The 554,460-nt window shown below is 42.5% G+C and overlaps 18 protein-coding genes, 2 long non-coding RNA genes, 78 other non-coding genes and 1 pseudogene across 123 annotated transcripts; 33 read left to right on the forward strand and 66 right to left on the reverse strand.

Moving 5' to 3' along the window:
• Nucleotides 1–5,977: 5,977 nt before the first annotated feature.
• lpar2a (lysophosphatidic acid receptor 2a) lies at nt 5,978–28,055 on the forward strand. 5 transcript variants are annotated; one of them, XM_020486262.2, is made up of 9 exons: nt 6,842–6,964; nt 18,116–18,221; nt 18,367–18,441; nt 18,595–18,673; nt 18,952–19,069; nt 19,241–19,392; nt 21,093–21,271; nt 21,588–21,850; nt 26,035–28,055. In XM_020486262.2, exons 3-9 carry the CDS (start codon nt 18,372–18,374, stop codon nt 26,107–26,109), a joined length of 936 nt encoding a protein of 311 aa, XP_020341851.1. In that variant the 5' UTR covers nt 6,842–6,964; nt 18,116–18,221; nt 18,367–18,371; the 3' UTR covers nt 26,110–28,055. The 5 variants fall into 5 exon arrangements, with proteins under 5 accessions (XP_020341847.1, XP_031683018.1, XP_020341849.1 ...); XM_020486258.2 differs by lacking the exon at nt 6,842–6,964 and adding an exon at nt 5,978–6,134 and having other exon boundaries at nt 18,367–18,673; XM_031827158.1 differs by having other exon boundaries at nt 6,763–6,883; nt 18,367–18,673.
• On the reverse strand, nt 27,042–76,781 carry pbx4 (pre-B-cell leukemia transcription factor 4). Of its 6 annotated transcripts, none has more exons than XM_031827156.1 (10): nt 75,174–76,706; nt 71,234–71,347; nt 69,291–69,364; nt 36,380–36,627; nt 35,971–36,161; nt 35,708–35,843; nt 35,357–35,405; nt 32,285–32,412; nt 30,670–30,756; nt 27,042–30,474 (listed from the first exon to the last, which is right to left on the reverse strand). In XM_031827156.1, the coding sequence occupies exons 1-10, from the start codon at nt 75,350–75,352 to the stop codon at nt 30,382–30,384; spliced, it is 1,299 nt and encodes a 432-aa protein (XP_031683016.1). In that variant the 5' UTR covers nt 75,353–76,706; the 3' UTR covers nt 27,042–30,381. The 6 variants fall into 6 exon arrangements, with proteins under 6 accessions (XP_031683016.1, XP_031683015.1, XP_031683017.1 ...); XM_031827155.1 differs by having other exon boundaries at nt 35,249–35,405; nt 75,174–76,703; XM_031827157.1 differs by lacking the exon at nt 71,234–71,347 and having other exon boundaries at nt 35,249–35,405; nt 75,174–76,702.
• A 425-nt stretch (nt 76,782–77,206) lies between these two features.
• On the reverse strand, nt 77,207–92,111 carry dsn1 (DSN1 component of MIS12 kinetochore complex). 2 transcript variants are annotated; one of them, XM_031827159.1, is made up of 12 exons: nt 92,010–92,111; nt 91,656–91,686; nt 91,171–91,474; nt 90,810–90,883; nt 90,586–90,658; nt 87,921–88,008; nt 87,361–87,411; nt 87,222–87,293; nt 84,097–84,244; nt 81,870–81,957; nt 79,531–79,662; nt 77,207–77,509 (listed from the first exon to the last, which is right to left on the reverse strand). In XM_031827159.1, the coding sequence occupies exons 1-11, from the start codon at nt 92,042–92,044 to the stop codon at nt 79,568–79,570; spliced, it is 1,059 nt and encodes a 352-aa protein (XP_031683019.1). In that variant the 5' UTR covers nt 92,045–92,111; the 3' UTR covers nt 77,207–77,509; nt 79,531–79,567. The 2 variants fall into 2 exon arrangements, with proteins under 2 accessions (XP_031683019.1, XP_020341852.2); XM_020486263.2 differs by lacking the exon at nt 77,207–77,509 and having other exon boundaries at nt 77,644–79,662.
• Nucleotides 92,112–93,136: 1,025 nt separating this feature from the next.
• On the reverse strand, nt 93,137–112,720 carry atp13a1 (ATPase 13A1). Its single transcript, XM_020486240.2, has 25 exons — nt 112,031–112,720; nt 111,698–111,787; nt 111,128–111,391; nt 110,641–110,796; nt 109,403–109,472; nt 105,590–105,696; nt 104,164–104,293; nt 103,824–103,879; nt 103,562–103,688; nt 102,846–102,983; nt 102,543–102,663; nt 102,064–102,221; nt 101,695–101,870; nt 101,382–101,492; nt 100,096–100,221; nt 99,768–99,876; nt 99,086–99,279; nt 98,228–98,324; nt 97,814–98,004; nt 97,621–97,735; nt 97,224–97,420; nt 96,387–96,529; nt 96,071–96,182; nt 95,676–95,819; nt 93,137–94,510 (listed from the first exon to the last, which is right to left on the reverse strand). The coding sequence occupies exons 1-25, from the start codon at nt 112,379–112,381 to the stop codon at nt 94,400–94,402; spliced, it is 3,594 nt and encodes a 1,197-aa protein (XP_020341829.1). The 5' UTR covers nt 112,382–112,720; the 3' UTR covers nt 93,137–94,399.
• A 2,476-nt stretch (nt 112,721–115,196) lies between these two features.
• LOC116374444 (uncharacterized) lies at nt 115,197–117,641 on the forward strand. The gene is made up of 3 exons (XR_004210369.1): nt 115,197–115,335; nt 115,916–116,063; nt 116,467–117,641. It is a non-coding gene; the product is annotated as an uncharacterized LOC116374444 (long non-coding RNA).
• Nucleotides 117,642–118,117: 476 nt separating this feature from the next.
• LOC109891881 (LIM homeobox transcription factor 1-beta) lies at nt 118,118–149,694 on the reverse strand. Its single transcript, XM_031827160.1, has 9 exons — nt 149,475–149,694; nt 145,608–145,693; nt 144,827–145,019; nt 122,489–122,721; nt 122,097–122,257; nt 121,855–121,932; nt 121,481–121,598; nt 121,035–121,190; nt 118,118–120,960 (listed from the first exon to the last, which is right to left on the reverse strand). The coding sequence occupies exons 1-9, from the start codon at nt 149,516–149,518 to the stop codon at nt 120,803–120,805; spliced, it is 1,227 nt and encodes a 408-aa protein (XP_031683020.1). The 5' UTR covers nt 149,519–149,694; the 3' UTR covers nt 118,118–120,802.
• A 1,056-nt stretch (nt 149,695–150,750) lies between these two features.
• Nucleotides 150,751–201,658, reverse strand: gmip (GEM interacting protein). Of its 4 annotated transcripts, XM_020486241.2 has the most exons (21): nt 200,991–201,658; nt 189,254–189,397; nt 184,554–184,641; nt 182,952–183,048; nt 182,558–182,609; nt 172,805–172,930; nt 170,399–170,463; nt 169,071–169,178; nt 168,815–168,895; nt 168,466–168,630; nt 168,131–168,268; nt 167,493–167,683; nt 167,161–167,294; nt 166,869–166,964; nt 166,139–166,299; nt 165,692–165,868; nt 165,385–165,522; nt 162,957–163,159; nt 158,267–158,600; nt 156,560–156,662; nt 150,751–156,168 (listed from the first exon to the last, which is right to left on the reverse strand). In XM_020486241.2, the coding sequence occupies exons 1-21, from the start codon at nt 201,214–201,216 to the stop codon at nt 155,447–155,449; spliced, it is 3,549 nt and encodes a 1,182-aa protein (XP_020341830.2). In that variant the 5' UTR covers nt 201,217–201,658; the 3' UTR covers nt 150,751–155,446. The 4 variants fall into 4 exon arrangements, with proteins under 4 accessions (XP_020341830.2, XP_020341831.2, XP_031683021.1 ...); XM_020486242.2 differs by lacking the exons at nt 189,254–189,397; nt 200,991–201,658 and adding an exon at nt 187,951–188,302; XM_020486243.2 differs by lacking the exon at nt 156,560–156,662 and having other exon boundaries at nt 156,050–156,168; nt 200,991–201,648.
• Nucleotides 201,659–202,173: 515 nt separating this feature from the next.
• LOC109893165 (procollagen galactosyltransferase 1) lies at nt 202,174–225,497 on the reverse strand. Of its 2 annotated transcripts, XR_004210370.1 has the most exons (13): nt 225,093–225,486; nt 213,790–213,900; nt 211,935–212,052; nt 211,014–211,148; nt 210,652–210,856; nt 209,322–209,441; nt 208,964–209,040; nt 208,301–208,407; nt 207,913–208,045; nt 205,456–205,583; nt 205,221–205,309; nt 204,872–205,078; nt 202,174–204,552 (listed from the first exon to the last, which is right to left on the reverse strand). XR_004210370.1 is itself a non-coding variant. In XM_020486244.2 (12 exons), the coding sequence occupies exons 1-12, from the start codon at nt 225,308–225,310 to the stop codon at nt 204,282–204,284; spliced, it is 1,830 nt and encodes a 609-aa protein (XP_020341833.1). In that variant the 5' UTR covers nt 225,311–225,497; the 3' UTR covers nt 202,174–204,281. The 2 variants fall into 2 exon arrangements, 1 of the variants encoding a protein (XP_020341833.1); XM_020486244.2 differs by lacking the exon at nt 205,221–205,309 and having other exon boundaries at nt 225,093–225,497.
• A 102-nt stretch (nt 225,498–225,599) lies between these two features.
• pgls (6-phosphogluconolactonase) lies at nt 225,600–232,795 on the reverse strand. 2 transcript variants are annotated; one of them, XM_020486266.2, is made up of 6 exons: nt 232,667–232,795; nt 231,012–231,280; nt 230,113–230,220; nt 229,614–229,715; nt 226,685–226,825; nt 225,600–226,416 (listed from the first exon to the last, which is right to left on the reverse strand). In XM_020486266.2, the coding sequence occupies exons 2-6, from the start codon at nt 231,273–231,275 to the stop codon at nt 226,270–226,272; spliced, it is 762 nt and encodes a 253-aa protein (XP_020341855.1). In that variant the 5' UTR covers nt 231,276–231,280; nt 232,667–232,795; the 3' UTR covers nt 225,600–226,269. The 2 variants fall into 2 exon arrangements, with proteins under 2 accessions (XP_020341855.1, XP_020341854.1); XM_020486265.2 differs by lacking the exon at nt 232,667–232,795 and adding an exon at nt 231,921–232,048.
• On the forward strand, nt 232,094–234,570 carry LOC109893170 (zinc finger protein 2 homolog). The gene is made up of 4 exons (XM_020486253.2): nt 232,094–232,834; nt 233,209–233,296; nt 233,391–233,499; nt 233,751–234,570. The coding sequence occupies exons 1-4, from the start codon at nt 232,512–232,514 to the stop codon at nt 234,479–234,481; spliced, it is 1,251 nt and encodes a 416-aa protein (XP_020341842.1). The 5' UTR covers nt 232,094–232,511; the 3' UTR covers nt 234,482–234,570.
• Nucleotides 234,571–235,046: 476 nt separating this feature from the next.
• LOC109893171 (zinc finger protein 24-like) lies at nt 235,047–241,978 on the forward strand. Its single transcript, XM_020486255.2, has 4 exons — nt 235,047–235,862; nt 238,068–238,207; nt 238,523–238,628; nt 240,802–241,978. The coding sequence occupies exons 1-4, from the start codon at nt 235,562–235,564 to the stop codon at nt 241,428–241,430; spliced, it is 1,176 nt and encodes a 391-aa protein (XP_020341844.1). The 5' UTR covers nt 235,047–235,561; the 3' UTR covers nt 241,431–241,978.
• Nucleotides 241,951–245,775, reverse strand: LOC109893179 (zinc finger protein 226). The gene is made up of 4 exons (XM_020486269.2): nt 245,240–245,775; nt 244,929–245,041; nt 244,533–244,638; nt 241,951–244,007 (listed from the first exon to the last, which is right to left on the reverse strand). The coding sequence occupies exons 1-4, from the start codon at nt 245,493–245,495 to the stop codon at nt 243,061–243,063; spliced, it is 1,422 nt and encodes a 473-aa protein (XP_020341858.1). The 5' UTR covers nt 245,496–245,775; the 3' UTR covers nt 241,951–243,060.
• A 228-nt stretch (nt 245,776–246,003) lies between these two features.
• Nucleotides 246,004–254,036, reverse strand: LOC109891882 (peroxisomal membrane protein PMP34-like). The gene is made up of 8 exons (XM_020484353.2): nt 254,012–254,036; nt 251,158–251,208; nt 250,729–251,052; nt 250,482–250,598; nt 250,052–250,200; nt 248,712–248,807; nt 247,322–247,407; nt 246,004–247,016 (listed from the first exon to the last, which is right to left on the reverse strand). Exons 1-8 carry the CDS (start codon nt 254,034–254,036, stop codon nt 246,866–246,868), a joined length of 999 nt encoding a protein of 332 aa, XP_020339942.2. The 3' UTR covers nt 246,004–246,865.
• A 1,052-nt stretch (nt 254,037–255,088) lies between these two features.
• LOC109893185 (PH domain-containing protein DDB_G0287875) lies at nt 255,089–263,375 on the reverse strand. 3 transcript variants are annotated; one of them, XR_002255737.2, is made up of 5 exons: nt 260,131–260,455; nt 259,752–259,823; nt 259,217–259,509; nt 257,036–258,634; nt 255,089–256,845 (listed from the first exon to the last, which is right to left on the reverse strand). XR_002255737.2 is itself a non-coding variant. In XM_031827165.1 (4 exons), the coding sequence occupies exons 1-4, from the start codon at nt 261,768–261,770 to the stop codon at nt 257,912–257,914; spliced, it is 1,134 nt and encodes a 377-aa protein (XP_031683025.1). In that variant the 5' UTR covers nt 261,771–263,375; the 3' UTR covers nt 255,089–257,911. The 3 variants fall into 3 exon arrangements, 2 of the variants coding, with proteins under 2 accessions (XP_031683025.1, XP_020341866.1); XM_031827165.1 differs by lacking the exon at nt 260,131–260,455 and adding an exon at nt 261,725–263,375 and having other exon boundaries at nt 255,089–258,634; XM_020486277.2 differs by having other exon boundaries at nt 255,089–258,634; nt 260,131–260,629.
• LOC116374446 (uncharacterized) lies at nt 260,461–284,023 on the forward strand. Its single transcript, XR_004210372.1, has 3 exons — nt 260,461–260,757; nt 268,051–268,198; nt 283,869–284,023. It is a non-coding gene; the product is annotated as an uncharacterized LOC116374446 (long non-coding RNA).
• Nucleotides 263,686–285,773, reverse strand: LOC109893183 (nuclear body protein SP140-like protein). Of its 4 annotated transcripts, none has more exons than XR_004210371.1 (17): nt 285,241–285,773; nt 284,571–284,745; nt 284,095–284,340; nt 283,822–283,941; nt 281,362–281,495; nt 279,783–279,830; nt 279,544–279,600; nt 279,180–279,222; nt 273,491–273,694; nt 272,808–272,947; nt 272,208–272,276; nt 268,046–268,164; nt 267,680–267,797; nt 267,430–267,504; nt 267,111–267,254; nt 265,225–266,926; nt 263,686–264,441 (listed from the first exon to the last, which is right to left on the reverse strand). XR_004210371.1 is itself a non-coding variant. In XM_020486273.2 (17 exons), the coding sequence occupies exons 2-17, from the start codon at nt 285,382–285,384 to the stop codon at nt 266,813–266,815; spliced, it is 1,950 nt and encodes a 649-aa protein (XP_020341862.1). In that variant the 5' UTR covers nt 285,385–285,421; nt 285,612–285,773; the 3' UTR covers nt 264,574–266,812. The 4 variants fall into 4 exon arrangements, 3 of the variants coding, with proteins under 3 accessions (XP_020341862.1, XP_031683023.1, XP_020341863.1); XM_020486273.2 differs by lacking the exon at nt 263,686–264,441 and having other exon boundaries at nt 264,574–266,926; nt 285,241–285,421; nt 285,612–285,773; XM_031827163.1 differs by lacking the exon at nt 263,686–264,441 and having other exon boundaries at nt 264,574–266,926.
• Nucleotides 285,774–299,121: 13,348 nt separating this feature from the next.
• Nucleotides 299,122–299,202, forward strand: trnas-cga (transfer RNA serine (anticodon CGA)). Its single transcript has one exon. It is a non-coding gene; the product is annotated as a tRNA-Ser (tRNA).
• A 217-nt stretch (nt 299,203–299,419) lies between these two features.
• trnas-uga (transfer RNA serine (anticodon UGA)) lies at nt 299,420–299,501 on the forward strand. The gene has a single exon. It is a non-coding gene; the product is annotated as a tRNA-Ser (tRNA).
• Nucleotides 299,502–300,939: 1,438 nt separating this feature from the next.
• trnas-cga (transfer RNA serine (anticodon CGA)) lies at nt 300,940–301,021 on the forward strand. The gene has a single exon. It is a non-coding gene; the product is annotated as a tRNA-Ser (tRNA).
• Nucleotides 301,022–301,239: 218 nt separating this feature from the next.
• On the forward strand, nt 301,240–301,321 carry trnas-uga (transfer RNA serine (anticodon UGA)). Its single transcript has one exon. It is a non-coding gene; the product is annotated as a tRNA-Ser (tRNA).
• Nucleotides 301,322–303,681: 2,360 nt separating this feature from the next.
• Nucleotides 303,682–303,763, forward strand: trnas-cga (transfer RNA serine (anticodon CGA)). Its single transcript has one exon. It is a non-coding gene; the product is annotated as a tRNA-Ser (tRNA).
• A 219-nt stretch (nt 303,764–303,982) lies between these two features.
• Nucleotides 303,983–304,064, forward strand: trnas-uga (transfer RNA serine (anticodon UGA)). The gene has a single exon. It is a non-coding gene; the product is annotated as a tRNA-Ser (tRNA).
• Nucleotides 304,065–305,501: 1,437 nt separating this feature from the next.
• trnas-cga (transfer RNA serine (anticodon CGA)) lies at nt 305,502–305,582 on the forward strand. The gene has a single exon. It is a non-coding gene; the product is annotated as a tRNA-Ser (tRNA).
• A 217-nt stretch (nt 305,583–305,799) lies between these two features.
• trnas-uga (transfer RNA serine (anticodon UGA)) lies at nt 305,800–305,881 on the forward strand. The gene has a single exon. It is a non-coding gene; the product is annotated as a tRNA-Ser (tRNA).
• A 1,438-nt stretch (nt 305,882–307,319) lies between these two features.
• Nucleotides 307,320–307,401, forward strand: trnas-uga (transfer RNA serine (anticodon UGA)). Its single transcript has one exon. It is a non-coding gene; the product is annotated as a tRNA-Ser (tRNA).
• A 218-nt stretch (nt 307,402–307,619) lies between these two features.
• trnas-uga (transfer RNA serine (anticodon UGA)) lies at nt 307,620–307,701 on the forward strand. The gene has a single exon. It is a non-coding gene; the product is annotated as a tRNA-Ser (tRNA).
• Nucleotides 307,702–310,061: 2,360 nt separating this feature from the next.
• trnas-cga (transfer RNA serine (anticodon CGA)) lies at nt 310,062–310,143 on the forward strand. The gene has a single exon. It is a non-coding gene; the product is annotated as a tRNA-Ser (tRNA).
• Nucleotides 310,144–310,362: 219 nt separating this feature from the next.
• Nucleotides 310,363–310,444, forward strand: trnas-uga (transfer RNA serine (anticodon UGA)). Its single transcript has one exon. It is a non-coding gene; the product is annotated as a tRNA-Ser (tRNA).
• Nucleotides 310,445–312,800: 2,356 nt separating this feature from the next.
• On the forward strand, nt 312,801–312,882 carry trnas-cga (transfer RNA serine (anticodon CGA)). The gene has a single exon. It is a non-coding gene; the product is annotated as a tRNA-Ser (tRNA).
• A 218-nt stretch (nt 312,883–313,100) lies between these two features.
• On the forward strand, nt 313,101–313,182 carry trnas-uga (transfer RNA serine (anticodon UGA)). The gene has a single exon. It is a non-coding gene; the product is annotated as a tRNA-Ser (tRNA).
• Nucleotides 313,183–314,619: 1,437 nt separating this feature from the next.
• trnas-uga (transfer RNA serine (anticodon UGA)) lies at nt 314,620–314,701 on the forward strand. The gene has a single exon. It is a non-coding gene; the product is annotated as a tRNA-Ser (tRNA).
• A 219-nt stretch (nt 314,702–314,920) lies between these two features.
• trnas-uga (transfer RNA serine (anticodon UGA)) lies at nt 314,921–315,002 on the forward strand. The gene has a single exon. It is a non-coding gene; the product is annotated as a tRNA-Ser (tRNA).
• Nucleotides 315,003–316,437: 1,435 nt separating this feature from the next.
• On the forward strand, nt 316,438–316,519 carry trnas-cga (transfer RNA serine (anticodon CGA)). The gene has a single exon. It is a non-coding gene; the product is annotated as a tRNA-Ser (tRNA).
• Nucleotides 316,520–316,738: 219 nt separating this feature from the next.
• On the forward strand, nt 316,739–316,820 carry trnas-uga (transfer RNA serine (anticodon UGA)). The gene has a single exon. It is a non-coding gene; the product is annotated as a tRNA-Ser (tRNA).
• Nucleotides 316,821–318,257: 1,437 nt separating this feature from the next.
• Nucleotides 318,258–318,339, forward strand: trnas-uga (transfer RNA serine (anticodon UGA)). Its single transcript has one exon. It is a non-coding gene; the product is annotated as a tRNA-Ser (tRNA).
• Nucleotides 318,340–318,557: 218 nt separating this feature from the next.
• On the forward strand, nt 318,558–318,639 carry trnas-uga (transfer RNA serine (anticodon UGA)). Its single transcript has one exon. It is a non-coding gene; the product is annotated as a tRNA-Ser (tRNA).
• Nucleotides 318,640–320,076: 1,437 nt separating this feature from the next.
• On the forward strand, nt 320,077–320,158 carry trnas-uga (transfer RNA serine (anticodon UGA)). The gene has a single exon. It is a non-coding gene; the product is annotated as a tRNA-Ser (tRNA).
• A 218-nt stretch (nt 320,159–320,376) lies between these two features.
• trnas-uga (transfer RNA serine (anticodon UGA)) lies at nt 320,377–320,458 on the forward strand. The gene has a single exon. It is a non-coding gene; the product is annotated as a tRNA-Ser (tRNA).
• Nucleotides 320,459–321,894: 1,436 nt separating this feature from the next.
• trnas-cga (transfer RNA serine (anticodon CGA)) lies at nt 321,895–321,976 on the forward strand. The gene has a single exon. It is a non-coding gene; the product is annotated as a tRNA-Ser (tRNA).
• Nucleotides 321,977–322,195: 219 nt separating this feature from the next.
• trnas-uga (transfer RNA serine (anticodon UGA)) lies at nt 322,196–322,277 on the forward strand. The gene has a single exon. It is a non-coding gene; the product is annotated as a tRNA-Ser (tRNA).
• Nucleotides 322,278–322,800: 523 nt separating this feature from the next.
• trnas-aga (transfer RNA serine (anticodon AGA)) lies at nt 322,801–322,883 on the forward strand. Its single transcript has one exon. It is a non-coding gene; the product is annotated as a tRNA-Ser (tRNA).
• Nucleotides 322,884–324,622: 1,739 nt separating this feature from the next.
• Nucleotides 324,623–324,704, forward strand: trnas-aga (transfer RNA serine (anticodon AGA)). The gene has a single exon. It is a non-coding gene; the product is annotated as a tRNA-Ser (tRNA).
• A 219-nt stretch (nt 324,705–324,923) lies between these two features.
• On the forward strand, nt 324,924–325,005 carry trnas-uga (transfer RNA serine (anticodon UGA)). Its single transcript has one exon. It is a non-coding gene; the product is annotated as a tRNA-Ser (tRNA).
• Nucleotides 325,006–327,792: 2,787 nt separating this feature from the next.
• Nucleotides 327,793–327,874, reverse strand: trnas-uga (transfer RNA serine (anticodon UGA)). The gene has a single exon. It is a non-coding gene; the product is annotated as a tRNA-Ser (tRNA).
• A 1,421-nt stretch (nt 327,875–329,295) lies between these two features.
• trnas-uga (transfer RNA serine (anticodon UGA)) lies at nt 329,296–329,377 on the reverse strand. The gene has a single exon. It is a non-coding gene; the product is annotated as a tRNA-Ser (tRNA).
• Nucleotides 329,378–329,597: 220 nt separating this feature from the next.
• Nucleotides 329,598–329,679, reverse strand: trnas-uga (transfer RNA serine (anticodon UGA)). Its single transcript has one exon. It is a non-coding gene; the product is annotated as a tRNA-Ser (tRNA).
• Nucleotides 329,680–329,897: 218 nt separating this feature from the next.
• On the reverse strand, nt 329,898–329,979 carry trnas-cga (transfer RNA serine (anticodon CGA)). The gene has a single exon. It is a non-coding gene; the product is annotated as a tRNA-Ser (tRNA).
• Nucleotides 329,980–331,399: 1,420 nt separating this feature from the next.
• Nucleotides 331,400–331,482, reverse strand: trnas-uga (transfer RNA serine (anticodon UGA)). Its single transcript has one exon. It is a non-coding gene; the product is annotated as a tRNA-Ser (tRNA).
• A 10,060-nt stretch (nt 331,483–341,542) lies between these two features.
• trnas-uga (transfer RNA serine (anticodon UGA)) lies at nt 341,543–341,624 on the reverse strand. The gene has a single exon. It is a non-coding gene; the product is annotated as a tRNA-Ser (tRNA).
• Nucleotides 341,625–341,842: 218 nt separating this feature from the next.
• trnas-uga (transfer RNA serine (anticodon UGA)) lies at nt 341,843–341,924 on the reverse strand. The gene has a single exon. It is a non-coding gene; the product is annotated as a tRNA-Ser (tRNA).
• A 17,355-nt stretch (nt 341,925–359,279) lies between these two features.
• trnas-aga (transfer RNA serine (anticodon AGA)) lies at nt 359,280–359,362 on the reverse strand. Its single transcript has one exon. It is a non-coding gene; the product is annotated as a tRNA-Ser (tRNA).
• Nucleotides 359,363–367,023: 7,661 nt separating this feature from the next.
• trnas-uga (transfer RNA serine (anticodon UGA)) lies at nt 367,024–367,105 on the reverse strand. Its single transcript has one exon. It is a non-coding gene; the product is annotated as a tRNA-Ser (tRNA).
• A 518-nt stretch (nt 367,106–367,623) lies between these two features.
• trnas-uga (transfer RNA serine (anticodon UGA)) lies at nt 367,624–367,705 on the reverse strand. The gene has a single exon. It is a non-coding gene; the product is annotated as a tRNA-Ser (tRNA).
• Nucleotides 367,706–367,923: 218 nt separating this feature from the next.
• trnas-cga (transfer RNA serine (anticodon CGA)) lies at nt 367,924–368,005 on the reverse strand. The gene has a single exon. It is a non-coding gene; the product is annotated as a tRNA-Ser (tRNA).
• A 1,135-nt stretch (nt 368,006–369,140) lies between these two features.
• trnas-aga (transfer RNA serine (anticodon AGA)) lies at nt 369,141–369,223 on the reverse strand. Its single transcript has one exon. It is a non-coding gene; the product is annotated as a tRNA-Ser (tRNA).
• Nucleotides 369,224–369,443: 220 nt separating this feature from the next.
• trnas-uga (transfer RNA serine (anticodon UGA)) lies at nt 369,444–369,525 on the reverse strand. The gene has a single exon. It is a non-coding gene; the product is annotated as a tRNA-Ser (tRNA).
• A 220-nt stretch (nt 369,526–369,745) lies between these two features.
• On the reverse strand, nt 369,746–369,827 carry trnas-uga (transfer RNA serine (anticodon UGA)). Its single transcript has one exon. It is a non-coding gene; the product is annotated as a tRNA-Ser (tRNA).
• A 1,432-nt stretch (nt 369,828–371,259) lies between these two features.
• Nucleotides 371,260–371,341, reverse strand: trnas-uga (transfer RNA serine (anticodon UGA)). Its single transcript has one exon. It is a non-coding gene; the product is annotated as a tRNA-Ser (tRNA).
• A 220-nt stretch (nt 371,342–371,561) lies between these two features.
• Nucleotides 371,562–371,643, reverse strand: trnas-cga (transfer RNA serine (anticodon CGA)). The gene has a single exon. It is a non-coding gene; the product is annotated as a tRNA-Ser (tRNA).
• Nucleotides 371,644–373,081: 1,438 nt separating this feature from the next.
• Nucleotides 373,082–373,163, reverse strand: trnas-uga (transfer RNA serine (anticodon UGA)). Its single transcript has one exon. It is a non-coding gene; the product is annotated as a tRNA-Ser (tRNA).
• Nucleotides 373,164–373,382: 219 nt separating this feature from the next.
• On the reverse strand, nt 373,383–373,464 carry trnas-cga (transfer RNA serine (anticodon CGA)). Its single transcript has one exon. It is a non-coding gene; the product is annotated as a tRNA-Ser (tRNA).
• A 1,438-nt stretch (nt 373,465–374,902) lies between these two features.
• trnas-uga (transfer RNA serine (anticodon UGA)) lies at nt 374,903–374,984 on the reverse strand. Its single transcript has one exon. It is a non-coding gene; the product is annotated as a tRNA-Ser (tRNA).
• Nucleotides 374,985–375,204: 220 nt separating this feature from the next.
• On the reverse strand, nt 375,205–375,286 carry trnas-cga (transfer RNA serine (anticodon CGA)). Its single transcript has one exon. It is a non-coding gene; the product is annotated as a tRNA-Ser (tRNA).
• A 1,135-nt stretch (nt 375,287–376,421) lies between these two features.
• trnas-aga (transfer RNA serine (anticodon AGA)) lies at nt 376,422–376,504 on the reverse strand. The gene has a single exon. It is a non-coding gene; the product is annotated as a tRNA-Ser (tRNA).
• A 220-nt stretch (nt 376,505–376,724) lies between these two features.
• On the reverse strand, nt 376,725–376,806 carry trnas-uga (transfer RNA serine (anticodon UGA)). The gene has a single exon. It is a non-coding gene; the product is annotated as a tRNA-Ser (tRNA).
• A 221-nt stretch (nt 376,807–377,027) lies between these two features.
• trnas-cga (transfer RNA serine (anticodon CGA)) lies at nt 377,028–377,109 on the reverse strand. Its single transcript has one exon. It is a non-coding gene; the product is annotated as a tRNA-Ser (tRNA).
• A 1,136-nt stretch (nt 377,110–378,245) lies between these two features.
• Nucleotides 378,246–378,328, reverse strand: trnas-aga (transfer RNA serine (anticodon AGA)). Its single transcript has one exon. It is a non-coding gene; the product is annotated as a tRNA-Ser (tRNA).
• A 220-nt stretch (nt 378,329–378,548) lies between these two features.
• On the reverse strand, nt 378,549–378,630 carry trnas-uga (transfer RNA serine (anticodon UGA)). Its single transcript has one exon. It is a non-coding gene; the product is annotated as a tRNA-Ser (tRNA).
• Nucleotides 378,631–378,851: 221 nt separating this feature from the next.
• Nucleotides 378,852–378,933, reverse strand: trnas-cga (transfer RNA serine (anticodon CGA)). The gene has a single exon. It is a non-coding gene; the product is annotated as a tRNA-Ser (tRNA).
• Nucleotides 378,934–380,068: 1,135 nt separating this feature from the next.
• On the reverse strand, nt 380,069–380,151 carry trnas-aga (transfer RNA serine (anticodon AGA)). The gene has a single exon. It is a non-coding gene; the product is annotated as a tRNA-Ser (tRNA).
• A 220-nt stretch (nt 380,152–380,371) lies between these two features.
• On the reverse strand, nt 380,372–380,453 carry trnas-cga (transfer RNA serine (anticodon CGA)). The gene has a single exon. It is a non-coding gene; the product is annotated as a tRNA-Ser (tRNA).
• A 1,136-nt stretch (nt 380,454–381,589) lies between these two features.
• trnas-aga (transfer RNA serine (anticodon AGA)) lies at nt 381,590–381,672 on the reverse strand. Its single transcript has one exon. It is a non-coding gene; the product is annotated as a tRNA-Ser (tRNA).
• Nucleotides 381,673–381,892: 220 nt separating this feature from the next.
• trnas-uga (transfer RNA serine (anticodon UGA)) lies at nt 381,893–381,974 on the reverse strand. The gene has a single exon. It is a non-coding gene; the product is annotated as a tRNA-Ser (tRNA).
• Nucleotides 381,975–382,193: 219 nt separating this feature from the next.
• On the reverse strand, nt 382,194–382,275 carry trnas-cga (transfer RNA serine (anticodon CGA)). Its single transcript has one exon. It is a non-coding gene; the product is annotated as a tRNA-Ser (tRNA).
• Nucleotides 382,276–383,410: 1,135 nt separating this feature from the next.
• On the reverse strand, nt 383,411–383,493 carry trnas-aga (transfer RNA serine (anticodon AGA)). Its single transcript has one exon. It is a non-coding gene; the product is annotated as a tRNA-Ser (tRNA).
• A 220-nt stretch (nt 383,494–383,713) lies between these two features.
• On the reverse strand, nt 383,714–383,795 carry trnas-uga (transfer RNA serine (anticodon UGA)). Its single transcript has one exon. It is a non-coding gene; the product is annotated as a tRNA-Ser (tRNA).
• Nucleotides 383,796–384,013: 218 nt separating this feature from the next.
• On the reverse strand, nt 384,014–384,095 carry trnas-cga (transfer RNA serine (anticodon CGA)). Its single transcript has one exon. It is a non-coding gene; the product is annotated as a tRNA-Ser (tRNA).
• A 1,135-nt stretch (nt 384,096–385,230) lies between these two features.
• On the reverse strand, nt 385,231–385,313 carry trnas-aga (transfer RNA serine (anticodon AGA)). The gene has a single exon. It is a non-coding gene; the product is annotated as a tRNA-Ser (tRNA).
• A 220-nt stretch (nt 385,314–385,533) lies between these two features.
• trnas-uga (transfer RNA serine (anticodon UGA)) lies at nt 385,534–385,615 on the reverse strand. The gene has a single exon. It is a non-coding gene; the product is annotated as a tRNA-Ser (tRNA).
• A 218-nt stretch (nt 385,616–385,833) lies between these two features.
• trnas-cga (transfer RNA serine (anticodon CGA)) lies at nt 385,834–385,915 on the reverse strand. The gene has a single exon. It is a non-coding gene; the product is annotated as a tRNA-Ser (tRNA).
• Nucleotides 385,916–387,051: 1,136 nt separating this feature from the next.
• On the reverse strand, nt 387,052–387,134 carry trnas-aga (transfer RNA serine (anticodon AGA)). The gene has a single exon. It is a non-coding gene; the product is annotated as a tRNA-Ser (tRNA).
• Nucleotides 387,135–387,354: 220 nt separating this feature from the next.
• On the reverse strand, nt 387,355–387,436 carry trnas-uga (transfer RNA serine (anticodon UGA)). Its single transcript has one exon. It is a non-coding gene; the product is annotated as a tRNA-Ser (tRNA).
• A 218-nt stretch (nt 387,437–387,654) lies between these two features.
• Nucleotides 387,655–387,736, reverse strand: trnas-cga (transfer RNA serine (anticodon CGA)). The gene has a single exon. It is a non-coding gene; the product is annotated as a tRNA-Ser (tRNA).
• Nucleotides 387,737–388,870: 1,134 nt separating this feature from the next.
• trnas-aga (transfer RNA serine (anticodon AGA)) lies at nt 388,871–388,953 on the reverse strand. The gene has a single exon. It is a non-coding gene; the product is annotated as a tRNA-Ser (tRNA).
• A 220-nt stretch (nt 388,954–389,173) lies between these two features.
• trnas-uga (transfer RNA serine (anticodon UGA)) lies at nt 389,174–389,255 on the reverse strand. Its single transcript has one exon. It is a non-coding gene; the product is annotated as a tRNA-Ser (tRNA).
• Nucleotides 389,256–389,473: 218 nt separating this feature from the next.
• trnas-cga (transfer RNA serine (anticodon CGA)) lies at nt 389,474–389,555 on the reverse strand. Its single transcript has one exon. It is a non-coding gene; the product is annotated as a tRNA-Ser (tRNA).
• Nucleotides 389,556–390,691: 1,136 nt separating this feature from the next.
• Nucleotides 390,692–390,774, reverse strand: trnas-aga (transfer RNA serine (anticodon AGA)). The gene has a single exon. It is a non-coding gene; the product is annotated as a tRNA-Ser (tRNA).
• Nucleotides 390,775–390,994: 220 nt separating this feature from the next.
• On the reverse strand, nt 390,995–391,076 carry trnas-uga (transfer RNA serine (anticodon UGA)). Its single transcript has one exon. It is a non-coding gene; the product is annotated as a tRNA-Ser (tRNA).
• Nucleotides 391,077–391,295: 219 nt separating this feature from the next.
• On the reverse strand, nt 391,296–391,377 carry trnas-cga (transfer RNA serine (anticodon CGA)). The gene has a single exon. It is a non-coding gene; the product is annotated as a tRNA-Ser (tRNA).
• A 1,137-nt stretch (nt 391,378–392,514) lies between these two features.
• Nucleotides 392,515–392,597, reverse strand: trnas-aga (transfer RNA serine (anticodon AGA)). Its single transcript has one exon. It is a non-coding gene; the product is annotated as a tRNA-Ser (tRNA).
• A 220-nt stretch (nt 392,598–392,817) lies between these two features.
• On the reverse strand, nt 392,818–392,900 carry trnas-cga (transfer RNA serine (anticodon CGA)). The gene has a single exon. It is a non-coding gene; the product is annotated as a tRNA-Ser (tRNA).
• A 1,164-nt stretch (nt 392,901–394,064) lies between these two features.
• On the reverse strand, nt 394,065–394,146 carry trnas-uga (transfer RNA serine (anticodon UGA)). The gene has a single exon. It is a non-coding gene; the product is annotated as a tRNA-Ser (tRNA).
• A 219-nt stretch (nt 394,147–394,365) lies between these two features.
• On the reverse strand, nt 394,366–394,447 carry trnas-cga (transfer RNA serine (anticodon CGA)). The gene has a single exon. It is a non-coding gene; the product is annotated as a tRNA-Ser (tRNA).
• Nucleotides 394,448–395,885: 1,438 nt separating this feature from the next.
• trnas-uga (transfer RNA serine (anticodon UGA)) lies at nt 395,886–395,967 on the reverse strand. The gene has a single exon. It is a non-coding gene; the product is annotated as a tRNA-Ser (tRNA).
• A 10,853-nt stretch (nt 395,968–406,820) lies between these two features.
• On the forward strand, nt 406,821–407,920 carry LOC116374445 (uncharacterized protein C53C9.2-like). Its single transcript, XM_031827169.1, has 2 exons — nt 406,821–407,200; nt 407,431–407,920. The coding sequence occupies exons 1-2, from the start codon at nt 407,038–407,040 to the stop codon at nt 407,790–407,792; spliced, it is 525 nt and encodes a 174-aa protein (XP_031683029.1). The 5' UTR covers nt 406,821–407,037; the 3' UTR covers nt 407,793–407,920.
• Nucleotides 407,921–418,678: 10,758 nt separating this feature from the next.
• On the reverse strand, nt 418,679–425,894 carry LOC109893181 (nuclear body protein SP140-like protein). 2 transcript variants are annotated; one of them, XM_031827168.1, is made up of 12 exons: nt 425,250–425,711; nt 423,933–423,980; nt 423,661–423,744; nt 423,279–423,327; nt 422,866–423,069; nt 422,070–422,209; nt 421,800–421,868; nt 420,105–420,232; nt 419,848–419,965; nt 419,616–419,690; nt 419,359–419,502; nt 418,679–419,145 (listed from the first exon to the last, which is right to left on the reverse strand). In XM_031827168.1, the coding sequence occupies exons 3-12, from the start codon at nt 423,697–423,699 to the stop codon at nt 419,032–419,034; spliced, it is 1,080 nt and encodes a 359-aa protein (XP_031683028.1). In that variant the 5' UTR covers nt 423,700–423,744; nt 423,933–423,980; nt 425,250–425,711; the 3' UTR covers nt 418,679–419,031. The 2 variants fall into 2 exon arrangements, with proteins under 2 accessions (XP_031683028.1, XP_031683026.1); XM_031827166.1 differs by having other exon boundaries at nt 423,933–425,894.
• A 30,930-nt stretch (nt 425,895–456,824) lies between these two features.
• On the reverse strand, nt 456,825–479,741 carry LOC109893184 (nuclear body protein SP140-like). The gene is made up of 16 exons (XM_031827164.1): nt 479,509–479,741; nt 479,191–479,377; nt 473,433–473,607; nt 472,978–473,199; nt 472,666–472,785; nt 471,702–471,835; nt 467,007–467,054; nt 466,409–466,457; nt 466,089–466,217; nt 465,230–465,369; nt 464,964–465,032; nt 462,093–462,220; nt 461,822–461,939; nt 461,590–461,664; nt 459,780–459,923; nt 456,825–459,566 (listed from the first exon to the last, which is right to left on the reverse strand). Exons 2-16 carry the CDS (start codon nt 479,332–479,334, stop codon nt 459,453–459,455), a joined length of 1,809 nt encoding a protein of 602 aa, XP_031683024.1. The 5' UTR covers nt 479,335–479,377; nt 479,509–479,741; the 3' UTR covers nt 456,825–459,452.
• A 10,340-nt stretch (nt 479,742–490,081) lies between these two features.
• On the reverse strand, nt 490,082–504,885 carry LOC109893186 (membrane-spanning 4-domains subfamily A member 4A). Of its 5 annotated transcripts, none has more exons than XM_031827171.1 (9): nt 504,410–504,857; nt 502,579–502,732; nt 502,257–502,427; nt 502,040–502,156; nt 501,557–501,613; nt 501,077–501,262; nt 500,635–500,757; nt 496,256–496,345; nt 490,089–490,919 (listed from the first exon to the last, which is right to left on the reverse strand). In XM_031827171.1, exons 2-9 carry the CDS (start codon nt 502,630–502,632, stop codon nt 490,824–490,826), a joined length of 894 nt encoding a protein of 297 aa, XP_031683031.1. In that variant the 5' UTR covers nt 502,633–502,732; nt 504,410–504,857; the 3' UTR covers nt 490,089–490,823. The 5 variants fall into 5 exon arrangements, with proteins under 5 accessions (XP_031683030.1, XP_020341867.1, XP_031683031.1 ...); XM_020486280.2 differs by having other exon boundaries at nt 502,524–502,732; nt 504,410–504,856; XM_020486278.2 differs by having other exon boundaries at nt 490,087–490,919; nt 502,257–502,732; nt 504,410–504,885.
• A 3,978-nt stretch (nt 504,886–508,863) lies between these two features.
• Nucleotides 508,864–529,641, reverse strand: LOC109891883 (membrane-spanning 4-domains subfamily A member 4A-like; annotated as a pseudogene).
• Between the last annotated feature and the right edge of the window lie 24,819 nt (nt 529,642–554,460).

Consider the following 554,460-nt stretch of genomic DNA (forward strand, 5'->3'; position numbering starts at 1 on the left):
GTGATGATGATGATAAGCCATCTAATATTGGGTCACTAAACTGGATGGGAGGTCACATGCGGGTATCCAGGAACGGACTGGGACCAGAAATTGGTCCAGGCGTTTACGCACATCCTCATGGCCCCCATTATTAACCAACTAAAGAGACATTTGGGCAAATCAACAACAATTTAAACAGGCCCACTGGCTAAAGATGGACCAGTACAATTCTCGGGGTATCTGGCAGTTCTTACACAATGTGGAACCCCAAAACACATATAGAATATTAAAATCAAGTGCAATCCAAACCTTGATGTTCCATCCATTCTCAAGTTGATAATTGTAAACCGTAGGATCCGAGACTTTAATGGAGAATGTAGTGGGTACTAGGATTAAAACAGGTTAAAAAATATTATGCATTTGTAACAAATTAATGATGAAACAGATGAATGTGTCAATATATACATTTTATAATAACAAATTCAGAATGTTATATTATTTAGAAATGGTAAATATGGCATAATCATCATTTACTGTCGTGCCTATATACAACAACCATTAAACTAAGTAGACACGGGTGAAAACCACTGAGGTATAATAAGAACCACTGTCGTATAATACAAAGATTATGGATATACTGACAAGATGCATGTTTCTACGCCCTAAACAATGGACGTCGTTGACCGCAAAGCGGGACGGCGCGCTATCTAGCGCCCTCTTATCCTTTATTTGGATTGGTGGATAGATCTCATTATTGTAATCCTTTTTTGAATATTCGATGAGGGTTGTTGACGTGACTGCATGTATTCAATGGAGAGCGATACTTTGCTGACTCGCCTCATAACATGCATAGCCATATCGATACAACTCCGATATAAATCGTTTTTTTCCCGGGATATTTTCCGGGATATCACGTGTCCCACTTATCAGTACACGAGTAACAACTTAAGCATTACGTAACTTCTATTCGATCAAATAAACCTCACGTAGAAAATAAACTATTCATTTTTTTTGTTGACTAAATTCGTCACTCATTGACCTTGCTTGGTGGGCAACAAAAACAAAAACGCCACCTGCTGGAGAATGGTATTTCACCTGCTTTGGCAATGGAAACAAATGTTTCTCATCAATGCAGCCCTTAAATTGAATAGAATTTTCCACCGAGTTCGGCCTCTTTCTCTCTTGGTATAATAAGAACTGGAGACTGCGTTCAATATGTCTGACCATTGTTTTCAAGGACTGCGGTCCAAACACTTAAAAGACATACCCTATCCCCTCAGCCGTCAAATTAAGTGGACATTTCTGATGATGTCTGACGAGTATACACTTGCAGGGCAACTAGCCAGGGAGGAAGGAATGTTTTCTGAAAGATGCTCGTCAGATTCCCATATCAATCAATGTGACACAGTCCTTTTCCAAAGCATCTGGTCTATATCTTAACATTAATAAATGTGCACTCATGGCTGTCAAAGATTGTGTGGCACTTTCATATTATGGTATTCCAGTGAAATAAGAACTTAAATATTTAGGCATCGTCACTCAATGCCTAGGTTTACCTCCACTGTACCCGCACCCTACCATACCCATCTATGTTATGCTACAACGTCCAGAAATCTGCTCCTTTCATTCTGTCCCCAACGCACTAGATGGACAGTGTTGATAGCCTTTAGCCGTACCCTCATCCTACTCCTCCTCTGTTCCTCGGGTGATGTGGTGGTTAACCCAGGCCCTGTGTGCCCCCAGGCGCTCTCATTTGTTGACTTCTGTAACCGTAAAAGCCTTGGTTTCATGCATGTTAACATCAGAAGCCTCCTCCCTAAGTTTGTTTTATTCACTGCTTTAGCACACTCCGCCAACCCTGATGTCCTAGCCGTGTCTGAATCCTGGCTTAGGAAGGACACCAAAAATTCTGAGATTTCCATCCCCAACTACAACATTTTCCATCAAGATAGATCTGCTAAAGGGGGAGGAGTTAGCCTGCAAAGTTCTGTCATACTTTCCAGGTCTATGCCCAAACAGTTCCAGTTTCTAATTTTAAAAATGAATCTCTCCAGAAATAAGTCTATCACTGTTGCCGCCTGTTATAGACCCCCTCAGCTCCCAGCTGTGCCCTCGACACCATATGTGAATCGATTGCCCCCCCATCTATCTTCAGAGTTCGTTCTACTAGGTGACCTAAACTGGGATATGCTTAACACACCAGCCATCCTACAATCTATGCTAGACGCCCTCAATCTCACACAAATAATCAAGGAACCCACCAGGTACAACCCTAAATCCATGAACATGGGCACCCTCATAGATATTATCCTGACCAACTTGCCCTCCAAATACACCTCTGCTGTTTTCAAATCAGGATCTCAGCGATCACTGCCTCATTGCCTGCGTCCGTTATGGGTCCGCGGTCAAATGACCACCCCTCATCACTGTCGAATTCTCCCTAAAACACTTCTGCGAACAGGCCTTTCTAATCGACCTGGCCTGGGTATCCTGGAAGGATATTGACCTCATCCCGTCAGAGGATGCCTGGTTGTTCTTTAAAAGGAATTTCCTCACCATCTTAAATAAGCATGCACCCTTTCAAAAAATGTACATCTAAGAACAGATATAGCCCTTGGTTCCCTCCAGACCTGACTGCCCTCGACCAGCACAAAAACATCCTGTGGCGTACTGCACTAGCATTGAATAGTCCATGCGATATGCAACTTTTCAGGGAAGTCAGGAACCAATACACACAGTCAGTTAGAAAAGCAAATGCTAGCTTTTTCAAACAGAAATTTGCATCCTGCAGCTCTACTCCAAAATGTTCTGTGACACTGTAAAGTCCATGGAAAATAAGAGCACCTCCTCCCAGCTGCCCACTGCACTGAGGCTAGGAAACACTGTCACCACCGATAAATCCACGATAATCGAGAATTTAAATAAGCATTTCTCTATGGCTGGCCATGCTTTCCTCCTGCCTACCCCAACCCGGCCAACAGCTCAGCACCCCCCGCATAGCTGTAAAAACCTGGACCCGTACAAATCAACTGGGCCAGACAATCTGGACCCTCTTTCTAAAATTATCCGCCACCATTGTTGCAACCCCTATTAACAGTCTGTTCAACCTCTCTTTCGTGATGTCTGAGATTCCTAAAGATTGGAAAGTTGCCGCGCTCATCCCCCTCTTCAAAAGGGGTGACACTCTAGATCCAAACTATTGCAGACCTATATCCATCCTGCTCTGCCTTTCCAAAGTCTTTGAAAGCCAAGTTAACAAACAGATCACTGACCTGCTGGCCCTCGCTACATATTCGTCGCCAGACCCACTAGCTCCAGGTCATCTATAAGTCTTTGCTATTTAATGCTCCACCTTATCTCAGCTCACTGGTCACCATAACAACACCCAACCGTAGCACACGCTCCAGAAGGTATATCTCACTGGCCATCCCCAAAGCCAACACCTACTTTGGCCGCTTTTCCTTCCAGTTCTCTGCTGTCAATGACTGGAACAAGTCGTAAAAATCACTGAAGTTGGAGACTTTATCTCCCTCACTAACTTTAAGCATCAGCTATCTGAGCAGCTCACCGATCGCTGTAGCTGTACATAGCCCATCCAACTACCATATTGTTTTTACTTACTTTTTTTTGCTCTTTTGCACACCAGTATTTCTACCTGCACATCATCTGCACATCTATCACTCCAGTGTTAATTTGCTAAATTGTTATTTACTTTGCTACTATGGCCTATTTATTGCCTTTACCTCCTTACTCCATTTGCACATACTGTATATAGATTTTTCTATTGTTATTGACTGTACTTTTGTTTATCCCATGTGTAACTCTGTGTTGTTTTGTCACACTGCTTTACTTTCTTGGCCAGGTCGCAGTAGTAAATGAGATCTTGTTCTCAACTGGCCTAACTGGTTGAATAAAGGTGAAAAATAAATACCATTACTGAGGATCAGAAGTCTAGAGGCTTACTTAATTTTAACCCTCTTATTAAAAAAGCCCAGAAGAAGCTAAATCAATGGCTACAGAGGGACTTATCTTTCAAAGGAAGAGTCCTAATAACCAAGGCTGAAGGTATCTCTAGACTAACATATGGCACTCTATCTTTATATCTTGAAGGTAAAATAAGCAAGGCAATAGACCAGATGCTTTTCAACTTTCTGTGGAGAAACCGTACCCATTACGTTAGGACAACTGTTGTAATGAACACTTATGAGTATCGAGGGCTGACTTTACTACCTTAATACTTTTAAGATCAATTGAATAAAACAATTCCTAACAAGACCCACTTCTATGTGAGATGTTATTCCTCATGTCTTCTCTACTTTTGGTGGCCTTAATTTCATGTTCATTTGCTATTATAATATTGACCAAGTTCCAGTGAAACTCTGCTTTTCATCGGCAGGTTTTCTTGTCATGGTCCTTAATTTATAAGCATAATTTTTCTCCACACAGATATATATGGAATAATCGGGATATATTGTATAAAATACTTCTTTGTTTTTAGAATATTGATTCTGAAATAATATCCATTTGGTGAGTCATCTTTAAAAAAAAAATGTTTTAAACGTATTTATAAAGGAATTCTTATCACTTTACAAGATCCCTGTAAGACCTAAAGATTTTGCAATTGTTTTAGATGCCATTCCCTCAGGTGTTGCTTTATTATTCAGGAACGTGTCAAGACCTGACCCTCAGAACCTACCTTCCGGTAACCCTGTTGACTCATCAGTAGGAAAGATTTGTTTCTCTTTTGGTTCATTCAACAACCGATCAATACAAACCTTGTTTCAGCAGGATGTTGTATCTATACCTTATGTCATACCTTATTGGAACAGTTTTAATTGATAATATCTGTTGAAAAAATGTTGGATATTGCCACACACATATCTACTTGGTAACAAAATTAAGGAACTTTCCTTTAAAATTATTCATAAATATGATCCTGCCAACATGCCAATATGAAGAAGTTTAAGAAAAACAAACTCAAATTGTACCAGAAACGTTGTTGCATCTTTTTTGGGGCATTGTATTCATGTAGTAAGACATCAATAGATTTATAATTGAACACATTTATGAAGATTTTACACTATTGTGGAGAGATGTACTGCTTGGATTCTTTACCTACGATAGAAATAAGTTTAAACAATTTTGTGTCATTAATTTCATTATTATTTTGGCCAAATTCCATATTCACATATGCAAATTTAAAAACAAAACACCACATTTTCTTACCTTAAAATATAGTTCAATTTATTTCTGTAAGACAAAAAATAAAAAAAGCTGTTACACTTAGAATTCTATGTATGTCCCTTAAGGTCTTGACATTGTACTCCCTAGCACAATTGTCCTTTGTATATTATTGTAATGAAACCAGCAGGGAGCAGGTTTCGAACCCTCGACCTTCGAGCCCGAGGTCCAGCGCGCTATCGACTGTGCCGCAAAAGCATGCTCGTGCGGCAGAGTAGATTTCCGCGCTTATAAACCAAGGGTCGTTACATTATTTATATATACACATGTGTTCCCTCATGTACTTTCTGTATTGATTTGTTGTTAATAAAATATATATATAATTGTTAAAAATGAGGAAGAAACTATTTAAAACGCCCACCCTTGGCTGGAAATTCATCACTCGTTCATCCCGCGATGATTGTGTATTCAGCCACCAGTGGTTTGTGGGTGCTTTATATGCGCTACATTCAATTATGAGTGCATGTCTACTTATATTAAATATATTATTATTAATATATGCCTACTGTATGAAAGCTAGCAAATTAATTAGCTAACTAACGTTAGCCTGCCGAGTTGGAACTTCTGAAGGAACATTTTTTATTTCTACAATTTCCAAAAGTGAACCAAACAAAACATATTTACGTAGTAGTACAATTTTTAACTTATTTGCGTTCGTTTTTACTTATACTTCTACGTTGACTTCTCCAATTATGTTGTTTAAGTTTTCGCGGACTTTTCTTAGCGGATGTACAATCGTCGCAAATTGAATTATGGGGAGTTTCAGGCCCGGGAGTGAACATAATAGTACACTCGCAAAGCCGAATAAAAACGAAGGCTGAGGGGCTTACGTTGCAAACCTCCCTTGCTTGGCTAATCATTTGGACCACCCACCAAGATGGCGACGGGGATTCCCCCAAGGGCATAAGGAGAGGGTAAGTGAACGAGGGTGTGTCTTAAGTGATTTGACCGTAACCCAAGGAAATCTACTCACGTTCGCATATTGCCAATACATGGACCGATTATTTCCGGGTTGCATCCGGTATTTATGGATCAACATCACATAACCACTAGCACTCAGTGCGCACAGCGAGCAGCGACAACGTCATCACATTATCCTAACACATGCCAGACTTTGGATGAATATAACATGTCAAAGGTGCAATATGCAGAAATTGCTCTGCCATTTCCTGCTTGCAAAAATTCCAATAGTTTGTCTAATTTCAGTTTATGTGATAAAACATGCAGTTTATAGTATCATTGTACCATCTAAACTGCTGAGAAATATATTTTCAATAACCAACATTTATTGTATTGGTTTTTGAAGCTGGTGTACAAAATCGAAAGTAAAAAATGCAAAAATGAAACCCAGGGAAGCATAGAAATAGCGCACATAGAACAGATCTAGCGCTTTTTAGACTTGCTTTCAACGTGTGACAGATCTTTACATTTCGATGTAAATTTGGTCAGGCCTCCAAAACTTACATATACATAAACTTAGACATCTTTACTAACTTTGGCTGTAGGTGGTGTCTTATTGGTTATTTGACTTGTTTATGTGGCCGTGTATGGAATTTGTCTTTCTGGGCCGGGCGTCAGTTCGTCTGCAGTACCGAAGCAAAACAGTAGGAGCAGTCAAAACCGTGCTTTTAGACCGGAACCCTGGCCCCTGAGGGTAAAAAAGGTACATTTACCTGTTGGAAGTGTTCAACATATAAATTGCATTTCGGGTTATATTGGAGGGAAACGTTGTTCTAAAACAGCGGTAAGCAACCGAATGTTTATTATTATAAGCCTACGCATGATTATTCTTGGGCGTATAATGTGGGGTTCGGTATTTCAATTACAAACTCAGGTCCAGCGTTGATCAAATTGTGTGTAGTCAGGTATGACAATCACAGTAGCCTACTTCCAGTCCCTGTATTTATTCTGAAAAAGTCTGCACTTGTTTTGTCTTAAGAGTTATAAGAGTTAAAACTAAGCTGAAACTTCTTAATTGACCTAGGCGTCATTCCGTAAACCTTTCCGATTTTCTTCTAGTTCTACCGTACCCCCAGTCCTTGTTTTACTGTAACCGTACCTTGTGCCTTTGTTTACACCTGATTTTTACAGAGGGAATAAAACAATGTCACGTAGTAGACCTTTTTATGTTTGTTCAAGAAAATTTAAAGTTTAACTATAAGGTTTGGTGTCTTGGTCTTGCACAATGTTCTAAGTTTAACTTGAAAAACTGGATATCTGTCAAATTGTTATTTTGCAACAGTGCACTGCGCGATCAGATAGTTATCTGTTTATTCACGCAAAGTATTAGAATACAGTTCAGCAACCTGGTGTCAGAGCATTTCGTATTATTCTGTACGTAAATCCGCATTTAGTATTGGTTATACGTCATATGGTATGAATTAATTTGTGGATGCCCATCACCCATTTCGTATGATTATTTACAAATTACATTTGTATTATATGTTATGAATTTGTTAACATACAATATGTTACGAATTTGCAAAACGTATATGTTTTCTAGCTAGGTGGCTAGCTCGCTATCATTATCTAGGCTGGGGATTAGGGTTATGGTTAAGTTTAGGAGTTAGGGTAAAGGTAAGAGTTAGCTAAAATGGTTAAGGTTAGGGGAAGTGTTAGCTAACATGCTAAGTAGTTCCAAAGTAGCTAAAAAGTAGTAGAAAAGTTGTCTGTGATGAGATTTGAACTCGCAACCTTTGGGTTACTAGACATTCGCATTCTACCCATCCACCCTGACCAACTCCCCCCCCCCCCTTTAGTTTTTGACTTAAGGAACCATCTGTCTTATGTAACCATAGCAAATGTAAAATCTTACTAAAAGGAGTGTCGGATTTCGTTCCAGAATAATACAAAATGTTTTGAGACCAGGTTGAGTTCACACTCAACCTGCACTCTGCTGGTTTACACATTCCTTTTTTGTGGCAGAAACTGTCCCATAATAGGCCTAAGGGGGTAGAATCAGTGGAGGCAACTACTGTCAGTAAGCCTATATCACATCTGGCACAAGGTGTCTAGTATAGGGCTCCCGAGTGGCACAGTGGTTTAAGGCTCTGCATTTCAGTGCAAGAGGCATCACTGCAGTCCTTGGTTCGAATCCAGGCTGTATCACATCCGGCCGTGATTGGTAGTCCCATAGGGCGGTGTACAATTAGCCCAGAATTGGGAGCTGTAGGCTGTCATTGGAAATAATAATTTGTGCTTAACTGACTTGCCTAGTTAAATAAAAAAATAGAAAACAGTAGTGCCTAGTTCTGTACAGGGGGTTTCAGTGGTCAGCTTCGCCCACAGCTCTGTGTGAACTGCAATTCCAATGCTGTGTTTTAACGTTTTTTCGAAATATATGGCCCTTATCTTTCATATCAGCAAGAAAGAGTCTTTCAAAGAAAAAAGATGCCTGTAGCAGATTTGCACAGATCCATACCATGTGTGTGGTAATTTCCATGTAAATGTTTATAGGAGCATATCAAATTGGGTGTTAAATTAAAGCTATGAGTCTTTAAAAAAAAAATATTAAGGCATGTAATACATTTTTCAACCATTATTACATTCAAAAAATGTGGAATAAGCAAAGGCTTTGATTTATTGTCAGATGAAAAAGGGGTTTAGAAAATATCTACCAGAAAAAAAGTCTTAAAGTATTAGAAATAGCCCTGCCAAGTCATCAACACTTACATTTAGTTCATGATATTTTTTCTGCCTTCTGTAAGTTTAAGAAACTTTGCCTTGTGTCTTGAAATTCCGTTACAAAAAACCCACATATCTTTAAGATATTCCTCATGAGGGAGAATAATGAACGTTTACAGAAGTAACAAGTAAAGGTAGACCTATCAATTAGTTCGTGTTTTTACGGATATTCATTTTGATTAGGAATTATTACCAAATTGGATTTGCAAAAAATCTTTAACGGAAGTTCTGCAATTTAATGCAGCAGCTACATGCAGCAGCTACTCTTTCTGGGGTCCACATAAACATACAAATGCATGACAAAGTACAGAACAGTTATAAACGAGAACAACATAAGATATTACATGAAATTCTATATTTAAATTAAGAGTTATAAATTGGATAGACACCAAGCGACAACAAAAATACAATTTACACACTATTCCAATATACATATACATATTCCTATGTACAGTATAGTTAAATTAGAACTTTAAAAAGAGGATAGGCATTGTGATACAATGTTTTCTTTAATCTGTTTTCTAAAGCGAAACTTGCTTTTTGCCTGACTAACCTCTGGTGGCAGAGCATTACATAACTGAGTGATGCATGAATTCTGTTTTTGTTTTGGGTACGGTGAAGAAACCCATAGTGGCGTGTCTGGTGGGGTATGTACAGTACCAGTCAAAAGTTTGGACGCACTTCCAATTCAAGGTTTTTTCTTTCTTTTTTTTACATTGTAGAATAATAGTGAAGACACAAACCATGAAATTTTATTTTTTTATTTTACCTTTATTTAACTAGGCAAGCCAGTTAAGAACAAATTCTTATTTTCAATGACAGTCTAGGAACAATTGGTTAACTGCCTGGTCAGGGCCAGAACAACAGATTTGTACCTTGTCAGCTCGGGGGTTTGAACTTGCAACCTTCCAGTTACTAGTCCAACGCTCTAGCCACTAGGCTACCCTAACACATGTAGTAACCAAAACAGTTAAACAAATCAACATATATTTTATATTCTTCAAAGTAGCTACGCTTTTGCCTTGATGACAGCTTTGCACACTCTTGGCATTCTCTCAACTAGCTTCACCTGGAATGCTTTTCCAACAGTCTTGAAAGAGTTCCCACATATGCTGAGCACTTGTTGGCTGCTTTTCCTTCACGCTGTGGTCCAAACCATCTCAATTGCGTTGAGGCCAGGTCATCTGATGCAGCACTCCATCACTCGCTTTCTTGATCAAATAGCCCTTACACAGCCTAGATGTTTGTTGGGTCATTGTCCTGTTGAAAAACAAGTGATAAGCCCAAACCAGATGGGATGGTGAATCGCTGCAGAATGCTGTGGTAGCCATGCTGGTTAAGTGTGCCTTGAATTCTAAATACGTCACAGACCGTGTTACCAGCAAAGCACCATCACACCTCCTCCTCCATGCTTCACGGTGGAAACCACACATGCTTAGGTCATCCGTTCACCTACTCTGTGTCTCACAAAGACACAGCGGTTGGAACCAGAAATCTCAAATTTGGACTCATCAGACCAAAGGACAGATTTACACCAGTCTAATGTCCATTGCTCGTGTTTCTTGGCCCAAACAAGTCTCTTCTTATTATTTGTATCCTTTAATAGTGGTTTCTTTGCAGCAATTTGAGGCCTGATTCACATAGTCTCCTCTGAACAGTTGATGTTGAGATGCGTCTGTTACTTTATTTGGGCTGCAATTTATGAGGCTGGTAACTCTAATGAACTTATCCTCTGTAGCATAGGTAACTCTGGGTCTTCCTTTCCTGTGGCGGCCCTCATGAGAGCCAGTTTCATCATAGCGCTTGATGGTTTATGCGACTGCACTTGAAGAAACTTTCAAAGCTCTTGACATTTTCTGGATTGACTTACATTCATGTATTAAAGTAATGATGGACTGTTACTCTTTGCTTATTTGAGCTGTTCTTGCCATAATATGGACTTAGTCTTTTACCAAATAGGGCTATTTGTCACAACACAACTGATTGGCTCAAACGTATTAAGGAAGGAAATTCCACAAATTAACTTTTAACAAGGCACACCTGTTAATTGAAATGCATTCCAGGTGACTACCTCATGAAGCTGGTTGGGAGAATGCCAAAAGTGTGCAAAGCTGTCATCAAGGCAAAGGGTGGCTACTTTGAAGAATCTCAAATATAAAATATGTTTTGATTTGTTTAACACTTTTTTTTGGTTACTACATGATTCCATATGTGTTCTTTCATAGATTTGATGTCTTCACTATTATTCTACAATGTAGAAAATAGTACAAATAAAGACAAATCTTTGAGTAGGTGTACTTTTGACTGGTACTGTGTGTCTGTTTTGAAGTGTATGCAAATAGATTATTCAAGTCTTTTGGCATTTTCAACATGTTTCTTAAAAAGACTAGAAGAGAAGTAGTACATTTCTCCTCAAACCTCAACCATGAAAGACTCATGCATGTTGTTGATGTTAGTTCTTTGTTGAAAGCTTGGCCCCAGTGATGTACTGGGCCGTACGCACTACCCTCTGTAGCGCCTTACGGTCAGGACGCTCTCGATGGTGCAGCTGTGTAACTTTTTGAGGATCTGGGGACCCAGAATATTTTCAGTCTCCTGAGGTGGAAAATGTTTTGTTCTTCACGACTGTCTTGGTGTGTTTGGACCATGATAGTTCGCTGGTGATGTGGACACCAAGGAACTTGAAGCTCTCAACCTGCTCCACTACATCCCCGTTGATGTTAATGGGGGCCTGTTCGGCCCGCCTGTTCCTGTAGTCCACGATCAGCTCCTTTGTCTTGATCACGTTGAGGCAGAGGTTGTTGTCCTGGCACCACACTGCCAGTTCTCTGCCCTCCCTATAGGCTGTCTCATCATTATCGGTGACACTGTTGTGTCGTCAGCAAACTTAATGGTGTTGGGGTCGTTTGGCCATGCAGTCGTGGGTGAACAGGGAGTACAGGAGGAGACTAAGTACACAATCCTGAGGGGCCCCAGTGTTGAAAATCAGCGTGGCAGATGTGTTGTTGCCTACCCTTACCACCTGGGGGTGGCCGTCAGTAAGTTCAGGATCCAGTTGCAGAGGAAGGTGTTTAATAGCTTTAGCTTAGGGATGAGCTTCGTGGGCACTATGGTGTTGAACGCTGGGCAGTAGTCAATGAACAGCATTCTCACGGGTGTTCCTTTTATCCAGGTGGCGAAGGGCTGTGTGGAGTGTGATTGCATCATCTGTGGATCTGTTGGGGTGGTATGCGAATTGGAGTGGGTCTAGGGTATTGTTGGGGTAGGTTCCTTGTCAATCATTGGCTTATTGGTGAAATCAGCAGTCAGACAATATCATCTTTAAGTAAATCAATCAAACCTTTATTAATGCAATTGCAGACAGAAGTGACAATGGAAACACACCACGTATGTTTCACAGTAAGTTCTACACCCCACCTAAAAGCACAGCTGATTTTATACATTTCATCACTCCCTAGTGGTATGATCACCTATGTCAATGTATGTATACAGCAATATGCTGACGTTACCTTATAAGGTAACCTAGTACAGTAGTTTTTCTGAATTCATTAGCATTGTCCACTGTCACACAAGATCAAAATGTCAATACCAGACAGTGGTTACTTCTCTTTATCAAGTTTCGGTCTGACTCCGACCTAGCCTCCAAGCACACTCTTGCAACAGCTAGGGCTTAACTACAAAGACTAATATATACAGTTGAAGTCGGAAGTTTACATACACCGTAGCCACATTTCTTTCACAATTCCTGACATTTAATCCCAGTAGAAATTCCCTGTTTTAGGTCAGTTAGGATCACCACTTTATTTTAAGAATGTGAAATGTCAGAATAATATAGTGAGAATGATTTATTTCAGATTTTATTTCTTTCATCACATTCCCAGTGGGTCAGAAGTTTACATACACTCGATTAGTATTTGGTAGCATTGCCTTTAAATTGTTTAACTTGGGTCAAGCCTTCCACAAGCTTCCCACAATAAATTGGGTGAATGTTGGCCCATTCCTCCTGACAGAGCTGGTGTAACTGAGTCAGGTTTATAGGCCTCCTTGCTCGCACACACTTTTTCAGTTCTGGCCACAAATGTTCTATAGGATTGAGGTCAGGGCTTTGTGATGGCCACTCCAATACCTTGACATTGTTGTCCGTAAGCCATTTTTCCACAACTTTGGAAGTATGCTTGGGGTCATTGTTTATTTGGAAGACCCATTTGCAACCAAGCTTTAACTTTAACTGATGTCTTTAGATGTTGCTTCAATTTATCCACATAATTTTTATTCTCATGATGACATCTATTTTGTGAAGTACACCAGTCCCTCCTACAGCAAAGTACCCCCACAACATGATATTGCCACCCCCATGCGTCACGGTTGGGATGGTGTTCTTCGGCTTAAAGGCCTCACCCCTTTTTCCTCCAAACATAGCGATGGTAATTATGGCCAAACAGTTCTATTTTAGTTTCATCAGACCAGAGGACATTTCTCCAAAAAGTATGATCTTTGTCCTCATGTGAAGTTGCAAACCGTAGTCTGGCTGTTTTATGGCGGTTTTCGAGGAGTGGCTTCTTCCTTGCTGAGCGGCCTTTCAGGTTATGTCAATATAGTACTCATTTTACTGTGGATATAGATACTTTTGTACCTGTTTCCTCCAGCATCTTCACAAGGTCCTTTGCTGTTGTTCTGTGATTGAGTTGCACTTTTCGCACCAAAGTACGTTCATCTCTAGGAGACAGAACGTGTCTCCGTCCTGAGCGGTATGATGACTACGTGGTCCCATGGTGTTTATACTTGCATACTATTGTTTGTACAGATGAACGTGGTACCTTCAGGTGTTTGGAAATTGCTCCCAAGGATGAACCAGACTTGTGGAGGCCTCCAATATTTTTCTGAGGTCTTGGTTGATTTCTTTCGATTTTCCCATGATGTCAAGCAAAGAGGTACTGAGTTTGATGGCAGGCCTTTAAATACCTCCACAGGTACACCTCCAATTGACTCAAATTATGTCAATTAGCCCATCAGAAGCTTCTAAAGCCATGACATAATTTTATGGAATTTTCCAAGCTGTTTAAAGGCACAGTCAACTTAGTGTATGTAAACTTCTGACCCACTGGAATTGTGATACATTGAGTTTGTCTTGCTTATAAGTGAAATAAGTTGTCTGTAAAGTTGGAAAAATTACATGTCATGCACAAAGTAGATGTCCTAACCAACTTGCCAAAACTATAGCTTGTTAAGAAGAAATGTGTGGAGTGGTTGAAAAACGAATTTTAATGACTCCAACCTAAGTGTATGTAAACTTCAACTGTAGATGGCTTGTGCAACGTATAGTGGCAGAGTTTTTAGACACATAGCAACAGTATTATAAGGCCTGTAGCAAAACATATGAATCTTAAGGACCCCTAATCAATAATGGTGAGAGTTTTTGGGACCCTAACCCCTTTGGTATCCAGGAGGATGCTGTTGATGTGCGCCATGACCAGCCTTTCAAAGCACTTCATTGCTACCGACATGAGTGCTACGGGGCGGTAATCATTTAGGCAGGTTACCTTCACTTCCTTGGCCACAGGGACTATGGTGGTCTCCTGGAACTTTGAACAAATTCCTTGATTTTCCCAACATCCCAGCCAGGATTTCTGTAAGACCAGGGCATTTATTGAAGGTTCCTGGAATTTTGCAACCCTAGGTATTACAGACTCAGTCAGGGAGAGTTTGAAAATGTCGGATTAGACACTTGCCAGTTGGTCCACGCATGCTTTGTGTACATGTCCTTGTAATACATCTGTCCCCCTGGCTTTGTGAATGTTGACCTGTTTTTAAATGTCTTGCTCACATCGGCTACCGAGAGCGTTATCACACAGTGATCCAGAACAGCTGGTGCTCTCGTGCATGCTTCAGTGTTGCTTGCCTCGAAGCGATCATTAAAGGCATTTAGCTTGTCTGGTAGGCTCGCGTCACTGGGCAGCACACGTCTGGGTATCCCTTTGTTGTCCGTAATAGTTTTCAAGCCCTGCCACATCCGACAAGCCGGTGTAGTATGATTCAATCTTAATCCTGTATTGACGCTTTGCTTGTTTGATGGTTCGTCTGAGGGCATAGCGGGATTTCTTTTAAGTGTCTGGATTAGGGTCCCGCTCCTTGAAAGCGGCAGCTCTAGCCTTTAGCTCAATGCGGATGTTGTCTATAATCCATGGCTTCTGGTTGGGATATGTACCTACGGTCACTGTGGGGACGACATCGTCCATGCAGTTTTTGATGAAGCCGATGACTGAGGTGGTATACTCCTCAATGCCATTGAATGAATCCCGGAACATATTCCAGTCTGTGCTAGCAAAACAGTCCTGCAGTGTAGCAGCCGCGTCATCTGACCACTTCCATATTGAGCGAGTCACGGGTACTTCCTGCTTTAGTTTTTGCTTGTAAGCAGGAATCAGGAGGATAGAATTATGGTCAGATTTGCCAAATGAAGGGCGGGGGTGAGCTTTGTATGCATCTCTGTGTGTGGATTAAAGTTGTTCTCAATTTTTTTTCCCTCTGTTTGCACATTCTGGTAAATATTTGGTAAATTAAGTTTGCCTGCATGAATGTCCCCGGCCACTAGGAGCGCCGTTTCTGGATGAGCATTTTCTTGTTTGCTTATGGCCTTGTACAGCTGGTTGAGTGCTGTCTTTGTGCCAGCATCGGTCTGTGGTGGTAAATAGACGGCTACGAACAATATAGATAGTGTGGTCTACAGCTTATCATAAGGTACTCTGCCTCAGGCGAGCAATACCTCGATACTTCTTTAATATTAAACATTGTGCACCGGCTGTTATTGACAAAAAGACACACACCCCCACCTTTCATCTTACGAGACATAGCTTCTCTGTTCTGCTGGTGCATGGAAAATCCCGCCAGGTCTATATTATCCGTGTAGTCGTTCAGCCACGACTCGGTGAAACATAAGATATTACAATTCTTAATGTCCTGATGGTAGGATAATCGTAATCGTAGGTCATCAATTTTATTTTCCAATGACTGCATGTTAGCAAGTAGAACGGAAAGCAGTGGGCATTTACTCGCTCGCCTATGGATTCTCAAAAGGCAGCCCGATCTGCCTCCTCTTTTCCTCTGTCTTTTTTTCACACAAATGACGGGGATTTGGGCCTGTTCCCGGTAGAGCAGAATATCCTTCTTGTCGGACTCGTTAATGAAAAAAAGCTTCTTCCAGTTCGTGTTGAGTAATCTCTTATTGACAAAAAGACACACACCCCTTATCTCTTATGACCGAAGTTATTTTCGGTCATAAGAGAGGGCAGCAGCAGCAACATTATGTACAAACAACGGAAGAAAAAAATGAACAAAATAGCACAATTGGTCAGGAGCATGTAAAACTTCAGACATCCTCTTCGGCGTCATCTTAAAGGCAAGGCGAGCTAATTTATTTTGAGCCAGCCGTAGGTTTGCTTGGTCTTTCTTTGCTGTAGAGTACAGTAAAGAGAAGTATAGTACAGTCCTGTACTGAACAGTAGAGTAGGATAATGGAGTTCAGTGCAAAGTAGAGCACACTAGAGTTGAGTAAACAATGTACTGAACTCTACTGTACTATATTCTACTATACTGTTCTGTGCTATACTGTACTTTGCTGTCCAAACTTCTGAAACATAGACATCTATGATTGGTTCAGATTTGCTCCGGTTAGGGCCAACCAAATTTGGTCTTGTTTAATGGCGAAGCTCATAAAAAAATAATATCCAATGTGTAGAATAATATGCGAAGGATGATTACATATTTCTACCTTTTATACATACACTCAGTATTTGGTAGCATTGCCTTTAAATTGTTTAACTTGGGTCAAATGTTTCTGGTAGTCTTCCACAAGCTTCCCACAATAAGTTGGGTGAATTTTGGCCCATTCATCTTGACAGAGCTGGTGTAACTGAGTCAGGTTTGTAGGCCTCCTTGCTCAAACACGCTTTTTCAGTTCTGCCCACATATTTTCTATAGGATTGAGGTCAGGGCTTTGTGATGGCCACTCCAATACCTTGACTTTGTTGTCCTTAAGCCATTTTGCCGCAACTTTGGAAGTATGCTTGGGGTCATTGTCCATTTGGAAGACCCATTTGCGACCAATCTTCATCTTCCTGACTGATGTCTTTAGATGTTGCTTCAATATATCCACATAACTTTCCTACCTCATGATGCCATCTATTTTGTGTAGTGCACCAGTCCCTCTTGCAGCAAAGCACCCCCACAACATAATGCTGCCAACCCCGTGCTTCACGGTTGGGATGTTGTGCTTCACGGTTGGGATGGTGTACTTCAGCTTGCAAGCATCCCCCTTTTTCGTCCAAACATAACAATGGTCATTATGGCCAAACAGTTCTATTTTAGTTTCATCAGACCAGAAGACATTTCTCCAAAAAGTACGATCTTTGTCCCCATGAGCAGTTGCAAACTGTAGTCTGACTTTTTTATGGCGGTTTTGGAGCAGTGGCTTCTTCCTTGCTGAGCGGCCTTTCAAGTAATATAGGACTAGTTTTACTGTGGATACAGATACTTTTGTACCTGTTTCCTCCAGCATCTTCACAAGTCCTTTGCTGTTGTTCTGGGATTGATTTGCACTTTTCGCACCAAAGTACGTTCATCCGTAGGAGACAGATTGATTGTACATATGAAAGTGGTACCTTCAGGCATTTGGAAATTGCTCCCAAGGATGAACCAGACTTGTGGAGGTCTATAATTTTTTCCCATGATGTCAAGCAAAGAGGCACTGAGTTTGAAGGTAGGCCTTGAAATACACCCACAGGTACACCTCCAATTGACTCAAATGACGTCAACTAGCCTATCAGAAGCTTCTAAAGCCATGGCATCATTTTCTGGAAATGTCCAAGTTGTTTAAAGGCACAGTCAATTTAATGTATGTAAACTTCTGACCCACTGGATTGTGGTACAGTGAATTACAAGTGAAATAATCTGTCTGTAAAGAATTTTTGGAAAAAGGACTTGTCATACACAAAATAGATGTCCTAACCAACTTGCCAAAACTATAGTTTGTTAACAAGAAATTTGTGGAGTGGTTGAAAAACAAGTTTTAATGACTCCAACCTAAGTGTATGTAAACTTCCGACTTCAACTGTATGTCCATGTGGGAAGACTAACTCTAAAATAACCCTATAAAGGGTTATAAAGACTAACCCTATGTGTAGTAATATAGCCTTTTATTTTATTGTTATGAAAGATAGGTTTCCAAGACCGTACCGCAAGCGATCCATGTTAACGTTTAGAGCAAGCATCGGGGCTCTCAACAAAAGTCACCTGGATACCTTCATCAAAAGGTGCTCAAGGTAGTTAGCATCTATGAATGGGCAAAGTAATGCCATACAGAGAAGACCTTCATTTGACTTTACTTATTCCTGTCAACTCCTAGCGGAGCCAAGGGCCTCACACCTACTTTTACCGAATTCCATTCCATTCTGTCTCTGTCTCCAGCCGCCATGGAGAGCAGTGGCAGGGGAAACGCGTGCGACTACAGCCACAACGTCACCTTCTTCTACGATTACGTAGGTAAGGAGATCAGCAGAGACTGGGGTGTCAGGGACTGTGTGGTCGTGGTCCTGGGCCTGACCATCTGCCTCATTATGATCCTGTCCAATATAATGGTGATGGCGGCCATCTTGATCAACCGACGCTTCCACTTCCCCATCTACTTCCTGCTAGCCAACATGGCCGCTGCGGACCTGTTCGCCGGCTTGGCCTACACCAACCTCGTGCTCAACACAGGACCCTGGACCATCAGGTAGGACGGACAGTAGTCTAGAGAGGCCGGGTCGGTGACCGGAGGGTCACTGGTTCGAATCAGTATCCTAGATACCTGCCGTTGTGCCCTTCAGCAAATTTAACCCTCAACTGCTCTACGGGCACTACACTGTGGCTGACCGTGACTTCCGACTTCTCAGTAGGTGTTTGTAATGTATGTGTGTGTGTGTGTGTGTCTCGAGTGGGTTTGGATAAAAGACATACTAATCTCAGTGTCTCTGTGACAGTTGACGACAGAGGAATCTTCTTCTTCTTCAGGCTGTCCAAGCAGCAATGGTTCATTAGGAATGCTCTGGTGGACATGAGCCTGACGGCGTCTGTGGCCAACCTGCTGGCTGTGGCGGTGGAGCGTCACCAGACCATAATTACCATGCAGGTAAAAAAAAGACTAACTACTCTAACAGACTCTGTTCTTTTCGTATCTTATGTGTTTGTACTTGTTTTTATCATTCTACTCTATTATTATTTATTTTTTTAATCATGTACATTGATTTGCGGCCTCTGTATGTGCTGTGTTATACGTTTGATTTTTATTATGATGATGCAGCTGCACAGCAAGATGACCAAACGGCGGGTGGTGCTGCTGATCGTGTGTATCTGGGCAGTGTCTATCATCATGGGGCTGGTCCCTTCCATGGGGTGGAACTGTGAGTGCCAGCTTAGCGACTGCTCCATCATCGCCCCGCTCTACAGCCGCAGGTAACCAGCTAGGTCTAGGATCAGGTCCCCCTTGTCCTATATAATGTTATTTAAAGGTCAAAGCTGATCCTATATCAGCAGTCCTACTCTGAGATTACTTTGCAGACAGAGTTCAGTGCGTCAAATCGGAGGGCATGCTGTCTGGTCCTCTGGCAGTCTCTATGGGGGTGCCACAGGGTTCAATTCTCGGGCCGACTCTTTTCTCTGTGTATATCAATGATGTTGCTCTTGCTGCGGGCGATTCCCTGATCCACCTCTACGCAGACGACACCATTCTATATACCTTCGGCCCGTCTTTGGACACTGTGCTATCTAACCTCCAAACAAGCTTCAATGCCATACAACACTCCTTCCGTGGCCTCCAACTGCTCTTAAACGCTAGTAAAACCAAATGCATGCTTTTCAACCGGTCGCTGCCTGCACCCGCATGCCCGACTAGCATCACCACCCTGGATGGTTCCGACCTAGAATATGTGGACGTCTATAAGTACCTAGGTGTCTGGCTAGACTGCAAACTCTCCTTCCAGACTCATATCAAACATCTCCAATCGAAAATCAAATCAAGAGTCGGCTTTCTATTCCGCAACAAAGCATCCTTCACTCACGCCGCCAAGCTTACCCTAGTAAAACTGACTATCCTACCGATCCTCGACTTCGGCGATGTCATCTACAAAATGGCTTCCAACACTCTACTCAGCAAACTGGATGCAGTCTATCACAGTGCCATCCGTTTCGTCACTAAAGCACCTTATACCACCCACCACTGCGACTTGTATGCTCTAGTCGGCTGGCCCTCGCTACATATTCGTCGCCAGACCCACTGGCTCCAGGTCATCTACAAGTCCATGCTAGGTAAAGCTCCGCCTTATCTCAGCTCACTGGTCACGATGGCAACACCCATCCGTAGCACGCGCTCCAGCAGGTGTATCTCACTGATCATCCCTAAAGCCAACACCTCATTTGGCCGCCTTTCGTTCCAGTACTCTGCTGCCTGTGACTGGAACGAATTGCAAAAATCGCTGAAGTTGGAGACTTTTATCTCCCTCACCAACTTCAAACATCAGCTATCTGAGCAGCTAACCGATCGCTGCAGCTGTACATAGTCTATTGGTATATAGCCCACCCTTTCTCACCTACCTCATCCCCATACTGTTTTTATTTATTTACTTTTCTGCTCTTTTGCACACCAATATCTCTATCTGTACATGACCATCTGATCATTCATCACTCCAGTGTTATTCTGCAAAATTGTAATTATTTGCCTCCTCATGCCTTTTGCACACATTGTATATAGACTCCCCCTTTGGTTTCTACTGTGTTATTGACTTGTTAATTGTTTACTCCATGTGTAACTCTTTGTTGTCTGCTCACACTGCTATGCTTTATCTTGGCCAGGTCGCAGTTGCAAATGAGAACTTGTTCTCAACTAGCCTACCTGGTTAAATAAAGGTGAAATAAAAAATAAAATAAAAGATGCTTGATACGTACGACCCCTGGTCGAGAGTGTGCTGGCAAATGGACTTGAGGTTTGTTGGCGTCCCAAGTATCCTAGATGCCATCTCCTGCCGTTGTGCCCTAGCCTAGATCTGCTCCAAGGGTGCTTCTGCAGTGTGGCTGGCTGACCTCGGCTTTCAATGTGTGTGTGTGTGTGTCTCAGGATGTTGGGTTTAAAGCAAAGGACAAAGTCTTTTCTTCTCCAGGTATATGATCTTCTGGGCGTCTCTCAACCTGCTCACCTTTTCTGTCATGGTGGCTGTGTACGCACGCATCTATGTCTACGTGAGACGTAAGGGTAAACGGATGTCTCAGCACAGCTCCCACCATCTGAGGCACAACGAGACTGTCTTTAACCTCATGAAGACTATCTCTATTGTACTGGGTGAGTGGGATCTGGAACTGGCCTGGAACGTACACTTCCAAGAGGATGTGATGCTATTGAAACTAATACTGTTCAACAATCGTGCCATTTTATTTGACTGTTTCTATTCTCAAATCATTTCGATTCACATCCCTACTTACAACTTACTCATTGCTAAAAGGTACCTAACCTTTTTTCCAGATCAATGCAACTCTCTAAAACATACATACTATTGTAAGGTTATGGGGAACATAATTGTTTGTTTTAATTGACAAGTGAATGGCATGGGTATGGCATATCCTCATGTTTTCCTCCTTGGCTTCCCTTCACTCCCTAGGTGTGTTTGTCATCTGTTGGACACCGGGCCTGATGACTCTGTTGCTAGATGGGATCATGGGTAAAGACAGCCATGCCTTGACCTATGAGAAGTACTGTCTGATCCTGGCTGAGTGTAACTCCCTGGTTAACCCTATTATCTACTCCTTCCGGGACGAGGAGATGAGAAGGACCTTTAAGTATATCCTGTGCTGCCTGTGTAGGAGGAGCTCTGACCACCAGGGGGAGCAGTCCCCTGTGGAGTTCAACACACTGCAACCAGAGGTAGGTTACCACAGAAAGATTACGGGTCAGCTCTTTCAACAAAAACAATCCTGTGATTCCTGGCATCCTATCTCCTTACCTCCTTCTCAACTGTATTGAAGGACTAGGTCCAAGGTCCCTCTCTTTGGGCCTTCTTGTCTAATGGGTTATGAGAACGAGGCGAGAGGGTGCAAAGAATCAAGTAAAGATTGAGATAGATCCCCATTACGATGCTATAGGCTTTTTATACGGTGTGTGGGTTCTAATCATGCTTTTTGTTGTTCTCCAACATCTAAAAATATGCTTTTTACTTCACAACGATTTACCATTCTGGCTCACATGACACATTTCCTCTTTAGTTTCTGTCCTTCGGTGTGTTTCACCTAGATTTTAATTTCTTACAATAATTCAGAAGCTGGTACTGGCAAGGGGTGACCAATAATCTTTTTCTTTACCCCAAACGGCTCTGGCTTGAACTTTTGACTGACTGACACATATTCCAACTACTTATTCCAATGGATTATTTGATGGGAATATCTGTTTAGTTGGTGGATGTGGTGCTATGCTTGTAACTGCTCTCTCTGCTTGGTGTTCTTCTGCAACTTTTTTTTCCACAATCAAAATTTGAATACCTTTCCTTTTCCTGAGGGAGAACAAACTTTAGACCGAGAGACGACACATACAGCAAAACCATTGTGTCATATTTTCTCAAGAATGCGTTGGTTTGGATTTTTTAAGGGGCTCCGTTGTGACAAAATAGATTTTGTCTGCCATCATTACATGTTTTCTGAAAGAGAACACAAATTTGAGAGCTTTGTATTCCAAATGTATTTAAATGGTGACTCTAATTTCCTGCCTTATCTCGTGCCTCATTTCACCTTCGCTTCTCCCTTTAGACTTTAACCTAACACTTGTGACTGTCACAGCGTGCCGCTATCTTTGTGAACAATTACTATTTATGATATTGAGCAATATTGTGTGTCTGCCTCTACGCAGAGATACAGTGCCTTCAGAAAGTATCAACAATAAAAAAATATGTACAGGATATATCCATATAAATTATTCATAGCCCTTGACTTATTTCAAGTTTTGTTGTGTTAGTGTAACAGTATAACTTTTGTCCGTCCCATCGCTCGAACCAGGGACCCTCTGCACACACAGACAACTGACACCCACGAAGCATCGTTACCCACCGCTCCACAAAAGCCACGGCCCTTGCAGAGCAAGGGGAACCACTACTTTAAGGTCTCCGAGCAAGTAACGGCACCGATTTTAAATGCTAACTAACTAGCCATTTCACATCGGTTACATTAGTCTGGATTCAAAATGTATTAAATGTTTTTTTTCCTGACCCATCTACACAATACCCCAATACCCCAATACCACAATACCACAATACCACAATACCCCAATACCACAATACATTGACAGTGAAAACATTTTTTGTAGAAATTTTAGCAAATGTATTAAATTAAATACATATTCAATTTAAATACAGTACCAGTCAAAAGTTTGGACACACCTACCCAGTCCAGAGTGTTTCATTTTTACTATTTTCTACATTGTAGAATAATAGTGAATACATCAAAACTATGAAATAACACATATGGAATCATGTAGTAACCAAAAAAGTATTAAATAAATCATAATCTATTTTATATTTGAAGAATCTCAAAGTAGCCACCCTTAGCCTTGACTTGAATCCCATTAAATCTGTGTAAAGACATAAAAATTGCTGTTCACCGTCGCTCCACATCAACACTGAAGAAAAATATAAATGCAACATGTAAAGCTGAAATGAAAGATCCCAGAAATGTTCTATACTCACAAAAAGCTTTTCTCGAGGATGTTTTTCACACATTTAGTTTACATCCCTGTTAGTGAGCATTTCTTCTTTTCGGCAAGATAATTCATCCACCTGACAGGTGTGGCATACCAATAAGCTGTTTAAACAGCATGGTCATTACAGAGGTGCACCTTGTGCTGGGGACAATGAAAGGCCACTCTAAAATGTGCACTTGTCACACCACACAATGCCACAGATGTCTAACGTTTTGAGGGAGCTTGCAATTGGCATGATGGCGGCAGGAATGTCCACCAGATCTGTTGCCAGATAATTGTTCATTTATCTACCATAAGCCGCCTCCATTTTAGAGAATTTGGCAGTACGTTCAACCGGCCTCATAACCACAGACCCCCATGTATGGCGTGTGGTTTGCTGATGTCAAAGCTATGAAAAGAGTTACATTGGTGGCGTGATATAGAGGCATAAACTACGGACAACAAACACAATCGTATTTTATCGATGGCAATTTAAATGCACAGAGATACCGTGACGAGATCCTGTCATGCCATTCATCTGCCATCATCAGCATGATAATGCACAGCCCCATGTCACAAGGATCTGTACACAATTCCTGGAATCTGAAAATATCCCAGTTCTTCCATGGCCTGCATACTCAGACATGTCACCCATTGAGCACGTATGGGATGTTCTGGATCGACGTGTACGACAGCATGTTCCAGTTCCCGCCCAATATCCAGCAACTTCACACAGGCAGTGAAGAGAAGTGGGACAACATTCCACAGGCCACAATCAACAACCTGATCAACTCTATGCGTAGGACATGTCACGCTGCGTGAGGCAAATGGTGGTCACACCAGATACGGACTAGTTTTCTGACTCACGGCCTCTACTTTTTTGTTTGTTGCATATCTGTATTTCCTGTAATGTGAAATCCATAGATTAGGGCCTAATGAATTTGATGGATTTCCTTATATGACCTGTAACTCAGTAAAATCTTTGAAATTGTTGCCTCTATATTTCTGTTCAGTAACTTAAGAGCTGGAGAAAATCCCTAAATCCAGATGTGCCGAAGCTGATAGACATACCCAAGTCAACAGGGGCAAGGTAGCCTAGTGGTTAGAGCATTGGACAAGTTCGAATCCCCGAGCTGACAAGGTACAAATCTGTCGTTCTGCCCCTGAACAGGCAGTTGACCCACTGTTCCTACGCCATCATTGAAAATAAGAATTTGTTCTTAACTGACTTGCCTAGTAAAATAAAGGTTAAAAAAATAAAATAACTCAAAGCTGGTTGGTTCTACAAAGTTTTGACTTGGGGGTGTGAATACTTATGTAAATGTGATTTCACTTTCAATACATTTGCTACAATTTCAAAAAAATTAAGAGCACGTAAATGGAACGGGATTCCCTTTTTTTTATGCATATTCTGATTTTTAACTTAAGCATTAGAATAGTGTGCTATTCGATAAGCCATATTCTGACCTTCACTTCATTCCACCACCTTTACTTGTGAGGGAACTATGAATGAAGGGGAAAAAGCATCTTATTTTTTTTCAGATAGAAATAACACCATTCATGCACTAATTTATAACTTGATAAGAGCTAGGTAAATGAGTATTCAGTTTTGGATAAGAGAATTTTAAATATACTTGTTTTAGATATTTTACCTTATTGCTGGAGATGTGAAATACTGTGCCATTATGCAGCATTTAAATGGCCTTTTTTGCTTTCCTATTTCTATCATAAGTGTTAACCACTAGCCATAGGCCTAATAACACATTCAACCGCCAATTTACTGTTATTTCCCTTCACGTGGTCTAGCCTATATTATCATTCCGTTTAATTACATTGGTCGATTTCAAAATACTGATACTCTCAATTGGTGCAGAAACATAAAGGATAGGGGGATACCTAGTCAGTTGAACAACAATGCGTCTCCCGCATTTAACCCAACCCTTCTGAATCAGAGGTGCGTTGGGCTGCCTTAATTAGACACAATTCTAACTAGAATAGTACACCATATTCAAATGGATTATTGAATAAACTCACTGAGAAATATTGGCTCGCAAGTGGAAGGGTTTTTAGCGGTTGAATTATTTATTCAGCGCGCGGAAGGGAACCACACCTGCAAAGGCACCTTTCATAAGGTAAGTCTGAATACCAACTACTGAGAAGTGAAAAGGAAAGGCGTGCGTAAGAAAGGCCTAATTTCCTAAGTCAGAATCGGGCCCTTCTTCATTGTGGGTGTGTGTACTGCAGATTTGGTGAAACAAGATTGAATTCAGGCTGTAACAATGTGGAGTAAGTCAATGGGTATGAATACTTTCTGAACGCAGAGTTTACTATACAATTGATATTGTTCAACAGTAAAGACGATATTGTGTGTCTGCTCCCCACAGGTAGATAATGGTTGTGAAGTAAAATCAGAGAAAGCCAACTTTACTGCCCTCCAGCTGATAAAGACAGAGTGGTGACAAGCCTCTTCACCCTGACAGCTGGATTCAATCATATTGACACCATGGACATTAAGATCTACAGCCACTCGTGAATTTAGGCCTCTATTCAATCTGTCGCTGAAGCGTTACAAATTGCAAGGTGATTTCCGATTGACATATGCAGCGTTTACTGTGAATGAGTCTCTGCTAATGCGGGAACCTTGCGTTTAAATTTAAATCACTGTTACGCTGAACTTCCGTGATACAGATTGAATAAAGCTGTTAGTGGGGTTAAAACAGGAGGACAATGGACAAGCACTGGACAATATGGTTATTATAACGCCATACTCTCGTGTACATTTTGGGATGCTTGTTTGTACAGTATGTTTTGTTTATCTAGATGCGTTACACTAATACTGAGATATTCAGAAACAGACAAACTGTCTAGGGAAAGACTACCTCCATGTGCCACAGTTCAATTGTGTGATACATAACGAGCCATGTGATGCTTTAAAAATACCAGCATGGGGATATAGGGAAGCCTGGAATTTAAGCTTAAAATCACCCTTTCACTATTTACTAAAAATGAAACTGCGTGACATTCGATCATGCATACATTTTGCGTACGGGTGGTCCTGTGAATCGAACCCACAACCCTGGCATTGCAAGCTCCGTGCTCTATCTACTTTACCAACATAGCTACAGAGGCGGGTTGCAATTATGAAAAACTGAGTTTAAATGTATTTGGCTAAGGTTTATGTAAACTTCAACTGTGTAAAACCATCAAAGGGTGTCATTATTTTTGTTTAAAATGTCACAAGAGCATAGATAATGACTAATCATAAAAATAAAAACCAACCCCAAATAATGAAAAGCACAATTATTTTATTCATTTTTTTCTTCTAATAAGGAACACTACAACTTGTCATTCTTTTTACTCGTTCTAGAACAATTCTAAAGTTGAGGTATAAAATAAGTTCGTACAGACTCGCAGGTCTTGAAACAGTGGGGTTTTATATACAAGAGACAGAGGTAGAGACGAGAGGGGGTATTTAAAATACAAGGGGACAAAGAAGAGGGAGCAATATACAAAGATACTAACAAAACAAAGTGACACATTAAAAGGGTTTAATGTATCGTGTGATTTGGTGCTGTGGAATTCTACGGTCGCAGATAGAATATTCTGTGGTAGAATCCTACAGTAGGTGACTCACTATTGGCTCAACCTGTATAGGAATAGCTCCATTTTTACGTTTAACTGTATCGTTAGTATAAAAAAGTGGGAGAAAACAAAATATAAAAAATTAAATAGGGTCAATCCAGACAAAATGGCCGAAGTTAAATGGATAAGGGATTTCTAAAAATGTGAGAGAAAGAGACTTTGTTCCCCAGTTGAGGTAAGGGCTGATTAAATGCATTCACGGTATATGCTAGCAAGATGGCCAACAATGGCGCTGGCATTAATTCAGCGGTTACTGCTAAAATGCGGTTTCACAGAAGTTCCAATTGGAATTCACACAGTACTAAACAAAACTACAATACCCATAACCCAAATGAACAAAAAGACCAAGTTAAAATAATGCAATAATCACTCAAAAAATAATAATTAACTTGACCCCAACCTCAGGAGAACATTAAAGACCAAACAATCAGGCAACTCACCCAAAAATAAAGCAGAGGGTTTATAAAAAGAGAAACGAACATTCCACAATCTGTACAGTGACATCCATTTACGACTGGTAGAAAAAGACAAGACTAATTTGGTGTAGTAGTGGTAAGATATAATAAGCTATATGAAATGTTTATAATAACAGTAAACAAGGACACTAATTTGGGTAATACAATAGAGTTCTCTGTAACGATGTACGTATATCTGTTTAATATATAGTTTGTCCTTTTATCAAAATGCCCGGTACTCTTAACAGTTGATGTATGATTGTAAATAACAATTTTAAGCTGAATAAAAATAAAAGGAAATGAAATCAGAGAAACTGAAGACTACCTTGTTTATCGTAATAAAACCAGTGGTACCTTTTTGGTAACAGTTAACAGAGTAAAGCCCTTGCTGATTGGCCAAATCATAGAGCTAAACCAATAGGATCCATTTTTACCAGCAGATTCTGAGATGGAGTAAAGGGAGAAAACAACATGCCTTCCCATGGAACAAGTGCTCTCTACGGCAACGATGCTCTGTCGTCTCCACAGCAACAATACAATCAATTCTTTAGCACTGGTGTGACAGACAAACAGCCCCCCCATATAACCTCAAACTTAAACGACATGAGGCCAGACAACACCATAAAAAGACAAGTACAAATACAATTCCCTCTACCCCAAAACTGAAAACCTTATATTCACCAACTTTTGTGTGTGAAATATAATCATCTTGATAACTGGTATTTTTGGTACGATGCAAAGTTGTAGTGTGGCCTGTGAGCAAGACAGATTATTATGAGTAGATGAGAGTTTAAGCCCTGTCTGGACCAGGGACTTCCACCCGAGTCCTGTTCAGTAGGGCACAACGTAGCAAAACGGTTTGCAACCAAAAACACGCATTCCTATTGGATAAGTTCAGGTAGTAGCATCTACCCGTATCACTCGGTTTTAAAATGTTTTCGCCCTACTGAACAATACCCTGCTAGTGGGGAGGCCACAGTTGTTAAATATACCAAAGACTAACTGATTTAGTAAAAAAAATGTAAAGGCTGAATGTACTCCATAACCTCTGACTTCACGCACTTCGGTGCACGCCCCCAGGAAAGTTCGGATCCAGAGACCATTTGGTGGAGTATAAACCCAGGGTCCTATTCATTAGTGTACACCGAAAGTGAAACGTTTTGTACCGTAGCAAAAAATGTTTAGCAATGGCAAAAAAAAAAAAAAAGTTTTATTGTTGGACAAATTCAGGTAAGTCCCTCCGCTTCAGCCAGTTCCGTTCCTAATGAATACAGCAAGGCTGGGCTGTGTTCATTAAGCCATCCCGATTGAAACGTCTAAGAAACTCTGTACATACAGCATAACGCATTACTCCTTTTTGGTCTGTGTCTTTGAGAAAACAAAAGTGAAGAAGCTAAATAACTTGAATATTTAAACGAGAGCCATCACTGAACACCTAAAAAGCCTACATGCATTGGAAGACGGTCACAAATATTTTCATGTCACATTTTGTCCCCCCAATGAAATAGCCATCTCTCTGCCCCAAAACATATTTCATTCCACCCATTTCACCATCCCAACACCACATTTAAGTTCTATAAACAAACTGTTTATTTGGTGGCTGGTGCATTTCTTTGTGAAACAACATTAGAAAGAAAAAGGCTACAATCAACTAAAAGTAGTTGACAGAGGAAAGTAAACGCCTACAAAAGAGTCTATAGCTTTTGATGACTAACCGAAGGGGGACGCAATAGAAACGACCTCTGGAGGACTAAAGAGGATCGCTCATTTCCCCACTCCATATTCAGTCCTGCCCTCAGGCCAACTGTATGCTCAACTCCCCAGTACTACTGTCACCAGGTAGACGGCACCTGTAAAAAGGTGCAAAAGTTTGTGCTTGACAGATCTGTGTCCACGTTCCATAACGAGGGGTTGTAAAAGTGGGTGGTGTGTGCATGTCTGACCTATAAAGCACTCGCTCAATACTAAAAGATGGGAGAAACAACAGCGGTGTCTTTGTGTTACCAGTTGGTTCTCAGAGGAACAGAAGGGGGGTGAAAACTATCAGGTTGGGGGAAGGAGGAGAGAGGACATCACTTTGGTACAAGCAAGGTGAGCAGAGCTCGTCTTGTGATCCGTATCGCCAGAGAGTGTGTGTGTGACCACTATCACACGCGTCAACACCAGAACCTCACAAGGGATAGGTAATGGACAGGCTGTGAACACTGTGTGGAGTTGACATGAGCATTTACACAGGTAATGTACAGACAGTGATCATCACCTGCCCTACACAGCCAGGTTCGGTTAGTAGTTCCCCAAAGGTCAAAGGTCCTGGAGGCAGCGAGGGGTTATGATGTCATGATCAGGCACCAGTCAGTCTCCTCATTCAATATGAAGACAAAAACGAGCCTCCAGAATTTCTCTAGTGTGGAAGGTAAATGTCTTCTGTTCACTTGTCCATCTTAACAGTCCACAGAAGTGTGTGTTTGAGAGTGTGTGTGTGTATACACAGCGCCTGGCATGGGTTGCCCAGTCCGGACCGGTAGTGGAGAGGTAGGCAGGAAGGAGGATTGGGGGGGGGGGGGGGGGGGTGTAAGTGGGTAGTCCGAGCATATCCCAAAAGAAAGGTCTCTGGGGTGGAGGAAGAGGGGTGTCTCAGTTGGAGGTGTCAGAGTGGACACTGCCAGGGGGGGCTGGTGGAGAAGTGACACAGGAGGGGTGGGTGTTGTCCTGCCAGCTGTTGCTAGTCTAGAAGGCAAGAACCAGGAGAGAAAAATAAAAGATGTCAATTTGGGCAGCTAGTTTTGTTAAGACTTTTTAATATAGGCATGTTGTGACCCTGGTAAAATCCACGTGTGAAATGCTCTTAAATACCTGGACTACAATTACTTTGTTGATAGGCATGCATTTCTTTAGGTCTAAATAAAAGGAGGTTTGACTCACGTCGAGGCGGTGTGGGGCGTAGAGGGCGCTAGTGGTCAGCTCCTCATAGCCTGCCGTCAGGCGTGTAACACGGTGCAGGGTATCCACCTGGACGGAGACAAGACAGGCGCCATCAGCTACGAGATGCATGCACATACACACATTTTCCTTGTTTTACTATTCTTGTGGGGAGTTTAGGTCCCCACAAGGATCAAAGAACACACACACACACACACGACCTGGGTTCAAAAAAGATTTGTTTCCTTTCAAATACTTTGAGTGCATTTGATTGGCACGGGCTTGGTTCCGTTGTGCCACACAAGCCCAAAAGTGTTTGGAAGATAACATACTATTTGAACCCGGGTCTGGCACACACACAAACACATAGATACACATCAATCAGGGCATAGTCTCACACAAACACAGGTGGGAATTAAAGGAACTTTAAAGCTTCCACAAACCTCTGCTGTATCGGTCAATGCAAAAGCAGCATGGCTCTTGGTTTGGACTGCTGGTTCCCTACGAGCTAACCTCTGCACACTTCTCTGTACAACCCTGACTTTGGGTTCATACACTATCTCTCTGCTATCACAGTTCTAACATTACAAGCCAATATCTAATGCTCCTGTATTGTCAATTCCACGATTGAGATGAAATGATTTCTACCTAATTTAAATCGCACGATGTTGTACTCTCAGTCATCACTGATGGAATGCAGAAAATGCTGCCTACCATCCGGTTAGTCAGGGAGAATATCAATTGCATTCGTGTCCTCTCTCCACCTTCTCAAAACCTATTGGATGAGAAAGCCAGCGGTCTCGCCCCTCTGACATTCTCCTCCAATGGGTTTTGAGAAGGATGCGGACACAGCAGAGTCAAGGAAATACAACTGAGGAATTTCCCTCAACCACTGACCGTCCAGGCTAACCTCAGGCTGTTTACAGCAGAAATCTGTGGATCCTCTTCAGCAACACCGCACTTCCACAGGTTTACAAACAGCGGAGGGCAACAACAGCAGAGTAATGGGGAGTAGAGGGGGGGCCTTGGGCTTCCATGGTGACATGATGGAGAGGGGGCCATGGGCTGGTTGCGTCCCAAATTGTACCATATTCATCAAAAGTAGTGCACTATATAGGGAATAGGGTGGCATTTGGAGAAGAAAACGTGGACATAGAGATGAAATGGATGGATAAATAACTGGGGGAGAATGGTACGGTAAGGTACACCAAAGGCTTAACTGAAACAAGGTGGAGAGAGAGGGGGAAGGGCCAAAATGTACCTGAGGCATGTTTCTCTGCTAGGTGGAACAGGGACAGGTGCCACAGGGGGTCTTGGGTTGGGTGTTTAGGGATCAGGGGTGAGGAGAGGGAGGTGGGGGTCATCATAGCTAGGAGGAGCTGGGTGTCTAGGGATGTTTGGGGTGGTAAAGTCCCGGAAACCTCCCCAAAATGCCCTGTTTTTTTATTTTTTAAGGATTGCCTTCACTATTCCCTCCCAATTCCAGAAATCCTCCAACCAGGATTGTGAAAACCAGGACATTTTGTGAACGTTACAGAGATTTTGCAAACCTAGAGAGACTGGATTGGAGGGGGTTGGAGCATTGAGGCAGGCTTTCCTAGAGGTCCTCAGTGCCTACCTGGGGCTGCAGAGAGGGAGAGATGTTGAGGACGGCCTCCCCAGCCCCGTTGAGGTTCAAGGGGTGCAGGCCGAGGTAGGCAGCAGCAGCGTCGCCAGCATGAGACAAGCTGTATGACCCTGACGACCCTGCAGGCAACACACGCTGTGTCAGCCAATCAGGCATCTCAGTGTGGCTCTGTCAGTCAAATCAGGCACCGCAGTGTGCCGGGGTCAGAGATCACAGTTCAACCAGGAAGTTAAAAGTACACTGGCTTTTGAAAAGAGACCGTCATACTCGTGCTCACAACCCATTGGCTAGTGTTGAAAACATGAGGATCGTGGACCACAGTCAGAGTGTTTAGAATGAGGTGAGCAATGATTTAGTCGCTCGTGACAGAGCCTTCTGGGTGCCAAGATGATCCAATACATTGTACAGTTGGATCCTAAATTTCCACCTTCCTCACGTTGTTGTGAATGAAGTATGAGGCTAGTGCAGAAGAATGAAATAGCCAAACTATCGTGCCAACTGCAACCTTCTTGTTCGAAACGGACCAAAATCAAGACAACACAAATGTCTTATTACATGAAAAACGGAGGTCGAAGTTTTAGTTAAACTGTAACGAGTGAGCGTCAAAGTAGAATTCAGACATTTTTTGTTGTTAAGTCTTGAGACCGAGCGCTGAATACCCGACAGTCCACCAGCGAGCTGTAATCTTACTGCAGGAGAGGCAGACCATGGAAATAGAATTCAGATAATAATAGTATAGATTTCTATGAAGCAGACATACAGTATGGCTCACAATGACAATGGTACATCACCTACCTGCTCCTGTCTGCTTCCTGAGCAAATAGGGGTAGCTGGTACATACGTGTGTGTGTGTGTGTGTGTGTTTGTGTGTGTACACAGTCTACCGTTCAAAAGTTTGGGGATCACTTCGAAATGTCCTGGTTTTTGAAAGAAAAGCTAATTTTTTTGTCCGTTAAAATAACAAATTGATCAGAAATACAGTGTTGACATTGTTAATGTTGTAAATGACTATTGAAGCTGGAAACAGCAGATTTTTAATGGAATATCTACATAGGCGTACAGAGGCCCATTATCAGCAACCATCACTCCTGTGTTCCAATGGCACGTTGTGTTAGCTAATCCAAGTTTCATTTTAAAAGGCTAATTGATCATTAGGAAATCCTTTGCAATTATGTTAGCACAGCTGAAAACTGTTGTTCTGATTAAAGAAGCAATAAAACGCGCTATTCTGTGAAGGGAGTAGTGCCAGATCTTCAGTTTCTTGGCAATTTCTTGCACGGAATAGCCTTAATTTCTGAGAACAAGAATAGACTGATGAGTTTCCGAAGAAAGTTATTTGTTTCTGGCCATTTTGAGCATGTAATCGAACCCCAAAATGCTTCTTTAATCAGAACAACAGTTTTCAGCTGTGCTAACATAATTGCAAAAGGTTTTTCTAATGATCAATTAGCCTTTTAAAATGATCAACTTGGATTAGCTAACACAACGTGCCATTGGAACACAGGAGTGATGGTTGCTGATAATGGGCCTCTTTACGCCTGTGTAGATATTCCATAAAAATAGCATAACAGCCGTTTCCAGCTACAATAGTCATTTACAACATTAAAATGTCTACACTGTATTTTATGTTATTTTAAACAAACCAAAAAAAAGTAATTTTCCTTCAAAAACAAGGACATTTATAAGTGACCCCAAACTTTTGAAAGGCAGTGTGTGTGTGTGTATATGTATGTACACTAATGCAAAGGTGTGCTGGCTGCTACATAAAGACAGACAGCCAACAGGGTGACTGTGGGAGTTTGCAGTAGTAATAGGATAAATAAATAAGAAATATATCATGTTAAAATGACGACATCGAAAGAGGAAGTGGTGAAATTGAACAGAAACCATTCAGACATTCAGAAAGAAAAAATACAATTGGATTGGATTTAATTGGATTTATAATCCGATGGGGGACGATGGTCATTTCCTACTAAGAGTTATTGCTTAGGGCAATAGCCCAGCAGCTAAGATACTGCTGAGTCAAGCTACATTTATCCCTGAAAATGACCACTTTCTACAACATTAAAGCCACTTAAAAAAAAAAAAAATGGATCCCCCTTTCCTCCCCAATTTCGTGGTATCCAATTGTTTTAGTAGCTACTATCTTGTCTCATCGCTACAACTCCTGTATGGGCTCGGGAGAGAAGAAGGTTGAAAGTCACGCGTCCTCCGATACACAACCCAACCAAGCCGCACTGCTTCTTAACACAGCGCCATCCAACCCGGAAGCCAGCCACACCAATGTGTCGGAGGAAACACCATGCACCTGGCAACCTTGGTTGGCGCGCACTGCGCCCGGCCTGCCACAGGAGTCGCTGGTGCGCGATGAGCCTACCGGCCAAACCCTCCCTAACCCAGACGACGCTCAGCCAATTGTGCGTCGCCCCACGGACCTCCCGGTCCCGGCCGGTTACGACAGAGCCTGGGCGCGAACCCAGAGTCTCTGGTGGCACAGCTGGCGCTGCAGTACAGCGTCCTTAACCACCCTGGAGGCCCCATTAAAGCAACTTTGAACGAGGAGATTATCAATCTGGTCCAAAATAAGATTTGGTCTAAAAAAAACCTCCACTATAGAAAATCTGTGAGCGCAATGACATCACAGCAATGCATCAGACACCAAACAAGCAGAGGAACAGAAGAAAAGTCAGATGGAGAGCCAGACAACAGAGGCAGACAGACAGACAGACACGCAGCCAGGCAGGCAGACAGGACAGACAGCAATGCAGACAGGACAAGACAGCAATGCAGACATTGTCCTCATTCCGTGTATGTGGTTCTACACTTCTGCCAGTGTGTATGAACTACAATGTGTGTGTAATAGCATGGACCTCAGCTGATTGGTGTGGGGAGGCAGGGTGATTGAGATGGATGGAGGGGTGGGGGTCAGGGGTGGTTGGCAGGGGCACACGGTACCTGAGTTGGGCGTCGCCGGAGAGTTAGCCTGGCTAGCCTGCGCCGACACGCTGGCAGCATCCACCGCTGTTTTAACTGCGTAGAGGTTCGCTTCCTCCTGGAACTTACCAATGTTCTTCTTGTACCGTATTCTCTTGTTGCCGAACCAATTAGAAACCTGAGGGGGAGACGGACAGACACCAGTGTATTAGTCAGTGTATCCCCTAGATGTCTTTCCAGGGTTGTATTCATCAGTGCACGCCGTAGCAAAATGTTTCCCAACGGAAAACAAACCGTTCGTACTGGAAAATGTCAGGTAGTTCATCCCTGATTCAGTACATTTTCAATTGAAACCAAATAAAGCTAAATTATTTTAGGCAGGGGAACAGACCCCCTACCTATACATTAGAAGGGGAAAAGCTGGTTTCAGTACTGGTAAGTCCACTGGCAGCAGAAGTGTGTGGTGCGGTACGGTGGTACCTGGGAGACGGTGATGGCACACTTCTTGGCCAGCTCTTCTTTAGCCTCCTCACTGGGGTAGGGATTGGACAGGTGGGAGTAGAAGTACTCGTTCAGAACCTCTGTAGCCTGCTTGTTGAAGTTACGCCTCTTACGCCTGACCGGGACATTGATACGAGACACACACACAAAGTCAGTTAGACATGATTCATCTCGGAACAATTTTTAAAAAGCCCTGCAGGTAACAAATGAAATTACAGCAAAACTCTTAAGCACAGACAGACCTGGCGTCGAGGAATCTGGAGCGTAGGATCATGACGGCCTCGCAGGTGCTCTGTTTGAGCTGCATCTGGATGGAGCTGAACTTGCGGTGGATGATGGCCACCATGCGCTCGATCTCCTTGGGAGAGATGGGCCGCGTGCGACTCTGCTCCCTCAGGAGGTTCATCACGTGGTTGGTGAACTCACTGCATGCCTGGGGTGTAGGGGCGGAGGAGGAGGAGGAGGAAGAGAAGGAGGGAGAAATGAGACTATCAACACAAAGGTTTAACTTAAATTCAGTCCAGTTTCACAAAATAACACAAATTCCCACGAAAACACTCATCTTTGAAGGTGAGAGAGAAATACGTGTGCTGTTTTTCTCCAGCTTAGACGGGTAAAATCTGTGTAAATGAGTCTCCCTCGCTCTCCTACCTGTTCATATTTCTCCAGCTCAGAGTGGTAGATCTGTCTGATCTGGGCCAGCTTGGCTCTGTAGTCTGAGTGTTCGATGCCTCCGTCGGCACCGGGCGACCCTCCTGCTGCCGCTGCTGCAGCCGCCGCCGCCGCTGAGCCCCCGCCCTTCTCTGGGCCAGACACGCCCTCAGCCAGCAGCATGTTGTCCAGACGCATGATCTGGGGGTCTGGGGGGTCCTCATCCTGAATGCCTCGGATACTCAGCACTGGAGGTGAAGAGAGAGAAATTCAATATATCAAATCAGGCATTAAAAGGATAAGGAAGCACCGTGTCTCAATTGCAACGTCGGAGTCATTCAGATTCAACCCCTTATCCGACCCTAGGCACTTGAGGTAGATCTGACGAAGTTGGATAGGCAATATGGTAATAACACTCTCAGATAGGCCAGGTAGAATGTTTGTCATACTGCTTAGGCTAAAGGCTTCTCCAATCCAATTTCTTTCAGATCTTTAGAAGTGCCTCAGCTAGGGGTTGTTTCTGGACTGGGACCTTAGTTTGAAATTTGAATGTACCGAAAAAAAGTTTCCAAATAGGCAAATCTGTATTTTCTCTACCGGAGAGGATGATTTTTCCAGGTTCCAGCAGGTGCAAGGGAAGGGAGGACAGTAGGACACTTCATCAATGCTAAAACCTCAAGGAGAAGTGCCCTAGCTGTCAAAACAACCCTGTCGATTCTCTCCCTAATGGCATCCTAAAAGTAGTGCACTTTAAAAAGGGTTCCATTTCGGACGCACTTAAATTCTTAAGTGAATTCTAAATTAGCAGTACCCTATTTTAACACCAGGTGGCAGTGTGGCACCTCAGTCAGTGTCAGGCTGCCAGTTCAGAGCAGAGAGAGGCAGGCAACAGCAACATGAGGCATGGGCAGAGTAATGGGAGTGCATGTGCTGTCACTGCAAGCTCGGCTGGCCATAAGTACAGCTTTCAGCCGCTCTGCTATTCCACTGTATTAAACCCAGGACCTCTGTCAGCCCCCAGCCACACACTCATCTCTCCCTCTTACAGATAGACACCCACACACAGAGAGGCACAGATGCACATATGGAGGCACACAGTACACACTCAGACACAACACACACAGGTGCAAACAGACACGCACATTGCCCTCAATGCAGACTCCTATACACAAACACACTTTGGACTCAGCCTTTGTTTTAACACCATCATGCCGTACTGTACATTGTCCTTTCAAGCAACTACTGTAGATGTGCAACCTAACCAGGCTAGCACTGTACATCTTGGCTTGGTTTTGCTCAGTAGAGTGAAAGGGGTATAAGAGAACTGGAGCATTGCTGTATTAAAGCCAAGACCAGTAACTCTCTCAGAGCCGGTTCTATCCAACTTACTGTTCTGCTGTTCACAGTACAGGAATATATACTGAACAAAAATATAAAAACGCAACATGTAAACGTGTTGGCCCCATGTTCATGAGCTGAAATAAAAGATTGCACAAAATGTTTATTTCTCTCCAATTTTGTGCACACATTTCTTTACATCCATGTTAGTGAGCATTTCACCTTTGTCAAGATAGCCCATCTACCCGACAGGTGTGGCATGTCAAGAAGCTGATTGTAATGATCATGCTGTTCACAGGTGCACCTTGTGCCGGGGACAATAAAAGGCCACTTAATGTGCGGTTTTGTCACACAACACCACAGATGTCTCAAGTTGAGGGTGCGTGCAATTGGCATGCTGACTGCAGGAAGGTCCAACTGAGCTATTGCCAGATAATTTAATGTTAATTTCTCTACCATAAGCCACCTCCAACGTTGTTTTAGAGAATTTGGCAGTACACCCAACCAGCCTCACAACCGCACACCATGTGTAACCACACAAGCCCAAGACCTCCACATCCGGCTTCTTTACCTACAGGATCATCGGAGACCAGCTGATGAAACTGAGGAGTATTTCGGTCTGTAATATAGCCCTTTTGTGGGGAAAAAAACAACAAATGGGACTGGCTGGGCCTGGCTCCCCAGTGGGCCTGCGCCCCTGCCCATTCATGTGAGATCGATAGACTATGGCCTAATGATTTTATTTCAATTGACTGATTTCCTTTTACGAACTGTAAAATGAGTAAAATCATCAAAATTGTTGCGTTTATATTTTTGGTTCAGTATATAAATGTGTGTGTGTGTGTGTGTCCAATGGTTGGGTACAGCAGGATACATTTCCCTCTTGCATGGATAAATAAAGTATTTTTGTTAAAGCCATAACTAGCAGCTGTTCTGTACAGCTTACAGTTCTGGAACAGAGGAAAGACAAGAGACAATTCTATTTCTACCCAGCTTTATTCTCTCTGGGTTAACACAGCCATGGGAGAGAGTTCTTCAGAACAGTAAATACATCTGGGATATTTCCTGCAGTTCAATGGTAAAATGATATGGGTCTATCCATCGAGTCTTGAAAAGTACACACAACCAAGTGGCAGGGCCTGCTGTTGGACTGGAACACTAACTCTGGATTGGGGATTTAACGTGTAGTTACTGGACACTTGAGTTAAAACAATGTTTCCACAATAAAGTCAGTATCCTTTCTGTTAGTGTACTACTTTAAAGTTCATCCTAACAATTCTGCCCACTCCCCCTCAACAATGGTCTCTCCCTCTTCTCTTAACTTTCCCTCCTTTTCTATAAACTTATTTTCTCCCCTGCTGTTGCCCTCTTTTTCTTGTTCCCTCTGGCCTCCGTTGTTTTCTCCATCTAGATCCTCTCTCTGTTCTCTCCGAGACACATTCCTCCACTGTTGCTCCACCTCTCATCCCCGCTCACGGCTCAGGAATGCAGCAGACCCAGCCGACTGAACTAGTGACCCCGATTGGCCCATCGCTCTCTCTCCCCCTCTCCACTCACAAAGCTAAACTTTAGTACTTATCGGCTAGGTAGAGAGAAAGTGCTATTACGATGTGTATGCAAACTATGCACCTACTTGCTAAGTTTTCCAGAGTTGTGTGTTCTTGTGAGTAGATTGTGTTTTAAGTGTTAGGCTAATCCTCTATCTTGTGTGTGTGTGTGTGTGCTCTCCAGTAAGTCTGTAGCTTCCAGACTGTGTGTGTTCGTGCGTGTGTGTAGAAGTCAGTCTGAGCTGTCCCGTCCCAGACACTGTTCCAGACTAACCATTTCCCGATCCAGCAGACAGTGCAATACACCAGAGGCCCAGAATATTCAGACATTGGCTCAAAAAACATGAAACAGTATTTTGTTACCTAGCAAATACTTTACCGGCGCTTGATTGAGCTCGTCTAGACCAACAACATCAATGGAATAGTCCCAAAGGTACAAACCCCACCCATCTAGCACTCCAGGCAAAACACACTTCAAAAAATGTGCTTTTGGTCAGTTAGTGTTATACATGAATGCAGTGGCCATAGAAGGAGTAGTCAACTGACCGACAGCTCAAGAGGTCAAGCATGCCTGTCCGGGTCTTTCCCCTCCATCCTGCCCTACATCTCTGCATACACACACCCTCCAACCCCCCAGTTCTCATTATTATAGCCCCCAGCTGTAGCCCCTAACGACCTCAGATTCTCCTAATTACTCCAATTATTAAGCTGTGATTTCTGACAATCGCACACATCTATTAGGGCCTATGCACTCAGTACTGAGCAGTCGTAATGCATTTTCCAATAAAGCAATAAGGGGCTGGTGTTTGCGGCCACAATACAATTACATAGTAAAAAAGACACACAATAGCACCCTAGGTTGTGTGGCATTGAGACAGGCAGCGAGACGAGAGGAGAAAAGCTACAGCCATACTATGAAATATTCAGGCTCTCCAGCTGGGGTTTCAACTGCATACATAATCCTGAAGCTCATTCCTGCCTCACAGCCAATATCGCTATGCACACAGGCAAGAATGCAATTGTGCGTAGTAGGCAGCGCAGGTAGGTAGGTACACACTCTAGGCCCCTCAAACTCAACCTCTGGACCTCAAAGCCAGTTCCACCGCATGTTGTTTCTTCTCCATTGTTCCCCTCTAATCAGGGAGTGATTTAGACCAGGGAAACCAGGTGTGTAATTAATGATCAGGTAGAACAGAAAAGCAGCAGGCGCCGGACCTCGTAGGGTCAGAGTTGAGAAGCCCCGCTCTCGGCCTACTTGTGTGGCAGGGTGAGGTTGAAGGTTACTCCTAACAGAGCAGCAGTGTCTGTAGTACATTAGGGGGAGATGCATGTTCCTCCGAATACATTCAGGCCTTCAGCCAACCCTCAGCTCATGGCACACACACACTTTTTATCCCACGTCTGTCTTCTCTCGCTCTGTCCTGCATCCCCTTTTCACTCCCACCCCACCCCATACCCTCTCCTGTATCCCCCCCCCCCCCCCCACTCAAGCGCCGCTCGCTCTCCATTTCAGTTGAGTTCTCCATGTGAGCTGCAATCCCTCATGCTGTCAGCCCCCACCTCTCCTCCTCCTCCTCTCCTCCCTCCATCTCCTCCTCCTCCTCTCCCTGTAGACAGACAGGATTAGCATTTTAATTGCCTCAGCTCCCTTGGGTATTCTCAGCCTTCCACTGAGGGAGCGAACCGGGGAGAGAGAAAGAAGGAGGGGGAGAGAAAAAGTAAGGATAGAGGGCAGCCTAGAAGGAGAACCAAGGAGAATTGGAAAAACAAGGGAGTCACAGGAGGAGACATAAAAGCAGAGAGAGGCAGAGGAAGACGATGAGAAAGAAAAGGCAAGAGGGAACAGCAGAATAAGAACGCTTCCGAAATGCTCTCTGCTACGATACCGTAACTGGATCCAGAGGAAAACAATGGTCCAAAAGGAAGGAGGTTCCAAGCTACACAACCTTCACACAAGAAGGACCTACATACAGGTCAAGGATTGACATTCTGGCAAATTCGCCATCAGTACCAAGTAAAAGTCACTGGCCCAAATGAGAGAGAGAGAAAAAAAGACTGGTCTTCAGAGAAGAGGAGGATGTGCAGTAAACCCTTTGTGAAATAAATTCACTATGAGCAAAGTTCCCAGTTTTACAACTAGGTTGAAAATATCACATACAAAGCAAAATATCAAATATTTCCAACCTAGGTCTATGACACCCATAGACTTCTATAAGGAGTACTCTGTAAATCGAAATTTGATGACGAAAGCAACCTAGTGGCATCGGAAAGGAAGAGTGTAAAGTGAAAGGAAATTGAAGACTGTTACTGAACCCACAGGTTGAATTAGGATCCCCATGCTACAGCGGGAGTCGCCTGAGTGCTGTCTGGAGTAGTAAGTCCTAATCCAGGGGTATCCTCTTCCATTTTCCCTCCTCCCTCTAGTACAAATAATAATACATCCCTGGTGTAACAGAGGTCGGGAACCACGCTCAGATGTTTATTTATGTATTTAACTAGGCAAGTAAGTTAAGAATAAATTCTTATTTACAATGACTGCCTACCCCGGCCAAACCCTAACACTGGGCCAGTTGTGCGCCGCCCTGTGGGACTCACCAATCACAGCCCGGAATCGAACCAGGGTCTGTAGTGACACCTCTAGCACAGATGCAGTGCCTTTAGACCTCTGCAACACTCGGGAGCCCTGATGACGACTTACCTTGCCTGAGCCCAGAAGACTTCCAAGGCTTTAGCGCAACAGTCTAACAATCTTGAAACCCAGTCGTTCGTATCAACAGCAAACAAGCTGCACAAAAAGGTGCCGCTAGAGGTTCATAAGTAAGTAGAGAGGTGAGGGCATCGTAACATCTTTAGCTACACAAGTTGTCAAAGTTGTCAGTTGGGCCTATATTCCACAAAACGTTTTAGTCTATCGAGTGGTACTTTTTGGAGAGGGGCAGTAGTAAGCTGTGGATGTGTCAGGTCCTGCTTTAAGCAGCATCTGAGGTTGTGTTGGTCCTCTTAACTGAAAGCCTGTGGCACACACCCAGGCACACACACACACACAAAAACAAACAAGCGGTCACACAAATGGTCAGTGTGCTTCCTTCCTGAGCGAGGGAGTGGTGAGTGGTCAGTGTCAACACCGTGTGATGAGGGGTGTGAATGGGAGATGTCCCACCCTGGGCAAACACAGTGAATACCGTTGAGCATGAAATTAACCCTTTGTTGAACTAGAGACGACAACTATGGAGACCAGAGCAAATCGGGGACAAAAGGCTTCAATCAGATCTAGGCCTATAAGGCTCAACACATACCTCCTGTTCTCAGGTGCTCTACATGAGCCTTTACCATTCAACACATTCTCCATAATAAGCATCCACTAGAAGAGCAGCAGGAATGAGATGGAGGGAGGAGTGAGAGGCAGGAGGGTATTTGACATGTTTTCCTTTATTTAACTAGGTTAGTCAGTTAAGGACAAATTCTTATTTACAATGACGGCCTACCCCGGCCAACTCTAACCAGGACAACGCTGGGCCAATTTTTCGCCGCTCTATTGCGACTTCCAATCACGGCCGGTTGTGATACAGCCTGAAATCGAACCAGGGTCTGTAGTGACAACTCCAGCACTGAGATGCAGTGCCTTCGACCGCTGCGCCACTCAGGAGCCCTCCAAAGAGATTAGGTAGATGTATCCCTTAAAGTGGCTGTTGTCCCTCTATCCCTCCTTCACTCGCTCTCCTAGTGTTGTCATGACACCAGCATTTTGACTGATACCAGGTTTAGTATCAAAATACCATGTCAAAAAAAGAGAAACGTATTACCCAAAAATCACAGAATTGCAGTTGACGCAGACAGAAATCTCTTCTTCTGCCCTGTCCAAGCGTTGGGCATCTTTTGAGTTCAATCTCATTACATTAAATGTCATGATATAATTAAGTCTATGATTTCAAATCAAATTTGTCACATATACACGGTTAGCAGATGTTAATGCGAGTGTAGCGAAATGCTTGTGCTTCTAGTTCTGACCATGCAGTAATCCAACGAGTAATCTAACCTAACAATTCCACAACTACTACCTTATACACACAAGTGTAAGGGATAAATAATATGTACATAAAGATATGAATGAGTGATGGTACAGAACGGCATAGGCAAGATGCAGTAGATGGTATAGAGTATAGTATATACATATGGGATGAGTAATGTAGGGTATATAAACATTCTATTAAGTGACATAGTTTAAAGTGGCTAGTGATACATGTATTACATAAAGACGGCAAGATGCAGTAGATGATATAGAGTACAGTATATACATATGAGATGAGTAATGTTGGGTATGTAAACATTCTATTAAGTGGCATTGTTTAAAGTGGCTAGTGATATATTTTACATCAATTCCCATCAATTTCCATTATTAAAGTGGCTGGAGATGTTGGCAGCAGCCACTCAATGTTAGTGGTGACTGTTTAACAGTCCGATGGCCTTCAGATAGAAGCTGTTTTTCAGTCTCTCGGTCCCTGCTTTGATGCACCTGTACTGACCTCGCCTTCTGGATGATAGAGGGGTGAACAGGCAGTGGCTCGGGTGGTTGTTGTCCTTGATGATCTTTATGGCCTTCCTGTGACATGTAGGTGTAGGTGTCTTGGAGGGCAGGTAGTTTGCCCCCGGTGATGCGTTGTGCAGACCTCTCTACCCTCTGGAGAGCCTTACGGTTGTGGGAGGAACAGTTGCCGTACCAGGCGGTGATACAGCCCGACAGGATGCTCTCGATCGTGCACCTGTAAAAATTTGTGAGTGCTTTTGGTGACAAGCAGAATTTCTTCAGCCTCCTGAGGTTGCGCCAACAGAGATGGCCGCCTCTCTTCGCATTCCTAGGAAACTATGCAGTATTTTTTTTTTTTACGTGTTATTTCTTACATTGGTACCCCAGGTAATCTTAGGTTTCATTACATACAGTCGGGAGGAACTACTGAATATAAGAGCAACGTCAACTCACCATCATTACGACCAGGAATATGACTCTCCCGAAGCGGATCCTGTGTTGTACTTTCCACCCAGGACAATAGATCGGATCCCAGCCGGCGACCCTAAACAACGACGCCGTAAAAGGGGCAAACGAGGCGGTCTTCTGGTCAGGCTCCGGAGACAGGCACATCGCGTGCCGTACCTGAGCATACTACTCGCCAATGTCCAGTCTCTTGACAACAAGGTTGATGAAATCCGAGCAAGGGGGTATGCCTTATGATTAACGAGACGTGGTGTGATCATAACAACATACAGGAACTCAAGTCCTTCTGTTCACCTGACTTTGAATTCCTCACAATCAAATGTCGACCGCATTATCTACCAAGGGAAATCTCTTTGATTATAATCACGGCTGTATATATTCCCCCCCCAAGAAGACACATCGATGGCCCTGAACAAACTTTATTTGACTATGTAAACTGGAAAACACATATCCTGAGGCTGCATTCATTGTAGCTGGGGATTTTAACAAGGCTAATCTGAAAACAAGACTCCCTAAATTCTATCAGCACATCGATTGAGCAACCAGGGCTGGTAAAACCCTGGATCATTGTTATTCTAACTTCCGCGACGCATATAAGGCCCTCCCCCGCCCTCCTTTCGGAAAAGCTGACCACGACTCATTTTGTTGCTTCCAGCATACAGACAGACTAAAACAAGAAGCTCCCGCACTCAGGTCTGTTCAACGCTGGTCCGACCAATCTGATTCCACGCTTCAAGACTGCTTCGATCACGTGGATTGGGATATGTTCCGCATTGAGTCCAACAACAACATTGAAGAATACGCTGATTCGGTGAGTGAGTTCATGAGAAAGTGCATTGACTATGTTATACCCACAGCAACGATTAAAACATTCCCAAACGAGCAACCGAGGGTTGATGGCAGCATTCGCGCGAAGCACTGCTTTTAACCAGGGCAAGGTGACCGGAAACATGACCCAATACAAACAGGGTAGCTATTCCCTCCGCAAGGCAATGAAACAAGCTAAGCGTCAGTATAGAGACAAATTCGAGTCGCAATTCAACGGCTCAGACACAAGAGGTATGTGGCAGGGTCTACAGTCAATCACGGATTACAAAAAGAAAACCAGTCCCGTCGCGGACCAGGATGTCTTGCTCCCAGACAGACTAAATAACTTTTTTGCCCGCTTTGAGGATAATACAGTGCCACTGACACGGCCCACTACCAAAACCTGCGGACTCTTCTTCACTGCAGCCGGCGTGAGTAAAACATTTAAACGTGTTAACCCTCTCAAGGCTGCAGGCCAAGACGGCATCCCCAGCCGCGTCCTCAGAGCATGCGCAGACCAGCTGGCTGATGTGTTTACGGACATATTCAATCATATTCATATTCAATATTCAATTCAATTCAATCGTTCTGAGCCCTCTCTTGTACTCCCTGTTCACCCACGACTGCGTGGCCACGCACGCCCAACTCAATCATCAAGTTTGCGGCCGACACTACAGTGGCAGGCTTGATTACCAACAACGACGAGACGGTCTACAGGGAGGGGGTGAGGGCCCTCGGAGTGTGGTGTCAGGAAAATAACCTCACACTCAACGTCAACAAAAGGAGATGATCGTGGACTTCAGGAAACAGCAGAGGGAGCACCCCCCTATCCACATCGACGGGACAGTAGTGGAGAGGATATTAAGTTAAGTACCTCGGCGTACACATCACGGACAAACTGAATTGGTCCACCCACACAGAGCAGTCTGACTGAGCGGTGGTAGGCAGCAGCAGGCTCGTAAGCATTCATTCAAACAAACGTTCCTGCGTTTGCCAGCAGCTCGTTGCAATGCTTGAAGCACAGCGCTGTTTATGACTTCAAGCCTATCAACTACCGAGATTCGGCTGACAACACTAAAGTGCCTATAAGAACATCCAATAGTCAAAGGTATAGGAAATACAAATGGTAGAGAGAAATAGTCCTATAATAACTACAACCTAACCACCAGCTTTCATATGTTCTCATGTTCTGAGCAAGGAAGCTTTTAGCTTTTTTAGCTTTTTTACATGGCACATATTGCACTTTTACTTTCTTCTCCACTGTATTTTTGTATTATTTAAACCAAATTGAACATGTTTAATTTATTTGAGACTAAATTGATTTTATGTATTATATAAAGTTAAAATAAAAGTCTTCATTCAGTATTGTTGTAATTGTCATTATTACAAAATATATATATATATACACATATACAAAAATTTACCGATTTAATCGGGGTGTGTATCGGCTTTTTTTGGTCCTCCAATAAATCAGAGTTGAATAATCCTAAAATCGGTTGTCCTCTAGTAAAAACACTAGGAAATCAGCTCCAATTGATTTTAAATTAAGGAAATCTGTTCCAAAGTACTCCCATGCATAAGAGAGAGACGTGATTGTGTGTCGTTTTTCAGAGACAGCAAAGCCATTCATTAATAAAATCTACAAATCATACAATTACTTAAGACTTATTTTTTTATATATTTTTTTTTACAAATCTACCCCTATAACAGTAACAATTTACGTGAACAGTAAATCTCTATTGATATACTGGGTAAATCAAGATGTAACCTAGGAGGCCTATACACAATACAGGTGAAAGCATATTCAATAGGATTGTGTGCATGCATTGAGTTATTGAGCCTGTTTTCATTGATTTCATGTGGCTATAGATGACAAAAATTGGTTTCCCTTCCATTTGGGTCTTATTTTATTTAACTGATCAACAATATTTGCATAGAAGTTGCAATCTCTTCTTTTATAAACGTTTGCACTCCCTCTTTAAACCCAGTAATGATGTCGTTCATGACGAGGCACACGCCCACACAGTCCGTTGAGGTCGTGAGAAAGAGACATGACAGGCGAAGGGGGAACGTTTCTTTGGACATGGAGAGACGATTAAGTTAAAGTTTTTGGTGAAAAATCTGCATATTTTGCGTTATGCTTGTATATTATCACAAACAAAGTACTAGGGTAGTGAATTTATGTTGTTAGCTTCCACAGTAAGCTAGCAATGAAAGATAGCCTACAAAGCTGGAAGCTACCGGTATCTTCTTGCATTGGAAAGTGTTCTAGCCTGTATGGACATTGTTTTGCGAACAGTAATGAACAGTTAAAACATTTCTACGTGCTGTGCTGCATTATTCAAGTGTTTTAACTTCTGTGCAGCATGAGTGGGGAGCTAACATGATGCAGTCCAGACTCCCAAGTGCTCTAGCGAATGAGTAAGTGGAGCAGACAAGAGGCAGGAATGGTGCACTCGCGCTATAAGGAGACTTCATTCTCTCAATCAGTATACAACCTGAGGCACATTTGACTGAAGTACCGAAAGTAACAAATTCTAGGATCTAACCGTTTATGTTCTAGTATCAAGAAAGTATGATTTTTCAGTATACCGTACAACACTACATCTCTCCCTTTCCCCCTCCATCCTTCTCCCTCTCAAAACAAATGTTATGTCACATGCATCTAATACAACAGGTGTAGACCTCACCATGAAATGCTTACTTAAAGTCCCTTCATAAAAGAAAAATGTAAAAAAAATGTAAACTGTTTGGTTTAGTAAAATATTTGGGGGGAAAATGTTTTGAAAAAGAAAAGTAAAAAAGTTCATAAAACAAGGCTATATAAAAGGGGTACGGGGGGGGGGGCGGTACAGGTTAGTCGAGGTGATATGTACATGTATGCTCCCCGTCTTCCCTCTCATTAGCCCAGCTGCCTGCTTTCCCGTGCTCGTTAAGAGTCGCCTCTGAAGGAGCTCCTAAAGACTTTGAAAAATGAACGCTCATTTGAGAGGTGGTTCATTTGCACTGTTATGCAAATGAGGTGGCAATTAAGCAGTAGATCAGAGGAGCAGCGGCCATTTATAACGAACCAACGAGCACCATGACAGAGTCAGATGTTACCGGGGAGAGAGCTGGAGATGCTAAGCACGCATGTTGGTTGTCTGTGTCTGATTACACTAGCACTAACTCTATAATCAAACACACAGACTCAGCGGTTATACTAAATAGTATTATAGGACAAATCTAGGGTACAGGTAAGTAGGTACTACAATGTACTCTCTAATTAGTTAAGCTACTCACAAACATAGCCTGCTTGAAACAAACTATACAGCCTGTAGAGCAGGGTTCCCCAAGTGGTTTTATTTGGCCCTCCAAGTTGTCTGAGATTTTTTTTTTATGAATTCATTGTTGGACAGAAGACTTAAAAACTATAGGTCGACCGATTAATTAGGGCCGATTTCAAGTTTTCATAACTTTCGGTAAATCGGCATTTTTGGACGATGATTACATTGTAATCCACGAGGAGACTGCATGGCAGGCTGACTACCTGTTACGCAAGTGCAGCAAGGAGCCAAGGTAAGTTGCTAACTAGCATTAAACAAATCAATCATAACATAATCACTAGTTAAGTACACATGGTTGATGATATTACTAGTTTAACTAGCTTGTCCTGCGTTGCATATAATCAATGCGGTGCCTGTTAATTTATCATCGAATCACAGCCTACTTTGCCAAACGGGTGATGATTTAACAAAAGAGCATTTGTGAAAAAAGCACAATCGTTGCACCAATGTACCGAACCATGAACATCAATACCTTTATTAAAATCAATACACAAGTATATCTTTTTTAAAAATCTGCATATTTAGTTAAAAGAAATTCATGTTTAGCAGGCAATATTAACTAGGGAAATTGTGTCACTTCTCTTGCGTTCAATGCAAGCAGTCAGGGTATATGCAGCAGTTTGGGCCGCCTGGCTCGTTGCGAACTGTGTGAAGACCATTTCTTCCTAACAAAAAACGTATTTATTATTATGACATAACATTGAAGGTTGTGCAATATAACAGCAATATTTAGACTTTTTTTTAGGGTTGCCACTCGTTCGATATAATACGGAAGGGTTCCATATTTCACTGAAAGAATAAACGTTTTGTTTTCAAAATGAACGTTTCTGGATTTGACCATATTAATGACCTATGGCTCATATTTCTGTGTGTTTATTATATTATAATTAAGGTCTATGATTTGATAGAGCAGTCTGACTGAGCGGTGGAAGGAAGCAGCAGGCTCGTAAGCATTCATTCAAACAAGCACTTTCCTGTGTTTGCCAGCAGCTCATTGCAATGCTCATCACAGCGCTGTTTATGACTTCAAACCCATCAACTCCCGAGATTAGGCTGGTAATACTATAGTGCCTACAAGAACATCCAATAGTCAAAAGGTATATGAAATACAAATGGTATAGAGAAATAGTCCTATAATAACTACAACCTAAAACTTCTTACCTGGGAATATTGAAGACTCATGTTAAAAGGAACCACCAGCTTTCATATGTTCTCTGGTTCTGAGCAAGGAACTTAAACGTTAGCTTCTTTACATGGCACATATTGCACTTTTACGTTCTTCTCCAACACTGTGTTTTTGCATTATTTAAACCAAATTGAACATCTTTCATTATTTATTTGAGACTTAATTTATTTTAGTATTATATTAAGTTAAAATAAAAGCCTTCATTCAGTATTGTTGTAATTGTCATTATTACAAATAAATAAAATAAAAAAAAAAAAAAATTGCCCGATTAAATCGGTATCGTCTTTTTTTGGTCCTCCAATAAATTGGTATCAATATTGGTATTGGTCCTCCAATAAATCATAAAATTGGTCGACCTCTAGTAAAACCACTATGAAATCAACTCCAACTGTTTTTAAATTTAAAGTACTCCCATGCATAAGCGAGACAGATGTGATTGTATACAAAATGTAAGTGAGGTTTGAAATTGTTTTAGTCCAATTATATCCGTTTGGGCTTCTTGTGAAAAATGTATTCGTAATTATGTTCCGGCTATCCGCTCAATAATTTATTTTAATTTTATTTTAAATTGTCCCGTCGCTGAATCTAGTTGATGATCCCTGCTGCAGAGCGAGTTTTGTTAATGTGCATTCTTATGAGTGTTGTGTTTACACCTTTGTGGGAGACTGCCAGATTAGAGTAGATTAACCAAAAGGCTGTATCCAAAGCCTAAATCCAAGGTGTCACCAATCTAATCTCCGTCTCCAGAGAACAACACAGCAGCTCCACAGGCTTACCAGGAGAAGGGGTCCTTAATACCGCCAATAACCCTCAACACACTACCTAATCCTGGGCAGTTTCCGTGACAGTTACACACACACCATGGAAGGTGCTGAGTTAGATAATTATATCCAAGTGAGCGATGGCCTTTTTTCACTTATGTCTAACAGGGGTTCTGATCAAAAGTAATGCACTCTAAAAAGGCACGGTGTGTAAAACACAAAACATATTCTCTCTGGTTGGTGTGGAGGAGTTCTACAAGCTCTTAGCCTGGTCGCAGATCTGTGTGTGTCATCTTGCCAACTCCTATGTTCATTGTCAGGCAAGACAGCACCAACATATCTGGGACCAGGCTAGAAGGCTCCCTTCCATCAATTGTAATTAATCCTTAATTAGTGGGGATTAGGGCACTGGGAGCTCCGACACTCCAACCGCCCGCCACTGCCACCTTTAATGCAATCCAGCTGAGGCCACATTTACATGTCTTTAATTAAGAGGACTGACAGTGGCTGCTTTTACAACAAGCTCCCCACTGAACGGGAGAGAGGGAGAAGAGACAAGCTGAGGGGTATTGGCTAAGAGCACTGGAACACAGGCATGGTTCCTCACGTAGTATAGATCTGACCTTATACACTTGTATCTATGAATTTGAGAGTGGGTAGGCCTACATTTCCCCAGCGGTATCCCTCAGCTTTACAGCTAACCAAGTGGCGGGGCTGCCTCTTGTTTCACATTGAGGAGAGGGCCTTTGAAGCATGAAACACACTGAGAATCTCACTGCACTTCAAAGTGCCATGGGATGGTAGCTAGCGAAGTGCACAGACACAATGCACATAACACAATACTTCCTCCAAACTAGCTAACCACTGTAGCTAGTATTGACATAATTAAACCACAACGGAATAGCTAGTTTCCATGTAACAGCTGCCTGTGTTAGCTGCCGAGTTAGTGCAGTGTCCTTAGCTAGCTAGCCATGTTGTGCTAGCTAGCTAAACATTGGGCTGGCACTGACAGTATGGGATTATGGAGAGTGAATTAAACGATTTCTTCGTCATCTTCCTATGTAGTTATCTAGCTGCGGCTAGTTTCAACAAGGGCTTTCTACACAACAGCAACATTAGCGCAGATAGCTTGGAATCTATACCATAAGCAATACGTATGGATATGTTACCAAAGATTGGAAAGCTGCCGCGGTCATCCCCCTCTTCAAAGGGGGAGTGACTCTAGACCCAAACTGCTGTAGACCTATATCTATCCTACCCTGTCTTTCTAAGGTCTTTGAAAGCCAAGTTAACAACCAGATTACCGACCATTTCGAATCCCACCGTACCATCTCCGCTATGCAATCTGGTTCCAGAGCTGGTCATGGGTGCACATCATAACGACATCATAACCGCCATCGATAAGAGACATTACTGTGCAGCCGTATTCGTCGACTCCATCAATCACCACATTCTTATTTGCAGACTCGACAGCCTTGTTTTCTCAAATGATTGCCTCGTCTGGTTTACCAACTACTTCTCTGATCGATTTGACACACTGGACTCTGAGGGCCTGTTGTCCGGACCTCTGGCTGTCTCTATGGGGGTGCCATAGGGTTCAAGCCTTGGGCCGACTCTCTTCTCTGTATACATCAATGATGTTGCTCTTGCTGCAGGTGATTCTCTGGTACAATGACACCATTCTGTATACTTCTGGCCCCTCTTTGGACACTGTGTTAACTAACCTCCAGACAAGCTTCAATGCAATACAACTCTCCTTCTGTGGCCTCCAACTGCTCTTAAATGCAAGTAAAACTAAATGCATGCGATTCAACCAATCACTGCCCGCACCTGCTCGCCTGTCCAGCATCACTACTCTGGACGGCTCTGACTTAGAATACGTGGACAACTACAAATACCTAGGTGTCTGGTGACTGTAAACTCTCCTTCCAGACTCACATCAAACATCTCCAATCCAAAGTTAAATCTAGAATTGGCTTCCTATATCGCAACAAAGCATCCTTCACTCATGCTGCCAAACATACCCTCGTAAAACTGACCATCCTACTGATCCTCGACTTCGGTGATGTCATCTATAAAATAGCCTCCGACACTCTACTCAACAATTTGGATGCAGTCTATCACAGTGCCATCCGTTTTGTCACCAAAGCCCCATACACTACCCACCATTGCGACCTGTACGTTCTCGTTGGTTGGCCCTCACTTCATACCTGTCGCCAAACCCACTGGCTACAGGTTATCTACAAGTCTCTGCTAGGTAAAGCCCCGCCTTATCTCAGCTCACTGGTCACAATAGCAGCACCCACTCATAGCACGCGCTCCAGCAGGTATATCTCACTGGTCACCCCCAAAGCCAAATCCTCCTTTGGTCGTCATTCCTTCCAGTTCTCTGATGCCAATGACTGGAACAAACTGCAAAAATCTCTGAAGCTGGAGACTCATATCTCCCTCACTAGCTTCAAGCACCAGCTGTCAGAGCAGATCACAGATCACTGCACCTGTACATAGCCCATCTATCTACCTACCTCACCCAGCATTTATCTTGCTCCTTTGCACCCCAGTATCTCTACTTGCACATTCATCTTCTGCACATCTACCATTCCAGTGTTTAATTGGTATATTGTAATTACTTCGCCACCATGGCCTATTTATTGCCTTACCTCTCTTATCTTACCTCATTTGCACTCACTGTATATAGACGTTTTGTTTTACTGTATTATTGACTGTTTTGTTTATTCCATGTGTAACTCTGTGTTGTTGTATGTGTCGAATTGCTATGCTTTATCTTGGCCAGGTCACAGTTGTAAATGAGAACTTGTTCTCAACTAGCCTACCTGGTTAAATAAAAGGTGAAATAAAAAATAAATACAAATGTATTGCTAAACAACACTTCTGCAACCTTCTAGTTTGGAGTATTTTAACAAAGCTGAGTGGCTGACGACTTCCAAGGTCTTTGCTGTGTGAACACAAAAGAGAGCGACTGTCGACTGTTCAGAGGTGCAAAGTACTGTCGGAAGGCAATCCTACCGGTATGACTGGGCTTTAAAAAATGTGGTCAAATGCAGCATTTTTTATATTTTTATCTCAAATCTAATCATTTCTGGGTAACAATCACAACAGCATCGAGACGAGAGCCTTTAATTGGTGGAGGAATAAAACAAGGGGGTTTGGTAACCACACCACAGGCCAGTCAGCCCACCTACCATTAGGCACAACCAAGCCTGGGGATGATCTTGCCTCCCCGGTCGGAGGGCTTGTATTGGGGGCCGGGGGGGGGCGTGGATTGGGTGTCTGTCAGGTCCAGAGGTCTGTGTGATATTAGCCGTCTGCCAATCTGGCGTGGGGGAATGGACACAGTAATTACTACTGCTCTTAATGCCTCATCAATCTCTATCGCTCCTTCTCCCTTCCCTCTCCCCACCCCTCTTTTTCATTCTCTTCATTCCGTGAAGGAACAAACAGATTGGTCGACAGTGACAAACGGAATGAAATCATCTGGGGTGTGTGAATGACAATATACCAGCTTGAATGTAACTGCATCGATGCAATAAACAAAATAAAAATGTCCTTAGTCAGTAGAGAGTATGAGTCAGTCAAGGAGCTGTGTATACAAGTATCTGACTGGGTTATCCTCATTTGTCTACGTTGTTAGTAGTGTTGTCACGATACCAGAACGTTGACCTCGATACCAGGTGTAGTATCACGAGTCTCAATGCAGAAAGGATACGCAATACCAAAAGTATAACACGGCAAAAATAATGTGTTTTAGCTGAAGTCCCAGAATAACCACAGGGCTTTATTTTTGAAAACGTTGAACAAAATGTTGACGGCAACTGCACAGCCTCCGACCGCAAGGCACAAGAGGGTAGCGCGTACGGTGCAGTACATCACCGGGGCCAAGCTTCCTGTCATCCAGGACCTCCATACCAGGCGGTGTCAGAGGAAGGTCCTAAAAATTGTCAAAGACTCCAGCCATCCTAGTCATAGACTGTTCTCTCTGCTACCGCACAGCAAGCGGTACCGGAGCGCCACGTCTAGGTCCAAGAGGCTTCTAAACAGCTTCAACTCCCAAGCCATAAGACTCCTGAACATCTAATCAAATGGCTACCCAGACTATTTGCATTGCCCCCCCTCCCTTTATACACAGCTGCTACTGTGTTATCATCTACGAATAGTCACTTTAATAACTACCTACATGTACATAATACCTCAATTACCTCGACTAAACTCTGCCCCCGCATATTGACTCTGTACCGGTACCCCGTATATAGCCTCGCTCTTGTTATTTTACTACTGCTCTTTAATAATGTTACTTTTATTGGGTATTCTTCTTAAAACTGCATTGTTGGTTAAGGGCTTGTAAGTAAGCACTTCACTGTAATGTCAGAGCATGTGACAAATAAAATGTGAATTGATAACTTAAAACAAAGATATTATATATTACATTTAAAAAAATAACACCCATATTAAATAACAGAATAATATATTTAAATGTACCTTCTGCAGAACCATGAGACTCAGAGCATACAAAATAATTGTACAATTACATCTAAACGGTTCTAAAATTTTAATTTGACACATCAGGGTTAATTGGCTCATCGAAGGCAGTAATATTAGGAAAAATGACATACAATCATTTAGCTGTAATTCAATTAATAGTTTAGTTCGAAAACATATAAAAACACTGAAGCTCATTTCTTAAGCTTCTATATTGCAATAGTCCACACACACACACACACACACACACACACACACAATAGAAATACAATGGATTTTACACAGCATACTACGATTTCCAGAGTGCATTTCAACTGCCAGGGCTGCTGGCTGGCTAGTGGCTACTGCTAGCAAGCCCAGACAAACGCAAAGTAATCTTAATATATTGCTATTATAGCCAAGTTGAGTTTCAATCATATTACAATGCTCACATGAATGTCATGCTGAATATACTCGATGTTCATGTCACCAACTAGGTTTCCATCCAATTGGCAACAGATGTGAGAATATTCTAGAATCAGCATAAAGAAAATATGCACATTTTCCCACCAGTGGTGCTTCCACCAAACAGACTTGTGGATAAAAATAAGTGCTTGATGACTGTGCACACAAAATGTACTTTTTCTGAGTTTTCACCAAATGAAAATCTTAACTCTCAATAATATATTTCCATTGCATTTCCAACTCTACCGATAGCTTTTGTTACAAAAACTGTGGCATTAAATAGCCTACTCCGGTCTTGGCACGTGCTCTCTGGCCAACAGCTTGCAGATACAGTGCGGGTAAGCTAGTCTACATGAGATTATTATGGATAAGAGAATGTTTTTATATGTAAAACATCAAATCACCAGAATAAGAGCCTGGATATTTATTGGAAAAGCGCATCCAGATCACCATGCACTTTGACCACCCTGTGAAGTTCACAACGTATTTCATCTATAGCCTAATAAACTGCATGTTTTCCCAAGTCATAGTGGGAGGATCACACACACACACACACACACACACACCATGTCACGTGACTCCAAGTGAATGTTGATATGGTTATTAGATAAATATTGGTGCATGAAAGCGTTTTCACCGCCCTCTCGCATAATTCATTATACAGACAAAGAGAGCCCACCATATCGACATTTAGAAAATGTGGAAACGTCCTGTTTCCATCACAGTGGTTGTGATTATTATTATATAATTTTTTTACATTTACTACCATTAAAACTGTGGATGGAAACGTGGTTAGTCACTCAAACATTATTAAAATGTTGCTGCTAGTAGAATGACGTTACAATGCAAATGTCATGTGTAATAGTTAGTCGTTTTGCCTCAACCTCCCTTGCCCTCTATTGCTTTGTAACAACTTTCACATAGTTGTTTTGATGGGCTAGCCCTCATCTGCAATGGAAGTAAAGTATTCGCATAGCTCGCTTCTGGAGCCAGTTTTGTCAACAAGTTGCGGGCGTGGAGATATGAAGTTTTCATTATAAAGAAGCCATGCGGTCTTCATTTTCTCTCTCCTCTCGCTTGCTTCTCAAAAGTGGCTTGCGCCGTGTCAGCCTCATGCATGCGCAAATGCAAGTAGCCTGGCTAGCTTACTACAGCCCCCTTGAGAAGATTCAGACAAAATACACAGACTCCATCCTCTCATTCTGTATATGACGTGAGACACATTTGACAGAAGTTACCAAAAGTAACAAATTCTAGTACCAAACTGTTTATGTTCTAAACTCAGCAAAAAAACTAAATGTCCTCTCACTGTCAACTGCGTTTATTTTCAGCAAACTTAACATGTGTAAATATTTGTATGGCCATAACAAGATTCCCTGATGAAGACAGCTTGGCTGTCGAAACATTGGTAACTACATTTTTGCATCTGATCTCCTAGAGTGTGCAGCTCTTTTATTTTCAAGTTTTCTACTCCGCTGGCTAGCACCTCGCCTAAATAGGTGTGCGTTTCTTTTTCTTCTAAATATTTGTATGAACATAAGATTCAACAACTGAGACAAACTGAACAAGTTCCACAGACATGTGACTAACAGAAATGGAATAATGTGTCCCTGAACAAAGGGGGGCTCAAAATCAAAAGTCAGTATCTGGTGTGGCCACCAGCTCCTTTAAGTAATGCAGCGCATCTCCTCCTCATGGACTGCACCAGATTTGCCAGTTCTTGCTGTGAGATGTTACCCCACTCTTCCACCAAGGCACCTGCAAATTCCCAGAAATTTCTGGGGGGGGGAATGGCCCTAGCCCTCACCCTCCGATCAAACAGGTCCCGACGTGCTCAATGGGATTGAGATCCGGGCCTTTTGCTGGCCATAGCAGAACATTGTCCTTTTAAAATGGGACAATTATATGGTTTTATGTCCTTATAAAATGGGACAATTATATGGTCCCCATCTAAAAGTGGTGATGTAATATGTATCAGTGGATCCAAATCAGTCACGCTTTGTTGACATTCATTCACTAAGCGTGGAGTAAAAATTCTTTAAAATGCTTGGAAGGCCACCTTTTCTCAAAAGTTTACATTTACGATGAAATTTAAGTTTTATAATTTAACATTATTTGCTTTTTATTAAGCCACCCTACTTCAGTCTTATTTTAAGAACATTTCCTGTCTTGAAGGAAATCACGCACAGAACGAGCAATGTGGCTGGTGGCATTGTCATGCTGGAGGGTCATGTCAAGATGAGCCTACAGGAAGGGTACCACATGAGGGAGGAGGATGTCTTCCCTGTAACGCACAGCATTGAGATTTCCTGCAATGACAGCAAGCTCAGTCCAATGATGCTGTGACACACCGTCCCAGACCATGACAGACCCTCCACCTACAAATCGATCCCGCTCCAGAGTACAGTCCTCAGTGTAATGCTCATTCCTTCGACGATAAACCGAATCCCACCATCACCCTGGTGAGACAAAACAGTAAAGAGCCCTTTTTCCCAGTCCTGTCTGGTCCAGCGACGGTGGGTTTGTGCCCATAGGCAACGTTGTTGCCGGCGACGTCTGGCGAGGACCTGCCTTACAACAGGTCAACAAGCCCTCAGTCCAGCGCCTCTCAGCCTATTGCGGACAGTCTGAGCACTGATGGAGGGATTGTGTGTTCCTGGTGTAACTCGGGTAGTTGTTGCCATCCTGTACCTGTCCCGCAGGTGTGATGTCCGGATGTACCGAACCTGTGCAGGTGTTTTTACTAGAGGTCGACCGATTAATTAGGGCCGTTTTCATAACAATCGGAAATCGGTATTTTTGGGCGCCGATTTGTTTATTTTTTATATACCTTTATTTAACTAGGCAAGTCAGTTAAGAACACATTCTTATTTTCAATGACGGCCTAGGAACGGTGGGACGGCCTAGGAACCTTGTCAGCTCGGGGGATCCAATCTTGCAACCTTACAGTTAACTAGTCCAACGCAATAACGACCTACCTCTCTCTCGTTGCACTCCATAAAGAGACTGCCTGTTACGCGAGTGCAGTATGCCAAGGTAAGTTGCTAGCTAGCATTAAACTTATCTTATAAAAAACAATCATAATCACTAGTTAACTACACATGGTTGATGATATTACTAGATATTATCTAGCGTGTCCTGCGTTGCATATAATCTGACTGAGCATACAAGTAAGTATCTGACTTAGCGGTGGTAGGCAGAAGCAGGCTCGTAAACATTCATTCAAACAGCACTTTAGTGCGTTTTGCCAGTAGCTCTTCGTTGTGCGTCAAGCATTGCGCTGTTTATGACTTCAAGCCTATCAACTCCCAAGATGAGGCTGGTGTAACCGAAGTGAAATGGCTAGTTAGTTAGCGCACACTAATAGCGTTTCAAACGACACTGAAATTCTAGTAGTTGTTCCCCTTGCTCTGCATGGGTAACGCTACTTCGATGGTGGCTGTTGTCGTTGTGTTGCTGGTTCGATGCCCAGGGAGGAGCGAGGAGAGGGACGGAAGCTATACTGTTACACTGGGAATACTAAAATGCCTATAAGAACATCCAATAGTCAAAGGTATATGAAATACAAATGGTATAGAGAAATAGTCCTATTATAACTACAACCTAAAACTTCTTACCTGGGAATATTGAAGACTCATGTTAAAAGGAGCCACCAGCATATTTTCTCATGTTCTGAGCAAGGAACTGAAACGTCAAGCTTTCTTACAAAGCACATATTGAACTTTTACTTTCTCCTCCAACACTGTGTTTTTGTATTATTTCAACCAAATTTAACATGTTTCATTATTTACTTGAGGCAAAATTGATGTTATTGATGTATTAAGTTAAAATAAGTGTTCATTCAGTATTGTTGTAGTTGTCATTATTACAAAAAAAAAAGAAAAAAAACGGCAGATTAATCGGTATCGGCCTTTTTGGTCCTCCAATAATCGGTATCGGCCTTTTTGGTCCTCCAATAATCGGTATCGGCCTTTTTGGTCCTCCAATAATCGGTATCGGCTTTTCTGGTCCTCCAATAATCGGTATCGGCTTTTTCTGGTCCTCCAATAATCGGTATCGGCTTTTTCTGGTCCCCCAATAATCGTTATCGGCTTTTTTGGTCCTCCAATAATCGGTATCGGCGTTGAAAAATCATAATCGGTCGACCGGTAGTTTTTACACATGTTCTGCCACTGCGAGGACGATCAGATGTCCGCCCTGTAGCGCTATCTTAGGCGTCTCAGTACGGACATGGCAATTTATTGCTCTGGCCACATCTGCAGTCATCATGCCTCCTTGCAGCATGCCTAAGGCACATTCACGCAGATGAGCAGGGACCCTGGGCATCTTTTGGTGTTTTTCAGAGTCAGTAGAAAGGCCTCTTTGGTGTCCTAAGTTTTCATAACTGTGACCTTAAGACACTAACAGCTTACAGATGGTAGACAATTTAACGACTGTTCCACAGGTGCATGTTCATTAATTGTTTATGGTTCATTGCACAAGCATGGGAAACAGTGTTTAAACCCTTTACAATGAAGATCTGTGAAGTTATTAGGATTTTTACTAATTATCTTTGAAAGACAGGGTCCTGAAAAGGGCTGTTTTTGCTGAGTTTAGTATCAAAAAAGTACAGTTTCAGTATACTGTGCAACACTAGTAGTTACCCTTGACAACTGAACCTAAGCAGGCTATCATTTACAAACCAAGTTGAGAATCATTTTGTTCTACATTCAGTCAACCAGTTTCATCCAGGTTGTCCTAACGCATTGTAAATGGTATGTGTTTCTCTTTTGTTTTAAGTGGCATACTGTACATTGCCTATAGGAATTTCCCTTTACCCAAACTTTGGGCTCGGCCTGCTCTTCAGCCAACAGACGCCAAAGGACTTAACCTCGTAAAAAAATGCATTAAAAAGTCTGAGGTTTCTCCAACAACTCGTTAAGTTTTACAGCTAGGTTCAAATGAAGCTCTTTGAAAAAGAATAATAATTAAAAAGGGCTTAATTAGCCATGTGATTCACTGGGACGGCAGGGCCGATGGCTCTAGTCGGTGCTACAGCAGATCCAGGACCAATGCTGTGTGTTTCTGAAACTGTACCCTATTTAAAAAACCAAGTGCACTACTTTTGACCAGGGCAGGTCAAAAGGGTGCATTTTCAGACACAGTGTTTCTCAACCTTTTCTGTACTTGACATGGCAAGATAGGTGTTTTGCTCCTTAGAGAACATTTTACAATAAATCTAGGCCTAACTTTTGAAAGCCGACTAAATCAGTCAAAAAACTAGCTCAAGCAGCATCGTCCCAGGTAACAGTTACAGTCCACAGACTGAGGTTGACAAACCCTGATCTAGAACAGTCAAGGATGTCCACGGTCAGAGACATTCAATATTTAACTGTGGTGTCTTTTACGGTTCGGTTGGTAGGGCATGACGCTTGCGACGCAAGGATTGTGGGTTCAATTCCAGGGCCACCCATACGTAACATTTTTGCACACATTACTAAGTCTCTTTATATAAAATCAGCTGCTAAACGGCATATATTATTGATTATAATAATAACTTGGTTAATTTCAGGAAAGAATTACAGCTTATTGCCTTTCTTTTCAATAAACAACCAATAAAAGCAAACAGCTTCATTTGGAGGCTGAAAAACAACATGGCTGTTGCTTTTAAGTGGGTTGAAGTCGATTCCAAAACCCTGGCTCGAGGGATTTCAATAAACAGGCCTAAAACAGACGTGCTTGAGGTTTACATGTTCCGTCATTAAAACATTCTACAACGCTGGCTCAAAACGTAACACTGGTTCAGTCAGATCGCTATGCAGGCTCATTCAGTAGAGCATGGTGCTTGCAACGCCAAGGGACGGGGGTTCGATTCCAGTTGACCCATACGTAAAAATGTACGCCTGCATGACTGTCACTTTGGATGAAAGCATCTTCTAAACGGCATATTATTATTAACCAGGAAAAACAGTGCAGAGAGAGGAAGGAGGAATGAAAGAAATGTGTACCAGGGTCATGTCGAGAAAGAAAACTTAGCTGCAGAAAAAAAGGAAGGAGAGCAGAATCCACGCAGGCAAACTAGGATTAAAAAGTAACCGCAGTAGCTTTTGGCAAAAACTTTCCCCATTGCACCAGTAGCTATTTTTAATGCCAATGCCCGAGAGAGAAAAGGAACAGAACAGGCCGTCAACCCAGAGTGGAAGCAAAGGAATTGTCTCTTCAACATTGATCAATTCAAAATTCCTCTGTCTCTCCCAAGGCTTTTAATTTGTTTCAGAGTGAATCGTCAACAAAAGATATTTAAAAAAAAAATATATATATTTTAAATGTTCACTCAGATGAAGGTAATATTTAACGTGAGAGAAAGAAAGAGGGATAGAGAGAGAGAGAGACAAGAGGAGAGGGGTGGAGAGCAAAACAGAAAAAGAACAGAAAGAAGCAAGAAAGAGAGCGAGACTGGTGGTGAAGGGGGAGAGGAGGGGGGGGGGGGGTCCTGGCATTTTGAGCAGAACATTTCTTTAACAATGAAAACAATCTACCCAAATGCAGCACTCAGAGGAATTCACCTCCCCCACACACTCCCCACTCCCCCCCCCCCCCCCAACATTACCATATCAAAGCCCTGAGTTCAGAGCAAGTCTTCTCTTTCAAGAATGGGAGCGAGGCGAAGGGAGAGAAGGAGGGGGAGAGGACAAGACCGAAGCAGCAGGAGTAGACCAGAGCACTGAGTTTGCTTTTATCTCTGCTGTTCAGTGTGGGTGTGTGTTCGTTCATGCCGGTGTGTAAAGACTGCAGAAAATCTAGTAGAGATACTAGAGGACTACTGATTGGGGCCTTCCATAGGCTGCTGCTGCGACAGACAGACAGACAGAGAGAGAGAGAGAGAGAGAGCGAGAGACCTATGCCTTCACTATATAGAAATACTAAAACAGTAAAGAAATATGCTAAGCAAAAATAAAAAACAGGTATCAGCAGAAATCCGCTCAATGTAATTTAGGCTTTGATGGTATACCGTATACTGGGCTATTTGGAAATAGACAGGGCTTAGACTGCTTAAAAATCATTCTTTAACCAGCCTCCTCTCCTTCAATCTACCCTGATTGAAGGCTGAACAGCCTGACAGTATTTTTCAATAGTCAAAACTATCACTTTTTTTTGTAGCTACTTTAAGTAAACAACAGCAGTCAACTATGTGTTATGAGTTCAATTAGATTGTGTTCTTCAATTCATACATTTTTCATTATGAAAAATGCCGGTAGTACCCAGTCACGTGGTGCTTGTTTACAAGCACGGCAGGCCCATTAGGCAGGATTAAGTGGCCACCTACAGCGCGAGATTGACGAGGGTGGGATTTTCTGAGCTAAAACTGATTAAGACGCACCGCCAACACCACACTTTTTAAAAACATTTTATTTAAACTAGGCAAGTCAGTTAAGAACACATTCTTATTTACAATGACAGCCTACCAGGGAACAGTGGGTTAACGGCCTTGTTCAGGGGCAGAACGACAGATTTTTACCTTGTCAGCTCGGGGATTCAATCTTGCAACTGTATGGTTAACTAGTCCAACGCTCTAACCACCTGCCTTACATTGCACTCCACAAGGAGCCTGCCTGTTACGTGAATGCAGTAAGAAGCCAAGGTAAGTTGCTAGCTAGCATTAAACTTATTTTATAAAAAACAATCCTTATCACTAGTTAACTACACATGGTTGATGAAATTACTAGTTTATCTAGAGTGTCCTGCGTTGCATATAATCGATGCAGTGTGCATTCGTTACTCCAACGTGTACCTAACCATAAAACATCAACGCCTTTCTTAAAATCAATACACAGAAGTATATATTTTTAAACCTGCATATTTAGCTAAAATAAATCCGGGTTAGCAGGCAATATTAACAAGGTGAAATTGTGTCACTTCTCTTGCGTTCATTGCATGCAGAGTCAGGGTATATGCAGCAGTTCGGGCCGCCTGGCTCGTTGCGAACTAATTTGCCAGAATTTTACCATTATTATGACATAACATTGAAGGTTGTGCAATGTAACAGGAATATTTAGACTTATGGATGCCACCTGTTAGATAAAATACATAACGTTCCGTATTTCACGGAAAGAATTGACGTTTTGTTTTCGAAATTATAGTTTCCGGATTCGACCATATTAATGACCAAAGGCTCGTATTTCTGTGTGTTATTATGTTATAATTAAGTCTATGATGTGATATTTGATAGAGCAGTCTGAGCGATGGTAGGCAGCAGCAGGCTCATACGCATTCATTCAAACAACACTTTCGTGCTTTTTGCCAGCAGCTCATCGCAATGCTTCAAGCATTGAGCCGTTTATGACTTCAAGCCTATCAACTCCCGAGATTAGGCTGGTGTAACGGCTAGCTAGTTAGCGGGGTGCGTGCTAATAGCTTTTCAATCGGTCACTCGCTCTGAGACTTGGAGTAGTTGTTCCCCTTGCTCTGCAAGGGCCGCGGCTTTTGTGGAGCGATGCTTCGAGGGTGGCTGTTGTGGATGTGTTCCTGGGTCGAGCCCAGGTAGGGGCGAGGAGAGGGATGGAAGCTATACTGTTACACTGGCAATACAATAGTGCCTATAAGAACATCCAATACAAATGCTATAGAGAGAAATAGTCTTATAATAACTACAACCTAAAACTTCTTACCTGGGAATATTGAAGACTCATGTTAAAAGGAACCACCAGCTTTCATATGTTCTCATGTTCTGAGCAAGGAACTTCAACGTTAGCTTTTTTTACATGGCACATATTGCACTTCTCCAACACTGTTTTTGCATTATTTAAACCAAATTGAACATGTTTAATTATTTATTTGATGCTAAATTGATTTGATTGATGTATTATATTAAGTTAAAACAAGTGTTCATTCAGTATTGTTGTAATTGTCATTATTGCAAATAAATAAAAATTTAAACCGTCTGATTAATCGTTATCGGCTTTTTTTGGTCCTCCAATAATCGATACCGATTATTGGAGCAAATTCGCCACTGGTACCCTGTGCTCTTCACAGATGAAAGCAGGTTCACACTGAGCACGTGACAGCCGTGACAGAGTCTGGAGACACCGTGGAGAACGTTCTGCTGCCTGCAAAATCCTCCAGCATGACCGGTTTGGCGGTGGGTCAGTCATAGTGTGGGGTGGCATTTCTTTGAGGGGCCGCACAGCCCTCCATGTGCTCACCAGAGGTAGCCTGACTGCCATTAGGTATCGAGATGAGATCCTCAGACCCCTTGTGAGACCATATGCTGGTGCGGTTGGCCCTGGGTTCCTCCTAATGCAAGACAATGCTAGACCTCATGTGGCTGGAGTGTGTCAGCAGTTCCTGCAAGAGGATGGCATTGATGCTATGGATTGGCCCGCCCGTTCCCCAGACCTGAATCCAATTGAGCACATCCGGGACATCATGTCTCGCTCCATCCACCAGACTGTCCAGGCGTTGGCGGATGCTTTAGTCCAGGTCTGGGAGGAGATCCCTCAGGAGACCATCCGCCACCTCATCAGGAGCATGCCCAAGAGTTGTAGGGAGGTCATACAGGCACGTGGAGGCCACACACACTACTGAGCCTCATTTAGACTTGTTTTAAGGACATTACATCAAAGTTGGATCAGCCTGTAGTGTGGTTTTCCACTTTCATTTTGTGTGTGACTCCAAATCCAGACCTCCATGGGTTGATGCATTTGATTTCCATTGATAATGTGTGATTTTGTTGTCAGCACATTCAACTATGTAAAGAAAAAAGTATTTAATAAGAATATTTCATTCATATACCTGTTCCCACAAGAAAAGGGCAACCAGTGGAGAACCAACACCATTGTAAATACAACCTGTCTTCCTACATTAAATTGGTTCGATTTCAACTATTTACTTAAAATATTTGCACATTGTAACATTTGAAATGTCTATTCTTTTAACTTTTTTTGTGTGTCATGTTGACTGTTCATTTCTGATCGTTAATTTCCCTTGTTTATTGTCTATTTAACTTGCCATGGCAAATGTAAACATATTTCCCATGCCAATAAATCCCTTTGAATTGAATGAGGAGAGAGGAGGAGAGAGGGATACAGAGAGCAGGAGGAAGGGATGATTTATATTGACATTCCAGAGGCACATCATGGAGCCTGCAGGGGGTCTTGTGGAGATACAGGGAAATGGCAGAGCAGGTAGGCCTATATGCATCTGGTAGGAAGAGGGGCAATAAATACAGAATAGCCAGCAGACTGGAGCAGAGGTGAAGATGATAGACCATAACATTGGCCTACATACAACCACAGGTATTATAACACTTCCAACAAGCCGCTTTGCATGGATGCAAGTAAACTGAACAAAAAAATAAGACGCAACATAAGTGTTGGTCCCATGTTTCATGAGCTGAAATAAAAAAAGATCCCAGACATTTTCCATATGCACAAAAAGCAAATTTCTCTCCAATTTGGGGCACATATTTCTTTACATCCCTGCAAGTGAGCATTTCTCCTTTGCGAAGATAATCCATCCACCTAACAGGCATATCAAGAAGCGGATTGCACCGCTTCTTGCACCCTGTGCTGGGGACAATAAAAGGCCACCTAAAAACGTGCAGTTTTGTCACAACGCCACAGACGTCTCAAGTTGAGGATGTGTGCAAATGCATGCTGACTGCAGGAATGTCCACCAGAGTTGTTTTCAGATAATTTAATGTTTTCTACCAAATGCCACCTCCAACATTGTTTTAGGGAATTTGGCAGTACGTTCAACTGGCCTCAACTGCAGACCATGTGTAACCACGCCAGCTCAACGACCTTCACATCCGGCTGATGAAACTGTGGGTTTGCACAACCGAATAATTTCTGTCAAAAATCGTCTCAGGGAAGCTCATTTGCGTGTGCGTCGTCTCCACCAGGGTCTTGACCTGACTGTGTCGTAACCGACTTCAGTGTGCAAATGCTCACCTTCGTAGGGCCACTGGCACACTAGAGAAGTGTCCTCTTCAGGGATGAATCCCGGTTGCAACTGTACCAGGCAGGTGGCAGACAGTGTGATTGGCATCGTGTGAGTGAGCGGTTGGCTGATGTCAACATTGTGAACACAGTGCCCCATGGTGGCGGTGGGGTTATGGTATAGACAGGCATAAGACAACACATAAGATAACAATAGCATTTTATGGATGGCAATTTGAATGCACAGAGATACCGTGACGAGATCCTGAAGCCCATTGTAGTGCCATTCATCTGCCACCATTACCTCAGGTTTCAGCATGATAATACACAGCCCCAAGTCGCAAAGATCTGTACACAATTCCTGGAAGCTGAAAATGTCCCAGTTCTTCCATTGCCTTCATACTCACCAGGCATGTCACCCATTGAGCACGTTTGGGATGCTCTGGATCAATGTGTACGACAGCGTGTTCCAGGTCCCGCAAATATCCAGCAATTCGCGCAGTCATTGAAGAGGAGTGGGACAACATTCCACAATCAACAGCCTGATCAACTCTATGAGAGTAGATGTGCAGAGCTGCATGAGGTAAATGGTGGTCACACCAGATATTGACTGGTTTTCTGATCCATGCCACTTCCAGGCATCTGTGACCAACCAATGCATATCTGCATTCCCAGGCATGGGAAATCCATAGATTTATTTAATTCAACTGTTTTCCTTATATGAACGCAGTGAAATTATTGCATTTACATATTTTGTTCAGTGTATTTAATGTAATAACCACAGCAAAGCTGAAGGTGACATCCAAACCAACCTGATATAACCTATAACTCCCACCGCCTCAATTCCACCCCCACATTTTCAGACCTCTCTCCACTAGAAGGCTTAATGTGAAATATCGAAGTGAATGGCATTAGGGTAAATAAGGCCACAAGTTGCCAGGGCAACAAGTTGCCTGGGCAACAGGCTATCCCCCACCCATTCAAGCCTACCCTTTAGTCTGGTCCTATGAGGAGAGAGCAATAATGCACTACTGAAAGGTCACCACAACAGGCAGCAGTGCAGCAGCACTTTCAAACTGTATTGCAAAAGGAGAGGGAAGATAGGAGAGAGCAGAGGAGGATGGGGACATAATTTAAGGCAGGGAAAGGAGAGAATCCATGAAAAAGAGAGGTAAAAGAGTGGAGAGAAAGGAGGGCAGGTAGCTGTAAAGCCCAGCCCATCTCCTCCCACGCTAGTCACCACAACCATCAATCTGCCATCCATCCATCCACTCGTGAGCTGGCCTCCTCCTTTGAACAATGCAAGAGAGAGCTGCCCGCTAGCTAGCTGACTGGAATAGCTAATAAGATTGGAACTGAGAACTTTTCAATGAGAGCCATGGCTGGTCTGGAAAAGCTATACTACATGACCAATAGTATGTGGACATCTGCTCGGTGAACATCTTATTCCAAAATCCTGGGAATTAATATGGAGTTGGTCCCCCGTTTGCTGCTATAACAGCCTGCACTCTTCTGGGATGGCTTTCCACTAGATGTTGGAACATTGCTGCGGGGACTTGCATCCATTCAGCCACAAGAGCATTAGTGAGGTCGGGCACTGCTGTTGGGCGATTAGGCCTGGCTCGCAGTCAGCGTTCCAATTCATCCCAAAGGTTTTCGATGGGGTTGAGGTCAGGGCTCTGTGCAGGCCAGTCAAGTTCTTCCACACCGATCAACAAACCATTTCTATATGGACCTCGCTTTGTGCAGGGGCATTGTCATGCTGAAACAGGAAAGGGCCTTCCCCAAACTGTTGCCACAAAGTTGGAAGCACAGAATCGTCTAGAATGTCATTGTATGCTCTAGCGTTAAGATTTTCCTTCCCTGAAAATAAGGGGACAAGCCAAACCATGAACAAAAATACACAAAAAATAGCCCCAGACCATTATTCCTCCTCCAAACTTTACAGTTGGCAATATGCATTGGGGCAGGTAGCGTTCTTCTGGCATCCGCCGAACCCAGAGTTCTCTGTCGGACTGCCAGATTCTGAAGCGTGATTCATTCCTCCAGAGAACATGTTTCCACTACTCCAGAGTCCAATGGCGGTGAGCTTTACACCACTCTAGTCAACGCTTGGCATTGCACACAGTGATCTTAGGCTTGTGTGCGAGGCTGCTCGGCCATGGAAACCCATGAAGCTCCCGACGAACAGTTCTTGTGCTGACATTGCTTCCAGAGGAAGTTTGGATCTCGCTAATAAATGTTGCAACCAAAGACAAATTATTTTTTACACACTACGTGCTTCAGAACTCGGCGGTCCCGTTCTGTGAGCTTGTGTGGCTTACCACTTCATGGCTGAGCAGTTGTTGTTCCTAGACATTTCCACTTCCCAATAACAGCACTCACAGTTAACCGGGGCAGAAAGTTGACGAACTGACTTGTTGGAAAAGTGCCATCCTATGACAGTGCCACATTGAAAGTCACTAAGCTCTTCAGTAAGGCAAATCTACTGCCAATGTTTGTCTATGGAGATTGCATGGCGGTGTGCTCAATTTTATACACCCGTCAGCAACGGGCGTGCCTCGTAGCCGAACCCACTCATTTGAAGGGGTGTCTAAATACATATAAAAGTATGGTCACAGATCTTTTCCTTTACTGAAATTGCTCCCAGACAAGTAAAGTGTACTCCACATTGATGAAATTAGCGTGATCGCTTCCAGCAGGTTAAGATCACCTCAGCATAACAAAAACCACCATCTAATTTCCTTTCGAACCTCAGCTACCAAATCAACGAATGAAATCAATACACAGTGTTATCTGAGGTATAAATAGGTAATGAACCAGGTGCCAAGGGAACCATTAACGAACCAATGGAGGCACCCATAGGGCCTATGTCTGAAACAAACAACCTGGAAATACAGGTCATGCTTACACCAATCCAATGCTTTGAAACGTGTGGGGTGGGGGGGGGGTTAAGATACCATTTTATTGTCTGTTTTCACAGAAATGTGTGTTTGCGTTATAAAACAAGTCCTATTGAGTGCACATTTCAGTAGAAATGGAAGCGAACTGGGATTCAGGCAGACTGGGATGAGAAAAAGGGAAGTGGAGACTCACCCGTCTTCTCTTTGATCTCACACAGAACGCTGAAGAGGGCGGGCTTCATTCTGTGACAGTTCAGGGCGTGTTTCCTAGGAGAGAGAGAGCGGAGGGGGAGAGGAAAGAGAGAGCGGGTTGGAGGTAAGATAAGGAGATGCAGGTACATCTTCTAGTCATTTCATAGCATGTGCCGTTCCAAGGAAAAGAGAGCTAGGTTGGAGTCGATGAGGTTCGTCCCATCCAGCGTTGATCTAGTTGAACAAGGTTCTGTATTAGCGGATTTCTAAAAGCTAATATAAACCAAATACAAAAAAAAGAAGGAAAACAGTTGTATTACCACAGGAATTAAACAAAGAAATGATCTACATCTGGGTTACAAGCTCTGATACTAATGAATGACAAAGATATAGGTCTAGAATACATCCAGTTTCACATTGATTTTAATATCTTGGTCCCCCGTAGCACAGTAAAGTTCCCTCCCAAGCCATGTTACTTTTGTACCCGCACAGCAATTTTTTGGTGAAAGCATACTCTGCTGAACACCCACTCAGTGACACTTGACTTTTAATTATATTATAAAGTCTCAATTAGAATATTCAATTAAAACAAACTAATGGGCCATGCTCCATCACTGCTTAGTGCTCGCTCACATGCGCACAAACTGTACAGCAGTGGTAGTCAGGGCCTTATTACTGACGGGCACGCAGGGCATGCGCCCTGGGGCCCAGACTTCCACCCCCCCCCCCACACACGCAAAATATGAATATTTCCAGAGGTAGCCCCCCCCCCCCCCCCCCCCCCCCCCAAAAAAAAAAAAAACTTTATTAGGGACCCAAACTGCTCAGATAACATATGAATGTGTCTTAAGCCTCGCCAAAATGTGTAGAATAGTAGGACATTTGCTTTTAATCTGCAAAAACTCTCTCTCAACCTCATGGCAAAATGTGTAGAATAGCAGTATTACCACTGGTAGTCATTGCAAAGCTTGCGAGCTGCATGCTGCTCTCAGGAACTTAAATGGCGGCTTGTGAAAATGCATTTTTTAGCAGGGGGTTCTTGCCCAGGGGCTCATAATATTTAAGAGGCCTTGACATTAAAGTCTGAAAATCCCTGTACACACACACATAGAAACATGACTCACATATTCATCATTGCTCTGATCTGTGCAGCTTCAGTGAAGAGCTTAATATTGAGCCCTTCCAGAGTGTCATGTCCCTAGAGCTGTGGTCCTCATCTGAAGGGAACCTTTAAGGATTTTTTTATCATCTATGCCTATTTATAAACCACAAAACATCTCATTTTCAAACGTATGAAATACATTGGGAGATCATGTGCTGAAATACACGACAGCTAAAACACACATTCATGGATTTGATGGATAACAAAAATAAATAAATCACCAAATAATACAAGTTAAAAATAATACTACCCAAAAGGAGAGATGGACAAAGTGTTCAACTGATAAACTTTTGAAACGGACCCGACACAGGCATCGGAGGGAGAATGAAAACAACCAAGACAAATGAATGAGTAGGCAACACCTAACCTCAACTCCACTCGTGTCCATGTAGGAGGCCTAACCTAGGCTATATCATATTGGGAAATGCATGAGTATTTTTTTGCTGATATGAAGTGTATATTGATGAGTCTGCCAATAACGAGGGGATCGCTCGTTACGTTACTCCTTCGAGCGAGCTCATAATTGTGTCCACCTGTATGTGGGTCTTAATTCTATGTAGCCTTTAATTTACACAGGTTTGTCTCACTGAGCTTACATTTTCGAGAGCTGCTCAGGTAAAAACATTTTTTTTATTTGAAAAATAATTTGAGTGGGAGAGGGGCTATGGAGGGAGGTGGGAGTCAGGGGGGGGGGGGGTATGAGCAGGAGCAGGTGTGGTGCTCGTGCTTTTATGGGGCATGCGGTCGGTCCTGTGGGTCCGGTAGACTTATACACTACTGACCTGTGCTGGAAGTTGAGCGGCAGGCCACCCCCTGCCGTGCCCCCCCCAGCTTCCCCTCCCTCTGCGGGGTCATCTGATCCGCCCCAGTGCGCCGGCGACTCCTCTGGCCAGCATCTGGACATGGGGTAACAGGGAGGAGAGGGTGAGGGGCGGGCAGGACAGGTAGTGCACTAGTTGTCCATCTCATCGGTTCTCTCATGCCACCCGGCCCAGAAAGTAACACCCCACACTCCAGGTCAGTATAAGGGCTATGTATGCATGCAAGGGGCCCCACAGGTGACATGCATGGCCTAGGTAGGCTACATTTGATGGCGCGCACGCGTGTGTGTGTGTGTGTGTGCGCACAGAGATATGCCAATCAAAGCGGTAGTCACCTCATTTGGCTCTCTTGTTTCGAGTGATAGGAGAGCATTTAGTCAAAATCAAAAGCAAACATGTTCATCAGAATTGAATAGGCCTTTATCAGACCATCCAAATCATGGACTGGACTAATCCATGATGGGCTATATCATGTCCAAGTCGAAAATCAGCCGTCCATCGACTTCTTTCTCCATCTTGCTGCTGTATGGAAATAAGTATTGACTGTCATCCCTGGCAAGTTACCAAATGTATAAGGTGTGTATATGTATTTTGTTAAACTTTAAAATTAAAATAAATCAATCTAGCTTACCTCTGCTGAGAGAAACAACTAGTGTGTAATTTCACTGATCTAGAGCATCTCAAGTCTTCAGACCTGCATATACAACTAATTAGGGTTGTGTGTAGGGTTGAGTATCGTGACAACCCTACACATAATAGGATTTAGCTGCTGCCTAAGAGTTTCTGACTCCATCCTCAGATGAGAAGGCCGAACACATGAAAACAACAGGAAGTACTAAAGGAGCAGGAGAACTGCTAGGCAAGTCATAAATAAAACTAATATTTAAAAAAAGAACTGCTCAATTCTGAACATCTCTCAGTCACTATAGTACAACAGCCATCTAGAAACACACACACACAACCACATCGCACACACCATAGAGAAAGAAAAAGAGGCCTTTAACATTGTAAACACACTAACATTATTTTGGGCCTACATTTTTTTCTTGAGCACGTATTTCAGGTCGTTAATTACGTCTTCAAAGTTATACCCTTAACAGTAAAGGCAATATCCTTGAGTTCATCAGAATCATCATAAGCTGTGTGTATCATCCAGCACCCCCCCCCCCCCCTCTCAATTCTCATTAATAGAAACTAGATTTTCGGACAGCTGCACTCCCGTACACATTATAGGAGAATTGATTGCACCCCGTGCAAAATGAAAAGGATGCACACCATCAGGATGGGAGGGAGTGAATTAATTAAGAGAACCAGGTGGTCAAATGTGGGGTGGAAAATCACTAGCTAATGACACTTCACACACACTGGCCACAGCCTCGTATTTGGACAGCCGCGTCTTTTGTTCACAATTCTGACGCCCCCCCCCCCGACTTCAGCTGACCTACGGCTCGGAGCCACATGGCATATGAATATGGGTAATTTGCTTATTGTCATGCACACACACACCAAGAGTCATGATATGCAAACATATACTCTGCATACATTAACAATTGAAGTCAGAGACCTAAAATATTAATGACTACTCTGTCAAAACACAAGTGACTGATTAACTTGTCCTATACCTACACCATGCTATTATATTTCCATAACCATGTTGATGTGTCATATCAGATATGGCATTGCGAATCATTTTTACAAGCCCACACAAGTGAAGTCCCTCCAACATTTTACCTAATGACCATTTGAATTTGAAAAGCTCATCACCGACAGCGACGGCTCAATTAAAGGAGGCCTGATTAGCATAGATAATGACAATGTAGGAGATTAATCAAGTGTATTTATGTGTCCAAACTGGCACACTATTACCTATATATAGTGCACTACGTAAAAAGTAGTGCACTATAGAGGGAATACGTTGCCATTTGGGACGCATACATAATGGTACTTGCTATTTGGGATCTTTGGGATGTCTTCCCCCCCCATGGAAGTAGAAATGTACAATGGCTAAGGTAAGAGTTCAGGTTAGGTAAGGGTTATGGGATCCCGGGTAGCACAAACACGCAATTTATCTAGCAATGGATTGATTGAGCTTGCATGCGTTCACAGTGACGTAGACTCCCCCCACCCCACACTAAATTAATGCTAATGTGTATGAAAGAGGAAAACAGTGACATTTCATAATGTTCATCCACTTTGTATTAAAAAGATGGTGGTCTGACACACTATCATCACTTCAAGATAGGTTTAGTAATAGGGGACAGTACAATGTAGGGTTAGTATTTAAACAAGTTGAAATGTGTTTTTACAAGTGCATACTGCAAATGTATTTGTATTACATGCACTAGTGTCGCATGGTATGGGCATTTGATAACAGACAAAAGCTTGCTGGGTAAAACTTCAGTTTTCATGTAGTTGTGCCCACTGTTCAAGAGATCGAGGTGAATCGACGAGGCATCATAGATCTGCATGTTATATTTTACATAACCCAGGTAATGTTTGCCCTGGCTTTCCAACAACCTAGGAACTAATCAGATGGGCTATTTGCATAAGTGTACATCGAAATATGAACTCAGACACAGATGTCACTATGTCTGAAAACCACAATGCAATGAGAGATGTTCTAATCTTGAGCTGTAAAACACAGGGCTATGGCCCAATAATAGACTAAAGGAGCCTAACATTAGTCCTTATAGTCCAAAGATCTTACATATTCTGTTTAGAGGCGAATTGGCTCTGCCAGCCAACACAGCCAAATACTCCATCTAAACGTGAATAGATTCTCAATAGCGGTATAGTTCTAGAAACATAAAGCCCTCTTTAATATCAAAATAATTTCACAAACGCAAAACATACACTTATTGTACACTGCTTTAACTGGTTTTAACACAGTTGCAGCAGACAGTATGTTAAAGTAACAACAATTTTGTGCGGCGTCAGTTTTCCGTTTACACAGGTGTTTCGAGATGCCGAAAGCCAATTGGCACAGGTAGTCAGTCGGCTGTCTTCTGTAAAACAAGCGCTTTAAGATGGAAATATGGCCATGTGGGAACCCTAAAAAAGCCCTATAAAAAGGTGTAGTAATTTTACTTTTTTTTATTTTTTTATTATTATTTTTCCCTGATATGAAAGATACGTTTATTATGTTTCCAAACCTGTACCACAAACAATGCATGTTAACGTTTAGCATAAACAGTGGGGCTCTTAACACAACTACCCTGGCCAGAAGGTACTATTGTCACTAGGCATTAACGGTGGTTTGCGTCTATGAACGGGCTAAGCCAGGGGTGTCAAACTAATTTTGCCATGCGGCCGCATTCGGTTTTCAATGAAGTCCACCCGGAGAGCTGCACTGAAAATGTGTTAGATTTCCTTTCCTTCCAAAATCATATTTTGGGGGAATTTGATGCTCTGTTTAGCTTTCATTTTTTTTGGCGAGCTGGACACAGTCAAGAAACTCTATGAATGTAGGTCCATTATCATTGCTACACAGTTAAGATTTTGTTTTAGTAATTTTTAAGTATTTTGACTTCGTTTTCCTCCACACTAAAATACAAATGACTTTACTTAAACCACCCGCAAGATTGGTCCCCTCGCGGGCCGAATCCGGACCCTGAGCCGTATGTTTGGCACCTCTGGGCTAGGCTATAGCGTAGAGCAATATTCTGTGCGTCTATGTGAGGAGCCTGCTTCTTCTTTTCGTGTAACGTTTGCCCACCAATATATTATTTGTCAGATAATGAAATCTTCTGTTGTTGACAAACCACAAGTGACTGAATAAAGCAGCGTGCATCACATCAAAAAATATCCATCATTGTACTGTACCAGGCAACAAGCGAGCAACAGAACACAAGACAGCATTAACAAAAACATCTCGTCTCATCTTCACAGCACGTTTTTTTACCTGGCCTGCGCCTCGTCCAGGCTTTCGTCTGTGATGGCCATGATCTGTTGTAGAATATCCCCAATGTCTTGTTGCGGTTGACCGAGCTGTTTTCTAACAGAGTCTGGGTCGCCAACGTCGCCTTGTGATAACCCGCCGAGTCCGGCGAGACCTGCCAGCATTCGCGTCTGATCATCCATAGCTACTTTCAAAGAAACCTAGGTCCTTTCCTCACAATCGAATTCACACAATTAGCCAGATAGCTAGCTAACAATGAAACCCCCAGCGCAAATCATACGCCACTGGCTGATAGTAATTAATTACAGCCAGCTAGTTAACCTAAAAAATACAATTCCAAAGCAGTTCCACATTCATAAACGGTTTGTGCTGCTCGCCGATGTCAATAACCACGGTAAGCTAGCGAATAAATGCTGCTAACTAAGCAACTGGCAAGCTAGCTGTGTAGCCCTAAGAAACATACAGAGGGAAAAAAGCAACGGACACATACACTAACTATGGAGCTGGCAGACAGCGCCTCACGCTAAAACAAGAAGAAAAGCGTTCTGTCCGGCGAATAAAATATGCATTCAAAATAATGCAAAATAAATAAAGACCAAGCAAAATGTCCGAACACCTTTCTAGCTAGAGTCATACGTTAATAAATCACACTTGCGGTGGTTCAAAGGGGCTTATCAAAACAAGAGTATTGTTTTCGCAGACTGGAAAAGGCAGCGCCAGGACCAGTGTGCATCGTTCACAGAACACCAGGTCGCGCTAGCTAGTGTAGCTAATTACCAAATTAGCTCTCTAAGTAGCCAGTTAGCTAGATACTTCAAGTGCGTAAAACAAACTCGTATGGCATCGGTAAAGAAAATAACTAAATTACTATAATTTGATAACACTAGCTATGCAAATAACAGGTAAAGTGTGGGTTAATTTTAGATAACTAATGCTGGCGCAAGTAAATAACGCTAACTGAATTAAAAGTGGCTAAAAATGTTAACGAGGACCACAATGCTAAAAGCTCAGAACATAACTAGCTAGCTTGATGTGTGATAAAATAGAATCGCAACTGATTTAATTATTCCAAACAAAATTTTGCAAGTGGGCAATGCTAGTTTAAAAGGCAACGACGCTGGCATGCTAAATAGTTAGCTAACAACAAAATGATCACCAGTATATTTTTACGGGTCCTCAGCTGGGACAGTCATTCTCCTCCCACGTAAAAAAAAAAATCACTTTTGAGGAAAAAAATGTTTGCTGAAAGTTATAATGGCATTCTTTTCCACCGGGCAGCCACGGAAAGTTGAATTCCGTAACACTCTTGGCTGCAGTGGTGTGTGTTTTCTCAGATCTTTTCCCCCGATAAAGGTTAGCGTTTTCCTTTGCTGTTTTCTCCCTGCTGCTCATGAAGTCACAGACAACTCTGTGACCATACAATATCGCGCATTCAATTCACGATGCTACTGCGTCAGATTGTATTTGATTAGATATTTACTTTCCATGTGATTTTTTTGTAGACATTTTCCTGTTTCATATAAACTAATCCAGGGTCATATGAAAAACTTCAGTCGGCTATTTTAGACTTTTGTATTGAACCAGTTTCGCTCCCTTCCCTGACATGCAGATTACCCTAATCAGTGTTTGCCCACTGAGCTAAGGCTGGCATTCAGGTCACAGGCATGGTTATTTTTTATGCGAAAAGACTTCACGGAAGCACTTCTGCTACAATAGTATACTGTCGAGAGGTCTTGACCTCAGTGGCACACTAAGTTTTCAGGGGGCAGATCAAGGGGTTGAGTTTGAATAAGGGGGTACTTATTGGATTTGGCTAAGTGTCAGTCTGACACAATTGTAATTAGTGGTGTATGTTTTCTTTACTGTCAAGATCCCCTCAACCCTGAACTGTCAGTCGATTGAATTACCACCACACTCCATCCATTGATCAAATCAATGACTGACTCATACAGTAACTGGGACCAATATTGAAGTATCTTATAATTTGTCTACAAAAAATTTGTCAAATTGGAACAAATCACACCAACAAACAGGACGTGTTCAGAAACATCCCATGAAGCATCCTCATGTCTTTTAGTGTGAGAAATATATACAGAACAGATTGAATACAAACGTCCATTTTTTTCTGCAAACGTGGACGATTTTGCTGCAGTTTATCACTCAGATGAGAGAGCAGCTCCGCTAGATGAGTTGGGAGACTGAATAGACATGGAGAGAAGGCTGACTGCTGTGCTGGAATAATAGGTGTGCACACCACGAAGGGGAGTGCACGGGACAAAACTGGCCGTGGATTCTGCTGACGCTCGGTGCATCCCTCTTCCAGTCTATGCCTAATCAATCTGAAGTTAGAGAAGGGAGAGGGAGTAGATTTCATAAAGACCTGGCCTAACAGGGAGAGAAACATTTTTATAGCACCGACAGGCATTTACACATCAAAAGTAGGACCAGGCATATTACGGGTCACAAAAAAACATTCACGTTCAACCCAGTTTATTTGAATACATTTTTGGTCCATTTGCAAACTCTATATTGTAAGACTAAATGTAAAGCAGTGATGTCAAATCTAAAGAAAGTATACATGATCAATAACTAATGTGCTAATCCATATTTTGTATCTAGTTCTCTACTATATTTCTTTTTAGATCCCGTTTGTTCTGTGAATGTTTCTTCAGTACCTGAATACGTGACTTGACTTCTTTCAATTTGTAAGCAGGAGATGCCCTCCCTCTCATTCCACAAGCACCCAGCCTTATTTCCATCCAAATAAGAATCGATCCCTTGCCGTGCACCACCCTCCCTCCATGACTCTCCCGTGCTCACGACCCCACTTTTCTCCCTCTGTCCTCTCTCTCATTCTCACCATGCACCACCCCCCAATGCAAGAACAGCCCACAGAAAATACATGTTTGTAATTCAGCAATAAATAAGACCAAATATCATGGTGATTTGAGTCATTAGGTGCAGGACACCTTTCCTAGTTGGGCAGAATTTGAACCAGTCTAATTCCTTTCACACAGTTTCTTAAAAAAAAAGACATCACACTGTTCATGCAAATGTAACTATTGACTGTTACAGTTATCTGAGGCATTATTCCTCATTGATGTCAGGGCCACATTCAATTGTTCATGTTTCTCCTGGTAAGAGGCACAACCATATAGCATGAAATACGGTGAGAATATTTAAGAGGTGATAGTGAGTGAATGATATTGAAAAAGGAAAAAAAAAAAGGGGGGGGGGGGGGTTATGAAATACTTGGCATAATGTCAGGCCTTCGTTCTGCATCAGTAACCTGGTGAAAGGAGAGGGAGGGAATCACGGTGAGGTGGGGGAGGGGCTTCCTCCCTGATGGACAGGAGAAGGGACAGAGGAAGACAGCAGTGCCAGAGGAGAGAAGAGAGGACCGAATCTCTGGCCAAAACAGAAAAGATTACAGGATAAGAAAGGGACAGTGAGTAAATTATAATACATAAGATACAAGGGTGTTTTGTGAGAACTAACAAGTTGTGTGTAAAGAGAATTCATCCCCTTGTTACACACTGAAACCAGTCATGTTTCAAAGGAGTTGGGATGGAATAACATTTCACATTTTCTTGTTTATGAAGGGTTAAAAACAAAAAGGATTGGGACCTGGTTTTAAAACCACCAATTCAATGGTCAGAAAGTAAAAGACAAATTCAGATAATTGCTGTTAATAATGTAAAAGTCATTCACATTTTTTTTTTACAAGAATATACAGGAAAATAAAGGAAAGCTGGTATCGCGCAAATTAGCCCCAAAAGACATCCACTGCAGGTGAATATTTTCTACATCTTTTACTATAGGTGAATATTCATAAACTGCCTAAATAAAAAGGTGAGATTGCCCTCTGGTGGCCAACAGCATACGTTTTGTAGGGAGAGTGGGGTGTCCGTCCCAAATGGCACCCTGTAACCTATATAAAAGTAATACTTTTGACCAAGGGCCCATAGCACTCTGGTACAAATTAGTGCACTATATAAGGAATAAGGTGCCATAGTATAGTGGTGGAATAAGATTACAATAGATAGGCTATAGCAGAAATAATCAACATTCATCCCATGAAGAAAGATAACAGAGACTATTATTTACAAACAACCACAAGGCACCAAAGAGAACAGCTAACTTAGAGAGCCATGGGTACAGAGTGAAGACCCATAAATATAGAAAACACAGAAAAAGCCAGACTGATCTTTCTATTGGTCATTCATTGAGTGAACCTGGACGAGACGAAAGGTCACAATACAGTCATTTCTATTAAAGGTCTTTGCCTTGCTTGTACAAAGCCAGAATTCAGTCTGCTTAGTTATTTTTTTTTGCCATGAAAAATCTAGCATGGTTGTACCGTGATTCTGTATTGTGACAACCCTAAGACAGAGGTACTAGGATGATGCGTTGGTTGATACAGAGGGTGGGGGTCCTGCCAGTAGATCCCTGACTGGGTCAGAGGAGAGTTCCTGGAATCCCACATCAGTTGCTGATGGGGGGGGGGGGGGGAATAGAAGTACACACTTAATACACGATCACAACAAATACATTTTAAAAACACATTCAGTATATTCTAAAACAATTTTATTCTTTTAAAAGGGGAGGTGCAGTTAAGTTAATTTTCCTGTTTATAAATATTTCCACACTGAGGTCAGTGACATTTTTTAAATTATGATAATGCACTTTTTGTAAGAGCTATTTGAAAGAAAATGCCTGGAATTTCAGCCCGTTCAGGTGGGATGGAACTTTTGGCACACATCATCACATGGTGACCTGCTTATAAAAGACCAATGACTGTTCATCCAGGTAGGCTCTAGACCATCCTCTCAGGACTCTGCATGCAACTATATTGAAATTTGCTTCCTAACACCCACCTGATCAGACTGAACATTTCAACTGCCAAAGAAGGCTCTGGGAATTAAATGATCCAAATATAAATTGTTATTTTTCATTAAATAAGCAATTTATTAGACATACAGTGCCTTGCGAAAGTATTCGGCCCCCTTGAACTTTGCGACCTTTTTCCACATTTCAGGCTTCAAAGATAAAGATATAAAACTATTTTTTTGTGAAGAATCAACAACAAGTGGGACACAATCATGAAGTGGAACGACATTTATTGGATATTTCAAACTTGAACAAATAAAAAACAGAAAAATTGGGCGTGCAAAATTATTCAGCCCCCTTAAGTTAATACTTTGTAGCGCCACCTTTTGCTGCGATTACAGCTGTAAGTCGCTTGGGGTATGTCTCTATCAGTTTTGCACATCGAGAGACTGACATTTTTTTCCATTCCTCCTTGCAAAACAGCTCGAGCTCAGTGAGGTTGGATGGAGAGCATTTGTGAACAGCAGTTTTCAGTTCTTTCCACAGATTCTCGATTGGATTCAAGTCTGGACTTTGACTTGGCCATTCTAACACCTGGATGTGTTTATTTTTTAACCATTCCATTGTAGATTTTGCTTTATGTTTTGGATCATTGTCTTGTTGGAAGACAAATCTCCGTCCCAGTCTCAGGTCTTTTGCAGACTCCATCAGGTTCTCTTCCAGAATGGTCCTGTATTTGGCTCCATCCATCTTCCCATCAATTTTAACCATCTTCCCTGTCCCTGCTGAAGAAAAGCAGGCCCAAACCATGCTGCTGCCACCACGTTTGACAGTGGGGATGGTGTGTTCAGGGTGATGAGCTGTGTTGCTTTTACGCCAAACATAACGTTTTGCATTGTTGCCAAAAAGTTCCATTTTGGTTTCATCTGACCAGAGCACCTTCTTCCACATGTTTGGTGTGTCTCCCAGGTGGCTTGTGGCAAACTTTAAACGACACTTTTTATGGATATCTTTAAGAAATGGCTTTCTTCTTGCCACTCTTCCATAAAGGCCAGATTTGTGCAATATACGACTGATTGTTGTCCTATGGACAGAGTCTCCCACCTCAGCTGTAGATCTCTGCAGTTCATCCAGAGTGATCATGGGCCTCTTGGCTGCATCGCTGATCAGTCTTCTCCTTGTATGAGCTGAAAGTTTAGAGGGACGGCCAGGTCTTGGTAGATTTGCAGTGGTCTGATACTCCTTCCATTTCAATATTATCACTTGCACAGTGCTCCTTGGGATGTTTAAAGCTTGGGAAATCTTTTTGTATCCAAATCCGGCTTTAAACTTCTTCACAACAGTATCTCGGACCTGCCTGGTGTGTTCCTTGTTCTTCATGATGCTCTCTGCGCTTTTAACGGACCTCTGAGACTATCACAGTGCAGGTGCATTTATAGACTTGATTACACAGGTGGATTGTATTTATCATCATTAGTCATTTAGGTCAACATTGGATCATTCAGAGATCCTCACTGAACTCTGGAGAGAGTTTGCTGCACTGAAAGTAAAGGGGCTGAATAATTTTGCACGCCCAATTTTTCAGTTTTTGATTTGTTAAAAAAGTTTGAAATATCCAATAAATGTCGTTCCACTTCATGATTGTGTCCCACTTGTTGTTGATTCTTCACAAAAAAATACAGTTTTATAGCTTTATGTTTGAAGCCTGAAATGTGGCAAAAGGTTGCAAAGTTCAAGGGGGCCGAATACTTTCGCAAGGCACTGTGTATATATATATATAAAAAATAAAAGGTTTTGCAAACATTCTGCCCTACGGAACACAACCCTGAGAACCACTACATCCATTCATCCACCCAGACATATCCTTACCCAATCTGCAGCTTGTCTCCTTCACCAGTAGCTGAGACTGTTCGAGTATGGACAGCAGCTCCCTGACCATCTTACACTGGGTGTCCATCTATGGAGGAAGATAATGGGTTTTTATTACATGTAGCGCTAGCAAACCACAATTTAAGAGGGTGATGTGAGCTTTTCACAACTCAAACGGTAATAAAACGCCAGCCTTCGATATGCGCCCATCTCCAACAAAAGCCAGTGTAAGTAAGAATGTGTTCTTAACTGACTTGCCTAGTTTATTTTAAAGGACAAGAAGAAGAGACTTGCTTGGGCCAAGAAACACAAGCAATGGACTCGTTGAAATCTGTCCAAATTTGAGATTGTTGGTTATTTTACCAAGGAGAGTGATGCATCAGATGACCTGGTCTCCACAAATCACCTGACCTCAACCCAATTGAGATGGTTTGGGATGAGTTGGACCGCAGAGTGAAGGAAAAACAGCCAACAAGTGCTCAGCATATGTGGGAACTCCTTCAAGAATGTTTGAAAAGCATTCCAGGTGAAGCTGGTTGAGAGAATGCCAAGAGTGCGCAGAGCTGTCAAGGCAAAGGGTGGCTCCTTTGAATATAATATATTTTGATTTGTTTAACACTTTTTTGGTTACTACATGATTCCATAGTTTTGATGTCTTTACTATTATTCTACAATGTAGAGAAAAGTAAAAATACAGAAAAACCCATGAATGAGTAGGTGTCCAAACTTTTGACTTGTACTGTACAGTCAAGCGTTTTAAAAATGGGGCTTTCTACATTCTGATTATTTTATATTGTTCGATCAAACTTTGAATGAAGTGACTGGGCACTTTGAATACAGTATTGTTTGACATGACAACGAGGGGTTAATGTGACAGGGTAGGAACCAAAATATTGGTCAGCGTTTCTCAGGGGACGCTAATTAGATGTTACATCAAGTAAGAGGACATGTAATGTAAGTAAAATATGAATGCCTTGCCTATTCCTCTAAGATTCAGAATATACTGTTGTACAAGGAGACATATTTCACCGGACGTATAAATGTAAATGGTAGTGAGAGGAAGCCCACTGGCCGGCAGTGGGAGAAGATGGAACGGGATAGATTGAGTGACATTCTGCAAACAGTCATTAATTAAACACTTGATTTCAATAGTTTTGTGTTCCCAAAACTATCATCTGTTATGAATAGAGCAGATAAGTTTTGTAGACTTTACCCGTGCAAAAGTTTTTTTATATATTTAAATCACGTTTAGGAGTGCAAAGGCAAATTTAGTTACTGCACACGCGCACTTCAGAGTAGGCCTTCCCTAATGGAAATATGCAGAAGTATATTAGAACGCACCAACAGGATCTCACTTCCTTGTGCTTGGCTCTGCCCACTAAGACTAATTTGTTCTCATTGGAAACGACAGGCTGTGGGTCCATCTTGGTTTAGTTGTAAAGATATTTGGTATCAGGCTGTATTAGCTAGGTAGTGACTCATGGTAGAGCAAAAGCTGCTTTCCTTGAGTGAAAATGAGCTGGGTATGTGGGGAAGGAGAGAGAAGACGAGTAGCAAACGGAATAAACTATAAAAACAGACATTACACACAGAGGAGTGATGTAACATTTAAACAAACCAAACATTAAAATACTGTTACACAAAGATAAACTAAAAGACAAACCGGTCTGTGCAGCAATACCAGTATACAGTCAAATAAAGTATACCGCCCAGCCCTTGCTCAGGCTATTAATTGACGTTTTATGTTAGATTAATTCACACACACACAAGGGTGTGATAAATATTGAAAAAAAAAAAAGTTGCTCAAACCCTGAAGGCAAGTACGGACACTGTTCACAGACACATTAGCTGTCAAAAAAAACCATATTGCATTGAACTACAATGTGTGCACTGCAGCTAACATCTTTTACTTTCTGAGCATTTTACACAGAACACTGAGGGGTGAATCCTAACTTCCACTTCAGTCAAATTTAGAATTATTTATAGTCTCCTATTGACATAAATGCATGACTAAGTGAAAATGTGACTTAGATGGATGTTAAGATTTGCCCAATAGAACATTTTAAACTCCACCGGCCTTTTTCCTGGACACAAAAAGCCAAATACCAGACTATAAAACTATTTCAACAGAGATTCTCCAATGAGCTTGCTTTTAGTCTAGGACTAGGCCTAATCTGTGTCCAAGAAACCGTCCCCAGGTGGTATAACACTAGTTTGTCCGTCTTACCACCATGTCCATAGTCGACAGTACGGGCTGCTGTCTGCAGAGCAGGCTGTGGTAATCAGGTTTGTTCAGGATGAGCTGGCTCTGTGAGGACTGGGCCAGGCAGCTAGGGTCTAATGTCACCCCCGTCTCCTGGCACTGCTCCACTCGCCTGCAAAGGGAAAGGAGGAGGTATGCCGACATTTACACAAACCAAAAACCATGGCCCTAAAATGGTCTGTAGCCAACTCTTGTATCGTTATCATGCCATGCTGTACAATGAACAAGCATTGGGGGCAGATCAGCTTTAATATTGCAGATAGACTGTAGCTTCCATCAATGTAATTGTCTGCATTTACAATCCCCATATATTTTTTGTACCAGTCAAAAATTGACACACCTACTCATTCAGAAGGTTCTATATTGTTACTATTTTCTACATTGTAGAATAGTCAAGACAAAACTATGAAATCATGTAGTAACCAGAAAAGTGTACAATCAAAATATATTTTAGAATCCTCAAAGTAGTCACCCTTTGCCTTGATGACAGCTTTGCACACTCTTGGCATTCTCTCAACCAGCTTCGCCTGAAATGCTTTTCCAACAGTCTTGAAGGAGTTCTCACATATGCTGAGCACTTGTTGCCTGCTTTTCCTTCACTCTGCGGTCCAACTCATCCCAAACCATCTTAATTGGATTAAGTTGGGGGATTGTGAAGGCCAGATCATCTGATGCAGCACTCCATCACTCTCCTTCTTGGTCAAATAGACCATACACAGCCTGGAGGTGTGTTGGGCCATTGTCCTGTTGAAAAACAAATGATAGTGGGACTAAGCCCAAACCAGATGGGATGGCGAATCGCTGCAGAATGCTGTGGTAGCCATGCTGGTTAAGTGTGCCTTGAATTCTAAATACGTCACAGACCGTGTCACCAGCAAAGCACCATCACACCTTCTCCTCCATGCTTCACGGTGGGAACCACACATGCAGAGATCATCCGTTCCACTACTCTGCGTCTCACAAAGACGTGGCAGTTGGAACCAAACATCTCGAATTTGGACTCATCAGACCAAAGGACAGATTTCCACCGGTCTAATGTCCATTGTGCGTGTTTCTTGGCCCAAGCAAGTCTCCTTTTCTTATTGGTGTCCTTTAGTAGTGGCTTCTTTACAGCAATTCAACCACGAATGCCTGATTCACACAGTCTCCTCTGAGCAGTTGATGTTGAGATGTGTCTTATTTGAACTCTGTGAAGCATTTATTTGGGCTGCAATTTGAGGCTGGTAATTCAATTGAACTTATACTCTGCATCAGAGGTAACTGTGTCTTCCTTTCCTGTGGCGGTCCTCTTGAGAGCCTGTCATCATAGCCCTTGATGGTTTTTGCGACTGCACTTGAAACTTTCAAAGTTGCTGAAATTTTCCACATCGAGTTTTCCACATACATTCATGTCTTCAAGTCATGGTCGACTGTCGTTTCTCTTTCCTTATTTGAGCTTTTCTTGCCATAATATGGACTTGGTCTTTTACCAAAATAGGGCCATCTTGTGTATACCACCCCTACCCTTGTCAAAACGCAACTGATTGGCTGAAATGCATTAAGGAGGAAAGAAATTACAGAAATGAACTTCTAACAAGGCACACCTGTTAATTGAAATGCATTCCAGGTGACTACCTCATGAAGCTGGTTGAGAGAATGCCAAGAGTGTGCAATGTGAGCCATGACCAGCCTTTCAAAGCACTTCATGGCTACCGACGTGAGTGCCACGGGGCGGTAATCATTTAGGTAGGTTACCTTCGCTTCCTTGGACACAGGGACTATGGAAACGCTGCAATTAGTTGGTTGTAATTTTGGGTAGAACAGCCATTTCCATATATTTTTGCTAGCTGCATGTGTGACATAACTCCACCAGTCCTATTTATGATTTAATTTACAAAGATGTTTATTATCAAATAGTATATTTGAGTTTAACCCCAATATTAGTTCTGTTTTTTCTGGTGGATTAAACTGAAATTGCAAACAACTTTCTATGGCTGATTTAAACAAATAATGATATTGGAGATGATTTCCTTTTCAAATGACCAAAAGTGAGGTAATGGGAAAAGGCCATTCTTGAACATGGGGTGAGACATTCTTACAAATTTGCTAGAGAACCAGTTCGGATTTATGTATAACTTTTGGATGACTGACGCCTTCAGAGAGAGGTCTAATGCTTTAATATTTAATCATTTCTGCCCTCCGAATTCATATTCATTATATAAATAGGCCCTTTTAAATTTTGTCTGGCTTGCCGTTCCAAATCAAATATATATTTTTTTGCCCATATAATAAAAACAGGTCGCTAGGTGTAGGCAAGACCATAAGCAAATAGGTAAACTGTGATATGACTAGAGTTAATCAGGGTTATTTTTCCAGGAATAGACAGGTGTTATCCTTCCCATGGTAGCAAGATCTAATCAATTTTTGCTAACTTTCTATTAAAAGTTATTGGAGTGAGATCATTTCTTTCGGGATATGTATACCGAGTATGTCCACATCAACCATCAGACCATTTTATTGGTAAACTACATGGTAAAGTAAAAATTGCATTTTTTTATGATCCAATATGTAAGACAGTAAACTTATCATTTGGTTGTAATCAAGAGAGGTTAGAAAAATTATCTAGATCTTCTATGAGGCTGTGGAGGGATCCAAATTATGGATTTAAAAGAAAACACGAATCATCAGCGTATAAATGACACCTTCGTTTTCAAGCCCTGGATTACTAACCCCTTAATATCATTGTTGGATCTGATTAACAGCTATCATTTCGATGGCAATAATAAGGAGATATGCCGATAGTGGACAACCTGGTTTTACTCCTGTTGACAGTTTAAAACTTTGAGAAGTAGCTATTATTTACTGTTCTACACATAGGGTTACTGTACATAACTTTAACCCATTTTATAAAAGATTCTCCAAATATTCCAGGCATTTATATTTTACACCTCCAGTCATACTTTATCAAAGGCCTTTTCAAAGTCAGCTATGAATACCAGGCCTGGAGCACCAGGCACATGAAGACAAATCACTTTATTGACAACCCAAAACTTAGGAGCATGGGGAGTGCAGAACGAGTGCATGTCATTTGTGCGTGTGAATGTGCTCACCTGGCCAATTCTTCAGCTTTACTCCGATGCTTGTCTAACAGGGAGTCCCAAGATGCACTCTCAGCCTGCAGCCTGAATCACAATCACAATTGTTATTCATTGCGCACGTGCACACACACACACACAGAGAATCAGTTACCTGTGTATAGCCTTCCTGGTCTGCTCCAAGGTGTTCTGCATTGCAGTGTCACTAGCGAGAAAGAGACAGTCAAAAGGGATTCATAACAGATGGCTGAATGACTACAGAAAGGCCTGAACTAGAAATAAAGGTCAACAGAGAAGAACGACAGTCCTTTTTCTTTTGGGCTGTGCCGATACCAGAATTGCAATCATTTTCTCCATGTCAAAATGAAAACCCGTAGCAGGCCAAACTCTTTGTTCCTTTAAAAACCTGTTGTATGTAAAATAACATGTTGTGCTTGGGGGGGGAAATTACATGAAACTCTGATGCTGTTTGTTTCCAACACTAGGGTTGTTTTCCTAAAGAAGTTAAAACTGCTTTGGGTTTTGTTTCCTTGCAACGATACTGACGAGTATCGCAATACTCGTATCGTCCAGATTTCTCATGTTAAAGGATCAGAAAAAAGTTGGTGCATAGAAGAGAAAGGGTAAAATAGACTGCTCAGGAAAAAAGTAAGTATGTATGCTTAAGGATGTTAAGCCAGTGAACAAAATGAGATTGACTAGAGACAGCATTACTTGGCTGTGCTTGTGGGAGGTTGTTGACACTGTGGCTCACTGCGTAGGTCTTTGGCCAGGCAACACCACCCCTTCTGTACATCCTCCACTGAGACAGGGAAGAGAAAGGCAGTAACGGAAGATAACACTATTAGACAACACTTACAGTGCATTTGGAAAGTATTCAGACCCTGACTTTTTCCACATTGTAATGTAACAGTCTTATTCTAAAATAGGTTAAATAGTTTACCCCGCCCACATCAAGCTATACACAATACCCCATAATGACAGAGCAAAAACAGGTTTGTCGAAATTAGTGATGCACCAATGAATGTTTGGCCGATATTTTCCTTGCCCCTCCAAAAAAAAGAAACCGATATTCAAAATGTTTGCAGCCTTAAGCATTCTAGTACAGTTCAATAGTAACATACACACGCAGCAGTCTAAGGCATTGCATCTTAGTGCAAGAGGCGTCACTACAGTCCCTGGTTCGAATCCAGGCTGGATCACATCCGGCTGTGATTGGGAGACCAGTTTCTACTGGTCATTGTTTTCAGGCGGGTTCTATTTGTGCTAGCTAGCTACGCCAGAAGTTGCAGTCCAACAAATAATGCTGTGTTACCAACACATTATTGTAAACACATTGTTCGTGGCTGGTGTTTGCAGACTTTTTTGTACAGCTTTGACAGTGTTAATTGACATGTATTTTTGGACACGCAACAACCTAAACAGCGTTCCATAGTATGTTGTGAAGCTAATAGCAGTGACACAATTCCATTATCTTGGCGTTAACGGATTTCGCCTTAAGTCGTCTTGCTGAAATGTTCTTACCCTTTCAAATGATTGCTCAAATTGTTGACTGCAAGATCCACACAGCAGACATTGTGGGCTAGGTTAGGAATGCTGTGTTGCACGTGTATTTTACGTGGCGTTATATAGGTGTTCAAGTCAGCTTTGACATCGGTTTTGCACAAACTAGATAGACATCGAGCCGATACCGACGTTGGCATTTTTAGATAATCTCGGGCAATTCCGATATATCGTGCATCCCAAATAGAAATGTTTGCAAGTTTTTTTAAGTATCACATTTGCATAAGTATTCAGACCCTTTACTCAGTACTTTGTTGAAGCACCCTTGTCAAAAATTACTTGTCACGTGTATTTGGAGAGTTTCCCCCATTCTTCTCTGCAGATCCACTCAAGCTGTGTCAGGTTGGATGGGGAGCATTGCTGTCCAGCTATTTTCAGGTCTCTCCAGAGATGTTAGATCGGGTTCAAGTCCAGGCTGCCTGGGCCACTCAAGGGCATAGAGACTTGTTCCGAAGCCACTCCTGCGTTGTCTTGGCAGTGTGCTTAGAGTCGTTGTCCTATTGGAAGGTGAACCTTCACCCCAGTCTGAAGTACTGAGCGCTCTGGAGCAGGTTTTCATCAAGGATCTCGCTGTACTTTGCTCCATTCATCTTTCCCTCGATCCTGTATAGTTTCCCAGTCCCTGCAGCTGAAAAACATCCCCACAGTATGATGCTGCCACCAACATGCTGGTGCCAGGTGGAATCCAAAAGTGACGCTTGGCATTCAGCTGTCAGAGCAGCTCACAGATTACTGAACCTGTACATAGCCCATCTATAATTTAGCCCAAACAACTACCTCTTTCCCTACTGTATTTATTTTGCTCCTTTGCACCCCATTATTTTTATTTCTACTTTGCACATTCTTCCACTGCAAATCTACCATTCCAGTGTTTTACTTGCTATATTGTATTTACTTTGCCACCATGGCCTTTTTTTTGTTGCCTTTACCTCCCTTCTCACCTCATTTGCTCACATCGTATATAGACTTGTTTCTACTGTATTGACTGTATGTTTATTTTACTCCATGTGTAACTCTGTGTCGTTGTATGTGTCGAACTGCTTTGCTTTATCTTGGCCAGGTCGCAATTGTAAATGAGAACTTGTTCTCAACTTGCCTACCTGGTTAAATAAAGGTGAAAAAAATATTTTAAAAATTCAGGCCTTTGCTCATACCTATGTAAATACGGTATGTTTTTTGTAAATGTGCAAACATTTCTACAAACCTGGTTTCACTGTCATTATGGGGTATTGTGTGTAGATTAAAAAATACATGTAATACATTTTAGAATAAGGCTGTAACGTAATAAAATGTGTTAAAGGGGAAGGGATCTGAATACTTAACAAATGCACTGTATGCCTAGTGCACTGCACTCAACTTATTTAACTAGGCAAGTCAGTTAAGAACACATTATTATTTACAATGACGGCCTACCATAAGGCAAAAGACCTCCTGCGCATACGGGGGAATATAGAACAATACTACACACATCACGATAAGAGACACTACATAAAGAGAGACAGACAACATAGCATGGCAGCAACACATGATTCAGCATGGTAGCAACACAAAACATGGTACAAACATTAATTGGGCACAGACAACAGCACAAAAGGCAAGAAGGTAGAGACAAGAATACATCACACAAATCAGTCACAACCGTCAATAAGAGTGTCCATCATTGAGTCTTTGAATGAAGAAATGGAGAAAACGGCTGGCTCCATTCAAAATACAGCACCGAACCAGTAGGGGGGTAAACATTGGATGTGGTTTTTTTGCTAGATGTTACAATCCAAAACAACTACTTATTTGACAGACGTACAAGAATCCTACCAACCTTGTGTCTGAAGTGACTCTAAACTGCCGTTGGGTGTCGTGCTCAGTGAGTCTTGTAACTTCTCAACTGCCAGCTGGAGACAAAGAGGAGAGCGATGGGACACACAGAAAATGAGTTAAATTGTCAGCCAGGATCACATAGATGTTGTAATAATCTTCGGGTTGAAGTTAGCCTGACCTTCAAAAACACACACCCCCTAGCGAATTGTAATCACTTAAACATACCCTCATAGAAGCCTCCATCAGTTTCTCCAGCCTCTCTTCCTCGGGTAGGGATTGGCTGATTGACCTGCATAGAGCTGGATGAGAGGCATTTAGCTTAGCGTTTACAGGTATTTTAAGTGTATTTTGTAAATCACTAGGCCCCAATTGTGCCTCCTTCCCTTACTGCCATTCATTGTTGTTTAGGGTCAACCTGGGATAGGTAGTTGACTCTATCCATAGCTCGGAAAGAGTATATGTTTTACGGCTCAAGAAGACGTAAACAATTACCCTCTATCCAATTGGACGCTCTGACTAGTGTCACCCATCCCAGACACCAAAACCAATGTTGTTGACATTGAAAAATACAAGTTTCGGGTCTCACTCTGGGAGGTGTTGGAGAGGGCAGGGAGAGAGCGTCGGCCCCTGGTCGACCTCCTCCAGGATTTCCTTTGCGTGCTGCTGGGGCTCAACGACCGACCCTCTGTTAGAACACCCCCCTCAGGGTCCCTTACCCACCCCTCGCCTCCAGAACACGGCTCCATCTGTACCTCTGTTGTTTCTGACATATGTGTGGTGGTGGAGGAAGGAGTGTGTCTGCGGGGAGATTTGGGGTGAGGAGCTGCTGGGCTTGGACTCCCAGGGCAAACTCTTTTAAGTCCCTGCTGAGGGATTTCTTCTTGGTGGACCTTGATCAACAGACAAAATGTGAGTGGGCTTTAAGATCATTCCTATGTTATCGTCAATGGTATGCTAACTTCGTCAGCTAGCTATCATTTTAGTAAGGTTATATTATGTATATTATAATTGTCCCTTATGTGCAACCAAATCTGCCTAGACCACAACACAATCAGCTGTTGAGTGTCTTACCATCTTCTGGTGTTCAGCAGAGCTGTCGGAGCTGCGGGTGACATCAATGAAAGAGAGAGAAAAATCAACACAACCACTGAGCATAGTTGATGCTGAAATGGCTAGTTAGCCACGTTGATACACAGCTAACACTAGGACTACTTTAAAATTGGCGTATTGTCTGTGTTAGATACTAGCTAACAACGTTAGTAGCCAACGTTAGCCGGGCAGTGAGGTTGGAGGTTAACGTTAGGAAGATACTAATTTAATAGAAAACCCAATACGAGCCCCTGAGATAGGACGCCAATTCTTCACAGCAAAACAGTGAACTTCAGAAAAACTTTCAGTAACGTTATTAACTAAAAAGATACAAACCTTTCCGATTGCTCTCCAGAATGAATATCCGCCATTTTCTTTTTAAAATCTGCCCGCGCACAAACAAAATCGCCCCTCCCATGTACAGATATGCATGTCGGGAAATGTAGCATTGAGCCACGTGGCCCCCTATGAACATATTTTGACTACTTAGGATCTAGCTACCATTTCTCTGCATGAACCGTCCCTAAAGCTGTTTTTTTTGGGACGAGTTGCGGTCTCCTCCTCTCAAGATAACCTAATGTTTACCATAATACAGCTTTAGAAAAAAACTACGTTTTTTAGCACGGTTTGGCACCAAATGAAATCTAAGGTGGCTCCATGTTATTATACTGAACACAAATATAAACGCAACAAGGAAATCAGTCATTTGAAATAAATAACTTGGGCCCTAATTTATGGATTTAATTTGACTGGGAATAGATATCTGTTGGTCACAGATTTAAAAAAGTAAGATGGTGCAGACAGACATGGAAGCTCTGCTTCCAGCTCCTCAGCAACTTTGCAGACAAGCATTTTGCTACACCTGCAATAACATCTGCTAAAAAAATGGGCCACAGAATGGGCTTCGGGATCTCGTCACGGTATGTCTGTGCATTAAAATTGCCATAGATAAAATGCATTTGTGTTAGTCGTCCGTAGCTTATGCCTGCCCATACCCTGACCCGACCACCAACATGGGGAACTCTGTTCACAACATTGACATCAGCAAACCGCTCGCCCACATGATGCCATACATGTGGTCTGCGGTTGTGAGGCTGGTTGGACGTACTGCTAAATTCTCTAAAACGGCATTGGAGGCAGCTTATGGCAGAGAAACGTACATTCAATTCTCTGGCAACAGCTCTGGTGGACATCCCTGCAGTCACCATGCCAATTGCATGCTCCTTCAAAACTTGAGACATCTGTGGCATTGTGTTATGTGACAGAATTGCAGATTTTAGTGGCTTTTTCTTGTCCCCAGCACAAGGTGCACCTGTGTAATGATCATACTGTTTAATGAGCTTCTTGATATGCCACACCTTTCAGGTGGATCGATTATTTTAGCAAAGAAAAAAAGCTCACTAACAGGGATGTAAACAAATTTGTGCACAACATTTTAGAGAAATAAGCTTTTTGTGCATATGGAACATTTCTGGGATCTTTTATTTCGGCTCATGAAACATGTGATCAACACTTGACGTTTATATTTTTGTTCAGTATATATAAGTCTATGGATGTCCCGTACCAGTCATTATGATATCATCCCACCTCTGTTACCAGTGTAGTAATCTCAGCTACTAGACTATAATCTGTTACAATAGATTGCCAGTGTAATAAGTCAGGGTGCACCAGACATTAACATTTTAGTCATTTAGCAGACACTCTTATCCAGAGCGACTTACAGTAGTGAGCACATACATTTTCATACTGGTCCCTTATGGGAATCAAACCCACAACCCTGGCATTGCAAGTGCCATGCTCAACCAAGTGAGGCACACGGGACTTAATTAAAGTCCTCTCAAACACAAACATCAAGAAAAAGGATCTGAAGACTATTTTTGTGCCCTCTCAACTTGACTTCCAGTTACAATGTATGCAGCTCACTCATCACCTTAAAAATATATGTTCAACCCCTATGTAGGTATAGTAGGCAGTGCACTGCATAGGTAAATGGAACATGACAAAGTAGCACTTGACAAAAAAAGCACCACTTGTATTTGTTGGTCTTTTAGAAGTCTGTAAGAGTTTTATCTTTTTACAAAATGAAGAAGAGAAAACAAAATGGGAAAAAAATCAAACACTTCGCAATTCTCTTGGAGAACGCCCTGTTGTGTGTGTGTGTGCACGTTTCACATGGGCTGGCACACAATCTCTAATGCCACACAATACTGCTGTCTTCTTGGCCTTCAGTGAGAAAAGGGAGGGATGGAGAGAGGGAACGGGAAGGCAAGAGAAGGGGGAGTCTAACTAGACCTGGGTTCCAATAGTATTTATTTTCTTTCAAATACTTTAGCTGCACTTGTTTCAACTTGCCTGGCGCAACGGAACAGTCCCAAAAGTGCAAACCCTGCTTATCTGGAGCTCCTGGCAGGATAAACCACAACGCCCAAAGTATTCAAAAGGAAGAAAATACCATTTGAGCCCAAGTTTGTCTCTAGCATAAAATAAATGTAATTTTAGTGAATAGGGGGAACAGAGGGACAGAGCAGAGATGGGGTAACATTTAGGGGTGTGGTGCAGCAGTACTGCGAGTCTGCCTGACATGCCTAGTCCATCCCCTCAGCTGTCTTGTGCGTCACATCAGCCTTCAATCTTTTCCTCCCTCCACAAGTCTCCTCAATCCTTTCCCTTTACAGTTTGGTTGCCGAGGGCAGCGGGTTGCTCGGGGCAGCTGTTGGCACGGCAATTCAGGAAGGCAGCCTCAGGGTTCCTTTGCCCAGCAGGAACTGCAGAACGCGGTCAACCAGCAGGGCAGCGACAAAGTCAACCACCAGGACCTGGGCGATGACTAGCTTGAACTGCAGGGCAGAAAACACATAAGAGGTTATAATAATTTATACGTCCTTTTGCGCTGGTTTCCCAGACACAGATTAAGCCTAGTCCTGGACTTAAAAGGAGTTAAATGGAGAACTTCAAAACATTTAATTATAAACTTAGTTAATTCATTATAAAGATTCAGACATGCTTATAACAAGTTATAAAGCAATACATCAAAACAATCACACAAAATGTGTGTGAAAGTACAGATGTTGGATCTTGATTTGACCAGTTTCATTGCAGGAGGAAAATAATCCTGTAGGAGAAGTTAAATGTTTGAAGCAATATGTAGAATCGCCGCCAGGGGGCAGCTGGAAGCGGTGTTTCTATACAATGCAATAGCGTACCTACAATGTACCTTGGACTGTAAGGCCACTGTGTGCCAGTTCAAGTAGGCTACAGCGCGTCTCGTGTGGATTCTTATGTTGATTATAAAACATTGACATATTTGTAGGGTGTATATGTATTTTTCGTTAGGGATAATCATTTTATTTTTTATCAATTGTTTTATTATATGTTCAAGGCAAGAAATAGGCAGAACCAATTATTGGTGGCCTCAGTGCCTGTGTGGTCCAGCGTCTACAGCCACTGACCCCGGGACATATATACCAGAGTTGGCATTGGTTCAAATCCATCCCACTTCTCTATGACCACCGCCCAAATCTTTCCAACAATGTTCTCTCGCTTCAATAAAAGCAAAACAAATACAAAAGGTGTGGGATTGCCCCACCTTTAGGAAATAATAAATCATTGGACAAATAACAATTAGATTGTGAGCACAAGTCCAACATAAAAATGATTATAAGTAATACAAGGTATGCTAAATTGACTCATAGAACATGCACCGACCTAGCAAGCAACAATAGACTGGGAAACAAACAGTAGCCTATTATGGGTTTTCACACCTTTCAATATGTGACAATGAATAGGCTAACGGGTAGCCGACAGAACATGGACAAATATAGCCACACTGGTCTGAAAAACTTGACCGCCCCCTCAAGGAGAAATAGAGAACAGCGGCTTTTCAGTGAACATAACTACTATAAATCACAAGGCTCATTTGAATTCCCTAATGAGCAGTACATTTTTCCGGGACAAAAAAGAGTGATCAGATTAAGGCCCGACATCTGTATAATATATGCTGACCTCTGTTGGTATATCTACAAGAGCAAACTGCTCGTTGAATTCAGGCGAGGACCCTGAGAGAAGGCCCACGATGGCCAGACCTGACAGGGCAATACTCCACAGCAGCGGTTTGTTCTCTCTCAGAGACTCCATGAAAGGATGACCCTAGAAAAATACACAGTATTAGTGGAATACACGTGTATTATTCAATGATGGCTAGGATAAGTACTGAAGAGTCTATTCATTGTATAGAAAATGAGCCACCTTTTCAATTAGGTATCCCTTATGTAGGCTTAATGAAGCCTTCATAAGCCCTACATAGAAGCCTCACAAATATTTTATATGCAAAGAAAGGCCTTATAAAGGGATCATGAAGGCTTCATTAAACCTAAGATATGGAGGAGGAAGAGCAGTACCTTGTAGTTAATGGCAAAGGTAGCCATCTGCATGGCCATAGACATTATGTACACAGTGCTGTTGATGAGACTGGGCTCAAACTCTTTGTACAGGTCCGCAAACCTCTCCGCCCTAAAAGGTAAAAGGACAACAGACAGAAGATTAAGAGAGGGGATATTTGGACAGGTTGGAAACAAGACCATGTCAATTATTGTAAGGTGAACATGTACGGTTAGTACTGGATGAGAGCAAATACAGTATCAACAAGTCTGTAGGTATCTATAGTGTGTGTGTGTGTGCTTGTGTGCATGTATGCTTGTGTGCATGTATGTGTACCTTGGAGGACTTCTGCTCTGTGCTCCTTTGTACAGGTATACCAGACTACAGAAGTGAACAGCAAACTGCAGCAGCACTGTCAGAACAGTGTACAGGTTGAAGATGTTAGGTAAGGGCCGCTCTTTAGACAGAGTCTTCAGGGGCTGGACAGGACAAGAGAAATTAGGATGAAAACTTAAAAAGGGAGCTTTCACATATCCCCTGTATGATCCAATTCCTGGAGCGTTTGGTGCCCTGAGCCGCACTATAAAAGCACGTATGACACACAAATTAATCCCGGCTAAAACGTATCCTGGACTTGCGTTCTCGCGGGTACAAGTTGCAGGACCAGAGTATCAGGAGTCGTGTGGAACGTTTTGCCTGTTGTAAACTAGCTAGCTCGCTAACGTCATGTAGAATGTGCGTCTTGCTAATCACACCCTGAAAACGGTTATTTTCACGTCTGGTGAAAGCAAAACTGATGTTGTAGAATTCTCACAAACACTCCAGGAAAACGGACCAGGGCACCAAATTTAATGTAAAACCCCCTAAGTTGAGTTAAAGCTTAACTTGAAACTAGGGCTACATAATAATATGGATTCCTACCAATCACAACTAGAGTACATGCATGTCATACATGTAGTACACAGGTTCTTTCTTAATACTCTTTCCACAATTTCTAATGTTCTTTTCTCCTAAAAAAATGTCTGCGGGACCTGAGGACAGGATTCAAGGAAAAGTAACGCTTCCCTCTGATGTTTTGAAGAAGGAGGCAGGAAGGAGAGGACAAGGAACTGAAGGAGGAAAAGCTATCAAGGGATAGCAGTACTGTATTTTTACCTCCATGTGACCTCTCACCTTTGACCTGGAGATGAAGAGGAAGCAGCCGGCCAATAGCAGGCCCTGTAGGGTGGCCTGGAAGTCACTGAACTTGACGCCCTCCAGGTAGAGAACAGACTGGCTGTAGGCCAGCACCAGGGCGTTCAGCGCCAAGATCTTAAACATCTGTAGTGTGGTCACCAGCGTACAGCGGCCCTGCTTTATCACGTGGCAGACTGGGGAGGAGAGATGATGAGATGATAATCATGTAGTGAGAGAGAGAGAGCGCGAGAGAGCGAGAGAGACAGTGAGTGAGAGAGAGAGACAGTGAGTGAGAGAGTGAGTGAGTGAAAGAAAGCGAGCGTTTGTGTTCATTTGTGTTTGTATACAGTACGGGTGTAAAAAAATGTGTGTTGATTATGTGTGTGTTCCTCACTGCACTGTATGGAGGACAATTTGGAGGTGAAGGGGGCAGCAATGGAGGCATCTCCCAGTTTCACTACTTGTATCTGATCTTCTTCCAGCTCCCTTAAGACTTGACTAATCCTCTCCTACAACAGAATAAACACCAAATGGTTAACAACACGCACGTACACACACACCTCCCTCCCTACACACACACACCCCACCTTCTGCGCGGCTAGCTGCTCCTCTCTCTGGGCCATGACCCTCTGCCTGGCTGCCCTGGAGGTCAGTTTGACCCCTGAGCTGGTGACCGGAGGTAGGGAGGGTCTGGAGTCGGCTGCTGGGGTCTCCTTCTCTCTGCCCCTCTTCCTCCTCTCAGGCATACGCTCTGGGGCGTTCGCCAACAGAGCCACACCTGATGGGGGGAAAGGTGGAGGGAAGGTTGAGAGAGGGAGAGAGAGAGAATGGACACAAAATGATTCCCATATAGTGACATTGTTTATGATAAGAGGATGGCATACATTTGCCTACTGAGACAATAAAGGTTGAATTGAAGGTGTCATGGACTAAGACAGGTGTGCGCGTTAACGTTGCTGAATATTGTGCACAGCTTTGAGTGACATGTCGAGTGACCTCACCGATATGGGCGTGTTTGAGTGCTCCGACGTCATTGGTCCCGTCTCCGCACATCAATGTTGTATAGCCCAATCCTTTAAGACTAGTGATTACAAACTCCTGGAACACAATAACAATACACACAGTTAGCACAAAACGACACAGCATAAAACTAGCCTCAAAATGTACCGGCAGTTCTTGAGTGTGTTGGTTGTACACAGAGTGTACAAAATACGAAGAACATCTGCCTAATATTGAGTTGGACTCGGAAAAGCTTCAATTTGTCAGGGAATGGACTCGAAAGCATTCCACAGGGATGCTGGCCCCTGTTGACTCAAATGCTTCCCAAAGTTGTGTCAAGTTGGCTGGATGTCCTTTGGGCGGTGGACCATTCTTGATACACACAGGAAACTGTTGAGCGTGAAAAACCCAGCAGCGTTGCAGTTCTTGACACAAACCAGTGTGTCTGGCACCTACTACCATACCCCGTTCCAATGCACTTCAATCTTTTGTCTTGCCCATTCACCCTCTGAATGGCACACATACGCAATCCATGTCTCAATTTTCCTAAGACTTAAAAATCCTTCTTTAACCTGTCTGCTCCCCTTCCTCTAAACTGATTGTAGTGAATTGAACAAGTGACATCAATAAGGGATCATAGCTTTCACCTGGATTCACCTGGTCAGTCTATGTCATGGAAAGAGCAGGTGTTCATCATGTTTTGTACAATCAGAGTAAATGTAGCCTATTTTTTGTTATTAATTAATTCATTTGAACCAGGGCCCATAGTGCACTATTTTTGTCAAAAGTAGTGCACTAGAAAAATAATAGGGTGCCATTTCTGACACTGCTAACGTCTACAAGGAGGCAAGAAGACTGACCTTCTGTTTAGGGCTGACCCGTGCGAACACCTGGACATGGGGCAGGAGGGCATGGAGCAACCGCATGTCACTGGTCAGTCTGGTTAGCCCCTCCCCCGTCACACACAGATCATACTGATCGACCAGCGAGGGGACGGACGGCGGGGGCAGCGGAACACACACACTGCCGTCTATAGACTCCCACTGCCACTCACCTGGAAGGAACAACGTCACAAGTGACCGTATTATAGAGCATTCTTAAAACAGCGACATACTACACCCGGATTAAATACCTATTATGTCAAATAGTCTCAAGTACTTAAGGTGCGTTTGATTTGGTTTGCATTTTATTCCATTGCACTGGGGCAAAGTAGACCAAGTGCAGCTCAAGTATAATATATATGCATTTGACCCAGGTCTACAACACATGCACTGTCCACTATAGATCCCATCCTTACAACAACCATATGGCTATATCACCAATGCATTAGTCTGTAGATTAGTCTAGTACAGAGCCCTCCAACCATGTTCGTGGAGAGCTACCGTCCTGTCTGTTTTCGCTCCAACCCCAGTTGTAAACTAACCGGATTCAGCTTATCAACCAGCTAATTATTAGAATCAGGTGCACTAGATTAGGGTTGGAGGAAAAACCTAAAGGGCGGTTTTCAGTTCAAGCATAAATGGGCTCTTCATGTGCCCCTACCCTGGTTGGGTCTGGCCTGCAGTACAAGCGTGTGTTCCTTCTGGATGAAGTGGAGCTCTCTGGCCACATGGCACGCTGTCAGAGGGTTGTCACCTGTTATCATCACCACCTGAAGGAGAGATGGAGGAGAGGAGGGTTATGTGTGTGTGTGTGTGTGTGGTGTGTGCGCGCATTACGGAGTAAGTGCGTGCATGGATGTGCCTGATATTACTGTGATAATTGTAATCTGAACCAAATCTTGATCAGTATCGGTGTGTGTCTTTTCCTGCTAATGAGTCTGTGCGAATGTGTGTGAGCGTGCGTGTGTATTCCGAGACCGCCTCCTCACGTGATGCGACGCCTCCTGGATCTCTTTGATGACAGCCTTGCTGTCAGTCTTCAGGGGACACGAGACGACCATGAAGCCGGCAAACTGCAGGTCACACTCCAGAGCATCACGAGTCACCTCCCGCACCTGTACAGATGGCCACAAGGCACCCAGTCACACAAACAACCAACCCCTGCTGTAAAAGAGAGCCACTCTCATCTAGCCACTTGTCTGAGGTTCACGAAAGCCCTGTAGCTAACGTGGTACTTTATTTATCTCGAAGACCCAGAAGTACCTCACCCGCTCTCTCGGCTGTGCAGCTTGGTTGTTGAGAGTATTGAAATAGCGTGCCACGTTAACTACGAGGCTTTCGGGGAAACTCATCCCCTCACACAGAGCAGGACACGACAGATAGGTGAGTGTAGACAGGACAAGTAGATGAGTTAGACAGGACAAGTAGATAATGGATCCAGAGCATCTGGCACCGCCTATCAAACCACGCTCAAAGTTGCTCAGGTCACTGGTTTTGCCAATTCTAACGTTCAATCAAACAGTAACTAATGCCTCGATGCCCGTCTGCCTGCTTTATATAACGGCCCATTTTCGTGAACCGGGTGGTGTACCTAATAAACGTTTATTTGATTTAAAAATGATATTACTAACAACAACAACATATTTAACACATTTTGACCAAGTGATCCGTGGAATAGGTATTGCGTGTGTAATACAGTACAATGTAATATTATTCATCTACAATGTATGTTCTTAACCCTGGGCAACATGGGCCTGGGAGGCTCACAGAGATACTGGTATCCACAGTACTCCACCAACTATCTTTTTCTCAACTCAATATTTATTTTAATCCCCCAAAATGTTTTTTTTCTTTCTTTTTTCTTAAGTGCATTGTCATTTAAGCTTTAAAACAGCAAAGTTCTCTCTCTGCCCCATGGAAAAATGCGCTGCCCCATGGAAAAAGTGTGTCGAGTTGCAGGATATTAGTGTTAAAGCTGCAACAACAACAATTATCTCTGCCACATGACAAAATGTGCAGAACTGCAGGAAATGTTCTCTCCGATGCCAAGAGGCGGGTCTTCCGGGGCCCAAGACTTGATTCGTCCAGCCATGCACTGCCAAAGTCATAGTAAAACTCATTGTATGCTAGTTTTTATTTTATTTTATCTCACGAGTTGTGATCTGATTATGAGGGGGTCCCTGATAAATTTGCTATCACGAAAGGGATCCCCGGCTGCAAAAAGTCTGAGATAGATAGGACAGGTAGGTGAGTTGGACAGGACAGGTAGAGTTACCTGTTGGTGGCTGAGGTGTCCGATCTCTCTGTAGCCCAAGGCCAGAACCCTGGCCCCTTCTCGGGACATCTCCCTGTGCACCTGGTCATAGCTGTCTGGGCACTCTGAGAACTACAGAAACAAACAAATGGCTAGAACAACGGTAATGACTGCAGCAATGGCGTATTCACTCAACACTGAGACGGTGTACTTGTCCGTGAAGTGTGGTACAGTAGACATGTATTATAGTAGACATGTAATTACATTGACCATAAAGACATATTCAATTATACATTCAAATGTCAGTGGTTCTATTTCATTCTATGATATTAACCATGTCCCTGAGTGTCTCTGGAGCTCCTTTGACAGTGGAGACATAGCAGAGGTCAGCGGAGCCCAGTTTCTCATAGGAGGTGAGGACGGACATCCTCTTCAGAGCACTGGCAAAATGGAATCGCTGGTGGATCTTCAGGCCTGGGGTCTTTATACCACGAGCAAACACCTTTTCATCTACACCACACAGAGAGGGACAGAAGGGTAGATATGATGTAAACACAGAGACACACACACTTTCTCTACTGGTGTACAAAGAGAGCAAAAATCCTGAGGTACACGGGCGGGCGCACGCACACACACACACACACACACACACACACACACACACACACACACACACACACACACACACACACACACACACAACCTTTAGTGAGGGTCCAGTCAGCAGCAGTGAGCATGGCCTTCTCCAGAGGGTCGCCTACCAGCTGTCCATCGTCAAGGGTAACCAGTGAGTGACAGGTAGCAATCACCCGATGCGTTTCCACTGGGATCTCTGACACGGGAGTCACTTCTTTCCCTTCTCTGGAGGAGTTTAGAAAATGTTTTTAAACAAATGCAAAAATTTACTTCATATTCTTCCAAAGATTTTTATATGATTAAATAAATGCTCAAAACATGTGTGTTGCTCTTTACGTGTCACTCCTCAATATGACAAGATTCACAGTATGACACCAGCGCATAAGGGCATTGGTAGACACTTTACTTAACCCAGACCGCTACGATGCATTACGACGCCGTTAGGAAGCCTTTAAAAATGTTTTAATATTATCAGGTCCAGTCAATCTTTGGAAAAAATTGCAACAAAGAAATGTATCATACTGAACATTTTTAAAGCGAGTGTACCTGAGGCCAGCGACCCCCCGCACCACCAGATGGTCGCTGGTCAAGGTGCCCGTCTTGTCAAAGCAGCACACCTCCACCTTGCCTGCAAACGGGATCCTGAAGGGCTCAGTGCAGAACACATCTATGAAAGGGAGAAGAAATAAAGGGGTGAGTCAAATAGCAGAACAGCGAGGAGGACTAACATTATTAAGTACTACAAACATTACTATTCCACTTTCAGAACCACTTTCACAACACATACCACCGCATACCACCCCAACCCCCATACACACACACACACACACACACAATCTGTTGACTCACAGAGCTTGGCCAGAGCGATGAGGGATGTGTTGACTGCCAGAGACAATTCTATAGGAAGCTCAGGTGGAACCACAGAGGTCAGGATGAGAGTACACTCCAGGAACAACTTATACCGGTTCCTGCTAGGGTCCTTAGTTCCTGCAGGGGAGAGAACACACAGAGACAGTTACACACCTATAAGTAGTAGTTACTCACACAGAGAAAGCTATGCAGCCTGTTCATTTATAAAATGTTTGCACACATGCCTGAAAAGCATCTGCTAAATGTCATATATTGTTATTATTAGTAATAATATATACAGTTATACTGCATTAGGTCAGGAAAAACCTGCTGCTCTCTACTGACCTCAGGGCCTATTTTGACAACTTGTTTTCTTATGTTTTATAAAGGAGGAATGTGTGTTTAAGTCGTGTGTTTTTAATTTTTATGAATAAGGTCCTTTGGCAAGACTGTCAAATTGTTCATACATGTCTTGGTGAGTTTAAAAAAAAAATCACCTTAAATTCTGTCTTGGCTAAGATATAAACAAACTGTATAATGGAGAAATGTTCTAAGTAGGACCAACTGTACTTCTGCCTCTGCATTGCTTGTTCCATGTGGTTTTAAGACTGGGTACCTGTGAAGAACTTTGGGACAACCGCTGACGTAAAAAGTGCTTTATAAAATCCATTTGATTGATTGATTGATTGAATTGCGTTGTTCACTGGATTACTCACCTTCCACCCACACATATCCAGCAGCAGCGATGGCGAACACCAGGAGGAAGAGGATGAAGATGAATGTTTCTAAGTTGTTGGCTGTCACCCTCTTCACTCCAAACAAGATGGTCCTCAGCAGTTTACCCTGTAGACAGGCGTGGTCAACAACACCAGGGTTGTATTCATTAGTGAACACTGTAGCAAAACATTTTGCAACAGAAAATGAAAACAAGCGGTTCTTATTGGACAAGTTCGGTAGTCAAGAGCAGCAGCCCCTCACCTGAGAGGTATAGAATCCGGTTCTCAACACATAAGCCACACAGCCATTGTCCACAGCTGCAGAAAAATGTAAAAGAAAAACAAACTATTACGATTTGCTCTAAGTAAGACAAGATAGATACAATCACTGAGGGCAGATTCAATCCATCTATTCTGAGGCCGAAGGAGATGACAAAATGTATCTAAAATTTAGATTTTTTTTAAATATTGATAAGCGATAACAACATTTAGATTGAAAGCGCAATACAATTAGAATTGTTCATCTCAAAGTGAAAAAAAGATCTGGACATTTCTGCCTTACGACAAGTGAATAATACACTGCATAGTAGGTAGGAACTGACGTTTGAGTCCTACAGTGGCACGGAGCGGGGGGCTGTGCTGCACCACCTTGGTCCCACCAGAGATTATGTGGAGGCGGGCGTCACCCTGAAGGTCCAGTACCCTCTCTGGGTCCAGATCCTCCACTGGCTCCTAAACACACAACATGGTGGAACTTCAAGTTAAAACACTCCTTTTAAGGATTAATGGAGCCTATGATTTCTAAGCATAGGATTTTGATAAAATGCATTTGTGAAGCATCTATGATATTCTGCGCTTCTCTTTGTGAATGATCTATAGTAACATTCCCATTGTGTTGACAATCTACAGTGATCATCATTGAGATGTTTCTACAACTTAGTTTGAGTCAATTGATAGGACATTATTTGGAAAGGCACGCACACCTGTCTATATAAAAGGTCCCACGGTTGACAGTGCATGTCAGAGCAAAAACCAAGCCATGTTGTCGAAGGAATTGTCCATAGACATCAGAGACATGATTGTGTCGAGGCACCGATTTGGAGAAGGGTACCAAAACATTTCTGCAGCATTGAAGGTCCCCAAGAACACAGTGGCCTCCATCATTATTAAATGGAAGAAGTTTGGAACCACAAATACTCGTCCTATAGCTGGCCGCCCGGCCAAACTGAGCAATCGGGGTAGAATGGCCTTGGTCAGGGAGGTGACCAAGAACCCAATGGTCACTCTGACAGAGCTCCAGAGATCCTCTATGGAGATGGGAGAAACTGAAACGTCACGTCTGAAGGAAACCTGGCACCATCCCTACGGTGAAGCATGGTGGTGGCAGCATCATGCTGTGGGGATGTTTTTCAGCGGCAGGGACTGGGAGACTAGTCAGGATCGAGGGAAAGATGAACGGAGCAAAGTACAGAGAGATCCTTGATGAAAACCTGCTCCAGAGCGCTCAGGACCTCAGACTGGGGTGAAGGTTCACCTTCCAACAGGACAACGATTCTATACACACTGCCAAGTCAACACAGGAGTGGCTTCGGGACAAGTCTCTGGATGTCATTGAGTGGCTCAGCAAGAGCCCGGACTTGAACCCAATCAAACATCTCTGGAGAGACCTGAAAATAGTATTGCAGCAACGCTCCCCATTCATCCTGACAGAGCTTGAGAGGATCAGCAGAGAAGAATGGGAGAAAATCCCCAAATAGAGGTGTGCCAAGCTTGTAGAATCATACCCAAGAAGACTTGATGCTGTAATAGCTGCCAAAAGGTGCTTCAACAAAGTACTGAGTAAAGGGTCTGAATACTTATGTAAATGGGATATTCAATTTTAGAATGAGGCTGTAACGCAACAAAATTTAGAAAAGGTCAAGTGATCTGAATACTTTCCGAAGGCACTGTATATTGTCCAGATAGACTGCATTATTTTGCATGGATGTTATCTAGTCTAGTATAGCACAGGCTTCCCGTCTGTCTGACCTTCATCTGAGGAACGGACTCTCCCGTCAGCATGGCCTCGTCCACGATGCAGCGCCCTCTCAGCAGCAGCACGTCACATGGAACCAAGTTCTCCTGGGGCGAGCGGCCTGGGGGGGGGGGAAGAGAAAGACATATATACTGTGCCAAACCAAAGTCAGAATGCTGTTCATTGACTACAGCTCAGAGCTCAGCACCATAGAATTCTCAAAGCTCATCACTAAGCTAAGGTCCCTGGACTACACCTACCTCTGCAACTGGATCCTGCACTTCCTGACGGGCCGCCCCCAGGTGGTGAGGGTAAGCGACAACACATCTGCCACGCTGACCCTCAACATGGGGGCCCCTCAGGGGTGCATGCTTAGTCCCCTTATGTACTGCCTGTTCACCCATTAAGTTTGCTGACGACACGAAGGGTGGTATGCTTGATCACCGACGATGATGAAACAGACTACAGGGAGGTTAGAGACCTGGTAGTGTGGTGCCAGGACAGCAATCTCTCAGTAAATGTCAGTAAGACAAAAGGAGTGGACTACAGAAACGGAGGGCCAAGCATGCCCCCATTCACATCGATGAGGCTGTAGTAGAGCGTGTCGAGAGTTCCTCTCTGTCCACATCACTAAGGATCTATCATTGTCCAAACACACCAACACAGTCGTGAAGAGGGCACGGCAATGCCTCAGAAGGCTGAAAAGATTTGGCATGGGCCCTCAGATCCTCAAAAAGTTCGATAGCTGCACGATCGAGAGCATCTTGACTGGTTGCATCACTTATTGGTATGGCAACTGCTTGGCATCAGACTGCAAGGCGCAACAGAGGGTAGTGCGTATGTCCCAATAGATCACTGGGGCCAAGCTCCCTGCCAACCAGGACCTCTATACCAGGCGTTGTCAGAGGAAGGCCCAAAAAATTGTCAAAGATTTAAGCCATAGACTGTTCTCTCTGCAACCGCACAGCAAGCGGTACCAATGCACCAAGTCTATAAATAACAGGACCCTGGACAGCTTCACCTCCCAAACCATGACTTCTGAACAAGAATGTGACAGCTAATCAAATGGCTAGCCAGACTACCTGCATTGACCCTTTTCTTGCACCAACTCTCTTGCACGGACTCTACCCACACATTCACCACACCACATACTTAAACCCCACACACACACACGACATATGCTCAAACACACATACTTTCAAACTCACCACATACACTACCGGTCAAAAGTTAAACAATTACTCAATCAAGTGTTTTTCTTTATTTTTACAATTTTCTACAATGTAGATAGTGAAGACATAACAACTATGAAATAACACACATGGGATCATGTGGTAACCAAAAAAGTGTTAAATCAAAATATATTTGAGATTCTTCAAAGTAGCCACCCTTTGCCTTGATGACAGCTTTGCACACTCTTGGCATTCTCTCAGCCAGCTTCACCTGGAATGCTTTTCCAACAGTCTTGAAAGAGTTCCCACAAATGCTAAGCACTTGTTGGCTGCTTTTCCTTCACTCTGCGGTCCAACTCATCCCAAACCATCTCAATTTGGTTGAGGTCGGGGGACTGTGGAGGCCAGGTCATCTGATGAAGCACTCCATCACTCTCCTTCTTGGTAAAATATCCCTTACACAGCCTGGAGGTATGTTGGGTCATTATCCTGTTTATTAAAAACAAATGATAGTCCCACTAAGCCCAAACCAGATGGGATGACGTATCGCTGCAGAATGTGGTAGCCAACTAGCCATGCTGGTTAAGTGTGCCTTGAATTCTAAATAAATCCCCAAGTGTCACCAGCAAAGCACCCCTAGACCATCACACCTCCTCCTCCATGCTTCATGGTGGGAAATACACAAGCGGAAATCATCCGTTCACCCACACCACGTCTCACAAAGACACGGCAGTTGGACCCAAAAATCTCACATTTGGACTCCAGACAAAAGGACAAATTTCCACCGTGTTTCTTGGCCCAAGCAAGTCTCTTCTTATTAGTGTCCTTTAGTAGTGTTTTCATTGCAGCAATTCGACCATGAAGGCCTTACTCACCCAGTCTCCTCTGAACAGTTTATGTTGAGATGTGTCTGTTACTTGAACTCTGTGAAGCATTTATTTGGGCTGTAATTTCTGAGGCTGGTGACTCTAATGAACGTGTCCTCTGCAGCAGAGGTCATTCTGGATCTTCCTGTGGCGGTCCTCGAAAGAGCCAGTTTCATCATAGCGTTTGATGGTTTTTGAGACCGCACTGGAAGAAACTTTCAAAGTTTTTGAAATGTTCCGTATTGACTGACCTTCAAGTCATAAAGTAATAATGGACTGTTGTTTCTCTTTGCTTATTCGAGCTGTTCTTACCATATGGACTTAGTCTTTTACCAAATGGGGTATACAGAAGATAGCCCTCTCTACCTTGTCACAGCACAACTGATAGGCTCAAAAGCATTAAGAAGGAAAGTCATTCCACAAATGAACTTCTAACAAGACACACCTGTTAATTGAAATACATTCCAGGTGACTACCTCATGAAGCTGTTTGAGAGAATGCCAAGAGTGTGCAAAGCTGTCATCAAAGCAAAGGGTGGCTATTTGAAGAATCTCAAATATATTTTGATTTGTTTAACACTTTTTTGGTTACTACATGATTCTATGTGTTATTTCATAATTTTGATGTCTTCACTATTATTCTACAATGTAGAAAATAGTAAAAAAGAAAAGAAAAATCTTGAATGAGTAGGTGTTCTAAAATGTTTGACCGGTAGTGTACGCTGCTGCTACTACTACTGTCTATTATCTATCTTGTTGCCTAGTCACTTTACCCCTACTTACAGTACATTCGGAAAGTTCAGACCGCTTTCCATTTTCCACATTTTGTTACATTACAGCCTTCTTCTAAAATTTATTTTTTAAATGAAAATCCTCTAATGAGTTCTGCCTATAAACTTGAAATATTGTTCATTATCAGGTATCCTATTGAAATATTGGAGTGCCATAGTCTAGTTTCTACACCAGAAGTTAATGGTTATCTGTAAGCTTGAAATGTATTGAGTAAAGGAAGGGCTATCACATGTGGAAGGCACTGAAAAGGGTGGAGAGATGTGGTTTAGTGAGGAAGGGGGCCGAGGTCAGGTCGCATTAAGGGAGAAGGAACAGTTTATGGCCCGCAACACGTGCTGCGCATGAGCTGGCTTCGGTTGCCAGCTGGATGGTGTTTCCTCAGACAAATTGGTGCTCCTGGCTTCCAGGTTAAACAAGCAGTGTGTAAAGAAGCAGAGCGGCTTGGCAGGGTCGTGTTTTTGGAGAACGCATGGCTCTCGACCTTCGCCTCTCCCAAGTCCGTAGGGGAGTTGCAGCGATGGGACAAGACTAACTACCAATTGGAAATCACAAAATTGGGGAGAAAAAGGGTTAAAAGAACAAAAAATAATAATATATATATATATTTTTATCTGCATTGTTGGAAATGGACCTGTAAGTAAGAATTTGATTCTTAGTCGACACCTGTTGTCTAAGACGCATGTGAAAAATAAAACTTCATTTGATTTTGACTGGCTGTGGACAGAGGAAATACGGAACTAAATTCTCCTGGGGTGAGCATCCTGGGGGGGAAGACAAAGATATACGCACTGTGTCAAACTGGCTGGGGCTCTATCTCTTCTCCTCAACAGTATTCGAGGACAAAGTCCAAGGTCCCTCCCCTTATTCTCCAATGTATTTTAAAAAGGAGGCGAGGATATAAGATGCGTGAAATTGAGGAAAGATGATTTGAGAAAGAGCCTGGTTCTAGATGAAGAAAATACTCCTGAACGGGAAGGGTTAACAGACAGGAACCTTACCTATTGAGACAATGTCCCCGGGGACTAGTTCATCACTGGACACAGGCCTCCACTTCCTGTTGCGGTAAACCTGTTGGGAAACATGGGCACAAACGTGTAAATATCAGGGGCCTGTTCAGTAGGGAGAAAGCTTTTTTGACACCGAGTAAAACAGGGAGGTACTAGCTATACTTGTTCAATAATAAGAACACACAAAGATTTTCCGTTTCAATTTTTTTTACAGTGTTCCCTACTGAACACAACACGGACAAATCTATATAAATCCAGATGAAATCGATCATTTGGTTAATGCAGCATTTCCAAAACTAGGGGTCACAAAACTCCGACAGGGGTGGAAAGGTAGCCTGGCGGGTTAGGAGCGTGGGGCCAGTAACCGAAAGGTTGAAACCGAAAGGTTGCTGGATCGAAACCCAGAGCTGACAAGGTAAAAATCTGTCATTCCGCCCCTGAACAAGGCAGTTAACTCACTGTTTCCCGGGTGCCAATGACGTGGATGTTGATTAAGGCAGCCCCGCGCATCTCTTGGATTCAGAGGGGTTGGGTTAAATGCGGAAGACACATTTCAGTTGAATGCTTTCAGTTGTACAACTGACTAGGTATCCCCCTTTCTATTTACACCAATTGTAGCTCTAACTTTGGAACGACATAAGCTATACGCTATTTATTATGACCCTATTCCTGCCAGCTAAAACTCTCAGGAACAAGGATGTGTCTTCTGTTTCCCTCTACCACGCACACAAGAATAATTTGTTAGAATCGAGTAGACAGAACCAGGCACCAAATCAGACTGCGGGGAAAAGAATATCATATGATGGTGTTCTTTTCGACACAGAAGATCATACACAATTATTAGCCGATGATTTTCTGAACTTCCCAATACCTTTCTGATGCATTTCAGTCACTTCAAACCATACTTCCTTCTGATTGAAGAACTGCCATACTGATACTGAAGTTAAGATTGGCTGTTGATTACATTACCTTTTTATTTTTTTATTTTACACATGGTGGGGTTGCAGAACATTTTTGATAATCAAATTGGGCCATAGACCAAAAAAAAACTGCGAACCCCTGGGTAAATGAGCCTGATGTGGGAGTCAGGGCCTTCATACTACAATAACAAGGCTCCGGTGACAATTTGATGATCTGCACTTGAGCAAGAAGAGCATGCGCCTTTGCTTGTATCGTATCAGCAAATATCAAAACGACATGATCATTTGGATAAAGAAACAGTAGTTCACCTGGATCATGTAGGGTTTGTTCCCCATGCGTCGTATCTCAGACATGTTCCTCATCTGCTGTTGTACCAGAGAGGCTTCGAAGGCCACCAGCATGAAGAGAGTGAACACGCTGTAGTACCAGTACTCATCCAGACACCACAGACCCACACAGAACACCTGAGGAGGGGGGAGAGAGAGCATCCATCTGTACAAATGTTGAGCCAAGCGGTACTGTGCTGGCCTGGTTGATGCATCGGCCATCCACCATAGTTGCTAGAACGGTATTGGAAAGGACCACGTGAAAAGAAAATATCAGAGCTAGTGCAGTATGTTTCAGGTCAGCAAGATAGTATGAAAAGGGTATTAACTATTGAGTCAATTCTATCCCCACATGCCCTTAAAGAGATCAATATAGAAAAGGGAAGAAAGAGACTAGAGAGGGATTTTGCTACGTGTCACATTACTACCTGACAAAACAACACGCAAATACGCATGCGCACACACACACCTGGAAGACAAAGAAGGGAGCGGTGGCTCTCTCCCTGAAGAGCTCCAGGAAGTCCGGCACCACCATCTCAGCGCGGTTGGTCCCATAGCGCTTCTCAGCGGCATGCAGGTCTGTCTCCTCCTGGTAGCCTCGCCAGGCCTGGAAGAAGCCCATTGGCTGTCGGACGGGGAACGACACGGGGAGGAAACACTTCCTCTCCTTACTGTCGAAGATGTAGCAGATCTTCTGGAACTCAAAGGAAAGGATTCCCTCGCCGTTCTCATCCTGAAGAGAGAGCAGGAGAGAGAGCGATAGAGAGTGAGTACATGAATTAAAACACACACACACACAAAAAAAATATGCCATCCAAAAAGCAGTGTAACTGACTAGCATAGAGATGTTAAGAGAGGACCATTCTGACACCATGCATTTCCCACAAGTTGTAACCAGTATGACTCAGTACCTGAGTCATGTACAGCAGGGCACACCGTAGCAAAACATTTTGCAACAGTTACAAATGTTTTCTCCCCATTGAACACAACCATTGTTTAAGTAAACAAGGTGTGAGACAGGGGAACAAGGAAAACTTACCCGGTCTCTCTGCAGTGGTACCAGCTCAGCAGAACCATTGTTGGGGGTGGGTATAACCTTAGCCAGGGTGGCCTTGTGTGGGTCTGGCTCCTGTTAATACACATCGATTCACAGCATGTGAGCAATTCATATACTCTGACAGACACAGCCATATAATCAGGTCCAAACTTTCTGAACAAGAAACACAAATATATTACACATCATTTGAAAATGTCCTTGTGTAGAGCATAAAATAATGCTGACTAGAGTGATCAAAAGTTAAATTGGGCAGTGTTGGTTCACAATCTCCAACAGCTAATTCCAAAACAACCGCAGACGATCCATCCACTTTACCTTTGCGCAGGTGAGCAAACAGTGCGCGTGCACGGACCAATAACCGGAGAGCGCTGTGAGGACGTGAGCGATCCCGATGGCGGCGAGAGCTAGTAGGCCTGCTTCTGGGTACTCGGAAGTACCGTATACTACGAGCCACAAGTACAACCAGCCAGGGTACAGCACGGCTAAAAAAGGTAGAACCGTGCCGTGGAATAGCCGGGGCCTGCGCCGGTACATTGACACCGAGCTAACGTTCTCGTCGTCAGTCTCGGCGCTGTCATGCTGGCTGTGGTTGTTCATAGAGGGGGCCATTTGCAGGTCCCCCGATCCCCGATTCCCGTCCCCCGCAACCACATCCCCCTGTTTCATATTCCCCTGTTTCGTAGCCCCGTTAATTTTCGTCCCTTTCTCTCCGGGCCCTCTCTTTCCTCCACCTCCCCCTAGTTATTATTGTCTCTGGTAAGGCAGTTCAATCTAGTTGTTTTAGTCCGGTGTCAGGTCCAGTTTTCTGTATCGGCTCGTTCTCACACAGCTGCTTCCGCGTACGCAACCACGTAAGGACACGTAATGTCCTTTTTGCTGTCGTGTGGTTACTTCCTGTCGAAAGAGAGATGCCGATTTGATCACATTTGTTTGACATCAAATATCCTAAATCAAGTGCATTTAATTAAAATGATTTTTTTCAAAGCAATGGTTAACAACATAAAGGCTAAAATATCACAGAGCATTCGGTTGTTTCTCCTGAATAAATCGACGCTTTTGTACTCGAGCTATCAAAACCTGTGATTGACAACAACCCAGGACCAATGGGATAGAACAATGGCAGTATGCAAGTGGTTTCGACCAATCGAGAAATAGAGGAGGGTGTATGCGGTAGATATTATGCGTTTGGCTGTGAACACGTGTTTTATAACCTTGATTCTCACTTTACTTTCTTTCCAAACAAGCCGTCAAATTACTTCCATCGCAAACATGTGTCTTCAACGTTATGCATTTGATTCCATTTCATAGCTATCTATTTTAGTAAAAAATTATACGTTATAAACTGTAATCATTCACAACAATAAAATACAGTTGTGACTTCACCAGTATTATCTGTGTAAGAGACGTCTAAAGTCCAGAGATGGCTCAGATTCAAACTCAAACTATATAATGTCAAAATACGTTCGTTGATCACCAAATAGTGATCGCTAAGCAAATCTTAATTTACTCCCGGTATGTACTCCAAAAATGTCCAAATAAAAATTGACAAGTAACTGAACAAATACCTCTTCTGCATGGCCATGGCTAGAAGGTATTTATCAAACTTTTGTCAAATTATCCTAAGATCTGACTTTTCATAACAGGTTAGGAAAGAGGATCCAATTGGAGATTTCAACATTATATTTATTATTGCTCCCATCTGTCATAGGCACTAATGTTACTTTTTTCAAACGCTTTAAAACTGGTGACAAAGATGTTGAAAGAAGTTAAAACTAAAAGAATAAACCAACGGACCAGTTCAGCTTCAATAAACTTCTCGGTAATGTTATAGATTTTTGTTGTAATTGCTATAACTGTCATATGTTGTTGTTTATCTACCTTAGTTGAATGCACTGACTGTAAATCGCTCTGTGTAAGAGCATCTGCTGAATGACCAAATTGTAAATGTCAAAAATACTTGCAGAGCATGCTGGGTATTATCATAATGAGCTCCGCCCTCAAGTGCATATTTGGTCGATGCGGACCGGATCCAAATTTGAACGAATCAAAGATGTTTAGGCTACGTTTCACAAGTTTGAACATCACAGTACAGTACAGTACTGTACAGTATGGTACAGTACGTTACAGTAGAGTAACGTACCATACTGTACGAGTTTTGTTGAATCAAGTACAATAGAGCAGAGGTTTTCCAACTGGGGTCTGCAGCGGTACTGCAGGAGGTCCACATAAATCACTGGGGAAGTAGAGAAATGGCTTCATTGCCAAAACTCGAACTGTCCTTTTAATATGGAGGAAATTACAGTAATTTGAGCTAACTACAGGATTCTTCTGTATAGAACATTTTTAAGCAGGCCGTCTAAGAAGTGGTCATTTTCGGGATGAAAAAACGGTTTTAGTGTCATCTTAAACGACTAACCCCAGATACAAAGCATGCATAAAAAATATTGAAATATATATATATATATTTTATACCTTCTTTGAAAACTAACAATCAAATAAAAGCTAGACAGTCAGGTGGAATCTAAAAAAGACAGGCATTCAGGGAACATGCCCATATATGTTTTTATAATGATTGAGCAGAGGAACACAGCATTAGCAATGGCATAGAATTGCAGAAAATCTGCTTTACAACAGCAACATTTTCTCTACGCCGCCAAGATACCTTTCTAGCTAATAGACTATGTTACAGTTTACTCTTCCAATGAACTGTGGGGAGGTCAAAATAATGAAACTGTCTACCAAATCGATTCATTTTAAAATGTAAGGTACAGTATAGTAGTTTAATTCAGTAGACCAGATTACAATTCAGTAGAGTTTAAATCAGTAAAATCGAGTACAGTTTAGTTCAGTACATTAGAGTATAGTAGGGTACAATACAGTACTCTATACTTGACTTTTCTGTACTGTATGCTACTTTTCTTTACTGTACTGTAATGTACTTTACTGTACTGTCCAAACTTGTGAAACATAGACATCTATAATTGGTTCCGATTTGGTCCATGATTGGGCAAAATATAGGCCACCCCGGACGTCTGTGGACGTTCAGCTCAAGGCTGGTCCGGTCTGGACCAAATCTGAACCAAACATAGGTGTCTAAATCAAGGCCGGTCCGGACCGGACCAAATCTGAACCGAACATAGGTGTCTAAATCAAGGCCGGTCCGGACCAGACCAAATCTGAACCGAACATAGGTGTCTAAATCAAGGCCGGTCCAGACCGGACCAAATCTGAACCAAACATAGGTGTCTAAATCAAGGCCGGTCCGGACCGGACCAAATCTGACCCAAACATAGGTGTCTAAATCAAGGCCGGTCCGGACTGCGCCATAAAAAGAAAGAAACAAAGACGTCCAAAAGACTTTGCCATCGGTAAATGCTTAGCGATCAATTTGTTTTTCTGACATTCTGTCCACAGAAGAGGACACACAGTCCATGACTGGACTTCACTGTAATTGTCTATGCATATCTCAGAAACTTTTCTTCATGTCCGTGTCATCCTCCAGGCAGGTTGCCATGGATATCACCGCCAAGTGTTGCCATAAGGAGATGGAAAGCTATGGGCAGTGTGTGGCCTCCCACCCATCAACATGGCAACAGCACTGTCAAGACCTGAAGATGAAGGTGGCACAGTGTACCTCTTCACAGTAATCTGTTGTCTCTGACAATATCAGTTGTGCATGTAGCCTAAAATCCATAACCTGTTTAGCTAACTTTCAACTCCTTGTAATTGTGTTGCATGATAAGGAGTGGAATGATAGCAGCAACAGACTGGTAGTACCCAGGCTATATCTGACGGGCCTTGATGGTCATATGTAAACCCATTACAGAGCAGAGTGGTCCCCCTCTCTGAGTCTTGTTCCTCTCTAGGTTTACTCCTATTTTGACAGTTGGAAATGGGGGGGGGAGTAAGAAGGGTGGACATGGGGAATGAACTCTGGTCTCCAGTGGGGAATAGTATATGTGACTAGCTGGGAGCGTTAACACTAAACCACAGGCTTTCTCCTAGGTCTAGACCCTATTCCTTCCACTGTGCTGCTGCTTGTTCTTCGAGGGTCTAGGTTGGGTTACTGTAAAGAACTGTTGGTGTGAAAATAATTCAGGTGCAGGAAGTCAAACCCGTGAGTACTGTACAGTGCTGATGTTGTGAAGTGTAGGATTGTGTTTGTTTTCTTCAATATCTTATTGATCAATGTTTCTGCAGCCCTGTGATCCAGAAGATCCAGACAGACTGTTCAAAAGAGTTCACAGAGTTTGAACACTGCTTACGAGAGAACCAGAACTCACCTACCTCCTGTTCAGTACACGTAGCGCACTTCCTCGGCTGTGCAGAGACAGTGGACCTTGCCTGAGTGCGTGAGTGTTCACTGATTGTAGATCAGTCTTCGGCTCGTTCACCACAGCCCTCAATTCTTTGTGATTATACTAACTTTTGACTGGTTCCCCTTGGCCTTGAGAGAGTGCTTTACATCAGTGTCTTTCCTCTTCATCTTCAAGTACCCCCAAAAGTAAACACTAAAGAAATATCTTATTGCGTGGTGTAAACTGGGTCTTTCTGCCCTTAGTATTCATACCTGTCCAGTGTCCGTACTCCATACTGTATTTGTTTTACCATTTTGATCATCTCGGGTAAACCCAGAACTGAAATATTGCGCAATTTTGTCATTTATGTTTACGTAATCTGTTTCTGAGAGACTACCTTTTTGAATATTTGGTGTAGTAGCTGAAGTGAATATACTGTATCTCCTCTTTCAGCAGTGAACCCGGTTCCTCGGCCCTCTTAGGACCCAGCAGTGACCATCATCCATCCCTCTCAGATATCTCCTTCCTGCAACACTGACACCGGACTGCTCTATCTATCATGGATAAATCAATGCCCATGTCATTTTGATAACTTCCTGACTTGGTACATGGATATAGTGGACACTTGTCCATGGCTACTTTAGGATTTGTCAAAAGAACTCAAAATCCTAGACATTTACAATTTCTGGGACTGATTTCTGCCCGAGACTGTGAAGAATCAAGACGGGTTATTTATTGAAGTTCTTTCATAACTCATCGATGCTACAGCTCTCTGAAATACAATGGGAATCAGAGGAGTCGTTTTCCCTGTATGTGAAAAGAATCACTCAGTGCGACTGACTATGCAGCAGGTTTTAGTGTGTAATACATATTTACAACACTGTGGTAACCTCAGGTAGCAGCATAAATGGTTTTCTTTGCCTCTCAAATGTATATTGACAATGAATGTGTAAAACGGTGTTAGCTTTGTAACCTCACTCCGCAACATATCTGTGTACAACTGCGTGATATATAAGTATCCCTTGTTTGCGGTGTGGTTGTCTCTTGTAGATGTTATTTTGGGTAAATTTTATCATGAAACTCCTATATTTCAGTCCTATTACTCATCCAGTTTGGATACATGCTGTCTGGTGTTATGGTGCTACACAAGGGTGCCCCCCGCTCCCTCCCACTCTCCTTTTCTTCAGGTTGGAGTGAGTCATGGTAGAATACTCAACTGTGGAATGTATATCTCTCCCACACATCTCTCCTTGGCAACACACTCGCTGAGGGAAAGGAGGGAGCGCAGGAAGGATGGAAGGAGGGGAAGGGGCCTGGAGAGTTAGAATTTGAAGGAGCTGAGGAAAGGTGGAAGGAAGGAGAAGTAGAGGGGATGAAGGAGGAGGCTATCCGCTGGCGGAAGGAACAGAGCCCAGGAAGGTTGGAGGAGAAGGAGGGGGCTGTGGAGTTATAATCTGTGTGACCACAAAGACAGTCAAGAGGGAGGACGTTGAGTTATGTACCCTTTGACTACTAACCAGAACAGGCCCCCTTTTCTGCTTCACTTATTAAAGGCTGAGGGAGACGCAATCAAGTGGAGAGATTCTTCCTTGGAAATGGCAGTCTTCAAAAAATTTGACACAAACAACGTGCAGAGGCACCCCCCCCCCCATTGACTCCAATGCTTCCCACAGTTTTGTCAAGTTGGCTGGATGACCTTTGGGTGGTGGACCATTGTTGATACAAGCAGGAAACTTGAGCATGAAAAACCCAGCAGTGTTGCACAAACCGGCACGCCTGGCACCGACTACCATACCCCGATCTAAGGCACTTCAATCTTTTGTCTTGCCCATTCACCTTCTGAATGGCACACATACGCAATCCATGTCTCAAGACTTAAACATCCTCCTTTAACCTGTCTCCTCCCCTTTATCTACACTGATTGAAGTGGATTTAACGAGTGACATCAATAAGGGATCATAGGTTTCACCTGGATTCACCAGGTCAGTCTGTGTCATGGAAAGAGCAGGTGTTCATTATGTTTTGTACACTCAGTGTAGAAGGAGAAGCCTTGCATCATCCGCAACACACATACTCAGAATAATGTAGGCATATTTAGTCAGACTCTGAATTGACAGGTTATATTGACGAAACGCGACATTACACTCAAAAAGCACACAATGGAAGAGGTCACAGAACATAAAACTTGGAACAATATCTTTCAGACAAAATCTAAGATTAAGAATTTCTCATACCTTCCAGAGAAATGTATCACACAATAAATTATATCCACGTAAATACTATACTGTAAAAAATATATATCATCAGTCAATTATGAGAAATCATATAGGAAGTGGACTCCACAAGATGGTCCCAGTGTGGGTATAAGCTATAGGAAAATACTGTCATCAGTGCTATGTTCATAGTAATAATTATTTACATTTTAAAAGTGTGGCACACACAGCTCATGCTACAACATAAATACTTAACCATAATAGTACAAAATATTGAACAACGTCTATTGTAAGGTGTTTTCGATCAAAGATAAATTACAGTGATTATACCTATAGTAGTACTGTAGTATTCATTGTAACAACAATAATATTAACACAATTATTTTACATTGGAACACATACTTGTTTATCGTCGCTAGGGCCAGTAGTTTTCCTGACCATGTGACCTGAACAGGAAAAACTCCTGGGCCTAAACATACTTTTTACTTATGTTTTACACACCAATTAATATTCAACTTCTACATTTTCGTTTAGGGCTTAGCGTTTTTCCAGCCCAGGACAAACTCCTGCACCTTTTAGTGAATACTTCACAGTATTAAAGAAATAGTTACACGAACGCTAGCTCTGGTCCCGGGTGTTACGAATGGCTTGCTGATGCTGACCATTCCCAAGCAAACCCCACATAAAACCCTGAACCAGAGCTACATGAAAGCGTTACACTTTACACAACCCTGTTTCCTTTATAAGGTTATCTGAATGACCCTGTTAGTCTACTTTATAGGGGTGTTTCTCAATCCTGGTCCTGTGGACCCAAAAGAGGGTACATTTTTGTTTTTGCCTTTCGCACCTGACAACGCACCATCTTGACCACACAGCAGCGCAGAGCTTTCAAGGCCTCCTTCGAGGTGTCCTCCGAACCATGCAGAAAGGTAAGCAGACCAGGCATAACATGGTTTCTTTCTTCTTTCGCTCTCTTTTCAATGTGCACCCTTTTGGGTCCCCAGGGCCAAGATTGAGAAACACTACTCTATAGGACCCTGATGTTATCTACGGTCTACACATCTCCTTTCACTATGTTGACTAATGTGAACTAATCGGGTTACAGGGATTTGTCAATCCTTTCCCGTATAACATTGCTAAAAACCCGAACCGACACACTAACCTGAGAGCAAACTCTAGACCTAAGTTACCTAACCCACATGTTTCACTCATTCCCAAACAAATCGAGCGTGCCACTCTGTACCCTTCAACTCATCTCGACCTCTTATGAAATCTATCTCTCCAATGTTCCTCCAAATCCACCCAGTACCTTTAATCCAGTCATTCATTTAGGCTGAACTCCCATTCACTTTTTGATTTGACTGAATTGACCCCATCCACGCTATGAACCAGTGGCCATCTCCAATACAACGCTTTTTGGGTTGAATCATGTTCTGGAGGCAGCTCTGCCCCAAGCCTGCTGTAACCTCTCTGGTATGCGTCTTCACTCTGCTCCTTAACCCTGCTGCCAAGAAGACTCCCTAACCGTGTGGGCACAACAACCAGGTCAGATCCTGAGCTAATGAATGAAACACTCCCCATTCATTAGCAACCTAATAAGTAACATAGGTTTCTGACTCACAAACACACAGACCTGACAGACCTGGGTTCAAATAGTATTTTCTTTTCTTTGAAATACTTTAGCTGCCCGTGATTTAAGCTTGCCTGGAGCAACGGACCAATTATATGAAACAAATGAGAGAGTATTTGATCAAGTATGTTGTCAATAGGATTTCACATCTGTCTGCTACAGGGAGGATGTTGGGATCAAGCAACAGAGTGTCGGCCGTGTCCGAATACCCATACTTGCGTCCTAAATAGTAGGCCGTTTGAGTATGTGAAAAAAAACCTTTATAGTATGTGAAATCTTGAAGATCTAGTATACTTTAAATGCCCGGATGTCATAGTCATTTTGGCTTTTCATCTAAGTAGAATTCGCTGGGCACTATTGAGGAAGATCATCGTCTTTTCACACCCGCGTGTTCAACAACAACTGATTATCAGAATAGGGGATGCTCTCTGCAAAAAAAAATGTAAGAATGGCGTGGATCAAGAGCGAACGGCGCATTCGATGACGCCTTCTCAGTATGGATGAGTAGTACTTTGATGTTTGTTGCTTACTGCATACGCTTGTACTAAACCGAACGTTCGAAATAGTATGTCATACGATTAGTACACAGTATGCAGTTTAAGTAAGTAATGGGCAAGCCAGACTTCGGACACGGTCTAAGTCATAGTTGAGATCTTAAATGGCTACCTGGGTCGTGTTTGGTATGGAAAAATGTGTGCTTAGTGGACAAATGAAGGTAGTTCCTCCCCGTTTCACTCCCAACGTTTTCCGCCCTACTGAATATGACCCAGGTGTTTACTATTATGCCTTTACTTGGTAAGGTACAATAACCCCGGTCAGATATGGATATGGACCCAGCTCAAGCATGGTTGGTGTGATGACCTTCTGGGCCTTGTAGGATAACCGGTCATTAGCTGCTTCTCTGAGTGGTGATTGGTGGAGTGAGTCAGGGGTCAAGGGTGAGGGGTCAGGATGTGAAGTAGGAGTTCTGCATGGAGTAGAGGCGGTCGATGGGGTTTCCCACCCGCCCCGCCAGGAGCCCACCGTCTGCCGCTGCCAGAAGACAGTCGCCGAGGTGACTGAGGCTCCCGTCGCTGTCCAGATCGTGGAACACAGTCTCTGAATCTAAAGGGGAAATAGAGTAAGTATGTCTGTCTGTTTGGTCCGTCCATCTCTCTCCCTCTCCCTCCCTCTCTTACCGTAGGAGTGAAGATGTTCAGAGCCCAGCTGAGGAGGGGTGAGGCCATGGCGGAACGGCTCTCCTCCGTAGATGTTGGGGTCCAGAGCCAGTAGCTGCTGTCGTGGCAACGAAGGGTACGCCAACAGACCGTCCAATCCATGACCACTCGAACCGTCTGGGAAGAGAGAGACTGAACATTAATCAATGCCTGCATCTCTTCCTCTCGTCCTGCCCCTTTAACTCCAGAGACATTGTTTCACCTGCCTTGAGGTGAGTTTCCTGAAACATTGCTACTTTGGCAAGCTACTTTGTTAATTGTCACGTTTGTAGCGAAAGACTAATCTTCCTGTGCACGAATGAACAAAAACTGTCAAATTAAGCACTTCTACATCTACCGTTTCGCAAGTTAAGTACCAGTTAGCTACAAGGCTTTTGTGAAATCCCTGCTCTATTCCCCCCTCTTACCCTCACTGTCATCGTTGCTCTGTCGGCCCCCCCTGCTCGGCCCTCTCCTGGACCCTCCCAGCTGCTCCTGCTCCTGCTGCTGCTGCTGTTGCTGCTGCCTGCGAGCTATCTTCTTCATCTGCAATGCACAGGACCAACACACTGATAATGGACTCAATGGCGCTATTGCTCTGACGTTCGTTATAAGGATAGTTCTTCCTTGTGTTATTTGGGTGGATTATCCCTTTAACTGTGCTTTAGCCTTTAAAATAAATGTTTGCATGCAGTTTCAGAGCAATTGCGCCATTAGATTCATCATTAGTGTTATTGGTTGTATTAGTGTCATGGGCAGGGGGGGGGGGGAGTGGGGATTCAGGACAGGTCAAATATCTCACCTTTGCTCTCTGGTTTTGGAACCACACCTGCACGACTCGAACTGTCAACCCGGTCTCAGCTGCCAGTGTCTCTCTCACCTGAAGATACGAGAAATTAAGCCATGACACTAAATGGGACTGTGTGTGTATATGTCTGTGTGTGTGTGTGTGTGTGTGTGTGTGTGTGTGCGCGAGAAAGAGAAAGAAAAGTGAAAAAGAGAAGGAACAAAAGAAAGAAACCGTGTTACGCCTGGTCTGCTTACCTTTCTGCAAGGTTTGGAGGACACCTCGAAGGAGGCCTTGAAAGCTCTGCGCTGCTGTGTGGTCAAGATGGTGCGTGGTCGCTTTGACCGTTTGTGGTCCTTCCCTTCGCCGCCCTTCCCCCCTACAGAACCGCCCCCACCATCCTCATCCTCACTCTTCACTGAGGGGTGTGGAGAGAGAAAATAGGATCTTCAATTGACAGACAAATTGGTATCAAATGGTGCCTAGTAGTGAATCCCAATGAAAAAACAAGTCATTAGGTTATCACTGTGTAATTACGTAATCTCCTCCACTTTCTCTATACCGTAGCATAAAGTGCCACCTAGATTTCATCCAGTGATTGTATGGTTTGATTGATTGATTTGTTGGTTGCCCCGTCTTTTCCTGTTACCTGACTCAGTGGGTGTGGGGCTGATGGCAGCCAGCATCTCTCTCTCCTTCTCGTAGTCTCCTCTGCAGAGCAACTGGCCCTCCTTCAGGACAAACTCGTCCCCGCGCTGCAGCCGGCGCTCACACTCACAGCAGCTGAAACAGCCCAGGTGGTACACCTGCCCCAGCACACGCATGATCAGCTCTGAGCGGCCAATCACCTGCAGGCACGCACTGCACTTCCTGACAAACAGCCTATAGGGACAGAGGGGGGAAAGGGTGCGTTCCAGTGTGTAATAGGTCAGGTGTCTTTATTGCAGTCGGGTGTGTTCCATGTTGTCTTTTTTGCAGTCCTGAAGAAGAGTTAGTTTAACGTCACAGTAGGAATACGATAAAGTAATATTCTGAGATGTGCAGAAGACACCGTCTTGACCACACAGCAGCGCAGAGCTTTTAAGGCCTCATTCGAGGTGTCCTTCCAAACCGTCTTTTTTGAAGTCGGGCTGCAGATGATCAGGTCTCACATTGCTTGCAGGAGTGTTGTAATTTCTCACTAACATGATATTAGCAGTCCTCTGAGATGTGCCGAGCGACTGAATTAAAGACAACCTGGAACGCACCCAAAGGCAGAGAGACAGACACAAGATTGCCTGAAAGATTAGACCTCATTTGCACCTGTGGAGATTCTCAACCAAACCTGTGTACGGTATATAATTAAATGTCACATCAGCATTTCCCAGAACTTAAAGCTTGAACATCTAACATATGTTTACTGCAATAACAGTATGTGGTAACGCTTCAGAATGTTGTTCTTCACTGATGACACTTGGGGGCAGTAGTCAACTGATGTGTAGGGAGCCTGCACTGAAGTGTTGGTGGAATCTTGGTCTTTTACTAATTCTTTACATGAATCTATTTAATGAGCTGGTCCAGTGTTTTAGCCCATCATTACCTACTATTCACAATTTAGTAGGATTTAAAACAGAACATGTGAAACAAGCATCGTGCTTGGACAATTTTTTCATTCACGGGGCTTTGTTGTCTACTTTCCTTTTGTCTTTTCATCACTCCTCTCGCGTGTCCCAACCCCTTTCATTTTCTCCCACTCTTCATTCTCTTCTCATCAACATATCAATTCAATTTAAAGGCCCCAAAACTCCTGCTTTTAAATTCCTCTTGAATCCCAGTTGTTTTATCACTCTGCCCCCCATCCCATCTCCCTCCAGGATTTTCTGACAGGATTCCCAATTCTCCCCCCTCCGTCCCTTCTCCTTCGCTCCCTCCCTCTGTAGTTCAGTGAAACTAATAAAGACAGGATTAATTAGATTGTTGTTTAAACAGAGCGATGCCCAGACAGACGCTGTAAACTCATAACCAGGGATTGGCCATAGCATGGGGTTAATCTCTTTCTCTTTTACACACCAAAATACACACACAAACACACACACAGACCCCCCCCCCAGACACAAACACACACACACTCTCTTTTTTTCTCTGTCTCTCTAGCCTAACCCAACCTATAAACTCACACATATATTTACAGGAAACCCAGGTTACTCATCAGTATACGGTGAGTACGTCCATATACTATATATTACCACAATATCTATACATATCTAAAACACCCACACGCCTAATCATATGATGGCATATTGACACTGGGGAAATCCCTGGGTCTGCAAACAAGACTGCAAACAAGAGGTCTGCTGTGGCAGTGACTTAGCTCATAGAACGAGAGAGACCATCGAAATAAGAGAGAGTGTGAGAGAAAAATATTTCTGTCGAGGCAAGAGGCAAGGGATGGCTGGATGAGATGAGAAAGTGACAGGATGACGAGGGACAGAGAGATGGAGGGAAGTTAGAGGGAAAGAAAGGAGAGAAGGAGGAGAAGTGTTAAGGCTCCCTGACTGGGTGAGAGGAAGGTGTTGCTACCCCAAATCTGAAGGGCGGAGAGGGGAAGAGGTGAGAAGAGGAAAGGAGGAGAGGAGAGTGAGCCAGGTCGGCACATTAGAGCTCCTAATCTGTGATCTTGTCCTGTCCAAACCACAGCTGCCACGGATAATCTATCTCAATCCATCGGTCTGCCAAAACTAGCCAACACTCCCGAAAATTACCCCAATCACAGCCCGCCACCGTCACACATACTTACTGAACCAAACACACTCCCTTGCCAAACACACTTACGTGCACACACTCACACACACGGACGCACTCACACACCGATCGAGGAGCACCACTTCACCACTAATCCAGTCACCACCACCACCATCTATTCACTTCACACTCCATTATACCAAGCTGTCTGTCTATAACACACAGAAAGTTCTCTCAAGTGCCTCCTCTTAATTGCCTCATTGCCTACAGCAATTGTAAAATATCTTATCCAATAGCCCCGAAAATGGCTACAGTATCTATTGTTTAAATGTGGCAATCTGCTATTTTTTTTACTTTAACATTCATGACATATACACATTCATAATTGAAGAATATAAAACTTGTGCCTCATGAGTTTAGTTCAATTGTCTTACCCCATCATTACCCAAATTATAAGATTGTTTTACTGCTTTGTTCATAAACAAAGTAATAAAACAGACACTGTATAGCCTTAAAATATTGGTTCAAACTATACATTTGATCTCATGGATGGTCAGTCTTTACATCAATAGCTCTGTATACATTTGAGAGTAGTTACATTTCTCCATCCCTCAGCCGTTTACAAAACCAATGGCAGGGTGGCGGCTTTGTTATTGTTTTAACTGCAGATTTCCCCTTTAAATCCCAGTTTTTGTTTTTTAAGCCCATTTTATACTGCCAGAATTTACTCAACATAAAGGCGACTTGGGACAACGGTCACCAGACCACAATTCCTCTGCAGTGTTTAAATCCTGCTTTTTGGTTACTAATCCCATTTCATAGTGCCATATATTGTAGAATTTACTAAACTTGGAAACTGAGGGCAACAGTCACTGAGGGAGGTCTCTAAGTAGATCAGTATAATCCCCCTAATAGAAGTGTAATTCACAATAGACCTACTAGTGGCCCAATGGCACCATATTCCCTTTATAGTGCACTACTTTTGACCAAGCCCCATAGGGCTCTGGTCAAAAGTAGTGCACTATATAGGGGATATGGTGCCATTTGGGCCGCAATCCCCCATAACCCAGAGAGAGGAGAAATGGCTCATGGCTGCTATCAGAATGAATGGTCCCACTTTAGACAAAACACTTTTTAGGCATAATGAAGCCTTCATAAACCCATTATGAAGCCTATATAGGCATCTCCGAAATTATCACACGCATTCGTAAGCAAATGGGGTTACTTTTCACCCTGGTTGGCACTTTGACCTCCCCAATTCACAGCACCAATGAGACTGACTGGGTTCGGACCCCAGTCTCTTGCACGGCAGTAGGTTACGACTGTTAACCTACTGAGTTAAAGCCGAGACATTAGCTTGGGGGAGTGAATGCAAGTCCTCAGATCTCAGCAAAGACTCTGTTATGCATGTATTATTTGTATGTTGATGTGTACGTGGTGCTGCTTGCTCCTATGTGCGTAAGCATGCATGTTCGGTATGTGTCCATCCATGTGAATGGATTAGTGAAAATGTGCATTGGGTTTTGTATTGTCAGCTATCAGTGGATGTTTGTCTTAGCATATTGGAAATGTAAGTTTAGGTGAGGTTGTGGGTATGGGATCTTTACAGTGAATCTGGATGTTACAATCTTAGTATGGCTTTAGTATAATTTTATTTTGGTGTGTATGTGTGAGAGTGAGCGTGTGTGTGTGTGTGTGTGTGAGTGTGTGTGTGTGTGTGTATGAGCGGATATTGCACTGTGAAGCAGGATGGCTCAGAGCCAGGGTTCGGTAATCACATCATCTCCTTTTATTAAATCTCCCTGCACTGCTCCTGTGTTATTAAAATTTCCCAGCATTCCCCACGATACCGCTCCCTCCGCCACCACCACAAACACGCAAACACACACACTGGCACGCACACAAACATGCTCACGTCCACACACACACGCACACACACACTCGTGACTCACACACACACACACACTAAGATGCACACATTCAAAAACAGGAGGCCTAGTTTAGTAGGGGTGTGGCTTTCAGATAGTTCTTTTTGGCCACCCATGAGAGTCAATGTCATTCCTGTTAATCTGTTCTGTTGTATAGTTATCACGTTTAGCTTCAATGAAGCTTACAGAAGTGTATGAGTTCCCTAAAAGCTTATGTAAATCCCACTGGTGGGATGCAATAAGGTGATATACCTTATTATAATTAATCAATAAGGCCAGAGGAGAGTGAGGTATATGGCCAGTATACCATGGCTAAGGGCTGTTCTTATGCATGACGCAACGTGGTACATTATATACAAAAGTATGTGGACACCCCCTCAAATTAGTTTGGCTATTTGAGCCAAATGCATTGCTGACAGGTGTATAAAATTGAGCACACAGCCATGTATTCTCCATAGACAAACATTGGCAGTAGAATGGCCTTACTGAAGAGCTAAGACTTTTAATATGGCTCCGTTCTAGGATGCCACCTTTCCAATAAGTCAGTTCATCAAATGTATGCCCTGCTAGAACTGCCCCCGGTCAACTGTAGGTGCTGTTGTCAGGAAGTGTAAACATCTATGAGCAACAACAGTTCAGCCACAAAATGGTAAGCCACATAAGCTCACAGAACGGGAACGCCACGTGCTGAAGCACGTAGTTTGGAAAAATTGTCTGTCCTCGGTTGCAACACTCACTACCGAGTTCCAAACTGCCTCTGGAAGCAACGTCAGCACAAGAACTGTTCACCGGGAGTTTCATGAAATGGGTTTCCATGGCCAAGCAGCCACACACAAGCCTAAGATCACCATGCACAATGTTAAGCGTCGGCTGGAGTGGTGTAAAGCTCGACGCCATTGGACTCTGGAGCAGTGGAAACGTGTTCTCTGGAGGAATGAATCACGCTTCACCATCTGGCAGTCCAACGGACGAATCTGTGTTTGGCGGATGCCAGGAGAACACTATCTGCCCAAATGCATAGAGCCAACTGTAAAGTTTGATGGAGGAGGAATAATGGTCTGAAGTTGTTTTTCATGGTCCGGGCTACGCCCTTTAGTTCCAGTGAAGGGAAATCTTAATGATACAGATTACAATGATATTCTAGACGATTCAGTTTGGGGAAGGCCCTTTCCTGTTTCAGCATGACAATGCCCCTGTGCACAAAGCGAGGTCCATACAGAAATGATTTGTAGAGATCGGTGTGGAAGAACCTGACTGGCCTGCACAGAGCCCTGACCTCAATCCCATCAAACACCTTTGGGATGAATTGGAACGCTGACTGCGAGCCAGATCTAAGTGCCCGACCTCACTAATGCTTGTAGCTGAATGGAAGCAAGTCCCTGCAGCAGTGATCCAACATCTAGTGGAAAGCCATCCCGGACGAGTGGAGGCCATTATAGCAGCAAAGAAGGGGACCAACTCCATATTAATGCCCAGAATTTTGGAATGAGCTGTTAGACGAGCAGGTGTTCACATACATTTGGTCATGTAGTGTATATTGGCCATAAATCACAAACCCCCGAGCAGTGGTGGAAAAAGTACCCAATTGTCATACTTGAGTAAAAGTACAGACCCCTTAATAAAAACTTACTCAAGTAAAAGTGAAAGTCACCCAGTAAAATGATTGTTGTTTCTAAATATACTTAAATATAAAAATACAAAATGTAATTGCTAAAAGTAAAAGTACAAATCATTTCAAATTCCTTATATTAAGCAAAGCAGATGGCACCATTTTTTAAATTTTATTTTTTTATTTTTTTATTCACGTATAGCCAGGGGTACACTCCAAAACTCAGACATAATTTAAAAACAATGCATTTATATTTAGTGAGTCTGCCAGATCAGAGGCAGTAGGGATGACTACGTGTTCTCTTGATAAGTGCGTGAATTGGACCATTTTCCTGACCTACTAAGCATTCATCGTGTAACAAGTACTTTCGGGTGTCAGGGAAAATGTATGGAGTAAAAAGTAGTTGTCAAAAATATAAATAGCAAAGTAAAGATACCCCCCAAAAATATTTAAGTTGTACTTTAAAGTACTTTACACCACTGCCCCCAAGGTACCTTATTGCTATTATAAACTGGTTACCAACGTAATTAGAGCAGTAAAAAGAACTGTTCTGTCATACCCGTGGTACACTTAAGGAATACGGCCCGAGGGGGTGTGGTATATGGCCAATATACCACGCCTAAGGGCTGTTCTTAACCACAACACAACGTGGAGTGCCTGGATACAGCCCTTAGCCATGGTATATTGGCAATATACCACAAACCCCCTAGGTGCCTTATTGCCATTATAAACCGGTTACCAATGTAATTAAAGCAGTAAAAAATGTTTCGTCAGACCCTATATCTGATATACCACGGCTTCCAGCCAAATCAGCATTCAGGGCTCGAACCACCCCAGTTCATAATACAGTATGTAATAAATGATCTTCATATTATAGATTGAAGAATGTGTCAAATGCAAAAACAAAATAACAGGTCGACAAATAAAATATATCTGAAAATAATTGAAGGATTACATTTAAAACAGAGGTCCACTCAGAAGGAGAGTAAAAAATACCCAACTGATAGTTAAATTAACCAATGTTTGGGTAATCCCAACAACCCAAAAAACAACTGGCTGGGTCAAAATAACCCAGCATGTGTTCTGTCCAATATTTACCCAGTGCTGGGTTACCAAATAATCCAAATTGGGTTGTTTTTAACCCAGCATTTCTTGGAGTGTATGCGTCTCAGACACGGTACATCACAGAACAGTGATATACAAACAGAAACAACTTGCAATCACACACACATATGCAGATGGAAGCCATTTCCTTCAAAGCCTATGTGTACTTATAGACAACGTGCATCAGACAGTCTTATTTGATTTCCAAACATTTTGAGCTATACGGTATGAATGACCCTCTGATTAGTTTAAAATACAATATCAAGGTTTATTGCTAATGATTAGCAGACCAGTCTCTCCGTACACTTTTCTTTTCTCAACTATTTAGACTGTTCCTGATAATACTTGAGATACTCCATACTCCACATCTGATCTCGACTGAAAGATTTGACCCTTTAATGACAGCTCAGATATGGCATAACATGACCACATGGAACATACCTGCAAAGAGTAACGACTGAAAACTGTGCAGAACACTGTGCTTGATGCTTGGGAGAGTGTGAGAGGAATGTGTGGATGTGTGCGAGGATATGGATGAGTCTCTGTGTGTGTGTGTGTGTGTGTGTGTGTGTGTGTGTTTAGATAAAACAGCTAATCCCCAGGCCACCAGAACGCAATATCCTGTCTGGCGGTTTCTCATTTCCTGTCTCTCTCTGGCGGAGCGGGGTGCAAGGGGGAGGGAGCAGGGGGAGGGGAGGGGACCCGTTGCCCCAGAAACAGGAGATACAGCCCCCCGATTTGAGAATGTTGACACCGCTCTCTCTCTAGCTCTCTCTGTCTCTCTCCCTCCCTCCCTCCCTCTCTCGGGTCCACCCCCCCATCTTTCCTTTTCTCGCTCTTCTTTTATTATCTCAGATTTAATAACGGCGAGGCGAGCAGCTTGTTCTTCCATGAAACATTTATTAGCTGTCTGTAATGAAATTGTTGTGGGGGAGGCCAGATGATTGGGGCTCATCGGGCATTATGCAAAAACCGTGGCAATATTACTAGGGGGTGACACAGACACACCTCACCTTCCTGCTCTTCTGTCTTCTCCTCCATGGATTTCATCTTCTCCTAAATCTCCCTCTTTTTATTTTATCCCATGCTCGCCCCCGATCTGCAATTTATCTTCTCTATCAACTTTCTCCAACTTCTTCTCGTTTTCAGTCACCTCTCTGTTCTCTTTCTGTCCTTCCTCTCTGCATAGCTTTGACACAATGCATGCCTTGATATAAATCACTGTAAGGTTCTGTCTCTCCATCTCTATTCTCTTCCTACCTCTTCTCTCTCTTTCTCCTGCATCACCTGTTGACCTGAGCTGGGAGGTGACGTGAGAACCCTTACTGTGTGTCTGGTGGAACAGAAGGAATGTCTGAAATAGCACCATTTTCCCTATATATAGAGGCACTACGTTGACCAGACTGGCAACCTGTCCCTATATAGTGCACTATAGTGAAATACTTTAAATTACATTTAATGTCATTTCAGATAGAGACAAGATATTCCGTTAAAAACCACAATACTACTCCTCAATCTGTATATGGAGTACTAAACGTGGCTCTGTCTGTCTGTCTGTCTGTCTGTCTGTCTGTCTGTCTGTCTGTCTGTCTTCTGTCTGTCTGTCTGTCTGTCTGTCTGTTCTGTCTGTCTGTCTGTCTGTCTGTCTGTTGTCTGTCTGTCTGTCTGTCTGTCTGTCTGTCTGTCTGTCTGTCTGTCTGTCTGTCTGTCTGTCTGTCTGTCTGTCTGTCTGTCTGTCTTGTCTGTCTGTCTGTCTGTCTGTCTGTCTGTCTGTCTGTCTGTCTGTCTGTCTGTCTGTCTGTCTGTCTGTCTGTCTGTCTGTCTGTCTGTCTGTCTGTCTGTCTGTCTGTCTGTCTGTCTGTCTGTCTGTCTGTCTGTCTGTCTGTCTGTCTGTCTGTCTGTCTGTCTGTCTGTCTGTCTGTCTGTCTGTCTGTCTGTCTGTCTGTCTGTCTGTCTGTCTGTCTGTCTGTCTGTCTGTCTGTCTGTCTGTCTGTCTGTCTGTCTGTCTGTCTGTCTGTCTGTCTGTCTGTCTGTCTGTCTGTCTGTCTGTCTGTCTGTCTGTCTGTCTGTCTGTCTGTCTGTCTGTCTGTCTGTCTGTCTGTCTGTCTGTCTGTCTGTCTGTCTGTCTGTCTGTCTGTCTGTCTGTCTGTCTGTCTGTCTGTCTGTCTGTCTGTCTGTCTGTCTGTCTGTCTGTCTGTCTGTCTGTCTGTCTGTCTGTCTGTCTGTCTGTCTGTCTGTCTGTCTGTCTGTCTGTCTGTCTGTCTGTCTGTCTGTCTGTCTGTCTGTCTGTCTGTCTGTCTGTCTGTCTGTCTGTCTGTCTGTCTGTCTGTCTGTCTGTCTGTCTGTCTGTCTGTCTGTCTGTCTGTCTGTCTGTCTGTCTGTCTGTCTGTCTGTCTGTCTGTCTGTCTGTCTGTCTGTCTGTCTGTCTGTCTGTCTGTCTGTCTGTCTGTCTGTCTGTCTGTCTGTCTGTCTGTCTGTCTGTCTGTCTGTCTGTCTGTCTGTCTGTCTGTCTGTCTGTCTGTCTGTCTGTCTGACCATACCCCCTGTGGACGACTGTGTATGAGCCAAGAGCAACAACATATCCCTAACACACTCCTACACTCCCTCAGACTGAACTATAGTGAGTGCAAACACATGGGATGAATTCCTAACAATTCTACAAATAATTATTCAGAATGGATATCATAGGCTGCAATAGGCTATGCTTCGGTTCTGACTGTGTGCCGCATTGTACAGTAGGCTTCTACACCTGCATTGCTTGCTGTTTGTGGTTTTAGGCTGGGTTTCTGTACAGTACTTTGAGATGTCAGCTGATGTAAGAAGGGCTACACAAATACATTTGATTTTATTTGATTTAGGCTTGCTGCAGTTGTGTTGATTAATCAGCTGTGTGGGTTTTGGCACATCTTTTTTTAGCAGTATATATGTTTTAGCAGTATGGGGCAGAATGTCTTATGCTTGATTTAACCCATTCTTTCCACTGTGCATACTAACTAACTATCCATCTCCTAGCACAGTTATACTGTATATTATGGTATAGACAGAATATAACTATATACAGGTACTGTGCATATATAGTTCTTCTCTTAGGCTTGTCATCACTGGAGTGGCTGAGTACATTTGGTAATTAGCGCTGTGTCCAATCAACCCCCTCCCTCCACCCCACCTTCCCTCTCCCCCTGTCCTGAGACACAAAGAGGCGCTGAGCGGAGAGACGATTAAGAGAAAACGAGGGATAAACGGAGAGATAAACTGATTGGTGTCATCACTGCTATCAATCTCAACGAGCGGGAAATGAGGTTTGGAATTGAGAAATATTATTACAAACCAGACAGTGATGAACGAGGTAATGGAGAGAGGGGGAGCGGGAGAGGGAGGCGGGAGGAGCGTGAGGGGGACGGGTGGGAGAGATGCTGTATCTGTGTGGAAGACCTATGGTTTCTCTGTTCTCAATCCCAGCATAGTACAACAGGGATTCCACATAGAACCACGTAAGATGAGAAGGTGGGCTTCTGGCCTGGCAGTTTGAGAGATTGTTTGGTCAGTGAACATTGGACTTGGCTGTGACTCTTGGGGCCTCCGCTCCCGTGTGACTGTGGGAGTCTCCCCTCTCCCCTGCTCCAGACAGGGTCTCCTTGTCCCCCACCCCACAGAGTGATCTATTAGAGCCAGCATTGCAGGGCCAGAGGGTCGGCTCTAGCAGTTACCGGCGATACCACCTTGGGTGCAGATGCCTGTGTGAGTGTGGAATCGATTCCCAGCCCCGCCGTACTTTCCACACAAACCTCTCACTATCATTTCCGGTCTCTCTCTCTATAATGTCTCTACTACTAAAAAAAATCAATGGTGTTTTACCACCAGCTATCGTGATACAGTGATGTCCACTGTGGTGTCCTACATGTTGATATCCACTCCATGTGTGTGTGCAGTAGGAGCAGGCTATGTGCTGCTTGGTGGTGGTGTTGGTGGGAGGGGGTAGGCCTCCCACTCCAGACTGATATTGAACCTGGGTTCCAGGCTCCTCCAGGCTCTAGTCACCCGCCGGGCCCCCAGGGCGCAGGGCCTTTATTGGTCTGAGACCTGGGTCAGCCTAGAGACTCTGCTCTCTGTCACTCTGTGGGAAGTGTGTGTGGAGTGTGTATGCGTGTGTGTGTGTATCAGAGTGTGAGGGGGATACTGGAGAGTCTGTACGGGCAGCGGTCTCTTGGAAATTGTTTGCAGTAAACACACACACCTCTCACTTAAGAAAAAAGACAAATATGAAAATATTTGAAAACAATGGCTAGACAGAGATACTGTAGCGGGAAGAGGCAAACATCTGGGCACAGCAGAGTAGAACTATGCTCCTCACGTAATGAGTAAACCTAACCCTAGCTTCAACCACTACCATTACCCTAGCTTTAACCACTACCCTTACCCTAGCTTCAAGTCCACATCCCAGTTCAACCATAACCCTAATCCTAAATCCAGTTCCAACCATAATCTCCCAACTCCGAATTCACAATTTAACCCCTGATTAGCTCCCCAAGCTAATACCTATGCTTAGCTCAGCAGGCTAACACAGTCTTAGAACTAACACAGGAGACCTGGGTTTAGGAGACCCAGTCGGTCACTACAAGGTCAATATGAGAGTGCTATGGGAATGATACAGTAAGGGCTCGATTCAATCAGATCGACTTTAGCCCACGATAACCAACTTCTGCATAGCGGTATATTTTTTCATTTAGGCGATGTCGGAGGTGGAACTGCGTTGGAACTGTCCAATCAGAAGCGGCTTCCCATGTTATACCCATCACAGACATGCAAATCGCATTTGTATAAACTGATTGAATCTATGCTTAATCTTGGAACTCTAGGGGAAGTATTTTCATTTTTGGAAAAAAAACGTTCCTGTTTTAAACTAGATATTTTGTCAAGACAAGATGCTAGAATATGCATATAATTGACAGCTTTCGATAGAAAACACTCTAACGTTTCCAAAACTGTAAAGATATTGTCTGTGAGTATAACAGAACTGATGTTGCAAGCGAAAGCCTTCCGGAAGTGCCCCAGGTTTTGAAAGCGCTGCGTTCCAATGACTCCCTATTTGGCTGTGAATGTACCATCAACGAGCTTACGCTTTCTACGCATTCCCCAAGGTGTCTACAGCATTGTGACGTAGTTTTACGCATTTCTGTTGAAGAATAGCTGTAGGCGAGCACATTGCGTAAGTGGTCACATGGTGGCTCCGCGAGAGATTCTCGCGTAAAGTACAGTGGTAGCCATTACTCCCATCAGTCCTAGAGAAAAACGAATTGTCCCGACGGATATATTATCGAATAGATATTAGAAAAACACCTTGAGGATGGATTCTAAACAATGTTTGCCATGTTTCTGTCGATATTATGGAGCTAATTTGGAGAGAAAAAATTGGCGTTGTGGTGACTGCAATTTCCGGGCCTATTTCTCAGCCAAATGTGAAGAACAAACAGAGCTGTTTCGCCTACAAAAATAATCTTTTGGGAAAAAATGAACTTTGGCTATCTACCTGGGAGTCTTGTGAGTGAAAACATCCGAAGTTCATCAAAGGTAAACGATTTAATTTGATTGCTTTTCTGATTCCTTTCCGTGACAAGGTTGCCTGCTGCTAGCAAGGCATAATGCTATGCTAGGCTATTATAAACTTACACAAATGCGTCTAGCGTTGGCTGTGAAGCATATTTTTTTAATCTGAGATGACAGGGTGATTAACAAAAGGCTAAGCTGTGTCTCAATATATTTAATTTGTGATTTTCATGAACAGGAATATTTTCTATGGATATTTATGTCCGCTGCGTTATGCTAATTAGTTTCAGGCGATGATTACGCTCCCGGATCCGGGATGGGTAGTATCAAGAGGTTTTAAGTAAGAGATCATTTGCAATAACGTACAGCAGATAAAAATCGGTCAAAAACCAAAAGCCCAAACATCAGCACACACATACAACTCCAGACCGCAAAGGGTTACAGCAAAGAAACAGATCAAGCTTTCCACTATTTCTGCTAAATTCTTAGACACACAAACACACACACACACACACACACACACACACACACACACACACACACACTCAACCCAAATTCTCATACACACTCCTCCCGTACATCATACAGTACACACACCTGCTCACGGTTGAGGGGGAGCCGGGGAGTGGTGTGTGTGTGTGTGTGTGTGTGTGTGTGTGTGTGTGTGTATGTGTGAGAGAGAGGTGCTGATGGAGTGACTGCAGGGAACACAAGGAGACATTGTTACTAATCTTCTGAAGGTCACCAGTAAAGACGTGTGCCAAGTCTCTCACAGAGACAGACACATACTGTACTCACACTATATAGAAAGAGACTCATCATATACCCACTATATTGTGAGGCAGGTAGCCTAGTGGTTAGAGCGTTGGGCCAGTAACCGAAAGGTTGCTGGATCGATTCATCGAGCTGACAAGGTAAAAATCTGTCGTTCTGAACAAGGCAGTTAACCCACTGTTCCCCGGTAGGCCATCATTGGAAATAAGAATTTGTTCTTAACTGACTTGCCTAGTTAAAAAAAGGTTATATTTTAAAAATATACAGAGAGAGAATCAACATATACACACTATAGAGAGAGAATCAACATATACGGTGCCTTGCAAAAGTATTCATCCCCTTTGGCGTTTTTCCTATTTTGTTGCATTACAATCTGTCATTTAAATGGATTTTTATTTGGATTTCATGCAATGGACATACACAAATGTGACGACCCTCCCACTTTGTCTGCCGAATTCTTTCTCTTTGCTCTTGTTTTCCTTAATAGGATGTTGGTCGTCAGCGAAATGGGACACACCTGGGCTCATTTTTGTGGCCAGTTTGTTTGTTATGGCACCGTTCATTATCACATTTATGCATGCAAACACTCACTTACACTACTGACTACACACACACACACACCATGTTAATTGTTTTTAGTTTACTTTAGTTAATAAATATATTTTGTTATTCCTTATCTCCACTTTGTCTCCCTTTTTATTATGAACTTTGAGCCGGTTCGTGACGTGTGGAGGCTCGTCCGGGATCATAAGGTTGATTCCTAGACATTTTGGCGTGTAGCACTTTGTTGCATTATGAAGGACTAACACTAGTGTCATTGGGCTTACTAGTATGTGTGTGTTCGGGAGACAATGTGGAGTTAATGTTTGAAAACTCTGTAGGTGATTTTGTTTGCATCTTTTGATTACAGCTTTTGAGTTGTAATGTTTAGTGCCCAGTATTGGCTGCCTTTGTTTGGATAACTTGCCACTGCGGTGGCTAGTTGGTTGTGTGCTGCGTTGGAGAGTATATTGGTTAGTTTCCAGGCCCCTGCCCAGGCTGGAGACTCTTACTCTACTTCCTGTTGGGACATCGGTCTGAGGCGAGTACAATCGGCTATGTACCTCAGTGGGAAATTTGGGTAGGGTTGTGAAACTTGCTACCCAGAACTATAGCCTTTTTTTCCCCCCGTTAGGCTTGGCGACGTGTTTCACTTTGGAATACGTTAGGCATGGTTATTTTGTTTATTTTTGTGTGGTGTCCGTGGACTGAGCAGTTGTCTCTGGGGCACATCTATGGCTTGGGGGGAATCTGCCAGCTTGCTTCTTTTTTCCCCCAAGTGGGCTACAGTATGTAATTACCCACCACAAATCCGCAAAAAGACTAAGGTGGAGTTATTGTAGGTTTTGGGGAAGCTCCATATGTATCTCATCTCTCTTCTGTGGTGCCCATTGTGATTGTCATTTTTCTTCTAGTGGTCCGGCCTGCTCAGCAGGGGGGGAAGAGCAAGATTTTTTGTTGTTGTATTTACTTGTGACTATGGTGTCTAAAGTAGACGTGTTCATTTGCTTTCCATCAGAGGAACTGCTAAAATCATGTACGAAAGAACAGCTGTTGCAGATCGCTGAACACTACAAGATTGAAATGAGTGAAAAAACGTCAAAAATGATGTTGGTGTTGCCAATATGTAATGAGAAGGACCCTGAGATGTTCTTTTCGTTTGAGCTTGTTGCGGATGTGCCCTGTTCCTGAATGTCTACGTGACGAACCATTGTTTGGGATTGTCCTTTTCTGTCGCTCCTGTCTGTTCCCTCCTGGTCTCGTTTTCTTCTTTCCTCTTAAATGTTGCGTCCTGTGTGCAGAGGTTGCTGGGGAAAGTGAAAGTGTGAACACGTACCCCCTCGTCAATTTGGGACGCAGAGGCTGGGTCAATTTGGGACGCAGAGGCTGGGTCAATTTGGGACGCAGGGGCTGGGTCAATTTGGGACGCAGAGGCGGGGTCAATTTGGGAAGCAGAGGCTGGTATGGTTTTCCGTGGTCCTTGTTGGTCCTCGGTTTTATGGGACGGGGGTGTGACGACCCTCCCACTCTGCCGAATTCTTTCTTTTTGCTCTTGTTTTCCTTAATAGGATGCCGGTGGGAGGAGCCAGGAGGGTCATGGAAAAATGGGACACACCTGGGCTCGGGTGTCCCAGGATAAATACACCTCTTCCCCAATCATTGGGGAGACTCTCCATGCAGACACTTATAGATTTTGGTTGTGGCATTTTTGTGGCCGTTTGTTTGCTTTAGCACCTTTCAACACCCCTCATTATCATATTTATGCGCGCAAACACTCGCTTACACTACTGACAACTGACTACACAAACCATTGTTCATTGTCTTTAGTTTACTTCAGTTAATAAATATATTGTTATTCCTTATCTCCACTTTGTCTCCTTTTTTGTTACGAACTTCGTGCTGGTTCGATGAGAAATTACTTTTCTCATTTTTTACTGAAAAGTGGTGCATGCACTTTCCCCCCCCATAGCCCCCCTTTGCTATGAAGCCCCTAAATAAGATCTGGTGCAACCAATTACCCTCAGAAGTCATATAATTAGTTAAATAAAGTCCACCTGTGTGCAATCTAAGTGTCACACGATCTGTCACATGATCTCAGTATACAGTTGAAGTCGGATGTTTACATACACCTTAGCCAAACACACCTAAACTCAGTTTTTCACAATTCCTGACATTTAATCCTAGTCTTAGGTGAGTTAGGATCACCACTTTATTTTAAGAATGTGAAGTGTCAGAATAAGAGATTCAGTTCAGTTTTTATTTCTTTCATCACATTCCCAGTGGGTCAGAAGTTTACATGCACTCAATTAGCATTTGGTAGCATTGCCATTCAATTGATTCACTTGGGTCAAACATTTCGGGTAGCCTTCCACAACCTTCCCACAATAAGTTGGGTGAATTTTGGCCCATTCCTCCTGACAGAGCTGGTGTGACTGGGTCAAGTTTGTAGGCATCCTTGCTCGCACACACTTTTTCAGTTCCGCTCACAAATTTTCTATAGGGTTGAGGACAGGGCTTTGTGATGGCCACTCCAATACCTTGACTTTGTTCTTCTTAAGCCATTTTGCCACATCTTTGGAAGTATGCTGGTGTCATTGTCCACTTGGAAGCCCCATTTGTGACCAAGCTTTAACTTCCTGACTGATTTCTTGATGTTGCTTCAATATATCCACAATTTTCCGTCCTCATGATGTCATCTATTTTGTGACGTGCACCAGTCCCTCTTGCAGCAAAATACCCCCACAACATGATGCTGTCATGGTTGGGATGGTGTTCTTCGGCTTGCAAGCCTCCCCCTTTTTCCTCCAAAAAGAATGGCCAAACAGTTCTATTTTTGTTTATGGCCTTTCAGGTTATTTCGATATAGGACTCGTTTTACCGTGGATATAGATAATTTTGTACCTGTTTCCTCCAGTATCTTCACAAAGTCCTTTGCTGTTCTGGGATTGATTCGCACTTTTCGCACCAAATTACGTGCATCGCTAGAAGACAGAACATGTCTCCGTCCTGAACGGTATGACGGCTGCGTAGTCCCAAGGGTGAACCATACTTGTGGTCTACTATTTTTTTTCCGAGGTCTTGTCTGATTTCTTTTGATTTTCCCATGATGTCAAGCAAAGAGGCACTGAGTTTGAAGGTAGGCCTTGAAATACATGCACAGGTACACCTCCAATTGACTCAAATGATGTCAATTAGCCTATCAGAAGCTTCTAAAGCCATGAAATTGTTTTCTGGAATTTTCCAAGCTGTTTAAAGGCACAGTCAACTTAGTGTGTGTAAACTTCTGACCCACTGGAATTGTGATAGGGAATAATAAATGAAATAATCTGTAAACAATTGTTGGATAAATTACTGTGTGATGCACAAAGTAGATGTCCTAACCGACATGCCAAAACTATAGTTTGTTAACAATAGATTTGTGGAGTGGTTGAAAAACGAGTTTTAATGACTCCAACCTAAGTGTATGTAAACTTCTGACTTCAACTGTATATACGCCTGTTCTGACAGGCCCCAGAGTCTGCAACACCACTAAGCAAGGGGCACCACCAAGCAAGCAGCCCCATGAAGACTAAGGAGCTCTCCAAATAGGTCAGGGACAAAGTTGTGGATAAGTACAGATCAGGGTTGGGTTAAAAAGAAAATCGGAAACTTTGAACATCCCACAGAGCGCCATTAATCTATTATTAAAAAATGGAAAGAATATGGCACCACAACACACCTGCCAAGAGAGGGCCGTCCACCAACTCACAGACCAGGCAAAGAGGGCATTAATCAGAGAGGCAACAAAGAGACCTAAGATAACTCCGAAGGAGCTGCAAAGCTACACAGCGGAGATTGGAGTATCTGATCATAGGACCACTTTAAGCTGTACACTCCACAGAGTTGGGCTTTACAGAAGAGTGGCCAGAAAAAAGCCATTGCTTAAAGAAAAAAATAATCAAACACATTTGGTGTTTGCCTAAAGGCATGTGGGAGACTCCCCAAACATGTGGAAGGTACTCTGGTCAGATGAGACTAAAATTGAGCTTTTTGGCCCTCAAGGAAAACACTATGTCTAGCGTAAACCCAACACCTCCCATCACCCCAAAAATACCATCCCCACAGTGAAGCATGATGGTGGCAGCATCATGCTGTGGGATGTTTTTCATCCGCAGGGACTGGGGAACTGGTCAGAATTGAAGGAATGATGGATTGCACTAAATACAGGGAAATTCTTGAGAGAAACCTGTTTCAGTCTTCCAGAGATTTGAGACAGGGACGGAGGTTCACCTTCCAGCAGGACAATGACCCAAAGCATACTTCTAAAGCAACACTCGAGTGGATTAAGGGGAAACATTTACATGTCTTGGAATGGCCTAGTCAAAGCCCAGACCTCAATCCAAATGAGAATCTGTAGTGTGACTTAAAGATTGCTGTACAGCAACGGAACCCATCCAACTTGAAGGAGCTGGAGTAGTTTTGCCTTGAAGAATGGGCAGAAATCCCAGTGGCTAGATGTGCCAAGTTTATAGAGACATACCATAAGAGACTTAGGCTGCGGCTGTGGCTGTAATTGCTGCAAAAGGTGGCTCTACAAAGTATTGACTTTGGGGGGGGTGAATAATTATGCATGCTCAAGTTCTCAGTTTGTCTTATTTCTTGTTTGTTTCACAATAAAAAAAAAACATTTTGCATCTTCAAAGTGGAAACCCTCAATAAATATATTTTCATTCCAGGTTGTAAGGCAACAAAATAGGAAAAATGCCAAGGGGGGTGAATACTTTTGCAAGCCACTGCACACACTCTATAGAGAGAGAGTCACACACACACACACACACACACACACACACACACACACACACACACACACACACACACACACACACATATATATATATATATATATATATATATATATATATATATATATATATATATATGTATATTTTAAACATTAACAATTTGATGTTATTTTAATGGACACATTTGTTTTTTAAAGTGACTTAGAAATGTCCTTTTTTCGTCCATTAAAATAACATCAAATTGATCAGAAATACAGTGTAGACATTGTTAATGTTTTAAATGTCTATTGTAGCTGGAAACGAATTTTTATGGAATATCTACACAGGTGTACAGAGGCCCATTATCAGCAACCATCACTCCTGTGTTCCAATGGCACGTTGTGTTAGCTAATCAAAGTTGATCATTTTAAAAAGCTAATTGATCATTAGAAAACAATTTTGCAATTATGTTAGCACAGGTGGAAACTGTTGTGCTGATTAAAGAAGCAATAAAACAGGCCTTTTTTAGATTAGTTAAGTATCTGGAGCATGCTCGTGGGTTCGATTACAGGCTCAAAATGGCCAGAAACAAAGACCTTTCTTCTGAAACTCGTCAGTGTCACGCCCTGACCTTAGATATCTCTATTTTCTATATATTTTGGTTAGGTGAGGGTATGACTAGGGTGGGTACTCTATGTTTTTGAATGTCTAGGGTTTTTGTATGTCTAGGGGTTTTGTATGTCTATGTTAGCCTGATATGGTTCCCAATCAGAGACAGCTGTTTATCGTTGTCTCTGATATGGTTGATCATATTTAGGCAGGCCTTTTTCCCCACTTTCTGGTGTGGGATCTTGTCTATGTGTAGTTGCCTGTCAGCACTATATTGTATAGCTTCACGTTTCGTTTGTTATTTTGTTAGTCTGTTCGGTGTTCATTCTTTTAATAAAGAGAACGTACGCACACCACTCTGCGCCTTGGTTCACTCATTCATACGACGATTGTGACAGTCAGTCTATTCTTGTTCTGAGAAATGAGGGCTATTCCATGCGAGAAAGCGCCAAAACTGAAGATCTCGTACAATGCTGTGTACTACTCCCTTCACAGAACAGTGCAAACGGTCTCTAACCAGAATAGAAAGAGGAGTGGGAGGCCCAGGTGCGCAACTGAGCAAGAGGACAAGTTCATTAGAGTGTCTAGTTTGAGAAACAGATGCCTCACAAGTCCTCAACTGGCAGCTTCATTAAATAGTACCCGCAAGGTCAACAATGAAGTGGCGACTCCAGGATGCTGGCCTTCTAGGCAGAGTTCCTCTGTCCAGTTTCTGTGTTCTTTTTCCCCATCTTAATCTGTTATTTTTATTGGCCAGTCTGAGATATGGCTTTTTCTTTGCAACTCTTCAATACACACCCCTTGACTTTTTCAACATTTTGTTGTGTTACAGTCTGCATTTAAAATGAATGATGATTAAATTTAGATGTGTCCCTGGCCTACACGCAATACCCCATAATGTCAAAGGGAATTATGTTTTTAGACATTTTTACAAATGAATAAAAAACGTAAAGCTGAAATGTCTTAAGTCAATAAGTTTTCAAACCCTTTGTTATGGCAAGTCTAAATAAGTTCAGGAGTAAAAATGTGCTGAACAAGTCACATAAGATACATGGACTCATTCTGTGTGCAATAATAGTGTTTAACATGATTTTTGAATGACTACCTCATCTCTGTACCCCACACATACAATTATCTGTAAGGTCAATCAGCCAAGCAATGCATTTCAAACACAGATTCAACCACAAAGACCTGGGAGGTTTTCCAATACCTCGCAAAGAAGGGCACCTATTGGTAGGGGATTTAAAAAAAAAATGTATATGTTGAATATCCCTTTGAGCATGGTGAAGTTATTAATTGCACTTTGGAGAGTATACACCCAGTCACTACAAAGATACAGGTGTTTTTCCTAACTCAGTTGCCAAAGAGGAAGGAAACCGCTCAGGGATTTCACCATGAGGCTAATGATAACTTTAAAACAGATACAGAGTATCTTTGATAGGAGAAAACTGAGGACATATCAACAACATTGTAGTTACTCCACAATATTAACCTAACTGACATAGTCAAAAGAAGGAAGCTTGTACAGAATTTAAAAAAGGCTAAAAAAAATGCATCCTGTTTGCAACAAGGCACTAAATTAATACCGCAAAAAATGTGGCAAAGAAATTGACTTTGTGTCTTGAATACATAGCATTATGTTTGGGGAAAATCCAACACAACACATCACTGAGTACCACTCTTCACATCTTCAAGCATGTTGGTGGCTGCATCATGTTATGGGTATGCTCGTCATCGGCATGGACTTTTTTAGGATAAAAAGAAATGGAATAGAGCTAAGCAGAGGCAAAATCCTAGAGGAAAACCTGGTTCAGTCTGCTTTCCAACAGACACCAGGATATTATTTCACCTTTCAGCATGACAATAACCTAAAACACAATGCCAAATATAGTTGCTTACCATGACAGTTTTGAATGTTCCTGAGTGGCAAATCTATGGCAACACTTGGCTGTCTCGCAACAACCAATTTGACAGAGCTTGAAGAATTTCAAAAAAAATTATGTGCAAATATTGTGCAATCCAGGTGTGCAAAAGCTCTTCAAGACTTACCACAGAAAGACAGCTGTAATCGCTGCCAAAGGTGATTCTAACATGGATTGACTCAGGGGGTTGAATACTTATATAATCAAGATACAGTTGTGTAGTTTTTCATGAATGTTTCACAAATATTATAATTTTTCTTCCACCTTGACATTACAGAGTATTTTGTGGAGATCATTGACAATTAAATCCATTTTAATCCCACTTTATAACACAACAAAATGTGGGGAAAGTAATGTGTTATGATTACTTTCTGAAGGCACTGTAGTTTCAGACACTTTATGAGGGAGTGAGACAGTGAACTCATCAACTCAACACCATTTCATATCTGTCGCACTCCAATTCCCCCTACTAACACCTCACCCAAATTACCCTGTAACGGTACACACACTCGTCTTAGTTTTCAAGTTTGGAATTATTAACATCATTTCCAAAGACACTGCAACTGAGAGAACTTCTCTACTACTCTCTCTCACTTTCTCTTCATATCCTCTGTCTCCACTCTATATCCCTCTTCACCTATCCCTCTGTCTCTCCTCTCCCTTCTCTCCTCCCTATCCTCTCTCTCCTCCAACTTTCCCTCCCTTTTTTCCCCTCTCTCCTCCAGATGTCTGCTACAGTGGGAGAGTCTGTGCGGCTGGACGTCGTCTGACACTGTTCACAACAATGATAACGACCTGCAGGCTACGTCCTTCAGCCGTCCGTCCCTGGGGATCTCACACACACACATACAAACACACACACACACACCCACTCACAAGTCGAATGCACACACGACCACACACACACACACACACATACAAACACACACACACCCACGCACAAGTCGAATGCACACACGACCACACACACACACACACACACACACAGACTGACAAACAGACCCCCAGACAGATAAAAAGTCGAAGTCATATTTATCAGAGGAAAGTGGAGCTAGCTTAAATCCTCACTAATAGCAATTCAGTGTTTCATGTATATACCCTCCAAACATTCAGGGACTAGTGTCTGCAGGTTTTTGTTTTTTTCCCTTCAATTAAGACCTAGGCAACCAGGTGAGGGGAGCTATTTACTAATGTTACCTTAATTCATCAATCAAGTTCAAGGGAGGAGCAAACACCCGCAGACACTCAGCCCTCCATGGGATGAGTTTGACACATTTTACATCTGTTCTGTCACATATTCCATATAGACCAGTTCCTATAAGACCCTAAATAATTTCACACGTTTGTTCTATCTCGACACCAGCACACCTGATTCAGGAGGGGCACAAGGACTAGGTGACAAAACACCGATTAAGACAATGCCAACACTAAGGTTTGTGTGTCTTTTGGGATTTTAGTAGTATGACGTTCTCTTACTTTTCGTAGTCATGCTTGCAATAGAGCAGACGGTCTCTGCAGTAGCATGTCCCATTGAGTGCGCTCAGACACACCGCACACTTGACGCAGGTCTCGTGCCACGAGCGCTCGTTGACACGCAGCAGGAAGCGGTCGGCAATGGGCGACTCACACCCCGCACACACCTCGCCCCCTCCGCCCCTGTGTTCTGAACCTGAGGGGAGAGGGGGACACAGGAGAAAGGGGATACCTAGTCAGTTGCACAACTGAATGCATTCTACCGAAATATTGCTTCCGCATTTAACCCAACCCCTCTGAATCAATGAGGTCCGAAGTCCACATCATCGGAGGGTATAGTGTGTGTGTGTGTGTGTGTGTGTGTGTGTGTGTGTGTGTGTGTGTGTGTGTGTGTGTGTGTGTGTGTGTGTGTGTGTGTGTGTGTGTGTGTGTGTGTGTGTGTGTGTGTGTGTGTTTTTTTTGAAAAAAAAGAAAGCATTTCAACATTACTTCCCAGCAAGGTCCAGGATTTTTTTTATAATAAAAATAGTAATACACATGATAAATACAAATGAAAATGTATCACATATCAAATGTATCACATATCAAATGTATCACATATCAAATGTATTACATATTTGTCTTATATGTATCCCATTTATAACATATAAAGTTGAGAATGTAAAAGTTTCTGTCACTATAACCTTTGAAATTTCCATGGATATTTATTTAATTATTGGACAATAATGTTAAAATCATTATGTGCCAGTCAGGCTCAAGATGTCAGTCCTATTTCACTCCTCACCGAATGGCGTGGAGGCTGGAGGCTGCTGAAGACATGATTGGGTCTCCTCTGTTTTCATCCCGGCCCTCCTTCCTTCGTCGTGTTCGCTGGACGAGAAGGAGGAAAGAGAAAAGGGACAGTTACCCTCTAAATACAAGCCTACAGACAACAAGTGCGTAGAAGGAAAAAATAGAGGGCAGGTTGTCGTCGACGAAAAGTGAGAAAGAGAATATACCGTAAGGGGGAAATAAAACGCATCAAAAGTCAATGAAAGAAAGACACGTAGGCTATAGGCCTAAACATGACCGTGGATATTATATTTCAGTGTCCTCTTGAAAACATATTTAATATCCAATGTATAAATGAATTACATGAACAGTCGACTTGCAATGCGCACATATTGCAACAGGAATAAAATATAATATAAATATTGCCGTGGATTGGATAAATGATTAGGAAATTAAATAAATGTGCTAAACCTAATAGGCTACTCAATTCGGTGCACTCAACAGAGTTTTAAACACCTGACCCACTGCGACTGAACGTTGGAGCCGAAGGTGGTGTGTGGCCCCATTCCTGTTTATTGACTTGCATCATATGATACCCGAAGTCAGATTGGGGGTCGAACCGGAGATCTGGCTTTGGCCTAATCTTGACCAAAAACTGGTCGGGATTAAACCCCGTGACCTGCTGACGCCACACGGCCACACAAACGGGGGGATGCAATACGTGATATTTTCAATAAAGAAAGATGATGTTGTCGAATAAAATTCGTAGAAATGTATGAAATCTATCTAAATTCCAACTAAAGCATGGGGATTCATTAATATACTTTGAATAATAATACCAATACTAATAATAATACTGTTAATAATAGAATAATACAAATAATAATAATACTAATGGTTGTGGTAGACTATAGAATTGTTCCATCACGACACTTAGTCTTGGACTTCTCAGGCCTATTCCATGAACACAAACTTCATCTACATAAATCGTGACATTTCAAGAATGCACGGTAATCAATAGGCCCATTGCAACATAGCGAGAACATGTTTATTTATTAATTGACAATATTCCAAATCAAAGCGACCCTAAGTTTTTTATTTTTTATGAATATTTATGATTAAGAACGCCTAAATCTAATTCCAGCCGATACCCTACATTTCGAAAGGAACTAACCGTTCTGAATGACCGATTATATTTAAATATATTATTTAGGCTTGAAATGATAATTTCTCAATTATTGGGTTATCAGATAACAATTCTTAATCGAATATGGCGCTTACCGTAGGCTACTTGTTAATGAATTGACCTGATAGACTTTCAAGATGCCTTTGCTTTCATTGGACAAATGAGGGTGTCACTGCTTCGAATAAAAATAAAAGGAATTTAAAAAAAATGAAACCTAATTCATATATCAAGAAATATGAATCATAATTGATGTAGGCTATAATGTAATTTACACCGTCATTACAAATCGAAATAATTATTCGGTCTATGTGATGAATTAAGGATTACAATCTCGAATAAAATAGCCTACTAAATCAAATAATTTAGGCCTATGCATGTGCATAGACTACAGAACTGTATCCAATAACTTCACAAATATGTATTTCAATGGATTATTATCCAAATGATCACAACAGTGATTACAATATAGGCTATAATATTAGAAAACCACATAAACCAATCAAATCTCTTGAAAAACAAATATGGAATATTATTTTGTTTTCGACCAACTGCTATAATGGACACTATCTGTCATAGAATGTGAGTTGCCTTGCTTGTGCCAAAGCGAGAGCGTCTCTATTCGCCTATTTCCGAGAGCACATAACGGATTGCAATTTCCTGTATATTATTCATAACTGTGTAAGGTTCATGCAGACTAATACTGTGGACCAGAACGGTATATCCTTAAACTACTGTCAAACACATGCGCCAACAGGTGCAGTAGACCTTACAGTGAAATGCTTACTTACGAGCCCCTAACCAACAATGCAGTTTAAAAAAAATACGAATAAGAATAAGAAATAAAAGTAACAAGTAATTAAAGAGCAGCAGTAAAGTAACAATAGCGAGACTGTATACAGAGGGGTACCCGTACAGAGTCAATGTGCGGGGGCACCAGTTAGTCGAGGTAATTAAGGTAATATGTACATGTAGGTAGAGTTATTAAAGTGGCTATGCATAGATGATAACAACAGAGAGTAGCAGCGGTGTAAAAAAAAGGGGGGGGGGGGGGAGCAATGCAAATAGTCTGGGTAGCCATTTGAATAGATGTTGTTGAGTAGATGCCAAGGAGTCTTATGGCTTGGGGGTAGAAGCTGTTTAGAAGCCTCTTTGACCTAGACTTGGCGCTCCGGTACCGTTTGCCATGCGGTAGCAGGGAGAACAGTCTATGACTAGGATGGCTGGGGTCTTTGACTGGAGTCTATCCTATAAGCTTTACGTTATACCGATAATATACTGGACAAAACTGAAGGGACACCTGGTTTAGTCTCATTTTGCGCCCCCTCGAAATAAAAAGCATAGGCCAATCAAAAGCTATAGGCCCTGTGTAGTGATAGGGCTATCAAAACTTAAAAATATGTTATGTTAATTAATACCAAAGTCTGGGGAATGTGCTCGGTAGGCCAACAATTAAAGTGTTGAGTGAAGTTGTAGGATAAGGTCATGGTCAGGTAAGGGTTATGGTTAAGGTAAGGTTTAAGATTAGGGTTTAGGGAAGGGATGTCACAAGGATTGCGGATAGCACTAACAATTAAAGATTGCCATCAAATGCGGTGGATATAGGCTATGTCGTCGATTTTCTTGGAGCTATGTTATTACTGCATCATCATCACACGTTCACAATAAAGCTAATCACCATTTGATATCATATTTCCCCATTAGATTCACATAACTAGGCTACCCCTGCCTTTTTCAATTTGCGTCTCCCTGTAGCCTATATTCTCCACAACATGTTGATATAAACATGTGTAGGCTTGAGTTAGACAAATATTTGTTTGTTTGGGATAAATAGTCTATTTCTTTATAGGCTAATACCACCCCACATTTCTGCAACTCATTGAAGAGACATGCCTACATTGACATTTCGGACCATTGGCTACAACCGAGGTTGTGGCTATTATCAAATGAAATTAAATATCAAACTCAATGAGGAGCGAGACTCAATCATCATCATCATCATACAGGTAGACATGGGAAAGGCCAGCGGTTTTCAAATCCCTCAACCGGGACCCCCAGATGTTCCACAATTGTGTTGTAGCCCTGAACTAGCTTACGGAATCAACGGCTTGATAATTAGTTGACAAGCTGAATCAGTTGTGCTAGCTCTTGAATAGTTGCAATTTTGGAACCGGCTGGCGTCCCTGATGAGAGCTTTGAAAACCCCCGAGATAGGCTATAATAATTAAAAAATATCGATAAGGACTAAAGGTTTGCTATGGACCGCAAGCCTATGATAAGACAGAAAATGTATATCGGCAACCTTACCATTCACCAAAAGATTAAAGTCAAATGTTACTAAACTATTTGGGTATTTAAAAGTAGGCTTTGTTAAAGTTGATAGGCCTACAAATATGAAATAATGTGGGCTAGTCAAATAGCAGATTAGGCTACAGGCAATATCCAACACATAACCCACACTTGGATAAAAGTCAAACCTTTGGTGGAATTCCCATGAGCCTCAAATAATACCATCAAGAAACCGATGTAGGATCACTCCTATTTCCAAGGAAGAATAAGACACGTAAAGGGGGTGGCCTGTTTAAATGTGATGAAAAAGGTAACACTTTATATTGGCAAACATATCTGCAAATTGAGGTTGGCAACGCACCGACAACCTGTCGACGCGTTCTGGATGTTGGCGGCGGACGCACATACCTTGAGGTGAAACACACTCCTTCCGAAACCTCTATCGGTAGCATTAAAATAACATAAGACTAGTCGGTCCGTGGATGTGCACGCGTCGTATAGTCCTATTTCAAACTCCAGACAGCGAATAGCAGCAAAATAGCTTCATGTTAAGGCAAACTATTCTTTTGTGCTCTCTTTTCTCCCCGTCGCTCTGAAGCGGACTGTGCGCCCGGAGTTCGGTGTGCATAAAACGATGGAGGGAGTGGAAGGAGGGGAGGGGGGCAGGAGAAACGGCGACGGTTCTTAAGGTGAGGGGGAGTATGACGTAGTGATAATGTGCTGTGCTGGAATAAGGTGTTTGCATTTGGTGTTGATGGAGACTGGATAATAAGGAATCGCCATCGGGTGATGAATGTTGTTCTTTTTAGATAATTGGATTGTTTTAACAAAACCATCAGCCATTAGCATTGACAATAAAATTACTTTCAATAAAATTCACAGCAGAAAAAAGTAAGCCATTGACCATCAATGCCTAGCTTACACATCACTTATGAAAGTGTGTTGCTGCATTATAGGAACTTTTACGAGATTTTTATTTATTTATTTCAAACCTTATCCTACTTGGCTATACCCGTATTCTCAACTGTTGAGATGACATCAAACTATTTTGATAGTTAGGCCTATTGAACAATGACTAGGTCACGGTTTCACAAACTTGTTTTAGTTTTTACCCTAACACTGCACAGCTAATTCAAATGATCAACTAATCGTCAAGCTTTGATCATTTGAATCAGCTGTGTAGTGTTAAGGCAAAAAACCCAAAACGTGCACCCCTTGGGGTCCCGAGGACCGAGTTTGGGAAACGCTGGACTTGGCCCTACTGTATGCATGACCAACCTACATGTGTAAAGAGAAAGGATTTGATGGATTATGTGTGGATGAGACAAAACATGCACCTAACTAAACAATTAGAAACAAATGTTTTCCTACTTGCTAGAAATAATAAGTGGTCGGTTTAACGTTTGGCCCCGTTTGTAAAAATATATATATAAAAAGAAAAGCACTTTTCATGCGGTGAATTCTACTGCCACCGTGTGGCAAGAGAGGTGGAGGCGAGATGCCTACAGCCAGCCTACTGTTCTTACATGATGGTAAAGTCAGTCACACCAGCAATTCTATGAAAGCTTTCGTACAAAGTCCATACAGCAATTCATCTGACTGGAATTCATATCAAATGGATCCAAATATGAAAATAGTTGTAGTTAGAAGTTAATATGGAATATGGAATACAAGGGAAGCTCAATGTAAGTACATCTTTATATGTGTTTATTAATAGAAATCTTACAGCATTCCGATGAGCTTCCTATAAAACCCTAATAGAAAAATCACACATGTATCGACCGTTTGTTTACAGTGGAAGCCTGGCAATCACGTTTTTAAGGGAGTGGCGAACAGTGCAGGAAACACTCGTGTCAGAACTGGGGGGGGGGGGACTTTTTACAGAATTCATCAAGAGGATGAGGTTATAGTAAAGACAGCGATTTATTGTCCAGCCCTGTGACCGTAAGTGGGCAGTCTATCTAGCCTTCGTCTGTGTGCGCTGCTGCATAGAGCATACTTTTCCCCAAAAACTCTCAAACTCTATCCAAATATTCAGAGCAGTTCATAGTTACAGTTACAAATATTTCAGAGCCGTCCAGATTCACTTTACAAAAAAATGACCCCCCATAGAAACCCTGAGAAACTAGTTCGCCTGAATTTAGGAGAGAGAGTGTGCTTCCTCGTTAAAGGGGTTACAGTGAATGTGTGTTCTAAACGGAACCCTATTCCAAATCCTTACATAGGGCACTGGTCAACAGTAATGTACTACTGGGAATAGAGTGCCATTTGGGATGGAAACACGTGGACTTCTCCTTAAAGAGGTTACTACAGTGCTTCTCCTGCTATATTTAGGTTATGGTGTCCCTTCTATACCAGAGCTGGCTATTGGTTTCCGGCCCAATCCTGGCTTGTTAGAGATATAGTGTGTATTCATTAGTGCACACCGTACAGTAGCAAAACGTTTCACAATGGAAACATGTGTCGGTATTACTTTATAATAAATCCATGTAATAGAGCATTTATAATGGATTAGTAAAATAGCTCATGCATCATTTATTAGTCATTACTCATTCATACAATTTTAATATAGGTCCGTATAAACCATTGTCTAATCATTAGTTAAGTATTTTTGCGTGGCATGATCTAAAGTGTGGGCTATTTATACTTTATAAACGCTTTGAGTGACCAGTGTAATTTCTCATTAAAAGATGGACATGCCATTCATTGGTAGACATTCTAGCAGTACCTGCTGCAGGTCTCAAAATGGCCCCTAGAACATATCAATGGTTAAACAATAAGCACACAATACAGAGGATTTTTAAATATATTTAACATTTTATTCCGAAACAGTCCCAATGTTGTAATAATAGTGCGATGTGTAACTTCAGACACATTCTATGCTGAGTAGAACAACGTTTTTTCGTCTGAAAATGCTATCATTAGCGTTTCTTGGCAGTGACATTTCTACCAAAACCAACGCGTGGAGCAGTCAGTACAGTACAGCTTGCGAGGTAGGGAAACAAATATCTGAATTCATAATTTAGCTGAACTATCCCATTATGTTTAAAGAGTGACTACATTTTAAAGGCCCAGTAAAAGTGTCGCCAAAAAAACAAACCGTGTGAAAATAGTGTGTGGTTAAAAGACTGGAAGGATTTAAAAGTTCTACATGTCATATTTCTATCTGCAAATCATACATGGAACATATCTACCTCAATCACATAGGCCTATCAGTAGTAATGAATGAATAAGAGAGAACAACCGATCTGGCCAGCTGTTGTATGTAGGCTACATCTCCCAGTTGTATGACTCGTTTGCGTTTGTGAGGTTGACAAGATTAGCAAAACATTCACGTTACAATAGAGGGCTGCATTCCTGTGCGAGACAGGGTGGAGTGAGCTGGGCCACATAAGCATAAAATAACATTGCGGGACTGCAGTTGGGTTCGGGACCAGTTCTTGCAGTAGCGGGTGGGAGTCAGAAAGCCAGCAGCGGTTTGAAAAACTGCTGGTGTGGGCGAGAGCGGGTGCAGGCAGGAGCGGGATGAATAAATCAGTCTGGTGCAGACCTCTACATTACACCTCTTCCTACAACAGTTTTCGTGAATAAAATGTTTGATATATTTCCTTAATTTAAAGGCCCACTCCAGTCAAACACTAGATTTTCCTGTGTTTTATATATATTTCCACAATATGATATTGGAATAATTCAGTGAAATTGTGAAAATTATGATAATGCCCTTTTAGTATAAGAGCTTCGAAATTCTCTGCCAATATCAGCTAGTTTTTAAGTTTTCCCCTCCCCACTCAGACCACTAGCAAAATTCTTGCTTGAGAAATTTCTGTTTGCTAAGAATTGACTTTTTTATTTTTGACCATTTGAATTGAAAACAATCACAGTGAGGTACTTAATTGTTACCCAGAAATGATTTGATATTGAGATAAAAACGTCTGTATTGGACCTTTAAACATCCTGTGTTGTGTACTTACTTCTTTTACCATTGATACTGTATGTTTCAGACCTTAATTAAGGAGCATCAGGTACAGCTGGACCGACTGTCTACCAATGGCATGTCCAGCTTTTTGTGAGAAATTACACTGGTCACTCAGAACATTTATAAAGTATTTATAAAGTGTAAATTGCACACCATTTATATGAGGCCACGCAAAACGACGTAACTAATGATTCTTCAAATGGCTTCAATGACCTATATTAAACATCTTATGAATGGAGAATTGATTAAGAAAAAAAATGAATAAACTATTTACTAATCCATTACAAATGCTTTATTACATGGAGTTGCTATAAAGTGCTACCAGAGTTTCTATTGGACATATTCAGGTAGGTCCCTCCCCATTTGGTTCAGTTTGGTTTCTATTGAAGACACACACAGTGTAGTGTGCATGACTGGAATTGTCACGGAAGTCCTGATGATAGCATTACAACGGATGTTGATGCAAATTATACATACAGTATAGGGCTTAATTATTTAAAGTCTAGATTTGGCTATGTGTGTCTGTGTATATAGACAGTGTATATAGACAGTGTGTATGGACAGTGTGTGAGTAGGCCCTTTGGTGAGCGTTTCATTTATATATCTATGTGCATAACTGTGATGAGTTACAGTGCCAGTCAAAAGTTTGGACACACCTACTCATTCCAGGGTTTTTCTTTATTTTTTAAAACTATTTTCTACATTGTAAAATAATAGTGAAGACATCAAAACTATGAAATAACACATATGGAATCATGTAGTAACCCAAAAAGTGTTAAACAAATTAAAATATATTTTATATTCTTCAAAGTAGCTACCCTTTGCCTTGATGACAGCTTTGCACACTCTTGGCTTTCTCTCAAACAGCTTCATGAGGGATGCTTTTCTTACAGTCTTAAAGGAGTTCCCACATATGCTGAGCTTTTGTTGGCTGCTTTTCCTTCACGCTGCGTTCCAACTCATCCCAAACCATCTCAATTGGGTTGAGGTCGGGTGATTGTGGAGGCCAGGTCATCTGATGCAGCACTCCATCACTCTCCTTGGTCAAATAGCCCTTACACAAACTAGAGGTTTGTTTTGGGTCATTGTCCTGTTGAAAAACAAATGATAGTCGCACTAAGCACAAACCAGATGGGTTGGCGTATCGCCGCAAAATGCGGTGGTAGCCCATGCTGGATAAATGTTCCTTGAATTCTAAATAAATCACTGAAAGTGTCACCAGTAAAGCACCCCCACACCATCACCTCCTCCTCCATGCTTCACTGTGGGAACCACACAGGCGGAGATCATCCGTTCACCTATTCCTATTCCTATTCACAAAGACACAGCGGTTGGAAACAAATATCTCAAATTTGGACTAATCAGACCAAAGGACAGATTCACACCGGTCTAATGTCCATTGCTTGTGTTTCTTGGCACAAGCAAGTCTCTTTTTCTTATTGGTGTCCCTTAGTAGTGGTTTCTATACAGCAATTCGACAATGAAGGCCTGATTCATGCAGTCTCCTCTGAACAGTTAATGTTGAGATGTGTCTGTTACTTGAACTCCGTGAAGTATTTTTTTGGGCTGCAATCGGAGGTGCAGTAAACTCTAATGAATTTATCCTTTGCAGCAGAGGTAACTCCGAGTCTTCCTTTCCTGTGGCGGTCTACACAACTTTGCGACTGCACTTGAAAAAACTTTAAGTTCTTGAAATTTTTCGAATTGACTGACCTTCATGTCTTAAAAGTATGTGTAATGGACGGTCGTTTCTCTTTGCTTATTTGAGCTGTTCTTGCCATAATATGGTCTTTTACCAAATCTTCTGTATACCACCCCTTCCTTGCCAACTGATTGGCTCAAACGCATTAAGAAGGAAAGAAATTCCACAAATTAACTTTTAACAAGGCACACCTGTTAATTTAAATGCATTACAGGTGCCTTCCTCATGAAGCTGGTTGAGTGAACTCCATGAGTGTGCAAAGCTGTCATCAAGGCAAAGGGTGGCTACTTCGCGGAATTTCAAATATAAAATCTATTTAGATTTGTTTAACACTTTTTCGGTTACTACATGATTCTATATGTGTTATTTCATAGTTTTGATGTCTTCACTATTATTCTACAATGTAGAAAATAGTACAAATAAAGAAAAACCCTTGAATGAGTAGGTGTGTCCAAACTTTTGACTGGTACTGTATGTTAGTATGTTCTGTATTTATGAGTATTCGAGTAATCATGAGTGTATGTCATTTTTCACTGTATTTGTAAAAAACACTTGACGTTACACAATACAATTCATCCCTTCTATTGGTTTAACCATAGAAATAGAATCCTGTCAGTCTACGGAACGTTGACTTGAATGAGGAATGTCCATTCTCGAATGTGATTCTAATTCTATGGTTCAAAGTTCCAACCTTCCTCCTCCTCAGACAAAGTGTTGCTGCAGTCCTGAGTGGCTACGTCTGAGCTTCAGCCCTGACAGGATCTTCCGGGCCGGGCCACTCAGACCCTCCTCTCCGCTTAGTCTCCGCCTCTCACCCACCCACCCCTGCCTGTTATTGGACTGGTTCACGTTCAGCTGAGACAATGTGGCAGACCAACTCCTAAGCCCCGCCTCCTGAGCACCGGTGCTCGGCGTCGGATTGGCTCCTGCCGCTACTGCTGTTGTTTCAGCTACTGATGTTTCTACTACCACTGTCCCTGCCCGCAGCCTGCCCTGTGGAACCTCATATGGGCGTGTCTTCTCTCTTTCCTTCTGGCTCTCTGGGGCGTGGCCTCCAGCCTGGCTGAGCAGGTGGTAGGCAGTTGTCTCGGGGGGAAGCTCCAATCGAAGGATTCTCCTTCTCTGGCTGACAGATTCAGGTTCTGGGGAGGGGCTACGGCTGCTGTCTGCGCTCCTCGGGTGGTTTCTCTTCCTCTCCTCCTCTTCATCCTCCTCCTCCTCCTCCTCTTCCCCGAGCAGCCCAGCCCTGGTAGTGCCCGCGGAGCGGCGGAGACCCGGGGTGGGCTGGCGCTGGTACTTGACAGGCTGCCTGTTGAAGTGGCTCCGTGGCTGGGTCCCCACGGAGGGAGAGTCAGCTGGCTCTGGACCCCCTACCAGATCACCCAGAGCAGCAGCCTCTGTTGATGCCCCCCTCACAGCCACGACTGGGGAAGCAAGGGGGAGGAAAGGGAGGAGAGAGGGGAGGATATGCGACAACAAGACAAACCAGAGAAACACAGATTAACCACTGTACTTCACCTTTAGCTTAGCAAAGTAAATACTCTGTCTCTTTCTATCATAACATGTTGTGTGAGTTTAGGGCTAGCTTTTGAGAGGCTGAGAAAATGCCTACAATGAAGTCAGCAGAGGGCGCTATAACATGACAAAAACAGTGAGCAGTGAGCAGACAAAAGATCTGATGTGCAGCAGAGAAAGATTATGTAAGGAAATGACAGATCAGATAAGAACAGCAAAGTCCTCTAGCCCACCTGTTTACCAACAATACCCATTAATCCAACCAACCATTCCTCTAATACTACAGTACATCCCGCCTACCTGCTCTCTCACTGGCTTCAGGGCTGAGCTGGTCCACTGCCTCATTGGACGACGACTTGTCAGATATATAACCCTCGCTCGAGTCTCTCTTGATTGTACGAGTCTGTTGAAATGACACAATCTCTGAGTTTTGGAGAATAGATACCATATTTTTGGGGTAGGAAGTGTTGGGAATGGAACACTGTAGCGAGATAAATACTATATTTCTAGGTCTAGAAAGTGAAGCCCAGTGGGTTACAGAGAGATTGCCAGGTAAATTGTGGATATTGATTAGCCTATACATGTAACAGGGATTTTTTTTAAAACTTATTGGAGAAAATCAAGTTGCCTGGTCACTTGTTCTCCTAGTTCCGTCTTTCAGGCAAAAAAAATAAGCAAAGGGCAGGGCACTAACCTTCTCTTCCACCCCCCACACCCTCCCAGTATTTCCCAGTGGTCAGTGTTGTGTATTTTGTGGCCAAGAATGCCCATGCTAGGGCTGTGTCTCAATAACTTTAACTTGCTTCCTCTCCTCATGTCCTTTCCTACCCATGAATCCTGCAGTTTACACATTATCCAGTCCTTTGGCCTATCAGTGGTAACGAAGGAGAGAAGAAAGGAAAGGAAGTAATTTTACAATATAGGAAGGAGAACAGGAATAATTTGACACTCATTTACTATATTTCACAGAAGAAGCCATTGGACAGTATTGAGATCCAGCCGGGGTAGATCTGGTCAGGAAAGGAAGGGTCAGATCAGAGTCCAGTCAGAGGTAGCATAGACACACAGAGACACACACACACACCCAAATGTTGCATTGTGTTAAGCCTCACAAGAAAAGCACATAATCCCTTCCGAGTTGGCCACAGCATGGTGAGCAAAGAGCATTAAAGGGGCAATCTGCGATTGATACATCTGTTTTGGGATTTTTTAAATTTGAATTAATGATATAGCCATTGACTCTTGAATAATATTCCTTATAAGTGCCTCGTTAGTTACATTTCTTCAACCCCATCCCTCAGCTGTTTACCAAAAAAAGTGACTGGAGTGACCTCTTTTTTTGTTTGAATCCCAGATTACCCCTTTGAGACAACAACAGGTAACAGAAGCAACAGGAAAGAAAGCAGCTCAAGGCAGCAGGCTGAGGCTGAACTCCATGAACCCTGGCTTTGAGGCAGACTTGGGTTCAAATACTATTTTAAATCTGTCAAATACTTTGAGTAGTTGCTCTAGCCTTCCTGGGGTGCCAGATGGGCTGGGTTTACAGTTTTGTGACTATTCTATTGGAACTATTGCGCCGTGTAGTAGCCTGGCGAAAGTATTTGAAATCATTTCTAATAGTATTTTAACCCAGGTCTGACTGTAGGGCATCATGAGCCGTCTCAGTGTTACTTAGACTTAGAGGACCAATCACTGGCTGACAAACCTACAGCTGCCAGATGTGTGATCAAGAGGCCTCAGATTCAAAATTAAGTGTTTGATTGAGGTTAACATTGCCCTCCTATTCAAAACATTTAAAAACATTGGAGAAAATCTGTATTTAAATGTACTTCAGTATAGCGGGTCTATGAAAAGTATTTGAAAAGTATATATTTATCTATCAGCTGAGAGTTAACCCATTTGTTGACCAGACCTGGGTTAAAATGGTATGTTTGGATTCAAATACTTAAGCTGCACTTGATTGAGCTTGTCTGACACGATGGAATCCCCCTTCAGTGTGTCCCTTACCTCTAGGGAACGGGGGCGTTCTTTGGACGAGGCTCCTCTAGTGGGGGGGTCCTGGGACCCAGGGTCAACCCCAGCAACAGTCTTCTGGCCCCCCCCTGAACACATCGCCCGAGGAGGGGTGTCAGGGAGGGGGGTGGTGGGGGCGGGAGGTGGAGCATCAAAGATGTGTTGGTGGTGTGTGATGAGAAACTCCACCAGTAGGGCTTGGTAGGTGGTCTCCAGTAGGGCCACCATGGACACGTCTACAGACACCAGCGGGCGCAGCAGGGTCGGACCAAACACGATGCCCAGGTTACTGGGAGACATCTTGTTCTCCTCGTAGTTCTCTGATACTCTGTGGAGAGAGAGAGAGAATGTGAAATCAGTGAAGAAGAGAGAGGATAGAGAGAGGACAGCACCCCTCATATGACCATGTGACCGACCGTTCTGCTGCACGCCACAATAATCTGTTTACCCAGTGAGCTGAAGCCGAGGCATAACTTTGAGGAGCTAACACAAGTCTATGAGCATGGTTCACTGAGACATCTCCACAACAACCAGGTTTGCTAATTGTGCCGCAGTGTGCAGTAGTATCTGTGTAGGTGACGCAACATGTGCCGCAGTGTGCAGTAGTATCTGTGTAGGTGACGCATCAAGTGCCGCAGTGTGCAGTAGTATCTGTGTAGGTGACGTATCATGTGCCGCAGTGTGCAGTAGTATCTGTGTAGGTGACGCATCATGTGCCGCAGTGTGCAGTAGTATCTGATCTGTGTAGGTGACGCATCATGTGCCGCAGTGTGCAGTAGTATCTGTGTAGGTGACGCATCATGTGCCGCAGTGTGCAGTAGTATCTGTGTAGGTGACGCATCATGTGCCGCAGTGTGCAGTAGTATCTGATCTGTGTAGGTGACGCATCATGTGCCGCAGTGTGCAGTAGTATCTGTGTAGGTGACGCATCATGTGCCGCAGTGTGCAGTAGTATATGTGTAGGTGACGCATCATGTGCCGCAGTGTGCAGTAGTATCTGTGTAGGTGACGCATCATGTGCCGCAGTGTGCAGTAGTATCTGTGTAGGTGACGCATCATGTGCCGCAGTGTGCAGTAGTATCTGTGTAGGTGACGCATCATGTGCCGCAGTGTGCAGTAGTATCTGTGTAGGTGACGTATCATGTGCCGCAGTGTGCAGTAGTATCTGTGTAGGTGCCGCATCTTGTGCCGCAGTGTGCAGTAGTATCTGTGTAGGTGACGCATCATGTGCCGCAGTGTGCAGTAGTATCTGTGTAGGTGACGCATCATGTGCCGCAGTGTGCAGTAGTATCTGTGTAGGTGACGCATCATGTGCCGCAGTGTGCAGTAGTATCTGTGTAGGTGACGCATCATGTGCCGCAGTGAGCAGTAGTATCTGTGTAGGTGACGCATCATGTGCCGCAGTGTGCAGTAGTATCTGTGTAGGTGACGCATCATGTGCCGCAGTGTGCAGTAGTATCTGTGTAGGTGACGCATCATGTGCCGCAGTGTGCAGTAGTATCTGTGTAGGTGACGCATCATGTGCCGCAGTGTGCAGTAGTATCTGTGTAGGTGACGCATCATGTGCTGCAGTGTGCAGTAGTATCTGTGTAGGTGACGCATCATGTGCCGCAGTGAGCAGTAGTATCTGTGTAGGTGACGCATCATGTGCCGCAGTGTGCAGTAGTATCTGTGTAGGTGACGTATCATGTGCCGCAGTGCGCAGTAGTATCTGTGTAGGTGACGCATCATGTGCCGCAGTGTGCTGTAGTATCTGTGTAGGTGACGCATCATGTGCCGCAGTGTGCAGTAGTATCTGTGTAGGTGACGCATCATGTGCCGCAGTGTGCAGTAGTATCTGTGTAGGTGACGCATCATGTGCCGCAGTGTGCAGTAGTATCTGTGTAGGTGACGCATCATGTGCCGCAGTGTGTAGTAGTATCTGTGTAGGTGACACATCATGTGCCGCAGTGTGCAGTAGTATCTGTGTAGGTGACGCATCATGTGCCGCAGTGTGCAGTAGTATCTGTGTAGGTGACGCATCATGTGCCGCAGTGTGCAGTAGTATCTGTGTAGGTGACGCATCATGTGCCGCAGTGTGCAGTAGTATCTGTGTAGGTGACGCATCATGTGCCGCAGTGTGCAGCAGTATCTGTGTAGGTGACGCATCATGTGCCGCAGTGTGCAGTAGTATCTGTGTAGGTGACGCATCATGTGCTGCAGTGTGCAGTAGTATATGTGTAGGTGACGCATCATGTGCCGCAGTGTGCAGTAGTATATGTGTAGGTGACGCATCATGTGCCGCAGTGTGCAGTAGTATCTGTGTAGTTGACGCATCATGTGCCGCAGTGTGCAGTAGTATCTGTGTAGGTGACGCATCATGTGCCGCAGTGTGCAGTAGTATCTGTGTAGGTGACGCATCATGTGCCGCAGTGTGCAGTAGTATCTGTGTAGGTGACGCATCATGTGCCGCAGTGTGCAGTAGTATCTGTGTAGGTGACGCATCATGTGCCGCAGTGTGCAGCAGTATCTGTGTAGGTGACGCATCATGTGCCGCAGTGTGCAGTAGTATCTGTGTAGGTGACGCATCATGTGCTGCAGTGTGCAGTAGTATATGTGTAGGTGACGCATCATGTGCCGCAGTGTGCAGTAGTATATGTGTAGGTGACGCATCATGTGCCGCAGTGTGCAGTAGTATCTGTGTAGTTGACGCATCATGTGCCGCAGTGTGCAGTAGTATCTGTGTAGGTGACGCATCATGTGCCGCAGTGTGCAGTAGTATCTGTGTAGGTGACGCATCATGTGCCGCAGTGTGCAGTAGTATCTGTGTAGGTGACGCATCATGTGCCGCAGTGTGCAGTAGTATCTGTGTAGGTGACGCATCATGTGCCGCAGTGTGCAGTAGTATCTGTGTAGGTGACGCATCATGTGCCGCAGTGTGCAGTAGTATCTGTGTAGGTGATGCATCATGTGCCGCAGTGTGCAGTAGTATCTGTGTAGGTGACGCATCATGTGCCGCAGTGTGCAGTAGTATCTGTGTAGGTGACGCATCATGTGCTGCAGTGTGCAGTAGTATCTGTGTAGGTGACGCATCATGTGCCGCAGTGTGCAGTAGCATCTGTGTAGGTGACGCATCATGTGCCGCAGTGTGCAGTAGTATCTGTGTAGGTGACGCATCATGTGCTGAAGTGTGCAGTAGTATATGTGTAGGTGACGCATCATGTGCTGAAGTGTGCAGTAGTATATGTGTAGGTGACACATCATGTGCTGCAGTGTGCAGTAGTATATGTGTAGGTGACGCATCATGTGCCGCAGTGTGCAGTAGTATCTGTGTAGGTGACGCATCATGTGCCGCAGTGTGCAGTAGTATCTGTGTAGGTGACGCATCATGTTGCACGTTCCGGTACGGGTTAAACACATGGTATACACCATCCAACGAAATGCTTCCTTCAAGTTCCTTCTCGACAATGCAACAACAATAAGAAATAAGAAATATAGGAACATTAAGTAAATGGCTCAGTAGAATAAAATAAAACAGGGCCTCCCGAGTGGCGCAGCGGTCCAAGGCACTGCACCGCAGTGCTAGAGGTGTCACTACAGACCCGGGTTCGATCCCGTATCACAACCAGCCATGGTTGGGAGTCCCATAAGGCAGCGCATAATTGGCCCAGTGTTGTTCGGGTTAGGGGAGGGTTTGGCCGAGGTGGCTTTACTTGGCTCATCGCACTCTAGCAACTCCTTGTGGGGGGCGGACGCCTGCAGGTTGACCTCGGTCGTCAGGTGAACGGCTTCCAGGTTAAGCGGTCAGGTGTCAAGAAGCGAGGTTTGGCGGGTCATTTTTTGGAGGACGTATGACTCGACCTTCGCCTCCCGAGCCCGTTGGGGGAGTTGCAGCGATGAAACAAGATGAAAAAGGGGAGTAATTAAAATATATATATAAATAATACAGGAAGGCACAATTTACAGTCCATATTTACACGTGTTTTGGGGAAGGGGGGATTGTGCAATATTGAGAAATCATAATAAGAGTCTGGTAGCAGCAGTTGTGATGCGTGTGTAGCATGAATGTACTGTGTGTGTGTGTGTGTGTGGATGTGTGGGTGTGCATGTGTGAGTGAGTGCATGTGTGCTAAGGTGTGGAGAATCAGATCAGGTGGTCAGTCCAGTTCAAGTGTTCAGCAGTCTGATGGCTTGAGGATATAAACTGTCTCGGAACCTGTTGGTATCAGACCTCATGCTCCGATACTGTCTGCCCGACGGTAAGGGAGTGAACAGCTCGTGGCTGGAGTGTGTGGGGTCCTTGATGATGCTGCAGGCCTTCCTCGGGCACCGTTTCGAATAGATGTCCCGAATAGGTGGGAGCATGGTGCTGCACTGTATAATAGAGTAGTACTTGTGAAGGTGACGCATCATATGCTGCACTGTGTAGTAGTGTAGTACCTGTGAAGGTGACGCACCATATGTTGCACTGTGTAGTAGCGTAGTACCTGTGAAGGTGACACATCAAATGCCGCACTGTGTAGTAGCGTAGTACCTGTGAAGGTGACGCATCATATGCTGCACTGTGTAGTAGTGTAGTACCTGTGAAGGTGACGCATCACTGTGTAGTAGAGTAGTACCTGTGAAGGTGATGCATCATATGCTGCACTGTGTAGCAGTGTAGTACCTGTGAAGGTGACGCATCATATGCTGCAGTGTGTAGTACCTGTGAAGGTGACGCATCATATGCTGCAGTGTGAAGTAGCGGTATGGGGGCAGTCTCTCCAGCAGGTCTCTCAGGTTATATGTGAGGTCATTCACTATCCCAGGAGTCTCTGCTGCCGCCTCCCTCTCACTGAGACGCTGGATCTCCTTGCCCACCCCGATGAAGTCATTGTACAGGTCAAAGGTCAACAGCGGCTCTGGAAGCTGTGTGAGGAGGAAGATGGTTATTATTAACAATTAATTAACACATAATAATAATAATAAATACTTATTAGCTTCGATGCATTGACTGACAACTGTACCACATGATGTTCACTAAAAGGGGAATCCTGAGTTAAGATATGTCCATATTAGTCATAGTTTGGCATAATCATGAAAAGGAGCTTTGTGTGAGAGCTTAAATAACAGTGTATAACAATGTATGACTGTATCTCAAGTCAGAATCCATTCGCCTCGATATGGTCTCTATTAACTGTCGTTGGCTCTACAGTATATTGTCTGTATTAACTGTATCGTTGGCTCTACAGTATATTGTCTGTATTAACTGTGTCGTTGGCTCTACAGTATATTGTCTGTATTAACTGTATCGTTGGCTCTACAGTGTCGTTGGCTCTACAGTATATTGTCTGTATTAACTGTATCGTTGACTCTACAGTATATTGTCTGTATTAACTGTATCATTGGCTCTACAGTATATTGTCTGTATTAACTGTATCGTTGGCTCTACAGTATATTGTCTGTATTAACTGTGTCATTGGCTCTACAGTATATTGTCTGTATTAACTGTGTCGTTGGCTCTAAATTGTATTGTCTGTATTAACTGTGTCGTTGGCTCTACAGTATATTGTCTCTATTAACTGTATCTTTGGCTCTACAGTATATTGTCTGTATTAACTGTGTCGTTGGCTCTACAGTATATTGTCTGTATTAACTGTGTCGTTGGCTCTACAGTATATTGTCTGTATTAAATGTATCATTGGCTCTACAGTATATTGTCTGTATTAACTGTATCATTGGCTCTACAGTATATTGTCTCTATTAACTGTCATTGGTTCTACATTATATTGTCTGTATTAACTGTATCGTTGGCTCTACAGTATATTGTCTGTATTAAATGTATCATTGGCTCTACAGTATATTGTCTGTATTAACTGTATCATTGGCTCTACAGTATATTGTCTCTATTAACTGTCATTGGTTCTACATTATATTGTCTGTATTAACTGTATCGTTGGCTCTACAGTATATTGTCTGTATTAACTGTGTCGTTGGCTCTAGAGTATTTTGTCTGTATTAACTGTGTCGTTGGCTCTACAGTATATTGTCTCTATTAACTGTCGTTGGCTCTACATTATATTGTCTGTATTAACTGTGTCGTTGGCTCTAGAGTATATTGTCTGTATTAACTGTGTCGCTGGCTCTACAGTATATTGTCTGTATTAACTGTGTCGTTGGCTCTAGAGTATATTGTCTGTATTAACTGTATCATTGGCTCTACAGTATATTGTCTCTATGAACGGTCATTTGCTCTACATTATATTGTCTGTATTAACTGTGTCGTTGACTCTAGAGTATATTGTCTGTATTAACTGTGTCATTGGCTCTAGAGTATATTGTCTGTATTAACTGTGTTGTTGGCTCTACAGTATATTGTCTGTATTAACTGTATCATTGGCTCTACAGTATATTGTCTGTATTAACTGTCATTGGCTCTACATTATATTGTCTGTATTAACTGTGTCGTTGGCTCTAGAGTATATTGTCTGTATTAACTGTGTCGTTGGCACTACAGTATATTGTCTGTATTAAATGTATCATTGGCTCTACAGTATATTGTCTGTATTAACTGTATCATTGGCTCTACAGTATATTGTCTCTATTAACTGTCATTGGTTCTACATTATATTGTCTGTATTAACTGTATCGTTGGCTCTACAGTATATTGTCTCTATTAACTGTATCATTGGCTCTACAGTATATTGTCTCTATTAACTGTCATTGGCTCTACAGTATATTGTCTGTATTAACTGTATCATTGGCTCTACAGTATATTGTCTCTATTTACTGTCATTGGCTCTACAGTATATTGTCTGTATTAACTGTATCGTTGGCTCTACAGTATATTGTCTCTATTAACTGTCGTTGGCTCTACACATTATATTGTCTATATTAACTGTTGTTGGATCTACACATTATATTGTCTATATTAACTGTTGTTGGCTCTACAGTATATTGTCTGTATTAACTGTATAGTTGGCTCTACAGCATATTGTCTCTATTAACTGTCGTTGGCTCTACACATTATATTGTCTGTATTAACTGTTGTTGGCTCTACAGCATATTGTCTGTATTAACTGTATCGTTGGCTCTACATTATACTGTCTGTAATATCTATTTTCTTTGTTGTCTGGGAAACAGTGGAATTGTACCTCCTTGAAGAAGTGTTTGAGGACCGAGGTGACGTCATGAGGTGAAAGGTCAGAGAGGTCGACTTGGTCCCCCTGGGTCTCAAAGACCTGACACAGCTTCTGGATACGAGGCTTCGACCCACTGATACGATACACCCCCTGGGTGGGAGGGAGGGATGGATGGATGTAGGGGGAAAGGGGAGAAGGAGGGCAAGAGAAAGCAAGAGGGATTGAGAGAAGGGCACTGTACTGTCGCTTCTGCAAAACAGTTTTCCTGTTTGCTTCAGTACTTATTCAAAGGCATATGACATCCAGGTTAATACTGTACCTGTAGAGTGAGGGCCCTGCTCTCTATCTCGGCCGTGCAGCGCTGGACCACATAGGGCACCTCGTCAGGCCGGTCCCGGGGCAACAGGGAGAAACCCACGCCAAACAGAACGCCCTTCCTGTTCTCACACTCATGCTGTAACACCTCCAGACACTTCCTGTGGACCGCCACGCCACACTACAGATTGACGGCAGGCGGGACAGAGGACATGGATTAGCAAAGCACAGGGTGACCTCAAATCACACCCTATATACCTGGCTCACACTATAGACTCAACCTGAGCCATACTGTGCTGGCGCCACTGTGGAGGACAGAGAACCAAACCAGCCCAGTACAGCTCGGTTCCACCCTTTAGTGTGACTGTGAATCAGGCGACAACGTTCTACTTTTGTCAGTTAAGAGAGCTGCCACATGAAAGTCTCTCCTTCGTTTCCTCCTCTTTCCCACCTCCTCACACTCGATGCCGTTGACCACAATGTAGGTGTCACACTGTTTGCACTTCACCATCTTGCTCTTCATCTTCCGGAATCGGTGCGTCAGCGCGGCTCGGGACGTAGGCCGTACCTTCCCCACCGCACCGTTCCCCTCTGGAGTGGACTCCACACAATCTAGGAGAATCCACACAGGAACCGGACTCAGTCATGATCGGCAGTGTACACGTCACGGTGGGAAACACTACCCCACCGAATGTACCCCCTAGTTCCAAACAGAACCCTACTCCCTAGCAACTCACATAGACCTGAGAGGATTGGACAAGTGGAAGAAAACAGCAACATTTCCACCTAGCCAATCAGTAGAGAAGAAGCAATTGCCACAATGATTATATCGATAAAATCCTCTCAGATCTACCGGAGTGGCTAGGGTGTAGGGGTTAGGGCAGCGTTTCCCAAACTTGGTCCTGGGGACCTCAAGGGCTGCACGTTTGTTGTTGTTGTTTGTCCTAACACTACACAGATGATTCAAATAATCAAAGCTTGATGGGGAATTGGTTGGTTGCCTGAGTCAGCTGTGTAGTGCTAGGGCCAAAACCAAAACATGCACCCCTTGAGGCCCCGAGGACCGAGTTTGGGAAACGCTGGGTTAGGGGTAGATTCGGGAATTCGGCAGGAACATTTACATATAGAGAACCACTAGTTGGTGTCTGTTGTGTGAGTTAGGTGACGACGGTGACATTCACCTCCTTCCAGGACGGTGCCCATGTCCCTCTCATCCAGGTCGTCTGATGACATGGTCCCTGTGGAGGGGGCTTTAAGAAGCATCCTGTTGCCATGGGCTACGGGGTTCAGGGTTCAACGTGGGTAAGACACACAGAGAAGGAGAGAGGACCAGACAAACAGGGCGAGCTGGGTAAGCTTCGTAGCGAACACATTATTTCTCACCACGAGCAATCATGACCTAGATGTTTGACAATTGGTCAATCTTCTGAGCATGATTAAATGAAATCTGTGGAATGAAGCACACAGGCTTACCTGGGCTGGACAGAGATTCCAGACTGCCTCCTATGCTCTCACTGTCACTGTAGCCCTTACGTTTAACTGGACTTTCTTCAGGCAGGGAGAAGGAGTCCTGCAGAGAGCTGGGGTTGCTGGTCTTACGACGGCCACTTGGAGGTGCCACACACAGATTTGGAAACACACGCACACACACACACACGCAGGTAAGCACACACACACACGCAGGCACACAATTAACATTGACAACAACTCTAAACATAAGACAATAGGCACTAACGGGACAAACAGTAGCATCCATTAGAGCCGTAGCCTATCTAAAACAGGACAAATCTTCCATCTGAACGTACCTCTTGTTCTGAGGGACAAACTCCTGGAAGGTGAAGGTTTGTAGGGGCTGTTCTTGGCTTCTCTTCCTGAAGATGTAGAGCAGGTAGGGCTCCCCGGGTTCACACGGCCTGCAGGTCAACTCCAGGTTGTGGTAACCCAGGGGAACCGGCTCCGTCTGCTGACGCTGGAAGTAGAACATGTTCACTGTGGCCTAGGGGTGGTAGAGGTACATGATAAGAGGGATTATTTAAAAATGATTCATCCCATTGAGCTCAAGATACCTCTGTAGCTCGGTTGGTAGAGCACGGCAACGCCAGCATATTCGGTGCAATCCCAGGACTTCCTGTATGTAAAATGTATGCACACATGACTAAATTGCTTTGGAAAAAGGGTCTGCTACCTGGCATCTATTTTATTACTATATTATTTAGAAATGGAGAACTGGACTATATTTTAATGTTTTGTTTGTTTGTTGGGGCGATTGTTTAAATCAAAAGCATTGACAGTCTTAAAAGACTAATTGCAACGGCTGCTGACTGCTTGCCTGGAGTCTATTCACTCTTATGCCCCCTCTTATGCTGTCACTATCCCTATTATGCACTCCACTTGATCCATCCAGCACAGGGAACGTCTATCTCGCATAGGCCTGGACACCCACCTCCTTGAGCACAGTGTCCCCCTGGCAGATGAGTTTGCGGGTGTGAACTATGATTTTCTCCTTCAATCTCTCCAGCTTGCCCTGGTGGTCATGGGCCTCACACACACACTGTCTGTACTGCATCTCTGCCTCTATCACCTGGACGAGAGAGGGAGAGAGAGAGAAGGAGAGAGAGAGGGAGAGAGAGAGAGGGAGATGGGCACAGTGAGTCACCGAAAAATATAACTCAAATTTTCCTTCAAAAAAATAATGATAACCTAAAAAGTGGAACCAAAAAAAAGAGAGGGATATGTTTCAGTGAACCCCATATGGCGGTCGGACCCACTGCACCACACCTTTGAATGTGCGTCGTCACGTGACTTCCTCCTCTTGTCCAGGGTCTTGTTTCCCGCTGTGAGCTCGTCCCCGGCCTTGGCCGTCACCGCCTTGGTCTTCTCCAGGTCCTCGCTGCGCTGCAGGTACTGCTGACGAGCCTTCTTCAGAGCCGCCACCGCCTCATTCTGACCAATGAGAGAAGTATTGTTACCGCATTGTTCTGACCAATGGGAGAAGCCGTTACCACATTGTTCTGACCAATGAGAGAAGCCGTTCAGTTAACGCAATGCTCCGATCAATGGGAGAAGCTGTTAAACACTCGCACACACAGTAGCGTCTAAAAAAACAAACAAAAAACAGCTGTTTTACCATCCTCCTCTGTTCTCTGGACCACTGATCCTTGAACTCCCTGCGCCACTTATCAATCTCATTCTTCTTGGATGCCAGGGCCTTCAGGATAAAGACGTCGGATTAAACACATCGTACTCAATCCGTTTACACATTATTCCACATTTTCTTGCATACAGGAATGTTTTTGTTGTTGTTGTTGGACACATTGAGTATTTCTGTCTGTGGCGGTTCTCCTGCCTGTCTGTCTGTCCGTCGGTCCGTCTGTCTACAGTACCTGGTAGCAGCGTTGTTGCAGCAGTTCTGATGTCTGTTTAGTAGACTGGCTGGTCTTCACGTCGTGCTCCAGGGCCATGGTGTAGATGTACTGCAGAGGCATCATGTCCTGTAACAACGGCACAGTAAGAACCAGGCCATAGATATTGTTTCAATACGTTATGGAAGATATATTTCAGTTATATTTAGAGATATTAGATCTACAGTATTTCAGAGAATATGTAGAGAGAGTGGTGAAATTAATGAAATAATATGTTTCTATGCAATACTGCACATGTGCCTTCAGAAAGTATTCATGCCCCTTGACCTATTCCACATTTTGTTGTGTTGCCTGAAAACACGTTTGTAGATTCTTTTAGCAAAATTATTGAAAATGAAATACAGAAATATCTCATTTACATAAGTATTCACACCCCTGAGTCAATATTTTGTAGAAGCACCTTTGGCAGCAATTACAGCTGTGAGTATTTCTGGGATCTTTCCACACCTGGATTGTGAAACATTTGCCCATTATTATTTTCAAACTACAACGTTGTTGTTGTCATCCTCAGTTTACTCCTATTACAGTCATTATAGTCTGTAACTGTTTGATATTGGCCTCTTGGTGAAATCCCCGAGCGGTTTCCTTCCTCTCCTGCAACTGGAGTTAGGAAGGTCGCCTGTATTCTTTGCAGTGACTGGGTGTATTGACACACCATCCAAAGTGTAATTAATGACTTCACCATGCTCAAAGGGATATTCAATGTCTGTTTTTTTTTTTTACCCATCTACCCATTTACCCATTGGAAAACCTCCCGGGTCTTTCTGGTTGAATCTGTGTTTGGAATTCACTGCTCGACTGAAGGCCCTTACAGATGTGTAGGGTACAGAGATGAAGTAGTCATTCAAAAATCACGATTTAATGAGTCCATGCGACTTATTACGTGACTTGTTCACCAGATTGTTTTACTCCTGAACGTATTTAGGCTCGACACAAAACATTTCAGCTTTTCATTTTGAATGAATTATTTCCAAAAACACAATTCCACTCTGACATTATGGGATATCGTTGTGTAGGCCCGAGACATTTCATCCGTTTGAAAATCAGGCTGCGACACAACAAATGGTGCAAAAAGTCAAGGCGCTGTAAAACATTTCATTGTGGTAATTTAGCAGATGCTTTAATGCGCAGCGACTTTTCAGTGCTTCCCACCTAAGGTGGCGAGTAACAGGCCAAGGAAGAGTCATCTGATATGAATTGAATACCTTTCTATGCAATACTGTACACAACATCACATGTACACCCTTAAACAGCCCCATGCACACGAGAGACAAGAAAAACATCCATACCTGCTGAGCCACACAGGACTTAGCTGTTTCTGCTGCCTTTACGATGTTCTTGGCAAACTCTTGCTCTGCAAACAGACCAGAATAAGTCAGTATGATGGAACATGATTTGAGTTAAAACAATCGATTAGTATAACAATATTGTCAGGCTGTCTTATGAAAAGCTTTCATCCAGCCAAATATCCATTGGACTTTTGGAGCTGTTGCGTGTTCCATTTATGTCTTTCAATGGTGATATAACAACCAATATGTAACATATCAGATCTCATATCAGGCCATCAGACCTCATAGAGAGGAGAGGTCAGTTCAAATTGTTAGCTTACATCACCAAATATCAAAATCAATGCTCTGCTTTGGCTGCCTAAGTGCTGCCCTACTTCAAGTAGACTAATCTGCTGATCCATACTGATGCTGTGGTGTCAGCGTTGCAACCATTCAACGAGCGGAGGCTGGTGGAAGGATCTATGGGAGGATGGGCCCGTTGTAATGGCTGGAATGGAATAAATGGAACGGAGTCAAACATGTGGTGTCTATAGGTTTGCCGTGTGATACCGGTCCATTTATTCCGTTCCAGCCCAATGAGCCCTCCTATAGCTCCTTCCACCAGCCTCCACTGCATTCAACTGACCACTGTCCACAGTGGCTCAGACCTCTGACCACTGGCTCAGACATTTCCCTCAACGTCGACCACTTCCCCTACATTATCATCCACAGTGGCTCAGACCTTTCCCTCTACGTTAACCACTTCCCCTACATTGTCACTCTGACCTCTCTCCATTTCCTATACACAGCTATCCAAACACAAGTCTGCTTAGCAGCACCTTGGTGAGCTGATCTCGTTGCCCTCCTACAGCACAGAACAGTGCAGTACATTACAGTGTGGTATAGCAGAGTACATTACAGTACAGAGCAGAACTGTAGGCTGTCCATCCTGTCCATTCTCCTGCTGTGGCCTGGTTAATCTGCCCTGTAGTCTCTGTGGGGTTCCCCTGGGGGGAGTGGCTGGCCCGCTCCATGTTATCCTCATTGGCTACCAACTATACAGATCTAATACCCTAACAGTGTTCCTCAGGGTAGGTTATATTGCTCCGTAATACCCTACAGTGTTCCTCAGGGTAGGTTATATCGCTCCGTAATACCATAACAGTGTTCCTCAGGGTAGGTTATATCGCTCCGTAATACCCTAACAGTGTTCCTCAGGGTAGGTTATATCGCTTCGTAATACCATAACAGTGTTCCTCAGGTTAGGTTATATCGCTCTGTAATACCATAAGTGTTCCTCAGGGTAGGTGTATCGCTCCGTAATACCCTACAGTGTTCCTCAGGGTAGGTTATATCGCTCTGTAATACCATAAGTGTTCCTCAGGGTAGGTGTATCGCTCCGTAATACCCTACAGTGTTCCTCAGGGTAGGTTATATCGCTCCGTAATACCCTAACAGTGTTTCTCAGGGTAGGTTATACTGCTCCGTAATACCCTAACAGTGTTTCTCAGGGTAGGTTATACCGCTCCGTAATACCCTAACAATGTTCCTCAACCTAAGGGGTCCGTGATATCTTGCTGTCCCTGAAATGGTTAATTATTTTCCCTGATATATTTTCAACCAGTTTTGCTCACTAGAAATGTAAATGGTCCCTATAACAGTCCTTGTAATACCGAAGTTTTACCACCAGAGGGTACTGTGGAGAATACTGTTTATCCTTCCACACAGGGTTCAACCACAAGGTCTATTATCCTATTACAGTTGAAGAATAAACACACATTCTCTAACGGCAGAGTAGGCCTACTTTAGACGCTGTTGTCTTTTCCAGGAACAGAGTGACTGACTGCTTGTCTTTCCTTGGAGAAGAGCTTTGGTTGCTGTAGTTACTGCAGTTCCATACCAGTAAAATAACTTTTTTTTACAGAGGGATAAGAGAGCCTTTCATGTTGTCCTAAAATTATTCTTGTTTATCTTATGTCTCGAGAAGGCTTAACTGTCTATGAATGCCAGAAACATGGTATATACACTTCACATTTGGTGTGTGAACCCTTTCATTTGTTTATATGCAAAGCACATTGTTCACATGCAAGCACATATTTACAAATATATGTGTTTGTGAATATGTTATACTTGGGTACTTACTTTGAATGAGTCTGTTGTGAATATGTTATACTTAGGTAGTTACTTTGAATGAGTCTGTACCACATTGCAGTGATACACTATGGGCCATGCCCTAATTTTGAGATGGGCGCACTTAACTTGAATTAAATCATGTGTTTATATCAATGTGAGATATGCAGGTATGAATATGAGACAGACAGACTGACAAGCAGGCAGACAGACACAGAAATATCCCCACCCACGTACACACAGGCAGAGAGACACAGAAACAAACACACCCACGTACACACCCACGTCTCCACTCACCCAGGCTGATTCTCTTTTCCATCCAGGCCAGCAGGTCCTTGGCGTAGCGGCACCACATCTTGGCATACTGCAGGGCCAGCTCCACACCTCCCTCACAGCGACACAGGGCCAGGTCTGCTTCCTGGGCTGAGAGTGAGTACATCAGCATCACTGCATATCCTTTCTACCTCACCCTGATGGGACACAGTCAGCTTTTTTTTTTTACCCCAAAACACACACAACGGGGCAGTCTGGACCCCCACGGGGCGTCCAAAACAGACCCCTCTCCCGCCTGATTCCCAGGGGAAAAGCTGGGCTCACGGGTATGCTTTGTCTCCCATACTATCAACAATGTGTAATCCAAATAATTTGTCATCCAAGAAACAAAAACAAAGGAATAAAAGAGAACAGAAAAAAAGGGTATCTCCAATTTCTCAGTTCCGTGAGTTCATCAGAAACATAGCTCTGTTTCCACGACAGGTTTGTGGTTTCGCCAAACAAAACTCTATGGGGAAGAGAGACCGAGAATGACTGGTCATCAGGGCTTGTCCCCGGAGTCCACAAGGTCTGCAGGTGCCCCAAGTGGTCACTCCTAAACCACCACAGTGGAGGTGTGGTCATAGGTTGGTCATCTCAAAGCATGCATAGCAAGAGGTCATCATGTGGGAAAATCTAAATGTCCCAAGGACATTCTCCAGTCCAGCCTAGACCAGCTGCTTCCAGGGCTAAACAAACTGTGCTTTAACGGACATGAAGTGAAGAAAGGAAAAGAGAGAGAAAGGGATTTGCCTGAGGGTCCCAAATAGGCTTTTTAGGTTCACCTCCTCTCCTCTTCCCTCATGCTACCTCTCTCCTCTCCCTGGCTCCTACCCCCTCCACTCCTCCCCCCAGCACCTGTTCCACCGCTCCCCTCCTCCGTCAGAGAGAGAGAGAGAAAATGTGACGTCTGAGAAGATCACCCTGGCAACTCCTCGGTGCCAGAGTGCTGTAATCGATGTGGCAACACGAGAGCGGGTGTTTTGTGTCGTGGTTGTTATGGAAGTCAGGGCTTTGGTGTGACTGACAGCAGTCTGAAGTCAGTCAACTGCTCTCGCTCTCTCTCGTCTTCCTCTCTGACTCAGTGACAGCGGATGGCGACGTGCAACAATCCTGCAACGCATGTCATGTTCTTTCTTTCTTTCTTCCTTCCTCCCTCCCTCACTCTCCTTTCTGCTCTCTCTTTCCCTGTCATGTGCTTTCTCAAGTCCTCCCCCCCCCCCCCCCACTCGTGATCTCGCGACGTCACTATCAGTACCGCTGTCCTTCCACTTCTTTGACCCGTCAGCAGTTGAGCTGCACGCACAGAAATAGATCGTTGGACCTGTCAATACCGCAGTCTTCTGAGAAGTCAATTTCCTGTTTCACATCTTCTTCTCCAACACAGATGTATTGTGTCCTACACTCTAATTCTGAGCTCGATTCCTCTCTGCGTGTTGTCACAGAAGCCTCTCTCAGTTCCTAGAGTGAGAACAGAGCATAGAAGGGGCTTCTCTCTTGAAACAAGTAACTCCATGTCAGAGATGCAAAATCCACCAAAAACAATGAAGACTTTCTGACCGAGAGTTGTGCTGCGTTAACCTCTTGCTCCCCGTCTCCCTTTGGCAACGAGTGTCCCTGTGCCACCTGTGTGTGTGTGTCCCCTCTCGCTCCGCTCTGCCTGTGCTGGCTTCTGGGACTAGGGATTATCCAGAGAGGGCAGGTCCAGATTGTGGAGTGACAGGCTTTAGATCACAACCAGGTTTTACCTCCTGGTGTGTGTGTGCGACTTGCAGACCCTGTCAGGAGGACTATGAGGGTGGATGGGGTGAGGAAAGGGTTAGAGCTCAGTACAAACGGATTATTGATGCTCCTCCTTCCAGCATTTTTTCTGTACTTGATCTCCCCTCCATCTCTCTCTTTCTCACCCTCTCCCAATCTTTCTTTTGCTCTCTCTCTCTCCCTTTCTGTCTCAGTAGAGAGAACTTCACAGCTGTAGGTTAGTGGAATTACAGTAAATCAGGAATATTGATATACGACTGTCAGAATGTCAACTTGTGTTACACAAGTGCCAACAGTAGTTAGTTACACAAGCTCCGAACATACTGTTATTTACCTTTGACACCAACTAACACAGATAAACAACACAGTTGACACCCACACATATGCAGTACAAGGATCAATCAATGTCAACCCGTCGGGACAGGCGACAGGCATTGCAGAAAGCAGGCCACGGCATGGACCACTCAACTCATCAGCCCTACCATCCTACTCCCACCGCTCGGTCCCATCCGAGAGCCCCACGCCTCGCCCCTCCATTTGACTCATTACAGATCAGCTCCAAACTGGTGAGGGGGTAGCTGGGAGAATTTGGGATTGGGAAGAGTGGGTTGGGTTAGGGTGAGGGCAGGATTCTGTATGAGATGTAACTGAATGAAGAGAGAGGAGGAGGGAACTCAGAGGGAAGGTATAGCTATATGCTCGGTAACACGGTAAAGACGAGGTGCTCCGGGGGTGAAGTTTCCCATAGGAGCAGATCTAGGATCAGCTTCCTCTCCCCCAATCCTAACCTTAATCATTAGTGGGGAAAATGCCAAATTGACCAAAAGATATTTGATAGTTTCAAATACATGCAACTTAAGTGACCTATTATGACTCGATTTGACATCTTTTGGGCATCAGAGCAACATTTAGGGACTCTAATTTGAGTCGGAAAAGGATGTTCATATGATAAGGTAAGATATGTAAAACCTCGCAGAGAGCCTAACCAACTGACAATCTCTTAGGAAAAAAATATAAACCATTGGAACCAAGACTTAAAAATGAACGGATGTTGGCACAGGATGGAGGTAAAAGTTGGAGCATAACTAACGAAATGACGGTAACACTTCACTTGACAGCCAGCGTCATAACACGTAGCCATGTCATAATATGTCCAAACAGCTGACGTACACCGTCATGACACATATATTTAGACCTGTTGTGACATGTAAGACACCTACAGAAGACTGTTGAAACCCACAAAACCTACCACACAAGGCAAACACATTCCATTACGCTATAGCCTACCTGTCAACAGTATGTTTACGTTCTATAACATTTTCTGAAATTGACCATATTAAACTATCACCGTAGTTGCGCACACATTAATGTCCGACATGCACCTATCCCAATGCTCTGCTGCTGATGACTGGGATGAATGCAGGAGCAGTTTTCCGGAGCAGGACAAGACACCCGTGGTATACGGTCTGATATACCATAGCTGTCAGCTAATCAGCATTCAGGCCTCGAACCACCCAGTTTATAAGGGAATGTCATAAAGTGTATTTTCTTAGTCCAAGTAAAGTGACATAGGATGGTCATAATCCTTTATGACAGTGTCGTAGTGTATTTTCTAGAAGGTATTTAAAATACTGTTACGATGAAAAAAAACATGACTGGAAAGAATTTATTACAACAACAAAGGACTTAAGAAATAAACTTTGAAACGAAAGGAAACTTCTTGGCAGGGAAAAAACACATTTGAATAAATGTGGGTTTTGACACTCCTATGTAGGTGTCATAGCCATCCGTAAAATAACGCAATATATGTCACAACAGGTGTAAATATATGGGTCATGACAGTGTTAGGACCATATTACGACAGGTTATGACAGGTTCTGTCGGCTGTTATGACATATTATGGCATGGTTATGCCCACGTGGGTTGGGCGTTAAGTAAAGTGTTAGCGAAATGACAGTTAACGAAAATGTATGCTTAACCCAGAATAAACTAACGTATAGAATTGATTATACAAGAGACAAAATTCACAAATTCTACAGCACAATGGCAGAGTCATGTCTGAAGTATAAAACTAATAATGACTCAATCCATGCTTTTTGGGAACGCTATAAAGTCCGGAAGTTGTGGGCGGAGCTAGACAGTTGGCCGTCAGAGGTATTACAATGTAAACTTCCCTTTAATCTGTCTGCATATTTCAAGACATGGCATCTGGGGGTGTCGTGAGATACCGGATGGGTTGAACGATTCTCTTTTCATCGCTCATCTTGAAAAAAATAAACGTATACTAAAAACGTGGAAATCAATCAATCCGCCATCATTAGGGGCGGCAGGGTAGCCTAGTGGTTAGAGCGTTGGACTAGTAATCGGAAGGTTCCAAGTTCAAGCCCCCGAGCTGACAAGGTGCAAATCTGTCATTCTGCCCCTGAACAGGCAGTTAGTTAGTTCCTAGGCCGTCATTGAAAATAAGAATTTGTTCTTAACTGACTTGCCTGGTAAAATAAATAAAATTAGCATAATGGAATGATTTATTATTTAAATATTGAAAGTGGGTGGGCTACAAATGGTGCGATTTAGGCCATGTGACGGAAAGCGATGCAGGGGGGGGGGCTGGAGATTGGGGTCTGGGCAGTTGTGATGTTTGTATGATGTTGCCGTTTATATGTGTATATTTTTGTACTGTTTTCTAAAAGATAAAGTAAAATCTTATAACACGGAAAAAAGATCAGCATCTAGGGGCAACCCGCACCAAGTAGAGGTGACTGTCTGGTGCGCTGCAGTGGGCGACGCGAGGCCTTCCGTGGCGTGCAGCACAGCCAATAGGCACGGCTCCAGGATGTTTCCATTCTAATGTCTTATTTAAACACTGCTCTACGTGGTCCTGTAATCCTTAATCTCCATTACGGCAACGTGTGTCTGTGTCCATGGAATTGATGTTTAATGGGGTCAAAGGACATCCCTACATACATACACAGTTCCTGGAGAAACAAGTGGGCTGCGTTCAGTAGGGGGAAAACGTTTCAAAGCGTTGTGAATTAAAGTTTCCATTGCAAAATGTACTGCTGCGTTGTGTCCTATTGATCAAGACCCTGGTCTAACATGTCCCCCACTCATTCCCATTTCCCCATCATCTCACTAGTCTTCCTTTCTGTCGCCTTTGTAGTTTTTTTTGCCTCTCAGGCTGAACAATGCTCTTGTCATTACTCACTCTGTACTCACTCTTCCCTTCTGTCTGTTTCTCTCTTTTCCCTCCCATCCCTTTATGGAAAAACATGTGGAAAATCACAATGTTTTGCACATGTAACATTTTATTTCACCTGTGATATGTCTAGTGAAAAAAAACATGTTGTTTTGGAACACTTCACATGTGATGATATTTCACATGATCCCATAACCTTTCACATGTGGATTAACATTTTCACATGATGCCCTGCAGACCAAAATATGTCGTTAGGATGCCGCAGGAACATCACGAAATAGCCGCAGTGTTTCCAACCTACATATTTGACATACATGATTACATTGCATATGTTTATTTATACAGTAATAATTATTCAACAGGTCCTCACCTGGGATTTGAACTCACAACCTCATGGTTCACAGCATTCAGACCTTCCTGCTACTCCACCATGTCTGTGTCAATGACTAGTTTCACCTGTATCCGTGCTTCTACACCTGCATTGCTTGCTGTTTGGGGTTTTAGGCTGGGTTTCTGTACAGCACTTTGAGATATCAGCTGATGTACGAAGGGCTATATAAATACATTTGATTTGATTTGATTTGATATTCTTATACTTTTGACTTAATAGTAAATCTCAACTTTGTATAATACACTCAAGAAAACTATTATATGTATCCTAGTTATTCATTCAGGAGTAATATTAAAACAGAATTACATGCCTCACCAACATTAGACAACTATACAGAAAACCCTCAAATTACTGAAATAAGTCAATGGAACCAATGAGAGAATAGTCAGATTAACTGATGTATAAAAAAAAGCAGTGCAGAGAGGTATTGTATGTAATGAACGTGTAGGGGACTTCTGAGAAGTCTGCGCAGCAGAAAGATAAGCGCACTTCAAATCCCAGGTGGCGTCATATTGTCCTAATATTTATATATTCCTTATGTCCCATTCTTTGACTTTTAGATTTGTGTGCATTGTTGTGAAAACGTAGATACTACTGCACTGTTGGAGCTAGGAACACAAGCATTTCGCTACACCCGCAATAACATCTGCTAAATATGTGTGCGTGACCAATAAAATTTGATTTGATGTCTAAGGTAATCATTTTTAATTACACTATTTTAGCTGATCATCGTACCAGGTACCTTAAAATGCCTATACCATTTCATTACTTCCTTGAACTTTTTTCACACGTTGAGCTGAAATTCTCACTTGTGAAGACAAAAGACACACAAATGAGGTCAGTTGTTCACATGTGTACACCATCTTTTCACATGTGGCATTTGCAGTGTCGCATGTTAGAACCTAACTCTCACATGTGGAATTGCATTTTCAAATGTGCAAAAATCTAATTTGCACTTTCACATGAAAAACTTCAAAATGTTGTCACGTGTATTTTCATGGTATCACCTGTTGAAATGTTGCATTCCCATGTTATCACATTTATTTCACATGAGATCATGTTGTTTTCACATGTGTAGTTTCATGCTATCACATGCTTCTTTAACATGTCACATGTAATCATATTAGCTTCACATGAAATTCCGTAAGGGATCTCCCCCTCACTTTTTCCCCATCCCTCTCTACCTCCCCTATCCCTCCATTTCTCCCTTCCTCGACCTCTATCTCCTTCTCTCGCCCTCTCTCATCCCTTCCTTCCCCTCTTCCTCCCTCCCTCTCTCTCTCTCTCCTGTTTGATGGATATGTCTGAGTGGTAAACTAGAGAGCATCTGTCTGCAGCTCTAATCCTCTCTCCCTCCCCACCCTCTCCAGTCTTCTCCTAATCTCGTTAACACAGAGTCAATTAGCGCCACCGGCTAATTACAGGTCAACAAGACAGGTTGAATAGTTGGAGATTAACCACCGTGACTGGCTGTCACCCCACTAGTCCCGCCCACATCACATCCCAACTGGATTGGCTGTCTATTAGTGTCAGTCAACAGTGTTTCCAGAAGAGAATGGCTTGGACTCTTGCATCCCTTTCACATAAAGACCAAAACCACACAAATTTACTATGCCTGCATTTTTATAGCAGATTTTTTTGTATTTCTGAAAAGCATAGGGGGTAGAAAACCATGGAACAATAAAACCCACCTAAACACCTAGTCATGATTCCTGTATTTATACTGACCCTGTAACCAAAATACAGGTATTGGGTCTGTGTGAATGGTTCTCAGATTTTTTTGCAGGTAAATTCATTAACACTTCCATTGTTTAACACATCCCTCATTTGAAATGCAAACAGCCCCCATGGTTCAACAACAACCCCCAACCCTCCCAATTGGCCAATTACCCACTGATATGTATAAAAGGGGTATACCTGCAAACAACTGGTAATAAGGTGCTGTTTGAAATAAATATTGCCTTACAGTGCATTCAGAAAGTATTCAGACCCCTTGACTTTATCCACATTTTGTTACGCTACAGCTTTATTCTAAAATGGATTAAATAAATAAATAAATCCTCATCAATCTACACAGTATACCCCATAATGACAAAGCGAAATCAGGTTTAATTTTTTTTTCTCAAATGTAATAAAAAGTCAAACAGAAATACCTTATTTACATAAGTATATTGCTATGATACCTGAAATTGAGCTCAGGTTCATCCTGTTTATTTTGATCGTCCATAAGATGTTTCTACAACTTGATTGGAGTCCACCTGTGGTATATTCAATTGATTGGGCATGATTTGGAAAGGCATACACCTGTCTATATAAGATCCCACAGTTGACAGTGCGAGTCAGGGCAAAAACTAAGCCATGAGGTCGAATGAGTTGTCCCTAGAGAGTCAAAACAGGATTGTGTTAAGGCACAGACCTGAGGAAGGGTACAAAAAAATGTCTGCAGCATGGAAGTTCCCCAAGAACACTGTGGCCTCCATCATTCTTAAATGGAAGAAGTTTGGAATCACCAAGACTCTTCCTAGAGCTGGTCGTCTGGCCAAACTGAGCAATCGGGGGAGAAGGGCATTGGTCAGGGAGATGACCAAGAACCCAATGGTCACTCTGACAGAGCTCCAGAGTTCCCCTCTGTCACAGGTCAGAGGTCACCTTGGAGTGTACTCCCTGAGGGTGACACTGGAGGGCACCCTTATGTTTTCTAGTGTCCAGGTGAGCCTGATTGGGTTTATTGGGTTCACCTGGTGTATGACTATTTAGGTCCTCTGTGGACTGGGCCGGTTGCTCAGGTCTCTTGTTTTGTTTAGTGATTCATGTGCCAGTGCCTTTTTTTTCCTGTGTAAAGCTTCAGTAAATGTTCTGGATTTATCCTCACCTCTGCCTGCTGTGTTTCTCTGAGCATGGGTCCAAGTTTGTACAAGGCTTATTGTCACACCCTCTGGAGACGGGAGAACCTTCCAGAAGGACAACAAATCTCTGCAGCACTTCACCAATCAGGTCTTTATGGTAGAGTGGCCAGATGGAAACCACTCCTCAGTAAAAGGCACATGACAGCTCGCTTAGAGTTTGCCAAAAGGCATCTAAAGACTCTCAGCCCATGAGAAACAAGATTTTCTGGTCTGATGAAACCAAGATTGAACTTCTTGTTCTGAATGCCAAGCGTCACATTTGGAGGAAACCTGGCACAATCCCTACGGCGAAGGATGGTGGTGGCGGCATCATGCTGTGGGGGTGTTTTTTAGCGGCAGGGTCTGGGAGACTAGTCAGGATCGAGGAAAAGATGAACGGAGCAAAGTACAGAGAGATCCTTGATGAAAACCTGCTCCAGAGCGCTCAGGACCTCAGACTGGGGCAAAGGTTCACCTTCCAATAGGAGTGGCTTCGTGACAAGTCTCTGAATGTCTTCGAGTACCCCAGCCAGAGCCCGGACTTGAATCCGATCGAACATCTCTGAAGAGACCTGAAAATAGCTGTGCAGCAACGCTCCCCATCCAACATGACAGAGCTATAGAGGATCTGCAGAGAAGAATGGGAGAAACTCCCCAAATACAGGTGTGCCAAGCTTGTAGCGTTATACCCAAGAAGACTTGAGGCTGTAATCGCTGTTAAAGGTGCTTCAACAAAGTACTGAGTAAAAGGTCTGAATTCTTACGTAAATGTAATATAAAACCAATTTTTGCCTTGTCATTATGTGGTATTATGTGTAGATTGATAAGGGGAAAAAACAATTTAATACATTTTAGAATACGTAAAGGGGTCTGAATGCTTTCCGAATGCACTGTATATAAGGGGCTAGTCATACAAACCTAGCCTTATATTGTTTGCAGGTAACATACAGTACCACATCTTCTGTCTAAAATGGGTAATGGACACGAGGAACATATGGTGCTGGTGGTAGAGATTACAGAGGCGAGTCACCTTCAACACATTACAACCATTACCCCTGTCCTCTAACTACCGCTGGCTGTAATGTAACGAAATCTCTCTTAGCCTTTACAAATGCCCTGCTGCACACCGTGGATACTGAAGTCTAAGCCTAAACCACAAGGGTTTGCACATGTTACCAACTGGGCTTGAACCTGGGTCACCTGTGTGCTACATGCCTCAGCCCGCTGAGTGATAGCCTAAGTAGGTTTTAGTTGTGGGAGCTAATGCAAGTCGTCATGTCTCTGGCAAGGTTACTCATCACGCTGAACCAACAAACCTCCTCCGTTACTCACACCAGGGTTGGGGTCATTTCGAGTCAGTCTTAAGTGATTTGAATTTAAATCAAACAAAATGGAAAAACACACATGCATACAACACACCACGTTCTGCATAAGCACTTTGTGACATCTGCTGATGTAAAAAAAAAAGGGCTTTATAAATACGTGTGATTGTATTACAAACATACCTGATAGACCTCCATCTTTGTCATCACCATCTGGGGGGTAGACATCCTCACACTGCAGGGTAGAATACAGACCGTTACACAGAGAAATGGATTTGGAGACAAGACGATATACACTGTACTTCATATCAGTAGAATGTGAGCGGAACCTAAATTCAAATGACTCCCCTGTTGGCTAGTACAAACGGTACCAAAAGTATCAACACAACGGAGCACCCAGGCTCGAATTTTTTGGGGGATTGACCCACAGAGATAACATAGTAACGATTGATTGATTGATTGTTTGTTTTGAGGCTGGGTATCTGTAAAGCACTTTGTGACAACTGCTGGTGTAAAAATGGCTTTAGAAATAATGTTGATTAGTTAATTGATTGACTGATAGTACTGCTCCCCCCACCGTCACGTGATCCAGCTCGGTGTTGTCGGTGGTTTCCGTGGAGACGGTCTCAGCGATTGACTGGGAGTCAGCGTCTAGAAACATCTCCTCTACAGTGCTGATGGAGCAGAGGGCAGATACATGTTATAATGGCTTTATGAAGCCTTCGTGAACCATTTATAATTACTAGATGCTTCACTTATTCTTTCCGTGCATATTCATATTACACTTAACAAAAATATAAACGCAACATGCAACAATTTCAATGATTTTACTCAATTACAGTTCATATAAGGAAATCAGTCAATTGAAATAAATGAATTGGGCCCTAATCTATGGACTTCACATGACTGGGCAGGGGCACAGTCATGGGTGGGGAGCCAGGCCCAGCTAATCAGAATTAGTTTTCACCACAAAAGGGCTTTATTACACACAGAAATAGTCCTCAGCACCACCCCACCCTCCTCAGATGATCCCGCCGGTAAAGAAGCCGGATGTGGAGGTCCTGGGCTGGCGTGGTTACACGTGGTCTGTGGTTGTGAGGCCGGTTGAACGTACTGCCAAATTCTCTAAAATGACGTTGGAGGTGGCTTATGGTAGAGACATGTACGTTAAATTATCTGGCAACAGCTCTTGTGGACATTCCTGCAGTCAGCATGCCAATTGCACTCTCCCACAAAACTTGAGACATCTGTGGAATTGTGTTGCGTGACAAAACTGCACATTTTGGAGTGGCCTTTTATTGTCCCCAGCATAAGGTGCACATGTGTAATGATCATGCAGTTTTATCAGCTACTTGATATGCCACACATGTCAGGTGGATGGATTATCTTGGCAAAGGAGAAATGCTCACTAACAGTCAATGTAAACAAATTTGTGAACACAATTTGAGAAATATTTTTTTTTGTGAGTATGGAACATTTCTGGGATCTTTTATTTCAGCTAATGGAAACATAGGACCAACACTTTACATGTTGTGTTTATATTTGTGTTCAGAATATCTAAAAAGTTATTACTTTCAGGTCCTTACATCTGGTGACAAATGCGACATAACCCCTTTTCCACCTTCTATATAGCATTGCAATAGCTTATGAATGATTTATGAAGCACCTAAGAAACCATTATGAAGGGTTAATCTTAAATAGGACCTATCAAACTAAGGTACAGTACCAGTCAAAAGTTTGGACACACCTGGAAAATTGTACAAATAAAGAAAAACCCTTGAATGAGTTTTGACTGCCACTGTATGGACACATAGATGTAAGAGGAAGAATATACTCAGTTTATAAATCTCACGTAGGTATACATTTCCTCTTTCTGGCAACTAGCAGCAGACCCCCCCCCCAACAAATAAAAAAAGTAATCCCTGCACTAACAGTCACATTGGTCTTTCTTACTAGCTGATAATTGCCTTGTTGAGGAAAGGTTTTACATACTATGAATGTGATTGTCTCACCGAGCTACCTTAAGACGAACGCACTGTAAGTCGCTCTGCACAAGAGAGTCTGCTAAAGGACTCAAATGTAAAACATGTCAAGTTGTTCTGAAGGATGGACTGATGATGATGTGGAGGGTGACAATGGTAACAAGTGTAGATGAGTGAATCTAAAAGTCAAGACTTACGAGTTGACCAGAGAGAGTTCAAAATTATCGAAGTCCCGGAAGATCTCACTGTAGCGCTTGGTCTCCGATTTGCTGGGGACCTTCACATCTGGGGTAAAAGATGGAGGACAAACATGTGAGCAAGAGAGGCCAAATGCTCTTTTTCTTTTTCAGAAAATGAATATTACACAAAAACACACAAGTTGAAAATGCTTCTTGCAGCTCCAAAAAAGGGATCTAAAAAAGAAATATCTTCTATTTTTAGAAATTCCAAATGAAGGGGTAAACCAACAGCTGACACCCAGTTGTTAAACAATGTGCAAGGAAATAAAGACGTTTGTGGGTTTGAAGGGTGGTGGTGGTGACCGAGGCCTCAGATGTGTGATTGTATGCTCGTGTAAAATGCATTAGCTGTAACACTGTTGTCTTTCAATTCCCCAGCCTCTGGTGAAAAACGGAATATCACTTTTGGTCACCCATTAAATCACACTAAGTACTGCTGAGATGGCTCAGAATGGTTTTAAACTTCGTGTGAACGGAAGACAAGCGTATTTACTTGTTATATAACATCGAATATGGGAAGGACTGCAAATAAACGGAGAAAAAGAGAAATGCAACTCCAACAAAGGGGTTCTGTTCATTTGATACATAGAAGGTGGAAAGCATTTCCTAGGACAGACTGAATGCTGTGCTTACTACGGAGTGCAGCGTTAAGCCTGGTTTAACCAGGCTCGGCATTTACAGTACATGACTCAGCTGGGGAAAATACAGGTTGATGACACCCAAAACTGAATGATGGTACATTAACCCTGAGTGAACAACAACCAGGGTTGGGGAGTAACGGATTACATGTAATAACTGTAGTCCATTACGTTACCAGCAAAATATTGTAATCAGATTACCAATACTGTTGAAAGACTAGATGATTACTTCGAGGATTACTATTAAATTCAGAAAGGATGTTTGCGATTTTTATATATATTTTTTTACGCTTCTGTTCTCTCAGACATTAAAACCGGCATTGAAAAAGGCGCAAATGTAAGTTTGTGCCACCTGAGCGAGTCTGAACACAAGTAGAGACCGCTAAAATGACGCACCAAATGTGTTTGATGGATCGCGGGAAAAGAGCAGGAATAGGCTTTTGTAGGCTACAGGTCGTTGTGGATGGCTGTTCACAAATCTAAATGTGTATTTGAACATGATAATGGTTGAATTCAAGAAGTTTAAGCTGCTTATCAATCATTGTTTTTCAAACCAGTGGACAGCCAGTGAAATGCGCTTTTACAACAGCCGCATAGCGCGGATCCAAGCCTATGGAATAAAAGTGGGGCTTGTATTGCTCAATCTAATTCATGCTGATAAAAAAAAAAAATCTGCCATAGTCCTAATGGACACTTGCTCAAACTTGCACAATTTTGATAGATTTAAAGTGGTAATCTGTAGTTGCTACATCTATTTTGGGATTTCTAAATGATATATACTGTACCAGTCAAAGGTTTGGACAAATACTCATTCCAAGGGTTTTTCTTTCTTTTTACTATTTTCTACATTGTAGAATAATAGTGAAGACATCAAAACTATGAAATAACACATAGGGAATCATGTAGTAACCAAAAAAGTGTTAAACAAATCAAAATATATTTGAGATTCTTCAAAGTATCCACCCTTTGATGACAGCTTTGAACACTCTTGGCAAAGCATGCCATTCCATTTTTCAAATCAATGAGCCCAATCAGTCCTCCGAGACAACAAACGAGTAGGGCTGGCTAATATGTCCTTAGTTTTGGAGTCATGCTCAGGTAAATCAATTTGGCTAATCTATACTTCCATATTTCCAAGTCCTATTCTTGAAGATCACGGCATGACCGGAATTCTGATAGACTTTGGTTTTTTTAATGTAAAGATATAATTGAATCATATTATTATATGTAGTAGAAAGAAGAAGCCTACATAACCAACCTATAAAGGAAAATGTAACATCCATATATGGCCAGCTTTGTAAACTTTAACATTGATTTATCCTGCAAAAGATGTCGTTCAATTGGTAACATACATTTTTGTCTTCTTCTAATGCCTCTTAAAGGGAAAGTCCTCTAAAAGTAACAGAATGTAATCAGATTACGTTACTGAGTTTGCGTAATCCAAAAGTTACATTACTGATTACAATTTGGGACAGGTAACTTGTAACTGTAACAGAATAAATGTAGAAAGTAACCTACCCAACCCTGACTACAACCTAATGCTGTAGTCTCACTCAGACGTTTGCGGGGTAGCATCATGTGCTGAGACTGCATATGAGGCTTACAACCTATAGGGAGGGACCTGTTACAGTTGAAGCTGACAGTGTTTCACTTTAACGGCAGTCAATATGCAAAAACACTCAACTCCCAGTGTAGTTTTTTTTTCTCATCTCTCCTCCCTCTCTCGCTCTATTGTTCTGTCTCCATTTAGGTCAACCACATCCTGCTTGTGATGTGTGTCATGTTTTGCTCAGAAGACACAAAGTTCTTGTTTATTCACCTTAGCAGAGTTATGTTCATACGGCAGTAGAAGACAGGTAAGACATAGTAGAACTGTACACAACCAAGTTCAGCTCTATAGCGCAAATTACATTTAAAACCAATGATCCCTCCTACGCGGAAACTGCATTCCCGGTAAACGCTGCACATGGCGGCTCAATCAGACATTACCTTGAAATATTAAGCGAGCTCTGGTGCTGAACTTTGGCAATATGGATTGAATCGAGCCCTTAGTCTCACAGAAAGCAGGGCCCTATAGCCTACTGTGCATGGCAGAGTTATAGAGGGAGATCGAGAGTGGGTTCAAATAGTATTTGTTTTCCGTCAAACCATTTTCTCTTAAATGATGGAGACCGGCGTCCCTGACTTGATGGTTTCAAGAGCTTAATTTAGAAATATATATGTTTCACAAATGGCACACACCAACACGCAAAATGGAGGATGAGTTCAGGAGGTTCACTGATCCTGCACTGACTGGGAGGATGTAGCATGCAACCACACACGCATTCTCACACACACACACACACACGTTTGTTGTATTATTCTTGTGGGGACCAAATAATTGATTCCCATTCAAAATCCTATTTTCCTTAAACCCTAACCCTTAACCTTAATCCTAACTCCTATGCCTAAAATTGCCTTTTTCCTTGTGAGGACTGGCAAAACTTGTCCAAAGTATCCTTGTGAGAACTTCTGTTCCCCACAATGATAGTAAAACATACACATACCTTCCCTGAAACATTTTCTCACCTCCTTTTCTACCCAAATGGATGGTTTCCCAGACCCAGATGGAGACTATTCTCCATTGAGCATGCTTTGGTCCAGGAGTAGGCTTAATCTGAGCACTGAAAACTGGCCCAAATGATAACAATCTTCTGTTTTCTCTTGTTGTTACTCACCTGGGGTTTTGGAGTGCTCCTCTTTAACTTTGGGTTCTTCTTCCCTCTCCATCTCTATTTGAGACTAAATATCACAAGTGCACCTAGCCCCAAACCAGCATCAACCACAGCAACCCCATCAATCTTCCTCGCTCCACCAGCAACGTTCCATCAACCTTCTATCAATCAATCTATCAATTCCATCAACGTTAGCAATGCGTACTCGTACACATGACAAACAACAGCTACAGAGCAGGAAATGGGCTTGATTTCCTCTAGTTGCACTCAATCACACTAACATTTGACTAGCACAATGCTGTTGTCTGGTAAAGTGCCTGGGTCTGACCCTTCTCTTCTTGTTCTCTCAGATTTCTCTTCCTCTAGTGCAGAGCAAGGTTGGCCAATACGGTTTCACCATCATGAGAAGAGGAAGTGTGACTGTCAATCTAGGTCACACCTAGGTTGTCATACCGAAAGTAGCTAGATATGTGTGAGAGGGTGGAGGAGGAAAAAGAGAGAGAGAGAAAGTGAGCTGGCCTCTGTGTTAGACTGTTTGTGTTGTGACCTCTGTGTTAGACTGTTTGTGTTGTGACCTCTGTGTTAGACTGTTTGTGTTGTGACCTCTGTGTTAGACTGTTTGTGTTGTGACCTCTGTGTTAGACTGTTTGTGTTGTGACCTCTGTGTTAGACTGTTTGTGTTGTGACCTCTCTGTTAGACTGTTTGTGTTGTGACCTCTCTGTTAGACTGTTTGTGTTGTGACCTCTCTGTTAGACTGTTTGTGTTGTGACCTCTCTGTTAGACTGTTTGTTGTGCAGATGTTCAAAGAACAAATGTTGAGCTCTAAAATGATCTCTCTCATGGGTGTTGAAAGCTGAATGATATTGATACTACATTTGAGGCGGCAGGTTGCCTAGCGGTTAGAGCGTTGAGCCAGTAACCAAAAGGTTGCTGGATCGATTCCCCGAGCTGACAAGGTAAAAATCTGGTGTTCTGAACAAGGAAGTTAACCCACTGCAGCCCGGTAGGCCGTCGTTGTAAATAATATTTTGTTCTTAACTGACTTGCCTAGACAAATAAAGGTTCAATTTAAAAAATGCACATCTTAACATCAACCTCTTGAGATTACAGCCCTCACCAGTGTTGCAGTTAACATTTTGAAATGGGAATACTAATTGTACCTTTAAATAACTGTAACTGTATCCAATAACAACATAGGTTTTCTTTTTCTGCTGCAAACATTTTGCTACAGTGTGACCTACACAACCCATGATAGTGAGGTAAGAATGTCCAGGAGATATAATCTAGAGGCTGAGACTGACTGACCTGTGAGGGAGAGACGCAGCATGGTGAAGGCGTGGCTGACTGGAGCCCGACCCGTGGATGGGTAGCATTCCGCCAGGGGCTGGAGAGACTGCTGTAGGGCCTGGAGCCCCATGGACACATTCAGCTGGTTAGGACCATCCAGCTCTGGGACGGAGAGGAGGAATGAGGGAGGGAAAGAGAGAGAAAACATTTAGATTGAGAGAGATGGAGAGAGAGAAAGAGAGAGAGAGAGAGAGAGAGAGAAGAAAAACCTGTCGCACAATTGGTATTATGCACTGTAAAAAATGTTATCAAATAAAAGTTGTCTGTGTGTGTTTGTGTGGTAAACACTATTGAAATGTTTCTATAGTCAATTTGCATAGTGGCGACCCGTCATTCAGGGCAGGGGTGGCAGAGTAGCAATTACTGGCAGGGCCACTCTAGGACATTTAGAGACTTGTCCCGAAGCCAACCCTGCGTTGTTTTGCTTCGTGTTGTTGTCCTGTTGGAAGGTGACCCTTATCCCCAGTCTGAGCTCCTGAGCGCTCTGGAGCAGGTTTTCATCAAGGATCTCTCTGTAATTTGCTCCGTTCAACTTTGCCTCGAGCCAGACTAGTCTCTCAGTCCCTGCCGATGAAAAACACCCCCACAGCATGATGCTGCCACCACCATGCTTCACCTTAGGGATGGTGCCAGATTTCTTCCAGACGTGATGCTTGGCATTCAGGCCAAAGAGATCAATTTTAGTTTCATCAGACCAGAGAATCTTGTATCTCATGGTCTGAAAGTCTTTAGGTGCCTTTTGGCAACCTCCAAGCGGACTGTCATGTGCCTTTTACAGAGGAGTGGCTTCCGTCTGGCCACTCTATCATAAAGGCCTGATTGGTGAAGTGCTGCAGAGATGGTTGTCCTTCTGGAAGGTTCTCCCATCTCCACAGAGGAACTCTGGAGCTCTGTTAGAGTGACCATCGGGTTCTTGGTCACCTCCCTGACCAAGGCCCTTCTCTCCAGATTGCTCAGTTTGGCCGGGTGGCCAGCTCTAGGAAGAGTATTGGTGGTTTCAACCTTCTTCCATTTAAGAATGATGGAGGCCATTGTGTTCTTGGGAACCTTCAATGCTGCAGAAATGTTTTGGTACCCTTCCCCAGATCTGTGCCTCGACACAATGCTGTCTCTGAGATCTACGGGCAATTCCTTTGACTTCATGGCTTGTTTTTTGCTCTGACATGCACTGTCAACTGTGGGACCTTATATAGACAGGTGTGTGCTTTTCCAAATCATGTCCAATCAATTGAATTTACCACAGGTGGACTCCAATCAAGTGGTAGAAACATCTCAAAGATGATAAATGGAAACTGGATGCACCTGAGCTCAATTTCGAGTCTGAATACTTATGTAAACAAGGTAACTGTTTTTTTTATTTTTAATACATTTGCAGAACAATCTAAAAACATGTTTTCGCTTGCCATTATGGGGTAGTGTGTGTTGATTTCTGAGTATTTGTTTTTATCTTATCCATTTTAGAATAAGGCTGTAACATAACAACAAAAAAGTCAAGGGGTCTGAATACTTTCCGAAGGCACTGTATATATTTTTTGTAGTTGCTTGTTTTGCATGTTATATTGGCATTAATAGGTGTCATATATCAGTCTGCAAACTGTAAAAATATATATATATTTTGAGTTAAAAAATCTGGATACAAAAATGATCTCCTTTTTGAGTAAGGCACCTCCAAAATGCAGGTGATACACCTGCCCTGAATGATGGGTCGCCACTGAATTGGCATATCAGACAGTATACCCACTGGCCCTGCAACTTGCAATGGAATCAGAAGTAGGATGGCGACCCCTTGAGGCGTGCCCGGAAGTCGCATGAAGTATGCAAGTTCTTGAATGGTTTGAAAATCGAACAATCATGACCCTGATTGGGCCCACTGGGAAACAACTAGGTCCATTACCAAGTGCATACAATCCCATCTTATTCGGTTTAAACTGCAATATTACACCTCATATTTAAGACCTTCATAGTCACAAATTTTGAGATGTACGGAGCTCAATTTGGCCTCTTCACGCCTCCAGATGCTCCGTAATTGCGTCACACCATCCATATGGTGCCTCCGACCACATTTTCATATCAAGCATAAATTGTCTCTTAACCACAGGCACTCCGTTACGTTGCGCTGGATGTCTTAAATTTCAATGGGGACGTCCACAACGCAAGAGTGGAATCTCAACGAACTCTTGCAGTTGAAGGCTCCGTGATACAGACGCCACATACTTTGAATTTTTCCAACCTTTGCCCCATCTTCAGTTAATAAAAGCCAATTGATGTTTGATCCGATAATGTGGTCATAGGCGCCATATGGATGGTGTGACACAATTGCGGAGCCTCCGGAGGCATGAAGAGGCCAAATTGAGCTCTGTACCTCTCAAATGTTGGATCAATGAGGAGGGCTCCTTATAGCTACGCATTGACATGATTGGTTGGCGGTAGGTGAGGGCCTGAGGTCCGGTATAAACACAAACTCACTTCCTTGACATCAGCTCTGCGCTGCTCCGCAAAGCGCAAGACGTATGAATGGCCTGACTTCTGCCATATCACCATAAAATGCTGCACGGTCAATGCAGATGTCAGATTGAACATGCAGCGCCTTTAATGTCTACATGCAGATTGTGGTTACTACATACCACATCAACTACATTCTGCGCCCACTACACGTCACTTACTACATGCCGTGCCCACTGCCATTGTGCTGCTAGCGCAGTCTTTGGCACACATTCCAGCACACTAGGTGTCGGTGCAAATTTGGATGCCAACGACAAAAAACCCAACCGAGGGAGGCTGCTAGCTAGCTAAGGGACACTGGTACACAGTGGCCTTCGCCGCCCGCCTGCCGAGCACTGTTTCCTGCAGTTCTGTTAACATTACGGTGAGGGAAGTCGTTAGCTAATCAAGTGCTATATTTTTAGCTAAGTTGCGAAGGATGTCCTCTGACAGTCTTAGAATGTTATCGGTGGTTGATCTTGTTTTCCTGAAGCCAGCTTGGTGGATTCCAAGGAGGCCCATTCCCTCAGTGTGGCCGCTCAGTCTTTGGGTGAGTGCTCTCTCAAACAGCTTCCCCACATGACTGAGGAGGCTGATTGGTCTATAACTTGTGACATTGTATGGATCACTGTGACAACTGCAGATTTCCAAGGTAGGGGAAAGTAGCCTTCCGTGAGGCATGCTGTGAAGAGGTTAGAAAGGAGGTGCAGGTATTCATCAGGTGCTTGTTTGATGAGTGTGCTGTCAATGTTGTCTTCCCTGGTGCTTTGTTTTTTTTCAAGTGAGTCTTGATTTCTTCAACGTTAACAGAGCCGGTGAGGGGATGGTCTACTGGTGTCGGATTTGAGGTGGGCAGAGCCAAGCGTTCTAGCATTTATTTGCCTATTAACCGTTAGGGAACACCTACTCTGAAATGTAATAACTCAATTCGCCCTTGCACCCTTTCTAAACAACGCAATTGTGTAAAAACTTTGGAAAGAGGTAAAGTCTACAAAACGCAGTCCACTCTGTTTGTTACACATTTTTGTTTTGGAAATGGAAAACTGTTTGGAGATCAAATGTTTCATTGACGAGAAAATGAGCAGAATGTCAGCAGAAATTGATCTCGCTCCATCTTCTCCAACAGCAGGCCAATGGGCTTCCTTTCATCGCCATTCTTGGGCAGTGAGTGGAAACGGCAACCGGATGCTTGACATTTATACATCAATTAAATATCTGTCTCGTTGTTCGTCGGGGGACAGTAGGAGGGGAGAAAGGACGGGAGAATGGTTGTGCGACTGCTCATGCTCTCAAAATGTCGGCGCCAGGAAAATACACATTTCCGAGGTGAGCAGGACGATTATGAGATGGAGTTACGTCAGGATGCCACCGGGCCACAAGTAAAGTTGGGAGAAGAGGAATCTTGGGATAGGGACACAGAGAGGTGGATTTCTGAGGAGGAATGGAGGAGGAGAAAAGAGGAAGAAGAGGTGGAAGAGAATGAGGAAAGCAGAGGTGAATCTGAGGAAGATGGCGATACAAATGGAGATCGGGTGTTGAAGTAGATTGGTGTCAAGTGCAAACAGTGAGTTCTTGAGGTAAAATGGAAGTGAATGAGGGTGAGTTAAGTGAGGTGGAAGGTGTGGTGAAGAGCTCAGACGCCGAGCCTGGCATCAGTAGACATGATAAAGAAGAATCTGGTCCAGTAGGAGTGACATTTTTGGAGAAAGTGGATCCTTGACCTTTTGGTGGATCCATTTGTGGTTTCAGGGTGGGTGGGAAAGGAGTTGGGTACAGTTGAATCAGTGAAGGTAACCTGTAGTGGACTTGTTTTCTGACCAGAGGGAGCGGGTGCTCCGTGTCATGCTTTGCTCTTGGGAAAAGGGCACCAATGAAATGAGTGATTTCTGGGGTAGCGTTAAGTGTGAAGGTGGAGCAATAGAAGTTGAAGATGCCTGCTGTTTGGTGCAAAGCAGACCCGGTGGTGAAACAGAGGATTAACTGTCAGTCCTTTTGAGTTTTGAGTCAGTCTTTACCTGACAAAGTCATGTTAGGATATCCAGTACATTCGGAAAGTATTCAAACACCTTCACTTTTTCCACATTTGTGAAATACATAAGTATTTCAGACCCTTTCCTCAGTACTTTGTTGAAGCACCTTTAGCAGCGATTACAGCCTCGAGTCTTCTTGGGTATGATACTACAAGCTTGGCACACCTGTTTTGGGGAGTTTCTTCCATTCTTCTCTGCAGATCCTCTCAAGCTCTATGAGGTCGGATGGGGAGTCGCTGCACAGCTATTTTCAGGTCTCTCTAGAGATTTTCAATCGGGTTAAAGTCCGGGCTCTGGTTTGGGTCACTCAAGACATTCAGAGACCTGTCCCGAAGCCACTCCTGTGTTGTCTTGGTTATGTGCTTAAGGTCATTGTCCTGTTGGATGGTGAACCTTCACCCCAGTCTGAGGTCCTGAGCGCTCTGGAGCAGGTTTTCATCAAGGATCTCTCTGTACTTTGCTCCGTTCATCTTTCCCTTGATCCTGACAAGTCTGCCAGTCCCTGCCATTGAAAAACATTCCCACAGCATGATACTGCCACCACCATGCTTCACCATAGGGATGGTGCCAGGTTTCCTCCGGGACGTGACGCTTGGCATTCAGGTCAAAGAGTTCAATCTTAGTTTAATCAGACCAGAGTCTTTTGGGTGCCTTTTGGCAAATCAATTTCGAGTCATCGCAAAGGGTCGGAATACTTACAGTGCCTTGCGAAAGTATTCGGCCCCCTTGAACATTGCGACCTTTTGCCACATTTCAGGCTTCAGACATAAAGATATAAAACTGTATTTTTTTGTGAAGAATCAACAACAAGTGGGACACAATCATGAAGTGGAACGACATTTATTGGATATTTCAAACTTTTTGAACAAATCAAAAACTGAAAAATTGGGCGTGCAAAATTATTCAGCCCCCTTAAGTTAATACTTTGTAGCGCCACCTTTTGCTGCGATTACAGCTGTAAGTCGCTTGGGGTATGTCTCTATCAGTTTTGCACATCGAGAGACTGACATTTTTTCCCATTCCTCCTTGCAAAACAGCTCGAGCTCAGTGAGGTTGGATGGAGAGCATTTGTGAACAGCAGTTTTCAGTTCTTTCCACAGATTCTCAATTGGATTCAGGTCTGGACTTTGACTTGGCCATTCTAACACCTGGATATGTTTATTTTTGACCCATTCCATTGTAGATTTTGCTTTATGTTTTGGATCATTGTCTTGTTGGAAGACAAATCTCCGTCCCAGTCTCAGGTCTTTTGCAGACTCCATCAGGTTTTCTTCCAGAATGGTCCTGTATTTGGCTCCATCCATCTTCCCATCAATTTTAACCATCTTCCCTGTCCCTGCTGAAGAAAAGCAGGCCCAAACCATGATGCTGCCACCACCATGTTTGACAGTGGGGATGGTGTGTTCAGGGTGTTGCTTTTACACCAAACATAACATTTTGCATTGTTGCCAAAAAGTTCAATTTTGGTTTAATCTGACCAGAGCACCTTCTTCCACATGTTTGGTGTGTCTCCCAGGTGGCTTGTGGCAAACTTTAAACAACACTTTTTATGGATATCTTTAAGAAATGGCTTTCTTCTTGCCACTCTTCCATAAAGGCCAGATTTGTGCAATATACGACTGATTGTTGTCCTATGGACAGAGTCTCCCACCTCAGCTGTAGATCTCTGCAGTTCATCCAGAGTGATCATGGGCCTCTTGGCTGCATCTCTGATCAGTCTTCTCCTTGTATGAGCTGAAAGTTTAGAGGGACGGCCAGGTCTTGGTAGATTTGCAGTGGTCTGATACTCCTTCCATTTCAATATTATCGCTTGCACAGTGCTCCTTGGGATGTTTAAAGCTTGGGAAATCTTTTTGTATCCAAATCCAGCTTTAAACTTCTTCACAACAGTATCTCGGACCTGCCTGGTGTGTTCCTTGTTCTTCATGATGCTCTCTGCGCTTTTAACGGACCTCTGAGACTATCACAGTGCAGGTGCATTTATACGGAGACTTGATTACACACAGGTGGATTGTATTTATCATCATTAGTCATTTAGGTCAACATTGGATCATTCAGAGATCCTCACTGAACTTCTGGAGAGAGTTTGCTGTACTGAAAGTAAAGGGGCTGAACAATTTTGCAAGCCCAATTTTTCAGATTTTGATTTGTTAATTTCTTTTGAAATATCCAATAAATGTCGTTCCACTTCATGATTGTGTCCCACTTGCTGTTGATTCTTCACAAAAAAATACAGTTTTATATCTTTATGTTTGAAGCCTGAAATGTGGCAAAAGGTCGCAAAGTTCAAGGGGGCCGAATACTTTCGCAAGGCACTGTATGTAAATAAGGTATTTCTATTCTATTTCTATTCTATTTTTTTAACCTGTTTTTTTGGCTTTGTCATTGTGGGGTATTGTGTGTAGATTGATGATGGGAAAAAATGTATTTACTCCATTTTAGAATAAGGGAAAGGGTCTGAATACTTTCCAAATGCACTGAATCAGTTCTCATTAGAGCTTTTGTCCCGAATCCACTGCGCTGTTTTAGGTGCAGCGTTTATCGTCATGTCGCTGCAGTATATAGGAGGGAGATTCTAAGATGTGGGAAGTGTACAGGAGGGCATGGGATAGAGGAGTGTGTAGTTTTGGTGGATAAAGTTGTGTGTGTCAACTGTAGGGGTACCCATGTTCCTGGGGATCGGAAGTGTCAGGTATGAGAGAAGCAGGTTAAGGTGGCTAGAGCCAGAGTAGTGCAGCTGGTGTCGTATGCTGAGGCAGTAAAGAAAGTAGAGGAGGATGGGTCAAGGGTGAGGATCCCTGTGAGTAGTAGATCTGTGCCAGCACAGAGGGATAAGCCAACAAGTGATTTATGCTTCAGTAAGGTTGGCTTCTTCGTGTGCACAGCAATGGTTATCAACTGTAGAAATGGAACATAAATCACAGAATATAGATGTGGTGGCAGCTGCAGAGAAGTATTTGGGTGTATGAGATTTGACTTCAGAAGAGTTACAGGATGTGTTGAGTGGTGGTGTCCTGTTCTCCCAGGCCGTTGGCATGGTGCTGAAGCAGGAAGGGTCAAAGTAGTGGAATGGGGTAGTGGGCTTTTAATGAGTGTAGGGTTAGTTGGGACTGTGTTTTTTAATTTTATTATTCTTTTTAGTAGTATTTTTATTTTTTTATATCACAAAGTATAATGGATTTATATTATAGTGCTGTTGGGGGCGCTAATGCAACATATTGAATACTATTTGCCGTTAAACGCCAAAGAAGAAGAACGGCTCACTGTTCTATCTGTGGTGGCATCTTCAATCGAGCCTAGCTTTTAGCTAGCTAGCTAGCTGCTCTGCAAGCTAGCTTGACTTACTGTTAAAGTTAGAGAAACAAGTTGAGGAAAACACATTTTGTTATGTTACTGGTCTGTGCAGCCTATATGGCTACAGCATGCACATAAAATCAATACTTATTTTGTTCATTAAACAGACAAGATACAGTGAAAACACATGCAATTTAATATATATATATATATATATATATATACACACACACACACACACACACACACACACACACACACACACTACCATTCAAAAGTTTGGGGTCACTTCGAAATGTCCTTGTTTTCCATGAAAACATACATGAAATGAGTTGCAGAATCAATAGGAAATGTAGTCAAGACGTTGATAAATTTATAAATAATGATTTTTAATTGAAATAAAAATTGTCTTTCAAACTTTGTTTTCGTCAAAGAATCCTTCATTTGCAGCATTTACAGCCTGGCAGACCTTTGGCATTCTAGTTGTCAATGTGTTGAGGTAATCTGAAGAGATTTCACCTCATGCTTCCTGAAGCACCTCCTGAAGAACATCCCACAAGTTGGATTGGCTTGATGGCCACTTCTTACGTACCATACGGTCAATCTGCTCCCACAACCGCTCAATAGGGTTGAGATCCGGTGACTGTGCTGGCCACTCCATTATAGACAGAATACCAGCTGACTGCTACTTCCCTAAATAGTTATTGCATAGTTTGGAGCTGTGCTTTGGGTCATTGTCTTGTTGTCGGAGGAAATTGGCTCCAGTTAAGTGCCGTCCACAGGGTATGGCATGGCATTGCAAAATTGAGTGATAGACTTACTTTTTCAAGATCCCTTTCACCCTGTACAAATCTCCCACTTTGCCACCACCACAGCACCACCAGACCATCACATTGCCTCCACCATGCTTGACAGATGGCGTCATTTTCATTTTTTCTGCGTCTCACAAATGTTCTTCTTTGTGATCCGTACACCTCAAACTTAGATTTGTCTGTCCATAACATGTTTTTTCAAGTTTCCTCTGTCCAGTTTCTGTGTTCTTTTGCCCATCTTAATCTTTTCTTTTTATTGGCCAGTCTGAGATATGGCTTTTTCTTTGCAACTCTGCCTAGAAGGCCAGCATCCCGGAGTCACCTCTTCACTGTTGACGTTGAGACTGGTGTTTTGTGGGTGCTCAGTTGTGCACCTAGGCCTCCCACTCCTCTTTCTATTCTGGTTAGAGCCAGTTTGTGCTGTTCTGTGAAGGGAGTAGTTCACAGTGTTGTACGAGATCTTCAGTTTCTTGTCAATTTCTCACATGGAATAGCCTTTAAATATTTTGTCTTTCTCATTCACCCTCTGAAAAGCATACATACATAATTGAATTCTCAATTGTCTCGAGGCATAAAAATCCATCTTTAACCTAATCATTTACACTGATTGAAGTGGATTCAACAGGTGGCATCACTAAAGGATCATAGATTTCACTTGTATTCACCTGGCCAGTCTATGTCATGGAAAAATAGGTGTTCCTAATGTTTTGTACACACATTGTATATTTTATAGTAGGCTAAGAATATAATGAAGTAAAGCTGAATAAACTACAAATAATATTTTTCAACATGTGGCACCGCTGTCATATTGAAAAAAAGGGTATTTTGTTCATGTATGTTTTCATGGAAAACAAGGAAAGTGACAAAAGCAATATAAAAAGGTTGAGAAATACACTGCAGGCTTTACTGAGGCTGACGAGCAAACTATTAGCCCACCACACAGTAAGAACCTTTGTGGACTCCATTTAAAGCACATCTGTTACAATTCCATGTTGCAGAATAATAATAATAATAACGAGGAAGGTACAAGGGCATTAATTAAAGGCAAAACAACAGAGCATATGTCATATGCTGCAAAAACACCTATGTACACATTACTGCTCATTGAAGCACAATAATCCTTCGCTAGATGTAAAATGGGGTGACCAAGACTCCCTCATTGACATATTTATTATTTTAGCTTAGATTAATTCAGACTGGTTTGAGGCAGAAATGGGGTTCAGCAGACAATGTCACCTAAGTGTAATATTTCTGAATGTTATGGCAGCCAGAGGAGGCTGCTGAGGGGAGGACGGCTCATAATAATCGCTGGAATAAAGTAAATGGAATGGTATCAAACACGTTTGTTTGATACAATTAAATTATAGCCATTACACTCCATTCTAGTCATTATTAGGCTATGAGCCGTCCTCCCCTCAACAGCCTCCACTGATGGCAAAAGTAGCCAGTCTACTTTAGATCTATCCCATTAGCCAATGCAGGGGGAATCCACCTATCTGATGTAAGACAATGAAGCCATAGGCAGAACTTTACCGCAATCATGGCTAGGTCGGTTGGCGGGAAATAAAAGTATAGGCTTTTTGAAACTTTTACAGATGAGCCCTGATTTACATAAATGACAGAAAATACACATCAATATAAATACAAAATGCAAACAGAAAAAAACAGCCATAAAAAATAAACATTCATCAGTAATGAGGTCTACAATCAGCTTCCTGAATTGCCCTAGAGCAAGGGAGGGGGGGGGGGGGGGCAAAGCACTTCAATCCAGCTCGTGAGACCTATTTTTTTTTTTTAAATAACCCTTTTTTTTTCTCCCCAATTTCGTGGTATCCAATTGGTGGTTACAGTCTTGTCCCATCACTTCAACTCCCGTACAGACTTAGGAGAGGTGAAGGTCGAGAGCCGTGCATCCTCTGAAACACGACCCAGCCAAGCCGCACAGCTTCTTGACACAATGCCCGCTGAACCCAGAAGCCAGCCGCACCAATGTGTTGGAGGAAACACCATACACCCGGCGACTGTGTCAGCGTGTATGCTCCCAGCACCCCAAAGGAGTCGCTAGAGCACGATGGGACAAGGAAATCTTGGCCTGCCAAACCCTCTCCTAACCCAGACGAGGCTGGGCCAATTGTGCGCCGCCTCAAGGGTGACACAGCCTGGGATCGAACCCGGGACTGTAGTGACGCCTCAAGCACTGCCTAAAGACCGCTGCGCCACTCGAGAGGCCCCTGCAAATTGATTTTAACAAACAATTGGTTCCCCCAAAAATGCGGCCCTCCGTTGAATTTAAAAATCCAGATGTGGCCCTCAAGCCAAAAAGTTTGCCCGCCCCTGTCCTGGAGGCACCGAAACATCAAATTTAAGAACATTTTGAAGTTTGTTCCACAAATAAGGTGCAAGAAAACAACGCTGATTTAGGCTACCTAGAAGAGACCAAAGGAATTTCCAGAGTTAGCCATCCCTGAGACTGGGTGTGGTAACTGGTATGTCTAAATTAGTATGTTAGGTACAGTGGAACGTTTGGTAAAGGGGCTTTATAAATAAAAACATAGTAATGATTCAACGCTCATGACATCGAAGAGGGTCAATCAACTTCTCTGGTAAAAAAAATAATACTTTGGCCTACATATGCCTATATAAAAAATAGTTGACAAGATGATAAAGTTGGCGGAAAAACGTATCAGCAATCCACGGATCATTGGGCAAGACTCCGTGATGACGTACGGCGTAATGAAACACGCCACGATGTGAAGCCTTTGGGCATTATGCCGCGTTCAGGTGCTAGTTGGAACTAGGAAACTCTGACATTTTCAACTTGATAATTGAACGCGGGATGAGTATAATTGCAACCTAGGACATGAACGAATCTTCGTGTCAGACTCAGAGCGCACATGAAAGTTTCCCAGACAGTCATTTTGTTTGTCCTCGCGTGAACTTGTCTATGTGTGGCATGTCTTGGCAGACGTGAACATTTTCAGATAACATGAGATAACTGCATATTCGTCTTGTCTGTAAATCATTAGACCTACAAAGAAAACCATGTGTGAAAGTCGTAAATATGTTCCATTGACTTACCGCAACAGTCCTCAAAAAGCAGCCGAAGTTGTCTCAGACATTCGGCCACTGCGCGGAGTCTTGACACTGTCCATGTTATATCGTAGTATTTCATCCTACGAATACCACTACCGTTTTGACACGGGATTAGTGTGGTGTTCATTCCCGGTAAATGAGAATCATTCTCTCCCTGTTCAGTAGGCGTATGTTTTACACCACACCGCATATTCAATTCCAACAAAGACATTTCTAGCTGTCTACGAGTAGAGGCACGCAACACAAAACAATTTGGCTAACACGCATTAAAATATCCTAGGTCAAAATGTGGTAAGCTATATTGATAAAAATCAAAAACATTCCTTCCATTTCGTGCAATGTAGAACAAAATCCATTCGGAAATCAATACATTTCCCTCAGAGGTGTGTAATTGTCCGTTTGGATAGGCAGTCCCCTTGGCGCATCCTAGCCCAGAGTCCACTCAGCCGTTATCGTTTGTCTCATCATATCCTCCGATTGATTTCCTCAATCTCTTTGAGAATAAAACCGTGTCATAGAACAATGTTTTCAGTTCTATCAACTAGGGTTTTCCCTCCCTACGTAGTCTTGTTCCGCTAGGCATCTTGTCCAGCCGCATTCCTACTTTATGTCGCAACATTCTTAGCGTCATCTCGACCCTGGTTTTGATTTAAAAAAATGTAACGTTTGATTTATAAACCACTTGAAAATAACACATTTGGGACACAAGGCCTATCAACGTAACATTTTCGCGGGTCATCACACTGGGAGCAAAATAACTGGTTTATAGAGCACACATGAAGCAAAGTAGGCCTAGTCTAGGTCTAAATCCATAATGTTTTACTCCCATTTGGCAGGCAGTGTTTAAAAAAAAAAACGTTTAGAAATCCCGGATTTTAGGCTTCTATTTTTAGTAACTTGCTGGTAAGTAGAATGCATGAAGATTCTATAGTTAGTTATTTTTAATTATTGGTTAAAGCTTGTTCACTGAGTTATGACACATGTAAAAAGGAACTCTGCAATTGTTGCACAGAATAAGAGGGGGATGGCAATTTGTCACCCAACAACCCAATAATCACAGACAAACAGACAAATAACTTTGATAAGGTTTCAGTGGTGCAACATCTAGCCAAATAGAGAAATCTCTAATTTGACCATGTGGAGGAATAGAGACCACAATTATCGTTACTCTTTTTTAACCAAATATTTTATTATTTGGTATGAGGTACAAAAACGCTGTTATGGCAGACAATGTAATCTCTTAGACTACTATGAGTGAATCTCAACATCTCACATGGCTCCTCCTCAACCACAAAAGTGTGAGGCGTCTACTGCGGTCTCTGTGGTCGCTCCCGCCTGTGAACCTTGTATAACTCTGTGTGAAGGCAACAAGGCATTAGTCTGGAAACAGACCAGAGGTGGCAAGTGGGGGAAAGGAGTACTCCACTGCTATGAACAGCTCTACTGTAACTCAATGGCAAAGGACTGACAGGGGAGGCGGATAGGGGTGAATTCTTACACCCTACTTAAGTAGAATTTTCACTTGTAGTGATGCATTGATGGTGCAATAGTCTATGTGCTGGGGGGCTAGGGTCAGTCTGTTATATCTGGTGTAATTCTCCTGTATTATCTGGTATCCTGTGTGAATTTAAGTATGCTCCCTCTAATACTCTCTCTCTCTCTCGCTTGCTCTCCCCTCACGGAGGACCTGAGGCCTAGGATCATGCCTCAAGACTACCTGGCCTGATGACTCCTGGCTGTCCCCAGTCCACCTGGCCGTGCTGCTGCTCCAGTTTCAACTGTTCTGCCAGCGGCTATGGAACCCTGACCTGTTCACCGGACGTGCTACCTTGTCCCTGACCTACTGTTTTCGACTCTCTCTCGCTCTCTCCCGCACCTGCTGTCTCGACCTCTCAATGATCGGCTATGAAAAGCCAACTGACATTTACTCCTGAGGTACTGACCCGTTGCACCCTCTACAACCACTATGATTATTATTTTACCCTGCTGGTTATCTATGAATGTTTGAACATCTTGAAGAACAATCTGGCCTTAAAATGGCCATGTACTCTTATAATCTCCACCCGGGACACAGCCAGAAGAGGACTGGCCACCCCTCATAGCCTGCTTCCGCTCTAGGTTACTTCCTAGGTTCCTGCCTTTCTAGGGAGTTTTTCCTAGCCACCGTGCTTCTACATCTGCATTGCTTGTTGTTTGGGGTTTTAGGCTGGGTTTCTGTATAGCACTTTCTGACATCTGCTGATGTAAAAAGGGCTTTATAAATACATTTGATTGATTGAATTAAGAGATTAGGAAGATTTGACTTAAGTGGAAGTTAGGATTCTACCCATAGTTATTAACTTTAGGAGCTGTTGGTTTCTAAAAAGACGTACTCCACTGCTATAAAGAGCACTACTGTAACTCAATGGTTAGGGTCTGACAGGGAGGGCGGGTAGCCAAGTCATTCACTTTGGGAGCTGTTGCTTTTTTAATTACAACTGTTTTGGTATTAATCTCATATGTCATAGCATAGGACTTTGAGCTCCTTGGCGAGGTTTTCGTAAAACTATGGAACTCGTTTGCGAAGCAGCACATAACTTTCAAGCATAAATCTCTAATGGATGTAAAATATGTTAGGTCTACCTATAGTTTGAAAATGAACAAATGAAAAAGGTCATCTTAAAGCCATATCCAAAATCATGCAAGATGCTTGTCTTTTCCAGTGCTTTCAGAAAGACTTCTACAGTACACTGTTATAGTACATGCACACATGTTAATTAATTAACAATTAATAAATGATGTATTTATTCTAGGAGTCGAGGTCTACTCGGGTCAGTTGTGAGATTTGGCATGATGAACTAGGCTATAAGGCACTTGAGGCATGGTAGTGACCAATCAGAAACAAAGTCCCAGTTCACAGGCCAATCACTTCACTGAAATGTAATAGACAGGCCAACCAGATCACTGTTGACATACAGATCCCACCCTGTATTTAGGTCTAGTAAATGCAGCAAAATAAAGGTGAGTCCAACATATTTCTGAAATGAAAAAGTAAATGGAAGAAAAAATAACGCAACCGATCCCTGTTTTCAACTTGTCCTCTTTGGTTAAAAAAAATTAAACATAAACAGGAGCCCATGTACTATACATCCTGTTGCTGCAAGGATGCAAAGAAAGGGGGCTAAAACGTTAAAAAAACGACAAAAAAAAAACCATGGTGGTTCTTAATCTTCAGCATTTCTCTCCATCAATCCTCTATCGTCAATCCCATCCCCTTCCTCTCCACCCATTCCCCTCTCATAGTTCGTCCCGTGTGGCTGTGCTGTCCAGAGGTGACTGGAGTACATCAGAGTTCTGGGCCTCGCTGCTGATCTCCGCCTGCTCCTGGGTCTTCCCCGAGCGGGCCCGGTCCCAGTCCGTACGCACCTTCTCGTTGTCCCACACCACGGAGGTCTCTGTGTCGCTGATGTAGCCTGCGTCTCCTGTGTAGTGAGTGGGGAATACTAGCAGAGGCTCGGCCGAGAAGGCCTTCAGGTCTCGCACCTCAAACTGCTCCATGTAGTCCGAGCTGGAGAGAGAGGCATGAGAGAGGAGAGATAAAGATGTCAAGGGAAACATTGAAAAGAGAAATAGGTGAAAAGGGGTGAATCTCAAGTATTTTCTCAAGTGTCTTCTCTCCTCGCTGCCTCCTTAAACCGTGAAGGGGGGGTGAGGGGAGCTTCGGAAGAGAATATCTTTCTCCTCTGATGCTCCCTTCGTTTGCTGCACTTTGAAAAGGAGGCGAGAAGACTCGAGGAATCCGGGAAAATACTTTTGAGATTTACCCAAAGAGACAGGCGACAGAAAGACAAAGAGAGAAAGCATGCGACAGAGAGGGGTAAACTTACACAGGGTGCTTATTGAACATGACAGGGAGGAACTCATCTACGGGTAATATCCTCTTCAACGGCTCTGCCCTCAGCAGCTTCTGGGCTCCTTGTAATGACATCATATAGCCCAGCGTCCAATAGGAGTAGTCGGCCTCCACCAGGTTGTGTATATTGGGCACAGACTTCTCAGGGTGGTCCACCTGCATCCGCTTCCTGCCGATATAACTGGGAGGAAGAACAGTTGTTGAAGAAAGTTTACACCACATGGGAAGGGTAGACAGTAAGTGCTGAGTCAGCAAGCTAGAACAGGGGTTCTTAACTCTTTTAAAAGGACTTCTAACATTACAATTAACACTTAAGAACTAACCAAATACTGTATCATGTGTCTGAGGGATCGGCCAGCGACATCCCAGGGACCAATTCCGGTCCCCGGACCAGAGGTTGAGAATCACTGACCTATAATAGAGGATATCCAGTGTGTATAGTGGATGATGCACAGTCTATGGGACACCAGTTTTGCCCCTGGCTCTCCACTTCAGTCATCAGAACACAACAGTAATTGAATGTATCTCTATGAGTGGAACAGTGTATGGAACACTCACATCAGGTCCCAGTCTAGACCCTGGCTCTCCACTTCACTCATCAGGTTCATCAGGCGTCGCTTGAAGAAGACCTCGAAACGCAGATCGTCCTCGATCACCAGGGAACTCTTTAGACCCCGCTCTGCGATCTGAACACACACAGAGATAAAACAGTGACCGTCACATTCAGAGGACGCAAAGAAACGTATGTACACTCTATCTATACCTGAGAGTGGCAGTCAGAGGTGTGTTTCAGGATTGGGCTCAATTCAGAATTGTGGAATTGACTCCATATTCAACTCATGAGTTTAATAAAATTAAAATAAATATTGAAACCAAAACATACAATATACTTGAAGTGAAGCCGCTCAACAACTACACCACACCAGTCATCCAACAGACTCCCATTCAGAGCGACACACAGAAGTATCCAGGGTCAATGCCCTGCTCAAGGGCATGTCGACATGTCTCCCACAAGGCCAAAAACGGGGACCCGAACCCTCTTAAGACCCCCCCCCCCCCCCCCCCACAGTTCCCCAATAGCTGCCCCTCAACCATCCGAGACCCCTCCCGCAGTCCCCCCCAAGAAAAAAAAGAAAAAATGTAATTAATTCCACCCCCCTCCCAAAAGAACCCCCCCCAATGCACCAACAACCAAGAAACTTAACTAAAGAGAAAAAATAAAAAGACAAAGGAAAACAGAAAACAACAATGCAAAAAAGAAAGGACATCAAGGACAACTAAAATCACAACAGCAAGGCCAACTCTATATGTTTGAGTGCATGTCTGGCACTATTTACATGTGTGTGTGTGTGTCCGTGTGTATTTGAATGAGTGTGTGTATATGCATGTCCACAAACACCTGCAAGGCATCAGCCTCAGGCAAACCTAGTTCTTGAAAGAAAAGCTATTTTTTGGCCATTAAAATAACATAAAATTGATCAGAAATACAGTGTAGACATTGCTAATGACTATTGTAGCTAGAAACAGCAGGCGCACAGAGGCCCATTATCAGCAACCACCACTCTTGTGTTCCAATGGCACGTTGTGTAAGCTAATCCAAGTTTATCATTTTAAAAGGCGAATTGATCATTAGAAAACCCTTTTGCAATTATGTTAGCACAGCTGAAAACTGTTGTGCTGATTGAAGAAGAAATAAAACTGTCCTTCTTTAGACTAATTGAGTATCTGGAGCATCAGCATTTTGGGGTTCGATTTTCAGGCTCAAAATGGCCAGAAACAAATAACTTTCTTCTGAAACTCGTCAGTCTATTCTAGTTCTCAGAAATGAAGGCTATTCCATGCGAGAAATTGCCAAGAAACTGAAGATCTGGTACTACTCCCTTCACAGAACGGCGCAAACGGGCCCTAAACAGAATAGAAAGAGGAGTGGGAGGCCCCAGTGTATAACTGAGCAAGAGGACAAGTACATTAGAGTGTCTAGTTTGAGAAACAGACGCCTCACAAGTCCTCAACTGGCAGCTTCATTAAATAGTACCCGCAAAACACCAGTCTCAACGTCAACAGTGAAGAGGCAACTCGGGATGCTGGCCTTCTAGGCAGAGTTCCTCTGTCCAGTGTCTGTGTTCTTTTGCCCATCTTAATATATATATATATTTTTTGGCCAGTCTGAGATATGGCTTTTTCTATGTAACTCTGCCTAGAAGGCCAGCATCCCGGAGTCACCTCTTCACTTTTGAATGGTGGTGTATATCTTCAATTATGCTGTGATGTTTAACGTACAATTTCAATCGATCTAATCTAATAGAATCCACAGATTGCATGTTGAAGATAAATACTTTTACTAAGAGTATTAGTATATTAGTAATTGACTGACCCGGTCTCTCCAGATCCCCTAACAGTACTATTTCTAGGGTCAATTTAAGATCAATGCATACATGTGGTGTGTATAGCCTTAAATATTCATGATGATAATTGTAATCCATATCGTATCACCATCATAGTTGCATCATAATTACCTTTAACATCATTGAAAAACACATCCCAGCATGAGTTGAATTTTGAAATTTTTTAAATGTTATTCACATACATGTTTTGTTTTCCTTGGCCATTCATTGCAAGCGTTTATCCTGCACGGATATCACGACGTGTTTGATGTTTTATGTGCAAGATGTACTGTAGAATAGAAGAGGCATTTGAATTTAATTGAATTAAATTCTATTTCCTTTCATTCATATTTGAATTGCAATTCTGTATCTGGTTTAATACTACAATTCAAATTCAATTGAAGTAAAATTCAATTCAAGAATTTGAGGCATTCTCAATAATATTATGAATTGAGCCCAACCCTTATGTATTCATTAGGAGAGCACACTGAAGCAACACTTTTTTGTTAACAAATAATGAAAATCTGTGTTCTTATTGGACAAGTTCAGGTACTACCTCCCCTGTTTCACACCGTTTCTAAAAATGTTCTCCCTACTGAACACTAGCCTGGCCTGCAGCTGCAGGGCTCACCTCTTTCCAGATGTTGTAGTGTGAGAGGAAGCAGCCCAGCTCTCCCTTAGTGAGGGGCCTGCCGTGATACGGATCACTGTAGCCTGGTAGCATGTGGATCCCCAGGGCATTGATCTCACTGATGTTCATCGCTCTGAGGGGGAGAGAGGGAGGGGCAGGAGAGGGGGGGTGAGAGAGAAAGAGACAGAGATAAAGAGAGACACACATAGAGATAGAGAGAAATAACAGGGTCATTTTGAGCGCTTGAAGACTTAGCGACATGACATTATAAACAGTGGGGCAACTTTTGCTGTGTGATATGATGTCCCATCACTGAGTCTACCTTTAATGGTACATGAAGTGTATGACGTGCCGAGAGAGGAGTACCTTCAAAAAGGGGTCAACTTACTTGCCGTCTACCGCTTGAATGACCTTGCAGGCAATCTCTTGCTCGTACAGAGTCCTCAGCATGCGATCCCGCCGGTCGGTCCGTTTCTTTAGGTTGATCATGAACACCTGCACACATGCAATACATGGGCCTTACTGTACGGTAGTGAGTCAATACATGCAATACCACATGGCACCCACAGAGGGAGACATTTAGAGCTGAAGGGTGCAAAAGAGACATTATGAATTCTAGTTGATAAATGCTAAATAGACAGCTACCCTTAAACACTCAGAAAACAATTGGATAGGTGTATGAAATGTGGTGACATTTCAACCGAGCCTACCAGAAGACATGGCGAAGCAATTGCCTTATTGCTTAATGCCATTAGATCCTTACACATCTTCAGGAGTGCCTAGGGCAGAGGTGTCAAACTCATTCCATGGAGGGCCGAGTGTCTGCTGGTTTTTGACATTTACTTTCGATTGTGTCCAATTAAGAGCTAGACAACCACGCAAGGGGCGTTCTTAACTAATCAGTGACCTTAATTGATCAATCAAGTACAAGGGAGGAGTGAAAACCTGCAGACACTCAACCTCAATAGAAAGAGTTTGACAATGTGGGCATAGGAGCTAGGGGGTCAATAAGGAACTCAGAAACCATATTCTGAGCTGGCTCATATCCCACCTCATCAAAGCCCAGTTTATCTTGTATCTTTATGGGGGCCGGGATGTACTCCGAGGGCAGCACATGAGGGTTCCGCACTAACGTGAGAAAGGAGAAAAATTATAGGAATGATAAACAACTCACAATCTGACCAGTAACATTAGTTAGAGAAGAACGAAAAGCTCCAACTTCCAGCTGTGTTCCGATATCCACACTGGCCTACCACTTAGAATGAGGCAATGTATTGAGCATCCATCCTAAGTGGTAACCCAGTGAGACGTCAAAAAGACCTCATTTCAACCAGTTTTGTCCAATTCGGATGCTAGTATGGACATTAGAGCTGACCTTTTGACCTGTGACAATATGACATAACACTCACCATTGACCTCCAACAAGGAATGTAGGAAGCTGTCTGCTTCGTCTGTCAGGGAGTTGTGGGCTCGCAGTGGCACGGGGAAATACCCATAAGTCTCTCTGTTACATAGGAACATCTGCACATCTGTGGAAGACGGAGGAAGAGTAGTGTAGAGGGAGAAGAGACGTTTGTTATTAACAACAAGGTTACTACAAACATTTACACATTGCTTTGCTATGGCTATTCACAGTTCAAGTCTCACTGTAAATGAGGTTCTTTGTGTCACGCCTGAAAATATCTACCTTCAAAATATGACACTTATGTATTTATGCAAAAGTATAATTAAGATATCTTACACAAAGCATACACTATGTCTGTGGATAGAATTAGAAAAAACACACTCAAACTCACCACTGTCTGTTAAACCCCCAGGAATTTAGCTCATAAAAAATAATTTAAAAAACATGTGCAGAACGTGATTTCTGATCCTTAGATTTGAGAAAGAAGTCCCCTGAAGGGCGGGACAGGGGTGGGGCAGGGGTGAAATCTACGTAGTCGTAGCCTCCGCCTATTCACAAAGTGCCTGCAGGAGGCGGAGAGCTGATCTAGAATCAGGTCCTCCCTGTCCATATAATCTTATTCATTACTGTTGCTGAAAACTCAGATCTAAAAGGTAGGCCTACCTGCCATGTGACCAGAAAAAAAGCAGTAGGTCTACCTGCCCTGTGAACAGAATAACAGCAGCAGGCCTACCTGCCCTGTGAACAGAATAACAGCAGTAGGCCTACCTGCCATGTGACCAGAATAACAGCAGTAGGCATACCTGCCATGTGACCAGAATAACAGCAGTAGGCATACCTGCCATGTGAACAGAATAACAGCAGCAGGCCTACCTGCCATGTGAACAGAATAACAGCAGCAGGCCTACCTGCCATGTGAACAGAATAACCACAGCAGGCCTACCTGCCATGTGAACAGAATAACAGCAGCAGGCCTACCTGCCATGTGAACAGAATAACAGCAGCAGGCCTACCTGCCATGTGAACAGAATAACAGCAGCAGGCCTACCTGCCATGTGAACAGAATAACAGCAGTAGGCCTACCTGCCATGTGAACAGAATAACAGCAGCAGGCCTACCTGCCATGTGAACAGAATAACAGCAGTAGGCCTACCTGCCATGTGAACAGAATAACCACTGCAGGCCCACCTGCCATGTGAACAGAATAACCACAGCAGGCCCAAATGCCATTTGAGTGTAGAGGTCAAACACAATGTGTACCAAATCATTATCATGCTGTATTGTATGTGAAAGCTACTAAACAGGATACACGAGAGAGAACACGTTAACAGTACCTGCCATGCGAGCCGAGAAGGCGAAGACAATGATGTCATCGAAGGCCCAGCTGTAGTCTGGGTGAGGGGGGTGGAAGGCCAGCTGGCGTGACGCCTCCTTCCTCAAGTCAATCAGGAAGGTGGAGTGCACCATGGGAACCGCAAAGCATCCTTTACGCACCTGCTTTCTCATAGGGATGTATGCCGGGGTGCGCTTATAGTAACCCTGGAGGAGGACGAGGGAGAACTGTTTAGAATACGATGAGCACTTCTAAGTGCTTCAATCAAGGTGATTGTGCTCTCACTTTAATGCATGATCGCATGCAAAGTATCTGGGGAGGACACGACCGCACGCCTGCACACAAGCACACATAGTAGCATACCTGGGAGGTCATGCCACACCAGAAGTTGGAGTAAGCTGCACGGGACTCTAACATGGGAGCTACGATCGTCTTCTTCTCCTTGATGAGCTTCCACAGTACATTAGGATTGGTCAATAGGTTATCACAGTCCGCTACCTAGACAGGGGAGAGTGGAAGAGGGTGTGAGTGTGTGTGTGTGTGTGTGTGTGTGAGAGAGAGAGAGTTTGATAGAAGGGGGAGAGGGAACAGTGAGACACTTAATCCACTTCACGCTTTAAACATCACTCTGCAATGTCAATCCTCTCTTGTGACACTTTGAACAATGGATGTCATTGTAGCCTAAGTCCAGCCACCAGAATCAGTGTTAGAATGAAGAGGCAGTATTGGCCACAGACCTAGGTTCAAATAGTATTTGTTTTAATTCATAAACTTTAGCTGCTCTATTTTAACCCAGCTTTAATTGCACAACATTACTGAAGACAAAAGGCACATTTCAAGAACAAAACTTCCTCATCTGTGCTTTCACTCCGTCCCATAATTATACCCTGCGAGTCCTGGACAACGTGTTCATGCTTTGGAGGGCAAGAATAGAACTCAAAGCTGTCATATTTAAGATTCAGCCAGGTTTGTTACAGAATGGTACATAGTAACACCAAGCCAGATTAATTGGTTTCCTCTAAACCAGAAGTGAGACAGGAAAACCTGACTCCTGGTGTTCTCTTACTGCGTTATTGTTCTTGTAAGGAGAACTCTGCGCCTCCGTAAAATAGGACGGTCGTCATGGAGAAAGACTTGACAGCGTCTCAAATGGCACCCTATTCCCTACATATTGACCCTGGTCAAAAGCAGTGCACACTGCGTCCCAAATGGCGCCCTATTCCCTACACACTGTTGATCTGTAAAAGAGGTTGGGGTCGTCATGGAGACTGGAGAAAGAAGTACCATGAAGTAGTCTGCCCACATGTCTCTTGCGGAATCCAGTGCTGCCTGCCGTAGCTTCATCACGTGTGCATAGCGGAGGTTGGTCCACTGCTTCGGGCTGTCTGCATCCTGGTACTCTCTGAGTGACAAACATAAACAAACAGAACATTCAGTACATCCTCTCAGTGACACTTTACATTAAGGTTCCTTTCTGTAACATTTTACATTCAGGCACCTCTCCGTAACACTTTACATTAAGGTGCCTCTCGGTGACACTTTACATGCAGGCGCCTCTCAGTAACACTTTACATTAAGGTGCCTCTCCCTAACACTTTACATGAAAGGGACAATCAGCAGTTGCTACATACATTTTGGGACTTATAAATTAATTAATGATATGTAGGATTACCCATCGATTCTTGAAGAATATAGGCTAATTTATACATTCTTCATGAGCTTAGTTCAACTGTTGTACCCCATCAGAACCCAAAATAAGCTTGTTTTACTCCAATGTTTATAAACAAAGTAAATGTAAACAAACAATATATAGTCTCACGACATGGTTAAAACTATAATGTTGATATAATTCGCTGTCTATGAATTTGAGTAGTTATATTCCTCTAGCCCCATCCCTCAGCTTTATACCGAAACAGAGGCAGGGAGGACGCTTTCTTATTGTTTCTACTGCCGATTGCCACATTAAGGTGCCTCTCTGGTAACACTTTACATTAAGGTGCCTCTCCGGTAACACTTTACATTAAGGTGCCTCTCCGGTAACACTTTACATTAAGGTGCCTCTCCGGTAACACTTTACATTAAGGTGCCTCTCCGGTAACACTTTACATTAAGGTGCCTCTCTGGTAACACTTTACATTAAGGTGCCTCTCTGGTAACACTTTACATTAAGGTGCCTCTCCGGTAACACTTTACATTAAGGTGCCTCTCCGGTAACACTTTACATTAAGGTGCCTCTCTGGTAACACTTTACATTAAGGTGCCTCTCTGGTAACACTTTACATTAAGGTGCCTCTCCGGTGACACTTTACATTAAGGTGCCTCTCCGGTGACACTTTACATTAAGGTGCCTCTCCGGTGACACTTTACATTAAGGTGCCTCTCCGGTAACACTTTACATTAAGGTGCCTCTCCGGTAACACTTTACATTAAGGTGCCTCTCCGGTAACACTTTACATTAAGGTGCCTCTCCGGTGACACTTTACATTAAGGTGCCTCTCCAGTAACACTTTACATTAAGGTGCCTCTCCGGTGACACTTTACATTAAGGTGACACTTTACATTAAGGTGCCTCTCCGTAACACTTTACATTAAGGTGCCTCTCCGGTGACACTTTACATTAAGGTGCCTCTCTGGAGACACTTTACATTAAGTTGCCTCTCCGTAACACTTTACATTAAGGTGCCTCTCCGTAAGACTGTACATTAAGGTGCCTCTCCGGTGACACTGTACATTAAAGTGCCTCTCCGCTGACACTTTACATTAAGGTGCCTCTCCGTAACACTGTACATTAAGGTGCCTCTCCGGTGACACTGTAGATTAAGGTGCCTCTCCGGTGACACTGTACATTAAGGTGCCTCTCCGGTGACACTGTACATTAAAGTGCCTCTCCGCTGACACTTTACATTAAGGTGCCTCTCCGGTGACACTGTACACTAAGGTGTCTTTAAGGAGGATGTTAAGGGTTTATACGTAGTTTGTAGATAGTTAATTATGAGTTAATATGTAGTTTATAACTCACATATTAACCATCTATAAATGAATTACAAATGTAATGTAATGTGTTACCTCTCCTGTATAAATGAGACAGATAGATACAGAAACACACACAGTTTATAAAGTGAACATGAGAGGAACTCACGTGGGCTCCTCCTGCGGCCTCCACTCCACATAGTGGTACAGTTTTTGGACCTTGACGAGCCAGTCACGCAGGATGGCTGTAGTGTTGTCCACATTGTGATCCGTCGCAACCCTGTACAACACAGAGACAGAGGCACATTATTATTTTTTTCCTTTTCTGGTCAACAGTGTAAGGGTAATAAGCACATAGACACATACACAGACGTTTATAGGAGACGTGGCATTGGAAGTAGACCTGAGTAAAGTAGAGACAGTGAATGTGAAAGAGCATATCAGATGACAGTACTTCAGTGTTCACTTCAATGGCCTATTTTCAAGAGCGATGGGATACTGACTCCAGCATTGAATTCCATACAAGCATGTCTTACACCCATACCAAAGCAGCTCTAATATCCATCACCCATCCATGCGGGTTACTAAAAAGCAGAAAATAGACTAAATAAGCAAGAAGGCTGGGGAAGTGAAACTTTATGGTTATTAGCTACTGAAAAGGACTGTGTGTGTGTCTGTGTGTGTGTGTGTTAGAGAGTTATTGTGTCAGACTGACAGTTTGCGTGCCTGATTCCATTCTGCGGCGGTTCCAACTCAAACCACATCTTTCTGTCTATGTGAATAGGAACGGGGGATCCTGTTACAATCAGTCGAGCCGATATATCCGCCTATATTGGCCTTTTCTAGTCTTGTTCCATCGCTGCAACTCCCATACGGACTCGGGAGAGTCGAAGGTGCGTCCTCCGAAAACACGACACTGCCACGCCGCACTGCTTCTTGACACACTGCTCGCTTAACCCGGAAGCCAGCCGCACCGATGTGTCGGAGGAAACACCGCACAGCTGGATGTGCCCGGCCGCCACAAGGAGTCACTAGAGCGCAATGCGACAAGGACATCCCAGCCGGCCAAACCCTCCCCTAACCCGGACGACACTGGGCCAATCCAGAGTCCGCTTTAGACGGACCAATATAACATGCGCACTAGCACTCAGCGCGCACAGAGAGCAGCGCGAGAAGCGACGACGTCATCAAGTCATCCAAAAACATGTCAGACATTGGATAAATATAAAATGGTAATATCTTCGCCTGTGAGTGATGAAAAACAATTGGCCTCAGCAATAATTATTTAAATAAGTCAATGGATGTTTTGTGCACAAAGGCGATGACTAAAGTATCTTATTAGGAATTTTATAATCTGACTTCTCTATGTGGAAATCTCTGTATGGAAATCGTCTTTTTGGGCCGGGGCATCAGTTAAACTGCAGTACCGATGCAAAACTGTAGGAGCAGTCAAAACCGTGCTTCGAGATCAGAACCCTGAAGTTAACACAGGCTTAGGAAATAATATACGTTTTGTTCTATGAAATAATATCAGTCAGTTAACATGACCTTTTATGAAATATAAAGCCTAGTGTCCTTTTTAATAAAAAAAAATCACAAAAAGTGACATTAGCTGATGAAAATGGTCTCAGAGAGCAAAACGTATCAGATCTCCTAAGCCTGTGTTTACCAAAGGCCTATCCCCAAAAAACGACAAAAACTCCATTCATTTTCTCATACCCTTTGCCCAATGATCTTTACTATTGCTCTCTAGCTGGCTAGATAAACATGGTGCTAAGATATCAGATAGGAGCTAATAGCAAATGTGGCTAGCTACTTACATGCACTATTTTCGGCAACGAGCCATCTGACTTGCTGAGTAACGTTAGCTATTTACTGGTTTGCTGATCTGACCAGCTGCAATCGTATCCGTGTATTGACTTGCATAGTTTTTCCTACCTTCGCTCTCCTTGTTAAATATTATGCACATGTATGGCTTGGTAGCAAATGTCATCGCAATAAACAGCACCAAGTGGTACACTACATCAAATCAAATGTTGGTCACATACACGTGTTTAGCAGATGTTATTGCGGGTTAGCAAAATGCTTGTGCTTCTAGCTCCGACTGTCACGATCGTCGTATGAGTGAGGCCAAGGCACAGAGTGGTATGCGTACATTCTCTTTATTAAAAGCATGAACACCGAACAAACCAACAAAAATAACAAACGGACCGTGAAGCTATACAATATAGTGCTGACAGGCAACTACACATAGTCAAGATCCCACACCAGAAAGTGGGGAAAAAAACCTGCCCAAATATGATCCCCAATCAGAGACAACGATAAACAGCTGGGAACCATATCATGCCAACATAGACATACAAAACCCCTAGACATACAAAAAACCCTAGACATACAAAAAACCCTAGACATACAAAAAACCCTAGACATACAAAAAACCCTAGACATACAAAAAACCCTAGACATGCAAAAACCTAGATGACCCACCCTAGTCACACCCTGACCTAACCAAAATATATCGAAAACAGAGATATCGAAGTTCAGGGCGTGACACCGGCAGTGCAGTATATCTAACAAGTAATATCTAAGTTTCACAACAAATGCTCAAAAACACGTAGATCTAAGTAAGGAATGGATTAAATATATATATAAGATACAGTGGCATAGTTTAGAATATAGTATATACATATGAGATTGGTGATGCAATATCTACACATAATTAATGTTACTAAGATACTGTAGAATAGTAGAGTACAGTTTATACATATGAGATGAGTAATGCGAGATACTAGTCTCTCATTATTAAAGTGGCTAGTGTTTCATTTCCTTAAAGTGGCCAGTGATTCCTAATCTGTCTATAGGCAGCCACCTCTGATGTGCTTGAGATGGCTGTTTAACAGTCAGTGGTGTAGTATAGAATACAATACAGTATTTACACATATGAAATGGGTGATGCAATATGTAAACACAATTTTAGTGACTAAGATAGCGTAGAATAGTGTGGAATAGTGTGGAATGCAGTTTATACATACGAGATGAGTATTGCTAGATACAGAAACATTATTAAAGAGGCTAGTGATCCATTTCTAAAAGTGGCCAGTGATTCCTAATCTATGTCTATAGGCAGCCACCTCTGATGTGCTAGTGATGGCTGTTTAGCAGTCTGATGGCCTTGAGATAGAAACTGTTATATATTTAGCCTCCTGAGGTTAGAGGCGCTGTTGCGCCTTCTTCACCACACTGTCTGTGTGGGTGGACCATTTCAGTTTGTCAGTGATGTATACGCCAAGGAACTTGAAGTTTTCCACCTTCTCCACTGCTGTCCCGTCGATGTGGATAGGGGGGGATGCTCCTTCTGCTGTTTCCTGAAGTCCACGATCATCTCCTTAGTTTTGTTGATGTTGAGTGAGAGGTTATTTTCCTGGCACCACACTCCCAGAGCCCTCACCTTCTCCCTGTATGCTGTCTCATCATTGGTAATCAAGCCTACTACTGTTGTGTCATCTGCAAACTTGATGATTGAGTTGGAGGCGTGCTTGGCCACACAGTCATGGGTGAACTGGGAGTACAGGAGGGGGCTGAGCACGCACCCTTGTGGGGCCCCTGTGTTGAGGATCAGCGAAGAGGAGGTTGTTTCCTACCTTCACTACCTGGGGGCGAACCGTTGACTAGTCTCTCAAAGCACTTCATGATGACAGAGGTGAGTGCTACGGGGCGATAGTCATTTAGTTCAATAACCTTTGCTTTCTTAGGTACAGGGACAAAAAGGATGTGGACCAAGCACATTACCAAAAGTATGTGGACAGGCTTAGGCTTGTGTGCGGCTGCTCGGCCATGGAACCCATTTCATGAAGCTCCCATTCGAAAAGTTATTGTGTTGACGTTGCTTCCAGAGGCAGTGTGGAACTCGGTAGTGAGCTTGTGTGGCTTACCACTTTGCGGCTGAGCCATTGTTGCTCCTAGACGTTTCCACTTCACAATAACAGCACTTACAGTTGACCGGGGCAGCTCTAGCAGGGCAGATATTTGATGAACTGACTTGTTGGAAAGGTGCCATCCTATGACGGTTCCACGTTGAAAGTGCGGGCCATTCTACTACCAATGTTTGTCTATTGAGATTGCATGCCTGTGTGACCGGGTGTAGCTGAAATAGCTGAATCCACTCATTTGAAATGGTGTCCCCATACTTTTGGACATGTAGTGTATGAGCGATGGCGAGAGATATGAGGAGATGTGAAAGGGAGCGGAGTTACAGCTTCGCTCTATCGAATCGTAGGAGTAGGATCAAGTTACAACCCGGCCATTTCTTAACACATAGCTGAAATAGCCAATTGAGTTGTTTGGAATTTCGTCCTGGCAGCTGAGTTGTTTAGAGATGCTCCTGACAGCTGAAAAAAATACTTATTCCCGATCATGGAAAATGACAACAAAAAAATACTAGTTTCATAAGCATGATCACAGATCATGACTTAACGTTAGACGCATTTGCATTGAAAAGATGTTATTTGATAATCTCAAACTAAGAGGAGTGTCTATAATGATGTCCTTCCATACAGGCGTGACATGCTGGTGTGATGCGCCAATGCAAACGTTGATCAGTAGCAGGGATGGGCAAAAATGACTAAATACAATTACATCATACAGATACGAAATACCATAAAGATCAATGTATCAAAATAAACTAAAACATGTTTTTTATTTTGTAACGCATGTAATTAAAATACATGTTTTTTGTATTTTAAAATAAAAAAATACATTCGCAAGTAGCTGGCCCGAACAGCAACAACATTCTCAGTAACAGTTACAAAAATGTTTCTTGCTATGACTGTAATATGTTGTTGTTTATCTACCTTTGTTGGGCAAGTCACTCTGGATAAGAGTGTCTGCTAAATGACCAAAATGTACATGTCAACACAACATGCCAAAATGGACTGCAAAGCACACAGGTTTATTATTGGCCTTGTTTCAGAGCGGAGCTCATTAGAATAATACTCAGCATGCTTTGCAATTGTTCATTTTTACATTGACATTTGAGTCATTTAGTAGACGCTCTTATCCAGAGTGACTTGCAAATAGTGCATTCATCTTAAGATACAGTGCATTTGGAAAGTATTCAGACCCCTTAACTTTTTCCACATTTTGTTATGTCTTATTCTAAAATGGATGAAATGATTTTTTCCCCTCATCTATCTATACACAATGCCCCATAATGACAAAACAAAAACAGGTTTTTAGAAATGTTAGCAAATGTATAAAAACACAACAACTGAAATATGACATCTACATAAGTATTCAGACCCTTTACTAAGTGCTTTGTTGAAGCACCTTTGGCAGCAATTACAGCCTTGGGTATGATGCTACAAGCTTGGCAAACCTGTATTTGGGGAATTTCCCCCATTGTTCGCTGCAGATCCTCTCAAGCTATGTCAGGTTGGATGGGGAGCATCGCTGCACAGCTATTTTCAGGTCTCTCCAGAGATGTTCGATCGGCATCAAGTCCAGCCTCTGGCTGGGCCACTCAAGGACATTCAGAGACTTGTCCAGAAGCCCATTTTGGGTTGTCTTAGCAAAGGGTACTTATGTAAATTTGTACTTATTTTCAACAAATTAGCAACAATTTCTGTTTTGTCATTATGGGGTATTGTGTGTAGATTGTTTAGGGGGAAAATTAATAGAATCAATTTTAGAATTGGGCTGTGACGTAACAAAATGTTGAAAAAGTCAAGGGGTCTGAATACTTACTGAATGCAGGTGAGACAACAACATATCACAATTGTATCAAGTACTTTTTCCTTCAACAAACAATAATACATATACTTTTAGTTCATTTATCAGACGCTCTAATCACACCATACTGTATCAGACTTCTGATACCAATGAAGGGTGAAAGGGTGGGCCACAAGATGTGAGCCGCTATAAAACATTTAAATAGAAAAGTATTTTGTATTTTTAAAATACACTGGAGTGTAGTTCAGCCCAGTGTAATTCCAATGACAAAATACTCAGAAGTAATTATTATAGGCTAATATAAGTCCCAAATGGAAGACAAACAGATGTTGTTCCCTGTAGCACCATAGATACACTCCACTGAACAGCCAAAACAAGCTAAATTTTTGTATCCTTTATTTAACTAGGCATGTCAGTTAAGAACAAATTCTTATTTACAGTGACGGCCTACCGGGGAACAGTGGGTTAACTGCCTTGTTCAGGGGCAGTGGGTTAACTGCCTTGTTCACCTACCTACCGACCCCCTCCTCAATAACTCAATCAATGCATGCACACCCTTATTGAATGTGCATTCACCTGTATTGTGAGTAGGCCTATGCCATCTTCATTTACCCAGTTTATCAAGAGATTGACCATTCAAATAACATTATGTTGTTACGTAGGTAGATTACATTTAACTTTGGTAAAAACGGTGTGATTTTAAAATGGATATATATATGTACATTGATGAATATACACAGCTGTTGCTGCGAAATTATATTAATGATATTGCATATCGGCCATCGGCCTCCTTGACCCCCAAAAATCGGTATTGGCCCTAAAAAAATCCAAATCGGTCATTCTCTAGTTACAACACCCATCACTCCTCCTGAGCCCTAGGCCCCGTCAAGAGACAACCCCTATGCCATATCTCCTCTAGGCATGTAGATCTGAGAGGATTGGCTAGGTAGGCTATTATGTAAGCAGAGGGCAAGGAGAAGCTAACTATCTTCATGTTTATTCTGCTGGCCTTCCTATCAAATTCTTCCAGATCAGTGCCGGCTAGGGGCCGTTTCTGGATGGGGCCCAAGGGAGGTGCTACTCCCCATATTGCTTAGCCTTAACCTATCCAAATCATGCAGAATAGTGCCTAGGAGTTGTTTCTAGGCAGGCAACAGAGTCAGAGTGCTGGTCTGGCCTAAACCAGCTTGTAATTCTCCAGTCCTGACGGCAGGCAGCCAAAGTAGGTTCTATCTTCTCAGTGTGGAGTGCTGGAGTGCTGATGTCACACTGGTCTGTGAGAACATGGCAGCTCCTTGCTAAGTTTGTTCTCTCCTGTCTCCTCACCTTAGCCGTCCAAGACATACCTACATACTCATCAAACCGACTTCACATCCAGGACTCTCAAAGCCTTGTGTACAGTCGAAATCCGCTCCTCCTGTGCTCTCCAGAAACCGTATGCAGGGGTAGCCTACACTGTCATTCTGCCCAAGCCATTCGTTGTGTAGGTCCAGATAGGCCTATGTTTCAACTCCAATAATGACAATTTACATTCATTTTGGATCTGAGGCATATAGCTGGATTTATACAAAAATGGTCTGGAGCTGGGACCTGGACTTCTCAACATGAGCTGACAAAACATTGATATAACAGTAAGATATCCTTAAGCCTATTATGGAAATCCAAGTGCAAAAGTGTTTGTTACTGTAAGGCCGTGTTTATAACATAGCTCCATGTTTACGACAGTACTTGGACCATGTTTTTAACATAGGAAACTGTTTGGAAAAAGCACAGGTGTGACTTAAATGGGCTTACAAACACATCTAAACAAAATGCCTCGTTTTGGTATAACATTGAATACATTTTTATTTTTTATACACAAACAGTAACACATTTACTGTCAATTGGAGTATAGCCTAAGCCCAAACATCTACCACAGTTAGGCTAGTATATTCAAGGACTAGAGTCTAGCCGTAACGCCGTGGTATATTGTGACCTCACTACACTGTGGCCCATTCATGGAGGTAGGCCTAAAGTAGGTGAGTGAAGATCATTTTAGAGCATTCCAATCCTCTCCAGCCCAGCCAAGCAGACAGCTTGGGGCTCAGAGCCTCATACCCTGTTTGAGCATGTTGTTTGGGTGTAAATGGTGAACCCCATCCCCTCCTCCTTCCCTAGAAACACAGCTGTTTCAAACGATCAACTCAACAGCAAGCTTCAAGTGGTATTTATGTATCCATTTGTGATGCTATCCTTGATATGATCCTGCTGTTGTCACATGCTACACATGCACACGTGTGTGCACATGCATCCATCTTTTCCAATGTTATCATGATTTGTTATAAGAGATATTATACTTTAGTAATCCACAATGACCTGGTGATGTAAAAGTCGAATAAATGACATTATCTTCCATATTCCTACAGATACCTCGCAACTAGGAGATTCCTTCAAAACAATTGGCTACAGTTACCGTGTAGGGCATTACATGGTTGGTTGACCAGGGCCATCTGGAACTGCCTGGTGGGGGAATTTAGGTGTGTGTGAAGGCTACCTGTGTCCAGCATAACGTCAGGAGGATGGACACGAGTATCAGGAGGGGACCTGCAGCTCTCTGCCGTGTGCCAGAGGAGAGGTCTGCTGCTCTGCAGGATGTTGCCAGGATGGGGGCCAACAATGCAGCACGGGAGGCAATCCATGTGCGGGAGATCTTCACCTCCCACTTCTTCGAAGAGGGTGCTCTTCCCTGGCAACACCATAGACTACTATGCACAACCAAAGGCGCTTTTAACAGCTATTCATATTTAAATAAGAGTATTCTTATTTTATTCTTATGTATTACTTAGTGTCGCTGCACAGCTATTTTCAGGTCTCTCCAGAGATGTTCGATAAGGTTCAAGTCCGGACTCTGGCTAGGCCACTCAAGGACATGGAGACTTGTCCCGAAACCACTCTTGCGTTGCCTTAGCTGTGTGCTTATGGTCATTCTCCTCTTGGAAGGTGAACCTTCGCCCCGTCTAAGATTCTGGGCGCTCTGGAGCAGGTTTTCATCAATGATTTCGCTGTACTTTTCTCTGTTCATCTTTCCATCGATCCTTACTAGTCTCCCAGTCCATGCCGCTGAAAAACATCCCCACAGCATGATGCTGCCACACCCCTGCTTTATGGTAGGGATGGTGCCAGGTTTCCTCCAGACCTGACGCTTGGCATTCAGTCCAAAGAGTTCAATCTTGGTTTCATCAGACCAGAGAATCTTGTTTGTCATGGTTTGTTTGTCACAAAGTGTTAAATCTAAACTAATGTTGTCAGCTACTCTAGTTTGAGAGGATTTCCAGTTGCTCTGGATAGTCCATTGTAATTATGGCAATGGACCACGCAGCCATCATACCACTCAGGAAGGAGACGCGTTCTGTCTCCTAGAGATTAACGTACTTTGGTGCAAAAAGTGAAAATCAATCCGAGAACAACAGCAAAGGACCTTGTGAAGATGCTGGAGGAAACAGGTACAAAAGTATCTATATCCACAGTAAAACAAATCCTATATCAGCATAACCTGAAAGGGCGCTCAGCAAGGAAGAAGCCACTGCTCCAAAACCGCCATAAAAAAGCCAGACTACAGTTTGCAACTGCACATGAGGACAAAGATGGTACTTTTTGGAGAAATGCCCTCTGGTCTGATGAAACAAAAATAGAACTGTTTGGCCATAATTACCATCGTTATGTTTGGAGGAAAAATGCCATAGGCTTGTTCATCTAGCAGACAAGATATGCTTATAAGATCTGTGCCATTATTTTATATGATATGAATTTATATTAAGAAGAATATAATTGAAGTTTCCTGAATAAAATAGAGTGGATGTGCGCATGTGAGTGTAAAATGGATCATTTGAAACATATATTTAGAGTTATTTGGCAACTTTTGTTGTGAATGATACAAGCCTTAGAAATCAAAAGATAAACAGGTGGAAGCTTGCAAGCCAAAGAACACCATCCCAACCGTGAAGTACGGGGGTGGCAGCAGCATGTTGTGGGGGTGCTTTGCTGCAGGAGGGACGGGTGCACTTCACAAAATAGATGGCATCATGAGGTAGGAAAATTATGTGGATATATTGAAGCAACATCTTAAGACATCAGTCAGGAAGTTGAAGCTTGGTTGCAAAAGGGTCTTCCAAATGGACAATGACCCCAAGCATACTTCCAAAGTTGTGGCAAAATGGCTTAAGGACAACAAAGACAAGGTATTGGAGTGGCAATCACAAAGCCCTGACCTCAATCCTATAGAAAATCTGTGGGCAGAACTGAAAAAGTGTTTGTGTGAGAAAGGAGGCCTACAAACCTGACTCAGTGACACCAGCTCTGTCAGGAGGAATTGGCCAAAATTCACCCAACTTATTGTGGGAAGCTTGTGGAAGGCTACCTGAAACGTTTGACCCAAGTTAAACCATTTAAAGGCAATGCTACCAAATACTAATTGAGTGTATGTAAACTTCTGACCCACTGGGAATGCGATGAAAGAAATAAAAGTTGAAATAAATCATTCTCTCTACTATTATTCTGACATTTCACATTCTTAAAATAACGTGGTGATCCTAACTGACCTAAGAGAGGGAATTTTTACTAGGATTAAATGTCAGGAATTGTGAAAAACTGGGTTTAAATGTGTATGTAAACTTCCGACTTCAACGGTATATATTCTTATTCCTTTACTTAGATTGTGTGAATTAGGTAGTTATTGTGGAATTGTTAGATTACTTGTTAGATATTGCTGCACGGTTAGAATTAGAAGCACAAGCATTTCGCTACACTCGCAATAACATCTGCTAACCATGTGTATGTGACAAATAAAATTGGATTTGATTCATCAGTAGTAGCCTAAACATATAAGTTCCAAGTCATTGTTTATTTAAAAAATGTTTTGCCTCAAAACAACATCAATACACTGTTTAGTAATAGGCTACACAGTAACTTATCTGACCTAGAGGTCAATACCAAGAAAAGCTCAAATTGACCTTCATCCCACCACCCACTCATTTAGACTGCTAAAATAGAAAGATCCACCAGTCCCCTCCCCTGCTTTCATCATGTGGGACAGTCAAGAGATTTCCTGTGGCTATATTTCCTGTAGTCATCATCTCCGTTTAATAGCTGAACTAACAGATCAGTATTTAGGCTAGCCCTTAGGGCGACACATTCAGAAATCATTGGATAGTTTTCAGACAGAGGGGATATCCTCTCATTGGCGAAGGTGAGGAGAAATACAGTAGAAGACGGATTGACAGGGCTCAGCTAGTTACAGGCAGGGGGGCTCTATCCTTCCTGTGTTTCCAATGGGTGAATAAATACCACGTAGGCACTGGCTAGTAGTAGTGGCCTCTACTTCAACAGAAATGCCAAACATCTGACCAATTCAATGGAACACTGCACCATGCAGTGCACTCTGGTGACGTTGCAGGAAAATGACTACCCCCCCTTTTCCCCTAAATACTTTCAGACTCACTACAAGGAAAGTCGCGCCCCCTCGCCTGTATTCATCTTTCCAGAACCTTTGTGATGATAGCTGTAATTCTGATCTAGCATATTATGTACATTATTGTTGGTGCTAGGAAAGTTGCTTTTGACTGTCATCTAAACATACATAAAATGGCCAGTAACGAGGAATGACACTCTGCCCTTGTACATTACAGTTACGTTAGCTAACTAATATGCTAGCCACATCAATACCATCATAAAACAGAGACCATACCTCACATTTAAACAGACACTTACCAAATTGCCACGCGGTCCTTGGGAAAATTCAGACGTTCGATATTTCCAAGGAAATAAGGCAGAGAATGTTCAGAGTTGCGGCAGACGAGGGCAATGAGGACCCGCGGGGCAAGAAGTGGAGATTCGGGGCTCCAGCGCTCTTCGGGGAAGTATCCTTGAGCTGGTCCGGAGAACAGTATCGTCAGGGCGGTGGACAGAAGGAAGTTGTACCCGTGCATCGCAAAGCACAGCAAATGGAGAAAAGCACGTTATAAACTAACAAATTAACACACTATGCAGAAAGAGCCAATATTTCACTGACTTGAAGCCCTTTCATGAAAATATGTCACCACCGACAAAAACGCAACACCTCAATTACAACGCTCAGCGATATTCAACCAGAGGATTAAAGGAGATGTCCCTCAATGTTTAAAGGGGATGGGCCTAAATTACACAGTGGTTGTTACAATGTAACTGCAAGTTTATGACATTGAATAATACTTTTTTGCATGTGGAAACTACTACGAATTGAGCAAATTATTTGTTTTACCTTTATTCATCAGTTCTTAATGTTAATATTGATAATTCTGTACAAATCTTTATTTTCATCATTGTACCCGTTAGCTAAGAAGTGCATGTGCCATTTCAGTTTATCATCAAAATCCTAAATTTTTTTGGTTAGACAGAAATGCATGCCCAAAATGTTATCGCCCACTTTGATAGTCAAATGCAAAGCCGAACTTTAAAGTACAGAGGTCAACAGATTAGTAACAAAGTAAACACTGGTCCCATATGGAGACTTTCTGGCTGAGCTAGTTGGAATCCCAAACAGTTCCACGAGATTGTACACACTAAAGTTTTCATGAAATCAGAACCCTGAAACTTTAATAGTAAACCTATTTGTATTATTAGGACGTTACACTGTTTGATCTGGAATGAATCATCCAGCAACTACTTCAAATGGTTTGCCCATCATGATACATACACTCAGCACAGTTCTACAACTGATGTGTTAACAATCCAATGTTTTTCCTATTCATTCATTCACTTACATCCCATTTTCATGATATGTAGGTTTTAATCTCATGTCTAAAACATAACACCGTCAAATAGAAACAGGAATGTTAAGTGATATCCTGTACATTTTTCTCTGTAGATGTTGAGTTCTTCAATTCCTTTTTGTCCTTCTCTTTGGTCTTTAGAGTTTTGCTGCAGAGCCTGGTCTCTCCACCTGGAGTGTCAAGGAGGCAGCGGCTGGTTCATCTATGAGCCAGAACAGCTCACCGTGGCTGGGGACCACTCTGGCTGCAGGTAGTGCCGGGCCTTCCCCACCCTCCAGCACTTGCTGTGGGAGACCAAAACAGAAACTCACAAGTTGAAAGGAAATGCTCACTTGTCGTAGTGTTATCAACAACCACAGAAATGCTCTCAATCCATTACTGTTGTACAGTGACAATTATTTTTTTATAACAGTAAATGACAGGTAAACAATACATACAAATAAACCGAATCAAGTCTTCATAGTGACATTACTTGATTCTTAATAGCTTAGGATCAGAGTGAGATATTATTGCATCAGAGAGGATTCCAGTTTGGAGGATAGGATACAGTACCTTTAGCACTGGTGCTTTGCTGCCCCCTGTTGACACAAAGACCACACAGCGGGCTAAGTTCACCATGGGAAATGTCATGGTCACACGTTGTGGTGGGGGCTTGGGCGAGTCACTGATTGGGGCCACAATTTTCTGGGTTTCCTAAAAGAGGGGTAAACCCAAAACACAAGAACAGTCCATACATAGCCAGTGGAGTGACAGGGTAGCCTGGTGGTTAGAGCGTTGGACTAGTGACCGGAAGGTTGCAAGTTCAAACCCCCGAGCTGACAAGGTACAAATCTGTCGTTCTGCCCCTGAACTGGCAATTAACTCACTGTTCCTAGGCCGTCATTGAAAATAAGAATTTGTTCTTAACTGACTTGCCTGGTAAAATAAAATGACTAAAACAACACATGCATGACAGGTGTAACCGTGTGTGTAAACGAACACATTAAAAAAAACACAGTACTGGACAGAACAAGAACTAAAAGGATGTATCTAAAGATCATATTTTTAAACCTTACACTGAGACACCACAAAATACTGTCAGTACATTCATGTATAGCACCATACCTTTGAATCTGTATTTAAACCTACTGCATATTACAGTTGAAGTCGGAAGTTTACATACACTTAGGTTGGAGTCATTAAAACTCATTTTTCAACCAATCCACAAATTTCTTGTTAACAAACTATAGTTTTGGCAAGTCGGTTAGGACATCTACTTTGTGCATGACACAAGTAATTTTTCTAACAATTGTTTACAGACAGATTATTTCACTTACAATTCACTGTATCACAATTCCAGTGGGTCAGAAGTATACATACACTAAGTTGACTGCGCCCTTAAAAAGCTTGGAAAATTCCAGAAAATGTTGTCATGGCTTTAGAAGCTTCTGATAGGCTAATTGACATAATTTGATTCAATTGGAGATGTACCTGTGGATGTATTTCAAGGCCTACCTTCAAACTCAGTGCCTCCTTGCTTGACATCATGGGAAAATCTAAAGAAATCAGCCAAGACCTCAGAAACAAACATTTTGTCCTCCACAAGTCTGGTTCATCATTGGGAGCAATTTTCAAACACCTGAAGGTACCACGTTCATCTGAACAAACAATAGTATGCAAGTATAAACACCATGGGATCACGCAGCCATCGTACCGCTCAGGAAGGAGACGTGTTCTGTCTCCTAGAGATGAAGTGCAAATCAATCCCAGAACAACAGCAAAGGACCTTGTGAAGATGCTGGAGGAAACAGGTACAAAAGTATCTATATCCACAGTAAAACGAGTCCTATATCGACATAACCTGAAAGGCCACTCAGCAAGGAAGAAGCCACTGCTCCAAAACTGCCATAAAAAAGCCAGACTACGGCTTGTAACTGCACATGGGGAACAAAGATGGTACTTTTTGGAGAAATGTCCACTGTTTGGCCATAATGACCATCGTTATGTTTGGAAGAAAAAGGGGGAGGCTTGCAAGCTGAAGAACCCCATCCCAACTGTGAAGCACGGGGGTGGCAGCATCATGTTGTGGGGGTGCTTTGCTGCAGGAGGGACTGGTGCACTTCACAAAATAGATGGCATCATGAGAAAGGAAAATTATGTGGATATATTGAAGCAACATCACAAGACATCCGTCAGGAAGTTAAAGCTTGGTCGCAAATTGGTCTTCCAAATGGACGATGACCCCAAGTATACTTCCACAGTTGTGGCAAAATGGCTTAAGGGAAACAAAGTCAAGGTATTGGAGTGGCCATCACAAAGCCCTGACCTCAATCCCATAGAACATTTTTGGGCAGAATTGAAAAAGCGTGTGCGAGCAAGGAGGCCAACAAACCTGACTCAGTGACACCAGCGCTGTCAGGAGGAATGGGCCACAATTCACTTATTGTGGGAAGCTTGTGGAAGGCTACCCAAAATGTTTGACCCAAGTTAAACAATTTATAGGCAATGCTACCAAATACTAATTGAGTGTATGTAAACTTCTGACCCACTGGGAATGTGATGAAATAAATAAAAACTGAAATAAATCACTCTACTATTATTCTGACATTTCACATTAAAATAAAGTGGTGATCCTAACTAACCTAAGGGGATTTTTTACTAGGATTAAATGTCCAGAAATTGTGAAAAACTGAGTTTAAATGTATTTGGCTATGGTGCATGTAAACTTTCGACTTCAACCGTATCTATAAGTGTCGTTAAAAGACATTCTAATTATGATAGACTGAAGGGTGGGTTCCCAGGGGGATTTATAAAATGGGCTGGTGAATGGGTGTGAGATATTCTAATATTGTTAAAAGTCCCATATGTCAGTCTGACAGTAATTTGTGATCATGTATTCATGGCTTTACACGACAATACATTTTGTTTCTGTCAACATGAACGCCTTCCCTTACGTGTTAAACATAAATATTTGTATTCAACTAACTGTAGAGGGCTTATGGCTAATTTCCAGTTCAAATAACATGAAACTGGGAGAGGGCTGCTTCCGACATGTATGCTGAGGGTTTTCTGTTCTCCCATAACAGATGACAGTTATTCCATTATGAAAGACTATCTGATGAGAATAGTATCTAACAGCTTTAATTACGCCCAGACCAAGCAACGCCTTTTTTAACTGGTTTTTTTTAACCCTCTTGGAGAACAGATGGAACGTCATGATCTGATCATCACAAGACCACATGGTTAAAAAAGAAGAAGTATCAGTAACATTGACGTAAATAGTTATCCCGTTTTAGCTCCTTCGATACCAGAATTACAACCTAGTGAGTGATACAGGCGGGGTTCCAGGTCGTCTGAGAAGATTGCTTTATCATAGAACATGCTAAACACTTCTCCAGGAGTTGTGAGATTTGATAATCTGGGCAACGCGACTGCAAAAAACGAGGAACGAGGCTAAAGTGCAATAAAGATGACCTGTAACTGGGGCGTAGACTGTGCTCACCTCCAGCAGGGGATGGTCTGGGAAGAGGGAACAGGTGTGTCCATCAGGCCCCATGCCCAGCAGCAACAGATCAAACACAGGGATATCCTCCTTCGGGAAGGCCTATATGTACATGTGAGACAAAATAATTCAAGGTAGACTCAGTCGAAATGACATTGCCATGAACAGCACCGGAGATATTGAGGTGAGCGAGACGCAACACTTCGCTCACACACAGTATCTGCACGGGTTCCCTTCACGCTGTTCACAGCGTGGTAGACAGGGCACCAAAACAGCAGAGAAGTCAAGTCTTGCGCTTCAACGCTCTTAGTTGTTGTTGGAAATTGACCAACTACGCTGTTTACTTTTTGCATCTACGTCATATCGCTGAGTCTACCTTCCATACCAAAATAGACTATAATATCTCAGTGTTTCATGTCATAACTTTTCTTTGTTTCGTAACCATACAAGTGATAAATTCATTGTGTGTGTATATGGGTGCGTGTGTGTGGGTGTGTACCTCCTTCAGTTTGCGGGCATAATCCTCAGCACACTCCTGTACAGATAAAGAGGGGTCAATCGCCAGGACCCCACTGTCTGGGATGTTGATTTTGGAGAACAACTGATTCTGTTGACAAAAACAAAACATGACTGAATATAAAGAGTTAGGATGAATATAAGTGTATAAGTGAAGGTTTTAATAAAAACTAGATAAAGATAAATGCCCTTCCCCCGAATTAAATACATGTGCTTGCAGAAAAATACAGACATCGGGCTGTAGGATAAGAATATGAACATACACTGACTGTACAAAACATTAGGAACACCTTCCTAACATTGAGATGCACCCACCTTTTCCCCTCTGAACAGCCTAAATTTGTTGGGGAATGGACTCTACAAGTTTTCAAAAGCGTTCCACAGGGATGCTGGCCCATGTTGACTACAATACTTCCCATAGTTGTGTCAAGTTGGCTGGATGTCCTTTGGGTGGTGGACCATTTTTGATACACACAGGAAACTGTTGAGCGTGAAAAACAATGCCGTGTTGCAGTTCTTGACACAAATTTAAACCGGTGCACCTGGTACCATACCCTGTACAAAGGAACTTAAATCTTTCGTCTTGCCAATTAACCCTCTGAATGGCACACATACTGCACACAATCATGTCTCAATTGTCCCTTTTTAAGCTGTCTCCTACCCTTCATCTAAACTGATTGAAGTGGATTTAACAACTGACATCAATCAGGGATCACATCCTTCACCTGGTCAGTCTGTCATGGAAATAACAGGTGTTCCTAATATTTTGTACATTCATTGTATATTAATTGTCATCTTTTATGCATAGCAGGTTTACAGTAAACTGATTTTAATATATGCAGCTGCAGAGGCGAGGACCAGTAAACTATGAGATTATGTTACCTTGTACAGTCCATAGGTACTCTCTCCATCGTTGAAGGGAACCAGCCTCTCATCACAGAACCCTGCTAGCCAGTGGCTGCAGTCCAGGTCTGGCAGGGCAGGCAGCTCCTTGCTGAGCATGGACACCAGGCTGCCCCCTGAGAGGCCCAGGGAGAACCGGCCATGGTCCAACAGGGCCTTGTCAGCCCGAGATGCTACCAGGTGAGCCAGAGCTGGACCAAGCTCTGCTGCTGAGGGGAACACCACTACTCTTCTGCCTGACATCCTGACTGGAATAGAAGAGGGGGGAAAAGAAGGTTGAGGTAACATAAAACCGTTTATTGTATAACCAGTGATGCACTTCGTATACGAGCAAGGAGGAAGTGTCACTGTCAATACACCACATTGTTTTACAATTCACCATGATATTGCAGAATTTCCCCAATTCAAGAGAAGCGTGCCAGCTACCAATAAATATAACAAAAAAAGGCAAGAGTGGACTGGTCTATAATAATAATGATGATGATGGTGGTGAGTAGTCTTCGGGGAAATTCACATCTCACTGTAGTCCGAATGTGACTACGCTTTACATTGCCTGTACATCAGACTAAGTTCAAATGTAACTAAGTTCAATTGAACTTTCTGCCTTGTAAAGAAACTTTCCAAGTTTTTGCGGTGCTTAGTTTCAGGCTGTGTAACCAGAAAACTGGTAAAACATTCGTATTTATCAGCATAATCTCACTGGTGCACGTTAAGTGTCCACTATGGTGCATGTAAGAGAGCTCTGCAGTGCCATTGATAGCTTGCATCTCAATCTGGAGAGTAGGTGAAGCTCACCAGTTCCAGACAGGTATCAAATTCAAACTATTAGCTCTAATAAAGCGTGTGAAAAAAGCAACATTTTACTCAAAGTTAATCTTGTAGAATTACCTTCTCTTTTTTGTCGGCGAACGCAATCTTGCCACTCGCATCACTTCCTGAAACTATTCATCCACTAGCCAATCAAATATCCAGGACCGCCCTGTTATGTTGAATTCTGGTAATTGTAGTGATTGTGATTGGCATAAATGCTGTGTGTGTTATGTGCACCGTCTTTGGATTTAAGCCTAAAAACTGTCTTTAGTACACTCTAATCGTCTTTGATGATCTGGATTGTATACGATATTAGATGTAATTCAACTAACTGATCATTAACAGTATAGTAACAGACTATGTACTACGTATAATAATTGAACCCCCTTTACGCGATATAGTTATGGTAGTTATTAAATGAAAATGTTCTAAAATTATTCTCCCAAATGCTTTTTAGATGCAAAGTTGCTACTTGTCTTTGCTGTGATCCTTTTTGATTTCCCCTCCGATCCTGTAGATGGAACCATGCGTCTTTGTTGTGTACATGTTTGTACAAAGAACTCGAGGCACACATTGTTATATACAACAAACTAAATATTTGACAGCTCGTTGAAAGTAATACATACAGTTATCGGCAGATTTGAGTTTTATATAAATACGTTTGCCAAAATGTCGACAGCCTTTTGTTTTCAAGCACAGCTCGTTTCTGTCATGGACGCGTTATCAAAAACAGCAGTTTCAGAAATAAGCAAACTAGTCGACATCGAATCAAAGGTTTTAAAATTAGAAATAACGCGTGGTCGGAATGAAATAGCAACACTTACAGAGAAATTGCAGCTGATGGAGAATTTGTTTTGGGTCGGCGGGGGGCACAGGCAGGACGCAACGGCATATACACGCACGAAAACGCCAACAAGAGTGAGAGATGGTTCAATGAACGATTATTGTGAAAGACCTCAGCCTGAGCTCAAAATAGCTGCAATCAAAAAAAGGTTTGCAAAGTTGACCCTTTTTGAATATTCTATGGGCAGGTAATGTACGTGTGTGTGTGTGTATAGATCTGGGCCAAAGACGTGTGATGTGTTTGAGTCCCCAAAGTGCACATTTCTAATTTGCTATAGTTTTTGACCCAGGTCTGGATTATACTTGCCACAAATAATAGCTATTAGAATGATTCTGCATGAAACCCTGTGCTGCTTGAATCCTGTGTCTTCTGCTTGCTCTTTGGGTTTAGGCTGGGTAACTGTAAAGCAGTTCTTGATAAATGCTGATGTAAAAAGGATTTTATTAAATACTTTATTTATTGATTGATCCCAACCCTTTTCATCTGGCAGAATTTAATCTATTTGTTTTCTTGTATGCTTAGTGAGAGTTCCTGGGAAAATATTTGTCCTCCCCAAGAGATGCACGTCATCCATCAGGTTGAAGATGGTGCTCTTGTTTTGGAAACAGAGGTATGTTAACGGTCATTCCTTCTGTCAAGTAGCCTTACTGTAATGTCCTTCTAGTTACCATTTATTTGCTAAGCTGTTGTTATTTATCCTAAAGCCTACCACAGTGGTGAGAGACCAGCCTGAGTTGATTGTGATCAAGGAGGAACCTTCAGAGGTGGACATATGGGGTAGTGGGCCAAAGACCGAGCTCATAAATGAAAATGGTGAGTGTTGATGGATTAAAAATCACATGAGGGCCTGGGTGCCAAATAGTACACTGTCAGGGAGGACAGTGACTTGTATTGGCATTGCTGAACAGTTGGGTAACCTAGAAGGTTGGGTAATATAGTGCAATAATGCAATAGGCAAAATGCAGAAGCATCGGCTTGTCTTGTGTAACTGAATATAAAGGTTGAACTGTTTTAATTATGTTCTAAAAGATATACTTATACATTCCTTCCTGTGTCACAAACAGGAGCAGCAACATCACTTGATACAGATGTTGGGTGTCTCAATGTGCTTCAGCATTGTCCAGACAGCTCAGACAACCACCCTATACTTACTGAGAGCCAAGTGAACCACAGCACTCAGCCCTTATCCGGAGTGCAATCGGAGGACCTGGACACGCATTGGACGCCACCTGCATGTTCACAGAGCCAGGATGTGCAGCAGATCACACTTGCTGCACAGAGAAGCTCCATAACTGGAAACAGCTCTGGTGGTATAACAAATGTGCCATCTCAGAGTTTCAGTGTGGCGAAGTCAAACATGAAGATCCACAGCCTGAGAACATCAGGGGCTAAAAGATTTGGCTGTATGCAATGTGGCAAGAACTTCAGGTGTTCTAGTCAGCTGGAAATACACCAGCGAAGTCACACTGGAGAGAAACCGTACCGATGCACGCTGTGTGGAAAGAGATACGCACAGAAAGGGCATCTTTATACCCACCAACGCACACACACCGGAGAAAAGCCATATCGCTGCCTCGACTGTGGCAAGAGCTTCATTCAAAAATGCACTCTCGATATGCACCAACGTACCCACACCGGAGAAAAACCTTATGTTTGTGTGAAATGTGGGAAGGGATTTACTAAAAACTGTAACCTTAAGAAACACATGGGTGTACATACAGAGTTTAGCATGCATGTTTACAGTGAGTCCAGTTTACAAGAGGACAGATGGACAAATAGACCTCAGCCGTACTAGTACCAACCATAGGCCTACAGCCTCTGCAGTGGATTTGCTGGATTAGTCTTTGCTTTTCAGAAAAAATAAAGCTGTCCTATTTTTCAACATTTGCCAGGTCTCTATTTTGCTCTCTGTCATTTTTATTTTATTCAAATGTAACCTTTTATTTAACTAGGCGAGTCAGTTTAAAAACAAATTCTTATTTACAACGACGGCCAAACCCGGACGACGTTGGGCCAATTGTGCGCCGCCCTATGGGACTCCAAATCACGGCCGGATGTGATACAGCCTTGATATCGTTTTCCTCATTTGAAATAGGTTTTGGAGGTGAAATATAGCCGTGAAAGTAACAGCCGACCGCTAAGGGTCTAGTTTTTTAAATTGGATCTAAACATTACCGCATTGAATTGTGGGATATTTGACCGTAAACCATGAATTAAAGCACAACAAAATGTGTTGTGACCTTTACTTTCTGGATTTACGGTAAAGTATCCCACAATTCAAAGCGGTAATGTTTAGATTCATGAGCGAGGTCTATTCAGAAATATTTTTGAGAAGATGGGAAACTCCATCGCATTACAGAGCCCATTGTCTACGCTGCTCATGCGTTGTCAATGAGCCGCGCGGTGCATTCCGGTCGATTCTGGGACAAGGAGAGCTCTCCTTCAAGGAGTGAATGGGAGTCAATTGGGCTAGCTCTAACCCCCCAACATTATCATGAATTTTGACAAGTACTACATTAAAAATATTTTCGGAGATGTGAGATAATTAACTTATCTGTAATATCGTATAGCTTTTGCATCGTACTTTCGAGGAAAATAGGCATACCCCGACTTTGAGAAGGGATTGCGTGACGATCAGTTTAGCAACCGCGTGACGCAGCATGACAACTTAAACGCGATTGGTCAAAAGTCTGATGGGTGAGGCTTTATACATTCGCAGTTCTTTGCCCAATGAGATTCCTATCTCGTAATTTAGCTTATCCCTGGTCTATTTCAGCTAGCTAGCCACCCAATCAATGTCTATTATTATTCCATTTTATTAATATCGCCAGCCTATCATACACGTTGGACTTAGTTTCTTTTTTAAAACAAAACCATGAATACGATGATAAATCGGGGAAGTTTTCAGACCCAGTTAGCTTCCATTATGGAAATGCTAAGCAAAGCTGCTGTGGTTGAAATCGGTAAACTTGTCGACGAGTGCTCGGCCGTTCTCCGTTCTGAAATATCCCAGCACATGAATGAGAACGAGGCATTAAAGAAGAAATGTTATCTGCTAGAGATTGAATTAAAGACGGTAAAACTCCACGAGCGTAAAAGGGTCATTGCCAACCGTTGTCAGAATGGAGTTCAGGTCTCGGGACAAATATTTACGCATCGAGCAACAGAGAACCGAGGTGAGCATTTTTAGACGGTAACGTTAGCTAGCTTGCTACTGTAGCCGATTAAAATACATTCCACGATCTACGAGTTAAGACTGGTGTGGGCAGACTTTAGATACAACTAGTGATTTCACCACCCAACGAATAACCCGCAATTAGCTGCACACATTGTTCCTTGTAATTGCGGGCTATTCGTTGGGTGATGTAAACAGTACATTGTTAGTTTTTGATAACTTTTTATGTGACATCGGCCAAACAGCCAAATAACGTTACTCCATCTAAACGTGACTCAATTCTCACTTGCGGTACAGTTCTAGAAACATAAAACCCTCTACTTTCATATTACATTAAAAAAAAAACATTTCACAAATGCAAACAGTTGCAGGCGACATGTTTGTGGCGTCCATCTTCCGTTTACACGAAGGTGTTCGTAGAAAGGTGTTCGTAGACGCAGATGGCTAACGTTAATTAGCACAGGTACGCCTGTCTTCCAGTTGTTTTCCGTAAACGAGCGCAGTAACATGGACATTTGTCCGTGTCGGAACCCTAACCCTGTAAGGGTGTGTGGTAATTTAACCGTTTGTTAAACTTCATCTCAGCATTCAACATCATAGTCCCCTCCAAGCTCAGGACCCTGGAACGAAACACCTCCCTCAGCAACTGGATCCTGGACTTCTTGACGGGCCGCCCCCAGGTGGTGAGGGTAGGCAACAACACATCTGCCACACTGACCATCAACACCGAGGCCCCTCAAGGTTGTGTGCTTAGTCCCCTCCTGTTCACCCACAACTGCGTGGCTGCGGACGACTCCACCACCAAGTTTTCATGATGGTGGTAGGACTGATGACTATGAGGCAGCCTATAGGGAGGAGGTCAGAGACCTGGCAGTGTGGTATCAGCACAGCAACCTCCCCCTCAACATCAGCAAGAGAAAGGAGCTGATCGTGGACTACAGGAACAGAGGGGCGAGCATGTCCACATCGATGGGGCAGTGGTGGAGAGGGTCGAGAGCTTCAAATTTCTCAGTGTCCACATCACTAAGGAATTAACATGGTCTGCACAATTGTGAAGAGTGCATGACAGCACCTCTTTCCCCCTCAGGAGGCTGAAAAGATTTGGCCTGGGCCCTCAGATCCTCAAAGTTCTACAGGTGCACCATTAAGAGGGTCTTGACTGGCAGCATCAACGCTTGGTACGGCAACAGCAAGGCACCTGACCGCAAGGCGCTACAGAGGGTGGTGAGTGCGGCCCAGTACATCACTGAGGCCGAGCTCCCTGCCATCGAGGACCTCTACACCAGGCAGTGTCAGAGGAAGAACCAAAGAATTGTCCGATGCCAGCTACCCAAGCGATATAGACTGTTTTCTGCTGCAAGTGGTACCAGTGCACCAAGTCTGAAACCAACAAGACTTCTAAATAGCTAATCAAATGGCTACCCGAACTACCTACAGTGACCCTTTTTTTTGCACCAACTCTCTTGCACCGACTATGCACACATTGGACTCTACCCACACATACATACTTACACCCTGACATACACACTACATAAGCCCACACACACTTTCACACTCACCACATACGCTGCTGCCACGGTTTATCTATCCTGTTGCCTAGTCACTTTACCCCTACCTATATGTACATAGCTACCTTAATTATGTCGTACCCCTGCACATCGAATCAGTACTGGTATTCACTGTATATAGCCATGTTATTTTTTACAAGTTATTCACTGTGTATTTATTCCTTGTATCACTATTTTGCATTTTGGAAAAGTAAGCAAGCATTTCACTATTTGTCTACCCCTGTTTACGACTTCATGTCAAATACTTTTGGATTTGATATGACAATCTCCTCTTTGCCCACAAAGCTGCTATTCATCTTGCCTGTAGACAACTCTGCAAGCATGTATGTACTTCCAAAAACGATCTAAATAAAAATGTATAAGGAACCAAACATTTTTTTATGTATTGTTTTTGACCAGAAGAGCTACCAATTGGCACCTCTTCCGGTCAAACACAATACTTAAAAAAAAAAAGACCTTTTTTGGGAGTACATCCTGGGCGTAACAGCAATAAAGGGCGATAGTTGCTGTAGGGCAGGCATATTTGGTGAGTAACTTATTTTAATGTTATAACGCTTGCAGAGCTGTTTACTGGGAAGATGAATGGCGGCTGGTTCAGCCACGGTCAGTATATTCATGATAGACGTTCCCATTTTCAGAGAAGCAGTCTGCCCCCGCGATAGAGAGTGTCTTTGGTAAGGACTGGTGCATGGATCTATGGAGAGATGGGGAGTCAATCCCTCAGGATAAAGAGACAACAATTGGATCGGCCATCTTGGGCGATGATGGGGTCACTCAGGTCAGATTTATTAATATCCTTGAATGGTACATCTCTGCTAGCCAGGCTGTCCCAATTTTCTCCCTTCCCCTGACCTTAGTCCTACCCATTTGATGTTTGCACCTCTGTAAGGTTAAAGACCGAGCAATGTGGTGGAAGCTGAGTGTTTTATACCTATCTAGAGTTCAGATCAAAGGGTTAGGGCCTAGGGAAAGGGTTAAGGACTGAATTGGGACTGGAAAGGCTTATACTCTTGGATCACAATGAAGGTTACAAGGGTGCTTCTGTTACATTCAGAATAAAAAAGGATAACTGTCTCTCACCTGTCTTGTGTAGGCAATAGACTTGGAGGACAATGAGCCTGACTTGGTGTTTATCAAAGAAGAGCTGTTTGAGGATCAGCCAGTGGACCAGCAGAGGGGACATGCAAGCAACAGAAAAAGTATGTGTGTCGTGATCATTGAAATTCGGGACAGCTCAGTCATATGTAAAATAAAGGACATTATTTCATGAAGGAAGGATGCAAGTTGCAATTGTAAGTTGCTGGATAAGAGTTGTATGCTACTATGACTTGTTAAGGAACTAGGGCTGTGATGACATCTTGCCAGCCTGTTATTGTCATTCGAAAGACAGCTGGTCTCACGGTAATTGACTGTTAATTAACATAATTACGTTTAGCATCTCCAGGCTCCACTCGTACAAGCCTCTGATGCGTGCGTGCCTTTGGAATGTCTGCATTTTCAAAAGTTGAATAAATCAATTGACTATACACCGCGATCACAAATTCATTATTTTAGGCAGGTCTGAAGAAATGTTATGATATGAAGAATTGATTTCAGAAGAACAGAATGAGTTGGCCAACTATGTTATCTGGCTATGCACCATGCCATAGGCTTGTTCATTTAGCAGACAAGATATGCTTATATTTATTTTATGTTATTTTTTTATATTAAGAAGAATATAATTGAAGTTACCTGAATAAAATAGAGTGGATGTGCGCATATGAAGTGGCTATGTTGAGTGTAAAATGGATAGTAATGACCGCTCAGGAAGGAGACACGTTCTGTCTCCTAGAAATTACTGTACTTTGGTGCGAAAAGTGCAAATAAATCACAGAACAACAGCAAAGAACCTTGTGAAGATGCTGGAGGAAAGAGGTACAACAGTATCTATATCCACAGTAAAACGAGTCCTATATCGACATAACCAACTAGCCAACCTGGTTAAATAAAGGTGAAAAAAATATATATATATATAAAAACCTGAAAGGCCGTTCAGCAAGGAAGAAGCCACTGTTCTAAAACCACCATAAAAAAGCCAGACTATGGTTTGCAACTGCACATGGGGATAAAGATAGTAGTTTTTGGAGAAATGTCCTCTGGTCTGATGAAACAAAAATAAAACTGTTTGGCCATAATGACCATCATGTTTGGAGGAAAAAGGTGGAGGCTTGCAAGCCGGAGAACACCATCCCAACCGTGAAGCACAGGGGTGGCAGTATCTTGTTGTGGAGGTGCTTTGCTGCAGGAGGGACTGGTGCACTTCACAAAATAGATAGCATCATGAGGTAGGAAAATTGTGTGGATATATTGAAGCAACATCACAAGACATCAGTCAGGAAGTTAAAGCTTGGTTGCAAATGTGTCTTCCAAATGGACAATGACCCCAAGCATACTTCCAAAGTTGTGGCAAAATAGCTTAAGGACAACCAAGTCAAGGTATTGGAGTGGCTATCACAAAGTTCTGACCTCAACCCTATAGAATAGAAAGTTTGTGGGCAGAACTGAAAAAGCGTGTGTCAGCAAGTAGGACTACAAACCTAACTCAGTTACACCAGCTCTGTCAGGAGGAATGGGCCAAAATTCACCCAACTTATTGTGGGAAGCTTGTGGAAGGATACCTGAAACGTTTGACTCAAGTTAAACAATTCGAAGGCAATGCTACCAAATGCTAATTGAGTGTATGTAAACTTCTGACCCACTGGGAATGTGATAATTCTGATATTCTTATATTTCACATTCTTAAAATAAAGTGGTGATCCTAACTGACCTAAGACCGGGGAGTTTTACTAGAATTAAATGTCAGGAATTGTGAAAAACTGAGAACATGTATTTGGCTATGTAAACTTCAGACTTCAACTACATCTGTCGATGTTCCCTTGCCATCCATGTGTAATATGTGGTAGACTATGTATTATATAACGGCACAATCATCTTTTCTCCGGGTTTGGCCTCATATGGCCTTATGCATACAAATGTTTTGAATGAATCATTTCCTTGTTAGGCTTTGAAACATCCACAATGACCATGTTTTCCACTGTTTCAACCTATTGATCAATTTAAAGAAAAGTTCAATCTGTTTTAAAAGCACATACTGTTTTGATGTTTGTGATTTGACTGCATTTGCATTGTCAGTGGTTAGAGCCCTGAGTACCAGACCATTAGGACCTGATGAGTTAGCGAGTTGGGTACTACTAATTTTACTGCAGTCGTGACTCATGACTGCCGGTGTGGCAGTAATACAGTCACTGCAACAGCCCTATATGGGACTGGTTATTGAATTGTTTCACAGCTGTGGTGCCGGTATTGAGATTTGTTTTCATTTGTACTGTACAGGGAGCGTAGCTGTGGAGGATGCTCCAGCAGTAGAGCGAGCAGCTGCCAGTCAACTTCACCTATACAAGGGGGACTTGAACACATACCCTGCAGGCAGCCAACAGGTACAGCCTGACACAGAGCAGCCCACATCCATTGAGAGCCTCATGGAAGATCCCACTCTGGCTGGTCTGGTTGACCACACAGCAGTGCCCGGCCCTGACACAGCCGATGGGATGTACATGGACTATCCTCCCCGCAACACATACGCACCAAGAAACCGGCCAAGCCACCAGCAGGGAACTGGAAAAGACCTGAAGCAGCAGTTTGACTGTTTGTTTTGTGGGAAGAGCTTTGGTTATTTGAGCTACTTGAAAGTCCACATCAGACGCCACTCTGGAGAGAAACCGTTTGGCTGCACCGTTTGCGGGAAGCGCTTTGCTCAGAAGACGTACCTGAAGCTGCATCAGCGTACACACTCTGGGGAGAAACCTTACAGTTGTACAGAGTGTGGGAAGAGTTTCTCTCAGAAGAGCTCGTTGAATGTCCACCTCCGGAGTCACACCGGAGAGAAGCCTTATAGCTGTGTCGACTGTGGGAAGAGCTACACCTATAAACACGGTTTTAACACACACCAATGTTTCAATTAATTTGATTAATTTACATTTCAACCTTGTTTTGAAAACTGGCAACTGAAACATCTTTAGCCGTATTGTAATCATGGTGGTTTTCGGTAGGTAGATTTTTTTTTTTTTTAAGTTAACATTTTTGCGCTACTGTGTGCCCTAATGAACATGATCAAGCTGTTACTCTTCACTACATGGCAGAGAACTGTTCCATTCAAGTTTTCACTCTGCTCTGTCTGTAGGATTGCACACAAACACTGCATTGTTGTCCCACAATTGGCAAGACACTAGATGCCCCACTGTTAGATGAATAGACATTTTTGAAATATCTCTAAAGACATGTACTGTTTGTGTTAAACAGTGGTGGTCCTGATACCAGTTGTTTGTGCTACTTTGAAGAATGCCAGTGTAGTAGACCGGTCATGTAAACATGTGCCAAATAATTATCTGTAATGAATTAAATAGGTACAGTAATACATTTACTTATTTGTACTCACATTACATTTGTATTCCATATGTTATAAAAATGTAAACATGGCAATGATTAAATGATTGAAATGGTATACCATTAATGGTGTTTTAATTATGAAACCAAACTAAGTTTACAGTAGATGAATATATTCCAGAAAAACAACTGACACAATCATGGAAGCATTATGTACAAAACAAGTATAAAATGCACTGCTGGGAACAGAACTTGAAAACATCCATTTAATGATATCTTATGTCATTTGTACCAACGTATAGAGGACAATGCAGATACAGTGCCATCTTGCATCAAACATTGGCAGGTTAATTCCTTGAGCCTAAAATATAGAACAGGCTAGTGGTAGGTATACATTACAGTACTTATGAATTGTGCAATACTCATGCGCCACGTTCTTTGCAAAATAAAACTTAAATTTACTTTTATTGTAGGTAAACATTACATGTTAGTGTTGTAGCGAATTCAGACAAATAAAGCCTACAACATACTGTAGTGTATTTGGGGGGGGGGGGGGCTCCCAGGTCCAGCGTCCAGATCCAAACCCCTTGACAAGTTCGCTAGGTGACGTGTTAAGGTCGCTCAAATATTGTGAAGTATGACATACACTAGATAGTATTTGGGTCTCCAGTTTGAGCAGAGCAGGCACACAATCCTTTAAAGGGGCAATCAGCGGTTCAGATAAGAGGCCTCCCCACCCTTTTCGGTAAAAAGCTGAGGACTGGGCCTGGTGAAATGTAGGCTAACAACTCAAATTCATAGAGCTATCGATGCAAGGACTGACCATCAAAATGATAGTTTTATCCATGTTTTGAGGCTATTTAGGCTGGCAGCCTAGTCATTAAGAGTGTTGCCCTAGTAAACGAAAGGTCACCGGACCAAATGCCAGAGCTGACGAGGTGAAAAATCTGTCGATGTACCCTTGATCAAGGCACTTAACCCTAATTGCTCCTGTAAGTCGCTCTGGATAAGAGTGTCTGCTAAATAACAAATGTGTTTACTTTGTTTATGTTGGGTTCTGATGGGGTACAACAGTTCAACTAAGCTCATGAGGCATTAAGTTATATTCTTCAACAATAAATGAGTACATCATTTCTAAGTCCCAAAATAGATGTAGCAACTGCAGCTTGCCCCTTTAAGTCAAGAGTATTGCAATCAACCAAAAATACTTCATTTATTTTTATGAACAGTCATGTGTGTTTGGAGCAGTTGCTGATTGACGAAAGACAACTGACACTTAGAACATTTGTGCACTTCAGCCTTCTTTTTCTTATTATCTTCCTTTTGACCGTGAGCTTTGGCCAAGTGCTGAGTGAGGTATACTTTCTGGGTGAAACCAATTTCGCATGTGAGGCATTTGTACGGTTTCTCACCAGTGTGAAGGCGCATGTGACATTTCAGATTGCCCTTCTGTGTGAATCCTCTCCCGCAGACAGTGCACGTGTGGGGTCTCTCTCCCGTGTGCACCAGGTGGTGTATCCTCAGGCTTGACGGACAGCTGAAAGACTTGCCACAGTAATGGCAAAAGTACTTCGAGCTGTTCGAGGCCAGATAATCGGGAGCAACACACTTGTGTTTTTTGAGCTGAGTTTTCCCAGGATAACAGTTCTTACACACACTGCAGTACAGCGATTTGTGAGATTTCATATGCATCGTTAGATGGTTCTGCCGTAAGAAAGTCTTCTTACAAATCACACAACTTAACTTGTTTGTGTCGGATTTACTATGGGAGTGCAAGTTAAACCTATTAAAGTAACTGAAAGTCTTAGTCTTCCCAGCAGTCTTTCCAGCTTTGCTTTTTGACTTTGCTAAAGACTTCTTTGCATACGTTGGCTTTGTGATGTGTTCATCTTGTCCTTCGTTGGGCAACAGCTCGGTATCGTCTGGTAGGAACTCATTCGTCTCATCGTCCTCGATGGGAAATACATGTTCGCCATATTCCTCCTCCACTCCGTCGATGGATATGAAACGTAAAGTGTGTCCTGTGGAGACATCCGTAGTTGACATCTCCAGTACCTGTTTATCCCGTCTCCCTGGCCTGTCCTGGCGGAAGGAATCAAAGGATGGATACTCATTGGAGGGCCCTTCTCTTCCATTGTCCAATAAGTCATCATCTCCTGAAGCAACAGAGAAAATACAAAAAGAAGAATACACATACGAGTTGTGGCTTCGATTGCCTGTCCACCTATTCATGAAAAACAATGTCCAACCTCCACGATGACCAATTAAGAGAGGGTCACAGTGTCTTATAACTGTGCATGTCATCAAAAGCATACAGTTAAACCTATGCGATTTAGCACTACACCAGCCAGGCTATTCAAACATCTCACTTTAACTATGCCACTTTGTTTACATACTCATCTCATATGTATATACTGTACTCAATACCATCTACTGTATCTTGCCTATGCCGCTCTGTATCATCACTCATTCATATATCTTTATGTACATATTCTTTATCTCCTTACACTTGTGTCTATAAGGTAGTAGTTTTGGAATTGTTAGCTAGATTACTTGTTGGTTATTACTGCATTGAAGCACAAGCATTTCGCGACACTCGAATTAACATCTGCTAACCATGTGTATGTGACAAATAACATTTGATTTGATGATTTGATTTATTAAAACCTCTAACAACTTACCGTCTAAAATTATTGTTGGTCTTTCCTGTTGGTCTCTGCTGTTTATGATTTCCACCTCAAAATCCTCCTCTTTAACGTCAGCTTGGCCTGAAGGCACCCCTGTTGACTATGAGAATAAGACAAATATTTTTAGAGCCACTTGAAAAATGCAGACACTAAATAACAAAATGCATTGAAGGAATAAGACTTCTAAACATGACAGAAGAAGTAAGTGTCAATAATGTAGGGGAGCCTCTGATTCACTCATTTCAAAGAGCTGGACATCTGACTGCATGTCCTCTGGTAAGTCTGAGTCCTCTGTTGGTTTCCACAATCCTGCCTAGTGCTTTCTCATATCAGTGCAGATGAAGAACAGCGGATGAGGCAAGGGAAACTGTCCTCAGTCTACTCACTCACTTTGGCAATGTGTTGCGGACTGTTCTCTGTGCTGTAGGGATCCCCATGGTTCCATAGATCAAGGCACCATTCCTTCCCAAATATTCCTTCGATGGTGGGGGACCCGTTTAGCCCTGGAAGAGAATGCAGAACTGAATTGGCACTTGGGAATATTGTGTCAAACACATTGAAAACAGTGGCCCCTATAGGACGAATAGACTAAAAGGGAAAGGAATGAAGACTATAAAATCCCCATTCTGCATGCATTCTTGTCAACACAACATGCATCCTCCTCCTTGTCATGGATGCATTATCAAAAGACCACAACATACCTCTGTCTATTCTGGTGATAGTTTCACCAGTTTGAACACCAACAGAGCGATAGTTTCCAGCCAGCTTGGGAGCTGTGCTTTTCACAATTGTCAGTTCACTTTCCAGATTATGCAATTTATCAATGAGAGCCTCATTTTCTAAAGAAATTCCCGCGTATTCGTCGTCAACCAGTTTGCACACATGAGCCATTGCGGTTCTAGACAGTATTTCCATGATGGAGGACAGTTGTGTGTGAAAAGAAGCGAGTTTAGACATGGCTCTGCGTTATTGTCCAAACACCGTTTGAATTGATATTAAAGTTATTCAAACTAACCAAATATCTCGTAAATTTCGAACACAAAAAGCCTACCTAACCCAGCTGCTGAACAGAATCTAACTGGGAACAAAAACAAGAGGCGATGGAAATTCAATTTCCGGCCGACGCAAACGTATGACGTGAAACAGATTAAAATAGCATACATGTGGATAAAAATATGCTTTGTTAACTCGAACATTTTATAGTTAAACGGAATACATACCAATAATTTGATTAAACATATAGCACCGTAGTAAACGCTACATTTTAAACCTTTATTATTCTGTGGGGCTGTGACCCCATCTACTGGTCCAGAATTATATTACTGTTAAAAAAAAAAAAATGTAAAAAAAAAAACGCTCCACATCAGTAAAAGGAAGTACGCAAATCAGAGGAAAAACAGATTTTTAAAAAGACAATCTGAAAATGACAGTGAATGCATATGGTCAAAAAAAAGCTATAATGTACTTATTTGAGAAGCAACACTTTATTTCTACCTTTCTGAGAATCTGAAATGTTGGTGAATTATCCATCCATGACATTGTGCTGTACAAAAATGCATTTAATTATATCCCTTAATTATTCTATAAGTTTGTCAGAGAGACAGTTAATGACACAATTAAAAAATGTCTCAGTGATTTGACAAGAGCAACAATGCATCACTAAATAATTTGTGGATTTAGTTAAATAGCTAATCTTAGAAGAACATAGAAAGTACAAAATGGTGAAATCCACATGAGTCTGAGGAACAAGTGGTGTCTACTTCCACAAAATTGGCAGTTACATAAAAATAAATAGACAAAAAACCTGGGACAAGGAGAGCCCGGTCATGGCTAGAAGGGATACAGCTTTTGTCAAATGAACGTCAGATTTGGCTTTTCGTAGCAGGTTAGGAGAATTTACGCAGCAGATTAGGAGAATTACGGTTAGGAAAAGGGTTTGGGTTATTGGTGCTAATTTGGGGATTTTGAGCTAGTGCCCAATTGACTCCCATTCACTGTTTGAAGGTGAGCTCTTCTTGTCCCAGAGTTGCCCAGAATTCACCGCGTGGACCAAGTGATTGGTCGACAGTCTTCTGGGTGAAGCGTTATACATTCCCCCATTCATTGCCCAATGGGACTGCTGTCTCATCCTTTCTCTAATATCTCTGGTACAGTCTCAGTTCGATCCCTTCCCCTCCCTTTGGTCCTAACCCTTTGACACTTGCATATATGTAAGATAGAAGCAATACGGTGAAAGATTTACCCCTAGCTACACTGCTTATACCTATCCAGATCCTTTAGACATGCCAACATTGAGGGGTTAGGGCTACGGGGGGGTAACAGACAGGCTAGTGGCTGGATGCAGGCCTCTTCACTCCCATGACCCTGAAAGTGCTGCTGGCAATCTTCTCGTAGAGCAGGAACGTGAGGGTAGCGGTCAGGACAGTCTGTAGGAGTTTAGCTTCCAGGCCTTTGAACAGGCCCAGCATGACATACTTCCTAATGGCGGGAGAGAGTGTCGAAAAACAGAATATGTAGGAGATGAAGGCATTGGCTGCGTTCCAGGTAGTCTTAATTGCAATGTTGCTGCACATATGATCAGATCTCACAGCGCCTGGAGAAGTGTTTGACATCTCAGGAAACACATGAATATGGTATAAGAATCCTCTGAGATGCACAGCACGACGGCAATAAGACAACCTGGAGCGCAACCACGGACTAAGTCTGGGTGTGGTAGCAGTCATGGTGCTTGGTAAATAAAATGTTGAAATAAGGTAGGCAGGTGTGTGTGTGTGTGGACCAACCTCACTCTATTGATCAGCAGGTGCATCACACTTCTCAGGCTGTTGACAAGTGGCGATCCGCCTGTGTGCTGCGTGTGTTGACCAAACTGAGAACAAGATGCAGATAACGAGCAGTGAAATTAACACACGGAGAGCTTGCTCCACTGGAATAACACATTGGGACAGCCCAATGTTTCACAGCAGAGCACTAAAACGCAACCTCCAAACTGGCAGACACACTCATACACAGTCACAGGACAGACAGACAGCCCTCACGAAAGAGTACTACAGAATTACTACACAGAACCTATTTGTACATTAGCGGCAATACAGAGACTTGTAGGGATTGTGTAGTAAATGTGTAGTTTACACACTACTCAAGATACACAAGTAGAGTTTTGTGGTGCTCGGTAGGAAAACAGTAGTGTCTCCAGTAGTAATCAGGTAGAGAGTTTTACTACTTGATGTTGGTAGCCGAGCTGTTTGCTAGCACCATTGAAATGTAGCTATATAGCCCCTGTTTTCGGCATGCGAGTTAATAAGAAGGTGTGTTTGTATGCAGATGTACAGTATGTTCATACTGGTATACTTACCCATTCTACTTACCTCTTTTGCCCTGTTACCAAGGAGGCCCTCGACATAAGAAGACTGGAGGCCATTGTTGGTAAGATTAATATTGTTTCTCAAATATTTATTTGTTTGTCTTATGTGACGTGACTTCTGTTAGCAGAGGATTGACAATGGCTTATAATTGTTTGTTTCTTGTACTTGTCTTTATATTCTAAATATAGATAAGGATGAACAAAAAGTGTAAATATCTAATTTAATATGTAATTAATGTAATATTTTTTGCCATTACATTTGTATAAACATTTCTTGTTTGATGATATAACTACATGTGCACTAGTCTAGTAGAGACACAGTAGTGACACAAGAAGATGTCAATAGTGAACAGGCCCAGCATGCCATACTTCCTAATGGCAAACAGTTGTAAATGTGTCAGTCTTCATTTGTAATTCAAAAGGGTTTATGTGGGAAATGAAAAGGTATCAGGAGCAAATCAGTACTGACACAACACTACACACTGAATGTGTAGGCATTAAGTAGTAATTCAATAGTGAACATGTAGGAATTGTGGTAGAATGTGTAGGTTTTAAGTAATAGATACCCAAAAGCTCAGTAGTTACACAGTAACTAGGAAATACGTAGTGTTCACAAGTCTTGAAACGCCTCATTTTATCACTCATTACTACTTGAATAACTACATAAATCACTACTGGTTTACAATACATCTCAAACAAATAGCAAAACCAGGATTTGTGTAGATCTTGGGTAGAAGTGATTCAGTAGTACTTTTTCATGAAGAACATTCACAAACACACACATGCCCACATACACACACTGTTCTTACCCTCAGGATGGACTGTACAGTCTGTAGTGGGTATATGACTGTGGTGGCCACTGCTTTGGCTATGGCACCAATCAGAAAGACCTCAAGAGACAACAGCTAGAGAAATGGACAGAAACAGTATCAGGATCAGTTAGTTCCAGAATAAATAGGGTTGGGCAGGTATATTATACAGCATACCAGGGTATTTTTATATATTGGAGGTATGACTTCCAATACAATGGAAGTGTTTGTTAATGTCAATGTGTACTTTTTAAATCAATATTTTGAATCAAGATGTGTACGGATGCTTATTTATAAACCCCTCTTAGGCCTCACTCCCCCCTATCTGAGATATCTACTGCAGCCCTCATCCTCCACATACAACACCCTTTCTGCCAGTCACATTCTGTTAAAGGTCCCCAAAGCACACACACCCCTGGGTCGCTCCTCTTTTCAGTTTGCTGCAGCTAGCGACTGGAACGAGCCCCCGCAAAAACTCAAACTGGACAGGTTTATCTCCATCTCTTCATTAAAAAGCCTCAATCATGGACACTCTGACAGTTGTGGCTGCTTTGTGTGATGTATTGTTGTCTCTACCTTCTTGCCCTTTGTGCCATTGTCTGTGCCCAATAATGTTTGTACCATGTTTTGTGTTTCCACCATGTTGTTGTCATGTGTTGCTGCCATGCTGTGCTGTTATATTATGTCTCTCTTTATGTAGTGTTGTGGTGTCTCTCTTTATGTAGTGTTGTGGTGTCTCTCTTTATGTAGTGTTGTGGTGTCTCTCTTTATGTAGTGTTGTGGTGTCTCTCTTGTCATGATGTCTTTTGTTCTAATTTTAAAATAAATAAAACATTAAATCCCAGCCCCCGTCCCCGCAGGAGGACTTTTGCCTTCTGGTAGGCCGTCATTGTAAATAAGAATTTGTACTTAACTGGCTTTCCTAGTTAAATAAAAGTTAAATACAAAAAATAAAAGTACTGGTTGACAGATAAATCTAATGTTTCTTTGCTTTTCTGTTATACAATTTTATTTGGTAGTGAGGGAGGACTGAAGGGCTTTTTCCCATCAATGAGAATTAAATTCCCATCGATAATTTTACCCAGTCTTTGCAAGTAATCCCTTCGCCCCCTCTCATTACCGCTCTATGAACCAAGCTTCTCATCTGGGGTGGCAAGGTAGCCTAGTGGTTAGAGTGTTGGACTAGTAACCGAAAGGTTACAAGTTCGAAACCCAGAGCTTGTCAGCACAAGGCAAATCTGTCATTCTGCCCCTGAACAGGCAGTTAACCCACTGCTCCTAGGCCATCATTGAAAATACGATTTTTTTCTTAACTGACTTGCCTAGTAAAATAAAGGTACAATTTTAAAATTTAAAAAAAGAATCTGCCTCTTCAAGTCCTCATAGATCATGAACTGGACATCCGGGTTGAGCACCAGCAGGAGAGAGGGGAATGTCCCGTTCCACAGGGCCCCCACCCCTTCCTCCTCAATGATCTGCACCAAGGCATCTGAGGGGAGGAGAGAGGAACACTGTTTACCCTAGAGACAATCTGACATAGTGACAAATAAACCAGACTAGGACAACAGTAGTACAATGTGTGTTTGCCTGCGTGTTTGAAAGAAATAGAGAGAGCGAGAGAGAGAGAGAGAGAGCGAGAGAGATGATGCTGGCTGAAGAGGCAGGAGGCACAGGGATGGAGCTAAACTTGTCCCCAGAGAGACAGACATTATATTGGCACACATCTACAACTTTATCTGTTTCCAACACTCATACTGCAGCTGCCTTTACCTATGATGCCTGAGTAGTTAGTGGGACGGAGGTCTGCATTGCGGAACTTTGCCCCCTGAAGCTTGAGCCGTGTGTTGACCACCCACAGCGGAGTGGTCATAAGCACGTTCACTGCACCTGCAGAGAGATGGGGAGAGAGAAAGCTCAGAATCATTCCATGACACTGTTTAAGTGTTATTACGTCTTAATAACTTGGTAAGTTAGTTAGCATCAGCGTATGGGTCTTTAGGGTCTTATGTTGGCCTACCTGCAGCGGTGCCCATTAGCAGGTCTCTGCTTGGAGTTGACTTGTGTCCCTGGAGCCAGCTGTCTCTCAGGCTTTGGAAGCAGTAGAAGTAGAGGAAGTTGGAGCAGCAGAGACTGCAGATCACTGGGAGCCAGCCCCTGTAGGGAGCCAGCCCCTGTAGGGAGCCAGCCCCTGTAGGGAGCCAGCCCCTGTAGGGAGCCAGCCCCTGTAGGGAGCCAGCCCCTGTAGGGAGCCAGCCCCTGTAGGGAGCCAGCCCCTGTAGGGAGCCAGCCCCTGTAGGGAGCCAGCCCCTGCAGAGAGGACAGGCAGGGGGACAGACACAACCTCAGGTGATTCTGTTCAAATACAAAAAGGCTAAAAGAACAGAGAGAGAGAAAGCAGAACGAGAGAAAGACAGAGCTCGTTAACTAACAACCCCTCTTCCTTGACAATCTCTGACAGAATGGCAGGAGTTGGACCTGGCTTTCCTCTTCTCATCCACTATAGAAAAAGAGGAACAGAGAGAATAGACATGAGACTTGGACCGAGATATCTTATGTCCTCTATTCAGTTTGCCACAAAGGCGTAAAGATATAGCTAGCCTTACCTTGCAGCCGTAGTCTTGCAGTGTCAAGTGGGAAGAAAACGGTCACACTCCCTTAAAAACATATAGGCCTACTGTCAAATGTAGGGTCTTCAAAATGTGAACATTTGCTGATATTAGGCTAACCTTATTTATAGGGGATACAGGTTTGGCAGTATTGCCCTGTCAGATAGCAATTTAAAGAAATACTGTCCCTTGTTTTCATGTAATGCAGAGAATCTGCAATAACCTATTATAAAAAAAGGCAATGCACATAAACAAAGTTAACTTACCACTGCTCCTGCCATTGCATGCACCAATCTTTTATACGAGAAAACTTCAGCAAATCGAAATTCTCGAGTGCTCATGTTAATTGCGGGAGATACAAATGTAAACTTGACAGTTTTGTTTGCATTCCACTATGTAAAATAGTTAGGGAATAGAGATAGTAAAAATGTCAAAAATAAGTTCCTTCCAGAGAACATCAATATGGCTGAATGCTCTTATGGGTTTTTCTCATAGACATTAAAACCATTTCCCCCCGAATGCACTTCGTACTCATTTTACATCCAGGTCGTTCGTATAGCCAATGGTACATATATTCCCTTTCTCAATAAGGTGATTGGACAATTTGAGATGCCGCGTGTTCATTTTATTGGCTTTTCCAGTTGTCACTCAAACAAATGAAACGGCAGGGCTGCCTTCAAGTAGGCATTTACGTTCTGGAACACTCAATTGAACGGAAACGTTGCTGTACTGAATGACCAGTTGAAGAACGGGGACGGGTTGTCATACTGTACTGTATTTGGTTGGGGAACGCTGTCAACAGTACCACTGCCCTTTAAATACACTCATTACCTCATTACTTCAAGCCACACCCACCAAACCGGAGCAAACGTACCTCAGTCGGTTCAAGAACGTTTTGGGTAAACGTGTCGTTCAGTACAAACCGTTCCGCAACATAGCAAACGCTCAAGCTAACAAAACGCATCTCAAGCTTGTCCAGATACAGTACCACAGACATAACAATGGTTTAGTTATAAAACAAAAATGTGGACTAGGCTGCTGAGGGGAGGACTGCTTAAAAGAATATTTGTAATGGATCAAATGGAATGGCATCAAACACATGAAACCATGTGTTTGATTTATTTGATACCATTCCATTAAAACTTCTTCAGGATCAGTGTCCCTTCCACGGGACGGTTGAGCTAACGTAGGCAAATGCGATTAGCATTAGGTTGTAAGTAACAAGAACATTTCCCAGGACATAGACATATCTGATATTGGCAGAAAGCTTAAATTGTTGTTAATCTAACTGCACTGTACAATTTATAGTAGCTACTACAGTGAAATAATACCATGCTATTGTTTGAAGAAAGCACAATTTTGAACATTAAAAGTTATTTGTCGATAAATTAGGAATATTTGGGCAGTCTTGATAAATAAAAATAAATAAAAAAATGCAATGCTTCATCAGTCTAAACGTTGCACACACACACACTGCTGCCATCTAGTGGCCAACATCTAAATTGCACCTGGGCTGGAATAATACATTATGGCATTTCTCTTGCATTTTAAAGATTGTACAAAAAATATATATATATTTGTATGATCTTTTACTAGATCTGTTGTGTTATATTCTCCTACATTTCTTTCATATTTCCATAAACTTCAAAATGTTTCCTTTCAAATGGTACCGTATGCATATACAGTTGAAGTCAGAAGTTTACATACACCTTAGCCAAATTCATTTAAACTCAGTTTCACAATTCCAGACATTTAATCCGAGTAAAAATTCCCTCTCTTAGGTCAGTTAGGATCACCACTTTATTTTAAGAATGTGAAATGTCAGAATAATAGTAGAGAGAATGATTTATTTCAGCTTTGATTTCTTTCATCACATTCACAGTGCGTCAGAAGTTTACATACACTCAATTAGTACTTGGTAGCATTGCCATTAAATTGTTTAACGTGGGTCAAACATTTCAGGTAGCCTTCCACAAGCTTCTCACAATAAGTTGTGTGAATTTTGGCCCATTCCTCCTTACAGAGCTGGTGTAACTGAGTCAGGTTTGTAGGCCTCCTTGCTCACACACGCTTTTTCAGTTCTGCCCACACATTTTCTGTAGGCTTGAGGTTAGGGCTTTGTGATGGCCACTCCAATACCTTGACTGTTGTCCTTAAGCCATATTGCCACAACTTTGGAAGTATGCTTGGGGTCATTGTCCATTTGTAAGACCCATTTGCGACCAAGCTTTAACTTCCTGACTGAGGTCTTGACATGTTTCTTCAGTCCCTCCTGCAGCAAACCACCCCCACAACATGATGCTGCCACCCGTGCTTCATGGTTGGGATGGTGTTCTTCGGCTTGCAAGCATCCACCTTTCCCTCCAAACATAATGGTCATTATGGCCAAACAGTTCTATTTTTGTTTCATCAGACCAGAGGACATTTCTCCAAAAAGTACAATCTTTGTCCCCATGTGCAGTTGCAAACCATAGTCTGACATTTTTATGGCAGTTTTGAGTAGTGGCTTCTTCTTTGCTGAGCGACCTTTCTGGTTATGTCGATAAAGGACTCGTTTTACTGTGGATATAGATACTTTTGTACCGGTTTTCTCCAGCATCGTAACAAGGTCCTTTGCTGTTGTTCTGGGATTGATTTGCACTTTTCGCACCAAAGTACGTTCATCTCTAGGATATAGTGCGTCTTCTTCCTCACCGTTATGATGGCTGCGTGGTCCCATGTTGCTTATACTTGTATACTATCGTATGTACAGATGAACATGGTGCCTTCAGGCATTTGGAAATTGTTCTCAAGGATTAGCCAGACTGTGGAGGTCTTGGCTGATTTCTTTTGATTTTCCTATGATGTCAAGCAAAGAGGCACTGAGTTTGAAGGTAGGCCTTGAAATACATCCACACCTCCAATTGACTCAAATGATGTCAATTAGCCTATCAGAAGCTTCTAAAGCCATGACATAATTTTCTGGAATTTCCCAAGCTGTTTAAAGGCAGTCCACTTCGTGTATGTAAACTTGACCCACTGGAATTGTGACGAAATGAATTATACTTGAAATAATCTGTCTGTAAACAATTGTTGGAAACTGTACTTCTGACATGCACAAAGTAGATGTCATAACCGACTTGCGAAAACTATAGTTTGTTAACAAGAAATGTGTGGAGTGGTTGAAAAACTAGTTTTAACGACTCCAACCTAAGTGTATGTAAACTTCCGACTTCAACTGTATATGCATATCCTTGCTTCAGGGCCTGAACAACAGGCAGTTCATTTTTGGGTATGTCATTTTAGGCAAAAATTGAAAAAAAGGTGCAGATCCTTAAGCGGTTTCAATTCCGCTCCAGCCATTACCACAAGCCTGTCCTCCCCAATTAGGTTGCCACCAATCTCCTGTGGTTTGGAGTTACTTTTCTGTAATATCTCTGGCTTGGCACTTGTCCCACAATGTTTTCAGGTCGTCACATTTACCACAACCACAAAGTCATAAACCCTGCCTATTTCTAAAATAAAGATTCTTAAACTTAACCCCTTTATTTAACTAGGCAAGTCAGTTAAGAACAAATTTTCTTATTTACAATAACGGCCTACCCCGGCTAAACCTCCACTAACCTGGACGACGCTGGGCCAATTCTGTGCCGCCCTACAGGACTCCCGATCACAGCTGGTTGTGATACAGCCCGGGATCGAACTAGGGTCTGTAGTGACACCTCTAGCACTGCGGTGCAGTGCCTTAGGCTCCCAGGTGGCACAGAGGCCTAACAACACTTTGTGGCTAACTTTAACCAAAAAGCACATTTTTATTTTCATACATTTTTTAGGATAGACAATTTTGACCTTGTGGCTGGGCCATCTAGTGGAAATCATGTTGTTTTCATAGTCTTGTTCATTCTACAGGCTAACTACTACACCCGTCTTTATTCTGAATTCTAAAACTGTGCTCCTTTCTGGAAAAGGATATGTAGTTTTATTGTGTTTTGTGGTTGCAAATATTAAAGTTCACTACAAAATGTACTTTCTGCAGCCCTATTTGACAAATTCTAAACTTTTAACATTTGTAACAGTCATGTCGGAAAATAAATGCATTTTAGACAACTAATCACAGTAATTAATCACAACAAAATTAGAAGACAAATATGTCAAGCATCGAGAGGCCTCATTCCCCATCCAAAGGTATTCAAAAGTATCTCTTCTTGTCCATGATATGTATTGATGCTTATAGCTACAAATAATCTCTCTACCACCTCAGCAAAAACTTTACAAACAGCCTCCCCACCCCTCCAGGACAGAAAGGCTATAGAAGCACCCAGTATCACACTGACCAGAGCTGAGTACATCTGCAGAGAGAACCCCAGGCACATGGATCCAACCACAGCTACAGTCAAGCCCACTAACCTTCCTATTAGATGTCTGGGTGAGAGTTGCCCCAATTTATCCCACACCAAGAAAACTGACACACCACCACCAAGCCACCTTTGCCCTGCACACCACCCAAACCCCAGCACAACTAGGGCCCCCAAGTTGTGGAGGTCCCTCCGTGTCCCTAGGATGGATACTACCAAGGCTCCTGTGGCCATGCACCCGGGAGCCAAACACAGCACCATCCTAGCAGCCCCCACAGCCACTGACACGGTAATGAACTGTGCCATCCTGATCTCGCCGCTCTTTGCCACATTCTTCACTGCCCTGACCGTCATGATGCTCATCAAACCAGCGATGACCACCCCACTCACTGCTGCCACCCTGGCCCCCACACAGGTCCCGCTCACCCCGTTACCCACAACCTCCCACCACACCCCAGGCTCTAGGAGCTCCTCCACCCTGCCCACCCCATCTGCAGCACCCACCCCCAGCCCGATCAGAAGCCCCAAGAAGGGGGCGCGGAGGACCGATGCAACCAGGCCATTAGACCCAGACAGGACCTCTGCTATCCAGACCACTGAGATGGCTGCTAGTCCTCTCAGAAGCCCGATGGCACCCCCTCTGGCTGTGGTTCTCAACACCAGCTCCACACAGAGGTGGTAGTCCAGCGGTCTTGCTGGTGGCAGTGACTCCACTTCCCCTGGACTCTCCTCCTCCATGTCTTCCAGTCCCAGTACTGTCCATGCTCCAAGAGAGAGAAAGAGAGCTCCCAGACTCACCACTATCAGTGTGGCCCTTACAAACGCCCACTGACGTCCCATGATGCTCCAGCATATACCCCCTCCTCCTACGTCCTTCTCGTATTTTCTTCTCCCCTGGATGGAGAACGATCTGTCTCTCTCTGTTCCCTCTCCCATCGTTTTGTTTTTTACGAACAATTGTTTTTTTTTACTGAATCACCTAAACTGTACAGTCAATCACCCTCTCATTGTTTCTGTCTCCATTGGATGAGTTGAGGCAACCTGTTTTTCTTAGCGAAAGGTGAAACCAGAATTTGGTTATCTGATATCCCCACCCCCTCAGAGTGGATCAGTTCCTTCAGTCTGTCTCACGTTGACCACTGAAGGTGCCTCTTCTAAGGAGATCCCTCTCCATCACCGAGGTACTGGTTGCATCTATAGGTTAGAGAACCACGATGGAAATAAGTCGAGACTTTTGTGTCATCCTCAATGATTCGATTTACGCACCTTGACTATACAGTATGTTTCAGTTTTTTTTTTTTTACAAGCCGGCAACACTATGAAAACACCAATTTAGAAAACATTGCTATCATTTAAGATAATCCTTGTCAAACAATTCACTTACTGTAGCTACAGGTGCTGTTCTCTATGATTGTTAGCCTGTCTCAGAGTGTCTGCATCTGCCTCGGTCTGAATCGGCCTCATGCATGCTGCCTGACAATCAAACCGTTGAGAAGGCTGTGTGTGTGTGTGTGTGTGTTTCGGGAGTTACTGGTTGGACCAGATCCCAGACTAGTGAGAACAAGTCTCACCTACTATTTCACAATCCTTATCCATCTGTGTAGGCCTAAATTGTGGTTTCCACTCACCACACCGGTTTCTCCAGCCATAACTGCTGCAAACAAATGCTGCTATTGTAAATTACTTTGATTATCATGATCAATCATTAATTAATTAACCATTTAATCAATCAAAATTGTTATTCCATTGTAAATTCTACAACACAATCAATTAACATTATCTGAGTCTCGCGTCCGAAATTGCACCCTATTCCTTACATTATGCAAATTCGAATATGAACCTCGAACCCAGTTCCCTCTAATCAGGGACCAATTTAGACCTGGGACACAAGGTGGGTTTTCACTGGGTTTTAGCTCATAAAGAGTGCACAATATAGGGAAAAAGAGTACCCCTTCGGTCGCATGCTGAGTCAGCCTCCCCGTCTCTCGGCCAGGCTCTGCAGTAGGGCGATTACAGTGTCACTTCAGCTAGTCTGTGCAGCAGCGTTTCCACTAGATTATATAGCCATAAACTCAAAATTCATGAAAACAAATATGAGCTTTTGGTACTTATTTTAAGATTAGGCATAAGGTTAGTAGTGTGGTTAATGTTAGGTTTAAAAATCTAAATTTAAGAAGATGAAGAGTAAAAATAGGCGGGGTTTAGCCATAATTATGGCTTTGTGGCTATAGAAGTTAGTGACAACCCGGGGCGATGACTGTCACTTCCTGTCTCTCTCAGCCAGTCTCTGCAGCAGGGCAATGACTGTGTCCTGTTTGGAGGAAAGCAGCTCCAGAGCCGTTGCCATCCTACCCAGGGACTCTGCCATGCGCGCCTCCCTCCTCTCGCGCCTCCTCCCCCGGGCCTCCATCCTGCTGCGATGCCCCTGCTCCTCCTTGGCCTGCCCCTCCTGCCTCCTCAGGAACTCCTGCAGCAAGGAGGTGCCTTCTTCCGCTCGCCTCTGCTGCTGGGCCAGAAGGGAGGTAATGGAGGATCCCTTGGAGAGGAAGCGACAGCGCTTCTTTCTGCGGAGGTCTATGCGGCTGAGGTTGGAGGGGATGTGACGGGAGGCAGGGGGCTTTGCGACCGGAGCAGGGGAGGGGTTTGGCTGTAGAGGGTCTGTGTTATTGGCTATCCTGGGGGAGGGTGTGTCCAAGGGGGTGGGAAGAGGGAGGGAGGAGCGGACGGGGGTAGGGGGAGGGAGGGATCTGACAAAGGTGTAGAGAGGGAGGGTGGAGGGAACTGGCGTGTGGAGTGGGAGGGAGGAGGGGACAAGGGTGAGTGTCCGAGTGCATGCAGTGATGAGGTTGCCATGGGGAAGGAGGGGCTTCTGCTCTGTTTTGGCGGTTTCCATGGCGACGTTCACCTTAGGGATGCTGGTTACTAGGGTAGGGCTGCTAGTGGTCTCGGCGCCAATGGTGTCACCAAGCATGGCATCCATCATCTTATGAGCGAGTGAGAGACAGACAGAAAGAGACAGAATGTTGAGATAAGAGGGTCTTGTGTTAGCACCCTTGGGCAACTTTGTTTCTTACTTTCATAATACACCCCCAATGTCACTAGAATTGATGAGCATTCACTACAAGACCACTAGAACAACACTTTCAACAAAATGAAGAGACGGTTGCCTGACAACGTCACGAAAATGATGCGTGAGCTACGCATGAGTAGAAGGCTGTGTTGCTGTTATCCTGAACAGCCCGTTAGCTTGAAACAATGACAAGAAACTGCCATGTGGGAGTGGCTTGTATCTTGTTTGTGATACCATGTCATGTTTTAATGTGTTTTGACTTATACCACGTCTATGATAATATGGCTCAAATTCGCTAGCTAGCTAAAAACTGTCACAATGTATTTGAGAGACAAAAAGTGCTTATTGTGTTTTCAATAAACATTTGGAGACGAAATATAGTTTCAATAATCCTATGATTCTAAGCCAACCCCTGTCTGTTTTGCCCAGAAGATGCACACACATCGGTTTTCTTGCTAAACAACACACGTCTATCATAATAAAACAAACAAGTACCTCAAAGTACTCCCAGGAGGTTCTGGCCTGGCCGGTCTCCCTGCCTCTGTATTTGACCCTCTTGTAGGTGACGATCAAGTTGTTCCACTTGCGGCGGATCTTCTCAACGGGAAGACAATGACCCTGCTCCTCCAACTCCTTCTGCACGCTCTGGAAGAGCTGCGAACGCTCCCGCGTCCCGTACAGGCTCCAGCGGCGCCCCACTGCTTCGATCAAGTACACGATGGCCTGGTAGGAGAACTCTGGGGAAACCTGGGGAGGAGGCCGAGGAGTCGGGAGGGTCATGACTGCGGCTGAGGAGACGAAGGAGGTTGGAAAAGAGGGATGTTTAATAAGTATATAAGTACTGTTAAGTCGCTCGATCAGCTAGCCAGCATGCATGTGAGATTTGGTTCTGGGTGCTGCAGATAAATGGTACATCTACAGTAGGTGCTTAGACCAAGAAATATAGGAAGAGTTATATTTATTTGATGTGCCCTCTTTATTTTACTCCCCTCTATCTCCTTCACTCTTTAACGGGAAAAATAGGACTCACCTGGAGCTATCTTTAAGATGGTTTTGCCATCTGCAGAAGTCGAGGAAAAGAAACGGTCAGCACTCACAGGATCTAGTGGACAGAAAGAAAGGCAGGTGTCACATGCAAAACTGTCAAAACACAGTTTAGTATTTTGCGATAGTTCATAATATCAATAATATTCTGATCATTCATTATAGATTCTACAAATATTTCTAAAGTGTGCAGAGCCTTTTTCCTGTTTATCCAGGTTTGCCTTTTTACGTCCAATGCCTTCAATATTCAGCTCTGGGTGTGAGGTAGATTCGGCCTATTATCTAAAGTAAAAGTTAAAGTTCCAGTGAGACAAGACTGAAAAATATGCTCTCGCTGTCTTACTTGTACGGTACCAACAACTTACACAGTACGATGGGTTTGCTGGTCGTTTTAGTTGCTAGCCGCCCATGCTGTGTTGAATATCCTGCATGGTCTTCTATTGGACCGCCTTCTCCCGGAGAAATATCATGACGAGCTGCAGACTCCGTGGCTCTTTTGCCCGAAAGCAGCGAAGATGATTCGTCTTCATCGTCAAAGGACTCGGAGTCTTCACTTTTCACAGTGATATTCAACGACATTACCGCGTCTACCATGCGCACTGTCTTGGTTATGGAATCGCTCGACCACGTCTAAATAGGCTATTTCTATGTGGCTGTTTCTCTCAATGCTTATGAGAAGGAAAAAGTTTTTCATTTAGATAAAGAAATTCGCCTACAAACCCCAACATCAGCCACTATTGCAGTATTTGCATTCTCGGACATGTGACTTTACAACAAGCTGAAGAGAAATGGCTGCGTACTTTACCAGGCATGTCTGCGCAACGCTGCTTCGCAGCTCTGGGCTTGGATTCGATGCTGGCAATTGTGGTGACGTGTACTAGCGTGCGCAGGCCCTGCACGAGTGCAGAGACGCAACGCAGACGCTGCCCAGACTGCCCTGAAGAGGGCGCTGCTGCTCTGTCTGACATTCTCCTCAACAGAACCACATTCTGGTAGGCTACACACAGTCAAACAAGTAGACCTATTGTATGTTGTACAATGTTTTAGAAAATGTTGGTTTATTTTCGACAGCAAATCTGAAACAAAACGCACGTACAAAGCGGATAAAAAAAAATGATGAAGGTGACATCACAGATGGAACAATGAAATAGATATTTCACTGGATGTTTAAATGTGAAGCATCCGCTTGACGTTTCCACTCGCTTCCAAATATGGTACTGAGAGGAAGACCACTGGCGGATAGTGGGAGAAGATGGAACGAGATGGATTTTGGCCGACAGTATGCAAATGAGCTCACCGATGAAACATTTGATCTTAAAGTTTTCTGTTCCCAAAACTAGAATATGTTATGAACAGAGTGGACTAAAGTGTGTAGACTTTAGCCTTTGCAAACTTTTTTTTAAATGCCGTTGTTTAGGAGTGTAAAGGCGAATCGAGTTACTGCACACGCGCACTTCACGTAGTAGGCGTTCCCTAACGGAAATATGCAATATGCGCCAATAGGATTTCGCTATCTCGAGCTTGGCTCTGCCTGCCCGCCCGCCCGCCCGCCCCCTGAAGTTGGTTGCTGAATGGAGTACTCTTGAACTCCCTCTCAAATAGATCCTTCAATCTTTCGCCCATTCCACAGAACTCTGCATTATCCCTCAGAAAAAAAAGACAGACACATTTGTATAGAAAACAAGCTAGAAATGCAATAAACAACTCATTTAGCCTAATTCATATTTGTTATGGATTAAACAAGGGCACATTATTAAAGTGTTATTCATTCATTAGCACAAGTTGACCTAGTATAATCAAAATGTTAGCCCTGGGTCTTCACATTGGATACTGCAGTAGTGCAGTCTCACCCTGTTAAATGTGGCACAGTTGGTGAAGAGATAAGCAACACATCAGACACAAAGTTTTGCACTGTTTGGTAGAGATTCTGTTGAAGCACTGTTGGCAGCGATTACATACCTTGAGTCTTGGCTTGGCACACCTGTATTTGTGGATTTTCTTGCATTCTTCTTTGAAGATCCTCTCAAGCTCTGTCAGGTTGGATGGGGAGCGTCGCTGCACAGCAATTTTCAGGTCTCTCCAGAGATGTTCGATCTGGTTCAAGTCCGGGATATGGCTGGGCCACTCAAGAACATTCAGAGATCTGTCCCGAAGCCACTCCTGCGTTGTCTTGGCTGTGTGGTTTAAGGTTATGTCCTGTTGGAAGGTGAACCTTCGCCCCAGTCTTAGGTCCTGAGCACTCTGGAGCAGGTTTTCATCAAGGATCTCTCTCCCAGTCCCTGCCGCTCAAAAACATCCTCACAGCATGATGCTGCCAAGGTAAGAAACAATCTAGCTGGATGGTTTTTATCAAAATCTTGTCAGTGGTGTCATTTCAGCAAAAATCGAGGGCATGGAATGGCAAAATGACTTCCGTAGCTAGCCTATGTTTTCAATGGCCTTGCTTTAATGTGTAAGGGACTGTCAATGGTGCGGATAGAGCACAGCAGAGATTCCGTGCCAACCTGTCACTTTTGGTCAAAAGCACTCTATGGTGTTGGCATTTGAACTTTGTTTATTGTGGTATAGTGTGATATAAGCATATTTCAATATTCCAATGCAGAAACCCAAATGACTCCCCTGGGTATAGCTGCAGTGCCTTCAGAAAGTATTTACACCCCTTGACATTTTCCACATTTTGTTGTGCTTAAAATGGATTAAATTGAGATTGTGTGTTACTGGTCTACACACAATAGCCCATAATGTCAAAGTGGAATTATGTTTTTAGAAATGTTCACAAATTAATAGAAAATGAGAAGATGAAATGTCTTGATTCAACAAGTATTCAATCCCTTTGTTATGGCAAGCCAAAATAAGTTCAGGAGTACACATTTACTTAACAAGTCACATAATAGTGTTGAACATGATTTTCAAATGACTACCTGATCTCTGTACCCCACACAATTATCTGTAAGGTCCCTCAGTCAAGCAGTGGATTTCAAACACAGATTCAACCACAAAGACCAGGGAGGTTTTCCCAATGCCTCGCAAAGAAGGGCACCTATTGGTAGATAAACATGATGAAGTTAATTAAACCGTGGATGGTGTATCAATACATCTAGTCACTACAAAGATACAGGCATCCTTTCTAACTAATTTGGTGGATGGTAAGGAACCCACTCAGTGATTTCACCATGAGGGCAATGGTGACTTTAAAACAGTTAGTTTAATGGCTATGTTAGGAGAAAACTGAGGATGGATCAACAAAATCGTAGTTACTCCACAATACTAACCTAACTGATAGATGGAAAAGAAGGAAGGCTGTACAGACTAAAAATACTTTTTGCCCAAAAAATTGCTAAGCAATCGTTTTTGGGTCCTGAATACAGTGCTCTTTTTGGGGCAAATTCAATACAACAAATTACTGAGTACCACTCTCCATATTTTAAAGCTAGTGGTGGCTGCATCAAGTTATGGGTATGCTTGTTTGTAATCGTTAAGGACTGGAGAGTTTTTTTTAGGATACAAATTAAATGTAATGGAGCTAAGCACAGGCAAAATCCTAAAGGAAAACCTGGTTCAGTCTGCTTTCCACCAGGTACTGGGAGATTAATTCACCTTTCAGCAGGACAATAACCTAAAACACAAGGCCAAATCTACATTGGAGTTGCTTACCAAGACAGCATTGAATGTTCCTGAGTGGCCGAGTTACAGTTTTGACTTAAATCTACATCGACATCTATGGCAATAATGTACAATCCAGATGTGGAAAGCTCTTAGAGACGTACCCAGAAAGACGCATAGCTGTAATTGCTGACAAAGGTGCTTCTACAAAGTATTGACTCAGGGGTGTTGAAAGTTCTGTATCGGTATTTTCAATACATTTGCAAGAATTTCTTAAAACGTGTTTTCATTTGTAATTATTGGGTATTATGTTTAGATGGGTGAGAATGTGTATTTAATCCATTTTTAATTCAGGCTGTAACACTATGAATACTTTTTGAAGGAACTGAATCTTGTAGCCTATATTCATTACCAAAACCGCCTTGCTTTAGTGTGTAGAGCGCCGTCCATTGTGCTGATACAGTGCAGCAGAGATAGGCAACAGATTTCACGCCAACCTCAAGCAATGGTCATAGAGTCTCTGCATTTGAACGTTATGTTTGTGGCGTAGTGTGATATAAGCTGAATTCAATATCATTTCAATGCCCCCTTAGTCACTTTATCCTGGTGTCAGGTCTGGAACGGCACCATCCTGATCTCAGCACCCTTCACCGCGTTCTTTATTGCCCTGACTGCCAAGATGCTCATCAAACCCCAATGGCCACCCCAACTCACTGTAGCCAACCTGGCCCCCAGCCCCGCTCACCTCATTACCCACAACCTCCCACCACACCCAAGGCTCCAGGAACTCCACCGCCCGGTCCACCCCATCTGCAGCACCCACCCCCAGCCCGATCAGAAGCCCCAAGAAGGGGGCGTTGAGCAGCGAAGCGACCCAGACAGGACCTCTGCTATCCAGACCAATGAGACGACTGCTACTCCTCTAAGTAGCCCGACGGCGGCCCCTCTGGCCGTGGCTCTCAACACCACTTCCACAAAGAAGTGGTAGTCCAGCTGTCTTGTTGGTGGCAGCGACTCTGCTTCCCCTGGACTTCCCTCTTCCTCCAAGTCTTCCAGCCCCAGTGCTGTCCATGCTGAGAGAAAAGAGAAAGAGAGACTACAACCAGTATGGCCCTTACAAACGCCCTCTGATGTCCCATGAAGCTCCAGCATCTACCTCCTCCTATGTCCTCCTTGTGTTTTCTTTTCCCCTGGATGGAGAACGATCATTTCTTCTCCCATTGTTTATTCTTCATTAACAATTGATTTTTATTGAATCATCTAAACTGTACAGTCAATGCGCACTTTCAAGCGGATTATCTTTGTCAAATCGGTGACCATTGTTGGTCACCACCTTTCAAAGTGTGTTGCATTATGGGGTTAAAAATAACATGTTGACTGCATGAACTTTACAAAACTCATGTGATCTATGGTCATGAAGTTTTGACTGCAAGTTTCTGCAGTTGCTTTTTACCAACTCCATCCTGCAGCCAACGCTTGCACATTGTGGGTGGATCTATTTTCAACCAATCATTAAGTTGTTTTTGTTTGACCATGCAAACGAGACCAGAGACATGAATGTGATATGAGGCTCTCTCCTATGATTCTAAGCCAACTGTTTTCTTTGCCTAGAAGATCTGCAAACATTTTATTTTGCGATAGCTCATAATTTCAATACAATTCTGATCTTTCATTATAGATTGTAATAGCATTTTCCTGTTTCTCCAGTTTTTGCCTCCAGCACCTTCGCTAGCTAATCAGCTCTGGGTGTGCAGTAGATTCTGCTAATATCCACTAGTATTTCTAAAGTTCCTGTGAAACAAGACTGAAATATGAAATATATATCTCTGTCTGAGTATACAGTACCAACAACTTACAAAGTACTATGGGTTTGGTAGTCGTTTTAGTTGCCAGCCGCGGTCATCTTTTGGACCGCCTTCTCCCGGAGAAATATCATGAAGCTGCACTCTACTCGAAAGCAGCGAAGATGATTCGTCTTCTTTGTCAAAGGGCTCTGAGGTTACGTTCCAAACACTTAAAAGACACACCCTCAGCCCTCAAATTAAGTGGACACTTCTGCATTCTTTACCAAGCATGTCTGCATAACGCTGCTGCGCAGCTTTGGGCAGGGATTCACTGCTGGCAATTGTGGTGACGATACCAGCGTTGGGCAGAGACGCAAAGCAGACGCTGCCCAAACTGCCCTGAAGAGGGCGCTTCTGCTCTGATGATATTCTCCTCAACAGAACCACATTCTGGAAGGCTACACACAGTCAAACAAGTAGACCTACAGTATGTTCTACAATGTTTCAGAAATTCATGAGTTTATTTTCAACAGAATCCCTGAACATAAATATAGTGAGGCCTAACCAGAAGTAAGAACCTGGAAGGTAAGACATTCTAAGGCTCTTTCTTGAATGAGAGATTAAATGAAATGTTATCACCATTATATTTCAATTATTATGACACACCCATTTTGACTGTTAGAATGAATTAAATAAATTCATGAAATGACTAGATGAAAATTCATGAAATGCTACCTAATATAATGTTTACATACCCTACATTATTCATCTCATATGTATACGTATATACTGTACTCTATATCATCTACTGCACCCTTATGTAATACATGTATCACTAGCCACTTTAACTATGCCACTTTGTTTACATACTCATCTCATATGTATATACTGCACTCAATACCATCTACTGTATCTTGCCTATGCCGCTCTGTACCATCACTCATTCATATATCTTTATGTACATATTCTTTATCCCCTTACACTTGTGTCTATAAGGTAGTAGTTTTGGAATTGTTAGCTAGATTACTTGTTGGTTATTACTGCATTGTCGGAACTAGAAGCACAAGCATTTCGCTACACTCGCACTAACATCTGCTAACCATGTGGATGTGACAAATAAAATTGGATTTGATTTGGATAACAATGTACATGCAAGTCTGTATGAAGGCTCTATAGAAAGATCAGGGCATGGTGAATATTCCCTGTGTCTCATAGCTCACAGATCACTGCACCTGTACATAGCTCATCTGTAAATAGCCCATCCAATCTACCTCATCCCCATACTGTATTTATTTATTTATCTTGCTCCTTTGCACCCCAGTATCTCTACTTGCACATTCATCTTCTGTACATTCTACCATTCCAGTGTTTAATTGCTATATTGTAATTACTTCGCCACCATGGCCTATTTATTGCCTTTACCTCTCTTATCCTACCTCATTTGCACATGCTGTATATAGATTTTTCTACTGTATTATTGATTGTATGTTTGTTTATTCCATGTGTAACTCCATGTGTTGTTGTATGTGTCGAACTGCTTTGCTTTATCTTGGCCAGGTCACAGTTGCAAATGAGAACTTGTTCTCAACTAGCCTACCTGGTTAAATAAAGGTTCAATAAAATAAAAAATATAAAAAATAGTGAGAGTACAGTACAGGCTCTACTGGCTGTTGGATGCAGTTGGATGCTGAAGTTGGATGCTGAATGTACTCTTGAACTCTCTCTCAAATAGATCCTTCAATCTTTCGCCCATCACACAGAACTCTGCATTGTCCTTCATTTAAAAAAGACGGACACATTTGTAGAGAAAACATAATAAACAAACTAGAAATGCAATAAACAACTCATTTAGCAAAGACACATTGTTATTCATGCATTAGCACAAGTAAAGTTGACTAGCATAATTCCAAGATTTTCATGGAGTCTTCACATTGGATACTGCCGTAGTGCAGTCTTACCCTGTTAAATGTGGCACAGTTGGTGAAGATAAGCAACACATCAGACACAAAGTGTTGCACCGACTGGTAGAGATTCTGCTGCAGCTTCTCCACAACCCTATCCAGCCATATAGGGGTCTTTATCACACTGGTGTAGTTTCTCACCTGGCAATGAAACACACAGATGGAGATATATGTTAACTTTGACACACACACACACACACACACACACACACACACACACACACACACACACACACACACACACACACACAGACAGACATGCACACAGACATGCACACAGACACGCACACACAGAGAGAGAACCAAGCAAACATACATTGATGCAAGGATCTTTCACAAAGATGTGGTCCTCATCTGCATGGTAGAGACACAGCAGGAGGTACTGGCATTCCTGTCAGAGTAAACACACCATTATGTGACTGATCAAAGACTGTTTACATTTTAAGTCTGAATAATTATTTAATGTCAAGTATATAGTGATGTTTATAATGGACAGACAGACCGCTAGGTCGATTGATTGAAGGCAATTTGCCCAATGGTAGATGTCATTCATTCAGGCTCCTCACCAGTGGGTGGTCAGAGATTCGGCAGGTCAAGGCTTCCTGGTAGGTCATTTGTGTGGGGTAACTCCACGACTGACTGGCCCTCAGTACACAGAATGTACACAACCACGGACGATCATCCCTGTGATTACACACACACACACACACACACACACACACACACACACACACACACACACACACACACACACACACACACACACACACACACACACACACACACACACACACACACACACACACACACAACATTTCAATAGTGCACAAATAATCTGACAGCTAAGTTTACCAACACAGAACAAACATACTTTCTCTTGTATCAATCTCTTTCTCTCACTCTGTCTCTCATCAACCCTCAACTCTTCTCACCCAAGGATAGCATCATCCACATTAGGAAGATGACATCTCTGATGGAAGGAGCGAGGACACTCATCACAGCATATCAAGCTACCCTGGCTTCTACAGATGAAGCAGTCGTCATCGTTATCCTGATCATGATGCCAAGACAGAGAAGAGAGGAAGGTGAGAAGGAAATGGTTAACAATCAAGCACCAACTGTCTGTTTGTGTTTTAACGAATATCGTGCATATTGGTTTCTCACACTCTTGAGTGTAAAACAAGGAGACTCCGGATCAAAGACTCTGTTTGCTATGTTTTATTAATGATTTGGTGTGTCGTGTCTTTGGCTATGCCGGATTAAGTGATATGACATTCTATTCTAATTAATATTACCTGATTGAGCTAATCATGTAAATGTAATTAACTAGAGAGTCGGGCACCACAAAATAATATTTACAGAGCTGTTCTCTTCCAAATAAACTCTTAAAGACCTAGTAATATTTTACATTAATAGCAGTCAATATTAATCGTCATCTTAATTCAGTCTCATCTGAAAGTTGTACATTCTTAGTTACCTGCACGAACCCTGGCTAACAAGTTGAATCAGCAATACAAAATTTGGTTTAATTATTTATTTACTAAATACCTAACTAATCACACAGAATTACACATACACATATTTAAATCATAACTTGATTACAAATTACGTCATAAAGGAAAACGTCCCTAGCGGGCGGAACAGATATGACAGCTGGTTACACAAAAGAAAAGGGGCTGGGTTTGAGTGAAAGAGCGGGAAGACTGAGGAACAAAGGGTGAAGCTGTGCTATCGTAAATACAGTATCTTATGCATTCTAAATTACCGCTCATTTGGAAGAGGAAAATGCAATAAATATTTACTCTGAGCTGCGCTTCGGTAGGTTGGTGGTAGATGGAAGGCCGTGTTGCCCAACCGAGTCCTTTGTTCCCTGAAGAATGTCTCTGCTGGTAAATTGAATACGTTGTAGTAACGTCGTTGTGTGGTAGACGGGATACTCTGTTCGTTCCTAACCCTCGTTTGCAGCGGCTGTTGCTAACTCAACGGCTAGGAGGTATCACTTCTGTAGTGAATAAGAGTTCATACCATTCGCAACCAAAGCTCACGCTGATGTTGGCTTCGTTCTGTAGTTATTATCTGAACCATTCTGACATCGGACCGTCGTCCTCGGAAAAGGAGGTTATATTGTTGGCAAGGGCTTATATAGAAAGGGAGAGGAGGGCGTGTTTGAAAAGTTTTATAGCCCATGTCCCTTCACAGGGGCGGGCCACTGATTGAGCAGAGCCCTACCTTATGAAAACCCAAATCTCACATTTTAGAAGCTAAAATCACATTTCATCCCATCACAAAACATTTCATATTCAAACATTTAAATTGAACAACAATTCCATGTGAATCCGATAACTCTGATGTGTAGACTTTCCACTGTAGAGTTTATGTCATCTTATTATTGATGAGAATGTCTCAGATGATAACCGAACTGACATCATTTTCATTAAGTACCACCGCATATGTTCAGTTCGTCGGATTACCAGAATATAGTTCATTTCCCCCCACCTTCTGATGTTCCCAGAATCTCTATGTTAACCAAGGGTTTTGCAAATGTAACATCAGTAGGGTAGAGAGAGGAAAAAGGGGGGAAGAGGTATTTATGACTGTCATAAACCTACCCCCAGGCCAACGTCATGACAGGTGAAATCAATTAAAACAGTTAAATATTGGAGTAAGATACAATGCATTCTGAAAGTATTCAGACCCCTTGACTTTTTCCAGATTTTGTTACGTTACAGCCTGGTTACTGCCTGGTTTCCTCCAGACGTGACGATTGGCATTCAGGCCAAAGAGTTCAATATTGGTTTCATCAGACCAGAGAATCTTGTTTCTCATGGTCTGAGTTCTTTATGTGCCCTTTGGCAAACTCCAAGCGGGTTGTTATGTGCCTTTTACTGAGGAGTGGCTTCCATCTGATTGGTGGAGTGCCTGATTGGTGGAGTACTTCAGAGATGGTTGTCCTTTTGGAAGGTTCTCCCAATCTCCACAGAGGACCTCTTGAGCTCTGTCAGAGTGTCCATCGGGTTCCTGGGCACCTCCCTGACGAGGCCCACCACCCCTGATTGCTCAATTTGGCAAGGCAGGCCAGCTCTAGGAAGAGTCTTGGTGGTTCCAAACTTCTTCCATTTGTAGAGTGATGGCCACTGTGTTATTGGGAACATTCTATGCTGTCCATAGAGCTCCTGCAATTCCTTCAACCTCATGGCTTACACTGTCAACTGTGGGACCTTATATAGACAGGTGTGTGCCTTTCCAAATCATGTCCAATCAATTGAATTTACCACAGGTGGAATCCAATCAATTTGTAGAAACATCTCAAGGATGATCAATGGAAACAGGATGCACCTTAGCTCAATATTGAGTCTCATAGGAAAGGGTCTGAATACTTATGTAAATAAGGTATCTGTTTTTAGTTTTTTATAAATTTGCAAACATTTTTAAAATACTGTTTTCAATTTGTCATTACAGGGGGAGATTGATGAGAAAAAAAATATTGAAGCAATTTTAGAATAAGGCTGAAAAGTAACAAAATGTGGAAAAAGTCAACAGGTCTGAATACTTTCCGAATGCACCCTATGATGATGAAATGCTGATGATATTATTTTAATGGCAGAAACTGAACAAGACCTGCGGAAAATGTTATTATGTGTAGTCAATTGGTGCAAAAATATTGAGAATCATGATTTGTTGTGGTGATGAAATGATTGAGTTTAGTAGCAATTATATTGTTGAACATATGACCTTCCTATATGGCATATGGAGTTATAGGAAAAACCAAAATACAGAGATATTGTATTTGCCACATATTCCAAACTTTATCAGACGTGTGTGTCCTGTTCTGGACTATTCAGCAGAAGTGTGAGTTGCTAAGAGGTATCTCAAAGCAGTATGTTATTTTCTAAGTGTCCACAACTTTGCACTGTCATTAACCTGGACATGGGCTGGGATCCCTGTGAGGTGAGATGGAAGGCGTGCATAGTGAGACTTTGGAATAGACTGTTGGATATGCCTTTTGCCAGAAAAGTTGTCAATGGTATCTGTTCACAGGAGGAGCCTGGGCAACCAAAATGTCAAACCTTTTCCAGCAGTCTGACTTAACATTTGCACAAAAAACAAATTAAGGGAGACAGACACTATTAAAAAACAACTGTCGACGTAATATGAAAATAAATGGGTGGGGGAGATGATTCATAAACCCAAATTGAGAACCTTTTGTTTGATTAAGGGTGAATTTGTGTGTGAGAGATACAGTATATTATGTACAACCTACCTAAAAGCAAGAGATTGTTGTGTAAGATCAGGGATATTTCCCCTGCGTATTGAAACAGGTCGGGATAATGGTAAAATGGATGAGGAAAAACTATAACTATTGTGACCTCGAAGAAATAAAGAATAACATTAATTTTATCATCCATTGCTCTTTCTACCGCGATATATATATACACTTGTCCTTATTTCAGGAACCCACCAGATTTACCCTGGCAATATGTGGCTGAGTGATGAGGAGAAACTGAAATGTTTTTTTGTACATGGTCTATTTCTGTTTGCTGAATTTTTTTGTTAAGCTTGGAATAAAAGAAAAAGGGACGACCTAGAATTAAATTCTAAAAGTATTTAGTTTTTATATAGCAAAGTGCACATCTGTCTATAGATATTGTAGGCCTCTCACATTTGAATCTTCTCTTTGCGCGAGATCAGGTTGAAACACCTTCTGTAGAATTTTTCTGTATTTATTTTGTATTATTTTTACTGTTCTAGGGTTATTATTATTATTATTGCTTGAAAAACCTTATCTACTATTATGTACTGATTTATCTTTCATTATTTATACAGTGCACACTGCGCAGAACACCAGAATAGTTATCACTGAATTATCACTGTGAATCATTGTAATGCTTGTTTATGTGTCAATTAATCCCGTAAGGGATGGGTTGCCGACTGATGATTTGACATGAAAATGTCATTCATTCATTCCCTATACAGTGATGTTAAGTAACATCTTGGAATTTCATTATTACAACTGAAGCATCCGTTTAACCAATGTGATTGGCTGATTGGTAAGTGGGTGCCTCCATGTTCCTGAGGATCGAGGGGGAAACATACCCTGTCTTTGGTTGTGGAGCTGCACAGCTTGCACTTACACAGGAGAGAGTGGATGACCAAGATCTTACTCTGAAAATTAGAAACAAACAAAGACCTTTTTTTGTTTTTATTTTTACCCCCTTTTTTCTCTCCCCAATTTCATAGTATCCAATTATTAGTAGTTACTATCTTGTCTCATCGCTACAACTCCCGTACGGGCTCGGGAGAGACGAAGGTCGAAAGCCATGCCTCCTCCGAAACACAACCCAACCAAGCCGCACTGCTTCTTAACACAGCGCGCATCCAACCCGGAAGCCAGCCGCACCAATGTGTCGGAGGAAACACCGTGCACCTGGGGACCTTGGTTAGCGTGCACTGCGCCCGGCCCGTCACAGGAGTCGCTGGTGCGCGATGAGACAAGGATATCCCAACCGGCCAAACCCTCCCTAACCCGGACGACGCTAGGCCAATTGTGCGTCGCCAACCCCTTTTTGAAGAAGGGAAATGTTTTCAACACTTAAAGATCAGTCAGACTATCTTAAACCATTCCTTGTACAGTAGGTTGGTAAGTGCCAAATACACATTTCTTTCTCTCTCTCTGTGTTCTCTTTCCGTCTGTACCTCTATGAGGAGGCTGAGTGGTTTCCCGTCCCACTGGATGTCTTTCTTCCAGGAGGGATCTTCCAAAGCTGACTCCCCCTTCACAAACTCCACCGGGGTCATCCAGCGCAGCTCCGTACGGATGCTCTTTCCACACGACCCTGGGGCAACAGAGAAGATAGGGACAGGACAAACTCAAATGAATCCAATATGGGTCACTACAGCTGACCAGAGTGACATAGGGCTATGGTAAAAGAACCTGTAGTGTATTATCGATAATATTACGGTTATTTTTGTGGTGACATTTTCAGTACAAGTGCCGGTTTTAGCCAGTCAGCACATTTTTGACCATAGTCCCTGTACAGACAGACAATGAGCACATACAGAGCAGAGAGCAACATATGACAACTAACACTTAGTACGCAGACAGAAAGAGCAATGACACAAAAGCAACCAAACAAAAGACAGAAAATTAACAAACAATATCTACACGCCTCACAAACTACAGACAACATGGAAAGTGGCTATATACAGCTAATTTCACGTGTTCACACATCTGATTTTCCTTTAGCCATGTCTTTAGGTTACAGTATGTGTGGCGCAGTTACGTGTGTCTGAAGGCAGTGTGTTACAGACATGGGAAGCTCTCACAGCTGTAGGATTCTCTTATTTTTTATTAAACCTTGAAATAATAATATATGTACCTGATGCAAACCGATCCTTATGTAGCATCCCATTGATGTCTCCACAGGTGACTTTGAAGACAGACTTTTTCACAGCACCATGGCTGCCTCCTTTCCTGCTCAATCCTTCAGCAGTGTTTGCCTGCTCTTCTCTCTCTCCTTCCTCTCTTTCCTGCTCTGCTTCGTCCGCTACCTCGTCCTCCTCATCGTCATCCTCCTCAGATTCTGAAGTAAAGATAAACAAAAAGGTTTAGGGAAAGATGGTTGACTATAGTTGATGATGCATTCGGAAAGTATTCAGAACCCTTCACTTTATCTGCATTTTGTTACTTTGCAGCCTTATTCTAAAATGTATTAAATCAGTATTTTTCCCTCATCAATCTATACACAAAACCCCATAATGACAAAGAAAAAACTGGTTTTCAGAAACTAATTTATTACAAATAAAAACAGTAATACCTTATTTACATAAGTATTCAGACCCTTTCCTATGAGCCTCAATATTGAGTTAAGGTGCATCCTGTTTCCATTGATCATCCTTGAGATGTTTCTACAACTTGATTGGATTCCACCTGTTGTAATGTAAATTCAATTGATTGTACATGATTTGGAAAGGTACACACCTGTCTATACAGTGCCTTGCGAAAGTATTCGGCCCCCTTGAACTTTGCGACTTTTTGCCACATTTCAGGCTTCAAACATAAAGATATAAAACTGTATTTTTTTGTGAAGAATCAACAACAAGTGGGACACAATCATGAAGTGGAACGACATTTATTGGATATTTCAAACCTTTTTAACAAATCAAAAACTGAAGAATTGGGCGTGCAAAATTATTCAGCCCCCTTAAGTTAATACTTTGTAGCGCCACCTTTTGCTGCGATTACAGCTGTAAGTCGCTTGGGGTATGTCTCTATCAGTTTTGCACATCGAGAGACTGACATTTTTTCCCATTCCTCCTTGCAAAACAGCTCGAGCTCAGTGAGGTTGGATGGAGAGCATTTGTGAACAGCAGTTTTCAGTTCTTTCCACAGATTCTCGATTGGATTCAGGTCTGGACTTTGACTTGGACATTCTAACACCTGGATATGTTTATTTTTGAACCATTCCATTGTAGATTTTGCTTTATGTTTTGGATCATTGTCTTGTTGGAAGACAAATCTCTGTCCCAGTCTCAGGTCTTTTGCAGACTCCATCAGGTTTTCTTCCAGAATGGTCCTGTATTTGGCTCCATCCATCTTCCCATCAATTTAACCATCTTCCCTGTCCCTGCTGAAGAAAAGCAGGCCCAAACCATGATGTTGCCACCACCATGTTTGACAGTGGGGATGGTGTTTTCAGGGTGATGAGCTGTGTTGCTTTTACGCCAAACATAACGTTTTGCATTGTTGCCAAAAAGTTCCATTTTGGTTTCATCTGACCAGAGCACCTTCTTCCACATGTTTGGTGTGTCTCCCAGGTGGCTTGTGGCAAACTTGAAACGACACTTTTTATGGATATCTTTAAGAAATGGCTTTCTTCTTGCCACTCTTCCATAAAGGCCAGATTTGTGCAATATACAACTGATTGTTGTCCTATGGACAGAGTCTCCCACCTCAGCTGTAGATCTCTGCAGTTCATCCAGAGTGATCATGGGCCTCTTGGCTGCATCTCTGATCAGTCTTCTCCGTGTATGAGCTGAAAGTTTAGAGGGACGGCCAGGTCTTGGTAGATTTGCAGTGGTCTGATACTCCTTCCATTTCAATATTATCGCTTGCACAGTGCTCCTTGGGATGTTTAAAGCTTGGGAAATCTTTTTGTATCCAAATCCGGCTTTAAACTTCTTCACAACAGTATCTCGGACCTGCCTGGTGTGTTCCTTGTTCTTCATGATGCTCTCTGCGCTTTTAACGGACCTCTGAGACTATCACAGTGCAGGTGCATTTATACGGAGACTTGATTACACACAGGTGGATTGTATTTATCATCATTAGTCATTTAGGTCAACATTGGATCATTGGATCCTCACTGAACTTCTGGAGAGAGTTTGCTGCACTGAAAGTAAAGGGGCTGAATAATTTTGCACGCCCAATTTTTCAGTTTTTGAATTGTTAAAAAAGTTTGAAATATCCAATAAATGTCGTTCCACTTCATGATTGTGTCCCATTTGTTGTTGATTCTTCACAAAAAAATACAGTCTTATATCTTTATGTTTGAAGCCTGAAATGTGGCAAAAGGTCGCAAAGTTCAAGGGGGCCGAATACTTTCGCAAGGCACTGTATATAAGGTCCCACAGTTGAATAGTGCATGTTAGAGCAAAAACCAAGCGATGAGGTTGAAGGAATTGTCCATAGATCTCAGAGACAGGATTGTGTCAGCACAGATCTGGGGAAGGGTACAAAAACATTTCTGTTGCATTTAAGGTCCCCAAGAAGGCAGTGGCCTCCATCATTCTTAAATGGAAGAAATGTGGAACTACCAAGACTATTCATAGAGCTGGCCGCCTGGAAAAACTGAGCAATTGGGGGAGAAGAGCCTGATGGTCACTCTGACAGAGCTCCAGAGTTCCTCTGTTGAGATGAGAGAACCTTCCAGAAGGACAGCCTTCTCAACAGCACTCCACCAATCAGGCCTTTACGGTAGAGTGGCTAGACGGAAGAAATCCTCAGTAAAAAGCACATGACAGCCCACTTGGAGTTTTCCAAAAGGCACCTAAAGGACTCTTAGACCACGAGAAACAAGATTCTCTGGTATGATGAATGCCTGAATGCCAAGCATCATGTATGGAGGAAACCTGGCACCATCCCTACGGTGAAGCATGGTGGAGGCAGCATCATGCTGTAGGGATGTTTTTCAGCGGCAGGGACTGGGAGATTAGTCCGGATTGAGGGAAAGATGAACAGAGGAAAGTACAGAGAGATCCTTGATGAAAACCTGCTCCAGAGCGCTAAGGACATCCTTGTATATTTATGGATAAAACACTGTTTCTGTTCAAATCTAAATGTACAAAAATAAAAAGGCAGAAGGTGTTGGCGAGGATGGGTACAGGACGAAGGTTCACATTCCAACAAGACAACAACCCAAAGCACACAGCCAATACGATGCAGGAGTGGCTTCGGGACAAGTCTCTTAATGTCCTTCAGTGGCCCAGCCAGAGACCCGGACTTGAACCCGATCAAACATCTTTGGAGAGACCTGAAAATAGCTGTGCAGAGACACTCCCCATCCAACCTGACAGAGCTTGAGAAGATCTGTAGAGAAGAATTGTAGAAACTCCCCAAATATAGGTGTGCCAAGCTTGTAGCATCATACCCAAGAAGACTTGAGGCTGTAAATGCTTCAACATAGTACTGAGTAAAGGGTCTGAATACTTATGTAAATGTCATATTTCAGATTTTTCTTTTTAAGAAATTTGCTAAGAGTTTCTGCTTTGTCATTATGGGGTATTGTGTGTAGATTGATGAGGGATGATTTTTTTCATCCATTAAGAATAAATCAAATCAAACTGTATTTTTCACATGCGCCGAATAAAACAAATGTATACCTTACTGTGAAATGCTTACTTACAAGCCCTTAACTCTTCTTGAACTGCAATGTTGTTGAAGAACTTTTTTTTAAATGACATAACATAACAATAACGAGGCTATATACAGGGGGTACCAGTACTGAGTCAGTGTGCGGGGGTACAGGTTAGTGAGGTAATTTGTATATGTAGGTAGGGGTGAAGGGACTATGCATAGGTAATAAATAGTGAGTAGTAGCAGTGTACAAAACAAATGGACACCAAGGAACTTGAAAAGCTTGACCGCTCCACTACAGCCCCGTCATGTTAATGGGGGCCTGTTTGGCCCACCTTTTCCTGTAGTCCACGATCAGTTCCTTTGTCTTGTTCACATTGAGGGAGAGGTTGTTGTCCTGGTACCACACTGCCAGTTCTCTGACCTCCTCCCTATAGGCTGTGTCATCATTGTCGTGATCAGGCCTACCACTGTTGTGTCGTCAGCAAACTTAATGACGGTGTTGGAATAGTGTTTGGCCATGCAGTCTGGGGTGAACAGGGAGTACAGTAGGGGACCAAGTACACACCCCTGAGATGCCTCAGTGCTGAGGATCAGTGTGGCAGACGTGTTGTTGCCTACACTTACGACCTGGGGGTGGCCCGTCAGGAAGTCCAGGATCCAGTTGCAGAGGGGGTGTTTAGTCCCAGGGCCCTTAGCTTAGTGATGAGCTTTGTGGGCCTAGAGTGTCTGGGAGGATGCTGTTGATGTGAGCCATGACCAGTCTTTCAAAGCACTTCATGGCTACCGAGTGCTATGGGGCAGTAATCATTTAGGCAGGTTACCTTCGCTTCCTTTGGCACAGGCACTACGGTGGTCTGCTTGTAGATATTACAGACTCAGTCAGGGAGAGGTTGAAAATGCCAGTTGGTCCGTGCATGCTTTGAGTTCACGTTCTGGTAATCCGTCTGGCCCCGCGGCTTTGTGAATGTTGACCTGTTTAAAGGTCTTGCTCACATCGGCTACTGACAGCGTTATCACACAGTCATCCAGAACAGCTGGTGCTTTCGTGCATGCTTCAGTGTTGTTTGCCTTGAAGCGAGCATAAAAGGCATTTCGCTTGTCTAGTAGGCTCGTGTCACTGGGCAGCTCGCGTCTGGGTTTCCCTTTGTAGTCCGTAATAGTTTCCAAGCCCTGCCACATCTGACGAGCATCAGAGCCGGTGTAGTAGGATTCAATCTTAATCCTGTATGGTCGCTTTGCTTGTTTGATGGTTTGTCTGGTTCGCCAATGACTGAGGTGGTATACTCCTCAATGCCAGTGGATGAATCCCGGAACATATTCCAGTCTGTGTTACCAAAACAGTCCTGTAGCGTAGCATCCGTGTCATCTGACCACTTCCGTATTGAGAGAGTCACTGGTATTTCCTCCTTTTCATTTTTGCTTGTAAGCAGGAACCAGGAGGATATAATTATGGTCAGATTTGCCAAATGGAGGGCGGGGGATTGCTTTGTATTCATCTCTGTGTGTGGAGTAAAGGGGGTCTAGAGTTTTCTTCCCTCTGGTTGCACATGTGACATGCTGGTAAAGATTTGGTAAAACTGTTTTAAGTTTGCCTGCATTAAAGTCCCCGGCCACTAGGAGCGCCGCTTCTGGATGAGCATTTTCTTGTTTGCTAATGGCCTTATAGAGTTGGTTGAGTGTGGTCTTAGTGCTAGCATCGGTCTGTGGTGGTAAATAGACAGCTACGAATAATATAGATGAGAACTCTCTTGGTAGATAGTGTGGTCTACAGCTTATTCTAAGGTACTCTACCTCAGGCGAGCAATACCTCGATACTTCTTTAATTTTAGACATTGCGCACCGGCTGTTATTGACAAAAACACACACCCCCAAACCCCTCGCCTTACCAGCTTCTTCTCTGTTCTGCCGGTGCATGGAAAATCCCGCCAATACTATATTATCTGTGTCGTCGTTCAGCCACGACTCGGTGAAACATAAGATATTACAGTTTTAATGCTGTAACGTTGCAAAATGTGGAAAAAGTCAAGGGGTCTGAATACTTTCCAAATGCACTGTAAGTGTGAAGGGTTATGCCTGTGTTATTCACAAAACGTTATAACATCCACAGTTAGAAAAATACACAGTTAGAGAGACAACACCATCCCCTTTACCAGATAGTCATGTCTAAAGGATTCAGAAAGATGGAATTAAGTTGTGATTGGTGTACATACGTGTGATTGAGCCCACTGATTGGTTGGAGGGAAACAGTGCACTCTAGATAGGAGAAAAGGAACAGACCAGTTTTACATATATCAGTCACATAATAGACTCTTTGTCTAATATGGTAAGAACATGTACAACGAAAATTCAATTTATCCCCGTATAAACATCACAATATCAACGGCTAAGGCTAAGCTGTTGTCAAGTTTAGATGTTGCAATAAAACTGATTCATGACTAACATGTATAAACAACATGTATTCAGATGCTATGACGATGCAGCACTTTCTTTGCACTTTTAATGGTCCCACATCTTCATATGCCCAGCATGGTATCAGGCTCTACTTAGAGAATCCGAATTGCAATGATGTGTTACCGTTCTATTCATTTGTAGGGACCTCCGAACAGTGGATGAGGAACCAGGGTGGTGATCCTGGATTACATTCAGTTGTTAAAGGCAAGGATATATTTTTTAATTCAGTTCTTACAAAGTCATTTTCACATAGAATGATGTGGGTGAACTAAGCATTTGAGAGCATTTGTACAACTAAATAGTCAAATGAAGTTTGGCTGTTAATCCAGAAGATGTGGTATTTTGAAAGATTGGTCTCCTACCTGTGCACTTTTTCTTCTTTTAAAGTCTGGTGAAGTTAAATGACCTTCCTGAAGTGGGTGGGATGGTGATGGGAGGGGATAGAGAAAGGGGGACCGACATTGATTTTTAGTGTTGAATGACTGAATGGCATATCAGTGAAATACCTGTACAGTTAATTTCTTTACAGAAAAACAAAAAGGATATAATGTAGCTATAGTTTGTTGCTCCATCTGGACCATTTTTCTGATATATGTAATGATAAACCGATATGCTGTGGTAAGAGTACGGGAGATCGGGGTTGGTTGTCTCACGGGTTGGTTGTCACAGTGCTAATAACCAGCAACCTAAATGGAGCTGTGTAATATTTTTTAAGTTAAAATGTGTGAATTCTGGGCCTCCCGGGTGGCGCAGTGGTTGGTTGTCACTATGTGTTATAAAGAGATCCCTTTGTTGCCTCTCTCTCAAACACATATTTTTCCTGTCACATTCTTAGGGCATAAAATGCAGAATTTTGTTAGGAATATTGTTTGATCAAAGAAAGGCTATTTCTAAGAATGTGCTTGCTATATTGCTTCACTTCTTGTTACAAAAGGAATAAACTACTAATTACATCCAACCCTGTGATTGGGCTAGTTGTAAGAAGTGGGCAGAGTGTGTTTGATGGCTTATAAAATCGAATCAAATTATATTTTATTTACACGCTTCGTAAACAACCGGTATAAACTAACAGTGAAATGCTTATTCACAGGTCCTTTTCCAACAATGCAGAGTTAAAGATAACGAGGTAATTGAGGTAGCTATGTACTGTAAATGGGGGTAACGTGACTAGGCAACAGGATATATAATAAACAGTAGCAGCAGTGTGTGTGTGTGTGTGTGTGTGTGTGTGTGGCGTCAGTATGCATGTGTGTACATGTTAAGTGTGTGTTGGGTGTTAGGGATTTACAAGGGTAACCGGGATCCCTGACTGACCCAGCAACACTCTTCATATTTCCCCCCCAAAAATTAAGTAACATTTTCCCCCAATGTCAGCACTAATGCAATTCCACAAAATAGACAACATGAGCAGCATCAGATTAGCAAAACATAAAACATTACATTATCCTAACAGGTTGTCGCATGGAAGCCTTCAGCCTAGCGTATTTACTTCACCCAAAGTCGGTATTAATTCAAAGCACACGCATAATTGATATTGCCGGACTGCACATGCGTCCCGAATGCAGTTAATAAAACCTACAGGAAACCCCTACAGTATAGCCTATAAAACAGGGCTCCCCAACTGTCGGCCTGCGGGCTGAATTTGGCCCGCTGGTGGTTTTATTTGGCCCACCAAGTTTTCTGAGCACCAGTTGTTGAATTTTTATTGTTGGACATAAAAAACTGTAATAACACCAGGAAATCAGCTCCAAGTGATTTTACAGTTGGGAAATCTGTTCCTAAGTATTTCCACGCATAATAGAGACACACGTGGCCACCCCTCCCACTTTTCTGTGTTATATTTGATGAATATGTTATATATATTTAAATGCAATGTATCCACGTCTGGTTGAATTGTGTTTTTAAATGGTCAAATAAATCAAATCAAACTATATGCTGTACCTGGATCAGTTCTCCCAGAGTGGTGCCGCTACATCGGATACTGTACTTCCACTTCTTACTGCTCTTCTTCCCCCCAAATTCCTCAAAGCCACTTGGGGTGAACCAGCGACCCTGGACCACAATGCACCTCTCCCCTGAGACAGACCATTGAGGATGTCAGACATCATACACCACTACAAATTAAAACCATGCAAAGTCAAATTGACTGTAGTACACGTGCCTGACTGTGTCTCCTGCACATCACACTACTGTGTTAACCCACTAAAATCTATTAATTAGATCTGGGCCCGTATCCACAAAGGGTCTCAGAGTAGAACATTTATTGTAAGTGCTGATGGGTAAACATAAAAGCTATGCATTTAGTCATAAAAGTCACACCATGTCGACAGATACTTTGTACACCTCATAAACTGTCCTAACCAGTTAAGGGTTATCAGCAGGTGTCTTGATAATAGAAAAATGCAGCAATCTGTGGTTCCTGCCCCACATGCAATTACTTTGGAGTTGTTAAAATAATGTTTTAATATTTCTATATGATCAATCCATAAATAATCTAGACCTACTGTGCATGTAACAGTATGAGACCTATTTCACAACTATATGCCTAAATACTTATAACCACTAGGCTAATAAGTAAACACGTTTTTCTTTTAGATTATTTAATTACCTACATCATGTTATTTCAAGTTATCAATTTGGAATGCAATATTACTTTGTTAAAAAAGATGTCTAAATTGGGCATGACTATAAATTGAGTAATTGAAGGCATCTAGGATTTATGCTGAAATGATAGACCTTGCAAACGTATGCAACGTTGTATGCAGTATTATCAAGTCAAATCACATTTTATTTGTCACATCCACATGGTTAGCAGATGTTAATGCGAGTGTAGCGAAATGCTTGTGCTTCTAGTTCCGACAATGCAGTAATAACCAACAAGTAATCTAGCTAACAATTCCAAAACTACTACCCACAAGTGTAAGGGGATAAAGAATATGTACATAAATATATATGAATGAGTGATGGTACAGAGCGGCATAGGCAAGATACAGTAGATGGTATTGAGTACAGTATATACATATGAGATGAGTATGTAAACAAAGTGGCATAGTTAAAGTGGCTAGTGATACATGTATTACATAAAGATGCAGTAGATTATATAGAGTACAGTATATACGTATACATATGAGATGAATAATGTAGGGTATGTAAACATTATATTAGGTAGCATTGTTTAAAGTGGCTAGTGATATATTTTACATAATTTCCCATCAATTCCCATTATTAAAGTGGCTGGAGTTGAGTCAGTGTGTTGGCAGCAGCCACTCAATGGGGGCGTATGCTTCATGGTTAACGAGACGTGGTGTGGCCACAACAACATACAGGAACTCAAGTCCTTCTGTTCACCTGATTTAGAATTCCTCACAATCAAATGTCGACCGCATTATCTACCAAGGGAATTCTCTTCGATTATAATCACAGCCGTATAGATTCCCCCCCAAGCAGACACATCGATGGCAGCAAGTGACTTGATGCCTCCTTTGGCAGAGAGATTCAGAGTTGTTAAATGTGAGTGACAAGTGTGTTGATATAAAATCTTGTAAAAATCCACTTTTAGAAACCATCATAATAAAAAAAAGGTTATGCATGCCAACATATTACAGTAGGAAAAGTTATCGTGCCAGGCAAAAATTATATCAAACTTTTTACCATTGCAACATTTTTGATGTAGGCTACAGTCAGATTCGCCCTGGTTGCCTGAAGCGTGTTACCTACAGTATGGAGTTCACAACTAGCAATGATTCATCGCGATTGGTTATTCCCCATCATTTGAAACAATGTCAATGAGAGTCATCACTATCTGTCCTTTGCGGGTACCACAAACTGTCGTGATTACCCGCTGAGATAAACTTTTATGAGTTGATTTTAATCCGGACTCAAAATTTGTCTGGGAAGTATCTTACGACATTCTAAAACCTACTGTGAGTTGTGTTTTTGTTGTCTTAAAACTTGTTTTAACAGGATCCCTAGGAACTTTTCTGAGATGCTTTGTGGATATGGGCTCTGGCCTCTGGGTTGGAGAAATGTAACCACTCTCAAATTCATAAAATGGGCTATGGATGCAAAGACTGACCATCCATACCATTATCATTCTAGTTTTAACCATGTTTTGAGGGTATATAGTGTGTGTTTACATTTACTTTGTTAACAATCATTGGAGTTAAACAAGCTTATATTTTGTTCTAATGGGGTAAGTCAGTTAAACTAAGCTCACAAGATATTTCTAAGTTATATTCTTCAAGAATCAATAGATACATATCATAAATGTCCAAAAACCAATGTAGCAACTGCAGATTGCCCCTTTAAGGTCTCAGGAACGGTTATTGGGACCGAACCACATCCACCGTTACACAGAAACACAGAGAATCACATCACATTAAGTAAATTGTTACGACCTACCTTTGGCCAGCTTGTTCCTGATGAGAATGCCTTCTTTGTCCCCACAGGTGACTGGGAGCTGGGTCTTGTAGATGGGCCAGGTCCAGATGTCATCTTTCTCCCCCTTCCTGGAAGCAAAACCTGCATGGGGACAAATTCCAGACAAACATTAAGATGTGACTTGAAATTTAAAATAAAAATATTTTCCCCCTAAAAAAGGTTACAGAAGGACTTTAGACTTTCTGACTCAAGTCCTCCTCTTTCCCAAAAGGCAGCATGAATCCTGGGACTCACAGTTGGTTGGACTCTGGACTTTCCTCTTCTGACTGGGGTTGGACTGGGTGGATGTGCTGGGCTGCTCCTCCTCAGCACTCTCACTTCTCTCTTTCTCTTTACAATTTTTCCTTGTTTTCACCTCCTCCTCCTCTTTCTCCTCTTCCTCCTCCCCATCTTCTCCTTCCTCTGAAGCCTTCTTTTTATCCTCCTCCTCCTCATCCTTCTCCACCTTCTTTGTCAGTTTCTCATAGAATGTGAACGACCCTGCATGGGATTGGAGGCAAAATTTAGCAAACCATACAACCTAAATAATTTACAACTAATTAAAACAATTAGAATATAAATTTGACAGGGCATTGAACCTCAACTTCTAAGTCTCCACCATTGTGGCTACATTTATATTAAACTAGGAAGTAGAATTATATACTGATATTAACTTATGCAAACGAATGCCATAATAATACAATAATAAGAGTGAAGGCTCCAGAACTGACCGTCCAGCAGGTGGTTTCGGAGCAGGCGTAACGTGGGGTACTGCTGCAGGAGGTGGTCCCTGAACACACAGTTCCAGAACACCTTGATGCTGTCGGGCCTCTCTGCCTCCACCCAGTCCAACACCTGGTACACACCCTTCTCCCTCACCTCCTTACTCTTACACCGAATCAGCTTCTGCAGGAGGGGTCAAATACAAAACTATGGTCCAATTTGTGGGGGTTGTCAAATTAAGGCTGGAGTGGAGTGATAGACTTGATTCTCTAGCAACCACCATCTCAAATCAATTAATGACACAGACAGTAGAGTAGATTAGTACATTAGACTGTGCTCTACTGTATTGAACTATACTTTACTTTTATTTACTGTGCTGTACAAACCTGTGAAACATAGATGTCTATGATTTCTCAACCATAAACATCTGTCAATGTTTGCCAAATCCCAACCGGACCAAATCTGAACCAATTATAGCCAATTTTATTTTACCTTTTATTTAACTAGGCAAGTCAGTTGAGAACAAATTCGACTAGATGTCTGCAGATGTTAAAATCAAGGCCAGTATAGACCGGACCAACCAAACATTGACGTCCTTGATTGGTTTCGATTTGGTCCAGTCCAGTGAGTGGGCGGGTGTGTGAATAGAAATGTAGAAGTCCAGTCTACTGGCCTCACCTTGTACATTTCTTCCGGAATGAGGTTGTGGTCTCGGAGCTGGTTAAGAAATGTGTGTGGTTGCTCCATGCACGACATCTCAGTCCTACTACAGCGGAAAAACCGCAGTAATTCCTCATCGGTCAGAAAATCCAACGGCTCCATTGGCGCAGATGCAACTGCAACTCTTCAATACAGTTTTCTTTGTCGAAAAAAATCAAATATTTACCAGGTCACTGAATATTATTAATAGTTTAATAATGAATAATGGTTCATTTTGGGTTGCATATATATATTCACTGATAAATTAACGTTTGATTGACATTATGTAGTCTATTTACATTTCAATACAGGCCCCGGGCGGATTGATTCATTCAGACGAATGCACATACCGATAGACGAGCGTTTGGAAGAAGGACGTAGAGGACGTAATGAAAACGTTTTCAACTGTAGGCCAACAAGTTGTTATTAAAGTTATTTTCGATGATAAAATAGATAGCCCGCAAACACGGAAGTACGCTTCAAGTGGTGTTTGGAAAGTGAAAGTGTTCATGTGATTTTATATGAGCCACAAGGGGAGAGGCTATAGATTTTTTACTCATTCTATATGTGAGGAGCCCCGTGGACCCTTCTTGATCGGAAGTAATTTAGCCGTTGTAGCCTTTGGCGAAAGGGGTTGACAGGTCTCGCTGAAATGTCTTGGCCAAATACCACTCAACACTGGACCATAAGGCCTGTAAGCGAGGAGTTGCCTCATTTAGCCAATAAACCTTTTCCCCATAACGTTATCTAGCGAATAAAGAAGGAATATCAACATAACTTGTAACGACAGAAGAAGCAAAATACGGTTTTCCATCAAAACAATCATTCTTGAAAGCTAACTTGACTAACAAAGTAATTTAAATTATAATTCTTCCTCATTAAACACCCCAGATAATTTTAAATCAATTAATGTCGATTTAACAGCTGTGATTGTAAATAAAACCTTATGACATGTGCATAACTATAGATACATCCGACAGGAGTTTGTTTGAGCGATGAAAGTTGGACAGAGGATCTCGAAGTCTCTGTAAAAGAAAAACTTGGGACAACATTCTAAAATGAATGTTAGGCAAATTTCTGGTATTTGTGACTTTATTGTGTGCCAGATTTTAAGACTACAATCCGTTATAAATGGCCAATTTTCGAGATTGACTTGTCATTTCAATAGGAATAGGCTAGGCCTACTGACAAAAATCTGGGATTATATTGTAATTAAACTTTGCCATAGTTTGGTTAGATAGATGCAGGTAGCCTACAGCCCCTGATCGGCATACATCTAATTTCAGATAGCCTACAGTAACCTAGACAAGATGCAAGCAAGATGTAAAATGAACGATTTATCAGCTTGCTTGGTTCAAATTCACAGACTGATTTATTCTTGTAATGATAGTAAAATGGTGCCGGTGCAGAAGAAACATGTGGTTGGAGTCATTAAAACTCATTTTTCAACCACTCCACAAATGTCTTGTTAACAAACTATAGTTTTGGCAAGTCGGTTAGGACATCTACTTTGTGCATGACACAATAAGTTTTCCAACAATTGATTACAGACAGATTATTTCACTTATAATTCACTGTATCACAATTCCAGTGGGCCAGAAGTTTACATACACTAAGTTGACTGTGCCTTTAAACAGCTTGGAAAATTCCAGAAAATTATGTCATGGCTTTAGAAGCTTCTGATAGGCTAATTGACATCATTTGAGTCAATTGGAGGTGTGCCTGTGGATGTATTTCAAGACCTACCTTCAAACTCACTGCCTCTTTGATTGACATCATGGGAAAATCAAAAGAAATCAGCCAAGACATCAGAAAAGAAATGTAGACCTCCACAAGTCTGGTTCATCCTTAGGAGCAATTTCCAAACACCTGAAGGTACCACGTTCATCTGTACAAACAATAGTGTGCAAGTATAAACACCACAGGACCACCCAGATCTCATACCACTCAGGAAGGAGAAGTGTTCTGAGATGAACGTACTTTGGTGTGAAAAGTGCAAATCAATCCCAGAACAAATGCAAAGGAGAGTGTGAAGATGTTGGAGGAAACAGGTACAAAAGTATCTATATCCAGAGTAAAACAAGTCCTATATCGACATAACCTGAAAGGCCGCTCAGCAAGGAAGAAGCTACTGCTACAAAACCGCCATAAAAAAAGCCAGACTACGGTTTGCAACTGCACATGGGGACAAAGATAGTACTTTTTGGAGAAATGTCCTCTGGACTGATGAAACAAAAATAAAACTGTTTGGCCATAATGACCATCGTTATGTTTGGAGGAAAAAGGGTGGGGATCTTGCAAGTCGAAGAACACCATCCCAACTATGAAGCACGGGGGTGGCAGCATCCTCACAAGAGGAGAGTTCTCTTTGAGAGATAATACGATCAGCATTTGATTGTGAGGAATTCGAGGTTATGTGAACAAAAGGACTTGAGTTCTTGTATGTTGTTTCAATTACCCCATGAGTCATTAATAATGAAATGAAACATACACCCCCACCCTTCTTCTTACCAGAGAGATGTTTATTCCTGTCGGGGTTATGCACTGAAGATCACATTGGCTGTACGGACTCCGACAGCATGTCCCCAGCTAGCCATGTTTGATGTTAATGTATTTTTTGTGCATACATTAATTATTAAATCAATTAACCTACAGTGCTGACTCATTACTCTATACTTTTTATTTTTATGATGTTAAGTACAAATAAATAATAATAATGCATGAGATAGAATTCAATATATTTTAATCGCTATAGGAAACAAAGTTGACATACTAGTTTCTGAATAATTAGGGCTACAGCAAGATGGTGTTAAAATGTAACTGATTATTGGAAAAGGTTCCACTGCAAGTTGAATCCACCCTCCGGCAAGTTGAAGTAGTCCTTGTTCTCATCTCTGACATTCTTGCCTTCTCTGGCGTAGTTATTGCTGGAATCTACCCTGATATGCAGCATGGAATGTAGGAGCCTTGGAGCGCCACTGGCCAGGCACCACCACTCCACTCCCCACTTCCTCCCTGTCCAATTCTGGGGTTGAGTACACCTGTTGTGTGCTCTTCTGTGACCTTGTGAAGTTGTGAAGAGCTGTTGCAGCTAGGACAAGGTCAGGAATGATCTGAACACTCGCCACTGGTGGTCTTGATGCCAAATGTATTTTCCACACAGAGCCTTGCTGGAAAAAATAAGAAAACCGTGGCATGATTATTTAAGTTCTTTGCTATTTGGTGTTATCTTTTTTGACAATTATAGGAAAATGACCAAGGTTAGTGCTCATTTGTAATTGAAGATCCTGCTCTCGTCTACCAGCTAGTGGCTGAACCGATTCCAACAACATATCCCGAGAGAGCAATGTTTCCGTGAAACAGAGAATGTTACAATCACTGATGTCTCTCTGGAAGGCAACCTTTGCTCGAATTTCGTCTACCTTGTTGTCAAGAGACTGGACATTGGCGAGCTGGGGTAACAAAGTAAGAAATAATACATTAAAAAAACAAAATACTGCATAGTTTCCTAAGGACTCGAAGCGAGGCTACCATCTCTGTTGGCGCCACCTTTGAAGGTAGGCATACCAGTATTGCTTGGGTAAAATATAAACTAGTTCATGTGCCTTGAAACAGTGATATAAAGGCCTAAGGCCGGGACAATAAGAAGACAGAATAAACTCAACCACACATTTGTTTCATTACAAAATCGGAGAGCACAATCTGTTCAGTGAAGTTCACAAAACATATTGCATGCAACAAACAAAATGTTTCTGACATGTTCAGACTACTAAACAACTATTGATTTAGAACCTCAGAGTTACCACAAGTCACAAATAAAACAGGAGCTGCTATATACATGCTGAACGGCAGTAGTTAACTTGTTCTTTAAAATAGCATTGTATTTGTTCAAACACAATTCTCTCCATCAGTTTACTAAGAACAGGTAGCAAACTGACTGGGCTGCTGTTAGAGCCAGCAAAGGGTGCTTTACTATTTTTAGATAGTTGAATTACTTTAGCTTCTTCCATGCCTGTGGACACACTCCTTTTGTCACGTTCTGACCTTTATTTCCTTTGTTTTGTATTTATTTAGTATGGTCAGGGCGTGAGTTGGGTGGGCAGTCTATGTTTGTTTTTCTATGATTTGGGTATTTCTATGTTTCGGCCTAGTATGGTTCTCAATCAGAGGCAGGTGTCATTAGTTGTCTCTGATTGAGAATCATACTTAGGTAGCCTGGGTGTCACTGTGTGTTTGTTGGTGATTGTTCCTGTCTCTGTGTTTGCACCAGATAGGACTGTTTTGAGTTTTCACATTTTCTGTTTTTGTTAGTTTGTTCATGTGAAGGGATTTATTAAAACATGAATCAAAACAACCACGCTGCGCTTTGGTCTGCCTCTCGTTCAGATGAAGAAATCCATTACACCTTTAGGCTTTGGTTAAAGACATGGCAAATAGGGGTGGCAATACAGTCTGCTAGCATTCTCAATAGTTACCCATCTAGGTTGTCTATACCTGCTGGCTCATCATTATTAATGAATAACAACCCTGCTTCCCCCTCTTCCACACAAACTTGACCAAATTCAAACAACAATCCTTCTCTTTCATTATTAATCTTCAATACACAAATATGATGGTTCACTGGTCAATGTTGTCATTTCACTAACAAGTTTGTCCACTTTACTGGTGAAATAGTCATTGAAATGATTGGCTATATCAAAAGGTTTTGTTATAAATTACCCCAATGAAGAATGGAGATGAATTGGGTTTTCTGCCCATAAAATAATTTATTTGAACCATAAACATTTTCAATTCAGGGTGCTCTGATATTACCAGGTTATGGCTACTTGGTAAGCACTAGCACTGCTCTCCTGGCTGCACATTGTGGTGACTGAAATGGCTGGTCATGGTTATCAATATTATTTTCAGAAAAAGGTAAAAACGTAATCAATACGCATGTCCATATTTTTTTCTTCAAGATCTGACGAATTTAAACAGGTGGTTTAGGATTTTTTATGTAATTTGATATGGGTCAACATCTGTTTGATCGTAGGCATAAAATAGAGTATGGTGCACAGGTCCACTGAGTTGCCAACCAAGTGGATGGGTGTAGCTCATTGCTTAGCAGCTAATGGTGATTTGTAGATCTGACGCAGTTGCTACTCAGATTGTGAGCCCAGTGTGTGTATTGAAAGAGGTATGCAGTACCTGCAGATGGTCACGGCGAGGAGCAAGAGAGCATGTTTTTTTATAGAAACAACACTAAACCTTAACCTTAACTCTAACCGAAGGTCTATCCCTTAAAACAGTTAGATGAAGTGCATTCGGAAGAGTATTCAGACCCCTTGACTTTTTCCACATTTTGTTACGCTACAGCCGTATTCTAAAATGGATTAAATACATTCACTGCAGCCACCCTGGCACCCAGCCCCACTCACAACGTTATCCACAACCTCCCATTACACCCCAGGTTCCAGGAACTCCACAACCCAGTCCACCCCATCTGCAGCACCCAACCCCAGCCTGATCAGAAGCCCCAAGAAGTGGGCGCGGAGCACCGAAGCGACCAGACAGGACCTCTGCTATCCAGAGAGGTCCAGTCTGCTACTGAGAGGGCTGCTACTCTTCTAAGTAGCCCGACGGGGCCCCTCTGGCCGTTGCTCTCAGCACCGGCTCCACAAAAAAGTGGTAATCAAGCTGTCTTGTTGGTGACAGTGGCTCTGCTTCCCTTGGACTCTTCTCCTTTTCCTCCTCTGTCTTCCAGTCCCAGTGCTGTCCATGCTCCAAGAGAGAGAAAGAGAGCTCCCAGACTCACCACAACCAGTATGGCCCTTACAAACGCTCTCTGACGTCCAGCATCTAGCCCCCCCTTTAAAAAAAAATCTCCACTGGATGGAGATCGATATGTCTCTCTCCGTTTCCTCTCCCTTTCAAAGTGTGTTTTATGGGGTAAAAAATAACCAGACTTGCACCTACATGTCCGCAGCATGAACTTTACAAAACTCGTGATCTAAGGTCATGAAGTTTGACTGCAAGTTTCTGCAGTTCCATTTTACCATCTTCAGCCATCGCCTGCATTGTGGAGGGATCTATTTTCAACCAATCATTAAGTTGTTTTTGTTTGACCATGCAAACGAGACCAAATACATGAATGTCATACATTATTTGTGTAACACATGATTTCAGTTTGTGAGTGTGTGATAGTATACCGAACAAAAATATAAATGCAACATGTAAAGTGTTAATCACGTTTCATGAGCTGAAATAAAAGATCCCAGAAATGTTCCATATGCACAAAAAGCTTATTTATCTCAAATTGTTTTCACAAATTTGTTTACATCCCTGTTAGTGAGCATTTCTTCTTCACCAAGATAATCCATCCATCTAAAAGGTGTGGCATATCAAGAATATGATTAAACAGCATGATCATTACACAGGTGGACCTTGTGCTGGGAACAATAAAAGGCCACTCTAAAATGTGCAGTTTGTCACACAACACAATGCCAGATGTCTGCAATTGGCATGCTGACTGCAGGAATGTCCACCAGAGCTCTTGCCAGATAATTGAATATACATTTCTCTACCATAAGCCACCTTACGTCGTTCCAGAAAATGTGGTAGTACGTCCAACTGGCCTCACAATCGCAGACCACATGTAACCACGCCAGCCAAGGACCTCCACACATCTGGCTTCTTCACCTGTGGGATGTTCTGAGACAAGCCATCTGGACAGCTGATGAAACTGTGGGTTTGCTCAACTAAAGAATTTCTGCACAAACTGTCAGAAACCATCTCTGTGTGCTCATCATCCTCACCAGGGTCTTGATCTGACTGCAGTTCGGCGTCGAAACCAACTTCAGTGGGCATATGCTCACCTTCAATGGCCACTGGTACGCTGGAGAAGTGTGCTCTTTCAACTGTAGAGGACAGATGGCAGACAGCATGTGTGCGTCAAGTGTTTTGCTGATGTCAACGTTGTGAACACAGTGCCCCATGGTGGCGGTGGGGTTATGGCATGGGAAGTCAAAAGCTAGGAACAACAAACACATTAGCATTTTATCAATGGCAGTTTGAATGCACAGAGATAACGTGACGAGATTCTGAGGCCCATTGTCGTGCCATTCATCTGCCGCCATCACCTCTTGTTTCAGCATGATAATGCATGGCCCTATGTCGCAAGGATCTGTATACAATTCCTGGAAGTTGAAAATGTCCCAGTTCATCCACGACCTGCAAACTCAACAGATGCTCTGGATCGACGTGTAAGACAGCGTGTTCCAGTTCCCGCCAATATCCAGCAACTTTGCACAGCCATTGGTACAACAGTCAACAGCCTGTTCAACTCTATGCGAAGGCGATGTGTCACGCTGCATGAGGCAAATGGTGGTCACACCAGATACTGACTGGTTTTCAAAAAACATGCCCCTACTTTTTTTTAAGGTATCTGTGCCCAACAGATGCAATCTGTATTCCCAGTCATGTGAAGTCCATAGATTAGGGCATTATTTATTTCAATTGACTGATTTTCTTATATGAACTGTAAGTCAATAAAATCAGTAAAATCTTTTAGTATATAAAGATTTTTTTTTATAAACAAATGTCACCGGCATGGTGATCAAATCAAATCAAAGTTTATTTGTCACGTGCGCCGAATACAACAGGTGTAGACCTTACAGTGAAATGCTTACTTACAGGCTCTAACCAATAGTGCAAAAAATGTGTTCAGTGAACAGTAGGTAAGTAAAGAAATAAAATAACAGTAAAAAGACAGGCTATATACAGTAGCGAGGCTATAAAAGTAGTGAGGATACATACAGACACCGGTTAGTCAGGCTGATTGAGGTAGTATGTACATGTAGATATGGTTAAAGTGACTATGCATATATGATGAACAGAGAGTAGCAGTAGCGTAAAAGAGGGGTTGGCGGGTGGTGGTTGGGACACAATGCAGATAGCCCGGTTAGCCAATGTGCGGGAGCACTGGTTGGTCGGCTCAATTGAGGTAGTATGTACATGAATGTATAGTTAAAGTGACTATGCATATATGATAAACAGAGAGTAGCAGCAGCATAAAAAGAGGGGTTGGGGGGGCACACAATGCAAATAGTCCGGGTAGTCATTTGATTACCTGTTCAGGAGTCTTATGGCTTGGGGGTAAAAACTGTTGAGAAAACTATTTGTCATAGACTCGGCACTCCGGTACCACTTGCCATGCGGTAGTAGAGAGAACAGTCTATGACTGGGGTGGCTGGGGTCTTTCACAATTTTTAGGGCCTTCCTCTGACACTGCCTGGTGTAGAGGTCCTGGATGGGGGGCAGCTTAGCCACAGTGATGTACTGGGCCGTACGCACTACCCTGTGTAGTGCCTTGCGGACAGAGGCCGAGCAATTGCCGTGCCAGGCAGTGATGCAACCAGTCAGGATGCTCTCGATGTTGCAGCTGTTGAACCTTTTGAGGATCTCAGGACCCATGCCAAATCTTTTTAGTTTCCTGCGGGGGAATAGGCTTTGTCGTGCCCTCTTCACGACTGTCTTGGTGTGTTTGGACCATTCTAGTTTGTTGTTGATGTCGTCACCAAGGAACTTGAAGCTCTCAACCTGCTCCACTGCAGCCCTGTCTATGAGAATGGGGGCGTACTCGGTCCTCCTTTTCCTGTAGTCCACAATCATCTCCTTTGTCTTGGTTACGTTGAGGGATAGGTTGTTATTCTGGCACCACCCGGGCCAGGTCTCTGATCTCCTCCCTATAGGCTGTCTCGTCATTGTTGGTGATCAGGCCTCCCACTGTTGTGTCGTCTGCAAACTTAATGATGGTGTTGGATTTGTGCCTGGCCATGCAGTCGTGGGTGAACAGGGAGGGGACTGAGCACGCACCCCTGTGGAGCGCCAGTGTTGAGGATCAGCGTGGCAGATGTGTTGCTACCTACCCTCGACCTTTGGGGGCGGCCCGTCCGGAAGTCCATTATCCAGTTGAATATGGAGGTGTTTAGTCCCAGGATCCTTAGCTTAGTGATAAGCTTTGAGGGTACCATGGTGTTGAACGCTGAGCTGTAGTCAATGAATAGCATTGTCACATATGTGTTCCTTTTGTCCAGGTGGTAAAGGGTAGTGTGGAGTGCAATATAGATTGCATCATCTGTAGATCTGTTTGAGCGGTATGCAAATTGGGGTGTGTCTAGGGTTTCTGGGATAATGGTGTTAATGTGAGCCATTACCAACCTTTCAAAGCACTTCATGGTTATGGATGTGAGTGCTACGGGTCTGTAGTCATTTAGGCAGGTTGCCACTATGGTGGTCTGCTTGATAGACTCAATGAGGGACATGTTGAAAATGTCAGTGAAGACACCTGCCAATTGGTCAGCACATTCCCGGAGCACACGTCCTGGTAATCTGTCTGGCCCCGCAGCCTTGTGTATGTTGACTTGTTTAAAGGTCTTACTCACATCGGCTACGGAGAACGTGATCACACAGTCGTCCGGAACAGCTGATGCTCTCATGCATGTCTCAGTGTTGCTTGCCTCGAAGCGAGCATAGAAGTAACTTAGCTCATCTGGTAGGCTTGTGTCACTGGGCAGCTTTGCAAGCCCTGCCACAATAGACGAGCGTCAGAGCCGGTGTAGTATGATTCAATCCTAGCCCTGTATTGACGCTTTGCCTGTTTAATGGTTCGTCGCAGGGCATAGCAGGATTTCTTGTAAGCTTCCGGGTTAGAGTTCCGCACCTTGAAAGCGGCAGCTCTACCCTTTAGCTCTGTGCGAATGTTGCCTGTAATCCATGGCTTCTGGTTGGGGTATGTATGTACAGTCACTGTGGGGCCGACGTCCTCGATGCACTTATTGATAAAGCCAGTGACTGATGTGGTGTACTCCTCAATGCCATCGGAAGAATCCCGGAACATGTTCCAGTCTTTGATAGCAAAACAGTCCTGTAGTTTAGCATCTGCTTCATCTGACCACTTTTTTATAGACCGAGTCACTGGTGCTTCCTGCTTGTAAGCAGGAATCAGGAGAATAGAGTTGTGGTGGGATTTACCAAATGGAGGGAGAGGGAGAGCTCTCTGCACGCGTCTCTGTGTGTGGAGTACAGGTGATCTAGAATTTATTTCTCTCTAGTTGCACGTTTAACACGTTGATAGAAATTTGGTAGAACTGATTTAAGTTTCCCTGCATAAAAGTCTCCGGCCACTAGGAGCGCCGCCTCTGGGTGAGTGGTTTCCTGTTTGCTTATTTCCTTATACAGCTGACTGACTGCGGTCTTAGTGCCAGCATCTGTCTGTGGTGGTAAATAAACAGCCACGAATAGTATAGCTGAAAACTCTCTAGGGAAGTAGTGTGGCCTGCAATTTATCACAATATACTCTACTTCAGGCGAGCAAAATCTAGAGACTTCCTTAGAATTCGTGAATCAGCTGTTGTTTACAAATATGCATAGACTGCCCCCCCCCCCCTCGTCTTACCGGAGTGTGCTGTTCTATCTTGCTGGTGCAGTATATATCCCGCTAGCTGAATATCCATGTCGTCATTCAGCCACGATTCCGTGAAACGTAGGATATTACAGTTTTTGATGTCCCGTTGGTAGGATATTCGTGATCGTACCTCGTTTAATTTATTGTCCAATGATTGCACGTTGGCGAGTAGTATTGACGGCAATGGCAGTTTTCCCAGTCGCCTTCTCCGGGTCATGACCAGGCATCCGGCTCTTTGTCCTCTGTACCTGCGTCGCTTACTCTTGCAAATAACGGAGATGTCGGCCCTGTGGGATGTTCATAGAATGTCTTGTGCGTTGTCCTGAACCTTGCTGTTGGGAAACCACAACCGCACCTCCCCTGACTTCATTCCTCGACTAGAGTCTGTTGCTTTTGCCATACCACTCAAATGAGCCCTGTGACTTTGTGCTATATAAGCTAGTGACAACCCTGCAGCAGGGTGATGACTCTGTCACTTCCTGTCTCTCATGGAAAGTCTCTGTACGAGGGCGATGACTGTGTCCTGTTGAGAGGAGTTCAGCTCCAGAGCCGTGGTCATGCTACCCAGGGACACAGCCATGCGCACCTCCCTCTAGTACCACCTCTCCCGGGCCTCTGCCCTGCCACAACGCACCTGCTCCTCCTGTCTCCTCAGAAAGTCCTAGAGCAGGGATGTGCTTTCCTTCTCTTGCCTCTGCTGCTGGGCTAGAAAGTTGGTAATGGAGGAGCCCTGGGAGGTGGAGCAGAAGTGACGGCGGATATGACGGGACCGGAGCAGGGCAGGGGTTAGGCTGTAGAGTGGGAGGGAGGAGTGGACAGGGGTGGGATCTGACAAAGGTGTAGAGACGGAGGGAACGGGCGTGGGGTAGTGGAAGTGAGGAGAGGAACTGGGGTGAGCTTCGGAATGCAGGCAGTGATGAGGTTGCCATGGGGAAGGAGGAGAGGCTTCTGCATGCTGGTTACTAGGGTTGGGCTGCTGGTGGTCTCCATGCCAATTTTGTCACCAAGCATGTCCTTCATCATCTTATGAGAGAGACAGAGACAGAGAGACAGACAGACAGACAGACAGACAGACAGACAGACAGACAGACAGACAGACAGACAGACAGACAGACAGACAGACAGACAGACAGACAGACAGACAGACAGACAGACAGACAGACAGACAGACAGACAGACAGACAGACAGACAGACAGACAGACAGACAGACAGACAGACAGACAGACAGACAGACAGACAGACAGACAGAGCAAGAGAATGTTGAGATAAGAGGGTCTTGTATTGAGGTGTTTTCACTATGATAATGTGGTTCAAATTCGCTAGTTAGCTAACCAACTAACAACTGTCACAATGTATTTATTTATTGTTTATTGTGCAGACGAAAATATAGTTTTAATAATCCTATGATTTTAAGACAACTGTTTGTTTAGCTCACATCAATAGAATTCTGATCTTTCATTATAGATTGTAATAGTATTTCTAAACTGTGCAGACTTTTTCCTGTTTCTCCAGTTTTTGCCTCCAGCACCTTTGCTAGCTAATCAGCTCTGGCTGTGCAGTAGATTCTGCTATTATCTACTAATATTTCTAAAGTTAAGGTTCCCGTGAGACAAGACTGAAATATATGTTATCTCTGTGATTATACAGTACCAACTACTTACACAGAAATAGGCTGCCTATGTGGCTGTTTCTCTCAATGCTTATGAGAAGGAAAAAGTTTTAGTCTTTCAATTAGATATAAAGACATCTGACCTATGGCTTCACAACAAGCTGAAGAGAAATGGTTGCATTATTTACTAAGCATGTCTGTGCAACGCTGCTGCGCAGCTCTGTGAAGGGATTCACTGCTGGCAATTGTGGTGACGATACCAGTGTGCACAGGCCTTGCACGAGGGCAGAGATGCAACGCAGACCCTGATCAAACTGCCACTTTCCTTAGATTCCTACTGCTGCGATGGCCAAGTGGTTTAAGCATTGGAAATATTCTCCATTGTCGTCTCCCCGTACAGTTTCTAAAACTGCTCGCAGCACATTGACAAACCAGTCTTTATTTGTAACATAGCATTGGTGACTTGATATTGATGAAGTGCTTAATGCATAGACTTGTCCTTTGATTCAAGTGCTCAGAATATGTATTCCTTGAAAAACAGTTCAAATTGGCTCTTTCAGTAGATAGTCGAGTCTTTACAGAAGTAAAATGTACAGAATGAGATAGCCGACTGGTTAAGAACTGGTTTTTAAAATACCATGCTGCGATGGCCGAGTGGTTAAGGCGTTCGACTTGAAATCCAATGGGGTCTCCACATATCCTTGGTAACATAATATGGATAATGTCCTTAATACATGGAATTGTCCAGTGATTCAGGTGCTCAGAGCATATCTGCCTTGACAAACAGTTCAAATAGGCTCTTCAGTACAGATACTGTTGTTTGTGTTAGATTTATGATGGAAAATCTGAGAGCCAGGTGGTTAAGTCCTTGGACTTGAAACCCAATTGGGTCTCCCTGCTCTTTTTTAAATCTTATTCTCAGTGAATAGTCCACTTGTACATTCTCTGCACATAGTTTTTTGACTTGCACATTAAACTTCCAACCTTCACAGCTTTGGAAAGGACCGAGGTTACTTGGCGCAATAAGATCAAAATGTTGTGCCATCAAGTTTACCATTTTTCACCAATGATGTCTGTTTCCAAGTCCCAATCCCTTTACTTGCATTCCAACAGCTGCAATGGCCGAGTTCTTTAGACGTTGGACCTGAATTTCAATGGGGTCTCCCCACCCATGTTCTTAACTTACTTGAAGCATATAGCCCACTTCTGCTTTCTCCTCATCAATTTCCTTAGATTCCTACTGCTTTGATGGCTAAGTGGTTTAAGCATTCTAATTGAAGTACAATGTATTCTCCCTGTACAGTGTTCAACTCTGCTTACTGGGTGATGATAAAGTAGACCTTTAACAATTGGGTCTATCTCCTTTGAATTTAAATTGTCCTTACTTTATGTGCTCGTCCAACGATTGAAGTGCTTAGAAAATAGCTTCTTTTTAAAAAACTTTGCTTGAAAAAAAATTCAACTAGGCAGTTGAATTTGGATACTTTTGTCCTTGTGTGAGGTAACTCAGAAAGCTGTGATTGCAGAATGGTTAAATTTTTGGACTCAAAATCCATTGGGGTTGACCAGTGCAGGTTTGAACCCTGCGAGCAGCGCTTTGACAATCCAGTCTTTATTTGTAACATGTCATTGGGGACTTGATATGGATAATGCTTGGACATGTCCTTTGATTCAAGTGCTCAGAATTGATCTTCCATGACAAACGTTTCAAGTAGGCTCTTCAATAGCAATAATCTGCTCACTTTAGAGGTAAAATGGACAGAACGAGATAGCGGACTGGTTAAGGGTCTGTAAGTATCAGGAGAAGCTGCGAGGTCCGAGAGGTTAAGGCGTTGGACTCGAAATCCAATGGGGTCTCCCCCGGAGGTTCGAACCCTGCTCGCAGCGCTTATTCAAACCAGTTTTCCTTTTAACTTATCCTAGGTGACATGATATGGATAATGTGCTTAATACATGGACTTGTCCTTTGATTCAAGTGCTCAGAATATTTTTTCCTTGACAAACATTTCAAATAGGCTCTTCAGTAGAAAGTCTAGTCTTTACCGAAGTAAAATCTACAGAATCAGATAGCCGACTGGTTAAGGATTTGTTTTTATCATAGCAAGCTGTGATGGCCGAGTGGTTAAGGCGTTGGACTTGAAATCCAATGGGGTTTACCTGCGCAGGTTCGAGCCCTGCTCACAGCGCTTTGACAAACCAGTTTTTATTTGCAACATGTCATTGGAGACTTGATATGGATCATGTGTGCTTAATGCATGGACTTGTCCTTTGACTCAGGTGGTCAGAATAAAAATCCCTGACAAACAGTTCAAACAGGCTCTTCAGTAGAAGGTCTAGTCTTTACAGAAGTAAAATGTACAGAATCAGATAGCCCGACTGGTTAAGGACTGTTTCTTAACATAGTGAGCTGCGATTGCCGAGTGGTAAATTGCGTTGGACTAGAAATCCAATGGGTTCTCCCCGCGCAGGTTCGAACCCTCCTCACAGCGCTTTGACAAACCAGTCTTTATTTGCAACATGTCATTGGAGACTTGATATGGATAATGTGTGCTTAATGCATGGACTTGCCTTTTGATTCAGGTGCTCAGAGTATATCTCCATTGGCAAACAGTTCAAATAGTCTCTTCAGTACTGTTGTTTGTATTAGATTTATTATGGAATTTCTGAGAGCCATGTGGGTATGTCCTCAGACTTGAAACCCCATTGGGTCTCTCTGCTCCTTTTAAAATCTTATTCTCAGTGAATAGTCCACTTGTACATTCTCTGCACATAGTTTTTTGACTTGCACATTAAACTTCCAACATTCACAGCTTTGGAAAGGACCGAGGTTACTTGGAGCAATAAGATCAAAATGTTGTGCCATCAAGTTTACCATTTTTCACCAATGATGTCTGTTTCCAAGTCCCAATCCCTTTACTTGCCTTCCAACAGCTGCAATGGCCGAGATCTTTAGATGTTGGACCTGAATTTCAATGTGGTCTCCCCACCCATGTTCTTAACTTGCTTGAAGCATATAGCCCACTTCTCCTTTCTCCTCATCAATTTCCTTAGATTCCTACTGCTTTGATGGCTAAGTGGTTTAAGCATTGTAATTGAAGTCCAATGTATTCTCCCTGTACAGTGTTCAACTCTGCTTACTGGGTGATGATAATGTAGACCTTTAACAATTGGGTCTATCTCCTTTGAATTTAAATTGTCCTTACTTTATGTGCTCGTCCAACGATTGAAGTGCTTAGAAAATTGCTTTTTATTTTTTTACTTTGCTTGAAAAAAAATGCAACTAGGCAGTTGAATTTGGATACTTTTGTCCTTGTGTGAGGTAACTCAGAAAGCTGTGATTGCAGAATGGTAAAATTTTTGGACTCAAAATCCATTGGGGTTGACCAGTGCAGGTTTGAACCCTGCGAGCAGCGCTTTGACAATCCAGTCTTTATTTGTAACATGTCATTGGGGACTTGATATGGATAATGCTTGGACATGTCCTTTGATTCAAGTGCTCAGAATTGATCTTCCATGACAAACGTTTCAAGTAGGCTCTTCAATAGCAATAATCTGCTCACTTTAGAGGTAAAATGGACAGAACGAGATAGCGGACTGGTTAAGGGTCTGTAAGTATCAGGAGAAGCTGCGATGGCTGAGAGGTTAAGGCGTTGGACTTGAAATCCAATGGGGTCTCCCCGCGCAGGTTCGAACCCTGCTCACAGCGGTAATTCAAACCAGTTTTCCTTTTAACATATCCTAGGTGACATGATATGGATAATGTGCTTAATACATGGACTTGTCCTTTGATTCAAGTGCTCAGAATATTTTTTCCTTGACAAACATTTCAAATAGGCTCTTCAGTAGAAAGTCTAGTCTTTACCGAAATAAAATCTACAGAATCAGATAGCCGACTGGTTAAGGATTTGTTTTTTATCTGAGCAAGCTTTGATGGGCGAGTGGTTAAGGCGTTGTACTTGAAATCCAATGGGGTTTCCCTGCGCAGGTTCGAACCCTGCTCACAGCGCTTTGACAAACCAGTTTTTATTTGCAACATGTCATTGGAGACTTGATATGGATAATGTGTGCTTAATGCATGGACTTGTCCTTTGACTCAGGTGGTCAGAATAAAAATCCTTGACAAACAGTTCAAACAGGCTCTTCAGTAGAAGGTCTAGTCTTTACAGAAGTAAAATGTACAGAATCAGATAGCCCGACTGGTTAAGAACTGTTTCTTAACATAGCGAGCTGCGATTGCCGAGTGGTAAATTGCGTTGGACTAGAAATCCAATGGGTTCTCCCCGCGCAGGTTCGAACCCTCCTCACAGCGCTTTGACAAACCAGTCTTTATTTGCAACATGTCATTGGAGACTTGATATGGATAATGTGTGCTTAATGCATGGACTTGCCTTTTGATTCAGGTGCTCAGAGTATATCTCCATTGGCAAACAGTTCAAATAGTCTCTTCAGTACTGTTGTTTGTATTAGATTTATTATGGAATTTCTGAGAGCCATGTGGGTATGTCCTCAGACTTGAAACCCCATTGGGTCTCTCTGCTCCTTTTAAAATCTTATTCTCAGTGAATAGTCCACTTGTACATTCTCTGCACATAGTTTTTTGACTTGCACATTAAACTTCCAACATTCACAGCTTTGGAAAGGACCGAGGTTACTTGGAGCAATAAGATCAAAATGTTGTGCCATCAAGTTTACAATTTTTCACCAATGATGTCTGTTTCCAAGTCCCAATCCCTTTACTTGCCTTCCAACAGCTGCAATGGCCGAGATCTTTAGATGTTGGACCTGAATTTCAATGTGGTCTCCCCACCCATGTTCTTAACTTGCTTGAAGCATATAGCCCACTTCTCCTTTCTCCTCATCAATTTCCTTAGATTCCTACTGCTTTGATGGCTAAGTGGTTTAAGCATTGTAATTGAAGTCCAATGTATTCTCCCTGTACAGTGTTCAACTCTGCTTACTGGGTGATGATAAAGTAGACCTTTAACAATTGGGTCTATCTCCTTTGAATTTAAATTGTCCTTACTTTATGTGCTCGTCCAACGATTGAAGTGCTTAGAAAATTGCTTTTTATTTTTTTACTTTGCTTGAAAAAAAATGCAACTAGGCAGTTGAATTTGGATACTTTTGTCCTTGTGTGAGGTAACTCAGAAAGCTGTGATTGCAGAATGGTAAATTGCATTGGACTAGAAATCCAATGGGTTCTCCCCGCGCAGGTTCGATCCCTCCTCGAAGCGCTTTGACAAACCAGTCTTTATTTGCAACATGTCATTGGAGACTTGATATGGATAATGTGTGCTTAATGCATGGATTTGTCTTTTGATTCAGGTCTCAGAGTATATCTCCATTGGCAAACAGTTCAAATAGTCTCTTCAGTACTGTTGTTTGTATTAGATTTATTATGGAATTTCTGAGAGCCATGTGGGTATGTCCTCAGACTTGAAACCCCATTGGGTCTCTCTGCTCCTTTTAAAATCTTATTCTCAGTGAATAGTCCACTTGTACATTCTCTGCACATAGTTTTTTGACTTGCACATTAAACTTCCAACATTCACAGCTTTGGAAAGGACCGAGGTTACTTGGAGCAATAAGATCAAAATGTTGTGCCATCAAGTTTACAATTTTTCACCAATGATGTCTGTTTCCAAGTCCCAATCCCTTTACTTGCCTTCCAACAGCTGCAATGGCCGAGTTCTTTAGATGTTGGACCTGAATTTCAATGTGGTCTCCCCACCCATGTTCTTAACTTGCTTGAAGCATATAGCCCACTTCTGCTTTCTCCTCATCAATTTCCTTAGATTCCTACTGCTTTGATGGCTAAGTGTTTTAAGCATTGTAATTGAAGTCCAATGTATTCTCCCTGTACAGTGTTCAACTCTGCTTACTGGGTGATGATAAAGTAGACCTTTAACAATTGGGTCTATCTCCTTTGAATTTAAATTGTCCTTACTTTATGTGCTCGTCCAACAATTGAAGTGCTTAGAAAATAGCTTTTTTTTTTTACTTTGCTTGAAAAAAAATGCAACTAGGCAGTTGAATTTGGATACTTTTGTCCTTGTGTGAGGTAACTCAGAAAGCTGTGATTGCAGAATGGTAAATTTTTTGGACTCAAAATCCATTGGGGTTGACCAGTGCAGGTTTGAACCCTGCGAGCAGCACTTTGACAATCCAGTCTTTATTTGTAACATGTCATTGGGGACTTGATATGGATAATGCTTGGACATGTCCTTTGATTCAAGTGCTCAGAATTGATCTTCCACGACAAACGTTTCAAGTAGGCTCTTCAATAGCAATAAACTGCTCACTTTAGAGGTAAAATGGACAGAACGAGATAGCGGACTGGTTAAGGGTCTGTAAGTGACAGGAGGAGCTGCGATGGCCGAGAGGGTAAGGCGTTGGACTCGAAATCCAATGGGGTCTCCCCGCGCAGGTTCGAACCCTGCTCACAGCGCTATGGCAAACCAGTTTTCCTTTTTAACATATCCTAGGTGACATGATATGGATAATGTGCTTAATACATGGACTTGTCCTTTGATTCAAGTGCTCAGAATATTTTTTCCTTGACAAACATTTCAAATAAGCTCTTCAGTAGAAAGTCTAGTCTTTACCGAAGTAAAATCTACAGAATCAGATAGCCGACTGGTTAAGGATTTGTTTTTTACCGTAGCAAGCTGTGATGGCCGAGTGGTTAAGGCGTTGGACTTGAAATCCAATGGGGTTTCCCTGCGCAGGTTCGAACCCTGCTCACAGCGCTTTGACAAACCAGTTTTTATTTGCAACATGTCATTGGAGACTTGATATGGATAATGTGTGCTTAATGCATGGACTTGTCCTTTGACTCAGGTGGTCAGAATAAAACTCCTTGACAAACAGTTCAAACAGGCTCTTCAGTAGAAGGTCTAGTCTTTACAGAAGTAAAATGTACAGAATCAGATATCCCAACTGGGTAAGGACTGTTTCTTAACATAGCTAGCTGCGATTGCCGAGTGGTAAATTGCGTTGGACTAGAAATCCAATGGGTTCTCCCCGCGCAGGTTCGATCCCTCCTCGAAGCGCTTTGACAAACCAGTCTTTATTTGCAACATGTCATTGGAGACTTGATATGGATAATGTGTGCTTAATGCATGGACTTGTCTTTTGATTCAGGTCTCAGAGTATATCTCCATTGGCAAACAGTTCAAATAGTCTCTCCAGTACTGTTGTTTGTATTAGATTTATTATGGAATTTCTGAGAGCCATGTGGGTATGTCCTCAGACTTGAAACCCCATTGGGTCTCTCTGCTCCTTTTAAAATCTTATTCTCAGTGAATAGTCCACTTGTACATTCTCTGCACATAGTTTTTTGACTTGCACATTAAACTTCCAACCTTCACAGCTTTGGAAAGGACCGAGGTTACTTGGCGCAATAAGATCAAAATGTTGTGCCATCAAGTTTACCATTTTTCACCAATGATGTCTGTTTCCAAGTCCCAATCCCTTTACTTGCATTCCAACAGCTGCAATGGCCGAGTTCTTTAGACGTTGGACCTGAATTTCAATGGGGTCTCCCCACCCATGTTCTTAACTTACTTGAAGCATATAGCCCACTTCTGCTTTCTCCTCATCAATTTCCTTAGATTCCTACTGCTTTGATGGCTAAGTGGTTTAAGCATTCTAATTGAAGTACAATGTATTCTCCCTGTACAGTGTTCAACTCTGCTTACTGGGTGATGATAAAGTAGACCTTTAACAATTGGGTCTATCTCCTTTGAATTTAAATTGTCCTTACTTTATGTGCTCGTCCAACGATTGAAGTGCTTAGAAAATAGCTTCTTTTTAAAAAACTTTGCTTGAAAAAAAATTCAACTAGGCAGTTGAATTTGGATACTTTTGTCCTTGTGTGAGGTAACTCAGAAAGCTGTGATTGCAGAATGGTTAAATTTTTGGACTCAAAATCCATTGGGGTTGACCAGTGCAGGTTTGAACCCTGCGAGCAGCGCTTTGACAATCCAGTCTTTATTTGTAACATGTCATTGGGGACTTGATATGGATAATGCTTGGACATGTCCTTTGATTCAAGTGCTCAGAATTGATCTTCCATGACAAACGTTTCAAGTAGGCTCTTCAATAGCAATAATCTGCTCACTTTAGAGGTAAAATGGACAGAACGAGATAGCGGACTGGTTAAGGGTCTGTAAGTATCAGGAGAAGCTGCGAGGTCCGAGAGGTTAAGGCGTTGGACTCGAAATCCAATGGGGTCTCCCCCGGAGGTTCGAACCCTGCTCGCAGCGCTTATTCAAACCAGTTTTCCTTTTAACTTATCCTAGGTGACATGATATGGATAATGTGCTTAATACATGGACTTGTCCTTTGATTCAAGTGCTCAGAATATTTTTTCCTTGACAAACATTTCAAATAGGCTCTTCAGTAGAAAGTCTAGTCTTTACCGAAGTAAAATCTACAGAATCAGATAGCCGACTGGTTAAGGATTTGTTTTTATCATAGCAAGCTGTGATGGCCGAGTGGTTAAGGCGTTGGACTTGAAATCCAATGGGGTTTACCTGCGCAGGTTCGAGCCCTGCTCACAGCGCTTTGACAAACCAGTTTTTATTTGCAACATGTCATTGGAGACTTGATATGGATCATGTGTGCTTAATGCATGGACTTGTCCTTTGACTCAGGTGGTCAGAATAAAAATCCCTGACAAACAGTTCAAACAGGCTCTTCAGTAGAAGGTCTAGTCTTTACAGAAGTAAAATGTACAGAATCAGATAGCCCGACTGGTTAAGGACTGTTTCTTAACATAGTGAGCTGCGATTGCCGAGTGGTAAATTGCGTTGGACTAGAAATCCAATGGGTTCTCCCCGCGCAGGTTCGAACCCTCCTCACAGCGCTTTGACAAACCAGTCTTTATTTGCAACATGTCATTGGAGACTTGATATGGATAATGTGTGCTTAATGCATGGACTTGCCTTTTGATTCAGGTGCTCAGAGTATATCTCCATTGGCAAACAGTTCAAATAGTCTCTTCAGTACTGTTGTTTGTATTAGATTTATTATGGAATTTCTGAGAGCCATGTGGGTATGTCCTCAGACTTGAAACCCCATTGGGTCTCTCTGCTCCTTTTAAAATCTTATTCTCAGTGAATAGTCCACTTGTACATTCTCTGCACATAGTTTTTTGACTTGCACATTAAACTTCCAACATTCACAGCTTTGGAAAGGACCGAGGTTACTTGGAGCAATAAGATCAAAATGTTGTGCCATCAAGTTTACCATTTTTCACCAATGATGTCTGTTTCCAAGTCCCAATCCCTTTACTTGCCTTCCAACAGCTGCAATGGCCGAGATCTTTAGATGTTGGACCTGAATTTCAATGTGGTCTCCCCACCCATGTTCTTAACTTGCTTGAAGCATATAGCCCACTTCTCCTTTCTCCTCATCAATTTCCTTAGATTCCTACTGCTTTGATGGCTAAGTGGTTTAAGCATTGTAATTGAAGTCCAATGTATTCTCCCTGTACAGTGTTCAACTCTGCTTACTGGGTGATGATAATGTAGACCTTTAACAATTGGGTCTATCTCCTTTGAATTTAAATTGTCCTTACTTTATGTGCTCGTCCAACGATTGAAGTGCTTAGAAAATTGCTTTTTATTTTTTTACTTTGCTTGAAAAAAAATGCAACTAGGCAGTTGAATTTGGATACTTTTGTCCTTGTGTGAGGTAACTCAGAAAGCTGTGATTGCAGAATGGTAAAATTTTTGGACTCAAAATCCATTGGGGTTGACCAGTGCAGGTTTGAACCCTGCGAGCAGCGCTTTGACAATCCAGTCTTTATTTGTAACATGTCATTGGGGACTTGATATGGATAATGCTTGGACATGTCCTTTGATTCAAGTGCTCAGAATTGATCTTCCATGACAAACGTTTCAAGTAGGCTCTTCAATAGCAATAATCTGCTCACTTTAGAGGTAAAATGGACAGAACGAGATAGCGGACTGGTTAAGGGTCTGTAAGTATCAGGAGAAGCTGCGATGGCTGAGAGGTTAAGGCGTTGGACTTGAAATCCAATGGGGTCTCCCCGCGCAGGTTCGAACCCTGCTCACAGCGGTAATTCAAACCAGTTTTCCTTTTAACATATCCTAGGTGACATGATATGGATAATGTGCTTAATACATGGACTTGTCCTTTGATTCAAGTGCTCAGAATATTTTTTCCTTGACAAACATTTCAAATAGGCTCTTCAGTAGAAAGTCTAGTCTTTACCGAAATAAAATCTACAGAATCAGATAGCCGACTGGTTAAGGATTTGTTTTTTATCTGAGCAAGCTTTGATGGGCGAGTGGTTAAGGCGTTGTACTTGAAATCCAATGGGGTTTCCCTGCGCAGGTTCGAACCCTGCTCACAGCGCTTTGACAAACCAGTTTTTATTTGCAACATGTCATTGGAGACTTGATATGGATAATGTGTGCTTAATGCATGGACTTGTCCTTTGACTCAGGTGGTCAGAATAAAAATCCTTGACAAACAGTTCAAACAGGCTCTTCAGTAGAAGGTCTAGTCTTTACAGAAGTAAAATGTACAGAATCAGATAGCCCGACTGGTTAAGAACTGTTTCTTAACATAGCGAGCTGCGATTGCCGAGTGGTAAATTGCGTTGGACTAGAAATCCAATGGGTTCTCCCCGCGCAGGTTCGAACCCTCCTCACAGCGCTTTGACAAACCAGTCTTTATTTGCAACATGTCATTGGAGACTTGATATGGATAATGTGTGCTTAATGCATGGACTTGCCTTTTGATTCAGGTGCTCAGAGTATATCTCCATTGGCAAACAGTTCAAATAGTCTCTTCAGTACTGTTGTTTGTATTAGATTTATTATGGAATTTCTGAGAGCCATGTGGGTATGTCCTCAGACTTGAAACCCCATTGGGTCTCTCTGCTCCTTTTAAAATCTTATTCTCAGTGAATAGTCCACTTGTACATTCTCTGCACATAGTTTTTTGACTTGCACATTAAACTTCCAACATTCACAGCTTTGGAAAGGACCGAGGTTACTTGGAGCAATAAGATCAAAATGTTGTGCCATCAAGTTTACAATTTTTCACCAATGATGTCTGTTTCCAAGTCCCAATCCCTTTACTTGCCTTCCAACAGCTGCAATGGCCGAGATCTTTAGATGTTGGACCTGAATTTCAATGTGGTCTCCCCACCCATGTTCTTAACTTGCTTGAAGCATATAGCCCACTTCTCCTTTCTCCTCATCAATTTCCTTAGATTCCTACTGCTTTGATGGCTAAGTGGTTTAAGCATTGTAATTGAAGTCCAATGTATTCTCCCTGTACAGTGTTCAACTCTGCTTACTGGGTGATGATAAAGTAGACCTTTAACAATTGGGTCTATCTCCTTTGAATTTAAATTGTCCTTACTTTATGTGCTCGTCCAACGATTGAAGTGCTTAGAAAATTGCTTTTTATTTTTTTACTTTGCTTGAAAAAAAATGCAACTAGGCAGTTGAATTTGGATACTTTTGTCCTTGTGTGAGGTAACTCAGAAAGCTGTGATTGCAGAATGGTAAATTGCATTGGACTAGAAATCCAATGGGTTCTCCCCGCGCAGGTTCGATCCCTCCTCGAAGCGCTTTGACAAACCAGTCTTTATTTGCAACATGTCATTGGAGACTTGATATGGATAATGTGTGCTTAATGCATGGATTTGTCTTTTGATTCAGGTCTCAGAGTATATCTCCATTGGCAAACAGTTCAAATAGTCTCTTCAGTACTGTTGTTTGTATTAGATTTATTATGGAATTTCTGAGAGCCATGTGGGTATGTCCTCAGACTTGAAACCCCATTGGGTCTCTCTGCTCCTTTTAAAATCTTATTCTCAGTGAATAGTCCACTTGTACATTCTCTGCACATAGTTTTTTGACTTGCACATTAAACTTCCAACATTCACAGCTTTGGAAAGGACCGAGGTTACTTGGAGCAATAAGATCAAAATGTTGTGCCATCAAGTTTACAATTTTTCACCAATGATGTCTGTTTCCAAGTCCCAATCCCTTTACTTGCCTTCCAACAGCTGCAATGGCCGAGTTCTTTAGATGTTGGACCTGAATTTCAATGTGGTCTCCCCACCCATGTTCTTAACTTGCTTGAAGCATATAGCCCACTTCTGCTTTCTCCTCATCAATTTCCTTAGATTCCTACTGCTTTGATGGCTAAGTGTTTTAAGCATTGTAATTGAAGTCCAATGTATTCTCCCTGTACAGTGTTCAACTCTGCTTACTGGGTGATGATAAAGTAGACCTTTAACAATTGGGTCTATCTCCTTTGAATTTAAATTGTCCTTACTTTATGTGCTCGTCCAACAATTGAAGTGCTTAGAAAATAGCTTTTTTTTTTTACTTTGCTTGAAAAAAAATGCAACTAGGCAGTTGAATTTGGATACTTTTGTCCTTGTGTGAGGTAACTCAGAAAGCTGTGATTGCAGAATGGTAAATTTTTTGGACTCAAAATCCATTGGGGTTGACCAGTGCAGGTTTGAACCCTGCGAGCAGCACTTTGACAATCCAGTCTTTATTTGTAACATGTCATTGGGGACTTGATATGGATAATGCTTGGACATGTCCTTTGATTCAAGTGCTCAGAATTGATCTTCCACGACAAACGTTTCAAGTAGGCTCTTCAATAGCAATAAACTGCTCACTTTAGAGGTAAAATGGACAGAACGAGATAGCGGACTGGTTAAGGGTCTGTAAGTGACAGGAGGAGCTGCGATGGCCGAGAGGGTAAGGCGTTGGACTCGAAATCCAATGGGGTTTCCCCGTGCAGGTTTGAACCCTGCTCACAGCGCTATGGCAAACCAGTTTTCCTTTTTAACATATCCTAGGTGACATGATATGGATAATGTGCTTAATACATGGACTTGTCCTTTGATTCAAGTGCTCAGAATATTTTTTCCTTGACAAACATTTCAAATAAGCTCTTCAGTAGAAAGTCTAGTCTTTACCGAAGTAAAATCTACAGAATCAGATAGCCGACTGGTTAAGGATTTGTTTTTTACCGTAGCAAGCTGTGATGGCCGAGTGGTTAAGGCGTTGGACTTGAAATCCAATGGGGTTTCCCTGCGCAGGTTCGAACCCTGCTCACAGCGCTTTGACAAACCAGTTTTTATTTGCAACATGTCATTGGAGACTTGATATGGATAATGTGTGCTTAATGCATGGACTTGTCCTTTGACTCAGGTGGTCAGAATAAAACTCCTTGACAAACAGTTCAAACAGGCTCTTCAGTAGAAGGTCTAGTCTTTACAGAAGTAAAATGTACAGAATCAGATATCCCAACTGGGTAAGGACTGTTTCTTAACATAGCTAGCTGCGATTGCCGAGTGGTAAATTGCGTTGGACTAGAAATCCAATGGGTTCTCCCCGCGCAGGTTCGATCCCTCCTCGAAGCGCTTTGACAAACCAGTCTTTATTTGCAACATGTCATTGGAGACTTGATATGGATAATGTGTGCTTAATGCATGGACTTGTCTTTTGATTCAGGTCTCAGAGTATATCTCCATTGGCAAACAGTTCAAATAGTCTCTCCAGTACTGTTGTTTGTATTAGATTTATTATGGAATTTCTGAGAGCCATGTGGGTATGTCCTCAGACTTGAAACCCCATTGGGTCTCTCTGCTCCTTTTAAAATCTTATTCTCAGTGAATAGTCCACTTGTACATTCTCTGCACATAGTTTTTTGACTTGCACATTAAACTTCCAACATTCACAGCTTTGGAAAGGACCGAGGTTACTTGGAGCAATAAGATCAAAATGTTGTGCCATCAAGTTGACCATTTTTCACCAATGATGTCTGTTTCCAAGTCCCAATCCCTTTACTTGCCTTCCAACAGCTGCAATGGCCGAGTTCTTTAGATGTTGGACCTGAATTTCAATGTGGTCTCCCCACCCATGTTCTTAACTTGCTTGAAGCATATAGCCCACTTCTGCTTTCTCCTCATCAATTTCCTTAGATTCCTACTGCTTTGATGGCTAAGTGTTTTAAGCATTGTAATTGAAGTCCAATGTATTCTCCCTGTACAGTGTTCAACTCTGCTTACTGGGTGATGATAAAGTAGACCTTTAACAATTGGGTCTATCTCCTTTGAATTTAAATTGTCCTTACTTTATGTGCTCGTCCAACAATTGAAGTGCTTAAAATATATATATATTTTTTTACTTTGCTTGAAAAAAAATGCAACTAGGCAGTTGAATTTGGATACTTTTGTCCTTGTGTGAGGTAACTCAGAAAGCTGTGATTGCAGAATGGTAAATTGCATTGGACTAGAAATCCAATGGGTTCTCCCCGCGCAGGTTCGATCCCTCCTCGAAGCGCTTTGACAAACCAGTCTTTATTTGCAACATGTCATTGGAGACTTGATATGGATAATGTGTGCTTAATGCATGGATTAGTCTTTTGATTCAGGTCTCAGAGTATATCTCCATTGGCAAACAGTTCAAATAGTCTCTTCAGTACTGTTGTTTGTATTAGATTTATTATGGAATTTCTGAGAGCCATGTGGGTATGTCCTCAGACTTGAAACCCCATTGGGTCTCTCTGCTCCTTTTAAAATCTTATTCTCAGTGAATAGTCCACTTGTACATTCTCTGCACATAGTTTTTTGACTTGCACATTAAACTTCCAACATTCACAGCTTTGGAAAGGACCGAGGTTACTTGGAGCAATAAGATCAAAATGTTGTGCCATCAAGTTTACAATTTTTCACCAATGATGTCTGTTTCCAAGTCCCAATCCCTTTACTTGCCTTCCAACAGCTGCAATGGCCGAGTTCTTTAGATGTTGGACCTGAATTTCAATGTGGTCTCCCCACCCATGTTCTTAACTTGCTTGAAGCATATAGCCCACTTCTGCTTTCTCCTCATCAATTTCCTTAGATTCCTACTGCTTTGATGGCTAAGTGTTTTAAGCATTGTAATTGAAGTCCAATGTATTCTCCCTGTACAGTGTTCAACTCTGCTTACTGGGTGATGATAAAGTAGACCTTTAACAATTGGGTCTATCTCCTTTGAATTTAAATTGTCCTTACTTTATGTGCTCGTCCAACAATTGAAGTGCTTAGAAAATAGCTTTTTTTTTTACTTTGCTTGAAAAAAAATGCAACTAGGCAGTTGAATTTGGATACTTTTGTCCTTGTGTGAGGTAACTCAGAAAGCTGTGATTGCAGAATGGTAAATTTTTTGGACTCAAAATCCATTGGGGTTGACCAGTGCAGGTTTGAACCCTGCGAGCAGCACTTTGACAATCCAGTCTTTATTTGTAACATGTCATTGGGGACTTGATATGGATAATGCTTGGACATGTCCTTTGATTCAAGTGCTCAGAATTGATCTTCCACGACAAACGTTTCAAGTAGGCTCTTCAATAGCAATAAACTGCTCACTTTAGAGGTAAAATGGACAGAACGAGATAGCGGACTGGTTAAGGGTCTGTAAGTGACAGGAGGAGCTGCGATGGCCGAGAGGGTAAGGCGTTGGACTCGAAATCCAATGGGGTCTCCCCGCGCAGGTTCGAACCCTGCTCACAGCGCTATGGCAAACCAGTTTTCCTTTTAACATATCCTAGGTGACATGATATGGATAATGTGCTTAATACATGGACTTGTCCTTTGATTCAAGTGCTCAGAATATTTTTTCCTTGACAAACATTTCAAATAAGCTCTTCAGTAGAAAGTCTAGTCTTTACCGAAGTAAAATCTACAGAATCAGATAGCCGACTGGTTAAGGATTTGTTTTTTATCGTAGCAAGCTGTGATGGCCGAGTGGTTAAGGCGTTGGACTTGAAATCCAATGGGGTTTCCCTGCGCAGGTTCGAACCCTGCTCACAGCGCTTTGACAAACCAGTTTTTATTTGCAACATGTCATTGGAGACTTGATATGGATAATGTGTGCTTAATGCATGGACTTGTCCTTTGACTCAGGTGGTCAGAATAAAACTCCTTGACAAACAGTTCAAACAGGCTCTTCAGTAGAAGGTCTAGTCTTTACAGAAGTAAAATGTACAGAATCAGATATCCCAACTGGGTAAGGACTGTTTCTTAACATAGCTAGCTGCGATTGCCGAGTGGTAAATTGCGTTGGACTAGAAATCCAATGGGTTCTCCCCGCGCAGGTTCGATCCCTCCTCGAAGCGCTTTGACAAACCAGTCTTTATTTGCAACATGTCATTGGAGACTTGATATGGATAATGTGTGCTTAATGCATGGACTTGTCTTTTGATTCAGGTCTCAGAGTATATCTCCATTGGCAAACAGTTCAAATAGTCTCTTCAGTACTGTTGTTTGTATTAGATTTATTATGGAATTTCTGAGAGCCATGTGGGTATGTCCTCAGACTTGAAACCCCATTGGGTCTCTCTGCTCCTTTTAAAATCTTATTCTCAGTGAATAGTCCACTTGTACATTCTCTGCACATAGTTTTTTGACTTGCACATTAAACTTCCAACATTCACAGCTTTGGAAAGGACCGAGGTTACTTGGAGCAATAAGATCAAAATGTTGTGCCATCAAGTTTACCATTTTTCACCAATGATGTCTGTTTCCAAGTCCCAATCCCTTTACTTGCCTTCCAACAGCTGCAATGGCCGAGATCTTTAGATGTTGGACCTGAATTTCAATGTGGTCTCCCTACCCATGTTCTTAACTTGCTTGAAGCATATAGCCCACTTCTCCTTTCTCCTCATCAATTTCCTTAGATTCCTACTGCTTTGATGGCTAAGTGGTTTAAGCATTGTAATTGAAGTCCAATGTATTCTCCCTGTACAGTGTTCAACTCTGCTTACTGGGTGATGATGAAGTAGACCTTTAACAATTGGGTCTATCTCCTTTGAATTTAAATTGTCCTTACTTTATGTGCTCGTCCAATGATTGAAGTGCTTAGAAAATTGCTTTTTATTTTTTTACTTTGCTTGAAAAAAAATGCAACTAGGCAGTTGAATTTGGATACTTTTGTCCTTGTGTGAGGTAACTCAGAAAGCTGTGATTGCAGAATGGTAAATTTTTTGGACTCAAAATCCATTGGGGTTGACCAGTGCAGGTTTGAACCCTGCGAGCAGCACTTTGACAATCCAGTCTTTATTTGTAACATGTCATTGGGGACTTGATATGGATAATGCTTGGACATGTCCTTTGATTCAAGTGCTCAGAATTGATCTTCCACGACAAACGTTTCAAGTAGGCTCTTCAATAGCAATAAACTGCTCACTTTAGAGGTAAAATGGACAGAACGAGATAGCGGACTGGTTAAGGGTCTGTAAGTGACAGGAGGAGCTGCGATGGCCGAGAGGGTAAGGCGTTGGACTTGAAATCCAATGGGGTCTCCCCGCGCAGGTTCGAACCCTACTCACAGCGCTATGGCAAACCAGTTTTCCTTTTTAACATATCCTAGGTGACATGATATGGATAATGTGCTTAATACATGGACTTGTCCTTTGATTCAAGTGCTCAGAATATTTTTTCCTTGACAAACATTTCAAATAAGCTCTTCAGTAGAAAGTCTAGTCTTTACCGAAGTAAAATCTACAGAATCAGATAGCCGACTGGTTAAGGATTTGTTTTTTATCGTAGCAAGCTGTGATGGCCGAGTGGTTAAGGCGTTGGACTTGAAATCCAATGGGGTTTCCCTGCGCAGGTTCGAACCCTGCTCACAGCGCTTTGACAAACCAGTTTTTATTTGCAACATGTCATTGGAGACTTGATATGGATAATGTGTGCTTAATGCATGGACTTGTCCTTTGACTCAGGTGGTCAGAATAAAACTCCTTGACAAACAGTTCAAACAGGCTCTTCAGTAGAAGGTCTAGTCTTTACAGAAGTAAAATGTACAGAATCAGATATCCCAACTGGGTAAGGACTGTTTCTTAACATAGCTAGCTGCGATTGCCGAGTGGTAAATTGCGTTGGACTAGAAATCCAATGGGTTCTCCCCGCGCAGGTTCGATCCCTCCTCGAAGCGCTTTGACAAACCAGTCTTTATTTGCAACATGTCATTGGAGACTTGATATGGATAATGTGTGCTTAATGCATGGACTTTTCTTTTGATTCAGGTCTGAGAGTATATCTCCATTGGCAAACAGTTCAAATAGTCTCTTCAGTACTGTTGTTTGTATTAGATTTATTATGGAATTTCTGAGAGCCATGTGGGTATGTCCTCAGACTTGAAACCCCATTGGGTCTCTCTGCTCCTTTTAAAATCTTATTCTCAGTGAATAGTCCACTTGTACATTCTCTGCACATAGTTTTTTGACTTGCACATTAAACTTCCAACATTCACAGCTTTGGAAAGGACCGAGGTTACTTGGAGCAATAAGATCAAAATGTTGTGCCATCAAGTTTACCATTTTTCACCAATGATGTCTGTTTCCAAGTCCCAATCCCTTTACTTGCCTTCCAACAGCTGCAATGGCCGAGTTCTTTAGATGTTGGACCTGAATTTCAATGTGGTCTCCCCACCCATGTTCTTAACTTGCTTGAAGCATATAGCCCACTTCTGCTTTCTCCTCATCAATTTCCTTAGATTCCTACTGCTTTGATGGCTAAGTGTTTTAAGCATTGTAATTGAAGTCCAATGTATTCTCCCTGTACAGTGTTCAACTCTGCTTACTGGGTGATGATAAAGTAGACCTTTAACAATTGGGTCTATCTCCTTTGAATTTAAATTGTCCTTACTTTATGTGCTCGTCCAACAATTGAAGTGCTTAGAAAATAGCTTTTTTTTTTTACTTTGCTTGAAAAAAAATGCAACTAGGCAGTTGAATTTGGATACTTTTGTCCTTGTGTGAGGTAACTCAGAAAGCTGTGATTGCAGAATGGTAAATTTTTTGGACTCAAAATCCATTGGGGTTGACCAGTGCAGGTTTGAACCCTGCGAGCAGCACTTTGACAATCCAGTCTTTATTTGTAACATGTCATTGGGGACTTGATATGGATAATGCTTGGACATGTCCTTTGATTCAAGTGCTCAGAATTGATCTTCCACGACAAACGTTTCAAGTAGGCTCTTCAATAGCAATAAACTGCTCACTTTAGAGGTAAAATGGACAGAACGAGATAGCGGACTGGTTAAGGGTCTGTAAGTGACAGGAGGAGCTGCGATGGCCGAGAGGGTAAGGCGTTGGACTCGAAATCCAATGGGGTCTCCCCGCGCAGGTTCGAACCCTGCTCACAGCGCTATGGCAAACCAGTTTTCCTTTTTAACATATCCTAGGTGACATGATATGGATAATGTGCTTAATACATGGACTTGTCCTTTGATTCAAGTGCTCAGAATATTTTTTCCTTGACAAACATTTCAAATAAGCTCTTCAGTAGAAAGTCTAGTCTTTACCGAAGTAAAATCTACAGAATCAGATAGCCGACTGGTTAAGGATTTGTTTTTTATCGTAGCAAGCTGTGATGGCCGAGTGGTTAAGGCGTTGGACTTGAAATCCAATGGGGTTTCCCTGCGCAGGTTCGAACCCTGCTCACAGCGCTTTGACAAACCAGTTTTTATTTGCAACATGTCATTGGAGACTTGATATGGATAATGTGTGCTTAATGCATGGACTTGTCCTTTGACTCAGGTGGTCAGAATAAAACTCCTTGACAAACAGTTCAAACAGGCTCTTCAGTAGAAGGTCTAGTCTTTACAGAAGTAAAATGTACAGAATCAGATATCCCAACTGGGTAAGGACTGTTTCTTAACATAGCTAGCTGCGATTGCCGAGTGGTAAATTGCGTTGGACTAGAAATCCAATGGGTTCTCCCCGCGCAGGTTCCATCCCTCCTCGAAGCGCTTTGACAAACCAGTCTTTATTTGCAACATGTCATTGGAGACTTGATATGGATAATGTGTGCTTAATGCATGGACTTGTCTTTTGATTCAGGTCTCAGAGTATATCTCCATTGGCAAACAGTTCAAATAGTCTCTTCAGTACTGTTGTTTGTATTAGATTTATTATGGAATTTCTGAGAGCCATGTGGGTATGTCCTCAGACTTGAAACCCCATTGGGTCTCTCTGCTCCTTTTAAAATCTTATTCTCAGTGAATAGTCCACTTGTACATTCTCTGCACATAGTTTTTTGACTTGCACATTAAACTTCCAACATTCACAGCTTTGGAAAGGACCGAGGTTACTTGGAGCAATAAGATCAAAATGTTGTGCCATCAAGTTTACCATTTTTCACCAATGATGTCTGTTTCCAAGTCCCAATCCCTTTACTTGCCTTCCAACAGCTGCAATGGCCGAGTTCTTTAGATGTTGGACCTGAATTTCAATGTGGTCTCCCCACCCATGTTCTTAACTTGCTTGAAGCATATAGCCCACTTCTGCTTTCTCCTCATCAATTTCCTTAGATTCCTACTGCTTTGATGGCTAAGTGTTTTAAGCATTGTAATTGAAGTCCAATGTATTCTCCCTGTACAGTGTTCAACTCTGCTTACTGGGTGATGATAATGTAGACCTTTAACAATTGGGTCTATCTCCTTTGAATTTAAATTGTCCTTACTTTATGTGCTCGTCCAACGATTGAAGTGCTTAGAAAATTGCTTTTTATTTTTTTACTTTGCTTGAAAAAAAATGCAACTAGGCAGTTGAATTTGGATACTTTTGTCCTTGTGTGAGGTAACTCAGAAAGCTGTGATTGCAGAATGGTAACATTTTTGGACTCAAAATCCATTGGGGTTGACCAGTGCAGGTTTGAACCCTGCGAGCAGCGCTTTGACAATCCAGTCTTTATTTGTAACATGTCATTGGGGACTTGATATGGATAATGCTTGGACATGTCCTTTGATTCAAGTGCTCAGAATTGATCTTCCATGACAAACGTTTCAAGTAGGCTCTTCAATAGCAATAATCTGCTCACTTTAGAGGTAAAATGGACAGAACGAGATAGCGGACTGGTTAAGGGTCTGTAAGTATCAGGAGAAGCTGCGATGGCCGAGAGGTTAAGGCGTTGGACTTGAAATCCAATGGGGTCTCCCCGCGCAGGTTCGAACCCTGCTCACAGCGGTAATTCAAACTAGTTTTCCTTTTAACATATCCTAGGTGACATGATATGGATAATGTGCTTAATACATGGACTTGTCCTTTGATTCAAGTGCTCAGAATATTTTTTCCTTGACAAACATTTCAAATAGGCTCTTCAGTAGAAAGTCTAGTCTTTACCGAAATAAAATCTACAGAATCAGATAGCCGACTGGTTAAGGATTTGTTTTTTATCTGAGCAAGCTTTGATGGGCGAGTGGTTAAGGCGTTGTACTTGAAATCCAATGGGGTTTCCCTGCGCAGGTTCGAACCCTGCTCACAGCGCTTTGACAAACCAGTTTTTATTTGCAACATGTCATTGGAGACTTGATATGGATAATGTGTGCTTAATGCATGGACTTGTCCTTTGACTCAGGTGGTCAGAATAAAAATCCTTGACAAACAGTTCAAACAGGCTCTTCAGTAGAAGGTCTAGTCTTTACAGAAGTAAAATGTACAGAATCAGATATCCCGACTGGGTAAGGACTTTTTCTTAACATAGCTAGCTGCGATTGCCGAGTGGTAAATTGCGTTGGACTAGAAATCCAATGGGTTCTCCCCGCGCAGGTTCGATCCCTCCTCGAAGCGCTTTGACAAACCAGTCTTTATTTGCAACATGTCATTGGAGACTTGATATGGATAATGTGTGCTTAATGCATGGACTTGTCTTTTGATTCAGGTCTCAGAGTATATCTCCATTGGCAAACAGTTCAAATAGTCTCTTCAGTACTGTTGTTTGTATTAGATTTATTATGGAATTTCTGAGAGCCATGTGGGTATGTCCTCAGACTTGAAACCCCATTGGGTCTCTCTGCTCCTTTTAAAATCTTATTCTCAGTGAATAGTCCACTTGTACATTCTCTGCACATAGTTTTTTGACTTGCACATTAAACTTCCAACATTCACAGCTTTGGAAAGGACCGAGGTTACTTGGAGCAATAAGATCAAAATGTTGTGCCATCAAGTTTACCATTTTTCACCAATGATGTCTGTTTCCAAGTCCCAATCCCTTTACTTGCCTTCCAACAGCTGCAATGGCCGAGTTCTTTAGATGTTGGACCTGAATTTCAATGTGGTCTCCCCACCCATGTTCTTAACTTGCTTGAAGCATATAGCCCACTTCTGCTTTCTCCTCATCAATTTCCTTAGATTCCTACTGCTTTGATGGCTAAGTGTTTTAAGCATTGTAATTGAAGTCCAATGTATTCTCCCTGTACAGTGTTCAACTCTGCTTACTGGGTGATGATAATGTAGACCTTTAACAATTGGGTCTATCTCCTTTGAATTTAAATTGTCCTTACTTTATGTGCTCGTCCAACGATTGAAGTGCTTAGAAAATTGCTTTTTATTTTTTTACTTTGCTTGAAAAAAAATGCAACTAGGCAGTTGAATTTGGATACTTTTGTCCTTGTGTGAGGTAACTCAGAAAGCTGTGATTGCAGAATGGTAACATTTTTGGACTCAAAATCCATTGGGGTTGACCAGTGCAGGTTTGAACCCTGCGAGCAGCGCTTTGACAATCCAGTCTTTATTTGTAACATGTCATTGGGGACTTGATATGGATAATGCTTGGACATGTCCTTTGATTCAAGTGCTCAGAATTGATCTTCCATGACAAACGTTTCAAGTAGGCTCTTCAATAGCAATAATCTGCTCACTTTAGAGGTAAAATGGACAGAACGAGATAGCGGACTGGTTAAGGGTCTGTAAGTATCAGGAGAAGCTGCGATGGCCGAGAGGTTAAGGCGTTGGACTTGAAATCCAATGGGGTCTCCCCGCGCAGGTTCGAACCCTGCTCACAGCGGTAATTCAAACTAGTTTTCCTTTTAACATATCCTAGGTGACATGATATGGATAATGTGCTTAATTCATGGACTTGTCCTTTGATTCAAGTGCTCAGAATATTTTTTCCTTGACAAACATTTCAAATAGGCTCTTCAGTAGAAAGTCTAGTCTTTACCGAAGTAAAATCTACAGAATCAGATAGCCGACTGGTTAAGGATTTGTTTTTTATCTGAGCAAGCTTTGATGGGCGAGTGGTTAAGGCGTTGTACTTGAAATCCAATGGGGTTTCCCTGCGCAGGTTCGAACCCTGCTCACAGCGCTTTGACAAACCAGTTTTTATTTGCAACATGTCATTGGAGACTTGATATGGATAATGTGTGCTTAATGCATGGACTTGTCCTTTGACTCAGGTGGTCAGAATAAAAATCCTTGACAAACAGTTCAAACAGGCTCTTCAGTAGAAGGTCTAGTCTTTACAGAAGTAAAATGTACAGAATCAGATATCCCGACTGGGTAAGGACTTTTTCTTAACATAGCTAGCTGCGATTGCCGAGTGGTAAATTGCGTTGGACTAGAAATCCAATGGGTTCTCCCCGCGCAGGTTCGATCCCTCCTCGAAGCGCTTTGACAAACCAGTCTTTATTTGCAACATGTCATTGGAGACTTGATATGGATAATGTGTGCTTAATGCATGGACTTGTCTTTTGATTCAGGTCTCAGAGTATATCTCCATTGGCAAACAGTTCAAATAGTCTCTTCAGTACTGTTGTTTGTATTAGATTTATTATGGAATTTCTGAGAGCCATGTGGGTATGTCCTCAGACTTGAAACCCCATTGGGTCTCTCTGCTCCTTTTTAAATCTTATTATCAGTGAATAGTCCACTTGTACATTCTCTGCACATAGTTTTTTGACTTGCACATTAAACTTCCAACATTCACAGCTTTGGAAAGGACCGAGGTTACTTGGAGCAAAAAGATCAAAATGTTGTGCCATCAAGTTTACCATTTTTCACCAATGATGTCTGTTTCCAAGTCCCAATCCCTTTACTTGCCTTCCAACAGCTGCAATGGCCGAGTTCTTTAGATGTTGGACCTGAATTTCAATGTGGTCTCCCCACCCATGTTCTTAACTTGCTTGAAGCATATAGCCCACTTCTGCTTTCTCCTCATCAATTTCCTTAGATTCCTACTGCTTTGATGGCTAAGTGTTTTAAGCATTGTAATTGAAGTCCAATGTATTCTCCCTGTACAGTGTTCAACTCTGCTTACTGGGTGATGATAAAGTAGACCTTTAACAATTGGGTCTATCTCCTTTGAATTTAAATTGTCCTTACTTTATGTGCTCGTCCAACAATTGAAGTGCTTAGAAAATAGCTTTTTTTTTTTTACTTTGCTTGAAAAAAAATGCAACTAGGCAGTTGAATTTGGATACTTTTGTCCTTGTGTGAGGTAACTCAGAAAGCTGTGATTGCAGAATGGTAAAATTTTTGGACTCAAAATCCATTGGGGTTGACCAGTGCAGGTTTGAACCCTGCGAGCAGCGCTTTGACAATCCAGTCTTTATTTGTAACATGTCATTGGGGACTTGATATGGATAATGCTTGGACATGTCCTTTGATTCAAGTGCTCAGAATTGATCTTCCACGACAAACGTTTCAAGTAGGCTCTTCAATAGCAATAAACTGCTCACTTTAGAGGTAAAATGGACAGAACGAGATAGCGGACTGGTTAAGGGTCTGTAAGTGACAGGAGGAGCTGCGATGGCCGAGAGGTTAAGGCGTTGGACTCGAAATCCAATGGGGTCTCCCCGCGCATGTTCGAACCCTGCTCACAGCGCTATGGCAAACCAGTTTTCCTTTTTAACATATCCTAGGTGACATGATATGGATAATGTGCTTAATACATGGACTTGTCCTTTGATTCAAGTGCTCAGAATATTTTTTCCTTGACAAACATTTCAAATAGGCTCTTCAGTAGAAAGTCTAGTCTTTACCGAAGTAAAATCTACAGAATCAGATAGCCGACTGGTTAAGGATTTGTTTTTTATCATAGCAAGCTGTGATGGCCGAGTGGTTAAGGCGTTGGACTTGAAATCCAATGGGGTTTCCCTGCGCAGGATCGAACCCTGCTCACAGCGCTTTGACAAACCAGTTTTTATTTGCAACATGTCATTGGAGACTTGATATGGATAATGTGTGCTTAATGCATGGACTTGTCCTTTGACTCAGGTGGTCAGAATAAAACTCCTTGACAAACAGTTCAAACAGGCTCTTCAATAGAAGGTCTAGTCTTTACAGAAGTAAAATGTACAGAATCAGATAGCCCGACTGGGTAAGGACTGTTTCTTAACATAGCTAGCTGCGATTTCCGAGTGGTAAATTGCGTTGGACTAGAAATCCAATGGGTTCTCCCCGCGCAGGTTCGAACCCTCCTCACAGCGCTTTGACAAACCAGTCTTTATTTGCAACATGTCATTGGAGACTTGATATGGATAATGTGTGCTTAATGCATGGACTTGTCCTTTGACTCAGGTGGTCAGAATAAAACTCCTTGACAAACAGTTCAAACAGGCTCTTCAGTAGAAGGTCTAGTCTTCACAGAAGTAAAATGTACAGAATCAGATAGCCCGACTGGGTAAGGACTGTTTCTTAACATAGCTAGCTGCGATTGCCTAGTGGTAAATTGCGTTGGACTAGAAATCCAATGGGTTCTCCCCGCGCAGGTTCGAACCCTGCTCACAGCGCTTTGGCAAACCAGTTTTCCTTTTTAACATATCCTAGGTGACATGATATGGATAATGTGCTTAATACATGGACTTGTCCTTTGACTCAGGTGGTCAGAATAAAACTCCTTGACAAACAGTTCAAACAGGCTCTTCAGTAGAAGGTCTAGTCTTTACAGAAGTAAAATGTACAGAATCAGATAGCCCGACTGGGTAAGGACTGTTTCTTAACATAGCGAGCTGCGATTGCCGAGTGGTAAATTGCGTTGGACTAGAAATCCAATGGGTTCTCCCCGCGCAGATTCGAACCCTGCTCACAGCGCTTTGACAAACCAGTCTTTATTTGCAACATGTCATTGTAGACTTGATATGGATAATGTGTGCTTAATGCATGGACTTGTCCTTTGACTCAGGTGGTCAGAATAAAACTCCTTGACAAACAGTTCAAACAGGCTCTTCAGTAGAAGGTCTAGTCTTTACAGAAGTAAAATGTACAGAATCAGATAGCCCGACTGGGTAAGGACTGTTTCTTAACATAGTTAGCTGCGATTGCCGAGTGGTAAATTGCTTTGGACTAGAAATCCAATGGGTTCTCCCCGCGCAGGTTCGAACCCTCCTCACAGCGCTTTGACAAACCAGTCTTTATTTGCAACATGTCATTGGAGACTTGATATGGATAATGTGTGCTTAATGCATGGACTTGTCTTTTGATTCAGGTGCTCAGAGTATATCTCCATTGGCAAACAGTTAAAATAGTCTCTTCAGTACTGTTGTTTGTATTAGATTTATTATGGAATTTCTGAGAGCCATGTGGGTATGTCCTCAGACTTGAAACCCCATTGGGTCTCTCTGCTCCTTTTAAAATCTTATTCTCAGTGAATAGTCCACTTGTACATTCTCTGCACATAGTTTTTTGACTTGCACATTAAACTTCCAACATTCACAGCTTTGGAAAGGACCGAGGTTACTTGGAGCAATAAGATCAAAATGTTGTGCCATCAAGTTTACCATTTTTCACCAATGATGTCTGTTTCCAAGTCCCAATCCCTTTACTTGCCTTCCAACAGCTGCAATGGCCGAGTTCTTTAGATGTTGGACCTGAATTTCAATGTGGTCTCCCCACCCATGTTCTTAACTTGCTTGAAGCATATAGCCCACTTCTGCTTTCTCCTCATCAATTTCCTTAGATTCCTACTGCTTTGATGGCTAAGTGTTTTAAGCATTGTAATTGAAGTCCAATGTATTCTCCCTGTACAGTGTTCAACTCTGCTTACTGGGTGATGATTAAGTAGACCTTTAACAATTGGTTCTATCTCCTTTGAATTTAAATTGTCCTTACTTTATGTGCTCGTCCAACGATTGAAGTGCTTAGAAAATTGCTTTTTTTTTTTTTACTTTGCTTGAAAAAAAATGCAACTAGGCAGTTGAATTTGGATACTTTTGTCCTTGTGTGAGGTAACTCAGAAAGCTGTGATTGCAGAATGGTTAAATTTTTGGACTCAAAATCCATTGGGGTTGACCAGTGCAGGTTTGAACCCTGCGAGCAGAGCTTTGACAATCCAGTCTTTATTAGTAACATGTCATTGGGGACTTGATATGGATAATGCTTGGACATGTCCTTTGATTCAAGTGCTCAGAATTGATCTTCCACGACAAACGTTTCAAGTAGGCTCTTCAATAGCAATAAACTGCTCACTTTAGAGGTAAAATGGACAGAACGAGATAGCGGACTGGTTAAGGGTCTGTATGTAACAGGAGGAGCTCCGATGGCCGAGAGGTTAAGGCGTTGGACTAGAAATCCAATGGGTTCTCCCCGCGCAGGTTCGAACCCTGCTCACAGCGCTATGGCAAACCAGTTTTGCTTTTTAACATATCCTAGGTGACATGATATGGATAATGTGCTTAATACATGGACTTGTCCTTTGATTCAAGTGCTCAGAATATTTTTTCCTTGACAAACATTTCAAATAGGCTCTTCAGTAGAAAGTCTAGTCTTTACCGAAGTAAAATCTACAGAATCAGATAGCCGACTGGTTAAGGATTTGTTTTTTATTGTAGCAAGCTGTGATGGCCGAGTGGTTAAGGCGTTGGACTTGAAATCCAATGGGGTTTCCCCGCGAAGGTTCGAACCCTGCTCACAGCGCTTTGACAAACCAGTTTTTATTTGCAACATGTCATTGGAGACTTGATATGGATAATGTGTGCTTAATGCATGGACTTGTCCTTTGACTCAGGTGGTCAGAATAAAACTCATTGACAAACAGTTCAAACAGGCTCTTCAGTAGAAGGTCTAGTCTTTACAGAAGTAAAATGTACAGAATCAGATAGCCCGACTGGGTAAGGACTGTTTCTTAACATAGCTAGCTGCGATTGTCGAGTGGTAAATTGCGTTGGACTAGAAATCCAATGGGTTTTCCCCGCACAGGTTCAAACCCTCCTCACAGCGCTTTGACAAACCAGTCTTTATTTGCAACATGTCATTGGAGACTTGATATGGATAATGTGTGCTTAATGCATGGACTTGTCTTTAGATTCAGGTGCTCAGAGTATATCTCCATTGGCAAACAGTTCAAATAGTCTCTTCAGTACTGTTGTTTGTATTAGATTTATTATGGAATTTCTGAGAGCCATGTGGGTATGTCCTCAGACTTGAAACCCCATTGGGTCTCTCTGCTCCTTTTTAAATCTTATTCTCAGTGAATAGTCCACTTGTACATTCTCTGCACATAGTTTTTTGACTGGTTCATCCTTGGGATCAATTTCCAAATGCCTGAAGGTACCACGTTCATCTGTACAAACAATAGTACACAAGTATAAACACCATGGGACCACGCAGCCATCATACCAGTCAGGAAGGAGATGCGTTCTGTGTCTATAGAACGCATCTCCTTCCTATAGAACATTTGTGGGCAGAACTGTAAAAGCGTGTGCGAGCAAGTAGGCCTACTAACCTGACTCAGTTACACTAGCTCTGTCAGGAGGAATGGGCCAAAATTCACTCAACTTATTGGGGGAAGTTTGTGGAAGGCTGCCCGAAACGTTTGACCCAAGTTAAACAATTTGAAGAAAATGCTACCAAATACTAATTGAGTGTATGTAAACTTCTGACCCACTGGGAATGCGATGAAATAAATAAAAGCTGAACTACTATTATTCTGACATTTCACATTCTTAAAATAAAGTGGCAATCCTAACTGATTTAAGACAGGGATTGTTTGCTAGGATTAAGTGTCAAGAATTGTGAAAAACTGAGTTTAAATGTATTTGGCTAAGGTGTATGTAAACTTCCAACTTCAACTGTATTTCAATTGAAATATAATGTTTATTTGGAAAGTAATAAATATATAGATATTTTTGAAAGCATTCATGATTTGCGTAAATGTAATATACTATTAATCTTGTTAAAAATATGAAATGGTATTACATTTGGTGAAGAGCACATTATGACTTGTTTAGGACTCGAAACTCAAAGTTTCGGTCTTGAGATTTGACTTGATACTTGACGGTCTTGACTTAACTCGGACTTGCCTATCTTGACTTGGGACTTGAGTGTTAAGACTTGAGACTTACTTGTGACTTGTAAAACAATGACTTGGTCTCTCCTCTGCAACATACTGTAGGTCTACTTGTTTGACTGTTTAGCCTACCACAGTGGTCACCAACCAATCGATCGACTGGTCGATCTTCAAGGCATTCCTAGTCGATCACCAAATATTTCTGTAGAAAAGCCAACGAACGATAAAGGCTTGCGCTCCTTTTTAAAAATCGTGTTGAGCTGTTGCCTGTAGGTGCACTTGATTCAAAAGTCCTGTGCACCGGGTACGCAAAGTGTTCCCATGAGACAAACTGCCCAATCGGATAGCTCAAATCACTGTGGCTAAAGAGCTTCCAAGACCCTGGCCACAGCCAAGTTTAATAGGCTACTAACCTACGTAAGATTTAATAACTTTTAAAACCATGACCACAGAGATACTGTCAACGAGCAAAGAGCTTGGGTTTTTATGAGTGAGTTCATGTTTAAGTTGATATTCAGCACTGTCACTGTTTTTATTCAACACTATTACAAAACTTGCTTCTCCGTACTTCCGCTCGGGCTGCAGCTGCAAAGAATGTGTAGCCAAGTATCGATAGCCTGTATTTTATTATTATTAGCAGCTCGTCATGTCGATTTTAATATTAAGGAATATTTCACTTTGTCTGGCAGTAGGAACAACATGAATTTGTGCATGAAGCAGATATGGTGCGACTCGAGTTTCGCCATCAGTTGGAAGACGGTGTCCCCTCTCTCTGGTCAGTCTCACCGGAGGAAAGGAAGGAGAGCGCAAAGATTGTGAGAAGCGGTTGGGAAAAATAATTTTGAAAGGTCATCCAACTCTGGTCAACTCTGAAACTCTGGCGATTTGACCTCGTTGACCATCCGATGCAGGTACCATCAGTTCAATAAAATAAAAAAGCGAATTATTTAAATTCATGCTCCACAGTGCCTAACAAGTGCTAAACCAACTGATATATATTGTTATCAAATATAATATGGTCTGATTAACAATATTAGTAAGCCAATCCTATAGCCAATATGCTGTGATAATGTACTGCCCAAACATAATTCCTACAAAACTGCTTGTGTGAGGTTAATCAAAGGACAAGTCCACAGATTAAGGACATCCATATCAAGTCCCCAATGACATGTTGTAAATAAAAACTGGTTTGTAAAAGCGCAAGCTGCGATGGCCGAGTGGTTAAGGCGTTGGACTTGAAATCCAATCTGATTATGTACATTTTTCTAGACTATCTACTGAAGAGCCTATTTGAACTGTTTGTCAAGGAAAAAATATTCTGAGCACTTGAATCAAAGGACAAGTCCAGGCATTAATCACATTATCCATATCAAGTCACCACGGATATATTAAAAATGAAAACTGGTTTGCCATAGCACTGTAAGCAGAGTTCGAACCTGCACGGGGAGACCCCATTGGAATTCAAGTCCAACACCTTTACCACTCGGACAGCACAGCTTACTATGTTAAAAACCAGGCCTTAACCAGTCCGCTATCTCGTTCTGTCCATTTTACCTCCAAAGTTACCAGATTATTGCTATTGAAGCGCCTACTTGAAACGTTTGTAATGGAAGATCAATTCTGAGCACTTGAATCAAAGGACATGTCTAAGCATTATCCATATCAGGTCCCCAATGACATGTTCCAAATATAGACTGGATTGTCAAAGCGCTGCTCGCAGTGTTCAAACCTGTACTGGGCAACCCCCATGGATTTTGGGTCCAACAATTTAACCATTCTGCAAAAACAGCTTTCTGAGTTACCTCACACAAGGACAAAAGTATCCAAATTCAACTGCCTAGTTGCATTTTTTTTCAAGCAAAGTTTTAAAAAATAGCAATTTTCTAAGCACTTCAATCGTTGGACGAGCACATAAAGTAAGGACAATTTAAATTCAAAGGAGATAGACACAATTATTAAAGGTCTACTTTATCATCACCTAGTAAGCAGAGTTGAAAACTGTACAGGGAGAATACATTGGACTTCAATTACAATGCTTAAACCACTTAGCCATCACAGCAGTAGGAATCTAAGGAAATTGATGAGGAGAAAGCAGAAGTGGGCTATATGCTTCAAGCAAGTTAAGAACATGGGTGGGGAGACCCCATTGAAATTCAGGTCCAACGTCTAAAGAACTCGGCCATTGCAGCTGTTGGAATGCAAGTAAAGGGATTGGGATTTGGAAACAGACATCATTGGTAAGAAATGGTACACTTGATGGCACAACATTTTGATCTTATTGCGCCAAGTAACCTCGGTCCTTTCCAAAGCTGTGAAGGTTGGAAGTTTAATGTGCAAGTCAAAAAACTATGTGCAGAGAAAGTACAAGTGGACTATTCACTGAGAATAAGATTTAAAAAGGAGCAGAGAGACCCAACGGGGTTTCAAGTCTGAGGACATACCCACATGGCTCTCAGAATTTCCATAATAAATCTAATAGAAACAACAGTACTGAAGAGACTATTTGAACTGTTTGCCAATGCAGATATACTCTGAGCACCTGAATCAAAGGACAAGATCATGCATTAAGCACACATTATCCATATCAAGTCTCCAATGACATGTTGCAAATAAAGACTGGTTTGTCAGGGTTCGAACCTGCGCGGGGAGAATCAATTGGATTTCTAGTCCAACCCAATTTACCACTCGGCAATCGCAGCTCGCTATGTTAAAAAACAGTCCTTGACCAGTCGGCTATCTGATTCTGTACATTTTACTTCTGTAAAGACTAGACCTTCTACTGAAGAGCCTGTTTGAACTGTTTGTCAAGGAGTTTTATTCTGAGCACCTGAATCAAAAGACAAGTCCATGCATTAAGCACACATTATCCATATCAAGTCTCCAATGACATGTTGCAAATAAAGACTGGTTTGTCAAAGCGCTGTGAGCAGTGTTCGAACCTGAGCGGGGAGACCCCATTTGATTTCAAGTCCAACGCCTTAACCACTCGGCCATCACAGCTTTCTAGTTTTAAAAAAAGAGTCCTTTACCAGTCGCCTATCTGATTCTGTACATTATACTTCGGTAAAGACTAGACTTTCTACTGAAGAGCCTATTTGAAATGTTTGTCAAGGAAAAAATATTCTGAGCACTTGAATCAAAGGACAAGTCCATGCATTTAGCACATTATCCATATTATGTCACCTAGGATATGTTAAAAAGAGAAACTGGTTTGCCATAGCGCTGTGAGCAGGGTTCGAACCTGGGCGGGGAGACACCATTGGATTTCAAGTCCAACGCCTTAACCACTCGGCCATCACAGGTTTCTAGTTTAAAAAATAGTCCTTTACCAGTCTCCTATCTGATTCTGTACATTATACTTCGGTAAAGACTAGACTTTCTACTGAAGAGCCTATTTGAAATGTTTGTCATGGAAAAAATATTCTGAGCACTTGAATCAAAGGACAAGTCCATGCATTTAGCACATTATCCATATCATGTCACCTAGGATATGTTAAAAACGGAAACTGGTTTGACATTGCACTGTGAGCAGGGCTTGAACACGCGCGGGGAGACCCCATTGGATTTCGAGTCCAACGCCTTAACCTCTCGGCCATCACAGCTTCTCCTGTTACTTACAGACCCTTAACCAGTCCACTATCTCGTTCTGTCCATTTTACCTCTAAAGTGAGCAGATTATTGCTATCGAAGAGCCTACTTGAAACGTTTGTCATGGAAGATCAATTCTGAGCACTTGAATCAAAGGACATGTCCAAGCATTATCCATATCAAGTCCCCAATGACATGTTACAAATATAGACTGGTTTGTCAAAGCGCTGCTCGCAAGGTTTCAAACCTGCACTGGGCAACCCCAATGGATTTTGAGTCCAACAATTTAACCATTCTGCAATCAAAGCTTTCTGGGTTACCTCACACAAGGACAAAAGTATCCAAATTCAACTGCCTAGTTCAATTTCTTTTCAAGCAAAGTAAAAAAAAAGAGATTTTCTAAGCACTTCAATCGTTGGACGAGCACATAAAGTAAGGACAATTTAAATTCAAAGGAGATAGACACAATTATTAAAGGTCTACTTTATCATCACCCAGTAAGCAGAGTTGAAAACTGTACAGGGAGAATACATTGGGCTTCAATTACAATGCTTAAACCACTTAGCCATCACAGCAGTAGGAATCTAAGGAAATTGATGAGGAGAAAGCAGAAGTGGGCTATATGCTTCAAGCAAGTTAAGAACATGGGTGGGGAGACCCCATTGAAATTCAGGTCCAACGTCTAAAGAACTCGGCCATTGCAGCTGTTGGAATGCAAGTAAAGGGATTGGGATTTGGAAACAGACATCATTGGTGAAAAATGGTAAACTTGATGGGACAACATTTTGATCTTATTGCGCCAAGTAACCTCGGTCCTTTCCAAAGCTGTGAAGGTTGGAAGTTTAATGTGCAAGTCAAAAAACTATGTGCAGAGAAAGTACAAGTGGACTATTCACTGAGAATAAGATTTAAAAAGGAGCAGAGAGACCCAACGGGGTTTCAAGTCTGACGACATACCCACATGGCTCTCAGAATTTCCATAATAAATCTAATAGAAACAACAGTACTGAAGAGACTATTTGAACTGTTTGCCAATGCAGATATACTCTGAGGACCTGAATCAAAGGAAAAGTCCATGCATTAAGCACACATTATCCATATCAAGTCTCCAATGACATGTTGCAAATAAAGACTGGTTTGTCAGGGTTCGAACCTGCGCGGGGAGAATCAATTGGATTTCTAGTCCAACCCAATTTACCACTCGGCAATCGCAGCTCGCTATGTTAAAAAACAGTCCTTGACCAGTCGGCTATCTGATTCTGTACATTTTACTTCTGTAAAGACTAGACCTTCTACTGAAGAGCCTGTTTGAACTGTTTGTCAAGGAGTTTTATTCTGAGCACCTGAATCAAAGGACAAGTCCATGCATTAAGCACACATTATCCATATCAAGCCTCCAATGACATGTTGCAAATAAAGACTGGTTTGTCAAAGCACTGTGAGCAGTGAACGAACCTACGCGGGGAAACCCCATTGGATTTCAAGTCCAACGCCTTAACCACTCGGCCATTCACAGCTTTCTAGTTTAAAAAAGAGTCCTTTACCAGTCGCCTATCTGATTCTGTACATAATACTTCGGGAAAGACTAGACTTTCTACTGAAGAGCCTATTTGAAATGTTTGTCTTGGAAAAAATATTCTGAGCACTTGAATCAAAGGACAAGTCCATGCATTTAGCACATTATCCATATCATGTGACCTAGGATATGTTAAAAAGGGAAACTGGTTTGCCATAGCGCTGTGAGCGAACCTGCGAACCTGCCCGATTGGATTTCGAGTCCAACGCCTTAACCTCTCGGCCATCAAAGTTTCTCCTGTTACTTACAGACCCTTAACCAGTCCGCTATCTCGTTCTGTCCATTTTACCTCTAAAGTGAGCAGATAATTGCTATTGAAATCAAATCAAATCAAATCAAAGAGCCTACTTGAAACGTTTGTCATGGAAGATGTTAGAAATTGGATATGTAGACGGGCGAGTCGGTCAAGGATCGATTCAGACAAGGTGGTAAATTGTATGACAAGCTACAGTTTATTCAGAGTGAAGATATCTAGAACAGCGTAATTACGGCTCTCCAGCTGGTTCGTACGGAAACGCAGACGAAGAAGAGGCCGATACAATCAGTACACCACTTATATATAGAACAGAAAGTAGGTTGATTCTGGAAGATCGGATCTTTGGATTGGTTCAGCTGGGGTGTAGTCTGTAGTCTTCCGCCATTGGCTCAGTTGTCTGTCCGTCATCGTAGAATCCTCTTCGGGCACACAATGTTAAGATACAAAGGAGATCATGTGTGTGTGCGCTGGTTTTGGCCATTAGTGTAATGCGGGAGCTATCCTGTAGGGGACCCCACAGGCTCTACTTTGAGTTGTAGCCCTTTATCAACAATAGTTTGGTCACCTGCATAAGAAATAGCATTTCTCTACAAAACCCTCTCTTCACGTCTCACCAGAGACGTGACACAACCTAACTGGATCCAGACACAAAGAGAAACTTCTCCCAAGGGGACTATGAAATAAGGCACGGTATTAAACAGAAATAGATATATATGTATTACATCATGTTCTCCATTCAATCCCACTATGTACTAAGTTGGCTACCAGCCACCTAGGAACTTACAACCCTCATTTAACAGAGCGGAGAACAACAGCTCAAAATAAAAGTAAAATGCTTGTCTACATAAGCCAACTTTTTTCCCCGCAGGAAAAAGTTGTGATTCCCTCTCTTCACATCTCCAAAGAGATGTGACTTAAACTAGGCAAGTCAGGTGGAATGATCCACTTGCATAACACATACATACATCCCCATAAGGCAACAGCAGATATAATGTAAACCTAATAGTCACTCTCCTCCTCATCCTCGAATTCAAGTAGGTCTTTATCCAGCAGAGGAAACATCTGGGAAGGGGAGGAAGGGTCAATGGCTCTAGAGATAACCCTAGTGGCAAGGGAACGGATGCATGGAATGCAACAGCATCCACAGAGAACTAAAATGGCAGCGAACACCGAAATGGATACCAAAATGGAGGACACCAGGGTTTTATATTTACCAAACGCACTCATCCAGGAGTCCCACATCGAGGTATCCATCCCAGAATGAGATTTCATTTTACCATTAAGCGTCCTCAAACCTTCTAGGGCCATGGTCAAGCTACCATCCGAGGCTGTGTTATTAGGGATGAAAGTACAACACTGTTCACCAAACATAGTACAAGCTCCACCTTTCTCCGCCAGTAGCATATCTACTGCAATGAGATTCTGGAATGTCATAAGAGAAGTTTCAGCCAGGCTCTCATGCTCCATACCGTTATCTCGCACCTGGCTCCTGTTATCTAACAAAAAACGCTTGTTCTCGCAACCCCACGCTCTGAATGTGCCCTCCCTTCTGTATTTTTCCAGCATGAGAAAATCCCCTGGCCCTGACACTTTTAACAATGTTTCAAGTCAGCTATGTTGCATAACACTTGCATACATCAACACAAGCCAACAGCAGATAATATTCAATCATATATATGGTAATGGCTATAATGTAAAACACAGGAACCAACAATCCCTCTTTTTCACACCCCCAAGGGTGTGAACAAAAATTCAGCAATGAATCATATAACAGTCACAGAGTTTAAAATACCTTCATGTCAAAAGAGAACAGCTCATTCAAAAACAGAACAAAAAAAAATGGTGTGAAATTTAAGTCCCCCTTTTTGACGGTGTCGGTGTCACTTAGCAAAAACAGGATAACACTTTATTGTTTATTGTCATGTAAGATACAGGATAAAACTTTGGTCATGGAAAACAGAGTAAAGCAAAGCAAAGCATTATTATAAACCATCTGATCCTCTCAGCTACTCCTATCCTGCACCAGTTGGGCTTCATGCCACCCAGGGACTCGAAACCTTCACAACAGGGAGAACAAACATACTGGAAAGAAAACCCATCATAAAGATGTATAACAAGGAACTGTGGTGGTGTAAGATTTATTCTACTACCTCACCCACAGCATACCATGGGTCATCCTCAGTCAGTCTCATCCTCCCCTGAAAGCATGCTTCAGTATCAGCATCTCCAACTGGAGCATCAAGCAAAGGCATCATCATGCCTGAAGCCTTCACCACATCTGTAACAGACTTCTTGAAACACGGTATGATGCAAGCAGCACACTACATCAAATAACAAAAATACAAAAATTAGGGTCAGAAATCCAGTAACCACCATTCTAGTGTACTTACCAAAACCAGGCTCCCACCCAAGAGAACAGGCCAGACTCCTCCACCCCCACCATGGTCCTCATCTCAGCAGATAGTGCATCAAGCCCACTAAGGGCCTTAGATATACTACCATCTGGACTGGTGTTATTAGGAATATACGTGCAACATTGTTCACCGAACATCTTGCATACGCCCCCCTGACTGGCAAGAAGCATATCCAAAGCAAGTCTATTCTGTCTGGCAACCCTAGATGTGGCCTCAAACTGTTCAGACATACCAGTGAGTGCATCACGGGGGTAATTAACAAAACGCTGTTGATCATAGTAGATGTAATGAATCCATGCAGTCTGTCTTGCATCCACTATGGCTGGACCTATAATCCATCATTCCTGCCCAAGGCCTGAAGCTCATGAGGAACCCCCACCGGCACTCCCAACAGGTTAGTGTGTATGTCAACTACATCCTCTGTCCATGGAGCACTACTTCTATGTCTCCCATGGGATGGAATGTTTTCAGGTCCCCTGGATACAGAACCCAACAGCTGTTCAGCAGTAACATCAACAATGGTCAGTGGAATTATCAAACTGGTCAGAGCACACGTACCTTGCCAGTCTCCTCTAAGAATGGGTCTCAGCACTCTTTTGGGTCCACAGATCCACCACACATCAGCCAGACCACTAGTTTGGTTTAGGCCTGTAACTGGCCAAGTGGAATTAATGGTTATGTTACTACTGCAATCAGCTTCAGGCAATCTCCCATAATCAATGCCATTACCTGTACCCGTGATGCAACTGTAATTGCCCCCATATGCCTCAACACCCCAAGGGGCCCGATGAGGAGGTACTGTAGGAAACACAAGGCTCAAAGAGGAACAGAGAGTTGAATTGGCCTCAACCAGGTAAGAACCTCTCAGAATACACAACCACCCCTCCTTTTCTCCTATAGCAAATGGGTGTGTAGCCAGAACAGGTCTATCATGACCAATGTTTCATGTAACTCATGCAGTCCTTTCTTTTCAGGGTCTTAACTGTATACCTCATAAGAAAGCCACAAATTGTCCCTACCAATAACACCAGTCTCAGTGCCTAATTGATCAATAGCTGAATAGTCTCTAACATTAATTACCTGAATGGGATTTTTAACACAGTGGTGGCAGGTTCGGTCCAGGGGTGGTAGAGGAGTGTGTCTGGCCCTGGTTCATCTGGGACCTCTGGTTTTGGCAGCACCTTAATAGAAAACACACCCATCGTGTCTGTCCCGGTCCTTTGTAGTCCGAGGGTGTAAGTGCCTGCATCAGAGAGCTTAATAGTTTTGATGGTTAGTAGGATTTCATCACCTTTACAAAGTTCAACAGTGCTCCCAGGTTTTCCCATATCATGGAAAACCTATCCACCTTTGTGGGATCCCCTATGCTATAAGGATACCCTCTCTTCCAATCCCAGAACTGTCCCAAGTCGGTTATCCTGTAATCCCCATACGGACACCCTCCCAATTTAATATAATTTCATTTATAATTTTCGTCCACTTGTTCTGTAGACATACATTCAGCACTCCACGGGTCAGAACCTGGAATCCGCTGGTACATCACCATCTATTTCCATCGATTTCTCCAGAGTCCTGGAAATAAGGCCTCATACACAGGGAATTAGACAACAGCCCCATAAAACTAAAAACAGTCACACAGGTGAATGTAGCCCATAATACAGTGATCATAATATTTTCCCCATTTTCTAAACATACTATCAAACCCAATTAATCAGAGAAGTATCCACCCCAGTGTTTTCTGTCAACCCGTGAGCCAGGGTGGTCAAACCAGCTGAGGCTTCGGGCACTGATTCGTCCGGAGCTGTGTTATTTGGGATGTCACCCACGATAAGACAGCTCAGACAAACAGCTTCCATGTGAAGCCCCACCCTTTCCCAGAGAACACATCACTTAGCAAGAGCCAGACACATCTTCACTTCTATGAACAAAAACAGGGGTGACAGGAGAGATGGCCCCCGGAATTCTGTTAATTCCAGTTCTCCTCTCGAACACTGTTTATTGTTCGATAGTGTCAGTGTGTCTTACCCTCCCACCGTGCGATATGAATCCGGGTAGCTCTTTCAGCTAGCTGTCACCAGGAGACCTTGGTATGGTCCCCCCAACAAGCCTCTGGGACTGGATTGAGTGACTTCACCTGCAGTTCACCTGTAATGCATAAAATGCTGGACATACAGGCTTGGTTAACAAACAGTTTCTCATGTTTTATCTGATTCTATCTTTAACTTCTATGCCCATTTGTTAGCTACATTTTTTAAAATATTAGTTTCTTATCCAATAGGCCCCATCCTATCCTAGACCACAATTTACCTATCCCCCTTTTGATACCTGGCTTTGCCCAGGTAACAACCTTACCTACTCTAAATAATGACTTAGGTAAGATTAGTATATTATCCTTCTGTTCTGACATTATCATGTAGGAGCGCCCCTTTAATTTTCCACATGTCCAATTCTCCCTTTTGTCTCCACTCAGTGACTGTTATCTACACACTCTGTTATCTTTGCTCGTCCTGGCTCCCTTCTAAAACTTCTCCTCTCTGCTCTCCAACTGTCAAGGTCTCTGCAGTGCGGGGGAGGGCTCATCTGTCTGCCTTTTCCCATGTTTCCACATTTTAACTAAATGTCTCACTGTTTGGCTTTATCTAAATTTTTATTTTTAGAAAAACATGTCTATGGTGGCAATTACTAAAGTCTTTATATAGGTTAAGTAAACTCCACTATAATTAAGTTACCTTAAAAAATTAAATTTCAAAAAACGTATTTTTAATTTTTTACTTTTTTTTAAACAGTATTACCCATGACCACAAATGTATTATTCAAATGGCACCCCCTTGTGGCTGATCAGACCACCCGAGAGAGCCATGAAATCCGGTCACGGGTTACACCATCCCCCCACATTCGTGTTCCATACCATATTAGACATATTAAAGAACCCTTTATCCTTAAAATAAAAATAAAAATCACTTAAAACTCATAAAATAAAAAACTCATAAAGGTTCCATATGTGAGCGTGCCTCTTTAAAATATCATGTCTCTGGGAACATGGAAATCCCCTTAACCCAAACATTTACTACAAAAACAAAACCTAATAATTATGATAATCCCCTCAAACTCAAATAATTTGTCTCGATGTTTCATGTCTTATTCGTGTTTCTCCAAATTGTCTCCCCAAAATACTTCTTAAATACCCAGCCATTAGACAGACACACACAACTGTGATAAATGTGCACTGTCCCTTTAACATAAAAAACTCAGCCTGCAATCCACTCTGCGGGCCTTTCATTGTTCTCCATAATGAAAACAGATTCTAATGTTAGTATACCTTGACCTCCTGTTTAATTTCAATGATGTTATCTGAACAATCAAACCAAAATCAATACCCGGGAAGTACTTGTGTAAATGAATTAAAATAACTAAATCATTTGGTCAGAACACCACTCCCGTCTTACATCGACCACACCCTTCGCCCCGTACCTAGTGTACAGCTTATCTATTACTCAGTGGCTCAATTAATGTTTAACGTAAGTATGTTCAGATGTTGATTATGTAATTCTACAACATTAGTATAGTTCAAACCTCATAATATAAATCCGCAAAAAGAATTTTGCGTTAATAGAGTTGAACACTTTTTCCAACAGTCATGCACCCCCCTCAATATTCTATGATATAACTCTCATCCGCAAGCCTGCGACTTTTTCAACATTCTCACTGGTTCCAGCTCCAACTGAAACACCTAATGTACCACACTCGCTTTGTCCCCGACCTCATTCATATCGATATTAGTCCCCGACTGAATATCAAGCGTGTTTCATGCACAGGATTTGATTCTCCCAAATCTTCATTTACGCCAGTAAGCAGACCAGTGGGAGACGCAATGGCCCCGCCTTCTGTTCATTCTCTGTTTGGTCTCTTGGTTCTTAAATACATGGCTTTTATTTCTTTCAACTTCTTTGTCTCTGGCCTCCTGCTACGTCCCTCTCAACTCACATTCCATTGTTTTCAGCTGGGCCCCTGTTGGCGGCCACCCCCCTATATAACCTGCTTGTGTCCATCTTAACTTCAATCCCTCCCAAACTTTCTTTATAGGCGTCCATCGTTCCTTTCCCCCTGATCTATATTCTATTTTTTGTTCTAGGAACTCATTAAACCTCAGCTTTGGAGTATTGGGGGTCGCCATTGTGAATTTGCTTTAAACGTAATTTAATTTAATTCAATCGGAATTTAATCGTAGTTTTAATCGAAATTCTCTCCTTCTATCTGAATATAGTTAGCATATACTTCGCCCGACGTTGATTAATACCCACGATGTATTCGAAGAGACACTATTGCTCGTACTCTGCCTTATCTCAGAGCTTCTCCTTCGTATATTCAGGTTGAGAAAAAACGCATGGGCTGGTATAGCATTTGTGGAGCGCACAACCAAGGGATCTATTCGACTATTTAGTCTCAATATTTAAATATTATATTCAGATATTATTTCAATTATACATCAGTCATTTCATTCCTGATTATACATTTATACATGTACCTATTAACATAGGTACATACAATATAGAAGTTTCGGATTTATCCAATATCCCTTATTATAATTCTATCTCTCTCCCTCTATCTAACCACCAACAATCTTAATGGAAACAATTACAACCACATTGCATTTTAACATAACATAAACAGTTACAAATAGACAAAACAAGACAAAACAACACGTTATATCTCTGACCCCTGAAAGCCGATCCTTATCAGTGAATTTATATCAGACTGAGCCGTACCGGGTCACGGGATAAAATTACAATTTACCCCCTCGGCGCCAGATTTAATGAATAGTAATTAACTACCCCCTTACTGATCTCTATTCCTGATCCATATCGAGCTGACCCCTATCAGAATTATTACACATGTCCGACCCCTATCGGTGAATCTCTATCAGACTGAGCCGTACCGGGTCACGGGATAAAATTACAATTTATCCCCTCGGCGCCAGATTTGATGAATAGTAATTAGCTATCCCCTACTGATCTCTATTCCCGACCCCTATCGGAACTATCAAAGACAAAACAGTGATCACTCATCATTGAAAGCTAGCAGACTGTGCTGACCGGGTCACGGGACAAAATTACAATTTATCCCCCCGGCGCCAGAGTTAATGAATAGTAATTAGCTATCCCCTTACTGATATCTCATCAATGATTTAAATCACACCGGCCGTCGCCGGTTCGTTACTACATATGTTCACATACACTGATATTTCGACTCGTCAGCAAATTATAAATTTACACAAGAATTCATACTTACTCGGAAAAACTGATCAAAATTTGGACAGACTATACGACAATATGCAAAGTTTGATTTAACAGGCTTTTGCTTACCTTATTTTTTATGGTGCACCTTGAAATCAGTTTTCCGAGTTGAGCAGAATTGTTGCCCTCCCCCGAAAGTCTTCACCAGTCTTTAAAAAAAATAAAATAATGAATCGTCCTTTCACCAACTCGCCCCCCCCACACCCAAATCAACTCACTTCGACTGGATCGTTAGTAAACCATCCTCTGCTACCATTTCTGTTAGAAATTGGATATGTAGACGGGCGAGTCGGTCAAGGATCGATTCAGACAAGGTGGTAAATTGTATGACAAGCTACAGTTTATTCAGAGTGAAGATATCTAGAACAGCGTAATTACGGCTCTCCCGCTGGTTCGTACGGAAACGCAGACGAAGAAGAGGCCGATACAATCAGTACACCATTTATATATAGAACAGAAAGTAGGTTGATTCTGGAAGATCGGATCTTTGGATTGGTTCAGCTGGGGTGTAGTCTGTAGTCTTCCGCCATTGGCTCAGTTGTCTGTCCGTCATCGTAGAATCCTCTTCGGGCACACAATGTTAAGATACAAAGGAGATCATGTGTGTGTGCGCTGGTTTTGGCCATTAGTGTAATGCGGGAGCTATCCTGTAGGGGACCCCACAGGCTCTACTTTGAGTTGTAGCCCTTTATCAACAATAGTTTGGTCACCTGCATAAGAAATAGCATTTCTCTACAAAGATCAATTCTGAGCACTTGAATCAAAGGACATGTCCAAGCATTATCCATATCAAGTCCACAATGACATGTTACAAATATAGACTGGATTGTCAAAGCGCTGCTCGCAAGGGTTCAAACCTGCACTGGGCAACCCCAATGGATTTTGAGTCCAACAATTTAACCATTCTGCAATCAAAGCTTTCTGGGTTACCTCACACAAGGACAAAAGTATCCAAATTCAACTGCCTAGTTGAATTTTTTTCAAGCAAAGTAAAACAATTTTTTTTTTTCAATTTTCTAAGCACTTCAATCGTTGGACGAGCACATAAAGTAAGGACAATTTAAATTCAAAGGAGATAAAAACAATTATTAAAGGTCTACTTTATCATCACCCAGTAAGCAGAGTTGAACACTGTACAGGGAGAATACATTGGGCTTCAATTACAATGCTTAAACCACTTAGCCATCACAGCAGTAGGAATCTAAGGAAATTGATGAGGAGAAAGCAGAAGTGGGCTATATGCTTCAAGCAAGTTAAGAACATGGGTGGGGAGACCCCATTGAAATTCAGGTCCAACGTCTAAAGAACTCGGCCATTGCAGCTGTTGGAATGCAAGTAAAGGGATTGGGATTTGGAAACAGACATCATTGGTGAAAAATTGTAAACATTTTGATCTTATTGCGCCAAGTAACCTCGGTCCTTTCCAAAGCTGTGAAGGTTGGAAGTTTAATGTGCAAGTCAAAAAACTATGTGCAGAGAAAGTACAAGTGGACTATTCACTGAGAATAAGATTTAAAAAGGAGCAGAGAGACCCAACGGGGTTTCAAGTCTGACGACATACCCACATGGCTCTCAGAATTTCCATAATAAATCTAATAGAAACAACAGTAGTGAAGAGACTATTTGAACTGTTTGCCAATGCAGATATACTCTGAGCACCTGAATCAAAGGACAAGTCCATGCATTAAGCACACATTATCCATATCAAGTCTCCAATGATATGTTGCAAATAAAGACTGGTTTGTCAGGGTTCGAACCTGCGCGGGGAGAATCAATTGGATTTCTAGTCCAACCCAATTTACCACTCGGCAATCGCAGCTCGCGATGTTGAAAAACAGTCCTTGACCAGTCGGCTATCTGATTCTGTACATAATACTTCGGTAAAGACTAGACTTTCTACTGAAGAGCCTATTTGAAATGTTTGTCAAGGAAAAAATATTCTGAGCACTTGAATGAAAGGACAAGTTCATGCATTTAGCACATTATCCATATCATGTCACCTAGGATATGTTAAAAAGGGAAAGTGGTTTGCCATAGCGCTGTGAGCAGGGTTCAAACCTGCGCGGGGAGACCCCATTGGATTTCAAGTCCAACGCCTTAACCACTCGGCCATCACAGCTTTCTAGTTTAAAAAAGAGTCCTTTACCAGTCGCCTATCTGATTCTGTACATAATACTTCGGTAAAGACTAGACTTTCTACTGAAGAGCCTATTTGAAATGTTTGTCAAGGAAAAAATATTCTGAGCACTTGAATGAAAGGACAAGTTCATGCATTTAGCACATTATCCATATCATGTCACCTAGGATATGTTAAAAAGGGAAAGTGGTTTGCCATAGCGCTGTGAGCAGGGTTCAAACCTGCGCGGGGAGACCCCATTGGATTTCAAGTCCAACGCCTTAACCACTCGGCCATCACAGCTTTCTAGTTTAAAAAAGAGTCCTTTACCAGTCGCCTATCTGATTCTGTACATAATACTTCAGTAAAGACTAGACTTTCTACTGAAGAGCCTATTTGAAATGTTTGTCAAGGAAAAAATATTCTGAGCACTTGAATCAAAGGACAAGTCCATGCATTTAGCACATTATCCATATCATGTCACCTAGGATATGTTAAAAAGGGAAACTGGTTTGCAAAAAATGGTAAACTTGATGGCACAACATTTTGATCTTATTGCTCCAAGTAACCTCGGTCCTTCCCAAAGCTGTGAAGGTTGGAAGTTTAAAGTGCAAGTCAAAAAACTATGTGCAGAGAAAGTACAAGTGAACTATTCACTGAGAATAAGATTTAAAAAGGAGCAGAGAGACCCAACAGGGTTTCAAGTCTGAGGACATACCCACATGGCTCTCAGAATTTCCATAATAAATCTAATACAAACAACAGTACTGAAGAGACTATTTGAACTGTTTGCCAATGCAGATATACTCTGAGCACCTGAATCAAAGGACAAGTCCATGCATTTATTTTATTTATTTATTTATTTAACCTTTATTTAACCAGGTAGGCAAGTTGAGAACAAGTTCTCATTTACAATTGCGACCTGGCCAAGATAAAGCAAAGCAGTTCGACAGATAAAACGACACAGAGTTACACATGGAGTAAAAACAAACATACAGTCAATAATGCAGTATAAACAAGTCTATATACAATGTGAGCAAATGAGGTGAGAAGGGAGGTAAAGGCAAAAAAGGCCATGATGGCAAAGTAAATACAATATAGCAAGTAAAATACTGGAATGGTAGTTTTGCAATGGAAGAATGTGCAAAGTAGAAATAAAAATAATGGGGTGCAAAGGAGCAAAATAAATAAATAAATTAAAATTAAATACAGTTGGGAAAGAGGTAGTTGTTTGGGCTAAATTATAGGTGGGCTATGTACAGGTGCAGTAATCTGTGAGCTGCTCTGACAGTTGGTGCTTAAAGCTAGTGAGGGAGATAAGTGTTTCCAGTTTCAGAGATTTTTGTAGTTCGTTCCAGTCATTGGCAGCAGAGAACTGGAAGGAGAGGCGGCCAAAGAAAGAATTGGTTTTGGGGGTGACTAGAGAGATATACCTTCTGGAGCGTGTGCTACAGGTGGGAGATGCTATGGTGACCAGCGAGCTGAGATAAGGGGGGACTTTACCTAGCAGGGTCTTGTAGATGACATGGAGCCAGTGGGTTTGGTGACGAGTATGAAGCGAGGGCCAGCCAACGAGAGCGTACAGGTCGCAATGGTGGGTAGTATATGGGGCTTTGGTGATAAAACGGATTGCACTGTGATAGACTGCATCCAATTTGTTGAGTAGGGTATTGGAGGCTATTTTGTAAATGACATCGCCAAAGTCGAGGATCGGTAGGATGGTCAGTTTTACAAGGGTATGTTTGGCAGCATGAGTGAAGGATGCTTTGTTGCGAAATAGGAAGCCAATTCTAGATTTAACTTTGGATTGGAGATGTTTGATATGGGTCTGGAAGGAGAGTTTACAGTCTAACCAGACACCTAAGTATTTGTAGTTGTCCACGTATTCTAAGTCAGAGCCGTCCAGAGTAGTGATGTTGGACAGGCGGGTAGGTGCAGGTAGCGATCGGTTGAAGAGCATGCATTTAGTTTTACTTGTATTTAAGAGCAATTGGAGGCCACGGAAGGAGAGTTATATGGCATTGAAGCTTGCCTGGAGGGTTGTTAACACAGTGTCCAAACAAGGGCCGGAAGTATACAGAATGGTGTCGTCTGCGTAGAGGTGGATCAGGGACTCACCAGCAGCAAGAGCGACCTCATTGATGTATACAGAGAAGATAGTCGGTCCAAGAATTGAACCCTGTGGCACCCCCATAGAGACTGCCAGAGGTCCGGACAGCAGACCCTCCGATTTGACACACTGAACTCTATCAGAGAAGTAGTTGGTGAACCAGGCGAGGCAATCATTTGAGAAACCAAGGCTGTCGAGTCTGCCGATGAGGATATGGTGATTGACAGAGTCGAAAGCCTTGGCCAGATCAATGAATACGGCTGCACAGTAATGTTTCTTATCGATGGCGGTTAAGATATCGTTTAGGACCTTGAGCGTGGCTGAGGTGCACCCATGACCAGCTCTGAAACCAGATTGCATAGCAGAGAAGGTATGGTGAGATTCGAAATGGTCGGTAATCTGTTTGTTGACTTGGCTTTCGAAGACCTTAGAAAGGCACGGTAGGATAGATATAGGTCTGTAGCAGTTTGGGTCAAGAGTGTCCCCCCCTTTGAAGAGGGGGATGACCGCAGCTGCTTTCCAATCTTTGGGAATCTCAGACGACACGAAAGCGAGGTTGAACAGGCTAGTAATAGGGGTGGCAACAATTTCGGCAGATAATTTTAGAAAGAAAGGGTCCAGATTGTCTAGCCCGGCTGATTTGTAGCGGTCCAGATTTTGCAGCTCTTTCAGAACATCAGCTGAATGGATTTGGGAGAAGGAGAAATGGGGAAGGCTTGGGCGAGTTGCTGTTGGGGGTGCAGTGCTGTTGTCCGGGGTAGGAGTAGCCAGGTGGAAGGCATGGCCAGCCGTAGAAAAATGCTTATTGAAATTCTCAATTATGGTGGATTTATCAGTGGTGACAGTGTTTCCTATCTTCAGTGCAGTGGGCAGCTGGGAGGAGGTGTTCTTATTCTCCATGGACTTTACAGTGTCCCGGAACTTTTTTGAGTTAGTGTTGCAGGAAGCAAATTTCTGCTTGAAAAAGCTAGCCTTGGCTTTTCTAACTGCCTGTGTATAATGGTTTCTAGCTTCCCTGAACAGCTGCATATCACGGGGGCTGTTTGATGCTAATGCTGAACGCCATAGGATGTTTTTGTGTTGGTTAAGGGCAGTCAGGTCTGGGGAGAACCAAGGGCTATATCTGTTCCTGGTTCTACATTTCTTGAATGGGGCATGTTTATTTAAGATGGTTAGGAAGGCATTTAAAAAAAATATCCAGGCATCCTCTGCTGACGGGATGAGATCAATATCCTTCCAGGATACCCCGGCCAGGTCGATTAGAAAGGCCTGCTCGCAGAAGTGTTTCAGGGAGCGTTTTACAGTGATGAGTGGAGGTCGTTTGACCGCTGACCCATTACGGATGCAGGCAATGAGGCAGTGATCGCTGAGATCTTGGTTGAAGACAGCAGAGGTGTATTTAGAGCGGAAGTTGGTTAGGATGATATCTATGAGGGTGCCCGTGTTTAAGGCTTTGGGGAGGTACCTGGTAGGTTCATTGATAATTTGTGTGAGATTGAGGGCATCAAGTTTAGATTGTAGGATGGCTGGGGTGTTAAGCATGTTCCAGTTTAGGTCGCCTAGCAGCACGAACTCTGAAGATAGATGGGGAGCAATCAGTTCACATATGGTGTCCAGAGCACAGCTGGGGGCAGAGGGTGGTCTATAGCAGGCGGCAACGGTGAGAGACTTGTTTTTAGAGAGGTGGGTTTTTAAAAGTAGAAGTTCAAATTGTTTGGGTACAGACCTGGATAGTAGGACAGAACTCTGCAGGCTATCTTTGCAGTAGATTGCAACACCGCCCCCTTTGGCAGTTCTATCTTGTCTGAAAATGTTGTAGTTTGGAATTAAAATGTCTGAATTTTTGGTGGTCTTCCTAAGCCAGGATTCAGACACAGCTAGAACATCCGGGTTGGCAGAGTGTGCTAAAGCAGTGAATAGAACAAACTTAGGGAGGAGGCTTCTAATGTTAACATGCATGAAACCAAGGCTATTACGGTTACAGAAGTCGTAAAAAGAGAGCGCCTGGGGAATAGGAGTGGAGCTAGGCACTGCAGGGCCTGGATTCTCCACCTGCATTGCTTGCTGTTTGGGGTTTTAGGCTGGGTTTCTGTACAGCACTTTGAGATATCAGCTGATGTACGAAGGGCTATATAAATAAATTTGATTTGATTTGATTTGATTTGATTCACCTCTACATCGCCAGAGGAACATAGGAGGAGTAGAATAAGGGTACGGCTAAAGAGAATTGGTCGTCTAGAACATCTGGAACATAGAGTAAAAGGAGGTTTCTGGGGGCGATAAAAGAGCATCAAGGTATAATGTACAGACAAATGTATGGTAGGATGTGAATACAGTGGAGGTAAACCTAGGTATTGAGTGATGAAGAGAGAGATATTGTCTCTAGAAACGTCTTTGAAACCAGGAGATGTCATTGCATGTGTGGGTGGTGGAACTAATAGGTTGGATAAGGTATAGTGAGCAGGACTAGAGGCTCTACAGTGAAATAAGCCAATAAACACTAACCAGAACAGCAATGGACAAGACATATTGACATTAAGGAGAGGCATGCTTAGTCGAGTGATCAAAAGGGTCCGGTGAGTGGAGAGGTTGGTTGGTGATTTAGACTGCTAGCCAGGGCATCGGTAGCAAGCTAGCATAGGATGGAGGTCTGTTGCTAGCCACCTCTTGCGTTCCGTCAGTAGATTAGTGGGGTTCCGTGTGGTAGAGGGGACCAATCCAAATCACACAACAACAACAAAAATAAAAACAATAGATATAGTTAAAGAGGCCCAAGAAGAAAACATAATAATAAAAAATAAATAAATTGTCCGATTGTCTATTCAGATAGCAGCCGGTAAGACAGCTAACGGTTAGCAGGCCGCAGACAGGCTGCTGTTTGCTCCGGAATCGACGAAGGCCGATAGTCACACGGATAGCAGCTAGCCAGCTGCGAGATCCGGGTATGAATGTCCAGAGAGCAGTCGAAATCCAGGGACATGGAGAGAAAAATTGGTCCGGTATGTTCCGTTCCGAGCCGCGCTGCACAGAACTGCCGATAGATTTTCGAGCTAAAGGATAGCTGATGACCACAAACCGTGGTTAGCTGAATACTAACGATTTGCCAGTAAAGGAGCTAACTAGCTTCTGTACTAGCTTCTGGATTAGCTTCTGGCTAGTTTCAGGCTAGCTTCTTGGAGTTTCTGGCTAGCTTCTTGGAGGATTACAGATCTGAGGTAAATAATACTTTTTTATAAATATACCTTGGTGAGGCGGGTTGCAGGAGAGTGTTTTGAAGATGAGTTGATGGAAAATAAAAATAAAATGTATGTGAAAAAGTTGTAAATATATATATATACAGGACACGACAAGACGAGGACAAAAGACGTCTGAACTGCTATGCCACCTTGGTTGGATTCATTAAGCACACACTATCCATATCAAGTCTCCAATGACATGTTGCAAATAAAGACTGGTCTGTCAAAGCGCTGTGAGCAGGGTTCGAACCTGCGCGGGGAGACCCCATTGGATTTCTAGTCCAACGCAATTTACCACTCGGCAATTGCAGCTCGCTATGTTAAAAAACAGTCCTTGACCAGTCGGCTATCTGATTCTGTACATTTTACTTCTGTAAAGACTAGAACTTCTACTGAAGAGCCTGTTTGAACTGTTTGTCATGGAGTTTTATTCTGACCACCTGAGTCAAAGGACAAGTCCATGCATTAAGCACATTATCCATATCATGTCACCTAGGATATGTTAAAAAGGAAAACTGGTTTGCCAGAGTGCTGTGAGCAGGGTAAGAACATGCGCGGTGAGAACTGTTGATGAATAGGTATATGAGAAACGAGACCAAGTCGAGACGCTGGACAAGGCGGATACGGTATAGTAAAGGCCGTTTTTTCAAGAGTAATGATATCTGGCAATAAACGTGCACGGCTCCGTTTCGTCAAGTTCTCATGCGAACCATTGGAAAAAGAAAGAGAGGCCGGTCACAATCATACAGTTCACTTTATACATGGAAATGACGTAGGTAGATTCTGGTAGGTTGTTTGCAGATGATAGACAGTCTCCTCCAGCCTGGTGTCAGTATCCCATTGGTTCTCGACGGAGTTCTTTGTCTTTGGAGCCCATCCCGAATGGGAGGGGCTGCGTGTGTGTGGATGTGTGTGTTCCTGTCTTGGCAAGTCTGTGTGTCTTTTCAGTGAGTGCGTGTGTGAGAGATTCTGTATGGCCCTTCCATGTTTTACTGTGAAAATACGTTGCTATGTGTTTTCACAGTTATAGCAATGCAATAGCAGTAAGCTGGTCATTTGCATAGGAAATAGCACTTCATTACAAATCCCCCTTTTCACGTCTCCTAAGAGACGTGACATGAATTAAAAGCAAGTAAAATTTATAGTCCCCCTCTTTACGTCTCGAAAGAGACGTGACAACTACCCATATGTGCATGTTTCAAACTCCACCAGAGGATCCTCCTGTTGTAGGAGGGGGAACATCAGTGCAGGGTCATTATTTGGTGGAATAGCAGAAGTAATAACACGAAAAAGCAGGGAGCGGGCACATGGGATGCAACAACAGCCACAGAGGGTTAATATAGCGACAAACCCAGAGATAGAGACCAGAATAGAAGTGGCCAATACCTTATATTTACCAAATGCATCCATCCAGGAGTCCCACATGCTGGTATCAACCCCAGAGTGGGATTTCATTTTACCATTAAGGGTACGCAGGCCTTCTAACGCCAAAGTGAGGCTGCCATCAGAGGCTGTGTTATTAGGGATAAATGTGCAACATTGCTCCCCAAACATAAAACATATCCCACCCTTCTCAGCCAGCAACATGTCAACGGCAATGCGATTTTGAAAAGCCATAAGTGAGCTGGCAGCCAGTTGACCATGTACGGCCTCAAAACCTTGTTGAGTCCAGTTACCTCATTTTTGGACTTTGAAATGTATATAGTTAATGCGGTCTACATTTTTATTCACAGTGCACCACCAGCAGAGAGATTCAAAACCTGCGGCGACCTGGTCCACCAGCTTGTACTCATCAGGGACCCCCCTAGGAACACCTATGGCATCAATATATGTGGGATCCCCACCAGTCGGGGCTGCTTCCCACTTGGTTCTGGTAGGCAGAAACTGTGGGTCCACAGCCTGTATCCGGGTCACCAAATCACCCACACCTATAGGGTAAACAGAGATAGGCAGCAGAAGTGTTACAAGCGCACAAGTACCCGTGGCATTATTGGGAGTTCTGTCAAAAAGCCGAGGTCCCCCACACCACCACCAGATGTCAGCCCTGATCACTGGCTTAAAACCACCCACTACTATGATAGTATTTGTACACCAACCCACAGGGAGCAACCCTAACTGTAGTATACCCCCTGTCATGTTAATACAGGAGAATTTGGCCCTGGCAACATCAGAGGAAAATACTGGTGCCCTGACCGTAGCGGAGACCACAGGGTAAACTGCATCCCACAAGGAGCAATTACCAGTCGGATTGTCTTTGTCCATAAGGGGCATTAAACATCCGATGTTGACAGTGGCCGGGACAATGCGGAGCAATGGTCTTGCACCCATGCAAACTACGCAACTAGTGGGGGTTGTATTGGCTGCTTGTTCGGTCAATAATAACCAATTGTTAGACAAACCTGAGACACCTGTAGCAACCAGAATGTTCTCATCCGGGGTAGGGGTAGTGGCCACTAAAACAGCAGAACCCCACCCATCCCTGTGCTGGGGTAGGGTATGTGGCTTCGCCATATCGTCCCGCACCGTCACAGAAGTAGGCTGTGGTTGTGGCGTAAAGCAGATATATAGTGTGAAATAGACTTCGGCCCTGCTGCTATCTACATATGGGGCCAACGTAAAAACCTGGCAACCCATAGTGGTCCCAGGCCGTATAATCAGCTTCATTTGAAAACCAGTGCGTGAAAGTGTAAGCCGTTTGCGCCAGGCAAGGACAGCCCGTCCCTTGGAATAGCTGGACCAGTCATATCCTGTTTCTGCCACCAGGTTTTTCCAAGACCACTCACCATATCCCCCTTTGGTTATATACCAGTTAAAACTGGAATAGGTCCAGGCAGGTAGCCCCAGACTATTTCGCGCATGACCCAAAAGGCTCCAAGGCAGGTAAGCGGTGGTGGTGGCATTGAAAGGCAAACACAAGGTGGTGCTCTTCAACTCCTGGGGGGTGCACTTAGTGACCCTCACCTCACGCCTAGAAACGGTATGGTCTTGTGGTAGATAAGAGGGAAGAGAGAGAGAGTTAGTTTCACCTGGCAGAGTAGAATTCAGTGTGTGAATCGGTAGTGGGTGCATCTGTTTGTCTATGAGCCATGTGAGTGTAAGTAGAGTGACCCCTCCTATGAGAAGAAAAATAACAACCTGGGATCTCGAGATTCCCAACCGTTCCCAGGGGGAAAAGTGTGATTTAGTCAGGGAGTATGGGGCTGAACCTCCCATTTTCCTTGGCTAAATAGATGTAGAATTTGGGACCGAATGTAGACCACTTAGGTCAGTTCTGACTTCCGTCAGTGTGCGGGAAGGGGTTGGAGCTGGTGTACAATGTGTGAGGTGGTGCCAAGGTGCGCCCAATTTACCTTTGACCTAGACTGAGTGTGAAGTAACCTCCTTCACTTCGTACGGACCAGTCCACCTGGGTTCCAGCCACTTTCTTTTGTGGACCTTCACCCTTACCCAGTCTCCAATTTTTACCTTCAGTGGTGCTGGAGCTTCCGGCAGTTCTCTCTCCTGGACCTTGCGAACCTGAACAGAGAGAGCTACAGAGAGAACCGTCAGTTTTTTCACATAATCAGACATTACAATTTGTTGTACATCAAGGGCGGGCATATGACCTCCCTCCCTTGGTGGACCAGGCATGACTCTACCAGTCATTATCTCATGAGGAGAGAGATGGGTGCCTGACCCTGGTGAGGCTCTCATGGCCATCAACGCCAGGGGCAGGGCTTCGACCCATTTCAACTTCGACCCGGCACATACTTGAGCTATTTTGGATTTAAACTGTTGACCTGCGTTTCACGAGACCTTGGGATCGGGGGGTGGTACACAGAACCAAATCTGTGTGTTATGCCAAATCGATTCCACCTGTCTCAGGTGTTTGTTATTGAAATGTGAGCCAAATAGTCAAATTATAATTTTCTTTGGATGCCATACCTGGGTATTAGTTTGGTTTGTTAGCCACTTAACGACTTACCTAGCATCCTCTTCGCTGTTGGTACTGCTTCTACCCATTTGGTGAACCTATCTATCATAATTAGGAGATAGCGTTTATCTTTAGAATACCTTGTCGGGGCCCATGTCGGTGTGGTCTATACTAATATCCTGAAAACATGCATTAGGTACTGAGTATGAGACCATTGGTGTTTGATATGATTTCAATGGGTTGTGTCTGTCACAAACATTTCATTTGTCATAAAATAAATCATCGTCATATAAAGTAAAATAATTTAAACTATTAAAAAAATATATTAAAAAAATAAATCAGTCATATTTTCATGTGGGGGTGCCACCAGATGTGAGACACCTTCTGTAAAATCCTTAGTTTGCCTTCGTGTGTGTGGCTATGTGCTTCTCGTAAAAGTTCTGGGTCCATCAGTGTGGACTGCTCCATGGGCATAGGCTGAGTCTGTATAGATATTCACAGTCTTTCCTTTTCCTCTGATGAGGGCCTGCGTCAAATCCGATGATTTCACCTAATTGGGCAGGTGCTGGTTGAGGGATGATGGCTGATTCAAGGGTAACGTATGAGCCGTCTGGGCCTGCTGTCCCACTGCATAGTCCGCCACATCACCATTCTCTCCTTTGTAGCAGCAGCCACCTGTGTATAACCATAGGTCAGGTTTGGTCAGTGGTGTGTTTCCCAGGTCGGGTCTTAGTTTCAATTCTTTAGCAGCTGTTTCGGTGCAGGAGTCAGGTCCTTCTCTCGTGGTGATGATGGGGAGCTTCATTGCCAAGGTGGGTATTCTCCTGACATACCCTGGAACGGCGCCTGCTGTGGTGGGTAGGAGGCAAATGGCACTGGGTGGTTGAATGCAGGTTGTTCACTCTCAATTCTTGATTGCGGCTGTGGTTGTGGCTGAGGGGATGGCCTGTAGCCACCCCTCCCTCTAGGTGGACCGTAGAAGGGCCTTCTTCCCCTGGGTGGGGACTGAGGTTGAGACAGTGGATATGGGCAGTCCCTTGAGTAGTGACCGGGCGTCCTACAGTTGTAGCAGACTCCCCCTTTAGGCAGTCCTGGAATCCATTGTGGCTGGAATGCAACCTGTGGTCCCCCCTCTGCTGCCATTGGCATTGGTGTTAAGTGCGCAGGGGCAGGAGCGGGTGCGGAGGTCTGCTGGACAGTTTGTTGCTGCATCATCTGGGTGACTGTTTTAGTGATTATATCGGCAATGTCTGTAGATGCCTCGGCCACCATCTGTTTCTGTGGTTTGTCTCCCCTCTGCGCGTCATTCAGTTGAAGTTTCAGAAGTTGAATCTGTAGGGACTGGTCTTGTGTATCCGCTCCACCCTTTTCCTTGTTGAATTGGGTGATGTGGTGATGTACATGGGAGTTAAACTGAGCTAAAGGTAGCGCCATCAACCCCACAGTCATGTTCCCTTTTAGCTGTCCTCCCTGCACCATAAAGACCGGGGCCTGTACGGCGGCTGGGGTGGTGTGGGTTTTAAACGGGTTGTGTGGGAGGTGTGTGAATGGATTTTGTGAATAGGGAGGTGGCACTGCAGTCTTCTCTTCCTGTGGCAGTGGTGGGTATAGAGAGGGCGGGGCTGATGGGGTGGTCACGGTGGGCGGTGGTGGTTTGTGGTTGTTGATTGTGCCTTCTCTGACGTCATCTGAGGCCCCGGCAAGCACGCCCATCATATCAGGTTTTTTGTGTGGGCGTGTCCTTTTTGTCTCTTGAATTGCCCACGTTCCTATTTTTTGCTCAGCTTCCGCGCTCTTCCTATTCTTCGTCCCTTTATTTTTGAAAAAATGGCTCTATTTATTTCTGTTTCTCTGTTTTTACTGTGTTCCACTGTTTCATCTAATTCTCTCTCCATAGCGACGAGCTGTTGCCTTGACGGGGCGACTCCACTAATGTACCCTGCCTGTGTCCATTTCAGCCTAATTCCCTCCCATACTTTCTTTATAGATTTATATTCCTGTTTGCCCCCTGATCTCTCCTGTATTCTCAGATCTAAATATTCGTTGAATTTGAGTTTGGGAATGGTGGTTGTGGCCATTCTGTCGTTTAACTATGTCTGGGTTTAATAACTATCTTCATACACTTAGCCCGTCACTTAGTCTAAACCAGCGATGTATTCACGGTGCTCACACAGACTTATCTCTTGTGTCTCACCCTCGTGCACAAAGAGTTTTGTAGAATTACTATACTATAATATCGATGGGGATATTCGCGAGATAATTATGCGTCTAGGATAGTTTATTGGAGTAGACTGTACTAAAATATTGAAAAGGGATATTCGCGAGATAATTATGCGTCTAAGTTTTTTTTTTTTTTGTAATTCTATAACTACCCACATTTCTACTGCCTGGCCAAATGTTAGTGTCCCTAACGCCTACTTTTGGGTCAGTGTCAATGTATTCAACTGCCTTCTATAATATTGGTCGAATTAATTCTAGGCAACACCAACAGCTCGAATTGGACAAAAATCAACTCGTTACACAGCACGGCGGCACCACCCCCCCGCTCCACTTTTGACTCGGCGGTCAATTTTAGAGTCAGTGGTCAGTATCACTCGGTCTCATGAAACGGTCAATCAGTGACATTAATCTGGAGAGATCAGGTTTAATTCCTTCACTCCTAGTCCAATCTTAATCTATAACCGAGGCTCCTGGTGGGATGCCAGCTCCACCAGTCCCAGTCTTGGCTACACGTCTCGATCAATTAACAAAACATTTCATACATTTCATTTCACAGAGTCATCAAATCCTCACTGTACACCTAATACGATCGCCACATCGTCTAGTGTCAGACTATGTAGATAAGATTTGCAATATATCACAGAGTCATCAAATCTTCACTGTACACCTATACGATCGTCACATCGTCTAGTGTCAGACTATGTAGATAAGATTTACCATATATCACAGAGTCATCAAATTCCTCACTGTACACCTGATTGATTCATATCAACCACTGTCAGGCTATTTGAATATGAAATGACAATTTATCACTCAGATATCATTACGGAATGCCTTTTGTTATCGGATAATTTTTTCCATAAATTTAACAGGAATTCATACCTACGCCTTTAGTACTTCTGATCAATAATTTGGATAATGACTATGATATAATATGCAGATTTTGATTTAACAGGTTTCTGCCTACCTTATATTGTCGAGCTCTTTAGATCAGTTTCCTAAGGCGAGTTGAATCCCCGATGGCTCCTAGTAAACAGGTCGCCCGTCCTTTGAATCAGTCGTCAACTTGTCTTTTCTCTCATCAACTCTCTATGGACCGAATTCATGGGTTTAAACCATCCATCTGCTACCAATTTGTTGATGAATAGGTATATGAGAAACGAGACCAAGTCGAGACGCTGGACAAGGCGGATACGGTATAGTAAAGGCCGTTTATTCAAGAGTAATGATATCTGGCAATTACGTGCACGGCTCCGTTTCGTCAAGTTCTCATGCGAACCATTGGAAAAAGAAAGAGAGGCCGGTCACAATCGTACAGTTCACTTTATACATGGAAATGACGTAGGTAGATTCTGGTAGGTTGTTTGCAGATGATAAACAGTCTCCTCCAGCCTGGTGTCAGTATCCCATTGGTTCTCGACGGAGTTCTTTGTCTTTGGAGCCCATCCAGAAGGGGAGGGGCTGCGTGTGTGTGGATGTGTGTGTTCCTGTCTTGGCAAGTCTGTGTGTCTTTTCAGTGAGTGCGTGTGTGTGAGATTCTGTATGGCCCTTCCATGTTTTACTGTGAAAATACGTTGCTATGTGTTGTCACAGTTATAGTAATGTAATAGCAGTAAGCTGGTCATTTGCATAGGAAATAGCACTTCATTACAGAACCCATTGGATTTCAAGTCCAACAAGTCCAACGCTTCTCCTGTTACTTACAGACCCTTAACCAGTCCGCTATCTCGTTCTGTCCATTTTACCTCTAAAGTGAGCAGATTATTGCTATTGAAGAGCCTACTTGAAACGTTTGTCACGGAAGATCAATTCTGAGCACTTGAATCAAAGGACATGTCCAAGCATTATCCATATCAAGTCCCCAATGACATGTTACAAATAAAGACTGGATTGTCAAAGTGCTGCTTGCAGGGTTCAAACCTGCACTGGTCAACCCCAATGGATTTTGAGTCCAACAATTTAACCATTCTGCAATCACAGCTTTCTGAGTTACCTCACACAAGGACAATAGTATCCAAATTCAACTGCCTAGTTGAAGATAAGATACATTGAGGTTTGGATAGGAGATAGATTAAGCCAATAGGGCAGGGAATTACATAGAAAAATAAGTTCTATAAATTACTGTAGATAAGGTATTCCACACTTTGCAACACATATTAAATTCATGTTATTGTCTGATAGAATACTGAGGGTCCCTGAAGGAGAGGGCTTGTTAGTCTAGGAAGGATTTTGATATGGTTAGCATTTATTAGACTTTGTTCGATTATTAGAAGTTTTAAATAGTATTACATTTAACAGGAATATAGGACATCTGTGATGATTTAGGATCATTGTAATTATTAAGATAGATTGATTAAGGAAATGTAAGGACTTTAGAGAAAAGCCACTCATAGACATGTTTTTTCCAAAATCAATGATTTTAGATAAAGTCAAACAGTTAGAAGCTTAGTGGTATTTGAGAGATATGAGAGAAATGGGTTACGGTTTAAATTGGTAAATATATATATTTAAGAAAATATATAAGTAGCACAGATAGTTCTTAAAGTAGATAAGAAACTTGACAGAGTATTGTTACAGGATTGACATGAATGGACGCCCAAGGGAGAGTTGGACATGTGGAAAATTAAAAGGGGCTCCTACATGATGATGTCAGACATTAGGATAATTTACTAATCTTACCTAAGTCATTGTTTAAGAGTAGGCAAGGTTGTTACCTGGGCAGAGCCAGGTAACAAAGGGGGATGGGTAAATTGTGTTCTAGGATAAGAGGTGACCTACGGGATAATTAACTAATAAAAATTTAAAAAAAAAATAGCTAATAATCAGATAGAACAAATGAGAAACTGTTTGATAACCAAGCCTGTATGTCCAGGATTTTATGCACTACAGGTGAACTACAGGTGAAGTCACTCAATCCAGTCCCAGAGGCTTGTTGGGGGGACCATACCAAAGACTCCTGGTGACAGCTAGCTGAAAGAGCTACCCGGATTCATATCGCACTGTGGGAGGGTAAGACACAATGACACTGTCGAACAATAACAGAGTTCGAGAGGAGAACTGGAATTAACAGAATTCTGGGGGCCATCTCTCGAATGAAAAATACCTTACCTGTCCTTTCCTCACTGTTGTTGTTCATAGAAGTGAAGATGTGTCTGGCTCTTGCTAAGTGATGTGTTCTCGGGGAGAGGGTGGGGCTTCACATGGAAGCTGTTCGTCTGAGCTGTTTTATCGTGGGTGACATATTCCTGATATAGCACGTCCTACTTGAGTATGCGGAGAGGGGTAATTTGACCCATGGTTTAGACGATGAGGATTTTGTTCCAAAATAAGCATAAGAGATCCCTAGATCTGGGTAGACAGGAAGTTAGAGTAGAGGTTGGGAAGGATCTCTCAATGGAGTTTTATGTAGACCAAAATGGAGTCTCTAACTACATGACAGTCGAGGACTCTGAGCCATTATGGCATATATCGGTGCAGGTTCCCATATTGATCGTGGACACAGGTCATAGCTCATTTGGAGAGAGAGGGCTATATGAATCCACTCGCCCAGTATGGAAGAAGGTAGAGTAGAGTGAAGATGAGAGTTTTTGATTGTAATCAGGAGAGAGGGATGTATTGCATAAAGATACCCCTAACCCTTTAAATAGAAATTAAGGAGGATCTAGGGTTGTGGTATGGAGATGACCAGGTCTTGGTCGACACCCTAGTACGGTTCTGGGTAGAGGAGTTTAGGCCGGTATGGTAAAGCTGTTCACGAAAGCAGGAAGCCAGATAATGACAGTTGTATTGATTTGCACTATTTAAATCCCCAGGTTCCTCCCTTTACAGTGACCGGAGGAGATTATTACCGTTTGGCCCGGTACAGTACTCTTGGGAAATGATGTCAGGACGAAGTTTTACCAATAGATTGGACAGGATTATGCTCCATTGTAATGCCTTTGACACTCATTCAACACCAAGACATGAAGTATAGCCAAATGGGAGAAAAGAGCTATTCCATCCGGGTCTCTTAATGACTAAGTACACATTGATAACATTGGGGTTCCAAGGGGGGTGCCAGATGAGTCAAAGCAAGAAATCAGATCCTAGCAGGATTAGAGTTACGCATTTCCGGGGGGTCTACTCTCAATAAGAACGTGGACTGGATTAATTATATTTATGATAATCAACAGCGCTTTAACAAGTATACCAGAGATGCTATTAAAGGTTTTGCAGAACAGACTGAAGCAACCAGTTGGATGGCATGGCAGAATAGAATTGCATTAGATATGTTAATGGCGGAAAAGGGAGAAGTGTGCGTGATTATCAGGACCATGTTTGTGCTTACATCCCAAATAACACAGCTCCGGACGAATCAGTGCCCGAAGCCTCAGCTGGTTTGACCACCCTGGCTCACGGGTTGGCAGAAAACTCTGGGGTGGACACTTCTCTGACTGATTGTGTTTTGATAGTACATTTGGAAAATGGAAAAATGTTATGATCACTGTGTTATGGGCTACATTCACCTGTGTGACTGTTTTAGTTTTAGGGGGCTGGTGTCTAATTCCCTGTGTATGAGGCCTTATTTCCAGAACTCTGGAGAAAATGATGACTCAGCAGATGATGAGATATGGCCAGATTCCAGGTTCTGACCCGTGGAGGACTGAATGTATGACTACAGAACAAGTGGACGAATCTGGATCTTTTATTTGTGGGGAATTTATATTTGATGAGACCATTTTTGATGTTTAGGGAGGCTAGGTTGTATCCCATCTCAGGATTAGACTGTTTTTTAATAAAGATTGTAATGAAAATCCTGATAAGAAGAGTTATGATTCTGATGTAGGTCTTAAAACAGTTGGAGTTAAGGTTAGATTTGATTAATGATGGGTGAAGAGTCTGATAAACCTTCATAATAAGGTTAATTATAAGTCTATTCGTATGATAAATCTGATAAACCTTTATAATAAGGTTAGTTATACGTTTGTTCATATTTTTGTTTTTTATGTTTGATAAAATTAGATGTAGATTTGAATGTATAATATTTAATCAAAGGGAGGATTGTTGGAGGAAATTATAGTTGAAATGATTAATTATGTATACATTTATTTAAGAACCATTTATTTTAATGCTATTATGTTATGGTATGAAATGTATGGGTTCTTGGTTAAGCTGTTACTGAAAATGTAAGTAAAACGAATTAATTGTCTGTACCTTGCGGGTTTAAGGGAGAAAGGAGGGCATATATCTTTTCAGACAGATAAGAATGTTTGTTTGATGTTCCATTAGTGGAGAAAAGTATATCTTTTAGACAGATTGGAATGTTTGTTTTATGAGGGGAGTAGAAGACATCTCCAGACCTGAAGACACTGCGCTATTGTGGGGATCGGAGAGAGTGTGTGAAACTGATGACGTCATTTTATGTTCTCTCTTTAAAATAAATGCTCTTTGTATTTTAGGGGAGTACTCTCTTGAATTAAACGCTGTTACCTGACTTTTAAGACCGGGGTTCTGTCCATTCCTATAAAAATCTGGGTTTTACAATCCCATAGAATGCATTGACAGAGTAATGAATTCTGATTGGGAAATAATACAGAGGAATTTAGAATTCCACTAACATTATTGCTATTGAAGAGCCTACTTGAAACGTTTGTCACGGAAGATCAATTCTGAGCACTTGAATCAAAGGACATGTCCAAGCATTATCCATATCAAGTCCCCAATGACATGTTACAAATAAAGACTGGATTGTCAAAGCGCTGCTCGCAGGGTTCAAACCTGCACTGGTCAACCCCAATGGATTTTGAGTCCAAAAATGTAACCATTCTGCAATCACAGCTTTCTGAGTTACCTCACACAAGGACAAAAGTATCCAAATTCAACTGTCTAGTTGAATTTTTTTTAAAGCAATTTTTTTTTTAAAAGCAATTTTCTAAGGACTTCAATCGTTGGACGAGCACATAAAGTAAGGACAATTTAAATTCAATGGGGTTTCAAGTCTGAGGATATACCCACATGGCTCTCAGAATTTCCATAATAAATCTAATACAAACAACAGTACTTAAGAGACTATTTGAACTGTTTGCCAATGCAGATATACTCTGAGCACCTGAATCAAAGGACAAGTCCATGCATTAAGCACACATTATCCATATCAAGTCTCCAATGACATGTTGCAAATAAAGACTGGTTTGTCAAAGCGCTGTGAGCAGGGTTCGAACCTGCGCGGGGAGAACCCTTTGGATTTCTAGTCCAACGCAATTTACCGCTCGGCAATCGCAGCTCGCTATGTTAAAAAACAGTCATTGACCAGTCGGCTATCTGATTCTGTACATTTTACTTCTGTAAAGACTAGACCTTCTACTGAAGAGCCTGTTTGAACTGTTTGTCAAGGAGTTTTATTCTGACCACCTGAGTCAAAGGAGAAGTCCATGCATTAAGCACACATTATCCATATCAAGTGTCCAAATACATGTTGCAAATAAAGACTGGTTTGTCAAAGCGCTGTGAGCAGGGTTCGAACCTGCCTATTTGAGCCTATTTGAAATGTTTGTCAATGAAAAGATATTCTGAGCACTTGAATCAAAGGACAAGTCCATGCATTAAGCACATTATCCATATCATGTCACCTAGGATATGTTAAAAAGGAAAACTGGTTTGCAATAGCGCTGTGAGCAGGGTTCGAAACTGCGCGGGGAGACCCCATTGGATTTCGAGTCCAACGCCTCTCGGCCATCACAGCTTCTCCTGTTACCTACAGACCCTTAACCAGTCCGCTATCTCGTTCTGTCCATTTTACCTCTAAAGTGACCAGATTATTGCTATTGAAGAGCCTACTTGAAACGTTTGTCATGCAAGATCAATTCTGAGCACTTGAATCAAAGGACATGTCCAAGCATTATCCATATCAAGTCCCCAATGACATGTTACAAATATAGACTGGATTGTCAAAGCGCTGCTCGCAGTGTTCAAACCTGCACTGGGCAACCCGAATGGATTTTGAGTCCAACAATTTAACCATTCTGCAATCACAGCTTTCTGAGTTACCTCACACAAGGACAAAAGTATCCAAATTCAACTGCCTAGTTGAATTGTTTTTCAAGCAAAGTTTTTTTTTTTTAAAGCAATTTTCTAAGCACTTCAATCGTTGGACGAGCACATAAATTAAGGACAATTTAAATTCAAAGGAGATAGACCCAATTATTAAAGGTCTACTTTATCATCACCCAGTAAGCAGAGTTGAAAACTGTACAGGGAGAATACATTGGACTTCAATTACAATGCTTAAACCACTTAGCTATCACAGCAGTAAGAATCTAAGGAAATTGATGAGGAGTAAGCAGAAGTGGGCTATATGCTTCAAGCAAGTTAAGAACATGGCTGGGGGGAACTAGAGAGCGTGCTATGGAGTAGACGTGCTTTGCTAGAGCTCCGCTCCATTTTGAAACAAATCAGTATTTATCTTAACCTCTCACGACCTATAACTTTAAACAAATATGAAAAAGGGAAAAGGCACCAGAAAAGGGAGCGCTAAACAAGATAATTTGAATGAGATAGACAACGAACCAATTTCAACGTCGCCAACCCACGAGGAGTTAGCTGAAGAGGCTAGCTTCCAAGAGTTCCCCACAGAGCCTACGCAAAGTGACATACTGGCTGCCATAAACTCACTAAGCAAGAAGGTGGACACAAGGTTGGCTGATATCTCAAAGAGTATTGAGACTTTGGCCGAAACTGTGAAGGCAACTCAGAGAAGGGTGCAAGAGGTTGAGCAGACGACAGTCGATCACGAGGCCAGGCTACAGGACATAGAGAAACAGTGCGCAACGTTAAAAAATGACAACAAAACCCTGAAAGCCCGACTGGAAATGCTTGAGTTGCATTCATGATGCCAGAACATCCAAATATGTGGCATCCAGGAGGACACTGAGAAAGGGAAACACACTGAATTTGTCTCGGAGCTGATACAGGCCCTGCTGGGGAGTGAACACTTCAAAACGGCCATCCTGATCGACCGCGCACACAGATCTCAGGCAACGAAGCCAGCCAAGGGCGGGCCACCAAGGCCATTCATTGTACGGCTGCACTATCCCCAGACCAGGGATCTCATCCTCAAGCTGGCTAGTCAAAAGTTCCCCCTTAACTTCAATGGAGCCAGGGTGTCTTTCTACCCAGATCTTACCTTGGAGGTGAGGAACCAACAGAAAGAGTATGATGAGGTACGCAACAAATGCAGGGCGGCCAACATCCGATATGGATTCCTCTTCCCAGCCCGGTTTAAGGTGACAGTCGAAGGATCAACATGTACGTTTGACAACCCAAAAGAGGCCGATCTGTTCTTGACAAGCAAGCTCCCTGGCTGAGGATACAGAACGTCTGTGTCAGCCGGCTAAATGACCAAATACAGGCCAGGACTGTGTTTGGATTTCTGGCCTATGTCTTTTCGATTAGAAGATCAGAATTTGGGACTTATGATTGGTGAGATGTTGTGGCTAATATAGCATTGTTTGGCACATCATGTTTTAGCGCCACTCACCCCCTAACGAGAGAGTAAAGTGTTAAGTGTTATTTAGTATTAGCGCATATGTGGAGCATCTATAGATGAGTTAGTTCAAGCTGTATGTCTAGACACCCTAAGGTTTGTATGTTAGCCAAGGAGTGCTTCATTTGGGGAAGTCACTCAGTAAAGGGACGGGAGGGGGGGACGGGGTATGTGTTTTATGTTCACGTTTATTATTAGTACAGGTGGCATGACAAGCTCCCGCACGGCGGGACATTTTTCTTCTGAGTTTTGTATGACAGCAACAATTTGCTCTAAAATAAGAAATGCCACATAGTGACAGAGCACAGAGTAGACCAGGTGGAATAAAGATAGTCAGCTGGAACTGTAATGGCTTAGGGCATGTGGTGAAATGAGCTAAGTTTTTTTCTCATCTTAAATCACTGGGTGCTGACATAGTGTTTCTTCAAGAAACTCATATTAAACGCTCCGCTCAGGCCAAGCTACGAGTCGGCTGGATCGGTCAGATATACCAGTCTAACTTTGATGCAAAAGCGAGAGGGGTAGCAATCCTGATAAGGAAAAACATTCCGTTTGTTTACTCATCCTTGATTTCAGATCCTAATGGTCGGTATATTATTGTGGCTGGTATACTGAATTCGAAACCAGTAACCTTGGTCAATTTATATGGACCCAACTTCGATGATCCATTATTTTTTCAAAGGGTATTTAAGGACATACCAAATATCTCGGATACAAGTGTTATTGTTGGAGGGGACTTTAACTGTACATTAGATCCTCTTTTAGATAAACAGTTATCAAGGTCACTTCAACAATCAAATGCCAGTGTCTGTCTAAATACATTGATGACAAACCTTAACATTGTCGATATTTGGAGACTGACGCACCCAACAGACAGGGATTACTCTTTCTTTTCATCAGTTCATAAATCATATTCCAGAATTGACAAATTTTTGTTGGACTCCAAACTAATTTCAGCAGCTGAGTCGGTTACCTATCACCCTATTCTAATTACGGACCACTCTCCTGTGTCCATGGTGCTGAAACTCGACAATATGTCGACAGGTCGGCGACCGTGGCGCTTAGACGCATACCTGCTGAAAGATGAGGCTTTTTGTCAGTATTTGAAGGAGCAGATTGCCTTTTTCCTCGGAACTAACGACACGGGGGATGTTGACGACTCCACCCTTTGGGAATCTCTAAAGGCTGTGATTAGAGGTTACATTATTTCTTATACATCAGAGAGGAAGAAACGCGCCAATACTAGGCTGAGAGAAATTGAAAGAGAGTTAGGGGAACAGGAGAACGTTTTTAGGACGAATTCCTCATATACAGTCCTTGAGAAGATCACAAAGTTAAAATATGAATACAATACCATCCTTTCGAAACGGGTGGGCTCTTTACTTGCTAGAACGCAACAAAGTTATTTTGAACTGGGTGACAAACCACATAAATTATTAGCAAGACAGCTAAGGCATGTACAGGCATCTAGAGCTATTCACAAAATAAAAGACAAGAAGGATAAAATAATAACAGATCCGCAGGATATTAATAAATGCTTTGCGCAGTTTTACTCAGAGCTATACCAATCAAAATGCGATGCTACTGATCTACAAACTATGGAACGCTTTCTCGCTGAATGTGAACTTCCTAAACTAGACAGGGGGGCAGCTTCTGCACTCGATGCAGGGATAACTTTAGAGGAAATTAACACAGCGATAGCACAATTTCCAAACAGCAAGGCCCCTGGGCCCGATGGATATGTAATAGAATTCTATAAGAAGTAGTGCGCCAGTCTATCTCCACTTATGTTGCGAATGTTACGGCTTTCTTCCGTTGAAGGAGAGTCGGACCAAAATGCAGCGTGGTTAAATCGAGACATCTTTAATAACGATGAAAACGAACAATACAAAACAACAAACGGAAAATGTGAAAACCTATACAGCCTGTCTGGTGAATACTAACACACTGAGACAGGAACAATCACCCACGAAAACACTCACAGAATATGGCTGCCTAAATATGGTTCCCAATCAGAGACAACGATAATCACCTGACCCTGATTGAGAACCGCCTCAGGCAGCCATAGACTACGTAGACACCCCACAAAACCCCTAAGACAAAAACACACCACAATAACCCATGTCACACCCTGGCCTGACCAAATAATTAAAGAAAACACAAAATACTAAGACCAGGGCGTGACAGAACCCCCCCCCCCAAGGTGCGGACTCCCGGCCGCACACTAAAACCCATACGGGAGGGTCCGGGTGGGCGTCTGTCCACGGTAGCGGCTCCGGCTCGGGACGTGGACCCCACTCCAACCAAGTCTTAGTCCCCCTGTAACGCGTCCTTTGATTGACGACCCTCGCCGCCGACCTAGGCCTAATAACCCTCACCAAGGACCCCACTGGATTGAGGGGCAGCTCGGGACTGAGGTAGAAGCTCGGGACTGAGGGGAAGCTCGGGACTGAGGGGAAGCTCGGGACTGAGGGGAAGCTCGGGACTGAGGGGAAGCTCGGGACTGAGGGGTAGCTCGGGACTGAGGGGTAGCTCGGGATTGAGGGGCAGCTTGGGATTGAGGGGCAGCTCGGGACTGAGGGGAAGCCCAGCACTGAGGGGAAGCCCAGCACTGAGAGGAAGCCCAGCACTGAGAGGAAGCTCAGCACTGAGAGGAAGCTCAGCACTGAGTGGAAGCTCAGGCAGGTAGTTTGCTCCGGCAGATCCTGGCTGGCTGGCGGATCTGGAAGAGTCTGGTTGACTGGCAGATCTGGAAGAGTCTGGTTGACTGGCAGATCTGGAAGAGTCTGGTTGACTGGCAGATCTGGAAGAGTCTGGCTGACTGGCAGATCTGGAAGAGTCTGGCTGACTGGCAGATCTGGAAGAGTCTGGCTGACTGGCGGATCTGGCTGCTCCATGCAGACTGGCGGCTCCATGCAGACTGGAAGCTCTGGCTGCTCCATGCAGACTGGCAGCTCTGGCTGCTCCATGCAGACTGGCAGCTCTGGCTGCTCCATGCAGACTGGCAGCTCTGGCTGCTCCATGCAGACTGGCAGCTCTGGCTGCTCCATGCAGACTGGCAGCTCTGGCTGCTCCATGCAGACTGGCAGCTCTGGCTGCTCCATGCAGGCTGGCAGCTCTGGCTGCGCTGAACAGGCGGGAGGCTCCGGCAGCGCTGTAGAGAAGGAAGGCTCTGGCAGCGCTGAACAGGCGGGAGGCTCCGGCAGCGCTGTAGAGGAGGAAGGCTCTGGCAGCGCTGAACAGGCGGGAGGCTCCGGCAGCGCTGTAGAGGAGGAAGGCTCTGGCTGCGCTGAACAGGCGGGAGGCTCCGGCAGCGCTAGAGAGGAGAAAGGCTCTGGCAGTGCTGAACAGGCGGGAGGCTCCGGCAGCGCTAGAGAGGAGAAAGGCTCTGGCAGTGCTGAACAGGCGGGAGGGTCCGGCAGCGCTGTAGAGGAGGAAGGCTCTGGCTGCGCTGAACAGGGGGGAGGCTCCGGCAGCGCTAAACAGGCGAGGCGCACTGAAGGCCTGGTGCGTGGTGCTGGCACTGGGTAGAGGACATGCACAGGAAGCCTGGTGCGGGGAGCTGCCACAGGAGGACTGGTGTGTGGAGGTGGCACTGGATGGACCGGACCGTGAAGGTGTACTGGAGAGCCTGAGAGCAGGACTGGCACAGGACGTGCAAGGCTAGGTAGGTACACAGGAGGCCTAGTGCGTGAGGCTGGCACACTCTTCACCAGCCGACTAACACGCACCTCAGGACGAGTATGGAGCGCTGACCCAGGTGCCATCAAATCCCCGACACGCTCCGTCGGACGAATATCATACCTAAAGCACCAAACTAGCAACTCCCTCATAACTCTCTCCTCCACTTTCCCCATTAACTCCTTCACAGTCTCTGCTTCACTCACCTCCAACACCGGCTCTGGTTCTGGTCTCCTCCTTGGCTCCTCACGATAAACAGGGGGAGTTGGCTCAGGTCTGAACCCTGACTCTGCCACACTATTCCCCCCCCCCCCCCCCCCCCCCCATACATTTTTGGGGCGGACTCTCGGGCTTCCATCCGCGTCGCCGTGCTGCGTTATTCTCCAGGCTGTGTCCAGGGTCCTTTTCCGTCCAATATCTCCTCCCACGTCCAGAAGTCCTGTGATCGCTGCTCCTCACGATAAACAGGAGGAGTTGGCTCAGGTTTGAACCCTGACTCTGCCGCACTCTCCCTGAGCCCCCCCCCAAGAAATTTCTGGGGCTGACTTTCGGGTTTCCTTGCCAACCGTGTTCCCTCGTATCGTCGGCTCCTCTCTCCGGCTGCCTCTGCTCTCCTAAGTGCCTCCACCTGTTCCCATGGGAGGCGATCTCTTCAAGCCAGTATCTCCTCCCAAGTGTAACAACCTTTGCCATCCAAAACGTCTTCCCATGTCCATTCCTCCTTTCGCTGTTTCTGCTGTCGCAGCCTGTCACCACGCCACTTGGTCCGTGTGTGGTGGGTGATTCTGTTACAGCTTTCTTCCGTTGAAGGAGAGTCGGACCAAAATGCAGCATGGTTAAATCGAGACATCTTTAATAACGATGAAAACGAACAATACAAAACAACAAACGGAAAATGTGAAAACCTATACAGCCTGTCTGGTGACAACTAACACAAAGACAGGAACAATCACCCACGAAAACACTCACAGAATATGGCTGCCTAAATATGGTTCCCAATCAGAGACAACGATAATCACCTGACCCTGATTGAGAGCCGCCTCAGGCAGCCATAGACTACGTAGACACCCCACAAAACCCCTAAGACAAAAACACACCACAATAACCCATGTCACACCCTGGCCTGACCAAATAATTAAAGAAAACACAAAATACTAAGACCAGGGCGTGACTGATTTTTTTTATTGTAAAATAATAAACATATTATTAAAAAAAGAACATGGGTGGGGAGACCCCATTGAAATTCAGGTCCAATGTCTAAAGAACTCGGCCATTGCAGCTGTTGGAATGCAAGTAAAGGGATTGGGATTTGGAAACAGACATCATTGGTGAAAAATGGTAAACTTGATGGCACAACATTTTGATCTTATTGCGCCAAGTAACCTCGGTCCTTTCCAAAGTTTTGAAGGTTGGAAGTTTAATGTGCAAGTCAAAAAACAATGTGCAGAGAATGTACAAGTGGACTATTCACTGAGAATAAGATTTAAAAAGGAGCAGAGAGACCCAATGGGGTTTCAAGTCTGAGGACATACCCACATGGCTCTCAGAAATTCCATAATAAATCTAATACAAACAACAGTACTGAAGAGACTATTTGAACTGTTTGCCAATGCAGATATACTCTGAGCACCTGAATCAAAGGACAAGTCCATGCATTAAGCACACATTATCCATATCAAGTGTCCAATGACATGTTGCAAATAAAGACTGGTTTGTCAAAGCGCAGTGAGCAGGGTTCGAACCTGTGCAGGGAGACCGCATTGGATTTCAAATCCAACGCCTTAACCACTCGGCCATCACAGCTTACTACATTAAAACCAGTCCTTAACCAGTCGGCTACCTGATTCTGTACATTTTACTTCGGTAAAGACTAGACTTTCTACTGATGAGCCTATTTGAAATGTTTGTCAAGGAAAAAATATTCTGAGCACTTGAATCAAAGGACAAGTCCATGCATTAAGCACATTATCCATATCATGAAACCTAGGATATGTTAAAAAGGAAAACTGGTTTGCCATAGCGCTGTGAGCAGGGTTCGAACCTGGCGGGGAGACCCCATTGGATTTCTAGTCCAACACAATTTACCAGTCTGCAATCACAGCTCGCTATGTTAAAAAACAGTCCTTGGCCAGTCGGCAATCTGATTCTGTACATTTTACTTCTGTAAAGAATAGACCTTCTACTGAAGAGCTTGTTTGAACTGTTTGTCAAGGAGTTTTATTCTGACCACCTGAGTCAAAGGACAAGTCCATGCATTAAGCCCACATTATCCATATCAAGTGTCCAATGACATGTTGCAAATAAAGACCTGTTTGTCAAAGCGCTGTGAGCAGGGTTCGAACCTGCGCGGGGAGACCCCATTGGATTTCAAGTCCAACGCCTTAACCACTCGGCCATCACAGCTGCTACATTAAAAAACAAATCCTTAACCAGTCGGCTATCTGATTCTGTAGATTTTACTTCGGTAAAGACTAGACTTTCTACTGAAGAGCCTATTTGAAATGTTTGTCAAGGAAAAAATATTCTGAGCACTTGAATCAAAGGACAAGTCCATGTATTAAGCACATTATCCATTTCATGTCACCTAGGATATGTTAAAAAGGAAAACTGGTTTGCCATAGCGCTGTGAGCAGGATTCGAACCTGCGCGGGGAGACCACATTGGATTTCGAGTCCAACGCCTTAACATCTCGGCCATCGCAGCTTCTCCTGTTACTCGCAGACCCTTAACCAGTCCGCTATCTCGTTCTGTCCATTTTACCTCTAAAGTGAGCAGATTATTGCTATTGAAGAGCCTACTTGAAACGTTTGTCATGGGAGATCAATTCTGAGCACTTGAATCAAAGGACATGTCCAAGCATTATCCATATCAAGTCCCCAATGACATGTTACAAATAAAGACTGGATTGTCAAAGCGCTGCTCGCAGGGTTGAAACCTGCACTGGTCAACCCCAATGGATTTTGAGTCCAAAAATGTAACCATTCTGCAATCACAGCTTTCTGAGTTACCTCACACAAGGACAAAAGTATCCAAATTCAACTGCCTAGTTGAATTTTTTTTCAAGCAAAGTAAAAAAAAAAGAAGCTATTTTCTAAGCACTTCAATCGTTGGACGAGCACATAAAGTAAGGACAATTTAAATTCAAAGGAGATAGACCCAATTGTTAAAGGTCTACTTTATCATCACCCAGTAAGCAGAGTTGAACACTGTACAGGGAGAATACATTGGACATCAATTACAATGCTTAAACCACTTAGCGATCAAAGCAGTAGGAATCTAAGGAAATTGATGAGGAGAAAGCAGAAGTGGGCTATATGCTTCAAGCAAGTTAAGAACATGGGTGGGGAGACCACATTGAAATTCAGGTCCAACGTCTAAAGAACTCGGCCATTGCAGGTGTTGGAATGCAAGTAAAGGGATTGGGACTTGGAAACAGACATCATTGGTGAAAAATGGTAAACTTGATGGCACAACATTTTGATCTTATTGCGCCAAGTAACCTCGGTCCTTTCCAAAGCTGTGAATGTTGGAAGTTTAATGTGCAAGTCAAAAAACTATGTGCAGAGAATGTACAAGTGGACTATTCACTGAGAATAAGATTTTAAAAGGAGCAGAGAGACCCAATGGGGTTTCAAGTCTGAGGACATACCCACATGGCTCTCAGAAATTCCATAATAAATCTAATACAAACAACAGTACTGAAGAGACTATTTGAACTGTTTGCCAATGGCGATATACTCTGAGCACCTGAATCAAAGGACAAGTCCATGCATTAAGCACACATTATCCATATCAAGTCTCCAATGACATGTTGCAAATAAAGACTGGTTTGTCAAAGCGCTGTGAGCAGGGTTCGAACCTGCGCGGGGAGAACCCATTGGATTTCTAGTCCAATGCAATTTACCACTCTGCAATCGCAGCACGCTATGTTAAGAAACAGTCCTTACCCAGTCGGGCTATCTGATTCTGTACATTTTACTTCTGTAAAGATTAGACGTTCTACTGAAGAGCCTGTTTGAACTGTTTGTCAAGGAGTTTTATTCTGACCACCTGAGTCAATGGACAAGTCAATGCATTAGGCACACATTATCCATATCAAGTCTCCAATGACATGTTGCAAATAAAGACTGGTTTGTCAAAGTGCTGTGAGCAGGGTTCTAACCTGCGCGGGGAGACCCCATTGGATTTCAAGTCCAACGCCTTAACCACTCGGCCATCACAGCTTGCTACATAAAAAAAAAAATCCTTAACCAGTCAGCTATCTGATTCTGTAGATTTTACTTCGGCTAAAGACTAGACTTTCTACTGAAGAGCCTATTTGAAATGTTTGTCAAGGAAAAAATATTCTGAGCACTTGAATCAAAGGACAAGTCCTTGTATTAAGCACATTATTCATATCATGTCACCTAGGATATGTTAAAAAGGAAAACTGGTTTGCCATAGCGCTGTGAGCAGGGTTCGAACATGCGCAGGGAGACCCCATTGGATTTCGAGTCCTACGCCTTAACCTCTCGGCCATCGCAGCTGTTACTTACAGAACCTTAACCAGTCCGCTATCTCGTTCTGTCCATTTTACCTCTAAAGTGAGCAGATTATTGCTATTGAAGAGCCTACTTGAAACGTTTGTCATGGAAGATAAATTCTGAGCACTTGAATCAAAGGACATGTCCAAGCATTATCCATATCAAGTCCCCAATGACATGTTACAAATAAAGACTGGATTGTCAAAGCGCTGCTCGCAGGGTTGAAACCTGCACTGGTCAACCCCAATGGATTTTGAGTCCAAAAATGTAACCATTCTGCAATCACAGCTTTCTGAGTTACCTCACACAAGGACAAAAGTATCCAAATTCAACTGCCTAGTTGATTTTTTTTTCAAGCAAAGTAAAAAAAAAAGAAGCTATTTTCTAAGCACTTCAATCGTTGGACGAGCACATAAAGTAAGGACAATTTAAATTCAAAGGAGATAGACCCAATTGTTAAAAGTCTACTTTATCATCACCCAGTAAGCAGAGTTGAACACTGTACAGGGAGAATACATTGGACTTCAATTACAATGCTTAAACCACTTAGCCATCAAAGCAGTAGGAATCTAAGGAAATTGATGAGGAGAAAGCAGAAGTGGGCTATATGCTTCAAGCAAGTTAAGAACATGGGTGGGGAGACCACATTGAAATTCAGGTCCAACGTCTAAAGAACTCGGCCATTGCAGCTGTTGGAATGCAAGTAAAGGGATTGGGACTTGGAAACAGACATCATTGGTGAAAAATGGTAAACTTGATGGCACAACATTTTGATCTTATTGCGCCAAGTAACCTCGGTCCTTTCCAAAGCTGTGAATGTTGGAAGTTTAATGTGCAAGTCAAAAAACTATGTGCAGAGAATGTACAAGTGGACTATTCACTGAGAATAAGATTTAAAAAGGAGCAGAGAGACCCAATGGGGTTTCAAGTCTGAGGACATACCCACATGGCTCTCAGAAAATCCATAATAAATCTAATACAAACAACAGTACTGAAGAAACTATTTGAACTGTTTGCCAATGGAGATATACTCTGAGCACCTGAATCAAAGGACAAGTCCATGCATTAAGCACACATTATCCATATCAAGTCTCCAATGACATGTTGCAAATAAAGACTGGTTTGTCAAAGCGCTGTGAGCAGGGTTCGAAACTGCGCGGGGAGATCCCATTGGATTTCTAGTCCAACGCAATTTACCACTCGGCAATCGCAGCTCGCTATGTTAAGAAACAGTCCTTACCCAGTCGGGCTATCTGATTCTGTACATTTTACTTCTGTAAAGACTAGACCTTCTACTGAAGAGCCTGTTTGAACTGTTTGTCAAGGAGTTTTATTCTGACCACCTGAGTCAATGGACAAGTCCATGCATTAAGCACACATTATCCATATCAAGTCTCCAATGACTTGTTGCAAATAAAAACTGGTTTGTCAAAGAGCTGTGAGCAGGGTTCGAACCTGTGCGGGGAGACTCCATTGGATTTCAAGTCCAACACCTTAACCACTCGGCCATTACACCTTGCTACATTAAATAAACAAATCCTTAACCAGTCGGCTATCTGATTCTGTAGATTTTACTTCGGTAAAGACTAGACTTTCTACTGAAGAGCCTATTTGAAATGTTTGTCAAGGAAAAAATATTCTGAGCACTTGAATCAAAGGACAAGTCCATGTATTAAGCACATTATCCATATCATGTCACCTAGGATATGTTAAAAAGGATAACTGGTTTGAATTAGCGCTGTGAGTAGGGTTCGAACCTGCGCGGGGAGACCGCATTGGATTTCGAGTCCAACGCCTTAACCTCTAAGCCATCTCAGCTTCTCCTGTTATTTACAGACCCTTAACCAGTCCGCTATCTCGTTCTGTCCATTTTACCTCTAAAGTGAGCAGATTATTGCTATTGAAGAGCCTACTTGAAACGTTTGTCATGGAAGATCAATTCTGAGCACTTGAATCAAAGGACATGTCCAAGCATTATCCATATCAAGTCCCCAATGACATGTTACAAATAAAGACTGGATTGTCAAAGCGCTGCTCGCAGGGTTGAAACCTGCACTGGTCAACCCCAATGGATTTTGAGTCCAAAAATGTAACCATTCTGCAATCACAGCTTTCTGAGTTACCTCACACAAGGACAAAAGTATCCAAATTCAACTGCCTAGTTGAATTTTTTTTCAAGCAAAGTAAAAAAAAAAAAAGCTATTTTCTAAGCACTTCAATCGTTGGACGAGCACATAAAGTAAGGACAATTTAAATTCAAAGGAGATAGACCCAATTGTTAAAGGTCTACTTTATCATCACCCAGTAAGCAGAGTTGAACACTGTACAGGGAGAATACATTGGACTTCAATTAAAATGCTTAAACCACTTAGCCATCAAAGCAGTAGGAATCTAAGGAAATTGATGAGGAGAAAGCAGAAGTGGGCTATATGCTTCAAGCAAGTTAAGAACATGGGTGGGGAGACCACATTGAAATTCAGGTCCAACGTCTAAAGAACTCGGCCATTGCAGCTGTTGGAATGCAAGTAAAGGGATTGGGACTTGGAAACAGACATCATTGGTGAAAAATGGTAAACTTGATGGCACAACATTTTGATCTTATTGCGCCAAGTAACCTCGGTCCTTTCCAAAGCTGTGAATGTTGGAAGTTTAATGTGCAAGTCAAAAAACTATGTGCAGAGAATGTACAAGTGGACTATTCACTGAGAATAAGATTTTAAAAGGAGCAGAGAGACCCAATGGGGTTTCAAGTCTGAGGACATACCCACATGGCTCTCAGAAATTCCATAATAAATCTAATACAAACAACAGTACTGAAGAGACTATTTGAACTGTTTGCCAATGGCGATATACTCTGAGCACCTGAATCAAAGGACAAGTCCATGCATTAAGCACACATTATCCATATCAAGTCTCCAATGACATGTTGCAAATAAAGACTGGTTTGTCAAAGCGCTGTGAGCAGGGTTCGAACCTGCGCGGGGAGATCGCATTGGATTTCTAGTTCAATGCAATTTACCACTCGGCAATCGCAGCTCGCTATGTTAAGAAACAGTCCTTACCCAGTCGGGCTATCTGATTCTGTACATTTTACTTCTGTAAAGACTAGACCTTCTACTGAAGAGCCTGTTTGAACTGTTTGTCAAGGAGTTTTATTCTGACCACCTGAGTCAATGGACAAGTCCATGCATTAAGCACACATTATCCATATCAAGTCTCCAATGACATGTTGTAAATAAAAACTGGTTTGTCAAAGCGCTGTGAGCAGGGTTCGAACCTGCGCAGGCAGCCTCCATTGGATTTCAAGTCCAACGCCTTAACCACTCGGCCATCACAGCTTGTTACCTTAAAAAACAAATCCTTAACCAGTCGGCTATCTGATTCTGTAGATTTTACTTCGGTAAAGACTAGACTTTCTACTGAAGAGCCTATTTGAAATGTTTGTCAAGGAAAAAATATTCTGAGCACTTGAATCAAAGGACAAGTCCATGTATTAAGCACATTATCCATATCATGTCACCATGGATATTTTAAAAAGGAAAACTGGTTTGCCGTAGCGCTGTGAGCAGGGTTCGAACCTGCGCGGGGAGACCCCATTGGATTTCGAGTCCAACGCCTTACCCTCTCGGCCATCACAGCTTCTCCTGTTATTTATAGCCCCTTAACCAGTCCGCTATCTCGTTCTGTCCATTTTACCTCTAAAGTGAACAGATTATTGCTATTGAAGAGCCTACTTGAAACGTTTGTCATGGAAGATCAATTCTGAGCACTTGAATCAAAGGACATGTCCAAGCATTATCCATATCAAGTCCCCAATGACATGTTACAAATAAAGACTGGATTGTCAAAGCGCTGCTCGCAGGGTTCAAACCTGCACTGGTCAACCCCAATGGATTTTGAGTCCAAAAATGTAACCATTCTGCAATCACAGCTTTCTGAGTTACCTCACACAAGGACAAAAGTATCCAAATTCAACTGCCTAGTTGATTTTTTTTCCAAGCAAAGTAAAAAAAAAAGAAGAAATTTTCTAAGCACTTCAATCGTTGGACGAGCACATAAAGTAAGGACAATTTAAATTCAAAGGAGATAGACCCAATTGTTAAAGGTCTACTTTATCATCACCCAGTAAGCAGAGATGAACACTGTACAGGGAGAATACATTGGACTTCAATTAAAATGCTTAAACCACTTAGCCATCAAAGCAGTAGGAATCTAAGGAAATTGATGAGGAGAAAGCAGAAGTGGGCTATATGCTTCAAGCAAGTTAAGAACATGGGTGGGGAGACCACATTGAAATTCAGGTCCAACGTCTAAAGAACTCGGCCATTGCAGCTGTTGGAATGCAAGTAAAGGGATTGGGACTTGGAAACAGACATCATTGGTGAAAAATGGTAAACTTGATGGCACAACATTTTGATCTTATTGCGCCAAGTAACCTCGGTCCTTTCCAAAGCTGTGAATGTTGGAAGTTTAATGTGCAAGTCAAAAAACTATGTGCAGAGAATGTACAAGTGGACTATTCACTGAGAATAAGATTTTAAAAGGAGCAGAGAGACCCAATGGGGTTTCAAGTCTGAGGACATACCCACATGGCTCTCAGAAATTCCATAATAAATCTAATACAAACAACAGTACTGAAGAGACTATTTGAACTGTTTGCCAATGGCGATATACTCTGAGCACCTGAATCAAAGGACAAGTCCATGCATTAAGCACACATTATCCATATCAAGTCTCCAATGACATGTTGCAAATAAAGACTGGTTTGTCAAAGCGCTGTGAGCAGGGTTCGAACCTGCGCGGGGAGATCGCATTGGATTTCTAGTTCAATGCAATTTACCACTCGGCAATCGCAGCTCGCTATGTTAAGAAACAGTCCTTACCCAGTCGGGCTATCTGATTCTGTACATTTTACTTCTGTAAAGACTAGACCTTCTACTGAAGAGCCTGTTTGAACTGTTTGTCAAGGAGTTTTATTCTGACCACCTGAGTCAATGGACAAGTCCATGCATTAAGCACACATTATCCATATCAAGTCTCCAATGACATGTTGTAAATAAAAACTGGTTTGTCAAAGCGCTGTGAGCAGGGTTCGAACCTGCGCAGGCAGCCTCCATTGGATTTCAAGTCCAACGCCTTAACCACTCGGCCATCACAGCTTGTTACCTTAAAAAACAAATCCTTAACCAGTCGGCTATCTGATTCTGTAGATTTTACTTCGGTAAAGACTAGACTTTCTACTGAAGAGCCTATTTGAAATGTTTGTCAAGGAAAAAATATTCTGAGCACTTGAATCAAAGGACAAGTCCATGTATTAAGCACATTATCCATATCATGTCACCATAGGATATGTTAAAAAGGAAAACTGGTTTGCCGTAGCGCTGTGAGCAGGGTTCGAACCTGCGCGGGGAGACCCCATTGGATTTCGAGTCCAACGCCTTAACCTCTCGGCCATCACAGCTTCTCCTGTTATTTACAGACCCTTAACCAGTCCGCTATCTCGTTCTGTCCATTTTACCTCTAAAGTGAGCAGATTATTGCTATTGAAGAGCCTACTTGAAACGTTTGTCATGGAAGATCAATTCTGAGCACTTGAATCAAAGGACATGTCCAAGCATTATCCATATCAAGTCCCCAATGACATGTTACAAATAAAGACTGGATTGTCAAAGCGCTGCTCGCAGGGTTCAAACCTGCACTGGTCAACCCCAATGGATTTTGAGTCCAAAAATGTAACCATTCTGCAATCACAGCTTTCTGAGTTACCTCACACAAGGACAAAAGTATCCAAATTCAACTGCCTAGTTGATTTTTTTTCCAAGCAAAGTAAAAAAAAAAAAAGCAATTTTCTAAGCACTTCAATCGTTGGACGAGCACATAAAGTAAGGACAATTTAAATTCAAAGGAGATAGACCCAATTGTTAAAGGTCTACTTTATCATCACCCAGTAAGCAGAGTTGAACACTGTACAGGGAGAATACATTGGACTTCAATTACAATGCTTAAACCACTTAGCCATCAAAGCAGTAGGAATCTAAGGAAATTGATGAGGAGAAAGCAGAAGTGGGCTATATGCTTCAAGCAAGTTAAGAACATGGGTGGGGAGACCACATTGAAATTCAGGTCCAACGTCTAAAGAACTCGGCCATTGCAGCTGTTGGAATGCAAGTAAAGGGATTGGGACTTGGAAACAGACATCATTGGTGAAAAATGGTAAACTTGATGGCACAACATTTTGATCTTATTGCGCCAAGTAACCTCGGTCCTTTCCAAAGCTGTGAATGTTGGAAGTTTAATGTGCAAGTCAAAAAACTATGTGCAGAGAATGTACAAGTGGACTATTCACTGAGAATAAGATTTAAAAAGGAGCAGAGAGACCCAATGGGGTTTCAAGTCTGAGGACATACCCACATGGCTCTCAGAAATTCCATAATAAATCTAATACAAACAACAGTACTGAAGAAACTATTTGAACTGTTTGCCAATGGAGATATACTCTGAGCACCTGAATCAAAGGACAAGTCCATGCATTAAGCACACATTATCCATATCAAGTCTCCAATGACATGTTGCAAATAAAGACTGGTTTGTCAAAGCGCTGTGAGCAGGGTTCGAACCTGCGCGGGGAGATCCCATTGGATTTCTAGTCCAACGCAATTTACCACTCGGCAATCGCAGCTCGCTATGTTAAGAAACAGTCCTTACCCAGTCGGGCTATCTGATTCTGTACATTTTACTTCTGTAAAGACTAGACCTTCTACTGAAGAGCCTGTTTGAACTGTTTGTCAAGGAGTTTTATTCTGACCACCTGAGTCAATGGACAAGTCCATGCATTAAGCACACATTATCCATATCAAGTCTCCAATGACATGTTGCAAATAAAAACTGGTTTGTCAAAGCGCTGTGAGCAGGGTTCGAACCTGCGCGGGGAGACCCCATTGGATTTCAAGTCCAACGCCTTAACCACTCGGCCATCACAGCCTGCTACATTAAAAAACAAATCCTTAACCAGTCGGCTATCTGATTCTGTAGATTTTACTTCGGTAAAGACTAGACTTTCTACTGAAGAGCCTATTTGAAATGTTTGTCAAGGAAAAAATATTCTGAGCACTTGAATCAAAGGACAAGTCCATGTATTAAGCACACATTATCCATATCATGTCACCTAGGATATGTTAAAAAGGAAAACTGGTTTGCCGTAGCGCTGTGAGCAGGGTTCGAACCTGCGCGGGGAGACCCCATTGGATTTCGAGTCCAACGCCTTAACCTCTCGGCCATCACAGCTTCTCCTGTTATTTACAGACCCTTAACCAGTCCGCTATCTCGTTCTGTCCATTTTACCTCTAAAGTGAGCAGATTATTGCTATTGAAGAGCCTACTTGAAACGTTTGTCATGGAAGATCAATTCTGAGCACTTGAATCAAAGGACATGTCCAAGCATTATCCATATCAAGTCCCCAATGACATGTTACAAATAAAGACTGGATTGTCAAAGCGCTGCTCGCAGGGTTCAAACCTGCACTGGTCAACCCCAATGGATTTTGAGTCCAAAAATGTAACCATTCTGCAATCACAGCTTTCTGAGTTACCTCACACAAGGACAAAAGTATCCAAATTCAACTGCCTAGTTGATTTTTTTTTCAAGCAAAGTAAAAAAAAAAAAATGCTATTTTCTAAGCACTTCAATCGTTGGACGAGCACATAAAGTAAGGACAATTTAAATTCAAAGGAGATAGACCCAATTGTTAAAGGTATCCTTTATCATCACCCAGTAAGCAGAGTTGAACACTGTACAGGGAGAATACATTGGACTTCAATTACAATGCTTAAACCACTTAGCCATCAAAGCAGTAGGAATCTAAGGAAATTGATGAGGAGAAAGCAGAAGTGGGCTATATGCTTCAAGCAAGTTAAGAACATGGGTGGGGAGACCACATTGAAATTCAGGTCCAACGTCTAAAGAACTCGGCCATTGCAGCTGTTGGAATGCAAGTAAAGGGATTGGGACTTGGAAACAGACATCATTGGTGAAAAATGGTAAACTTGATGGCACAACATTTTGATCTTATTGCGCCAAGTAACCTCGGTCCTTTCCAAAGCTGTGAATGTTGGAAGTTTAATGTGCAAGTCAAAAAACTATGTGCAGAGAATGTACAAGTGGACTATTCACTGAGAATAAGATTTAAAAAGGAGCAGAGAGACCCAATGGGGTTTCAAGTCTGAGGACATACCCACATGGCTCTCAGAAATTCCATAATAAATCTAATACAAACAACAGTACTGAAGAAACTATTTGAACTGTTTGCCAATGGAGATATACTCTGAGCACCTGAATCAAAGGACAAGTCCATGCATTAAGCACACATTATCCATATCAAGTCTCCAATGACATGTTGCAAATAAAGACTGGTTTGTCAAAGCGCTGTGAGCAGGGTTCGAACCTGCGCGGGGAGATCCCATTGGATTTCTAGTCCAACGCAATTTACCACTCGGCAATCGCAGCTCGCTATGTTAAGAAACAGTCCTTACCCAGTCGGGCTATCTGATTCTGTACATTTTACTTCTGTAAAGACTAGACCTTCTACTGAAGAGCCTGTTTGAACTGTTTGTCAAGGAGTTTTATTCTGACCACCTGAGTCAATGGACAAGTCCATGCATTAAGCACACATTATCCATATCAAGTCTCCAATGACATGTTGCAAATAAAAACTGGTTTGTCAAAGCGCTGTGAGCAGGGTTCGAACCTGCGCGGGGAGACCCCATTGGATTTCAAGTCCAACGCCTTAACCACTCGGCCATCACAGCCTGCTACATTAAAAAACAAATCCTTAACCAGTCGGCTATCTGATTCTGTAGATTTTACTTCGGTAAAGACTAGACTTTCTACTGAAGAGCCTATTTGAAATGTTTGTCAAGGAAAAAATATTCTGAGCACTTGAATCAAAGGACAAGTCCATGTATTAAGCACACATTATCCATATCATGTCACCTAGGATATGTTAAAAAGGAAAACTGGTTTGCCGTAGCGCTGTGAGCAGGGTTCGAACCTGCGCGGGGAGACCCCATTGGATTTCGAGTCCAACGCCTTAACCTCTCGGCCATCACAGCTTCTCCTGTTATTTACAGACCCTTAACCAGTCCGCTATCTCGTTCTGTCCATTTTACCTCTAAAGTGAGCAGATTATTGCTATTGAAGAGCCTACTTGAAACGTTTGTCATGGAAGATCAATTCTGAGCACTTGAATCAAAGGACATGTCCAAGCATTATCCATATCAAGTCCCCAATGACATGTTACAAATAAAGACTGGATTGTCAAAGCGCTGCTCGCAGGGTTCAAACCTGCACTGGTCAACCCCAATGGATTTTGAGTCCAAAAATGTAACCATTCTGCAATCACAGCTTTCTGAGTTACCTCACACAAGGACAAAAGTATCCAAATTCAACTGCCTAGTTGATTTTTTTTTCAAGCAAAGTAAAAAAAAAAAAAGCTATTTTCTAAGCACTTCAATCGTTGGACGAGCACATAAAGTAAGGACAATTTAAATTCAAAGGAGATAGACCCAATTGTTAAAGGTCTACTTTATCATCACCCAGTAAGCAGAGTTGAACACTGTACAGGGAGAATACATTGGACTTCAATTACAATGCTTAAACCACTTAGCCATCAAAGCAGTAGGAATCTAAGGAAATTGATGAGGAGAAAGCAGAAGTGGGCTATATGCTTCAAGCAAGTTAAGAACATGGGTGGGGAGACCACATTGAAATTCAGGTCCAACGTCTAAAGAACTCGGCCATTGCAGCTGTTGGAATGCAAGTAAAGGGATTGGGACTTGGAAACAGACATCATTGGTGAAAAATGGTAAACTTGATGGCACAACATTTTGATCTTATTGCGCCAAGTAACCTCGGTCCTTTCCAAAGCTGTGAATGTTGGAAGTTTAATGTGCAAGTCAAAAAACTATGTGCAGAGAATGTACAAGTGGACTATTCACTGAGAATAAGATTTAAAAAGGAGCAGAGAGACCCAATGGGGTTTCAAGTCTGAGGACATACCCACATGGCTCTCAGAAATTCCATAATAAATCTAATACAAACAACAGTACTGAAGAAACTATTTGAACTGTTTGCCAATGGAGATATACTCTGAGCACCTGAATCAAAGGACAAGTCCATGCATTAAGCACACATTATCCATATCAAGTCTCCAATGACATGTTGCAAATAAAGACTGGTTTGTCAAAGCGCTGTGAGCAGGGTTCGAACCTGCGCGGGGAGATCCCATTGGATTTCTAGTCCAACGCAATTTACCACTCGGCAATCGCAGCTCGCTATGTTAAGAAACAGTCCTTACCCAGTCGGGCTATCTGATTCTGTACATTTTACTTCTGTAAAGACTAGACCTTCTACTGAAGAGCCTGTTTGAACTGTTTGTCAAGGAGTTTTATTCTGACCACCTGAGTCAATGGACAAGTCCATGCATTAAGCACACATTATCCATATCAAGTCTCCAATGACATGTTGCAAATAAAAACTGGTTTGTCAAAGCGCTGTGAGCAGGGTTCGAACCTGCGCGGGGAGACCCCATTGGATTTCGAGTCCAACGCCTTAACCTCTCGGCCATCACAGCTTCTCCTGTTATTTACAGACCCTTAACCAGTCCGCTATCTCGTTCTGTCCATTTTACCTCTAAAGTGAGCAGATTATTGCTATTGAAGAGCCTACTTGAAACGTTTGTCATGGAAGATCAATTCTGAGCACTTGAATCAAAGGACATGTCCAAGCATTATCCATATCAAGTCCCCAATGACATGTTACAAATAAAGACTGGATTGTCAAAGCGCTGCTCGCAGGGTTCAAACCTGCACTGGTCAACCCCAATGGATTTTGAGTCCAAAAATGTAACCATTCTGCAATCACAGCTTTCTGAGTTACCTCACACAAGGACAAAAGTATCCAAATTCAACTGCCTAGTTGATTTTTTTTTCAAGCAAAGTAAAAAAAAAAAAAGCTAATTTTCTAAGCACTTCAATCGTTGGACGAGCACATAAAGTAAGGACAATTTAAATTCAAAGGAGATAGACCCAATTGTTAAAGGTCTACTTTATCATCACCCAGTAAGCAGAGTTGAACACTGTACAGGGAGAATACATTGGACTTCAATTACAATGCTTAAACCACTTAGCCATCAAAGCAGTAGGAATCTAAGGAAATTGATGAGGAGAAAGCAGAAGTGGGCTATATGCTTCAAGCAAGTTAAGAACATGGGTGGGGAGACCACATTGAAATTCAGGTCCAACGTCTAAAGAACTCGGCCATTGCAGCTGTTGGAATGCAAGTAAAGGGATTGGGACTTGGAAACAGACATCATTGGTGAAAAATGGTAAACTTGATGGCACAACATTTTGATCTTATTGCGCCAAGTAACCTCGGTCCTTTCCAAAGCTGTGAATGTTGGAAGTTTAATGTGCAAGTCAAAAAACTATGTGCAGAGAATGTACAAGTGGACTATTCACTGAGAATAAGATTTAAAAAGGAGCAGAGAGACCCAATGGGGTTTCAAGTCTGAGGACATACCCACATGGCTCTCAGAAATTCCATAATAAATCTAATACAAACAACAGTACTGAAGAAACTATTTGAACTGTTTGCCAATGGAGATATACTCTGAGCACCTGAATCAAAGGACAAGTCCATGCATTAAGCACACATTATCCATATCAAGTCTCCAATGACATGTTGCAAATAAAGACTGGTTTGTCAAAGCGCTGTGAGCAGGGTTCGAACCTGCGCGGGGAGATCCCATTGGATTTCTAGTCCAACGCAATTTACCACTCGGCAATCGCAGCTCGCTATGTTAAGAAACAGTCCTTACCCAGTCGGGCTATCTGATTCTGTACATTTTACTTCTGTAAAGACTAGACCTTCTACTGAAGAGCCTGTTTGAACTGTTTGTCAAGGAGTTTTATTCTGACCACCTGAGTCAATGGACAAGTCCATGCATTAAGCACACATTATCCATATCAAGTCTCCAATGACATGTTGCAAATAAAAACTGGTTTGTCAAAGCGCTGTGAGCAGGGTTCGAACCTGCGCGGGGAGACCCCATTGGATTTCAAGTCCAACGCCTTAACCACTCGGCCATCACAGCCTGCTACATTAAAAAACAAATCCTTAACCAGTCGGCTATCTGATTCTGTAGATTTTACTTCGGTAAAGACTAGACTTTCTACTGAAGAGCCTATTTGAAATGTTTGTCAAGGAAAAAATATTCTGAGCACTTGAATCAAAGGACAAGTCCATGTATTAAGCACATTATCCATATCATGTCACCTAGGATATGTTAAAAAGGAAAACTGGTTTGCCGTAGCGCTGTGAGCAGGGTTCGAACCTGCGCGGGGAGACCCCATTGGATTTCGAGTCCAACGCCTTAACCTCTCGGCCATCACAGCTTCTCCTGTTATTTACAGACCCTTAACCAGTCCGCTATCTCGTTCTGTCCATTTTACCTCTAAAGTGAGCAGATTATTGCTATTGAAGAGCCTACTTGAAACGTTTGTCATGGAAGATCAATTCTGAGCACTTGAATCAAAGGACATGTCCAAGCATTATCCATATCAAGTCCCCAATGACATGTTACAAATAAAGACTGGATTGTCAAAGCGCTGCTCGCAGGGTTCAAACCTGCACTGGTCAACCCCAATGGATTTTGAGTCCAAAAATGTAACCATTCTGCAATCACAGCTTTCTGAGTTACCTCACACAAGGACAAAAGTATCCAAATTCAACTGCCTAGTTGATTTTTTTTTCAAGCAAAGTAAAAAAAAAAAAAGCAATTTTCTAAGCACTTCAATCGTTGGACGAGCACATAAAGTAAGGACAATTTAAATTCAAAGGAGATAGACCCAATTGTTAAAGGTCTACTTTATCATCACCCAGTAAGCAGAGTTGAACACTGTACAGGGAGAATACATTGGACTTCAATTACAATGCTTAAACCACTTAGCCATCAAAGCAGTAGGAATCTAAGGAAATTGATGAGGAGAAAGCAGAAGTGGGCTATATGCTTCAAGCAAGTTAAGAACATGGGTGGGGAGACCACATTGAAATTCAGGTCCAACGTCTAAAGAACTCGGCCATTGCAGCTGTTGGAATGCAAGTAAAGGGATTGGGACTTGGAAACAGACATCATTGGTGAAAAATGGTAAACTTGATGGCACAACATTTTGATCTTATTGCGCCAAGTAACCTCGGTCCTTTCCAAAGCTGTGAATGTTGGAAGTTTAATGTGCAAGTCAAAAAACTATGTGCAGAGAATGTACAAGTGGACTATTCACTGAGAATAAGATTTAAAAAGGAGCAGAGAGACCCAATGGGGTTTCAAGTCTGAGGACATACCCACATGGCTCTCAGAAATTCCATAATAAATCTAATACAAACAACAGTACTGAAGAAACTATTTGAACTGTTTGCCAATGGAGATATACTCTGAGCACCTGAATCAAAGGACAAGTCCATGCATTAAGCACACATTATCCATATCAAGTCTCCAATGACATGTTGCAAATAAAGACTGGTTTGTCAAAGCGCTGTGAGCAGGGTTCGAACCTGCGCGGGGAGATCCCATTGGATTTCTAGTCCAACGCAATTTACCACTCGGCAATCGCAGCTCGCTATGTTAAGAAACAGTCCTTACCCAGTCGGGCTATCTGATTCTGTACATTTTACTTCTGTAAAGACTAGACCTTCTACTGAAGAGCCTGTTTGAACTGTTTGTCAAGGAGTTTTATTCTGACCACCTGAGTCAATGGACAAGTCCATGCATTAAGCACACATTATCCATATCAAGTCTCCAATGACATGTTGCAAATAAAAACTGGTTTGTCAAAGCGCTGTGAGCAGGGTTCGAACCTGCGCGGGGAGACCCCATTGGATTTCAAGTCCAACGCCTTAACCACTCGGCCATCACAGCCTGCTACATTAAAAACAAATCCTTAACCAGTCGGCTATCTGATTCTGTAGATTTTACTTCGGTAAAGACTAGACTTTCTACTGAAGAGCCTATTTGAAATGTTTGTCAAGGAAAAAATATTCTGAGCACTTGAATCAAAGGACAAGTCCATGTATTAAGCACATTATCCATATCATGTCACCTAGGATATGTTAAAAAGGAAAACTGGTTTGCCGTAGCGCTGTGAGCAGGGTTCGAACCTGCGCGGGGAGACCCCATTGGATTTCGAGTCCAACGCCTTAACCTCTCGGCCATCACAGCTTCTCCTGTTATTTACAGACCCTTAACCAGTCCGCTATCTCGTTCTGTCCATTTTACCTCTAAAGTGAGCAGATTATTGCTATTGAAGAGCCTACTTGAAACGTTTGTCATGGAAGATCAATTCTGAGCACTTGAATCAAAGGACATGTCCAAGCATTATCCATATCAAGTCCCCAATGACATGTTACAAATAAAGACTGGATTGTCAAAGCGCTGCTCGCAGGGTTCAAACCTGCACTGGTCAACCCCAATGGATTTTGAGTCCAAAAATGTAACCATTCTGCAATCACAGCTTTCTGAGTTACCTCACACAAGGACAAAAGTATCCAAATTCAACTGCCTAGTTGATTTTTTTTTCAAGCAAAGTAAAAAAAAAAAAAGCAATTTTCTAAGCACTTCAATCGTTGGACGAGCACATAAAGTAAGGACAATTTAAATTCAAAGGAGATAGACCCAATTGTTAAAGGTCTACTTTATCATCACCCAGTAAGCAGAGTTGAACACTGTACAGGGAGAATACATTGGACTTCAATTACAATGCTTAAACCACTTAGCCATCAAAGCAGTAGGAATCTAAGGAAATTGATGAGGAGAAAGCAGAAGTGGGCTATATGCTTCAAGCAAGTTAAGAACATGGGTGGGGAGACCACATTGAAATTCAGGTCCAACGTCTAAAGAACTCGGCCATTGCAGCTGTTGGAATGCAAGTAAAGGGATTGGGACTTGGAAACAGACATCATTGGTGAAAAATGGTAAACTTGATGGCACAACATTTTGATCTTATTGCGCCAAGTAACCTCGGTCCTTTCCAAAGCTGTGAATGTTGGAAGTTTAATGTGCAAGTCAAAAAACTATGTGCAGAGAATGTACAAGTGGACTATTCACTGAGAATAAGATTTAAAAAGGAGCAGAGAGACCCAATGGGGTTTCAAGTCTGAGGACATACCCACATGGCTCTCAGAAATTCCATAATAAATCTAATACAAACAACAGTACTGAAGAAACTATTTGAACTGTTTGCCAATGGAGATATACTCTGAGCACCTGAATCAAAGGACAAGTCCATGCATTAAGCACACATTATCCATATCAAGTCTCCAATGACATGTTGCAAATAAAGACTGGTTTGTCAAAGCGCTGTGAGCAGGGTTCGAACCTGCGCGGGGAGATCCCATTGGATTTCTAGTCCAACGCAATTTACCACTCGGCAATCGCAGCTCGCTATGTTAAGAAACAGTCCTTACCCAGTCGGGCTATCTGATTCTGTACATTTTACTTCTGTAAAGACTAGACCTTCTACTGAAGAGCCTGTTTGAACTGTTTGTCAAGGAGTTTTATTCTGACCACCTGAGTCAATGGACAAGTCCATGCATTAAGCACACATTATCCATATCAAGTCTCCAATGACATGTTGCAAATAAAAACTGGTTTGTCAAAGCGCTGTGAGCAGGGTTCGAACCTGCGCGGGGAGACCCCATTGGATTTCAAGTCCAACGCCTTAACCACTCGGCCATCACAGCCTGCTACATTAAAAACAAATCCTTAACCAGTCGGCTATCTGATTCTGTAGATTTTACTTCGGTAAAGACTAGACTTTCTACTGAAGAGCCTATTTGAAATGTTTGTCAAGGAAAAAATATTCTGAGCACTTGAATCAAAGGACAAGTCCATGTATTAAGCACATTATCCATATCATGTCACCTAGGATATGTTAAAAAGGAAAACTGGTTTGCCGTAGCGCTGTGAGCAGGGTTCGAACCTGCGCGGGGAGACCCCATTGGATTTCGAGTCCAACGCCTTAACCTCTCGGCCATCACAGCTTCTCCTGTTATTTACAGACCCTTAACCAGTCCGCTATCTCGTTCTGTCCATTTTACCTCTAAAGTGAGCAGATTATTGCTATTGAAGAGCCTACTTGAAACGTTTGTCATGGAAGATCAATTCTGAGCACTTGAATCAAAGGACATGTCCAAGCATTATCCATATCAAGTCCCCAATGACATGTTACAAATAAAGACTGGATTGTCAAAGCGCTGCTCGCAGGGTTCAAACCTGCACTGGTCAACCCCAATGGATTTTGAGTCCAAAAATGTAACCATTCTGCAATCACAGCTTTCTGAGTTACCTCACACAAGGACAAAAGTATCCAAATTCAACTGCCTAGTTGATTTTTTTTTCAAGCAAAGTAAAAAAAAAAAGAAGCAATTTTCTAAGCACTTCAATCGTTGGACGAGCACATAAAGTAAGGACAATTTAAATTCAAAGGAGATAGACCCAATTGTTAAAGGTCTACTTTATCATCACCCAGTAAGCAGAGTTGAACACTGTACAGGGAGAATACATTGGACTTCAATTACAATGCTTAAACCACTTAGCCATCAAAGCAGTAGGAATCTAAGGAAATTGATGAGGAGAAAGCAGAAGTGGGCTATATGCTTCAAGCAAGTTAAGAACATGGGTGGGGAGACCACATTGAAATTCAGGTCCAACGTCTAAAGAACTCGGCCATTGCAGCTGTTGGAATGCAAGTAAAGGGATTGGGACTTGGAAACAGACATCATTGGTGAAAAATGGTAAACTTGATGGCACAACATTTTGATCTTATTGCGCCAAGTAACCTCGGTCCTTTCCAAAGCTGTGAATGTTGGAAGTTTAATGTGCAAGTCAAAAAACTATGTGCAGAGAATGTACAAGTGGACTATTCACTGAGAATAAGATTTAAAAAGGAGCAGAGAGACCCAATGGGGTTTCAAGTCTGAGGACATACCCACATGGCTCTCAGAAATTCCATAATAAATCTAATACAAACAACAGTACTGAAGAAACTATTTGAACTGTTTGCCAATGGAGATATACTCTGAGCACCTGAATCAAAGGACAAGTCCATGCATTAAGCACACATTATCCATATCAAGTCTCCAATGACATGTTGCAAATAAAGACTGGTTTGTCAAAGCGCTGTGAGCAGGGTTCGAACCTGCGCGGGGAGATCCCATTGGATTTCTAGTCCAACGCAATTTACCACTCGGCAATCGCAGCTCGCTATGTTAAGAAACAGTCCTTACCCAGTCGGGCTATCTGATTCTGTACATTTTACTTCTGTAAAGACTAGACCTTCTACTGAAGAGCCTGTTTGAACTGTTTGTCAAGGAGTTTTATTCTGACCACCTGAGTCAATGGACAAGTCCATGCATTAAGCACACATTATCCATATCAAGTCTCCAATGACATGTTGCAAATAAAAACTGGTTTGTCAAAGCGCTGTGAGCAGGGTTCGAACCTGCGCGGGGAGACCCCATTGGATTTCAAGTCCAACGCCTTAACCACTCGGCCATCACAGCCTGCTACATTAAAAACAAATCCTTAACCAGTCGGCTATCTGATTCTGTAGATTTTACTTCGGTAAAGACTAGACTTTCTACTGAAGAGCCTATTTGAAATGTTTGTCAAGGAAAAAATATTCTGAGCACTTGAATCAAAGGACAAGTCCATGTATTAAGCACATTATCCATATCATGTCACCTAGGATATGTTAAAAAGGAAAACTGGTTTGCCGTAGCGCTGTGAGCAGGGTTCGAACCTGCGCGGGGAGACCCCATTGGATTTCGAGTCCAACGCCTTAACCTCTCGGCCATCACAGCTTCTCCTGTTATTTACAGACCCTTAACCAGTCCGCTATCTCGTTCTGTCCATTTTACCTCTAAAGTGAGCAGATTATTGCTATTGAAGAGCCTACTTGAAACGTTTGTCATGGAAGATCAATTCTGAGCACTTGAATCAAAGGACATGTCCAAGCATTATCCATATCAAGTCCCCAATGACATGTTACAAATAAAGACTGGATTGTCAAAGCGCTGCTCGCAGGGTTCAAACCTGCACTGGTCAACCCCAATGGATTTTGAGTCCAAAAATGTAACCATTCTGCAATCACAGCTTTCTGAGTTACCTCACACAAGGACAAAAGTATCCAAATTCAACTGCCTAGTTGATTTTTTTTCAAGCAAAGTAAAAAAAAAAAAAGCAATTTTCTAAGCACTTCAATCGTTGGACGAGCACATAAAGTAAGGACAATTTAAATTCAAAGGAGATAGACCCAATTGTTAAAGGTCTACTTTATCATCACCCAGTAAGCAGAGTTGAACACTGTACAGGGAGAATACATTGGACTTCAATTACAATGCTTAAACCACTTAGCCATCAAAGCAGTAGGAATCTAAGGAAATTGATGAGGAGAAAGCAGAAGTGGGCTATATGCTTCAAGCAAGTTAAGAACATGGGTGGGGAGACCACATTGAAATTCAGGTCCAACGTCTAAAGAACTCGGCCATTGCAGCTGTTGGAATGCAAGTAAAGGGATTGGGACTTGGAAACAGACATCATTGGTGAAAAATGGTAAACTTGATGGCACAACATTTTGATCTTATTGCGCCAAGTAACCTCGGTCCTTTCCAAAGCTGTGAATGTTGGAAGTTTAATGTGCAAGTCAAAAAACTATGTGCAGAGAATGTACAAGTGGACTATTCACTGAGAATAAGATTTAAAAAGGAGCAGAGAGACCCAATGGGGTTTCAAGTCTGAGGACATACCCACATGGCTCTCAGAAATTCCATAATAAATCTAATACAAACAACAGTACTGAAGAAACTATTTGAACTGTTTGCCAATGGAGATATACTCTGAGCACCTGAATCAAAGGACAAGTCCATGCATTAAGCACACATTATCCATATCAAGTCTCCAATGACATGTTGCAAATAAAGACTGGTTTGTCAAAGCGCTGTGAGCAGGGTTCGAACCTGCGCGGGGAGATCCCATTGGATTTCTAGTCCAACGCAATTTACCACTCGGCAATCGCAGCTCGCTATGTTAAGAAACAGTCCTTACCCAGTCGGGCTATCTGATTCTGTACATTTTACTTCTGTAAAGACTAGACCTTCTACTGAAGAGCCTGTTTGAACTGTTTGTCAAGGAGTTTTATTCTGACCACCTGAGTCAATGGACAAGTCCATGCATTAAGCACACATTATCCATATCAAGTCTCCAATGACATGTTGCAAATAAAAACTGGTTTGTCAAAGCGCTGTGAGCAGGGTTCGAACCTGCGCGGGGAGACCCCATTGGATTTCAAGTCCAACGCCTTAACCACTCGGCCATCACAGCCTGCTACATTAAAAACAAATCCTTAACCAGTCGGCTATCTGATTCTGTAGATTTTACTTCGGTAAAGACTAGACTTTCTACTGAAGAGCCTATTTGAAATGTTTGTCAAGGAAAAAATATTCTGAGCACTTGAATCAAAGGACAAGTCCATGTATTAAGCACATTATCCATATCATGTCACCTAGGATATGTTAAAAAGGAAAACTGGTTTGCCGTAGCGCTGTGAGCAGGGTTCGAAGCTGCGCGGGGAGACCCCATTGGATTTCGAGTCCAACGCCTTAACCTCTCGGCCATCACAGCTTCTCCTGTTATTTACAGACCCTTAACCAGTCCGCTATCTCGTTCTGTCCATTTTACCTCTAAAGTGAGCAGATTATTGCTATTGAAGAGCCTACTTGAAACGTTTGTCATGGAAGATCAATTCTGAGCACTTGAATCAAAGGACATGTCCAAGCATTATCCATATCAAGTCCCCAATGACATGTTACAAATAAAGACTGGATTGTCAAAGCGCTGCTCGCAGGGTTCAAACCTGCACTGGTCAACCCCAATGGATTTTGAGTCCAAAAATGTAACCATTCTGCAATCACAGCTTTCTGAGTTACCTCACACAAGGACAAAAGTATCCAAATTCAACTGCCTAGTTGATTTTTTTTTCAAGCAAAGTAAAAAAAAAAAGAAGCAATTTTCTAAGCACTTCAATCGTTGGACGAGCACATAAAGTAAGGACAATTTAAATTCAAAGGAGATAGACCCAATTGTTAAAGGTCTACTTTATCATCACCCAGTAAGCAGAGTTGAACACTGTACAGGGAGAATACATTGGACTTCAATTACAATGCTTAAACCACTTAGCCATCAAAGCAGTAGGAATCTAAGGAAATTGATGAGGAGAAAGCAGAAGTGGGCTATATGCTTCAAGCAAGTTAAGAACATGGGTGGGGAGACCACATTGAAATTCAGGTCCAACGTCTAAAGAACTCGGCCATTGCAGCTGTTGGAATGCAAGTAAAGGGATTGGGACTTGGAAACAGACATCATTGGTGAAAAATGGTAAACTTGATGGCACAACATTTTGATCTTATTGCGCCAAGTAACCTCGGTCCTTTCCAAAGCTGTGAATGTTGGAAGTTTAATGTGCAAGTCAAAAAACTATGTGCAGAGAATGTACAAGTGGACTATTCACTGAGAATAAGATTTAAAAAGGAGCAGAGAGACCCAATGGGGTTTCAAGTCTGAGGACATACCCACATGGCTCTCAGAAATTCCATAATAAATCTAATACAAACAACAGTACTGAAGAAACTATTTGAACTGTTTGCCAATGGAGATATACTCTGAGCACCTGAATCAAAGGACAAGTCCATGCATTAAGCACACATTATCCATATCAAGTCTCCAATGACATGTTGCAAATAAAGACTGGTTTGTCAAAGCGCTGTGAGCAGGGTTCGAACCTGCGCGGGGAGATCCCATTGGATTTCTAGTCCAACGCAATTTACCACTCGGCAATCGCAGCTCGCTATGTTAAGAAACAGTCCTTACCCAGTCGGGCTATCTGATTCTGTACATTTTACTTCTGTAAAGACTAGACCTTCTACTGAAGAGCCTGTTTGAACTGTTTGTCAAGGAGTTTTATTCTGACCACCTGAGTCAATGGACAAGTCCATGCATTAAGCACACATTATCCATATCAAGTCTCCAATGACATGTTGCAAATAAAAACTGGTTTGTCAAAGCGCTGTGAGCAGGGTTCGAACCTGCGCGGGGAGACCCCATTGGATTTCAAGTCCAACGCCTTAACCACTCGGCCATCACAGCCTGCTACATTAAAAAACAAATCCTTAACCAGTCGGCTATCTGATTCTGTAGATTTTACTTCGGTAAAGACTAGACTTTCTACTGAAGAGCCTATTTGAAATGTTTGTCAAGGAAAAAATATTCTGAGCACTTGAATCAAAGGACAAGTCCATGTATTAAGCACATTATCCATATCATGTCACCTAGGATATGTTAAAAAGGAAAACTGGTTTGCCGTAGCGCTGTGAGCAGGGTTCGAAGCTGCGCGGGGAGACCCCATTGGATTTCGAGTCCAACGCCTTAACCTCTCGGCCATCACAGCTTCTCCTGTTATTTACAGACCCTTAACCAGTCCGCTATCTCGTTCTGTCCATTTTACCTCTAAAGTGAGCAGATTATTGCTATTGAAGAGCCTACTTGAAACGTTTGTCATGGAAGATCAATTCTGAGCACTTGAATCAAAGGACATGTCCAAGCATTATCCATATCAAGTCCCCAATGACATGTTACAAATAAAGACTGGATTGTCAAAGCGCTGCTCGCAGGGTTCAAACCTGCACTGGTCAACCCCAATGGATTTTGAGTCCAAAAATGTAACCATTCTGCAATCACAGCTTTCTGAGTTACCTCACACAAGGACAAAAGTATCCAAATTCAACTGCCTAGTTGATTTTTTTTTCCAAGCAAAGTAAAAAAAAAAAGAAGCAATTTTCTAAGCACTTCAATCGTTGGACGAGCACATAAAGTAAGGACAATTTAAATTCAAAGGAGATAGACCCAATTGTTAAAGGTCTACTTTATCATCACCCAGTAAGCAGAGTTGAACACTGTACAGGGAGAATACATTGGACTTCAATTACAATGCTTAAACCACTTAGCCATCAAAGCAGTAGGAATCTAAGGAAATTGATGAGGAGAAAGCAGAAGTGGGCTATATGCTTCAAGCAAGTTAAGAACATGGGTGGGGAGACCACATTGAAATTCAGGTCCAACGTCTAAAGAACTCGGCCATTGCAGCTGTTGGAATGCAAGTAAAGGGATTGGGACTTGGAAACAGACATCATTGGTGAAAAATGGTAAACTTGATGGCACAACATTTTGATCTTATTGCGCCAAGTAACCTCGGTCCTTTCCAAAGCTGTGAATGTTGGAAGTTTAATGTGCAAGTCAAAAAACTATGTGCAGAGAATGTACAAGTGGACTATTCACTGAGAATAAGATTTAAAAAGGAGCAGAGAGACCCAATGGGGTTTCAAGTCTGAGGACATACCCACATGGCTCTCAGAAATTCCATAATAAATCTAATACAAACAACAGTACTGAAGAAACTATTTGAACTGTTTGCCAATGGAGATATACTCTGAGCACCTGAATCAAAGGACAAGTCCATGCATTAAGCACACATTATCCATATCAAGTCTCCAATGACATGTTGCAAATAAAGACTGGTTTGTCAAAGCGCTGTGAGCAGGGTTCGAACCTGCGCGGGGAGATCCCATTGGATTTCTAGTCCAACGCAATTTACCACTCGGCAATCGCAGCTCGCTATGTTAAGAAACAGTCCTTACCCAGTCGGGCTATCTGATTCTGTACATTTTACTTCAGTAAAGACTAGACCTTCTACTGAAGAGCCTGTTTGAACTGTTTGTCAAGGAGTTTTATTCTGACCACCTGAGTCAATGGACAAGTCCATGCATTAAGCACACATTATCCATATCAAGTCTCCAATGACATGTTGCAAATAAAAACTGGTTTGCCGTAGCGCTGTGAGCAGGGTTCGAAGCCTGCGCGGGGAGACCCCATTGGATTTCGAGTCCAACGCCTTAACCTCTCGGCCATCACAGCTTCTCCTGTTATTTACAGACCCTTAACCAGTCCGCTATCTCGTTCTGTCCATTTTACCTCTAAAGTGAGCAGATTATTGCTATTGAAGAGCCTACTTGAAACGTTTGTCATGGAAGATCAATTCTGAGCACTTGAATCAAAGGACATGTCCAAGCATTATCCATATCAAGTCCCCAATGACATGTTACAAATAAAGACTGGATTGTCAAAGCGCTGCTCGCAGGGTTCAAACCTGCACTGGTCAACCCCAATGGATTTTGAGTCCAAAAATGTAACCATTCTGCAATCACAGCTTTCTGAGTTACCTCACACAAGGACAAAAGTATCCAAATTCAACTGCCTAGTTGATTTTTTTTCAAGCAAAGTAAAAAAAAAAAAAGCAATTTTCTAAGCACTTCAATCGTTGGACGAGCACATAAAGTAAGGACAATTTAAATTCAAAGGAGATAGACCCAATTGTTAAAGGTCTACTTTATCATCACCCAGTAAGCAGAGTTGAACACTGTACAGGGAGAATACATTGGACTTCAATTACAATGCTTAAACCACTTAGCCATCAAAGCAGTAGGAATCTAAGGAAATTGATGAGGAGAAAGCAGAAGTGGGCTATATGCTTCAAGCAAGTTAAGAACATGGGTGGGGAGACCACATTGAAATTCAGGTCCAACGTCTAAAGAACTCGGCCATTGCAGCTGTTGGAATGCAAGTAAAGGGATTGGGACTTGGAAACAGACATCATTGGTGAAAAATGGTAAACTTGATGGCACAACATTTTGATCTTATTGCGCCAAGTAACCTCGGTCCTTTCCAAAGCTGTGAATGTTGGAAGTTTAATGTGCAAGTCAAAAAACTATGTGCAGAGAATGTACAAGTGGACTATTCACTGAGAATAAGATTTAAAAAGGAGCAGAGAGACCCAATGGGGTTTCAAGTCTGAGGACATACCCACATGGCTCTCAGAAATTCCATAATAAATCTAATACAAACAACAGTACTGAAGAAGGCTTGGGCGAGTTGCTGTTGGGGGTGCAGTGCTGTTGTCCGGCGGTAGGAGTAGCCAGGTGGAAAGCATGGCCAGCCGTAGAAAAATGCTTATTGAAATTCTCAATTATGGTGGATTTATGGATCAATGACATGTTGCAAATAAAAACTGGTTTGTCAAAGCGCTGTGAGCAGGGTTTGAACCTGCGCGGGGAGACCCCATTGGATTTCAAGTCCAACGCCTTAACCACTCGGCCATCACAGCTTGCTACATTAAGAAACAAATCCTTAACCAGTCGGCAATCTGATTCTGTAGATTTTACTTCGGTAAAGACTAGACTTTCTACTGAAGAGCCTATTTGAAATGTTTGTCAAGGAAAAAATATTCTGAGCACTTGAATCAAAGGACAAGTCCATGTATTAAGCACATTATCCATATCATGTCACCTAGGATATGTTAAAAAGGAAAACTGGTTTGCCGTAGCGCTGTGAGCAGGGTTCGAAGCTGCGCGGGGAGACCCCATTGGATTTCGAGTCCAAAGCCTTAACCTCTCGGCCATCACAGCTTCTCCTGTTATTTACAGACCCTTAACCAGTCCGCTATCTCGTTCTGTCCATTTTACCTCTAAAGTGAGCAGATTATTGCTATTGAAGAGCCTACTTGAAACGTTTGTCATGGAAGATCAATTCTGAGCACTTGAATCAAAGGACATGTCCAAGCATTATCCATATCAAGTCCCCAATGACATGTTACAAATAAAGACTGGATTGTCAAAGCGCTGCTCGCAGGGTTCAAACCTGCACTGGTCAACCCCAATGGATTTTGAGTCCAAAAATGTAACCATTCTGCAATCACAGCTTTCTGAGTTACCTCACACAAGGACAAAAGTATCCAAATTCAACTGCCTAGTTGATTTTTTTTCCAAGCAAAGTAAAAAAAAAAGAAGCAATTTTCTAAGAACTTCAATCGTTGGACGAGCACATAAAGTAAGGACAATTTAAATTCAAAGGAGATAGACCCAATTGTTAAAGGTCTACTTTATCATCACCCAGTAAGCAGAGTTGAACACTGTACAGGGAGAATACATTGGACTTCAATTACAATGCTTAAACCACTTAGCCATCAAAGCAGTAGGAATCTAAGGAAATTGATGAGGAGAAAGCAGAAGTGGGCTATATGCTTCAAGCAAGTTAAGAACATGGGTGGGGAGACCACATTGAAATTCAGGTCCAACGTCTAAAGAACTCGGCCATTGCAGCTGTTGGAATGCAAGTAAAGGGATTGGGACTTGGAAACAGACATCATTGGTGAAAAATGGTAAACTTGATGGCACAACATTTTGATCTTATTGCGCCAAGTAACCTCGGTCGTTTCCAAAGCTGTGAATGTTGGAAGTTTAATGTGCAAGTCAAAAAACTATGTGCAGAGAATGTACAAGTGGACTATTCACTGAGAATAAGATTTAAAAAGGAGCAGAGAGACCCAATGGGGTTTCAAGTCTGAGGACATACCCACATGGCTCTCAGAAATTCCATAATACATCTAATACAAACAACAGTACTGAAGAAACTATTTGAACTGTTTGCCAATGGAGATATACTCTGAGCACCTGAATCAAAGGACAAGTCCATGCATTAAGCACACATTATCCATATCAAGTCTCCAATGACATGTTGCAAATAAAGACTGGTTTGTCAAAGCGCTGTGAGCAGGGTTCGAACCTGCGCGGGGAGAACCGATTGGATTTCTAGTCCAACGCAATTTACCACTCGGCAATCGCAGCTCGCTATGTTAAGAAACAGTCCTTACCCAGTCGGGCTATCTGATTCTGTACATTTTACTTCTGTAAAGACTAGACCTTCAACTGAAGAGCCTGTTTGAACTGTTTGTCAAGGAGTTTTATTCTGACCACCTGAGTCAATGGACAAGTCCATGCATTAAGCACACATTATCCATATCAAGTCTCCAATGACATGTTGCAAATAAAGACTGGTTTGCCAAAGCACTGCGAGCAGGGTTCGAACGTGCGCGGGGAGACCCCATTGGATTTCAAGTCCAACGCCTTAACCACTCAGCCATCACAGCTTGCTACGTTAAAAACCAGTCCTTAACCACTCGCCTATCTGATTCTGTATATTATACTTCGGTAAAGACTAGACTTTCTACTGAAGAGCCTATTTGAAATGTTTGTCAAGGAAAAAATATTCTGAGCACTTGAATCAAAGGACAAGTCCATGCATTAAGCACATTATCCATATCATGTCACCAAGGATATGTGAAGACCCCATTGGATTTCAAGTCGAACACCTTAACCACTCGGCCATCACAGCATGGTATTTTAAAAACCAGTTCTTAACCAGTCGGCTATCTCATTCTGTACATTTTACTTCTGTAAAGACTCGACTATCTACTGAAAGAGCCAATTTGAACTGTTTTTCAAGGAATACATATTCTGAGCACTTGAATCAAAGGACAAGTCTATGCATTAAGCACTTCATCAATATCAAGTCACCAATGCTGTGTTACAAATAAAGACTGGTTTGTCAATGTGCCTCGAGCAGTTTTAGAAACTGTACGGGGAGACAACAATGGAGAATATTTCCAATGCTTAAACCACTTGGCCATCGCAGCAGTAGGAATCTAAGGGAAGTGGCAGTTTGATCAGGGTCTGCGTTGCATCTCTGCCCTCGTGCAAGGCCTGTGCACACTGGTATCGTCACCACAATTGCCAGCAGTGAATCCCTTCCCAGAGCTGCGCAGCAGCGTTGCACAGACATGCTTAGTAAATAATGCAACCCTTTCTCTTCAGCTTGTTGTGAAGCCACAGGTCAGAGAATGCAAATACTGCAACAGTGGCTGATGTTGGGGTTTGTATGCAAATGTCTTTATATCTAATTGAAAGACTAAAACTTTTTCCTTCTCATAAGCATTGAGAGAAACAGCCACATAGGCAGCCTATTTCTGTGTATGTAGTTGGTACTGTAAAATCACAGAGATAACATATATTTCAGTCTTGTCTCACGGGAACCTTAACTTTAGAAATATTAGTAGATAATAGCAGAATCTACTGCACATCCAGAGCTGATTAGCTTGCAAAGGTGCTGGAGGCAAAAACTGGAGAAACAGGAAAAAGTCTGCACAGTTTAGAAATACTATTACATTCTATAATGAAAGATCAGAATTGTATTGATGTGAGCTAAACAAACAGTTGTCTTAAAATCATAGGATTATTAAAACTATATTTTCGTCTGCACAATAAACAATAAATAAATACATTGTGACAGTTGTTAGTTGGTTAGCTAACTAGCGAATTTGAACCACATTATCATAGTCAAAACACCTCAATACAAGACCCTCTTATCTCAACATTCTCTTGCTCTCTATCTGTCTGTCTGTCTGCCTGTCTCTGTCTCTCTCATAAGATGATGAATGACATGATTGGTGACACCATTGGCATGGAGACCACCAGCAGCCCAACCCTAGTAACCAGCATGCAGAAGCCTCTCCTCCTTCCCCATGGCAACCTCATCACCGCCTGCATTCCGAAGCTCACCCCAGTTCCTCTCCTCACTTCCACTACCCCACTCCCGTTCCCTCCGTCTCTACACCTTTGTCAGATCCCAGCCCTGTCCGCTCCTCCCTCCCACTCTACAGCCTAACCCCTGCCCTGCTCCGGTCCCGTCATATCCGCCGTCACTTCTGCTCCACCTCCCAGGGCTCCTCCATTTCCAACTTTCTAGCCCAGCAGCAGAGGCAAGAGAAGGAAAGCACATCCCTGCTCTAGGACTTTCTGAGGAGACAGGGGGAGCAGGTGCGTTGTGGCAGGGCGGAGGCCCGGGAGAGGTGGTACTAGAGGGAGGTGCGCATGGCTGAGTCCCTGGGTAGCATGACCACGGCTCTGGAGCTGAACTCCTCTCAACAGGACATAGTCATCGCCCTGCTACAGAGACTTTCCATGAGAGACAGGAAGTGACAGAGTCATCACCCTGCTGCAGGGTTGCCACTAGCTTATATAGCATAAAGTCACAGGGCTCATTTGAGTGGTATGGCAAAAGCAACAGACTCTAGTCGAGGAATGAAGTCAGGGGAGGTGCATCTTCAACTGCTGAAAGTTGGACACTAATGTGGTTTCCCAAAAGCAAGGTTCAGGACGACGCACAAGACATTCTACAAACACCCCACAGGGCCGACATCCCCGTTATTTGCAAGAGAAGCGACGCAGGTACAGAGGACAAAGAGCCGGATGCCTGGTCATGACCTGGAGAAGGCGACTAGGAAAACTGCCATTGCCGTCAATACTACTCGCCAACGTGCAATCATTGGACAATAAATTAGACGAGGTACGATCACGAATATCCTACCAACGGGACATCAAAAACTGTAATATCCTACGTTTCACGGAATCGTGGCTGAATGACGACATGGATATTCAGCTAGCGGGATATATACTGCACCAGCAAGATAGAACAGCACACTCCGGTAAGACGAGGGGGGGGGGGGCAGTCTATGCATATTTGTAAACAACAGCTGATTCACGAATTCTAAGGAAGTCTCTAGATTTTGTTCGCCTGAAGTAGAGTATATTGTGATAAATTGCAGGCCACACTACTTCCCTAGAGAGTTTTCAGCTATACTATTCGTGGCTGTTTATTTACCACCACAGACAGATGCTGGCACTAAGACCGCAGTCAGTCAGCTGTATAAGGAAATAAGCAAACAGGAAACCACTCACCCAGAGGCGGCGCTCCTAGTGGCTGGAGACTTTAATGCAGGGAAACTTAAATCAGTTCTACCAAATTTCTACCAACGTGTTAAATGTGCAACCAGAGGGAAATAAATTCTAGATCACCTGTACTCCACACACAGAGACACGTACAGAGAGCTCTCCCTCTCCCTCCTTTTGGTAAATCCCACCACAACTCTATTCTCCTGATTCCTGCTTAAAAGCAAAAATGAAAGCAGGAACCAGTGGTCAGATGATGCAGATGCTAAACTACAGGACTGTTTTTCTATCAAAGACTGGAACATGTTCCGGGATTCTTCCAATGGCATTGAGGAGTACACCACATCAGTCACTGGCTTTATCAATAAGTGCATCGAGGACGTCGTCCCCACAGTGACTGTAAATACATACCCCAACCAGAAGCCGTGCTTCTACACCTGCATTGCTTGCTGTTTGGGGTTTTAGGCTGGGTTTCTGTACAGCACTTTGAGATATCAGCTGATGTACGATGGGCTATATAAATACATTTGATTTGATTTGATTTGATTACAGGCAACATTCGCACAGAGCTAAAGGGTAGAGCTGCCGCTTTCATGGTGCGGAACTCTAACCCGGAAGCTTACAAGAAATCCTGCTATGCCCTGCGACAAACCATCAAACAGGCAAAGCGTCAATACAGGGCTAGGATTGAATCATACTACACCGGCTCTGACGCTTGTCTTATGTGGCAGGGCTTGCAAACTTTTACAGACTACAAAGGGAAGCACAGCCGCGAACTGCCCAGTGACACAAGCCTACCAGATGAGCTAAGTTACTTCTATGCTCGCTTCGAGGCAAGCAACACTGAGATATGCATATGAGAGCATCAGCTGTTCCGGACGACTGTGTGATCACGTTCTCTGTAGCCGATGTGAGTAAGACCTTTAAACAAGTTAACATACACAAGGCTGCGGGGCCAGACAGATTACCAGGACGTGTGCTCCGAGAATGTGCTGACCAATTGGCAGGTGTCTTCACTGACATTTTCAACATGTCCCTCATTGAGTCTGTAATACCAACATGTTTCAAGCAGATCACCATAGTGGCAACCTGCCTAAATGACTAAAGACCCGTGACACTCACATCCATAACCATGAAGTGCTTTGAAAGGTTGGTAATGGCTCACATTAACACCATTATCCCAGAAACCCTAGACACACCCCAATTTGCATACCGCTCAAACAGATCTACAGATGATGCAATCTATATTGCACTCCACACTACCCTTTCCCACCTGGGCAAAAGGAACACATATGTGACAATGCTATTCATTGACTACATCTCAGCGTTCAACACCATGGTACCCTCAAAGCTTATCACTAAGCTAAGGATCCTGGGACTAAACACCTCCTGAGATCCTCAAAAGGTTCAACAGCTGCAACATCGAGAGCATGGTTGCATCACTGCCTGGCACGGCAATTGCTCGGCCTCTGTCCGCAAGGCACTACAGAGGGTAGTGCGTACGGCCCAGTACATCACTGTGGCTAAGCTGCCCCCCATCCAGGACCTCTACACCAGGCAGTGTCAGAGGAAGGCCTTAAAAATTGTGAAAGACCCCAGCCACCCCAGTCATAGACTGTTCGCTCTACTACCGCATGGCAAGTGGTACCGGAGTGCCGAGTCTATGACAAATAGTTTTCTCAACAGTTTTTACCCCCAAGCCATAAGAGTCCTGAACAGGTAATCAAATGACTACCCGGACTATTTGCATTGTGTGCCCCCCCAACCCCTCTTTTTATGCTGCTGCTACTCTCTGTTTATCATATATGCATAGTCACTTTAACTATACATTCATGTACATACTACCTCAATTGAGCCGACCAACCAGTGCTCCCGCACATTGGCTAACCGGGCTATCTGCATTGTGTCCCACCGACCACCCACCACCCACCAACCCCTCTTCTTCTGCTACTCTCTCTCTGTTCACGTGACAAATAAACTTTGATTTAATTTGATCACCATGCCATTTGTTTATAAAAAAAAATCTTTATATACTAAAAGATTTTACTGATTTTATTGACTTACAGCTCATATAAGAAAATCAGTCAATTGAAATAAATAATGCCCTAATCTATGGACTTCACATGACTGGGAATACAGATTGCATCTGTTGGGCACAGATACCTTAAAAAAGGTAGGGGCATGTTTTTTGAAAATAAGTCAGTATCTGGTGTGACCACCATTTGCCTCATGCAGCGTGACACATCGCCTTCGCATAGAGTTGAACAGGCTGTTGACTGTTGTACCAATGGCTGTGCAAAGTTGCTGGATATTGGCGGGAACTGGAACACGCTGTCTTACACGTCGATCCAGAGCATCTGTTGAGTTTGCAGGTCGTGGATGAACTGGGACATTTTCAACTTCCAGAAATTGTATACAGATCCTTGCGACATAGGGCCATGCATTATCATGCTGAAACAAGAGGTGATGGCGGCAGATGAATGGCACAACAATGGGCCTCAGAATCTTGTCACGTTATCTCTGTGCATTCAAACTGCCATTGATAAAATGCTCATGTGTTTGTTGTTCCTAGCTTTTGACTTCCCATGCCATAACCCCACCGCCACCATGGGGCACTGTGTTCACAACGTTGACATCAGCAAAACACTTGCCAACACGATGCCATACATGCGGTCTGCCATCTGTCCTCTACAGTTGAAAGAGCACACTTCTCCAGCGTACCAGTGGCCATCGAAGGTGAGCATTTGCCCACTGAAGTTGGTTACGACGCCGAACTGCAGTCAGATCAAGACCCTGATGAGGATGATGAGCACACAGAGATGGTTTCTGACAGTTTGTGCAGAAATTCTTTAGTTGTGCAAACCCACAGTTTCATCAGCTGTCCAGATGGCTTGTCTCAGACCATCCCACAGGTGAAGAAGCCAGATGTGGAGGTCCTTGGCTGGCGTGGTTACATGTGGTCTGCGGTTGTGAGGCCAGTTGGACGTACTACCACATTGTCTGGAACGACTTAAGGCGGCTTATGGTAGAAAAATGTACATTCAATTATCTGGCAAGAGCTCTGGTGGACATTCCTGCAGTCAGCATGCCAATTGCAGACATCTGGCATTGTGTTGTGTGACAAACTGCACATTTTAGAGTGGCCTTTTATTGTTCCCAGCACAAGGTCCACCTGTGTAATGATCATGCTGTTTAATAATATTCTTGATATGCCACACCTTTTAGATGGATGGATTATCTTGGTGAAGAAGAAATGCTCACTAACAGGGATGTAAACAAATTTGTGAACACAATTTGAGATAAATAAGCTTTTTGTGCATATGGAACATTTGTGGGATCTTTTATTTCAGCTCATGAAACGTGATTAACACTTTACATGTTGCATTTATATTTTTGTTCGGTATATTATCATACACTCACAAACTGAAATCATGTGTTACACAAATAATGTATGACATTCATGTATTTGGTCTCGTTTGCATGGTCAAACAAAAACAACTTAATGATTGGTTGAAAATAGATCGCTCCACAATGCAGGCGATGGCTGAAGATGGTAAAATGGAACTGCAGAAACTTGCAGTCAAACTTCATGACCTTAGATCACGAGTTTTGTAAAGTTCATGCTGTGGACATGTAGGTGCAAGTCTGGTTATTTTTTACCCCATAATGCAACACACTTTGAAAGGTAGTGACCGACTTGACAAAACTGATTAACTGTACAGTTTAGGCCATTCAATAAACAAGTATTGTATAATTTTAAAATAAGCAATGGGAGAGGAAACGGAGAGAGACATATCGATCTCCATCCAGTGGAGATTTTTTTTAAAGGGGGGGCTAGATGCTGGGGCATCATGGGACGTCAGAGGGCGTTTGTAAGGGCCATACTGGTTGTGGTGAGTCTGGGAGCTCTCTTTCTCTCTCTTGGAGCATGGACAGCACTGGGACTGGAAGACAGAGGAGGAAAAGGAGAAGAGTCCAAGGGAAGCAGAGCCACTGTCACCAACAAGACAGCTTGATTACCACTTTTTTTGTGGAGCCGGTGCTGAGAGCAACGGCCAGAGGGACCCCGTCGGGCTACTTAGAAGAGTAGCAGCCCTCTCAGTAGCAGACTGGACCTCTCTGGATAGCACAGGAAACATTGCTCTCTCGGGATATGTTGTTGGAATCGGTTCAGCCACTAGCTGGTAGACGAGAGCAGGATCTTCAATTACAAATGAGCACTAAACTTGGTCATTTTCCTATAATTGTCAAAAAAGACAACACCACAAATAGCAAAGAACATAAATAATCATGCCACGGTTTTCTTATTTTTTCAGCAAGGCTTTCAAGAGTAAGGCTCTGTGTGGAAAATTCATTTGGCATCAAGACCACCAGGGGCGAGTGTTCAGATCATTCCTGACCTTGTCCTAGCTGCAACAGCTCTTCACAACTTCACAAGGTCACAGAAGAGCACACAACAGGTGTACTCAACCCCAGAATTGGACAGGGAGGAAGTGGGGAGTGGAGTGGTGGTGCCTGGCCAGTGGCGCTCCAAGGCTCCTACATTCCATGCTGCATATCAGGGTAGATTCCAGCAATAACTACGCCAGGGAAGGCAAGAATGTCAGAGACGAGAACAAGGACTACTTCAACTTGCCGGAGGGTGGATTCAACTTGCAGTGGAACCTTTTCCAATAATCAGTTACATTTTAACACCATCTTGCTGTAGCCCTAATTATTCAGAAAGTAGTATGTCAACTTTGTTTCCTATATCGATTCAAATATATTGAATTCTATCTCATGCATTATTATTATTTATTTGTACTTAACATCATACAAATAAAAAGTATAGAGTAATGAGTCAGCACTGTAGGTTAATTGATTGAATAATTAATGTATGCACAAAAAATACATTAACATCAAACATGGCTAGCTGGGGACATGCTGTCGGAGTCCGTACAGCCAATGTGATCTTCAGTGTATCACCCCGACAGGAATAAACATCTCTCCAGTAAGAAGAAGGGTGGAGGTGTATGTTTCATTTCATTATTAATGACTCATGGGGTAATTGAAACAACATACAAGAACTCAAGTCCTTTTGTTCACATAACCTCGAATTCCTCACAATCAAATGCAGATCGTATTATCTCTCAAGAGAACTCTCCTCTTGAGAGGATGCTGCCACCCCCGTGCATCATAGTTGGGATGGTGTTCTTCGGCTTGCAAGATCCCCACCCTTTTTCCTCCAAACATAACAATGGTCATTATGGCCAAACAGTTCTATTTTTGTTTCATCAGTCCAGAGGACATTTCTCCAAAAAGTACTATGTTTGTCCCCATGTGCAGTTGCAAACCGTAGTCTGGCTTTTTTTATGGTGGTTTTGTAGCAGTGGCTTCTTCCTTGCTGAGCGGCCTTTCAGGTTATGTCGATATAGGACGTGTTTTACTCTGGATATAGATACTTTTGTACCTGTTTCCTCCAACATCTTCACACTCTCCTTTGCATTTGTTCTGGGATTGATTTGCACTTTTCACACCAAAGTACGTTCAACTCAGAACGCTTCTCCTTCCTGAGTGGTATGACATCTGGGTGGTCCTGTGGTGTTTATACTTGCACACTATTGTTTGTACAGATGAACGTGGTAACTTCAGGCATTTGGAAATTGCTCCCAAGGATGAACCAGACTTGTGGAGGTCTACATTTGTTTTCTGATGTCTTGGCTGATTTCTTTTGATTTTCCCATGATGTCAATCAAAGAGGCAGTGAGTTTGAAGGTAGGTCTTGAAATACATCCACAGGCACACCTCCAATTGACTCAAATGATGTCAATTAGCCTATCAGAAGCTTCTAAAGCCATGAAATAATTTTCTGGAATTTTCCAAGCTGTTTAAAGGCACAGTCAACTTAGTGTATGTAAACTTCTGGCCCACTGGAATTGTGTTACAGTGAATTATAAGTGAAATAATCTGTCTGTAATCAATTGTTGGAAAACTTATTGTGTCATGCACAAAGTAGATGTCCTAACCGACTTGCCAAAACTATAGTTTGTTAACAAGACATTTGTGGAGTGGTTGAAAAATGAGTTTTAATGACTCCAACCACATGTTTCTTCTGCTCCGGCACCATTTTACTATCATTACAAGAATAAATCAGTCTGTGAATTTGAACCAAGCAAGCTGATAAATTGTTCATTTTACATCTTGCCTGCATCTTGTCTAGGTTACTGTAGGCTATCTGAAATGAGATGTATGCCGATCAGGGGCTGTAGGCTACCTGCATCTATCTAACCAAACTATGGCAAAGTTTAATTACAATATAATCCCAGATTTTTGTCAGTAGGCCTAGCCTATTCCTATTGAAATGACAAGTCAATCTCGAAAATAGTAGTCTTAAAATCTGGCACACAATAAAGTCACAAATACCAGAAATTTGCCTAACATTCATTTTAAAATGTTGTCCAAGTATTTCTTTTACAGAGACTTCGAGATCCTCTGTCCAACTTTCATCGCTCAAACAAACTCCTGTCAGATGTATCTATAGTTATGCACATGTCATAAGGTTTTATTTACAATCACAGCAGTTAAATCGACATTGATTTAAAATTATCTGGGGTGTTTAATGAGTAAGAATTATAACTTAAATTCCTTTGTTTGTCAAGTTAGCTTTCAAGAATGATTGCTTTGATGGAAAACCGTATTTTGCTTCTTCTGTCGTTACAAGTTATGTTGATATTCCTTCTTTATTCGCTAGATAACGTTATGGGGAAAGGGTTTATTGGCTAAATGAGGCAACTCCTCGCTTACAGGCCTTATGGTCCAGTGTTGAGTGGTATTTGGCCAAGACATTTCAGCGAGACCTGTCAACCCTTTCGCCAAAGGCTACAACGGCTAAATTACTTCCGAACAAGGAGGGTCCACGGGGCTCCTCACATATAGAATGAGTAAAAAATCTATAGCCTCTCCCCTTGTGGCTCATATGAAATCACATGAACACTTTCACTTTCCAAACATAACTTGAAGTGTACTTCCGTGCTTGCGGGATATATATTTTATCTTCAAAAATAACTTTAATAAGAACTTGTTGGCCTACAGTTGAAAATGTTTTCATTACGTCCTCTACGTCCTTCTTCCAAACGCTCGTCTATCGGTATGTGCATTCGTTTGAATTAATCAATCCGCCCGGGGCCTGTATTGAAATGTAAATAGACTACATAATGTCAATCAAACGTTAATTTATCAGTGAATATATATATGCAACCCAAAATGAACCGGATCGTTCATTATTAAACTATTAATAATATTCAGTGACCTGGTAAATATAGTTTTTTTTTCGTCAAAGAAAACTGTATTGAAGAGTTGCAGTTGCATCTGCGCCAATGGAGCCGTTAAATTTTCTGACAGATGAGGAGTTACTGCGGTTTTTCCACTGTAGTAGGACAGAGATGTCGTGCATGGAGCAACCACACACATTTCTTAACCAGCTCCGACAAGGTGAGAGCAGTAGACTGGACTGCTACATTTCTATACACACACCCGCCCACTCAGTTTAAGCAAGCAGCGCTAAATTCCATCCTACCAACCACGGACCCACGCCGACGTTTTTTAGATGTTTGTTTTTTTTGTCCGTTTTGTCCCCTTTTTAATTGGGGAGGGGTTCTGGATTGGACTAAATCGGAACCAATCACAGACGTCAATGTTTGGTTCAAATTTGTTCCGGTCTGTACTGGCCTTGATTTCAACGTCCACAGACATCTAGTCAGGGCAGGCCGTTATTTGGCCTAAACATAGACGTCTACAAATAGTTCAGATTTGGTCCTGTCCGGGTTTGGCCCAAACATTGACAGATGTCTATGATAGGTTGAGAAATCTGAACCAATCATAGACATCTATGTTTCACAGGTTTGGACAGCACAGTGCAGTAATGTAGAGTACAGTACAGTAAATAAAAGTAAATAACTAAACTGTACTCTACTGAATTAAACTCTACTGTACTGTACTCTAATGTATTAAACTCTACTGTACTTTACTGTTCTCAACTGTACTCTACTGAAGTAAACTGTATCATACTGTGCTCTACTATACTCTACTGAATAAAACCCTGATTAATCTGTGTAACAAAACAAATTGTAGTCTACAGAATTGATTTGGTAAAAGTATTTACCCTATTTTATATGCTCTTGAGTGTACTGTGTACACTAACACCAGTTACTGTCCTATTGCTAGCAAGTAACAGGTCTCAAAATGTTATTGTACGAGTGGAAATTGGAGTTGATGATCATTGATTCATAAGGCCTGATGTGTGTCCATAAATTCCTGCCTGTCACAGGAACTTATTGAGGTGGTGGTTGCTTCTAGAGAATCAAGTCTATCACTCCACTCCAGCCTTAATTTGACAACCCTCACAAATTGGACCATAGTTCTGTATTTGACCCCTCCTGCAGAAGCTGATTGGGATGAGGAGTAAGGAGGTGAGGGAGAAGGGTGTGTACCAGGTGTTGGACTGGGTGGAGGCAAAGACTCCCAACAGCATCAAGGTGTTCTGGAATTGTGTGTTCAGGGACCACCTCCTGCAGCAGTACCCCACGTTACGCCTGCTCCGAAACCACCTGCTGGACGGTCAGTTCTGGAGTCTTCACTCTTATTATTGTATTATTATGGCATTCGTTTGCATAAGTTAATATCAGTATATAATTCTACTTCCTAGTTTAATATAAATGTAGCCACAATGGTGGATGCTTAGAAGTTGAGGTTCAATGCCCTGTCAAATTTATATTCTAATTGTTTTAATTAGTTGTAAATTATTTAGGTTGCATGGTTTACTAAATTTAGCCTCCAATCCCATGCAGGGTCGTTCACATTCTATGAGAAACTGCCAAAGAATGTGGAGAAGGAAGAGGAGGATAAAAAGAAGGCTTCAGCTGAAGGAGAAGAGGAGGAGAAAGAGAAAGAGGAGGAGGAAGAGGAGAAAGAGGAGGAGGATAAGAAGAAGGCTTCAGAGGAAGTAGAAGAGGAGAAGACAAGAAGGAAAAATAGTAAACAGAAAGAGAGAAGTGGGGTGCTGAGGAGGAGCAGCCCAGCACATCCACCCAGTCCAATCCCAGTCAGAAGAGGAAAGTCCAGAATCCGACCAACTGTGAGTCCCAGGATTCATGCTGCCTTCTGGGAAAGAGGAGGACTTGAGTCAAAAAAGTCTAAAGTCCCTCTGTAACGTTTTTGGGGGGTGAAATATGTTTATTTTTAATTTCAAGTCACATCTTAATGTTTGTCCGGAATGTGTCCCTGTCATGGGAATTTTACAATTCCTATATGTGTCCATTAAGGGCAGAGAAAGCTTGTTGGCCAGTTTCATCTGCATATAAATGGATGAGTGAGCTATGTTGTTGATGTAAATTGAGAAGAGCGTGGGACCTAGGATCGAGCCTTGGAAACATGCTTGGTGACAGGCAGTGGCAGAGACAGCAGATGTTCTAACTTAATACACTGCACTCTTTGAGGTCATTAGCAAACCAGGCTAAAGACCCCTCAGAGACACCAATACTCCTTAGCCGGTCTACAAGAATGGAATGGTCTACCATATCAAAAGCTTTGGCCAAGTCAATAAAAATAGCAGCACAACATTCCTTTGAATAAGGGCAATGGTTGCAGTGACACATCCATAACCTGAGCGGAAACCAGATTGCATACCAGAGAGAATACCACAGACATAAAGAAAGCCAGTCAGTTGATTATTGACAAGTTTTTCCCACATTTTTGAAAAACAGGGCAAAAATAGAAATAGTTGGGATCAGCTTGAGCTCCCCTTTTAAATAAAGGACTAACCGTGGCTGTCTTCCAAGCAATGGGAACCTCCCCAGAGAGGAGAGACAGGATAAAAAGGTCAGAGATAGGCTTGGCGATGATAGGGGCAGCAACCTTAAAGAAGAAAGGGTCTAAACCATCTGATATGTTTTTTGGGGTCAAGTTTAAGAAGCTGCTTTAGCACCTCGGCCTCAGTGACCACCTGGAGGGAGAAACTTTGTAGCGGGGCAAGGGAAAAAGAGAGAGATCGGGGCTAGTCGCATTAGAAGGGGTGGGAGATGAGGAAATGTTGGACGGGCAAGGAGGTATGGCTGAGTCAAATAGGAATCCTGACTTAATGAAGTGGTGATTAAAGAGTTCAGCCATGTGCTTCTTGTCAGTAACAACTAAATCATCAACTTTAAGGGACATGGGCAGCTGTGAGGAGGGTTTATTCTCCAGGTCTTCAACCTGTCTAGGACTGGGGTTTCGCTAGCGGGGCGCTAAATACAAATCAACAGAAATCTCATAAATCTAATTTCTCAAACATACAAGTATTGGGCACCATTTTAAAGATAAAAGTATCCTTAATCCAGCCACAGTGTCTGATTTCAAAAATGCTTTACAGCGAAAGCTCCACAAACGATTATGTTAGGTCACCACCAACTCACAGAAAAACCCAGCCATTTTTCCAGCCAAAGAGAGGAGTCACAAATAGCACAAATAGGAATTCATGTAACACAATACATGTATGTTTTGTTCGGTAAAGTTCATATGTATATCCCAAAATCTTATTTTACATTGCTGTGTTATGTTCAGTAGTTCCAAAACATGCAGTGATATTGCAGAGAGCCACATGAATTCACAGAAATACTCATTATAAATGTTGATGAAAATTCAAGTGTTATGCATGGAACTTTAGATACACTTCTCCTTAATGCAACCGCTGTGTCAGATTTCAAAACAACTTTACGGAAAAAGCATAATCTGAGAAAGACGCTCAGAGCCCAAACCAGCCAAATGAAATATCTGCCATTGTTACGAGAAATGAGTGAGGAGGTGTGGAGTCAGGCGCAGAGAGCAAAAGATGTGGGAAAAAACACGCTTTAATGTCCCGGAAACATAACATAAACCAAAAGTAGAAAAACAAATGATCAGAAATATAAACGGACAGCGTGAAACCCAAATACAAACAAAATACACTCAAACAACAAAACAGACTAACAAGCCCGCACGAAACAGAAGCGGGCTGAACGAACTATATATAACCCTCCCCTAACAACCAAACAAGAAACAGGTGATACCAATCAGACAAAACCAAAGGAACACAGAACAACGGATCGGCGATAGCTAGTAGACCGGCGACGACGACCGCCACCCGAACAAGAAGGGGAGTCACCTTCGGTAATATTCGTGAAAGTACCCCCCTGACGCGCAGCTTCCGCAGCGCGCCGACGCCGGCCTCGGCGACGACCCGGGGGCCGAGGCGCTGGGCGATCCGGACGGAGGCGATGGAACTCACTCAACATAGATGGATCTAGAATATCCCTCACCGGAACCCAGCACCTCTCCTCCGGACCGTACCCCTCCCAGTCAACGAGGTACTGCAAGCCCCTCACCCGGCGTCTCGAGTCCAGAATAGCTCGTATCTTGTACGCCGGGGACCCCTCGATGTCCAGAGGGGGCGGAGGAACCTCCGGAACCTCACCTTCCTGCATGGGACCAGCTACCACCGGCCTGAGAAGAGACACATGAAACGAGGGGTTAATACGATAATACGAAGGAAGTAATAATCGATAACAAACCTCGTTTATTCTCCTCAGGACTTTAAATGGCCCTATACACTGCGGACCCAGCTTCCGGCAGGGCAAGCGGAGGGGCAGGTTTCGGGTCGAGAGCCAGACCCTGTCCCCAGGTGCAAACACGAGGGCCTCACTGCGGTGACGGTCAGCGCTCTTCTTCTGCCTTATACTCGCTTGGCGTAATGACTCTTGGACAGCCCTCCAGGTCTCCTTAGAGCGCTGCACCCACTCCTCCACCGCAGGAGCCTCAGTCTGGCTCTGATGCCACGGTGCCAGGACTGGCTGGTACCCCAACACGCACTCAAATGGTGACATGTTGGTAGAGGAGTGCCTTAGTGAGTTCTGGGCTATTTCTGCCCAGGGAATATATCTCGCCCACTCCCCTGGCCGGTCCTGGCAATACGACCGCAGAAACCTACCCACCTTCTGGTTCACTCTCTCCACCTGCCCATTACTCTCCGGGTGATACCCTGAGGTCAGGCTGACCGAGACCCCCAGACGTTCCATAAATGCCCTCCAAACACGGGAGATCAACTGGGGGCCCCGATCAGAAACTATATCCTCGGGCACCCCGTAGTGCCGGAAGACATGGGTGAAAAGAGCTTCCGCAGTCTGTAGGACCATAGGGAGACCGGGCAATGGGATAAGACGGCAGGACTTAGAGAACCGATCCACAACGACCAGGATCGTTGTGTTACCCTGAGAGGGGGGAAGGTCAGTAAGAAAATCCACCGATAGATGGGTCCACGGCCGTTGTGGAACGGGAAGAGGTTGTAATTTACCTCTTGGCAGGTGTCTAGGAGCCTTACTCTGGGCGCACACCGAACAGGAGGAAACATAGAATCACACATCCCTCCTCAAAGTGGGCCACCAGTACTTCCTCTCAAGACCTCGCACTGTCCTAAAAATACCTGGGTGACCCGACGAGGGTAGACAATGAGCCCATCGAATCAATTGATCACGAACAGCCAGGGTAGGCACGTACCTACGACCCTCCGGACACTGTGGAGGCGCAGGTTCCTCCCTTAGCGCCCGCTCGATGTCCGCGTCCACATCCCATACTACTGGTGCCACCAGCTTAGCTGCCGGAATGATGGGAGTAGGATCGATGGACCTGTCCTCAGTGTCATAGAGTCTTGACAGCGCGTCGGCCTTAGTGTTGAGGGAACCTGGTCTATACGAGATAGTGAAACAAAATCTGGTGAAAAACATGGCCCACCTTGCCTGACGAGGATTCAGTCTCCTAGCTGATCGGATATACTCCAGGTTACGGTGGTCAGTCCAGATAAGGAAAGGGTGCTTAGCCCCCTCAAGCCAGGGCCTTAACCATAGCCAACAACTCCCTATCCCCCACATCATAATTCCGCTCCGCTGGCCCGAGCTTCTTCGAAAAAAAGGCACAGGAGCGGAGCTTCGGTGGCGCACCCGAACGCTGTGAGAGCACCGCTCCAACCCCAGCCTCGGATGCGTCCACCTCTACTATAAACGCCAAAGAAGGGTCCGGATGCACCAACACCGGCGCCTCAGTAAACATCGCCTTCAACTTATGAAAAGCTCCGTTCGCCTCTGCTGACCACTGTAAACGCACCGGCCCCCCCTTCAGCAGTGAGGTAATAGGGGCAGCTACCTGGCCAAAACCCCGGATAAACCTCCGGTAGTAATTGGCAAACCCCAAGAACCGCTGCACCTCCTTTACCGTGGTCGGAGTCGGCCAATTACGCACGGCCTTTACGCGGTCACCCTCCATTACCAACCCAGAGCTGGAAATGCGATAACCCAGGAAGGAAACTGATTGCTTGGAAAACTCAAATTTCTCCGCCTTCACATACAGGTCATGCTCCAGCAGTCGTCTAAGAACCTTGCGCACCAGAGATACATGCGCAGTGCGTGTAGCGGAGTAGATCAAAATATCGTCAATATACACCACTACACCCTGTCCGTGCAGGTCTCTGAGAATCTCATCCACGAAGGATTGAAATATAGCTGGAGCATTCTTTAAACCGTATGGCATGACGAGGTACTCATAATGGCCAGAAGTAGTGCTAAATGCAGTTTTCCACTCATCTCCATCCCGAATACGCACCAGATTATAAGCACTCCTGAGATCAAGTTAGGTGAAGAACTGCGCTCCGTGAAATGATTCCACTGCCGTAGCAATGAGAGGTAGTGGGTAACTAAAACCCACCGTGATGGACTTTAGACCTCTATAATCAATACACGGACGTAAACCACCATCTTCTTCACAAAAAAGAAACTCGAAGAGACAGGTGACATGGAGGGCCGAATGTACCCCTGTCCCAGAGCCTCGGTGATATAAGTTTCCATAGCCACCGTCTCCTCCTGGGACAAAGGATACACATGACTCCTGGGGAGTGCAGCGTCACCCTGGAGGTTTATCACACAATCCCCCTGCCTATGGGGTGGTAATTGGGTCGCCTTCTTTTTACTGAAAACGATAGCCAAATCGTTATACTCAGCTGGAATGCGCACGGTGGAAACCTGGTCTGGACTCTCCACCGTTGTCGCACCGATGGAAACCCCTACACACTTGCCTGAACACTCATCAGACCACCCCTGTAGAGTTCCCTGTTTCCACGAAATCGTAGGATTATGAATAGCTAGCCAGCGAATCCCCAGTACCACTGGAAACGCAGGTGAATCGATAAGGAACAAACTAATTCGCTCCTTGTGATTCCCCTGCGTAATCATCTCCAACGAAATTGTGGCTTTCCTCACCAGCCCTGACCCTAATGGTCGACTATCTAAAGAGTGCACGGCAAAAGGGGGTCTACTTTTACTAACGGAATCCTCAACCTCTGAGCGAGTCCACGATCTATAAAGTTTCCAGCTGCGCCTGAATCTACCAGTGCCTTATGCTGGAGAGAAGGAGAATAATTAAGGAAACAAATTAATAGGAACATGTGACCAACAGGAAACTCTGTGAGAGTGTGGTGCTTACTCACCTGGGGTGACCGAGGAGTGTTCTGCCTGCCCTCTCGATTCCCAGATGAATTCCTCCAGCACCGACCAGACGTGTGCCCTCTCCCGCCACAACTGGTACAGGAGGAGCTTCCTCCTCTGATCTCCCTAGACGCGGTCCCTCCTAGCTCCATAGGGATAGGAGCAGGAGGGTCAGGAGGTAGAACTGACAGGACCCTTTCAGAACGTCCGCGAGCAGCTAGCAGATGGTCCAACCGGATCGACAGGTCTATCAGTCCATCCAGGCTAAGTGTAGTATCCCGACAGGCCAGCTCCCTACGGACGTCCTCTCTCAGGCTACATCTGTAATGGTCTATCAGGGCCCTGTCGTTCCACCCTGCTCCAGCGGCCAAGGTCCGGAACTCCAGCGCGAAGTCCTGCGCGCTCCTCGTCCCCTGTCTGAGATGGAACAATCTCTCACCCGCCGCTCGACCTTCTGGAGGGTGATCGAACACGGCCCTGAAACGGCGGGTGAATTCCGGGTAATTGTCCTTCGCTGAGTCGGGCCCGTTCCAGACCGCATTAGCCCACTCCAGGGCTCTACCGGTAAGGCATGTGATGAGAACCCACACTCTCTCCTCTTCTGAGGGAGCCGGCCGAACGGTGGCCAGGTAGAGGTCTAGTTGAAGCAGGAATCCCTGGCACCCCGTCGCTGCTCCATCGTCCTCCCTCGGAGGCGTAATACGCAGAGCGCTGGAACCGGATCCAGATGGGGGAGATGGTAGAGTTGCTGGTGGGAGGGTCGGTGGGGTAGTAGGGAGACCATTCCTCTCCCATCGATCCATCCTCTCCATCATCTGATCCATCGCTGATCCTAGGCGAAGGAGGATAGACGTGTGATGAAGGACTCTCTCCTCCATAGTAGGAAAAGGAGTGGTCGCTGCTCCTGCTGACTCCATATCGTGGTGCGGGCTTCTGTTACGAGAAATGAGTGAGGAGGTGTGGAGTCAGGCGCAGAGAGAAAAAGATGTGGGAAAAAACACGCTTTAATGTCCCGGAAACATAACATGAACCAAAAGTAGAAAAACAAATTATCAGAAATATAAACGGACAGCGTGAAACCCAAATACAAACAAAATACACTCAAACAACAAAACAGACTAACAAGCCCGCACGAAACAGAAGCGGGCTGAACGAACTATATATAACCCTCCCCTAACAACCAAACAAGAAACAGGTAATACCAATCAGACAAAACCAAAGGAACACAGAACAACGGATCGGCGATAGCTAGTAGACCGGCGACGACGACCGCCGAGCGCCACCCGAACAAGAAGGGGAGTCACCTTCGGTAATATTCGTGACAGCCATGTTGCGCAGTCAACATTAGTCATAAATAGCATTATAAATATTCACTTACCTTTGATGATCTTCATCAGAATTCACTCCCAGGAATCGCAGTTCCACAATACATGTTTGTTTTGTTTGATAATGTCCATCATTTATGTCCAAATAGCTTATTTTTATCCAAAAGCTCGTTCAGGTCCAGTCAGACAAAAAGTTCAAAAAGTTAAATTACAAGTCGAAGAAACTTGTCAAACTAAGTATAGAATCAATCTTTAGGATGTTTTTATCATAAATGTTCAATAATGTTCCAACCGGAGAATTCCATTGTCTGTAGAAAAGCAATGGAACGAGAGATCATGTGAAATGCGCGTGACTGAGAACAGGGCTGCTGGCAAACCCCTTAGTCAAACAGCTCCCATCCGGCCCCCCTTCACAGGAGAAGCATGGTTGACATCTAGTGGAAGCCTTGGGAAGTGCAACATAACACATATCCCACTGTGAATTCGATAGGGGCTGAGTTCAAAAACTACAAACCTCAGATTTCCCACTTCCTGTTTGGATTTTTTCTCAGGTTTTTGCCTGACATATGAGTTCTGTTATACTCACAGACATCATTCAAACTTCAGAGTGTTTTCTATGCATATATTAGCATTTGGGACTGAGTAGGAGGCAGTTCACTCTGGGCACGCTATTCATCCAAAAGTGAACATGCTGCCCCCTATCCCAAAGAAGTTAACCGTTTTCCAGAACTTCTTGGGGTTAGACCCACAGAGTGAGAACTGCTCCTTAAAGTAACTCACTTTGGCTTTCCGGATAGCCTGCGTGCACTTAATTCTCATTTGCCTGAACGAGAGCCAGTCAGCCTGAGTATGCATGTGCCGTGCCTTTCACCAAATGCAAGCATCTTCGACACAGGGGATCAAGCTGATTCTATACCAATTTACAGAGGCCAGGTCATGAAGGAAGGCTTGCTCATTAAAGTTTTTAGCAAGAGTCTATGACAAATCAGGACAGGTTGTTTCACTGAGCAGCCATTACGAACACAGGCTGTAAAACAGTGGTCACTAAGGTCATTACAGAAAACACCAGACTGGTACCTATCAGGACTATTTGTGAGGATAACATCGAGGAGAGTAGCATTTTCTGGGTGTTTGGAGTCATACCTTGTAGGATTGGTAATAATCTGAGAAAGATTTAGGGAGTCCCATTGCTTTAGGACTTGGTCAGGTGGTTTAAGCATGCCCCAGTTTTGGACACCTTGCAGGACAAATTCAGACTTAGTGTAAGGGGCCAGGAGTGAGCTTAGGGCAGCTAGGGTACAAGCCGGTGCTGATGGAGGATGATAACACCCCGCAACAGTCATCGAAGAGCTATTTTAAAGTGTAATGCTTAAAACCAGCAAATCTAATTGTTTGGGGAGAGACAACTGAGCACTGAATGTGATCCTTGGTAAAGATTGCCACTCCCCCACCTTTGGAAGATCTGTCTTGCCGAAAAAGGTTATAGCCAGAAAGGTTAACGTCAGTATTCAAAACACTCTTTCTTAACCACATCTCAGTCATGACCAACACATCTGGATTGGAGCTGTGAACCCACACTTTCAATTGACCATTTTAGGTAATAAGCTTCTTGTGTTAACGTGCAGAAAACCCAACCTTTACGAGAGCAGAAATCAGTGAAGCAGGTATCAGAGCACAGGTCAGAATTGGGATTAGGAACAGTAGATGGGCAAGGGTGTACATGCACATTTCCAGATGTCATCAACAGTAATTCAATCAAGGCACGGCAGAGGACAGGGAGAGCTCTGCAGTGTTGATTTATGATATTTGAATGTGCATTAGATGGCAACAGGATCATATTATACAGCAATTTCATCAGGTAACATGAAAACAAAGCTGGCGAGAGGTGGTTAGAATAGGATGAGGGGGCCAAAGGTCTGTGTAACCAACATAGGAATCAACATGCCACACAAAGTTGGGCCCCTTTGCAAAGTATGCTCACCTTCTAAGTCTTCTGCATTTGAAACATGTAATTAACTTAATAGAATTACATTTAGGCTGCAATATGTGACTCGTTTCAGGAAGTTAGGCGTATGTTGCGTATCACTACTTCACAGGAGCACCCTTTGAACATAAACTTTTATTTTTTTTAAATGCGTTTTTTGAGTAGAAATGCCTTCTGGAACATGTGAACTTTCAGCCTAGGTGGTTTAGCCATGGAAAAAGCCAGCAACCTTCCCGGTAGCCATGATTGGCTGAGATAATGAGTGGGCTGGACATGCCGAGAGATTCGGATTGGTCTTCAATGTAGCACACTTCTGTCTATAATATTAGCTGGTCAGTATGTGTAGGTAATCCTTTCTAACACTGCTTTTTTGAAAGATATCAAGTAGTAGAACTGCATAAGTGTTGCTCTCCACTTTCCGGAGGACCGAGTTCTGAAATCAGTGGAATTATAGTATGATAGGAGATGGAGAAAATTATGGTGTTTGATTGCAATTTGCAGACAGAGTCGAAAAGAGAACACACAGAATGTTCACATCTTCAAACTAAGGGCATCTGTGACAGAGAGGGAGAAGCGTCCATCCATGTATATGGGTAAGAGAGTCTAGCTAGCTACATTTTCAGATATTATACATTTCTAATTTTGTCAGAAAATCGTTTTCATTTTAAGTTAAAGTGTACTGTTAGCTAGCTAGGTAACATTAGCTGGCTGGCTAGCTAGTAACGATACGTGTATGGTCTGTGCTGTGTAGTAATGCTATTCATATTTCAGAGATAGTTATAGCCTAATGTCAGGATTGGGGAGTAACAGATTACAGTTACTGTTTTTTGTAATCCCTTACATGTAACGGATTACATATAATCCGTATGTAAACCGGTAACTATAATCCGTAACGTTACCAGCTTAAGTATTGTAATCAGATTACAGATACTTTTGAAAAACGAGATGATTACTTCGAGGATTACTTTTAAATTCTTAAAGGATGTTTTGGGGCGGCAGGTAGCCTAGTGGTTAGAGCGTTTGGCCAGTAACCGAAATGTTGCTTGATCGGGGATCCTTGAGCTGACAAGGTAAAAAATCTGTCGTTCTGCCCCTGAACGAGACTGTTAACCCACTGTTCCTAGGCCGTCATTGTAAATAAGAATTTGTTCTTAACTGACTTGCCTAGTTAAATAAAGGTTAAAAAAGAGAAAAGGATTGAGATATTTGCAAAGAGAAACACACCTCTGTTGATTCAATGAGAGAGATGATCATCCAAAAATGATCCGAGTGGCGCAGCGGTCTAAGGCACTGCATCTCAGCGCTAGAGGTGTCATTACAGACCCTGGTTTGATTCCGGGCTGTATGTGAGACTATAGATGTGGACTTTGGAGATCAGGTTGTTTTAATTAAGCAGAATTCACTCTCTGCATCCTGCATCTGGATCCAAAAGAAAAGAAAACATTTGTAGAGCCACATACGTTCTGAGAATCGTCGCCTCTTTCTCTCATCGCGCATCAAAATTATTTTAGAATACAAAAATTAGTACAGCCTCTCCTTATTATGCATCCACACATAACATATATTTTACATATATAAAACCGCATACCTGCATCCAAAAGGAAATAAAACATTTGTAGAGCACATTTGTTCAGCGAATCGTCACCTCTTTCTACAACAGATGCACAACACAAGGGACTAGGATCATTCGAGGAGCTCGCCATCGTTCACACATACAATAGCCTGCTAATACCTTAGCTAGCTATGAACCATATGTTGAATTCATAATGTTAATATCATCCTAAAAAGTAGTTACAGGTGCATCTTAACAAAACCATCAACGTATGAGTAACATCTAAATATACAACATTATTCATGAACAAAACAGTGTGTATGACTTTGTGCTTAAAATAATCACATTTTTCTGAAGACGACAGAAAAAACGTGCCTACCTCTCATAGCACATCAAAATGATTTGAGCACGAGCACGCAGGGCAAATGTAAGTACACACTCCCCTACTCCCAGGATGCAGGCATGCATAATAACAAATCAACATGCCATATTAATATATGAACCTGGTGAAATTCACACAGTACTTTAACAACTGTTACATTAGCAGCGTATGCAGGTCCTGCATGAGGGCAGAGACCCAAAGCACCCGCTGACCTAACTGCCCTGAAGAGGGCGCTGCTGCTCTGTCTGATGATATTCTCCTCAACAGAACCACATTCTGGTAGCCTACACAGTCAAACAAGTACTATGTTGTACAATGTTTTAGAAATTCATGAGTTTATTTTTGCTAGAATCCCTGGACATGAATCTAGTGAGGCCTAACCTGAAGTAAGAACCTGGAAGGTGAGGAATTCTAAGGATCTTGTATGAGAAGTTAGCAAAGCAACATTTACTGTGTGAAATGCAATGTTATCACCATCATTCAATTTCAATTATCATCACACACCCATTTTGACTGCTAGAACGAATGAAAGAAATTCATGAAAGGACTAGATGGATAATAATGTACATGCAAGTCTGTATGAAGGCTGTATAGAAAGACCAGGGCATGGTGAATATTTCCTGTTGTCTCATAGTGAGATAACAGTACAGACTTGATGAAGGCTCTACTGGCTGTTGGATGCAGTTGGATGCTGAAGTTGGATGCTGAATGTACTCTTGAACTCTCTCTCAAATAGATCCTTCAATTGTTCACCCATCCCACGGAACTCTGCATTGTCCTTCATTAAAAAAAGACAGGCACATTTGTATAGAAAACATAATAAACTAGTAATGCATAAAACACAACTCATTTAGCCTAATTCCTATTTGTTATGGATTAAAAAAAGACACATTGTTAAAGTGTTATTCATGCATTAGCACAATTCCAAGATTTGTTCAAAAAAATGTTGCCCTAAGTCTTCACATTGGATACTGCAGTAGTGCAGTCTTACCCTGTTAAATGTGGCACAGTTGGTGAAGATAAGCAACACATCAGACACAAAGTGTTGCACCGACTGGTAGAGATTCTGCTGCAGCTTCTCCACAACCCTGTCCAGCCATATAGGGTTTTTTATCACACTGGTGTAGTTTCTCACCTGGCAATGAAACATACAGACGGAGATATGTGAAATTTGACACACACACACACACACACACACACACACACACACACACACACAGAGAGAGAGAGAGAACCAAGCAAACTGACATTGATGCAAGGATCTGCCACAGCGATGTGTTCCTCGTCCGCATTGTACAGACACAGCAGGAGGTACTGGCATTCCTGTCAGAGTAAACACACCTTTATGTGACTGGTCAAATATTGTTTACATTTAATTCTGAATAATTATTTAATGTCAAATATATGGTGATGCTTATAATGGACAGGCAATTGGAGGTAGTTGGACCAATGATAGAAGTCATTCATTCAGGCTCCTCACCAGTTGGTGGTCTGAGATTCGGCAGGTTAAGGCTTCCTGGTAGGTCATTTGTTTGGGGTAGCGCCACGACTGACTGGCCCTCAGTACACAGAATGTACACATCCACGGACAATCATCCCTGTGATTACACACACACACGCACACATTTCAATAGTGCACAAAAAGCTGACAGCTAAGTTTACACAGAACAAACATACCTCTCTTATATCAATCTCTTTGTCTCACTCTGTCTCTCATCAACCCTCAACTCTTCTCACCCCAGGATAGCATCATCCACATTAGGAAGATGACATCTCTGATGGAAGGAGCGAGGACACTCATCACAGCATATCAAGCTGCCCTGGCTTCTACAGATGAAGCAGTCGTCATCGTTATCCTGATCATGCTGCCAAGACAGAGAAGAGAGGAAGGTGAGAAGGAATTGGAAACAAACAAGCACCAACTGCCTGTTTGTGTGTTAACGAATATCGTACAGATTGGTTTCCCACACCCTCGGGTGTAAAACAAGGACATGCCTTATCACCAACTCTGTTTGCTATGTTTATGAATGATTTGGCAAAATAAATGAAACAGTTAAATACTGGAGTAGGATATGATGATGAAATGCTGATGTATTTTTATGGCAGAAACTGAACAAAACCTGCGGAAAATGTTATTACGTCCAGTCAATTGATTTTCAATTTTGTGGTGGTGAAGACATTCTTGAATGTATTAGCAATTATACATATTTGGCATTAATATTTGGCCTTAACTGGGGACATGGGCTGGGATCCCTGTGACGTGAGATGGAAGGCGTGCATATTGAGACTTTGGAATAGACTGTTGGATATGCCTTTTGCCAGAAAAGTTTTCAATGGGATCTGTTCATAGGAGGAGCCTGGGCAACCAAAATGTCGAACCTTTTCCAGCGGTCTGACTTTTAACATTTGTGCGAAGACCAAATTAACGGAGATATAGATACTATTTAAAAACAACTGATGACGCAATATGAAAATAAATGGGTGGGGGAGATGATTCATAAACCCAAATTGAGAACCTTTTGTTTGATTAAGGGTGAATTTGTGTGTGAGAGATACAGTATATTATGTACAACCTACCTAAAAGCAAGAGATCGCCATGTGTAAGACCAGAGATATTTCCCCTGCGTATTGAAACAGGTCGGGATAATGGATGAGGAAAAACGATGTAACTATTGTGACCTCAAGAAACAGAGAATAACATTCATTTTATCATCCATTGCACTTTCTACCACGATATATATACACTTGTCCTTATTTCAGGAACCCACCAGATTTACCCTGGCAATATGTGGCTGAGTGATGAGGAGAAACTGAAATGTTTTTTTGTACATTGTGTATTTCTGTTCTCTGAATTTTTCGATAAAGCCTGGAATAAAAGAAAAAGAGCAACCTATAATTACATTCTAAAAGTATTTAGCTCTTATATAGCAAAGTGCACATATGTGTATAGATTGTCTGTAGGGCTGTCTCACAGTCTTCTCTCTGATCTCTCTGATCTCACACTTGAATATTCTCTTTGTGCAAGATCAGGTTGAAACACCTTCTGTTGAATTTTTCTGTATTTATGTATAATTTTTACAGATCAAGGGTTATTATTATTATTATTGCTTGAAAAACCTTATCTACTATTATGTACTGATTTATTTTTCATTATTTATGCATTGCACACTGCGCAGAACACCAGAAGAATTATCACTGAATTATCACTGTGAATCATTGTAATGCTTGTTTATGTGTCAATTAATCCTGTAAGGGATGGGTTGCCGACTGATGATTTGACATGAAAATGTCATTCATTCATTCCCTATACAGTGATGTTAAGAAACATCTTGGAATTTCATTATTACAACTGAAGCATTCGTTTAACCAATGTAATTTGCTGATTGGTAAGTGGGTGCCACCATGTTCCTGAGGGTCGAGGGAGAAACGTACCCTGTCTTTGGCCGTGGAGCTGCACAGCTTGCACTTACACAGGAGAGAGTGGATGACCAAGATCTTACTCTGGAAATGAGAAACAAACAAAGACAGTAGTAGTACTAGTAAAATGTCTTTGAAGACAGCAAATGTTTTCACCACAGGTCCTTAAAGACCTTGCAGACTATCTTAAACCATTCCTTGTACAGTAGGTTGGTAGGTGCCAAACACACATTTTTTCTCTCTCATCTTTCTTTCTCTCTCTCTGTGTTCTCTTTCCGTCTGTACCTCTATGAGGAGGCTGAGTGGTTTCCCGTCCCACTGGATGTCTTTCTTCCAGGAGGGATCTTCCAGATTTGACCCCCCCGTCAAAAACTCCACCGGGGTCATCCAGCGCTGCTCCGTTCGGATGCTCTTTCCACACGACCCTGGGGCAACAGAGAAGATAGGGGCAGAAGGACAAACTCAAATGAAACCCTACTATAACCTTAATATACATTACATTTGGCGCATTACAGCTGACCAGAGTGACATGGGGCTATGGTAAAATAACATGTAGTGTATTGTCAACAATAGCTAACGGTTTGTCATTTACTTTATTACGTTTATGTTTGCAGGGAAATTTTCAGTAAAAGTGACGGTTTTAGCCAGTAGGCAAACTTTCTACCGCTGTCTCTGGGCAGTACAGACAATGAGCACATACAGAGCAGAGAGCAACACATGACAACTAACTCTTAGTATGCAGACAGACAGAGCAATAACACAATAAGCAACCAAACAAAAGACAGAAAATGAACAAAGAAAATCTACACACCTCACAAACTACAGACAGGTTGAGTGTTGCACAGTTACGTGTGTCTAAAGGCAGTGAGTTCCAGACATGGGAAGCTCTCACAGTGAAAGCCATCTGACTGAAGGTGCTTTTCCTTAAGGGAACGATACAGTCACCTCTCATGGCAGACCTTGTGGGTCTGCTGAAAAGGGTTTTCTGCTTGATAAAAGCACTAAGTGGGGTCAGTATTTGAAGTGCAGCCAGAGAAAGAGGGTTGCCAACATGTAAAAGTGTCTCCAGTAAAATTTGTACCTGATGCAAACCGATCCTTATGTAGCATTCCATTGATGGCTCCACAGGTGACTTTGAAGACAGACTTCTTCACACCACAATGGCTGCCTCCTGTACTGCTCTCTCCAGCAGTGTTTGCCTGATCTCTTCTCTCTCCTTCCTCGCTTTCCTGCTCAGCTTCTTCTTCCTCCTCTTCCTCCTCATCATTGTCATCCTCCTCAGATTCTGAAGTAAAGATCAACAAAGAGGTTTAGGGAAAGATGGTTTATTATATAAGTGTGAAAGGTCAGGCCTGCGTCACAAAACCTGCGTCACAAAACCTTAATCTTAACAACAAAAACACAAAGTTAGAGAGACAACACCATCCCCTTTACCAGATAGTCATGTCTAAAGGATTCAGAAAGATTCCATTGAGCTGTGATTGGTGTACATACCTGTGATTGAGCCCACTGATTGGTTGAAGGGAAACAGTGCTCTCTTGGCCTAGATAGGAAAAAAGGGACAGATCAGTTTTACATATATCAGTCACATAATACACTCTTCTTTATCCAATATGGTAAGAACATGGACAAACAAAATGATCATTGGTCAAAGTATGATCACGCACAAGAAATATAAATTCATGCCCGTATAAACATCAGAATATCAACGGATAAGGCTAAGCTGTTGTCAAGTTCAGATGTTGCAATAAAACTGATTCATGACTAACAATCATAAACAACATGTACTCAGATGCTATGACGATGCAGCACTTTCTATGCATTTTCAATGGTTCCACATGTTTCTATGCCCAGTATGGTAAGAGGTTGTACTTACAGAAGCTGAATTACCATGCTGTGTTACCGTTCTATTCATTTGTAGGGACCTCCGAACAGTGGATGAGGAACCAGGGTGGTGATCCTGGATTGCATTCAGTTGTTAAAGGCAAGGATATATACTTTTACATAGAATGATGCTGTACTGTTATATAGATATACAGTATGATGTGGATGTACTAAGCATTTGAGAGCATTTGTACAACTAAATAGTCAAATAAAGTTTGGCTGTTAATCCAGAGAATGTGGTATATTGAAAGATTGGTCTCCTACCTGTGCACTCTTTCTTCTTTTAATGTCTGGTGAAGTTAAATGACCTCCCTGAGGTGGGTGGAATGGTGAAATGAAGGGGGAGAGAAGGGGAACAGACATTGGTTTTGAGTGTTGAGTGACTGATTGGAACATCAGTGAAATAACTGTACAGTTTGTTTATTTACAGAAAAACAAAAAGGGTATAATGTGTAGCTATAGTTCGTTGCTCTGTCTGACCCAATTTTCTGGTATATGTAATGATAAACCGATATGCTGTGGTAAAAGTAGGGGATACCGGGGTTGGTTGCCTCATGGGTTGGTTGTGACAGTGCTAATTACTACCAACAGAAATGGACCTGTGTGAATTCTTTGAAATAACTCATCCACCTGGTCAGTTCACGTCAGCATGACAAAACATTGTGTACGGCGTGCGTACTGGCGGCAGAGAAGTCAAGCACAGGAGAGCAAAAACTGTGTTTACAACGGCGCAGTTTAATAATAAAAACCACCGGAAACAGAACAATAAATCAATGGGTACAAAACCTGTCGCACACCAGAATAACGTGCACAAGCAATACAATAAACTACAATAAATTACAATAAACAATTCCGGACAAGGACATGGGGGGAACAGAGGGTTAAATACCCAACATGAAATGATGGAATTTAAACCAGGTGTGTGGGAAGACAAGTCAAAACAAATGTAAAATGAAAAGTGGATCGATGATGGCTAGAAAACCGGCAACGCAGACCACTGAAAGCCACCTGAACAAGGAGAGGAACTAACTTCAGCGGAAGTCGTGACACATTGAGGTGAGAGGAATGTATTTTTTATAAGTACAACTAAAACAATAAATGTGTGATATTTTCTATTTTCTTTGTAAATGTTTTAATTATGGGAGTATCCATGAACATGTACGTTTGTTGAAAAGAGGAAAAGAGGAAAGGGAGAGCTAGCATCTTAATTTATTGAGTCATATCCCAGTCTACTTATTTTTATAAAAACATATATTTTAACATTATTTAACTAGACAAGTCAGCGACATCCTCTAGGGGTACCATCCCCCCCTGCTCAACTGACACAGTGGCGCACAGAACGCAAAAATATTCTTAGAAATATTTAACCTCCACACATTAACAAGTCCAATAGCTCAAATGAAAGATAAACACCTTGGTCATCTAGCCAGCAAGTCAGATTTCTAAAATGTTTTACGGCGAAAACATAGCACATATTTATGTCAAACCACCACCAAAAGATAGGCTAATTTACATAGCCATATTTGTGGAACAATAGATGCAATCACAAAAGCAGGATTAAAAGAAAAATAATTCACTAACCTTTTGAAAATCTTCATCAGATGACAGGAATAGGACATGTTATACAGTACATTTATGTTTTTTTCAATAATATGCCATTTATATCCATAAATCACTGTTTACATTGAACGTCATGTTCAAAAAATGCTACTACAATGTCCGGAGAAATTATTTTAACTCTGCCAGATAACAGAAATACACATCATAAACGTTGACTAAATATACATGTTCTACATATAGTTAGAAAGATACACTTCTTCTTAATAAAACAGCTGTGTTACATATTTTACGTTACAGAATTCGTTCACTTGTCAATAATATGAGACGGCGCTCATAGATTAGCAATATGGCTCCGCTATTTCGGAGTCCACAGAAACACATAATAACCACATAAATATTCCCTTACCTTTGCCGTTGTTCGATCAGAAGTCGTGGAAGAAGTCATACTTACCAAAACCAGCGTTTGCCTTTCAAATGTGTGTCTTTGGGTTATCAAACGCGACTAATTTCGGCTGAAATGCACCCAAAATTCTATGGGTTGCGCATCAAAACTTCAAAATTACATATTATATGTCGACTAAACTGGTCAAACTAAGTTCAGAATCGAGCTAAAACATGTTATAAACATACATAAAAATCCTTAGCCCGAAAGGACAAGCCTATATCGTTTGGTGGATCTTGGAACCGAGAGAGAAAAACACAGAGGCGCGCACGTATTATTGCGTGACCCGAGGGTTTCTTCCCGCCAAAGGGTGAGGGAGCGCGCGATCTTCACAATGAAGCGCCCCATTGAAAGAGGATATCGCGCTGAAGAGATAGGAACTGTTCCCAGATCTGTAGCTGGTTGGGAAGGGTGGGGGCGATGACGTCAAAGTTGGGCCAACTTTTCTGCTGACAGAAAGAGTTTGGAAGAATGGCTGCCCTGTGAGTTCTGCTTTACATAGAGACATAATTTGAACGGTTTTAGAAGCTTTAGAGTGTTTTCTATTCAATAATATTTATTATATGCATATATTAGCCATTTTTGACAGATTTTTTGTCAGTTTACTATGGGCACGCATTCCTCCAAAGGGGGCAGTATTCTGCCATAGCCTTAACTTAAAAACACTGAGAGGGAGTTGAAAGTCCGTGTTGCCCAGCAACAGCCCCAAAACATCACTGCTCTAGAGGAGATCTGCATGGAGGAATGGGCCAAAATACCAGCAACAGTGTGTGAAAACCTTGTGAAGACTTACAGAAAACATTTGACCTCTGTCATTGCCAACAAAGGGTATATAACAAAGTATTGAGATAAACTTTGTTATTGACCAAATACTTATTTTCCACAATAATTTGCAAATAAATTCATAAAAAATCCTACAATGTGATTTTCTGGATTTTTTTTCTCATTTTGTCTGTCATAGTTGAAGTGTACCTATGATGAAAATTACAGGCCTCTCTCATCTTTTTAAGTGGGAGAACTTGCACAATTGGTGGCTGACTAAATACTTTTTTGCCCCACTGTATATAGAGTACAGGGAACATAAGGTTGAATATATTATTATAGACCTGCTAGATCTACTGTCTCATTTAAATTATGACAGACCAGCTAGATCTACTGTCTATTTTATTTTATGGCATTTCAGTTAGATCTACTGTCTCTATTATATTATGACAGACCAGCTAGATATACTGTCTTTATTAAATTACAACAGACCAGCTGTATCTACTCTCTCCATTTCACTTTGGCCATTGTTGTGGGCCTGCTCTCCCCTCAACAGCCTCAAGTAGGCTATTTCATGTGGGGGTGGAGTGGGGCGGCAGACACACACATCTCACATTTCATTACATTACATTTTTATATATTGCTACTAACATTTAAAAAAATCCCAAATAATATTTTATATTATTAATTTCAAACAACGGCATTAGCATGAGAAGAACTTACCAGTCCAAAACGATGTCCTCTCCGTTCAAAAAATATTCCTCCATTTGGGAATCGCTAAATGAATCGTCCTCCAACAATCTCTGTCTCACTTTCCCGATCAATTTCTTCTAAAATGTTTTGTACATCTGTATATCTAGACTTAGATTTAGCTTTCCCTGACTTAGTCGCCATACTGATTGATATATAAACAACGCTGTGCGTAACATGCGTTCCTCCTTCCGGTATGAAACTTCAATGGCGAATGACCCTCTTTACCCCGTAGTTTACTACATGGGTTGGTCTTCCAACACTAAAACATTACATATTGCCGTTTACCTCAGCTCATTGGCTATCTACCCAGCTAGATTTCAAGACAATCAGTGGCCATTGGGTTAAAATACAGTCAATCAACGAAACAGCGGTCATATCATTGGTGCACAATGATGTCATTACTTGTTGTCTTCAAATCTGTTTCTTTCAGTCAATACGTCCCGTGAAATGACCCATCAGGCTTGGTTGTGTTACAAACACCGGAGTTACAAACACCGGAGTTTGTGTTACAAACAAACCAGTTGATTGCAATGAAACCAAACATGACTGGAAAAGTCACGTTTCGTGTGATTATTTACATTGAATGTGTCGTCAAAAATGGAATGAGACGGAATTCACGACACAATGGGTTCACAAAATGTTTCGTGTTAGGTTATAAAAATGGATTTTATCAAACAAAAGACAATTCATTGTGTAACAATGAGCATTGGGATTGCAAACAGAGGAAGAACGTCAAAGGTAAACAATTTATTTTATTGCAGTTTGGGATTTTGTTACGTCTGTGCTGGTTGAAATAGTAGTTTTTTATGGGGCTCTATCCTCAGATAATCGCATCGTATTCTTTCGCAGTAAATCATTTAAAAAATCTGACAACGCAGTTGGATTAGCAAGATTCTAGGCTTTCGAAACATGTGAGACACTTGTATTTTCATGAATGTTTAATATGACTATACATGTAGGGATCACTGTATGTTGTCGAATTTCATCCCGGTTGTGTGCGCAGAGAGGTTAATGATATCATAAATATGACTGTTGGAGTTGTCACACATGCAGCTAACAAAAATATATGTAAATGTCTGCTATATCCAAATTGGAAGAGGCATGTGGAAGGGGAAGAAGGTAAGGCAGTTGTCTGTCGACCCTACATTAAAGACCAACATTTGTTAAAGAAAATTGTGATTACAAAAAAGTATACCAGTTTCCATTAATAACCAAAAAATTGAAAGCTGCGCAAAATAATTAGGAAGAGATTTTCGATGTGCCGATTCCATAGCATGTGGTTTATGAACTGATACACAAAACAACACTGGATTAAAAAGTTTGTTTTTCCATTTAATTATTATACAAAATTCTTGCAACCAATAGAATGTTATGTATATGAGGGATACAACCAATCCCAGCTCTGGAGATTTTGCTGCGAAGAGACAGAATCATTAGATAACTTGTTTTGGTACTACCCATATGTAGGGCAGCAGGTAGCCTAGTGGTTAAGAGCCCTTGTTGATGTGCCCTTGAGCAAGTCACTTAAACGTAATTGCTCCTGTAAATCGCTCTGGATTAGAGCATCAGTCAAATGACGTAACTGTAGCTTGTTTTTGTTCGCAAGTTTAGGAATGGCTGAAGCTAATCTTAGAAAAATATTCATCTTTAATTTACAATCTGTAGAAACTATGAGAATAGAAAGGTTCAGAACTTTTGTGAAACATTACGGCACAGTTGATGGAAATTAGAGATAGATGGAAGGGGTTGAGGGTAGCTGAAGTGTCGGACTAAAACCAAATAAAAATATATAAGTAATGTAAAATACACTGTGTCTGTAAAATGTATATAATATGTATAAACTGAAAGTAGAAGCCTAAGTATTGTTGTCCATTATTTTACTCCAGCTAGGGGAGGGGTGGAAGGATTAGGGTAAAATGATAAAGAAGGAAACAAATATATAAAAAAATATATATATGGGGGATTGGAATTTATGCAAACAATTACATTGATAGAACCCACAATCTATCAGCAATATTAAAGCTGATCTACCTGATCTACCCCCTAAATAAAAACATTCTAGCCAATAGTTCTGAAAGTAGGCTAATGAGCCGAAAGGCTAATGGTCCCCGAAAATTGCATCCTACATCACATTTGTGCAGATATGTGCACCACGTCATTGCTCTCTCGCTCGCTTGCGCTGCTGTGTGTGGATCTAGCTAGCTGTCACTCAAATGGCAAGGAGCTGAAGCTCATTGGGCAGAACTCTAATTGCTAGGGGGCTGGCCCACATGGGGGAAATGTAGGGGAAATGGCACCGCACAGCTCCCAGTGCACAGTCACTTTCAAACTAGGGATTTCATGGCTAATTAAATAAGACAGTCATTCTGCTCATATATTATGCATTTATGAACTACACATTGACACATCCAGTCCAAAGCGGGAGGTTAAAAAAAGAGAGACTTACTAGTCACCAAAGTTCTGGAACATGTCTTTAATTATCATTAAGGGGATAGCTGGGGATGGTTGTCACATGGAATATAGGGTTGGCTGTCACTATCATCATTGCCACTGCCAATACACAATAAATCCCAAGCACTTTTTCATTGCCTCTCTCTCATATACACATTTTTCCTGTCATTTACTAAAAATATCATGTAATTCTAAAGGCATAAAATGCAGAATTGTGTTAGGAATATTGTATGATCAAAGAAAGGGTATTTCTAGAATCTGTTTGCTACATTCTTCACTTCTTGTTACAAAAGCAATAAGCAACAAGCAAGCATTGTGACAACCAACCCCATACTATGTGACATCCAACCCCACGATGGGGCTGGTTGTCACAAGTGGACAGTGTGTTTGAAAGCTTATAAAATTAAATAAAATGTTGTTTGTCACGCTTAAGATAATAAACAGTAGCAGCAGCATATGTGGTGAGAGTGAAAATGTGTGTGTGTGTGTGTGGTGTTAGTATGCATGTGTATGCATGTTATGTGTGTGGGTGTCAGGGATTGACATCGGTAACCGGGATTGACATTGGTAACCGGGATCCCGGGACTGTCCCGGAAACACTTACACTTCCCATTTCCTTAAGAAATGTAATGAGATTTACCCCCAATGTCGGCACTAATGCAATTCCATAAAATACACAACATGAGCAGCATTAGATTAGCATAAAATAATAATAATCCTAATAGGTTGTCGCATGGAAGCCTTTAGCTTAGCGTATTTACTTCACACAAAGTGAGCATGAATTCAAAGCCCACGCATAATTGACACTGCCGGACTGCACACGCGACTCGAATGCAGTTAATAAACCCGGGTTAAGCAAGCAGTTTTATTTGCTCTGAAATCTTTACATGGTGGCGCAGCGCACCTCTTATTTGGGGAGAACCCTGGCATAGGGACCATATCTTGGTTTTAAAAACTTTAAATGGACACTTCCAGTTGTTATGGACATTTCCCGGGACTCTGGATAATTATGAATTATTCCTAGTATTGAGACTTGGTAGATTCTCTGAAAAATATGAATCCCAAGTGGGTGTATGTAGTGGGTGTTTTTATGTATGTGGGTCGGGTCTCAGTGTAAGTATGTGTGAATGTGTGGGTAGAGTCCAGGTTGTGTGCATAGTCAGTGCAAAAGAGTTATTGCAAAAAAGGGTCAATGCTGGTAGTCTGGGTTGCCATTTGATTAGCTATCTAGCAGTCTTGTTTAGAAATCTTATGGATTGCGTGTAGAAGCTGTTCAGGGTCCTGTTGGTTCCAGACTTGGTGCATTGGTACCGTTTACCATGCAGAGGCAGAATTAACCGTCTATGTCTTGGGTGGCTGGAGTCTTTGACATTTTTTGGGACTTCCTCTGACACCGCCTGGTATAGAGGTCCTGGATGGCAGGGAGTTTGGCCCCGGTGATGTACTGGGCCATACGCACTACCCTCTGTAGTGCCTTGCAGTTGGATGCCAAGCAGTTGCCATACCAAGTGATGATGCAGCCAGTCAAGATGCTCTCAATGGTGCAGCTGTAGAACTTTTTGAGGATCTGAGGGCCCATGCTAAATCTTTTCAGCCTCCTAAAGGGGGAATAGGCGTTGTTGTGCCATATTGGTGTGTTTGGACCATGATAGATTCTTAGTGATGTGGACACTGAGGAACTTGAACCTCTCGACCGGCTCCACTACAGCCCTGTCGATGTGAATGGGGGTGTGCTCGGCCCTCTGTCTCCTGTAGTCCACGATCAGTTCCTTTGTCTTGCTGATGTTGAGGGAGAGGTTGTTGTCCTAGCACTACACTGCCGGGTCTCTGACCTCCTCCCTTTAGGTTCTCAACATCGTTGGTGATCAGGCCTACTACCGTTGTGTCGTTGGCAAACTTAATGACGGTGTTGGAGTCGTGCGTGGTCACGCAGTCGTGGGTGAACAGGGAATACAGGAGGGGACTAAGCACGCATCCCTGAGGGGCCCTAGTCTGGAGGGTCAGTTTGGTAGATGTGTTGTTGCCTACCAGTGGTTTCTTTGCAGCAATTTGACCATGAAGGCCTGATTCAAGCAGTCTCCTCTGAACAGTTGATGTTGAGATGTGTCTGTTACTTGAACTCTGTGAAGCATATATTTGGGCTGCAATCTGAGGTGCAGTTAACTCTAATTAACTTATCCTCTGCAGCAGAGGTAACTCTGGGTCTTCCTTTCCTGCGGCAGTCCTCATGAGAGCCAGTTTCATCATAGCGCTTGATGGTTTTTGCAAATGCACTTGAAGAAAATGTCAAAGTTCTTGACATTTTCCGGATTGACTAACCTTCATGTCTTAAAGTAATGATGGACTGTCATTTCTCTTTGCTTATTTAAGCTGTTCTTGCCATAATATGGACATGGTATTTTACCAGTTCGGGTTATCTTCTGTACCTTGTCACAACAAAGCTGATTGGCTCAAATGCATTAAGAAGGAAAGAAATTCCACAAATTAACTTATAAAGACTCACCTGTTGGTTTGAAATGCATTCCAGGTGACTACCTCATGAAGCTGGTTCAGAGAATGCCAAGAGTGTGCAAAGCTGTTATCAAGGCAAATGGTGGCTACTTTGAAGAATGTCAAATATAAAATATATTTGGATTTGTTTCACACTTTTTTGGTGATTCCATGATTCCATATGTGTAATTTCATAGTTTTGATGTCTTCGCTATTATTCTACAACGCAGAATACAATGTAGAATAATAGTAAAAATAAAGAAAAACCCTGGAATGAGTAGGTGTGTCCAAACGTTTGACTGGTACTGTATATATATCCCAGAGTGTAGTAGTGTATGGAAACATTGTCCTAATGACATAGGCCTGATTAGAGTCTGAAAAGTGACCAAGCTGTTCAACTTTTCCGTGTTTTATTTGATGATTTTAAATCAATTGTATCCATGTCTGGTTGAATTGTGTTTTTAAATGGTCAAATAAATGTAATCAAAATATATGCTATACCTGGATCAGTTCTCCCAGAGTGGTGTTTCTACAGTGGATACTGTACTTCCAGTTCTTTCTGCTCTTCTTCCCCCCAAACTCCTCAAAGCCACTTGGAGTGAACCAGCGACCCTGGACCACAATGCACCTCTCCCCTGAAAAAAAAAACAATGAGGAAGTCAGACATCAACCAGCAACACTGGACCACAATGCACCTCTCCCCTGAGACAAACCAATGATGAAGTCAGACATCATTCACACCACCACAAATTAAAACCATGCAAAGTAAAAATGGACCGTAGTACACATGTGCCTGACTGTGATTGAAACATGGGTCTCCTGCACATCACAATACTGTGTTAACCCACTAAAGTCTATGCATTAGATCTGGGCCCGTATTCACAAATGGTCTCAGAGTAGAACATTTACAGTAAGTGCTGATGGGTAAAAAACTATAGCTATCCTTGAAACTAGAAGAGGTGAAACTATAAATAAGAGTCACACCAAGTGGATAGATATTTAGGACATCTCATGAGCTGTCCTAACCAGTTAAGAGTTATTAGCAGGTGTCCAACCCGGTGCAGCTGGCTTCCGGGTTGGATACGCGCTGTGTTAAGAAGCAGTGCGGCTTGGTTGGGTTGTGTATCGGAGGACGCATGACTTTCAACCTTCATCTCTCCCGAGCCCGTACGGGAGTTGTAGCGATGAGACAAGATAGTAGCTACTAAAAACAATTGGATACCATGAAATTGGGGAGAAAAAGGGGTAAAAATGTAATATATATTTTTTCAATAAAATAATGTTTTAATATTTCTATATGATCAATCCATAAATAATATAGACCTACTGTGCATGTAACAGTATGTCTTGAGCTTTTGACAATGATGTCACATGAGACCTATTTCACAACTATATGCCTAAATACTTATAACCACTAGGCTAATAAATAAACACGTTTTTCTTTTGATTATTTATTTACCTACATAACATCACTTGGTTAAAATAATATGTCAAAATTGGGCATGCCTATAAATTGGCCAATTGAAGGCATCTAGGGCTTATGTTAACTTTGTGTTCAATGAAAATGATAGACCTTTCAAAAGTATGCAACGTTATTGGCAAGTGAATTGATGCCTACTGTGCCAAAGATTTTCAGAGTTGATATAACGGTAATATTAGCAAAATTCCACTTTTAAGAACCATCAGAATTGGTAAAAAAAAGAGATGCATGCCAACATATTAGAGTAGGCAAAGTGATCATGCCGACGAAAATAATAGCCAACTTTTTACCATTGCAACATTTGATGTAGGCTAGTCACATTCACCATGGTTGCATGTTACCTATAGAGTTCACAGCTGGCAACGCCTCTTCGTGATTGGTTATTCCCCATTTGCAATGTCAATGAGCCAACCATTACACACAAACATATCATATTAAGTCCATTGTTACGACGTACCTGTGGCCAGCTTGTTTCTGATGAGCATGCCTTCCTTGTCCCCACAGGTGACTGGGAGCTGGATCTTGTAGAAGGGCCAGGTCCAGATGTCAGATTTCTCCCCCTTGCAAAAAGGAGAACCTGCATTGGGACATGTTAGGGACAGTCATTAAGATGTGACTTGAAAATAAAAATGAAATATTCCCTCCCCCCACTACTTCCTACTCTATGAATTCAAGAGTCAATATTTACTCAAGAAAATGTCTGTTTGAAGTTACAGAGGTACTTTAGACTTTCTGATTGAAGGCCTCCTCTTTCCCCCAGGGAACATGAAGCCTGGGACTCACAGTTTTTGACCCTCTGGACTTTCCTCTTCTGACTGGGGGTGGACTGGGTGGACGTGCTGGGCTTGCCCTTCTCTGCACTCTCACTTTTCTTTTTACTCTTTTTCCTTCCTGTCTTTTTCTCCTCTTCCTCTTCCTCTTCTTCATCCGCGGAAGCCTTCTTCTTCTTATCCTCCTCATCCTCTTCCTTCTCCATCTTCTCTGGCAGATTCTCATAAAATGTGAACGACCCTACAAGGGATTGGAGGCAAAATTTTGCCAACCATGCAACCTAATTAATGTACACCTAATAACAAATTATAATAAATAGAAATTTGATAAGGCTTTGAACCTCAACTTCAAAGTATCCACCATTGTGACGACATTTATATTATACTATTATACTAGGAGTTAGAATTATATATAGATATTAACCTATCCATACAAATGCCAAAATAATACCATAATAATACAGCAATAAGAGTGAAGGCTCCAGAACTGACCGTCCAGCAGGCGGTTTCGGAGCAGGCGTAACGTGGGGTACTGCAGCAGGAGGTGGTCCCTGAACACACAGTTCCAGAACACCTTGATGCTGTTGGGCCTCTCTGCCTCCACCCAGTCCAACACCTGGTACACACCCTTCTCCCTCACCGCCTTATTCCTACACCGAATCAGCTTCTGCAGGAGGGTTCAAATACAACACCATGGTCAAATTGTGGCTGGAGTAGAGTGATACTTGATTCTCTAGAAGCAACTACCATCCCAATCAGTTCATGTGACAGAGTGGAATTCATGGACACACATCAGGCATTACTAATCAATGATCCTCAACTCCAATGTCCACTCTTACAATAACACTCTTACAATGTTATTTATATTGTTTGTACCCAGCTAGTAATAGGACAGTGAATGGTCTTAGTGTACACAGAACACTCTTAGAATTATTGTTGGCCCGCTGAACCCTGGAGATCCTCAAGGAACCTTTAGCAGTCAAACCGGGAAATGGTTACAATCTTTTATCCACGATTCATTTTTCCCATCATTTTTTTAAACACTTAAAATACGGGCTGTGTTTCATGTAGGCTTACCCTGGCGTGACGTTTTGATAACTGTGTAAATCTCTCAAGGACAAGGTGACTTTTATAAATATATTTGCCTGTATTTACCCCCCCCCCCAAAAAAAATGAAATGCTAATTAGCTACGAATGTGGTTACAAGTCTGCCGAATCGAGGCATCAGTAAGAATCTCTGGATTAACTATCTAACGTTAGCTAAATGTAGTAATTAATAAATGAGCTACATTTCTTTAAGTGGAAAATTCTGTGAAATGTCTTAAAATTGACACAATGCCTTTGCTAATGCAAAGGTGTCAGCTAGAAATGACGTGCAGGAGCTTCCAGGGATCTGTAGTCTTGCAGGATGTCTACTTTGACGCTAATTTGCATTTTAGAATCTGAGCATAAATAGAACCGATTGATAAAAGTCACCTTGTCCGAGAGAGATTAAGTGCAGTCCTCCAGAGGAATTAATGGAATTACTATACAGTAATGTTTCAGACCTTGTTTTGAGAACAAACAAAAGCTAGGTCTCAAGGTCTCAGCTTAGAGAGGAGAAGCCTCGTGAGATGTTGGTCGGTCACATGTTATGAACCAGTATTGGTCGGTCACATGAATGAAACAAAACGGTAATGATTAATTAAATATGCTAAATCATGCAAATATAACTTGTCTGTGTAGAGCCATATATAAAGACAACTGCTGGGTCTGCCCAGGAGAGCTCCTGGTTGACATGTGTACTATGGTCCATTGAATTGGTTGGAACCTCTCCAGCGCGCTGACAATAAACAATGATTAATTTAAGATTGACTTCGAGTGATTGATTCTGCCAGCAGAGCTTTCCAGTGGGGGTCTGTGAGGAAACTCGGTGGCGCATTTTATGAAGTGTCAGGAGTTCACTTAGGGGTCATGATTGGGGCTGTACCAAATGATTGATCTATTAGAATAATTGATTATGCTTATGTTGTATTAATAGAAGGGGAGGGGTTATACGACCTCTCCCTTGTTACATTTACAGGGTCCTAGACTACAGATTAACAATATATATAGATTATGAGGTTTAATATTGTTCCACAGTACTTTTCTAGGCTCTCTGCCTCTTATGAAGAAACTTCCTGAGAAATGTGTGACTGTGAAAACAGAACTCTGCAGGGGAGTGTAAGAGATAGGAGACTCGTCAGACAATCCACTATAAATCAACTTGGACATTTACTGCTAATCTTTTAGATAACACACTAAAAGCCTTGTTTATATAACTGTGTAGGCATGGTTTTGGTCTCATGAGTAAAAGATAATGACGAAGGCAGTGACATCAAGAGAACTGGACTTTGGGTTTGATAAAATAACATGGGACCTGTTCTTTGATGCAGAACTTACTCAGAAACATGCGTGCTATGTTCCTGTTTGTCAACTTCTGTCTGCAATTGCATTTATAAAGGTTTTTGAATGATTTAATTAAAGATATTGTTATAATGCGAATTTCACCGATGAGCCAATGATTGACAAAGAACAATGAAATGAACCCCAACAGAAGCATGAAGGAAATTCCTGTCTGACCAAAAGAGGACAAGGACCCGCTCAGATCAGACCCTTACAGTGTGCTGCCCAGGAGGAGACACATCATCCACAAACAATTGAGGGACGGCAACTGATTTACGGAAGTAATTTAAAATGAATCTGTATAAAAATTAAAATAAATGATACAAAATTAAATCAAGGCGAGAAAAGCATAAAAAGGTACCCATAGTCTTATAGAGAGAAGGCTATTCACTAGTTATACAGTGGGGCAAAAAAAGTATTTAGTCAGCCACCAATTGTGCAAGATCTATCACTTAAAAAGATGAGAGAGGCCTGTAATTTTCATCATAGGTACACTTCAACTATGACAGACAAAATTAGGAAAAAAATCCAGAAAATCACATCGTAGGATTTTTTATTAATTTATTTGCAAATTATGGTGGAAAATAAGTATTTGGTCAATAACAAAACTTTATCTCAATACTTTGTTATATACCTTTTGTTGGCAATGACAGAGGTCAAACATTTTCTGTAAGTCTTCACAAGGTTTTCACACACTGTTCCTGGTATTTTGGCCCATTCCTCCATGCAGATCTCCTCTAGAGCAGTGATGTTTTGGGGCTGTTGCTGGGCAACACGAACTTTCAACTCCCTCCAAAGATTTTCTATGGGGTTGAGATCTGGAGACTGGCTAGACCACTCCAGGACTTTGAAATGCTTCTTACGAAGCCACTCCTTCGTTGCCCGGGCGGTGTGTTTGGGATCTTTGTCATGCTCAAAATCTCACGATACATGGCCCAATTCATTCTTTCCTTTACACGGATCAGTTGTCCTGGTCCCTTTGCAGAAAAACAGCCCCAAAGCATGATGTTTCCACCCCCATGCTTCACAGTAGGTATGGTGTCCTTTGGATGCAAGCATTCTTTGTCCTCCAAACACGACGAAGTGAGTTTTTACCAAAAAGTTATATTTTGATTTCATCTGACCATATGACATTCTCCCAATCTTCTTCTGGATCATCCAAATGCTGTCTAGCAAACTTCAGACGGGCCTGGATATGTACTGGCTTAAGCAGGGGGACACGTCTGGCACTGCAGGATTTGAGTCCCTGACGGCGTAGTGTGTTACTGATGGTTACTTTGGTTCCAGCTCTCTGCAGGTCAATCACTAGGTCCCCCCGTGTGGTTCTGGGATTTTTGCTCACCGTTCTTGTGATCATTTTGACCCCACGGGGTGAGATCTTGCGTGGAGCCCCAGATCGAGGGAGATTATCAGTGGTCTTGTATGTCTTCCATTTCCTAATAATTGCTCCCACAGTTGATTTCTTCAAACCAAGCTGCTTACCTATTGCAGATGCAGTCTTCCCAGCCTGGTGCAGGTCTACAATTTTGTTTCTGGTGTCATTTGACAGCTCTTTGGTCTTGGCCATAGTGGAGTTTGGAATGTGACTGTTTGAGGCTGTGGACAGATGTCTTTTATTTTTTTTATTTTTTTATTTCACCTTTATTTAACCAGGTAGGCTAGTTGAGAACAAGTTCTCATTTGCAACTGCGACCTGGCCAAGATAAAGCATAGCAGTGTGAGCATACAACAAAGAGTTACACATGGAGTAAACAATTAACAAGTCAATAACACAGTAGAAAACGAAGGGGGGGTCTATATACAATGTGTGCAAAAGGCATGAGGAGGTAGGCAAATAATTACAATTTTGCAGATTAACACTGGAGTGAAAAAAGATCAGATGGTCATGTACAGGTAGAGATATTGGTGTGCAGAAGAGCAGAAAAGTAAATAAATAAAAACAGTACGGGGATGAGGTAGGTGAAAAGGGTGGGCTATTTACCAATAGACTATGTACAGCTGCAGCGATCGGTTAGCTGCTCAGATAGCTGATGTTTGAAGTTGGTGAGGGAGATAAAAGTCTCCAACTTCAGCGATTTTTGCAATTCGTTCCAGTCACAGGCAGCAGAGTACTGGAACGAAAGGCGGCCAAATGAGGTGTTGGCTTTAGGGATGATCAGTGAGATACACCTGCTGGAGCGCGTGCTACGGATGGGTGTTGCCATCGTGACCAGTGAGCTGAGATAAGGCGGAGCTTTACCTAGCATAGACTTGTAGATGACCTGGAGCCAGTGGGTCTGGCGACGAGTATGTAGCGAGGGCCAGCCGACTAGAGCATACAAGTCGCAGTGGTGGGTAGTATAAGGTGCTTTAGTGACAAAACGGATGGCACTGTGATAGACTGCATCCAGTTTGCTGAGTAGAGTGTTGGAAGCCATTTTGTAGATGACATCGCCGAAGTCGAGGATCGGTAGGATAGTCAGTTTTACTAGGGTAAGCTTGGCGGCTTGAGTGAAGGAGGCTTTGTTGCGGAATAGAAAGCCGACTCTTGATTTGATTTTCGATTGGAGATGTTTGATATGAGTCTGGAAGGAGAGTTTGCAGTCTAGCCAGACACCTAGGTACTTATAGACGTCCACATATTCTAGGTCGGAACCATCCAGGGTCGGGCATGCAGGTGCGGGCAGCGACCGGTTGAAAAGCATGCATTTGGTTTTACTAGCGTTTAAGAGCAGTTGGAGGCCACGGAAGGAGTGTTGTATGGCATTGAAGCTTGTTTGGAGGTTAGATAGCACAGTGTCCAAAGACGGGCCGAAAGTATATAGAATGGTGTCGTCTGCGTAGAGGTGGATCAGGGAATCGCCCGCAGCAAGAGCAACATCATTGATATACACAGAGAAAAGAGTCGGCCCGAGAATTGAACCCTGTGGCACCCCCATAGAGACTGCCAGAGGACCGGACAGCATGCCCTCCGATTTGACACACTGAACTCTGTCTGCAAAGTAATTGGTGAACCAGGCAAGGCAGTCATCCGAAAAACCGAGGCTACTGAGTCTGCCGATAAGAATATGGTGATTGACAGAGTCGAAAGCCTTGGCAAGGTCGATGAAGACGGCTGCACAGTACTGTCTTTTATCGATGGCGGTTATGATGTCGTTTAGTACCTTGAGTGTGGCTGAGGTGCACCCATGACCGGCTCGGAAACCAGATTGCACAGCGGAGAAGGTACGGTGGGATTCGAGATGGTCAGTGACCTGTTTGTTGACTTGGCTTTCGAAGACCTTAGATAGGCAGGGCAGGATGGATATAGGTCTGTAACAGTTTGGGTCCAGGGTGTCTCCCCCTTTGAAGAGGGGGATGACTGCGGCAGCTTTCCAATCCTTGGGGATCTCAGACGAGATGAAAGAGAGGTTGAACAGGCTGGTAATAGGGGTTGCGACAATGGTGGCAGATAGTTTCAGAAATAGAGGGTCCAGATTGTCAAGCCCAGCTGATTTGTACGGGTCCAGGTTTTGCAGCTCTTTCAGAACATCTGCTATCTGGATTTGGGTAAAGGAGAACCTGGAGAGGCTTGGGCGAGGAGCTGCGGGGGGGGGCGGAGCTGTTGGCCGAGGTTGAAGTAGCCAGGCGGAAGGCCTGGCCAGCCGTTGAGAAATGCTTATTGAAGTTTTCGATAATCATGGATTTATCAGTGGTGACCGTGTTACCTAGCCTCAGTGCAGTGGGCAGCTGGGAGGAGGTGCTCTTGTTCTCCATGGACTTCACAGTGTCCCAGAACTTTTGGGAGTTGGAGCTACAGGATGCAAACTTCTGCCTGAAGAAGCTGGCCTTAGCTTTCCTGACTGACTGCGTGTATTGGTTCCGGACTTCCCTGAACAGTTGCATATCACGGGGACTATTCGATGCTATTGCAGTCCGCCACAGGATGTTTTTGTGCTGGTCGAGGGCAGTCAGGTCTGGGGTGAACCAAGGGCTGTATCTGTTCTTAGTTCTGCATTTTTTGAACGGAGCATGCTTATCTAAAATGGTGAGGAAGTTACTTTTAAAGAATGACCAGGCATCCTCAACTGACGGGATGAGGTCAATGTCCTTCCAGGATACCCGGGCCAGGTCGATTAGAAAGGCCTGCTCACAGAAGTGTTTTAGGGAGCGTTTGACAGTGATGAGGGGTGGTCGTTTGACTGCGGCTCCGTAGCGGATACAGGCAATGAGGCAGTGATCGCTGAGATCCTGGTTGAAGACAGCGGAGGTGTATTTGGAGGGCCAGTTGGTCAGGATGACGTCTATGAGGGTGCCCTTGTTTACAGAGTTAGGGTTGTACCTGGTGGGTTCCTTGATGATTTGTGTGAGATTGAGGGCATCTAGCTTAGATTGTAGGACTGGCGGGGTGTTAAGCATATCCCAGTTTAGGTCACCTAACAGAACAAACTCTGAAGCTAGATGGGGGGCGATCAATTCACAAATGGTGTCCAGGGCACAGCTGGGAGCTGAGGGGGGTCGGTAGCAGGCGGCAACCGTGAGAGACTTATTTCTGGAGAGAGTAATTTTCAAAATTAGTAGTTCGAACTGTTTGGGTATGGACCTGGAAAGTATGACATTACTTTGCAGGCCATCTCTGCAGTAAACTGCAACTCCTCCCCCTTTGGCAGTTCTATCTTGACGGAAGATGTTATAGTTGGGTATGGAAATCTCTGAATTTTTGGTGGCCTTCCTGAGCCAGGATTCAGACACAGCAAGGACATCAGGGTTAGCAGAGTGTGCTAAAGCAGTGAGTAAGACAAACTTAGGGAGGAGGCTTCTGATGTTGACATGCATGAAACCAAGGCTTTTTCGAACACAGAAGTCAACAAATGAGGGTGCCTGGGGACATGCAGGGCCTGGGTTTACCTCCACATCACCCGCGGAACAGAGAAGGAGTAGTATGAGGGTGCGGCTAAAGGCTATCAAAACTGGTCGCCTAGAGCGTTGGGGACAGAGAATAAGAGGAGCAGGTTTCTGGGCATGGTAGAATATATTCAGGGCATAATGCGCAGACAGGGGTATGGTGGGGTGCGGGTACAGCGGAGGTAAGCCCAGGCACTGGGTGATGATGAGAGAGGTTGTATCTCTGGACATGCTGGTAGTAATGGGTGAGGTCACCGCATGTGTGGGAGGTGGGACAAAGGAGTTATCAGGGGTATGAGGAGTGGAACTAGGGGCTCCATTGTGAACTAAAACAATGATAACTAACCTGAACAACAGTATACAAGGCATATTGACATTTGAGAGAGACATACAGCGAGGCATACAGTAATCACAGGTGTTGAATTGAGAAAGCTAGCTAAAACAGTAGGTGAGACAACAGCTAATCAGCTAGCACAACAACAGCAGGTAAAATGGCGTAGACTAGGCAACGGGGCCAACAGATAAAACAAACAAGCAGAATGGAGTACCGTGATTTATGGACAGTCCAGCGTGCATCAGCTATGTAGCCAAGAGATCAGTGTCCAGGGGGCAGCGGTGGATGGGGAAGGGAAGCTGGACTGGCGAGTGTTATCCAGGTTAAAAAAACGAACAATGACTAAATAGCTTGTAGCTAGTTAGCTTCTGGAGGTTCTTGAGTGTGTTCTAAAAATAAAATAAAAATAATAGCGATTCCGTATCACATTGGGTGAGGCAGGTTTCCGGAAGGTATAAACAAATTAAAAGTCAAAAGAGATAGAAAGTAAATATGGGTCCGGTGGGCGTTTGGGACGCGGCGATTCAGGCGGTTAGCAGGCCTGTGCTAACAAGCTAACAGTTTGTAGGCCCGGGCTAGACAAGGTAGCAGTTAGCGGACCGGAGCTGGACAAGCTAGCAGTTAGCAGGCCGAATTAGCAAGCAGGGAGATAGCGAGGGCTAGAGAGTTAGCCTTTGGGGGACGTCGCGATGGGGTGAGTCTGTTTATTCCTCTTCATGCGGTGACATCGATAGACCGGTCGTGGGCCCGGGTATTGTAGCTCAGGAGTATGCTACGGTGGTAGCGCAGGCCGGGCTAGCTTCAAGCTAAGTGGGTGGAAACGCTAGCCAGGGGTAATCATCCAGGGTTGCGGTTTAGCTAGATAGCTAGTTGTGAAGATCCAGCGTATTTGGAAGCTTAGGTTTAGCAAAATGTTTTTAAAGGGATAGCTATGTAAAAAACGAAAAATAAACAAAATATAAACAAAATATACAGGGACACGACACGACAGGACGACTTACTGCTACGCCATCTTGGTTATACTGATAACAAGTTCAAACAGGTGCCATTAATACAGGTAACGAGTGGAGGACAGAGGAGCCTCTTAAAGAAGAGGTTACAGGTCTGTGAGAGCCAGAAATCTTGCTTGTTTGTAGGTGACCAAATACTTATTTTCCACCATAATTTGCAAATTAATTCATTAAGAATCCTACAATATGATTTTCTGGATTTCTTTTCTCATTTTGTCTGTCATAGTTGAAGTGTACCTATGATGAAAATTACAGCCCTCTGTCATATTTTTAAGTGGGAGAACTTGCACAATTGGTGGCTGACTAAAAACTTTTTTGCCCCACTGTAAATAGGCCATGGTGGCGAAGTAATTACAATATAGCAATTAAACACTGGAATGGTAGATCGGCAGAAGATGAATGTGCAGGTAGAGATACTGGGGTGCAAAGTAGCAAAATAAATAAATAAATACCAGTATAGGGATGAGGTAGGTAGATAGATGGGCTGTTTACAGGTGCAGTGATCTGAAAGCTGCTCTGACAGCTGGTGCTTAAAGCTAGTGAGGGAGATGTGAGTCTCCCGCTACAGAGATTTTTGCAATTCGTTCCAGTCATGGGCAGCAGAGAACTGGAAGGAAAGACGACCAAAGGAGGAATGGGCTTTGGGGGTGACCAGTGAGATATACCTGCTGGAGCGCATGCTACGAGTGGGTGCTGCTATGGTGACCAGTGAGCTGAGATAAGGCGGGGCTTTACCTAGCAGAGACTTGTAGATAACTTGTAGCCAGTGGGTTTGGCGACGTGTATGAAGCGAGGGCCAACCAACGAGAGCATACAGGTCGCAATGGTGGGTAGTGTATGGGGCTTTGGTGACAAAACGGATGGCACAGTGATAGACTGCATCCAGTTTGTTGAGTAGAGTGTTGGAGGCTATTTTATAGATGGCATTACCAAAGTCAAGGATCGGTAGGATGGTCAGTTTTACGAGGGTATGTTTGGCGGCATGAGTGAAGGATGCTTTGTTGCGATATAGGAAGCCAATTCTAGATTTAATTTTGGATTGGAGATGCTTAATGTGAGTCTGGAAGGAGAGTTTACAGTCTAACCAGACAGGTATTTGTAGTTGTCCACGTATTCTAAGTCAGAGCCGTCCAGAGTAGTGATGCTGGACGGGCGAGCAGGTGCGGGCAGTGATCGATTGAATAGCATACATTTAGTTTTACTTGCGTTTAAGAACAGTTGGAGGCCACGGAAGGAGAGTTGTATGGCATTGAAGCTCGTCTGGAGGTTAGTTAACACAGTGTCCAATGAGGGGCCAGAAGTATACAGAATGGTGTTGTCTGCGTAGAGGTGGATCAGAGAATCACCAGCAGCAAGAGCAACATCATTGATGTATACAGAAAAGAGAGTCGGCCCGAGAATTGAACCCTGTGGCACACCCATAGAGACGGTCAGAGGTCCGGACAACAGGCCCTCCGATTTGACACACTGAACTCTATCAGAGAAGTAGTTGGTAAACCAGGCGAGGCAATCATTTGAAAAACCAAGGCTGTCGAGTCTGCCAAAAAGAATGTTGTGATTGACAGAGTCGAAAGCCTTGGCAAGATTGATGAATACGGCTGCACAGTAATGTCTCTTATCGATTGCATAGCGGAGAAGGTACGGTGGGATTCTAAATGGTCGGGATCTGTTTGTTAACTTGGCTTTTGAAGACCTTAGAAAGGCATGGTAGGATAGATCTAGGTCTGTAGCAGTTTGGGTCTAGAGTGTCACCCCCTTTGAAGAGGGGGATGACCGCGGCAGCTTTCCAATCATTGGGAATCTCAGACGATACGAAAGAGAGATTGAACAGGCTAGTAATAGGGGTTGCAACAATTTCAGCAGATAATTTTAGAAAGAGAGGGTCCAGATTGTCTAGCCCGGCTGATTTGTAGGGGTCCAGATTTTGCAGCTCTTTCAGAACATCAGCTATCTGGATTTGGGTAAAGGAGAAATGGTGGGGGCTTTGGCGGGTTGCTGTGGAGGGTGCCGGGCAGTTGACCGGGGTAGGGGTAGCCATGTCGAAAGCATGGCCAGCCGTAGAGAAATGCTTATTGAAATTCTCAATTATAGTGGATTTATCAGTGGTGACAGTGTTTCCTAGCCAGTGGGCAGCTGGGAGGAGGTGCTCTTATTCTCCATGTACTTTACACTGTCCCAGAACTTTTTTGAGTTAGTACTACAGGATACAAATTTCGTTTTGAAAAAGCTTGCCTTAGCTTTTCTAACTGCCTGTGTATATTTGTTCCTAACTTCCCTGAAAAGTTGCATATCACGGGGGCTATTCGATGCTAATGCAGAACGCCACAGGATGTTTTTGTGCTGGTCAAGGGCAGACAGGTCTGGAGTGAACTAACGACTATATCTATTCCCAGTTCTACATTTTTTGAGAGGGGCATGCTTATTTAAGATGTTGAGGAAGGCACTTTTAAAGAATAGCCAGGCATCATCTACTGACGGGATGAGGTCAATGTTACTATTCAGCAAGGTCTACCATCGTGTAAGAGACACTAAACAAACCTATTGACATTACATAATTGATCAGTTATTACATTAATTCAGTTTATGGGTCTATAAATGGCCAACATTTTACGGTCAAAATCACTGCTTTAAACATATTGAATAATGGCCCATGGATAATGGTAAAATTGTCAGTAAGATAATCTTGATAGTATATCCATAACCCAACGAGCATCATGGATTCAACACTGTAATGGAAAACGAATTTATACGGTAATTTGAGGTATTATCAACAGTAAAAAAAGACAAATTAAACGTTTTACTGCAGCATACTATAAATGGTGCATTTTGGTAGAATTGCTGTATTTTGAATGGTACTGTAATTCCACCCCACAGAAAATCTTTTGACCAATAGTGGGTCTATGGTATTGTTGTTTCTGTACCGTTAACATATTTTCAGGCATACCTTGTAAGAGGCTATATTTATTGCACCCATGATTGAGAATGCTGTACCAATTTAACTCATATGTGGTTATAGCGCCCCATCAATTTAAAATGTATAGAGGACAGATTGGTTGTAGTGATGGCGCCGGAGGGGAAGGCTGCCGTCTTATCGGCTCTTAACCAACCATGCTATGTTGTTTGTTTTTTTGCGTTGTTCGTAACATAATGTTTCTGCTATCGTCTCTTATGACTGAAAAGAGCTTCTGGACTTCAGAACTGCGATTTCTCACCTCAAACTGAACGAAGAGTTCTTCTTCAATGAGTCGGACGGGAGGGATATAATACAGACACCCGACCAGGCCCAGATCCCTGTGATTCGCGTGAGAAGATAACTGAGATTTCGCGGAAAGAGATCAGGGTGCCTCGCGAGGATCAGGCAATGAGCGGCTAATCTGCCCTTGCCATCCGTCCAGCTAGCTAACGTTCAATCGCTGGAAAATAAATGGGATGAAATGAAAGCACGTTTATCCTACCAACGTGACATAAACGTGACATAAAAAACTGTAATATCTTTTGTTTCACCGAGTCGTGGCTGAACGACGACATTAAGAACATACAGCTGGCAGGTTATACACTCTATAGGCAGGACAGAACAGCAGCCTCTGGTAAGACATGGTGTGGGAACCTATGCATTTATGTAAACAACAGCTGTTGATCCCTGCCTACAGACAGAAACTAAAACAAGAGGCTCCCACGCTGAGGTCTGTCCAACGCTGGTCCGACCAAGCTGACTCCACACTCCAAGACTGCTTCCATCACGTGGACTGGGACATGTTTCGTATTGCGTCACATAACAATATTGACGAATACGCTGATTCGGTGTGCGAGTTCATTAGAACGTGCGTTGAAGTTGTCGTTCCCATAGCAACGATTAAAACATTCCCTAACCAGAAACCGTGGATTGATGGCAGCATTTGTGTGAAACTGAAAGCGCGAACCACTGCTTTTAATCAGGGCAAGGTGTCTGGTAACATGACCGAATACAAACAGTGCAGCTATTCCCTCCGCAAGGCTATCAAACAAGCTAAGCGTCAGTACAGAGACAAAGTAGAATCTCAATTCAACGGCTCAGACACAAGAGGCATGTGGCAGGGTCTACAGTCAATCACGGACTACAGGAAGAAATCCAGCCCAGTCACGGACCAGGATGTCTTGCTCCCAGGCAGACTAAATCACTTTTTTGCCCGCTTTGAGGACAATACAGTGCCACTGACACGGCCTGCAACGAAAACATGCGGTCTCTCCTTCACTGCAGCCGAGGTGAGTAAGACATTTAAACGTGTTAACCCTTGCAAGGCTGCAGGCCCAGACGGCATCCCCAGCCGCGCCCTCAGAGCATGCGCAGACCAGTTGGCCGGTGTGTTTACGGACATATTAAATCAATCCCTATACCAGTCTGCTGTTCCCACATGCTTCAAGAGGGCCACCATTGTTCCTGTTCCCAAGAAAGCTAAGGTAACTGAGCTAAACGACTGCCGCCCCGTAGCACTCACATCCGTCATCATGAAGTGCTTTGAGAGACTAGTCAAGGACCATTCACCTCCACCCTACCTGACACCCTAGACCCACTCCAATTTGCTTACCGCCCAAATAGGTCCACAGACGATGCAATCTCAACCACACTGCACACTGCCCTAACCCATCTGGACAAGAGGAATACCTATGTGAGAATGCTGTTCATCGACTACAGCTCGGCATTCAACACCATAGTACCCTCCAAGCTCGTCATCAAGCTCGAGACCCTGGGTCTCGACCCCGCCCTGTGCAACTGGGTACTGGACTTCCTGACGGGCCGCCCCCAGGTGGTGAGGGTAGGCAACAACATCTCCTCCCCGCTGATATGTATATACTGTACTCGATATCATCTACTGTATCTTGCCTATGCTGCTCTGTACCATCACTCATTCATATATCCTTATGTACATATTCGTTATCCCCTTACACTGTGTATAAGACAGTAGTTTTGGAATTGTTAGTTAGATTACTTGTTGGTTATTACGGCATTGTCGGAACTAGAAGCACAAGCATTTCGCTACACTCGCATTAACATCTGCTAACCATGTGTATGTGACAAATACAATTTGATTTGATTTGATTTGAATATCTAAGGAAGTCTTGAGGTTGTATGATAAGGAAGTCTTGAGAATGTCATGATAAGCTGTAGACCACACTATCTACCAAGAGAGATTCATCTGTATTTTTCATGGCTGTCTACAGTACATTCCACCACAGACTGATGCTGGCACTAAAATCGCACTCAATGAGCTGTATACTGCCATAAGCAAACAGGAAAATTCTCATCCAGAGGCGGCGCTCTTAGTGGCCGGGGACTTTAATGCACGGAAACTTAAATCAGTTTTACCTAATTTCTATCAGCATGTTAAATGTGCAACAAGAGGGAAAACAATTCTAGACCACCTTTACTCCACACACAGAGATGTGTACAAAGCTCTCCCTCGGCCTTCATTTGGCAAATCTGACCATAAATCTATCCTCCTACTTCCTTCTTACAAGCACAAATTAAACCAGGAAGCACCAGTGACTCGGTCTATAAAAAAGTGGTCAGACGAAGCAGATGCTAAACTACAGGACTGATTTGCTAGCACAGACTGGAATATGTTCCGGGATTCTTCCGACGGCCTTGAGGAGTACACCACACCAGTCACTGGCTTTATCAATAAATGCATCGAGGACGTCGTCCCCAGTGACTGTGCGTACATACCCCAACCAGAAGCCATGGATTACAGGCAACATTCACACTGAGCTAAAGGGTAGAGCTGCCGCTTTCAAAGAGCAGGACTCTAACCCGGAAGCTTATAAGAAATCCCGCTATGCCCGATGAACCATCAAACAGGCAAAGCATCAATACAGGACTAAGATCGAATTGTACTACACCGGCTCAGATGCTCGTCGGATGTGGCAGGGCCAGCAAACTACTACAGACTTCAAAGGGAAGCACAGCCGAGAGCTGCCCAGTGACACGAGCCTACCAGACGAGCTAAATAACTACTATGCTCGCTTCGAGGAAAGTAACACTGAAACATGCATGGGAGCATCAGCTGTTCCGGACGACTGTGTGATCACGCTCTCCGCAGCCAATGTGAGTAAGACCTTTAAACAGGTCAACATTCACAAGGCCGCAGGGCCAGACAGATTATCAGGACGTGTACTCAGAGCATGCGCTGACCAACTGGCAAGTGTCTTCACTGACATTTTCAACCTCTCCCTGTCTGAGTCTGTAATACCAACATGGTTCAAGCAGACCACCATAGTCCCTGTGCCCAAGAACACCAAGGTAACCTACCCAAATGACTACCGACCCGTAGCACTCACATCTGTAGCCATGAAATGATTTTAAAGGCTGGTCATGACTCAGATCAACACCATTATCCCAGAAACCTTAGATCCACTCCAATTTGCATACTGCAATTTGCATCCACAGATGATGCACTTTATTGCACTCCACACTGCCTTTTCACACCTGGACAAAATGAACACCTATGTGAGAATGCTATTCATTGACTACAGCACATCACCATAGTCCCCTCAAAGCTCATCACTAAACTAAGGACCCTGGGACTAAACACCTCCCTCTGCAACTGGATCCTGGAATTCCAGACGGGCCGTCCCCAGGTAGGTAACAACACATCCGCCATGCTGATCCTCAACACAGGGGCCCCTCAGAGGTGCGCGCTCAGTCCCCTCCTGTACTCTCTGTTCACTCAAACTTCACGGCCATGCACGACTCCAACACCATCATTAAGTTTGCTGATGACACAACAGTGGTAGGCCTGATCACCGACAATAAGATGAGACAGCCCATAGGGAGGAGTTCAGAGACCTGACCATGTGATGCAAGGACAACAACCTCTCCCTCAACGTGATCAAGATAAAGGAGATGATTGTGGACTACAGGAAAAGGAGGACCGAGCATGCCCCCATTCTCATCGACGGGGCTGTAGTGGAGCAGGTTGAGAGCTTCAAGTTCCTTGGCGTCCACATCACCAATAAACTAACATGGTACAGTTGTGAAGAGGGCACAACAAAACCTATTCCCCCTCAGGAGACTGAAAATATTTGGCATGGGTCCTCAGATCCTTAAAAGGTTTTACAGCTGCACCATCGAGAGAATCCTGACGGGTTGCATCACTGCCTGGTATGGCAACCGCTCAGCCTACGTCCGCAAGGCACTACAGAGGAAGGCCCTAGAGACTGTTCTCTCTGCTACCGCACGGCAAGCGGTACCGGTGGGCAAAATCTAGGTCCAAGAGGCTTCTAAATAACTTCTACCCCCAAGCCATAAGACTCCTGAACGGCTAATCAAATGGCTACCCAGAATATTTGCCTTGCCCCCCTCCCCTCTGGAACGCTGCTGTTACTCTCTGTTATTATCTATGCATAGTCACTATAATAAATGTACCTACATGTACATATTGCCTCAATTAACTCAATACCAGTGCCCCCCGCACATGTCTCATCGTTACCGGTACCCCTTGTTAATAGCCCAGCTATTGTTATTTACTGCTGGTCTTTAATCATTTGTTATTCTTATCTCATACTTTGTTAAAGGTATTTTCTTAAAACAGCATTGTTGATTAATGGCTTGTAAGTAAGCATTTCACTGTAAGTTTAATTCGACATATGTGACAAATAAAATTTGACTCGATTTGGAGTGGCAGCTAGTCTTAAACCTTAAAGGGTTGAGTTAAAGGCATTTGCCATGTCATTTTGGTCAGTTTTGCCCTGTAGTTGCTGACAATTTGGAAGCTTTTCTTAAGGTCTCTAGAAGTACAAGTGATATGAAATACTAGTGATGGGAAACCGATGCTTTCTGAAGGCTTCGGTGCTTTCACCAAAATGTGCAGAAAAACAGAGCTTCATTATCTGTTCACAATGCACATTAGTGACATCTGCTGGTTAGCAATAAATAGCAGCGCATGATTATCAGACAGATGTTTTTCACCATTGCTTTCACCTAACTCTGTGGCGCAGCAGTAAGTTGTTGGCTTCAACAATCAGTTGGAATACCCGCTTTGCATCTTACATCATGCTTCCCTTTTTAGTGTTCAAGTTTACTCTTTTTCAAAACAGAATCTATGGCATTTTTTAGGATGCTTAAGACAGAAGCGTGTACTATACTAAAGAAATTATAATATTTCAACTGTGCAGAAAGTGTTGTTTCACATAAAACCAATTTCAAAATAGTGTGCCTTCAACAGGATTCTACCCCATACCCTCACGTCACTGAATGTTCTCTACTCTACCAGCTTAGCTACCTACCGGTCAGATGACATTTTTTGTACAAAATCCTAACTATATTTGTAAGAAAGTGCCCAGTACAGATCGGTGTTTGAAAGGAGTTTGAAAGGAGCTTGGAATCGAAGAAGGCACTGGAACCACAGAGAAATCAGTGGGGTTTCGCATTTTGTAACACACGGTTTGAAAAAGCATGTGATCAAATGAAGCTTTGGACGTCATTGATAATGTACTCCTGATAAAGTGATACATGCATCGGCGCACATGTTGAATTTGGTCCCCCACACCAGATGTGATCAGGACAATCAGGTTGAAATATCAAAACAAACTCTGAATCAATTATATTAATTGGGGCCAGGTCAAAACGCATTAAACATTTATGGCAATTTAGCTGGCTAACTTGCTGTTGCTAGCTAATTTGACCTGGGATATTTTTTATTTTTTTATTTCACCTTTATTTAACCAGGTAGGCTAGTTGAGAACAAGTTCTCATTTGCAACTGCGACCTCGCCAAGATAAAGCATAGCAGTGTGAGCATACAACAAAGAGTTACACATGGAGTAAACAATTAACAAGTCAATAACACAGTAGAAAACAAAGGGGGGGTCTATATACAATGTGTGCAAAAGGCATGAGGAGGTAGGCAAATAATTACAATTTTGCAGATTAACACTGGAGTGATAAATGATCAGATGGTCATGTACAGGTAGAGATCTTGGTGTGCAGAAGAGCAGAAAATTAAATAAATAAAAACAGTATGGGGATGAGGTAGGTGAAAAGGGTGGGCTATTTACCAATAGACTATGTACAGCTGCAGCGATCGGTTAGCTGCTCAGATAGCTGATGTTTGAAGTTGGTGAGGGAGATAAAAGTCTCCAACTTCAGCGATTTTTGCAATTCGTTCCAGTCACAGGCAGCAGAGTACTGGAACGAAAGGCGGCCAAATGAGGTGTTGGCTTTAGGGATGATCAGTGAGATACACCTGCTGGAGCGCGTGCTACGGATGGGTGTTGCCATCGTGTGGGTGTTGCCACCAGTGAGCTGAGATAAGGCGGAGCTTTACCTAGCATGGACTTGTAGATGACCTGGAGCCAGTGGGTCTGGCGACGAATATGTAGCGAGGGCCAGCCGACTAGAGCATACAAGTCGCAGTGGTGGGTGGTATAAGGTGCTTTAGTGACAAAACGGATGGCACTGTGATAGACTGCATCCAGTTTGCTGAGTAGAGTGTTGGAAGCCATTTTGTAGATGACATCGCCGAAGTCGAGGATCGGTAGGATAGTCAGTTTTACTAGGGTAAGCTTGGCGGCGTGAGTGAAGGAGGCATTGTTGCGGAATAGAAAGCCGACTCTTGATTTGATTTTCGATTGGAGATGTTTGATATGAGTCTGGAAGGAGAGTTTGCAGTCTAGCCAGACACCTAGGTACTTATAGACGTCCACATATTCTAGGTCGGAACCATCCAGGGTGGTGATGCTAGTCGGGCATGCAGGTGCAGGCAGCGACCGGTTGAAAAGCATGCATTTGGTTTTACTAGCGTTTAAGAGCAGTTGGAGGCCACGGAAGGAGTGTTGTATGGCATTGAAGCTTGTTTGGAGGTTAGATAGCACAGTGTCCAAAGACGGGCCAAAAGTATATAGAATGGTGTCGTCTGCGTAGAGGTGGATCAGGGAATCGCCCGCAGCAAGAGCAACATCATTGATATACACAGAGAAAAGAGTCGGCCCGAGAATTGAACCCTGTGGCACCCCCATAGAGACTGCCAGAGGACCGGACAGCATGCCCTCCGATTTGACACACTGAACTCTGTCTGCAAAGTAATTGGTGAACCAGGCAAGGCAGTCATCCGAAAAACCGAGGCTACTGAGTCTGCCGATAAGAATATGGTGATTGACAGAGTCGAAAGCCTTGGCAAGGTCGATGAATACGACTGCACAGTAATGTCTTTTATCGATGGCGGTTATGATATCGTTTAGTACCTTGAGTGTGGCTGAGGTGCACCCATGACCGGCTCGGAAACCAGATTGCACAGCGGAGAAGGTACGGTGGGATTCGAGATGGTCAGTGACCTGTTTGTTGACTTGGCTTTCGAAGACCTTAGATAGGCAGGGCAGGATGGATATAGGTCTGTAACAGTTTGGGTCCAGGGTGTCTCCCCCTTTGAAGAGGGGGATGACTGCGGCAGCTTTCCAATCCTTGGGGATCTCAGACGATATGAAAGAGAGGTTGAACAGGCTGGTAATAGGGGTTGCGACAATGGTGGCAGATAGTTTCAGAAATAGAGGGTCCAGATTGTCAAGCCCAGCTGATTTGTACGGGTCCAGGTTTTGCAGCTCTTTCAGAACATCTGCTATCTGGATTTGGGTAAAGGAGAACCTGGAGAGGCTTGGGCGAGGAGCTGCGGGGGGGGCGGAGCTGTTGGCCGAGGTTGAAGTAGCCAGGCGGAAGGCATGGCCAGCCGTTGAGAAATGCTTATTGAAGTTTTCGATAATCATGGATTTATCAGTGGTGACCGTGTTACCTAGCCTCAGTGCAGTGGGCAGCTGGGAGGAGGTGCTCTTGTTCTCCATGGACTTCACAGTGTCCCAGAACTTTTTGGAGTTGGAGCTACAGGATGCAAACGTCTGCCTGAAGAAGCTGGCCTTAGCTTTCCTGACTGACTGCGTGTATTGGTTCCGGACTTCCCTGAACAGTTGCATATCACGGGGACTATTCGATGCTATTGCAGTCCGCCACAGCATGTTTTTGTGCTGGTCGAGGGCAGTCAGGTCTGGGGTGAACCAAGGGCTGTATCTGTTCTTAGTTCTGAATTTTTTGAACGGAGCATGCTTATCTAAAATGGTGAGGAAGTTACTTTTAAAGAATGACCAGGCATCCTCAACTGACGGGATGAGGTCAATGTCCTTCCAGGATACCCGGGCCAGGTCGATTAGAAAGGCCTGCTCACAGAAGTGTTTTAGGGAGCGTTTGACAGTGATGAGGGGTGGTCGTTTGACTGCGGCTCCGTAGTGGATACAGGCAATGAGGCAGTGATCGCTGAGATCCTGGTTGAAGACAGCGGAGGTGTATTTGGAGGGCCAGTTGGTCAGGATGACGTCTATGAGGGTGCCCTTGTTTACAGAGTTAGGGTTGTACCTGGTGGGTTCCTTGATGATTTGTGTGAGATTGAGGGCATCTAGCTTAGATTGTAGGACTGGCGGGGTGTTAAGCATATCCCAGTTTAGGTCACCCAACAGAACAAACTCTGAAGCTAGATGGGGGGCGATCAATTCACAAATGGTGTCCAGGGCACAGCTGGGAGCTGAGGGGGGTCGGTAGCAGGCGGCAACCGTGAGAGACTTATTTCTGGAGAGAGTAATTTTCAAAATTAGTAGTTCGAACTGTTTGGGTATGGACCTGGAAAGTATGACATTACTTTGCAGGCTATCTCTGCAGTAAACTGCAACTCCTCCCCCTTTGGCAGTTCTATCTTGACGGAAGATGTTATAGTTGGGTATGGAGATCTCTGAATTTTTGGTGGCCTTCCTGAGCCAGGATTTAGACACAGCAAGGACATCAGGGTTAGCAGAGTGTGCTAAAGCAGTGAGTAAGACAAACTTAGGGAGGAGGCTTCTGATGTTGACATGCATGAAACCAAGGCTTTTTCGATCACAGAAGTCAACAAATGAGGGTGCCTGGGGACATGCAGGGCCTGGGTTTACCTCCACATCACCCGCGGAACAGAGAAGGAGTAGTATGAGGGTGCGGCTAAAGGCTATCAAAACTGGTCGCCTAGAGCGTTGGGGACAGAGAATAAGAGGAGCAGGTTTCTGGGCATGGTAGAATATATTCAGGGCATAATGCGCAGACAGGGGTATGGTGGGGTGCGGGTACAGCGGAGGTAAGCCCAGGCACTGGGTGATGATGAGAGAGGTTGTATCTCTGGACATGCTGGTAGTAATGGGTGAGGTCACCGCATGTGTGGGAGGTGGGACAAAGGAGTTATCAGGGGTATGAAGAGTGGAACTAGGGTCTCCATTGTGAACTAAAACAATGATAACTAACCTGAACAACAGTATACAAGGCAAATTGACATTTGAGAGAGACATACAGCGAGGCATACAGTAATCACAGGTGTTGAATTGGGAAAGCTAGCTAAAACAGTAGGTGAGACAACATTGGGTTGTTATTTTGCCTGAAATGTTACATCAGTTCATCTTTCAATCACCCACATGGGTTTATGCTCCTAAAAAACAATGAGGAAATGGTAGAGGTAGGACTTGTAGTGCGTTGAGCGTCACAAATAGAACCAAGTTCTATTTTAGCGCCTGGCCACGCAGATGCTCGCTGACGTGCGCGAGCAGTGTGGGTGCAATGATTGAATAGCATGTATGTGATAAATTTATTTTGCAACACTTGCGTACGCGACGCGTCTGGTCTGGTCAGCATGTTAGCTGCTTAGAGATTTCAACACATGCCTCGGAGCTCAGGTATCAAACGTAACATCACTATAAAACACCAAATATGAATTAATATGCTGTGAAAAGTAAACACTTTAGGGGACAGTGGGGTAAGTTGAGCCATTTTTTTACATTCAGAGTCACTCCGTCAAGCGAAATATAGTGTTCTTTCTAACAAAATATCTACATATATTTCAGGATGTTGTGCATCCCTGGAAATAATCAGAATTCATGATAACATTACAATTTTGAAAACATAGCTAGTCCCAAAAAAATGGTCTCTTGGCACAACTTATGAGGTAAGGTGAGCTGCGGGACAGGATAATTTAAGCCACCTAAAGATGTCAGTACTGAATAAAATTGCCACAATTTAAAAAAAAACATGTCTATCTATATTTCCCAAACACAATTCACAATCACTTTTTGTCTTTTAATCATTTTAAGCATCTTTTAACACAGGCTTAACACCTTTTTACAACACTTTTAACATAGGCCAGGCCCTGTTGTTGACTCATATCCCAGCGATAATGCCTTGCATTAAGCCTGGGAAGGAAACACTTCAATTGGCTCAATTTAACAGATGGGAAACATTTTGACTATATTAGCCCACACAGCTACAAGGATGCACTTTTATGCTAGGTTTAGGACCTAATAGTGAAGCTTATAGACTCCAACTGATGTATAGAACAATATTATAATTATCTACTTTGGTTTAGATTAAAGTATCATAATACCTATAACACAATAAATGTATTTGACTTGGTGAAAATCTGTTTTTTGGACACTTTTTTCATTTGGTTTCTCCCTTCACAGACTTCCTCAGATGATGACCTCTTCCTAAATATTTGGTCAAATCTTGCACCAATCCCTTGTAATTACAGTAAAACACTGTGAAATATAAACCCTCACCTCAATTAATGTAATTCATTCATCCAATCATGAATTCCTTTCAATGATGGTAGCATTCACTTTTTTTTTACAGTATAGACCTAGTACAGTCAATTTTACGGTATTGTGCTGTGTCATTACACAATACTTGCTGTGATACTGTATGTACATTACAGTAGTTGTACTTTAATATTAAATACCGAATTTTAAATGCCACGAGCTGCCTATAAATTACTGTCAAATTCATGATGACACCTTTAAAGTGAATTTATTGAAAATTAAGGCACATTGCCTATGTAACTAGACCCTCAAAACATTAAACTATTAAAACATTTCAACAATATTTGTTTTTTAAGCTGTTGAATACAGACTTCTGGTCTAAAACTAGGTCTGAACCTTGGAGATTTATCCTTGTCTTGTGACAATTTTGAGAAATCTAATGAAACTTCTCTGAATCATACTTCACCTTAATAATGCATAATATGTGACTTATTTGTTAAGTACAACCTTAACTTATTTAAAGCCTGTAAAGTAGGCCTACATGTTTTTGTGACCGATGGGATTAAATTGAACCTTTGAGTGGGTGGGTATGTCTATAGAAATGTTGCGGTCTCTACTGCTCACCATGTGCATTTTCTCCGGAATGAGGTGGTGGTCTCGGAGCTGGTTAAGAAAGGTGTGTGGTTGCTCCATGCACGACATTTCTGTTTTACTACAGCAGAAAAACTGCAGTAGCTGTTTATCTGTCAGAAAATCCAACGGGTCCATTGGCGCCGATCGCAACTGCTGTTGCCCTCTTCAATTCAGTTTTCTTTATTGAAAAATTGCTATATTTACCAGTTCACTGAATAATGAATGATCAGGTTCATATTGGGTTGCACATATAGATTCAGAAATGAAAGTATGATTGTAGGCTATTTACATTTCAATACAGGCCCAGGGTGGATAGATTCATTCGGACTGTAGACGCGCAAAAGCATGCGAGACGAAAACACTACATTCCAGTTTAGACGATGGACGCAATCAAAACGTTTTCATCTGCGGCCTACAATATGTTGTTGTTGTTATTTTCGAAGGTAAAATACATCTCCCGCCAGCACGGAAGGCCACTTCAAATGACGTTGACCTTTGAAAAGTGAAAGTGCTCATGTGACGGTCCTGGTCGCGCTCGGCGAGACAACAAAATACCCGCCCCTTACGAGAATTGTCCCAAGTAAGCAAAAATGACGTTAAAAAGACCTCTACTATCCGTATTTTCAAGACGTTGAAGTTAGGTTAAATTTAGGTTCTAAATGAAAGGTGAAAATATGCATTTTCCAGATGTTGAAATCAGGTTCATTTTCGTTTCTGAATGAAAGTTGAAATACGTCATTTATAGACCTCTATGTTTGGGCCAAATCAAAGCTCGCCCAGACCAGACAAAATCTGAACCAAACCTATGAGTGGTCCAGAGTGGACCAACAAGCAACATCTGTAGATATGGAAACCGAGGCCGGTCCAGATGGCACCAAAAAAGACATTGGACAAAGACCAAAAAAGACATCCAGAAGGCATCAGTGTCGGTCAGTGCTTACTGAGGTATAGTTTACAGTGTCGCCTGACATAGAATTTTAGGAATGCCCATCTATGTGGGAGGCCTACCATTTGTAAAACACAACGCAAAGACTGCAGGTGCGGACAGGACCCCCCCAAAAATATGTCAAAAAGACATCAGCTTGAGCTTATTGAGGTGTAGCCTATCATGTCGGCCCGCAATAGAATTTTATGAATGCCCATCGATATGGTAGACCCACCGGCATTGGCTTTATTAGTCCTATTGGCTATTTAAGTTCTGAATATCAGCTTACCAACTTTATCCTTCGTTATCCTGAGCCGATATGCAATGTGTTGACAGTTTGGGAAATGCAGAAGTATTTTCTTTTTCGCTACCATTAGCTCGTAAAAGAAATATACAGATACAAACTTGAAACCACTGATGTATGGGATGAAACTCATACAGAAGAACATTTTCAATTCAGGGTGCTCTAGCAGATAACCCATTATTATAATTATATCAGATAATGTGATATTACCAGGTTATGGCTACTTGGTGAGCACTAGCACTGCTCTCCTGGCTACACATTGTGGTGACCCATGGTGATTGAAATGCCTGGTCATGGTTATCAATCTTATTTTCAGAAAAAGGAGCAAAACGTAATCAAAACGCATGTCCCTATCTTTTTTTCTCTCAAGATATGGCGAATTTAAACAGGCGGAATAAAAAGATTTTAGCAAATGGAACGCAGGTCCACTGAGTTGCAAACTAAGTGGATGGGTCTAGCTCATTGCTTAGCAGCTAATGGTGATTTGTAGATCTGACGCAGTTGCTACCTCAGATTGTGAGCCCAGTGAGTGTATTGAAAGAGATATGCAGTACCTGCAGATGGCCACGGCGAAGAGCAAGAGAGCATGTTTTTTTTGCAAAAAAAACACTAACCCTTAACCCTTAACCCAAGGTCTATCCCTTAAAACAGTTGCACCAACTTCAGCAATTGCCTGCATTGTGGAAGGATCTAAAATCTATAATCATTAAGTTGTTTTTGTTTGACCATGCAAACGAGACCAAATACATGAATGTGATATTTGAGGCTCTCTCTCACTGATTAATTGTACAATGCAGACATTTACTGTGTGAAATGCAATGTTATCACCATCATTCTATTTCAATTATCATCACACACCCATTTTGACTGCTAGAACGAATGAAAGAAATTCATGAAAGGACTAGATGGATAATAATGTACATGCAAGTCTGTATGAAGGCTGTATAGAAAGACCAGGGCATGGTGAATATTTCCTGTTGTCTCATAGTGAGATAACAGTACAGACTTGATGAAGGCTCTACTGGCTGTTGGATGCAGTTGGATGCTGAAGCTGGATACTGAATGTACTCTTGAACTCTCTCTCAAATAGATCCTTCAATCTTTCGCCCATCACACGGAACTCTGCATTATCCTTCATTAAAAAAAGACAGACACATTTCTTTAGAAAAGATAATAAACTAGAAATGCAATAAACACAACTCATTTAGCCTAATTCATATTTGTTATGGATTAAACAAAGACACATTGTTAAAATGTTATACATGCATTAGCGCAATTCCAAGATTTGTTTTCAAAAATGTTGCCTCGAGTCTTCACATTGGATACTGCCGTAGTGCAGTCTTACCCTGTTAAATGTGGCACAGTTGGTGAAGATAAGCAACACATCAGACACAAAGTGTTGCACTGACTGGTAGAGATTCTGCTGCAGCTTCTCCACAACCCTATCCAGCCAAATAGGGGTCTTTATCACACTGGTGTAGTTTCTCACCTGGGAATTGAACATACAGTTGAAGTCGGAAGTTTACATATACTTAGGATGGAGTCATTAATACTCATTTTTCAACCACTCCACAAATTTCATGTTAACAAACTATAGTTTTGGAAAGTCGGTTAGGACATCTACTTTGTGCATGACACAAGTAATTTTTCCAACAATTGTTTACAGACAGATTATTTCACTTATAAATCATTGTATCACAATTCCAGTGGGTCAGAGGTTTACATACACTAAGTTGACTGTGCATTTAAACAGCTTGGAAAATTCCAGAAAATTATGTCATGGCTTTAGAAGCTTCTGATAGGCTAATTGACATCATTTGAGTCATTTGGAGGTGTACCTGTGGATGTATTTCAAGGCCTAGCTTCAAAATCAGTGCCTCTTTGCTTGACATAATAGGAAAATCTAAAGAAATCAGAAAAAAATTTTGTAGACCTCCACAAGACTGGTTCATCCTTGGGAGCAAATTTCCAAACGCATGAAGGTAACACGTTAATCTGTACAAGTAATAGTACACAAGTATAAACACCAGGGGACCACGCAGCCGTAATAACTCTCAGCAAGGAGACGCGTTCTGTCGCCTAGTGGTTAGAGCATTGGACTAGTGACCGAAAGGTTGCAAGTTCAAATCCCCAAGCTGACAAGGTACAAAATCTGTCGTTCTGCCCTTGAACAGGCAGTTAACCCACTGTTCCTAGGCCGTCATTGAAAATAAGAATTTGTTCTGAACTGACTTGCCTAGTAAAATAAAGGTAAAAAAAATTTTTAAAAAAGTTCTTTGGTGCGAAAAGTGCAAATCTATCCCAGAACATCAGCAAAGGACCTTGTGAAGATGCTGGAGGAAACAGGTACAAAAGTATCTATATCCACAGTAAAACGAGTCCTATATCGACATAACCTGAAAAGCCGCTCAGCAAGGAAGAATCCACTGCTCCAAAACCGCCATAAAAAAGACAGACTACGGTTTGCAACTGCACATGGGGACAAAGATCGTACATTTTGGAGAAATGTCCTCTGGCCTGATGAAACAAAAATAGAACTATTTGACCATAATGACCATTGTTGTGTCTGGAGAAAAAAGGGCGAGGCTTGCAAGCCGAAGAACCACATCCCAACCATGAAGCACGGGGTAGCGGGATCATGTTGTGGGGGGTGCTTTGCTGCAGGAGGGACTGGTGCACTTCACAAAATAGATGGCTTCATGAGGTAGGAAAATTATGTGGATATATTGAAGCAACATCTCAAGACATCAGTCAGGAAGATAAAGCTTGGTTGCAAATGGGTCTTCCAAATGGACAATGACCCCAAGCATACTTCCAAAGTTGTGGCAAAATGGTTTAAGGACAACAAGGTATTGGAGTGGCCATCACAAAGCCCTGACCTTAATCCCATAGAAAAATTGAAAAAGCGTGTTTGAGCAAGGAGGCCAACAAACTGACTCAGTTACACCAACAACTAATTGGGTGTATGTATGTCTCTCTACTATTAATTCCTACATTTCACATTCTTAAAATAAAGTGGTGATCCTAACTGACCTAAGACAGGGAATTTTTACTTGGACTAAATGTCAAGAATTATTGTGAAAAACTGAGTTTAGAGAGAGAGAGAGAGAGAGAGAGAGAGAGAGAGAGAGAGAGAGAGATCCAAGCAAACTTACGTGGATGCAAGGATCTGCCACAAAGATGTGGTCCTCGTCCGCATGGTATAGACACAGCAGGAGGTACTGGCATTCCTGTCAGAGTAAACACACCATTATGTGACTGGTCAAGGATTGCTTAAATTGAATTCTGAATAATTATTTCATGCGAAGTATATAATGATGATTATAATGGACAAGCAATTTGAGGCAATTGGCCCAATGGTAGAAGTCATTAATTCAGGCTCCTCACCAGTAGGTTGTCTGAGATTCGGCGGGTTAAGGCTTCCTGGTAGGTCATTTGTTTGGGGTAGCGCCACGACTGACTGGCCCTCAGTACACAGACTGTACAGATCCACGGACAATCATCCCTGTGATTACACACACACACGCACACAAACATTTCAATAGTGCACAAATAAGCTGACAGCTACGTTTACCTACAGTACACAGAACAAACAGACCTCTCTTGTATCAATCTCTTTCTCTCACACTGTCTCTCATCAACCCTCAACTCTTCTCACCCCAGGATAGCATCATCCACATTAGGAAGATGACATCTCTGATGGAAGGAGCGGGGACACTTATCACAGCATATCAAGTTGCCCTGGCTTCTACAGATGAAGCAGTCGTCATCGTTATCCTGATCATGCTGCCAAGACAGAGAAGAGAGGAAGGTGAGAAGGAAATGGTTAACAATCAAGCACCAACTGCCTGTTTGTGTGTTAACGAATATCGTACAGATTGGTTTCCCACACCCTCGGGTGTAAAACAAGGACATGCCTTATCACCAACTCTGTTTGCTATGTTTATGAATGATTTGGCAAAATAAATGAAACAGTTAAATACTGGAGTAGGATATGATGATGAAATGCTGATGTATTTTTATGGCAGAAACTGAACAAAACCTGCGGAAAATGTTATTACGTCCAGTCAATTGATTTTCAATTTTGTGGTGGTAAAGACATTTTTGAGTTTACTAGCAACTATAAATATTTGGGTCTTTATTTTGATGAACATAAGACCTTTCAATACAGCACATCTGCCCTGGCTGACTCAGCATGTAGAGCTGTTGGGGGATTTATAGGAAAAACAAAAACACTCAAAGATATTGGTTATGCCACATATTCCAAACTTTCAGACAATTGTGTCCTGTTGTGTACTATTCAGCAGGAGTGTGAGATGCTAAGGGGTATCTCAAAGCAGTACTTATTCTTTAGGTGTCCACAAGTTTGCGCCTACGTCGGCAATAACTGGACTGGGAACCCAGGGGAAGTGAGATGGAAGGCGTGCATGGTGAGACTTTGGAATAGACTTGCTGGGAATGTTTTTCAATGGGATCTCTTCACAGGAGGAGCCTGGGCAACCAAAATGTTGGACCTTTTCCAGCAGTCTGACTTTTAACATTTGTACGAAGACCAAATTAAGGGAGATATAGTCACTAGAAACAACTGATGAACAATATGAAAATAAATGGGTGGGGGAGATACTGGCTAGGGTCTTTTTTCTCCATTTCTGCCTGACTGACTTGCCCAAAATATACTGCCTGCTGCTCAGGCCCTGAAGCCAGGATATGCATGTAATTGGTACCATTGGAAAGAAAACAGTCTGACGTTTGTAGAAATGTTAAACTACTGTAGGAGACTAAAACACACAAGATATGGTAGGAGAAAACCAAAGAAAAACCAACCATACTTTATCTTTGAGAGCCCATGCGAGAACATATAGGGATTTTTTTTAAATCTAGCTTCCAGTATGCAATTCCTATGGCTTCCACTGGACATCAATAGTCTTTGTTCAACGCTTCAGGCTTGTTTCTTCCCAAACGAGGAAGAATTATGAGTTTTGATACAGGGACTCAATAGTTGGAAATTAGCACGCGACAAAGAGGACGCGCACCTGCCAATATCATTTTCCTATTAAACATACTTCTTTCCGTTTGAAATATTATAGTTTAATGACATTTTAGGGTATCTGAGGATTGTATAGAAACGTATTTTGACTTGTTTTAACAAAGTTTAGAGGTAGCTTTTTGGATTCCTTTCTCTGCATGTTGAACGAGTGGATTACTCAAATCGATGGCTCCAACTAAACAGACTTTTTGGGATATAAAGAAGGATTTTATCTAACAAAGCGACACTACATGTTGTAGCTGGGACCCTTTGGATCACAAATCAGAGGAAGATTTTCAAAAAGTAAGTGAATATTAATCGCTATTTGTGAATTTATGAAACCTGTGCTGGAGGAACAATGTTTTGATGTGGGGTGCCGTCCTTTGCTGTAAAGCCTATTGTAAATCGGACAGTGCAGTTAGATTAAAAATAATGTAAACTTTTAAACGATATAAGACACTTGTATGTTCCTAAATGTTTAATATTCATAATTTTTATGATTATTTATTTGAATTGCAGTTTCACAGGAAGTTATCCCGCTTGCGGGGCGCCTAGCCTTAAGAAGTTTCATAAACCCATGAACCTTTTGATTTGATTAAGTGTGAATTTGTGTGTGAGAGATACAGTATATTATGTACAACCTACCTAAAAGCAAGAGATCGCCATGTGTAAGACCAGGGATATTTCCCCTGCGTATTGAAACAGGTCGGGATAATGGTAAAATGGATGAGGAAAAACTATGTAACTATTGTGACCTCGAAGAAATAGAGAATAACATTCATTTGAGCATCTATTACACTTCCTACCGCGATATATACATTTTTCTTTATTCCAGAAAGCCCACCAGATTTACCCTGGCAATAGTGATGAGTGATGAGGAAGGCTGAGTGATGAGGAGAAACTGAAATGTTTTTTTGTACATTGTGTATTTCTGTTTGCTGATTTTTTTTAATAAAGCCTGGAATAAAAGAAGGGAGACCAGTAATTACATTCTAAAAGTATTTAGCTCCTATATAGCAAAGTGCACATATGTGTATAGATTGTCTGTAGGGCTGTCTCACAGTCTTCTCTCTGATCTCACACTTGAATCTTGTCTTTATGCAAGATCAGGTTGAAACACCTTCTGTTGAATTTTTCTGTATTTATTTTGTATTATTTTTACTGGTCTAGGGTTATTATTATTATTATTATTCCTTGTATAACCTTATCTAATTATTGTGTACTGATTTAATTTTCATTATTCATGCGGTGCTCACTGCGCAGGACACCAGAAGAATTATCACTGTGAATCATTGTAATGCTTGTTTATGTGTCAATTAATCCTGTAAGGGATGGGTTGACAACTGATGATTTGACATGTCATTCATTCATTGCCTTTACAGTGATGTTAAGAAACATATTGGAATTTCATTATTACAACTGAAGCATGCATTTAACCAATGTGATTGGCTGATTGGTAAGTGGGTGCCACCATGTTCCTGAGGATTCGAGGGGGAAACGTACCCTGTCTTTGGCCGTGGAGCTGCACAGCTTGCACTTACACAGGAGAGAGTGGATGACCAAGATCTTACTCTGGAAATGAGAAACAAACAAAGACAGTAGTAGAACTATTAAAATGTTTTTTTAAGAAGGGAAATGTTTTCATCGCAGGTCCTTAAAGACCTTGCAGACTCTCTTAAGCCATTCCTTGTACAGTAGTTTGGTAAGTGTCAAACACTATTTTTTCTCTCATCTCCCTTCCTCTATCTCTGTTATCTTTCCGTCTGCACCTCGATGAGGACGCTGAGTGGTTTCCCGTCCCACTGGATGTCTTTCTTCCAGGAGGGATCTTCCAGAGCTGACTCCCCCTTCACAAACTCCACCGGGGTCATCCAGCGCAGCTCTGTACGGATGCTCTTTCCACACGACCCTGGGGCAACAGAGAAGAAGGACAAGCTCAAATGAAACCCAATTATAACCCTAGTATAAATCCAATATGGCACATTACAGCTGACCAGAGTGACATGGGGCTATGGTAAAATAACTTGTAGCGTATTATAGATAATAGCAAAAATTGTGTAATTTACTTCACTTTGTTACATTTATTTTTGCAGGGACATTTTCAGTACAAGTGCCGGTTTTAGCAAGTCGGCAAACTTTTGACCGTAGTCCCTGGGCAGTACAGACAATGAGCACATACAGAGCAGAGAGCAGCAACACATGACAACTAACTCTTAGTATGCAGACAGAAAGATCAATAACACAATAAGCAACCAAACCAAATACAGAAAATGAACAAACAATATCTACACACCTCACAAACTACAGACAGGTTGTGTGTTGCACAGTTACGTGTGTCTGAAGGCAGTGAGTTCCAGACATGGGAAGCTCTCACAGTGAAAGCCGTCTGACTGAAGGTGCTTTTCCTTAAGGGAACGATACAGTCACCTCTCATGGCAGACCTTGTGGATCTGCTGAAATGGGTTTTTTGCTTGATAAAAGCACTAAGTGGGGTCAGTATTTGAGGTGCAGCCAGAGAAAGAGGGTTGCCAACATGTAAAAGTGTCTCCAGTACCTTCAATAGTTTCAAAGACATGGCAATAGCTATAGAATGTTGTTTATTAAACCTTCTGAGAATAAAAATTGTACCTGATGCAAACCGATCCTTATGTAGCATTCCATTGATGGCTCCACAGGTGACTTTGAAGACTTCCTCTTTTTCCTGCTCAGCTTCTTCCTCCTCCTCTTCCTCCTCCTCATCGTCATTCTCCTCAGATTCTGAAGTAAAGATAAACAAAGAGGTTTAGGGAAAGATGGTTTATTATATAAGTGTGAAGGGTCAGGCCTGCGTCACAAAACCTTATAACAACAAAAACACAAAGTTAGAGAGACAACACCATCCCGTTTACCAGATAGTCATGTCTAAAGGATTCAGAAAGATTCCATTGAGTTGTGATTGTTGTACATACCTGTGATTGAGCCTGCTGATTGGTTAGAGAGAAACAGTGCTCTCTTGGCCTAGATATGAGAAAAGGGACAGACCAGTTTTACATATATCAATCACATAATAGACTCTTCTTTATCCAATATGGTAAGAACATGGACAAACAAAATGATCATTGGTCAAAGTATGATCACGCACAAGAAATATAAATTCATGCCCGTATAAACATCAGAATATCAACGGATAAGGCTAAGCTGTTGTCAAGTTTAGATGTTGCAATAAAACTGATTTATGACTAACATCTATAAACAACATGTACTCAGATGCTATGTCGATGCAGCACTTTCTATGCATTTTCAATGGTTCCACATGTTTCTATGCCCAGTATGGTAAGAGGTTGTACTTACAGAAGCTCAATTACCATGCTGTGTTACCGTTTGATTCATTCGTAAGGGACCTCCAAACAGTTATTCAGTTATTACAAAGTATGTTTTACATAGAATGATGTGGGTGAACTGTTATCGAGATATACAGTATGATGTGGATGTACTAAGCATTTGAGAGCATTTGTAGTTTGACTGTTAATCCAGAGGATGTGGTATATTGAAAGTTTGGTCTCCTACCTGTGCACTCTTTCTTCTTTTAAAGTCTGGTGAAGTTAAATGACCTTCCTGAGGTGGGTGGGATTGTGATGGGAGGGGGTAGAGAAAGGGGGACAGACATTGCTTTTTAGTGTTGAGTGACTGAATGGCATATCAGTGAAATACCTGTACAGTTAGTTTCTTTACAGAAAAAACAAAAAGGTTATAATGTGTAGCTATAGTTCGTTGCTCTGTCTGGCTCAATTTTCTGGTATATGTAATGATAAACCGATATGCTGTGGTAAAAGTAGGGGAGACCGGGGTTGGTTGTCTCACGGGTTGGTTGTCACAGTGCTAATTACTACCAACCGAAATGGAGCTGTGTGAATTCTTCAAAATAACGCATCCACCTGGTAAATTCATGTCAGCATGACAAAACATTAAGGTGAGGAGAATGTATGTTTTTTATAAGTACAAGTAAAAAAAATATGTGTGATATTTTCTTTGTAGATGTTTGAATTATGGGAGTATCCATGAACGTACATTTGTTGAAAAGAGGAAAGGGAGAGCTATATTTCAAACCTACAGTGCCTTGCGAAAGTATTCGGCCCCCTTGAACTTTGCGACCTTTTGCCACATTTCAGGCTTCAAACATAAAGATATAAAACTGTATTTTTTTGTGAAGAATCAACAACAAGTGGGACACAATCATGAAGTGGAACGACATTTATTGGATATTTCAAACTTTTTTAACAAATCAAAAACTGAAAAATTGGGCGTGCAAAATTATTCAGCCCCCTTAAGTTTGGTGTCCCCTTGAGCAAGGCACTTAACCCTAATTGCTCCTGTAAATCGCTCTCTGGATTAGAGCATCAGTTAAATGACGTAAATGTAGCTTGTTTTTGGTCGCAAATGTAGGAATGGCTGAAGATTTACAACATTTACCTGGAACAAACTCTGCATAGAGTAGCACTGCTGCATAGAGTAGCACATTGCCTCTCTCTCACACACACATTTTTTCCTGTCACACACCGACACACACAGACACGTGTGTTCAAACACACAAATAGACACACATTTACTAAAAATGTCATGTAATTCTTAAGGCATAAAATGCAGAATTTTGTTAGGAATATTGTTTAATCAAAGACAGGCTATTTCTAAGAATCTGTCTGCTACATTGCTTCACTTCTTGTTACAAAAGCAATAAGCAGCAAGCAAGCATCGTGACATCCAACCCCACGATGGGGCTGGTTGTCACAGGTGGACAGAGTGTGTTTGAAGGCTTCTAAAATAAAATAACATGTTATTTGTCACGCTAACAGGGTTAGACTAACAGTGAAATGCTTACTTATGGGTCCTTTTCCAACAATGCAGAGTTAAAGATAACAAGGTAATTGAGGTAGCTACGCACTGTAGGTAGGGGTATCGCGACTAGGCAACAGGGTAGATAATTAACAGTAGTAGCAGCATATGTGGTGAGTGTGAAAGTGTGTGTGTGTGAGTGGGGTTAGTATGCATGTGTGTGCATGTTATGTGTGTGGGTGTCAGGGATTGACATGAATTCAAAGCACACACATAATTGACACTGCCGGACTGCACACGGGACCTGAATGCAGTTAATAAACCCCACAGGGTCTAACCCCTACTGTATAGCCTATAAAAGAAAGTGTGCCTCTTTGAGCTGTCATTGTGACTCTTCAGACAGTCACAAATTTGATAGGTCTATGCACAATTCACTACATATGCGTCTCTGTCACAGACATGAAGTCTGTTAACAGTTCAGAGAGGCATGAGGGAAAAGGCTATCTTCTCCTGTCCTAGAGCCTAGGCTACTTTCCTATCCAGTCCCAATCCCACTGAAACCCCAAATCCTGACTCATGTCACGCATGATAAATCCTAACTTTATTCTGTAATATATAGGTTGCATTGTGAAAGCACGTCTCTAGCCTACGCATATCAAAATACCGCTGTAATATTTACCCCGCTTCTCTGCGCTGTCTCGTTCTAGCTGCCCATATGAGAGCTTCAGTAGAGAATGTGTGATCAACAAACGATACGAGAGTAGATATGGATATTAAAGATGCCTTGATATTTAAACTATTTGCATTCTTCACTTCCCCATTATTCATGAGCTGATCTGGTATCTTTATAATCTTCAACTAGAATATTATTCTGACATTTGTTGATTATTAAGTTATCTAGCAAGTTTAGCAACTTCGGTCATTGGAATTCTCATTTGACTGCAGTTTGTGTGATTTCACAACGCTATAGTCGGGTTGTGCTCTGTGCGTCCTGAAAGCGCTCTGTGTCGAGATCTGTGCCTACTGCTGAAATGCGCTGAATTAATTGAGGAACATGATAACGTTCAGAATTTATGAACGGCCTGTTTTGCAAATAATAACAATGTCATTGGAGATCAACAATCCTTCTATCAAGGCATCACTACAGATCCGGGTTCGATCCTGGGTTTTGTCGCAGCCGGCTGCATGACCGGGAGACCCATAAGAAGGCGCACAATTGGCCCAGCTGGGTTTGGGCAGGGTTTGGCCAGCTGGGATGTCCTTGTCCCATCTCGTTCTAGCGACTCCTCGTGGCGGCCGGGCGCATGCGCGCTTACTTCAGGTCACCAGCTGTATGGTGTTTCCTCCAACACATTGGTGCGTCTGGCTTCTGGGTTAAGCGAGCAGTATGTCAAGAAGCAGTGCGGCTTGGCGGGTCGTGTTTTGGAGGACGCATGGCTCTCGACCTTCACCTCTCCAGAGTAAGTGCGGGAATTGCAGCTATGGGACAAGACGGTAACTACCAATTGAATGTCACAAAATTGGAGAGAAAAATATATATAATGAAAAACTAATTATAAGTTCATTCTAACATGACTAAATAGCAGTTTTCTTTGCTCTGAAATCTTTACATAGTGGTGCAGCACCCCTCTTATTTGGGGAGAACCCTGGCATCGTGACCATATCTTGGTTGGACAAAATGGGCACTTCCAGTTGTTATGGACATTTCCCGGTACTCTGGATAATTATGAATTATTCCTGGTATTGAGACTTGGTAGATTCTCTGGAAAATATTAATTCCAAGTGGGTGTATGTAGTGTGTGTTTTTATGTATGTGTCGGGGAGTCAGTGTAAGTATGTGTGAATGTGTGGGTAGAGTCCAGGTTGTGTGCATAGAATCAGTGCAAGAGAGTTATTGCAAAAAAGGTCAATGCAGGTAGTCTGGGTAGCCATTTGATTAGCTATTTAGCAGTCTTGTTTAGTAGTCTTATGGCTTGTGGGTAGAAGCTGTTCTGGGTCCTGTTGGTTCCAGACTTGGTACATTGGTACCGCTTACCGTGCAGTAGCAGAATGAACAGTCTATGACTTGGGTGGCTGGAGTCTTTGACATTTTTTGGGCCTTCCTCTGACACTACCTGGTATAGAGGTCCTGGACGGCAGAGAGCTTGGCCTCGGTGATGTACTGGACCATACACACTACCCCCTGTAGCGCCTTGCTGTTGGATGCCAAGCAGTTGTCATACCAAGTGATGATGCAGCCAGTCAAGATGCTCTCAATGGTGCAGCTGTATAACTTTTTGAGGATCTGAGGGCACATGCCCAATCTTTTCAGCCTCTCCTCAGAGGGAAGGACCATGATAGATGGACCATGATAGATGCTTAGCGATGTGGACACCGAGGAACTTGAAGCTCAGGACCGGCTCGACTACCGCCTTGTCGATGTGAATGGGGGTGTGCTCGGCTCTCCGTTTCCTGTAGTCCACGATCAGTTATTTTGTGTTGCTGACGTTGAAGGAGAGGTTGTTGTCCTAGCACTACACTGTCAGAACTCTGACCTCCCTTTAGGTTCTCAACGTCGTCGGTGATCAGGCCTACTACCGTCGTGACGTCGGCAAACTTAATGATGGTGTTGAAGTCGCGCGTGGCCACTCAGTCGTAGGTAAACAGGGAGTACAGGAGGGGACTAAGCACACACCCCTGACGTGCCCTGGTCTTGAGGGTCAGCGTGGCAGATGTGTTGTTGCCTACCCTCACCACCTGGGTGCGTCCGTCAGGAAGTCCAACATCCAGTTGCAGAGGGAGGTATTCAGTCCCAGGGCACTTAGCATAGTGATGAGCTTCGAGGGTACTATGGTGTTGAACTCTGAGCTGTAGTCAGTGAATAGCATTCTCAAGTAGGTGTTCCTTTTGTCCAAGTGGGAAAGACCAGTGTGGAGTGCAATAGAGATTGCGTCATCTATGGATGACGGGTCAGGGAGAGGTTGCAAATGTTAGTGAAGACACTTGCCAGCTGGTCAGTGCATGCTCTGAGTGTGCATCCTGGTAATCTGTCTGGCCCTGCAGCCTTGTGAATGTTAACCTGTTAAAAGGTCTTACAGTGACTCCATTTTTTTATTAGATATGAAGATAGAAAGGGTCAGCCCCCATTTCAACCCAAGACCTTGGTGTTCCTCCTAATATTGAAGAGTGTTGTAAGATATACTGGTGCTGAGAAATACACACAAGAGTAAAATGTGTGACAACCAATGGCAGTCTCCTCTATATGATATTGTATATGAAACATACCTTTTTATATATATCACAGAGTGTAATGTATGGCAACATTGTCCAAATGACATAGGCCTGATTAGAGTATGAAAAGTGACCAAGCTGTTCAACCTTTCTGTGTTATCACGTCTGGTTGAATTGTGTTTTTAAATGGTCAAATAAATTAAATCAAAATATATGCTGTACCTGGATCAGTTTTCCCAGTGTGGTGCCTCTACAGCGGATACTGCACTTCCAGTTCTTACTGCTCTTCTTCCCCCCAAACTCCTGAAAGCCACTTGGGGTGAACCATCGACCCTGGACCACAATGCACCTCTTCCCTGAAACAAACCAATGAGTAAGTCAGATGTCAACCAGCAACCCCGGACCACAATTCTCCTCTCCCCTGGGACAAACCAATGAGGAAGTCAGACATCAACCAGCAAATCTGAACCACAATGCACCTCTCCCCTGAGACAAATCAATGAGGAAGTCAGACATCAACCAGCAAATCTGAACCACAATGCACCTCTCCCCTGAGACAAACCAATGAGGAAGTCAGACATCATACACACCACCACAAATTAAGACCATGCAAAGTCAAATAGACAGTAGTACACATGTGCTTGACTGTGATTGAAACCTGGGAGTTTTTTTGTTTGTTTTAAAACTGTCGTAAACAATTCCTAGGACCTTTTCTGAGATGTTTGTGGACACGGGCCCTGGTTTTGAGGAGTTTTTAAAGGGGCAACCAGCAATTTGAACAATAACAAACCATTCCACACCACTGTGTCGTTACAAGCTCAGGGATGGTGGTGGAAAAAAAGAGCTATGGAGGCAAGGACTGACCATCCATGCTGTTAACATTCTAGTTTTAACCATGTTTTGAGGGTATAGAGTGTGTGTTTACATTTACTTTGTTTACAAACATTGGAGTTAAACAAGCGTGTACAGCATTTTGTTCTGATGGGGTACAACAGTTGAACTAATCTCATGAGGTATTTATAAGTTATATTTTTCAAGAATGAATGGGTACATATCATAAATGTATAAATCCAAAAATGTATGTAGCAACTGCAGATTGCCACTTGGTCTAAGGCAAGGATATTCGGCCAAAACACATCCACCATTACACATAAACACATCATTTAAAGTCCTTGTTATGACCTACCTTTGGCCAGCTTGTCCCTGTTGAGCGTGCCTTCTTTGTCCCCACAGGTGACTGGGAGCTGGGTCTTGTAGATGGGCCAGGTCCAGATGTCAGCTTTCTCATTCTTACTGAAAGGAGATGCTGCATGGGGACACGGTGGGGACAGTCATTAAGATGTGACTTGAAAAAAATAAAAATTCGCCCCCCCTAAAAAACAAACCTACTACCTACGCTATGAATTCAAGAAAATGTCTGTTTGAAGTAAGAGGTACTTTAGACTTCCCTACTCAAGTCCTCCTTTTTCCCCAAGGGAACATGAAGCCTGGGACTCACAGTAGGTCGGCCTCTGAACTTTCCTCTTCTGACTGGGGTTGGACTGTGTGGACGTGCTGGGCTGCTCCTCCACACTCTCACTTCTCTTTTTCTGGTTCCTCTTTTTCCTTCTTGTCTTCTCTTCCTCATCTTCTCCTTCTGCTGAACCCTTCTTCTTCTTATCCTCCTCCCCCTCTTCCTTCTCCACCTTCTCTGGCAGTTTCTCATAGAATGTGAACGACCCTACAAGGGATTGGTGTCAATATTTTGTAAACCATGCAACCTAATTCATGTACACCTAATAAAAAAGTATTATTATTACAAATTAGACAGGGCTTTGAACCTCAACTTCAAAGTATCCACCATTGTGACTACATATATACTCTACTAGGAGTTATAATTATTAACCTATCCATACAAATGCCATAATAATACCATAATAATACAGCAATAAGAGTGAAGGCTCCAGAACTGACCGTCCAGCAGGCGGTTTCGGAGCAGGCGTAAAGTGGGGTACTGCAGCAGGAGGTGGTCCCTGAACACACATTTCCAGAACACCTTGATGCTGTTGGGCCTCTCTGCATCCACCCAGTCCAACACCTGGTACACACCCTTCTCCCTCACCTCCTTACTCTTACACCGAATCAGCTTCTGCAGGAGGAGTCAAATACAACACCATGGTCCAATTTGTGGGGGTTAACAATTTGTAGCTGGAGTAGAGAGGTAGATTTGATTCTCTATATGCAACTGCCATCCCAATCAGTTCCTTTTTACAGACAGAAATTCATGGACACACGTCAGGCATTACTAATCAATGATCATCAACTCCAAAGTCCACTCTTGCAATAACATTCAAAGACCTGTTATTTATATTGTTTGTACACTCCTAGAATTAGTGTTGACCCAATGAACGCTGGTGATCCTCAAGGAACCTCTAGCAGTCAAGCCGGGAAATGGTTACAATCGTTTTTCTCATTTTAATTTTTCCCATCGTTTTAAAAAAATAAGGGCTGTGTTTCATGTAGTCATACCCTGGCATGACGATTTGATAACCGTGTAAATCTCTCTAGGACAAGGTGACTTTTATCATTATATTCGCCTGTATTTACCCCCCCCCCCCCCCCCCAAAAAAAAAGGAAAAGCTATTTAGCTGCTAATGAGGTTATCATAAAGACCCACAAATGCCATGATGATCTGGACGAGACTTCTGAATCGAGGCAACGGTTAGAATCTCTGGATTAACTATCTAATGTTAGCTAAATGTAGTCATGAATACATGATCTACATTTCTTTAAATGGACAATTCTGTGAAATGTATTGTGCAAGTTTAAAATTGACACAATACCAGCAAAGGTGTCAGCTAGAAATTATGTGCAGGAGCTTGCAGGGATTTGTAGTCTTGCAGGATGTCTACTTTTATGCTAATTAGCACTTTCGAATTTGAGCGTAAATAGAACCGAATATATTGATAAAAGTCACCTTCTCCGAGAGAGATTTACAGCAGTCCTTGCAGAGGAATGAATGGAATTACTATACAGTAATACAGTATTTCAGGAAGAAATTAAATGTATTTAAATATTTTTTGTTGTAGTGGAGACAGTAACATTAATATTCAAAAACCAAATAGTTTAAGGAATTGTTAAAAATATTTATCTTATGTTTAGCTCACATTTTATAATTTTAAAGTATGCAATAAATTCGTCAAAAATGTATGTATTTTTTTTTACAATGGAAGAGTACCAAGATGGCTGCATGGTGGCTTCAATACAGTAACCACTTTCAGTCATCGAGGGTTTATACACATCATTGACCTTTACACAGGGGTTCCTCGAAGACCCTCGATGACCCTTTCCAGAGCAGTTCCTCAAGGAACCTTTTTCAACCGGCAAGTTCCGCTGGTGTGGCAACCCAAAAGGTTCTTCCAGGAACTTTCAAAATAGGAGGAAGAATTTTACCAAAGAATTCTGTATTCTGCATTCTACAATTTGTTTTGTTACAAGGTTGGATCAGGGTTTTATTCGGTAGAGTACTACAGTACAGTAAGGTGTACAGTACAGTTTAAATCAGTAGAATAGTACAGTACAGTTTAGTTCAGTAGAGTAAATTATTAAACAATACAGTACATTATACTGAACTCTACTCTGCTGTACTCTAATGTACGGAACTATACTTATTTTATTTACCGTACTGTGCTCTACTGTATTGCACTGTACTCTACTCTACTGTATTATACTGTACTCTCCTGTACAAAATCTGAACCAATTATATACATTTATGTTTGGACCAAATATTGTCCGGATCAAATATGAACCAATCATCCATTTCTATGTTTGGGCTAAATCAAGGCCGGTCGGGACAGGACCAAATCTGAACCAAACATAGACGTCTATGATTGGTTCAGATTTGGTCCAAACATCTACGCCCGTGGATGTTGGAATAAAGGCCGCTCTGGACCACACCAAAAAAAGAAAAAAAGATAATTAAATCCGGACAAGAATTTTAAAAAGACGTCAGCATTGGTCTGTGCTAAGTGGGATTTAGTTTATTGTTGCTTGGTTAACCTATTTCCCCCCAGACATGCCACTATGCAAATCTTATGCCATTAGTAACCCTGACATGTAATCCATATTTCTTTTATATTTTATATTGAAAAGCATGTAAAAAAGTACGTTTTAATCTCAGTCACAATTGTGACTGATAGGATCATGCAATGCTCTGACGATAATAAAATTAAAACACATTTACCACTATTCCTCAACCGCAATATCTATATACAGTGCATTCGGAAAGTATTCAGACGCCTTGACTTTTGTTACGTTACAGCCTTATTCTAAAATGTATTAAATTGTTGTTTTCCCCTCATCAATCTACACACAATACCCCATAATGACAAAGCAAAAACATTTTTTAGACATTTTTTAGACATAAAAAAATGTAATATCACATTTACATAAATATTCAGAGCCTTACTCAGTACTTTGTTGAAGCACCTTCGGCAGCGATTACAGCCTCGAGTCTTCTTGGGTATGACGCTACAAGCTTAACACACGTGTATTTGCAGAGTTTCTCTCATTCTTTTCTGCAGATCCACTCAAGCTCTGTCAGGTTGGACGGGGAGCGTGGTTTCACAGCTATTTTCAGGTCTCTCCAGAGACATTTGATCAGGTTCAAGTCGAGGCTCTGGCTAGGCCACTCAAGGGCATTCAGAAACTTGTCCTGAAGCCACTCCTGCGTTGTCTTGGCTGTGTGCTTAGGGTCTTTGTCCTGTTGGAAGGTGAACCTTTGCCCCAGTCTGAGGTCCTGAGCACTCCTTTCCTCTTTCCCTCGATCCAGACTAGTCTCCATGTCCCTGCTGCTGAAAAACATCCCCACAGAATGATGCTGCCACCACCATGCTTCACTGTAGGGATGGGGCCAGATTTCCTCCAGACGTGACGCTTGGCATTGTACTGCAGCCCACTTACCCACACACCTAAACCCAATTACTCACACACCCCAGCCCCGTTAACCCTATGCCCTAACCCTAACACCCACATGCCAACACCCTAATATTGATACAATCAAGTACCGGAACCTCAATATCCTAGCCAAAAACGCCCTATTTACTAATCAAAGACCCCAGTTCCTTTTCCAATACACCTCATCCCTGTTGCTTCAGTGCGCCTTGGCATACATTTTTACAAGTGTATGGAAATCTATTGGAGGGATGTGACACCATTCTTCCACAAGATATTCCATCATTTGGTGTTTTGTTGATGCTGGTGGAAAACACTGTCTCAGGCACCGCTCAAGAATCTTGAGATCTGGTGACTGAGATGGCCATGGCATATGGTTTTCATGCTCATCAAACCATTCAGTGACCACTCTTGCCCTGTGGATAGGGGCATTGTCATCCTGGAAGAGACCACTCTCATCAGGTGAGAATTGATTCATCATAGATTGAAGGTGATCACTCAGAATGGCTGTGTATTTATTCGTGTTCACCTTGCCCTCTAAGGTACTGAGTAAACCAAAACCATGCCAGGAAAATGCACCCCACACCATAACAGAGCAGCCAGAACTCTTATTTTATGTTTCCTTTATTTTTTTCAGGTACCTGTATATCCAGCTATTCTCTGCACACCACAACCCTGTTATTTGCATATCTTACTCATGTGACCATTGACCTGTATACACATATCATTTCATAGATAAACCCATAGTACAGTGTTATAACACCAATTAGTCAACTAAGCCTGATTACTCATAAACTGTAAAGCAGGTCTACCCCTGCATAGTAGGGCCGTAGCTACATACAGTTGAAGAAGGAATAAGATTACATACACTTAGGTTGAAGCCATTAATACTTGTTTTTCAACCACTCCACAAATGTCTTGTTAACAAACTATAGTTTTGGCAAGTTGGTTAGGACATCTACTTTGTGCAAGACACAAGTAATTTTTCCAACAATTGTTTACAGACAGATTATTTCACTTATAATTCACTGTATCACAATTCCAGTGGCTCAGAAGTTTACATACCCTAAGTTGACTGTGCATTTAAACAACTTGGAAAATTCCAGACAATTATGTCATGGCTTTAGAAGCTTCTGGTAGGCTAATTTACATAATTTGAGTCAATTGTAGGTGTACCTGTGGATGTATTTTAAGGCCTACCTTCAAACTCAATGCCTCTTTGCTTGACATCATGGGAAAAATAAATCAGAGAAATTAGCTGAGACCTCAGACCTCAGAAAACATTTTAGACCTCCAAGGGTCTGGTTCATCCTTGGGAGCAATTTCCAAACGCCTGAAGGTACCACATTCATCTGTACAAGCAATAGTACGCAAGTATGAACACCATGGGACCACGCCATACCACTCAGGAAGGAGACGTGTTCTGTCTCCTAGAGATGAACGTACTTTGGTGTGAAAAGTGCAAATAGTGACCCACTGGGAATGTGATGAAAGATATAAAACCTGAACTAAATCATTCTCTCTACTATTATTCTGACATTTCACATTCTTAAAATAAAGTGGTGATCCTAACTGACCTAAAACAGGGAATTCTTTACTTGGATTAAATGTTAGGAATTGTGAAAAACTGAGTTTAAATGTATTTGGCTACGGTGTAAGTAAACTTCCGACTTCAAAATGTATGCGGACACAGAGGTATGAAATGTTTGTTTAGTGTCTCTTACACAATGGTATACCTTATGTGAGTTTTGCTGAATAGTCACAAGGGTCCCGGGTTTATCAGAGTATTGGGACATGGCCACAGGTGTAAACCTGGTTCATATGGGTAGTTTTTAATCCCGGTGCTGAGTTAATGTGAGTTAATACCTAACAAACACTTTTTTACAACACTTTTAACATAGGCCAGGCCCTGTTGTTGACTCATATCCCAGCAATAATGCCTTGTATTAGGCCTGGGAAGGAAACACTTCAATTGGCTCAATTTACCAAAAGGCAAACATTTATATATTAGCCCACACAGCTACAAGGATACACTTTTATGCTAGGTTTAGGAACTCATATTGAAGCTTACAGAGACCCCAACTAATGTGCTGTATAGAACAATCTTGTAATTATCTACTTTGGTTTAGATACAAGTATCATGATACCTCTAACACAATACATATATTTGACTTGGTGAAAATCTGTTTTTCAGACATTGTCACTTTCAATTTCGTTTCTTCCTTCACAGACTTCCTCAGATGATGACCTCTTCCTAAATATTTGGTCAAATCTTGCACCAATCTCTTGTAATTACAGTAAAATACTGTGAAATATAAAACCTCACCTCAATAAATGTAATTCATTCATCCAATCATTCATTCATTTTAATGATGGTAGCATTGACTTTTTTTTACAGTATATACCTAATACAGTCGATTTTAAGGTAATGTACTGTGTCATTACACAGTACTTGCTATGATACTGTATTTATATTACAGTAGGTGTACTTTAATATTAAATACATAATTTTACTTTGCACCCGAGCTGCCAATGAATTACGTAAAATGCACAATGACCCCTTTAAAGTAAATGTATTGAAAATTAAGGAACATATGTAAACTCGACCCTTAAACATTAAACAAAATATCTAAACATTTCAACTATTTATTTGTTTTTTAGTTTACAGAAGTCGGCTTACAAAAGTTGTTTTTCGGTATTGTGACAGATGGGATTAAATTGAACCTTTGAGTGGGCAGGCGGATATGTCTATAGAAATGTTGCGGTCTCTACTACTCACCGTGTGCATTTTCTCTGGAATGAAGTGGTGGTCTCTGAGCTGGTTAAGAAAGGTGTGTGGTTGCTCCATGCACGACATTTCTGTTCTACTACAGCGGAAATACTGCAGTAACTGCTTATCTGTCAAAAAATCCAACGGGTCCATTGGCGCCGATCGCAAATGCAGTCCACCTCTTCAATTCAGTTTTCTTTGTTGAAAAAAAAATGCAATATTTACCAGATGACTGAATATTATTAACAGTTTAATAATTAACGAACCGGTTCATATTGGGTTGCACATATAGATTCAGAAATGAAAGTATGATTGTAGGCTATTTACAATTCAATACAGGCCCAGGGTGGATAGATTCATTCAGACGATAGACGCGCAAAAGCATTCGAGTCGAAAATAGTCTACATTCCAGTTTGGACGATGGACGCAATCAAAAGGTTTTCAGCTGTAGGCCTACAACATGTTGTTATTGTTATTTTCGAAAAAAAAATAGATCTCCCGCCAGCACGGAAGACCACTTCAAATTACTTTTGGAAAGTGAAAGTGCACATATGACTGTAGTGTACTGGCCACTCTGCCGCCCTAGACGAGAGGACTACTTTTCCGCCCTTTACGAGAATAGTCCCAGTAAGCAAAATTACGTTAAAAAGACGTCTAAAATACGTATTTTTCCAGACGTTGTAGTCAATTCCTGAAAGGTGAAAATAGTATTCTCCAGATGTTGAAATCAGGTTCATTTTCGGTTCTGATTGAAAGTTGAAAATACATCATTAATAGACCTCTACGTTTGGGCCAAATCAAGACTGGCCCAGACCGGACAAAATCTGAACCAAACACAGACCCCTATGATTAGTTCAGATTTGGACCAAAAACCAACATCCGTGGATAAGGAAATCAAGACCTGTCCAGATGGCACCAAAAAAGACATCTAAGATGTCCAAAAGGCATCAGTGTCGGTCAATGCTGTGATCTTGATCTCCACTATAAAAATCATCTAGACAATATCTCACAATACGATTAGACTAACATTTAGTTTTTAACAGCGGAGATTTGTATAATCCTTACTATCTGTCTTGCAACAATGTTTCAATATTCAAATCCAATTTCCAACTGTCCAAATCAACCCCCCCCCCCCCCCCCCCCCACACACAAAAAAATGTATTGGTCACATACACATGGTTAGCAGATGTTAATGTGAGTGTAGCGAAATGCTTGTGCTTCTAGTTACAACAGTGCAGTGTCATGACGTTGGCCTGGGGGCTAGGTTTATGACAGCCATAAATACCTCTTCCCCCCTTTTCCCTCTCTCTACCCTACCGAGGTTACATTTGCAAAACCCTTGGTTAACATAGAGATTCTGGGAACATCAAAAGGTGGGGGGAAATGACCTATATTCTGGCAATCTGATCAATGGAACATATGGGTGGTACTTAATGAATATGATGTCAGTTCGGTTGTCATCTGAGACATTCTAATCAATGATAAGATGACAAACATAAGATAGGGCTCTGCTCAATCAGTGGCCCGCCCCTGTGAAGGGACATGGGCTATAAAACTTTTCAAACACACCCTCCTCTCCCTTCCTATATAAGCCCTTGACGACAATATAACCTCCTGTTCTGAGGATGTGAGGACGACGGTCCTATGTCAGAATGGTTCAGATAATAACTACAGAATGAAGCCAACATCAGTGTGAGCTTTGGTTGCGAATGGTATGAACTTTGAACTCTTATTCACTACAGAATTGATACCTCCTAGCCGGTGAGTTAGCAACAGCAGATGCAAACGAGGTTTAGGAAGGAACAGACAGAGTATCCCGTCTATCACACAACGACTTTACTACAACGTATCCAATTGACCACCAGAGACATTCTTCAAAGGACTCGGTTGGGCAACAGAGCCTTCCATCTACCACCAACCTACTGAAGCACAGCTCAGAGTAAATATTTATTGCATATTCCTTTTCCAAATGGGCGGTAATTTAGAATGCATAAGATACTGTATTTACGATAGCACAGCTTCTTCCCTTTGTTCCTCAGTCTTCCCGCTCTTTCACTCAAACACAGCCCCTTTTCTTTTGTGTAACAAGCTGTCATATCTGTTCCGCCCGCTAGGGACGTTTTCCTTTATGACGTAATTTGTAATCCAGTTATGATTTAATTATGTGTATATGTAATTCTGTGTGTGTCACGGTCTTCCTCCTCTTCATCTGAAGATGAGAGCGAGAAAGATCAGAGGACCAAAAATGCGGCGTGGTATGTGTTCATGGTGAATATTTAATTAAAGAAAGTACTGAACACTGCATACAAGAACAATAAACCAATAACGACCGTGAAGCTACAAATGAGACCTGTGCTGACACAAGCAACTAGCATAGACAATCACCCACAAACAAACAGTGCAACCCAGGCTACCTAAGTATGATTCTCAATCAGAGACAACTAATGACACCTGCCTCTGATTGAGAACCGTACTAGGCCGAAAACATACAAATCCCCAAATCATAGAAAAACAAACATAGACTGCCCACCCGACTCACGCCCTGACCATACTAAATAAATACAAAACAAAGGAAATAAAGGTCGTCGGTGGAAGAAGGTGAGGACCAATGCGCAGCGTGGTAAGTGTTCATATTCTTTAATAGAACTCAGAACACTCAAATACAAAACCAACAAGAGAACGAAATGAAACCGAAACAGTTCTGTCTGGTACAGATACGAAAGAGAAAATAATCACCCACAACTCAGGGTTGAAAAACAGGCTGCCTAAGTATGGTTCTCAAACAGGGACAACGATTGACAGTTGCCTCTGATTGAGAACCATACCAGGCCAAACACAGAAATACCAAATCATAGAGAAAAGAACATAGACTGCCCACCCAACTCACGCCCTGACCATACTAAAACAAAGACATCACAAAGTAACTAAGGTCAGAACGTGACACCCCAACTCTCTAGTTAATTACATTTACATGATTAGCTCAATCAGGTAATATTAATTACGGATAAATTATTTTATAGAATAGCATGTCATATCACTTAATCCGGCATAGCCAAAGACACGACAGCAGTAACATCTAACAAGTAATCTAACAATTCACCCTACAAACAGCTAATACACACACATTTAAAGGGGTGAATGAGAATATTTACATATATATATATTTGGATGAGCGATGGCAAGGCAAGGTAAAATAGATGGTATAAAATACAGTATATACATGTGATATGAGTAAGGTAAGATATGTAAGCATTATTAAAGTGTCAATATTTAAAGTGGCAATGTTTAAAGTTTTCACTATATATTTTACCTCTTGATGATGTCATTCGAAAACATAATGTTAACTTTCACTGCTAAGCGGATGACACACGGCTGTACATTTCAATGAAACATGGTGAAGCCCCAAAATTGCCCTCGCTGGAAGCCTGTGTTTCAGACATATGGAAGTGGATGGCTGCAAACTTTCTACTTTTAAACTCGGATATATCAGAGATGCTTGTTCTAGGTCTCAAGAAACAAAGAGATATTCTGTTGAATCTGACAATTAATCTTGATGGTTGTACAGTCGAATCAAATAAAACTGTGAAGGACCTCGGCGTTACTCCGGACCCTGATCTCTCTTTTGATGAACATATCAAGACTGTTTCAAGGACAGCTTTTTTCCGTTTACGTAACATTGCAAAAATCTGACATTTTCTGTCCAAAAATGACGCAGAAATATGTATCCATGCTTTTGTTACTTCTAGGTTAGACTACTGCAATGCTCTACATTCCGGCTACCCGGATAAATCACTAAATAAACTTCAGTTTATTACTCCAGTGCTAGCCTCCTTGCACTGGCTTCCTGTTAAGGCCAGGGCTGATTTCAAGGTTTTACTGCTAATCTACAAAGCATTACATGGGCTTGCTCCTACCTATCTTTCTGATTTGGTCCTGCCGTACATACCTACACGTAAGCTACAGTCACAAGAGGCAGGCCTCCTAATTGTCTCTAGAATTTCTAAGCAAACAGCTGGAGGCAGGGCGTTCTCCTCTAGAGCTCAATTTTTATGGAATGGTCTGCCTACCCATGTGAGAGACGCAGACTCGGTCTCAACCTTTAAGTCTTTACTGAAGACTCATCTCTTCAGTAGGTCATATGATTGAGTGTAGTCTGGCCCAGAAGTATGAAGGTGAACGGAAAGGCACTGGAGCAACAACCGCCCTTGCTGTCTCTGCCTGGCCGGTTCCCCTCTCTCCACTGGGATTCTCTGCCTCTAACCCTATTACAGGGGCTGAGTCACTGGCTTACTGGTGCTCTTCCATGACGTCCCTAGGAGGGGTGCGTCACTTGAGTGGGTTGAGTCACTGACGTGGTCGTCCTGTCTGGGTTGGCGCCTCCCCTTGGGTTGTGCCATGGCGGAGATCTTTGTGGGCTATACTCAGCCTTTTCTCAGGATGATAAGTTGGTGGTTGAAGATATCCCTTTATTGGTGTGGGGGCTGTGCTTTTGCAAAGTGGGTGGTGTTATATCCTACCTGTTGGGCCCTGTCCGGGGGTATCATCGGATGGAGCCACAGCGTTTCCTGATCCCTCCTGTCTCAGCCTCCAGTATTTATGCTGCAGTAGTTTATGTGTCGGGGGCTAGGGTCAGTCTGTTATATCTGGAGTATTTCTCCTGTCTTATCCGGTGTCCTGTGTGAATTTAAGTATGCTCTCTCTAATTCTCTCTCTCGGAGGACCTGAGCCCTAGGACCATGCCTCAGGACTACCTGGCATGATGACTTCTTGTTGTCCCCAGTCCACCTGGCCGTGTTGCTGCTCCAGTTTCAACTGTTCTCCCTGCGGCTATGGAAGACTGACCTGTTCACTGTGATAACTATTATTTGACGATGCTGGTCATTTATGAACATTTCAAAATCTTGGCCATGTTCTGTTATAATCTCCACCCGGCACAACCAGAAGAGGACTGGCCACCCCTCATAGCCTGGTTCCTCTCTAGGTTTCTTCCTAGGTTTTGGCCTTGCTAGGGAGTTTTTCCTAGCCACCGTGCTTCTACACCTGCACTGCTTGCTGTTTGGGGTTTTAGGCTGGGTTTCTGTACAGCACTTTGATATATCAGCTGATGTAAGAAGGGCTATATAAATACATTTGATTTGATAGTGCAAAGTATCTGCAAATCAGACACTATAACACTTTAATATATAAATACAAATCATTGAGTTAATAAAGCCGCATACAAACATGGTCCCTTTTTTGCTTTCTTGAGTAAGGCAGATCCAAACTGCAGGTGTTTCAGCTTATCTCAGTGCTTTCTGTGGTTGTGGGGTAGCCAGTGGAAAATATGGAGCATAGGGGTTGGTAATGTTCTCTAGTTGTGCAGTGATTGGCTCAGTGTTCTGTCACTCATGGGGACACTACATCACCACAAAATCTACAGGTAGAGTTCTAAAATTCAAGCCCCTGTGGTTCTGCAATAGAGTTACATTAGAAGTGCGCATCCATCCAAGTTCATTGGCCACAGATGAAATGATGTTCAATCACATTAAATATACCATAGCTTTGATTGGACTGATCATGTCAACATCATACTTTAAAAATCTTAGCTAGCCAGCTAGCAGTCATCATCACAAATTAAGTTGACAATCTACTGGAAAATCCTTATCAATCCTTGTCATGTTGTCACAAATACCACCGAAGGTGGCTCCCCTTCCTGCTCGGGTGGCGCTCGGCGGTCGTCGTCGCCGGTCTATTAGCTGCCACCGATCCCTTTTTCCTTTTCGTTTGTTTTTGTCTAATTGTTTTCACCTGTTCCTTGTTGGGGTTTTGGGATGGGTGTTATTTAAGTTTGTTTTGCCCGCTGGTGTTTGTGCGGACTTGTTGTGTTTGTTATGTTTGTGGTGTATCGTCGATTTTGGGTTTTCGCTGTCCGGGTTTGTGTAACTATGTTTTGGGTTTGTTTTGCACCTGGGTTTTAGGGCATTCACCCATGTTTGGACCTGTTACTTTGTTAAGGACATTAAAGTGTTTTTTTTCCCATTTACTTTGCTCTCTGCGTTTGACTCCTCACCCATCACTCACCCACCGTTACACATGTGAAGAGAAATTATGAAGAGAGATTATAGATAAAACATATAGTGCTCATTGGCCATTTGACATAAACATTAAACAACAAGTCGGAAATCGCAAATTCAACAATGAGTGGTTTGGAAGGAATCAGTGGCTAATTGCAAGCGTTGCGAAGCAATCACTAGCCTGCTATTCAGTGGAGTGGGTGTGTGGTCCAAGTCTGGTATTAAGGGTCTCTTTTCCAAGTTGAAAATGATAAACATTCAACATGATGGGCCAGAAAAGGTTCAAGGTTCAAGTACATTAGCCATGTTGTCAATCCAGCATGACTTCTGCCGTGTTCAAAACATCTGGAAACTCGGAACTGGGAGACCTGACTTCAGTGAGTTCAAAACAACTGGGAACCCTGAAGAAAATGAACACCGACTGGGAAAATACGTTTTGAATGGTCATCCAACGCGCAATTCCAATATCTTCGCTTATAATGTGAAGAAAAAGCCTAATAGTTTATCAACGTTAAGCTAAACCTTCTGATATGTTGTGTCAGCCTCATTGCATAAAAACATTTTTTTTTGATGCTAGTGGTTGTATTAATTTGGGATCTATCACATCCCAAACTATGTTTGGAATATTTATTTCCTGCACAGAATAGGTCAACTTTTGTACTTTGGGGGATAGTAGATTGACATAGGCTAGTGATTTTGCTGTTCGTTAGGCCTACTCATCTTGTTGGCTGACGAAAAGTAAATGTGGACAGTTCTTCCAATATCTTCAATATGCGCCTTAGAATTGGATAAGAACGGGTGCAGTTGCGTCCCGGATGTGTCTGTCTTCACTTGTAGCCTGTGAGAAATACCAACGGAGAGCCATGTGAGTGTGAGGTTCTTCGGAGCGCGCAGCATGCAGCCTGGAGAAGGGAATTAATAGTTATTATATTCAGCCCGAGGGCACAACGGCCAAAGGCCGCAAAAGGCATGGACTTTTTTAGGGGGCAGTACGGCCACACAAAGGGGATGCCGCTGTGAAATTTTAGGCATTAACAAGTGCTTGACAAATTGTGAATTATAGACTAATGAAGTGTATACAGCCTGTGCAAAAAAACAATGCAGAGCTCATGCCTTTCATGCGTATTTTTTCAAATCATCATGAGAGTTGCATCATGCAGCCTTAGAATGTATAAAAAATCTATAGCCCAGTGTTTGTATCACAACTAAAGTTACATAAATAACTCTAAATTAAGCATATAGGAGTACCTTTCTCTTTGTTAACCACTCAACACAGAATAGCCGCATGTGCGCACACCCTCAAATCATTTGAAGAAAATATTATTTATATTTTTCTCAGCTTTGTTCAATTGTATTCTAAATACTATACAATAATATCAAATAATGCTGCGCAATTCTAAGAAAATCTTGTCTGCTAATATGCAAATTATGGTGTAGGCTATATTACATGTATTTATTAGACTTTTTAAAATGTAGATGTTCCAAAGGTCTGCATCAGTGACTTGTAGGCTGGAAGCCAGGAGATGCTAAATGTGTTTATGTTAATTATGGTCAATTACCATGAGACATGCAGTTATTTGCTTGACAATCACCGGCTGACAAAATTTCATGACTGCCACAACCCTACACCCAGGTACATCTCTGCAATGGTCACCTACACTCATTAAAATCCACTACCGTATTCCACTACTTTGACCCTTCCTGCTTCTACCCATGCCAATGGCTTGAGAGGGCGGGACACCACCCCTCAACAAACCCTGTAACTCTTCTGAAGTCAAATCTCATATACCCAAACACTTCTCTGCAGTTGCCACCACAACATCTATTTTCTGTGATTTACTTTCCATCTCTGCGGTACAGTTGATAACCATTGCTATGAACGCTAAGACAACCTTGCTGAAGCATAACTCACTCATTACCCTATCCCTTTGTACTGGCACAAATCTACTACTCACTGGGATCCTCTCAGGATCTCAGCCTTGACCCATTCTCCTCCACTTTCTTCACTGCCTCACAATACGACACCCTCTGCACTACCCTGGCTCTGGTCACTTCAATCTGCCTCTCACACCGGACACTTACAATACCCAGTAACATGAGCACCCCTACAATTGACACGCACAACTTTATCCACCGAAACTACACAATCCACTGTTGCATGCCCTCCAGCGCACTTCCCACATCTTGGAATCTCCCGCTTACACATTCCTGCAACATGACCAGAAATCTGACTCAAAACGACTGACAATGACTCCTATTTTTCACCGCGCTCCCCACCTGGTCTACGTCGCACCAGACAGGAGGCATCACAAACACTAGGAATTTTCCATTTCAATTGTTCCACCTCCACACTTAATGCTACCCCAGAAATCACTGCGTTCAATGGTGCCTTATTCCTAAGAGCAAAACAAGAAACAGATCTTGACCCAAATTGAGTGACACAAAGCACCTTCTCCCTCTGACCAGAAGTAACACAAACAAAAATCAGAGGTCCACTACAGGTTACCTTCACTGATTTAACTACACCTAACTCCTTTCTCACCCATCTTGAAACCACAAATGGATCCAACAAAAGGCAAGCATCTGAAAAGTGAGGATAACTTACAACTCTTAGAAATTTCAAGCAACTTGCATTCAGTGAGCAGCGTTGCAGTAAAATCCTCTCAAGTAAATTTGGTGATACACAAATCAACTAAAACACCATTAAAATTGCATCAAATATATATATTTGTCTCTTGTGATGCGCTGACAAACTTTGGAACTGGTAGGTACATCTCATGGCTTCATGCCCTCTTCTCCATGTACCTGTCTGGTGAAGGTAAAGGTACAAGGGTTGGCAAGGTACAATGGTTGATTTTATTACAACAAACTTTAATGGATTAAAAATGTAAAGAGGTAAAGTTTAAAAAAATAACAGAGGAGGAATTGGGTAGAGCATACAAACCCAGTTTAGGGTATGGGTTTAGGTTTAAGGCAGGGTTTCCCAAATTCGGTCCTCAGGACCCAAAATGATCAACTAATCATGAAGCTTTGATAATTTGAATCAGCTGTGTAGTGTTAGGGCAAAAACCAAAACATGCATGCCTTTGGGTCCCGAGGACCGAGTTTGGGAAACGCTGGTTTAAGGGGAATGGTTGGGAATAGGATATGAACCAGGTTTAGGGTAAGGGGACTTTTGGGTAAGGGGAAATAACTTTATTAAAAATAGAAAGTAGGGGATGGAAACTTGTTCTTTAGAATACTATAGAATGACTTTAGAATGACAATTTGTGATTTTTGAGTGGTAGGATGAATGGTTGTGGTTATTGTTGTTTGTGTTTCCATTGTTCAACAGGTGTGGCAGAGAGGATTACACACAGGTCCTCTCCAGAGCAGCAACATACCGTTTACACATTAGTTTGGATCTCAGATAAGTTTTCAGGTAAGTAATTACGTAAGTATACATGTTAAACTTCTTATGGCAGGGGGCAGTATTGAGTAACGTCCGGCACTTTCACTGGCTGTTGTCATATCAATCCCGTTAGCGGGATCTCAGCCCAAAGAAGTTAAAAGGTCAATCTGGGTATGTATGCATGTAATAAAAGTCCATTCCAGTTAAGCATACATATTTTAAAAGAGGGATTATATGACAAAGAAAATAACAAGTAAAACATTCCCAAAAGCTGTTCTTGGGGATGCTTTGCTGCCTCAGGACCTGGACCACTTGCCTCAATAAAAGGAACCATGAATTATGCTCTGTATCAGAGAATTCTACATGTGAGCTGAAGCTGAAGCACAAGCTGGGTCATGCAGCAAGACAACGATCCAAAACTCACAATCAAGTCTACATGAAAATGGTTAAAAAGCAACAAATTTGAAGTTTTTGAATGGGCTAGTCAAAGTCCAGACCTAATCCCAATTGAAATGTTGTGGCAGGACTTTAAACAAACAGTTCATCCTTTAAAACCCACAAATATGCAATTTTTAAAGCCCCCATGAAATGCAACTTTTCAGGGAAGTTAGGAACCAATTTACACAGGCAGTTAGGAAAGCTAAGGCTAGCTTTTTCAAACAGAAATTTGCATCCTGCAGCACAAATTCAAAAACGTTCTGGGACACTGTAAAGTCCATGGAGAATAAGAGCACCTCCTCCCAGCTGCCCACTGCACTGAAGCTAGGGAACACTGTCACCACCGATAAATCCACAATAATTGAACATTTCAAGAAGCATTTTTCTACGACTGGCCATGCATTCCACCTGGCCACCCCTGCCCTGGTCAACAGCCCTGCACCCTTGACAGCAACATGCCCAAGCCTCCGCCATTTCTCCTTCACCCAAATCCAGATAGCTGATGTTCTGAAAGAGCTGCAAAATCTAGAACCCCTACAAATCTTCGGGGCTAGACAATTTGGACCCTCTCTTTCTAAAATTAGCTGAAATTAGCCGAAATTGTTGCAACCCCTATTACTAGCCTGTTCAACCCTTCTTTCGTATCGTATGAGATCCCAAAGATTGGAAAGCTGCCGCGGTCATCCCCCTCTTCAAAGGGGGAGACACACTAGACCCAAACTGCTGTAGACCGATATATATCCCACCATGCCTTTCTAGGGTCTTCAAAAGCCAAGTTAACAAACAGATCACCGACCATTTAGAATCCCACCGTACCTTCTCCGCTATGCAATCTGGTTTCCGAGCTGGCCGTGGGTGCACCTCAGCCACGCTCAAGGTTCTAAACAATATCATAACCGCCATCGATAAGAGACAATATTGTATTTTTTTTATAAACTCAGATTCTCTTTATCGAATAGTTGACTTAGGTTGAAGATCTGAAAACATTCGATATAACAAAATGCAAAAATAGAGAAAATCAGAAAGGGGAAAAATACTTTTTAATGGCACTGTAGAAGCAACTGTCATTTTTCATACTTTGGTCATCATACTTTGAAATGGTTTCTTAAAAGATCATACAATTTCATGAAACACATGGTTTTGACTGTTCATGAACTTTAATGTTGCAGACACTCAAGATAGAAAGGATATAGGCTAATGCCCAATGTAAACAGCCACATACCACTCCCTCCTTATCAGGATGTTTTCAGACCCTTCAACCAATTCTCCAAAAATATACATTTATTTAGGTCTAGCATTACGTTAAAGATCAATATTTACCCGAAATATGAATGTCATTAATTACATTGTATAGAAGATAAAAGTGACTTTAAACTAAAAAAAGTTTTATTGTTTCAAGACATTAAGTTAAATATGCATTTGTGTGTTATTAAAAATGATGCATCATCATATTCTGTCATATAGCAGTGGTTGAATTTAGTTGATAAATCAGCTATACTTTTATATAAGAAATTATGATTAAAATATATCAATTAAAGAAAGATAGAAATGACAAAAACATGAGGTTATAAAATCAATCATATAGTAACCTAAAAATTATACTGAAACATTGCATTACAATACATTATCAATATTTAACTGTCAAATTATTCAGATCAGTAATGTGGTGCCCACTGTTACCTGGCTTGTATCAGAAAAATAGGCCTAGAGAACACAATTTCAACAAGAAAAAGAACAATGTATTCACGGAGGCCCAATTCTCAAGGGATGACAGCAGTGTATTGAGGAGGCAGGGGATTCTGTTGAAACCCTGTACCCATACCGTCTCCCACAGGACCCTTTGGGTAGTTCCCAGTCTGTAATGAAAACAACACAGGACATATATGACCTTAATTATAGTTAGGTTCCAAATGGCACCCTATTCCCAATATATAGTGCTTTACTTTTGATCAAAGCCTGCACCATATACCCTATATAGTATACTGGGCCAAAGCAGTGCACCATACAGGGATTATGATGCCATTTGGGTTGCATGCTATGATAGAAATTCTACAATAAATAGATGTTAATTAAAAAAATAACAGTACGTACACATGCTCAGTATCTATGACTTAAACTGATTACTTACTGGGTTGAGCCTGTAGAGTGTCAATATTGCATGATCATCACATCCTTGTAATGATATTATATCGCTAATGTTTATTTTAAATTTAGTTTCAGTTCATTTTCAGACCTTTATTGTTAGTTTTTATTTAGTTTAAGTTGTGTAAAAATATTTACATTTCATTCTCATAATATTTATTTTTAGTGTTATGGACAGAATCAAATCTAATTTGATTTGTTACATGCTTCGTAAACAACAGGTGTAGACTAACAGTCAAATGCTTATTTACGGGGCCTTCCCAACAATGCAGAGAGAAAAATAAATATTATTATTTCAAATAATAAAACAAGGAATGTGTAATGATGACATGGCTATATACACGGGGTACCAGTACCCTGCACAGAGTCGATGTTCAGGGGTATGAGGTAATTGAGGTACATATGTGCATATAGGTAGGGGTAAAGTAACTAGGCAACACAATAGATAATAAGCAGTAGCAGCAGCGTATGTGATGAGTCAAAAGAGTTTGTGAAAAAGGGGGTCAATGCCGATAGTTCGGGTAGCTATTTGGTTAACTATTTAGCAGTCTTATGGCTTGGGGGTTGAAGCCGTTCAGGGTCCTGTTGGTTCCAGACATGGTGCATCTGTACGGCTTCCCATGTGGTAACAGAGAGAACAGTTTATGACCTGGGTGGCTGCAGTCTGAATATGCTTAAGGCCTTCTTCTACCACCGCCTGGTACAGAGGTCCTGCCAGGTCACTGCTATTCTCCTTATAGGCCGTTTCCTCGTTGTCAGTTATCAGGCCTACCACCAGTGTCATCAGCAAACGTGATAATGGTGTTGGAGTTGTGTGTGGCCACTCAGTTGTGGGTGAACAGGGAGTACAGGAGGGGACTAAGCACACACCCCTGAGGGGCTCCCGTGTTGAGAGTAAGCATGGTGGATGTCTTGTTCACTACCCTCACCACCTGGGGCGGCCCGTCTGGAAGTCCAGGATTCAGTTGCAGAGGGAAGTGTTCAGTACCAGGGACCTGAGATTGGAGTTCACAATGGTGTTGAATAGAGATTGCGGCATCTGTTGGGACGGTATACAAATTGGAGTGGGTCCAGGGTGTCTGGGATGATGGTGTTGATTTGAGACATGGCCCACTTTTCAAAGCCTTTCATGTCTACAGATATGAGTGCTATGGGGCAATAGTCATTTAGACAGGTTAGCTTGGCGTTCTTGGGCACATGGACTATGGTGGTCTGCATCAAGGTATGTAGGTATTACTGACTGAGTCAGGGAGAGGTTGAAAATGTATTTGAAGACATTTGCCAGCTGGTCAGCACATGCTCTGAGTATGCACCCTGGTAATCCATCTGTGAATCCGTCTTTGAATGTTAACCTGTTTAAAAATGCCTTACACAGTAGTCCGGAATAGCCAGTGCTCTCATGCATGGCTCAGTGTTTCTTGCCTTGAAGCAAGCATAGAAGGCATTTAGCTACTCTGGTAGGCTTGCGTCACTGGGCAGCTTGTGGCTGGGTTTCCCTTTGTAGCCCATGATAGTTTGCAAGCCCTGCAGAGCGTAGTAATATTCAATATCCGTCCTGTATTGATGGTTTGCCTGTTTGATGACTTGAGGAGGAGGAGGTAGCGGGATTTCTTAAAAGCGCTCGGATTAGTGTCCCGCTCCTTGAAAGTGGTAGCTCTAGCCTTTAGCTCAGTATGGATGTTGCCTGTAATCCATGGCTTCTGGTTGGTATATATACGTACAGTCACTGTGGAGACAACCTTGTCAATGCACTTATTAATGAAGACTGATGTGATAAACTTGTCAATGTTATCGATGAATTCCGGAACATATTCCAGTCTGTGCTAGCAAAATCGTCTTGTAGCTTAGCATACGCTTCATCAAATCACTTTCATATTAAGCTTGTCACTGGTACTTCCTGTTTGAGTTTTAGTTTGTAAGCAGGAATCAGAAGGATAGAGTTATGGTCAGTCCCATGGCCTGGTCTGGAGTAAGCAGAATGTCCAGAGCTGACGACTTGTTGAAGAAGAAATTGCCATCCAATTCGAGGTTAGTGATCTCTGTACTGATGTCCAGAAGCTGTTTTCGGGTCATAGGAAATGATGACGGAGACATTATGTACAGCAAAAGTTACCTTCAATGTAAAAAAAAATAAAACACAAAATAGCAGAATTGATCAGTAGCCCGTAAAATGTCTGCTATCCACTGCAGTGCCATCTGGTAGCCAGTTAGCATGACATGGGAGGATAGGAGCCATTTGGGTTGTAAAATTTTGGGGTGCTTTTTGGGATGTCACTTCTTGCAAACGGGGGGAAGGAGTGGCACTGTGTCGCAATGTTAGACTACAGACACCTTGGATCGAATCCAGCTGTATAACAACTGGCCGTGATTGGTAGTCCCATAGGGCGGCGAACAATTGGCCCAGCATCGTCTGGGTTTGGCCGGTGTAGGCCATCATTGTAAATAAGAATTTGTTCTTAACTGACTTGCCTAGTTAAATAAAGGTTAAATGACTAAAATAATTCTGTACATTGGAGTCATTCCATGTCCCTTTTGAATAGCTGAGGTGATTTTCTCAAGTGTAAAATGCTCTATCTACAAACAATTGATTCTCGATTGCGCTGCGGTTTTGGATACCGTGAACACTCAGCTTAATTATCATCCAAAAACAATGTAGAAATACAAAAGATACACTTACTGTTTTCTGTTTTACCGCACATTTCCACTGAGGTTTTTTTGTGTAACACAAACTGTAAACCCCAATGTGCTCTCATTACTATTTTTGTAAAGAAACCTGTTGCACTTAATATGCTAGAGTACAGTTACTTTTGTTGTCTGTAGTGGATCCAGATTTGAGTTATATCAACTTGAAAATCCCCCCCCCACTAAGCCTTACCAGTGTGCCCTTTCAATTGAATTGTGGAGTGACCACTCATAACTGTATTTGTCAGTGACAAAGACGTGGTTGTTAAATTTTACATTTTCACTCCTGTGGCCTTCACCAAGTGAGTTGCTAGGCAAATGTTATCATTATATTTAAACCATGAAAATACATAAGGCCTTATTTTGAGGCCTAGCTTTACCCTATTTCAAATGCATGGTTTACAGGCCACATCAGGCCACTAAGTAATGTTGCAAATTTCCAGTAACACTCCCAAAATTCCCAGATTCCAACTGAGATTTCTGGAAAACCTGGGAAATTTACCAGATTTTTGCCACCCTACCTGCTAATCAGATTATGATGGTTTGCAATGTGATGTTACAGAGTTACAATATCTAACAGTTTAAAGTTTAAAGTTTTAATCACCTGCAACCTGAATGAATAACTGCTGCCAGGGCTAGGACAAAACCTAAGCCATTTAAAAAACTGGAACAACCATTTCAGTAATGGGAGCAAAAAAAACTGAACTAAACGATTGGATTTGATTAGAAAATGTGTTATGTTATTTATCTTTGTGTAGCACAAGATGAATCAATCAGTCAATGTACATGCAAAAACACAGATATTTAAAAAAAATCCTCCCCCACCAATCTACATGCAGTAGAGCATGCTGGGAAAATAAATCATAACTTTGATTATTAAAAAAATGTAGTTGTGTGACTTCTCATTTAGTTTTGAGTCAGTACCACATAAATATTTTAATATTTTATATAATATTTTATTTATCCGTTATTTTACCAGGTAAATTGACTGAGAACACGTTCTCATTTACAGCAACAACCTGGGGAATAGTTACAGGGGAGAGGAGGGGGATTAATGAGCCAATTGTAAACTGTGGATTATTTGGTGACCGTGATGGTTTGAGGGCCAGCTTGGGAATTTAGCCAGGACACCGGGGTTAATACCCCTACTCTTACGATAAGTGCCATGGGGTCTTTAATGACCTCAGAGAGTCAGGACACCCATTTAACGTCCGGCACCCTACACAGGGCAGTGTCCTGGGGCATTGGGATAATAATGTAAGGACCGATGCTGGAGTCGAGAAGCAGGTACAGGGTGTCAAACATTTAATGAGGATCGGACAAGGAACAAGACAGGAACAGCGTCAGCACACAGGTAACAAAACGACATACAAACAATGTGAAAACGGGAAACAGAGCTGGGGGACAGACAGATATAGGGAAGGAAATAACACAGGTGAAAGGTTTCTTTGTTTCCTAACGAGTTTCCATTAGCTCACGAAGTGCAATGCAAAACACCTCCGTGGGAATCTGTGTTAAAACGGCGCAGAGTAAGTGTGTCTTATGAATTTGTAAAATCATTTTGGGGTGATATGAAAGTAGAATTTTCTAAAACCGTATTTGCACGCATTGATTATTAACAGACAGAGAATCGGGAAAGTTTAACACGTTGGCCCTGCTGTGGTCAATTGTTCAAATGAGAACCCTATGGCTGTATGGGTTTGGGTTCTCAAGAGCTTAGGTTAGGTTAAAATTATAATGTCACAAATGGCAAAAATCACCAGGGGCTAATCGTTCAGTTGAAAATTGTTGCGTTTTAGTAACTTTGATGCAAAGTGTTCTATCTAATGATGAATATAAACCCTGGATTGTAATTAGCCATTGAGAGCTTTGAAGTTTAGCTCACACAATATAATGTGAAAGTATGCATTAAGGTGTCTGTAATAGAATAAACATGTCAAAAACGAATGTAGACATTAATAAATGCATTTCGATAGCTTACAAAATGTTATTTACATTGGAGGAGTGCCAAGATGTCCATGGCTTGGCCGTGGCTTCAATAAAGCAACCCCTGTCAGTCATACATGGTTTATACACATTGGTTCTATCACGTGCAACTACCTCAACGATTTTAATTGGACGATGCTTAAACTTCAACTCAAACGTTTTCTAATGTTCGCAAGTACGGACCCACAGAATTTCATACAGTGACCAATGTTTTGGTGATTACACAATTTGAAATTAAAGTTTTCGCAGTGGAAATGTAAAATATTACTCCAGAAACTCAGTTACTACGACACTGGTGAGATCTTTTTAATTCAAATTTTAGATAATGAGCAGCCTATTTTAAATGGCGACCCTGCAGTTCAACCTCCAAAAGATGTCATACCTCGTAGTTGATCAGAGGAGGGTAAGGTGTGTTGCTTGGAGTCATGCTGCCATGAGGTACCGGTATTTGATTCCCAATGATGAACACTTGCTAAAAGACAGACATGTCAATTTTAAGTACATTTCTAGTAATTCATTATTGAATATACAGGTGTCATGACTGCTCAGTGCTCTTACAGTTGCCAGAACATACTTTTGTATATAGACTGTATGTGTACACCCCTTCAAATGAGTGGATTCGGCTATTTTAGCCATACCCGTTGCTGTCAGTTGTATAAAATCGAGCACCCAGCCATTCAATCTCCATGGAAAAACATTGGCAGTAAAATGGCCTTACTGAAGAGCTCAGTGACTTTCAACGTGGCACCCTCATAGGATGCCATCTTTTCAACAAGTCTGTTCATCAAATTTCTGCCCTGCTAGAGCTTCGCCGATCAACTGTAAGTGCTGCTATTGTGAAGAAGAAACGTCTATGAGCAACAACGGCTCAGCCACGAAGTGGTAGGCCATACCAGCCAAGTGCTGTCTTCGGTTGCAACACTAACCACGTGTTCCAAACTGGCTCTGGAAGAAATGTCAGCACAAGAACTGTTCGCCGCGAGCTTCATGAAATGGTTTCTATGGCCGAGCAGCCTCACACAAGCCTAAGATCACCATGCACAATGCTAAGGGTCGGTACCTTCCCGAATGCATTGTGCCCACTGTACAGTTTGGTGGATGAGGAATACTGGTCTGGGGCTGTTTTTCATGGTTTGGGGCAGGCTAGGATAACACTACAGCATACAATGACATTCTAGACGATTCTTTGCTTCCGACTCTGTGGGAACAGTTTGGGCAAGGCCTTTTCTGTTTCAGCAAGACAAGCCCCCGTGCACAAAGCGAAGTCCATACAGAAATAGTTTGTTGAGATCGGTGTGGAAGAACTTGACTGGCCTGTACAAAGCCCTGACCTCAACCCCATCAAACACCTTTGGGATGAATTATGAATACTGAGCTATAATGTATGCTCAAAACAATGGAGAAATTATATTATTTTATACTAATACAATTGCAAAGTAAAAGAGATGCTTTTTCTCTCGAAAAGATAGTGGTAAAAATGATTGACACCACTGTTTCCAATACCTGTCAATATCTCACCTTGTGAGGATAACGACACTGAGCCTTTTTCTAAAATGTCCTGGTACTGGTGTCATGACAATTTGTTTCAGAAAATGTAAGATTTCTAAGGAGCCAATGTCACCAGGTGAGTGTTTGGTAGCAAATAGACATAGCTCTTTACGTGCCTCACACTTAGCAATAGTGGTTTCCTTGAATAAATTAATTTTAACTGTAGTAATCCTTTGTATCTTGTTTGGAATTCATTGCATTTTCTTGTATTAGTTTGTGTGGATTTTATTGCGGGAGAAACTGTAAGCTCTCTCACCATCCACACACACCATTAGTTCAAACACCTGTGTCTCCAAAGATCACCCGATGTGTGTTTACCACCACCATTTGTCTGCCCCTAGTGGTCGGGAGTGTAATTGCCCAAATAACACCATAAGCTACACCCAAATTGGCTCCAACACACCGGCCCCTAATGGTGAACAGCAATTACCCAATAAAGTGAAATGTGAGTGAATCCTCTTTCACTTCTTCTGTGGTTCAGAGTTCTTCCCAGGTTCCTCTGTACCGCTTGGAGTAGCCAGATCTTGGTAACAGGTCTGTCCAGTTCTCCTGTTCTGTTTTATGTCTCACAGACCAGACCTGACCCTTCTTGTCACGTTAGGTTTCCAACAACTTTTCCATCAGCCACGACCCTCTCGGTGACCAGCTTAATATACGAAACCTTATGCTTTCTATATCCGTTTACTCCAAAACTGTTGCTACAACAGCTGGGATAACGACATACGACATCTCTTTCACAGCAATGGCAAGGATGGAGGGCTTTGACTATTTTCTACATTGTAGAATAATAGTGAAGACATCAAAACTATGAAATAACACAAATGGAATCATGTAGTAACCAAAAAAGTGTTAAACAAATCAATAGTTGTTTTAGATTTTAGATTCTTCAAAGTAGCCACCATTTGCTTTGATGACAGCATTGCACACTCTTGGCATACTCTCAACCAGCTTCACAAAGAATGCATTTCCAACTATCTTGAAGAGGTTCCCACATATGCTGAGCACTTGTTGGCTACGTTTCCTTCATTCTGCAGATTAACTCCTCCCAAACCATCTCAATTGGGGTGAGGTCGGGTGACTGTGGAGGCCAGGTCATCTGATGCAGCACTCCATCACTCTCCTTCTTGGTCTAATAGCCCTTACGCAGCCTGGAGGTGTGTTGGATCATTGTCCTGTTGAAAAACAAATGATAGTCCTGCTAAGAGCAAACCAGATGGGATGGCGTATTGCTGCAGAATGCTATGGTAGCCATACTGGTTAAGTGTGCCATGAATTCTAAATAAATCACTGACAGTGTCACCAGAATAACACCATCACACCCCCTCCATGCTTCATGGTGGGAATCACACATGCAGAGATCATCCGTTTACCAACTCTGTGTCTCACAAAGACACAGTTGTTGGAACCAAAAATCTAATATTTGGACTATAAAGGACAGACCAAAGGACAGATTTCCACCTGTCTAATGTCCGTTGCTCATGTTTCTCGGCCCAAGCAAGTATCTTCTTCTTAATGGTGTCCTTTAGTAGTGGTTTCTTTGCAGCAATAGGACCATGAAGACTTGATTCACGCAGTCTCCACTGAGCAGTTGATGTTGAGATGTGTCTGTTACCTGAACTCTGTGAAGCATTTATTTGGGCTGCAATTTCTGAGGCTGGTAACTTTCCTGTAGCGGTCCTCATGAGAGCCAGTTTCGTTATAGCGCTTGATTGTGACTGCACTTGAAGAAACTTTCAAAGTTCTTGACATTTTCCACATTGACTGGTCTTCATGTCTTAAAGTAATAATGGACAGTCGTTTCTCTTTTCTTTTTTGAGCTGTTTTTGAGCTGTTCTTGCCATAATATGGACTTGGTCTTTTACCTACCTTGTCACAACACAACTGATTGGCTCAAACGCATTAAGAAGGAAAGAAATTCCACAAATGAACTTTAAACAAGGCACACCTGTTAATTAAAATGCATTCCAGGTGACTACCTCATGAAGCTGGATGAGAGAATGCCACGGGCGTGCAAAGCTGTCATCAAGGCAAAGGGTGTCTACTTTGAAGAATCTTAAATATAAAATATATTTGGATTTGTTTAACACTTTTTGATTATTACATGATTCCATATGTGTTATTAAAAACATTGTAGAAAATAGTAAAAATATAGAAAAACCATGAAATGAGTCGGTGTGTCCAAACTTTTGGCTGGTACTGTGCATCTTCCGTTCATGCTGGGAAACGAGAGAGTTGCTCCCATGAATCAGAAAGCCTTCCTAGGCTTGAGCTCATGGCCTCTGTGTTGGCAGGAAATTATCTTAACAACAGCAAGAACCGTGAGCCCTCTCACCATCCACACACACGCCATATGTTCAAACACCTGTGTCTTTATAGATCACCCGGTGTGATTACCACCACCATTTGTCTTCCCCTAGTGGTCAGGAGTGTATTTGCCCAAATAATACCTTTATATAAGATACACCCAAATTGGCTCATGAAGTTCATGAATTTGACCTTAACAAGGGGCTCAGGACCAGTGGAAGAAAATTAGTCCCATAACATGAAAGATCCGCCATCATATTTTACAGTATGTATGGTGTTATTTTCTGCTCTTGCGTTCTCATTTCGATACCAAACTCACCACTGGTGTGTGTGGTCAATTAGCTATTTTCATGTCATCCAACAAATGTAAACGCCTGGAGTTTACTAAACGGCATTAGCACTTGGATTGAACACTGTGATTTGATCAGATGACATGAACATAGAGCTCTTTCGCCACACACACCAGTGGTGGGTCTGGTGTTGAAATAAGAATGCATTAAGCAGGAAACAACCGCATAAAATAAGCGCAGACGAAGGATATCAATGATCTGGATGGATTCTGTACGGATGAATGGTCTAAGATCCCTCCCAAAGGGGTCTCCAAATCACAAAACATTTTAGAAAAAGTGTCAGTGCTGTTATCCTTGCACAGTGAGGTATTGAAAACAGCTGTGTCATTAATTTTGACCCATACCTGTTTGAAAAATAAATATTACTTGTTAAGCAAAAACTTTCTCCGAGCAATTGTATTAGTACACATTTTTGTGCGCAGACGATGTATTTTAAACAGTCATTTTTGCTCATTTTTATCAAGGGTGTCAATCATTTCGGACCACATTGTATATGGAACTAGATTTCTGTCTAAATGTTGTACAATATTTTGACAGAAATCTATGTCCAAAGACTCACCTCAGGGGTGGAACGGCAGCACAGGCAGACAGCTCTGCAGGCGAATGACGAGACACAGATGGACACTATGAACTCCAGCAAGGAGAAAACAGCCAAAACACCTGATATTCCCTTGGACCTGACCTATAGACAGAGAGGAACAGGAAACAGCAGTGACCTAGACTACACCGCCATTTTGATTAATTATGTACAATTAAACTCTGACTCCCATTTCAGTGTGGGCTAACAAGAAGTATAATTTAACTCAATAGCATCTAATTCACTATTTCTTGCATGTTTGAGATGTCACATATATGCTACAAATGGGGTATAATTTAAACTAATAAAAAACATTAACCAGTACGTACAATAGATAGTCTAGTAATATGATTATAGATGATAAATTCCCCTTTACCGATTTACAAATATCTCCTGACCAAAGGAATAAGCATTTGGTATATACCCAATACTGTTGACAAAAATAGGATCCAGGGTAGTTGATATAGGATCGAGTGTCGTATGAAGGATAGCGTGGATAGTCACAGTAGTAGTGGTACAAGATGATCCCAGCACCGTCTAAAGAATGCAGAATGGTGCCAATAGCAGCAGTAACCGTGGCGACAACATTCATTCCAAGGGAGCCTTTTACCTAAGGGACAGAGCAGAAAGAGGACATAGGAATGAATGATTGGTTGGAAAAATGAAATGCAATATAAAATACAGTGTGTTGACAATCATGATTGCAAGTCTTTATTAAAGGGGCAATTTGCAGTTGCTGAATCGCCAGTGCCCACCCCACTGCTTGTGTTGAGGGAGGAAAACAAACAGGTTGAATGAAAACATGAGGGCCTATATGTGAAGTAGATTCTATGTTTTGAAACAGAGTGGAACTTTATAAATCAAAAGCCTAAACTTTATTGAGGCAAAAATAGTTGATACTGACCAGACATTTGTTCAGTTTGTTGTCAGCAGCAACAGTTAGAGAGCCTGCAACTACATACTGAGATGGAACAAGGAAGATATTATACAAGCCTACGTACCAAATGTCACCCTATTCTCTACATAGTACACTACAAAATTATTGTACTATATAGGGAGTAGGGTGGGACAAACATATTACTACAGTGTGACCAAAATTCAAAATCAAGTTTAATTCCTCCCACATAGAAGTCAACAGAAACTGAAATGCATGAGTGTATAAACGGCACAGGCCTAGCCATGTACATATACATTGATAAAAGTCATTTGTTAAGTCATTCATTATACATTAAAGATGAAATATATATTTTTTAAAATGCACATACTGTATTGTTTTTAATGCATTTCGTTTCAAAATATGACATGATTCAATTATTAGGATGTTTTGTTTGCATCACGACAGACAGGAAATGTAAAAAAATATTATTAGACAGAGCAGCTCACTCACAATGATAGATCCCCAGACAAATATTCCACTAATTCCTCCAATATTGTCTACTAGTGGTCCTGAAGTCATCACGATTCCTGTTAACAGCATTATCAAACCAATCATGATCTGTATGGTCTGTGAGAGAAAAACAAAGCAGGATTTTTTTTCTCTTCTTCCAATACATTCAACCAAAATTAAAAATAATTTTCAAATGATATAAAACATCAATTCTTACTCCCAGCACTTTTGGATACCCTGCTTGGAAACTTCCCAGCACTGAGGAGACCGTCTGTCCCAGACAGTGAGGAGCAGATGCGACCCCTGCAACCCCCATCCCGTTCCCATAGGGGTAGACATGGTTGATGACCACCTCCCCATTAGTGGTGGTTATTTGAGAGCTGGACATCTTCACAGAGGAGGGAAGGATGTTTGTAGTACAGTAAGAGGTGATATGGCTGGTCAGCTGTGTATTGTTGAGCCTCATGCAAAGTTTGTACTCTACCTGGGACTTGCAAAATAGGTGTGTGCATCAGCCAATTATTAGACTTCAAACTAACCCCATTAAATATGGGTAGGTGATAGGCTCTGTGTGTCTGTGGTTGCTGTATCATCTGTTAATTTGAATAATTTCCTCATTGCTGAGCGACCCTTAGTTCCTTCTTGTCTTATCTTCCCATCTTGGGCTTGAAGTTTTTGTCTATCGAACACAGGCTATAAAAGAAACCATTTTCAAGGTTTAGCATAATAAAGTAATTCATTTAACCAAATAAGTGGTTGCTATGTTAGCTACCTAATGTTAGCTGACCAGGCAGCCGGTTTCATCAAATTCTTTGGGTGAGACACATGGGCTACTAACAGCTTACTACACAACATACACTTACTACTACTTTCTAAACTTCTCCACTCTTTTGATCAGGGAGCTACCACAGTGAAGCAGCGTGAAGCACACCTGTGCACATGCTCGGATACTCTGTGTGACTGTGTGAGAACAACGTCTTGCGTCGCACTCATCTCAATCTGCGGTGCTGCAACATCATCACGCTTAGTCTACCTTTAAATCAGTGTGACCGGCCAGTTTCAGAATCTTGAAAACTTCATTAGAAAAAAAGCTTTGACCCCATTCGATTTTTGCCCAAATTGTGGAGAACAAACCTAAGAACTGAACAAAAATCATGATGTTTTTTGTTTTATTTTAGTTTGTTTTGGAGTCAATGATAATTGTTTCAGTATAGTTTCAGTATTTTAAATGGGTTTGAATGATAGGGCAACATTTAGATTTCCGCCTAAATAGATATACCAAAACTTTATTTTTCATGAGATGGCCATAAACTGGTAATGTTGCATGATTTTAGAAAGGTCTGGAACTCACCTTTTCTGGTAATAATATTTTTTTTTTGCTGAGGTGTATTCCCTTTTAAGGGCACAAGCTCAAGTACACTACCGTTCAAAAGCTTCCCTACAAAAGCATCCCGGAGTCGCCTCTTCACTGTTGACGTTGAGACTGGTGCTTTGCGGCAACTATTTAATGAAGCTGCCAGTTGAGGACTTGCAAGGCGTTTCTCATACTAGACACTCTAATGTACTTGTCCTCTTGCTCAGTTGAGCACCGGGGCCTCCCACTCCTCTTTCTATTCTGGTTAGAACCAGTTTGCGCTGTTCTGTGAAGGGAGTTATCTGCAACAAAAGCCTCTATCCCGTCCTCTGGCTAGACAGAGTACTTTAGGATTTTAGTCACTTCGGTGTAACAAGGGCCTAGCCGTGCGGCCCTACCAACCCTTCTCTTTACTCGTAATGGCTCTTCGTGTGAGTTGGATTTGTTCCTTCATTCACGTTGTCACTCCCTTTATAAGTCTATTGTGGGTCCTTAGAGTATTATGTTCCTTCTAACTCCTCAAGTTTATACTAAGATCTCCTTTTAACCACCTGTCCTTTTTTAACTTTTTAAAATCCTTTTTATCTATTTATATATAATCTCTGATTATTATGCTGGTCAGGTAGTAGTCACTTGGAAACTAGTATTATTATATATGGGATGTAACTTCTAATCCCTGATATACTTTTTATTGTCCACACAATCAAGTATTCTTTAGTGCTATAGCCTTAACCTATAACCAGTGTCACTTCCTGTTCAGTGAGAGTGTCAAAGGCGTTTGCTCTCCAGATCGTTAGACTGGCCTAGTTGTCAAAGTTTCTAGCTTTTATAAATCACTCTGTTTTTTGTCTTATACACGTTATCACACTTCAATGGTCATACAGTTTTCATTAACACAACAATAGTGCTCAATCAATCCTTAATGCACTTTATACTACTGCCAGCTAATATTGCAAATATTAAATGCATTAACACTTCTAACAATATTGACTAAATAGCAAAAATAGTTCAATTACCTTAAATGCTCAGTCCCTTGGTCACTTTCCCGTAATTGGTATTCTTTCAGTACTACTGCTAAGATTCCGAATTCCAATATTCTAATACTATTCACTTCCAACTCTGTGCATAGACTTTATATTCTTTTCCTGACTGGTGTTTGGCCGTTTCTTGAAATTGCCAATCACTTCTGGACCTGATGTGTCACTGTATGAATGCCTACTTTGTCTGCGATCAAGAGGTGTCAAGACCCCTGTGTTTCAGAGACTCAGTTTGTTTGGGTTCACAGAGCTTAACCAGGTAGATTCAGAAAAGTGATTAAAATTGTCAATGCTTAAGCAAAATTAAACCAGTTCTTAGAGAATATAGTATAAGTCTGTCATAGAGAGTATAGTGTAATAGTACATTTACCTGCGATGATGCTCTATATGAGGTCTGTCTCGTATGCTGATGAGGATCATGACTTTTCTAGTTTTAGTTTTCCTTATATACCTCCTCTACCGGTGGTGGTGAGTCGAGGTTCAGGAGAGAGAAATCAATGATATCCTCCTGCTGTGTCTCCCCCTGCTGTTCAATGGTCGCTGATGTCGTCCATGGCCCAGTGAAGTCCCACTTATGTTTAAGAGGAGTTAAAGGTTCCTCTTGTGTAGGAGCGGGCAGATCCTTTTTGGTTTTTGCCACACCCTCTCCAGGATCTGTCCACTCCTTCCTCTTAGCTCCCTTTCTCTTCAATGACAACCCATTATATGCTATCCCTAAGCTTGCCCCATTTGCTGCCTGTATCATCCCATAGCTTGCGTCCATTTTATTCTCTATCTGGAGTGAATATTTGCTTCTAAAGTATTTTCCGTCATTTGTCGATGCTTTTGTCGTCAAATGTCCATATAACATTATGTTTACGTATGACTCGTCCTTGGGCCAAGCTTCTTCCTCATCCTCCTTATATGCACAGTATTTACTTTTGTTGCATGTACTATTGCAAAAGCAGACCTTACAACACTCATATACAATTACTTCGTCATATCTATCTTTCTTGGTCATCCTGCCTTTTGTGTGCTTTTTATAAACGGCGCACTTGGGGCTCCATCCCTTCCGGGTGCTGGGTCCATCCTGTATAATATAGTTCATTATTTAGTCCCAACATTTCTTTCCTCCCGGTATCTCTATCCCATTCTATTTATTTTCCATTATATACAATCCTCAACTTTGCTTCTTCTTTATCGCGAGTCAGGTCAATCCCTAGCTTTCTCTAGGCAACCTAGACATACACTCTCTAGGTCTCTCCCTCTCCAATTGAATCTCCCATGTAGGGTTCCCCTTACACCAAATGCACATGGTCTAATTCTTTTGTATCTTCCCAGCACAGCACATGACCTTCACAACAGTCCTGGAGTTCAGGTCTGTCTACGATCTTCCAATGTTTAACATACAGTGCCATGCGAAAGTATTCGGCCCCCTTGAACTTTGCGACCTTTTGCCACATTTCAGGCTTCAAACATAAAGATATAAAACTGTATTTTTTTGTGAAGAATCAACAACAAGTGGGACACAATCATGAAGTGGAACAACATTTATTGGATATTTCAAACTTTTTTAACAAATCAAAAACTGAAAAATTGGGCGTGCAAAATTATTCAGCCCCTTTACTTTCAGTGCAGCAAACTCTCTCCAGAAGTTCAGTGAGGATCTCTGAATGATCCAATGTTGACCTAAATGACTAATGATGATAAATACAATCCACCTGTGTGTAATCAAGTCTCCGTATAAATGCACCTGCACTGTGATAGTCTCAGAGGTCCGTTAAAAGCGCAGAGAGCATCATGAAGAACAAGGAACACACCAGGCAGGTCCGAGATACTGTTGTGAAGAAGTTTAAAGCCGGATTTGGATACAAAAATATTTCCCAAACTTTAAACATCCCAAGGAGCACTGTGCAAGCGATAATATTGAAATGGAAGGAGTATCAGACCACTGCAAATCTACCAAGACCTGGCCGTCCCTCTAAACTTTCAGCTCATACAAGGAGAAGACTGTTCAGAGATGCAGCCAAGAGGCCCATGATCACTCTGGATGAACTGCAGAAATCTACAGCTGAGGTGGGAGACTCTGTCCATAGGACAACAATCAGTCGTATATTGCACAAATCTGGCCTTTATGGAAGAGTGGCAAGAAGTAAGCCATTTCTTAAAGATATCCATAAAAAGTGTCGTTTAAAGTTTGCCACAAGCCACCTGGGAGACACACCAAACATGTGGAAGAAGGTGCTCTGGTCAGATGAAACCAAAATGTAACTTTTTGGCAACAATGCAAAACGTTATGTTTGGCGTAAAAGCAACACAGCTCAACACCATCCCCACTGTCAAACATGGTGGTGGCAGCATCATGGTTTGGGCCTGCTTTTCTTCAGCAGGGACAGGGAAGATGGTTAAAATTTATGGGAAGATGGATGGAGCCAAATACAGGACCATTCTGGAAGAAAACCTGATGGAGTCTGCAAAAGACCTGAGACTGGGACGGAGATTTGTCTTCCAACAAGACAATGATCCAAAACATAAAGCAAAATCTACAATGGAATGGTTCAAAAATAAACATATCCAGGTGTTAGAATGGCCAAGTCAAAGTCCAGACCTGAATCCAATCGAGAATCTGTGGAAAGAACTGAAAACTGCTGTTCACAAATGCTCTCCATCCAACCTCACTGAGCTCGAGCTGTTTTGCAAAGAGGAATGGGAAAAAATGTCAGTCTCTCGATGTGCAAAACTGATAGAGACATACCCCAAGCGACTTACAGCTGTAATCGCAGCAAAAGGTGGTGCTACAAAGTATTAACTTAAGGGGGCTGAATAATTTTGCACGCCCAATTTTTCAGTTTTTGATTTGTTAAAAAAGTTTGAAATATCCAATAAATGTCGTTCCACTTCATGATTGTGTCCCACTTGTTGTTGATTCTTCACAAAAAAATACAGTTTTATATCTTTATGTTTGAAGCCTGAAATATGGCAAAAGGTCGCAAAGTTCAAGGGGGCCGAATACTTTCGCAAGGCAATGTATGTCTCCATCCTAGCCGTGCACCATCCCCCTAGTATATTTTCTTCCTCATACATACTAGCCGTTGTGCTAGTATTATTTCCGCCTGTGGTAGCACTCTCAGCTGTTATCGCCCTAGTCGTGCCAAGTCCCCGGGGTGTTGTTATTGCTGCACTTGCAGATGCGTGACTTATGGTCATGCTATTTTCGCTTGTCTGAGGCCAACGTGTTGTTATGCTATTTTCGCTTGTCTTAGGCCAATGTGTTGTTATGCTATTTTCGCTTGTCTGAGGCAAACGTGTTGTTATGCTATTTTCGCTTGTCTTAGGCCAACGTGTTGTTATGCTATTTTCGCTTGTCTGAGGCCAACATGTTGTTATGCTATTTTCGCTTGTCTGAGGCCAACGTGTTGTTATGCTATTTTCGCTTGTCTTAGGCCAATGTGTTGTTATGCTATTTTCGCTTGTCTGAGGCAAACGTGTTGTTATGCTATTTTCGCTTGTCTTAGGCCAATGTGGTGTTATGCTATTTTCGCTTGTCTGAGGCCAACGTGTTATGTTATTTTCGCTGGTCTGAGGCCAACGTGTTGTTATGCTATTTTCGCTTATCTGAGGCCAACGTGTTGTTATGCTATTTTCGCTCGTCTGAGGCCAACGTGTTGTTATGCTATTTTCACTCGTCTGAGGCCAACGTGTTGTTATGCTATTTTCACTTGTCTGAGGCCAACGTGTTGTTATGCTATTTTCGCTTGTCTGAGGCCAACGTGTTGTTATGCTATTTTCACTTGTCTGAGGCCAACGTGTTGTTATGCTATTTTCGCTTGTCTGAGGCCAACGTGTTGTTATGCTATTTGCGCTTTTCTGAGGCCAGGTCGTGGTGTTCAAGGCAGTGGTAGGACTGTGGCACTCAACCCTTTCCCAAGGTGAACTGGCCGTACTTTGATCATAGATACATTTGATCTCCGTTATATTTCCTTCATCACCCAGCTGTCCCCTCCACTGGCCCGCCTTTATATGAATGTATACATCATCCATTCTCACATGTCTGATTAAATAGTACTGGTCCTTTTTTTATATGTACTATATACCCTTGTGTTACTGGTAACTGATTTCCACAGCATGGTATTAGTATGATTCCAGGTCAGATTCCATTTCGTAATATTATATTTCTGTTTTAGCTTGACTGAAGGGTGTCCTGGGCACAGTGAGTCATTTGTTATAGTGCATTGTACAGGTGTGCCCCGTCTTTTTGTAAATGCTTTATAAGTCGGTATAGAGTTAGCACATTTTTCTTGAGTATTTCTAGTCCCTGTACTAATTCTCTCTCTTGTTTTTCGTACACTATCCCTAGGGTTAATCCTATTATTATGGCGTTGGGTACTAATATTATGGTGGAAAGGATACTTACCCACCAGCACCATCCCACCTTACATTCCCTATGCCTGGTTCTATATTCTCCCAGCCTCATTTCCCTGTGGAAACAGAGGGAGACATTCTAGTTAGGGTTACTTATTCTTCATAAATTGGAGACCTGGCAGCTCCAGTATCTCTCTGTCTGGATGCGCCCTCTCCAGGGCCATCATCTGAGTTCTTTTTTCTTTTCAGGATGTTCATAATTATTTTCAGTGGTCCTGCTAATTCAGGAGGGGCAGGTTCATTTCTTCCCTTACCCTCTCCAGGACCTGCCCTCCTGTCTACCAGCATATGGCAGGAGTACACACAGTCCATTTTGGTCTTTGGGTCCTGGGCAATATACAATTGCCATCCCAATTTAACCAACGTCCTTCTCCTTTTATCCCCAGGTATAGGCTCTGTATCTTATATCTTATACTATGAGCCTAGTCACACAGCAGACAGTTTTTTCTTTCCTCATAAGCCTACCCCAATGAAGTTCTCTGGTGGGGGGAACATTCCCCTCCCACCAACACCTCCTGATTGTCTCAGGATGATTGCCATATCCCGTCACTGGGACTGGGCCACACTTTCTCTCTTCCAGCCATTGTTCACCGTTTCTATATGTGCTTATTCCTCCGGCCAACCCAAAAGGGCCCTGATCTATAGGCCATAAGCAATCTTCCCGTCTCACTGGGGTCAATAAACTGCCTCTTAGTAAATCTCCCCCTCCGCTCCATTTCTGAGGTCTACATTCTGCGCAGTCTCTCTGGACTAGCCCCCCTCGGGGTGTCCACACACATCTCTTTGGATCCCATCCAGTGCTCGCCACCTGAGATCCAATCATGCAGTTAGGGAACACATCCCTGTCACATTTCCTGCACCACAAGATCCTTCCAACTCTCTGCCTACCGCCTCTCTCACCACAGTCACTGCTTGTGGCTATTTGTCTTATACTCATGTTAGAGGGGCCCTCATATTGGGTTTCTCCTGTAGGCTCCCCGCACACATCACATGGGGCTACACACATGTACCCCCTTTTCTCTGGGTCTTGGCATTTGCTCTGGTGCCACACCACTCTTATATTCCCTTCCACCAAGGCTCCTGCTTTTGCCATTTGCTCATGTCTCACGTGGCTCGATACCCAGATATGGCTATTGGACCGTCTTACTTGTATACCTGACCTGCAGGTCAACATGCACATCCATTCTGGGTTATCTAGGGTGGAAATACTTTCTTGAGCTGGGCAACGTCTACATTTTTACCACCGTCTACCTTAACCGTGTTAGCACTGATTATATCAGTCACCTGGCGTCTTTTTCCGTATCTCTTCGGGATTACTCTATCCCCAGTATCAGCTCCTGGTGCTTTCTTAATTCTAATCCAGTCTCCCACCTGTAACACACAAGGTAAAGGGGGAGACTGTGCATTAGCTATTTCCACCACTGTGCTGAGGCTGGGTAATCCCAGTAGTTCTCTTGGACTTGGCCCTGAGTCAGTTGGAGTACAGTTAATCTCCACACAGGCCTGTGCCAACCTTTGCCCCCAATCTTTTCCTGCCTTCCACAAACCCAAGGTCATTTTCAATTTCCCTATGGTTCTTTCAGCGCAGCCATTAGCTTGTGGGGGGAGAGTAGATGTGCAGGACCCCATGGTCAACACACCACTCCTTCATGTTTTTATACTGTCTTCCATTATCAGTTCTAATGGATGGGAAAGGACCTAGAGCAAGGGTTAGAAGGTTAAGCATTTGCAACACTGGCAGTGCATTGGATGACTTTGAGGTGAGCACTATTGAGTATCCTGTAGCCATACACACCGCAACTATAGCGTACCTATGTCCCAGTAAGGTGGCCACCTTCATAGGACCCATTATATCCAATGCTATTTGCTTCCATGGTGTGGTATTTCAAATGTGTTAACCCGCTGTCCAGCCTAGGTTACTTACTTTCTATTCCTGGTAGGTAGCACATTTGTTACATATCTCTAGAACTTCCTCTCTAGTATATAATATGCCCTCATCTTTTATCTCTTCATGAATATCTGTGAACCCAAATGTCCCCAGTCTTCATGAAGTGCTTTTAGTTTATCTTTTACCTGTTTGTAGAGAACTATTCACCCCATCTGTACTAGTTCATCTACTTCTCTGTTTCCTAGTTGGTTAAAGTCTGCTTCTGCACCTGCCGAGTCGGCAGTGTGAGCCTTTTGATGACTCACCACTATATCCATTTTATCCATTAACTCCTGGATCTTTCTCCATTCTCCCTCATACTGAATTGGGTCATTTTTGGCACCTCTGTACCCATTATTTTGCCATGTCTTCTTGTCTGAGGTCATTGCTTGCGCACAATAGTAACTGTCTGTTACCATTTCTATCCTTTTAAGTTGGCTCCTATGCAGTGTAGGAGTGCCTCTAACACTGACATCACTTCTGCTTTTTGGACCGTGCCTGTAATGATCCTGCTTTGTTTCATTACTGTGTGTCCTGTAGCTTTATTTTTTACTATAAAGCCCCATCTGGTTTTGTCCGCTTTTTCACTTCCGTCTGTAAACACCACTATGTCCCTAGGCTTTTCCTTGGGCATCTTGTGTTTTTTCCTGTCTATTTTGGGGGTATCACCCTCTTGCTCCCATCCTTGGTATGCAATGAATATGACCCCTTTTGTTCCTACCACATTTCTCCACTTATCCCAAGTGGTAGTGGTCACTCCTTGCATCGTTTTGGTATTATCGATATCGATAAAAGACAGTACTGTGCAGCAGTCTTCATCGACCTTGCCAAGGCTTTCGACTCTGTCAATCATCATATTCTTATCGGCAGACTCAGTAGCCTCGGTTTTTCGGATGACTGCCTTGCCTGGTTCACCAACTACTTTGCAGATAGAGTTCAGTGTGTCAAATCGGAGGGCATGCTGTCCGGTCCTCTGGCAGTCTCTATGGGGGTGCCACAGGGTTCAATCCTCGGGCCGGCTCTTTTCTCTGTATATATCAATGATGTTGCTCTTGCTGCGGGCGATTCCCTGATCCACGTCTACGCAGACGACACCATTCTATATACTTCCGGCCCGTCCTTGGACACTGTGCTATCTAACCTCCAAACGAGCTTCAATGCCATACAACACTCCTTCCGTGGCCTCCAACTGCTCTTAAACACTAGTAAAACCAAATGCATGCTTTTCAACCATTCGCTGCCTGCACCCGCACGCCTGACCAGCATCACCACCCTGGATGGTTCCGACCTTGAATATGTGGACATCTATAAGTACCTAGGTGTCTGGCTAGACTGTAAACTCTCCTTCCAGACTCATATCAAACATCTCCAATCGAAAATCAAATCAAGAGTCGGCTTTCTATTCCGCAACAAAGCCTCCTTCACTCACGCCGCCAAACTTACCCTAGTAAAATTGACTATCCTACCGATCCTCGACTTCTGCGATGTCATCTACAAAATTGCTTCCAACACTCTACTCAGCAAACTGGATGCAGTTTATCACAGTGTCATCCGTTTTGCTGACTTCCGGCGCCGACAGAGATGGCCGCCTCGCTTCGCGTTCCTAGGAAACTATGCAGTTTTTAGTTTTTTTACGTGTTATTTCTTACATTAGTACCCCACGTCATCTTAGGTTTCATTACATACAGTCGAGGAGAACTACTGAATATAAGATCAGCGTCAACTCACCATCAGTACGACCAAGAATATGTTTTTCCCGACGCGGATCCTGTGTTCTGCCTTACAAACAGGACAACGGAGTGGATTCCATGCAGCGACCCAAAAAAACGACTCTGAAAAAGAGGGAAACGAGGCGGTCTTCTGGTCAGACTCCGGAGACGGGCACACCGTGCACCACTCCCTAGCATTCTTCTTGCCAATGTCCAGTCTCTTGACAACAAGGTTGATGAAATCCGAGCAAGGGTAGCATTCCAGAGGGACATCAGAGACTGTAACGTTCTTTGCTTCACGGAAACATGGCTCACTGGAGAGACGCTATCCAAGGCGGTGCAGCCAGCGGGTTTCTCCACGCATCGCGCCGACAGAAACAAACATCTTTCTGGTAAGAAGAGAGGCGGGGGCGAATGCCTTATGGCTAACGTGACATGGTGTGATGAAATAAACATACAGGAACTCAAATCCTTCTGTTCACCTGATTTAGAATTCCTCACAATCAAATGTAGACCGCATTATCTACCAAGAGAATTCTCATCGATTATAATCACAGCCGTCTATATCCCCCCCCAAGCAGACACATCGATGGCTCTGAACAAACTTTATTTAACTCTCTGCAAACTGGAAACCATTTATCCGGAGGCTGCATTCATTGTAGCTGGGGATTTTAACAAGGCTAATCTGAAAACAAGACTCCCTAAATTTTATCAGCATATCGATTGCACAACCAGGGGTGGAAAGACCTTGGATCATTGTTACTCTAACTTCCGCGACGCATATAAGGCCCTGCCCCGCCCCCCTTTCGGAAAAGCTGACCACGACTCCATTTTGTTGATCCCTGCCTACAGACAGAAACTAAAACAAGAGGCTCCCACGCTGAGGTCTGTCCAACGCTGGTCCGACCAAGCTGACTCCACACTCCAAGACTGCTTCCATCACGTGGACTGGGAGATGTTTCGTATTGCGTCAGATAACAATATTGACGAATACGCTGATTCGGTGTGCGAGTTCATTAGAACGTGCGTTGAAGATGTCGTTCCCATAGCAACGATTAAAACATTCCCTAACCAGAAACCGTGGATTGATGGCAGCATTCGCGTGAAACTGAAAGCGCGAACCACTGCTTTTAATCAGGGCAAGGTGTCTGGTAACATGACCGAATACAAACAGTGCAGCTATTCCCTCCACAAGGCTATCGAACAAGCTAAGCGTCAGTACAGAGACAAAGTAGAATCTCAATTCAACGGCTCAGACACAAGAAGCATGTGGCAGGGTCTACAGTCAATCACGGACTACAGGAAGAAATCCAGCCCAGTCACGGACCAGGATGTCTTGCTCCCAGGCAGACTAAATAACTTTTTTGCCCGCTTTGAGGACAATACAGTGCCACTGACACGGCCTGCAACGAAAACATGCGGTCTCTCCTTCACTGCAGCCGAGGTGAGTAAGACATTTAAACGTGTTAACCCTCGCAAGGCTGCAGGCCCAGACGGCATCCCCAGCCGCGCCCTCAGAGCATGCGCAGACCAGCTGGCCAGTGTGTTTACGGACATATTCAATCAATCCCTTACCAGTCTGCTGTTCCCACATGCTTCAAGAGGGCCACCATTGTTCCTGTTCCCAAGAAAGCTAAGGTAACTGAGCTAAACGACTACCGCCCCATAGCACTCACTTCCGTCATTATGAAGTGCTTTGAGAGACTAGTCAAGGACTTCCTGACGGGCCGCCCCCAGGTGGTGAGGGTAGGCAACAACATCTCCTCCCCGCTGATCCTCAACACTAGGGCCCCACAAGGGTGCGTTCTGAGCCCTCTCCTGTACTCCCTGTTCACCCACGACTGCGTGGCCACGCACGCCTCCAATTCAATCATCAAGTTTGCGGACGACACAAGTGGTAGGCTTGATTACCAACAACGACGAGACTGCCTACAGGGAGGAGGTGAGGGCCCTCGGAGTGTGGTGTCAGGAAAATAACCTCACACTCAACGTCAACAAAACTAAGGAGATGATTGTGGACTTCAGGAAACAGCAGAGGGAACACCCCCCTATCCACATCGATGGAACAGTAGTGGAGAGGGTAGCAAGTTTTAAGTTCCTCGGCATACACATCACAGACAAACTGAATTGGTCCACTCACACAGACAGCATCGTGAAGAAGGCGCAGCAGCGCCTCTTCAACCTCAGGAGGCTGAAGAAATTCGGCTTGTCACCAAAAGCACTCACAAACTTCTACAGATGCACATTCGAGAGCATCCTGGCGGGCTGTATCACCGCCTGGTACGGCAACTGCTCCGCAATCAACCGTAAGGCTCTCCAGAGGGTAGTGAGGTCTGCACAACACATCACCGGGGGCAAACTACCTGCCCTCCAGGACACCTACACCACCCGATGTTACAGGAAGGCCATAAAGATCTTCAAGGACATCAACCACCCGAGCCACTGCCTGTTCACCCCACTATCATCCAGAAGGCGAGGTCAGTACAGGTGCATCAAAGCTGGGACCGAGAGACTGAAAAACAGCTTCTATCTCAAGGCCATCAGACTGTTAAACAGCCAACACTAACATTGAGTGGCTGCTGCCAACACACTGACACTGACACTGACTCAACTCCAGCAACTTTAATAATGGGAATTGATGGGAAATTATGTAAATATATCACTAGCCACTTTAAACAATGCTACCTTATATAATGTTACTTACCCTACATTATTCATCTCATATGCATACTTATATACTGTACTCTATATCATCGACTGCATCCTTATGTAATACATGTATCACTAGCCACTTTAACTATGCCACTTTGTTTACATACTCATCTCATATGTATATACTGTACTCGATACCATCTACTGTATCTTGCCTATGCTGCTCTGTACCATCACTCATTCATATATCCTTATGTAAATATTCTTTATCCCCTTACACTGTGTATAAGACAGTAATTTTGGAATTGTTAGTTAGATTACTTGTTGGTTATTCCTGCACTGTCGGAACTAGAAGCACAAGCATTTCGCTACACTCGCATTAACATCTGCTAACCATGTGTATGTGACAAATAAACATTTGATTTGATTTGTCACTAAAGCACCTTATACCACCCACCACTGCGACCTGTATGCTCTAGTCGGCTGGCCCTCGCTACATATTTGTCGCCAGACCCACTGGCTCCAGGTCATCTACAAGTCCATGCTAGGTAAAGCTCCGCCTTATCTCAGTTCACTGGTCACCATGGCAACACCCACCCGTAGCACGCGCTCTAGCAGGTGTATCTCACTGATCATCCCTAAAGCCAACACCTCATTTGGCCGCCTTTCGTTCCAGTTCTCTGCTGCCTGTGACTGGAACGAATTGCAAACATCGCTGAAGTTGGAGACTTTTATCTCCCTCACCAACTTCAAACATCTGCTATCTGAGCAGCTAACCGATCGCTGCAACTGTACATAGTCTATCGGTAAATAGCCCACCCATTTTTACCTTCCTCATCATATTTATTTACTTTTCTGCTCTTTTGCACACCAATATCTCTACCTGTACATGACCATCTGATCATTTATCACTCCAGTGTTAATCTGCAAAATTGTAATTATTCACCTACCTCCTCATGCCTTTTGCACACAATGTATATAGACTCCCCTTTTTTTCTACTGTGTTATTGACTTGATAATTGTTTACTCCATGTGCAACTCTGTGTTGTCTGTTCACACTGCTTATGCTTTATCTTGGCCAGGTCGCAGTTGCAGATGATTACTTGTTCTCAACTAGACTACCTGGTTAAATAAAGGTGAAATAAATAAAATTAAAAATTAAAAAATATTGGCTGCCCATAGGTTATTCAATTCATTGTCTTTTATGATTATTTGTTGACCTTGTGCCAAAGCCATAATTTTGTTCCAATATATCTCAAGCAGCGCCATTTCTTGCTCCTTCTGATGAGTATTTCATTCCTGGGTCTTTTAGCTGTTTACTGTAACATTTTACAGTCCTTTCTGACCCTTCATTAGATACCCACAGAAACCCATCTCTGTCTATATCTCCTCCCTCTAGTTTCACAAAGATCCATAGAGGTATGTCTGGATTTCTGGGTTCATTAGTTTGTGCCTGGCCTGCCATGTCTTTAAGCTTTTCCCACGATTGTTCCATCTTTTCTGTCCAAACTAGAGCTTCTCTGCCAAACTGTTTATGAGAGAATTATATTTGGTCCTCTCTTCTGGTGACACCTTTATAGCAGTTTGTTGCTACTCTGCTATATCCTGGTATGTGGTTACGGATGTAGCCTAGCTTGCCTAGGTACCTCTGCATTTAATTTACCGTTTGCGGTTTTATCATATCCTGTACTGTCTCTAGGTAACTCTTGCTTGCGGTAATACCATCGCTTATCGTAAACCCGAGAAAGCTCACTTCCTTTTGCCCTATTTTACTTTTGGTTAGGTTGAGCTTCATGCCTGCAGTATTCAACTTGGTTAAGGCTGTTTCTGTTCTGACTCTCTATTTGGTCTGGAACAAAAAAAAAACATGGTTATTTGCATTATTTGTTTCCATGTAAAGTCCCATTTCCCTACTCCTGTGTCAGTGTCTGTCTGACCTAATACATTTGCACATGGGTCACTATCTGTCTCAGCTCTTTCAATGTAGTTATGTCTATGTTTAACTTCCTATTAACTGCTGCTTTTAATGGCTGTGGTTTAAAAACTGCCTTTTTCGCTTCTGCATCTGCTTCCTGTTACCGCAGCTAATACTGTCAGTAACAAATATGGTTTCTGTTTTAAAATATTGACTGACTGTCTCCCTGTTTGCACTAATGAATTTTATAGAACTCAACATTTCTATGCAGTAACCTATAAGATAATTATATAGTTCAACTTAATTAACCCGATACTCTATATGACCCTGGGTCGCAACAGATGCCATATATTATTGTCATCTTTCTACTATTTAAAGACAAACCTTCAAATGATTAGATAAGGCCAAAACACTGCTAAACATAGCATATGTTTTTCTGTACTAATGAAATCTCTCTTTTGGGAGTCCACTGTATTTTATCTAACAATAACCTGGGTTAATCTTAACTCAGTCTCATCAGTAATTGTATATATGTTACGCAGTATGGGATCCATTATCTACAGTACTTTATTATCCCTAAGAACTGCAACATATTTATTTTCATAATTAAATTAAATAATCCCTTCATCTTTTTTTCTGCCCTTGTTGGCTTAAAATATGTCCTAAATACTTAACATGACTCTCCCTGCATGGCTCTCAACACTACACTAGTGTCTCCTAGATTCGTTGGAGTCCTATCTTGTAGCAGGGCCATTGCCATGGGGTACCAGGGCTGTGCATAGAAGGCCACTTTGCCACAATACACACTTAAATCCTCTGGCCCCCCTTCTTTTACTGGGATGACTTTTATTAGAACCCAATTTCGTATTACTACGAGGTCTGGCTGCCTTGACGGAGTTGAAATTAATTCACTCCTGTTGCCATATCTTCACCTTGAGGTTTGTATAGATTTCCTATTTAGTTATAAACTCTATAGTATTTTCTAGTTTCCTCAGGGAATTTTTCTCAAAGAGTAGTGTAACGCCGTTTTTCGTTTGTTGAAAGAGAGGACCGAAATGCAGTGTGGTGGTTACTCATGTTCTTTAATGAATGAATGACGATACATGAAATAACTATTAAATACGAAAACAACAAACGGAACGTGAAACCTAATACAGCCTATCTGGTGAACACTACACAAAGACAGGAACAATCACCCACGAAATACAAAGTGAAACTCAGGCTACCTAAATACGGTTCCCAATCCGAGACAACGAGAATCACCTGACTCTGATCGAGAACCGCCTCAGGCAGCCAAGCCTACACTAGACACACCCCTAATCAACCACAATCCCAATGCCTACAAAACCCCAATACGAACACAACAAAATAAACCCATGTCACACCCTGGCCTGACCAAATATATAACGAAAACACAAAATACTATGACCAAGGCGTGACAAGTAGACTCTAACCCGCCATTGCTCTTTGCCTTGAGATTTTATTTAGATTTCCTATTTAGTTATAAACTCTATAGTACTTTCTTATTTCTCATACAACGCCCATAGTGACACTTACGCACTATGTTAGCTTTACTTTCCCAAGGAAATAATGCAATTTCAAAGTAGTTATACACTTTGAATAGAGACTGGTGTTTCTTAATCATTTTACAATTAATTTCCACCTGTCCCAACAATTTCTAGTGAAGTTGATCAGTCTTCATGGGAAAATCTTAGGATTCAGGGCTATTTGCCTAAACCTGTTATTGGAGGGGCCGTCATATTGCACTTCCCCAACAGCTATCCCACCGGCATCACATCTAATCTTTGTACTGTTTTCAGGATTACACTGGGCTCTTTTAAGTTATTACCACTCATATTAAGAGCGTTGAGTCTATTTTTCATTTCCAGTGTGTCCATTCCTGAGTTTTCTAGGGTTATTCCTATTACATCCCTCCAGTATTTTCTCAGGACATGCGTTGCACACCCCATTCTAAGGTTAAAGTTTCCTTTATCTTCCTCCTCTTTTGGCATCAGTTTTATTAATGCCCATTCTCCTACCTTACTTATTTTTAACTCGCAAGATATGGTATGTTTTTCTATAAAGTGTTTATCATCCCAAAAGGTCTGTCTGCCTTCCCACATAATCAAATCCTTTCTAGTTTTCTGCTCCGTATTGGACAGGTCCCTCCATGGGTATCCTGACACACATACTGCAAATTTACAGTCCGGTCGGCCTGCTTTTGCCCTTAGTTCAGATGCCTGGTCAGGGTTTGCCGTTTGTGCCGCTAACTGACCCAACGTTGTTGCATCTAACTCTAATGCAGCTGCCATTTTCTTCTGGGGTTATGCTCTTGTGGTCGTATAGGTTCTGGTTAAGGAGGCACTTTAATTATTGTCCAACTCTTAATCATTACATCACTTCCTTTTACTTTCTTTGGGATATACTGTCCTTCATCCCAGAAGGTTTGTCGACCTTCGCAGCTCATCATTTGTTTTATGGCTGTCTGTTCTGATCGTGACAGTTTCTGCCATGGTACCCCAGGCACACAGATAGCTAGTCTGGTGTTGGGTAATCCGGCCTCTTGTCTGTGCGTTGCCTCTTGCTCCGCACCATTGGTCTCTACTCTACGTTGCTCCATATGAGCTGCTGTAACGTTAATAGAGGTTGCCATTTCTCTTATTCTGAGTTAGTGAGTTCTTAGTTTTATAGTTATTCTAGATTTATTTGTCCTCGTGCCCCACGTTGGGCGCCAAATGTCATGGTACGGACTTTTGCCCATCGCCTGCAGCAAAAGCCTCTATCCCGTCCTCTGGCTAGACAGAGTACTTTAGGATTTTAGTCACTTCGGTGTAACAAGGGCCTAGCCGTGCGACCCTACCAACCCTTCTCTTTATTCGTAATGGCTCTTCGTGTGAGTTGGATTTGTTCCTTCGTTCACGTTGTCACTCCCTTTATAAGTCTATTGTGGGTCCTTAGAGTATTATGTTCCTTCTAACTCCTCAAGTTTATACTAAGATCTCCTTTTAACCACCTGTCCTTTTTATCTATTTATATATCAACACCTAATAATCTCTTATTGATTATTATGCTCGTCAGCTAGTAGTCTAATCCCTGATATACTTTTTATTGTCCACACAATCAAGTATTCTTTAGTGCTATAGCCTTAACCTATAACCAGTGTCACTTCCTGTTCAGTGAGTGTCAAAGGCGTTTGCTCTCCAGATCGTTAGACTGGCCTAGTTGTCAAAGTTTCTAGCTTTTATTAAATCACTCTGTTTTTGTCTTATACACGTCATCACACTTCAATGGTCATACAGTTTTCATTAACACAACAATAGTGCTCAATCAATCCTTAATGCACTTTATACTACTGCCAGCTAATATTGCAAATATTAAATGCATTAACACTTCTAACAATATTGACTAAATAGCAAAAATAGTTCAATTACCTTAAATGCTCAGTCCCTTGGTCACTTTCCCGTAATTGGTATTCTCTCAGTACTACTGCTAAGATTCTGAATTGTAATATTCTAATTCTATTCACTTCCAACTCTGTGCATAGACTTTATATTCTTTTCCTGACTGGTGTGATCGTACAGAGGCCCATTACAAACAAGCCTAAGATCACTATGCGTAATGCTAAGTGTTGGTACCCGCCTGAATGCATTGTGCCAACGGTAAAGTTTGGTGGAGGAGGATTAATGGTCTGGGGCTGTATTTTATGGTTTGGGGCAGGCTTGGCTCCATACTTCCAGTGAGGGGAAAATCTTAACGCTACAGCATACAATGACATTCTAGAAGATTCTGTGCTTCTGACTTGGTGGGAACAGTTTGGGCAAGGCACGGGGGCAAGACAATGCCCCCGTGCACAAAGCAAAGTCCATACAGAGATGGTTTGTTGAGATCAGTGTGGAAGAACTTGACTGGCCTGCACAGAGCCCTGACCTCAACCCCATAGAACACCTTTGGGAGGAATTAGAACTTGGACTGTGAGCCAGGCATATTCGCCCAACAGCAGTGCCCGACCTCACTAATGCTCTTGTGGCTGAATGGAAGCAAGTCCCTGCAGCAATGTTCCAGCATCTAGTGGAAAGCCTTCCAGGAATAGTGGAGGCTGTTATAGCAGCAAAGGAGGGACCAACTTCATATTAATGCCCATGATTTTAGAATGAGATGTTCAATGAGAAGGTGTCCACATACTTTTGGTTTATGTGTACTTAACTTTGCTTTAATTAAATGTTTTCAATATAGTAAGACTTACAATGGAGTCTGAAATTATTGACACCCCTGTAAAAATGACACCCCTGTTTCCAATACATTTCAATATCTCACCTTGCGAGGATAATGACACTGAGCCTTTTTCTAAAATGTCCTGGTATTGGGTGTCATGACAATTTGCTTCAGAAAATGAAAGATTTCTAAGGAGCCAATGTCACCAGGTGAGGGTTTGGTAGCAAATAGACATAGCTCTTTGTGCACCTCAAACTTAGCAATAGTTGGTACCTTGAATGAATGTTGACTGTAGTAATCCTTTGTGTCTTTTCTGGCATTCATTGCTTTTTCTTGCTTTAATTTGTGTTGATTTGTTGAACTGTAAGCTCTCTCAACATCCAAAACACACCATATGTTCAAACACCTGTGTCTTTATATATCACCTGATGTGTGTTTACCACCACCATTTGTCTGCCCCTAGTGGTCGGGAGTGTAATTGCTTGAATAACACCATAAGCTACACCCAAATTGGCTCCAACACACCGGCCCCTAATGGCAAACAACAATTACCCAATAAAGTGAAATGTGAGTGAATCCTCTTTCACTTCTTCTGTGGATCAGAGTTCTTCACAGATCCCTCTGTACCCTCTTGGAGTAGCCAGATCTAGGTAACAGGTCTGTCCAGTTCTCCTGTTCTGATTTTAAGTCTCACAGACCGGACCAGACCATTCTTGTCAGGGTAGGTTTCCAACACCTTTCCCATCAGCCACGACCCTCTCGGTGACCAGCTCAATATACTACCCCTTGTGCTTTCTATCACAGTTTATTCTATCTCCAAAACTGTTGCTACAACAGCTGGGAAAACGACATACCCCAATCTCTCTCACAGCAATGGCAAGTATGGATGGTGGCATAGCTCAAGGTGAATTTGGCAAAAGTGGCATAGCTCAAGGTGAAGAGGTGCATCAAGCCCGAAGAGGTGCATCAAGCTCTGGAAAGCCAGAGCATTCAGAATTGCATCAGATGCCAGTGAGTATGGTTATGGAACTGTATCTTACTTAATGTTTTTTATAAAGAAACAAGTACAGTACCTGTCAAAAGTTTGGACACACCTACTCATTCAAGAGTTTTTCTTAATTTTTTACTATTTTCTACATTGTAGAATAATAGTGAAGACATCAAAACTATGAAATAACACATATGGAATCATGTAGTAACCAAAAAACTGTTTAATAACAAATCAAAATATGTTTTAGATTTTAGTTTCTTCAAAGTAGCCACCATTTGCTTTGATGACAGCATTGCACACTCTTGGCATACTCTCAACCAGCTTCACCTGAAATGCTTTTCAAACAGTCTTGAAGGAGTTCCCACATATGCTGAGTACTTGTTGGCTGCGTTTCCTTCACTCTGCGGTCCAACTCCACCCAAACCATCTCAATTGGGGTGAGGTTGGGTGACTGTGGAGGCCAGGTCATCTGATGCAGCACTCCATCCCTCTCCTTCTTGGTCAAATAGCCCTTACACAGCCTTGAGATGTGTGTTGGATCATTGTCCTGTTGAAAACCAAATGATAGTCCCACTAAGCGCAAACCAGATGGTATGCCATATCGCTGCAGAATGCTGTGGTAGCCATACTGGTTAAGTGTGCCTTGAATTCTAAATAAATAACTTTGTGTCACCAGAATAGCACCCCCACACCATCACACCACCTCCTCCATACTTCATGGTGGGAAAACACATGCAGAGATCATCCGTTCACCTACTCTGCATCTCACAAAGACAGAGGTTGCAACCAAAAATCTAATATTTGGACTCATCAGACCTAAGGACAGATTTCCACCTGTCTAATGTCAGTTGCTCGTGTTTCTTGGCCCAAGGAAGTCTCTTCTTATTATTGGTGTCCTTTAGTAGTGGTTTCTTTGCAGCAATTTGACCATGAAGGCCTGATTCACGCAGTCTCCTCTGAGAAGTTTATGTTGAGATGTGTCTGTTACTTGACCTCTGAAGCTGTCAACAAAAGCAAGAACTGTGAGCTCTCCCACCATCCACACACACAACATATGTTCAAACACCTGTGTCTTTATAGATCACCTGGTGTGATTACCACCACCATGTGTCTTCCCCTAGTGGTCAGGAGTGTAATTGCCCAAATAATACCATAATATAAGATAAACCTAAATTGGCTATTACACTGGGTAAAGTTCATGATGCATTTGGTTCATCATTTCTGGTCACAACTTTCACACTTGTTTACGTGTTGCTGTGCGTTTTGTTGCCAACCTTACTTTGCTACCTGACAACTTTACGGTTTTTACTTTTTAATTACCGTTTATATTTTTAGTTTTTCCCTCACTCAACTTTTTTTCATTCAAATTTTTCACTCCGGACGTTTTATCTGGACATGGTTCGTCAGGACAGCCGAAGCTAAGTAGTAACATTAACATGATATCTTCTAATTGCAGTCGCTGTACTCATAATATACAGGAGAACGATCGCCGTACGGCTAGGATTGCTGTGCTGCAAGCCCTGCTTCAGGCAAGGGTAATTTAAGTGTAGGAAAGGATGAAACAGCGTCTGTGCCACCAGTAAGTACAGATAGTAACGTTAGTATATATGCCCTCGCACGGTCCCCGCTGCCGGTAAACTTTCTCAAGGCTTCTGGAGGGAAATGCTGTAGGAATGCTCAACCGGTGTCACTCATTCAGCAGACAGAAACTTTCAACCGGTTTTCCCCATTAAGCAGCGGGTCGGAGTCTGAGGCCGAGCCTTCTCTGGTCTCTACTCCTCCCGTTACGGGGTCTGAGACGCCGAAGCTTCCCACCATTAGCTCTGACAAATTGAAAACCCTAGTCATTGGGCAACTCCATTACCTGCAGTATTAGACTTAAAACGAATCATCCAGCGATCATACACTGTTTACCAGGGGGCAGGGCTACCGACGGTAAGGCTAATCTGAAGATGGTGCAGGCTAAAGCTAAAACTGGCAAGTATAGAGATATTGTTATCCATGTCGGCACCGACGATGCTAGGATGAAACAGTCAGAAGTCACTAAGTGCAACATAGCTTCAGCGTGTAAATCAGCTAGAAAGATGTGTCGGTATCGAGTAATTGTCACAAAGATTCCTTGATGCCCTTCCAGACTCCCTCTGCCTACCCAAGGACGTCAGAAGACAAAAATCAGTTAACCACCTAACTGAGGAACTCAATTTAATCTTGCGCAATACCCTAGATGCAGTTGCACCCCTAAAAACTAACAACATTTGTCATAAGAAACTAACTCCCTGGTATACAGAAAATACCCGAGCTCTGAAGCAAGCTGCTAGAAAATTGGAACGGAAATGGCGCCACACCAAACTGGAAGTCTTCCGACTAGCTTGGAAAGACAGTACCGTGCAGTATCGAAGAGCCCTCACTGCTGCTCGATCATCCTATTTTTCCAACTTAATTGAGGAAAAAAAGAACAATCCGAAATTTCTTTTTGATACTGTCGCAAAGCTAACTAAAAAGTAGCATTCCCCAAGTGAGGATGGCTTTCACTTCAGCAGTAATAAATTCATGAACTTCTTTGACGAAAAGATCATGATCATTAGAAAGCAAATTACAGACTCCTCTTTAAATCGGCGTATTCCTCCAAAGCTCAGTTGTCCTGAGTCTGCACAACTCTGCCAGGACCTAGGATCAAGGGAGACACTCAAGTGTTTTAGTACTATATCTCTTGACACAATGATGAAAATAATCATGGCCTCTAAACCTTCAAGCTGCATACTGCATCCTATTCCAACTAAACTACTGAAAGAGCTGCTTCCTGTGCTTGGCCCTCCTATGTTGAACATAATAAACGGCTCTCTATCCACCGGATGTGTACCAAACTCACTAAAAGTGGCAGTAAAAAAGCCTCGCTTGAGAAAGCCAAACCTTGACCCAGAAAATATAAAAAACTATCGGCCTATATCGAATCTTCCATTCCTCTCAAAAAATGTTGAAACAGCTGTTGCGCAGCAACTCAATGCCTTCCTGAAGACAAACAATGTACACAAAATGCTTCAGTCTGGTTTTAGACCCCATCATAGCACTGAGACTGCACTTGTGAAGGTGGCTCTGCATCTGTCCTCGTGCTTCTAGACCTTTGTGCTGCTTTTGATACCATCGATCACCATATTCTTTTGGAGAGATTGGAAACCCAAATTGGTCTACACGGACAAGTTCTGGTGTGGTTTAGATCTTATCTGTCGGAAAGATATCAGATTGTCTCTGTGAATGGTTTGTCCTTTGACAAATCAACAGTAAATTTCGGTGTTCCTCAAGGTTCCGTTGTAGGACCACTATTGTTTTCACTATATATTTTACCTCTGTTAACTTTCGCTGCTATGCTACTGCTATGACACACAGCTGTACATTTCAATTAAACATGGTGAAGCCCCAAAATTGCCCTCACTAGAAGCCTGTGTTTCAGACATAAGGAAGTGGATGGCTGCAAACATTCTACTTTTAAACTCGGACAAAACAGAGATGCTTGTTCTAGGTCCCAAGAAATAAAGTGATCTTCTGTTGAATCTGACAATTCATCTTGATGGTTGTACAGTTGTCTCAAATAAAACTGTGAAGGACCTCGGCGTTACTCTGGACCTTGACCTTGTTTCAAGGGAAAAAAAATGTCCATCTACGTAACATTGCAAAAATCAGAAACGTTCTATCCAAAAATGATGCATAAAAATTCATCCATGCTTTTTTTACTTCTAGTTTAGAATACTGCAATGCTTTCATTTCCAGCTACCCGGATAAAGCACTAAATAAACGTCAGTTAGTGCAAAATACGGCTGCTAGAATCCTTACTAGAACCAAAACATTTGATCATATTACTCCAGTGCTAGCCTCCCTACACTGGCTTCCTGTTCAAGGTTTTACTGCTAACCTACAAAGCATTACATGGGCTTGCTCCTACCTATCTCTCTGATTTGGTACTGCCGTACATACCTACACGTATGCTACAGTCACAAGACGCAGGCCTCCTAATTGTCCCTAGAATTTCTAAGCAAACAGCTGGAGGCAGGGCTTTCTCCTATAGAGCTCCATTTTTATGGAATGGTCTGCCTACCCATGTGAGAGACGCAGACTCGGTCTCAACCTTTAAGTCTTTACTGAAGACTCATCTCTTCGGTGGGTCATATGATTGAGTGTAGTCTGGCCCAGGAGTGTGAAGGTGAATGGAAAAGTCTCTGGAGCAACGAACCGCCCTTGCTGTCTCTGCCTGGCTGGTTCCCTTCTCTCCACTGGGATTCTCTGCCTCTAACCCTATTGCAGGGGCTGAGTCACTGGCTTACTGGTGCTCTTTCATGCCGTCCCTAGGAGGGGTGCGTCATTTGAGTGGGTTGAGTCACTGACGTGATCTTCCTGTCTGGGTTGGAACATAGAGCTCTTTCACCACACACACCAGTGCTGGGTTTGGCATTGAAACAAGAATGCATTAAGCAGAAAGGAAATGCATAAAATAAGCGCAGACGAAGGATATCAATGATCTGGATGGATTCTGTACGGATGACTGTTCTAAGATCCCTCCCAATGGGGTCTCCAAATCAACATTTTAGAAAAAGTGTCAGTGCTGTTATCCTTGCACAGTGAGGCATTGAAACCACGGGTATCATTAATTGTGACCCATACCTGTTTGAAAAAAAATATTTATTGTTAAGCAAAACTCTTTCTCTGAGCAATTGTATTAGTACACATTTTTGGGCGCATACAATGTATCTCAATATCGAATTCTTTATTTTAAACGGTCATTTTTGCAAAATTTTATGTCCACAAGACTCACTCACAAATGGGGTAAAATTTAAACTAATAAAAAATATTAAACAGTACGTACAATAGTCTAGTAATACGATTATAGATGATAAATACCCCTTTACCGATTTACAAATATCTCCTGACCAAAGGAATAAGCATTTGGTATATACCCAATACTATTGACAGACAGAGGACGTAGTGTAGTTGACATAGGATGGAGGGTAGCATGAAGGATTGCCTGGATGGTCACAGTAGTAGTGGTATAAGATGATACCAGCACTGTCTAAAGAATGCAGAAGGTGCCAATAAGAGCAGTAACCGTGGCGACAACATTCATTCTAAGGGAGCCCTAAGGGACACAGAGTAGAAAGAGGACATGGGAATGAATGATTGGTTGTGAAGAATGAAATGCAATATAAAATACAGTGTGTTGACAATTGTCACGTCCTGACCTTAGTTCCCTTTTTATGTCTCTGTTTTAGTTTGGTCAGGTCGTGAGTTGGGGTGGGCATTCTATGTTTTTGTTCTAGGTTTTTTATTTCTGGGTTTGGCCTGGTATGGCTCCCAATCAGACGCAGCTGTCGATCGTTGTCTCTGATTGAGAACCATACTTAGGTAGCCTGTTTTTCCACTATGATTTGTGGGTAGTTATTTTCTGTTTAGTGTGTGTTGAACCTGACAGAGCTATTTCGGTTGTGCCTTTCATTACTTTGTATTTAGTGTTCAGTTATATTTAATAAAATGCCGAACACGTACCACGCTGCACCTTGGTCCTCACCTTCTTCCACCAACAGTCTTTATTAAAGGGGCAATTCGCTATTGCTGAATCGCCAGTGCCCACCCCATTGTTTGTATTGTGGGAGGAAAACAAAAAGGTTGAATGAAAACATGAGGGCCTATATGTGATGTAGATTCTATGTTTTGAAATAGAGTGGAACTTTATAAATCAAAAACCTAAACTTCATTGAGGAAAAAATATTGATACTCAGACATTTGTTCAGTTTGTTGTCAGCAGCAACAGTTAGAGAGCCTTGTCGTGGAAATTGCCTTACCAAATGATGAGAGAGCAAATCACACACCAGTCAGAGTTATGCTTAATCTTCACCTTTAATAATAATTAAGCTTTTGTAATAGTATTTTGACTTTCAACATTTCAGTATCTCTAATGAAAAGTTGAGTGGTCAACATAATGGCAACTGAGATCTTTTATAGCAAAGATCCACCCCCCTAGTCGACATGACAAACCACAGGTCTTAGAAACTTACACAAAGAAAGACTTAGTATCCCATAGCCAGACAGCATTGGCTATAAATTATCATTCAGTTTGGTCTCCTAAACGAAGCTCTTATCTCGTTCTTGGTACAAAATAGTACCAAGACATTACCTCACCCAATGGTATATATCAATTGTCATTTTAGACACTCCCATCCCAAAAAGAACCCATCCTGGACAAGCTCACGGAGAGGAGAGTGAGCCTCTAGGTCAAGATAAGGGCAACCAAAGAGGGAACATAGAATGGTTCCAGACACTGCCATCCTCATCTTCCCGATGGGAAAAGTAGGGAGTGACTGGCACACAGACATTGTGGAGCCAAGAGATAATTGGTTCCCCCTCAATCATCCCTTCACATGGTTTAAAATATATGTTTACACATGACGACAAGCTTTACCTCTCCCCTCTCTGTGGCCCAAGTAACTGAACCCTGACAGAGAACAGATAACTGCAAACAGCCACCACCATAGTACAACAAGATAAATTCTAAATGACAAGTATATCACAAGCATATTATGAAAATAAAACATCTTATCTATGTTACCCAACTAATTCTGATTCATCCCCAACAGCCTGCAGCTACATACTGAGAAGGAACAAGGAAGAGATTATACAAGCCTGCATACCAAATGGCACCCTATTCTCTACATAGTACACTACAAAAGTAGTGTACTATATAGGGAGTAGGGTACCATGTGGGACACACATTTTCTACAGTTAGACCAAAATTCAAGTTGAATTCCTGAATTCCTTGAATTCCACATAGAAGTCAACAGAAACTGAAATACATGAGTGTATAAACGGCACAGGCCTAGCCATGTACATATACATTGATTAAAGTAATTTGGAAAGTCATTCATTATACCGATTTTATATATTAAAAAAAATGTGCACCTACTGTATTGTTTTTAATGCATTTATTTTCAAAATATGACATGATTCAATTATTAGGATGTTTTGTTTGCACCACGACAGACAGGACATTTAAGATATTATTATTAGACAGAGCAGCTCACTCACAATGATAGATCCCCAGACAAATATTCCACTAATTCCTCCAATATGGTCTACTTGTGGTCCAAGAGTCATCACGTTTCCTGTCAACAGAATCATCAAACCAATCATGATCTGTATGGTCTGTGGGTGTAAAACAAAGCAGGAAATTCATTTTTCCCTTCTTCCAATACGTTTAACCGAAATGAAAAATAATTTTCAAATGATGTAAAGCAGAAATTCTTACTCCCAGCGCTTTTGGATGCCCATCCCGTTCCCATAGGGGTGGACATGGGTGATGACCACTGCCCCGTTAGTGGTGGTTGTTTGAGAGCTGGACATCTTCACAGAGGACAGAAGGATGTTAGAGAATACAGTAGACGGCACGCGTCAGTCTTCCCAGCCTGGTGCAGGTCTACAATTTTGTTTCTGGTGTCCTTTGGCAGCTCTTTGGTCTTGGCCATAGTGGAGTTTGGACTGTTTGAGGTTGCGGTAAGGTGTCTTTTATACTGATAACAAGTTCAAACAGGTGTGATTAATACAGGTAACGAGTGGAGGACAGAGGAGCCTCTTAAAGAAGAAGTTACAGGTCTGTGAGAGCCAGAAATATTGCTTGTTTATAGGTGACCAAATACTTATTTCCACAATAATTTGCAAATAAATTCATTAAAAATCCTACAATGTGATTTTCTGGAGAAAAACAATCTCATTCTGTCTGTCATAGTTGAAGTGTACATATGATGAAAATTACAGGCCTCTCTCATCTTTTTAAGTGGGAGAACTTGCACAATTGATGGCTGACTAAATACTTTTTTGCCCCTCTGTATGTTAAAGCATGTGTGTGCATTTGACCTATCCTGGGTTGTGTGTCTCTCTCTCTCTCTCTCTGCAGGGGTGATTGAAACAATGTTTTCTATCTAAAAAATTCAACAATAGGAGGGTATATATACATAACGATACCCAAACAACAGGTGATTTTCCTAGGTTGGGGATCAAAGGAGAGCTGCTCTCCAGGGTGGGGGGTGTCACAGTCAATCATGCCAGCCTCTTTTTGAAAGGGTAATTTGGTGGTCTTAAACAAATCTTCTGTGAAACAAAAGTGTTCACTTTACACACATGTTTATTGACTTAAAAAAAGACCACAGTAACATGTCAGATATAGTAGAGATGCTACAAAATCTGCTAGTTCATATGTATTTTCAAAGCCTGTCTGTTATAACCTCTTGTGAGTAGGGGGCAGCATTTTCATTTTTGGAAAAATAACATTCCCAAAGTAAACGGGATATTTTGTCAGGACAAGATGCTAGAATATACATATAATTGACAGCTTAGGATAGAAAACACTCTAAAGTTTCCAAAACTGTAAAAATATTGTCTGTGAGTATAACAGAACTGATATTGCAGGCGAAAGCCTGAGAAAAATCCAATCCGGAAGTGACTCATGTTTTGAAAGCTCTGCGTTCCAATGCGTCCCTATTGAGCAGTGAATGGGCTATCAAGCAGATTACTTTTTCTACGTATTCACCAAGGTGTCTACAGCATTGTGATGTAGTTTTACGCCTTTATGTTGAAGAATACCCGTAAGCGGCTACATTGTGTAAGTGGTCACCTGATGGCTCTCAGAGTGATTCTCGCATAAAATACAGAGGTAGCCATTTTTCCTTTCGCTCCTACTGAAAAACCAATTGTCCCGGTGGATATATTATCGAATAGATATTTGAAAAACACCTTGAGGATTGATTATAAACAACGTTTTCCATGTTTCTGTCGATATTATGGAGCTAATTTTGAATATTTTTCAGTCGACCGCAATTTCCGGTCGATTTCTCAGCCAAACGTGAAGAACAAACAGAGCTATTTCGCCTACAAAAATAATATTTTGGGAAAAAAGGAACATTTGCTATCTAACTGGGAGTCGCGTGAGTGAAAACATCCGAAGCTCATCAAAGGTAAACGATTTTCTGATTTTCGTGACCAAGTTACCTGCTGCTAGCTGGACATAATGCTATGCTAGGCTATCGATAAACTTACACAAATGCTTGTCTTGCTTTGGCTGTAAAGCATATTTTGATGGGGTGTTACAACAGGTATCTCACCATTTAACAACAGGTTAAAGGGTGAGATACAGTTTTAAAACCATTTATTTAATTCAAAATATTTAGTACAGACCCTTTAAAACATGTTATAATTAATTAAACAATTTTACTATTCCTTTCTTACAGATAAAGGGCCCGGTTATAGGTTCATTTATTTAATTCAAAATATTTAGTACAAAATTGTTTCAATAATTATAACATGTTTTTAAAAGGTTGTACTAAAGATTTAGAATTTAAAAAAGGATTTTAAAACAGTATTTCACCTTATAACATAATGAATATGTATTTTCGCTCTATCACCAAGCATGTCCCTGAGATAAAAGGCTTTCGGGAAAGATCTGTGCGTGCGTGTGTGTGTACGGGGCATGTGTGTGTGTGTGTGTTTCAAAACAAAGGGTTTTCGGTGGTGTGCATCTACTCAATTGTGGGTTTGAAACCAGCTTTGGCACTAACGTGTCATTTCCACAGAATCCTCTCAAATCAGAATCTATTTCCCTCAGAGGATGTGTGGGGGCGCAAAAGTCAAACAGCCCTGACAGAATACAATATGTTGAGACAGCCCCCTAGGGTTTAAAACAATGTTATACCGGGGACATATGCATACAGGGTTCCACAAAAAAACACAAGTGTTATATCCCAGAGGTTGTAGGAAATCAAAAGGCAATACAGCCAGCATAGAATAGGTCTAGACATCCCCTCCTGGTGTTTTAAAACACTGCTTTTGTTCTCTAAACATTTGCGGTTCTACAGGTCCATTTTTGCATACAGGATGGCACCCCAGAAAAACTTCACCCCCGCTCGGTGAACTCACTCCACATGACATGTTAGGGACTCGACCGCGGAACGAGGCTAGTGAAACAGACCATATTCTACACTTCTGTACGACCGACTTTAACGCAAGTCCAAACCCCCGGCCCAACTGCCCAGAAGAGTGGAAGACTGAGCAGCTAAAACATAATCTGTGAATCCATCCTAATGGAGCTTTTTGAAGGTGCAGTTAGTGAAAATAATATATTAGATTTGGATGTGTTTGGTATTTTATCTGGGAATTGTTTGAATATTACAATTTGATATCGTTCTAACATCAAACAGACGTTATATGTTTATTTTTTTTATTTTTTTACAGATATTCGAAAATGGGTGTCACGCCCTGGTCTAAGTATTTTGTGTTTTTCTTCATGTATTGGGTCAGGCCAGGGTGTGGCATGGGGTTTTTTGTATTGTGGTGTGTTTTGTCTTGGGGTTTTGGTGTGTATGTATTGGGATTGTAGCTAGTGGGGTTATCTAGCAAGGTCTATGGCTGTCTGGAGTGGTTCTCAATCAGAGGCAGGTGTTTATCGTTGTCTCTGATTGGGAACCATATTTAGGCAGCCATATTCTTTGAGTTTGTCGTGGGTGATTGTCCTTAGTGTCCTTGTTCCTGTCTATGCGTTAGTTTTCACTAGTATAGGCTGTTTCGGTTTTCGTTACGTTCTTTGTTTTGTAGTGTTTGTAGTGTTTGTATTATTTAGTGTTTTGTTTCTTGTTCATTAAACATGGATTGCAATCTACACGCTGCATTTTGGTCCGACTCTCCTTCACACCTAGAAAACCGTAACAATGGGTGGACAACGATTTTTTTAGGTATGTATTTTAGGCCAAATGCACGTATTTTTACAAGTTAAAATGTATATATTTCGTATAAATATATGTTAATATTATCTAACGTTTGTAGGATATCCAACATTGATCCAACTGCTCCCGGGGATAAATGCTTTGGATCATCCAACATCAGATGTTATAACTATCCCTGATGAGGATTCGGAGGAGCAACTGGAGGATACCGAATTTTACGAGATATCTTTATGTCAACTGTATGTATATTTTTTACGATAAAATATAGTATAACCGACACAGAAGGCCCTACACCACGAGAGGACATGGTCGAGATGGAAGGGGTACGGAAGGTGTACCCCGGAACATAACGAATTCGGATAATTTCCCCACTTTAAAGACATTTCGGAGCTCGTTGATTTGCGGTTGTTTGAAATGGACAGACAACATGATAAGGACAATTCCGAGATAGAAACAATATGCAGTCAAGATATTCTAAAACTGGAGGACAGCTAATTTTACGATATATCTCTGTCAATTGTATGTATTTTTTTATGATAAAATGTGTATATATTTTGTATGTAGGTGAATATTATTGTAGAAAAGCCCAAGGACATTGTTGGAAACGTCCTTTAATTCGAGGCCTCATACTCAGCGGTGCCAGGGTTAATTAGGTCGGGTGGAAATGTACAACCGATCTCATCCCATAAAATTAGGAAATAGCCATAGCCCGATCTCGCTGTGTTCTCCTCCTTAACTCTGATTAATCCAGAAGTTCTGTTCTTCCAGTAATTCACGGAAATCCACCAAATCGGTTATCTTTCATCGGAACTTTCTGTTGCGATCGGGAGAGTGGGCCATCAGGTATTGTTTATAGTTATAGGCTTGGAGCGCACGTATCAAATCTAACATGTATTGTGACTTGGTCAATGATCAAGACCCTACGGATCATCACAGGCCAATTATGCCAAAGTTATATGGTTAATATGTCATGAACACATAAACACTTCAAACGGTGAAATATGAAATGGCATTGTTTGCGGAACTGAACAATTCTGATATCAAACTAATGGGTATTATAGACGGAATAACCGATCACTGTATGTATTATTCTTCTCATGATTATGATAAATAGTTACGAACATAAATGACTCAAGGATGATACCTATTGACTTCTTAATGAACCGGCATGTGGAATTCCCTAAGTATGTTAATAATGACTGTTAGGATTTGATCTTTGTGATTATGAATTTGCTTGGATACCAGTTTTGAATTTGATTGGGATACCAGTTATTCTGTTTCCTATGTTATGCAGCACAGACTACTCAGTAAATATACCATGTTATGGTTAAAGGAATTCCTGCATCAGTCTCATCCATTCCTCTGGAACCTGTTCACTGTCAGTCATACTACCTGTCCAGCTACGAGCACAGATTCCAATAATCTTTCAATTTTTTAAAACGTCTATAGGATACTCAGCTGAGACCGGGAATAATTGATTTGGAGGCATCCAACATTAACGGTTATAACTATTGAAGATGCAAAAAAAAGGCTTTCAGGAATACATTTGGTTTGCAGATATGTATTATTATAAAAAAATATATATAACATTATTATCATAATCTTTATTATTATGATGTTACATGCGAGACATACCCAGAAATGTCAACGTAGACAACTTACAAGAATGTGTTTACCAGGCAATGATGAAAACATTTTAAAGGAGCTCTAATTCAAACATGCAAAGATATATATTTGATCAAATTACCCGGGTTAAAACTGTTGTTACAATATCACTTCTGATTGTGTACATTTCAAGGTTTCACCCAACATAAAACTATCTAAATAATGTTTCTCGGACTAACACACTGTCGAGTTTCCTATTTACTATAGAACAATCATATTTCTGATTCAGGTTTAGGGGGTAATAACTTTATGGAAACCACCTTTCCCACTATGTACAGACATAGAGAGCCTGCACATCATGGTGTAACAGGGATGAACGGCAATTCAATGTACAACAGTAGTCTTCTGTAACAGGCAATACGTGTTGTATTATAATTTTTTTAAATATATATTATTATCAGAATCTCTAGTATTATTATGTTACATGCGAGACATACCCAGAAATGTCAACGTAGACAACTTACAAGAATGTGTTTACCATTCCATTATAAAGTAGGCCGTCCGTCTTTGAGGTCAAGTAGGTCAATTTGTTGCTCTCTTTGCCTTTATACAGCTCTTTGACCTACTGTAAACTACCTCGGGTTGTTAACATCTACAATAAAACCGGAATATGAAATTATCTTTTTGATCTTTCTTACCAATATTACTTTGGGTTCCAATCCCCCATCTTTCAGAATCCCCCCTGTAAACAAATCTCTAACATTCATGATCCTTCAATATATTTTAACCCTAAACCTCCCACAATAACTATTGTTAGTCTCAATGACCTTACTGACAATTTCAAAGTTTTTATACATAGCTAAATACATTGTTGGAGACAGTTTTCATGTCTTTCATTATGCAAATATTTGTTTATTAGATTATATTTCTCATTAAGAATAATGTTGTTTTAATAATATATGGGTCATGCTTTGCTATGGTCCTGTGTTCTCTTGATTTTAATGGCAATATAGCATTTATGTTCTTGGCTCAATTACTTAGCCTGACAAAGATGTTGGTTCCCAATTGGGGATCAGCCCCCCCACCGTCAGCTGGAACGGTGGCGCACGGAATGCAAAAATATTCTTAGAAATATTTAACCTCCACACATTAACAAGTCCAATAGCTCAAATGAAAGATAAACAACTTGTTTATCTAGCCAGCAAGTCAGATTTCTAAAATGTTTTAAGGCGAAAACATAGCACATATTTATGTCAAACCACCACCGAAGACACACCGAAGACACAGCTAATTTCCATAGCCAAATTGAACAAAATATGCAATCACCAAACGCAGGATTAAAAGAAAAATAATTTCACTAACCTTTTGAAATCTTCATCAGATGACAGTAATATAACATGTTACACAGTACATTTATGTTTTTTTCAATAATATGCTATAAATATCCATAAATCTCTGTTTACAATGACGCCATGTTAAAAAAATGCTACTCAAATGTCCGGAGAAATGACGATGGCTTCGGCACATGCCGTCAGCTAACATGGAATACACAACATAAACTTTGACTAAATATGCATGTTCTACATATATATAGAAAGATACACTTCTTCTAAATGCAATCGCTGTGTTACATTTATTTTTAACGTTACGGATTTCGTTCACTAGGCTATAATGTGAGTCGGCGCTCAGGAATTAGCATTTTTGCTCCTCTATCTCGGAGTCCACAGAAACCCAAATTTAACACATAAATGTTCCCTTACCTTTGCTGTTCTTCCATCAGAAGACCTGGAAGGGTTTATACTTACCAAAAACAGCTTTAGTTTTGAAGTCTGTGTCTTTCCGTTATCAAACACGACATATTTCGGTTGAAATGCAGCCAAAAAGTAAAGTGGGTGCGCACCAAAACGTCGAAATTACATATTATATGTCGACTAAACTTGTCAAACTATGTTCAGAACACAGCGTTAGCATGTTATATAGCTTCACAGCAATTATTAGGACGAAGAGAAACACAGGCATCGTTTAATCAATCTTGGAAGAAAGACACCACCGGAGCAAAACGCGCATGAGAGTAACCTGTTTTCTCGCGTGACCAAAAGGATTCCCGCCAATACTCTCGTGAGCACGCGATTCACACAATGAGAAGCCCCATTGAATGCGGACACCGCGCTGAAGGCATAGGAACTGTTCCCAGGACTGTAGGTGCTTGGGTGGGGTCGATGACGTCAAAGTTGGGCCAACTTTTATGATGACGAGAGAGTTTGGGAGAATGAGTGCCCTGAGAGTTCTGCTTTACTTACAGACATAATTTAAACGGTTTTAGAAGCTTTAGAGTGTTTTCTATTCAATAATAATTTTTAATTGCATATATTAGCAATTTTTGACAGATTTTTTTTCTGTTTACTATGGGCACGCAATCACCCCAAAGGGGGCAGCAATCAGCCCTATCCTTAACAGGAAGGGCGTGTGGTCCCACCCCTCCTGTGTTCCCCGGTCCTTATTTGGGAGCCCCTATACATTCACAATGTAAGGCTTACCAGTTATGTCAAATGTTAGGAAGACCTGTTGGTTGTAACAAAAATAAAACAAAAATTAAATTAGACTTTTCACATACATTTTATTTGGATCTTTTTCATTTAGCCTGTTGCTTGGCTCCAGCCACTTGGAAGCTCGGTGCATGTACAAATAAAAAGAACACAATTCAACAGTTGATGGATGGTTGCATAAATAATGACATTGCAAGTAGTCATGTTAAGGTTTTCAATGTTTTCTTGTCTGAGTTTTATGGTTTGTGCATTAATTGATGCCGTACTAGGGAAGAGGATCTGATCACGTCTATTGGTATTCTTGATCAATTCTTGAGCCCAAAAAGACACACACCTGTTATGAGTTTAATTCCACATCTGTTTACATGACTTGGTAGTGTATTAGCATGGTATGAGACAAGATAAATAATACAATTTAAGTAAAGTATAAAATAAACAGTATTATCCTAAATTGAGAGATGAATAAAAAATGTGTTATCACATCAACATCATAATCTTTCAGAATGTACCTGTTTTCAGTATAGAATGACATGTATACAGATTATATTACAACTTTTTGTGTTTGTCTTAGTGATTGTTCTTTAGTAAATAAAAAACTCAACAGTGTGTTAGTCCAAGAAACATAATTTAGATGGTTGTTTTATTGTTGCGCAATATTTAAACATGCACAAATGTTTTATGTATAAACATTGTTGGACTACAGTTGTACATCATTACCACACACAATACTACACTTTAAACCTCTCTAGCGTACGTGGGACGGTAGCGTCCCACCTGATCAACATCCAGTGATACTGCAGAATGTCATATTCAAAAACAGAAATACTGATTATAAAAATTCAGAAAACATACAGGTGTTATACATAGGTTTAAAGATGAACTTCTTGTGAATCCAACCACGGTGTCAGATTTCAAAAAGGCTTTAGGGCGAAAGCATACCATACATCGCCCAGCAGACAAATCATTACAAACAGTAACCAGCCAAGTAGAAGAGTTACACAAGTCAGAAATAGAGATAAAATTAATCACTTTACTTACCTTTGATGATCTTTATATGGTTGCACTCAAAAGACATTAATTTACTCAAATGTTTGTTTTGTTCGATAAAGTCTCTCTTTATATCCAAAAACCTCCTTTTTTTTGCGCTTTTTCTTCAGTAATCCACAGGCTCAAACATAATCACAACAGGCAGACAAAAAAATCAAAATTGTATCCGTAAAGTTTATAGAAACATGTTAAACAATGTTTATATTCAATCCTCAGGTTGTTTTTAGCCTAAATAATCGATAATATTTCAACCGGACAATAACGTCGTCAATATAAAAGGTAAACAAGGTAAAAATGGGTAGGTGGTAGGCTGTGTGCGTCTGGTTGCTGTATCATCTGTTTATTTGAATAACTTCCTCATTGCTGAGCGACCTTTAGTTCCTTCTTTAGTTCTTTCTTTCCTTCTTTATTGTCATAACTTCCCTTCTTGGGCTTGACGTTTTTTTGCCTATAAGAACACAGGCTATAAAAGAAACTCATACACTTCCATGAAAGTGTTTATAAGTTTATCTTTCATGCTACATAGCATGGAAGTGTATACATTTATTTTGTTATGTGCTGTATTGGCAACCATTTTCAAGGTTTAGTATAAAAAGTAATTTAATTTAACCAAATACTTTGCCCCTCTGTGGGAAGACATCCTGATTTAAAGAAGTAGGTGAAATAACAAAAACAACTGTATATTAGGGAATGTTAAATTATTGGTGAATGGACGTTAGATAAGCATGACAAACAGAAAATAGCTTAGTAAAGTGGAGTCTATATAAATGAGATATCATGTAAACATAAGCTATTCATGTCTATTCCTGTACCCCTCTCATCTTCTCCCCTCTCTCTCTCATCTTCCTCTCCTCTCTTCCTCTCATCCCGTCTCTTCCTCTCCTCCCGTCCCTTCCTCTCCTCTCTTCCTCTCCTAATCTCTCATCTCTCTTCCTCTCATCCCATCTCTTCCTCTCCTCCCGTCCCTTCCTCTCCTCTTTCTTCCAAGGTTTTTATAGTTCTGTGTTTTAAAAGTTGTAGAATCATCTCAAGGATGATCAATGGAAACAGGATGCACCTGAGCTCAATTTCAAGTCTGAGGGTCTGAGTAATTAAGTAAATAAGGTATATCTGTTTTATATTTATAAAAACAGTTTTCACTTTGCCATTATGGGGGTACTGTCTGTAGATTGATGAGAGAGTATTCTGCCCTTGAATTGCGTTCCCATGCAAAACTAGACAGATAGCTAACAACTAAGTCTTCAATAAAACTTCCAAGGCGTGACTGTTCTTGAATGAATATATTGAAAACGTTTATGTTGTGAAACTGCAAAATACAGAAAAGAATATACTTTACTATTCAATTCACATAGACATACTGTAGCTGTACATTATACATTTCAAGTTGAAGTTGCATGAAAATACAAAGCACGTGCCAAGGTACCATGCATTTGGCATGACGCCAAACCATATAGCTAATTGTTACTCATATGGTAATTGGCTAACTCCTTTCTTTACTCTAATAATGTGCAACCATCTCTGTAGAATAACAAAGCATATTACACTAGAAACAGTAACAAAACTACAGTATTGTTTATTTTACAATTCGTTTGCATGACGCACGAGCAAAATAATACAGCTGACGGCATATTTATTTATTTATTTATTTATTTTACCTTTATTTAACCAGGTAGGCAAGTTGAGAACAAGTTCTCATTTACAATTGCGACCTGGCAATATGAATATATGAAAGGCATTGCAATTTGTGTGAGTAAATGCAACCAACCAACATTGATATTTAAGCAACTCTATCAATAACAAGATTATCATCACTAGCTAAATGCTTGAATCGAACTTACAAACAAATATTTTCCGAGGCTGAAGCGTGACAAGAAATAGCTACACTGAAAGACCTGCACCGTAGAGTTGTTTTCAACTGCTTCTCGGTGTCTCTTCCTGTTTTCCTTACAGTCTAAGTACCAGAATGCTCCACTAGGGGGTGAATAACACCATGGAACACAATGAAAATCCATCTTAACCATTGTAATAAAATTATCTGTTACTTTCTAACAGGATGGCAGCACAGAGAGAATACAGTAGACGGCATCCGTCAAACGAGAGATTTAAGTATAAGGTATAAGTAAGCGCTGTGAACACTACAAGCGACCCCGATAAACCCCACAACACTAAAGAAGAAATTAAACATGGATTTTGTGATCACTGACACACACATGATGACCGTAACAACGGAAGCAGGACCCCGGCTAAAACATAGAGAAAGGGAAGAGTATAAAGCATCAATATACGATGCACCAGAAAAGTGTTTTGTAAATATGTATAGAACCCAAATTCCTCCCGCAACGGTGTTGAAAGATCAAGTGTTGATGTCTAATGGACAGCTATGGGGTTATCTGTTTGATTACCCGGCCTGTAGATTGAAACTCTATACCGTAGTCGAAGGATAAGAATATACAGACCAGACTTTAGGAGTGGACTACAGGCTTGAAGATTTGCATGTGTTTCGCAAGGTGGTGTGTCCCGAACTGAGAGTTATCACAAAGGGGTATAGCTTGTTCACTGGCTATAGTGAACAAGCTCATAGGGTGAAAAAACAAAGAAAGAATGGACTTGTGGGTGCGTGGAGTTCTATATCAGCAACAAGAAAATCTGCAACGATAACATCCGTGAAGGTGGCCTGACTGTGGATTTTAGGTTGCGTATGCTTATTCCTTTTAAAAGTTGGGATATAATGAATTGAAAATGTTAGAGTTAGTGGATGCTCTTTTTGTACAGAGCCAACAACGGCAGAGTTGTTCAACTAAGGAAGTGCATGATATATACGAATCCTAAGGATTATGATTCAAAGGAACCCCCAGAAGGGTCATCCTCAGAAGGGCCATCCCCTGAAAAAAACTAAGCACACGGCTGTTACGTTAACCACGTCCCGATACCAAAGGAGTGGTTCAACAATAAATGGGGTGACCATAAAGCCTCTGGTTCTTAATTTCAGCATATACCATGGATATTCATATACCATATCAGGGCTCCGATACGTCATGGGTACCAGACCCTAAGGGCTCTATGCATCACAGCCTTCCCTTCTACTCCCCCCAGGCAAGCCTCCCGACACCCCCTACATGTACACAGCCTGAGGATCTGTTTGATGGGGTGGTCAGTACTATTTTTGTGGACACCATCAAGGCCTCTATAGCCGCACTTTTAGATGTGGTGATTGGAGAGTATATAAGAGAACAATGCTATGGTTGTGAGATCAGTCACCCCAGCCAACGACGACCTCCGTGTTTATATGACCCACCGCGGCACTACTTCTTCAGCCACTTTGAGGAGCTGGTGAAAAGACTGTGGTCCAGCCACTTTATACCATCGATGGTCAGAGCCCTGAAGTCTATTGTTCTTGTGCCATCTATGCCCGGGTGTTTACGGTGTAACCGAGGCTTTCCTACATGAACTGGAGGAGGTGATCTACATCCACGAGAAACTCAAAAAAATCAGGCACGCAGTGGTGGACGACAACAAATACAAGGAAGCTTTGGTGGCTGACGTGGTGCCTTTCTGGCCCAATAAACCCCAAGAGAACGAGTAACAATATATATTTTTTATTTAGATGTAAAGCAAATGATAACTATATGCATATGATGTTAGAGAGAATAAATACATTTTTTCTTTTGAGAGAATTTACAAATGTTATGCAGCAAATTATTGAAAACAAAGTGAACAATGTATCGCTCTACACAACCCACATTACAGGGGTTAATGGAGAGCGTGTGCTAAAAATGGAACAAATGATGAGTCATGTAAGACATACGGGGGAGGCTCTACAGTGGACACAACTGGTATCCCATCTTGTGGATGATTCTGAAGAACTAGAAAGATCCTTGTCTAAGATATTAGTTTATTTGTTTGAAACATCATTTAATTGTAACATGTATCATATTTGTTGTTTCTATACTTGTATAACAGATGTATATGTTTTAAAAATTCTGTGATATAAGCCTAGTAAATGAAAAACCAAGTATACAAGGTGTTGCATGCATGGGTCATTGAGAAAACGGAACAGAATATCCTGCTATGTATCCTGAAGTGTATGGATGCGTAATACTTAAAAATGTTTACAAAAATGCTAAATGAAAATGAAATGTTCTCGTTATTTGAAGGGGGCTCATTCATGTTATTGTACATCAGAGAGGCAAGAAGGATGGCGGAGCAGACGTTGAAAAACATTTATTTTGGTTTTGTTTTACTGCTTACACCTGTTTCTTGTTTAGGTTTTTAGTTGGGCTATTTAAGCCGGTAAGGCCCACCTGCTCTTTGTGAGGGCTTATTTTCCTCTGTGTTTATTGTGTGGTAGTGTGTTACATTGTGTTTTTTCCTCCGGACTTGTTGTGTCCTGGTTTTGGGCCAATTGTTTGTGTGCGCCCGGTATTGGCATGTACGATTTTCTCTGTGCCGGAAAAAAAGCATTATTCCGTACCTTCTGCCTCCTGCACCTGACTCCTCTCCCACTACGCCTAGTGCGTCACAATGCTGTTGTCTCGAAGACCAAAAAAGAGACATCCGGTTATAAGGTGCAGGCCGGCCCATAAAAAGCGGAGGTTAACCGTTAAAAGAATCTCAGTAAGTCAAAGACGACGTAAAGTGAAGAGTTCTGGTTCAAAAACGTAAAAAAGAATACTCAGAAGTATTTTCTAAAAGAACAAGCAACATGTCTTTTTTACACCGCATGTCCTCTGAAGCTATAAAGACAGAGCTCAATATTTTCACGGCCCCCTTAACCCAATTTTCAATAGATAGGTATGTTATGTGGAGATAGCCCCACTCTCTGCCAATACAGACAACGGTCCTATAGAATTTTTCATCCCAGGCCATGGTGACAACTACCTGGGCCTTCAACAACACCATATTGCATTTACGTCTCAAAGTGACCAAAAGAGATGGTACTAATATTGCAAATGATGCTACAGTGAGTCTCATTAATTACCTCTTGGCGACCATCTTCTCCCAAGTGGATGTGACTTTAGGTGAACGCCAAAGCAGTGCCACCCACCCTTATAGGGCAATCCTGGAATGTTTACTTCACTACTCCGAAGACACTCTGATGACACAATTCAGCGCCGGCTGTTTATCAAGGATACTGCAGGAGCATCTATGGAAGACATAGACCCCAGCACAGGTGAAAACAAAGGACTGGATGCACGTGCTCGCTACTGTGCTGAATCTCGAGAGTTTAATCTGCTAGGGCCTATACACTCTGACATTTTCTTTCAAGAACGTTAATTCTTAAATTCGGTTGATTTAAGGCTAAAATTACCCAAGGCCAAGAATGAGTTTTGTCTGATGTCTGCCCAAGACGGTAAATTTAGTTTAAAAGTGTTGGGGGCTACGCTTTCTATTTAAAAAGTGTCTGTCTCTCTGGCCGTTTGTCTGGGTCATTCACAGGCTTTGATGAAAGAAAATGTCCTTTACCCTCTCCAAAGAATTACCATGAAAACATTTAGCATACTGGTGGGAAGTAGAATCTGTAGTCAAGAAAACCTATTTCTAGTCCCTTTACCCCACTACATCGTTATAGGCTTGGTTGATCATGCCTCTAATACGGGCAGCTTACATTAAAAAAAACTTTCATTTTCAACATTTCAATGCAGAGTATGTAGCTCTCTGTCAGGACGGTCGTCAGGTCTCTGCTAAGTTTTTCCAACCACAATTGAATAACGCCCTGGCCTTAGTTATCTTTGTTTTCTTTATTATTTTGGTTAGGTCAGGGTGTGACATGGGGGATTTATGTTTTTTGTCCAGTCTAGGGGTTTTATGTTTATGGGGCTGTTTTCCTTTCTAGGTAGTTTTGTATGTCTATGGTTGCCTCAATTAGAGGCAGCTGTCTGTCGTTGTCTCTGATTGGGAACCATATTTAGGCAGCCATGTCCTTTGGGTAATTTTGTGGGTGATTGTCTTCTGTCTTTGAGTCATTGCACCAGATAGGACTGTTTCAGTTTATTTTGTAGTGTTCTCGTTTATCATCGATATTAAAGATGTTGAACACTAACCACTCTGCATTTTGGTCCTCCTCTCCTTCAGCGGAAGAAAACCGTCACAACAACATATCAGTGTGAGAATTTTACAATCTATTCCTGGCTACCTGGAGGCATCTAAAAGATCTCTCTTTACCTATTGACAGAAATTATTTTGCGGAGGGTTACACATTGTATGCGTTCAATTTATCACCTGATGATGACACCTCTGTCTGTGGTGTCCCAAGGTAACCTCAGGCTGGAGATGCGTTTCCGTACACCTTTAGCTTGTACAGTTTGTATGATTGTTTATGCATGCTCTGATTCAATCTTGGAAGTGAATACCCAAAGACAAGTCTTAGTGGATTATTATTAAGAAATGAAGGATCGTTGAGCAAAAACATGAATACCCAAGAGCTAGAAGGTCTCATGAAACGCCTGATTGGAAAACAATTTTGTGGAGTATGGGCTTATGAACTACTTATTGAGAAATGGAAGGAGCGATCGGCCATGTTTATTGTCAATACCCATCCTAAACACATGCCAGGTGAATATTGGCTAGCTGTGACATTAAAAGATGAAGGAGGAAGAAAAATCTCAACTTTTTTTTTATTCCTACGGCTTTCCCCCCAGATTTTCACATTTCCCCACATCTATTAAACAGTTTTTGACCAAAAATGGATAAAATATCTACTACAGCATCAAACAAGTACAGGATAACCTTTCCACTACATGTGGTCAACACTGTGTATTCTAACTATGCAAAAGAGCCTGTGGAGTTTCTTTTGAAGATGTTATGTCTCTTTATAATGATGATTTAAGTAATGTTAGCGCCTTAGATTGTTTTGGTAGAAAATATCAAAAGTGTTGAAGTATGTGAAGTAACCTCTCTAGGGTATGTGGGACGGTAGCGTCTCACCTCGTCAACAGCCAGTGAAACTGCAGGGTGCCAAATTCAAAACAACAGAAATCAACATAATTAAAATTCCTCAAACATAAGTATTTTACACCATTTTAAAGATACACAGTGTCCGATTTCAAAAAGGCTTTACGACGAAAGCACACCAAACAATTATTTTTCTCAGGTTTTCGCCTGCCATATGAGTACTGTTATACTCACAGACATCATTCAGTTTTAGAAACCTCAGAGTGTTTTCTATCCAAATCTACTAATAATATGCAACTGGGACTGAGTAGCAGGCAGTTTACTCTGGGCACGCGTTTCATCCAAACGTGAAAATGCTGCCCCCTATCCATAACAAGTTAAATGGCCCCACAAACTGCGGGCCCAGCTTCCGGCAGGGCAGGCGGAGGGGCAGGTTTCAGGACGAGAGCCAGACCCTGGCCCCCAGTGTGAATTGTGGTGACGGACCGCACTGGTCTTTTGGCGCAATGTGGCCTGCTGGAGGTGACCATGGGCGGCTTCCCATGTCTCCTCCACGAGCTTGAACCAATCGTCCACCGCAGGTGCCCGTGATGCCATGGTGCCAGAACTGGCAGAACCCCGGATACACACTGAAAGGGGGAGAGGTTAATGGAGCAGTGGCGGAGCGAGTTCTGCGCCATCTCTGCCCAGGACACGAATGCCGCCCACTCCCCCGGGAGGTCCTGGCAATAGGACCGCAGAAACGTGCCCACATCCTGGTTCACTCTTTCCACCTGCCCATTACTCTCGGGGTGGAAACCCGAGGTGAGGCTGATCAAGACCCCAGACGTTCCTTGAACGCCCCCCAGACTCTCGAAGTGAACTGGGGACCTCGATCAGACACTATATCCTCAGGCACCCTGCAGTTCTGGAAGATGAACCCTCACATAAACCCTCACGTCCCGAGCAAAGATGGGCCACCAGTACTTCCCAGACGGACAGCGCACCATCCGACCGATCCCCGGATGACCAGAGGAGGGTGATGTGTGGGCCCAATAGATCAACTGGTCACAGACAGCAGATGGAACGTTCTGGGAACCTGGTCGGTAAACACAAAACGGACAAAGAACACCTTGCCCGACGAGGATTCAGTCTCCTAGCTGCCCAGATGTACTCCAGGTTGCGGTGGTCAGTCCAGATGAGGAAAGGGAGCCAACAGCTCCAGGTCCCCCACATCATAGTTCCGCTCCGCCGGGCTGAGCTTCTTCGAGAAGAAAGCACAGGGGTGGAGCTTCGGTGGCGTGCCTGAGCACTGAGCGAGCACGGCTCCGATCCTAGCCTCGGACGTGTCCACCTCCACTATGAACGCCAAAGAGGGATCCGGATGGGCCAGCACGGGAGCCGAGGTAAACAGAGCTCTTAGGTGCCCAAAATCCCTGTCCGCCTCAACCGACCACTGCAGACGTACAGGACCCCCCCTTCAGCAGTGAGGTAATGGGAGCAGCCACCTGGCCAAAACCCCGGATAAATCTCCGGTAGTAATCGACAAACCCTAAAAATCGCTGCACCTCCTTTACTGTGATGGGAGTCGGCCAATTATGCACTGCTGCAATGCGGTCACTCTCCATCTCCACCCCGGATGTGGAAATGTGATACCCTAGGAAGGAGACGGCCTGCTGAAAGAACAGGCATTTCTCAGCCGTGACGTACAGGTCATGCTCCAACAGTCGTTCAAGTACCTTGCGCACCAAGGACACATGCTTGACGTGTGTAGCGGAGTATATCAGAATGTCATCGATATACACCACTACACCCTGCCTGTGCAAGTCCCTGAAAATCTCGTCTACGAAGGATTGGAAGACTGATGGAGCATTCATCAACCCGTACGGCATAATGCCCTGAGGTGGTACTAAGCTCCGTCTTCTTCTCGTCTCCATCCGGGATATGCACCAGGTTGTGCGCACTCCTGAGATCCAGTTTAGTGAAGAAGCGCGCCCCGTACATTGACTCAATCGCCATGGCGATAAGAGGTAGCGGGTAACTGTACCTCACTGTGATTTGTTTGAGACCTCTATAGTCAATGTACGGGTGCAGACCTCCATCTTTCTTTTTCTCAAAAAAGAAACTTGAGGAGGCAGGTGAAGTGGAGGACAGGGGATACACGCGAGTCCTGGGAAGTGCAGCGTCTACCAGGAGATTTATCGCACAATCCCCCACATCGATGGGGTGGTAATTGAGTAGCACCAAATCAGGATATTCTGGGGGAATGCGCAAAGTGGAGACCTGGTCTGAACTTTCCACCATGGTAGCCCCATGGAAACCCCTACACACCTCCGCTAGCACTCTCACGACCATCCTGTGAGAGCCCTCTGTTGCCAGGAAATGGTGGGGTTATGACAAGCCAACCAGGGAATGCCTAGTACCACGGGAAACACAGGAGAGTCAATGAGAAAGAGACTGATTCTCTCCTCATGACCCCCCTGCGTCTCCATGGCCAGGGAGATGGTGGCTTCTCTGATTAGCCTGGACCCTAACGGTCGACTATCCAGAGCTTGAACCGGGAAAGATCTAACCACAGGGATAATGCGGATCCCTAAACTAAGAGCTAACGCTCTGTCAATAAAATTCCCAGCTGCGCCTGAATCGACGAGGGCCTTATGCTAGGAATGCGGGGAAAACTCAGGGAAGCAAACAGGTGGACAACAGAGGACTCTGGATGAGAGTGGTGCAGACTCACCTGGGGTGATGCCAGAGTGCCCTGCCTGCTACCTCGACTCCCGGAGGGACCAACCCTGCACCGACCGGCAGTGTTCCCTCTTCGGCCACAGATGGTGCATGTGAAGGCCCCTTCTCCAGCCTCCCTACGCGCATCCCCTCCCAACTCCATGGGCACCGGAGCGGGAGTGCTGGGAGACGGAACCGATAGAGCCCCCTCATGACGTCCACGGGTGACCAGCAGGTTATTCAACCGGATGGACAGATCCACCAGTTGGTCAAAGGTGATGGTGACATCCCTGCAGGCCAACTCCCGTTGGATGCCCTCGCGCAGGCTGCATCAATAGCGGTCAATGAAGGCCCTGTCATTCCATCCTGCTCCAAGGTCTGGAACTCCAACGCGTACTCCTGTGCGCTCCTCGTCCCCTGCTTCAAATGGAAGAGTCGTTCCCCTGCCGCTCTTCCTTTGGGAGGATGGTCAAAGATGGCCCGGAAGTGGTGGGTGAACTCCTCAAAGTTGTCCAACACTGTGTCTTCCTCTCCCCACACAGGATTGCTCACTCCAGAGCTCCCCTCGAGAGGCATGAGACGAGGGCGGACACTCTCTCCCTTCCTGAGGGAGCTGGGTGAACGGTGGCCAGGTATAGGTCCAGTTGTAAAAGGAACCCCTGGCACTGTGCGGCCATCCCATCATACTCCCTGGGAAGGGAGAGATGCATCCCACTGGAGCTGGATGCGGACGGGACGGGCAGAGGTAACCCCGGTTGCGCTGGTCGAGGCGCGGGAGAGACTTCCTGTCTCTCCCAGCTGTCTCTCCCAGCGGTCCATGGTCTGGATAACGCGATCCATCATGGCACCGAGATGATGTAGCATTGCCACGTGTTCCTGGAGACGCTCCTCGACTCCTCTGACCGGTGTACCTGCTCCGGCTGACTCCATGGTCGGTGTAAGATTCTGTCAGGTGTGTGCATACAGGAGAGCAGAGAATTGTGAACAGGCACACACTTTATTTTGGCAGGAGAGAATATACAGACGGACGCAGCTGCGCCCAAAAAACCTCCAACCAACAAGACAAAGTGTAAAACGCACAAAAACAGTCACAACCATCAAATGTATACAAACAGGCTTCGTGAAATAACATGAGAGAAAACGCACGCAAGCCTAGTGCGTACAAATTAATGTACCACACAAACAATCTTACAAAAAGACATGAGGGGGAACAGAGGAATAAATACATGTAGTGTGATTGGGGAATGAAAACCAGGTGTGCAGGGAACAAGACAAAACAAATGGATACATGAAAAATGGAGCAACAATGGCTAGAAAGCCAGTGACGTGGACAGCCAAACGCCGCCCGAACAAGGAGAGGAGCCGACTTCGGAGGAAGTCGTGACAGGGGCATTTATTTTTACCCCTAACAATCTTTTTGTAGGGAGGCATTTTCATAGTTTTGAGTCACACCTTTGATACAGTTGTGTACTCTATCGCCCGCCCTGCTGATCATCCTCTATCTGAACTACATTTTGCTTGAATTATTTTTAATAAAATCTTTATTGACCTTCAATTATTATAGAACACGTGTCAAACTTAGTATATGTTGTTTTCTAGAGTGTACAAAAACTATTCTAATGATTGAAGTTGTATCAGCATAGACGTTAAGCTATACAAAACAGATAATTCAATCTATGTTCTTACTGGTTCTAGACTATGTTGAAATAATCTTTATGAATGCAGCTGCCCCTTCATTAAAGCCTTTAGATGCATTTGACCATAGAGCACTTTGTTTTATTATGGGTGCTGGTTCAGTACACATCCCTACATTCTCTATCCTAAAGTAGGCTGCCCATCTTTGAGGTCATATAGGTCAATTCATTGCTCTCTTTGCCTTTATAAAGCTCTTTTACAACCTGTAAACTCCCTCTGTAGCGAACATCTACAATAACTCGTACGAGTCAGTCTAATGGTTATCATACACAGTGTCAGGGCTGGCTAACTCTGGAAATTCCTTTGGTCTGTACATAGTTAGGTAAATCAGCTCTTTGCCCCTTACATGTGGAATAATCTCCAAGCTTCTCTAAACAACAATGTTTTGGTGTCTCTAGGTTAATCTCTAGACTGCTGAATGAGGCCTGTTACAACTTACTTACAAAACCTTTAAAGGAGTTTGTGAAACCATTCGGTCATGGATGGATGTAAACATATTTAATATGTATTGCTTGTTACAGAGGACTACTGTTGTACATTGAATAGCCATTCATCCCTGTTACACCTTAATTTGATGGTTTTCTATATCTGTACATGTTTATAATCCACATAGTGTGAATAGTGGTTTCCTTAAAGTTGTTACCCCCCTAAACCTGAATCTGAAATGACCTATTATGATCTTTCATTATGCAAACATTTGTTTATTAGATTATTTTTCTCACTAAGAATAATGTTGATTTAATTCTATATGGGGCATGCTTTGCTTTGGTCATGTGTCCTCTTATGGGTCAATGATTTGAATTACAATATAGCAATTATGTTCTCAGCTCAATTACTTAGAAGGGCGTGTGGTCCCACTCCTCCTGTGTGTTCCCAGGTACATATTTGGGAGCCCATATACATTCAGGATGTAAGGCTTACTAGTGTTAGGAAGACCTGTTGGGTGTAACAAAAACAAAACAAAAAAACGTAATAAAAAAAAAAAAGAAAAGTTTTATACTTTGACCCCATCTTTTCACACAAGTTTTATTTGGGTCTTTTTCATTTACCCTTGTCACGCCTTGGTCATTGTATTTTGTGTTTTCGTTATATATTTGGTCAGGCCAGGGTGTGACAGGGGTTTATGTTATTGTATTTCGTATTGGGGTTTGTAGTATTTGGGATCGCGGCTGATTAGGGGTGTTGTATAGGCTTGGCTGCCTGAGGCGGTTCTCAATCAGCAGTCAGGTGATTCTCGTTGCCTCTGATTGGGAACCGTATTTAGGTAGCCTGAGTTTCGCTTTGTCTTTCGTGGGTGATTGTTCCTGTCTCTGTGTAGTTTCACCAGATAGGCTGTAATTAGGTTTCACGTTCCGTTTGTTGTTTTGTATTTATTATAGTTATTTCATGTATCGTCACTTTTCTTCATTAAAGACATGAGTAACCACCACGCTGCATTTCGGTCCGACTCTCTTTCTACAAACGAAGAACGCCGTTACAACCCTGTTGCTTGGCTCCAGCTATTGGAAGCTCGGTGCATGTACAAAGAAAAAGAACGCAATTCAACCATTGATGGATGGTGACGAAAATAATGACATTGAAAGTAGTCGTGTTTAAGTTTTCAATGCTTTATTGGTGGCATTTTATGGATTTGCATGTGGCTGTGCATTATGTGATGCCTAAATAGGGAAGAGGATCTGATCAAGCCTATTGGTATTCTTGATCAATTCTTGATCCAAAAGACACATACCTGTTATGGGATTAATTCCACATCCGTTTGCATTGCTTGGTGGTGTATTATTAGCATGGTATGAGACAAGATAAATAATACAATTTAAGTAAAGTATAAAATAAACAGTATTATCCTAAATTGTGAGATTAATAAAAAAAAAAGATCACATCAAAATCAAAATCTTTCAGAATGTACCTGTTTTCAATACAGAATGACGTATACAGATTATACTACTTTTTGTGTTCTGTCTTAATGATTGTTCTTTAGTAAATAGGAAACTCAACAGTGTTAGTCCGAGAAACATTAATTAGATAGTTGTTTTATGTTTGTGAAACCTTGAAATGTACACAATGAGAAGTGATATTGTAACAACAGTTTTGAATGGGTCATTGTATCAAATATATATCATTGTATGTTTGAATTAAAAGCTCATTTAAAATGGTAAACACATTCTTGTAAGTTGGCTCTACTGTACGTGATTATATGGGGCTGCTGTACAGATTTGAGCACTTGACAAGACCTTGACATTTCTGGGTATGTCTCGCCTGTAACATAATACTAATAATAAAGATTATGATAATAATAATGTTATATTCTTTTTTTATAATAATATAAATCTGTCAATCAAACAAATGTATTTCTTAAAACCTATTTTTGCATCTTCAATAGTTATAACAGCTAATGTTGGATGACCCAAATCAATTATTCCCGGTAGCATCTGGGAATCCTATAGATGTTTTAAATAATATTAAAATATATTTATACAAAATATATACATTTTAACTTAAAAATACATACAATTGACATAACGACATATCGGAAAATTTGATGTCCTCCAGTTTTAGAATATCTTTAATGAATATTGTTTCTATCTCAGAATTGACTGTATCAGGCTGTTTGGCAGCTTCAATCATCAACACATCGTTGAAATTATCATCAGGTTTAGTTGTTTTACTACGTATGTCCTGGGCGCCCTCTCCGTCCTCAAACTCTTCCTCTCGACATATTGGGCCTTCTGTGTCTGTAAACGCCTGTGAGGAGTCTGAAAGAATAATATATACAAAATAAAATAAAATATATATTATATAAAAATTTATATTTCAAATACATTTCAGATATATTCATATATTAACACAGTTCTCGCTGTTAGGCTTTGGGGTTTAGTTAACCTCTCTGGTACCAGTGGGACGGTAGCGTCCCACCTCGACAACAGCCAGTGAAATTGCAGGACGCCAAATTCAAAACAACAGAAATCCCATAATTAAAATTCCTCAAACATACAAGTATTATACACCATTTTAAAGATAACTTCTTGTAAATCCTACCATCGTGTCCGATTTCAAAAAGGCTTTACTGCGATTGCACACCATGCGATTATGTTAGGTCAGCGCCTAGCCACAGAAAACCATACAGCCATTTTCCTACCAAAGGAGAGGTGTCACAAAAGTCAGAAATAGAGTTCAAATTAATCAATTAACTTTGATGATCTTCATCTGATGGCACACCCAGTTCTCCATGTTCGACAACAATGTTTGTTTTGTTCGATAAAGTCCATCATTTATGTCCAAATACCTCCTTTTTGTTCGCACGTTTAGTCCAGTAATCAAAATGCAGAAGGCACGAGCACAAAGTCAAGACAAAGTTAAAAAAGTTATATTACCGTCCGTAGAAACATGTGAAAGGATGTATAGAATCAATCTTTAGGATGTTTTTATCATAAATATTCAATAATATTCCAACCGGACAATTCCTTTGTCTTTAGAAATTAAAAGGAACGGAGCTTGCGCTCAAGGCCACTCGCGTGACTAAACTAATGGCATTCTGCCAGACACCTGATTCAAACAGCTTTTATTCGCTCCCCCTTCATATTATAAGCCTGAAACAAAGTTCTAAAGACTGTTGACATCTAGTGGAAGCCTTAGGAAGTGCAATCTGACCCCATTTATACTGTATATTGGATAGGCAAAGACTTGAAAACCACAGATTTCCCACTTCCTGGTTGGATTTTTCTCAGGTTTTTACCTATACTCACAGACATCATTCAAACAGTTTCAAACTTCAGAGTGTTTTCTATCCAAATCTACTAATAATATGCATATCCTAGCTTATGGGCCTGAGTAGCAGGCAGTTTAATGTGGGCACGCTTTTCATCCGGAAGTGAAAATAGTGCCCCCTTCCCTAGAGAAGTTAAATTAAGCTTCTAAAGCCATGACATCTTTTTCTGGAATTTTCCAAGCTGTTTCAAGGCAAAGTCAATTTAGTGTACTGTATGTAAACTTATAACCCACTGGAATTGTTATACAGTCAATTCTAAGTGAAATAATCTGTCTGTACACAATTGTTGGAAAAATTACTTGTGTCATGCACAAAGTAGATGTCCTAACCAACTTGCCAAATCTATAGATTTGAGTTTTAATGACTCCAACGTAAGTGTATGTAAACATCCGACTTCAACTGTATTAATCTTCCCAGGATATCTTCACTTGAAAAGGAAGGTTGAACGGAAGCAATGTCAGAGTGCACAGGCTAAGATGCAATAGACCGTATAGAATAGAGTATATACATATTAGATGAGTGATGTAAGATATGTAAACATTTTGAAGTGGCATTATTAAAGTGACTAGTGTTCCATTTATTAAAGTGGCCAATGATTTCAAGTCTGTATGTAGGCAGGAGCCTCTCTGTGCTAGTGATGGCTGTTTAACAGTCCTTGCGATAGAAGCTGTTTTTCAGGCTCTCGGTCCCAGCTTTGATGCACCTGTACTGACCTCGCATTCTGGATGGTACTGGGGTGAACAGGCAGTGGCTCGGGTGGTTGTTGTCATTGATAATCTGGGTGCTGTAGGTGTCCTGGAGGGCTGTTCGTGAGGGTTTTAATTGACAAGCCAAATTTCTTCCGCCTCCTGAGGTTCCGTCTGCTGTTTTCTGAAGTCTACGATTATCTCCTTTGTTTTGTTGACGTTGAGTGAGAAGTTATATTCCTTACACCACACTCCCATGCAGTTATGGGTGAACAGGGAGTACAGGAGTAGGCTGGCCACCTGGGGGCAGCCCGTCGGGAAGTCCAGGACCCAATTGCACAGAGTGGAGTTGAGACCCAGGGCCTCAAGTGTAATGATGATATTGGAGCGTACTATGGTGTTGAATGCTGAGCTATAGTCAATGAACAGCATTCTTACATAGGTTATCCTCTTGTCCAGATGGGATAGGGCAGTGTGCAGTGTGATGGCGATTACATCGTCTGTGGACCTATTGAGGCAGTAAGTCAATTTAA

The sequence above is a fragment of the Oncorhynchus kisutch genome, linkage group LG6 (genome assembly GCF_002021735.2).
Source record: "Oncorhynchus kisutch isolate 150728-3 linkage group LG6, Okis_V2, whole genome shotgun sequence".
Taxonomy (NCBI): domain Eukaryota; kingdom Metazoa; phylum Chordata; class Actinopteri; order Salmoniformes; family Salmonidae; genus Oncorhynchus; species Oncorhynchus kisutch.

Bases quoted from the DNA above. Each gene is read 5' to 3' on its own strand.
- LOC109893171 (XM_020486255.2), top strand. From the start codon at position 235,562: ATGAATACGATGATAAATCGGGGAAGTTTTCAGACCCAGTTAGCTTCC. The intron at 235,863-238,067 runs GTGAGCATTTTT...TCCCATTTTCAG, and splicing joins TCGAGCAACAGAGAACCGAG to AGAAGCAGTCTGCCCCCGCG. The intron at 238,208-238,522 runs GTCAGATTTATT...TGTCTTGTGTAG, and splicing joins GCGATGATGGGGTCACTCAG to GCAATAGACTTGGAGGACAA.
- atp13a1 (XM_020486240.2), bottom strand. From the start codon at position 112,381: ATGAAACAGGGGGATGTGGTTGCGGGGGACGGGAATCGGGGATCGGGG. The intron at 102,984-103,561 runs GTGAGTAATCCA...TCTCCCCTGCAG, and splicing joins TGGATATGTGTGGGTGGAAG to GAACTAAGGACCCTAGCAGG. The intron at 94,511-95,675 runs GTCAGCATATAT...TCTGCCCTGCAG, and splicing joins TTGTAGATATACCAACAGAG to TTCAAGCTAGTCATCGCCCA.
- LOC116374445 (XM_031827169.1), top strand. From the start codon at position 407,038: ATGAGGAGTAAGGAGGTGAGGGAGAAGGGTGTGTACCAGGTGTTGGAC. The intron at 407,201-407,430 runs GTCAGTTCTGGA...AATCCCATGCAG, and splicing joins CCGAAACCACCTGCTGGACG to GGTCGTTCACATTCTATGAG.
- LOC109893183 (XM_020486273.2), bottom strand. From the start codon at position 285,384: ATGGAGCCGTTGGATTTTCTGACCGATGAGGAATTACTGCGGTTTTTC. The intron at 284,746-285,240 runs GTGAGGCCAGTA...CCCCTCCTGCAG, and splicing joins TTCCGGAAGAAATGTACAAG to AAGCTGATTCGGTGTAAGAG. The intron at 279,223-279,543 runs GTAACACATCAT...TCTCCTATCTAG, and splicing joins CCCTACAAATGAATAGAACG to AGTGCACTGTTTCCCTCCAA.
- dsn1 (XM_031827159.1), bottom strand. From the start codon at position 92,044: ATGGCGGATATTCATTCTGGAGAGCAATCGGAAAG. The intron at 90,659-90,809 runs GTATGTTTAAGT...CTTTGTCTCCAG, and splicing joins TGATGGAGGCTTCTATGAGG to CTGGCAGTTGAGAAGTTACA. The intron at 87,294-87,360 runs GTAACTGATTCT...ATTGTGATTCAG, and splicing joins ACCAGGAAGGCTATACACAG to GCTGCAGGCTGAGAGTGCAT.
- pgls (XM_020486266.2), bottom strand. From the start codon at position 231,275: ATGTCAGGCAGAAGAGTAGTGGTGTTCCCCTCAGCAGCAGAGCTTGGT. The intron at 229,716-230,112 runs GTACACACCCAC...ATGTACATATAG, and splicing joins ATGCCCGCAAACTGAAGGAG to GCCTTCCCGAAGGAGGATAT. The intron at 226,826-229,613 runs GTGAGCACAGTC...CCCCTCTTTTAG, and splicing joins CAGACCATCCCCTGCTGGAG to GAAACCCAGAAAATTGTGGC.
- lpar2a (XM_020486258.2), top strand. From the start codon at position 18,372: ATGGAGAGCAGTGGCAGGGGAAACGCGTGCGACTACAGCCACAACGTC. The intron at 18,674-18,951 runs GTAGGACGGACA...CTTCTTCTTCAG, and splicing joins ACAGGACCCTGGACCATCAG to GCTGTCCAAGCAGCAATGGT. The intron at 21,851-26,034 runs GTAGGTTACCAC...TGCTCCCCACAG, and splicing joins TCAACACACTGCAACCAGAG to GTAGATAATGGTTGTGAAGT.
- pbx4 (XM_031827155.1), bottom strand. From the start codon at position 75,352: ATGGATGATCAGACGCGAATGCTGGCAGGTCTCGCCGGACTCGGCGGG. The intron at 36,628-69,290 runs GTGAGTCTCCAC...CTTCACCTCCAG, and splicing joins TGAGATCAAAGAGAAGACGG to TGCTGAGTATCCGAGGCATT. The intron at 30,475-30,669 runs GTGAGTCAAACC...CTTGCCTTCTAG, and splicing joins ACGCCCCACACCGCCTCGAC to ACTAGCAACAGCTGGCAGGA.
- LOC109893184 (XM_031827164.1), bottom strand. From the start codon at position 479,334: ATGGACCCGTTGGATTTTTTGACAGATAAGCAGTTACTGCAGTATTTC. The intron at 473,200-473,432 runs GTCAGTTCTGGA...AATCCCTTGTAG, and splicing joins CCGAAACCGCCTGCTGGACG to GGTCGTTCACATTCTATGAG. The intron at 472,786-472,977 runs GTGAGTCCCAGG...GTCCCCATGCAG, and splicing joins AGTTCAGAGGCCGACCTACT to CATCTCCTTTCAGTAAGAAT.
- LOC109893186 (XM_031827170.1), bottom strand. From the start codon at position 502,505: ATGAGGCTCAACAATACACAGCTGACCAGCCATATCACCTCTTACTGT. The intron at 501,263-501,556 runs GTCAGTATCAAC...TCTGTCCCTTAG, and splicing joins ACAAACTGAACAAATGTCTG to GTAAAAGGCTCCCTTGGAAT. The intron at 500,758-501,076 runs GTATATACCAAA...CTCTGTCTATAG, and splicing joins ATTTTTGTCAACAGTATTGG to GTCAGGTCCAAGGGAATATC.
- LOC109893165 (XM_020486244.2), bottom strand. From the start codon at position 225,310: ATGCACGGGTACAACTTCCTTCTGTCCACCGCCCTGACGATACTGTTC. The intron at 213,901-225,092 runs GTAAGTGTCTGT...TGTGTTGTACAG, and splicing joins AAGGACCGCGTGGCAATTTG to GGTTGCGACGGATCACAATG. The intron at 208,046-208,300 runs GTAAGTTGACCC...TCTCCCCCTCAG, and splicing joins ATTCAAGCGGTAGACGGCAA to AGCGATGAACATCAGTGAGA.
- LOC109893179 (XM_020486269.2), bottom strand. From the start codon at position 245,495: ATGTCTAAACTCGCTTCTTTTCACACACAACTGTCCTCCATCATGGAA. The intron at 244,639-244,928 runs GTGAGTGAGTAG...TTATTCTCATAG, and splicing joins GTCCGCAACACATTGCCAAA to TCAACAGGGGTGCCTTCAGG. The intron at 244,008-244,532 runs GTAAGTTGTTAG...CTGTTGCTTCAG, and splicing joins ACCAACAATAATTTTAGACG to GAGATGATGACTTATTGGAC.
- LOC109891882 (XM_020484353.2), bottom strand. From the start codon at position 254,036: ATGGGACCACGCAGCCATCATAACG. The intron at 247,408-248,711 runs GTAAGAACAGTG...TCTTGTTCTCAG, and splicing joins CTGTACAGTCCATCCTGAGG to TTTGGTCAACACACGCAGCA. The intron at 247,017-247,321 runs GTTGGTCCACAC...TCCCGCCATTAG, and splicing joins CTGCTGATCAATAGAGTGAG to GAAGTATGTCATGCTGGGCC.
- LOC109893181 (XM_031827166.1), bottom strand. From the start codon at position 424,064: ATGTTCCAATCAGTCACTCAACACTCAAAACCAATGTCTGTTCCCCTT. The intron at 422,210-422,865 runs GTACAAATTTTA...CTGTTGCCCCAG, and splicing joins TAAGGATCGGTTTGCATCAG to GGTCGTGTGGAAAGAGCATC. The intron at 419,146-419,358 runs GTAAGACTGCAC...TTTTTAATGAAG, and splicing joins ACTGTGCCACATTTAACAGG to GACAATGCAGAGTTCCGTGG.
- gmip (XM_020486241.2), bottom strand. From the start codon at position 201,216: ATGTCTTTGTTGGAATTGAATATGCGGTGTGGTGTAAAACATACGCCT. The intron at 169,179-170,398 runs GTATGGATGTTT...CCGTTGTTACAG, and splicing joins AGTCCTGTGTGGCTCAGCAG to GACATGATGCCTCTGCAGTA. The intron at 166,965-167,160 runs GTAAGCCTGTGT...TGAACCCCGTAG, and splicing joins GGAATCTCTGTCCAGCCCAG to CCCATGGCAACAGGATGCTT.
- LOC109893185 (XM_020486277.2), bottom strand. From the start codon at position 260,359: ATGGTAGACGCGGTAATGTCGTTGAATATCACTGTGAAAAGTGAAGAC. The intron at 259,510-259,751 runs GTGAGTCCTATT...TCGTCTCCTCAG, and splicing joins CATCTTAAAGATAGCTCCAG to CCGCAGTCATGACCCTCCCG. The intron at 258,635-259,216 runs GTACTTGTTTGT...CTCGCTCATAAG, and splicing joins CCTCCTGGGAGTACTTTGAG to ATGATGGATGCCATGCTTGG.
- LOC109891881 (XM_031827160.1), bottom strand. From the start codon at position 149,518: ATGCTACCGATAGAGGTTTCGGAAGGAGTGTGTTTCACCTCAAG. The intron at 122,258-122,488 runs GTAACAGGAAAA...CACACCCCTCAG, and splicing joins CCCCACACCCACTGAGTCAG to TGAAGAGTGAGGATGAGGAT. The intron at 121,599-121,854 runs GTGAGATATTTG...TGTGCATTGCAG, and splicing joins TCCAAAACCAGAGAGCAAAG to ATGAAGAAGATAGCTCGCAG.
- LOC109893170 (XM_020486253.2), top strand. From the start codon at position 232,512: ATGTCGACAGCCTTTTGTTTTCAAGCACAGCTCGTTTCTGTCATGGAC. The intron at 233,297-233,390 runs GTATGTTAACGG...TTTATCCTAAAG, and splicing joins CTCTTGTTTTGGAAACAGAG to CCTACCACAGTGGTGAGAGA. The intron at 233,500-233,750 runs GTGAGTGTTGAT...TGTCACAAACAG, and splicing joins CGAGCTCATAAATGAAAATG to GAGCAGCAACATCACTTGAT.